Here is a 404,201-nt window from a genome sequence, read left to right on the forward strand (position 1 = left end):
AAGGCTTGTCGATGTGAGGAACAGTCAGTCATTTTGGGAAGAAAATAGATGTGTTTTCAGTCTGGATTTGAAATCAGACAAACATAAATGCCCACACACTTGTGCACAAGATCACACACAGAGTTCTATTAATCAGAGAACCTGCTGATTCTTAAATGGGCCACTGAGTGAAAGTGGCTCAGGGGGCTTTTTATTTAAGCAGGGCAATGAACTGTACAGACCACAGTAGTAACAACTGCCAGCTGTGCAGCAGAGCCCATACAGTATTCGAGTCCTTTTGGCTGAACCCTGTCTGAATAAAAGAAATTAGTAATGTCACATCCAGAGGAACTAATTCTTCCCTCTTGCTCACTACATCCTCACATGTGCACATCACTGTTACATCAGCCCACAGCAGCCCCGTATCACCTTCGTGTACCGTAGACTATAGCAGCAGGGGAACTGGAGTCCTTTAATGAGCAGCCTTTGTATGCGCAGACTTTCTTTTACAGGGCGAGCTAACAACCAGCTTTTCACATCCAAATGACCAATTATAGTCCAATGAAACTGTTCTTACATTCCACTACACAAAGAGGGTCAGGCTGGTCATAACAGGGCCATGCAATATGTCAGATCTTTTTTTAAAAAAGAAGACATTTTATATTGTAGAATTCTACTGGACAGATTTACCTATAGTAATATTGTACCTATATACATATTAATATTAATGAGGAATTCCTTTAGACAGGCCACCAAGGGCTATAAATGGCACACTAGTCTGGGATATTATGTGCCAGCCTCAGATAATGTATTTTTGGCCTAAACGGCTTCTCATAGATAATCAATAAAATCCCCATCGACTCTAAAGGACGATGGGAGGAATTCTCCAAGGTGCTGAAAAGTGTCCCCGAGCTCATCCGGGAGAGGAAACAACGGGACACACCCGCCGGAGCCCATTGGTACAACGTCACGCGCAGAAAGTACCCGAGCGAGTAAGGTAAATGAATTACGGATGAGAGGAGGAGGAGGAGGAGAGATAGAAAGCTGAGGATGCAGGTTTGGCTCCAACACACAACCATCCCCACTCGAACCACCAGCAGCACGAGCGGCTGCACCTCGGTGAAATAGGTTACAACTTCACAGTGGTCTCATCAGCTGACGACGAGGAGATGCGTCCGCAAAAGCTTTGATTCTACCCCCTTTGCATCCTCCTCCTCCTCCTCCTCTTCTTCCTCCTCCTCCTCTTCCCATCTCGAGCGAGGAGCATCCCGCACACTGATTTTTCATTCGGGCAGGCAGACAGGCGGATTGACACAACGCCAGACACGATGCGCGGATCTCCCCGACATGGGACAGCCATGGGATTTACAGTGCTGCTGAACGCGCTGCTGCTGTTTGCGACGCAGGCTGCAGAAGGAGCCTTAACGGACCATCTCCTGGTTCAGTTGCATGAGGACGCACAGGATGAGGCGCACCAACTTGCAGCACAACATGGGTTCCAGAGTGCCCGAAAGGTAAGGATGCTCGGAAAAAACTGGCGCGCAGAGCAATGTTTTGTGTGTTTTCTCTCTTGTAAGAACGAAACTTTATTAAAAGATTTATTATTGCAAAATAAATTAGTCTTAAACTACCAAACTATAAACCTATTTGGCAACGTTTTCCAATCATTATCGCTATTATAAATAGCCAAACATGCTGCGTTTGGCCTCAAAAGCAGTCCAGTGGAGAAGATAAAGAGAGGCTTCAAAAGGTTTTTAATTTGGTTTGACTTCATCACACTTTTGCTTATTTTGATGACGTCATTCCTACTAAAAACCCAGGCCCTGGTTAGTAAATTGCCCATTGGCCTATGGCCCCTTGCAAGGCAAAGCTGTCCAGGTCGTAATTTATGTCATCCATTTTCAGTCTCTTGTAAAGCAAAAGACACTTTTGTGGGGTTTTTTGTGACAGAAAAAAATAAAAAACACAACCAATTACATCAGCAGGGGGTTTCTCACATCATGAAGTTGTGGTCTTATTCTTGACAATATGATAAATTCCATCGTTGTGTGTTAAAGAAGATGAAAATGTTTTTGTAATTTTCATCGAGCACCTGATTTATTAGAAGGGGTATCCCAGCCTTTTTTCTCTCTACAATAGATGTAATCACATTGCATCTGGTGACATACATGGCCTCCCCTCTATAAACATGGCGTGTTACTCACCTGAGACAACATGTCTTACTAAATAGCTGCACAAATGCAGCACGCGTCGCAATATGTCAAAAGACCTAACAAGCCATTAATGGCACACTGATGGAAATAATTCCCTGACAGTGTGTGTGCCTTGTCACATGTCAAAATAAATGTGTGGGTGAAATTGGCTGGAGCCATAGCTAGTGAGGCGTAGCAGTGAACAGAAAGGTGTCTGCGCTCCTCAGAATGAGGATTTTCCTCTCAGTGATAACACCCCCACACACACACTTACACTGGTTCTATCTGTAACTCATCATGAAGTGATATTTGTGTGCACTAGTGTCCCCCCCCCCACCCCCCAACCCCATCTTCTGTCTGCCTGCCTCCCAGGTTATGTAAACTGCAGCTATATTTGTCTTAATGGGATGTGCACCATTAAACAATGTCTGTGTCATTCGAATGATCTCCTATTGTTGCTTAATTAACTAGACCGGGAGAAACATACCAATGTGAGCACAGAGAGATAAAAGAGAGCGAAAGAGATCGCTGATCAGCTTAATAACTAAAAGAGCTCTCAATGGAAGTACAGTGTTTGCCCTTTTTGTTTTTTGCATCACATACACCAGCTATTGTCTGTTTGTTTTGGCCAACAGCGGTAGAATTAAAGAGCAGGGGAAGATAGGAATAATCCTCGTCCTTCTATGAGAATTTCATTTCCACATTAGATCTGACAGGCGCATCTGAAAGCATTTATTTTGAGGATTGACCTGTACCCTGGCTGTTACCAAAGCATACGGGGGTCTTTAATCTGTGCCGGAGGGAAAGCTCTGGATGATGCATCTCATTTGCCTGCCCTTGTGATTTATTATGGTTGATTCCCGCTCTGTTCTCCACTGCCTTAAAATAGACCCTCAGTGAAAGCCAGGGAATCAGCGCCCTTGTTCCCACCTGCTGCCCTTCTCCGACATTTATGATTGATTGTATTTTTTTGTATTTGTCACTCACACACTTTCTGATTGCTGCCTCTGTTTGTCCTCATCTCTGCTTCTTGCTCCTGATCCATTTTCCTCTCTGGCTTTTTTCCCCCCCATCAGCTTCCCTTTGGAGAGGGGCTCTTTCACTTCTATCCTCAGGACACTTCAAAGAGGCGTAGCAAACGCAGCGCCCGCAGCAGACAGCAGCTCCAAAAAGACCGCAGGGTAAGCATACATGCGGGGATGAACTCTGAGAAAAGCACACTGAATGTTTCCTGTATGCATGTGCGGTGTGTGGCATGGCTCCCCTTTCACTTTGCATGACAATGGTTATTTTGAGGCTAGATTTCACGTAGAATACAGTGCGAACTAATTGCTTTAATATCACAGATGAGAAAGTTAGATGCACCTAGCTTGCAGGTACACAGAGCAGACAGAGCAATAGATTTAAAAGTCAAAATGTAAGATAAAAAAAAATGACAAAATATAACAGAAAAAAAAAGAAATTGTGTGGTCTCCGCAGGCTATTGCCATCAAATATACATTAAAGAAAACATTATTATTCTTTTATAATGCACAATAATGATCTTCTGAGTATAGAATATGAACTGTGTGAGCATTTTCAGTGTTTTGGAAGTTGTTCTGGTGTACAAAGATGATATCAGTAACACTGTGCCCCAGGCAGTGTCTTATAATTTTTGCATTCATTATAGCGACTGTCAAGTCAAACAGTGATTGATATACCAGCGGTTATCGACAGGAAATCATTCTCCAGGCTGCACGATGATAATAAATGAGTGTTTCATCCACCAACCGAATGCTTCAAATTAAATATTTGGAACTTAATTGTAAAAGAAAATCTCTAAAACCAGAATAATCATAAGTGAATTTCCAACGAGCTATAGTGTAGTACTTGGAATACAACAGCAGAAGCTGCTTGTCACTGGTTGCTGAGATAAACAGGTGATGGTATTGTTCGATGTCTACATAACTAAACTACACTGTAGACATACTTTAATAAGAAGCTGCATCACAGCCTCAGATCCTTGATACTTTCTGACTTTCTTTCTGTCTTCTTCCAAGAAAAAGCCGTCAGACTCCTCAGACCCCAGTGGAATACCGCTTATTCAATATATAGATCTAGATCCCTTAGGCTACTACAGCTCTCGGCTTTTGGTTATTTTTCTTCTTTATTGCCTTGTGTGTCCTTGGTATGTTCAATTTCTGTATTTTATGATAAAGCCTTCGATATGATGCATGATAATGAAGAAGCTTAGGTTTTGTTCTATCAGGAGGTGGTATTGCATTGTAAATGCTAAATTATTGTTAATTATGGTAATGTGAGATGTGTTCCAATATGCCAATGTGCTCTTTCAATATCAAATTATATCTATATTCCAAGTCCAGTGATTTTGAAGATATATATATATATATATATATATATATGTGCACATACACTGAGAATGGACTTTATTGGCCATTTGTATATTGTTATGGAAAAAGGAAAAGTTGCCATTTTGAGGGTTTTATGTGGCATTTATGCTTTTTTCCCCCTTGTCAGATTTACATCAGAGAATTGTTATGTATACATAAACCATGTGTAGAGGGGATCTTAAAGAGTCAAATTTCCATTGCTCATTCAAAGGTAGTGCTTGCATTATTATACAATTATATTATTATTATATCATTGGCATACAATGGTCTTAAAATGACAATGTTGTTTACTGAAATTATAACTTGGAAAATATATCATCCAACAAGAATTGGTGTTGTGACAGGCCTAAATATGTTTGTCAATATGTCTTTGGCTAGTGTGTTGGGTGATAATGAGTGATAAACATTTTGAATGAGTACCTGCATACAGTGTGTCACTTTATCTTCATAATAGGACTGCACCTATGGGTTATTTTCATTAAGAACTAATCTGCTGATTATTTTCTCAATTAACCATAAATCATTTGGTCTACAGGCTCAGAAAATATTAGACAAATGTCCATCACAGCTTCCCCAAGCTCGAGGTGACAGACTGTTATTACTTTCTTTCCTTCTGTCCAACAGTCCAAAACTCAAAAACAGTCGAATACTTGCGAGGAAAAGCAGCAAAATGTTCACAATTAAGAGGCTGAACTCAACCAATTGATCAACTTTTCCTTGTAATATAAAACACAAAGATTTTCTCTGTCTTCAAGCTCTTATCAAATAAAACAGTTTTTATTTAGCACACCCTGCCTGTTTAGCTCTGTCCACTGACGGAGGCGGTGAAAAGTGGAGGTCCTGCTGCAGACAATCAACTAACCTCTCTAATTGCGGTTGTGAGAGGTGCTAATGAAAATAAATGCGAGCCACTCCACCGAGCTAATACAGCTAATGGAAATGAGACAGCAAGGACATGGGCAGGTCCACGTTCCAGATGCTGGGTTTTAATCAGATGCTGGACATGCTCATACGCGACACTGCAGTTATTGATTTCTGTGCATGTCTGGAATGGACAAGGTCAGCTCGTTTGATTTAATGTTGCCTGTTTATTATTCTGAAGTGTCTTTCTCGCATCTTTCAGGGTAGAGCAGTGGACATATCTTGGTTTTACACCTGCAGTTGTGTCAAAAATAAATCGTGAAACACATGCAAAGACAGCACTAAATATCAATTTAAAGGTTGAATAAGAGTTTTGTGTTTTGTGGTAGCCTGCTAAATGACCTTTTTAAATTCATTCATTCAGTCATTACATGCTCATTTCACATACTTGTCTAATTGAGGAGCAGCATCACTGTGGAGTGTATTGGATGGATTCCTTAGTGTCCCAGGAGCCCTGTTCTTTGTTGGACTCTATTAGTGCAGCATGTTGACCCACTTCTGACTCACCCGCTATCTTTTCCTAGCATTTCTCTTCATCTTTCCATACTTGTCCTTGCCCTTGCTTGTGCTTTTCATGTCTCACATTGATTTCAAATGAAACATCTATTCAAGTAGACATCCGTGCCTTTACCCTACCCATCCATCCATCCATCCACGGTTCCTTCCTCCCATGTTTTTTACATGAGACGAGTATATTCAAAATCTATTTAAGGCATACCAGGAAGTAAACACAGGCGGGTAATATAGAAAATTGAATAAATGTTTGTGAATGAGCTTGACCCTGAAAGAGACACATGCCTGGGAAAAGCCAAGAGGGAAATTAGGACGGGGAGAAAGGAGAGAGAGTGCAGCGCAGTGCTCTTTGATTTGAAGTGAACTGAAGCGTTGTGAGCAGGCAGTGGGCAAAGGCGGAGAGTGATGGCGGTGCATGGGCACTGTTTGATGTTGTGAGTGGGCAGTATGACATGCTGTCTCAAGGGAAATACCAACTCTCCTGCCAAGTGATGGAATAAATTGATGATGGATGGAAAGGAAGGGGAACTGCGGGGATAATGTAGGTGCAGGTAGTTTCCCCTCTGAGTGAGAACGAAATGATGTGACCGCAAACGTAACATGAGGCCTATTCAAAAAGAGACAAATAAAACAATGGTGAAATTATTTGGACCATTTTAAAATCCATCAAATAAAAGAGTGATATGCAAATCCAGTTTCCTCAGGACTGACTTGTCTTCAAAGGACTTACTGACACATTGATTTACTGTGTGTGCGCCTCCTGATTGCTTGGAGTATGCCATAAAAGAAAGATCTGGATGAATAGGCTTTGGCCATTTAAAAAGGCCATCTTAAGTGCTGCTCTGCTCTCTTATCTGTGGTGGCAAACACACCGGACAATGCCTGTTTCTCGCTGTTACACAAGAGTGAATTTGCTAAGGGTAGAGGAACATTTAGTCAAAGGGACCTATTTTCCAACCCAATCACCAGAATAAATGTTGACAATATATGTCTCTGCAAACAACAGACATGTTGTTATGTTACAACCTTACGTTTCTTTAGGTTACATTTTCAATTGTGTTTTGACAATACTGTCACTAATGGTCTCTTTAGGCACAAAAAACACTTGCTTAGGGTTAGGCAAAGACAAGAGTTTGGCTTTATATACCTAGATTTGTCGCCCCAAACACAGCTGCAAAATGTCCCACCATATCATTAAAAATATCCAGTGGTTTCATGCTTATACATGTTAAATGGTTATAGCAGCATTCACATCCACAACCAATTAAGCACAAGGTGAAATAGACAAGCGAAAAACTAAATAGTCTGCACACCAGAAAAGTTAATGGGAGAATTCTGTTTTTGTGTTTTTAACACTTATAACTGTTGAAACACAGTCTTGAACAGTGGTCTCTGACTTGACAGCTGTCTTGTCCAGCTGTAACACCACTGCCACCGGAGACATGAGAGTCAGCTCATATACATGTATTGTGAAAGTGATGTGACAGAAATTGTAGAAATGTAAATATGGTACATATGACAGGTACAAATCTGAGCGTAAGGCCTGTTTGCAAAAAATGTAAAATGCTAACATTTTATTCTGGTGAATGGGCTTCATTTCAATATGTAGCTGTAAAACTAAAAACAATAAATTTTTTGTAATGTTTTCACTTTGTGAGTCTGCTTGTGTGTGTGTGTGTGTGTGTGTGTGTGTGTCATCATGGCAAAATGTGTTCCCGGAGACTTATATTGTATTGGGAACTACCACAGAAGCGGTTTTGCCAGGTGTTATGTCAGGCCGTGGACAGATTATTCTCAGTGCAATGGCATCACAACCATGCAGGATTCAGTCAGGAAACTGTACAGGTGTGTAGTTGAGGGCAGCCTAATGGCGCAGTGGTTGGCAAGAAGTTCCTGTGTTCAAAGGGCCTTTCTGTGCAGAGTTTGCATGATCTACCGGTTCTTGCGTAGGTTTTCTTCAGGTAAAAAAAGTAGGTTTTCTCCAGGTACTTGAGGCACCAAGGCACAGACTGAGATCTAGAGTTGGTCCCCGGGCAAGATTGCTGCCCACTGTTCCGTGGGAATGGGTTAAATGCTGAGTACCAGTTTCCCCATGTTGTACAATGTATGATGTATGACATAAATACATATTCTTCTTCTTCTTCTTCAGATCAAAATAAAGTCTGAGTTTTAGTAGTTTGACTTACGTAATAATGTTATAATGGCTACTTAGTACTCATGGGTCAGAATGTCAACATGTTGACGGGCGTTGCGGATGGTGACCCCACTTCAAGATAGTCTGTTTTTTGTTATTATTTGCATCACTATAGGTATTAAAATGGATTTAAAGTCAACGCAGCATTTATTGTATAGATTAATTTGTAGTGTTGACATGTTTTGTTAAGAAAATGCAGTTTCCGGAATTTCTTCTACACTTATACGTACATAAGAGACAGTGAGAGAGATACAAAAGAACCAAAACCCTTCAAATCTTTGTCCTTGAGACCTTCATGACAAGCGGGATTGTTGGTGATAAATTTCAAATTGAGAGCTTCACTTCAGGTTTGGTTTAAATATTGCCAGACTCTAATAGATTAAATGACTTGTCCTTCCCTCTCCTTAACCTTCTCCATGTGAAGGTGGCTGTTAGATGAAACCTCACAGGAAACCTCACTGTTGTCTTCAGGAACACTGACAGAGATGAAGGCTGAAATACTGTTTGCCTTCTCGCCTTGATTTCTAAATTCAGCAGAAATGACACGCAATCATTCTGATGACAGCCACCAGCCAATCAAGCAACTGAATTTCATCTGAGGCGTTTATTACTGCCATTTATGTGCTCTGTCCTATGTTATCTGCCTGATAAATGCATCCTAGGCTTTTTTAGTGAATGTACCCGAGTCAAACCTTCGTGTTAAAGAATAATTACGATGAAAAAGCCACTTTTAAGGTTTACCGTACTTTCGTTTTCGGGTCAAAATCATTTTCATTTGCGTGCTAGGGGCAACTGTAATGGTAGCATCAAAATCGCTATTTTTAAAACACTAAGAAGACTCGACACAACATGAAACTTTGCTCGTAGTATCACCAGGGTCTCTACACATGAGCATTGAGAACATTGTTTGTGTGCACAGAGTTTACTAAAAAGAAGGTTTTTGAACAACTCACGTTAGCAGTAGCTTGCTCCGCTCGTCGCCGTCCTGCCACTCGAGATGCGTCGATCCCTGATCGGGGAAAATACGGTACATCTTAAAAGTGGCTTTTTCGTCGTAATTATGCTTTTACACGAAGGTTTGACTGGGGTACATTCACAAAAAAAGCCTAAGTTGCATTTTGGCGAGAGTTTCACTTTAAGCATTTGTAATCCAAAACACAGCCGTTCATCTGCCCAAGTGTCTTTGATGAATCAAAGAAACACAAGCGTATTTGTGAGTGTAATTGCTGTGGCAAGAGTGAAAAAAAAACAACTCATGGCTTGTGTGGCAGGTGAGTTTGGAAGCCTTGGCTCCAGCTGCAGCCCGCCTGATTAGAAGCAGAAGAATAGCCCTTTTGATTTACATGATGTTCTGCCTTCATGCTACAGTAGAGCACAGCTGGGTTTGCTGATTTCCTGCGCACAGAGTAGCACAAGCCTACATCTCACTATTCATATGAAATCCTTTTTATAGCCCTATGCACCTGGATTTCCTTTTGCTCTTTGCATGATCCTTTTATAAAATGTTATGTGAGATCATTGCAGACTGACCTTGACTTGGTATTTCTTTTGCTTTCTCCCGCAGGTGAAGAATGTCTTTGAGCAGGAGGGTTTCAGTCGTCAGAAGCGAGGCTACAGAGATATCAATGATATTGAAGTCAACATGAGTGACCCTCTATTCACCAAACAGTGGTATCTGGTGAGTAATCAGCCAAGCAGCTGTCTGCATGCTGCCTGACCTTTCGGACTTACCCACATTCCTCCACCTTAATTACTCAGAGGCCATCCATATTCCCCACTACTTCCTGAATCAACGTTATTCATTCCTTAATTACCCTGGCCAATACCGCCTGTGCCATCTCGTCACTGCATTCATGTCGCCTAGTTTCCTCCCATCTAGTTTATGATAACTGGCAACCGTGACTTTTAGGCCACGGCAAGCCAGCCGTCATTCATCTGCCGCATCAGATGAATGTGCCGTATCGCTGACATTTACTTCCCCTTCTTCTCACCTTCACTCTCCCGCCCCCAAGCAGTCCTCATCCATAGCCTACGCTTCCCACACACACACACACACACACACACACTTCCTCCGTGTTGACTGATTTTCTAATGGAGGCTCACCTGGGTGCCATGAGTCATGGATGTTCTCCATATTGTCTGAGTGATTAGATAAACACAGGCCAGGCAGACGGGACCCCTGGGCTGGATCTTAATGTGGCTGAAGCTTGGCAACTGGGCTACACAGGCAAAGGAGTCACCATTGCAATCATGGACGATGGTGAGTGTAAAGTGCCAACTGAAAGCACTCAATTATACCTGCACATATTAATTATACTGATTTGATTAAGTACTTTTTTCATATTTGTTTAACAGTACAATGATTGGAAATAAACGGCCGCCTTTTAGACTATGTAAGATGACCACCGATATGTTTGTATATAACTGGTCATAAAGAATTAGAGCCTGCCTGTATTGGCTGGTATTATTGCCTGATATTGGCCTCTGACAGATATATCGGTATCTATCGGTATGAAGATTAATTTGTCTTTTTTTTGAAGATGATATTATCAAATATTGATGTCATATAAGTAAATTGATCTAGTTTTCCGAAAGCTAAATGCCAGTGTGCAGAGAAAACCATGCATCTAAAATGTCAACTTATTTTTTGAAGCCTTAGATTTAAGGGAATTTTCTCTCCTCAACAAGCATTTAATCCTTCCTGTATAGGTTGAAAGCAACATTAAATAATTGTATTTATTCATTCATTTATTTTTTTTACTGCATGCCTTGTGTTGCAACCAGATGAGACACACTATTTTCCGTCTTGACCAGTAAAATTGGCACTCAACAGCCTACTTCAGGTTGCTGAAATGTGCACAACTGCAACTAGTGGCAGGAACATTATTTGCAGTATAGTAAGGTGTATAAATAGGTAGGTATAAATATGTTTCATAAAGTTAAATAATCCTAAAATAATTCATAATGAAAAGTTAGACCTCTTAAAGGGGCTCTGTGGAACTTCTGAGTTGTGTTGGAAGCCAGACGTTAGCCTATGTTCTCGGACTCCTTTTCTAAACTAACCTCAGCCAATGATGCCACCTGATACGTCTGTGATATACTGTAAGCTAACCACACAGAGTTTAAAATCCAAAGATTTTCATTTTATGATAACCAGAGAAAAGTAGTGAATTATCACTCTTGAGAAGCTGGAATTATCCAACAAACACTAGTTCAAATCTGTTGTAATTTGTTTAAATTTCTCAGAATCATATTATTCATTGATATCACAGTATCATTAAAACCAAAACTGAATTATTATAAAACTGTGGCGTAACAGCAACAAGACAGTTGAGGTCATGCTATCCTCTGCAAAGCACTCCCTCTCCAGCTTAATCACATCACTGATTAATGTCAAAATCACATTTCAGGCATCGACTACCTACATCCAGACCTGGCATCGAATTATGTGAGTACCCCGGTGTTATTGAATTTCATACTTTCCTTCATTTCTTTGAAGTGCTGTTATTAACTAAAGGAGGGGTTCAGGTGGCGGATTTCACGGGCCTCTGCATGGCGTGCCATTGGCAGTGACAGGTGCTTTCCAAGTTGCCTTCATGGCTGCCGAGTCTCCTTGTATTCCTGGAGGACGCAGAGACAGGCAGACGGCCAGCCAAGCTGTTTAATGTTAATGCACACTGCACTGTTGCAGGCACAATGGCAGGCCGATCTGTCACAAGCAGAGATAATGCCAGGGTAGTTGGCGCTGCATAATGTGATGCTCTTTCTCCAGAATACTGATAAAACCTTAAAGGACAAGAGGGATTGCTAAATGGAACAAGGAAATGCAGAAGGCTTAGTTTGATTTGACTGTTAAGTTTGCGGCTCCATCAGCGTTGACTGCATTATGCCGTCGTCTCGAATCCAAGGATGTACAAATGCAAATCTTCGGAGAAAGTGAGATGTTGTGAAAGAGTGAGTCATACTGCTTAGTTGGCCTCAAAGCACCTCCTTTTCACAGTTATGTCTATGCTTTGTTTTAATATGAATTTTGCATTCTTATCTCAATATTCTTATCTTAATGTATTGTTGCACAGAGATATTAAAGGTGCACTATGAAGTGCATGTTGGGGAAGAAATTTTAATCAGAGGAGAAAGATCTGCATTGACTGATTATTTATGCCAAACAAACTCAATAAACAAACTCTCTTTGTTTTCATGAACAAACGAATTGAACTTAAAGGACAACACGATCTCATACTGTTTTACTTTGTTTATATGTGGCGGACCCTTTCCTAGCTTCAAACAGTGTTCTGGAGACCTTATTTTCCTCTGAGAACAGCTTGTTTATTCAGATAAGAAAAAACAAAAAATCTGAGTTGGTATTATTACCTCCTTAATTTTGTAAATATTAAAATTCCAAGCTTGAATTTCTTCTCCAAAACCACAAAGTGCTACTCCTGTTTTGATATTTTCCGCCTTAGCTCATGTGCACACAGTGTGATCCTTTTAAATGTGGCTTACGTGGCTTTTTTTTCTGTGTGCATGTGTATGTTTCCACTATGTTTGCCTTTGCATGTTTGTTGCCTGTGAACAAAGATGAGCCTTGGCCCAAAAATAACACTCCCCAGCCTCAGCTGCGGGAGCACACTCCACTGGATTGATGGATCTTGCTGTGCATGGATCTAAAGTGTGTGTTTGTGTGAGTGCATGTGTGTGCAAGAGAGAAAGACACTGTGTATGTAATCTGGTTTTGTAACAGCCGTCATGGCGTTTCACAGACCAACAAAGACCTCCTACTATCAGCTGAATAAAACATAAAGAATAGAATAAAATGTCATTTTGGGTTCATAACATCTCTCAGTTAGATGTTAATCGATTGTGTGGTTGTGGCTCTCTGTCTAACTGCTTTGGACAACCAAATGTTAGTTTATGCATGGGAGCTGGTGTGATATGATCGTACTCTAACTGCTCATAAGAAACATTTTGACATGGTGAATTAATTGTGAGATTGTGTGTGTCCTGAGTTGATAAATTTCAGACTTGGCAGGTCAATTTCATGGCACATTTATCTGCAAGTGCCAATAACTTTCACACAAATAAATACATTCATACACATCTTAGTATTATACTAGTAAGTGATAGTGTTTTGTTTATTCCCTGCTTTAAACAGTATTTGATATCAGATGACAGCACATCACTGATGTAAATAAAAGGGAGGAAAACCTGGTTGGATTCCTTGATAAGAAAATGTCGAAATGCCAGCACCTGATCAATAAATCAATGCGTCATTATGGTATTGTGTTTGGCTACTCCAGTACTTGGAGGATTTCTGACTGACGGCAGCAGCGATCAGTGGATTTTTGTTTCTTACCCAAAGAGAGGACTGTGTGAAAGGAGTAGAGGTGTGCTTATTTCGTGTGACTCTCCCTCTGTGCACCCTGGGAAGTTACCATGACAACATGCTATGATGTCACATTACAATGAAGTTCATCTCATATATTGCTTTTGTCTGAATCTGTATGAGAGATGGAAAGAAGAAGTGAAAGCAAGAAAAAGCGAAAACATCTCTTAAATTACCTTGAAGAGATTATGAGAGATTTTTGTTGTTGGGCACTCGTCCTAAGCTGTGACGTAAATGGCTTCAGATGATGTTCAAAACATTTTTTTCACGAGTCGAACAACAATCAGTCTGCATCTGTCTTAGCTGTACCTTGTGTTTCTTTCATAGTACTTTCAAGCATCTTGCAAAGGACTTTCAAGCAAGGTCACATTATACAGCAATCCTGCGTGAGCTCTCCTCGGGTATAGATTAGGTTATCAGCACCAAATGGAATATTGAAATCAGCCAGGATAACGTGATAAATGGCACCGAGAGAGATGCATTAGGATGTTTTGTCCGTGGTCAGTCAACTTCATTATGAACATGTAAACAAACCGAACAAAATGACAAGCTTCACAGATCCTGATAAACTAATGAATGAATAAACTTATAAACTCTTAAAATATTTGCTTTTTTGGTGGTGGAAGAAGCACTCGGACCCTTTAGCTAAGTAGAAGTATCAGTACATGTAAAAATATTTTGAATCCTACTTGTGCTAAATGTGCTAGTTCTGCAGGAAAGTGGCTCATTTGACTGATTTTTATAAATGAATATGACATTAGTAGACTGTTAATACAGATGCATTAATACATAATTAGCATTTAACTACTGTAGCTGCAGAGGTGGAGCTAGTTTTAACTACTTTATATACAGTTAGTTTACCCCAGTAGTTTCCAACCAATGCAATTGAATACATTTTCGTCTGCAAACAACTATTGCTTATCTTTATGTCGCTCCTTTACATTTCTTTAGGTTCAATGTTCAGTTTTATGTTGTGACCAGGTTGTGTCACTTGGTTAAGGTTGAAAAAAGATCATGTTTTGACTTAAGATACTTGGTGTCATAGCCACAAACACGCCCTGACGTCCTGACTATCCAGTGGTTTCACACTTCTTGTAGAAATGTTAACATGATGCTCACGACACCTACAAATTTGGACATGTCCATGTTTTTCACAAACCCAATCTGGCAGCATTTTGTTCTGGTGACTGGGCTGTACCAACCCAACACTGAGATGAATAATGGGAGACGAAAGCAGAAACAGTTGCTGCATAAATTGCTAGTTTTGTTAGTTAGTTTTTTCTCTCTCCTTCCCCCTCTAATGTTTCTTTAATGAAACCATGTGAAGGGGAAATCAATATTTGGTGGTACTGCTAACAACTCATAGACATCTTGGTTGGTGGTTGGAACCACTTTCGCGATGAATTGTATTTTAAAATGTAGCCTATCATGTTTTTTGTAAACAGTTTAAATCTGCAGACTAACCTTTTTCTCTGAAATGTAGTGAATTAGAATGAAGATCTACATTGTACTTTGGTACCTTAAGAAATTAGGAAATTAGGAAACTTACTTTCCATCAATTTAGAAGGAACATTTTATTTTACCTTTTATCTGAATCATACTGGCCTCCACAACAGCAGCTTTGAGTCATTGCTCTCTCAAGTACCATCAGCTAAGAGGGCGGTGAACAGACGAGGGTTGCCAGGGAAAGGTGAGGTGGCTGAAACTGGGCACAATCCATTATTCTGACCCTTGTTGCTCACAGGACACCAGAGGAAGAGTAGAGTCTGATTGATAGCAGAAGATATGAGCTTGAGAAGCACAGCAAGTGATTCATGGACATGCTCCTGTGTCATTTGTTACCGGGGCTCAGCCCTTTTCACTCCATTTAATGAATAAGAAAAAAAAAACGCTCCAGCTCCTGACCTGAGCACAAAACCTGTTCAGGAGCAGCATGTTCTCTCGTCACAAATGTTCTGCTGTGAATAATCAGCCAGTTTCTTTGACTTTGGCTTCACTGCTGATGTTGTGCCACCTGATGAAAGTATTTTTTTTTGTTTCATTGACATCTATGTATCTAACAGAGAGAAAAAACATAGAGAAGAAGAAGCAAGGGAGTAATCATAAGAGGAATAGTTTAATAGCATTTAACCCTCTACATGTGAAGTTCTCTCTATGGCCACTTCAACATGCAACCTCAGTTGCTGTAAGCCTTTCTGCTTTCATCTGCTCCACATCATGATAATTATGATGTCTTCCACTGGGTCAATCAGCTTTTGCCATTTTGCCGTTACTCTTCATCGCTGACGTAGTTGCCTCCTCTAAATGCCAGCCAGCAGAATTGTCTGCGTGGAAAGAGTCCAAAGATTGATATGATGTGTCTGGCTTCCCCGTACTCACAACTGCACCTGCTACTGGGCACACTGAGCAAAACAGATACTCTTGACAAGAGTGACAGTTAAAGGAGAGATCACAGCAGACTGCAATAGCCCTGAATGAGCTTTGAAAGTGTGTTACATAAAGAGCAATAAGCAACAGGCTTTCCCAAGGATGTCTGTTAAATCTTACTGTGTGTGTGTGTGTATGTGTATGTGTATGTGTGTGTGTGTGTGTGTGTGTGTCTGTGTCTGTGTGTGGCTGTGTGTCCTTCAGACATGGCTATTCTAACAATTATGTTGACTGCATTAATGTCTCTCAGGCAGATGTGTCTCCTGTGTCTTTTATTCTCCTGCCTTTCCGCTGCTGTCCATTCTGATCCTATTACTTTTGGCCATGTGGAATTAAATGCTGGCAGTGATTGGCCCATTATTTTCTCAGCTTGAAATCCCTGCTGTGACCACACATTATTACAGTATCGCCGCAGACTGAAGATTTGTAGTTAGATTTGGGTTAGTTGTTTCTGTTGTGTTAAAGGGATAGCTTTATATTTTTGGGAAATACACTCATTCACTCTCTAGCTAAGAGTTATAGGAGGAGAGTCCAATCTCATGTCTGTATGGCAAATATGAAGCTCCAGCTAGCAGCAGGTTAGCTTAGCTTGGCATAAAGACCGGAAATTACCTCTACCTACCATTACCTCTAAAGCTTTCTTACTACCATTTATATCTTAATTGTTTAATGTATACAAAAACTGAAATGGAAAAATGATAAGTTGTGTTTTTTCATGTGGGGTAGTATGTTTTATCTTCATTTTTACACTTTTGTATGCTTTGATTTTTGCAAATTCAACAAACATGATGTACAGTAACATGTTCATTCGTAAGCTTCAGAGGTGATGGCAGTGGAGTGTTTTGTTTAAAAAAATGTACCAAATGTGTGAAGAAAAACCTTACGTCAAATTTCATCTGTGTACTATGTCGCAGAGAAATCTACTCAAGTTAGCATGCTAACCAGCTAGCTCCGGCATGTCACTGGGAGGCCCTGTTGTGGAGCCATTTAGCTCTACAGCTAACTGATCTACTTGCTAATGGCAGCTAGTTGCTAAGAGTAGCAAAGAGTAGCAAGTAATATTGTGAGTAGCCGTAAGTGGTTATTCTGCCCCCTATAGTTTTGGAGCTACTTCAAATGTTCCTGTTAGCTAAGATAAACTAAAGACGTGCTATAGCTTCATATTTGCCATACAGAAATGAGGGTGGCATTTATCTTCATGTCTAACTCTTTGCAAGAATAGCATGTTAACCAAAATGTCAAATTATTCCATTTAAGGTCCAGTATTTAGGATTGAAGTGGATATGTTGTAAAATATGGAATAAAAACAATTACTATTAGGTTTTCGAGCCTTTTGTATCTACTGTGGGAGCAGGTGAATGGGGGTCCACCATGTTGCAATGCCCTGTTTCTACAGTAGCCCAACATGGACAAACCAAACACTGGCTCTAGAGAGGGCCCTTTTGCGTTTTTCTTTTTGTCTTTTGTAGGGACAAGGAGTATTCAGTTGGTTGCAATCTGCCACTACAGTACATCCTACACACTGGACCTTTAAACTGTGGCAGTTATAGCTAGATGTACCCGATAATTGCAAGCATGACTATCAGTGTTTCACACAAGCAAAGCCCTGTTTGGGAAAAACCTCAAAATCACTCCCAGCTGGTGCATCCAGATGACAGAGCAGGCGGTGATAAGGTCAGCACTCCACCATGAAACGCTCCTCTCTGCTTTCTCTCCTTTTGTTTTTTCTGTCCGGATGTCATTGTTTTTGTAAACGCGTCCATTCGGTCCTTTCAGAATGCCGATGCCAGCTATGACTTCAGCAGCAATGACCCGTTCCCGTTTCCACGCTACACAGACGACTGGTTCAACAGGTAAAGCTCACCCATCCAACCCCTGTTTATTTATACAGACACATACTCGGAGCGGATTTGTGTGTACATGTATGTGTGTGTGTGCTCTCCCTGGAGTCTGGCTGCTCGCCTCTATTGATTTTCTCTCCACATAGTTCCATTAAGACATAATGGTGCAGTATAAACAGAGCTGTTGTTCAACACAACGTAATAGAAAACATAATGCCTATTTTTACCTGCCCACTTGAAGGAGATAAAGTAGATAAAGGAGGACGAGCACCAGTCTAGTCTTCTCTCAGGGTCGCGGTGTTCACAGTGGTGAACTTCTGTCTGATAACGCCTTATCAGCCCCCCACCCATCTCCCCATCACACTGGGTGATCCACTGCCACCGCAACACATGTCGAGGAGAGGAACAAAGAGGAATACATTCTCTCTCCGCCTCTCCTCCTCCACTGTGCCTCCATCTGCTCAGATGTATCAGTGTGTGTGTGTGTCTGCGTGTGGGAGTGAGGAGGGAGTATTTGGGTTTGCCAGTGTAGCAGTTGCTGACTGTCGGGCACAACTCGCTGGCTAATCAGCTGGTTGTTATAAATAGCTGCCTGTCTGTAGCAAAGCATGCTGGGAGAGAGGGGTTGACTCTCTGCAGTGTCCCTGTGGGGAACGGAGGGATGGAGAGATAGACACACATCACGTGGTGCACACAAAACACTGATATGTGCAAACATATTCAGCCGGGCGCAGATGAATGATGGATACATGGATGGTTAAATCTTGCTGCCTCCCAATGAGCTAATGTTCCTCGGCTCACAGAATTACAGTGTTTATGCTAATTTCTAATTGATTCATGGTTATGGAAAAAACACTGAGTTGCATCCAATCTTAGAAATCTTATCCCACACTTAACCAACTATATATCCTTTGTAAATTCATGTAAATTCATGCAAATCCTCTGAAAACTATTCTTTGCTTGTTTTGCTGTCACCAGTCACGGCACACGATGTGCTGGAGAGGTGTCTGCAGCAGCCAACAACAACATCTGCGGTGTGGGAGTCGCCTACAACTCCAAGGTGGCAGGTGTGTGTCGTATTAAAGCTGCACTTTGGACAGTGAAAGGAATAACAATAAGCCGAGAGTGATGTTGGCAAGCAGTGATAATGGTATGATGAAAGGAGAGGGAAATACTGTATGCAGAGTTCAGTTAGAATCCGAACAGCAACAGGACCACACCATTAATCCAGACAGCCTCGTGTTTCCATTTTATATTGATCGCTCTTGATATTTGCTCTGGGAGTAAAACAGTAGAAATAAGAGTACTGACTGCTGGACCTGTGTACTGCTATGAAGCTGACATCACTTTCTTGGTGCTGTTAAGGGTTTAGATGCTATAAATAAATGACCTGCTTTGAGACTATAATATTTTAGACATAACCAGTTAAAAAGGAAGACTTTTCCTCACTGTGTTCTAGCATCAGTAATAAAGCAGTTAAAGAGAAGCAGCAAGAATTTTTATATCAGATTCTTATGAAGTCGTTGCTCTTTCAGGTATCAGGATGTTAGACCAGCCCTTCATGACTGACATCATTGAGGCATCATCCATCAGCCACATGCCTCAGGTTATTGACATCTACAGTGCGAGCTGGGGACCAACCGATGACGGCAAGACGGTGGATGGACCTCGAGAGCTCACGCTGCAGGCTATGGCTGATGGAGTCAACAAGGTAAAGCAGCGTCACATTCGCTGTGCTGAAGGTTTCATAATCAGTATGCCACACAGGAACAGGTATAAATTGAGATGATCTTTGCTACCTGAACAGAGTCACCCTGTATAGTTAAAGAGAGTTTGATTTGATGGAATTGGGGTGGAGGTGGCACTAAAAAGAGCTGTTCTGTTGGCGTTTTGAAAATATGTAATGTGGCCTGTCGAAATTTAAAAATACGACAAGGCTTTGCCTTGGTTTCTGGCTTCTTCTCACTGCTGTGTTCTGCATTAGAGATGGCAATGTCTGTCGGTTGGTCAGTGAGTCCTTCACTAAGGAAGGATCGATATTTTTTTCATTCATGATCCCATGAGTATGAATCCAAATCCAGCACATCAGTGTTTTCACTTTTCCTGTGAGATATCTCCATTTTGTTCCCCCAAAGAAAGTTTCATGTTGACTTGACTCCAGACATTTCCTGTACCAACACGTCTACATTTGTGGTTTGAATGAAATGTTTCAGCACTTACTGGATGGATTGCCAACGACTTTGACCCACACATTCATCAGCCCCTCAGAATACACATTATGCTGTAGTTTTTGGAGATCCTTTAACCTTACCTAGCACCGCCATCACATCTAAATTTTAATTTCTAATGTGTTTTCAATTAGCTTTAGCTCTGCCTACTTTACTACTGTGTTTTGTGCCAACTAGCAAATGCAAACATCTAGTCATGCCTCAAGCAAGTTGAAAAAAAGATGGTCAACATTATAGCCTGCTAATATTAGCTTAGCATTGACTTTTTGAGCAAATTAGCATGCTTATGCTAGATATCAGCACAGGCCGTTGAATGGCAGCTCTTTGTCAACTGAAGTCAATTAAACTTTATTTCAGACGTAAAGGTCAATATTTGGTCTAATGTATTATATTAATTTGATTGAGTAGCATTTAAAATCTTACTTACAGTAGAGCATCATTGTGTAACTTTTTTTACCTTGACCCTTGTGTGGTGTTCATATTTTTGTTACTCAGCCAGTGTTCGTGGGTCTGGTGGACCCGCTGCATTTTTGGGTTTTTAATTCAACACAATAAAAAATGTTTATGTTAAAATACTCAACAGATGTTTACTTCATCTCAATTACAAGCTATATAAACAGCATATATGGTTAATATTTGCCCTTTACCTTTGGTAGATCACATTTATGAAGTGCTACTCCGCAAGACAGAGGGTAAAATGTGAAGGAATGTGAGAGCAGACAGTGTTGGTGCTTGAATTTTGCAACAATGTTGCAACCATGTGCGGGAACAGCAGGGGCAGAAACACAACACACACACACACACACACACACACACACACATACACACGCACCCTGGGTCCAGTGGACCCGAACATCCTGTATGTAATGTAAATGTGTAGGGGGGGTGTACAGTGTGTGGTCATTGAAAATGTGTTCTGATATATGTTCTTCACAGAAAATAAGCCAAGGCCAATGAGTCTGAGTTGGAAAAAAAAAAAAACAACAGCTTGAAAAAACATTTTGATGGTACAGTGTCTTGTCGGGTGAATGGTGTCACTTGTTTCTGTGCTACGTAACTTCAGTGAGAGGGTAGCATCACAGTGTTACATACATGTTTACTTCAAGATACACGTCTTCAACACATAACAATATGTCAATTTCTACATAATGTTGCTTTAATGTTGCCCTGTGTTGATCTTATAAACAGCCAGTTTAGGGGCAAAGAATGTATTCAGGCTGTCAATCCATCAAAGCATCCCTAATGTGTGACTTTCCACTCCACAACAATATTGTATTTATTAACCATAACCCCCCCCCCCCCACCCCAGAGTTTTGGGGCTTCTGGAGCTGATTAGGCATTCTGTTCTTGCTCAAGGGCACCTCAGCAAGGTGAAAACTCTCCAAGGCCTGTCAACAGGGGCTTAAACTTAGGCCCTCTGGTTGAAGGGCAGTGTTCTTGGACACACACACACACACACACACACACACACACATACAGAGTTGCCATGCTAACAGTGCCACTGCCAATTACTTGCTTGATTAATCATCATGCACCGTGTGCAGGCCAGTGTGGGTTCCTCTGAAATGACCCCATCTCAGGCAGGTGAGCTGAGTAGGAGCAAAGCTGACTACAATCTCTGATCATGTAAACATAACTAATCAAGCAGCCACTCTGCTAGCTGCCTCTTAGATTCTAATGATCACTTATATAAGCTGCTGTGTAGGCTGAACATGATGTGCATTATGCAAAAAAAATTTAGAAGCACATTATGTTATATTAACAATCGAGTCAGGCAGAGCGGCTTTCGAGCCTGCATCTTAAACATGACTGTGTGTTTTAGCGAATTGCCACCAATAATGGAAATAAATGGCGCCATGTGCCGCGCCAAATTAAAGCGCTTTGTTTGGATTGTGCAGGAGACAGAAGCTCATAGGTGAGCTCAACAATGCTCAAGTCGGTGTTTGCAATTCAAATACAGAGCAGCACAAATAAGCATCACGACGAAGGGAAGGACACGCCACTCCTCCTCCACTTGATCCTTTGTTCTAGCCGGCCTTTTGTAGAAACAGGTGCAGCATTTGGTGAAGAGGATGCTCTCTGCGTGGAGCCACAGTCAGTTTGTTTCATGTTTCAAGGCGCTCGATCAGCAACAAAGATGACATTTACCGTGTGTTTGAATTCACAGTAGGTATTATGCTCCATTTGCCAAACGGAGGTACAGAGAGGACATAAAATGGTTTCATTTTTTTTAGGCTTTGACTGCTTTGAGGCCTTTTTACCTGCTATAACTCAAAAGAGGTGGAATAGTTTTGATATGTTCAGAATGCTCCAACAGGCAAGGCCTTTAGTAAAACTACTAAGCGATAGGACTGTATGTGCTCATTGGTCTCTCTTTGTAGCCTGCTCTTTAGGAATAGATTTCAAGGTTTCAGTGAATATAGCCATGTAAGTTATCGTTCTCAGTTCAGAGTTTTCCTTAATGCTTACGGTTTTCTTGTATCGTGGTTAAAGATGAAAGATGGTTGGAATGATCTGAGAAACTCAGTGCCGTTTTAACATTTACATTACTTTGATAAAACATCTTTATGATAATGTTTTAGATTGTTAATTGCCAATTTGTTGTTGAACTAAACATTAGAATCAACAAAAACATCATTATGATGGTTTACTTCTAGTTTTATTGCTGCTGTATATTGGTGGGAATTATGCACTTTGTAGCGAACAGAAGCAGTGTAATGTTATTTATGACAGAGTAACTGCAAAATGCTCATTAAAAGCAGACATTTTCTTTGTCTCATCCTTTTCGCTCGGGAAAGAGATTCACTTTGATACCAGTTAGTGAACAGGAGGCTGTGGACAGGATTAGAGCTCAAATATGAGCTGTCATTCACGGTTTACTGTATGTGAATACTGTATGACTGTTTTGTTTGAAGCAGTTTGCTGTTGTTCTTCTTTTCCTGCCTACCGATTTTAAACATAGTAGCTTATCAAAAGCCTGAACAAATTCACGGGTTGTTGAATGTGAACACAGTTGTGACAGATGTCTTAAGGTCCTAAGACTTAAAGTGACTAAAAGTGACTAAAAGCTCCCTCCACATCTTGATCTTATACTAGGTAGGTTCAAGGTTCAAGGTTCTTTACAATACAGTGTGCTGTGAAATGCACTTTAGGCCCTTCAAAGATTAGCGGGTAAGAAAAAAAAAGAAAAAGAAAAGAAAAGACACATTACACTATATTTATAACATACATATATACTGCAAATATATGAATAAGATATATCAAGGACTATGTTTACAGTGTATTCAGTTACAATCACCACCTGATGACCTTTGATTTGATTTGAATGGATCGTAGTCAGACATGTTGAGCACTATAGCACTAAAACTATAAATACGATTTTTGTATTGGGAGACAATAAAGTGACTGAAGCACTGCAATAATGTCCTTTTTTGCAGGTATGGGTTAGGATTTGATTTAATAATCAGTAATTAATGAATTAGTTGATATATGAGTTTAAGTTCAAGTAAGTTAAGTTAATCATCTAATTAAAGAGTAAATATATATGAACAACATAGTAAAAAGATTATTTGTTTTAGAGTGATATATATTTGCACAAGATAAAGAAAATGATTTAGTGAACTGACACATGTATATAGGATGAAGAAAATTCATTTGAAGTTTATATATATGTACAGAATATAAAGATAGTTAATGAATGAGTCGATATACACTGTATTCAGGATTAAAGTAATTCATTCAATAAGTATATAAGAAAGCTACAAGTTCTTGGTGTATGTGTGGTTATGTATGTATAATGTATGTGTGTGTGTGTGTGTGTGTGTGTGTGTGTGTGTGTGTGTGTGTGTGTGTGTTTAATAAGATTATGAGATTAATTAGAAATTACTACTAATACTACTAGGTAGAGTAGAAGGGGTAGGATTTAATAAGTCTATACTTCTTCCTAGCTTTTATTTTACTATTTGTGTTTGTTTTGTTTATACATGTTCAACATAGAAATATATCAATCGATCACTCAATCAACTGTTTCCTTAATTAAACTCCACGACACCTGCTGTATAGTTACACACAGATGAAATTCCCAAATTCCCAATTCTAATTCAGCCAAATTCCATGAATTAGTAATAAAGAGACCTATTTGCATCCCAATGATGCTGTTTCAGGGGCGCGGAGGAAAAGGCAGCATCTACGTGTGGGCATCTGGAGATGGTGGTAGCTATGACGACTGCAACTGTGATGGTTATGCCTCAAGCATGTGGACAATCTCCATCAACTCAGCCATCAATGACGGACGCACGGCCTTGTACGACGAGAGCTGCTCCTCCACCCTGGCGTCTACGTTCAGCAACGGACGCAAGAGGAACCCAGAGGCAGGCGTTGTAAGTGTTTTTAAGTACAAATACTGTCACAAAAGCAGTAATCTCAAATGTTTGTTGTGAAGTTTGTGAAATGTTAAAAGTTGTTTCTTTCAGCAGGAATGTGACCTTTAAACATTCACAGAGGACTCAGTACTTGTTCAGCTGATATCTTTCAAACATATCTTTCATAGATTGAACTTTAAAAAGCTTCTTTTCCGTTTGCTGGGCAGGTCATGTTGCTTAGGTCTTTCAGGAGATTGGATGAGACCAAGGATCAAACCTGAGATGATGTTGTGTCACAATTGCTGGCTGGTTGTGGAAAAATAGAGGCTCAGGTGCAGGAGTAGCTTTTTTCTGATTGCCACAACCTGATGCATCGGTTTGCTATAGATTCTAGGGGCAGCCGTTGTACTCTGTTGATCACAGCATTTAAAGCAGTGTATGTGTTCTTAAGAGGAATAGAAAAAAGTGTTTTATTGCCTCATTATCCTCCTTTATTAGTTAGTGTTTTTCTCTTCTGTATGAGTAGAAATAAAAGTAACACACCGAACAGTGAGATGCCAAAGTAAATCTAGTGACTAATCTTAGCATACACAAATGGGTTATGATTGTTACTCTGGCTCATTGCTTTTAAAGCATTTAACTGAAGTATTGTGTCACCAGCAGCAGGTGATCCCTGAAAAAAGTAGTGGGTGAGTCACCAGCATCAAACAGCCCAAGCGAGCATCTATACCGTCTTTGAAAAGACACACAACTGACGTACAACAGATGATGTTTACTTCATTTTATGCCAGACAAATGCCTGACCTTGATGATTAATGTCAACATGTCAGTGCTCTTATATCTTTCCAATGCATACATGAAGAACATCGACGTACATTCTGTGTAGAATGAATTTCCCAGCGTATAACGGCAGCAGTGTTTGTGTTTGTGATTATGCAAATCACCGTTGGCTGTTGACAGAGCCATGGCTCTTCCCTAGGGTTTCCCCTCTAATTTCAGTCAATCTGTTATCAGTTCTAATTAAGGTGCCAAATTAAATAATTAAATGCTTAGTCGATGAATATAAACATAACTTGTCTGCTAATGTGTTTATATAGCAGTTCAGCCAATGTACCCTCTGCAGTCTACACTGAAAATAATTATATTGATTGATTATCTCCTTAGACTGACAATGCTTTCCCAGTAAATTATTGTTTGCATGTTTGAGGTAGTGGCTTATGTATTACAATTTTTACTGAAGATAGGGTGTTCTACATTTTTTTGGAGTGATTTAACTTTATCTGTGTAAAGAGCATGTCATTTGTCACTATCTCCCACCATAACTTTATTTTGCATGATGGAACCAATCACAATGTTGTTTACAGTAACTTCTGGTAGATGCATCACCCATTAGCTAACATACAAAATGATTGTCTTTCATGATGTTTTTTCAAAGTGTATACATTGAATTCATCCTAAATGCATGTTGTATGCTTTCATATCTCATTAATAACAACACTTTAACTAACGCAAGGTTGAAGACCTAGCTCTTCTGTTGGTCCACAGAAATGAAATGAAAGCTTGTGTTTACAATATTTGGTCAAGAGGAAGCATCATTTTGTTAAGTTTACGATCATTTTGGCAAGTGCTAATTCCACTTCAGTTCTCTGATGTGCTAGCTATGTGTAAATTATTACTCCATTAATATCTTAACACACTTTTCTTCATGGCAAAATCAACTTCACCACTCAGCTGTGTTATTACTTTGAGACTTTGCAGGCTGGGTTTCGCAATTTCTCTCTTAATAAAGAAGACCCATATTAATAACACCGGGGGAGGGCTGTTTAAAGAAGTGAAACAAAATATCCAGCCCCCTTCCTCACCCCAATCATTTCCATATGGTGCATTATAAAAACATTATTTTTATTTTTCTCTCCCGTGATTTGGTTATTTCAGGCCACCACAGATCTGTATGGGAACTGCACACTGCGTCACTCTGGCACGTCAGCAGCAGCTCCAGAGGCAGCCGGCGTCTTTGCTCTGGCTCTTGAGGCTAAGTATGTACTCTCCTGCCCCTTCAATTAAACTTATTATTCAATTAGATGGACTCTCTATATAAAACATTATTATTTGCAGATATTAAGTTATTTGACTCCTCTCTGCAAAACAAAGTGCTGGTTAGAAGACATCATCAGATTCAGATAATCGTTGATTTCAAAGATCGCTATTTTTATGCAATTCATGAGCTGCTATTTCTTTCCAAGTACAACCTTGAGCTTTTATACCTCACATAAGTCTGTGACTTCCTCTGTCAATCTTTCTCTCTTATTTTCTCTGTGTCTGAACTCCATAAAAGCACGAATCATTTCTCCACTTTGCACAGAATTGCTTGTTTATCATGAAAGAAAAGTAAAACATCACTTATTCTGTCACCCACAAGTCACAGACTCAACATGCTAGTGCCAATGACACAAATCATATTACGATCAGTGCTCTTTATATCTCAGTACAAAGCTAAAAACATAAAATGTGTATTCTGTTTAAATGGGCTCAGTGCTTATGTTTTATTTATTACTGCTCTTCCTGTATGCATGGAGCAGAGACACTGTGCTGAATGGTGAAAAGCACCGCAGTGCTTGGTTATCTGAATCTGCTGAAAATGTTATGTGGGCTAATTGTGAAACCGAAGCTTCTATTATTGATGTTTACAAGTAAGCCTGTAATCAGGTCATATTAACACTGATGGAAGAGTTGCAGTTTATTTTATAATCCTTGTGAATTCAGAACAGATTGTTCCTTGTGGATCAGAAAATAACTGAAAACATATGCTACTTAAGTAAACCCACCCACATGTAATTAAACAAGTATGACAAATCTAAAACCTGGAGAATTACTGCTTCTCAAAATCCCGGAGGAAAGCCTTTTCCTCTCCCTCAGATGCTTCATTTCTCACATTAAAGGCTGACGAGATTCTCCTGCCATTAACTGACACCAGCTAGCAGAGCTGAGTAAAGAAATACTGTTTGCTTTGCACACACAATAATGATGTTGCTGTTGGGAGGAGCGGATACTCACCCCGTCCGGCGGCAAATAAGCCACGAGGCTGTTAGTACGAGTGCGCTGCCTTTTTACTGCCCAAACGCACTTGAATCATGCGATGGCAGGAGTCAGTGAGTCAGCCAGAGCAAATCTGTCACTACACACAGCCAAGATAACAGAGGGAGACACAAACAAAGACACCAATCTGCCTCAACACAGAGAAACTATGATCTTTAGATAATTGTTTAAAGCCAAACCATGAGAAATGTTTGACAATGATAACACTTTATAATAACCATCATTAGTAAATGGTGAGCAACTGTTTATTGTAAAGTTGCAACTGATGTTTATAATGCTTTGTAAATGGTGAATAAACACTATTATATTCATCTATACACGTTATTTGGATGGCCATAAAGTCGCAACTGATGTTTACAAACGATTAAAATTGCTTAATAAATGGTTAATGATGCATTTTATTGTTTGTTAACAGTGAAATGACTATTAACTATTATACATTTAACATTCGTTATTTATGGTTATTTGTGTTGTTAACTGTTAAGTAGCTTTATATTCAGGTCCTTCTAGTAAGTGTGTTATAAGTGTTAATGGATAATAAGGCCTTTGGCATTCTGTTGATGTTGGTTATTTATTTAATGTTTTTAACTAAAATTCTTACATACTGCACCTTTAAGCAGTCTATAAATGGTTAATAAGTTTCTAATACTGTACAATCTAACAGTTAACATGTTTTTGATGTTATTATAACACTTAGTCTTATTTAACACATGATAATGTTGATAGGCACCTTATAAGTTACTTATAAAACTTATTACAAGGACCTTAACATAGAGTGTTACAAAATGTTAAGTCATTTCCTGCCTATTTTATTCTTCTTTCTTACAACACTGTTCCTCCTCCGTCACTTTGTTCTTCCATTATCCTCCTTCCTCTGCCCTACATTCGCTGGTGACTGTTTTTCCACCCCAGCCCTAACTTGACATGGAGAGACATGCAGCATCTGTCAGTCCTGACCTCCAAGAGGAACCAGCTCCATGACGAGGTCCACCAGTGGAGGAGGAATGGCGTGGGCCTCGAGTTCAACCACCTGTTTGGCTATGGTGTGCTGGACGCCGGGGGCATGGTGAAAATGGCCAAGGAATGGAAAACAGTGCCTGAGCGTTTCCACTGTGTAGCTGGATCCATTCAGGAGACCCAGTGAGTCACATCTCTACTTTTAGTTTTAGTTTTTTATACTGGACATACTGCATGCTTCTTGTGCTCACTACACATTCGACAATAACAAAATGTCTCCACCGAGATGTTGGAAGGAAAACACTGCTGAGCACAAGAGACACACTCATCTAATTACTGGGAATCCCAATGATGCCTAATTCAATAAAACATCTGCGATGGGAGTGTCCACTTCATAACCCTGTAGATGAGCTGCTCAGTCTGTCTCATGGTCCTGTAGATTTATAATGACACAGACTCATATCCTAACGTCTGATTGTTGATTAATGCATTACTCTCTTGACATCTGAATTGGATTTCTCTGTGACACATTATGCTAAACACCCCAAACATCCAGTGCTGTCTTGTTTTGATTGGAAGTATAACTCGAAGAGACTTCTTTTCAGTTTGAGTAAAATAAGATAAATGGATTTAGAGTGCCTTGAACTCAAGAACTGCTCATTGTTACTTCATTTGGATGTTTGAAGAATGACGTATGTGCAGAGTGATTCTCCGCTAACCTGATAGTGAGACTTTAACAGAGAATCAACACATTCTTCCAATTACACTTAAAGGTTTGAATAGATAAGAGATTAAAAAAAAACACACTGTTGCTCAGTTTAATACAATCAATGATTTGGCTGCTGCAGCCTTACTTGGTCTGGTGTGATCTGTAGCTTCTGGTGGCTAATCTTAGCTAATGTGACCAAACTTAAGGTCACTTATGCTGTATGTTATGGAAATAACTGAGTCAGGTCACTGACTTTATAACTTCTCTTCCATATTTTTACATTAGTTTAGAATTTTAGCTACATGCTAAGAGGTAGATTAGCATTTAGTGTTATAATATAGTCATGACTTGCAGTGGCTGCTGTTCAGCTATACATTACTTTAAATTGAGTTCAAATAGAGTTTAAAGGGGCTCAGTCTAACAATTTGGAGCAATTTAGATCATGTTTTTATTGGCCATATGTAAGCGGATTGCTATTGAAAGTGACGTGACAAATGAGACCTTACCCGTCTCTCTTAGTTGCCTGTACAAGCCTGTGGACCATTTTGTTTAAGTTGTTTAATGCTGCTGGACCGTAGATTTCTTCGTGAAGGACTCGAATTTTCTACTACAGACAAAGGATGTGCCTCATCTCAGTGCTTCTCTCCATTCCACTGACCACTTTTTTTGTCCATTTAATATTTCTGCTATCATTCAGTAGCATCTGTGCTGCTAAAGAGATGCTTCCATTGGGCCATCCTCCCTGTGAGAAATGTGTACATTACCGACTCAAAAGTTTCAAATAGAGAGGAAGAAGAAGATGTAATAGAATTTTCAATTAGGTAATTGAACTTGCGGGAAAGCCATATCAGACACAAAGATCCTTTATCTCTGCCCTCGTCTTTCAGAATCAGCTGTAGTTAAGGCACCTGTCTTATCATCTTATCCTCCCTGTGTCTACCCACATTTAGAATCTTCCCTTGCATCACCCTATCTCCTTCCCTTCATCTCCTCCTTACTTCCATCCGCCATCCTTGTCATCCTTTCCTCTCACTCTCACTCTCACTCTCACCTCCTCTTCCTCTATTTCGCCTGTCCCCCTCTGCACGCCTCACATCCATTCATCTATCATACCCCGAGGCTTTGAGCTCCCGTGTGTGATGCCTGCTGGTTTCCTGTGGCATGCCCTCTTATTTGCTCTGATTAGAGCACAACAAATGGTCCAGCGTGGTGCGTCCTGGAAACCCTGTCAATTAGCCTGACTGACAGCAAGGAAGGGATTCCACATTGGTAGAGATGTTTGTGTTCTAACCCTGAGCTCTCACATGCATTGTGATGGTGTCCATGTGTAGTGAAGATAAAAAAGCAGACTGAAAACAGTACATTTTTTGCCACAATCAACACCTCCAGCTCTTTATTTTATCTCTAATCAGTGCTCCACAGGCGATGCAGTCACGACAACATGGTGTGAAAGCGTGGCTGTGTGTGTGTGTCTCTCTTTGCCAGATAAAAAAGGAGCATCCCTTAAGAGTCATACAGCTTTTGTTGCATCCCTGAGGACATTCTTCAAGGGCTTGCCTTCTCATGCAGTGTGATTGTGACTTTTGACATTCCCCGACATGGACACACTTTAATATCTTAAAGAATAACTGCTCGTAAAGCTGGTAGTTTTATGGGCAAAATACTATCTGTCTTTCCCAAGCTGTTTTTGAGATGTGTGTTAAAGCTGTGTCATATTTTTCATCAGTTTACTGTTTCCACAGCAGCACCGCAGGGCTTCTGCTGCAGCTATTGTGGTAGAGATATAATTACAACAAGTCCACCTCTGACAATACCGTATCACCAGAGAAAAGCAATAAACACCAACATAGCCATGCTCGCAGTCGCAAACACACTGCTCAGCATTGATCTGATAGCTGCTCTGGCTGGCTGTGGCTTACTTAGCTGGAGGAGAACTTCTCATTATCAGAGGAGCTGGCACGCAGTGCCCTACTGTGTGACGGGGTTGTTTAAATCTCCACTGGTCCTGCCCTTCAGAGGCAACCCTCTCCCTGCTCCATGACCGACTGCTGTAATTACTCTTACACGTTATCCGATAGGAGCTGTGCACCTGCTGCGCACAAAATCATTCCGAGGTCAAAAGTGAGATCTGAACATAGATTTAGATCTAGTTATATTCGAGGTCGCTGATAGTCTTGCTCGTACCCAAGACATGATGATCTCCAAAGGCTCCCCAGCAGATTATTTTCAAGGAGAAATATCATGCTATTTAGGTTTTTTTTCCCCTTTCCTTCAGTGTGTTATTTAGGTTCTTGTGCATGTAAAAGGTCTTGAAAGTTAAAAAGCCCTACTCTCTCCCAAAGAAAACACTGCTTCTAAAGTCCCTTGTATGTATTCCCGCATTTAATTCCCTGACTTCTTGACATCACACTATGTCACCATGTCACACATGTGCATAATTTATGTCTATATTAATGGTAGAAGTGAAGCTAACTGGAGGCTGTAAACATTACAGAGCCGACAGGAGACATGGTGAGGTGCTGGCTCAGGTGTGTTTGAGCTGACCAATCAGAGGGGACTGGGTATTCGGGAGGAGGGGCATAAAGGGACAGGAGCTAGAGGGGGAATCCAGTGTTGCAGTACTGGACAGAGAGAACTGATGTGTTTTTTATGCATTAAAGCATGTAATCCTTTTCTAGTAGTAACCCAAAATAAAATTATGAACCTGAAAATGATCATAATATGTCTCCTTCAATGGTTAGAAATTATTGAAAGGCCCATTTGCACCCTCCCATGGCCCAGAGCCTGGGATAACTGACCTAGGACAGCTATGAGATTTAGACAGGAAGGAGGTGAGAGAGCAAGGGGAATGCAGGCAACGGCCTGGAATGGTGCCTGGGCAGCTGCCACACATGTGCCGCATGCCTCACCAGGCGAGCCTCACAGTCAAGCATTCATACAAAAGAAGTGTTTAATATTTGGTTTTGTCTGATTTCTCACCATGCATTTGAGGGTGTAACTGACTGTGAAACACCCCACTGTGAACTGTTCTGTTTTTCTGGGAATCGTAATTTGCTTCATCAGCCCTTAGATGCTCACCACTGCACTCCTCATTCCATTAATCATTTTTCAAACTGAACGCTCTTCCACACGTCTCACTCACTGACTCACTCTCTGTGTCTTGTCCGTGTATCCCCCTCACCTACACCCACCCCTCCCAGAGTTCCCACCGCCTGTGGCGCAGCCTCTGCCTCTAATAATGTTATTAAGCCTCCTCATAGCCTTTGGCCACCACCCATGCCCTGCTGTGTTCTCACTCTTTTCTTTCCATCACCTAAAGAGATGGGAACAGCAGTGTGTCTTCCCAACCACAAAGCAGCAACAAAAGCAAGACCAGCCGCCTTTTACACTGTGTTCTGAACGAATCCATTGTGACAAAAAGAAGGAGAATGTCATCATGCACTGAAATGGAGCTCAAATTCAGGGGTGGTCCAGCATTTGACATGTTATACATATCGTTTTATAAAAGGGCCTCAGATTTACAAGGTGGCTGTATAATAAACACCACAGATGTCCATAGTAGGCCTTACTACATATTGCTTATGGCAAAAATACTGTTTGTAATTGACAATTTAACAAACAAAAGTATCAAACATTTTTGACTATTTTTAAAAATATTTCCTAGCTTGAATGATCTCTATTATTATCTATTATTAAAAAATAATTGTTAAATGAGCTAATAATGAAAATCATCATTGGTTGCGGCCTCTGTGTATTGTAATACCTCTCAAGAGAGCAAAGTGGCGGTGAAGAAGGTATTGCTGTAACGACGCTGTAATAATGTTGACAACATAATCTCACCTTAAGGTCTAGTTTTGGTTTTGTGCTTCAGATTTGTGTGACACCTATCTGAGTAAATGATAAATTACTAATTCTGATTGAAACCATGATAGATTTTTAAGCAAACATTAAAAATCACTTCAAACTGGTGGCTGCAAGAACATTATGTGAAACGTCTGTGGCACCAAATATAAAAGGTGGCCAGATAGCAGAGTATTTCATTCCCTCCACTTGAACTAAATTACACGGTAAGGTAAGCAGACATGACAATCATCACTGCTGTGGTGCAAAGAGGGAGCGGGTTCAAAAAGAGGGTTGATTCTCTGTCAGGGTTGGATGGTTCTATAGTAAAAGTAGGTCAAGTGCTGCTTTTACTGGGGCGTTCAAAGGAAAGCAGGGCTGATTGTGCTGTAAGTAGACTGAAAGATTTGACTCTTTTTACTCGACTTTTGCTCGGATTTGATTTGATTTCTCAGTTTTAACTCATTCGACCTGTTTCCCCTTCTCCAGTAAAATCCAGTCTGGCAACAAGCTGGTGCTGGCCATCAACACTGAAGCCTGCCAGGGGAAGGACAACTTTGTCCGCTACCTGGAGCACGTCCAGGCGGTGGTCACCGTCAACGCCAGCCGCCGCGGCGACCTCAACATCAACATGACCTCGCCCATGGGCACAAAGTCCATCCTGCTGAGCCGAAGGCCCCGCGACGACGACGCCAAGGTGGGCTTCGACAAGTGGCCCTTCATGACCACCCACACCTGGGGCGAGGACCCCCGCGGGACCTGGGTCCTGGAGGTGGGCTTTCAGGGCGAGGAGCCACAGCGGGGAGTCCTGAAGGAGTGGACTCTCATGCTGCACGGAACACAAAGTGCCCCTTATATAGACCAGATAGTGCGTGATTATCAGTCCAAACTTGCAATGTCCAAAAAGGAGGAGCTGGAGGAGGAGCTGGATGAGGCTGTAGAGAGAAGTCTGAAGAGCTTGCTGAGTAAAAACAACTAAAATCCCATCTGCATGTTATCAACTCCTTCACTTCCTCTTATCTCTGCAGTCTCGCTCTATCCTTCTCTAAATCCCACAGCATCTCCTCAGTTCTACTCACTCTCTCCCTTTTGTCTACCTCTCTTCCCCTCCTCACTCTGCTTTTTGTTATCAAGTGTTTCAATTAGCCCCCAACCTTCAATGAATGTTTCTTGTAATCCAATCATGAATAAAAGTGTAACCTTTAATAATCTGTTCTACATAAAGAAAGCAAAGTATATCGACAGAATTTTTACACTCTACAGAATTGTACATAAACCAAATATAATCCACTCTTTCATGCTCTTCTTGCTTTAACTGTCCTGCACCACCTCCTCTGCCAACTGTTGTACAGTTTGTGACTGTAAATGATTTTCTGTGTCATTCTACTTAAAGTTTAATATCTTGCAAACAGAGCAGTGATACTTCTTTCTGTTTATATTTTTATGTGACATGAACTGTTTATATAAACATGGAAAGAAATATGTGATTCATTTTGCAGCCTGTGGTCCTCAGTTCATATTTCATAATCTTTGACATATATTATAATAAATCTACTCAGCTGTTTATTAAAGCACTTGAGTGATTTGCAACACACTACTGAACACACTGAGTAAATAACATGCTATTGTTGTTCCATACCCAAAACATGTTAAAGGAAAACAAAGACAGAGAATATGGAGTAAGATTTTCTCTGTCTAAAAATATGTATTCTGGAAAGTGGAGCACAAGCAGCATCCTGGTGGCCCAGCAATCAGCCTTATCCATATCCAGTTTCAATCTTCCCCCATGTTTCTTTCATTCTGTACTGTGCTGTCCAATAAAGGGAAAATGCCCCCTATAAAGTGGAGCCTGAGCTGCTTATGCCAAGGTACTCTTCACTTCAGAGACACATGCTGTTGTAAAAGGTGCTACGTGTTATACAAAAGTCTGTAAAACATGTACAGAATACTGACTGCATGCCTGCAAGTCTGCTGCCGCCTGGCTGGATTTGACAGGAAATACACTGAATTTTTTTGATAGCAGAGAAGCACAATGACTGTTGCTTTTTATGAAACAGAAGGCAACATGTTTTATGAGAATTAGTTTTTCAAAAACTCACTCTTAATATCACAGGCATGGGAGACAACCAATGATCTTGCCCAGATATCACTTGCTCAAATGCAACTAAAGTCGGTATTTAAATTTTATTATTAAAGCTGCTGTAAGTGATAATCTTTTTGATAATTTAAAATTGAAATAAGTGTCAAATAGTTCTATATTCCAACAGTAAATAATATGATAGAGTGTTTGGTCAGTAACCTCCCTCTACTCATGCAGTAAAAGAAAAGATACATTTTCTTGTGTCCTTGCCTACTTCATCCAATCAGGACAGAGCTCTCCATAAAGAGGTGGTCCTTTCCTGTGATTACCGCTGCGCATTCATGTGGGACATAGAGAGGAGGGAGGGGATCACTAAATGTAAAGCGTACAGGAAGTTAGCTCAAACAACGACAACGCTTACAGCAGCATTAACAACTGATTCATGTGATGTGAAGCATGTTGCTCATAGTGGTGATATTCTCTTCAGCTCTTTGGAGGATTCTGGCATCTTCCATCTTGTTTTGTCTTATCAGCATTTCCAGAGGCAGCAGGCAGCTGTTTTCAGCAACAGCCTCTAAAAACTGACAAACAACTAGGTGCTGAACAAAGTGAAACATTTAGCCAGATACTGCTAGCTAGGCAGACGTAGACCTAAAAGTAGAGTTAAAGGATAAGTTCAGCCAAAAATGAACATTTCACAGCAAAACAGCGTTGCAGCTTTCTATTAAACAACTGAAGTAGAAGGGGATAAAACGGCTCCATACAGCTCATATTGTGTAATCCAAGTCTCCGGAGGCCCTGAGATCCCAGGTTGTAAATAACATTTTTTCAAATCAACGCTATTTTGCTGTAAAGTGCCACCATTTTTTTCCCCATTGTCATGGAGGTGAGAAGATCATGACTGAATATTCACTTTTGGGTGAACTTTTCCTGGACTACACACCAGCATTCCTAAGAATGTTAATGTCACTTTGTATTGCTGGATTTGTCAATAAGTGACTGATTGCCATATCAACTTAAAATGTGATAATATACAGTCAATTGTGTTACAGCCTGCTTCTGCTTCCCCCAAGTGGCCAGAAATTCAGTTAATGTAGGATTAAGAAAAGGAAAAACAGGGAGAGCGCAGCAAAAATCTATTTGTCAAACAGTCTTAATGTGACAATAGACTTTAGAAACTCACACTGATTATTTCCACCATCCTCTCGTTTGTCTAAATATAATTATTCAGTTGTTTTTTGTATTTTCGTCCCTTTAGACGTTCAATATTCATACTTTGTTGCTTACTGCAAGTCAGGTCCAGTATCTCTTATTTTTCCTCACAAATCCTTTTCTGTTGCTCATTTCGTCTTCCATATTTGAGATCATCTTTTTGTTTTTCTGCCTTCACTCCTTCTCCTCTTACTATTCTCACATCTCTTCTGGAGACAGATTGGATCACACTAAAGTAAGTGCAGAGAACATTGTGAACTACTCAAAACTGCATGAAAAATGAACAAGTTGCCTGTGGATGCTGCAGCACTTAGAATAAGACTTCCTATCCCAGAGTGAGGCTGTGAAGGACACTGTGACAACCATCTGTTAACTGTTGTGTAAACCAAAAATATTGATGCAGTTTTAAAAGCTAACTATTAATCAAACTGTAATACATGTAGCATTATGTGTGTGTGGTAATGGTCTGACTAAAAGCAAACACAACAAGGTATCGATGTTTGAATCTTCTTTATTATTCAATATATCAAAGCAAATTAATACACAGCAAATTGTGCTGAGGGCAGGCAATGGCATCTAATTGAACCAATGAGCTCAAAGGGGAAAGATGGAGTTCTAAGACCTGGTTCAGAGGGTGGCACAACTTCTCAGTTTTTTATTTCTTTTTTTTTTATAATATTTTTCTGGTGGCGTTTAGCTTTGGTTTTCATTGTCCCAAGTTTTCAGACAGTAAAGGACTCGTAGCATGAGCATGGGTGTTAAGTCGAACAACAACAGCAGTACTTATGGAACCAGCAAAACGTATTCTGGACGCAAGACCAGAGACTGCAAGCAAATGGAAGAGCATTGAATATCAGAGCAGGAATGTGTAGTTGGTCTTAAAGCATGGTTGGTCTCAGAGACAGAAACATTCTTCTTATTACAGCAGTTTGAGGAACAGTGGTATTTATGTAGTCTGATACCAACATCTGTATCGTCTTCTTCTTAGTGGACCTGAACCATGTACGACCCTGGTGGAGTTGACAGATTCTTCATGTCAGGTGACGTGGTTTCAATGTTTCTTCTTGCTGGACTTCTCGATCATGGTCTCCACCACCATGGAAGTCTCCTCGTAACCCTTGACCTTGCGGCCATTGGAGAACTTCTCCACAGACTCCACCACCTCCACCTTCTCGTAGCTCAAGGCGTCTGGGCTAAAGCTGCCGGAGCTGGTGCTGGTGCTGGAGCTGGAGCTGGAGCTGGTGCTGGCACCACGGGGTGCAGGCTTTGGAGTGGGTCCACTTGGCCCATTGTCATCCCTGTTTTTCTTGGGAAGATTGGCAGCTGGGGTGGGATCTTTGGGGTCGCTTGGGCCAGAGGGGGGAGGGGCTGGGCTTGGATCTTTAGGGTGAGGTTGAGGCTCCCCAGCCCTTTGCTTACCCCTACCTCCATTGCCGTCCTTACCTCTTCCACCCTTATTATCATCCTTTCCTCCTCCACCATTAGATGGCCTGGTGGGACTAAGGGGCCTTGGGCCTACAAAGGGCTGAGGAGGCTGAGGGGGTGGAGGAATGGGTGTCCTGCGTCCATACATTTCATAGGGAGGCTCCATTCCATCTCTGATAGTGACAAAGATATGGCCGGCTGATGGTGTGGAGGTGCAGAAGCAGGGATCTGGGTAGCTGCCGTCACCGGTGACAAGGACGTAACGACCCTTGGTGTAGAAGTCAGCGATTGGCTCAGGCTTCTTGTACTTCCTCATTCTGTCTCTGACGATGTTACAAAGAGTGTCGAAGGCCTTGCTGATCTGAGCTCCATCTGGGACGTCCTGTGGAGAAACTCCAGTGAGAACAGGTCTCTGCTCTTTTCTCTTCACCCTCTCCTCTTGCACTTCCTCGGTGATCCCCTTTGTTTCATCATCTGGAGCCTCTCCAGCGGCTCCCCCATTTCTGTCCTCCTGGCTGCTGTCCATCACATCTTTTGGGGTCAGCTCTTTCTTCTTCAGGACCTTCTTGGCCAGAATCTTCTGGCGGGGCTTGATGCTGGTGATATCTTGGATAGCCTGGGTGATATCTGGACACAAATGAGGTCATAAGTCAAATTACTGGTGAACTAAGAAAAGAATAAAATTATGGAAGCACTAATGCACCCAACTGTGCTAATGAAATTGCTTTGACAGGTCAAGAGCTTCTTAAGTAGTGTACGACTGAATCTCTAAGAGACGATGTAGGTGTCTTTACAATGGCAGCTAATTGTATGTGCCCTCGATAGTGATTCTCAATGCAAGCCAGCTGTGATGTGCTTGAGGTGCCCTTACCTCTCCCCCTGCTTGATGCAGTGGGTGTGTGAGTGTAGTGGTAATTAGTTGTGAACAGGGTAATGGGAGTGCCAATTATCGCTGAATTCAACCTGCAAGAAAGAGAGCAGTGAAATGTCACCCAGGCACCCGAGCCTTATGCAGCTCTGCTATGCAAGGAAATCTGGTAAGTGAATTAACAATTTACATTGTTCAAAGCAGGAAACCACAGCAAACTATGCAGAAATGTAACTAATCTGACATGAAAAACTCCAACTCTAATTGTTGTTATGGCAGCTCAGTAGAGGAAAAGATCTGCTGTCACACAGTGCCATCTGCTGGCTGGATGTGCACTCTACATTTATTTAGTCACAACAGAATGAGGCAGACCCAACATACAGCTACAGTTAAATTACTCATGGTTCAATCATTTCATCTTTCATTGAGGTATGAGGTGGTATTATAAGACAGGACGGGCAGAGGCTAACTTGTCAGAATGCTAACTTAGGTAGACATGTCTGTAACAGACTTCTTTGACATGACATCAACCATTTTAAAAAAAATAAAATTCTGACATAACGGTCCTTTAAATTTTACTCATTCATTAAAAAAGTGCTTGTAAAGAAGCACCAAATGATCCTCTTGAATCTTGAATGCAAACGGTCATGAAACAGCATTTAGACCGCCATGTAGGGAGATAGAATTTAAAGAAACTACATCTGAACAGTTGGGTAAATTAAAAGTAATATAATCAGAACACCTAAAACATTTTTTGGGTGCCTAGTGAAACATTCTTGGGGCTGAGCTGTCTGAATCTGGACTCACACGTTTCATGATTAAACTCATTTATCTTGGTCATAATTTGGTCATGTACAAGCGTTATGTGTTACTTTTACATCTATAGTGGATTTACTAAGGTTCTACATGACTGTTTCTCAGCAACTATTCAAGCCTTTAGTTCCTCTACATGCTTTTTGTCTTACAGTTAACCTGACTGAAGTGAGCAAAATGTGAATATCTGTGTAAGTGTGCCGGCACTCAGGTGTAGGCAGTGTACCTGTTGTCTTCGTTCTCGATGATCCTCTTGTACCTCTCCAGCTCGTTCTCAAGAGACGTCTGGTACATGGCCAGGTGGCGACATTCACTGGTAAACTTCTCCAGGGACCTCTCAGCTTCCTCAATCTCCTTCCGCAGGGATTCGATTTTCTCGTTGTACATCTGGATCTCGTCGTCATAACTCTCCTGTGTGTTTTTGATGCTTTGCTCCAACACTCCAGTCTGAAAAAGAAAAAAGGCACAGATTAGGACGTCATTAATAATAACGCTAGGTTATTATGTGATGCTAATGAAAGTGAGAAGTCAAGAGAAATTATATCAATAAAGAATAAAGGGTTTTATCTGAGCCCAACACAGGGTATTCTTCAGTGGTTCATGTAAAGATTAAGTAAATGCGTGAAATGTGTTTTCAGACATAAAACAGTAATTTATTGATGAAAATTAACTGAATACAATCAAAACATTTCACATTGTAAGTTTCTATAGGGTCCAAATAAATGGCAGATATATGATGCACAACATAAGCAGAGTGAGGAGCATCATTTCTGCACAGAGGATAGGTATGTCTTTAGTCCAAACCTATGGGAACAAAGCAGCCAAGTGAAGAAACACTCAATCTGGAAATGAATGCAGCTTCTAAATTTGATTGATTTTATTCCATTAAACTAAAGCAATTCCATGAGGAAACACATTCTTCAGTGAACCAATAACTACCCTGCTGTCATAAGGCAGTCATGGCTGACATCTAGTGGCACTTGTGCAGCATCGAGCTATTAGCACAGGCTGCAGAGTGGATTATTTTATGTCTAGCTCGGTCAGGAAGTAATTAATCATTAATTAATACCTAAAACCAAAGGAAGATGAAACTGCCCCTTAAAGATAATTTGAATGCATATATAAACCTAGAAACATGATTATCACTTGAAACAGAAACATTAAATATATAATATTATGTGGTTTGTATGTTCACTAAATAACAAGTTGGTCTATGTATGTTACTAATAATCTGAGCAGGTTAGGGATAAAAAAGACTCACCGCAACCAATGTTTTTTTTCCTAAAATTTTAGAGCTGAAATAATTTCGTTTTTCAATTTTAGTAATAACTTAATTGCTTAAGCCATTTTCAAGGAAAAAATACAAAAAATTCACTACAGCTACTAAAATGTGAATATTCTCTTGGTTTCAAGTCTTAAAAGTGAAAGTAAGCTCTAGCTCTGGGAAAACATGATTGTACTTATTTTCTGACATTTAGTTAATCCAAATAATCTGCAGATTAATGAAAAATGAAAATAAGTGTTGGTTTTAGCCCTACAAAATTGAATTGACATTTTGAATAATGAGAGTAGCTGACAACAAAGAACAGGAGACTGCTCTGGCTTGGTGGTGAAAAAACTGCACGTAATGAACATAAAACCTGCTGTCGTCTTGGCGACGGTGTGACCCACCTCAGCCTGTAGACGTTGCTTCTGTGCCTGCAGCTGACAGAGAGCGCTCTTATATTCCTCCAGCTGACTCTGCAGCCCTGGCACTTTCCTCTGGGCCAGCAGCTTCTCCTGGTCCTTTATACAATGAGCAAAAAACAAACAAGACAAAAAAATCAATGAGAACATGCAGATAACATGAAGCTCACACCGAACACACACAAACTCTCTCACTCACAGCCAGCAGTCCAGTCTCACTTTATCAAAAGGTTTACTGATTGATTCTTTTTCATTTAATGGCACTATAATAATTGTGTGGCTAGCAGGAGTGATGTTTTCTGTTCAGCTACCTATTGTGTATTGTGAATGCAGCATCCCCTACCCAGAATGTGAACGAAAGCAGAGACATAAGTGGCTGTTGTTAGAGCTTAAGTCCTTGGAGATCTATGGTAAGTAATCAGAGTGGTAAAAAAGCACCCAAGAGTCACACTTGAGTAAAAATATTAAGTGAAACTCACCACATATTTGTGTATATGTTGTGTATGTATATACTATGTGCTATGGGTTGACCGATCATCAGGCTTGGCCATTATTGGATCCAATATTCATAATTTTTACAATTAACTGAATAAATGTTTTTTGGTTTGTTTATTTGTTTGTTTTGTATTTTTTGTTTTAAATTATATTGCTGTTAAAATCATTAATTTGAAAATCTGCTACTTTGGCTCTGATAATTATTTTCCTCGCAAATGCTGTGGGATGGAAGTATAAAGTATCAGAAAATGTGAATACTCAAGTGAAGTACAAATGCCTTAAAAATTGCACCAACTACAGTAAGTGATGAGTGGTACTTAAGTAGTGATGGTTCCCAACATTCAAATATTTTTTTTTAGCAAGTCTGACAAAGAATACCAGAATGATAAACCTGGGTTTAACATTCATATGTAGGATTTAGGGGCAGAGATGTTATATAATATCCACAGCTATGTTTTCATTTGTGTATAATGGCCTGAAACTAAGAATTGTTGTGTCGTTCGCTGTTCTAGAATGAACCTTTTACTGTATATCTTACAAAGGGATGGATGTTTCTACAGTAGTCCAGAACTGACAAACCAAACACTGGCTCTAGAGGGGTGTGTTTAACAGTCAATGTAGGTGAGGGTGAGACGAGGGGTGTTCAGTTGGTCGCAATCTGCAACCAAACCACTAGATACCACTAAATCCTACACACTCGACCTTTATGTTCTACCACAGACTGACTTTAAAATGGCTTATGGATAACCATACATATTAAGGATGCAAGAGATTTGAGTATACAGTGCTTTGAAGAATAAGGTTAAAAGAATATAGAATTTATCAAACATGTAAATTCAACCTTTTTTTAATGAAAGAATGCATTTGATTAAGAATATTTTTGAAAAGTTGGTTGCAATATATATTTGGTATTTGTGGTAATTTGCAGTTTAATTCTCTTGTTAATATCTCTCACCATCCACTGGGAGTTGTAAGGTTTTTGCAAACTTAGTATGGTCAGATAAGTCAGACGACAAGTTGATGCATTGTAGACCTAGCCTGGAAACAACCTCAGGCACCACCCTGATGAAGGCAAAATGTTGGACTTTGGAATAAAACATTATGGAGAATTCTCAACAGTTTACAGCTTGCTGTTAGCAAGTTCTCATGATTTGTAAATGTTACTTTGATGTCACATTTCAGCCAGCCTCAACAGCGTTTCTGAAACTTTCCTGGAGGGAAGGAAAATCATGCATCCCAAAAATATAAAATTTAAAATCTCCATCTTTAACAGTGTTGCTATCCTGGGGACATAAAAACCCATAGTATAGGAAATCAAAGTACAAGTGCCTTGAATTTGATTATTTTGCATGTGATGACATGATACATAATAAATCCTCCTCTCAGTTGTATGCATGAGGGACCATAATTATCTGCTTAAATGAATTGACAACAATATAAACATTGCTGACCAAAAATTCATCACACATACCACTGGCCTCAAGATACTACAAGATCACCAAGCTCCATAACATTAACTCCCTCGCTGAACTTTTGTACTTATTTTCACTGAATTTCAGCTCGACACTACAGCAGCCAAGAGCTGTGGCTCTTTATCACTGCCCACTGAGGTTTAACTCGACCAATTAAACAGTTTCTGCGTCCAGAGCAGCTCTGCCTCTGAGAAATATTTGTACAAATTAGACTCCAATCTGCAACACAAATGGCACTGTGGTCACAGAATTAGCATGCACAGCCATTCTTCCTGGCATTTGTTTCATTATGTGTCCTGACACTCTCAAACTGCAGGCGTGTCCATGTGTTCCTCGGACTGTTTGCTCATCTCTGTCTTTTGCACACATGTATACGCAAATGTAGGCACACACAACCAACTGCACTCAGAAGCCAGTGACCTCATCAACCCCAGACACATAGCGAGGGCTGACAAACATGCAAACACCAACTTCTCCCCCGGGGACTGCAGCATCCACACACACACACACACACACACACAAGGTGACAACATTAGTGACCTCACCTCGGAGATGCCCACTGACACATTGGGAACAAGGGGCAGTGTCTGGTTGATTTGCTGCAGAATGTTTACATAGGTCTGAATCTCTGCTAGGTTCTGTGGAGAGAAAGATAATACAAAAAGAAAACATAAAACACTGCCAAAAAATAAGAAACATGCCTAAGCTTCTCCATTTTGCAAACTTTAAAAACCCTTTTTATCTAGTCAGCTCACAAACCTCTTCTACTTACTGAAAAAAGGCTTTAATTTCTCAGGAATACACTGATAAATGACGTGGCATTTCTTTTCAGCAGAGTTTCTTTTAAAAGCCATTTGTACAAGTGTGATCTCAGACTAGTAATAAAGAGGAGATATATTCCTCTCTCTGGAGGATTGCTTCAAAGTCCAATATTCATGTGAGACGACTCCCTATTCTTTGCCACATAATATAGTAACAGCAGCTCCTTTTGAAAAGCTATTTCAGTATTGCAGAGTCACGAATTCATCATAAAGCAGCATTGTGTGAATTTCTTTTAAAAAAGGGAGAATTTCTATGGACATTTTGTCACAGTTTCATATACTTTTGTCTCAGCGTTTATCAGCATCATTTTTTTCAGCTTTTGTCTTTCCTGTCATAGGTCAGCACTTGTGAAGTGAAGAGTTACATTGTCTACGCAATCCTTTCATCACACAAGGTAAATTGCTGCTAAAGCCTCAGGTACATCATAACACATCTTTTGGCACCTGTGTCAACGTTTTGTGCCTTGTCATTCAAGGAGTAGAGGCCTGTGGTCGGCAGTGTTCAAAAGCAATAGAAAGAGAAAAACACACTATGGCCTAAAATACTGTGAAATAATATCCTTTGATGTGAGTTATCCAATAAACGTGTACAAAATATTCTGTCCTGAGATCAAAGATGCTGTCAAAAAGAACAATACAAGCAGGATTTCAGAATGTGGTAACCTTTAAAGAGCGAGCTATTAACTGCCTCAAATGATGACAAGAAATCATTTGAGACATTCCTCAGTCAGTGGCTTTTCTGAACTGCTTTGTAAAGCCATTGTTAAGGATTACTGTGATGTAACAATCAATGCAAGTTCTGTACTGTAAGTACTGCTTTAGTAGTAACCTTGCTTTAGTATCAATGCATATTGATTTATTTGCATTGACTCCTTGGCCACTGATAAAAAAAGATTTCTGTAATCTCTTATTTTATTCATTTATACTAACTTTTCAAAGGTATATTCTAATTGAATACTACATTGACTAGATCGGTTGAGGGCTTTGGCAGAAGAGACAAAACTCTTACTGAGTATTTCTGATGTAAGAGTAACAGTTTTACAAAATACACTAATCCAACCATTTTGTGCAACAAAGTGCAACTCAGTGCAACCCCCGAGAAATGACATTCACATACTAATTATGTGCAATTGCAAACTTGTATCAAGAGAATCTTAACGCCACCGAAATTCCTTTTTTTTATCAAAATAATGTGGAAGCATTTTTACATAGTGTATCTGCAAAAAAATGGCTGATACCATAGATACCACAGCCACTCAAAGCATTCCATTAATGTTAGGAAGACACGAGAAACTTCAAACTTCATTTGAATCATGAGGTTTTAACTGAAACCTCAACCAAAGCGCATTTTGTTGCCTAATCTCATGTTGCACTCGGGTGTGAGCCTGTTCTTGTCAGAAAAATGGCCATAAAGGTAGAAAATGAAAGCAGCTTATTTTGACCAATATTTACATGTGTTGTTAGGCGGTAACCTCCAGCAGCTGTACTTATTATTAAAGCTTTGGAGGTGGAAGTGAGGAGTAGAAGTGTAAAGAGTGAGAAGTCTGTACTTGGAGGAAGTCGGGGATTGAGAGTTGGGTTAAACAAGCATGGGGCTTTAACTCAGGAGGCCGTTGTTCTTTTCCAGTGTGGAACAAGAAGTCAACGGTGAGTTCTTTTAACTTATTAACATAGAGAAGTAACCTCAGTTGCTTATGTAACATATAGTAGGTGTGTTTGTATAGGAAGTTCCAGAAGTAACTTGGTGATTTTAGCCCAAACCACAATGCTTTGCTAAACCTCACACTAGTACTTTTAGTGCCTTAACACAACCAAACTGTGGTCATGTTGCTTTGGGAGACACTGACAATCTATCTATTCAGTCGTTTGGGTATGAGCATGTGTTGCAGGGTGCAAATTTCTGTTTTTTTTTTTACATTTGCCACTGAACAATACCTGAGAAGCAATGTTTCCCTAGAAATGTGGGCTTTTATATAGAAAAGCACATATACAGTGCAATGAAAATGCATACACAGTTAGTAAAAAGCGCAAATGATAAATAGAAAATATAAATGCCATGAAAGCAGATATATTCCAAAGGATAGAACATGTCAGTGATGAGATCTCATTGAGTTTTATGGCTTTCTATTCAAAATTAGAGTTGTCTGAGAGCATCTTGCTGCCCGATAACTTTGTTTCCTCTTAAGTTTAATTTGAATAATTTAGCATTAACACCCCTGACCTTCTTGTGTCTATCTCTGGTGGAGTTGATGTCGTCCTGCAGGAACTGTGCTTGGATCTGGTACTCCAGGTTTCTCAGCAGAGCACTGTCAGCCCCCTGCGAGAGGAGAGGAGAGGAGAGGAGAGGAGAGGAGAGGAGAGGAGAGGAGAGGAGAGAAAATAGGGGACCCAGGGGAGAATAAATTGGAATGTACAGTGAGGTGTATTGAGTTCGACAAAAGCCAAAGGAACCTTCAGTAACAAACTGCGATCAAACTGTACAATGATGCATTAAACTCTGTAGTTTTCAACCCATTGCACCACATACTGCCAATCTTAAATCATTTAAGCTTTGTGGGCTGTGTTCAATCAAAATGAATTGTGCTAGATCATGAAGCCTGAATCAATGAATATTGTATAGTAATCTCATCCTATTTTATGTAGTCATCATCATTTATCAATACAGTACCTTGTTTAATTGTTCCAGTGTTCCCCGGAGCTGTTCTTGATAATCACACTCATTTCTGTATCTGGAACGTAAAAAAATCTCAATTATGTGTTCAAATAAAGCAGGGAGAGGTACAGCACGACGTTATCATAATAAGTGTTATTATTACGACGTGCAGGAAGACATACCTCACATAACCTGTGTATTATTTGAGCCTAATAACATATTTGTGAGCGAGAGGACAGATAATCAAAATTCTCTTTCCTGTGTTTCCTGAAGCACAACACCTCTGTGTTTGTTACATGTCAGAGCTGTAAATGGAAACCACTCATGGTGAAAACCAGCTCTCATCACCAGCCGTTTCAGCCAGAGTTGATCAATATTCTTCTCAACACCTCGGCAATCTAGTGAGGCTTCCTCGCCTGCAGACAGCTGATTTCAAGATTGTTGGAGGCGGTTTAAATTAAAAGGTTGGTTCACTTGAAAAAAAACAAACAAAAAACATTATCTGCGGAAGATTTTATTTTTATTGTCCACATTTTGAGAACACAATTTTGAGAGATCTGCCTCAGAGATCCTGTCACCACATCAATACGGCTGAATGGAATTTCATTTGTTGTGCTCACAGCGCTGGTTACTTCCAGCAGTTCACAGAACTCAATGTGTTCTGTGGATCACCCAGAATAACATGAAGACTCTCCTGGCAAGAAATGCTGCTTGTGGTCATTTTTTCAAATGCTACCTGGCATTAATGTGAGCATTACAAATTAAAGACCATTTGCATCCACTGATATTAATTTTGGTTTTGGCATGTTTTTTCTTCTGTGATTTAGGTAAACCGACCCTTTAATTTACCCTTATTTCAATGTCCATTTCATGTCCATTTAATTTCATGTTTTATGATGTTTTTTGGTACCTCCGCTAAGGAGGTTATGTTTTTGACCGTGTCAGTTTGTTGGTTTGTGAGCGGGATTACACAAAAACGGCAGAATGGATTTCCACGAAACCTGGATGGAAAATGCGTCTCAGCCCTAGATAGACCCCATCAACTTTTGGTGTGGATCTAGGATTTTTATATTACTTTCTTTAACATCGCGAGATGTTTTGATGTTTTTGTTCATTTTTTGGGAATAACAAATGGATCTTGATGAAAAAATCAGGCATATTTAGGTGGCTGGTTTCTAGGATTCAATGCAAATCACAATAAAAATCTGTTTTATTTGGATTATATTGAATTAAAGGGGACTGTGTGGCCTTGGCGGAGGTATGCACTCTACTGCATTATAAAGTCCAAACATATTTGAGTATTAATATGTTCCTTTTTTCAGTGGTTTGCGTGATAATCTGATTGTAAGGTGGTAAACTGAGAAATTTGACTTTAAATAATTGCTTCTATTCTGACAGTGATTATCTAAATATCTGTAGTTTTCCATATACCGTATCATTTGCTTGCTTTTTAAACAACTCCCAAAAATTTGACCTTTGACACACAGGTAAGACCAACCACTTCCCATTCTCTTACTTGCTGGTGAATTCATCCAGCATGCGGCAAGCATCTCTCAGCTCTCGCTCCAGCTTGGAGTGGTCAGAGGACAGCTCTCGGATGCGCTGCCTGTTGACATCAATCTGCTCTGTGAAGGCTTCCTGTAGACCACTGGCCTCTTCCATCCGCTGCAGTGTCTCCAGTTGCTTGCGGAAAACGGCGTTGCGCTGCTCCAGGACTCGCGCCCTGTTGATGTAGCGGGCAAAGCGGCTGTTGAGCTCCTGAAGGCTCTCCCAGCCCTGGATGGCTGAGATGCCTGCGGAGGACTCAGAGTCGTCAGGTTCCTCATCGAAGACATCTGAGCGCTCATACTTTTCCTTGCGCACCTCGCGCAGGTAGCTGGTCTTGAACATGGTGGTAGGCTTCCCTCCCGTGGGTTGGTGGTATCCCCGGAGTGCTCGGTCCCTTCCGCACCTTTATTGTGTGAAAACTCGGGTGCTCACCCTTGGCTGTCTCATGCTAGACTAAACGCTGCACAGCATTGGCCGGTGGCGAAATATCCCCCAAAACCTCCCCCTGGATGTTGCCGCGCATGCTGCGAGCCTGGGGCCTTCCAGAGTGTATTGTTGCCTTTGTGGCAGAGATTAGAAAAGCCATGCTGATGATGACAAAGCAGAACCACAAAAACAAACAATTGGCTGGCCCGCGAAAGCACTGGGTCTGTCATGCACCATTATTTTGGTTCTTAGTCAGCTGCTTTCTAGATCCCTGTTTGATATGGCAGATTGGATGGTGGCCCACTGCAGGACAGAGGGGAAACTTCGACCAGTGCAGTTTGTGTGGACTGTGGAGAACTACTCCTGCCAGAAGTGACTGAGTGACACCGCACTGAAAAAAAAAGGTTGTTTTTTGTTTACAACTGGATACTAATTGTGTTTCATTTCACGATCTCAAAAACACCACACAAAACAACCTTAATTACAGAAATGTATTCATGTTTGCTAATTAGCAGCAGACAGGCCCAATTTGGAAACTGTGATTGTTGTTTAGTAGTTGTTTTCTCTGAGCATTAGTTCTGTCTCGCCAATACACAACACAAAATAACACTAAAAAGAGTAGAGTTTCAATCTACATTTCTGCACATTATATTCTTTGTTTTATTGGAAAAAGTCAAAGAGAATATTTTTACATGCAGAGTATGTGGTGATGTTTGTTTTGCTGGGAAGATGGCTCTAAACCTGAAATATCTCAGCACTCTATTTTTTTTTATACAAAGAAAGAAAGCCTCTATTGTCTTCCTCACGTTGGTTTTACCCACCAACTCTAGCTACATATGTTCATTTCTCTTTTGTATTACCACTTATTCACTTACGAAAACATTTAGCGACGATGAGAACAAGACGATGGGAATGGGAAAATGAGGCTCTGTCTCTCCAGGCTTCTGGTACAAGGTCAGTGAATGTATCCTTCTAGACAGATCTAGCATGCTGTCCATAACACGGCTGAATGAAACACATGTCAAATGGCTTTACATCAGCATTTCAGCATATTTTAGCATGAGCGTAGCCCATGGCTCAGGGGAAGACGGACAACTAGGCTGCTGCATGGAAATGAAGCCACTACTTCATAGAAATCTTGAAGTAAAAATAATGCTATATAGGTCATCTTTCATTCAAGCAATAGATCTGTGCTTTCTTTCACATTCACAGTTATTTGATCGACCGAGGGCTACCAGGTTAAATTAAATTAATGAGCAAGCATATGAAAGATGAAGCCACGGAAGTTTCAGTACCACACATGGCTCGTACAGTGAATGGCTTATTAAATCAGTTAGGGTTCATGAAGCCTATAACCACAGATAATTAGAGGTTATGTGTGTGTACATCACTCATAAACTACATATATTATACTTAAAGAGTCAAATTTATGATTCACAATGTCTTCCTATTGTTTTAAAATTCAGTACTCACCCATCAATTTCCCACCCTACCAAGATCAGGAATGTTCCCTCCAACTAATGAGCGGTCTCTCCGAGGACCCCCAACTCTGTGCCTGTTTGAATCTCAAGTGTTAATGCAGGGATCTGTTTCAGTTCACAGCATACTGATATTTTTCATGAATCTCTCTCTCATTGTGTATTTGGAAGGATTCATAAAGCCTTCAGGTTGTTCATGTGACATTTCTACAACATGTACTGATCTCAAACAATAAGCACACTGAGACTTTGTTCGTCTACAGTACAGAACATACAAATGGCAGAATTAAGTCACCAGTGTGGACACTACACAATAGTGTTGTGTACACACAAACCGTTGAAAAATAGTGAATGTCGCCTCTGTGTCGTCATTTATTGGTTTGTGTACTACCGTTTAAATGCCATGTTTGGCATTTTGGCCATTGCTAGCACATCTAATTTGTAAGAAAGTTGATTTTTGAGTCTCATTCAAAGTCATCAAATACCTATGCTGTGGGTTTGTAGGTCGGGTTGGTCACCAGCCCATGTCGCCTGTGATTTACAAGTTGGGAAACCCAAAGCATTAGTATTTGATGGGTTGGCAACTAGACTTGATTCTTAAAAAAATTGACTTATAAGAGAAATCTGGATACATTGTCAAAGATGGAGCCCTGTTCATACCTATGAAATCTGCTCAGTGGCGCATGAAGCTAAAAAAGTTGACTCCCTGCGTATAAAATTACCTGGCTCTTCCGCATTGTGTGGCCCGGGGTCCATGCACACTGGTGGTGCGGCTCTTCGAGACTTTCCAAATGTTATCAGACAGAATAGGTCAAATTCTGATCAGTCATTTTGCGGTGGTTGTGATGCTAAAAAAGATTTATCCACCACTTTACAGCCACTTCTTTCAAAATATAAGCTTCTGGGAAAGTCTTTTTGTGCCACTGTGTATCACCTGATGTTGTCATTACATGATTTGGCCACTATGTCAAATTATTTTCAAAGCTTTGTGCTGTTCCTGGGGTCGTGGCCATAAGTGATCCTGTTTAGATGAGAGGGTGCTGCCAAGTTATTAGCCATCACCAGTGCTAGCTGGCTAGCTTGGTTAGCAAAGTGCATTTGTGATTCACATTAACTGTGAATTTTGATGCTAATTTTAGCTAGAGAAATGCAGGCTTAAAAAGTGTACTTAGTGCAAAATTGAACAGAGCTGAGTGATATTTTAGGTGGCCAAAATGTTACAATTTTAGCAACAATATGTCATTTTTTTACCCTAAAACAACAGCTTCAGAATCATTGTGATGGTACTTCACAAGATGTATTTTACTCTAAATGGAGACATAACTTACACAATAAACATTATGCTGCACTGAATTGGACTTGAAACTAGCGAAACATTGAGAACAGTTGTTATGAAACTGGGATAATAAATCAAGTGAGAAACAGGGTCATTTTCTCATAGACTTCTGTACAAATGGACTTTATTTTCATCAACCAGTGGAGTTGCCCCCTGCTGGGCTTTAGAAAGAATGCAGGTTTAGGTAACTCAGCATTGGCTTCTCTTTTCAGACCCAGGCGCTACGTCCACTTCCTTCATACAGTCTGTGTGTCTCCTCTTTCAAACATAGTGAACTGTGTTGTGACAGCCAGTAGGAAATGCACAGTGACAAGGGCACCTCTAACCTGCAGACAGTTAGGTTCACAAACAATGTGTATTTTTCCTCCTGGGAGCCCACAAGGAGATAAATACACTCCTGTGTCCTACAGACACGAGTAAACCCAGCTGGATAGTCAGTAGCTTGCTGCCACACAACTGTGTTCACATAAAGAGAGAAATAATGAGCAAATGATAAAGAAATACAGAGAAACACAAGTGAATATCAGTCAGTGTGGCTGTGTACTGGCTGAGCATTTGGACAAAGACTGAGTCAGTGTCCCCAGCAGAGGCAACATTTTGCCAAAACAGAGCACCTTTGTTCAGATTTAAACCTCACACATATATATTTGTATGGATTCTGATTCACTGCTGCTTATTCCTCCGTAACATCGTCACCAATAAACTACCTGACTATCTCCACCCCTCTGCAGAGACCATAGATTAAACCTCTTGTGTATATTGTTTTTCCGTCTGTATTCTTTGGTTACGACTGGCAGTAAATCAGAGGCCTGGGTGAGATTAGAGAGCTGTCCAGTGTTGGAAATGAAAGCCTAGCGTTCATCCTGCTGGTCATGCCTCCCGGACTACAGTGACAGACAAGCCTGATTAAGTAGCCTCTCAATGGATATAAAAACAAATATGAACATGCAAGTCACTCCTCTAATCTCCTATGAGCTTAAGGGGATGGAGAGAGGAAAGCAACTTGTTTCTTCTCCTGTGTGCATCATAGAAGACAGAAGGATATGTCTGCTGCTTCAGATGAGTCCCTTGTTATCTGTTATTATATTTAAACTGCGCTACATCTGCCAGTCCGCTGCGCTCAATGTGAGACAACGCAAAAAGCCATCTCGCTGCTATTGACAGATGATTGTCAGAGAGAATATAAGAGCAGCAGTGGTAGCTTTCCATCACAATAAGGAATTGATCCTCAAAGGTCATCAGTGCTGCTGTCTGTGCCACCTTATCTGCTGTTCAGGATGGTTGAACACAGAGATATAGTGATGACAGCTTTCTACAGCTCTGTCTCCATGCCGACCCCCAACCAGAAAAGAAATAAAATTAAATTCAGTCCAGCTAATTATAGTATTGCATTTTCAATACCGCAGTTCATCCTCAACGCACTCAACGTAATGACAGGTTTGTTGAAATTCAAAAATGGATATTTCTTTAGTACAGAAAGTATTTTGTTTATTATGAGAAAAGCAATCTCCTTCTGAGATTGTGCTAATGCGCAATCAGTGCCAGGTGTAAATGATAAAACATGTTTAGTCTGTCTTTATCTGAGACAATTACAGTCCTACACCCAGTAAATGGAGTAAACACTTACATGACACCCTATTCACAACAGATTGTGTTCATGGGTGTGGCTTGCTGGTTCCTGCTGCAACAGAGAGACGCACCTGTGAGTCATCAGCTCATCACCTCCTGCTACATTACCCTGATCTCTCCCCGACTCCAGTGCCTTTGTTCCGACTCCTTCGGTGACACTCCAGCGTAATCCCAACTGTAGTATCTCATGTTTTTGATCTCGTTTGTGACTTTCATGTTTCCACTTTCTGCTTGGTTCCTGTGCAGATATCGCCAGCCTCTCTCTGCTCAGCTCTCTGCTCCATTGCCTTCTCCAGCTCACCTGTGAATCCCACACCTTTCTGGAAACCCAGTTGGACCACTTTACCACTGGCTCTTGTCTCAACCAGCTCACCTGCCTGCCCTCGTCTTTGTCTAATTCCCTCATTGTGTAAATAAACCTCTGCTTCTGGGTCCGCCAGCAACCAAACCTCACAAAAGCAAAGTATGCTAAAGTCATGTAGTCTCACGCCGATATGATGCCTTACACAAAAGTCCGAGGCTTAAAGGGTAAGTTCACCCAAAAAGCAACATTAGTCATCAACTCAGACATTATTTACACCCTGGACACACAGTCAATCTCTTGCACCCACTTCAGACCGTATTAGCAGCTAAAGTGAAGAATTCAGCTTATAAAAGCTTTAAATGCTGCCACGTTGTTTAGCTGTGAAGCTCCAGAAATGTTTTGTGCAAAACAAAACAAAACTTCACCTGACTTACCATTGGCGTGGGGGTGAGAGGATAATGATTGACTTTTCATTTTTGAGTGAACTTATCCTTTAAGTCAATTATTAGCTCAAAACAAAGTCACAAAAACAACATTGTGCTTGTAAGCACAGGGGATTTTTTATACTCTTACATGTCTTTTACGAGATATTGGCAAACACAATGAAAAGGACCAAATATGTTTGACCACCTAAAAGCTGGAAGACAAGTCAACAAAACAATTTAGCCAAAATGAAACAAATAATTTGATTGTGGTCTACTTACTACACACCGGTGGCTGAGGCTGGGCCTAATAAAGCAGCTGCAGCTGGCATTACCCAAATAAATGGATAAATAAACTCTCTTTTCACTCTGTCTTGCACTTTTATACCCAAGTTGGGATATGTTTTGATATAATGCACTGGCATTGTGTGGTTCTTCCCTGAGACCCAGAGCAACACTATCCAGGAGATCTGTTTGGGTTTATCCACCCCGAGGTCATCTGGAATTACACTGCTTAATTAAGATGAAGGTTGGAAGAAGGGCTGCTAACAGATGCACAATAGTGCCCAATGGTGGAGATGGCAGCCAGACCCTGAAGTGAAGCATCGAGGCTTGAGACTAATGGTGTCCCAGGGATGATTCGGAAATGTGTTTGGGACAAACAGATATTTTCCCCAGGATAACTCCAGGACAGAAGAGATTTTAGTAACTATCGCTTAGCAAATGTGCATCTTCTCATGCTGTGTTCAGACCAAACGCAAAGAAAATATTCACGTCACTCAGAAATAACCACGAACCACATCAGTATGAACCCAAAACAAAGAGATTTCTCTGTGATCTGACTGCAATAAATGGACCAGCAGGACACTGAAATAACAACATCATAATGTCGTCTTGTAAAAAGCCTGAACTCATGCTTCACCAGGTCTGTCGGCCAGACGACGAGCAAACAACTTTTAAAATGCTTGTTCCCTGAATGGAGTTCTGCTTTGCTGTGCAGTGTTGAGGCGTATTTCCAAAACTTACCAGGTAGCCTGACATTCTCACTCACTTCCCTCCATGGCAGCTCCTTATTTGTCCTGTCTCAGTACGAGTAGAAGTGTTATCCTGTGTCCACAAATGGCCAGACATCAGCAACGTTGACATCAGTGTGAACACTTGAGATTAATAATTTCAGCTCACGCGCCATTCACTCCGCAAATAGTCGGCTAATTGCGTTTAATCATTGACTTTGTATGTAATCTAGTCACGCGAATAATTCACATTGCGTTTGGTCTGAACATGGCATCATGCTGTTACTTTTCTATCATTGGCTGGCTACTGGTGAGATCCCTGGAAAAATAAGCTAATTTTATGTGTATTTTGGGTCATTCTATGCCAACTCACCCAAAATCTAGAGCCGTTTCCAGTTGATGTCATGGATTTTCTTGAAAAAAGAAAAAATCAGATCTACAGTATCTTCAGAAGTATTGAGCTAAGGAATTGAAATTAATAGTATGTCCTGGTATTCGTAACAAGATGGCACCATCTAGTATTCAACAAATCAAACCATCACAAGTTAACTGGCAAATTTCGAGAACCCAATGAAAAACAGGCTCAATAGGTATCAGACAGAAAACCAGAAGGTACACAGTACAAATATCTGCCCATAAAATAAAACCACTGAATGTGGTATTACAGCCAGAGTAATGTACACAAAAAATTATAAATGATGGAGTGATACAGCATCTTTGAATTGTTCATATATATGCAATGACTATCAACACTTTCACATAGAAAAGTTTCAAAGACATGCTTCTAAAGCCTACAGTCAAAATAACCCAAAAAGTGTGTTTTTCAGGTCTGAAGCCATATTTAACAAGATCTGTGTCACTCAGTTTTTATGCAGGACCAAATAACTTTTAATGCGATAAAACTACATTAATACTACAGAATCAAAATTACTGCACAGAACCAACGTTTGGTTGCAAGAAAGTGAAAACTAGTGGAGATATGAATGTTTGAAAATGACAGATTGTTCTGGTAGAAAATGACTCCCTGTTATTAATTTGATTACTGTAACCATTCAGCAACAACTATTTAAATAAATGCATGTTCCCAAGTTTCCTTTTCATCCTCCTCACTGTCGAAAAGCTCTTGCACAGGATGCACTGCAACTTGTACCATAAAACAAATCGTTTTTCTTTTGCGCCAAATAATGCACCCACCAATTGAGTCTCTTTGAGAAACACTGTTGTCAGCTCAATTTCTGGGCTGTTTTGACTCAAAATTGAGATATTCATACATGTGATCGTCTTCTCAGCTGAAAAAATGGGTCCAAAATGACTGTTGTCAAACATTGCATCCACCTGTTGAGTTATTTTTCAAACAAGAGACTTTAAGTGGAGGCCTAGATGACATTAATGACAGAGTGACTGCATGTGTGTTTTGGTGTTCTCCGCCATCCTTCAGTCCTGTGAGAGATTTGAGGAAACGCACCCACACTATGGACACTGACTTTAAACACATCCATCTAGCTGATGAACTTTTTATTGTTACAACCCTGGCGAGCATTCGCACGCGCACCCGCCTCCCTCGCGCCTCCTGGGAGACGCGCCATGTGTTTTTTTTTTTCTCCACCGCGCGTCATCCTGGTATTTCTCACTTGAAGCTGAAGAGAAACAGACGCAACTTTTCGTCTTTCTAAGAAGCGATCCGGAGGACGAGGAGGAGGAGAGCGGAGCGGACCGGCTGCAGATACTATTTAAGCTGATGGAGCGACCCGCTGTCTCCACTACTGGGATTGTTCAATAATAGAGAACTAATAGCCTACATATTATAAGACATTGTTATTTCTATTTTTATTATTATTATTATTATTATTTAGCCGAGGAAAGGCGCGGAACCTTTTGTTTGCTGGTAAGTGCCTTTATGAATGTCTAAGATTTGTTTTCATTCATTGTGTTTTTAGAGATGAAAATGTCTTTGGAGGAGGATAAGGAAAACGCCTCTCTCTCGGCTCAAAGTTACGTTTGAGTGTGTTTTAATTCTCATTTATAATTTCTCATTTATTTAATTTTTTAACTTTAATTATTTAAATTCACAGTCTTCCCCTCAAGGCTGCAATTATATCTTTGAGCTCAGGTGCCCAATACTCCAGCTGAAACCCCCTGTAGTTCAATAGAGCCACGTTTAGTTATAATCTGCCTCAGAGCCCTAATACAATGCAAAGTAAATGTTTGCTCTAGTTCTGCAGATATAAGATATTTTTGCATGGCATTTTAATTAAAAAAAATGTAATTTTTATTCATGTTTACCCATTAAAAAATAATCTTTGCAAAACCAAATGACATCATCTTCATTTCTCTCCTAGATTAAAGGAGCGTGTGCTTTGTTTTTATTCTCTTGTGCTACTGCAACAACAGAAATCTGCTATGCTCTTGTTAAATGTATTCTTTCTTTCCTTGAATTGGTTTTAAATTCTAGTTTTTGCTCTTCCCCTTATTTGACTCAAGTGAGCCCCCCCTTGCAGCACGAGAAATGCCCTGTCATCACGCTGAGCCTAGTCTGTGACACTGACTTGCTGTAAAGTGACAAGCTCCTCTTAAATTACATAAAAGCCTTTGCTAGACATGATGACCTCACCCACAAACATTTTTCATCAGAGGATATCATAGAAAAGTCACGCGTGTCAGCATGATTACACCCGGAGCGCTGAGATCTTGTAATGTGTTTTGATCATCTTGTTGCCATCCTGACCCCTGCATGAGTAATGTTGAGACGGGAACTTTCTTTTCCAGGTGAGGATTTGCTGCTGTTTTCAGAGATGATTCACCCTCTTCAATTTTCCATCTCCACACAAACAACTTAATAAATAAGCAGGTTTCAAGGATACATTGGCACCATGTACAGCAAAGCATCATTTTTCAGCTAATTAGTTGGAGCAAATTGTCAAACAAAAGTCTTTCTAAACCAAAATAAGAGTGTGTGCGAAGACATGGGGGACTCCAACATCAGCCATATGGAAGCCTATAGAGAGATGCAGGAGAGTCTTCCAACAGGCAAGATGGATAACTACATGGACAACTATTATATGGACTATAGCATCCCTCCTGGTGAAATCCCAGACACCACGCAGGGCCAGGCCTTCTTTGTGGCCACCATTGTCATCGGTTTGGTGCTTGTCTGCATCATGCTCGTCTGTGGGTTAGGAAACTTCATATTCATCGCCACGCTGACACGCTACAAAAAGCTCCGCAACCTCACCAATCTGCTCATCGCCAACCTGGCCATCTCAGACTTCATTGTGGCAGTGGTGTGCTGCCCATTCTTGGTGGACTACTATGTGGTGAAACAGCTCTCCTGGGATCACGGACTGGTGCTGTGTGCCTCTGTCAACTATCTCCGGACGGTGTCACTTTACGTGTCCACGAACGCATTGCTTGCCATTGCAGTTGACAGGTGAGTCTGTTATTTCTTTGATATTTTTGTGGGTCTATGAGTGTGTCTCTGTGAGCTTCTTGAAAAATTCTTCAAGTAAGGATTCAGATCAATAAAGCTTGTTGATGTTTTTATCTGTCAAAATCTCCCCTATCCAATGAAATATTGAAACAAATGCCTTTTTCATGATATTTATAGGAAAAAATAGTAAACAGAATTTTAGATTCAAACAACAGGTGTGCTCTTTTCAATAAAAATGACTGTATTGTAAAATCAATATTTTAAACATAATGTCTCATTGGATTCAATCAAGCTACAATAAACCATTAGCCACATTTAAATTTACCTGAATTAGGATATTGTTGAAACTTAGCTTAACCTTAAAGCACTCTGTTTTGTTTTTTTTATGTTCTACACATCCCAACTTTTTTGGAATCAGGGTTGTACATGCGCAGTTCCTGAGCTGACCTCAGAGGCAAAAGACGTATTCTACTGGGATTCAACATTTAAGAAACAATACACACTCATGAACAATAAAACGATCAGTATTCCCAAATATGGGAAATCTGCAGTCGAAGTTGCTATTTTAAGACAGGCGAACCAACTATGTGGTGAGCAATAGACCCAGCAATATTTGCATGTCTTGCTGATGCTAGTTTAGTGTAAGCGATCAACGATCTGGCTCAGATGATTGGAGGATAACGAGAACAACAGTCAACATAGGAGGTCAGAAGGTCCTAGTTGAAACTTCTAACTTTCGACCTCAAAGCATTCCAGGTGCAAGATGCCAAAAGTGAACAAAAAACTTGGCTGACCAAAACAAATTGATATCTCTTTGGCAAGTGTACACAGAACCGAACTCTCATCAGTACAGTCTCCTCGCATAAATAAACAAAATAGAGACGGAAAAACAACACATTTGGTAACAGAAGCCATATTACATTTTATTTTATGGCATTTTTATACTTGAGAATGTATCATAACATTTCATTCACGAGCCTTATACAAATACTGTAGTCCACAAATACACTCACTTCTAATGGACAACGTCCGACAATGGCTCCCTCACCCTGAGTTTATGAGTGGGAATTGTGACTTCAAATGGCATTTCATTGTACATTTCCTAGTAAGAGCTCAGAAATGTTCAAGTTCCGAGTTGTCTGGGACGCAGCATTAGTAACACCCGTGCTTTTCCTATTCCAAAAAGTAAACTGTCTGCTGTGAAACATGCCTTTATTCAAATAGACTGAAAAGATACCAGGGCCACGATTGCTCTGGGAGAGGCACAGATCATGAGCGATATTTGGACTATGCCACATATTAAGTAAGATAGCCTAACATAGCACTTTCTCCTTATAATTGATTGAGCTGACGGGATCACTGACCGCACCTGTGTGTTGATAAGAAAGACCAAGATTGCGATGAAAGTCTGAGTGATTCAAATGGCTGCTGTTGATTTTTTGCTTTCCTTCAGCACTTTCAAACCAAGCCCCCCTCCTGTTTTGTGTGTTAAAAGTTCAATTTTCAAAAGTTCACAAATTGAAACACTAACTTTAAGTGAACCCTGGTCTCCTGAATGCAACCTCCACCACATCCCTCACTGTTCCTTGTACTACATTAATGGGTTGGGTAAACACTCTATGTGTTTGTGGAGGGATTCTTTTTTCTGCTTCCTTTGTTGTCAGGTTGAGTGTTATTTCAGTCTAGTTTCAGTCCTGCTCTGAAGTTTTTTACCCCCTTTTTTTTTTTAAATGCCTCAAAAAGCCACAGCTGGTGGAAGGAATATTATATTTATTTAAAACATTCGATCTACTTCTGGAGAAAAATAGGGGTTTGTCTTTTTACATTCTGATTTTGTGACAATTCCTTGTAGTACACACATAAATGTAGGGAGACATACTGTGTGTGGGCGCATGGGTGCACACAACACCGACAGTTTCATAAAGAAGCATAATTTATTTTTACAATGCTGAGGCTGGATAATGACTGTTTAGTCTGCCAAAGTAATCATTAAAAATTACTGCCCAGTCAATACTCCTTCCGACATGAGTACTGGGTGCAGCAGGTTATGGAGAATGTGTAAATGATAATGCTGCAGCAGAATTGGAAAACGGTTTTTGAAAATACATATGGAATGTTTAAATAAAAATGTATCCAATAATTTAGATGAGTAATCTATGCAAAACAATTTAATTGAATTATTAATTAAATGGCGCATTTAGAGAGCATTTCTTGCCTTGTCAACAAATTAACCTCCAAACTAATTGTTAGTTGACATTTAGCTCAACTTTATCTGCCATTAGAACAGTATATGTCAATGGGAATGAAGTTAAGAGGATGCTGTGTAATGATGTTGCAAATTAAAATTTAGAACACTTATTTTCGAACTTAAAGCAACACTATGTCCCATTTTTACCTTAAGAAAGAGCTTCAAAATTATGTTGATGGTACAGTGACTTCTAAGTGCTGTATCATGGGTAACTGGACTTGTTTCAGTTTCTTGAAGACGTTTCACCTCTCATCCAAGAGGCTTCTTCAGTTCTAACTAACTGGAGGGGGGTTTCAGGCTTTTAAACTCTGCTTGGGAGTGTTCTTACAGAGTCGTTAAGGACACGTGTGAGCTCTGAGTTTCAGAGTTGTTAGGGCCACTTGTGGGTCGTTGACCCGACCAGCCTTCATGTGGGTTGCTAAGGCTAGGTGAGTCTAGGTGTGAATGGCTGTTAAGCTGTCTGGGGAGGGAACTCAGTACTGCATTGTAGGTGGGTGATAAATAATGTCTTAGGCCACCTCCTCTGTTCAAAGACAGTCATTCCAGTTTGACATAGATGGATTCTTTTATACTCTTTCAAACCATCTGTCTTCTCTGGCCAAGATGTTTACATTGTTGTCCTCAAAGAAATGATTTTTCTCCTTCAGATGTAAGTGGACAGCAGAGTCTTGATCTGAGGAGCTCGCCCTCCTGTGTTGTGCCATTCATTTATGGAGAGGTTGAATGTGTCTCCCCACTGGACAAGTCTGTGCAGTCCTGGCTGCATTGAACAGCATAAGCTACATTACTCAGGTTATGCCTGGGTGTTTTGTACAAAAAGCTTTTGACAGTGCAAATACACTCTTTAACATTTTAATGACAAGCCCAAATTGTACCACTGTAGTCAAGGTCAAGAAAAATAAGGTCAAGAAAAATATTCACAACTCAATTATAATGGTGTCATGACACCCAATGTCAAAACCAACCACACATGACAGTTTAATGTAGTATTAACACATGAAGCTAAATAGCATGACACAGTAAGTAGGTGCGCTATGTCATGATCATGACAGATGTCATCTCATAGTATTGACTAATGTAATGTGTAATGTCAGTCATGTGCACAAAAATTCAGGTTTGCTCTTCTTACATGACTATTCAAGTACATTTCAAACAAATTGGATCATGTATATCAGACAGTTATTGGAAGATGTATTTTGAATGACACCTTTTTTCTTTTTCTTTTTTTAGATATTGAATAATATTTTTTTAAAGTAGTTTGATCATATGGGTTCCATATCCACACTGAAGAGGTCGAACCCATAGTAATGAAAATAGTATTACATACACACATGTTTTATAAACATATTGTTTCAGGACTTTTTTTTTACAGAGTTTTACATCTCTAAGAAACATGAATCACTCACAATTTTATGTTGGCGCATTTACAAGACCTGCCACTCAATTCAGTGCACTGTCATGCTTTGCATATGGATCAAAGATTGTTCCTCAAGGGCAAAGAGCCTGTGTTCCTCTTTGAATCCAGAAAAATGATCTTCTACTGATATGGAAAATTTAGTTAATTGAATAATAGACCACTGTATATTGTAGTTTAATCTTCCATGAGTGACAGAGAGCCATTTAATTGCCAAATCGAATACTTTGCTTTGTATTATGTACTCACTCCTTGCTTCTTTGATGTAACAATAAGTCTTTGTTTTTCCAGGTATATGGCTATAGTCCATCCTCTGCGGCCTCGTATGAAGTATCAAACTGCCTACTGCCTGATAACAGGGGTATGGATTGTCCCCATTCTGATATCCATTCCTTCTGCCTACTTTGCCTCTGAGACCATGTATCCTCATGGTGGCACCACCCCAACCACTCATAAAGTCTTCTGTGCCCAGATCTGGCCTGTGGACCAGCAGGCCTACTATCGCTCCTACTTCTTGTTTGTTTTTGCTGTGGAGTTTGTTGCGCCTGTGATCATCATGGCAATATGTTATGCCCAAATTTCCCGTGAGCTCTGGTTCAAGAATGTCCCAGGTTTCCAGACGGAGCAGATTAGGAAGCGGTTGCGTTGTCGCCGCAAGACAGTGATGGTCCTGATAGCGATCTTGACAGCATACATCCTGTGCTGGGCACCGTACTATGGCTTCACCATCCTGCGAGATTTCCATCCAACACTCATCTCCCGTCAGAAGAACTCACTTGTCGCCTTCTACATCATAGAGTGTATTGCAATGAGCAACAGCATGATCAATACCTTTTGCTTTGTCAGCGTCAAAAACAACACAGTTAAGTACCTGAAGAAGATTGTACTGCTGCACTGGAGGTCGTCATATGCCCCCAATAAGACTGTAGACGAGATGGATATTCGGACCTCCTCCATGCCTGTAACAGAGGAGATTGAGTGCATTCACCTGAGGTGTAGAGAAGAAAACCTGTAATATAACAGTCATTTAGATTTGGACTGCTGATATACAGAAGCTACATGATGTTTGAGGGTCATGTTCCAACATGGCACATTTCTCATGTTTAAATCACATTTTGGAAAGATTACAGGCATACTGAACCACAAGGAAAGGTCAAACCCTCACAATATATTGATTACTGGAGCATCGTAGCTCTGATGTTAAAGTCAGGGATGGCAGTTCTGGAGAAAAATAGTTAGATTGTTGAGACTCATACCTACAGTAAGTCGTCAAATACCTTCGCTATGGGTTGGTATTATGTCCAAAATTCTGACCCAAAGCGTTGGTATTTGACTCAACAATAAAATATTTTTCTCCAGAATTGCCATCCATACCTTTAAGCTTACTACATATGGTACTGCTGTTTGGGGTATTATGAGAATGTAAGTGTTTTGCATACAGTGACTATAAACTTGTGATAAGTTATATGTTGTAGCATGTGGATAAGACACATGGTAGACTTGTAAATAACAGCTGCTGCTGACCTTTACTGATCCATGATGTCGACTACATAAAGTTAATCTTTGTATTGCCTGTATCTGTGTTGTTTGTGTTGCTTTTCAGTAAGGTCAAATAAGACTTGACACTAAAATAATTGAATTGACAACTATTTTGTACCTCTATTTCTGTGTTTTTGATGTTTTTCTTATTGTAATTATGTGGAATGTAGCGTATTAAGAAGGTCTTTTGAATGTCTTAAATAGATTTTTTTTTTTTTCTTGTTTATCTGTCCGCGAAAAGAATTGCATGCTTTCTTTGTAGATTAATACATGTGTGCTTATGTTAATAAACAGTGCAGTACTGGAAAGAAATCTATAATTAGGGTCCGGGCAGCTAAGCTGCCAGGACACTGTTGTATTCCTAGGAATTCTTTCTTTCTTTCTTTCTTCTTCTTCTTCCGAGGAAGTCATACTTCCCATGGGCGAAAACTCACCAAACTTTACAGAAATGTCCGGCCCCATGCTAGATTTACTTAATTCCAAGGACATGTCAATATTCCTCCTGGGGGGGGGGCACAATAAGTGTTTACATTTAAAAACTTAAAAAATACCTACAAAATCAACAGTACATGCTACAGTTTTGAAACTTTCACCAAACTGTAGCCCCAATACTGCTGAAACTTTAGTCCACTTAAAGTCATTACAAATTATGAAGTCCATCACTCAGTTTTTTTTCAAAACCTTTAAAACTTATAAAACCTATCTCCTCCCACAATTTTTGCCCAATTGTCACCAAACTTGCTAGAGAGCATCTTCAGACCGTCCTCCACAAAACTTGTTTCTCGGATTTTTGATTTATCAAAAATTAAGCCTACAGTGCATCAAAATGTTTGACTGTAAACAGTACTGTAAACATATACTATCAAATTCTTGCTAAATACATTTTCAATCTTCCTGAAAAAAATTGAGAATATTTTGCAGTCATGGTTGATGTATTATCAGATTTTTGTTCAGGTAACAGAATTTCTGACATTTTGACATTAGGAGCTAGTGTTTGGTGTCAGAGGTTGTGGGTTCAAGACCCAGCAAGGATGATGATGATGACAGATCAAAATATCAGATATCCTCAACATGAAACACAAGACAATTGTCCTGACGGTGGCATCACAGCAAGCCTCTAAATTAAATAAAAACAAATAGCTTGGACTGGACCATGGATGAAAGCTAACCAAATTTTGCACAAAGGTCCAGTCTCATGCCAGATTACCTCAGCTGTAAACCCAAGCCAATAGTCCTGATGGTGGTGCTACAGCAAGCGTCTAAAGTTCAAAACTTTGAAAAATCATAACAAATCAACCATACTTGCTGCAGCTTCAGAACTCAATATTGAAGAAACTTTTGTACATTTAAACCTATTAAAAATCATGAAGTACATCACTCAGTTTTTTTTCAAAAACTGTAAAACTTCTTAAACCTATTTCCTCTCTCCTCATTGATTTATGAAAAATTGAGCCTCAAAAACTGAATTTTTCACAGCATTTTAAATTTTTCTTTCATGTGAACAATTGGAGTCAATGCAGTAATGAAATAGCTAAACATCAGTTATTCACTTATGGAGCAAATCAATCATTTTTAAAAACAAATTACCAACATCTCCATGCTGTCTAGATGCAATATGTGTATTTTCAGATTTTTTTCCTAATAACTGAATTTTTTATTACTTTGTGTTTGTTTTGTGGTGATGTAATTCCAGTCCATACATAGGTGGCGGTAATGTGCTTTAATGCTGATTGACACCCTCCATTTAAACTGAAGAAGGAGAATCACTTAAAGTTGATCCAGCTGAGAGTAGGAGACAGGATCAGTGATCTAGTTCAGTGAGTGGGGAACATATATATAAAAAAATCACAGCAAAACAAAGATTAAATCAAGAGAGCACTATTTCAAACCAATCTTTTTGGGGGGCATTTTTGCCTATATGGATAATACAGTGAGAGACAGGAAATGTGGAGGCAGAGATTTTTTTTTATTTTTACAGTGGTTACAAATATGCCTGCATGACAGTGTATAGCTTACTCACTTTGTGAAGCCTCACATGATCTGTCACTAGCCAGTTAACTAAGTGAGATAGAAGATGGACTTAGGTGTCAAAGGTTGTAAGTTCAAGCCTCAACTAATGCAAACTGAACATTATGATGTCAACTGTCTGTCTTCCTGTTCTACACTTTGTTGCTCAGCCTCAGAGTTGCCTAAATTTGCCAAAAATAGCCCGGACCCGACCCATCGCTGCGCAGCAGCTATAATTATATTTGCTTTTTTCCTATACATTGCCTGCCCTATATAACATCAATAGACTTTATTATCAGCTGTTAATCTTCAGATGTGTGATACTTCACAGCATATGGCATTGTGACTATCATCATAAACTTTGTCATGTATAGACATGAACATAAATAGTCAAGGGATTAAGATCAGCCTTCTTGTCTGTTTTTTGTTTTTTTCAACCATCCCAGGTTTCTTGTGAAATAAATATTAGTATCAGGAGTGGTGGGATTTATCTCTCAGTTATGTTCAGTCTTACTCGAGAAAAAAAAGGTCCACAGTGAACACTCAGTGAGATTATTTCAATCACAAGTGAAGTGACTGCATCAAGAATAAAGATCTACCTGGAATGTGTGTCCTTGTAAATAATTTAGATAGGTGTCTATTTTTCTGGTGGATAAATTGGTAATGCAGTGGTTGTTAAGAAGAATAAAAAGCATCAGCCTCGGGTTTTGGATGTCCTTCTCTCAAAATCAGCATGCAAGTGTTCCGTTCTCATTTGGCTTTATGCACTGCAAAAATCTGAAATCCTGACACCCGTGGTTAAACATGTGTTAACAACCTGGCCAGCTCATGAATTTTACATTTTCTTATGCTGCTGAATATAAAGCAGCAAATTCATGCAAGCTTCTTTTTTTTATACTATACTTTGGGACTATCTTATGAGCCATTGCCAAAATACATTGACCATCCCAAATAGTTGATATTCAGCTGTGTTAAAGAATCACAAGATAGATCTTTCATTATTTAGAGTGGCATGCCTGTGTCTCAGCTTATAGAGTAATAGCAGAATAAGTTCAATGTAAAGAATCATTCAGATGTTGGATAATCAGCACTGTTTTGGTACCATCTGTCCAGCCAACCTTGACAGAGAAAGGGCCTGTTTGGCATTCACTTAGAGGCAGTAGGCGATTTGAGGGGGGATGCCATCCCCCTTGTTAGCAAAATTACCAAAAAGCATCCCCCTTGTTAACCTGCCATCACTCTCCATCCCCTAGTAGCAGAAAGTGTGTTACAAATCACAAGTGGCCGCGATCCGCTCCGGCGCACAGTGGAGTCAAGCCGTGCAAGGCCGCTTTGCGTTCTGGCTGCCTGGTTGATTTTTGACGGAAAGCGCTACAAACTGCGCAGAGGAGATCGCGCCAGCAGGAAGTCAGAGACACAGGAACGGCATAGAGCATCCGGTCAATTTTCAAAATAAAACACCCTGTGCAGATTCCTGATTGTATAAAAACGAAAAATGACCAGATCAACAAAATCTGAGCAAGTCAACAAAATCGGGCAGATAAAAGGCTCCGCTTCTGAAACGTTATATACCAAGGTTAGTCATGGTGTTCCTCAAGGCTCCGTGCTTGGACCCATACTATTCACCTTATATATGCTCCCTCTAGGAAATATAATTCGGAAACACTCCATAAACTTTCATTGTTATGCAGATGATACACAGTTATACCTATCAATAAAGCCAAATGAAACTAATCAGCTTACTAAACTCCATGCATGTCTCAAGGACATTAAGACCTGGATGACCTGCAATTTTCTGCTGTTAAACTCAGATAAAACCGAAGTTATAGTACTTGGTCCTAAACACATTAGAGATGCATTATCTAATGATATAGCGAGTTTGGATGGCATTAACTTGGCCTCCAGCATCACCGTCAGGAATCTGGGAGTTATCTTTGATCAAGATATGTCCTTCAACTCCCACATAAAACATCTGCATTTTTTCATCTACGTAACATTGCAAAAATCAGGCCCATCCTGTCTCAAAAAGACGCAGAAAAGCTAGTCCATGCATTTGTTACTTCCAGACTGGACTATTGTAATTCTCTATTATCAGGCTGCCCTAACAAGTCTCTAAAGAGTCTCCAGCTGGTCCAGAATGCTGCAGCACGTGTACTGACAGGAACTAAGAAAAGAGATTCCAAGAGGTCATGTGGGTCATGTAACTTAAAATGACCCTGCTTGTAGTGAATTGTGAGAAACATGAGAAAACCCTGCCTGAATAAACTCAGTCCACTGCATACAATTCAAAGGTGTATTTACTCATTACTTTAATACAGTTATAAAAAGACAATTGTAGTAGGGAGAGAAGGAAGATAACTGGATAAAGAGTAGAGTTGTAGAATTAGAAATGTCACAGTTACAGTTAAGGCATCCTGCAACAATGTCCTTTGGGAGGTGTACATACGTGTGTCGGGGCAGGGTGGTTCTCCCATTGAGCCATCCCCCCTGTTAAAAATTAACAAATCACCTACTGCCTAGAGGTAAAGTCAAGTTGTCAGCCCTATGTGCACTAGTTTAAGCTTGTGTTGATGAGCCATGTGGCATACCAAGAAGGAAACCTATCACCAGAAATAACTATAGAAATAATATTCCTTACATTATGTTCACAAAATTAGTTAATGTCCAAATAGACTATGTTTAAAGGTAGGATTTATGGGCAGAATAGTTTTTTCTTTACTGTATAATGACTTGAATCGTGTACCTTAAAAATGAAACCTTGATAGAGGAGCAGGTCCAATTTTCCACAGATTCCACCATGTTGCACTGCCATGTTTCTACAGAAGCTGAGAAATGACAAATCAAACACTGGCTTTAACTTTTAGTGGCCACTTAAGGAGCGGTCACTCTGGTGATATGTTGCCCTCTATTTGTCTTGACAGAATGTTTTCGATAGGTGGCCAATTCTTACGGCACCTTTAAGGTCTCAGTCACACTGACTACAAATTGCATGTCTGTGGAAATCTGATTTGCTACACAGCAATCCATTGCCCTACACATTGACACAGAGTGTAAATTATGAGGTGTACAATCATCTATTATGAATCTTATTCATCGGATACGCAACAGAGGCAAGAATTGTTTTGTTAGCCAGGGTGTTGAGCCAGTTTTGTGGACCCTTGCTTGGTGCACAGGCTTACCAACTAAGGGATCTAAAATTGTAGCTAGGTACTTGTTAACGTTACATCTCCATGAGTTGATGCTGGTGACTGCAGGTCCCAGTGAGGGCCCTTCCTTGTCTATTTTGGGGAATTCAAACAGATATGAGTCAGCTTGTTCAGGTTAGAGGTGATCAGTTTAACGGGTGGACAGGCTTTCAGTCTAACAGGAAGTATAGGGTCAAGCTAGGGCAACATTCCCTGAACAAAGGGGGACGTGGTGACACTACCAGCCACTTTCGTTACCACTATTATTATCTGTGGGCAGTTTAATGGCAATTCACATCTCATTTAATGGGACACAGATGGTTTTCCCAAAATGGCCATATATTTAATGAGTGATGTGACCTTAGCAGCTGTCATTTGTGTTTCTGTCAAGGTGTAAATGACAGATCAAATCACCTGGGACTCACCTGCAAACTAAGAAAAGATTTCTTGCCTAACATATAATTTTAAAAGGCAATATCGAAAATATTTAGAAGGTTTCTGCTTTTTTTGCGTGGTTATGTAGCACCATGTGTACTTTTGGACTGTCAGGCTTTGAGACTCTGCATCCTCCACTAAGCTGGTCATCTTATGTACAATTTGGTGTAGTTCATGCAGATTCCTTGAGATTTGTGCTTTCTTCAAATCCAGTTTATCGTTTTACACTTTTTACACTTCATGCGTGTTTTTAAAGTGGATGCTGAGATTTGATGTGTTGAAAATTCTTGCCTATTAGTGCCTCCTCTTGAGATGTCATGTCTGACAAACTTTTTCTGGGATGGTGTAATACGGCGAACATTTTCTTTTGCTTTGATTTGAAAACAAACCACACATACACTACACCTGTCTCACTCTTAGGTCATGCTAGGGTCATGTTCAGCCAGCCAATGACTTCTTCTTTGAATATAAATACAGTGTTCCTCGCATTAATAGCATCTATGGGTCATTAAAGGCTCGGTAGGCAGCTTATTTGCGGCAAAAACTTGGGGATACTGTAAATGAAGTGATGTAAGAGGAGAGCAGACCTGTGCGCCTCCTCTAGGCTCTGTTTTCAGCCTGCAAAGAATCTGTGGAAGACTTTGACCAATCACAGAGCAGCTGAGAGAGCGAGCCCTGTGATTGGCTGTTCTACTAAAGCAGATGTGCCTTCACGTCTCTTTGGTGGAAACCCAGTCTGCAGCAATGGCGGATGACCGGACAGGAATGATTGCGATTCCACGGTTGGAAACACCCGCTTTCAGTGCAAAACAATCTAAGAAGAGGAAGACGGATTCGTCAAAAAGGTAGTCTAAAAGACAGTCTGACAACAAACGCAATAAAACACGTAACGATATTGGCGTTGCATTTCAAAGATGGAGAGAAGTTCGGGATAACATTGGTTTGAAGTTGGACTTGGAGCTCGCTGTTCTTCTCTTGGACAGGTAAACTGCTAAATTATTTTTCCTCTAACAACTACAGTTGCTGTGATTGTGGTTAGGTTGTGTGGGCTGATTTACCATGTAAACAGCCAGGTGACAGCGGCTACCGATAACGCATTGTCAGAAGTTGCTAATACGTTAGCCTTCTGCTAACCGTAGCCAAAGGCATACAGCTGCTGCTAATACAAGATCAAGTTTATGTTGCTACGTTAGGTCCGGGTCCGGGCTGCTCTGAATATATATATATGTAACAAGTGTCAGTGGCGGCTGCTGGTCTTTCAAGGAGGGGAAGCTCTTTTTTTTTTTTTCATTTTCCGGTCAACAACATTCATATTATCTGCCATGATGTGCAGCTTGCTAATGCTAGCAGCTGGAGCTGCTGCGCCAGGCTACTGTGAAGTGTGACCGCCTGTGAGTGTGAGTGTGAGTGATCATGACGGGGGGAGAAGCTCCGCAGCTGCCGCTGCTCGTTGGGGAAAGAAACCGCAGAGTGACAGAACAGAGTCGCCAAACACAACGCTAGTCGTTTTTAACAAAGACATAATCGCTGGGGATCGGTAAAGTCTCCGGATCAGTTCAGAACAACAGAATGAAAAACTTGGAAAATGCTCCGGTGGATGTTTATTCTTCAAGATCGCTGATTCGCTCATTAAGCTGTCAATCAAAAAAGGATTCCGCCTCAGACAGCTCATCCAATCATCATGCAGAAGCCGAGCGTCCGGGCCAGCCCACTGCCCCATAGACCCCCAGAGACGCTGAGCGTCCGATGGGCGGGACAAAGCCCAGCATTTATCCAATGACCGTCTAGTTTCGCTGCAGTGGAACAACCCGCTCTACGCTTCCCCATTGAAGTCGGGAGAAGCTGAGCGTCCGACTGTGTAAAGCGCTGTGGCGCTGCGGGGATGAATGAGAAGGAAGTTGCGCCGGTTACCTGTGATAAGTAGCTGATTCTGAACAAAAGATGAAGGCTTTCTAGCGCGTATTAAGTCAATGAAATGTACACACAGCAGTACATATTTCACCACTTTTTTTTTTTTTGGGGGGGTGACATTTTAGGGGAAGCTGAGCTTCCCTTGCAGTCTTAGAGCAATCGCCTCTGACAAGTGTAAAGTAACACAATTATGACAAACAAGACTCAGCCTGATGTGTTTTCAGATTATCTATGCCGATCAAACGGACACTAAAACTAACTAACTAACGCTAACATTAGCAAGAGGCTATTTTTTTTTACACTGAGTGACTAACGTTACTACAAAGTTTGCGCTGTTGGCCAAGGCAGCTAATGATGCTATAGTTTGAATTAAATGTGCTGCATTGCTTCAAAACATTAGCTTGTCATTAGTCTTAAAAATAAAGAACGGCTTTTATTTGCTCAAAGTTATAACTGAATAACTCCTGATGTCAGACCTATCGGCTTACGTTACTTTAGCCTTTGTAGTCGTCTGTCTTTCGTATTATTTTACACTAAATATAAATACTATTTACTATCGCTCATGTGTCGCTCAAAATGGAGGGTAATGTGAAAAAAAAAGCTTTGGCTAGTTGGCGATTGCCTCGGGCAGGGACTGTCGGGTACGTGTATGAAGCGCGTGCATCAGATGCCCGTGTTGTCTGGTGGGAGGAGCTCGGGTCAGAGCTGAGGAGATGGGACCTGTGTAGACTCAATGATCACCTTTTTTCTAGGATTCCTGCCTACCGAGCCTTTAAGCAGCCCCTGCATCTTACTGTCTTGTAGGCACTGCTCCTGCCTCTCACCTCTTCCACCATCGAGGCTCCATTGTGGACAGTAATAAATATAAATATCAAATCAGGAGGGTGACCCTGCTCAGCAATTGTGCTGTTTCTCTCGCTGATGGGTAATTATTCCCAAATGGTGTCAACACCTCAATATGACTAATACATTGAGGCTTCAAGTTTATAAATCTAGTCCCTCCTTAAGGCTTCTTTACACTGTGAGAGAGAAAGAGTGTTGCAGACAAACGTTGACAATTGGGATAAACATGATGAACATTCATATTGCACAGTCTGGCAGAAGAGTTTATTACTGTAGATCCATTAGTACAGAGTCCTGCACAGTCCTAGTGCCGACTAAAAATGACATGAAATCCACTTTCTTGCAGTAGACAACTTTTTTGCTTCTACTTATCATTCTGAAGTAAATACTGATTGTGCAGTATAATGATTGTTGAAAAATGATACCATCCACGTATAGATTGGTTCCCTATAAGCCTCACTTTCACTATGCTACTTGGCCTGCCCACCTGATAGAAACTGAGATTAAACAAGAGTGAATGGACAGACACGTTTCATTTTGATCATTCTGAATCTTGTACTGTGTAACCTTTACCCGCTCTCCCCATTGCTCCCCAAGGTATCAAAAATGAAACAGAAGTCTTCATGGAGTGTATATGATTAAAATTCTGTGAAGGGTTCATCAGGGCAGGAAAATAGCCTATAACATTTTTATCAGGTAGTAAAACCAGAATCAGGGCTGTGCACAAACATTTAAGCAAAGCAAAGAGCAAAAGAAATGGCACCCCTCTCATAATTATTTATGAAAAATAAAGTTACACCGATATCATATCCGTCACTTACTTAATTTGTTCTCCTCACTTAATGATTTTCCTCTCCTTTCTTTTCCTCTTTTCTCCTTTTTTTACTTTCCTCCCCTTATTTAGTTCCTCTCTCTTGCCTTTCCTATCCTCTCTCCCCTGCTCTCCTCTCAATCACCTCCCCTCACTTTGTTCTTTTCACCTTGCCTTGCCTTCCATCTCCGTTCCTCTCCCCTCTCATCACACATCACACTGGGTCTCCCTGGAACACCTCCCCAGGCTGTTATTTCTCAGATCCACCCTGATCCACAGCTGCTATGATTTCTCTCCTTCTATCTCTCTCTCTCTCACACACACACACACACCACATACACCCCCCCACACAATTCTACACAGAGTGAATACCACACATAATGATTCATACTACCAGTGAAATACTCCCCAGTGCACAGACACTACACAGGATCATTCTCCTGCTTTAGAGGAGCGTCCTCCTCATGCCTTGTCTTGTAAAATTCTGTTGACCTCATGTCTTGCTCAATGACAAGCAGGAGAAAGTTATTATCTTGTTAAATAAGATATTTATCTTGTGTTTGGAACAATCCACAGGTACTGTAACAGGTTCAATGGTAACAGGTGAGTATCATGATTTGCAATAAAAGGGGCATCCTCCAAAGGCTCAGATGTTCAAGCAAGCAAGATGGACCAGGTTCATCACATAGTGAAACACATGATTGCATTAAGGATATTACTGCATGGGCTTGGGAACACTTTATTTAACCATTAACACAGTAAATTATTGCAAATTATTCTGTTTTTATTCTATATTCTGTTTTCTGTTGTTTAAAGTTGTTTAAAGTTGTTTAAAGCGTGTTGTGGCTCCAGCGGAAGCTGCAAGGAATCAGATGAATTGCCTCCAGTGATTTTTGTCTTCTCCTGATTTCTTCAAGATCAAAATAATGCTTTATAATTTCCCCTGCTAACTTCAGTCTGATGGCAAGCCAGCAACATGATTTTGGTTTGCTAGTCTTAAAGTAGCTAAAGAAACGATAGCCTGCAGATGGAAACCAACGCACTCCAAATATCCAATCGGGAAAGGTCGCTTTCATTATTGGATATAGCATCTATTGAAGGTTCTGCAGCAGAAATGCATTGTGGTTGTATTGTCATACTTGCCATCGACCTGCAGTCTATATATACCATATGTCTGCAAATCCAATCCAATCAATTTTATATATACAGCCCAAAATCACAATCACATTGCCTCAGTGGCGTTTACAATCTGTACAGTGTACGACACCCTCTGTCCTTAGACCCTCGATTCGAGTGAGGAAAAATCCTTTTTAACAGGGAAAAAAAAGATGGAAGAAACCTCATGAAGAGCCACAGAGGAGGGATCCCTCTCCCAGGACAGACAGACATACAATAGATGTCGCATGTACGGAACAGAACAACGAAAGCACAGTATACAATTTGCATTTACAGAATATCTGATACAAATTATATAATATATGTAAAGCGTGTGGATCCAGGATGACAACTGAGCAGGCAGAGGCATCGCCAAGTGGTGCTCGAGCCACACAACCTCCTCTCCACCATGGTGACCTGGAAGAGGGCAGGCCACACAAGATAATTAGCAGTAAAAAAGAAAACATCAGAATTAAGAGGCATCAAATTTGACAGAAATACAGTTATAAGGAGATAGTAAAACAGAGGAGAGCAATGATCCAGCTGAGACCAGGGTATGAAAATCCAGATCTGTCAATATCTGAGGCAGTGGGAGCCAGGAGAAGTAGATGTTCCCAGGGGCCTGAGGTCCATCAGAGGGGAGCCTGAATGAAAAGAGAGGAGGAGGAAGCTATAGAGAGTGGACAGTGAGAGAGCGACACAGCTTGTGGGAACAGAAAACTAAATTTTTTTTTAGAGAAATGCGATGTTAATCAGAATAAACAGATTGTTTCTCGTCAGCAGGACAATATAAATTCTACTACTATAGGTAAGAGACTCATTGAGACTGAGACCGACCAACTGTAGAAGCTAGCAATAGAAGTCGAGGACTAATTAAAGGTCAGGTCAAAGAAGTAGGTTTTGAGTTTAGATTTAAAGGCGTCAATGGAGCCAGATTGTCTGATGTCAGCTGGGAGGTTATTCCAGGGGAAGGGGGCATGACAGGAACAAGCCCTACAGCCAGCTGACTTCTTTTTAACCCTTGGAACCGCAGGAGCCCTGAATTCTGGGAGCGTAATGCAAGAGGAGGAATATATGGTATAATGAGATCAGACATGTACGACGGGGCAAGGCCATGTACAATTTTATATATCATCAGCAGCACGTTGAAGTCTGATCTGACATTAAATGGTAGTCAATGTAGTGAGGCAAGATTGGTGTAATATGATAAAAATTTTCTTGTATGTGTTAAGACTCTAGCTGCAGCGTTCTGAACCATTTAAAGACTTTTAGTGCTCTCATGCGGTAGAGCTGAAACACAACACCAAGATTCTTGACAGTTGAACTTTGAGAAGTAACACAGTTGTCAAGAGTTACCTTAACCTGATTAAAGTAGTGTCTCTGTCAAGCGGTGCCAATGACCAACATTGCAGTTTTATCCGAATTCAGGAGCTGGACGTTTTCTGACATCCATTTCTTCACCACATACAAGCAGGTCTCTAATTTTGTGCTTTGAGAATTTTCATCCAGCTGAGTATCGTTGGCATAGCAGTGGAACTGTATTCCATAACTCTGAATAATTTGGCCAAGAGGTGAAATATAAAGAGAAGAGCAAAGGGCCAAGAACAGAGCCCTGGGGAACTCCATACTTCACATCAGTAAATATTGAAGTAGTATTATTATAAGAAACACATTGTTTTTTTTCTTCCAATAGGTAAGACTTTAGCCAAGCTAAAGCCAGACCAAAGATGCCAAATTGACTTTCAAGTTGGTATGACTCAGTCAGTCTGCAAGTTTTGATTTATGTTCTTGTTGCCCTCCTAAACAAGCTATGAGCAACACTAGAAGTGGAAAGTGAGAAGGATGCTTCGATGTATATTAGTTGACTAAAGGCAGGTATGTAATCGACCCATGTTAAAAATTGATGACAAAAAACTAACTATTTATTATTACTGTTTCGTGTTTTTCCTTTTTAAATGTAAAGTTGTTACCCTAGCCCTCAATGCCCTCACAAATGTTGTCCAGTAAAGGTACAATATGTCCCTCTGTAAAGCACTGAAGTTAAACCCCTCCAAGTTAAAGCAACATTATGTGGAAATTGGCTTTTTGTGCGATTGAGATGGTGAAGAGCCACAAATATCTCGGACTCACCCTGGACAATAAACTAAGCTTTGAACAACACACCACTGACATCCATAAACGCTGCCAACAAAGACATTCCGCCATCCGCACACTCAGAGCACTCTTAGTTGCCGCCCACGTCCTATTGCTACTTTATAAAAGCATCATTCAGCCCATACTCCTCTACTGTTCCTTCTGCTTCTTCAACATGCTGTCAGCACCCAACGGAAACAAACTAATACAGATCACACACAAAGCTGCCAAGATCATCGGGCTCCCTACCCCCAACCTCTCAGACCTCAATAGCACAGCCCCTGCACGCAGAGCACACTCCATAGCACTTGATCCCAGTCATCCCCTTAACACATATTTCACACTCCTTCCGTCTGGCCAACAATACAGGTCGCTGGCTTGGAAGAAAATAAATGTCAACAAAAGCTTCATACCATATGCCATAACTGAACAAAATAAAAGAATGAAGAGATTGTAACTGTGGTGGAATGTATATGTGTTTGGTGGGGGGTATACGTCTGTGGTATTGATGTTGTTCTTGTTAAGTTGTTTGTAATTCTTGTGGCTGTACGGAATGTGAAAATAATTATCCTGGAAAGGACAATAAAATCTATCTATCTATCTATCTATCTATCTATCTATCTATCTATCTATCTATCTATCTAATACTGTGATCCTACCCTCTCACTGAAGTCACATAGTGCAGAAACAAGTGATGGGGGCAGAGTGGCTGAGACAGAGACACCATTCACCTTATTATAAGACACTGTACCATCACAATCATTCTGAAGCTGTAATTTTAAGGGAAAAAACATATAATGCTGCTTTAAAGCAGGCTTCTCACTGCTGCTGGCATGGTGGCAAAATCAGAGGGCAACCACACATTTCCATAATTGAGGTGTGCTGACCTGCCGAGTGCTTATAACTGCTCTAGATGAACCCACAGCAGTGAGTTAAAAAGGTCATTCACATTCTGATTCACATACAGTACACAGTTTAACAAGCTCCAAACCATTTACCATTTATTAATGTAGGAACAGTAGCAATGAGACACTGTCTCTGGAACACATTTACATTAAATGACATAGACTGACCTTTTTTCTTATCAGCCTCAGTCCACGGTGTGCGTCACCATCATTATTTAAGCATGTACTTAGTCATGTTTTACCTAATTGTTTCCATTAGGTTCTTGTTTAGTAGGTCGACAGCTTGTAAAGGTTGTCGCCTCTTATGCTAATTCTCTTCAAGACTGTTGTTTGGTGCTGGGAAATGTTTGTTTTGCCATTATAAGGGGCCTTGGTTATTGTTGCCATTAGTCTCTGTGCTCTGGCCCCTGTGGGTGAAGTGTCAGATAGAGCAGGGGTGTCTTTTTGTCTCCCTGTACCTTACTTTCCTGGAGAACGTACCATTAGATTGTACAAATGAACACAGTTTTCAAACACATATATTTTGCTGCCAAGAGGCAGCTCAGCTTCTCATTGTTTGGCTGCAACGTGCTCTCCGAGACGGAGACCCAAGTGTTTTTGCACCATGATTGCATTTCCCACTTGCTCATGGGTCTCACATTTTCCCATATACTCCACAGACATTTACAATAACAATTTAACATAGTCTGTTATTATATTTTGTTTGATGTGAGAAATGTGGCAATCATTACACTTTAATATTTTTCTTACAGGAAACAGGGAAATTACACTAGAGGATAGCACATCCAATTGACATAAAACTACATTAATTTAATTAATTTAATTATTATTATCACTGTAAATAAAACTGCACCTTATTTGTCTTGCACCTCAAGTTCCACTAAGTTCCACTTCGCTCAGCATTTTATTATATTTACCTCAGTATTCTATCTTATTCTTGTAACTGCTTAAGCATTTTACTGTATATAGTACTCTATTGTTTTGTTTGCATATTGTGTATAGTACTTTTTTATATCTATATTTGCCCTTACATTTTGATTGTATTTGTACTTGTACCGCTGCTATAATGACCTAATTTCCCCTCGGGGATAAATAAAGTTATCTATCTATCTATTTATCTATCCATCTATCCATCTATCTATCTATCTATGTACAGAATTCAGACACAGCCACAGCAATTTTCCTGCATTTGGCAGGTGGAGGCTGCTAATCTTAGACTCTTCGCAGTTTTTTAAGACCACAATTGATGCAAACATTTAACTTAACAAGAAAAAAGTGTGCTAGAGTAATTTATTTGTTGATCAATGGTCACAATAAAACTGTAAGATAAGATAAGACAAAACAAGTTACGTAGACTAAAATAAACAGATGTAAAATATTGTACTTGCCCTGAGGGGTTAAAAACAATATGAATATTTTAAAAAATTAGGTAGCTTTCAAAACCTAAACACAAAACATAAAATATTACCTATTACCTACATAATAGTTGACCTGTTTTTTCTTTTGTTGAGTAGCGTTATGGACATTGGAACAAAGGAAAGCTTGAAGCGGTGGGTTTTACATTTGCTGGCTCTGTAGTGTCTGCCTGAAGGTAAGAGTTTGTACTCAGGGTATGGGTGGTGTGACGGGTACTCCATGATTGTTGTGTGCTTGCCTGACAACAGTTTCATCACAGATAGCATTCTTTTATTCCTGTTGAAGGTATGCATTTAAAGCCTCACCTCCTCCGTGGAAAGATGAAAGATCCTTACTATCAGCGCCTGAGGGTGAGTATCTTTTTCTGGTTAGTTTCTGAGTCAAATGTTACATAACACTCCATATCCCTGTGCAGTGTTGTTGGTATCATGGGGTCAAATCTCTGAATGAATAGGAGTGTATGGGTTAGGAACAATATTGATATAAGTCAACACTCGAAATGAGCCCAACCTGTGTGTGTTTGATTTTCTCTAAATAAATGCAGGAAAGATTCAAGGTTGGCTTAAGATCCATAGTAAAGAAAACCTTACAGCAGTCTTTTTTATATTGGGGAACAAATCTTGGACATTGTTTCTCTCTTGTAGCAGGAATTATGCTCCTGGCAAAAATCAATTTGCAGATGCATGCACCCCTGCCATTAAGGTACACATCTGAATTGCAAGGGCACCAGGATGTCCTGTGACGTTCAGGCATTGCTCAGCCTTTCATCAGGGGTTCAATTTGACACAAAAACACTCCCCGTACTATCAGCGCAAACATAGACTTTTCATTTCCTTTTTTCAATTCTTTATTCCTTTCATCAGTATAAACAGCAGGAACCTGGTCAGACCATAAAAGGGTTTTCTGAAAGAGGTGTCCACATCACACAAGCTACATCTCTTTCATGGCTTTTATAGAACAAACGTTGAAGAGGCAATATGAAGGAATTCTAGTTGAAAACACAACATTTTTTACTAAAATTAACAGAATGGAAATAAGTAGCAATTTTGACTGAGATTAGCGTGCTTACCAGCTATTCCCGGCCTAGCCTGGTCCAAAGCTTCTCAAAGATTCTGTACTACAGTGTCAACACTAACACTCCTCTCGTCCCCGAGCTCCCAGTCCAAACCGCTAGCTGCACTGCTTACTGACTTACTAACTTACAGTTAGCAGCAGTTAGTGATTACTCTGGTGATATGCTGCCACCTATTTGTTTTGAGTATGAATTTGACAATTGACCAATTCTTACATATTGCACCTTTAAGTCATTAAAAAATCTACAATAACACCATCTGTTGCTTTTAACAGTTTCAATCATCTCTCGTTTACATTTTTTTGTCAATCACTTAATTTCTACGCTTGAATTAACTTAGATAATTAACAAACTAAAACTAAACTGCCTTCCCATAGAGTAAAATTGTTATTGTTGTTGACATGTTGAAGAGTACTTGTGTTTGAAAATGTCTAGATTGGTCTAAATTAGAAAATGTACACCATGCAAATTAGTGAAAAACGTTGCTATGTTGATTTATCCAAAAGCAGTATAATTTTATCGTCCCACCAAGCTGCTCAGTCTGACCCTCGTCTGTATGTGATGTTCATGTGTGAGAGCAGTGATGTGTCTGTCTCTTGACCTGTCTGCCAGCTGACTCTCAGTTTGACCTCCCATTAAGAGCAGTTCCAGCAGGGTGAATCTATTCAGAGAACTAAATCTGTCATTGATGGAAACTTCTGTCTAGCAGTCCCTCTCCCCCTCCCCGAATGCACCACACTTGAGTTTCACTACACCTCACATAGAGATCAGGTTGTTTGTTGTAGAAACAGCTTTCCTTAAATGGTTGACCTGTTTTTGACTGTCATCTGAAGCACATCCAGCAGCATGACTCTGTCCAGGAAGCCACATTTGATATCATCAAGAAGTTTCTTCTTTCTTTTCATCTTCTCCATACTACACATAAAGAAAGAACATTTACGTCCTGCTAACTGCCCATCTGACAGCATTCCATTCCGCTTGTTTAAAGAGGTTTTTAGCTCAGTTGAGCTTTTCATTTTGTTGCTAATAAATCGATGTCTCAGCTCTGGATGTGTTCCATCCTCTTTTAAACATGCCACGGTTCACCCCCTTTTAAAAAAGAAAAATCTGGATCCCAAAGTTTTGTCTAATTTTAGGCCAATTTCCAAACTCCCTTTTATTTCCAAGGTTTTAGAGAAAGTCGTTTTTAACCAACTCCAAGTATTTTTAAAAAGGGCCAATGTATGTGAATTGTTTCGGTCTGGTTTTAAGCCTCTTCACAGCACTGAAACTGCTCTTTTAAAAGTTTTTAATGATCTTTTATTAAACCTTGATTCTGGTAATTGTGCCTTTTTAATTCTTCTTGACCTGACAGCGGCGTTTGACACAGTGGATCACACAATCCTGCTGTCACGCCTTGAACACTGTGTAGTCATCAAGGGCACTGCTTTGAGTTGGTTCAAATCGTACCTCTCTGACAGATCACTCTCTGTGCACATGGGCCAGTTTTCCTCTACAGTAGCCCCTCTGACCTGTGGGGTCCCCCAGGGATCAGTTCTGGGCCCCCTGCTGTTCTCCCTTTATATGCTACCCCTGGGGTCGATTTTTAGGAAACATGGCATTCCTTTCCACTGCTTTGCTGATGATGTGCAGATGTATTTACCACTAAAAGCTATTACCAAAGACTCTCTTCAGGCCGTGCTTAACTGCATGAGTGACATTAGAACATGGATGGACCTACACTTTTTAAAACTTAACGAAAACAAAACAGAGGTTGTCCTGTTCGGTTGCCCTGACCTGGTTCAGGTCCTTGCCAGCTCCTTTGGCCCACTTATTCCTTACATCAAACCCCACGCCTGGAATCTTGGTGTGATCATTGATGGTGTTTTTAAATTGCACAAACAGGTCAGCTCAGTGGTTACGCCTAGCTTTTTTCAGCTAAGGCTTCTACTAAAAGTGAAACCCTACCTAAGCCAGAAAGACCTTGAAAGAGTAATCCATGCTTTTATCACATCACGCTTAGATTACTGCAATTCCCTGTATGTTGGCATTGGCAAGTCAGAGCTAAACCACCTGCAGCTTGTCCAAAATGCAGCAGCTCATCTCCTAACTTGGACAAAGAAGCGTGAGCACATAACTCCGGTGCTCTGCTCACTCCACTGGCTTCCAGTTAAATACAGGATTGATTTTAAGATTCTTTTATTTGTTTTTAAGTCTCTGAATGGGCTGGCCCCTGAATACCAGCCCTCCAGAGCCTTTAGGTCAGCTGATCAGGTGCTCTTAGACATTCCTTGATCCTTTTTAAAAACTAGAGTTGATCGAGCTTTCGCAGTTGCCGCTTCCGCTCTGTGGAATGTGCTACCTCTCACTGTGCGGACTGCGAATAGCCTCTCCACTTTTAAATCCCAGCTTTAAACGCACCTGTTCACTTTGGCCTTTAGTGGATTTTAGTTGCTTTTATTTGTTATTTTTATCTGTTTTATTGATTCTATTGCTTTTATTGTTTTACTATTTTTCTGCTTATTTTACTGTAAAGCACTTTGGTATGCCACTGGCTGTTTTAAATGAGCTATATAAATAAAGCTGACATTGACATTGACATAGACATGCCTGGCTCATATTGCATAGGACTTCAAGTTGCTCCATTCCTGCAAACACAGAGATCCTTCTTATCCTTAAATGGGAATAATTTGTATAATAATTTCACTTTTTCATGAAAAATTGCCATTTTTACCTTGGCATTTATCTGTACTCAAATTGCTATATCTGTTTCCAAGAAAACCTGTCCATATGATTCAACTTATAAGCTTTAAAAGCCGATGGAAGCTACAGTCAGCTTGGAATCAGGCCAGTGGTGACCCTAACTCAAAAAACCCTGTCAAAGCTTTTATTAAAATATCTGTACAGATTTTTGAAACTACTGCTGCTACATAATTCAGCTTTTCCACAGCATGGTTAAATACAGTTGTTAGGGACACAGTCTGTATGCTAACACTGCTCTGCTGCAGCTCGGTATCTCTGTCCTTAGTTGAAAGGTGCACAGCTATGATGAATAATTGACTCTCCACAACCTCTCCACTAACACTGTCCAGGACTTCGTTCCTCTTTGAACAGAACATATACAACGTGCATGTGGAATGTATCTGGTGATACACAACAAATAATAAATGTGCTGTATATGTAATAAGGATGGGGAATATTAAAGGTAGGTTCTGGACACCCTACATCAACATACTGTAAAATTGGAAGAATAACTGTGGCATTATCTAGCTCATGCTGTCCTGTTTTTACTAAACATTGATACATGCGATTATGAATGCAGAAAAATGCTTATCCGACTAGAATGGTTCTCTGTAGAGTGTATGCCTCTGCCAAGGCCAAACAGTCCCCTTTAATTCAATTAAGCCAAATCTAATATCAAGCTCGATAGCTGTTTGATACCATACATTTTAAAACACCCGCTACTGCTTAACCATGATTTAAACAGATTTCATTGGGTATATGTCAAAAAACACCCTATCTCGCAATGTTAAAGAGAGACAAAAGTGCTCAATCTGTCTTTTTTTCCACACCAAAAGTCAGTAGGGTCTTTTCAGGGCTGAGACCCATCCTCCATCCAAGTGACATGGAAATGAATTTGGTAGTTTTAGTTCAATCCAACAGACAAACCATCAACCAATAAACAAACAAATGGATGAGGGTAAAACAAAACGTCCTTGGTGGAGGAGGGACTGAAGTACTCAAAGTGAGTCACCAAAAGCTCACGTTCATGTTAGATAGCAGTGCAGATTGCAACATGTTATCTCTTTCAACCTTTTAAAAAGTGGCAAAAAAAAAGAATCTGCTTTGACTCTAAAATCTAAACAAAGCCATAAAGAGGGAATGCTATGTCCTACTGAGAGTAAAGGAGGTTGTGGCAGGAAAGTTCTTTTTGGTTTTGTTTGCAAACCAGGGTCTAGGACAGTTCTATGTAATACCATTTACACACAGTTTGGTAGATTCAAACGGCATCCTTTTGGTGTGTCATCAACTCTGGAGGTTTTTCCAGACACACATTGCTCAGAGACCGGGGGGGAAGGTGTTGTGATAGTCATAGATGACAATCTGGTGTGGGATGCAGAAAAGGAACAACACGACAAAGTGCTGAGACAGCTTCTTGAGAGAATAAGGAGAACACATGGCTAAACATGGACAAGCGCAATATTGGAATGACGAAGATACAATATATTGGACACATTCAAAGTGCAAAGGGTCTGAAGCCTGACCAAGAAAAGGTCAGAGCAATAACCAACGTGCTACAACCATCTGACAAATCTGCACTGGTGAGGCACTTAGGCATAGTGTAGTACCTCTCAAGGATACTCTGAGTGCACCACTCAGAAAGCCTTTGGAATGGCAGAATGTGGAAGTACACAGCTTTTAATGTCTGAAATCTTATGATGTAAACAAGGAAGTCATCATGCTATCATGCAGTAGTGGATGGAAGCGCTGAAGGACAACCCTTGCCATTTGGCTCAAGGTCTCTTACTGACACAGAGAAAATGTATGCACAAATAGAGAAAAAACTCCTAGCTTTTGAATATGTATGTGAACAGTTCAACCAATAACTGTGTGTAAAACAGGTAGAGGTGGAGTCCACGCATTAACCTATTCAGTAAGTGTTCAGTAAAGGATATACAAAGCTTCATCTAGATAGCTGAGGATGCTGCTAAAATTGTAGGCATTTGACTTGCATGTAGCCTTCAAACAAGGAAAACACTTTCACATTGCATATGTACTCAGCAGTGTATCTCCAAGAACAGACTGAAAGACTACTGGAGGAGGAATTAGAAGTCACTCTTCATCAGTTTACCTACCAATCTCAATAGAAAAACTGGTCTAAGTTGTCGTAAGTGCAGGTAGGCCAAGTACTGTCTCAAATAAAGAAATACTGGATGTTCAGAGAGGAACAGTTGCCCAGAAAGAAGAGCTCCAGACTTGCTGTCCCCCAAAGGCTGGGAGCATAAATGCCTCAGACAACCCATGAAGCCGAACTTGGGATGAAATGCAAAAAGCTGGCAAGAGATGTGCTGTTTTGGCCCAGCATGTCGAAACAAATTGAGGAGTATGGCGTCTGTAACAAGAGCAATGTGAAAAAAACACTTGCCATGGCATTCTAAACAGATCATGGGCAAAACTGGGTGGGGATCTTGTCCATTTTGATTAAAGTGGATATCTACAGTGTGTAGATTAGTACTCAAGTATCCCGAAATTGTCAAACTGCCTCAGACAACGAGCAACCATGGCGTCACAGCTCTAAAATGTTTGCGAGACGTGGGATCCAAGATTAGGTCATGTCAGAAAATGGATCTCAGTGTGCGAGTGAGAAGTTCAGACAATTCCCAAAAGAGCGGGGGTTTAAACACTAAACATCAAACCTAGAATTCCCCCAATCCAACAGTCAGTGCAAAAAAGCAATCAAGATATAAACAGGAGAGATGAAGTAACCCATACCTTGCTCTTCTTGAGTACAGAAATGCACTGTTGGTCTACTGCCAACTGATAATGGGTCAGCTACTGAGAACAAAACTACCTGCAACCTTAGCAGCTAATTAACTACCTTAAAAGCTGTACAGTAAAGTGCAGAAAAGACAGTTGGATCAAAACCTCTATTTTAATATTCTGGTTTTCGGCCCCACCATAGCACAGAAACGGCACTTATCAAAGTATTAAATGATCTACATATAAACACAGACTCCAAAAAAATCTCCATTCTTGTTCTACTTGATCTTAGTTCTGCGTTTGATACCGTTGACCACAAAATCTTACTGGAAAGGCTTGACAGGTGGGTTGGCTTGTCTGGTCCAGTTCTAAATTGGTTCAGAAACTACCTTCATGATAGGCAGTTTTATGTCTCCATTGGTGAATTCAACTCCAACACTATGAACATTACATGTGGGGTACCCCAAGGGTCAATTCTTGGACCAATGCTGTTCAATCTCTACATGCTTCCACTCTCACATGTCATACGCAAACATAATCTTAGTTACCATAATGTACACTGATTAACCTTCAAAATGCTACCTGGTCTATGTTTGTCCTGAGTTGAAGGAAAATTGTTTATGTTAAATAGAAAATAATTGGCTTTTCAGACAGACCACCATGCAAGATCAATGCAAGCCATTGGAAATAATGGGTATAAGAGCGCAGTAGTGCCAATGTCACGTTGTGTCCGGAAGGGCCTTAAACCAGTTACATCAACAGAGGACCTGAAAGCTAATGGTTTAAGTTAAGAAGTAACATTTGTTAGCTGAAGAAGAGAAATGTTTTAACAATGTTAAGATTGTCATTTGTTAACTTTCTGTGTATTTGCATTGTTTGTCTATATTGTAATGTTCTGCCTGAAAGAAGGTTGATGTGATGTGAAGTGAATATCGCTGAACCTGGGGGACACTGATAAGTTCACTACATGCTGAATGACCTGCAAAAATGAGGTAAATAAGCACAGTAAAGGCAGAACACACTGTGCTCTCCATCTCTGAGGTCACGTACACTTGTTATTTTTCCATTACAATATGGATAGGATACATACCAATTTACATTTTCAAAGTCACCCCTAATCTGTATTAAACTCAGTATGGATTGATCCTGCCCGTATAAAACAGGTGCAAGATAGTCCATTACCGCCATTTCTAGGTATTGAAGTGTTGTACTATTGCCTTTCGAATAGCATGTTTTGTGATTTAAAGCAACACTAGGTAGTTTGGACTCATTACTACCCCCGGCTGGTTGAGAAGCGCAATTATCTGTTACTAGAGTCGTAAATACTGTCGCTGTATGAGCATCCCTGGGGAAAATGAATACACGTGAATTTGTTGACAGAGCCGGCAAATCACGAAATCGTCTGAAAAAACCTCACTCGAGTGCCAACAACAAGCTAGATTCAGAGATAGCAGTTGGTAGTTTGTTAGCATATGGGCTGCACATCACATTAGCATGCTAGAGTTATTCTCATACCGAGTTGGTTATAGTGATTGCACCGACTAAGTTACTTCCAAAACACGACGCTTGGGTGTGAATGTGTTTAGTTACGTCTTGAAAATATAACTACATTTTCGGGAGTTACTGAATACAATCACAAGTTGACGTTGTGTTCGGCGTAATAACTACAACCAACTCGTATGACAACAGTAAGTAGCATGCTAACGTTACCTCCCGATCACACTGTTCAACAATTACGTTGATTATCTGCATGAACCTATGAATCTGCAACTTTTCAAGACAAGACGTTCATAGTGTTTTAGTAAGTTAGTCATCGTCTACAGTCACTACATGAAAACGTGCAAGCTGACGTTGTGTTTGGTTAATAACTACAACCAACTCGGTACAACAGTAGCTAAGTAGCATGCTAACGTTACCTCCCGATCACACTGTTCAACTATTACGTTGATTATCTGCATGAACTAAGGAATCTGCAACTTTTCAAGACAAGACGTTCATGGTGTTTTAGTCAGTTAGTCATCGTTTACAGTCACTACATGAAAACGTGCAAGCTGACGTTGTGTTTGGTGCAATAACTACAACCAACTCGTACGACAACAATAGCTAAGTAGCATGCTAATGTTACCGATACAACAATAGCCTAACGTAACTTTCGACCACACTGTTCAACAATTATGTTGATTATCTGCATGCACTAAGGAATCTGCAACTTTACAAGACAAGACGTTCATAGTGTTTTAGTCAGTTAGTCATTGTTTACAGTCACTACATGAAAACGAGCAAGCTATCGAAACTTTATCTCCCGGCTTTATTACATTATAAACTGTGGACAAATAGAGCCCCAATGAACACCACATAACAACAAATCAACTCAAAGTAAAAGTCGGTAAGATAATAAATATGTATATATGTAATATATGACTTACAAATCCAGTAGCATCAAGGGTAGGTCACCATCAGTTCTTTCAGCTCGCACCACCAAGCGTAAGCTGGTCCAATATTTATCCATGTCAGGCTCATGTTATATCACTTTCTCTTTTTCTTTTCTTCGCCTCCTCAGACAATAGACCAGGAGACCTTCTTGGCTTTTTTAGCTGGCTTGGCCATGGTGTTGGTTTACATAAAATCCAAGTAGCTGCTGGCTACATCCTCCGACGAATAAACGTGTCGTAAAGCAGGTCGCACTAGACTTCTTTACATCAGGTATGTCGCTACCCGCTCTGAGAAGTTACACAGTGTGGTTTCTGCCGGCGCGACCCCCCTCAGGCTGCAGAGGCGTCACTGTTCATCCTATTAACCGTAATTCTACCACTTAACTGAGTTTAGAAACATTATTTTAAGGTCGAAAAACTACCTAGTGTTGCTTTAAATTCAACATGAAGATGCTTCATGTTGAATAACCGTCTCACGGCTCTATGTAACAGAGAGTTGTGTGACTGCTATTTATCTTCTCTTCCAGTGTTTTGTCCCAGAGTCTTGATTTAAGTAGGGAAAGCATTGTAACATATTGGCATGCTATATTATTGCTGTCATTTTTAGATGTAGTTATGTCACTCCATAAAAACATAGATGAATAAAAATCAGACTTTAAAATGTTTAAAAAATCCAAACTCAGTGAAAAACATCTAAATACCCATATGAACTATTCCTGAACAATTGAAGTGTAGACAAAATTCTCGGTGGTGGTAGATTTTGTCCAACTCACTACACCCATCCATTTCAAGAGGCAATAATGGTGGGTAGGTCTTGCCAGGAGCTAGCATGTTCAGGGGACTAATGACTATTAGATGTCAATCCTGTGCTGTTAAGGCCATCTATCCTAGATCACAGTTTAATGCAATGTTTGTGCACTTCCCCAGCCTCACATGGCCCACAGCTTTGCAAGCAAGAGACACCCTGTGACAGCAAATCATTGGCTGGTCATGAATAATGATTCTGATTTCAGGCTTGCACTGAGTGGAGAACAATTTGATCAATACTGTTCCTTTAACAGCTTAAATGAAGAACTGCCCATGATCTCACTGGCCTTTGTTTCACAGTGTTGGAAGTGTCTCTAAACATCAGTGTGTAAACTGAGAGGAAGGTTTTCTTTTTTTCAATGCAATGTTCTTAGTCATTGTTCATTAAAAATACAAAATATATACAAGACGTTCAAAAAAAAGACATACCGGACTAACACATAGATAATGTTGTGAAATGGTTGCAGTTTGGTTATATAAAGATCATTATAATCAACATAAAGTTAACGTTGTGGAACAGTTGCAGTTTGGTTAGGTTTACTTTGACTTTTAGTCTCACATGGGACATGAACAATGTTATCCTTTGTTTGATCCATCCATCCATCCATCCACCCAAACCTCCTCCCTAAGTGGGCTTTGTTGGTTTTCACACTATGCCAGCTCTGACTTTCTCCTTTGCTACATAATTCATAATTATTACAGCCACTGGAGGTCGGTACCTAACAATGACTGTGAATAAGCTGCTTGTACCTTTGTGGCCAATTTTGGGGGAGGACACTCTGATTAATTGAGTACTTTATCTGTTTTCTTTTCGCTCAATCAATCTTTCAGTCTCACGAAGCTGAGCTTGAAGGGCACACAATAAGCTACAATATAATATAAGCTACAATAAGACCTGCGAGACAGGTTTTGCTTACTTTGAAGTTAATAACCATTATCTGTCTTGCCTGGGGGGTATTTCTTTGGTTGCAATCAGTAACCTCACCACTAGATGCCACTAAATCCTACACATTGGTTCTTTAACAGCCAGTATGCAAGTTTTGCTGTGAATGTGAAAATGTAACATGCATTCTTGACATAAGATTTGATCAGGAAAATGTTACAAGATATAATTAAATGCAATGAATGTTTGTTATACTAACCGTTAAGGCAGCAGCACATCCTTTAAAGCAATATCCTTTTTGACTTCATCCCCACCAGGCATAAAATCAAACAGGAAATCATCCATCTCACTGTGTCATTAGTAGTTAGTGAGGCTCAACCCTTTCATGATGGGGCTGGTGAAGACAGCCTGTCGGCCCAGATTTTTAACCACTCCAGAACATCAGAGAGAAAGTAAACATTCCCTCGCAGACTTTCTATCAATAACAACCTCATCAGACCTTTATACCTTTGTCAATCACAACTTTCAGTTACTATCATCATGGGTCAGAAGTCTCATTGTCAAACATAGCAAAGGCTCTGATGGATTGATTTGAACATAAGGAGAGTTATCAAACCTACTACAGAGTATTTTTTTTGCTCTAAATGTTAGGGAAGCAGACACTATTCAGAGCCAAAGATAGTCTACTTATCCTGCCTATAGCACTGAAAAATAAAACACCTAATAAGAAACATGACAAACATATTAATTATTAATTCAAGCGCAAAGAACAGGTATTCGTACTGTTATGAACTATGTAATCATCTCTGCATAACTCATTTTTCTTGTCATTTGACACTGTGTTGCACTGGTCATTTATTGTGACCTGGACAATTGAGGTACAAATCCAATGAGCTTCTCCAGTGTCCCTCAGAATAATTGAAAATTAAGTGTTCTGGTTTGCTGGCTTTGGAAACAGCCTCTGTTTTACCTCAGGGATAAGAGCAAAAAAAGGCAGAAAACTCAATACTTGTGTTTCTTGCTTCTGTACAGTGCTGTCTGTGCCCAGTTAAGAAGCCACACTTGGGTGCCATGAGTGGTTTCGATATCAACATAACTGAAATGAAATAAACACTTACAAAATAATGCATATTTGAGAGTATTATCTAACCACTACTAGTCAGAAACATACACACACAACTGACTTTGAATATTGATGTTGGTACAGGAGCCATATTGTTGAGACAAAAAATGTAAATTCTCTCACTTTGAGTAACAAAAACAGGTTTGCAGTGCCAATAGATTTAGCTCTATAAATATCTTCCTATAAAGTTTATACAGAAGGACTTTGACTTGTTAAGTCATATACTGTCCCTTGCCACTTTTGACTGTAAACTTATGATATTTCCTTCAGTAGTGGCCTCTGTCAATACTATAATCTATACATTAAGTTTGAGTTTTAAGTTTATATTCAGAATCAAGGATTGTATACTTATGAGACACAATCATTTTCCACAACAAGGTACTGTAGATGTTCTATGGATTCAACTCACGACAAACTGAAGTGAAATGGGGTGATTTCATCCTGTCAGAATTTCGTGAAAAGACTCCCAGTATGACTTTTGAAATGACAAATTGTGTGAAATATTTCCAGCATCATCTGACCTCTTGTCCTGCTTCTTGTTTGTTGTGCAATGAAACATGGCAGCTCAAAGTGCGCATTACTTTGGGAGACTGCACTACCCAGAAAAATGACTGTGTTTTTGTTCCAACTCTAAAATAACCTACGCTATGTTTCCATCTTTGTGAACTCTTGTAATAATGACTATCTTCTCTCAGATGAGGAAAGCAAAAGTAGTGTTACCTTAAATGGCATCTCTCCCTCATCTTAAGTACTATATGTACCTAATCCTCACCATAGAGCTGGCAGAGCATAAAACACCAAGTCATTTTTTGTCATTTTTGTAGCTACAGACAAACAAATTATTTTGTATTTTTGACATAGGACTTGAAATGGTGACTACCAGGTAACACTGATTTAAAAGGCTTCTCCAACCATGAGTTGTTTTATAAATTGGTACCGCATGTGCACTTTGTTCAAAAAGGCTATTTTTCCCACAGTGCCATCAGAAAGATCAGCAGGAAGACCCGTGATGTATTTGAGATTGAATCAATTTTGGTGGAGGTGGACTGGTATGGGTTTTATCATATGAATATGTTTAGAGAAAGAAGAAGTCAAGAGTACACGCTTCTGTTTTTACCTCTAGTAACTCCTTGACAGCCATCAATATGAAATTTTAATACACCTTCTAGTTAGACTATATTATAGCCTCTGACTTAATTAGCATTAGTCTTGGTCTTTGGACAAAAACACAACACATAGTTTAAGTTGAATTTTGTGATCTTTCAAGTACCCAGACAATTGTAGCTGTTTTGTGGACTTTCATGTCAGGATATTTCAGCAAAATCCTTAACTTGTTGATGCATCTAAAACAGAAGAATAGACAGTGCGGATGGTGGTATCATGGATGGTTGCAAATATAATTTCCAACTCTGCCACTGTTACCATATTTGTCTTATCGTAATTCGCCAACAGACTAGTGTTTGACTAATAGATAGACTAAAGGCATTGTAAAAATGTAGTCCATTTTTTGCACAAAATTGAGTAAAATACACCTACTTATAGCTAATAGATTATCCATGTCCAGGTCATGGTTTTAATACACAAGGCAGTCTAAATATCCTTCCCAGCAATGTCCTCCAGCTCGTCCTCAGCAATCATGAGGTATTTTCATGTCCTATGTGTGAGCACAGACAACCTGTGGAGGAAACTTATTTCAGCCTCTCTGAGATCCCATTCTTACTGTTCCTATTTGAACATTAAGGATTGATTGGTGAATCATTGTGAGGGTCGGCTCACTCCTCACCAAGGGGTGTATTCACAAACATTTTGAGAACACTCCTAACAATCCTAACAACTTCTAACAAGGAGCTCTGGGTGATGAGTGATTTGGGATTTTTAAGAGCAACTCTGAGCAAGAAAAGGACAGAAACACATTCTTTTTAAGGTCCTATTTGCAAGAAATATAGATTTGTGTGTCTCACTCCCAACTTCTCAAAAACTGAAGTTAATTTTGGTGGCTGACTGGTGGCTGATCAGAAAAAGAAAGAAAAAATCACTCTCAATGATGAAAGCATTATTGTGTTTTGTTGGAGATTTGAGCTCATCTCTCATGAGTTTGACCTCACTGTCATTCAGCATTTGGATAATATTTCTCTGCAATCTCTTTGTCATTCCACCATTATCTCCCCTGCTTTAGAAACTCTTAAGGCTGTTAAAAGTCCTCCCTACTCCTAACAGAATTTTACCTCAGGAGCACTCTTGAGGGCTAAGATCCTTTGTGTATAACTTTTTTCTTTACCAAGACCTAATCTTTATTTTAAGGAATATTTCTCATCATAATTCTAAGAATGTTCTCAGAAATGTTGTCACTAGGAGCAACTCTTAGCACTAGGAAGCTTTATGAATACGGCTCCAGGACAGTTTACAAGAAATGTATCACTGCTGATGTTGTACTGCAGATCTACTCAACTGGAGGCCCGGGGGCCAAATGTGGCCCTTTAAAAAACTCATTCCGGCCCTTAAATAATTTTTAAAAATCATTCATATTAGTAAGCTAAATAGCCCCTTTCAGTAGTTAGTCTGTTCCGAAGCAAAAAATACTCTTATTCTAATAAAAGTTTAAACCCAGACTATTTAAACAGAGGGAATATACACACATTTTCAGAAGACCTATAATAAATTCATCATTGAACCAAACTTCATGAATGTGTTTTGTGACAAAGTAGTTTGTTTTCCACTCATTCCATCACAGAAAAGATGAGAGCTGTAGAGGTCATTGGAACTCAAGATGCCATGATAAACATGTTCTTTACAAGTGTATGTAAACTTTTTACCATGACAAATCTGGCCCTTCTACAAAAGAAATTGAATAGGCCTGTTGTGCAGTATCATACATACTCAAGCTCACTCTTACCCTAACTCATGAACAAGATCCCAAGATACTTCAGGTCTTTGGTACTGACTCTCATTCTCATCCATTTGCACTTAATAAATCATAACAAATAGTTTTCTGGTGAATCCAACAGAAGTAGATCATGGGCAAAAAGAAGAAATGCAACCATGGGGATCTCAACACTCCTCCACTGTTGCTGAGGTTCTATCCATGGGAATCTTAATCAGAATATGTGAGTAAGTCCCTTCCTGAACCCAAATGCCCAATGGAAACAGCTCTGACTCTGCTTATTAAAAGACTAGATGAATTTCATATGACCCTGGCCACATAATCCCACAATACCATCCACAAGATATCCCTCAGCTGATAAGGCTTCTTCTAGTGAACAAACCTAATTTTACATAATAATTTGATGATATCATCCCAAGAGTTTCTATGTTTAATTTTCTGTGTGAGACTGATATTTGTGAGAGGCATAATACTGACACCAAATTAACATTATTTATAAGGAGGCACGAACTTACATATATTAAAACGCATTTTTCAGTTATATTGTGTAAGGAAAAGAGGGAGCTGAGTGAACTTATCAACTCAGTGTCAATCATCCAGAGAGTGTCAGGAATCTTTAATGGATCTATAGCCTTTAGGGAAGGGAAGGGAGTAATTGATGCTACGTGTAGGAGGGGTGTCAGTCTTTGAATTCATTTTTAATTATTTTCATCTGAGCAATTATTATAATTATAATTACTAGTTACTTCTGTTGCAGACAGATATTGCTGCTGTGGGATGACTAATCACTGAATGATTTGGATGAAATGTGGTGTGAATTAAGTTGCTCATTATAAAAAGCATTCAGTACATCTAAGTACGTGTGTGCATGTGTGTAATCTTAGCAAACAGAAATAGGGAAAAGGTCATAGATAAATTAAAATACAAAAAGATACTAATTAACAATATAATGATATAATAAAATAATAAAACATAAGATAACAACAAGCAAAGCTTTAGTAATTGTTTGTTTTCAGGGCCCCCATCTATGCTGATTATCCTACAGAAGAAATGTTGTTTGTAAATCCCATTGAAGCATTGATGTATTGTTGGGCTTTGTTATTAATGGTATTCAACACATCTTCATACCTAAATGGCTGAATAGGTTGATTGTCAGCGTCTACCATAACGACATACTGTATATCACCGTTCCCATAGCAACATTGCTGCGGCACATGTGCTAGACCTTTGTTGTATGGTGGCAGTTTGGTTAGGCTTTGGCCAGAAAAGTACTTGTTTAGGGTTAGGCAAGATAAATACTTGGTTAGGTTTAGAAAAAAAATGTTTTGTGTTGAATCACTATGTATTTCTATAACTTCCTGTTGCAAACATATCTATGTAACTACCGTTACATTATGTACATGACGTTACTTCACTACGTTAGTTAGTTGGACATAAACAGTGGTCTCCTGAAGTCCTCACCTTCATGGAGTTGTCGCTCTTTATACTACTTCCTCTACAATTACTTACATCCGCATTGAGGTGGCCGCCTAACAGCAACTTTATTGATTTGTTGACATGTGGTTGTTTTTATGAGGACAGGCTTGATATGACACATATTGTAGAAATGTCCATGTTGTATATGTGACACAAATTTGACTGGCGACTGGGCTGCTTTGGGTATGGATATAGTTTTTTTTTCAATTAATAAATCATGACGTTCCCATGAAGAACACAAACTTTTCATCTCCTATATCTAGTCAAACATTAGAACCTGAGGTCAGAACAAAAAAAGCACATACAGCATAAATGCTGTTAATAGGTTACACCTCCAATTTTGCAGACATAGTCTGTCTGTTAAACAGTGGATGCATGACAGGCTTTTAGTCTGAGGAGCTTCAAAGTACTCCACCTGCACAGAAGCTGAAGTTCAGTCTGATAGCAGAGTAAAGATGCAGTCTACAACAACAAGTAATTTGAGAGCAGAGTCGTGTAACAGACTCCTCTTGGGAAGTCGCCAGCCAAAGATGAGGTAAACTGTGTCCCATGCAGGTAACAATGGACTCTCAGAGTATCACTTTGGTCAAACACAACGGTGAGTCATACACTGCTGGATGTTACTGAAGTCGTCTCCCTCTGAATACATATATACTTGGAAATGCTCTTTACATCCTAAACAATGTTGCATTGAAATGAGGCTTTTCATTGCTTTTTTCTTTTTACACTGAACAATAATAAAGTGGTCCCCATTCTCCACTTAGTGCCAGTTGGAGAGCACAGTAGCACTCTCTTCCTTGCGGTTTAATGGACGGACTGTTTTGAAAAACATGACTGGTTTCTCAGCAGGTAAAACTCCATTCCGTCACCTTGTGGGTTAAACAGTAAATGCTTACCTGGTTTGTTACAGAACCATTTGGAAAGCCCCGCTAGAAACTGTTTGGAAAAGGGCTGGCACATGGAACTGTCTAAGTTCAACCAATCAGATCAACAGTAGGAGAGCGCTACCACCGCCAGAGCCTGTTAATAAGCTCTTACTGAAGTCAGTCAAAAAGGGCAGAAAACATCTTTTCCATCAAGAAAAGCTTTTAGGGCAATTTTTTCTCTTCTTCCAATGGAATAAACTCTCCAGTTCTGATATAATTTATGCTATAGGAGCTACGCTAACCTTTTGTGGAGACACCTTTGTTGTTGCAGTCATAGCTGCCATTGGTTCCTCAAAAGACACTAATTGATTCACTGCCTATGTGTGTGAGCCACAAACGCATGGCTGGCAAGACGGATTTGTGAGATGATATGCTTACGTGACTTTATGAATCAAGCTGCCTTGCAAGGGAAAGTTAATGCTGCCTTTGAAGCAAGGGTCTGGATAAGTCAGTGCTGCATTGAGACTAATCAACATATTCATTTTGACAGCTCAGTTTTCGCCTCTCACACTATATTTAATTTTTTTCACCTCAGACTTCTGATTGTATATTACTAGCCTAATGTTTGGAGTGCCAACAGACGGAAAAATGTATCCATATTAATGTGGGGGACTCTGCACTGAATTCTGCACTTCAGCTTCACTGTCTTTTCACACTTTGTTTTTCAGTGGAGAGCGGGACTACAAAAACCCATAGATCATTTTGGTAGAAACATCAGCCCACACATACATTTTATACATTTAGCTTGACTATACCACCCATTCAGCTGTATATCCTCATTTAGTTTTAGGGTAACTTCACCAATTTTACACGTTAAAGTCTTTTGTGGCTACAGAAAAGGCTGCATGTAGTCTGACAAATCACCTCCAGTGAAGTCACTTAATTGTGAGTAATGTCAGCACCAGGTTTTGAAAAATTGTCCACTATTTTAGCATTGCACTCCGAAAACATTGTTGGACTCATTACGACAGTTTTAAAATAAGTGATTAAAATCAATACAGCAGGACCAGATACATCTCCTTTTTCCTACGCATTCTTCTTCTTCTCCTTTTTTAAATCCTGAGCCTACACTACCCAGAATGAAATTTGTGACATCACTTGAGGCAATTTATCGGATTACATGCAGCTTCTTCTGAAGCAACAAAAGGCTTTAAAATACTTAACGACTTAAACTTTTTATTATATACACAAAAGGCTAATTTTGCTCAATTGTGTCAGTCTCAGTCAACTCTTCTCCTTTGCCAAGATAATCCATCCACTTCAGAGGTGTGGCATATCAAGATGCTGATTACACAGCATGATTGTTGCAAAAACAATAGTGTTGCGTTTTTATTTTTATTCAGGAATGACTACTTTTCTATTTATGATTATATCAATTGTTACACTTTGGTGCCTGAATAATAGAATAGAGGCTCACTGTATTGTTTATCTGAGCTGACGTGACGTTTTGGTTGTACTCTTTAGGATCTGTGGGATGCTTTTTCCTCTTCCAGGATCTGTGTTCCACACAACTATTGAAGAGCTGCTGTGACTTGGGCTTTAATCTGTCACTGCTGCTTGCTTAAGAGAAAAAAAATGACTATGGCAACTGATAACCATTCTGGGTTGATGTCTCTACTGAATAAACTGTTTGTTTCCCCAGTGTGCTGGGATCCCTGTATGTATCTATTTGTTCATTTTTTTCTCAGATCCGTTCATTGTTCTTCACTGGATCTAGAACATTGAATTACTGTGGGAAGTGTTGCAACAAGCTACAGGTCAATTTACTGTTCACAGCTTCCATAGTGCAACAGTGTGCATGGACACAGCTTTCACAGAGCAGCATGCGCCTGTACATTTAGCCTTAGATTGAGGCTTACATCAGGTTGTGTGTGGGTAAGTTTAAATGCACTGTAGTTACCATTTAGGGGATAATAGAATGCTGTATGTGCTGACTTATCTCAACATGTTAATACTTCTCTATTCTGCTTTACTGAATGCTCACAGTTTCCGTCTTCCATTCACAGAAGCATGACTGACATCTTGTTTGACATTGGCACACCAGGCTCTGAGGCAATATGTGGGCGATTGACCAAAGGGGGTTGACATTTCACCATTTCACGACGTTTTAGTAAAGAACATTGACCACTATCAACACTGGAAGCGAGATCCCTCTTTGCTATGACTCATAGGAACACTCCAAGGTTGATAAATAGTGCCCTCCTGTGTTAAAACAAACACATGCAGGGAGCCATGATGATGTATGCTTTTTGAATGTGATCATTTGTAAAACAATTCTTACATTATTCAAATATAAAATGTCACACTGATTGACTGATCTTCAATACTCATATATAATATTAAAAACTGACCACAAAACTCTACTCTAGTGCTTACACAGCAACAGAATATGACATATATAAAACACAACTATGCCTAGCCTGTGTTAAAGGGTGGGTAGAGGGAAAATGCAATAGCTATGTGAAACAAGTGGGTGATTTGTGCATAGGGTAATAACCACAAATAAAGGACAATGACGCCAAGGTGATTTCTTGTTGGAGAAAAAAGCTTGAAAGTTGACGAAATGGCAGACATTAACAGTAACATCAGCAAAAGAAGGGAAATTAGTCAATTAGCATCTTTCCTTTCAGTTATGACAATGCTGTACTCATCTAAGTAATCGCGGAGAGAGAGTAAATGAGTAGTCTGACAATCAGAGAGGTTGTGAACAAGCCAACAGTTAAGTCAAATGATCTAAACCAATCTACAGTATTTAGAGGTACTGAGTGAGTGCACCCAAAATGTCATTAACAATCCCTATTGAAAACAAGACAACAGCTTAATCGGCTTATCCTGATATGATAAAGGGAAAAAACACATACAACTATGGCAAGTTGTAAATTAAATTCCCCTTTCATTTTAATCATCTATCCTCACTGCAATTGTCGTGACTTTCAAAAGCTACTTAACATAGGTTTTTTTATGTAGTCACACTGTTGCCCAAGCCAGTCATTTCTGTCACTGATAAGCTGTCTTGATGCAGTGTTGCAGCAGGCCTGTATGCCACAAGTGACAGCCAAGTGTGAAGGCATCAAATAATTCTGACTTGCTTCACACTTCTTGCATGTGTGTTCTTGCGTGATAGTTAAAACTATCTCAAACTTTTGAAACAGATGTTAACAAGAGGAAATCAGAAAACCACGCTGGGCAGAATAATGACCCCAAAACAGAGCGCCTCTTTCCCAGTAGTCACTCTTTTACTGACTTATATTCAAACATTGTTCAAGTTTCTGACTTTTCGGAAGTTAAAAGATTGAAGAGCTATATAATTCTGCACACTTGTCTTTAATCTTCATATTTGATGATGATCACAGATCAGCCTTCTCTTGAAATAGCTGAAATAACATCTTCTACAAAAATACAGAAAGACAGCCAACTTGTCTGGTTAGTTAGCAAATAAAACTCACAGTGTACAGCTTATTATTTACTATGTATTTACAGACTCAAGGGTTATGCAATGTGCTCTAGATACCAGAGTGAGCTGTGTAAGGGCCATAAACATATAGACAGTAGCACTCATAACATAATAATTTATGTAATATCTTGAGTACAACAGAGCAGTACTGGGTTAATAACCTGGTAATAGCTTGTGGTAATGGTAATGAGGTTAGATTTCTTTAATATTAGGTTCAGACATTTCAAGCTAATGATGGAGCAAAACACTGTCACACTATTTTTACTATTATTGTAACTTTTTAGTGTTATTAGTAGTAATAGAAGTAGAACTTTATAATTATTGGTCATAAACTCTCTAGTATGATTTACACACAGTGATACTGCCACATTTGTATTCACAGACCTTTAGCCCTGCATTATTTACTGTGAAGTTATTGTGAGCAGCTTAACGAACTTAACGTTACTCTCATGTTTCACTCTCCTGTTTTTTTGCCATAATATCACCTTAGTATAGAAAATAAACCCAATACTACCATTATATTCTTGTTGTTATTACCAGGTTTTTAACTGTGTAATACATTTCTAGACAATTCAATATAGTGACATCATCTGCATACAAAAATGTAATTATACATTGGTAAGACAACGTTAGACTGTTAAATTTAAATGATATAATTATTTTTTTCACTTCAATAAGTTACCACACAAAAATGTCAAAACACTAGTTTGATAGTCTATAGAGGAGCAAAACTCACCAGTTCCGCTAGTCTGACACAGCACTACAGTTTGGTAATAATTCAGTTGTACTTAGCTAACACAAATGTAAGTATCAAGATTTCACACATGGGATTTTACAATCAAGAGATTGAACTTTGGCTGGCATGTGTAACACAGCTGCTTCACTGTACCTAGCTGTTATTTCCCACTTTTTGACACTGCCTGCACTGCTTTGATCCACTCCTTTCTTTCTTCAGCAGTAGCTGCTTGGAGGAAGTAGTGAGTCTCATCTGAGGTGATGATCTCAAAGAGGTTGCCGTCAATGTCGTATTTTTTGGCTGAAATCGAAAAAAATGTGCAAAAAAAAGGGTTGAAAGGGATGGCTTGAAGAGAAACCACTGATCGTAAACAACAATTATATGCATATTTCCTTGTCACAGCTTGTCAGGGAGGAAGCCACGTGGGGCATGTGTTTCCTATGTCTCACTCACCATCAGGAACAAACTCCACAGCTGTAACCACAGATCCACGGAGATGGATGGAGCCCAGCGGGTCATCGCCCTGACACAAAGGAGATAAAAGAAGGCAGGAAGTAGGAACGAGAACGATTATATGAGGAAAATAAATTCGTATTCTATTTTTGTACAAGTCAATATATTTACCTTTGTAGGATCATAATAATGCATAAATGCAGGGTCGTCCCTCAGTATGAACTTTCGCACTTTCCAGTTTTTTCTCCTGTGTCCCTGTGACGAAATAACACAGCACATGCTTTATCTCATTTGCTGAACATTCCGAAACAGCTAACATGGCATTGTGGCAAGCAAATGTGAGGCAGACTTCCTCTTTCAGTCATGACTTTGAAACAACTTTTTTGGTGTCTGATCGCAAGACCAAAAAAAAAAAATGTTTTCTCACTATCAACCACAGGGTTGCTGTGAGTTATTATTATTCCACTTGTTTGTGAATGTGAGAGCTTCTTTGAAAAGTGTGGTTTCACATCAGGAAGTTTGTGTTATTATTCACACTCTGTTGACACCTTGTATATTAAAAAAGGGGCACTTTTGCCTTCTTTCTGATTCACCTGTTTAAGCAAGCAGCCCTGTTTTATGATGTTTCCTCTGAATTCTTCCTTCAGAAGGGTGTCTTCGTCACTCGAGTAGCCCTCACAGAAGAACCCACTGTCTGCCTGCCACAAAGCAAAGTCATGCACACACACATTATACATAGAAACACAGTTATTTGTTAAACAGTAGCTTTTCAACACTCAGTTTAACTTACAAAGTAATAAAGAGCAAGTGTATCATCTAAGAAGGCTGTCTGGTCTCCACTCTCTGCTCCCTCTTTCGACAGGTCACCGGCAGGCTGGAGAAAACCCTCATTCAGGAGGCCTGTTGCTAACATGATAGCTTCATTCCTATTTCTGGCCTTTTCCTTAGAAATCAGCCAGTCTATCACAGTCACCCCTGTGCAAAAGTATGGAAGCACCGTTAGAAGACTAGAAGAAGAATAACTTACTTCATCAATAAAAGCAAGACAACATTACCGGTGAAGCAGTGGTTGAAGACTCGCTTCTCCTGCTGCAGTTTTAACTCTTTCACTCCATCATCTTGGTCCCTCATCAGTATGTACAGCCCACTGAGAAAACACAATGAAGACACTCTGTCACTATCATTCTATCACTAAGCACAAACAAATGACCATTCACTTAACCCCTGCCTAGCCATTATCAACAATTACTAGGCACCACAGTCCTGTCAAGCTCCACCTTTTCTCCACACACTGAACTGGTGTGCACTGAACATTCGTGTTCCTAAAACCAAAAGCACAAAGGCAAAATTGTTGAGGAATGGATCAAACTCTGTGTTTATTGGCTCTACTGTAAGTTGCAAAAGTTAGCAAGTCAAGCTAACTAGCTTACTATCAATAGCAGTAATGCTAACAGAGTGCTGGTCCAAGGCCAGAAAGCATATATGTGGCTAATTACATTATTTTGGGTAGTAACAGGTTAAGTAAGAGTAAACTCTGCCCAGGATCCACCGGTCTTTGATGCTCTATATCAGCATTTGGGCACTTTGTATTGAGCCATTATAGAAATTGGTGTTGTGAAACCATGGACGTGAGTGGTAGAAGTATAACCTGTGGGGAAAAGGCATTTTAAACCGTATTTTGGGGCAAAGTCACCAAACTTTTAAAGCACTTTTTATCACATTCGACTGGTGATTCTATACATGTAGTTTTCATGTTCCGGTGACCATTTAAAATTAAGTTCTGGCTCTCTCCCCATTCATTTAGATGGAGCCTGGTCTTGTTAGCCCCAAATAACTGCCCCTGGGGCGTTGCCAAGTAGCCACATGTGCAAAAGCCTTTGTTAAAAAAACATAAATCCAACCTTCATGTTTCTTGTCTAGGAATGGTTTCACAACATAACGGAATTTGCATTTTTCTCTCAAATGCTTATAATATTGATGAAGTTGACCTGTACTGTAAGCGTTAGCCTCAGTCTTGTAGCATCATGTGTGATGTGCATATGTTAGACCCCCTCACTGGTTGCTCATCAACTAACTCACAGACTTAACGTTAGCTTATTTAGCTACCTGGTAGCCAAATTGATGTTCAACTGCTGGAAGCCTGCTTATGTCAATCACTCTCAACCACTATCTGTTCACTCAATGAAAAAAAATATTTTACCATCATCACTGTAAGTTACATAGGCTGTGTGATCACAGAAAACTTGACTTGAGGTATAATAATAAGGTGTGTGGGCCTGAGTTAAGGGTCAATCCTTGGAATAAACAGATCACTTATCAGTCCACTCAAAGTATTGTTTTCACCACCAAGAGGATTTCACAGCACATACTTTAGGTTGACTGTTTCAGGCAAGCGAATGGAACGTCTTGTGGACTTCCTGGCAAACTTTCTTCCCCCCTGTATGCAGGTAATGGCTCTCTTGATGTCCTTGATCCAAAACTCTCTCTCCTCCACATGTGAGGCTTGGAAGAAGTGATCCTGCTTCTTGTCCGTGGTAATCTTGAAAACCAACTAAATAGAAAAAAAATCAACAACAATTGACTTAAACATTGACTGTAGCTAAGTCTTGAACGCTGCTACTAATCTCTGCCATTACGTCCATTTTCACATTTTCTTACCGTCCTCTTGCCAAAATCTTGGCAAGGACTGGTGAGGGTTGCTCCCTTTAGTGGAATCATTCCTTTCGGAGACCTGTCAGTTTTCTTTTTATAGAATTCGACCGCATCTTCTGACAGCACCACCCACACAGCCTTCCAGGAGTTTAGCACTGTACCCTGAGGATCAGACAGCAGGCAGCCTTAAGCAAAAGTGCAGAAGTGATGGTTGAGGATGTAGTTGTAGAGGTTGTGTTGGACATTAACTGGATATTTTGAATTATTTCAAATTTGCCACTCCAGAATGGCATATTGGACCTTTAACATTTCTTTGCCATCACCAAAGGTACTCATGCGCATCATCTTTTCTCATGTCCAAATATAACCACCAGGAATCACAAGTTTTACTTTCAACAGTGACCTTCAGATCCCAGATGGAGTGCTCGGCTTTGAAGGTCACTTCTCACTTAAAAGTGTTTAAAAAAACAACATTGGAACAAAAAGTTAACTTTTTGTTCAGATGTAACCTGAAAAATATAAAAGTTTTACTTTTACAGGAATTCCCCTCAATAAATATGAATTTTGCTTTGTGTTTCAACTCACATACTGAGGTCATGACAAGGAGTGAAAGATTAACAGGAATCTGTGTTTTTGGGGAAGAGAAATTACTGACCTTGGCAACCCCTTTCTGGTTTGGTTTGAACAAACTATCATGCCCTGTTGAGCTTGCAATGTCTCCTGCTGCTTTCTCTCCCTCACAACACAAGTAGGTTGTTTAACCTAGGGTAACATTTTGAAGCAGGCCATGCTTTTGAGATAGTATGATGTTTAAAGTTACATAACACGTATAAGAAACAAAGTTTTCCCAAAATATACAGGATCTGCTGTGAAACACAGTGAAACTGCAGTCCTCAGTCTTGTCATTCATGCCTTGCATTGTGTGAAGCAGGATAGTATTCATAGATTCTTTCATACATACTGTAGAATTGTGTGTAGTTTCAATACTAAACCTGTTTATGCACCAAAGTTTCTTAAAGCCATGCGTATGTCAATAAATTGTACATGCATACTTAAACATGATGTTCAGCTGCTCAAGTATCAACACTGATCTTGACTTTTAACATTACCTCTGCCATGGATGTTATGCTTTGGCCCATAACAGTTTGATGGCTGGTTGGTTCATCAGCAGGATTACACAAAAACTACTGAACAGGTTTTCACCAAAGTGGATGGATGATGGGTCTCGACCCAGAATAGCCCCCAATAACTTTTGGTAGGGATCCGGATAAAGGGGCAGATTCAAGACTTCTTTCTGTGTTTTTCGCCAACACAGTCACAGGGAGTAATGCCAGGGTCTTGATGAAAAAAATCTGGCATATTTGGTGGCCAGTATCTGTGAATGAGAACAATTTGATTTGGATCCAATAAAGATCCAGATGATTTAATTATGTTTAATTTGATATTGGATTAGGCTTGAGTAAATTGAAGGGTGCTGGTGCGCCTTGGTTTACTGAGTGCCTTTCCAGTTACTCATTTAACTACTAAATCAGACGAGCACTGTCGTTTTTAGCGAACAATACTTGAACAGGAGTAAATGATGCACATGTTAGGGACTACTTTCTTCTAGATTAATACACATTTGGTGCATCAGGACTGTACATGTGGGATTAACTCAAAATCAACAATGTGCATCTTCGGCTACACAAACAAAACGTGTTAGTTGTATAATAATATACTCAGTACTTAAATATTAATAGTTTATATACTTGGTACTTAATACTTGTTAGTCAATTAATTGTTAACAATATGGAAAATATTACCATCTTCTATTTTAATGTTGAATTGTCTGTATGGGCAAGAAATAAACAGTTGGTGATGATTTAAATGTTTGCTTTGAGCGCAGTGTTTGATTGCATGTGTATTGACACTCCAACTGTAAGCTTTGAATGAACACAGTTAATTTGCAACTGTTTGCATAATACCTGTGTCGGTTCCACTCTGTGCATGGAAGAGAAATGTTCTCTGACAACATCTTAGTCATCTCTATGGCTTTAGGGCGAGACCATTACGCACAGCTGCGGCTGTTTTTAGCAACCATACTGTCATCAGATTATTCATAAGACAAACACACTTCAGCTATCATCTCTCAATCATCATCAAACAAGGGAGAGGCAATCAATAATGATTGTTTTAGTTACTCTCATGCACATTGAAACCAGTTACAATGTTCTTCACAATAAAGGACATCATGAAAAGAATATATTGGGTCGCAAAATTATGTCTGATGAAAACTATAAATGTAGACTGATCACACAAAAGCACTTACTTAAAATACAGTTTATAAATGTGCCTTTGGTTGACATGTTAAATGTGTAGAGAGCAAAAGTCACACTTTGCTCAATTTAAAAAAGAAAAGTGTGTGTTGGGGTTGAGGTGTGAAACAAACATGTTTTCACTGAACTTTCCTCTTTAAAATAGGCTTCAGTTTTAGTGGAGAAAATGGCTTGTGCGTGAATTTGGAGCATTAACATTGTTTATACGTCTTTATATGTCGTTTTTTTGGGCAGAGGGGTATATTCATGGCATTTGCAACAGAAAAACACAGACTATAAAACACATTTCACTTTTTACTTTTGGTTCTAGACAGAAGTAGGAACAAAAAAGCGATTTTTTTGCAACTGTAGAAGAGAAGTGAATAGTTTCTAGTTAAGCAGCAACTTTCAAGCAACACACACATTTTATTCTGTAGGCGCTGGTTTGATTTTGTATATTCCTCTTCACCAGTGCTGTTTGTTTGGTCCTGAGATGTTTATCTCAGTCAGAGTTTGGGTAAATCACCACTGCAGCAGTCATCTCTTCTTGGTGTGAAATGATCAGCAGTCAAACCCCTTATGAATCTGATATTTTGCAGTTCTGTACGTCTTGTAATACAGTACCTACTTTTTGTAGCAGAAGCAATCGTAAGGTTATCAAAGTTGTCAATTTGGTTATAATACTGTGAATGTTAGACTTGTAAAGATCTGTAAAAACAATCTTCAATGCAATGCGAAGAGGTGGATAGTATTTCCTTTTAGTTATTCTTACCTTTTTCACCAAGTATCCCTCTCGAATCTCCTGTGGCTCCATTACGCTGTTCTTTGCTGCTGTCGGCTGCAACTTACAGTCACTTTTTAAGATACTGTCAAAAACATTTCCTATCCACACCACCTATCTCTCTCTCTCTCTCTCTCTCTCTCTCTCTCTCTTAATCTATGCCTCGCTACACTCAAAACCACAAACACACGCACACACACACACACACACACAGACACACAAAAGCAGGAAGTTGTGCCTTTGGGTGTGTTACAGCTTCCTCTTCTGTGTCTATTATCAGTGACAGCTACTGCTCTGCTGATGTCTCTAAACTTCATAGTGTCATAATATGAAGAGATAGGTTAACAGTTCTGGTTAAAATACTTCAACAAGTCCTGGATATTTCACCGCAGTTACAGTAAATCTTACAATAAAATGAATGATTTAAACAAAAGAGGTTGAGCTGGAAAAGAAACCATAGTTGGAAAAAACCTGCAAGAGGATCTTACAGTAAATGTGCCTTAACTTTGACCACATCCAACTCTAAATTACACTCTGCCATGTGTTTAAGTCATTTCTTTTACTGGACTTTCATTTCCTTTTTATTTCTTGTTATTTAATTGTATAATGCTCTGTTTCTCTTACAGTAATTATTTTTTTAGGCTACTGTTTTAATAAACGTTCCTCCCTCCGCTCATATGATCTGCCTGTTTTCTCTCTTCTCGACTGCTCATGTCTGGTTGAGCGTATTACTGTTTCCTGTATTTGTCTTTCAGAAATTTGTGCTACAGTTTTTTGCATGTTGTCTGATGCATCCTAGCTCTATTTTTAGTTCAACTTTGACTAACTATGAGTTCATGATTTAGCTATGTTTGGGTACATCATAACAGCTGACCTGAGTCACACTTCAGTTGACCTACAGTATGTCTGGAGAAGTAAAGGTTCCTTATTCCCTAATGTGTCTGAAGTGTGCTGTAGTTGAAGTAAAGTAGAGGGCAGACAACTTTTTTATTATTAAAAAAAAAAACAGCATTAAACTACAAAATATATGTTAAAAGCAGCATCATTTAGAGCATCAGTCTGTAGAGCAATGCTTTCTGAATCGCACAGTTGTAGTCCTGACTCTTGAAAACTATAAGACATGCTGAACTGTCACATTGCACCAGAATTGACTCACTACTTCAGAACATGTGTCACAGCATGTCGTTTCACAAACTGTCGTCTTTTCATGGCATGAAAGGAAGTCCGCTCATCTGAGGTGTCAGTTCTCACCAGCGTGGTGACCCGACTGTAGCGTCAATGGAATAAATGAAGGTTCAACTGTGAAATGACGGCAGGGATGATATACTAGGTGCTAGGTGACAGAATGAAAGGGTGTTGTGGGTGATTGTGACTGAATCAATACCTAATGTGCAGATTTGTCTTTGGTATTCATTTCTTAGACTCTAAATACTTTATGTCTAAATATAATACACTGTAGTTCATCGTATTAGTGTGTTTTCAGTTCCTAATTCTTCTTTTTCACCAGTATGAAGCAACTTGGAGATGGTGACACAATAGCATGAACGTCTGTATACTAAGTACATTTACTAAGGTACTGTCCTTAAAGCAGAAACTTTTCAACTTCCCCCCATCCTAGCATTTCCCTGTGGTATTACTGTTGGCACCACTGTACCAAAGGCAGCATTAGCAACATGGCTAACCCTAACAGTCTAGCTACTGTCCAAATCAAAAACCAACTGTTAGAATCCCAATTTGAACTGGAAACCCTGTTCTCAGTGCTATGAAAAAGGCAGGCTAAAACATACAGTTGTATTAAGAAGTAGGCAGGTTTTTCTGACATAGTGGAAAGAATGCCGGTTTCATAACCGTCTTGAGTCGTGCTGGTAAGGGGAAACACATATTAGCAAGGGAACAGTCTTTTTACACAACACCAGTGCTCCCCACTGAGTGAATGCCCGTCCATTCGCTCTTCTATCACTCTCCCTCTCCACCTACATTGCCTCCTCCATCAGGTCGGTTCTTTTTTCACACAGTTCTTCCAGTTCTTCCAACAATACCTGGGGATAGTGACCAGGGAAACAAATGCCTATTCCTGTTTTGGTTCCTTCCAGGCTTCCTTTGTGCTGTAATTCGTACTTCGTTTTTCCGGGAAAAATTGAGCTCAGTGGCAGACCAGAGAGCGAAAGTGAGGCTCATGGGGAACTGCTCCATACACCGATGGTGTCATTTTTTCTAAAGCCATTGCACTGTGCGATCAGTATTTACTTCAGAATGATACGCTGAAGCAAAATAGCTGTCTTTTGCCAGTTTAGGTACAAACGTAGTAGTACTGTATTTCCATTAATGCAGCTATATCTGCTCCCCTACATCTTAAAGGGCTAAACTGCACATTTTTCTCCACTACATTAGGCAGCTTTATTTACTAGCTAGTTTACAGATTACAGTTTCTTATAAGCTTCCTGTCCAGTTAAAAGCATGTATCTCAAAATTTTGAGATTTTCAATTTGAGTTTTTCTGATGAACTGAAGGATTAAAGGTGCTGTTTGTAAGAAAAGTTGATTTTTGAGTCTCATTCCCAACATGTCAAATAATGATGCTCTGGGTTTCCCAGCTTATTGAAAACTGACACTTTGGTATTGTAGGACAGGTCAGCCGCCATCCCAAAGCATCAGTTTTTGACCAGCTGGGAAACCCAGAGCGTCATTATTTGAGTTGAGAATGTTACTCAAAAATCATTTTTATTTACAAATAGCACTTTTAAGTGTTTCTTTATGGGTTTAAGAAAAAATCACCTACCTCTTAAGCTAAATAAACTACTCTTAGATTAGCTGGAAAATGAATCATCAATGAGTTGAAAACAGGCTGATTTTTTGAGCTCATGAAAAGTTTACTTTTTAGAGATACGTGGTTCTCACACAGTGACACTACAAACATATGATCTTATATAATGCACTGCTATAGATTAAACCACCTAACATTATATAAAGTAGTTAAAATGAATGCACCTGATCTACAACAGTAAAATGCAACATGCGCATTAATGCAGCGGTAACTATAATCCAAAAACAACAGATGTGCTGTAATAGTAAAACACATACAGGGACTATTTTACTGCACGTTGAGTACTTACTTTTGATATTTTTTGTAAATTTGCTGATAACCCTTTGTGCTGATAATTTCAGAATAGGTTTGGATGCAGGACTTGAGCTATTTTTACAGTTTACTTTAGTAAAGGATCAGCTCAAAGAAAATTTCTTAAAAATGCAGTTTGTGGTTCCAAAACAAGGATATGAAATCAACACCTCTCCTATTCATAAAGCACTCTACAAGGATGAAATGTTCCAGTATCAACATCAGTTACAGTGCTTCACTTTTCATGTGATGTTGATAGTATTCCTCTAGAGGGTCTCATAAACACATGTAAGTTGAATCACGTATAAGATGCTGTTCTGCATCAGGGGCTACAGTGACACTAAAACAAGGAAGAGAAAAAGAAAACTAAAAGGCTGTATGGATGGGAATGATTGGTCCAAAACATAAAAGTCATGATAAAAATATTATCTATATTATCATGTGCATCTCTGTTGGTGAAACTGCCTTGGGGGGGATTTGGAAATCAGTCATTGTTTGGGTACGCATCGTTTAGGCATCTGGAGCACAAAAACAAACAGATGGAATTATTTATAAGCTATCATCTGTGTTCAATAATGTCTTCCAATGGGAAGAACATTTAAACAGGCTGCCTCATTTTTATCACACGTTTTTCATAAGACCACACCATGAAAAGTCATCTTCTCATGATGATGATCTCATTTCTATAAACATCGATCATGAGGACGTTCTCTATGACCTTGGCATTTATCAAAAGGGACGCTGGCCATACTGTTTGCCTGCCATCATGGTTTCCTCTTGCATTATGAATAAACATCATGGAGGGGGTGGTATTCATGGTTTTATTGATGAATCTTGGGGCAGTGAGTTTCATTAACCGACATCTCTCTGACTGAAAAGGGGCTCGTGGTATGGAATTTTAATTTCATTGAGAAAAAAAAGATGGCAGCAAAGAGTACACATTTGTAATCTCCTGTTCTTATTAAGACCACTCATCAAGGACAAAACACTTAACCCTGCTATCCTTTTTGTATGGGACACATAAATGTACAATTACAGTTCAGAGAAAGGGTTTTTTTAATTCTAATCATGTCTTTCCTCTTCATCCCTTCGCTGTCTTTTCATCTACTCATAGTGCCTGACGCATATGATGTACTGTACATCCTGGGAATAGGAAAGAAACTTAGCGCTCAGCTTGAAGAGGAGACAAGTGAGCTACTGTAAGTATGATGAAACTGGAGAAACACTTTGTGACATCTTCACTGACAAAATGTAAAAAGAAACGCTCTCTTTCAATCTCACAAACCCTTTTCAGACCTGAGTCAACCAATCAACAGCCACTGTCAAATGCTTATGTGAATAACATACCATGACCTATATTTTTAGGTACTGTTAACACATAAAATGCTCTGTCCAGCTTCCTAGAGTCAGAACAGTTTGTACCAGGTGAATATCCTGTGGTGAAGACTCATCCAGTACTTTTGCTGCATGTCAGCCTCGTTTTTCCCACTCTTTTCTGTAGGACTGTAAATCTCTGAAGTAAAAAGTGAAACTTCTCTTCAGATCCTGACTGAAAACCACAAAGTCTGAGTAAATTTACAGCTGACAAAAAAAAAGTCATACTTTTGCAAATATAATGGTGTCGAGCGTTCTCTACATGGTTTTCATGAAGAGGCCCATACCTGGACATCTTTTGATTCTGACAAATCAGATTGGTATCAAAACCCTCAATTATGATCATAAACTTGAGCTCCTCTCCCATGGAGTACAATAGATAAAGGGCTAATGTTTCATAGAGTACATACAGAATAAATGTTAGCCAAGTTGTTTCTGGACAACTAATTTAAACTGGACGTTTCTTTATTTTGCAACTTTATGTTTCTTTAGGTAGAATTTTCTATTTCTCTCTTGCTACGACACTGTGCTTATGTTGCTCTGCTCAGGTTTAGGCACAAAAAAATACTTGGTTAGGGTTAGGAAAACATCATGGTTTGGTTTAAAATACCTGTTTTGGTACATTCCTCATACTGACTCTGGGGACCTAACATGTCAGGTTAAAACTATTTACACAGATTTTGCAATTATATTATTACATGATACAAATGTATATTTGGCGCTGGATGAAGAAAGGGACAAATATAACTGCTGTATAATTAACCTTGTTACAAAAATAATTTTGTAAAACTTTTTTTTTCATTGAAATGTTAATGAAATTATAGTAAGGGCATTTACAAGAGTGCTGCAATTAAAGCTGCTGTTATGTACATGTCTTTACTAAAAATAGATCACTTTACTACTTGCACATTAAAGGCAGGGGATGAAAATCTGGTCAACTTTTGAGGAGACAGTTACATGAAATGTACTCACCTGGTGGGTACACCAAAAGAATTGCTACAGTGTCACCCAGCCAGCTAAGAAACACTGTATTGTATTGCCAGCTTCTCTCATTTACTTAAGTTCAAACAGCTGCAAACACTGGTAGATGTTTCTGTGGCTAGCAAATGTCTATTTAACATAAACAGTGGCCTGTGATTTAATGCAGCAAAAATGAAGTTTGGTGACGATTATAAATGTGTTTAATTGCATTGACTGATAGGGGTAGAGCGTTGTCTAACATATCCTTTCTTTGAATTACTTATGGAGGGTTAGCCATCAATGACACACTCTCTGGACCAACATCATGGGGCAAAGGGCTGGGGTCAAAAACTTTTGAGACTTTGGGTTACACCCTATGGTGTTGCTCCAACTGACAGACCCACAGAGAATAATCGTCTGACTTTTCAGCGTCTCTCAGTGCATTGTTTTGTTTTTACAGCCCTGCAACTTCACTGTCTTGGTTCACTCTCATCAGTGCCGTTTTCAGCTACAGCAGGCAGTTGTTTACAAGTGTTTCATTAACCCGATAACAAGCTTGATATTTCCCTCTGGAGTTGGTGGAGACCAAAGTAGAGCTACATGGAGCGTACATATTGGACTATAATCACCAGGTGCCACAACAACAAAGAACTGTTCATTTTACTCTGTATCTGCATATTTCATATATTGATGCATATTGCATTTGACTCCTCAGTTTTGTATTACGCTTGTTTCCACTGACCCCAAGTGGCCAAATGTAACAACTAGCAGCTTTAAGTGCTACTACATATTGAAGTGCTAGTCCTTTACTTGAGAATGTCCATTTCTTGATGAATGGTAAATGGCCTTGCATTTCTATAGCACTTTTCGAGTCAACTGACCACTCAAAGGGCTTTACAATATTTGTCACAATTACCCATTCACACTGACATTCTTTCACTGGTGGCAGAGGCTGCCATTCAACGTGCCGACCTGCTCCTCAGGAGCAAAACAGCAATTCCTATCTGAAGCGCCCCATGATATTTCTATGCTAACATCCACTCACACAATGATTGAGCAATTTTGAGTTTCTTTCCCAAAGAAACTTCAACAAGCAGGCAGCCAGAGTCAGGGATCAAACCACTTGAGCCACAGCCACCCCATCTTGGTTCTTTATACTTTATGCTGCAACTCAGAGGCAAATGTTATACTTTTTACACAACTACATTTATTCATATGATGAAATATTATACATTATGCTGCTTACAATGCATTAGTAATAACAATCCAGTCATATAATATGTACAATAATATTAAAACACTTTGAGGAGCTATTCTACATAATGAGTATTTTCACTTTGGTCTATTTTTCTTATATTTCAATATTTTAATTTGGTTATTGCCATATTTACTTAAGTAAAGGAGCTGTCTGCTTCTTCCAGGACTGCTAATACAGTAACAGCAGTGAGTTCTGTGTTGCTCCACTCTGGAGATCACTTCCATTTTTCTTTCTCTTTTTCCTCATATTGAACACAGCAATAAATACTGCATGTGTTGTTGCTCCCGCTGCCCCACCCTTTGCCATAGCTCTTGTTTTGCTGCCCAGGGATTGAGACATCTTCATCCCAGTCCTCTGTACCTCACAAGCACCATCAATAATTCTGCTAAAGAGTGCAGTGAGCTGAAAATGGGAAGGGAGGCTGGGAAGGAGGGAGGGGAACAGTTGATGGCTTTTCCATGACACAGTCAATCTCTTCTCTACCTCCTTCTATTCCTGTTGTGCTCCTACACTTACTAACGTGACCTTCTGCGATGTTGTTTATCATTTTGTGCTGAATGGACAACAGGCACATACACTGTACAGCAAGCAAACAGCCTTTAGCCCTGATATAAGAAGGCACTCCTGAGCAGTGGACAAAGGTTTCAAAAGGGCTTTTATTTGCTTATTGTATATTCCTAAGAGCCATGAGCAATTGGAAATAATAAACAAGAAAAGGTTAGAGTGTAAAAGTGTAACTCTCGCCAAAATGCAACCTAGGCTTTTTTTTGCGAATGTACCCAAGACAAACCTTGGTGTAAAAGCATAATTACGACGAAAAAGCCACTTTTAACATTTACTGTATTTTAGTTTTTGGGTCGAAATCATTTTCAGTTGCGTGCTAGGGGCAACTGTATGGTAGCATCAAAATATTTTTAAAATAGATGCGTCAATCCCTGAGTGCAGCGTAACATGGAGGAGAGTAAAGGTGGAAAGCTCCTAAAGCATCGCACTCGGGGATCGACTCTTCTCGACTGGCAAGACAATGCGGAGCAAGCTGCTGCTAACGTGAGTTGTTCAAAAACCTTCTTTTTACTAAACTCTGTGTACACAAACAATGTTCCCAATGCTCGTGTTCATGTGTAGAGACCCTGGTGATGCTACAGTACGAGCACAGTTTCATGTTGTGTCGAGTCTTCTTAGTCTTTTAAAAATAGTGATTTTGATGCTACCATACAGTTGCCCCTAGCACGCAACTGAAAATGATTTTGACCCGAAAACTAAAATACAGTGAATCTGAAAAGTGGCTTTTTCGTCGTAATTATGCTTTTACACGAAGGTTTGACTGGGGTATGTTGAGATTTAATAGTTTTCACCTTTTTAGTCATATACTACTTCACATGTTCACTTAATAATGTCCCCATATAGAGCTGTACTTATCCTGTTGATTGATGAGGTTGACAGAAGCATTGACCCCATGTCATGAAGGGTTAAGACATTGGAGAAACAAGCCAGGATAAGAGAGAGAACACAGCTGCCTTTATCTCTGTAAAATGTTGCCTGCTCATGCATATGACCTTGTGGTGAGGGGTATCTGTCTGTGGAATGATAGCAAAGTGAAACTTAGAAGAACTCAAAAGTAGTGCAGAAGCAGTGCAGGATGAGACAGGAAGAGACCAGGAAGAGGGAGGTTCTTTCCACAGGGCGATGTCTTCACGGATTGGAGAAATCGTGTTGCCAAGAGGCTGGGACCAGCCTGTGCACCAACGAAAGGAGAGTCAAGTCTAAACCACGACCTCCTCACCTTTTTTGACCAATGACAAATTATAACACTTCAACAGCAAAACTATAACTGTGATTGTAATGCGAATATCTGCATCCTTTTTCTGGGCGACGGGTTACAGAGTAACAGCAATCCGCTGACTGTGATTTGTTTAACAGAGAAAGGTCCATGATCATGCTTGCTTAATGATACAATTCTAAATAAATAGTTAACAGGAACGTCGTTGTATGTCTTCACTCAAATAAACGAACACGACAGGTACATTCACAAAAAGCCTAGGTTGCCTAGAGTTACACTTTAAGCAAAAAACTGAATTTTATAATTGCTTGAAAAAATATATACATTGAAAACCTCTGTTGTATTTTTTTAAAAGCCACTAATCATGAATTACTATAAATAAATAACCACAGTTAGGCTGCACAAGGCGATTTCTGAAGATTTCCTAGATTTTGTCGGGGACTGAGCGGAAAAAGAATTCTGACATGGAAAGTGGAAAGCAGTTAACGCACTTTACCCAGTGTTTGTTCACACATGGAGCTGGAAAGTTTATCAGTGCGGTGATAAGATGCAACCTGAAAAGTTCATTTCTCAAATTAACACGAGTCAGCCTCATACATCATGCTTTCATGAATCACTGAAATTTAACGCTTTAGGATGAGACTGGTGCTAATAGATGGCGCTGGCCTTCCCTCGGGGAGTTACAACATTTGTCTGTTCCAACACATCCCACTGAGCCAGTCCCTTATTTGAAACTCAGATCTCATGATACAATTTTTCTCTGTAGAATGTAAAACGAAAGACCTCCCTGACTGCTCGTTGATATATATTTCTCTCACCCTGCCAAATGATTGTATTCTTAAAAAACGCTGGTTATTTTAATAAGATTAATTAGACGTCCTCTTGACATACGGTGTTTTTATGTGTGATAACATGGCGCACATTTTATGAGCTGTCTGTGAGCATCTAACACAGTCACTTTGAATGTTTTGAAAGGAAAAGCCAATTCAGAATAATTTTATTAATCATGCTAGCAGATGGAAATGTTGGTCAGTTGGTCCACCACATTGGCTCTAACTGAAATATATCAACAGCCATGATAGTTGGTTATTTTAAAGTTGGGCAGCTGTGGCTCAGGGGTAGAGCCAGTGTCTTGTTATCGGAAGGTCATTGGGTCAATTCCCCTGGTCTGCATGTCAAAGTGCCCCAACTGCTGATGTGCTGGTCACCACCTGCATGGCAGCCACTGATCTCAGTGTATGTATGAATTACTGTAAGTTCCCAAAATGTAAATGTACAGGACATCACAGACTTTCCCTCTATCCCCACCATGAGGTCAGTCTGACATACGTATGATGTAGGCGCCTATTTCAGGCAGCATAGAGAGGTGAAGTCACGCCCCCTCAGGTCGACCACAATGGGACCTTATTTCAGAAAAAAATATGTATGGTAGTGAATAGCGAGAGCCGGTTGCACATGCTTGTTTAAAGTTGTCATAATAGGCATACTTTCAATTTTTTCGATGTATCTTCTCACTCCCAGCAGAACATCTCTCGGGGGTGTTGACATGTTTCAGTTTGTTTCATTTTGTAAATAATGACACAAACAATTTACATTATTATTATTTACATTACATTATACCCCTGTGACAAAAGTAATGTCAGACAAAAATGTATAGTAATTTATATCATACAATACTGATGCCATTTTATCATACATTTTCATCCAAAAGCTTGATCGTTCTTATTGGAGTAGAATGTTAAGACTGGAAGACAATCTCTGCAAACAAAACAGTGTCTCTCTGATCTATAACATTACGTCACTTCTTTCTTATGGCAAATTTCTCTCTAATTACCTCTTGATTCAATCATCATTTGGAGTGTAAAATAAAACAAGAGATAAAGGGCAAAGACATCAAGTTCACAGCCTGAATTGGCAACAAAGTGAAATGAATGAGCTGCTGGAGAAGATGGCCCACTGTGGTGGGACTAATAAACCTGCAGGCTAGTTCAGACGAAGGAGGGGGCTCCTCCATCTGCCAATTAAACAGAGAGGAAATTAATGGATAAACAGTTTCATTGGGGATCAGAGACGAGTGATGGTGCTGTGAGCCCTGCGGGGAGCTACACCGCGTCGCTGCCGTAACCACCACCACCACCTTCGTGTTGTTAACAGCCTCGAGGAACAAGCAAGCTTATTTATTCTCGTATTTTCTTTCTCTAATCTCTCCGTGCCATTGCCAGCAACTCCCTTCAAGAGTTTAGTTTTGAGGCAAAACTATGCTAATGTGATCTTTTTTAAAGTATATTTGCTCTTATGCAGATAAGTCTTCTTATCCGCTGCTTCACACCTGCTCCGCTGCGAGCTATTTCTGGCCATTATTTTGGATTGGACGATCCAGTACAGACACCAGGTTATGGCTTAAAAAAACTTCACTTGGTGAAACAGTCACATAGCAGCAACAGTAAAGCTGAAAGATTTTGAGTGCCTTCTTGTGCCTTGTCTAAACCTTTTAAAAGGTATTGATTTGGAAAACAGCCCAAAACCACTGAGGTGATTCCTTCTCATCACTGGGGCAAAGCAGCAATGAGGCCTATCCGTATGTCTGTCAGTTCAATCTCTGTGCCCTGAAGATTGTTTTTATTTCATCGGCTTTTACATTAATTCTATTTGATCTGTAGTGCTTTGCCAACACCTGCGGACGGTGTTGCAGTGTTACGCCCCTTTAACTCCTTAAAATTGGCACTGACATTCATGCTTGTGTGACTCCAGGCTGGGCCACTGTGCCCACATCATTAGTGTACAAATATTAAATTGTCTTCTTCGGGATGAATGATTGTTCCAGCTGTGCATTCATTTGCCACAGGCCTTGATCCTACTGTGTTTGATCGATAAAAAACAGATCACAGTCAGCCCCTGCGACAAGAGAGATATGACTTTGACAGCAAAGCAGTTTTTTCTTCATTCTCAGGTTCTATAATAATAATAATAAGACCAGTGTTGTGGATAAACAGGGCATGCACTTAATATCTCCTTTTGCAACAAACGAATGGGAAAGTAAGCGTTGTTAACTCCTGCAACATTGAACCATACTAATGCATTGTGTTTTAAAGCACAATGGAGCCAGTTCATGTACAATTAGAAGGAGTCTTATGAACAAATTTCCCATTTTTATGCAAATTGTGGCTTCCAGGTCTAAAATAAAACAAGTCAAAACAAATGTTTGAAATGACACATCAAGCTGAAGCATTCTTTGGAAATAATTTACAAGTATGTGATGTCGATAAGAAATCATTAACAATGGGTAAGACCACATGCCATCAGCCGAAAAGTTCCTGACAATTTTTTGCAACACTTTATCAGGACTGTAATGAAGGGATGAATAATAATCTAGATTTACAGGATGTAAACTATCAGCCCAGTCAACATGATATAATATAAGTAATTAATGCTTCTTAAATTATTAGCTTATTAGCCCACTTTCACATGGACAGGAGTTAGAGGGGAAAGAGGTGGTATTATTTCAAGCCACAAGACTGCCAAACGAGCAACTGCAGTCCAGTCTGTGGGGAGTCATTGGTGACCAAAAGCGGATATTTTTCTCAGGAAATCAGGCAATCTCAAGCCGTTTTAGTGGCTAACAAAACCGGGTCTTTTTCACAGCATTTCGGACCAACTTTTGTAGCAACCAAAAACACGTGTTTTTGACAGGGAATAGGACCATTTTAAGCTGTTCCAGTTTGACATTGATGGCTTCTTTCATGCCTCTTTCAAGCCATCACTCTTCTCTGGCCACGATGTGTGCATTGCTGTCCTCAAAGAATTGAGAACGTAGAATAAATAAACATGTACAAGTTCAGATTTTTTGGGACTCTGAACTCAAAATTCAAAATTGTGAACTATGAATGTGAACTAGGTTAATTTAACCTCTGCAAACTAAACTTTAAGCCAGCTCTAGTGAAATGTGAACATGTTGAAACTGAATAATGCCAGCCCAAATATAGATCGGCATGACAGTTCCATCTTCACAGATAAAAAATATTTTGACGTACCAGTTTAAATTAAAAGTGGGTAGCCTGATTGTATGTGGCTGTGTCAGAGCACTGGCATGGAAATGATGTGTTTTGATGGGAAGGGCTGGCTCGCTCCTACTCTGGGGGACAGAGGGTAGCAGGGAGTGAGAAGATGCCAAACAACAGACTGAGGCAGGATATAAATCAAATCTCTCTGGAGACAGTACAGCACACACACACACACACACACACACACACAGAGTGTTCTCTGGGTTCTGCTGGAGCTTCAGTACATCAAGCCACCAGGTTAGTAACTTCAATGCTCAGTGGGAATAGAAGCATGCAAAAGTGATCACGACAGCAGAATATTAATTAGGATGGAAGACATTAGAGGTTTGACTTGATGTGAAGGGACGATGAGGTATTACCTAGTGGTGAAGGAAGTAGTTGAATCAGTACCTAAATATATAAATGCTTCATGACAGTTAAAGTCCTGAATTTGCAGCATGGCCCCTGTCACTGTTGTATTATATTGTGGGATCATTACTGATGAATTCATGTGGAAGCAGAACATAAATATAACTTTAAAATTAATGCTAATTTTAAACACTTCATATACTGTTGGGTAGTTTCATCTATAAGAATGCATCAAATTTTAAGATATAGTGATCATACAATATGCGTAAAATCTTAATTTGAAAAGTTACTTTAGCTTGTAAATGTAAATTAAATGTAAATGTAGTGGAGTATAGGTAAAGAAGCATAACGTGGATATAGTCAAGTACCCACTGAGCAGGCAACGTCTGTGGACGTCCAAAACAGGTTGATATCATGTCCGTCGGGCCAGGCCATGATCTGGACGTCCATTGACAGCCAGAATTAGTCGATAAATGACGTTGAGAAAGGACGTCAAGTCAGGCCATAATCTAGACACCCACTGACATCAAGAATTAGTTGAGAATAGACGTTCATACTGGCTATGATCTGGACGTCCACGGACAGGCAGAATTAGTTGACAAACGACATATAAACGTCCATACATCATCCAGAAAAGACTATAAAAAACTTTCATTCTGGCTCCCCAGAACCAAATGAACACCCCACGCCTCAACCTCCTCTTCTGTGGCCAATTAAAATGTCTAAAAGTCCTACTCTACATCAGAAAAATTTGAAATTCAGTCTACATTAGAATTAATGTATACTTTAATTTTTGTCCATTCTGGGCTACTGTAGAAACAAGGTGGTGCAACATGGCTGAACTGCAGAAGAGGCCCATTTTTTGGATATAAAAGGGTCATTCTAAGGTAACCAGAACCACAACCGTGTGTGATTACACACACATGAAAACATTATTATGAACGATATATTCTATTTCTGCCGATAGATCTCCCTAAATTTTACACATTGGGCCTTTAACTGGCTTAATTTTTTAACTTTTCGTTTTGTCTCTCACACTGGGCCAATTTGCAACAAACTGGGGGCTTGTCTAGGATGGTTGCTGCCACAAAACAACCTGAACCTGCTCGCCCTCCTAGCTTCACAGAAACTAAAAGTAATTCGTGATTTGGATGGCCCTCAACAAGTTTTAACATCAAACTTTTAGATTTTATCACCAGGAAGCTGCCCTGAGATAACAGAAAAAGTGTGATTACCACCATGCTATTTAACTTTACAGCTTGACATTGTGGACATCATTAACAACTCTAACAATAACAATTGACAACTCTACTGTATACATGTATTTAACATAGTCAGGTACAATATGCCAGTCAGTGGATTGCAACTCCTGTCCAAAATGTACAGCTTACAGGGGCTTTTTGATTGGCCAGATTCAGATAATATTATTCTGTGCCTGATTTAAAAGAAAGAATCTGAAATAATGTGCCTGTTTTGTCTCGGGAAAAATGAATCTCTCAAGTCTTTTCTGCAATTTAAATGAGACAGACCTTTTTTGTGTTTACAGTGTAAGTATTTTGATATCCATCCATTTATCAATTTTCTGTCAATTATTAAGGTCTGTCTGCCCCCACGGCCTTATCCTGGGGGATACTGAGAGGTTATAGGCTAGGTGGGATATGTAATCCCTCCAGTGTGTTCTGGGTCTGCTCAGGGTCTCCTATCATTAAACCCCCCAGAAAACCTTCTTAGTGAAGCTTTAAAGCTGTTTTTCAGTTCTTAACCACAGTCTGGTCCCATGTTCGACTACTGGCAAAAGTAAAAGAAAATAAAAGCTATAAATCTCCTTCAGTCTGTTTTTGAAAACAATAATGCAGTCCATTAATCAGGACTTTCTGGATGGTTACTGCAGCAAACATGTGAAAGATGGCAAAATCTTTTGGCAAAATCCTTGCGGGAGCCCACGCATACTGAGCCCTGAGATTGACATCTTGCCTCGAGCTGCGATTCAGCCAGAGCTATCGTGGTTGTGCATAAAACAAGTATTGATTGGCTCTGGACTTCTGTGACCATAAGTTATAAAGACGGGTACTTTTACCAAGACTATAGCAGTTTTGAGCATTTTGAACTGCTTGGAATTGAAAAATCAAAACTAGGTGAACATCAGGTCGTGGACTTACACCTACTCTCAATAAACTGTTTATAAATGTTTACGGAAGGACACATTGAGCTTCAGTTGCTTGAATCGAAACGTTAACAGCCAACAACAGCGAACTGAAATGAAATTAATGTAACTGTATTGAAAGGGTGACAGGTGATCAAACCGCAATATATAAAGGTGCTCTGTGGAACTTCGGTGTTGTGGTAGAAGCCGACCGTTAGTTTCTGTTAGCGGACTCCATTTCTAAACTATCGTTAGCTACTGTTGCTTTCTGTTAGCAGAACGGAGAGAGGCACTGAGACAAGGCACTTGAAAATAGGATATAACATGTTGATTTGTGTGTTTTACAAGTGCTGGTAGGCGGATTTTGTTGCCTTTGAGCAGAGACCAATAGCCGTTCTGCATGTTTCCATTCTCTGTGCTAGGCTAAACTAACCTGTGGGTGGGGGCTTCAAACAGCCTTTCCTTGAGTCTATATTTCCTTTTCAGATACCATTCAGATACCATCTGAAAAAAGCATATCCAGATTGAAAGACTGAACTTACAGTGTGCACTAACCCTTAGCAAAAGCCAACAGATTGACAGGTTTTTTTTTCTGTGCACACATGCAAGTGGTGTTTTTATTGGACAGTATACTTTGAGTCTATGTTCCAAATGGTACAGTATATGCACTCTAATGTCATTCTCATGGATCCCATCCCATGCACATGGTCTTCTTTACTGCCAAATCTGGCTTAGCTAGGAGCAGCACACAGAGACATTGTCCTTAGAGCCTTTAATGCGCCACAATATTAGAAATCCAAGTCCCCTGGCTCCTCCAGTAGCTCCAAAGCCTGCCCTTTGGTCAGTCACAGGCCTCTGGATCTGTTGGCACCATAGAGATTTCTCATGGAGGTGTAAATGAGTAATGCATCACAGTTGGCATGTTGCTCTGTCATGTGCCGTTTCTAATAATATATATGTTAAGTATGTTTTAATCTTAGTGTCTGTAACTGCATCATACGATTGTAACTGTTGCTTCTATTGGCAGTGCTGAGGGTCTCATCTCAGCACAATCAGGACTTTGGTCCTCTGCCCTAAGATTATGAGATTGTACCTCTTTTTGTCCCGGTTTTCCAATGAGTGTTTTGTACAATGCAGTATCATACCATGCATAATGAGAAGGCTATCCCTCAGGTTATTACTCTTGAGTTTTTCTTGTTTGTTTTTAACTAATTTAAATTAGATATCAAATTGCATTTACAACTTAACATGTGTCGGCTGCAGGCCTGTCATCCAACAATACAATACATTTCTTAGATGGCAATTGAATTTGCATTTCGTTCATTATTGATAATGGTTTAATTATGGATTGCATGTATTTGACACATCATATGTCATCCACTGCATAATTTATAATTGTTACAAGATTAATAACATGAGCCCTGGAATCAAAGATGAGTTCACTTTTCATTACAAGACATTGCACTTGGTTGCAATAATTCCCTTCACCTCGCAGAACTCCTGGGAGTGTCAAGGCCTACACTGGGGTTTTTTTATTCTTTTGTGTGAATAGTTTGCACCTCAATATTTTTTTCCAGCTGTTATTTTTGTTGTGAGTTCTTTCACACAGAAACTAAATATTACATAGCATAAAAGCAACATCTTTTTTCTTAACAAGGTGGGTTTTTCTGACCTTTACATCATGAATGAAGGCATCAACCAATTATGGTGTGCCAAACAGACATCACTTCACAACTCATGACACTGGTGGACCTGCTGATTGTTTGTCATTACCCTGTATTATATGAAACAAGGACACACAATTATAAAGACAATGTGACAAAGGTGAAAAAACTGCAATAGTATGCTCCAACATGCAAATTTGCATGTTGCATTGTATATGTGTTCTGTAATAAAGTTGTAATCCAATATACTGTAATGACACTGACAATGACAAGCATTTATGCCATAATTTTCTTGATTGAAGCAACCATTGCCATTGTATGACATTGTTGTACATATATTTAATCACAAGTCAGTGTTAAACAGACAATTAAACACAGTAAACTGTAAGAAAAAATATGTTTTTTATACTTGATAAATAATGTACAATACACTGTAAAGTCTGTATTAGCCAATATATTAATATTTTGAAACCAAAATAAAAAAAACACAACAGGACATTATAAACAAATTTAAGCCCCAACCTTAACCTAGGCATTGTAAAAAGTGCTATTACACACTATAAGGTAATAGCAAGCAGAGTGAACAGGTCTTAACAAAGACATTAAAGCAATATTGTATAGAAATTGGCATTTTGTGTGATAAGGTGCTCCACAGATTGGGTCAAATCCTAGGTCTGTAACAATTTGTCAGGTGCTAACTACAAACAAAACTCATGTATAAGTTAACATGTATGTAACACTGTATCCTACCCTCTCACTGAAGTAACATAGTACAGAAACAAGTAATGTGGGGTTATTCTAAGGTAAAAAAAAAAGTTACATGATGTTGCGTTAGTAAACAGTTACATCCATATAGCTGTTAACCACTTCACTGCAATGTGTTATAAACCCTTTATTAAATGTTTATGTACTGATTATAAAGGGAATATATGAGGGGAGAGTTACCATATAAGAATATTATAAAAGCTTATTTAATACTTAATGGCTGACCGGTTTCTTTGTTGCATTTGTTGCATTCATGTGAGTTGTGAACTTTTGAAGTTGGTAAGGGCTGATTTAAATGCAACCTCTGACTGCAGTGTACGCAGCACTTAACCATATACTTACAAAGCCATTGTTCTGTGTTTACATATCACAAGTGGCTGTCAAATATTCATATTCACCTGGAGCCTTTAACCATCTGTGCAAAATGTAATTTCAGCTATTTTTACAAATTAAAATTAAAAAAAAGCTAGGTTTCAATTCTCATGACTGCTTCCAGGATAACCAGGGAATTTTGAGAATGTCTCATTATATGAGCAGTTTAACTGAGTTCATAAAAGTGTGTCTCTCTAACACAGGCTGTCATTTCAACTTTAATTAAGAAGAGATTTCTTGCCTCCAGTTTTAGTTTATAGATCAATTCTATTTTGTTGTTTTCCCCTAATTCACTGACCATTACATCCATATTGCATCTGTTAGTTTCATTTTTCCTGATTAACTCATCTGTTTTACGATAATTCATGTTGTGCTGCTTACTTGTCAATGATGGATGAAAATAATGGCTGCCTCTATGACATATCTGCCATGTTGTAGCTGTCACCCCCTGTCTCTGGTTGTGACAGTTGCCTTGTAAACAATGTGAAACGGGGCGCCAAATCAGTTGGTCTGTTCATGACTGGCTACCACCTGCCATCAACACACAGTGATTGGCAACCACCTGTCATTGGCCAGGCTCTTGTTTGACTTGATCCTCATTCCAAAATCTATCCTAACATGTGTGCTGCCTCATGCATGCCAAGCAGAGGGCTGCCTGGGAGGTTAAATAGTTAATTGACTGATTATAGAAGAAAACTTGAGGAATCACCAGCAATAAGATCTTGAAAAAAAGCGAACACAGTGAACGCTCACTTTGGGCATATTAACTAAATGTGTCACATTTTGTTTTGTGTGATTTGTGTCATTGTTACGCCCCTGGTCTAGGGGAACCCAAGACATAACATGATGTGTGTGTCCCCATTCTTTCCACTCCAAGGAAAACCAGTGTCACAGAGGAGTTACGTTCAAAGTAGCATTTATTTTTCTTCAGAAGGAGAACAAGGCCAACACAACAAACAAGATAATCTGTTTACCCCTAACTTCCTTCCGCAAATCAAAAATATAAACAAAAGACAAAATCTTACCTAACTCCTAAATCCGTATAAACAGGAGAAAAAAGGGTTATCAAAGAAAAAGGCTTCTCCCTCCTACTATGCTAACACACTGGTTGTCTATTTACAAAGTACCTGATTGTACTGCAGCTGAGTTACTCACAACTGGTTTACATCACAAACAAAACACTAGTCAAACTAGACACTGGTCCAGGTCGGGAGTGGATGATTGGTGGAGAGGGAGATTGCAGTCAGCCAGCGGTTAAAAAAGGGCTCCTCTCCTTCCTCTGACCAATTCCGTGTCAGCAATCAAGCTGAGCAAGCCAATCAGCAGTACCAAGCTGTTCACAATCAGAAACACACACACACACACACACACTCAGAGAGAGACTGCTCACACACAACAGTGAGGAGGAGAGACAGATCAGGAGCAAATACAAACACAATAATGACTCAAGGTCATAACAGTCATGTTCAGTGTCCAAGATATGAATTAATTATGGAAAATTACAAGCAGTGTGTGACAACTTGCCACTGAATTTCTGAAAACACTAACTGAGGGATTCTTGATCTTTAACTGAAATATTGGTAATGCTTTTTTAAGGTCCTTGTAATAAGCAGTGTTGTGTAAAGTACCTAAAAGTCTTACTTGAGTAAAAAAAATATATATATATCATGTTAAATATTACCCATAAAATATTACTTTAGAAAAAGTATCTGATATTAAAGGTACTTGTGTATCAATTTTCTGGCAATAAATGCACTTAAGTACAAGTAAATATAAATTATACATATATTTACATGCAAAGTAAGTACATACTGTATACTATTAGTTGATCGATTATTAGTCAGCTCGATTATTCCCAGTGAGCAAAGAGTGGTCTAGATCACGTCTTTAAGACATCATTTATGGACATCCAAGATGTCTAAAAGACGTCCTCTGGGGAGCCAGAGTGAAAGTTTTATATACATCTTTTCTGGACGTTGTATAGACGTTTATATGTCGTTTGTCGACTAATTCTGGCTGTCCGGTGGACGTCCAGCTCATAGCCAGTATGAACGTCTATTCTCAACTAATTCTGGATGTTAGTGGATGTCTAGATTATGGCCTGACTGGACATCTTTTCTCAACGTCATTTATCGACTAATTCTGGCTGTCAATGGATTCAGATCATGGCCTGGCCCAACGGACATGATATCAACCTGTTTTGGACGTCAACCGACATTGCCTGCTCAGTGGGTTCAAACTAATATTCAGCATTTTTTTGTTGTTGTTGTTTTTTTTAGTCCTATTGCCAATACAATTTACTAATTTTAAAATGTGCTGCTTTGTCCTGATGCAGCATGTAATCTGCAAAGTAACTACCTAAAGTTTTCTAATGTATGTGGTAGAGTAAAAAATACAATATTTGCACCCAAAATGTGGTGGAGTTAAAGTACAAAGTAGCAGAAAATGGAATTACTCAAGTATAGTACAAGTACCTCAAAAATTGTACTTGAGTAATATACTTAGTCATATTCTCTCACTGGTAATCAGCTTTACTTCATAGGTAATATGGCCCTTAAAAGTCCTTATATAGATGCTCATTTACATTAACAAGATTATATAAGCTTTAATAATAGAATCGTAAATATGTTTATTGTCAGGTTAAAGGGCAGTATATACTGTACACATGTATATACATGTATAAGAAACTTTTTTTAAACTTTTAAATAGTTTATAGACCACTATGGCCCGATGAGTTTCTTATAACTGTTATAACTTTGCTGTTGTGTCAGAATTAAACCTTAACTAAGCTTTTTTTTTTTTAGATCACTACATACTTTATTACGGATTATATCCTTATAATGCACTGATTTATAGTTAACCTTGCTTTTAGCAGCTACTAAGGCAAGAACAGAGCTTAGTTAACCTCAATATAAAGCGTTACCGAAATATTTAGTGAAATCATGTTTTCCTTCTTTATTTGTATTAAATTAATGTAGCAGTAGGTCAAAAATATATAACACAGATTTGAGAAATAGCTAAAAACATATAAATTTTTGTATTTACAAAACCTACATTTATGTTTCCTAACATTTTGTACTTGTTTGTTTTCAGTGTGAATAACTGAACATTAATTCAATGACATCAAAAAGTAAATGACTTCACACATTGAAAATAAAGCATGGTCATGAAGACTAATTATCTGCTTAATTCTGGTGCCCCTCATGGACTCTAACTCTTACTAATAGAAGTTGGAGCCAACTTTTTGACTGCAGCTAACTGGGTTTATGTATAAAAGTGAAGGACTGGATGTGTTCGCTACTTCAACAAGGACGGAAGCAACAGGGCACATGTTATAAAATATGAGGTGTGCAGTATATGGAAACATTGTGAATACGCTTCAAATTGCAAAAAAATGTCAGTGAAAGTAATATCCTTTATGCAAATCAGAGCAATGTAAGCTCTGGATTCAAAGTCAGATGGATGTACGGCTCTGGTGGAGTGTTATGAATCATTCAAGCTGTCAAGAAATGTTACTGCATAGTAAAAGAGACCCAGATCTGACATCTCTATCTGCATAACAAGGAAGGACAGCGACTTCTTACAGACAAAACCTCAATGTCTCTTATGTTTTATTCATCGAGAGCTTACTGTGAGATTTGTCGTTTGGCCAAGTACTGCGTGCTGAGCCATTTAGTGCTAATTCCCCCTGAAATATCTGTTATTGTTTGTGCCTTAACAACAATACTATATCCTTTAAATCTGCTGGCTAATGGATCTGTCAGACAACCACAAATGGATTTTAATTAGATTAAACATTTCTCTCAAGTCATTGGCCAAGCTCCTGATTGGTCCAGACGGATTGAGTTATTATGATAAAGCTTAGTGTTTATGGACGAATGATTCCAACCTACCCAAGAATCGATAAAGGACACCTCAAGGACCATTTTCATGAAATGTAGCCTGTGTTGCATAATAAGGTTTCTCCAGCTTCTACCCAGTGATTAATTACATTCAATACTGGTGTTGAGCTTAGTCATTTAGTTTGTGTAGAGAAGCATAAGCTGCTTTAATGCCTGTCTCAGATTCAAATGTGGCTTTTAATCCCTAATAACATTCCCACCTGAAATTCACTAATCTTTCAGACATAGTAAAACATAAAGCAGGACTTTTTTTGGACATTTTCAATCATACTGTCAAGCGGTATATAGTGTCCATCGCTGAAGGGCTCCCCAGTTTCCTCTTGCACTATATTGAGCGAGAATCTCTTGGCACCACAGGGGTTCACAGATGGGGAACATCTCACACAGCAGCACATTTGTTGAGATAAAGGTTCATTATTGACCTTTTTCATACAACAGTTCTTTCCTGCTTTTTGGACTTTTACAATAATTTCACATCAGAGACTATGGTTTGTGGAAAAATAAAAGCTATGTTTATTGGAGATTGTTTGTGATGGACTACAAAACATACGCAAGTAAAAATTGTCAAGGCCACGAGGCAGTACAGTATATGTGTGTTTTTCTGTGTTTGCTTTAGACCTCGCAGTTCATCTCTTCTGTATTGTACTTATTGGAAAACGAAAAAACTTTCATTATTACATGTGTCTAAGTTGAAATATCTAGGGAGCAGGGTTGTGCTTAGTTTAACATTGTTTGACATATAGAGAGACGTACTATATTTGTTCTTTCCCTCTCATGATATTGATAATATTTCTGCTTTTCTTTGTTATGTTTGTAGTGTCTTGTAAGCCCATGCAGTATCTTGGTATATGACACTATGACAAATTATTACATTACATTATCTGGTTTTTGCTGAAAGAAATACTCAAAGCATTCTTGACCCTTGCCTTTGTAAGGTTGTGTGAATTTTTTACCAGACAGACACAATACCCCAATTCTCCAGTGGTGTGTTTATGGCGTTCTATGAATTGTTATGAATGAATTGAGTTCTGTAAAGGAATATGTCATTTATGAAATTCAAAAGATGTTTTTTATTTATTAAAAAAACATTTTCAGAATTACAAATCCTAAAATAAGGCCTGTCCTAGGGCTAATGAAATGACACACAGGTGTATGGAGCAAAAGAGCAGGAAAACAGACAAAGACAGGAAGTTGAATGTAAAACGTTACACATGAGGATAAACTTTCAACATAGAACAGGAAATAAACTGAACTAAAACCTAGGACTATGACATTCGATCGGCTTATTTGTATTTTGTTGTTTATTTCATTATGAATTAGAATTCATATTTAAGCATTCTCAATTTTTTTCTACCAATTTCAGAGATCATTTACTCATCGAAATTGTTTTTCATTAGCCTTTGTGTTGTTTTTTTTTTAAAATATGAGTAATAACAAATGGTCCACAATACACAGAGGAGAAAACATTACAAACATATTAACCAACCTATTCAGAGCCCTGTGATGAGGAACAAATAGAAGTCGGCTCCTCAAGTCTCGTAAGGAATCTGTGAATTCATCCTTGTCGATCAGCCAATTAATCTGCCATAGGATTTTTCGTGTTCCAATCTATCCTTATTATATCAGCACTATTAGCCGACCTCTATCATAAATGTCCCCGATATCCAGAGTAGGGTAATACTTAGGAGATTGTTTGTGCTCGGCAACCATGGAAACCAATCAGACAAAATGGTAACCTGTCATATTTCATTCCACAGCGGCAGACTAAATTGGAATATCTAGGCTGCTAATTGCATTGCAGAACGAGCAGAAAGAATTCAGCAGCATCATTAGAGGAAGCAGCTCCCTGAGCATTTACAAAGACATTACAGGACCAAACTGAAACTGGTATTTTACACCAGTGATGAATAAATATTTACATTCCATTCTTTTGAAAAAAGGAATAAAAATATAGATTGTGGCCACAGGCTGGTGATGCTGACAAAATGAAAATTACAAGGATAAAATCTCTAAGAAGCCTCCTCAAATAAATCCAAGCTTTTCACGCTTTTCACTACATACATATTTATAACAAGGTATTTCTGACCGAATGTGGAGAGGCCATTTGACCGTTGCCCTCTCCACACTTGTGATGTTATTGGTGTAGATGACACAATTATCAACAGGGTCAGTGCTTATGGATGTAGAATAATTGGATCAGTGTTGCATAACATAATGAGTGCAGCATAACATTAGAATAGCATAATTAGAAGTTTTGAACTGGAAGAACATGACCTTAAAATTACAGGGAACGTTAAAGATGTCTTCCTCTGGTACTTGAGTCTTTAGAGATGAGTTTTGACCCCAGCTGTGACTGTCTCATTTCAAACTGGATTTAGATTTAGGTTCACGTCTAATCTTCTCTTTCGCAGTAAAACACAGAGCTGAGAGTTGAGAAAAAACCTGCTGGTATATTTGCATTCACCAGGTTGGAAGTTTGTAATTTGCAGATCAGAGCTTACATGAGATCAGCATGGGGATGAAAATGGGACAGACTTCACATGTTGGCACTTGATACTATACAATCTCATCTGCAGATTCAGCACTTACATCTAATGCACTTGACACTGCGGGTGCTTTCACTCTGCTTAGCGAGATTTACAGTAATGACAGAAACAAATAGACCAATCACGACTGATCTTTCCAGTCCCGCCTGATGGTTAGATATTATGCAGATTGTCAACGCTTGCAAACACAGCACACTAAAAACACATTTCCTTCTTACTTAAACATGAATTCGGTGTAATGGCATAATATTCCTGGGTAGATATACATTTTTCTGTGTGTTTATAGAATCCAACCACCCTATTTTCTACAACCTGTCATTAAGAAGGAACAGCAGGCAGACATATGCTTATGTATATGCAAGAGACCAGCAGACTAACTGGAAAGGTCTAATTTGCCTTTTCAAATTGACAACCACCAATATAATGTTGCGGGTACTGGATTTAACAAGAAGAAGAAGAAGAAGAAGAAGAAGAAGAAGAAGAAGAAGAATGAGGGTGCGTTCCAAGTCTCATATTTTTCTTTTTACCTTTAGTACATACTGCAGCTGCCATTACACGTTGTTGCATGAAGTATGCATACAATTAAGACATACTACTTTGTCATGACAGTGCTCCTTGAACTTTGACCCTCTTGCTCCTATATCTGTTGCAGCCTTAGCACAGAATTTTGGAGTGCAAAGAATGTCGTAACTACACTTAATGACCGCAATGATGGATGCAAGCACATTTGTGTCAAATGAGCTGTGAAATGTTTGTGCTATCTCGACTTTGTTTGTATTTGCGTGATACACCGTGACATATGTGACGTATCTTCCACTGCACAGAGGATTGTGGGTAAGAATAGCCAGAAAAGCATGCTGGCCAAAACCAGGATTGAAAAACACTGACTTTCAGTATGTTCGTGGTCAAGACCAGAGACGTCCAACATTAGACCCATTAGACCTTTAATGGACAAACTATTAAGCATTACAACTTAAAAATCAAATAACACCTATCAAAATAGACTTATTTGGGATTTTGTGTACTGCCATGTAAACAGTGCTGTCAAAACCAGTTATAGTGATAGATAATATGAAAAATCCATTGAATTTAATAATGCTTTACAGCTTTAAACTCTGAGACTCCAAACAGAACTGAAAATGTGGTTCATCAGCAGGGTTAACAGAGATAAAAAGGCAGGCAGATCACAATAGAGGCCTATATGCAGCGGAGCTCATTAGGGTATTGAGAACAGGTGAGCACGTGAGTGTGACAGTCTGGTGATGATTAAAGCCTGATGCCATCACAAGTTTATCTTGTTCTATTCCATTTTCTTTATATCTTATATTCTGCATGTGGCGAAGGTAAATGCTTCGCTCTCTGGTTCCATAATGACAATAAAGACTTGAATCTTAAATCTTGGCCATACCACACATCCTGATGTTGTTTTTGTTGTTGTTTTTGTTTTTTTCATTTGGGCCATGAGTTCCCAACACTAGCCAGCTGTATATTGAGGGCGTTCAGTGGGGCTCCAAAGGGATTTGGATTAGTTCCATCTCAGTGATATTTAATTCATTTGATGCTCTGAACAGAATAACAATATGAGAATGAAATCAGATGCCAAATCCCGCACCAAATGATATAACTCAACAAAAATAATCTCTGAGAGTGTGTCTCTAAATCCAAATCTTATAAATTGGCCTAAATCTGGTTATGACGGGGCTGGACGTGGAGACATTTGGGAACCCCTGCTTGTGGTTACAGCTCAGGCACAACTTTGGGTGGCGCCAGAGCGCAAGAAAAGATGGTGTGTGGTGGGGGGGAAACAACACAACTAATGGGTTAAATCTGCCCGGAGGATCGCTTTATGGCTTCGGTCGTCTCCACATCCCGCTAGATGATGTGTGAATCTTTTCAGCGGGTGGTTGGTCGGACTTGCCACCTGTCGGGAATGGTAAACAGGCTTCATCGCTGAGGACCGAACACACCTCTCCTGCTGTTTGGCTCGGAGACGCTCACATTTTTGTGCAGGGTCGCCTGCATTAGTGAAATAAACACGGAGAACTTTGTGTGACCGGGGCTGCGCAGGAGAAAGTGAGCCACACGCGCAAACTGGCAGTGCTGAGATTAAAAACGGAGTCTCTGAGCGCCCGGGAGGCTCCGACCCCTCTCGCTTTGAAGATTAGAGGGTTGACGACGTCCGAAGGACACTAAGAACAGGATTAGGTATTGTGCAGTCTAACCTACTTCTCATCACTCCTACATCTTGTCCTTTGAATATTTGCGCAATGACCTTTGGTGCACTTGGAATACAGCGGGTGTGCCCGTGAGGTAAGGAAATCATTTTAATATACATAATTTTAAGGCTGTTGGAATTTAATTACATTATGTGAAGTTGAGTCAGACAGCTTAATCCACTGTGAGTACACAGCAGATGTTACATGCAAATTACACTCGTATTGGAGCCTGTTACGCGCAGGTGCCGTCTCAGTCCTTCTGATAAATATCATCGAAAACTACATATTTGGCTAACTTGGTTTGAGAGGAGTGTTATTCCTCATGTTGCACATTGCATGGCTTCATCCAGGGACCGTGCACGGTGTTTTACACGCTCAACACGTCAGCCAAGCGCTCTGGAGAAACAACGCTCCATACGCATCGAGGCTAATGTAATTTGCAGGATGTGCACCAATTCCGAGACGATCAATAGTTCAGGGATTCGTGTTTTAGTCTGCGTTGCAGCACGTGTGGGTCAAAGCTGCCATAACATGCTTCGACCTACTCTGATCAGGGCACCAAAAATGATTTCTGCTTCCCTTCGGAGTGCCACTATTTAAGGAACACATGTGATTCGGATCCTCTAGGACAGTGCCATCATTTTTAGATCTCCCCACGCCAGAAGCCGAAGGAGACACATATCCTGTCAAAAGAGATAGCTTTAACGTGGAGTTGCTTCATATGACTCTTACTTTGGAAATCAACAAAATTGATCATAAATTGCAGAACATGTTTGCTCTGTAAAGAAAACGATCATTTCAGAGTGCTCACTAAAGACTGTCCCTGCATCAAAGATTAACATTTGTAGTTCACCAAAAAATGTCAAAGACTTGAGTTGATGAGTGATCTGAGTGAGCTGAAACCACAGAAAGCTCAGTTTATCGCACAGCATAGTATTGCCAGAAGCCATTGTAGTAAGTGTCAATAATGAAGAAACAACCTCCCTCTGCATTCTGAGGGAAACTGCTCTACCACATTTAGTCAAGTTTATGTTTTTGTCACACGTCTTAAAGGGGCGCTGTTTAGTTTTGGAGAAGAAATTTAAACCCAGAATTCTAATATTTACAATAATAAATGAGGTAATAATACAAACTCAGATATATTTTTATCCATAAGCGAATAAACAAGCTGTTCTCAGAGGAAAATAAGGTCCTCAGAACACTGTTTGTAGCTAGAAAGGTGGCAGGGTCCGCCACATATAAACTAAAACAGAAACTGTGTTGTCCTTTAAGGTCAGTTTGTTTATTCAGTCATGAAAACAAAGAGTTTGTTTATTTAGTTTGTTTAGGCAGAACAAAAACAGATCTTTCTCTTCTGATTAAAATTCCGTCCCTGAAACTACATAGTGCACCTTTAATTTGACTGCATTTGTGTGGTTGTAAGTCGCTGCAACTGAGTGGGATTCAATCAGTAAGATGAATCATAGTGATATTGCAGTATGTCCATAGTGCTGCTTACAGTGAGCATCAAGATAAAACACATGATCCAATCATTCTGTTCACAGTGGATTTGCATGCATTTCAAATACTCTTCTTTCTCCTCTCTTCCACGATGTTATTTTATTTCATGTGCACCACCGTTCCCAACAGCCACAGGTTTGGGTAGAGTCCAAGAAGTGTGCAGGGAATACTTAAAACACATTGCCACAGGATGTCTTCATCAGTCTAGGGTTGGGCACGTTCTTTCCAGAGGCTTACATTTGGGAAATGAGAGATGAAGAGTAGCGTGGCTCAGGCCAGCCAGAATCCATTGATATTCCGCCTGTGTCCTGCTCCATAGGCAGCCCATTGTCATGGCCCGCTCTGTGGGATAGCATCTGATGATTGAGGGGTATGGAAAAGGGTTGAAAGCCAGTTTGGAAAGAAACTAAAGGTTCATTTATTGAAGGTTAACGGTATGTCATCACAGAGTCTGTGTGTGCATATTGAGTGAGAGTTTGTGGAGATTAATTAAATCCAAAAGATAGTATGTATTAGTAGTAGTATGTGTAGTATGATATGTTTTGATAGTTTAGTTTGTGTTTCCTGACATGCACCTTACCACAAGGCCAAATGAATGTGGTCAGTTTAGTTTCTTCTGCTAATTAAATTCAGCCTCTTTTAATTTACCTATAATTAGATGTATATTTAACACCTGACTCCTTCCTCCATGGTCCTTCTATTTTCTCTAATTCTTTCCCAAGATGGCATTGAAATAAAAAGGGATTTCCAAGCAACACAGGTGCATCCCAAATTTCAAAGGGTGCAGCCTCTCCAACGTCAGGTGCAACAGCCACACTGTGTGGCCACTCAGCCCTGGAAGATTCATGGCCAGCCAAGCAGAAAGATTTATCTGTCGTGAGGGCGTGAAATTGCAATGCTCTGCAGTATTCTGTCCAGGGCCGGTGAGAGAGACAGATCCTCCATTGCTGTGGGAAATAAAGAAGTAACAGAGAGGAGTCACGCACAGAAAAGGAGCAAGCACTAATGGCTGCCTGTGCTCTGTGTCAGGTAGAAGTGATCAAAGCTGTATTTTTATTTTCATTTTTTTGGAAAGGGAAAAGGAGATAAGCTGAAAAGAGCAACACAGAGGGAGTAACAGAGGTATTCATCTGAGGAGTCAAACAAATAAGGCGAACTTTTGAAGACTGAGAAGTTGACACTGAAGTGCAAAAGTAGCAGGATAAGTAGTAGGATTGCACTCTGACTGATTATTCTTTTTTTGCACATTTAAGGTATTGCAGTTTCCAAATTTGCTGCCACTTGCTGCAAAAGAAGTCACTGTTTATTTACGCCATTAAGGTCAAATGAAGAGGAAATCAGTTCATATGAATTTATTTATATTAGAATGGATTGCATTGCAGTGGGGTCAGAACTACTTTATATTCTTTTCTGATCAATAGCCAAACAGCCAACCAGTCACATCAGTGGATATTTTTAAGAACACCTGGGGATATTTCCAGCTTTTTGTGTGACAAGAAAAGGGGGTGTCTGCAAAAGGAGACCAGCAGACATAATTTCCATTCATTTTTGTGGGAACCAAAATTGCCCTATTTTTCCTGGGAAGTCGGACCATCCCCATCCATGAAAGTGGCAACCAAAACCAGTATTTTAAGCCAAACCATGATGTTTTCCGAACTCTAACCAATTAGTTTTTGTGTGTAAACCAAAGCAGAGCATAAGCACAGAGTTTTGACAAGAGAGAAATAGAAAATTCAACCTAAACAAATGTAAAGTTGCAACATGAAGAAACGTCCAGTTTTAACTTATCTGTGGTTTTCCAGAAACGTACTTGGCTAACATTTATTGTGGCGATTGGGTTGGGTAAACACCACTTCAGAAATCTGGAATCACCTTAATGGTGTTCAATCTGGCCAAAAGAAAATATCACAATCTCTTTAATCGCAGTCGCAGTCCATGAATTGTGATATTTTTTTCTCAACTTTGAAATGCCCTGTAGACTACAGCATTTAAACACAATATGGCGTTAAGGATGGTTCTTTTTGGCACAAGGTCGTCATCTGCCACCCCCGCTAGCTATGACTCACATTTCATCGTTTACAATATGTGGCCCAAGGAAAAGCTATGGGAAGTAATTCATTCAATCAGCATACCCATTTGGTTGACTACATTACTCTACTCTAGTGATATGTTTACTAAGCGCAGATCAGCTAGTCAATGAGGTTATGTGTTAAGTTCGGCAGCAGAAATAAGGACATTAAACACCGCCATAACTACGAAATCAGATCCCACCCCCTAAATCACCTGTTATATTGATGTTTTTCTTTTCTTGAATAATGGCTGTTTCAACATAGATTAAAAAGTAGAATTCAGACAGCAAATGTATAACTTACATTTGAATTAGTTTGGGTCCCAAAAGAAGAATATTTAAAGGAGACATATGCTCATTTTCAGGTTGATAATTTTATTTTGGGTTACTACTGGAATAGGTTTACATGCTTTGGCACTCAAAAAACAACCGTTTTTTCATACTGTCCAGTGCTGCTGCACTGCAACCATTTTTCTCATAAATACGACTTTGAGTTTGTTTACCAGTCCAGAAAAGCAGAAGTGACCCTTTAATCATTATTGAACCAAATGGTGCAATCAGGCTCTAAACATTTTGGAAACCAGTTTTTCTTTGGGCCATTTTTAGGCTACTCAGTGGAAAGATTAAATGGATTTAAACCATAATTTGTCAGTCAATACTACATCCAGCTGATATTCCATGATCCAATTACAGTATAACCTCGACTAACCTTCAATTTCAAGTTTTAAAGAAGTTTTGCTGAAGCAACACACCTGTTAATTGCAACTTGTTAGAGGTGTCATTGTGCACTTGACACTGAAACATGAACCAGCTACTAGTTTCATTTTGATGTTAAGCTTCCAATGTCTCGACAGCCATTTTAAAAGACAAAACAGTTTTGCATCCAGCAAACAACATCATATTATAGCTAAACTATGTAATATATTGACATACATGTTTGGCTCATGAGACTCGATGGAGACGAATTAGAGTTTTGTCTTTCAGTCAGTCTCTACAGTATAGATTAAGAAAACTAAAAATATAACTAACTATGAAGGTTCTCAGTCATCCAGGTCATGGTAGTTCTAAGTGCTGTATCATAGGAATATGAAGCTGGACTTTTCAGTTTCTTGAATATGTTTCACCTCTCATCCAAGAAGCTTCTTTAGTTCTAACTAGCTGGAGGGGAGTTGCAGGCTTTTAAACTCTGTGTGGGAGTGTCCATACAGAGTCATTAAGGACACGTGCGAGCTCTGAGTTTCAGAGTCGTTAGGGCCACTTGCGGGTCATTGACTTAACCTGCCTTCATGTGGGTTTGCTAAGGCTAGGTGAGCCCAGGTGTGAATGGTTGTTAAGCTGTCTGGGGAGGGAACTCAGTACTGCATTGTAGGTGGGTGATAAGTAATGTTGTAGGCCACCTCCTCTGTTCAAAGATGGTCATTCCAGTTTGACATAGATGGATTATTTTACTCCTCTTTCAAACCATCTGTCTTCTCTGGCCAAGATGTTTACATTGTTGTCCTCAAGAAATGATTCAATTCAATTCAAAAAACTTTATTTGTCCCCGGGGGGCAATTCAAGCAGATGATGTCTTTGAAATGAGGCATAAACAGAGGAATGTTGTTTCTGCTGTTCAATGCAGCCAGGACTGCACAGACTTGTACAATGGGCAGATAAAACAACCTCTCCATAAACGAATGGCGCAACACAGGAGGGCCAACTCCTCAGGTCAAGACTCTGCTGTCCACTTACATCTGAAGGAGAAACATAATTTCTTCGATGACAACAGTGTAAACATCTTGGCCAGAGAAGACAGATGGTTTGAAAGAGTATAAAAGAATCCATCTGTCAAACTGGAACATCCGTCTTTGAACAGAGGAGGTGGCCTTCGATATTACTTATCCCCCACCTACAATGCAGTACTGAGTTCCCTCCCCAGACAGCTTAACAACCATTCACACCTGGGCTCACCTAGCCCAAGCAAACCCACATGAAGGCTGGTTGGGTCAACGACCCATAAGTGGCCCTAACGACTCTGAAAGCTCACACGTGTCTTATCGACTCTGTGAGGACACTCTCACACAGAATTTAAAAGCCCGCAATTCCCCTCCAGTTAGTTAGAACTGAAGAAGCCTCTTGGATGAAAGGTGAAACATCTTCAAGAAACTGAAACAAGTCCTTTGCCTAAGCTATAGCACTTAGAATAACTAAGATAACAAAAAGTCTAACGAGCAAGTAAAGATTCAGGTTTAGAAGACAGTTTTTTTTCCATTTTGGAAGGACCTATAGGGTGCTGTGACCTGCAACATTTCATCAGCCAGGTCTTGAGGTGTTGTAAATTTACAGCCCAAAGCTTGTAGCTGCATTAGGTCTTAGTAGTGCTCGACTAACCGTCATGGCCAGCAGCTGTAGCACAAATCTGTGTCCCGGCCCCCACTGAAGCATGAAGGGAGAAGATGATTTCATATAAGTTATCTCAGTGTGGCAACACCAATAGTCTCAAAATTAATGGAAAGGGAACTTGATATGAATATGGAAAAACATGCATGGTGACGCACTGCAGCTCTGTTCTGTGCGTTCCCTCTGCTTTATCTCTCTTTTCTTGTCACTCTCAAACACAGTGACGAGTTCTGTCGATTCTCACGCTGCTCTCAGATAAGAACTGTTTGCACTTGGTATAGCAGGTTTCTGATATAATTTGCTTACAAATATGTTGGATCCCATTTTTTAACAGACAGACCTTATTGTAGTAGGGAGCACAATCAGATAATCCACAGGAGAACCTAACAGAATCCTGAAGGGCAATTTGTTCCAGAGCTCCAGTACTTTCTCACCCTTTTTAAGTCTCTGAATGTAGACTACAGTAACAACTGTGGACCACACAGCAGTGTCTTTAAAAAGAAGGTGTTAGTATGCTTGGCAATGGTGGGATTTGATTGGACTCACTAGTCTTTCTCATGTGAATGTTGAAATTAAGGCCCTTCTTTCAAGAATGATTACCTATGTCTTTGTGAAGGCCAGTGGTCAACAGTGGATTACAGTGATTAGCGCCCCGGTGTACACAACTGTAAGCTGTGTGTGTCTATGCCATGTACAACCTTTCCTCCATATAAAACGCTCATCAAATGTGGCTGTGACTAACAAAGAGGCTGCATAATAGTTTTCTCTGAATTGAATTGCCCATTTTGATAACGGTGTCAAACTACACAGCCAACTTGCCAATTACACCAGCTGCAAAAGCTAAAAATGGGGCAGTTATCATGCTGTTGATTTTTTTGACTATCCTCCTTTGAATCAATAATTAGAGGCTGAAAGCTGTTTGTTGCTGACTTGCCCCTCCTATTAAGTCCATCTAATGAGCAGGATCACACTGGTGCATGAGTAATTTAGCGTCAAACATAATCTCCCATTGGTAGCATGGAGGAATTTGTCTTTTTCTATCATTTTTTGCTGAAGGAACCACTGATAGCTCCAGTTCTGAGGGGAAACTGGAGATATGCAGATTATTTTCATCTATAATTTCTGAGAGAGTTTTGCCAGTGTCCATATGTTTGCTGATTGAAATACTATTAGCATAACTACATTAATATTTGCCCCAGCTCCAAATAAATACTGCTGTACAAAAAGCAAATAGCGAAGAAGGAAGTGAATTACCATACTATGATAATAGCCTGACTAAACATTGGCTGCACCATTTGTAAGTGTGGACAGATAACATTGTGGCCATGTTTTTAATTTCACACTTCAGCAAGAGTATTTATCTGGCTGGTGCGGCAGGTCATGGCATATGTTCTCTATCTTTACCAAGTAGATTGTAGGGACTGTGAGCTTGCATCTATATGTACTTTGATTATGGAATTATGAGAATATTGTGAATTATATTACACAAACAATTTGACTATTTTCAAAACATCAACACTGAACAAAATCCAACAGTCTGTATCTGTGGATGTTTTATGTTGGAGAAAGATTCTGAAATTTGAAAATTTACATCTTTTTAGGATGGTTCAAAACTATGGCAAAACACATTTTGTCATGTTTGAAATGTAACTTTAAAAGGCACATAATTTCAATTGATATCTTAAAAATATTTGATAAAATCCAAAATATAGACACTCTTTTCTATTAAACTGATGGGGAGATACTGTATTGAGCTGATTTATTGATTTATTTTATTTATTAATTGTAGTGCACCAAATGCTCTTCTGCGTCAGTATGATGTATCAGTCAGTGTCATCGGGTCTTCCAGCAAGAACCTACAAAGAATCTATCAATTATTCTGTAGGCCATAACTATTCAAACCAAGCAACCCTGGTCTAAGGAGGCTGATTGCATGTTAGATACACATGCTATAACCAGCAGCTCAGCTCAATTTTTGTTGAATTCATTTGGAGTCCTGTGTCTGGTAACCTGACGACAATCGCAACTCACAATTTTTATTCCTGTCAGCTCTGTTTTATTCTCCACCATCTAGCTGCTCTTTAGCTGCTAAACGCTCCACTATGTTCACCAGCAGGTTGCAAACTTTGTCTTTGTGCTGTTTGGTCCTGGGCAGGTGGCTTACGGTTGGGTTTGTAGAGATTTTTAGTTGAAAACAGCTGCCTGCTGCTGACAACGATGCTGATGAGAGTTTCAAAAGATATTGTGGGCCATAAAACCAAAAGGCTGAAAGACACTATACAGCTCTGCAGAGCTGACAGGAACTGCAAGCTCATTTAACCATCTAATCAATTGAATAAATGAAAATTAGAGCAGCTTTTAACTAAAGCAATCATATGGAGAAGTTTAAACAATCTTACCTAGGCACCTCCAGCTGCAGTATGAATAAGACACTGTGGCAGACACCACTGCACTACTACAGCCTCTACTGTTGTTTTGGACTGGTCAGTCAGATCGGATTCTAATAAACTCAAGGATGCACTCAATGAAAGCGCAAGCTTCAGATGCCAGCGGTACCAGAAGCACCTTCAGTATAATGATGCTCGAGCTGAAATCTATCAGTTTTTACTTTCAATATTTCAAACAACTCCAAACATATAGGTTACAGTGTTTTTTTATTATCAGCCAAATAAATAAAAAATACATCAAGACCTAAGGCAGCCATCTAGAGCCTGTGAAGGATTTTAGTCTCAGTAGGATGAATTTTGAAGCATTTAAGATCCACCCCCTACCTCACCAATAAAACAAATCCAAATTCTCATGCTCCCTCACTCCTTCTCTTGAACACACACGCACACACGCACACACACACACACACACACACACACACAGCTCCTCTTGAATATCTATTTTATGCCTAAAAATAGTGAGATGCACACAATACCATGGAGCTCTCTGAGGCAATCACAGGTTGTGGGAGCAGGATATGTGATTCCAGGGTGACATCTCACTAATTATGCTTTAAGTCATAGATAACCTAAGGCTGTGGGATATTTCTCTCACACATGACATGAGCCTTAAAGCTCCATGTTGTGTCAGAAGTAGCTGAGGAGTCATCTTTGGCCTTGAGCTGGCTTTACCAACCTCTCCTCATAGACTCAGCCACCTAATTTAAATGAACAGGAAGTTAGACATGTACAAACTGTGAAAAGTCAGTCATTTGTCAGCTCTAACTGATTGATTGACAGCTAATCAGAGTTAGTCATGTTCAGAAATTAGTGAGCTATAATTATCTTATAGACTACACACACTCTCATTTTCATTTTGTTTCATACAGACACAACTATATCCTCTGTCACAGACTACTATACCCTCTTACATGTATGTATGTTTGGGCGATAAATCATAACTACTCGCATACTCAGCTACACTGTGTTAGAAACCCTATCATTTTCACTCACACACACCATCATACCATTGTACTCTCCACAGTACTGTATGCAAGATAAAATAGTTGTGTGTTTGAGAGCGAGTGGTACTATTTGTTAGAGGTAATTTATAGCGTGTCTGAAAGTATACTTGTATACTTGAGAGAGTGTACTAATGTATGTGAGGGAGTGTATTAGTGTACGTGAGAGAGTGTACTAGTGTATGTGAGAGGGAAATGTACTGTGTGTAAGAGAGTATGATTTAAAAGGAAGTTAGCTTGATTAAACAGGAAGACAGTTTAAATCCTCCTTAATCCGCCTTAAAAACGAAACCTGTACCTGTCCAGTCCACTGATAACTTAGTGGGAGTTACGGCACAATTAAAATCAAGCTGCAGCATTTTTAAAGCCAACTTTAAAGTTTTGTCAGAAAGATATGTGTTGGGAGGCCTTTGATCACACAACATCAGAATACAACATTGGAGAGTGAGACGCTGCCTGCAACATCTGGACCCACCTGGACTGGCCCCCCGGTGCAAATCAATGAAGAATTTACAATGTTCAATACCCTAATCAATTATGGTAAGTATTTTTTAATATCACAATTCGGTAATACTTTTGTTCTTGAATACACACACTGGTAATATAGTTATGTATGGTTTCACCTTTTTTTGCCCTTGCACAAGCCTTCACCAAAGGAAAGATGTTTTCAATTAATTAATTATTAAATTTTTTTCTCATTTAGTTTTGCAAAATCCCTTTGTTCTGATTGCATGCTAAAACACAGGAACGCTTTCAATATAAAGATGGAATCATATGTTGAACAAAAACACCCATGAGTCTGTGAGCCACAGATTTCATTGAAATCTGTCCATTATTTTGATATATTTCCATTGACTTGAGTGTCAGACAAAGAATTTTTGTTTTTTGAAGCTGGTGTTAGACATATGAAGATCATAGTAATAACATTGTTTACCCTGAACAATTTATATAAAGAACATGACATACTATGTCTGTTATATTTCTGTATGGTAATTTCACAATAAAAAGACATTTAGTATTTTTTTGGTCTTTTTTTTATTTATTTTTTAATTGAGGCACATGAACGGCAACAAAAGAGTTTAATCTAACAATCTTAAATGACACCCAGCATTCTAAAATTCAAGAAAAATAAAGATTAAACTTTCCACAGATTATCTTTATCATTTACAGTACTTATGAAGCCAAAACTTCCTCTCTGTGTGTCATGAACAAACACAAAGTACTTGACAAAAGAAAAATTCCAAAAATGAATGAAGCCTCAGGGAAGAATAACAGCATGTCTACAAAAGTACTGTATTGACGTTATCTCCATCATAATCAAATGATTTCAGTGTACCTTTAATGGTTCAGTTCACCTAAAATGCAGTAAATCATATTCTTACTTCACACCTTGTGGTATTAAGCCACTGACATTTCAGGTTTACAAGTATTGATTTTTAAGTAAACTGCCTGTGAATTATTGTAGTCAATTTAGTCTGGCCAAAAAATAAATAAATAAATCAACAGCAGCATGTCTCTTTTCTGAAATATTTCTATTACTCTATATGTCTAATTATCAGAGCTTGATGTGAAACGTATTATTAGAACATCTTTCAAAAGGAATAGTCCCGCTGACATCTATTCTGTAGATTTGCTGGAGTAGTAAGCACATTGTCTATCAAGAGATGCAACTGCTGAATTTCAAAATCAGTGGAAGTACCATGGATTTTCTTCACAGGGGGGACAAACCGCTCTGCAACTGTGGCAGAGAGTGGTTCTAAACAGTGCTGGAACTGATAACTTGGCATTTTTGCAGGAAATGAGTGCAGGAATCAATGAAGACACCCCTCTCCAGTTAGAGACTAAAAAAAAGTAAATGACTTTAATGTAAATTAAACAGTCAGGGACAGAATTCAAGAAACCTTAGACCCACTGAGTGATGATGGCAACAATGGCGTACAATTATTTTCAAGCCTGGTGAATTTTTTTAGTGAACAGTAGAACAAAGCTAAGCAGCCACTGTTAAAGGTGCCATCTGTAAAAAAAAAAAAAAAGTTGATTTTTGAGTCTCAATCCCAGCTCGTCAATTAACGATGCTCTGGATTCCCCAACTCGTCAAAAACTGAATCTGGGATTGTAGGACAGGTTGGCCCCCATCCCAAAGTGCAAGTGAGACTCAAAAATCAATTTTTCTTTCAAATAGCACCTTTGAAGTGCAAGCAGACTCTGGGTTATTTTGTAACTGTAAATAATTTAATAATTTATTGTAAATAATTTAACAGTAACATGTGATTCTAACATTGGGAGCTCTTTTGCACCACGGGGCCTTTCACCTTTAAATCAGCCTGGCTGTACAGTACCCAAACTAGGTCTTACTTATCACTGAAAAACATTATGTGTTTCTATCAGAACACTGAAACATCAATGTGTAACCCTATTGTGCACCTTGCTAGACAAAATCAGAAACTTGCTCAGTCGCAGTGCATTATAAACTTGCCTTACTGAAACATCTTCAACACAGTTCGTACAAAAATTTTTTATTTAAAGTATCGCAGTTAGTCAGTACCAAAACTCTGTGTGTTCCCTGCTGCAAAGTCCATGCTCTCCCTGAAATCATCATACAGTATGTGTCAAGCCGTGGCAGTGTAAGGCAGTTGATGCAGGTGTTCACCATAGGCAAACAACATTTTGGGCTGAAGGAATGATCATGCACAAACTCAACTGATGGCTGAGGGGTAAAACTAACTTGAGATGTCACACTTGCACCTGTGGCAAAAGCTAGGATGTAAGCCAACTCTGACGGTTCGTCTTGCTCTAACACACAGAAACGCAATCAATAAAACAAGGAAACAATTAGAATTGACATTCCAACATTCCAGCCAGTTAAAAGAACCATATAGAAAAGTCCAGAAGTAAAGAATGAAAGACAAAGAAAGAAAGAGAGGGAAGTGAGAGAAAATGTGAAATAGTGAAATAAGATGATAGGAGGTAAGAAGAGAAAATAAAATGAAAGGATTGAATGTAAAATAAAGAAAAAACTAGAAAAGGAAATGGAGACAAAATACGGAAGCAGTGTTGACAAATATTTACCTTCAGCATCCTGCAGGTGATCCCTCCAAAATGGTACCGCATGTTCCTCTGCCCGTCTCTCCTTGCTTCCCACTTCAGACAGCCAGATGAGAAAAGGTGATCCATTTAGTCAGCAGTGAGTGCAAGTGGTTCGTGGCTTAAAACTGTCTGGATGCATTCAGATTGGGGGTCTTCAGGCCCTTCTTAAATCTATAAAAATTTGAGAAATCTGACAAAATATATATGTTTTCAATTGGAATTCACTACTGCAGAATAGGCTAGATAATCCAAGATGCCATCAGAAACTAGGATGTAATCTGGAAAGGCCAAACAATATTTTACCACACAAATATAATGTTTGATGTGCTTGAGAAATTTTAACAATTGTTTAATAACATGTCAAACCTAGTTCAGTCCCAGTTTTGTAAGCTTTGAATCAATCTTGTATTTGGTTTAATTCGTCACCGGCATCACATCAAGCGTCACTGGATGCTTGCTGTTATGCAGTGGACTGGTTTGCTCGGGTCATGGTGTCACTGGATGCTTGCTGTGATGCAGTGGACTGGTTTGATCTGGTTCTTCTTGTAAAAGGGTAACTAGAAACCTGCTGAGTTGATGCAAGTTGGTTTCTCCTTACCCTTGTAGTCACACTGTCACTGGTCTGAAAAAAAAAAAAAAATCAGGGCTTAAACCCATTGCCAAACCATGAAAACTGTATGCTTCATACCAAGTAGAAAGTACTGCCTCACATTATTTTTAAATAGCTTACCTCAACTGGGAGAATGCTTGATGCCCTAATGTATGCTGCCTTTGATTTGAATACGTTGTGAATCATAGAGCCATTCAGTTCCTGGCCCTCATAACTTTGGCGAAAGCAAGAAAAAAAGGAAAATAAAATTAAAATTTCAATACAGTTCAGAATATTCCAACCATATTATACCGGACATCCTTAGGAATACTGTCCTTGAATGCTTCTCTTATTTCGGCTATGACAGTCCTGCAGTCCCACATTTTCCTCATTTCAAAGGCATTTAAAATATAGCCAGTTTCATGAAGCCTCCTGTTGGTTTTGTGATTGCAAATTTCCCCCCATTCTGGAGGAGGTCACAGTACAATATCCTTGTTGAAGGGAGGGTGGTTTTGGATAGCAGATGTAAAGAAAAGGCATCATATCATTGGTACTTTGCTTATTATTATTATCATTATTATTACGATTAGTAGTAGTAGTAGTAGTAGTAGTACTAGTGTTGGATCGGTGTGATATCATACTAGACTCTTTGTTTTTCCTTTTCTTATTGAGAAAATAATATTAGAATCTATCACGTTAACCCTTTTCTTGAAACATTTCCCTTTGCGATGGACATGTCTCCTCAACCAACCCAGACATAATAAAGTGACAGAGATACAGCAGCAGTTCATTTACGATGATATATCTGACATGATCTTTGGTCAAACAAATTGAAAATGATCAAAGTTATATAATATAATTAAGTGCCAAGTAAGACAGAACTTGCAATGAATAACTTCTTTATCGTAAAGTTTTCAGTGTGGCTGTCAATCACTACGTTTACATGATGTTACACTATTGTGTTAGTCCGACTCTTTCATGCATTCGCTTTAGTCGGACCTGAACGCGCTGGGCATTGACCCAGAAGTTATCCATGGCATAATGTCAGGAAAAACAAAAGAAGATGATGATGAAGATATCAACATGGCGAGTACTGAGCAGAAATACATATTTTGGACCATGTTTTCACCATTCACTGTGTTGGGAGGGGCTTGCTATACCCAGTAGCACCAGGACACCCACATAGCCCAGCGGACTCTTACACCACATTCAGCCCTTCACCCTATCCAATAGACGAAAGAAGTGAGCAGAGGAGGCCTGATAGTATGCAGTTAGTCTGACACCACACAGCAGGACATTAAGTCCAAGTACTCAATAAGAACAAAAAACATGAAACAGTAAGCAAGCTACTATAAAGCTATTTAACAACATAGAAATGTGTAATACTACTATAAGTAGCAGAAAAAAGCTTCTACTGGATTTTTCTAATGTTTTAGTCCACCACTGATAGCTTTAAACATTGAAGTCATGTGGGTCTGAAGCACACGCATAGATAATAATGCCACAAATAACTTAACCAGCCCACAAATGTGAGTTATTATGAACAAGGCAAGTCCTGCTTGACACAAATAATATTTAGATCAATATCACCACACGTACCACATCAGCAACCTAATGCTAAGGTTAGAACGCAATTACTGTAGTTTGATAACGCTGTCCACAGCAGGGACACACTGTCAGCTAGCTAGTTGTTACATCAGTTAAGTTAGCAACCAGTTAATCATGTTAAGGGCATGCATAAATGTTTACGACGTCTCATTTTCTGCTGAAAGCCAACGTAAGTTTAGAAGCACAACAGGCAGTGGCTTCAATAAAGCCCATCCACCAAAATACTGCTGAATTGTAAGACTACCTCCTGTTTTCCAATTCCAGTTTTCCAAAAATGCTCCCTGATGCAACTGATCCACCTCTGAAGAGCCGCTGCACTGCACCTCATCAACGGTAGCATTAGAAGCAATCCCCCGTGGATCATTGTCGTCTTTGATCCAACATTTCTGACAATGATGTCACAGCAGTTGGAGAACTTACAATGTTATTTATGAGGCCAATGGCTTCAGTAAGTGGACCATCTTCTCATGTCTCCATCATGATTAGGAAGGTGGGCCGTATCCGTGAAATCCCTCTTCTTCATGGAGGCTATAAGAGTTAAGCCAATCAGGAGCTGAGAATTTAGTACTGCTTCCTTTTCAATCAAACTCTCAAACACACAAAAAACTATTCTCAATCACATGTTCTATCATTCTGTCTTACATTCACTGTCGTTCTGTTTCTCACGATTAATCTTTCATGCATACACTATTACTCTGTTTCATATGTAATAGTATCCCATATTTACATATACTACAGTCCTGTTTCACATATTCTGTTATGCTTTCTTACATAAAATATCACTCACAAGTATAATGTATGTATGAGAGTATAGTTGTCTATGTGAGAGAGAATAGTATTGTGTGTACGAGAATATGATGTTGCATGTAAGAGGAGGTTGTTGTGTGTGAGAGAGGCAATAGTAGTCTGTTTGTACGTAAGTATGATAGCAAATAAAGGAAAGTATGATTACACATGACAGAAGGTATTGTAGTGTGTTTGGAAGAGTATAGTGGTGTACATATGAGAGTATAATGTTGTTTGTGAGACCAAGTATGATGTATCACTCGTGGGGCCTCTCATACTAGACAATATGGCTGACAAAGACCTGACCTGCATACAAAACATCACTTGAAGGTTAAAACAGAGCATGAATAAAATGTATTCAGGTGAATTGTCTGTAAAGGATGTAGAAAGGAGAAATACACAGAGAAAGGTGGCAGCATTTGAAGCAACTACAAGTTAGTCATTCTAATCTGTACATTTGATGGGATATAGAACAGATTGAGAAACCACATCAACAATGAGGGTCTTGAACGTGAACATATTGTCAGTGCAAGTCAACGATCATCTGGACATGCTGTTCCAATCTTTAGTTCTATGAATACTAAATGCAAACTCCATAGAAGTTTAGATCCAACCAAGCAATCCATTAGGAAGTTTATGGGATTTATGTGATCTGAGAATAGTGAAATGAGAAATTCTGCAACCATCATGGTTTCTAATGTTTAAAGGAAACATATTATGCTCATTTTCAGCTCTATAATTTTATTTGTGGTTACTTCTAGAATAGGTTTTCATGCTTCAATGCTAAAAAAAACACATTAGTTTCCACATACTGTCCAGTGCTGCAGCTCTGTTTCCTTCCTCTGTCTGAAACACTAGCTCCTATCTCCTTGAGGCGAATACCAGGTCTCCTCTGATTGGTCAGCTCGCAAACGACACGTCACAGAATCGAAGGGTACTGAAGAGGCGTTTGGGCACTTCAGGAGCAGTGTTTTCTGAGAGAAAGGGAAACATATGAAAAACATAATATGTCTCCTTAAATGTTGTCCCCAAAGGTTAAGCATGTAAATTTTTGTGAAGGAGGAGTCCAAACGACTGAAAGTCACCAAATGTGATAATGTCAGAAAGTCAGAAAACCAGTTTTTCATCCAGTCTACCAAGATCCCATACTGGTAAAATCTATCAAATGTGAGTAGAGACTAGTGATTAGCATGGCTCCATCCTGGCTTGGCCAAGTTAAACTATTAAGTATTTTATATTCAGTGTGTCACATTCTCACCTAAAGCTGAAACATTACCCTCCTTTGGAATTTCATTTTCATAAGTATGTCTTATTCTTGTTTTGTTGTTGTTGTTGTTGTTGTTCGTCTTAACGTTTTTTTTTTAAAAAGTTGAAATAATCAAAAAAGAGAATGATGTTGCATGCTTGAGGTGGCATGAGACTTAAATGTCCATTGGAGCTTCAGCACCACTGAAGAGAAACAAATGTAAATGCCATAATTCCATCATGTTTTTTACATTGTTTTCCTCCATTTGAGGTTTGACTGGTGTTCTTTTAATCATGTCATCTCGCTGCGGCCTCTTCTTCTGCAATGATTTAATGGAACCCGACTAGAGAACAGTGAGTGAATATTCATACAGTAGTTTTAGTACATGCGGTGCCCCTGAGGCTCAACTGGTAGAGCATGCGCCTCATGTGCGGAGGCTGTGTCCTCCCTGCAGCGGCCCAGGGTTCATTTCCAACATGTGGCCCTTTGCTGCATGTCATCCCCTCTCTGTCACCCCGTTTCCTGTCAATCTGCAGCTGTCCTGTCTAATTAAAAGCCACGAGAAGCACCAAAAAATGATTAAGAAAGAAAAGGTTTGGTACATGTACCTTGCCAAAACCTATTAGATGTGAGTACTTGATGTCAGACCTGTCAATGCAAAAAGAAAGCTTCCTCTTCACCTCTTTGGCACTCAGTCTAAATATTGTTTTAAGCTGTTTGAACAAACGAACACTGCTGTTGTTGTTTTTTTGTGGGAGATGGAGATGAGAAGTCTCAAAAGATCATATAGCTGGAGGGGCTTAGTCAATTTCTCTGCATGGCAACAATATCCAACTGTTAGCTGCATGCAGAGAAGGACTTTTGAGCACTTACTTTGGTAAGGTGTATCTTCATTAAGCATTTGAAGGGAAACATCAAATGTTTTTTATCACTTTGATTGTAGGTACACAAAAATAAAACTCAATTCTTTGTAGATAGCTGTAAAACTTGTGCCTCATTTTTTAGTCATGTGAGTTATGCCTTGACTTCCAACACACTGAATGTCACACCTTTGTCTGAATGAGTATTACTTGGAAGTATAGCTGAAGGGGGAGTGATGAGACAGGCAGAAGAAACAGGTTCATCACAGCAGTCAGTTGCTGTAGTTACATGGACAGTATTTCTCCAATACCATCCTTATCCAATCCTTCTGATTAGAGATTCCAGCTTAACTGTTTACATGGACGCTAAATAAAGTGATCTGATAAGGAGCTTTAAATCAGAATATGACTTTTTGGAAATGCGCAAAGTAGTTCTGCGTACTGTGAAGCGTCTGATCTACCAGAAATATAACAGAAGAAGCAATATAAGATAATATAAGTTTATGATATTTTATTATAATTTATAAGGTATACCCACATTGTGTCCTGGGAACAATATCTGCGTTTCTGGTTTGTTGTATTCCTGCTTTGTTCATCTTTTCAAACATTTGTTTGAGCATCTCATTTTGAAGCCTTTTCAACCACTTCGGTGTTCAGCAATCCTTAAATCCTCAAAGATCACCAACAAAAAAGTTGTATCAGCAACAGACCGTTTCTGTTTCGCTACCTGCATTCCTCCCTAGGGATGGGCATTTCAAGCACAAAATGAAATTTGATAGTCAACGGAAACCATTCGCAGCACAGGCTTACACTGACCTTGTGTGGAAAAGACTGGGTTCCACATGTTATACAGGAGCCTGGTAATAGTAAGGTGATTCTACTAAGGCCTGTAATAACTTGATACCTGGTAGTATTGTAAAAAACAAGGGAAAAAACTATGGAAAATAATATTTTTTTCAAACAAAAGCATGTTAGCCCCATGTGTGCTGAGAGAAACAGATTTAGTGTTTATGCTAATCTTTTCTTATGGAATTTTGGTGGTTACATACAAGGCATTTTTATTCCGATTGGGCTATTATTCTGATTATTAGTGAAATATTAGGGTCCATGAAAATGCTGCTAGTCTCTGTTGTGGTCTGTCTTCTGAGCAAAATAAAATGTAAATGTATAAGATGGAGATGAAAGCATAAAATGGATGGAACATGAGCCTTAAGTCTGTTGTTGCCTTGCGAGTTATTCTCAGGTGAGAATAAATTAAACCTCCAAATTCCAGGTGACACAATCCACTTGGAGGCCCATTCACTGTCACCCTGTAGGGTCCTCAGGATGATTCATTGATTCAGAAGCAATTCTGAAGTGTGTGAAGTTGTCCTTTACAAAACTTTTCTTTTTGTGGCAGTTTTTTCAACAAGGCCTTCTCACAGTCAAGTAGCAAAGTCTTATATTAAATATTAATTCAAGCACACAAGACTGATGTGGCCTAATAAAATAAACCCATTCATCACAAGAAGGGGACATCATTGCTTTGACGTCTACTGATGATCAGGTCAGATGAAGTAGAGCTTGACTTGATCAAAACCAATGTAGAGTCTCATTTGTAACACACAGCCCTTAGTCGCTCTACAATGAGCACACCCTACAGCATCAAGCTTACTGCTGTCATTTTGAGTCACAGTTCAAGCTTGTGAATGCATGTTTGATACTATACATTTTTTGCTTGAGGAAAACTGCATCCCTACAATCCTTTGGAGTGGAGGTTTTTTTTTGTGGGTGCAGACAATTAACAATTAAGTTTCAAGCAAATTGCAGAGAGACCTCTATTTCATTCATAAATACTGGCAAACGTATGTGTTTCGCAATGTGCATGTGTCCATGTCAGCGTGTCAAGGAGGAGATGAACAAATTATATTGTGGCCTCTAAACGTCAACCTACCAAGGCCAGAATGTTTGTAAGGAACTGGCACTACTTTGACTGTGAGTCACTTCTATTCATTGACTTCAACCACATAACTCTGCTGTGCTGTATTAGTTTTGCACTCTGCTGGATGTTTCTATCCACACATACTGTAAATAACATTTTTTTTCGTAGTAGTAATGATTTGGGTTATTTGTCTGTCCATCCTATTCCTCTGAACACAATATCTCAGGATTGCCTGGAGGCAATTACATTACACCTGGCATAAACATCCACCTGCACGCAAGGATGAACTGTTAAGAATTTGGTAGTTAAAGGTCGAGTCAGAGGTCAACTTCACTGTGACAGTATAATGTTCTGCAAAAACACTTTTTACGGCCATTATTCCCCGCCATAAGTCTGTGACCATACTTCACATTTGGGCCCAATTCCATTTCCAATTTTTACCCCTACCCCTCATTTTCGAGTGAACCCCCTTGTCCCTCAGAACAGAGTTACAAGGTGTAGTGGTTGAAATCTCCCCCTGTAAATGGGACACCCCTTCAAGACGCACATACATCATCAGATGACATTGATGGTGTTTGCGTCACGACCGGACATTTCCAAAATGGCATCTTTCGCATCAATCCTGGTATTATCACAATGCCATTTGCTATTTATCTGACGGAAATAGAAAAGCATCGATGCTTGCAATTCATTCACAATTTCAGGCTAATAATCAAGTCTTCAAATTAAAAAGTACACTGCTTCATTACCGGCCGCTAATGTTAGAGGTGCTGAAAAAGACTGTATATTCTAATAAACAAAGTGCGTAATGTAACGTTACATAGCTAGCTATTTAGCTACAGAGACATCAGTAAACTGGTTGCAATTTTTAATGCTTGTTATAAAGAAAAGGACCATAATATATTGAAATGACAGAGAATTCTCATAACCCTTTGGTTTGAAGGGCCATGTAGCCTGAACACTTCCCCCTACCCCTCTGTCCTAACAAGAATCGGGGCACCCTACCCCTACATGTAATCGCGCAGAACAGGGGGTTAGGGCTAAGTGGTAGGGGCAAGGGATGTAGTGAGACTGAGCCCTTGTGGAATATTGAATTTGAGACACTAATCTTTGGTGGTGATTGTATAGATCTTCGGAGCTGCTCGCTTGAAGGTGTGTGGGAAGCATCCACGTTTTAGAATGTGTAGTTTCCTTGCAGCAACATCCATATTTGAAGCATTGTAGTCCATCACAAGCTCATTGGTTTGGCTGATATTGAGCTTCAGGTGATTATTGTTACGCCAAGTGACAATATATATATATATACATATATATATGTGTGTGTGTGTGTGTAAATATATATATATATATATATATATATATATATATATATATATATATATATATATATATATATATTTTACACATAATACCTTTTTAAAAAAAATTTGATTCCTTCTAAAGTTTCCCTACATGCATTATCTGAGTCTGCACAGACATAGATGTAAGGTTTGTGAAGGTGGAAATCTTACTTTTTAATTGAACAGGTACAAGACCCAGTGTATCTGTAAAGGTGTAAGTTGAAAATACCTGAGCTGAAGGAATAGCTGTTTCATTACCTCACAAAGAGTCTTGAACTCCTGTCACTGTGTCTGTGGACCCCCTTGTGGAGTGCTGATTGGGAGAGTCATGAGTGGTTCAGCCAGTCAATTAGGGGCACCTTCACCAAATTAACCTCTCTCTCACTAATGGTAGAGCCTGCTGAAGAGCTTGACTAAAGTACCATAGTACATGCCCTGGCACTGAATAATGAGAGCCACTACAGGCCTTTGAGCTTGAAAAGGCTATCGTACATACAGGCGGCGGTTGAAGGGGGAACGTATACATTAATTAGATACTTATTCCCAGGAGAAGAAGACTGATGCCTGCAAGGAATGTGTGGAATCATGTGTGTGCCTCATGTTAACGAATTGACAAACAATGTGGTGGTCAACTGTGGTGTTGTGTAGCTGCGGTGTCTGAGCCCTACAGCACTAACATGGACCTCCACTGTTTTTTTCTTTTAATCATTCTGCAATGCAGCTGTGTTTGGCTTTGACTTACAATTAATCATGCTTGATATAAATCAGAATTGCAGTGTTTATTCCACAGTTTGTTTGTTTTTTTAGCTCCATCTTGAATAGTAGTAAAAAGATGTAAAGTATGTTATCTCTATCAGCCCCGCGAGCCAGTTCACAGCATGCCAGAATTAATGGTTTGAGCGGTGGCCAACTAGTCTACTATCAATCTGAGGTGAAATTGTTCAGTGGAAACAGGGAGTTTTCTTTCAATAGCAGACTGAATTCAGGGGGAATATAACTCAGATCTTTCATTTTCGAGTGATTTAAAGCTGATATATGACATTTTAGAGGGCTGAATTTTTTTAATTTCATGATTTGAGGTACATTATAAGGTTAGTTACTTCTTAAACTACTAAACATCAGTGAATATAAAACCAACAGGAACAGATTATTAAAAAATATATTGGATTAAAACAATAAGATACACCGAGATGGATAAAATTGGCTAAAACATTAATTAATGGTCATGATATTTATGTTATTGCAATCAAGTTAAAAAAGGCCATTAAAATATGCTGTGAGCTGCTTACCTTAAAAAAAAATGTCATGGCCCCTGAGGGATGGTGGACCATTCAATGAAAATTGAAATGGTTAAGGAGTTTTGAAAATTCCGAACAGTTCTGAATTCGGGTCGCATCACGCACATAAGGAGAGACTTCACAGATGTTCCTCTCTAATCGCACATGCACACATCACAGAGGGAGCAATGCATTTCCTCACGTGATTCCTCTCGTGAGTGGCCGAGTGGGAAACAGATGTAAACAAAATGGAGATGGAGAAAAGATATGGTGCAACAACTTGCTGAAGTTATGGTTTGCAGTGAAACCAAAAACAAAAGCAAGAGGCTGAACGAGTCTGGATGACAAAATGTTTGAGGAGATTGTCAGTTTTGATATCTGTCAACAGTAGCTAGCTAACGTTAGCTAAAATGTTTACTGTCGATGGGCATCGCCATCAGCAGCTCCGGGATGTCTCTCTCATTGGTTATTGTGCTCCCACTCCGAAAGTACTGACGTAATCAGATTTTAACTCAAAGAGATGAGACGGAAGTTTTTGGCCTGTTGGTTTCAGATAATTACAGAAATTGTCAGCAGGGGAGGTAGTTTCAGTTGGTGTTTGACCATTTGATAAGCAGTTCTGGTGAGCAATACTGACAGCTTCAGTTACTATTACCAACTATGCTAACCACTTGACAAGCATAGCAAATAAATGAACAGAAACGGAACAATAACTTACTGTTCAAGGTAAAATTTTAGATTGGCACCCATGACCACTGAGGCGTTTATGGAACCTGATTGGTATCTTTCAAAGCAAAATGAAAAAGGACAAAGCAAGAAATCTCTCAGGGCACCTGTGCATTTTAATCTCTGGAGAAGATTTGCTTTCTGTTTTCAGGAATTATCATTTTGAGGCAAGCTGCAAGGTTTCTCCTCGGCAAAAATGCATTTCCACTCTTAAGCACCACAGGATAGGCTGCAGTTCAAGAAAAAGAAGAAAAAATATACCTTTCTTCATTATATTTTTCTCTCTCCAAGCGATAATCACCAGGGTCCCTAGTCCACGCTGCTTTTCCCCTTATTTTGACATTATATATCAAATTTTTCATTAATCCAGCCTAGCAAGGAGCGTAGAACACTGTTTGAACATGACAGGCTCAAGGGGGTGAGGAGGAATGGGCTTTTAATGAAGAGGACAAGGTTTTAACTGGGGAAAATGAACACCAGCAAAGAGTGGGATTTACTTCTCTGTCGCTTTGAAGTTAATGTGAGAAGCTCAATTATAATTTATAATTTATAATATTTTTATAATTTATAATTTATAATAATTTTTTTCTGCACTTTGCTCTGCTTCGCAAAATCCTTAACCTTTTGCATGAAGGGCCTCCCCAGATGTCCTTGATGTCAGTGCTTCTGCATCTTGTGTCACGCTGGAATTTGGTGTTTTTGCTGTATGTGGGCTGTGACACTGTTGGTTGACAGCAGCGTGTAAATGCACATGGTCAAGGCCCATTACCTCACCAGTGAGTGGTAGTACATTCAATACAGGAAATGACTTTTTGGTTCAGTGAAATAAGTGAATTTTCCTCCTCATACGTGAGTATAAAGACCTTCTTTGCTACAGGGATTGGAAAAGCAGGACTCTGTTTCAGTTACTTCACAAAAGGAGAAAACATGATTAAAAACATTAACAGGTTGCTTTGAAAAAACATTTCTTTGCAGATAGCTGATATTGTAGGTTAAATGAGGTTAAAAAATGCCTTTAAAACTAACAATTTGTGTTCCAGATTCCAAAGAAGTACTGGACAGATGTGCAGATTTCTCTCAAGCCTTACAGTAGTGTTGAATTATATGCATATTACAATAAGAATGGATTTAGTTAAACATCGACTCTCTTTCCATCAGGATTACCCTCAAACTGTGTCTTGTGTATTTTAGTAGTGATCCTACCTCAGGCCCTGACTCCCTCTGAATTACTAGTGTTACATTTTATAATTTTATGTAAACTCAAGGCCACACTACCTCTCAAATATTTGACTGGAGAGAAAAAAAAGGCAAAAAAAGGCAAAAAAAAAGACGGAATAGCAAGCACAACAAACAGATCTATTTTACATAAAGAAATATATGGAATTAGGGACACATTGTGCTTTAAAATGTATACTGAGGTAGTTTCACATTAGACCTCTGCCTAAGGATGGGATTAATAAATGCATATCTTCAATAAGTTAGACTTGATTGAAGTATTTTTCGCAATGTTCCATGTTGTAAATTAATGTATCATTGGTCAGACACTTTCATTAATATCACAAGCAGTATCATATGGAGGACCAGGAAAGGTCACGGAGATAGTAATAGTATAGAAATAGTATAAGTATTTAACTAATTGTACAACTCAAATAGGCATTAATAAATGAGTTTACAAATTAATTTATTAATCTATTAATAAATTGACTAAATTGTAAAGTAATTCATTATTTGATATTTTAATGGGCAATAAAAAGGAATTTTAAATATAATCTACAAATGAAATATTAATCCATGAATAAATAGTTTAATTCATTAAGAATTTTACGAAAACAACATAAAACAGTCAATAACTACATAATTTAACATTAATGAATTCATAAATAAATGAAATAATAGTCATGAATGAATAATGGAATATATAAAAAGCTATTGGAAAATGCAGTTTTGATGGGGGTCGCACCATATTTTTTCCCTGATAATGGGACATTGTGGATAACAATCTGTGTTGGAACCACCCGGAGGAGAGCTAGTTAGCTGTTAGCAGCTTGTGGGCAGCAAAGACCTGCGGTGTATTTGGCTAACAGCAAATGGAGATGGTAGAGCAAACAGAGCTAACAGCTGGCTGAGCTAATAGATTAGGCTACAGCTCACAGAGCTAATCAAGCTCATAATGGCAACAGCTAATGGAACTAAATTGAGCTAACAGAGCTAACAGCTAAGAGAGCAACTAGATTAGGCTATGGCTAATAGAGCTAATAGTGCTAACAACAAACAAAGTAAATACAGCAGGATTGAGTCTGTTTAACAGTGAATTGCAGTGTTATGTGTCAGCTCAAGTTTACAGTAAATAAATGTACTAAAGTAGCCTCCCTCAGCTAAGTACAGTTTGGAGGTAAAAGTGCTTTAAATGCTAACTTTTAACTAACATCTATAGATGATGATAACTAAGTAACCACAGACATCTTTTATTTGATGGTATACATTCACTTTGGGAAGGTAAAAATTGCTTTCCAGGAAAAAAAAAAATAAAGTTAGTGTGGAGCCCTATACTACAAACAAACTGCATTAGTAGATAAAGCATTTTATTTGTGCTTCTTTTCCATCTGCCCCCTTCTGTTCTGGAGGACATCCATTAGAGAGGACACCGATTCAAACCAAGTTCCAGAATGTGCTCTCCTCTTTTCTAATCCTTCCCCTCGTGTACCTCCCTTATGAATTCTCCTGACAACACTGATAACACCAGACGCCCGAGGGCTATTTATACACCAAAACTGTATTTGCATCTGAAAGCCAGTTGGCAAGCAAAATCACCATTCTCATAACACCCACAACAGGGGCCTCTTACAAATATTTCCTCAAGTTTGACAGTGCATTTATTCAGCTGGCAGGCTGGGGGAGCAAGTGGCTGACTAACCTTGCATTCCATTGTGAAGGTTATCACTTTTCCGAGCTGTGCTAGAGTGTCTCGCAGGTGCGATGACAATTTCACGACCAATTACGCTCCCTCTCACTCATCAGCGTTTGACAATGTCGCCCTAGATGAAGTTGAGGATTTTACTGCTGTTGGAGCTGAACTTTGCTGCCCTCATCCTTCTTACTAAATAGAGCTGTACCCACTGTTTAATAAACTGTCTTTTTTATCACAGAATTCTTTTGAATATATTGGTCCATATATTCAGAGTGTAACTGCTGGACAGGGCTCATGCTGATGGATGAGCAACCCGAGGTGAAAAAAGGGATCTGCAGTCCTCGCGCTCGCAGGCTGTCAACCTGCCAGCACTCAGCCGAAATCTCGATTGAGTGCGTGCAGACTAACTCAGTCACGCAAGGACCACACAGACGTCATGACAGTGTACATACAGCATATTCCATATGGAATCATTTATAATTGAATGCTGTTAGAAACTGCACTGCATAAGGCTGTGCGCAAATTTATTGTTGTATATAAATTTGAAGTCTTCATGAAATAATCCTACCATTAAGCACAAAATAGCAATTTATTCCACTATGCTTCAGAAAAAATCGCAATCAGCTTGCTCCTTTGTCTTCAAACTATTTTACCATTTCAAGGGATCCCCGGGGAGATAAAACACTGTTATGTTTCCACTCCTCTGAGGGATGACATTTACCCCCAAAAAACATACACAGTGAGCATAGCCTTTATCAAAGCAACATATGACAGTGACATTTAAGAAAGCGCCTCGCACTTGTTTGCACTTGTAAGGCTGATGATAAAGAGGCTCCCGCTCTGCCAGGCTTCATTAATGGTTTTCGGAATGTGAAAAAAGGGGCCAGCGTTTTTATTGGCACTCAGCAGGATTGTGCAGCAGCCATACACACTCACACCTTGTGATCTAAGTAAATTAGCTGTGAAATGTGGAGTTGTGCTGATGTCAGGTTTTAATTGAAGCCCTCTCTTTCTCACTTTCAAGGTGGGCTACACAGATTTTTCCTTACATAACCAAATAGAGCATGACAAACCCTCTAAATTAAAAGGTAAATCATAGATCAAGCTAGTCATTTTTTTCGTAAAAAAAAAAAAAAAATGGCAACACATTCATTCACTTTGTCTGCTCATGTCAGCCTTTTTCAGGGTAGCTGTAGACTGGAGTCCTCAGAATTTATTGCCAGTCCACCCCATTACAAATATACAATATAAATTGTTTGACACACAGTCCATTCTCTATGCTCCTGTGCCCCTAAATGTGTTCCCATTTAGCAGCTTCTGTTTCTTACCTTATTGTTCAGTATGATAGGTTACCCAGCAAAATTCAACACGTCACACGAGCTTATAGACGTTTTCCTTTGTGACCTTAAGTTCATGCAGTGGGACTCGGTCCCGTGCAAGAGAAATCGCTGTGGTCTATTTATGTTTATAGTTTTCCTGTAATCGATTTTCATTTGCAGAAAAATCTGGGTCACCTTTGGAAAGGCCACCAATGCCTCAACAAGCAATCAATAGCCAGCATTCTTTTTTTTACTGCAAGTGTTTTAGAGGAAAGAGCCCTACACCAGACATTTTTTACATAATACTCCAGCATGTTAAATGTTATACAATGCAGTGCTCAAACACATCAAGCACAGGTTTTATTGTAGACGTTACCAGAATAGGGCAGCACACTACATGAACACCTCACGGCTGTGTCTGTTTTATTTAGTAGCAGGTCAGACTGAGGTTCTGTTTTGGCAAGAACCTACAGGGTGTAGTCAGAAAATGGGTACAACAGCATACGGACAGCTCTCGTTGCTGTAGGCTTTGTAATGGTATATTAAGCTTTTTCAGCACAGATGTGACTTTTCATTTTGCTGCAAAGTAAGGTCAACGATAATTACAACTTACATAATCACTGTCCAGTAAGTGATAATCTTGGTCGTCTGGTTATTGAAATCTCCTTATTATGCATTTCAAATAGGCCCACATGAAATTCAAATGGCCATTCATCTGTTCATGAAAGAGACATTCAACGCTCTCTAATAATTAAATTATACCCATTGTAAGGCAATGCTTACACTGATTATTGCAGCTGTCATGTCTTCTCCAGGTGATCTTATATGAAGGACATTTTCTTTACAACTTGAGATATTATTCATAGAATATACAGTATATCATAATAATTTAGAAGTAGCTGAAAAAAGGTAAATGTTTTGTTTATTTTTGTGTACGTGGTAAGGCTGAACAACTAATCAAATATTATCGAATTACATGGCCAAAACATACCATTATAATAAAGCATTGTGGTGCTACTGAGATGCCCCAACCTATAAATAATACTCTTCAGATGTGAAGGAACATTTTATGTACAGACCCCAATAAAAATAAGATCAGATTTATTATAATGTCTTCAGATGAAATGCAAAACTTACCATTTCCAGCAAAATCTTCACTCATATCACAATCTTAACAGGAATGCTAAACCTGGAAATGAGTTTGCATATTTGCTCTTCCGGGTCCCTTGTCTCAAAGTCAATGGGTTTTTTGAATGGGTTTTTCAGATTTTCACCTTTTCTTCTACATCACAAAACACATAAGCAAATACCCCATGTTTACAAAAGGGGTTGCTAACAAAACTACCGAGGTTGTCGGGGACATTAAGAGAGTCCATCTTTACAGGGGAACTTTAGTCGCAAACCATTCTAACTCTAACTTTACAACTCATAGATCAAGTTAAGTGTGTGTAGTATAATGTAGTAAGCCACTTGGTTGGGGTGACGTTGAAGTCATCCAACAGGGATGTAGTTGATTTATAACCTAAGCATTGGCCTTTTACTTTAAATTCTGGATTATCCCACAAAATAAGTCATCCCTTTAAGACTTTACAGCGAAAAGCAGCTCTGTGAAGTTAAAGTGAGCCACAGGTGCTTTCAGCTGTATGCTAATGTCAGCATACTAACATGCAACCATGGCAATTCTAAGATGCGTATGTTTAGCGGGTACTGTGTTTACCATGTTCACCACCTTAGCATACTAACATTTGCTAGTAAGCATCAAACACAAATTACAACTGAGGCTAATGGGAAACATGTCAACCTCATGGTGATGTTGGAGGAAAGAGGAAAGCACACCAAAGTCAGTCAGCAGACCATGCTCTGAGGACCATGAATGTCTGTGCAGTATTTAATGGTCATCTATCCAATAGTTCTTGAGATATTTCAGTCTGGACCAAAGCAATGGATTGACTGATATTACAAACCCCAGAACAATAATGGTAGTGTGGCTAAAAAGAAGAGGAGGCCCCCGACCAATCATTCATTGGGCTGTTGAGTATTTAAAGATACGAGAAAACTAAATAACAGAAACAAAGCGACAGAAACAAGCTTCCTAAAACAAAGTATCAGAGTAAGCAAAGGGTGCTGCAGTGCAGGGAGGGAGACAGGAGACAGCCCCTGGCCTCTCCAACAATCAGAACAGACCAGGTACCCCTGAGGGGAAAGGACACAAAAGTTAAAATAAACACCACAACGTTCCAACAGGAGGACCACATAACACTCATTAATCTTTCAAATCACTCTCGGTTTACAACTTTGGCTCAATTCTCTCAGTGTTTTGTTTCTGTGCACGTGCTACAAAGGTCATCCGTGAACTGGATGCAGCAAAGCAAAAGAGCAAGAGTTCAGCTAAAGAGCTAAGCTTTCCAGTGAAAAACAATGAATACCAATGTAGTCCCTCTTGTTTCCTACGCCTCTTTTTCCTTTAGCCTTTGGGCTACTCCACATCCCCTGGACTTCAATATGTGAATTGTCAAGCAACACATGTAAACTTTGTCAGGGGTGAAACCATAGAAACACCTTAACTGAAGAGTCATTCAAAAAAGGATGTTTTTGTTCGAGAACAGGAAAATGTTGCAACATACAAATTCAAAGTTGCTACAGGTCTATTGATTGAAAACTGTGTTATACAGTGTAATGCAGTTGCTTCCTTAACCATTTGTAGACAGTCTTTAAAACAGCCTTCATTAATAATGGTAGCGCTGAGAGAGATAAGATAAAACAATAATTTGCATTAATCCTTGTCCTTTAAATATGGATTTTAATGGCATCTGCTGTAATATCCTGGATTAAATGGAAGGATCTCTCTGTCTCTTTCTATCTCTGTCTTGCAGTCTCTCATTTACTGAGTCTGCCCACACTTCTTCTACAAAGTGGCAGTTTGAGTGTGGCTGTTTTCTCACTAGAGAGTGTCTCAATGGCTTTTACTTTCCATTGAAGCACATCAGCCGTGACACATGTTAATAATAAGGAACATCTCAGCTTAATGGCTACCACCACAGGTCCAGGGCTGTCAGACTGAGTGTCACATGGTAAATGAATTCATAAAAGCAGAGCTGCTTTTAGCACCCTGTGCTGATGGTGCTGATGAATGATCCCATGAAGTCAGGTGTCACTACATGCACTGTGACTGCATTAGTGTACAAGGGGAGAGGATCATTTAAAAAAAGATGTTTCAGCATGCTAGCTGCTATCACACAGTAAGCAACCAGTCAATGACTGTATGAACTAACTAATTAGTTTACAGATGCAGGTGTTTTAAATATTATATGAAAAGGAAACTGGCAGGACTTCATGTCTAAACCCGATTCGTAGATGTGTTCTAAAGTCATGCATTATTGAATTTACACTTCTGAAATTAGTCACTGTTTTATGATGCTATACAACACAAACACATACAAACAAGCTGTACTAATTCCAGTATTAATGATAAATAAAAAGAAAAGAGCCTTTTCTTCCCTACTATGGTGTGAGTAATTCCATTCTTCAGTGCCATCTTTGTGTGCAGAACACTAAACATCAAGGACTTCCTGCTATACCCCACTGATCCTACCCTCCTCTACGAAGGTGCTACAACAAACCGAGGTTCAAGTTGACTATCATATCCAAGTAATAATTTACTGTAAATTAAGTAAGGCGCCCAATGTTCATTATTCTGTCCTGAGAACAGACCATGTGCTGGGTGGCTGGTGTCTTCCATGACACTTCCATGTTAACAGGTTAGACCGTTCACACTGGATTCCTGAGACGTGCTTCTCACGCATGTGTCAAGCGTGGCTGCTGCGTCACGTCATCTGGAGTTTTGGAGACTTGCATATTTCTACCGAGACACGTGCACGGTTTGTCATATGGACTTAATACCAGCATTTCACTACAGTTTTAATGTGTTTCTTAGGGGTGTGAATCTTTGGGTGTCTCACGATTCGATTCGATTCTGATTTGTTAGGGTCACGATTCGATTCAGAATCGATTCTCGATTCAAACGATTCTCGATTCAAAAATTGATACAGTGCATAGTGTGTTAAGGCAAATTACGGCATCAAAACAATACAGTTTGTATAAGATAATGTGATTTTTAAACAAACTGATTCCAATGATGTAATCACACAAAGGCAAACATTAAAAAAAGGTAACATTTATTCATGCTAAACAAATAAAAACTTACTTACTGTACAAGAAATAACTTGCATAAATAAAATTGCCTAAATAAAAGCTTAGGCCGGCTGCCCTTTCCTTCCCAGAAGTTACAAAAATAAACTGTACACAAATAACACAAATTGGTGTTTTGTGTGATTTTTCAAAATAGAAAAAAAAAAAGATTTTTTAAGGTTATGAATCGATTCAGAATCATGGATGATTAGAATCACGATTCTTACGTGAATCGATTTTTTCCCCCACCCCTACTGTGTCTGTAGAATATGTCACAGAAATGAAGGTTATACACACAACAGGTGAGGGGCAGTTTCTTTCCTGTCCACTCTCTTTCTTTCACTTTTACTTTCTCTCCCTTGCTCCTTCAAGTTTTCTTGCTCTTTCAGTGGGGTAAAGGAAAATCACAACATCATATTATATCGATAATTATCTAACATCATAGCAAACTCGATGTAAACAGATAGGGCAGGCAGGAGCTGCACATGTTGCTGCTGCCACACAGCCTATGTGAACACAAGCATGTGAGTGAGCCGCAGCAGCTCAGTAAAGCAGCCGCCACGCAGTACACAGGCATCCGGTGTGCCTAGCCTCAAAGTGTCATGAGGGTTCCATTCTCACATCATCGATGGATGGATGGATGGATGGATTGATTGTTGGATGGTCAATCTTCGGTCGGTCGGTTGGGTGGTTGGAAGGTTGGTTGGATGGTTGGTTGGTTGTTTGGCTGGTTGGGTGTTTGGTTGGTTGGTTGGTTGGATGGATGGATGGATGGATGGATGGACATACTGACTGATGGACCATTTCAATGCTTTTTCTTTCTGTTTTTTTCTGCTTAGTAACATGGGGTTACTACAGGTGAACAAGTACACGCAGTCCAGACGTGTTCAGTCCCAGTGAATAGCATGGTATGCAGCATCAGCTGGTTTTGTAATTGAGGTTGCTGTAGTCCAGCAAGGTTCACTCAGTGTATTGTCATGAAGAACAGATGCACACTAATGAATTGCTATGCGCAGCTACCTTGGCTGACTTAATCAATCCTTTTTATTTTTTTATACCTGCTCATCAAAAATGTTTTAAAAGCTTTAAGAAAGGTTCTCTCAAGGTAACGCTTTTACAGTACCTCACAAGCTGTCAGACTGCAAATGGAAGTTGGTGACGTTTGAGTTATCAATGTTTTGACACTTAAGTCTGAACCACAATTGGAGTTTTGTGGTCTTCAAGTTGTTGACTTAAATTGTTTAAGAGATTGAACTCATGAAAACACAGTCTTCGATGTTGATGTTATCAAGTTGCATTCTCTGTCGGCCTGAGCTTTGACATTGCTCAGGTAGAGGGATATGCGTGGTTGGACAGGGTGAATTGTTAACATGAAAAATCTTCAACACTCTGCTGGTAGTATGTTTTTGTATCACTAAAAAGAATGACTGAAACCATTTGAAAAATGACTTACACATTACTTGGTATTTGGGAATGCACAGCAGCTTCTAGCATGTTGATTTTGTTTAAATTTATCCTTGTGCAATGTTAACCTCATGCAGGCCTCTGAAGGGCTGGATCAGTACAGTTTATACTGTAATTACAATTAACAGTATAAACAAAGTTATAATCCTTGCAGGCAGAAATTCACACCATGACCTGTAGTGATGCTCTTCCTGCTCACCACTTTGCTACACACAAACATACCTCATTCTTACAGCTGTTAATTTTTTAAGCTGCTTTTTATCCTTCTATAGACATTGAATGTTTCATTGTTGTGCACAGCTTCTTTATCTCTCTCTCTCTCTCTCTCTCTCTCTCTCGTCTGCAGATAGAGCAGCTCTTCAACTGAGTACGGCTGTGGGTAGAGTAATGCAACAATTAATATGCATAGCCTACTTAATAAGCATTCTGCTGTCATTTAGGGATTGGCCATAAGCTGTTTGAGGTGGCACCTCTGTATAAACATGGCCAAAGCTTTGAGACACACACAAGGAGGCTCCTTGAGTCACATAATCATTCCTTACTATATATGTGCTTTTTTATGTCAATAGCTCTCTCTGTCTGAATGGGAATGTTAAGGTTATAACTAGGGGTGTTCCAACAAGGGTACCTCACAATTCGATTCGATTTCGATTATGGGAGCTTCGATTCGATTATTGGCCACGATTCTTCGATTATTGCAATTTTTAATGCTTTTTTCCATACAAGATTGATTTTGTCTTCATCTGTGGCTATATTTGTAAATAAATAGCCTATCAATTAACTCAGTTCCTCTAAAACTACACTCATAAAGTAAATAACAAGGTTTTTTGAACATTTGACTTGTATTTTTTTTTCAAAGACACAAAATATTTTATTTTATGACTATGTAAACATTTGCACTTTGACCTACTTAACTTTGACCAGGGAAAGCTCCACTTGCAGGAGAGCCCCCTCTATTGGCGGAAAACACTGAAAACAGTCAAGCCCTGGATTTAATGAGGCGTAAACATGTGACGTGGCGTGAAGCACGAAGTTGGGCAGTGATCAGTGACAACAAAGTTGTCTTCAAAATAAGAGCTTTACATTGCACCCTGTTGGATTTTAGAACTGGGTTCTTAGCGGGGGGCTTTTAATTTGAAAGTAGTGACCGTTCGTAGCTTGTCGCTACACAACAGCTGTCAGTCAGCAGCTACTAGCTGTTTGGTTGTGTCCGCTAGCTGTCAGCTACAGAGACCGAGGAGACGGTAGCATCTTCCGGATCTCAGCGGCTTTCCAGTTGCTCATCTTGACATCCGCGGATGACGTGATGAACTGACTGCTGTGATCAGCTGTTTCCTGGTTTTAAAACTCCTGGCTGCGGGTCGCACAACAGTGCACGTTATCGACACCTCCGCCCATGTCCCGCAATTGCCGGCACATTGACGCCTCGGATTTAGATAGCAATGGAGGCGGCAGTAAGTGTACCCTCAGAGGCGTCAAATTGGCGGACCAAAACAGACCGGCAATTTGCCGCCTTCTGTCTAAATGCGCGGACCTAGCAAAGCATCGACGTTAATTAATCGATGCCGAATCGTCACATGAAGCATCGCGATGCATCGCCACATCGATGAATTGCACCCACCTCTAGTTATAACTATCCTGTTTACAAGACTTTGTTTAAGAAAATATGGAAAATATGCAATTGCTTCACTTCGCAGAACATCTCTTAAATGAAACAGGAACATACTGCTGATATTAGATTACTGGTAGTAATTGGTTGTCTTAATATAAAAAAGCATTGTATTGTTCAATGAAGTATGTTCCTGCAAATCGACAGATAAGTTAAAACTTCTCTTTAGGTTCAATTCCAATTTTTCCTTTTGTCACAGTGCTTTGCTCCTTCTCAGGTTAGGTTTAGGCACAAAAACCATTTGGTTAGGATTAGGAAAATATCATGTTTTGGCTTAAAATACATGTTTTGTTGGCCACAGACACGGCTGGAGATGTCCAGAGGTCATGTTAAAAACACCCTGTGTTGTCGTTACGAACATGGATGCAGATGGCTAAACTTCCTGTCAAAAATATATATTTTTTGTTGCTACATACACAGCTGGACTTTGTCACATGCTAACCTTAAAATTGTCTTGAGGTACCACGTATAGAAATATTGGAACACCATGGCCCCTTGTCATATATACTGTATCCAGTAGTTTCACACTTACAAATGTTGAGACGCAGTCTTGAACGGCAGTCACTGGCTAGGCAGCCTTGTCTCCTGCAACTCCACCACCATCTCCTCAACCTCCACACATGAAAGTCAGGTAATAAACATGTAATATGAACATGACGTGACACATTCTGTGGAACTGCCAATACAGTACATTGCCCATGACATGTACAAACACTTAATCCTGGTGATTGGGCTGTCAGAATGTGAAAGACCTTATTGAACTGTGACTATAGGCAGATGTGCTGTTCTGTCTTGATACTACATGGATTAACTACTGCCTTCTCATTGTCATAACAGCCAGACTCCGAGACAGATAATTAAGAGTGTGGTGGAGCAGTGGGGGGTGAGGTTCATGCACCTGATAATTTTTCATTATCTCTGCAAAACTGAAAAAAAACAACTGGGCTTGAATTCAACTTGCACACAGATAAGTTTAGTGTTATGACAGCACATCAAAGACTGAAGACACTGATGACAGTGATCTTTCCAAAACCTTAATCATGGCAACACTGTTGTAATTACCAAGTGTTTTAGTTACCTAATCTTAACCACACAGTGTGTCAAAGAAATAGTTTGACATCTTGGCGATATGAATATGGTAGAGATCCAAACAACTCTCATATCTGTCTGTCACATACAAATCTTAGCAAGGAAAGCATTACTTTAGCATAAAGACTGAAAGAGCTGATCTAGCTCAAAAAGGTTACAAAATCTTACCTGCACCCCAAAACCTCACAAATGAATTACATTTTGTTTGTTTTATCTGTCCAAACATTATGAAGTGTGAAAACAAAAAATTCTAGTTATGTGAGGAGTTCTGTGCAGGAATACTTGACTTGACTGTGAGATTTTGCCATTTTCCAGCATTTATGCTAAGATAAGCAAGCAGTTTCCAGGCTACAGGTTTATAATGAATGGACAGATATGACAGTGGTATCTATATTCTTATCTAACTCTCAACCAGAAGGTGAGTAAGCCTACCCTCCTAAATTGTCGAACAATTTCCTAACCCTAACCCTACTCTTTTCCTAATCTTAATCATATGTTTTTTAGCTGCCTAAAACTAGTCTTACACTACCCGTATAAGGGTTTTTTCTGTTTACAAAAGCCTCATGAGTTGTTTTTGGAACTGGCTGACAAACTGCCAATTTTGTTATTTAGGTATGAGGACTTGTTGGCCCTTGAACAAGATTGCTAAATGTCAAAAGCAGTTGCGATGGTGGATATACTACTGCAACAGGGAGAAGTCATTTAGAAGGCAGACAGAAAAAAGCAGCACATGGCCTCAACAGCAATGTTGTGCTCTTTAGATATTGCCAGTTTATGTGCAAGTTGGCCAAAAACAAAACACCAACTGGGATTTCTCTGCCCTTGTTATTTGGCAAAATGTTTAAAATATAATTGGACTTTACAAACTTGAGCTTTGACTTAAAACTTTCTAAATCAATCATACCTGAAGTAAGCTGCAGTATAACCTTTATAAATTGTGTCCTGCTCAAATCATTTCTTTTTTGGACAGACGTACTGGATGTAGCACTTGGCATTGTTGCATCTATGAAAGCAACTACTTGCTTCCAAACTCTGTCTATAGCCGTCTTTATACTGGACAGCAACCCGCCAATTTGGCTGTCCTTTTTGCGGCTAGGTCCGTGAATTTAGACAGACCGCGGTATATTGGGGGTCTGTTTTGGTCCGCCAATATGACGCCTCGGAGGGTACACTTTTTGCCGCCTCCATTGCTATGTAAATCCAAGGCGTCGATATGCCGGCAATTGCGTGACATGGGCGGAGGTGTCGATGACGTGCACTGTTGTGCGACCCACAGCCGGGACTTTTAAAAGCAGGAAACAGCTGATCACAGCAGGTCAATTCATCACTTCATCCGCGGACGTCAAGATGAGAAACTGGAAAGCCGCTGAGATCCGGGAGATGCTAACCATCACAGCCGAGAGAATCGTCAATAACCAGATCACTCATCACTGTTCTCGCCCAACTTCGTGCTTCGCGTCATGTCACATGTTTACGCCTACCCCAGTGGCGGCTTTTTTGCAAAGGAGGAATATTACACCTCAGTTTCACATAGACAAGGCGGCAGATTGCAGCCTTTACCTGGCTGCAAATGTGGCATATTTTCTAACTAAACGGGCTTATCTTTCCATGTTGTGTATCTCTCATATTAGCCCTCCCACTCCCTCACTCGGTTCCTTTGCTGCTTCCCCTCTGCCTCTCCCTTTTTCATGTTCTCTTTTCCACACAGTGTCTATCATTTCCTTTTCTCTCCCTCTCTCTTGCTACTCTCTCTTTTCTCTTGTTTCCTTTGAAGTGCTAAACAATGAGAGGGCTACACTCCCTGTTAAGCTCGTAGGGAAATCCAGGCTGAAACTGCATGGCACAGTGCAGCACAGCAGAATCTTGTCCTCGGTACCCCAGGGGGATGGGAGCGGGGAGGAGGCAGCATCAGAAGTATGGTCAGCATGCAGTGACAATGACAATGGCTGCAGACACGGAGCCTTGATCCTCCGAGCAGTCACCAGACTACATCAGCACAGCGTGGCTGATGAATGCTATGACTAATTTCAAGAGAGCGTGCCTATCTCTGTGTGTCGCTCTGATTGTTGAACCTTGACAACTGTCAGATTCTTGACAGGATGTCTATGAGACTATCAGGGTGTAATTATGGAGACCAGACGATTTCCATGTCAAGACCCTATTGGCTGTAATGATTGAGTCAAAGCAACTCATTGGTCCAGCATGTCAGTGTAGAGGAGAAAGACAATCACTCGTCCTTCTATTGTCTTCCCTCTTTCCTCTCATTCAGCCACAGACACATCCATGCAGTGATGAATGCTATTCATTACTAAAGCATGAAACCGGAAATGAAGCAGAATGAGTGCTTTGGGAAGCAATCTGTGACTAGAACATATAGTATCGTATGCTAAAGCATCTGAGACGTGTTTATCCACTCCCACATGTTTCCTTGGAGCTATATCTCACAGTTACTCACATTATGCTGTATACACGTCCGTTTGAAATCTGATACGGCCTCTCTCCTCTCAAATTTCCTTTTTTTCCATCTGTGTCTGGCTCTTTCTCTCATATTTATAGATGCTAATGCGGACGCTGGATAATATTCTTTTATGTGGCCCTTGATGCATTTCTTGAGTCAATCTGTCTCACAGAGCAAGCTCTACATGTATAATTCACCCTCCCATCAACCACCTTTAATGAAAGCAAATGCCTTTCTCCTCTTCATAGAGACGTGACTGATTCCACACAGGGATTTGTGATGACAACTTGATGTTTCGTATTTGTTTTAGATGAATCCAGAATTTTGATTAATTCATTTGAGTAGAGAAAGCATATGTAACATGTCTGCTCTCCTTTGCCTATAAATAACTGCGCTGGGTAGAAGATTTCTTCATTCTCATTGTTGCTCTGCAGTTTCATCTAAGGCTGTTTCATGTCTTTGATTACTCTGATGAGGTCAACAAGTCTGAAGGTCTGCTAGAATTTGCCGAATGCCTGAGCTCGCTTAAGGTCATTTCACTTCTGTAGAAACACAATTTAATAATTGCTGAGCCCATAATGAAAATGATGTGGAGCCTGAGAGCCTGATGTCACAGCACAGGTCATTAATAATTGGAGAAGTGCATTAATTTGAAATTTAATAGGATAATTAGATAATATTTTTGTGTCAACATACTTGTCTTGACATTGCATGGGTAATATTAATGTGATGTGAAGTATGAGAGATTTGATTAAGTAAGTTTCTGCTGCTGATAATAGATAATGCAATTATAGATAATTATTATTACATTTGCTGTTAGTCAGATGAGAAGGCTAATATTATTTTCTTCTCTGTTCAGCACTAATATTGTCCTGAAAGTATTTAGCAAAGAACTGATAAAGGATCATATATTATTGTATTATGACATTTTATAATTTTTTTGATCACAATTTTACAAAATAATTGTTTGGGAAAATAGTAAAAATACAAACTCATTCAACTAAAGGTAATCCTCCTAATGACGTAATGCAGGAGAAACGATGTCTGGCAGGTGTGAAGTAACTAGGGCTTTGACATTTGCCCAAAAAATCATATTCGAACTTCGTTTGTTTATTAATATTAATATTCGAATATATTCGAATATTTATTGATAATATTTTGATCATTAAATGCCTCCAGTAAGACCTATATTAGTATCAAAAGAAAGTCGTTTTTCTGTTGTTCTGTGTTCTGTCCACCAGAGGGCAGTGTATCAATCAATAGACAGAAAAGTGTTGACAGGTGGGCTCTCAAGTTGCTGGTCGTGGAGTGGTCGATAAGTTTAGTCTTACGTATTTTACAAATAACTTTGTCCTTTCTCATTATTTTTCCTTGTTTCAGGAAACCAAAGAAGCGCCACACATTACTCCTTAAATTTTCCGGCGTGTATAGTTCTCCTTCCGCACTCGCAGCCTTTTGCTCCGCCATTGTTTTTCTGTGAAAGAGTGTAAACAGGCGTCAGGCGCTAACGACGTGATAACGTACAGAAGCCCCAGGTGATCAATGCTCATGAGCTCGCGTTTCACAAAACAGGCTGAAAAAAGCCTCGAATCTGGATTGAAAACTATGTTTTCAGGCAAACACATTTACCAAAAATAATGCTTATTATAGGTTCGAATATTTAGAAGCTGCCCGATATTCGTTCGAATATCTTTTTTTTTTTAATATTCGAATTATATTCGAATACCGAAGTTCGATGTCAAAGCCCTAGAAGTAACCAACAGGAATCAAAGCCATGGTGGCAGCTCTGTGAGGCTGTTCTTATACCCGGTGGTATTTTACATGTTAGCATGACAACATTTGCTAATTGCTCTGCGGTCAAGTAAGCAGTAATATGTAACAGGCAACCTCCGGTTAGACTTTCAAAATAAAGATTGCTGACAAGCTTTTCACATATTATAACATATTATAACTTTTGCACTGATATTAACATTGTCAAACTGTCACGGCCTGGTAAGGCAAAGTAATAATTGGTTAGGTTTAGGCATCAAAACAACTTAAATAAGGTTTAGGAAAAGATCAAACTTGTGGTTAAAATAACTACATTCAATCTCTGTGATGTTTGTCACATCATGTAATGTACAGTAGATAATGCCATTTATGTACGTCAACTTACTTTCGTAACATAACCTAATAACAAGTCACTCTTTATTCGGGCACAAACGGGATGCAAACCCTGGTCTTCTGAAGGAAGGTCCATTGCATGACCTATCCAGCCAGGCCAGCCACCCTCCGGCTGGATTTCTCTTGCTCTTTATACTACTGCACTAGAGGAGTGCTTCAAGAAGTGATGTTAGAGGGGTTTACCTACAGCGTCAACTGTGAAGTGTGGAGCCACTGACTAGGCTGCTGTATTTGATACAGCCTTGGACAAATATACATTTTGACCAGATCATGTTGCACAAAGAAAAATGTAACCCCTAGTCGCACTAAGGAGCTGTTTTTCTATAATGGGTCTTTATTTTGTTTATTTCACACATTCTCACTCATGCATGCAAGTGACAATTAGTCTTGCCAATGGTTTCACACTGTTCCAGTAATTTACAGTTGTCAGTAACACGCCAAGATATGCATTAATGCGCCAACAAAAACAGGAAGGATAAGGTGCTAAAAAATCAACTGCAATGTTTTATGTGATAGGAAATATATTAAACAAATCTGTCAGAGCTCAGTGATACACACATTAGGTTTTAGAGTGTATCACTGATTTTTGTTTGTTTGTATCAGGGCTGTGTTGAATCAACTCATCTTAGTTACTGTTAGTTGGATGAAGTAAGTAGTCTCTAAAGATGAAACAAATTGGCCATCCAACATTTCCAAAAAATCCAGAACTGTCTTATCCATTATATCATGCTAGCCAACAGGCACATTGACTGTTGCTGGCAAATGCTGGAAGAGGAAAATAATTCTGACATGCTGGATGTAGTCACTATGCCCAGAGGTTGTTGAGCAACAAGTAGCTCCATTATGTAGGCCAACTCCCCTGAAATGCAATATTTTCTATTGGAGATTCTTTCTTTAATTTTATTGTGTTTCACTGCAGATGTGGATGTTTACAACTGGCATCAGGGTTTCCCCCAGTGTATTATAAGCCTGGCGGGCCGCCAGGTCTTACTTGCCCCCCCGCCAGGCTAAGCATCGTTTATTTATTTTCTTGAAATCAGTTTTTGCGCTCATCAACACGTGATCAGGTGTCTTTTTCATCACCTGATAACGTCACAACTTCGTCGCGCATAACAGGACATGTCACGGACATCATGCTCATCAGACCGCTGCTTCACCAGCTGACCGACCTCGTAGCCGTTAACGTGAGCCGAGCCGCGGCTCTAGAGGCTCAGCCAGCTGCTGCAGCGGCTAGTAGCTGTTAGCTGTTAGCACGTCGTCCCCTGCAGTGTCAGAGCTCCGGACTTCTGTGAGCCGAGGTGCTTCCACAAGATGTGAAAATGACCCAGTGTTTCATTTTTCAGCTCGTACGGTTCGCATTTACACACGTTTGTTTTCTCTGGTCCAAACAGTAGATTACAGAGTATCTTTGGTAGATCCGTGATTGTCACGTTTCCATGACGACTGACCGGAAACACACGCGTGGTCATGTTCACGTGACTCCAGATTGTAAAAATCTCTGAGGAAAAAAATAAAAATCTCTGGAGACACCAGGCAGTTGTTTTTTAGTTTTTAGTGCAGACAGTTGATATTATTTATCTAAATTATATTTTTATTATTTATTTATTTTTGTGGTTGGTTGAACAGCATTTCAAGAGTGCAATCTGTAAGACCTGGTGTTACATAAATGTCTTATAATAACACATGATAATGATAATATTTTCAAATTTCCAGTCAACTTTTAACATTGATCTTAAAGCCTTATGGAATCACTCCTTCTAAGTTCTACTACTCCATTAATGAATCTGTTACCTATAGGGCCCTGCCATCAGTCAAACGTCAGGGTCAGGCCCCTGACACAAAAAACACGCTTGGGCACCGGTGGGCCGCTGGTGGGCCACCCTACCACCGGGCTTAGCAAGTTTTCTGGGGGAAACCCTGTGGCATAGAACGATTTCATTTCTGCTGTTACTAACAGATCAATGTCTCCATCAAGGTTGCGTTTATTGCACCCAAAGAAAAAACAATCTCAAGAACAGATAAATAATTTAACCTCCAAACTAGCAGAAAAACAGAAAGAGACCTTTGTTCGAATCTATTTAGAAATGTTTTTTTGTTTTTTTGCATGACAGCATCATCTTTAAGCTCTCTATACTGATAGACACTTACGTGGGTGTGTGTGTTTCAACAGTTATGAAGTCTCAGTCTCAGTAAAACAATTTAGATTTAATGAAGCAGAAAGTGCCAAAATGTGATCTGATCATGTAGAAGTGACCTTTGCCTTTAAACAACAGCATGAAGTGTGTCTCACCGTGTCTAGTGTTCTGTGTCTAAAAGAGTTCAGCTTTGGTGAAGACAATAAGACTTGAATCAGAAAGATACATGTATCTGATAATGCCAACCAAGCTTATAATAATCGAAGATGTCAGAAATACACAGCCAGGAATCACCCGATGTAAAACCTTGTGCCGGAAAAGGCTCCTCTCCATCTTTGCACAAGGTGTTTGTAGGGCAGTTACTGCATGCATGACTGAACAATTTTATGGAGACTGACAGGAAATGTGAGAGAATGAAGAGATATTGTCTGGGGAAGAGTTCATGGAGTACATATTCACAAAAGTTTTTAGATGATTGTCGTACAGTTGTCGATGGTATTCTTCTGTATTTGTTTCGATGCATATGCAATGATTATTCTTACCCTTTCTCTCTTTTTGCTTTGTAGGTGTGTGAATTTGACCAAAGGGTGAGATGGAGTGTGATCACAGTAACACGAATAAGGTATTTCTCTCTCAGAATTTGGAACCTATAAAAGATTAAATCTGTGTGATTCTGTTGTGTGCAGGCATGTGTGCATTTGTGTCCTTTCCAAGTACTCAGCCAGTCAACACTGTGATTTTGGCTCTGGTGGACTAGAGTGGGACATACTGAATCAGACAGGATGGACCGTTGAGGTTTTGAAAGCATTGCTTTGATATGATTTATTGATGTCCCTAAGATGATTCGCCTTGACATTTGCTGATGCTCTCTGTCTCAAGCAAGCCCCCCGCCATCATAAAACTGCTTGTCCGTGGACCACTTAGTAAATATTTAAGGGGTCCCCACATCTGTGTTGACCATTCCCTCGATAGTCAGCTTCAGTGTCTTGTGAGTGTCAGCTGTGTTGTCTTTAAAGTAAGACTTTCTAATGATATTAGGGATTACTGCGATCTACCTTTACAAAAGCTAGAGCAGAAAGCTAGAGCAGAAAGTGGACCCCAAGACACTCAGGAACAAACATTTGAGCCGTTGTGAGTCAACCAGACATCCTGGCACCAAAAATGAGCTGAAAGTGGCTAAGGCCTGCATAGAGCTGTAGTCATGGGAGTTGATTCACAGTGGGAATGGCAGTACTAGCAACTGTTCATCATGTCAGGGAGCTATGTTATTCATTGTCAAAAATATTTGTAAATAGAGCTCTACAATATTTGCACGATGAATCAGAATCTTTCTCTATTGCAGCTAAACACTATGCTAAGATATGTTTCTGAGTACATTTATGGGTGGAAATAGGCGGTATAGTAACAGAATCTTTCTTTATAGTTTGTCAGTGCTGCCTAGTTTAGACAGTTTGATCAGACTTTGGTGAGTCAACTCTCACTTGATACAAGAGATCAAAGATTGTTGTTCAGCATACAAAATGCATGAGACAGTTTGTGATTGTTTTGGAAATGTTGGCTGGCCAATTTGTTTCTTTTTTAGAGACAGGCTACTTCATCCAACTAACAATAATTAAAATGAGTTGACAAAAACTCAGTGTTACACACTAAAACCTATTGTGAGTATCACTGAGCTCTAACAGATTTGTTTATTATATTTCCTATCACATAAAACATTGCCGTTATTTTTTTAGCAGTTTAAATTCAGAAATGTTTACATATTTACTTTCTAGCAACCTTTTCCTTCCTGTTTTAGTTGGCGCATTGATGCATATCTTTTAATTTACAGTTGGCGTGTTACTGCTAACTGTAAATTACTGGAATAGAGCGAAACCATTGGCAGGACTAAAAATGAAGGAGAAGTTTACCATTGTTCAGTTGCACGTACTACCAATATTGTAGTGATATAAAGCTGGTTGAGAATCAGCAAAGTTGCTGTTCAAGGACCCGTCACATTTTGCTGTTTATGGGTTTATGAGGCACCTTGAATTGGTGAACCCAGACTTATGATTAATCCTGCATATTCATCATTGTCTCAACATTATCTCTGTTCAGCACGATGATTCCGTGTGAGCAGTTTGCTTTTTTCGCTGCTCAAAGGGCGAAACCAGCAGCACATCTTGATAGTCGATATCTGTATCCTGTTAGGGCGATTGAAGCATTTAGAAGACAAAGCAGTTAATTCAGCAGGAAATGCAGCTGTCTGTACGGAGCTCATGAGGAAACATTGTTTTTTGACGAGTAATTAATTAAACAGAGATGTCAGACCGTATTAAGCATTTACATTAATGATCGAGCAGAATGATGTAACTGACAGACAAGTCAGTCTTACCCACTGCAGAAAGAAACAGAAGCAACACACCACAAATCAATTGATTTGAGTGTTTTGCTCAGTAACAGCAGCTTAGTAAAGCACACATTTACACTATGTCTGTGCTTGAGGGTGCCACACTCAAACTGAGATTATTGTAATTATTGATATTGACAGAATAATTATAAAAATGGCTTTTCACACCAGGATGTAAAGAGTTTTAGCTGATATTAATATCGGGTTGAAACCTTATACAACTGTAATTAATGCAGCTTTTCTAATTTTCTCCTGGAAAAAAAAAATTCAAAGATGACAGATGCAAGTACTCAGATATTATGCAAATGCAAAATAATGACTGTCTCGTTCACTCTCCCAGTTTTTGCCATTTCTTTGTTATGTAAATAGGAAGTTGACTTTGCTGACTTTTGTCCACCACTTGTGAAGGTAGCAGGCCCAGTAACTTACATGCATGCACGTGCACACACACACACACAGGCACAACACACACACACACACACACACACACACACACACACACACACACACACACACACACACACACACACACACACACACACACACACACACACGCACACACATACACTCAGAAAGACTATACACACAGATTTGCAATCCACACACTGAGTGACAGGTTCAGAGTCTGTGTGTGAACTGAAGAACAAGGAGGAGGGAGACGAGAGGCAGGAGCAATAAAGAGGCAGTGGTGCAGGAAGAGAGGCATGTACCACAGTACAGGGGATATACACTGAGCAGGTGGTTGGAGCGTAAAGGGGAGTGGAGCTGATGGGGTTCAGATACTCATATGTAGCGTGTTCGGTCAAGCACAGGCTCACAAGTTGCTTAGACGGAGGTTTAGGATCAGAGATTAGACATACAAGTCAACCTTACATGTATACATGCGTGAGATCAAAGCTGAAGTGGCTTTAGCGGCTTCAGCACAGTAGTCTTTACTATTGTATAGCCTCACTATATTATACAGGAGTCAGCGGAGGTACTATTTCTTCCCGGGCCACAGCCGCACTAGAGACACTCGCTTCATTGTCTCATGATTAATCACATTTGTCATTGTTGTCTTTCAAAACAGTCCCTGCCTCATCATGGGGCAGGAGAAGTGTGCCTTTGAGACAATCCAATGCTCTGCTCTACTCTAACACTAATATAATCTCCCTTCTCACTCAGGCCCCCAATGCATCTCCCTGACAAAACAGTAATCAGTGCACAGTTTCCCCTGCCTCCCATCCCTTAATGGGATGTTAAAAACTGCGGCATGTTTATTACTGTTGTTTCACTCATCTCCAATTTCATTTAAATGTTTCCAGTAGGCAGAACACAAACAGCAATTCAGACTGTGCTGTCTGACAACCAGGCCTTTTTCCAATGTGAGTGTGTGTGTGTGTCTGTGTGTTTTGACATCCTGCAACATGTACCACTGTACAACAGTATATTGAACTGCATTTCCCCTGGCAGTCAGTTGTAATGGGTTTAGGAAACATACAACACAAGTGATGTGTGGGTGCAGAGCACACAGCAGGAAGCCATCCAGAATAATGTCTTTTGTATCAGTGAAGGTCAACCAGTTGTTCCTGGTTGTTACTGGTTAAATCTGATCCTGGAGTTTTAAACTTCTTCTAACTTCTTTTATTCTGTATTCGTAGTACATTTCCGTTCTGTTGAACAACACTATACCTTAGATTTAAATTGTTCTTTAGGTGAAATGTGGAGGTGAATTGAGAGTCTATGAAGGCCAGGAAGAGGCCAGTAACTCTTCGTGATGTGCATAGAAAAAAAAAGAAATTTGTCATTGTCAGTTGATGTGTGTTGATTTTCCTTATGTATTTTGTCTTTTAACAGTTTGTAAGTATAAATATAGAAAGTATTTTCTTTTTGAAGAAACCAGCATATCTGCCTGTCAGTCAACCACACATCTTATTTAATGAATTATCTTATTCATAACAACAGAAGCTGTGAGATACAGATGAATGCGAGGAAGAAGAAAGATTTAGTATCTTTATAAGCAGATAAAAACAATACGATCCTACCTTAAACACAATGCCATTTGGTAAAATGGCAATTTTTGTCATTTTTTTTCTTTTGCTAGAAGCATAAATAGTACACCATCACTTATGCTAAATCTTGGACTGCTGCTGAACAGATGCACAAGAACAAAATGAAATAGAACACAAAGAGAATTTCATTTGGCTGTGGTGTCCAGTGTTCATGTGTGAAACACAACACGTTTGTGTAACGAAAATCATATCAATACAAAATATAACTAGACAGTAAACAACAGCAATACCTTTTTCACTCAGTTCAAGTGTAATATTGTTTTAATTTTATGTGGTTATACTAATAGTTATTTTCTAAATGTTAAAATGTTCTGGTAAAGGATAAGTTCACACAAAAATGAAAATTCAGCCATTATCTACCCACGCCCATGATGATGGAAAGTCGGGTTAAGTTTCGTGGTCCAAAAAACATTTCTGGAGCTTCACATTGCAGCATTCTCCTAAACAACTGAACTAGATGGGGACTTGTTTTTAAAACGTAAAAAAAATAAAATGGCTCCATACAGTTTGTCTGGTGTAATATAAGTCTTCACAAGCCCTGAGATCCCAGTCTGATTTGAGAAAGAAGAGCTTCAGAAATATTTTGTGGGCTATGAAACTGACTTTTAATTTTTGGTTGAACTTTAATGTTTTTGTCACTCAGTAAAATCCATATTACTATAAATTGTCTTTATGCAGACAAATCAGCGCAAATGTTTGGGGTTTTTTCCCAAACAACTGATATATTGAGTTATTATCTTTTTTTATTATTCTTGAGTGTCAGTATCGTTATGGGCCTAAAGAATCTTGTATCCGTCAGACTCTCTAATGCCATATTCACCTGGTTAATGAGTACCATTTTTACTACATACGAACAAAGAGGGAGGTGGAATCACCTCACAGCGGGGACGCTGCCATACTGTATGTCCTGCAGTGTGAATGTGCAGTCAAGTACTTGAAGTCAACCAGTACACCCACACACAGAGGAATTCAACCTTGCTGCGTTCACAGGTGTTTTAAATAAAAGGAAAATATATCCTGAAGTCATGCAGAAAAGAAAACCAAAACTGTGTCCACTTTTAACATGTCTCCTCACCAATAAGCCAGTGTGTCTATGGTGAAAGGGCATATTAAGGAGACAGTATTTGACAAGTAATAAAATGGAGTCCTTGCTGCTAAGCCCGAAGCTATGATTAGGGCAACATTCTAATGCGATTCATTTGCTGTTCGTCTGACAGCTGTCTCTGCTCCTGCTCTGTCTCCAGTGTATTCTAGACGTTGCAGCGGTGGACTTCTTGAAAATCGGCCCACTCCCACTCCCCCGCCACCACCTTCAAATCCAATCTCTGTCATGTCACCTCTGTTTGATCGCCCGTGTGAAAGACGTTTTATAAATGTCTGAAAGTACATATTATTCATCACACACACGCAGACGTGAGCGCGGAAATGAAGTTGCTGCTGCCACTCGGGGTGTTTGCAGGTGGAAAGGACAGAATTATTTTATAGATGAGGTGTGTGTTTTTGAGTGGCACAGCTATTATGCGTGGGGAAATAAAATGGTCCAGCTAAAGTCAAGATGGAGAACAAAGCACACTTATCTGAATGCGGTTTTCTTTAGATTTTTCTGGCACTTTTTGACTCCACTGTCTTTTCGTCTCTTATGGACATTAGTGAGGCAGATTTAGCTGCATACAGACCACGCAGGTCAAGGGCATTTTTTTTTTTTTGCAGCAAAGGGAAGTTGTAAAGCTTTTGTTCCCTTCCCTCCCTCCTCTCCGTATCTGCAGTCACTTCTTTATCTTAGCCCATCTCAGTCTTATCTCCCCATAGCATCTATGTCCTTTATCTCCTACATCTTATCTGGAGTGCCAGACACAAGGAAATGCAATCCAAAAGAGAGAGAGAAAGAGTAAGAGAGATAAAGGGAGCATGGGACTTAGGGAGAGAGGGGAACGATGGAGAATAAATGGTGTGACAGAGTGAGAAAAAGAGAGATTCAAAGGTTTTCTCGAGGTGCCATTAAGCTCTGTACTCACAAAGTAAACAAGTTCTGCAAGGTTTGTCAACATCAGTCACTGTTCCTACCGTGGAACAGCATGAAAGTGTAACGTGTAAAATTGTAATTTATTATTTATGCTGAAAAAGTCATTTAACAATAACCAATGTAGGCAATAATGTATTTAATGTTCTTTTTTCATAGGGGAAAGAAGCCTTTTATCTTTAATACCCCTGTGCACAAAACACAATGCATCTTAACTGCCTTGTTTTGGGTATGTATTGATTTTCACTGAGTGATAAAAGATACTATCCCGGCTCTGTGCACCAACTCCAATCAGTGTCCTCACCAAGCACTCACTTTGGCATATAATTGATCCTAGTTTGCACATTTTAGTTTGGATGGATAGTAGCACTTGACTCGATTCCATCCAGTTCTAAAGTTGAAAGTCTCTGCTACCCAGTTGAAGAAGTCAACTGCTCGTCTAGGTGCTAATGGACTCTCCAGAGGTTGCCCCTGGTTATAAAAGTAATAACCTGTGGTAGCTGTCAAAAGAGCTCTCTCCCTTAGGTTGCCAAGGTGCACTCTGAAGAGGAGAAGAAAAGGCAGGGAAGGGGTGGAGAAAAAAAAAAACAGTAACAGGGAACATTTTCATTACAGCCCTCAGTGTTGGTTTCAATAGCCTCTGGGATTCTAGTAACAGATCTGCGGCTCGTGCTCTGGTCCCGATGTGTTCCAATTATCAATCGCCTTTAGCCTCTATGCCCACGTGAGCAGCCCAAAGAAATCATGTCTCATGAGGGTTGTCTGTCACACAGCTCAAGGGCAACTTAAAGAAAGAATTACAAAATATATTACAGAAACTGAAGACCATCTTACGATGCAGGTGACCTTGTTCACATTCGTTCACATGACTCATCAGTAGTGATCACCACATTATTACATGAAACCACACTCAAGGACTGATAATTAAACACCTGGCACAATACTCAAAACTGCTTCTGTGGTAGTTCCCACCACAGTAGGTGTATTCAAGACACTGTCGCTGTGACAAAATCTGTCCACAGGCCGCAAGACGAGTTGAAAACAACACCAACTGTACTAGAGTGGACAGCAATGACTGGAACTGGATCACAGGTGATCTGCAACTTAAAATAAATGTTGGCAAGGGGCATACCTCCTTAGTTCCAGCAGCCGTGCTTGGACAACACCCATCTTCGATATCAGCCTTGATTTTAATCTCAACTGCTCACCTCTAAAGTTTTGACTATACACGGTTGTGATGAGATCTTGCTGACAAAAATCTGTCCACAGACATACAGACATATAAACACTCTGCAAAATACTCTGGCTGGTAATAATCATGCAATAATTTCTATTGCAGTCACAGCCAGTTTATTAATATTAGACATTACTCACTGGAGTTGCTATAATCAATATTCTTAGGTTAACAATGGATCATATGATTACGTGTCTGTTAAAGGGCCTGAGATTTGAGGGGGGATGAGGAGGAATGCCAGCCCCGTTGTTACCCTGCCATCTCACCTCTCCATCTCTTTGTAGCAGAGAGTGTGGAGGAGCAGAGGGGTTCTATAGTTGAATATGTTAGTGTAGCCCTGCTGACTCCTCAATCCTTTGTCTGACTGAGGTTTGTACAAGTTAGAATAGAAAGTGGCTCCATACATGCTCTGAAATATCAGTATCTAAGTGCGCTGTTATTGATAAATCCATGGTGCTGTCTGTGGTGCTGAATTAGAAGAAGAATTTGCTAAGTCCGGCCTTCTCTATGTTTCGTCTTGGATCTCTAATATTCTCTAAACTATATACCATAAATACTCAATTCTATTATATGTATGTACAGTACCCTATAGAGTATTGTCTCCGTCATGATCAAAATGATAAGAAGCAACGTGTAGTCACAGACAAGCGAGAGGATTTAAAAAACCCAGACCCTCCCGACTCTGTAACAACATAATTCCAAGGTACATGGTCATTTATTTGTCATTATACAACATAGGGTTGCATAACAAAATAGAAGTTCATAAACTCTGTCATGCCACATAAATAGCAGAACATATATACATATACATATACATATATACATTCATACATGAAATGCCAATCGACTTTGGCTGTGTGTGAGCACCAAGCATCAATCAGTCCACCTCTCCTTGTCTAGCTGTAGTCCTTCACTCTGTTGGACAGGAACACGATCCACCAGTCCAGATGTTGTGGGAGAAAACAAAAAGTGGAGACATGTCTACCATTATAGTTTTTAATATAGGGTGAGGGTTAGAATTAGTCCCCGACTGCCTGTGTCGAACTCAGTTCAATAAGGTCTTTCGACTGTTTCAGTGTCTTTTAGCTTTCATTGTCTTTGGTTTTCTCTTTAAGTTCAGTTTCATCACTCCCATACTGTAGTTGTGTTTTTAGCCGCAACAGGCAGCTGTATCAGTGAAAAAGCTCTGATAAACCCGCTAAAGCCACTGTATTCTACCTGTCCAGGTAGTGATTAGCTGGTGAACATAGTAGAGCATTTAGCAGGTTAAGAGCCAGGTATTTTCCTCAAGAGCTGGTGTAGACCAAAACGGAGCTAAAAGACAGTGAGACATGACTCCAGATGATTGTTATTGTTGCTCCACAACTGCTGGATGTGTAAATATTTGCTGAAAATTTGGCTATATTGATTAGCGAATCAACGTTGTCTTCACAGCTTGTTATTGTTATTGTACGTTGAATATGTCAAGACATGCAGCTTCTAAGGAAACTGCAAACTGCTGCGTGTGATCAGCACTTTCTCTCATGTTGTTTTTGTTGGATTGTGATGAATGACCTGATGTACCTGCACAGTCGGGCCGCTCATGGATTTACCACACTAAAAGCCTTTTCACACCAAGAATGATTTCTCATGCAGAAAACTCAGACAGCAATAAAATATAAATCGACTCCAGGTCTGTACTATAAATACTTGCATGGTGGCTCAAATCTGGGAGCAGTTAGACGTTGTGCATAATCATGCACTTTCAACTCAACTGAATGGGACATTGTCAGATTAGCTCTCGGATTTAAATTCACCTCGCTTAGCATATTTCCTGGCTGAATAAAGAACAGGGGAAACACCACAACACAGTGTTTTGGACAAACTAGTCACAGTTATTTTTAAATCCACCCCCTGTGCAGATTTAAGCCTGTGGATATTCTATGATAGTGAGTCAGCGCCGTTGCTCAGGCCTCAACCCTCAGTTTCATTTTAGTTAGAATAACATAAGAATAACGCTGTGTTAAATGTTCAGATTATTGTCACTGGTTTAGTCACTCTTAGCTTTGACTCAGTTTACAATAGGACAGAGATGTCTGTATTGATATCCATCGTCTCTGGAAATGAAGTGCATTTGTAAGTCTCACCTGCTCTCCATGTGTCTTTATTTCTCACTCTCAATCTCTTGTTCACTTATTTTCCCTGACTCCTTCCTTACTCTCTCCCTCCTTCTTGCTCACCCGCTGCCTCAGTTGCTCTGACCTCTCAATATCACACAAGCTGTCAGTGCCAAACTATGAATGTCCCTTGACACTTATTCGACTCAGACTCCCTTTGGCATTTCCATTTGCACAGAGCCAATTTCAATTTTTATAGCTGGTTGGGCGGGGGCTCGGCTAAAGCCTGCAGTCAGAATAAGCAAAAGTTTGAGACACAGAAACAAGCGCCCTAAGCGGAACTATGTGTGTTCTTGTAAATGTGCCCTTAGTGTGTGCGTCTGTTTCCTTGAAAGGCTGGCTCACTCAACCATGGAGGCTATCTGAACCCAATTTTTAGCATTACTACCATCTGAAATAACTTTCAGCCATCCTTGGAAATGGCTGGTCAAATGCATTCTGTGGATATTTTTATTAATACTTCAAGGTGCACTATGTGGTTTTTTTTTGATTAAAGACATTTTAATCAAAAGAGAAATATCTTAAAGTATATTATATATAAAAAAATATATATAATTTATTTATGATGATTTATGATATTTATGACTGAATAAACTGACCTTAAAGGACAACACAATTTCATACTGTTTATATTTGGTGGACCCTGCCACCTTTCTAGCTTCAAAGAGGGTTTTGGGGACCCTGAGTTTGAATTTCTTCTCCAAAACTATACATTGCCCCTTTAAGAAATCAGCCGAATGCATTACAATAAACTTTTAATGAGATGATTAGCATGTTAATGAGAGACCTCAACAGTAGGAGTGCATGGTGCTCTTGTATGAGAGCCAGCTCTCTCTCAGCACCATGGACAGCACCAAATACTTCACTCTGTGTGGGAGGCTGCCCGCTGCCCACATCAGCGTAACCATGGATAGCTAATGACACCACAGACACAGACTCACTATTCAAGTGTGCCGGAGTATTTAATTTTAATGGAAATGTCTGTTCTCACTCCGATCGCTTCCTTGCTCTCAGGTGTGAATCTTGTGGGCAAAGCAGAGTTCTAAAGTTAGAGCTCTAAAATTGAAGAGAAGTGTGGCCATATTCTCAGTCTGTTTTCTCCAGGGATGGTTCTCTTTTAATGGGAGGTGGGACTGCATTATGAAGTCCAGTTCACATGCCTCCAGAAAATGTACTGAAAGAGGAAGAGAGAGAATGTGTCATTACGCCCTGCTGTGCTCAAAAAGCCAGGCATCCCTATCATACCCTAGCTTCTCTTCACACATGGCGTGGTGCAACAGCACGTCTGGGAGCTGTCCTCTCATCTCTCAACCTGTGGTACTACAGAGAGACAGCAGAGAGGGGAAGATTTTCTATTTTTTTTGTTCATCTTATTATATCGCCGACATCAACGTTTAATATCACAGACACGCTTAATCAATTTGATGTTCAGTCGTAGGGCTAAGATTTGAGCCTCTTAGCTTTAGCTCTCCGTTGCTGTTTATGTAACTGCACGCGCACTTCTATGCATGTGTGCACACTCCGACAGGATTGCCTACAGGGAGCTCACAGGAAGGAGGATTTCGGGACTGAACAGCTGAGTGCATACACACAGTCCAGGGAAATGACGCTTCAACAAGAAGAATTGTTCAATTTGTCCCCAGTGAAAAAACAATATTCAAGATGAAGCATGCTCTTTTGTAGTGCCAGTATCCTCTCGCTCTCACGCTCAATTCTTCTTCCTCACGAGGCTTGTAGCGTCCCTGGTGTCGCTTTGATACGTTTGTTGACAATATGCTTTAAACGCTCACCTTAAAGAGGAAAAAGCAATACCAAAAGGATTCTAGAAAGAAGGGGTTGTGGTCATTTTCTGCTCATCCAAGTATGACTCCGCTCTCCTAGAAACAAGCCTCTGAATGATTTATTGTGTCATTGATTTGGAGAGCTCAAAAAAAAGAAAAAAGAAGAAGAACTATACCAACATTTGATTCATTCTCAACTAAGAAGGAAGTGCTGGTTCATTTGCACTTTCATTCCTTCCTTTCCTTTCCTTTCCAGATCCATGTTGACTAGATGGTTTGAATCTCACATTAGTGGAGTAAATTGATGGTGCTAAATAATGCTGCAGATGGTGTGCAACCAATTACCCAAACAGAGTCTATCGAAGTCTGAAAACATCCAGTCACTCTTTAAAAACAAGTCATATTCAAACATTTTAATGACCCCAAAACCAGTTTTAATGGGTCGGCGAAATTCAATAGGTGAGCAAAAGCACCTTTTACCCCCCTCGAAAAAGAATGAATAAACACTTTCTGCATGCCCCAAATGTAAGAAAATAACGCATTCATTGAGAATCATTAAACCATTTCTGTCTGCCACCGCGGGGAGTTTGCATCTGCTAGGCAAAATCTGTTTCTTGAGCTTTAAAGAATTGACTGAATGTGTGCCGTATTAATGACACATCACTAATAGGAATTATTTTCCCCGAAGATGACTTGCCTGCTTAGCGATTGAACCCTCAGCTGAATGCAAATAAGCAGCGTGCAACATTCATAAAGGGACCCTGAGGCTTCCCTGGTTGTACAAGAAACAGGCACAAACATTGATACAACTTGGAGCGTTCCCAGAAGAATACATGGCACCTCAAAGTCAGCTTAACTGCTCCTTGTTAAAAGGACTTTGTGCCTGCATAATTAGTTTTAAAGAGAGAGACCTTGGAATTTTTAGTCGAATTATGTAACAATCCCTTTCTAATATGAAAGAATGTTCCCATACTTTTTCTTATATAAACATTATTACAGCAGGATGGGCACACACACTGCAGATATTTGAAGAATGATATCATGAATAATAGAATAATGAAGAGGGAGAGGCTTGTTAATTTCGAGTTACAAAACTTTATTTGACAAGTGCCTGCAGTTATTATTACAATCCATTACTCCTTTCTCATTTTTACTGATTAACTGGCGAACTAGCAGAGAAATTCCCACATATGGATAGATACAACCCACATGCATGTCACACACAACCAAGGATATACACTGTACATGGTGTCTGCTTGGGGATTTCTCGCTAAGTAGACTTCATTGGGTCGCTGAGACACGACTTTTTCCCCAAGAGCGACATATCCCTTAATCACCCTCCTCTGTGGAGTGTCTTCTCTCCTGCATGAACCCTGGCCCTTCGTTTTCTGTGCAGCAACAGAGACGAGATGAGAGGGAGAATTAGTGCTGTGGCAGGGGCTGATTACTAGAGAGCTTCTGCTCAAAGCCTTCCTCATACCAAAAACAAGCTGGGCCAAGTGGAGGTAGTGATGACTTAACCCGGATTAGCTCTTCATTTCCATCCGAGGCATGTGCATGCCAGTTAGAAGGCTATTCTTATACAGATTTTAGTTTCCTTGGATGATTGATAGACTAAATATGCAATTATCTTGTCTTGCCTTGCATCCTAATAATAGGTATGATGTATCATTTAAAAAGGTGCTACGTGTCTTTTGGAATTACAACTCACCTTATAATAATGACATAAAAAACATCCAGCTACATCCTTTTGAAAAGGTAATTACTGCCTCTGCCAGTCTCAAACACAAACTGACATGATGTGCTCTATGATGAGCCCATGGTCCTGAATTAAACATGGAGATAATCCAAGCACTCACTTGAGTGAATATGGTGAGACATAGTTTAATAATCCAAACGCCAGTAAGTGGACCCTTTGTGTTTAGATTCTGACTGTTCAAAGGTCAGAAATGAACATCCATTTCACTTTGAATTATACATGTAAGTTGTATTATTTAGAGTGGTGGTTCTGAGTGTCTTTGGTCAGAGATACACAGCCCTCAGATACCCTTTCATCGACACAACTCACTATGTTTTAAACTAAGTTATATATTTTAAACTGGAGATTGTTACAATACCCAGTGACTCTTTGTATGAAGCCCATGTCTATAATGCATTATGAAAATACTTATAATGCCTTCTAATGTGGCCTAAGCACTGTTTAATCATAGTAATAAGAACTCATAAATATTCATAATGCTGAATAACTCAAATAACTCATTATGACTCTGATGTCTATAACATTATACAACTTGTTATAATGACCTTATAAGGTCAAGTATCAATACTCCACTATACTACAATTATGGTCACACAATTTTTGAGTATTAAAATGATCCTAGTTGTTATACATTATAATCATTTTAAACATGTTATATTCACTATTATAATGCATTGTAATGTGATTATAAGTTACTATAAGTGTCCATTGTTTGCTTTAAGAAAAGTGAAAAAAAAATCAGATTAAAGGAATAGTTCACTCTAAAACAAAATTCAGTCATTATCGACTCACCCACATGCTGATGAGAAGTCCAGTGTAGTTTCTTATTCCTCAAAGAAACTACACTGGACTTGAGGAATAAGAAACTACACCAGACTTCTCATCAGCATGTGGGTGAGTCGATAATGACTGAATTTTGTTTTAGAGTGAACTATTCCTTTAAGTCAATGCAAGAACAGCACACACAACACTGTAAACTGTACTTTTTAACAAGTTTACAATGAATGGATTACTCCTATCTTGCATCACTGTTGTATATTATATTCTTTCTAATGCATTATAAACATTGTGTAATAATGAGTTATTATTTTTGCTTTTTGCTTTAAAAAATTCATGAGTGCTTATGGCTGTGATTATGATTAGTATCCATTATTAGTATGTCCATGATGCCTTATTATGCATTATAAACATGGGCTTCATAGATGGTGTTTTACGATACTTTATTCATACATACAAGAAAACATGATCCTGGGATTATCAAGGTTCCGGTTTGCTTTGTTGTTTTTTATTTCTTCCTCAGCTATCACTCTACAGGGATGGTTATTTCTGTCACTTGGTTCACCATTTTGTTCCAGACTAAAATCTCTCAACAACTGTTAGATGGACTTCCATGACCTTCTGTACAATTACATGGTTCCCGGAGGCTGAATCTTACTGACTTTGGTGACCTGCTAAACATCAGTATATATGACTTTACAAGAGCCACAAGCGTGGCTGTAGAGTTAGACATGACGAAGTCTTGTTGCAGTCATGCATAGATTATGAGACAATGGGCTACTGGGCACAGACATCTAAAACCATCCCCCTTCCTAGATTTTGGGGGCAAATACCGATAATAGCGATGTTGATATATTGATTTACACGCACCTGAACTTCAGTATTTTTTCAAATGAGTTGAGCTACACTGTTATCTTTCCACATTTTCCTTGCAGATGTACCGCCTTGGCTACAAATTGGGGATCATTGATTTATAGGATCGCATTTAATTAGAGTCATATTTTAAGCAAAAATCTGTTCAGCTGTTTCCATAACATCTCTGTTGATTACGGTGATGCATGGATCCAAGGTTGTCAGTATAATTTAACTGTCTAACAGCTTAACTGTGATCCACGTTCCGTTGTAATTTCAAACTCCCTCTGTGGGTGTTTGCTTTCGTTAAAGTCTAAATAGATACTGACAAGTTGTTCATATCTCACCAAATTACATCTCGTGTTGGAGAGACGTAAGTTCGTCAGGAGAAGTGTATTTATTTTTACCGCCTTTGACATGTCTATTGTGAGCGAGACCCCCAGCTGTGTCTCTTGTGCTGAAGTTGTTTTATTGAATATTCCCTGCAACCTTTAGTAGAGACTCATTCAGCACGCCATCTAATTAGAGTATATTGATGGGAGGCTTTTTGTTGTGGGTTAAGCTGGAGGGAAGAAAAGGCCGGTGATTGTTGCGAAGTGACAGGTGAATCATAGCTAACTGCCTCCAGTGGTATTATTTCTCAACTCCTCTCCAATCGGTGCAGACAGACCCAACTAATGGATTTAACTCTGAAATAATTGACAACTGACAGTACATGGGCTTCTGGTGACCTTCAGTCAGAAACTATATGTTCAGTGTGGTGAGAGTGGCAGTGCAGTCCTCACACTGTGGTAAGTTATGGATCACTTTCACCTTCATGGTTTGGTGACTTTTTTTCCACTTCTTATTTATCACATAGGGAATATATGCTGTTAAATATAACCTGTGTGTCTCAGGGGGTGTATGCCTGAGTTGGTCAGGTGCATATCGAGCAGATATGAGGCGGGGGGGAGGGGCAGCGGAGCTTTAGCCCGGCTCACCTTTACTGACCGGTGTAATGAGATTACCTGCCTCGCACGTCATGTCCACAGCGAGAGAGAGAGAGAGGGAGGGAGGGAGTGAGGGAGGGAGATGAACAGGGCTGCTCCGTGCAGTTTGCTCGCATTAGACCCAGGATACAGCCTCCGGTGAAGTGTTGCTGTGTCGGGGCAGCAGAGTGCTGATGCGCCCGTGTGAGGTGGCTGTCAGCCGACATTTGTGGCTCCTTTTCCCGTCCGAAAGGGATTTTTGCGAAGTACTTCTGGAGCCGAAACATGGTAAGACGTTCTCTTTGATTTCTGGACGACTATCGTTGTATTTTAAGCGCACATGGGTGTCGAGTTACGCACACATGCCGTATCCCAATTAACGTTCCTCTCACTGCGTAATTTGTCTCTTTTTGAACGCGGAGTGCAGGAGCCCGTCTAGGACGCCTTGCATTGCCAATATTTGCGCCGTATCATGTCGATTCCCCGCCGTGAAATGAGTAATCCATTGGCAAGGCGCAGTCGTTTACCTCAACTCTGCCCTGATCTGCGCCGCTAATCTCTGGAGGGTGAAGTTTTCAAACAGTGACTGAGCGCATCAGCTTCCACTTTGGATTATCCAAGGCTGATATTCCATTAATGCATATGTTGGACTGTAAAATGCAGTCATTGGTGTGACAGACCATGCAGAGGCTGACTGCGGATGTTGTTTTCTTTTACCCCTAATATATTATATGACCTTTAATATCGGAGCGTTTTTTTTTTGTCCTGGTTTTTGTGAGTAAACCTCGATGAGTGTGCCAATTCACCAGCTGCATTTCTTACCTAACACTTGTGCACCTCGCCTCATGTGCACTTCAGTAATAGCCTTTTTTTGTAAAGGAGAACACGATTGGCATGCAATAACCCACCGCGCTGCAGGAGGTGATGCGTGCCCCTTTAAAACTTCATTCACTCTCTCACAGCCTTTCCACAGTCTCACATAGAAACGTAGCAAGATTATTTTGATCCTGAAGTGACAGAAAAAGTAAAAAAAGAAAAAAAGAAAAGAAAAAAGTCCATGTCTCTTGGCAGTTTAAGGCTACACCACCAATTAACCTGAGCAGCTTGCAGAGTCCTGTTGGTAGTTCTAGTGGTGTTTGAGGACCCTGCAGGTGTCTGAGATAAACTGGAGATAAATTGGAGGCATGTGGCTATTTATTTTGAATGCTAGAACTAGCAATAATACTAACAGTCAGCAATTTAATGTGTTTGTATTTATTATCCTCAGCCTTCACCAGTTATGGTTTTGGCTTGAGGTAACAGAATACACCATTGGACAGAGTAATCATGGACAAAGCAGTCTTACTCTGCACGACTGTTTCTAATGAGACCTCGTGCTCTCATCGACAAAACATCTTACTGGCAGAAAAGTGACTCTGAAGGCTTTTAAGACTGTTGCACTACAGCCAACCTGAAAAGGCTATGGATGTTTAATTGTGGCTGGTGCTGAAGCTAAATGCGTGATGATATGCTATATGAAGTGTAATTAATAACAATGACATGACAACTGCATCTCGTTTAGGTGTGCTGTGTTCTAAATCGAAGGAGACATATTCAGTTCATTTTCAGGCTCATAATTTAATAGGTTTACATGGTCTAATGCTCAAAAAACACATCGGCTTTCACATACTGTCCAGTGCTGCGGCACCGTATTCCTCCTCTGTCTGAAATGCTCTGTTTTAGTTCCTGTCTCTTTAAGGCCCCCACCAGCCTCCTCTGATTGGTCACCTCACATATACCTGACCCATCACCGTTAACAACAACAGAGCAGCCATAGTAGATCAAGTCGCATGTGCCAAACTAGCCTCAAGGTATAAATTATTCAAATAACACTCCGATGTTGTGTGATGTCACAAAGTCACAGAGTTGAAGGTGGGGCTTCTGACGAGGTGTTTCAGGACCAGTGTTTTCTGTGAGGAGCTTCTGTTGGAGCTTTTAACTTTCAAGATATTTTACATACAAAAGAACCTACATAACACACTGAAAGAAAAGAAAAGGAAAAATCCAAAATAGCATAATAGGTCTCCTTTAAAACTAACTACCCTCGCCAGTTTGCAGGCTTGTTGTTTGTTCTTTTCATTACCGCACATAGACCTGAAAAACACACATGCACACACAAAGGATACTCAGTGAAGAGAAATCAGAGTGTCAGACCTGCCACATAGTCAGGACCTTGCTCAAGGGACACCTCTGCCAGTTGAACTGGCACCTCTACAGCTACCAGCCCAGACTCCGTGACATGGTCTGAGCTGGACTTGAACTGGCCATGCTCTGGATCGCAGGCCAGGTCTCAGCAGACTGAGCTCCTGTCACCTGGTTCTAGTAGCTTCCCCTACCGTGACACTTGAATGGACTGGGCCTCATTAATGTTATTAGTTGCACCTGTGCTGTTCTTACTATGACAAGTCAAAATGTTTGCTGTGAGGAAGAGGTGTCACTGTGTCCAGGGCTGGTTTCAGCTTAAAGGTAAAACAACTTTTACTGTAATATTACTCCTGAGCTTTGCTCTCAAAGTGGCCATTTAAGCTCAAATGTAGAAAAAACACACACATTGAAAAGTGATTACCTGTCTGAAAATGGTCGCACTGATGCTGTTAGGTTTGTAGTATAACCCACAGGTAGTTTAAATGAGGTAGTTTAGATGCTTTACAGGCTTCTTAATTAACAGGCAGTGCTACAGTGATGGCGTGTAATTAGACATCTGGCCTTGCTTGTTGGACAACCAGCTTCAGATGGCCTCTGCAACATATGTTCACCTAGTTTGTGTGTAAGCATGTATGCATCATTGTTTTTCCATACACCTTGGCATTTAGCACATAACTGTCAGAAGATGGAAGATGGGGGCGTAATTAGGTCCTGCAGATTGCCTATAGAAGAACTTAACTAACATTAATTAGGAAGTGGTTGAATGCTAACATTAGCTGTTGTCTAGCAGCAGAAAAAAAACTGTTGTTTTACCTTGAAATATGGTCCACAGACTTTTACTGTCCATTGTCTTTTCAGTTGCTGATCAATCAGGAAACAGTAAAATGATAACAATTTGTCAGAACGCTTGAACACAGCCAAACAAAATTTGATCTTCCCACCCTGAGCGTGATGTCAGAGGAAAATGGCCGGCATGTGAATAATGGTTTTTCAGAGGAATTGCATCATACGGAACTTCTGTACTTCAGCTTTGGTGGTTGCTGCTTGATGGATATGGGGTCCTCACCTCTGTTATGAGCTTCAGGACTGGTTAAAGGCATATACCATTTTTATTGTCATGATGGAAGATGGGAAGCTCAGGGCGGTCCTCTCTTTAAGTATTAATAGGGTGAACTAAAGAGGTTATAAAATACTTTAGTAACTGAAGTGAACCAGAGGGGATCAATTAGGCAGTGGTGAATTATCCTTAGAAATAATAGAGTGTCTTGTTCATACCAAAGGATGGAGAGGAAAGCCCTCAGGGTGTGGCTCATACAGGTGGAAGTCAAAATGAGACTAATAACTCTGCTGGGTGGTCAGCCTCCCCTGGATGTAGCAGGTTATTTCAGACGGAGCAGCTTGTTGGAGAACTGAGTGGCACCTCATGCTCAAATCGCTGTTTGCATTCATTCAGTCTTCACCTCTTTATTACATGCACTTGCACAAGCAGACAAGTGTGTGTGTGTGTGTGTGTGTGTGTGTGTGTGTGTGTGTGTGTGTGTGTGTGTGTGTGTGTGTGATAAAGCAGTAATTAACACGGGCTGCAACACTCCCATGACTGACTAATGATCTAATCTCTCTGTTGCATCAGCGCTTCACACAAAACGCATTCTGCTGCTGAATCAAATAAGACTGCACTAATTTTGCAGCCCTTGAGCGATGGAGGCAGAAAACAATCTTGGGAATTTAAAAACTGCTCTAATTTTAGGCTTTTAGTATCGTCTTATACTAAAATGTGTTACAAAAGCCACTCATAGTTCAAGGTTGAGGCTGACAATATTCTTTTTTTTGGTCACTGTTGAGAGCATGACAGTGTTAGTCCGCCTCTGTAGCCTGTCTGTGGCAATTAACACCAAGCCAATTAGTTCCTGCTGAACATATTAATACTTAATTTATTTTAGATAAATGCATGTAAGTCGATTTTTGCAAACATTACGCAAACAGAAGAAAATATTGCATTTGTAGTATTTGGAGTTGTAACAGCAGTGGAGCAACATGTAGGACTGACTCTAAACAGTACAGTGGTGTCCACATTGATGAGTGCTTTTGGACATCAGTGGAGATTTATGCCACAGAAGAATACATTAAAGTTGATCAGGCTTCGGATACACAGGCAAAACTTGTTAGAATAATTTGTTGTTGGTTTTGATCTTTTCAGGGGATTAGTTAGCAGTAGGAAAAATAAAGAATATCGCCTGCCTGATCCTTTTGAAGCACACAGTCTGACTTTCTTGTGTTTTCTCACAACGCTGTGAGAAAAGTTTACCTCAGTTTGTTTAAACATGCATTAACTTATTTTTTTTGTACTTGGTGGCATCGTTACAGGTAATAACCACAGCATTTACATATTATAAAGCTAAAGTTGTTGTGGTGAATGTGTTACTTATACATCCAGCTGACACATGTCCCGAAGCAACACAGACCGGAACATTGAGAGTGAACCAAAGCTGTAAAGTTGCAGGCCATCCATCGATGATGTATCAATGAACGATTGAATTATCCAATGTTATTGGTGCAAGGTGAAAACATCAATCCGTATCACATTTTTTTTAAGATGCGCCTTTATTTTGAAACTACCCTGGCACCAGTGTCACCTTGTCCATCCAATGAACCTCCTTTGTAAACTTTCAAACCTGTAATGGCAAGCAACCAAGAACAAGACAATGAGGATATTGACTCCCCTCTCAGGAATAAATCAACAGTGTGGAAATGCAGTACTTTTGGCTTTGGAGGAAAGACAGGTGAACAGGCAAACGGAGCTTCTCACACAGCGGTCGGCTTACTTGTTGCTGTCACTACAGCAATATAAGCTGCTTGTTTCAACAGTGTTAGCCTGAAAAAAAATGCATGCCGACTGAAATTCAACACTGCTCTCCTGTTGGGAGATGCTGTGACTTAAACCAACCTGTGAGTAAGACTTTTTTGTCTTCTTGACAGTTATTATCGAGCCGTATTTTATACTCTTTTTAACTGTTTTTGTCTGCTGTGAAGCCATGTCTTATGTGTGTGAGTGGAGTCAATTTCAAGTAAATATTACTGTTCTCAACTCAATTACTGCATTGTTGTCCAAAGAATCGATATACTGTAGTATGATTTCTTGATGGAGCTGGTGATTTACACCCCTAGTGATGATAATGTGTGAGTTTTTCAGAATGAGTGATCCTTTTTCGCTTAGTTCTTTGATCCATTTTTTTATATACAGATATGTCTTAGAGCAGTTTAAGTTTGACCACATATTGTCCAGTATTAAGAACACCGCAATTTGGCCAAAAGACTGAGATCAAGTAACTCAATATTAGGTGAATTCTATACAGGTTAGGATTTTGTATTTCAGAACAAAGTATGTGCTTCTCATTTTTCTTTTTGCTCTCAACTTTTGCAGAGTGGAAAAAAAGAGGATGAGTTACAAAAATGGGATTTCATCAGAGTTTAAAGAATATTTTCCCCACAGTACATTAGAATCATGACTTACTTATCATTCAGCAAATATCACTTTACTCATATGCACAATGGACACCTCAGGGTAACCATTTCAATATTATTTGATAAGAGACTCGTGGGTAGTGATGCCTGAAATGATTTGGGCCCAAGTGCATAGTGAGAGAAAGAGGAAACGGGAGCAGTTGTGAAACGCTCTTTATTCCCTCTCACCGTCCTCCTGGTATTTCAATTTCCAGTGATGTTCTTTCACAGATTCAGAAGAGATGCTGTGGGTTGCAAGCCTGTGCTATGATTTACCACCTTCTCCCTCCCTGTTTCCATGTGGGGAAGGGCAGGTACCGCACAGCGAGAACACTATTATCAGATCAGCAGCTCAGCATCAGATATCAGAGGTAGTAAACTCCATTTCATCTCCGCCACCTGTAGTGGAATGAAATGTGCGAATGGGAACCATTAGTACTGAACCAGTGTAACAGGCTGCAATAAGCATGGAGATGAGTCAAGACACAGGCGTGTTGCAGGAGATTGACAGATGATCTGATCTCTGCAGCAGGGAAATGGGGTCTATGTAGTTTGAGGACATCTATTTTCAAAAAGTCACAGATTTCTTCCTGCCCTATAGTCTCAAAATTGACTGCCCTTTTATCGCTCTTTCATATCCAAAACCCTGCTACACCCATTCGAGCTGCAATGATTAGTCAATTCATCGATTAGTCAGTCGAAAGAAATTAGTAGCCAACTTTATCAAGTTGATTTATTGTATATGCCAATTTTCAAGCTAAAGTGTCAAACATTTGCCAGTTCCAGCTTCTTAAATGTAGGATTTGCTGCTTGTCAATGACATTTATGATAGTAAATAAAGAATCTCTGGGTTTCATGATTGTTGTTTGGCAGAAGAATCCATTTTAAGCCAATTTTAAGTCATTTTGGGCTTTATTTTTTCATTTGGCATTTGAGGAAGCAATTAATTGATTAATAGTGAAAATAATTAGCAGATTTTGTCAATAATGAAAATAATTGTTAGTTGCAGTGCTAGTCCTCATTACCGTCAACTATTCAAGATTCAAGTAGGGCTGGCAGTACAGCCTTAAAATAATATCACAATATTTTAGGCTGTATTGCGATATACAATATATACTTTGCAAAAGTCTTTGCGAAAGCACCTAATAAATGCTAGGTGACAAAATCAAATATCACAATATTTTTGACCAAATAGGCCCTACTTTGGTATCAATACTGCAACAATATTGTAGGGATGACTATTGGTATTTTCACAAAATATAATCACAATGAGATTTCTGAGCAATACTCATCAGTAATGGGGATATAAGGACTTAGTGGGTAAGGGCAAGTAGAACAGTCTGGTGAGTTTAGAAATAACATCACTACTGTAATGCAGCCTTTAAAAACAGGCACAGACAACACTTATATCAGCCATATCACGATATAATGATATCCAAAATCTAAGACGAGATACAGTAAAGTCTCATACCGCGATAACAATATATATTGTATATATTGCCCAGCTCTAGATTCAAGTTTAATTTAGTTGTCATTATGCATGTATAATTAAGTATCTGTTTGCAATTCCTGAAAATGCATACACACAAAAAACAAAATCTCTACAGACTAATTAATAAATAATAATCAAGTCAGGAACAGGATGTTGTTGAGGATGAGTTAAGGAGTCTCACAGTCTGAGGAAAGAAACTACTCCATAGTCTGGTGGTATGGCAGCAGATACTTCTGTATCTGTTGCCAGATGGCAGCAGGGTGAACAGGCAGTGGCTGGGCGTTGTCTTTTAGTATCCTTTGGGATCTGTTCAGACACCTCACTTCACTGAGATCACTGATGCTCGGCCGATCGGTACCAGTGATGTTTCTGGGTGGTCTTCTCTGTGCGCCACTCTGCAAGAATGTTGATTTCCTTCTAATATGAACTCTCATCGTCGTTTGTAATGCCATTGATAGCATACTTACTAATATGCATACTTAAAAATAGAGTTCTCTCCATGTCTGGGTGTACAGTCATGGGTGTATGGTGTGAACAGCAAGGGGCTGAGCACATGACCCTGGGGGGCTCCAGTGTTGAGGATTTAAGCAGAGGGTTGACTGCCACGTCAAACGTCTGCTTGTAAGTAAACCCAGTATCCAATTGCAGAGGGTGGTACTCAAGAGTGTTGGCAGGGATCGTCTCATGGTCTGCTGCACTTAATCCAACACCACATCCAAACCCTACATTTCCTTTTCCGATGTTGATGAGTTATTTTGTATATAATATTTGTATAAGTAACACTTATTCTTTGTTGAAGCCTTCTTCTTTTGTAATTCCATAGTGTGAGTTTAAACAAAGAAAATAACTCAGTGCTACAATATACTGTATAGATTGATTCTCTTCAAAAGAAAAAAATAATTACCACAAGGTGTGTTGGTAAAATAAGTCATTTTAATGAGCTTTTAGGAGATAGAGGTATTGTACAGAAGCCATGCAGTGAAGTCAATGAAGCGTGGGGTTTCATAGTCTTTCTCAATTAACTGTACTTCACATATGTAAAAATTGTAACTAGCTAGTCAGCATCTGTTTAGAGCTTTCTCCTCCCTTGAAAGGCATTTAGTGGAAATGCCAATGGGATGCTGTGGGCTGTTTGCTAAAGTGGAAGACGAAAATGAAGAAATAATTGTGTCTTGGCCTTTGACCAGTTATTAGTTTAGTGTGTGTTTAGAAGTTTATTGAAAATGTGAATGTAATGTACGTGTAATGCAATGTAATGTAAAGAAAGTTTCATTCGCATTTCAGTCCGTGCTGAGCCAAAGCAATAAAACCTGTTTAAAATTTGAAATTAGGGCATTTGCATTATTTATTTGTTTATTGTGACTTTAGTCAGACTGGTGAGCTGTGAGCTGTTGACTAGAGGGTGGCTGGCATTACATCTGTGGTGGCTGTCAGCATAGCAGAAATTCCCTTGAGCCACCCTTTAAACCCTGTGGTGCGCTGCAGCGGAGACCACAGCATGTGCTGAACATTCTGAAAGTTTCACTTCTCTCTATAGTACGATACAGTATAGTACATCACATGCTTTATTGATACCATGGGGAACACAAGTGCTTACTTTTCCCTTTCATCGCATAATTATATTGATTATGTTATTACATATTTTGCTCAAGACAAAGACACGCTATGTATGGAAATTTATATATTGTTTTCAACCGTATTAAACCTTAGTCAAAGAAACACACTCTGACTTTGTTAATGTATACACTAGACATTTGTTGACCAGTGTAAAAAGTTATTCTTGAGCCCTGCTGATATAAAGTGCCTAGTCTTATGATGATCCGCTGAAAGATGCAGCAATACAATGCAATTCCAAATAGTACACATTCACTGGGCAAAATAAGAAAACTACTTTGTCAACCGTTCATGTTGTGTGCACGCATTAAAGGCTCATCCTGTCAGCCTGTCGTATCAGCAGAAATATATCCCTCTTACAGCCTTTATCTGCCCATAACGATGACGTGCTGATATTATCATGCATCCCTAATGTAGTCTACTCTATCTGAATATCTTGAGGAGATGGGACTGAGGTCAGAGTTGTCCTTCGGATTTAAGCGTCCAGGTACTGTGCTTCTACTGTATTTTTGAAGAATCACTGTGACATATATTCAGCCAAATGTTTCTGTCAGGGCTGTGTTGGCCTGTAAAAAACCCATTTCAATACAAATGAGTGCACGCCGTCTTTTATACAAACCATTACAGAATCCTTTGAAGCATTTGAAGCAGTCACTCAGAGGTGAGTGGATAGCACTGTGCGCTGGCCGACATACCAGTTAAGCTGGCTTTTAAAAGGAGAGATGTAGGTTTTAATTGACATATCTCATTTGAGACCATACTGCATATGAATGCATTTACAAATGTCAAATGCAGCTCTTACAAATGCATCGACATAATGCAGCTGTTACATAAAGATGTTTGGTAGAGAGATAAGATATTTTTATCTCTTCATGGAGGTCTATATTGCGAGTAAGCAGCAGGTGGCAATTCATAGTAAAGTATCACTCAAATGTCTTTCTCACCAGGTTTTTGCAACACAAACTGGATAATGAGCAGGACGTTTTGCAGTTGAAAAATAGTCAATTATACTGATATGCTACACATACTTAGCTAATATCGGCTAACTCATTGGCTTGGCTAATTTATGGGTTATACGGGGGAAGGATATTATTTTTTTCATCTTATTTCAACAGTATTGCTCATCTCCATAGATAAATCCACAAAAAATAGACCACATGCTTCATAATTCTAAACATTCTCTTCGGATTTTAGTTTTCTACGGATTAGTCATTCCATTATGTGTTGAGGCCCAGAGACAAACCCTGTGACAATCACAGCCAAGCTGCGATTAGCAGGCGTAAAAGTCACCCACTGAGGTGAAAGATTTAGAAAAAGTCAAAACTGTCGTCTGGAATCAGCTGCATGCGTTTAAGACCATGTGGCTAAGTGGTTTCTATTGTGCAGAGCAGTGCGCCTTGTGACATGGATAGGGCATTGTTGATGCTAAGCAGGCAGCTCAGAGTGGTCATGGCACCCACATGGCCTGAGCTCAGCGAGGGTTTAGAGATTTAAAATGTGGTCATGAGATGACTAAGGCAGAGGGATTAGAACCTCTGAGATCTGTGCCTCACCCGCTCCGCATTAGAGAAAATGAGAGGTTTAGTGGACCACCAGGCTCTGTTGACATTAGATGCAGCTGAATACATTATCTACTTTACTGCACTGCATGTAGGTTTACTTTTCAGCTTCCCATTATGGGTTATTCAACAGAATAGAAAAGGAAAGATGAAAATCACAGAGATATGGTGTGCAATTATAGCCTTTAAATGTATTGCACTTTTTGTGCTTGGCTCAATTTTGAAATATTTTTTCAATTTTTTTGTTTTATACAGTCTATTTAACAAAAATATACATTTCTCCACTGCTTTTCCTCCATGTTATACTGACGTTCTCCTTGGCTGCTGCTTCATGTCCTGCAGCCGTCCATTTTCTCTATCAGTTGATAACACAGTGGCATAAAAGCCAACTGCCCATTACTGCTTATCATATGTTATCCTGCTTTACTTTATGACATCTAATAGCCTGTATCAAAATGTGCAATAATACATGATTGTTTCCCCTTTCTGACCGTAGCTTTAACTGTGTCTTTATTTGTTGATGACAGTAGTGCTGTACATTTCCAATTGGCCTGATCTTTACGAGGATATACCTAGTTATTTACTTTGGCTGTATTTCCAAAGGCGTGGATATTGGCCGCTGCACTGCAGCCACACAACTGTGGTTAACCAACCCACGCTATTGCGGCAGCATGGCCAATTGGGGCCATGTTTCCTCTTCAGAAAAGAGCTCAACAGTATCGGTTGGCAGGTTTCTAATGGCAACCATTTTGAGAAATTGGCAACAAATCCTTCTTTGGTTGTCATAAACTGCAAACACTTTTTAACATATACAATTAGGGACAGCCAACAGCAAGATGTGTGCCCCCAAAAAATACATATTATGATATTTCTTGCATTAGTGATATTGCTTTTACAGTTTACATGACGACTTTGCACATGGCAACGCTGCATTTACTTGTGCGCGCCTAGGGATGTGTTTTACAGGCCATGTGGAACCAAATTAAATTGTTGGACTGTGTGGTGATAAGTTCAACTAACCAGTCAACATTACAGATGAGTGTGCTAATTGATTGACCTGACAAAGATTTTTGTACCCTGAATTTAAAAACAAAAAGGACATCTGTGAGTTCTTGAGAGGTGAAGTATCCCTGCATCTTTGAGCTGGATGGAAAATTATACTGCAAAGCTCGTACAACCTTATTCTGTAAGTAACACATCAAGTCCACTGGTTAAAACTAGCACATCGTACAGAATCGCGGGGATAGACAAGCTTTAACATGTTTTATTTTGGTTAGGGTTGGGCGATGTTTGCTGAATTGGCATATCATATGACAATGTCTACAGTGAAACATTGTGATGGCTATGACATCTTTGTTCATGAATTTGAGGCAGCGTGTCCCCTCAGTGTTGTTGTGTTAGCTCACCACTGTAGCTGCTGCTGTTTCCCACCGTTGCTCTAACATGGATCTCCAACTGTCTCACCCTGCAGAGGAAACTATCACCCGTTCCCACCGACATACATCCCTGTACCAGGTTTAAAAGGTTCCTCGTCTCCGCACCACATGTCCGTAACTTAGCTTTGTTCAGCCTCATATGCATAAAACATCGTTGGCCGAATAGCCAAGGAAGCTAAGGGTGTCTTGGGATCGTCTAACTGAGCCTGTTTAATAAGAAAATAATAAATAGGACATGGAAACATAATGTTAGTGCACTGAGCAGCTACTTACTTCTTTACATTTCCTCTCACCACATATCACAAACAACAACGGCTCTTGCCTTACGGCAGCTCTGAGGGGACACACCACTGTGCTCTCTGGTGGGGAGCCTTTTGAATCACGATGTTTCGATGGTCGGGGATTCGTAGAAGGCATTGTCCAGCGGCCCAACCCGTATTGTAATAAAGCTTTTTAAACATTCTTCAATTCCACTTTTGTATTATTAAGCTAATGTATAAGTAAATTCATAGCATTCTTATTACTCAAAATATAAGGTGACTAAAAAGGGCGACCGTATTTTCAGCTTGGCAACCACTTAAAAAAGTTAAGCCGTGCTGTTGTTGAGCCGTGCCGTCAGACCTTTAGTGTGGCTCTTAGCCTCAAACTGCATCTCTTTGCTGAGGAGGTTATTGTCACTCCTGCACTGCTGTGCGTGTCTTATGTGCTACTTCACATTAAAGGTTTCCACCGGCAAACCAGCAGAAGACTTCCATTGTGAAGAAGCAATAGGAAGTGCAATGTATGTGTCACCTAGCTTTGTGAGCAATAGCTACTATTGTTCAATTAAAATGCTCTAAACAACAACTTGTGGGCATATGTGCTGCCTATTTGTCAGCCAGTCAGTTTTAAATATTGCAGGGAGGAATAGTAGAAGATAAAACAGCCAGAGCACAATGGTTAGATGATTTGTCCGTGAGGCCAATCGTTATGCAAAACTGTCTGATAGATTCTTCGATAGTGTTCATCATCATCACATCTTATTATTAAGTGTGTCATCGTTGTCACTAATCTAGGATATCTTTCCTTTACCTTTAGAAAAGCCTGCAGATATGCAACACTCAAAGCAAACACTGGAGCCCTCATTTCTTCTTTCCTCTTCTAACAAGAACGAGTATATTTTTGTCTGGAAAAGTATGTTGCATAAACAGGTGCGCAGGGTTTATCATGTTCAAACCATCCTAGCCCATCACAATAATCATGAGAGCACTTGAGGCCTACATTAAATCTTTCATTTGCAGCCAGCAGCACCGCAAAAGCACATAATGGTGTTTATACATTTTCCCATCAGGGTCAGTCTTTCCAGCCGAAATACCCAGGCTACATATCCCAACCTTTATGTCTGTGTTTAGCACCAGTCAGCTCAGCACACTTCCCCATAGGGAATATGATAAAATACAGCTTGTAACAGAGGTGGGATGAAAAAAAAAAAGTTATATAATTAGGGAAACTGAATGAACTCTAACTGCATAATAGCTTTTCATTTGTGTGTCAAGTGCACATTGAGATCACTGCCACCCCCGTGCATACAATGAGCACTCAGTTAGGAATCACTCATATCATAATAGCAGTTACATCATCCTACAGAGGGAAGCACCTGCAGTGTTTGTGATTAAAGACAAACAAGTAAATTACATTTTAGAGTAATCCAATGGGGGTTCACCAAAACCCATTACCAAAACCTGTGGTGCAAATACTATTGATACTGATGTTATGTTTCCTGATTACTTTTGGTACTTAAGAATATATTCATGCGCAAACAGCCGTGTTGTATATACAGTATATTCACTCAGCTAGAACAGTCTCATAAACTGTAACGCAGCCTTTAACACCAGGATAATACAATATCTGTACAATCAGGATATGATGTGTGCTGCACAGGTTGTCTACACAGCCAATTAAGCTTGATTGGTTGTGTTACTTACAGTTTGCATTTATAGCAAGTGCTCTGGATTCATAGTTCAACCATCTGACCAGTCTCATATGTTTGTTTCGATCACATTGCAATTATCTGGTCTTGGCTTTCTCAACATGTTGCTGCTGCTGCAAGCGTTTTCATTTCATTGCACAAATGTCTGTTGTATCAACACTTCTCTGATTTGGCTGCACACTGCTGTTCTGACGGATTTAATGTTAAGACAAACTTACTTTTAGTGACGGACTCAGGATGTTTGATGAGCATAGGTTAGAAAATGAAATGGCACCGGCTGCATGCAATGGGGCATCAACGCACAGAAAGTCATGACATATTTGTAGGGAAAAGAGGGAACTTCACCACATTATGTCCACTGGATGGGCACCGTAGAGGGCATCTGATCATATTTTATCACTATAGTGGCATCCAAGAGGGCACTTTTGCAGTGTTTATTTCAACATAGGGGTGGGTGATCAGCGAAGTTGATTTTGCCAAAAGACATTATTGATTTAAGTTGGAACTTCTTTTGTTCCATAAGAGAACCATTGAAGACGCACTCGTTCGTAGGAAGTAAAACTGACATTTGGCATTTACTGTTAAATAGGTGTGTATCATGGCATGGAAAATGGAAAATCTAATGAGGTATAAAAGCCATTTTTCATTTCACTGTGACATTAAGAGCAAATTAAAAAGCTGTTTTCCTAAATGAGTGCTCTGTTCGCAGGGAGCTGGATCCCCCGGTTCAAACATCACTGACCAGCTGGATTAACAAACATAGGCATGATGTGTGCAGTCTACTGATGTCAAGTCCAGTTCAAACAATTAATTCTCACAGGCAACTAAGGTTTCCTGGTGCAGCTGAAATTGTGGGGGAGTGTGAAGGGAGTGTCTGGCCCAGCGGTGCAGAGCATGAGTTACAGTGTCCTCTCAAATGTCTCCTTGTCTCAGTGATCAAATACCTTACAGTAGTCGCTTAATGAATTGTCTCGCTATCTATGAACTGGTGTATGTGCTGTGTAGATAAACAGAGAGGAGGACAGAGATAAGGCTTTAGCACCAGCTGCTTGCCTGGATGTTTAGCCTGATCTCATTCTGTTTTGTTATTTGAATGCTATCTCTAGCTGGGTGTGAGCCATGTGCAGGCCAGTCTGTTAGCCGTGGCTAATCACTCCTGTCATTAGAGCCTCTCACTACCACTGATTACATCTCACAGTAGGTAATGAATAACTCTGCAGTGGTCCAACGAACAACACTGACTGAAGGGTTGCTTCAATTTTATTTTGTTTGCTGTTTTTTGTGCATGTGCATGTGCACGTGCATGCGCACGTGCGTCCATGTGTGACTTTGCTTAAAGTTTCACGTTCCTTGACCTTCCCTAGTTTTGAGTTACAAACTGGAGTTAGTCAGTTGGGGTTACGTTACTGTGATACTGTGGTATATTACAAACTTGATTTTGAGGCGGTTTTCAAGTTGAAATCAACTGTGATGTAATTAAGGATGGGTACCACACCCCAGTAATAAACAGGCCCCTGGGCTAAATTATTAAAGATCCCCAAGAGACATGTTCTAAGAAGTATATAAAAGACTTAACTTTGACTGTTTTTGATATGGTTTTTGCTACAAAAAGTTATGTTATTTTGTTTAAATCCTTCAAGTTACACCTACTCATTCTCTCACATTAAAAAAAACCCTCCTGAATCTATAATTATGCAAATATGTGTAATGTCAAAATTCAGTGTATGTGCACTGGGTGCTTCATGTTTCCACATTACACTTGTGTATGCTGAATTTTCAGGGTTGGCTCCCATGTGATGTCATGAATCATGCTCGTAGGCCTGCCTCTTAAAATCAGATTTTTAATGAGCACAGAGAATGTGGGTGAGAACAGCCTTCTATTGTCAAGCTCTGCACATACATCTTTATACACAGTGATGCTCAATCAACTGTGGGAACAAGAAGAAAAAAACATTTTGGACTGGAGGGGGTCTTTAAATACTGTAGTGTTGATAAGCTCCAACATTAACGGCACTTTTACCTGTACTTTTTAACGTTTTAGTGTAGTTTATTATCACGTTGTTACAGCCTCTCCTCTGCTGAACAATGCACGTTACTCTAATTGCAATAAAACCTTTGCGAGCAAAATAACAATACATTCAACAAGCATAAAAATGTAAACATGTAGAAAGTGATATTTCAATCTGCTCTGATCTTCAGTCTCCCTCTACCATCGGTACCTGTAAGCAGTATATCACATCAGCAGAGGGAGGAGGACTGAAACTGACTGATGTCTGTGTTCTTTATTCTTTCTGAACTTCACTCAGTATTTTGATGTCAGGAACATTATTTATCTTATTGACATTTAAGGTTTGTTTTGAGTGAGATATTATTGAGTTTATATTGAGTTTGCTGTTATAAACATTACTGCTGCTGCTCTAGAAAAAATATAGATATATTAATACTTTCAATTCTACTCCTTTTCTCAATTTATTCTTTTTTAGAGTAATACATTTTTTAGTACGCATATTATTTCGTAATAAAAAGGAAACGATAAGGAGTTTCAATAAAGTTAGTCCTATCAATAAAATCACCCATCCCTAGAAGTGCTCACTAGGTGGAGTGGGTTTTCCATTAATCACAGGGTTGGTGGTTTGATCCCCAGCTCTGCCTGTCCACATGTCGAAATGTCCTTGGGCAAGACACTTAACCCCAAATTTCTGGCAATGGTCAGAGCAGCATGGTAGCTCGCTGCCATTAATGTGTGATTGTGTGAGTGAGTAGTGGAGATGCAGCAAGTGCAATTTTCTTGGCCGATTCCAGTTTCTGATTTTCTTCTTTTTTTAATGGGAAATTAAATGATGTGTTTATAATAAAACACTGACTATTAAATAACTAATAACATTGTAAGCTGTTTTAATGGCCTGCTACTGAAATGTCTAAGTTAATTTCAGCTCCAGTTTTTAAGCATTTAAGCAGAGTACTGGTATATCCGGGACTATTACTGTGAAAGCTAAGGAGGAGACTGTCTGTAATGTGCTGCAAACTCGCTGATTCCAGTCCCCAGTCAGTCAGTCAGTGCATCTCCAGTGAATAGGAGGCAAATTGTAAAGCACTATATGAATGCAGCTGTTTACCTTTTTCCTGAATGGAAGCCCTAATCATAACACTGTAAAATGTTGCTCTATAGTAACGTAATGTCACCTTGATGCCAAGCGAAAGCTTTAGGTGATAGGAGTCACATGTTGAACAGAAAAGTCACACTGTATATTCTTAACAACAGATATGTATATTTTACAGATAATATAGCACTGTCTGTTGGAGAAGCAGACTCTCCTCTCTAGGATGTTTGACATTATGCATAACATCTCTTCTCTGGTGCTCTGCCAACTCAGTCTGGACAGCTGAGTCTGAATATGTGGTGCAGCTGTGTGGCTGTGGATACATGAAATGCGATTTTGTTGTTGCTGTCTGAGCTGTCTGTATTTACTTAATGAATGCATTTGTTAATGGGAGAAGTATGTGGATGAGGGACATTGGTAGCCACTGGGGGACGTTTATCCTCCTGGGAACGCCAGGTGTGTTGACAAGCGTGGTGATAAGGGACATGTTTTTACATAAAATGTGACTGAACATGGTGACATTAATTGTCAAATTGCCAAGTTAGAAGTCATAAAATCAGGACCATTACAGGGCTAACATGTACACATTCACGCATACAATGGGACGTTTGTTTTCCCACTTAACCTGAGCTGCAGATGTTTCTTTGGCTGTTTGAGGGAATCAAAAAGTAAAAACATACAAACTGCACACAGAAAGAATCAGTCTTGTCGCTGTGAGGAGCTGCTGCCAATCAAATGGTTTTAATCTCATGAAATAATTCACAAAGCAGCCAGTCTCATACCTGCTCTGGCCCCAATTTGTTATTAATTTTACATCCTTTTCTGTTCCAATCCATTATTCACCCTTCTGTTGCTTTTTTGGGTCAGGCTCTATCAAAGCATTTTTAATTGATCAGTATTGGCTATAAAGCACCATCCATTTCAAATCCATTTAACTTATTGTTCTCTGTGCTCCTGTAAAAAAGCAGAGTGTCGCTTATGGCTGTTTTAAATATGAATATGACAGGACAGTCTGCTGCTATTATTATTCTAATTGGGATGTAATAAGGTTGTAAACACGGTGATTGAACAAACACTCTTTGTGTTGCAGTTTGTGTGAGCACGCTAGCATTATGGGTAAAATAGCACCGACTGATATTTAATTTATGAACCTGTGTGCTGCTGGCATCTCCCAGGTTTTTATGACTCCGATCTTTGCATAATTTATGGAGCATTGTTTTTCATCTGGTCGCTTGATCAATCGGATGACATACTGTTTACGGCTCCGTACTGTAAATGGGGATGGGGAGGAGCCACTCAAGATCTAATATAGTGCTTTTGTTACACTGATGAGTCCGCAATTTTCATTAGCTGCACAAAGGGGAGGAAGCTGGGATGAGATTTATGACCACATCAAATCTATTGAGAAATTGCTTTTTTTGGGGGGGTTAGCACATGTGGCACTTTGTTGCTGAATGCCCATGATTCCAGGAAATTCTGTCAACAACCACTTTACACAACCTGGATAAGTTTGTTGTACCATAACAATGGATCTCAATTTAATGCACATAGAGTGTTTCAAAGCACAGAATTGTGAATGTTAAAAGCAAGGAAAACCATTACATTAAAGCCTGTCTAAAATTTTCTTTAACATATTCCATTATTTGTATTGAATTGTTGGATAGGCAGGTGTTTATATTATTAAATCCCATTTATATCAGTGAGGCTAAGCTAAATGAAAGAAACCTCTGTTTAATGCAGTACAGTTGACCACAAACTAGCACAACAGAATCAACTGGGTCACAAATCTCTAATACCCCTTTCACACTGGACAAAAAACCCACTAAACCCACTAACATCTGTCTTTTGTCTTTAATGTAATTGGGTACAATCAGCATTTACTCCCACATCAAATGACTCTGCAGCAGTCAACGGTGTTTATCGGCCTATAACAAGGCTTGTGTCAAGTGTGTTAAACACGCAGCATCTGATGGGAAATTAAAATAACTTTACTTTAAAGTAAAGTTAATTTACACAAGGTAGGGCTATATGGGAACAGCAGGTGTGTGTGTGTGTGTGTGTGTGTGTGTGTGTGTGTGTGTGTGTGTGTGTGTGTGTGTGTGTGTGTGTGTGTGTGTGTGTGTGTGTGTGTGTGTGTGTGTGTGTGTGACACTCGCTGTTGAAGAGATGAGACAGCGAGAGAGCGCAGCTGGTACTGAGATATCGATTATATTTTTGAAAACACTAACCCAAAGATAGTTGCTCATTTGAGTCAATTTGATTGATGAATTTGTAAAATCTTGTTGGCTTATGCTTATTTAATTTCCAGCATCTGGTAACACTGGATAGTAAGTCATTGTTATCATTCATGTGCTCTCTGGTGAAGGCCTTTCACAATGTAATGAAGGTACAGGGCTCAGAAGTAATTGACTGTCAGCCATCTGCAAAAGGACAAAGGGATCATCTAAGACTAAAGTAAAGATTTTGATTTGTGATTAAAAATTAGTGGGGATAGCAACAATATCGGCCGGACACAGATTGTTTTGTTCTCAGTATTGACAATAGTCCGCCAAAATAATTTGGAAAGCATCAGCATATCTGATATCAGCAAAAATCTTACGATTACGATTTCCTAAAAACTGCCTCAGTGAGTCACTGAAGCTGTATTTACACATCTGAAGAGTTTGGTCTCACGTAAGTTTGATTTTTTTATGTGAATTTTCCAACATTTACCATATCATGGTCCGTTGCTACCAGTAAATGTCCTCGTCAATACAGTGATAATGATTTCCGCCACATACAGTAGTCCAGTGCTAATATTTGACTGGAGATAGTGACAAATGTAACAGTCAAGATAAGAGATTGTTGAAGTGGCACATCAGTCGGATTATGTCAGTGGATCTCAACTTTTCTCCTTCTAGTCCATTTTATTCTGCTCCAGTGCTTGACTGTGCTGCTGTTACATATTTAACAGACACTGGTTTCAGGCGGACCCGCTCAAAAACGCTCCGCTGTCAGCTATCAAAGAGAAGCACAATCCACACCTACACTTAACAGCTGGAAAACAACAGTAAGGTGTCATTACTTCACTGCTTCAGTGGTAACTGACTCAGATCCACATATCCTCTGTACAACAATTTCAGCTGTTTTGTAGAAATGAATGGATGTATTCTGACGTAAAACAAGACAAAACAACTCATGGGGACAGAGCAGCACTACAGTTTCATACAGCCTCAGCATGAACGGAACATTTTGCTGCTGATTATGTGGTGGTACAGTCTGTGAAGGTAGACTTTATAGTCGATTAGCATTTACCTGTTAAGTGAATGTTGTATTTTTCAGCTAAAACTGGGTTTGAATAAATCATTTGGCTGGTAAGATTTCAAGAAACTAGTCAAAAGACAAGGTTCAAAAGCATAAACATGATAATTATCACTTTATTTTCCAACCATGGGGAGTCTTTTCACCTCAGAGACCCCTGCCAGCTCCACTCTTACTTTAATTTTTCTTAAGACATGAGTTTTAACCTTCACCTCTTTCCTTTGGCTTTCAAACACTAAATTATAACAAAAAAGCTACTTTGTAAGTTTTGTCAACTTTAACAAAACTGCCTAGAAAACAATTTCACTCCTGGTTGGTATATTGATGTGACTGTGAAGAGATTTCTTCATTCTTGTTCAATCTGCTGCAGGGAATAAATGACCAGTACATAGTAGTTATAAAGTACTAAGTATTGATTTATATCTTTATTTTTACCACCCAGCGTCTAGTGATAATCCAATCAGTCTATCAAAAGATCAGTCTGAATATTTGAAGTGTTGTATTTACTCATTTCCAGGAGGTAGGAGCTAGGAGCAGTAGATTCTGGATTAAATAATGGCTCCTGCTGCTGGGGACATGTTTGGCCTTGAAGAGTTCATAAAATGCGGTGATTTCTGTTATCGAGACAACTCTGACAGTCTGTCAACACCAAAGCACACAAACAGGAAGAGGTGGAAAAAGAACTCGATGCGGGACGAGAGGCGATCGAAGGAACACAGACAGAGGAAGAAAGAGAGATACGAGCAGTTTTTTTTTTTCTTTCTTTCAGGGAACGTAAAGCCCCTGCACTTAGGGGATAAAGAACCGCATCTTGACTCTCGGTGTAATCTATAGCTGTGATTGCTTCATTCACTTCTCCCCACCCTAACTTCAACACCGTCTGCTCTTTCTCGACCACCCCCTGCCATCTTCATCATCAACGTTTAATCATTTCACCTAAGAGATATGATGGCAGAGATACTGTACTAATGGGCGAGTGTTTTTATTCAGCAGAAAAAATAGAAGGAGTTGTGGTTAGATTGTGGTTACATTATACGCATTAAGGTAGAGCAGAGTGTAATGGAACCATTGCCCTCAGAGTTTCATCAAAGCATTATAATGTTGTTGAAAATACAGATAAATGAGACTCCTGGACCACTACGAGAGGACCGGAAGAGTGTGAGACATTTTTCTTCAAGCGCTCGGTCTCTCGGTCAGCAATCTCTCCGGTTCCCCTGTTCATTAAGTTTGAAGGCGCATCGTTGTTAGCCTATGTAAATGAGATGCGGCGTTCCCATGTCAACCAAGGGGAGATTTGGAATGGGAGCTATAGAGAGAAATAACTTCCCTCTTCAGGGTGGCTGGTTGTGCAGGTCTGAGTTTTCTCATGTGAAAGGGATCAAAGCAATCTTACTCAGCCCTCTTAAGAAAGATAGATGTACGAATGTGGGAAATCAAATCTGCTTCAAAAGGGAACACCACTGGGAGCCGGAGAGATGAGACGGCAGTGGGAGAATAGGAAACCAGTGTGAAATCGCTCTTGTTGTTGCACTGTAAGAGAAGAGAACACAGCTGTCTTCTGCTGTCCACAGAGCTCTCATGCAAAATGTATGTTATTTAGGTTCAGTGGTGTAAAATATGTCTGGGTGTGTGTCTGCACAGAAAGCAAATGGGTAAATGCATACTGTACAATGTGTGTGATAGAGATACTGAGTGGAAAAAGAGGGGGGAAATCACCCTTACAAATGAAGAAGTGCTTCTAGTATGACTCAGAGATATTGTCAAACATGCTTTGATATGATAGTGTTGAAGCTTGTGAGTCCCCTCCGGTCCCTTTAGCATATGCAATGAAAGCTGATTTCACAGCTTATCGCCTGCTCTGAGAGTAAGCCTTGTGAGGAAGGTGTGACATCAAATAGCTGAGACAGATAGAAGCTAAAAAACCTTTTCTGTTCCTAATACTGACACGTTGCCTTCCTCCAGCTCAGAGTGGAGGCTGTGTGCTGTGGATTTGTGTGTGCGATGCTCAACAAGGCTCAACATACAATCTGTGTGATTTCCCCCTGAGCCTGAATAGACATATTTACTGTAGATCCTGTCCATCAGTTTGGTTCAGGCGCCACCATAATGTATGGAGCTCATACACTGTTCTTTTGTGCTGGTGGCTGGTAATTTTGATGAAGCAAGGTCATAACAAGGATGTTTTGTTAAACTGTTATGCCTAATAAATCTCACTTAAAAGCAATTCTTCTGGTGTGTAGGGTTTGGTAGGTATCCAGTTTTCTGGTCCAGTTTATGAGCTCCAACCAGTTTGATTTTGTGCCTACCAACTGAGCTGGCATTTGTCAGGTGTAAGGTCAAGTGGAGAGCTGTATCTGTTTCAAAATAAAAGCCCCCCCTAGTGTTTCAGCAGACAGATACCCTTCATTTCTTAAAAAGGCTTTTATTGTGAAACACCAGCAGTGTGTTGCTTGAAATGTTGCTGCTGCCATCTTTTCTCCAGTTTAACTCAGGTAAAGTCTTATTTTATGTATCATTTTGATGTAAAACTTAAAAAGAACAAAAGTAATGTTGAATTGTTGTTGTGAGAAATGAAAGCATCATGTGTTGCAGTTGCCCTGATGGACTGTACTGCTGCGACATTGTCATTCATGAGCTCTCATTGTTCCTCTCGGGGGCAACTGAACAACATCCAGTAGTAAAATTAAGTATACTGGTCCGGTCCTAAGGCTTTTATCAAAGCAATTTTAAAATGTTTAAATTGGCCCAACTCGTGTGTATAAACTCACTGTAGACTTAAACAGGTGCTTTAAGAAGTGGTTTAGTTTGCTCTCTCAACAAGAGTTGTGGCTGGGTTCAGTTTTTAAACTGATTGTGGTTAAAATAAGATAAGATAAGATGTTCCTTTATTGATCCCCCTTGGGAGAAATTTGCAGGTGATGTGGATGAATGACTCGTAAGTAGTTGGAGGTAGAAAAACGTATCCACACTTTCAGAGGAGCTTCTGAAACATCATGTGCAGCATAATCCATTATTCATGGTACATTAAAAACAAAATCTTAAATTAAAGCAGCTACATAATGCTTTCATTTGTTGTAGATTCTGGCGGCCCCTGTGGACAAATGTGGTGTCTAACTGCTCTCTTATGCTTAAAGATCTTGATCTTGTTAGCACGTGCATTTGTTTTGGAGGCAAAAGAAAGAAAGTAGAAAGCATAGTATTCTTCTTTTTTTAATTTTTTAATTTTAACAAATTTGCTTGCAGGATGTTTGAAGTAGGTAATGGGCTAATGTATGTATATTTGTGGCAATGTAAGAGCATTGACTGTAATACCACCATACCACCTGACTACATAGCAGCTCCTCAATTCATCCTAAGCACTTTGCAATACAAATGGTTCAAATTTTAGGATTCATCCAATCTGAATAAATCGTAATCCAACCTGGTGACAGGCATTAAGAATAATTATAGAAATTGCCAGTCTTCTCGCTAATGGTCTAGTTTGCATATGAAGGTCATATAGAGGTATCAGTATTAAACTGAGACTGTTTCATAACCAGTTAAAAGTACAGTACAGTAGTAGTTTCAGTACATTGCTCTTGTTTAAATACTTGTTAGCAGATGCACATTTGAGCTGAATTAGTCAGCTAGATATCTGAAGTCACAACAATAACCTGTCATGTGAATTTATGTCTCTCGTGAGTAACAAGATAGACTGATGAGGAAAGGGTTGTCCAGCATTCATCTGAGTGCACCACTCAAGACCACTGCTGCTTGCTCTGAACCCTTCAAAGAAAAGCAACGGAAGGTTTTACTTTAATAAAATTCACAAGCCAAGCCCATGAGCAATTTAAATTAAATAATGGCTGTAATTCCAGCTAAATCATCTGCATGTATGGTAAATTTGAGGAAATTCATTCTGTTTTGGAGTAATCCAAGAGTAATTACGTACACTCAGATTGATTCAGATAATCCAGTGGATTACGTTATTTACTATATGCAAAATTGGATTGGGAGATTAATGTGTTCTTCAAAAATATACCTGATTATAAAGCTGTAGGTAGATGTGTGTGTGTGTGTGTGTGTGTGTGTGTGTGTGTGTGTGTGTGTGTGTGTGTGTGTGTGTGTGTGTGTGTGTGTGTGTGTGTGTGTGTGTGTGTGTGTGTGTGTGTGTGTGTCTTGGTCACAGCTGTGCATGCTTGTGCGCTGGAGGGCTCACTTAGACATGAATGAAAAATCCTCTCTCACTTTCTTTCTTTTTTTTGTGTGTGTGTCCAGGTGGGCAGGCAATAAGGCTTGACAGAAGATGCGACGGGGGTGGTGGCTCGTCAGATGGCTGGGGACAGGAATGGCAATCCTCTCTTTGCTAACCCACAGCTGGGGCCAGGACACAGAAGGTAAGAGCAGCCAGCACTGAGGTGAACACCCTCAGGCCTCCCCTCCTTCAGTTAACTGTGGCAGCAATGCCAAAAGGGAACTTGTAATGTGGAAAAGCCAATGTTTCTTTGCACTGTCAGATGACCAGAATGTTGGAAAAGCCTTTGTACAACAGTGTCACACTTTTGTTCATGATAGATGATGTGCCAAATGGCAGTGTGGACTGCTTGAATAGTTTTACAAACCCTTGCTAAATGGACTGGAAGTAAAACTCATTCTGAAATATTTGAAAAGGATTTTCTAGCTCAGTGGTCTTTATTTGCAAAACATGGTTATACATTTAGAATTGATTCCCACAACTTATTTCATATTGTTCGCCTGTAAAGAGTCAATCAATCTGTTCTTGCAAATAATGCAATGTTGTTTTTTATTGATAAGAAAGATTGTTTTTCAGCCTCAGTCCCTAGAAATTATAGATTCAATTTAAGTCAGTACATAGTTGTCGAACTTTTTATGAGAGTTCGCAAAAAGTTTGATTTCATCGAATGGAGGGAGACTGTAGAGACGTTACTCCCAGGTGAGCTCTCAACTTTGCCCACTATGTTTCAGCTTAAATAACTTTGCTCTTACTATTCTCTCTTTGAAATCTACATCTTTTTCAAAAGACATTATTTAAACAGAGGGAGTAATTCCATCTTTCTTCCTACACAGTTCAGTGATCATGCTAAGAGAATTCTCCTTGTAGTTTCATGTTCAAGTTCCCACATTACAGAGGGAATCTTCACATTTATTGTCTCAATTCACTGACTTTGTAACAGATGCGAGTTAAAATTGAATGTCAGCAGTATGAGATTGGCAGGTCTTTAAAGATGCACATAATTCAGGTCAATTTTAGGATCCCAATGCTGTTTCCTTCTTTCCTTTCATCCTTTTCCTGCTTCCCAGCCTTCCTTGACAAGCTCACTAATGTGAGAGCATTTTTAGATAAGAGTATAATCTCTGCTTACTGTCATTTGAATTAAGATTTTAATTTGAGACGTTTGCTTCTTGGGTTTGAATGATATCTTGTCTCATGACTGACTGCTCCTCTGAAGGTGAACAAGTGCCTTGTGGATTTCTTTTTCAGATGAAAAAGGCTCTGACCGCATTAGTAGATAAGTGTTGTTGTGTGGAGGGAGGAAACCACTGACCCAAAACCTAACAGCTGGGGAACTCAAGCACAGCCCTGTGGAATGTGGGCTTGTGGGTAATTTCTTTTTAAGACTTCGACTGCTGTTCATACACAGTGGTGTTATTAATCTTAAGAGTCTATTTATCATATAGTGTAGCTTGACATACAGGACAATGAACTTTTTAATTAGGTTCACTGATCTTGAGGTAAAATTAATCTCTGCTTCAAGAAAGTCATGTTGGTTTGAGCTAATGTGTGCCAATGTTGCTAATGCCACAGCTTTTTCCAGCTCTCTTCTCCTAAGATTCAGACCTCAGAGTGTAGGGCGGCTTATGTAGTTGTTGCTATGCAAAAAAAGTAGAGCATGAGATAGATCTTCACACATAGATACCAAATTCCCTGCTGATGTTCATTTGAGCAATGCGTCAAAGTGGCCACCATATTGGTAAAGGAAAGCCACAGGAAGCTTCCTAATGCATGTGTGTGTATTGAGGCAGGATGTCTACTCACAATTAAAATGATCTTAACTCAATTTGTGACTGGTTAAGTACTAAGTTAAATTAAAAATGTGGGTTTTCTTCCCCAAATACCATATGTTATGTAGATAGTAACAGTAATAGTCTTATAAATGCAATATTTAAAATTAAATTACAACAGGTACTTTAATGAAGTTTCTTCTTACTGCATTGAAAATGGACACCATGATATAATTTTGTCTATAATTTTGGAAATCAAAGAGGCTCTATAACAATTTCCAGCAATTTTCATGCAATTTACTTAAAGGAATAGTTCACTCTAGAACGAAATTCAGTCATTATCGACTCACCCTCATGCTGATGACAGTTCCGGTGTTCTTCTTATTCCTCAAAGTGCAGCTGGAGACCCGCGGGGGTACCCTCCTGCAGCAAAAATCTATATAACTAGCGTCAATTGTGCCCGAGACGAAAAGGTCCATAAAACTACATAAAAACTTTGTAATATTCCTCCATACTGCTCGTCCGCTGCAATCCAAGTGTCCTGAAGTGGCGACATCCAGAGTTTACTCGAAACGACGTCATTTAGTACATTTTTCTAGCCTAAACATTCACTATGCTATATCTGCCTGGAGGCACGCTCCCGTGTGCACGCAAGTCTCCCTCACAGCCGATTGCATTACGGAAGCCGTGTCAGACAAGATCAATGAGAACTTGCGATAGATACACACCGGTATTTGCATCCACCTGTGAGTGACCGAGCGACACACAAACACAAGAGGGATCTGCGTGCACTAGTGATTTGAAACTTTGAAACTCACAGCAGGATGTAAATACCGATGTGTATCTATCGCAAGTTCTCGTTGACCCCTGCAGGTCTCCAGCTGCACTTTGAGGAATAGGAAACTACACCGGATTTCTCATCAGCATGAAGGTGAGTCGATAATGACTGAATTTCGTTTGAGAGTGAACTATTCCTTTAATGACTTAGTGCTACATGTTTAAACAAGAGGGATTAAAAACTTAAATGTATTGTCTTAAATGTACTGTATGCAGAACGATGGATGATCGATACATTTTCAGCCCAGGTGGTACATGGAAAAGAAAGACGTTCATGAAACTTTTCCAGTTTGCGGTCCTGAACTTTCCAGAGATGGACCCAGGTTAAAAACACCTCATGGTGGTCATGGTCAACGTTGATTCAACAAAACAATCAAACAAACACGTTTTTTTAAGTAGGTCTTTGTTTTGCACATATTATTTTCATTTATTCATTTTCATTTTTCATTTTTATATTATTTTATTTGTTCTACTCTTTACAGTCACTGTATTTTTAATTGACAAAAGGGTAAAGCTTTTAAAACTCTACACAGCATGCAAGCAACAGACATGATACTATAACGTCTACTCTGGGTTCTCAGATACTGTGATTTCCTTCTCACAACATCACAGAATGCACCATTAACTATTTACCTGAACAGGTTATCATGTTGTGTTGGGTATCACTGTAACCGTTGACCATCAAAACATAAAAGTAGATATCACCTTTTCTATGTGACCATGTTTGGTTCAGGAGATATGATGCAAAATATCTAATTACGTTACGGAGGAAAGTAACATGGCTGCCACAAGACGTTTTCTGATGGCTCTATTTCTTAAAATGTTAAAAAGTATGTGAAATAAATTAGCTCAACTTCGTATTAGTACAATTGCCCAACTTTATGTTAGCTTCAAATGAGGAGAAATTCTTGTGATGTATCAAATTGGACAATTGTAATGGTAAAATATTGTGTAAGTACATCTTATGCATCTCTTGTATGTATGAGAGCGTTACATGAGAGGATTTATATATAGACACTAAATATTTTCATTTTGTAGTGAAGACATTCTGTCTTTGTATGAACGTTGTACTTACAGTTTAAAGGTTTGAAATGTTAGGTTGTATTTGACTAATCATAGCACACATTACATACAGCACATTTCAAGAGACTGTTATATAGCTAAAGGAATACGTTGTCTCTGTTCTTCTTCCTCACCGTTAAATCCAACCCCGTCTCCTAGAAATTATGTTTATATGCTTCTAATTCGCTTGCCCATTATGCTCTAAAGGGAAATGTAATTGCTGCCTGTATTATGTTCCTTGGCAACCTTTGTTGTGTAGGAACGGTTATATTTCTATACGGCATACTTCATTTGGAGGAGGTCAGTGTGGTCCGAAGCGCGGGATTTTGATACCCGGGGACCAGGGGGACATATTTACTATCTACCCAATGAAATATTATTGATCTATACTCTAATCTATGATCAAAAACTGCTCTGACATTGTCTTGTGACCGTGTCACAAAGAGGGGTGGGTTCATTCTGCCGATAATGAGCGTGGCTGCAGTCTGTAATTTGACCAGTTGGAGACAGAAATAATTGCAACGGTTGGGGGAGCAGCTAGAAATTAGTGATAGTTACCCTGCGTGCAAATGAGCTCTGATTGGATCAGGGTCCGCCAGCAAATGACCCATGGTGTCATAGTTGTAATTAGGGAGCAGAGGGTGAGAGTGAGTGTATCAGAGTTGTTGTGGTCTGAGGGGTGAGTCCGAACGTGGGTGCTGTTGTTGCCTCTCTTCCCCGATCAGGGATGAAGTTGGTTTGAAGAGGGATTTTCGCCTCCCTCAACACTACATCCCTCATCTTCTAACTCATAAGTCTCCCTGCTCTGTCCACCTCGAGGTGCCCTTGGCTGTTTGTTTTTTTTTCTGTCTGTCAACATGTTTGTCGTCTGTCTATCAAATGAAAACGGAACCAGAAATGTTTAGATGGCGTTGAGCTGTGGCGTGATGCGCACAGTAATTTCCAGTGGGTGTCTCGGTGTCTTTCAAGTCTTTATTTAATTAGCAAGGATACATAATAAATCTCAGACTTCTAATTAATGTGAATGTGGACACGATGGGAGAAAATAGGGCTGACATTGACAGGCGTTAGGATTTCTTCTCTTTAAACATCAAATTATTCAATTATTGCCAAGATGAATGCATTCATGCAGGGATCTTTTTAGAAATTGGTGTGTGTCTGTTTCCAGAAAACACTGACTAATAGCTCATTCACCAAAGAGAACATGTTATTAAGCTAAATATCTATGTGGCCGATTAGTCTGAATGGTAGTGTCAGCTATTAAGAAAATCCAAGGGCTGGTCTCTGTCGGTTCCTGTTTGTCTCCTCCCTCAGCATCCTCTCTTTTTAATTTCTATTCCTTTAACACCTTTGCTGCTATCATTTTTCATTCATATGCCTCTCTTCGATGTGCCATGTACATTTTCTCCTCTTTGCCTCGCATCATCTCACTGTCTCCACTATACTTTAGGCTCTCCAAAAAGAAATTCTCTTTTCTCTTTTATACTGCAAATGTAAACCCTGCATGTGCATTGATCCTTGCGTGAGAGGAGACTAGTACGCCCAGCAGTTTAACAAATGTTAATGAAAGGACAAACTTCAATCTGGAGCAGAGTGGACAGATGCACAAAGTCCATACCTCTAAATCCCTCCATGGCTAAACCCAGATGTTGGACAAATGCATGTCTGCGCACACCCACAACACTGCACACACCCACAACACAAAACATGTCCGTGTGTGTGTGTGTGTGTGTGTGTGTGTGGTGAGGTTTATATGCCTGTAGACACTTCTGCCATGTGACAGCAGCCTACCTCTCTCACACTATTTCCCTCTCTCTTCCCATCTGCACATCCATTCTGACCCACAATTGTTTGTCTATTTTTGGGATTGTCTGATTAGGGGCCAGATGTGCAGACTGTGTCTGGCTGCAGCAGAAGCCTGTGGAGTGGGGGAGCAGCAGAGTGACAGAGGGGAAGGGGATTTTAATCTGCCCTCCAGTAGGCTGTAATCAGGCTCCGGGCAGCGCAAGGAGATAGGAGGGGCACTCTCGGTAAGGCTGGGTCCCGCACTGCCTGGGGTCTGTACCAATAGGTCTTCAGTACGTGAGAGTGTAAGTGCTGAACTCTTCACCGTGGGTGTGATTGCAACCTTTGCCCTGCTGCCTGTGTGGTTAACCTCACAGAAAGACAAAGATAGGCTGCAATGAAGGGGAAGTCTGAAGAGGAGTAGGAGGGGGAGCTTCTGCAAGGGATTACACATCAGTAAAGTAATCCCCTTCTCTCTTCTATTATCAGCCACTAATGATTTACATGATGCTGCAAGAATTCAATTCCACATCTATCTCTTTGACATTCTCCATTGCTGTTGGCGTCACTACTGCTCCTCGGGCCCTCTCCTCCTCACACACGTTTTCTGTCTTCACCGCCTGCCTCCCATTTGCTTTTGATTCCGCACCGACGTATTCTACCCCACTTGTGACCCTTAAAAATAAGTGCATACATGCAATTACAGCAAGAAGCCCCACACTTCTAATGATGAGATATTTGGAGAGACAGAGATGGAGGGAGATAGAGGCAGTGATTGCATTCTTTGTGCCAAACATAGACACGCTGCAAGACGAAGCACACAGCACTGTCTGTCTCCACATCGATTTATAGCTGTTTTTTCTTCTCAAGTGAGGCAATGGTAAATGGCTGAACACTACATGTAAGGGCGGAGTGCAGCAATATTTTTGGCTGTTCACAAAACAGAACTGACAGATTCCCAAGAACAGTTTTTTTGGTTGAGTTGTGTTTGAATTCTTGGATTGTTAGCTGCTGTGATCCTTATTGCTACAGATCTGTTGTCTTGGGGAAGTGCTGTGGCATGAGATCAAAGCTACAACACTCTCTTCACCATAAAGAAAACAAATCTAAGATTCAGATGCTTGGTTTCCCTTGCTCCGCACATTTGGGAATGCATATTGCTGTTCAAGTGTGTAAAGGGTAAGGTTCCTGCCAAGAATGATGTTTTCCCAAAGCAAGCCATTACTATGTGTAGTTACTATATTTAAAATGATTTTTGAGATGATCAGATATATTGGATTGCATTTTTTGCACATATAGGACATATGTTTCATTATTCATTTGCACATTTCAGTTTCATGATGGCGTAATTTGCACTGAAATGTCTCTGCAGTCAAATGTTGCTTTATAAAAGTTAAGCATCTGTTACTAATTTTAACAATTCCAGTTAACTGTTGCATCCAAGATGTTGAGCAGCCCTGAAATTAGTCATTAGGAAAATCCCTACTACAAATACCTGGGTATTTAGTCAGTCAACATGAACAACCATAACAAGCAACATTCACTCCAGAGGGGCACATTTTTTGCAATGTATTCTGAGAATTAGAAGTAAAATTAAAATTATGAAGCATAAAACGGATGTTGCAGTGTGCACAGTATTTTTTTATTTACCAGAATGCAGGACACAAAACTCTAAATTTTTCAGGTGGAGGACCCCAGACCCCTGATTTGGTTTCAAAATCATTCCTAGTTTTGAGGTCCAAAGGTTAGCAAGTATGCCTACGAACATTTTAACCATGAGGCACAGATAAAAAACATTCTGGGGCTGCAGCATCAGTAGCAGCAGTAGCAACATCTGACTATGATGACTTGAAAATGTGCTGTATGAGCTGCAGTGAATTTTAACCACTGAGTGCTTTTTGTACTGAACAAGTGCTGTGGATTTGTTCATTTTGAACTGCATTGAAGTGTAGACGGCAAGTCAGAGCTCTGTGAGAATATGTAAGTGACACACACCTTATGTATCTTACATAAAGTAGAGATAGGGATGTTGAGCTTTTTCTTCTTAAGTATTATTGATGCCTGATTAATTTTAGATCACATCATTAAACTCTGAGTGTCAAGTGCTAACAAAGAAAGCAGCAAGTCAAAGAGAGACAGTCATTACATAACTTTCAACATGTACGCTTCCTATAAAGGCTCACCTGCCTCATTTCAAGTCCATTTAGGATAGAATTGCCTTTGATTGCTGTTAAATTATTGAATGTGTTAACCTTTTCAGCAACTCATTCCAGGCCTGTAGTTACTAATGGAGTAACAAAGTGTTATATGGCAATACCTTTGCATGTCTGCAGACAGCCAGGAGAGACTTTTCTCTTGTAGAAAATGTCGCCTGCACCAAGGAGGTTATGATTTCACCCGTGTCTGTTTGTTGGTCGTCTGTCAGCAGGATTACACAAAAACAACTGAACTGATTTCCACAAAACTTGGATGGAGAGTGGGTCTCGTGCCAGAATAGAACCCATTAACTTTTGGTGTGGTTCCAGTTAAAGGGGTGGTTCCAGGACATTTTCTCACTGAGTTTAATTTTGTGAGATTTTTTTATTTGTTTGTTTTTTACATTTTGTTAATTTCTCAAGGAATAATGCACAGATCTTGAGGAAAAGTGCCTGGGGTATTTAGGTGGCTGTTGGGCCTTGGTGGAGGTATACGCTCTACTATAATAAAAAATATAAATAAAACTTGCAATTGCAATTGCAATATGCAATGTATTGCTTTAAAATGTCTGTATGTGGTAAGTGTTTCATGAGAGACATATTACTTACATGTTAGGGAAAATGAAAGGGTCAGCGATAATTAATGAAACGCCTACACATATCTTGAATACAAAAACATGAAATAAGTGCTGCCTTTATGAGACTCATAATGTTTGGTTTTTGTTGAGTGCGTGTCTTTGGAATGTATTATTTTGTATGGTTTTGTAAGTATTTTTCCCTGACTGTGTTATACTGCACAAAGTATATACTTTGTGCAGCATACTGTTTCTATAGAGGTGCACAAGTTATTTTAAGCCACGTGAGTGACGTACTTGCGTCACTTGTGTTACTTGACGTGAGTTATGTCACTTATGTCAACAGTTAAGTTAAAAGACTGAACAAAGTTATTTTAACCCAAAATACAATCTGTTCCCAAATCTAACTAAGTAGTTAGTTCACCTGAACCTTTAGCCTAAACTTAACCAAACTGCAACCATTTGGCAACGTTCCAAAAGTCAAAATATGTCATATGTGAACTGTTCATACTGTAGGCGCGCCTTATTTTGAAAGTCTAAGCACACGTTGTATAGTACCCATTCATTGTTTACTTGGCAGGGCCTTTATTTTTGTTTAACCAAGTTTTGCATATTATCATGTCAACTTTACTCTGCAGCCCTTAATGTGCAAAACTGACACTAGCAGGATATTTAGAGCCTCGGCTGCTGTATTTGACGAGCTGGGAATGAGAACATGCAAAGAATGCCCAGAAAATGCTTGGGTCTCAGAGGGTTAATAGACACACATGATCTTACAAATACTCAGGAATTGTTATGTATTTAAAGTAAAAAGCAATCTACAGAATGAGCTGGACAAAAATCACTCATACAAACATTTAAAGTCTTTGAGACATGATAAAGGAAATACCCAGCGGAGCATACCCAGAACAAGAACAGACCTTGACTGTATGATGTGAGCTGTAATGCACAGCGCTGACAGCTAACCCCAGTAGACAACTGGCCCAAGCCTCCTTACTGTAACACAGACTTCTCATCTGTTTTGACCTGCTGTCTTCCCATGAGCAGCCATTACCTGGCAATGTGTGACACTGGACAGCTGCCCTTTGTCTGTCTCACTGGCTTTTGCCAAGCCCGACTGGACCTGTCCCAGAATGCCCCTCTGCCTAACTGGACATGGATCCATGCAAAATAAACTCCATCAATCCAACAGGGAAATTAAAACAGGGTCCCTGTTTGCTCTGTCTCCACTCATCCCTGTCCTCGGCTGCTCGCCACTCCGGGGATTAGTCATAACTCTAACCTCCAACCTTGAAGTTCTAAGTAGACACTGGACTAACCAGAGGTCAGAAGATATCACTCCCTAAGGTGGACCACTCATGTTGTGGCTAAAAGGAGAAATATGATCTCATTGGGGAGCTTTCCATAGGCGTTGTTAATATTATCTTATCATAACACAGGGCCTGTTATTTATATGAAAGGGCAGACGTATTTATGATCGCACATGGACACACAGTGTGAGACGTTTTATGACAAGAGGAACCTTGACTTGGCAGGTTGCCATCCATCTAAAGGATGAGAAATTAGTTCCTACTTTATTGCTTCTGCCCTTTTCTCAAGAATCTTTCTCCTTCTGCCTCGTTCTTCACTACCTCTCCTTTGACAATTTTTAATGAGTGTCTGCCCACATCCAGAGAGCTAAAGCGTGCTTTCGCTGCAGTTTGCAAACTGATTTGCATTTCTTATTTTTTAAATAAGATGCCTCCGCTCCTTTTGTAGGTGTGTTGTAAAGTTGTGCCAGATTGATTCAGGCAGTGCAGCCTCCTGGACCATGTTGCTTGTTCGGTTAGTTGTCCTTTCAAGCCCTTTTTTTCCCCTTTTTTTAAGTCCTCCACTCTCAGGAAGCAGCTGTTTGATTTATTGGTTGCTAAAAAGGTGCTTTTGCAGATGAAGCCACAGGAAAGCCAAGGCTGTTGAATCGAGTGGCAGGTAAAGATGCCTTTTGAAACTAAATGTCAGTGAGCAGAATTCATCTTGCCGATGCCTTGTTGCTCCAGTAATACAGCGGTCGATGAGCTGCCTTGTAAAGACTTTGGAAGTTGTAAAGACTTCAGACACTTGGGAAGTATGATGAAAGAACTATATGTAGAAAAACAAACAAACCTTTTATGGGTGGTGCATATGAAAGTTTCTATTTTCTTCAATGTAGGAGTATATAGAGACCCTTTTGCATTTCCAAAACACAATCTTGATGCTGATTAACTTGTTTTTTTTACCACTGCATATGCAAAAATTAATCTCAACACTGTTTAACTTGTAAATTAATTGGGTAATCACTATATATTTGAAAAAATAATAATATCAGGAATTAATCTAAGGCAGAGTTGGAGTATGTATATTGGTGCCAGACTGTTGTGACAGCTGTATTGACGTCTATGGGAAATGCTTGGAGAATACCAAACACATCTACATCATACGACTGCTGATGAAGAAATGCCTCCAGAAAATGAAAGAAAACACTTCAGAGAGTAGGCTAACAAGTGTTTGTTTCTTTTTCCTCAAATGATTGACAGGGTTAATGATATTGTGTCCAAACAGGGCAGGTCTGACAAAATATCACTGATGAGATTGCGATTACACTGTGAACAGGAGCCTTTCCCAAACAAAGTCGAGGGAAGAACAACGCATCAATAAAAAAAATCAGTCTTTAACCTATTCTCTGAAGTCTGGTCTTTCATTGTGTGGGGGCATTTCTTCGTCAGAAGTCATAGAATGTGGAGATGTTGGGTTTTAGTGTGTCTCCGTGCATCTCCCATAGACTTAGACATACGACCCTTCCATCTTTTTTAGGTTCCTTGGTTGTATTTGCATTGTGTGATAATTTATGCTCAGAAAAAAATGTGTTTAAAGGCTTTCTTCTATCGATTTTTATTTCCAAGGGATTCCAACAGAAATTTGTGAGAAGATCTCTTGGAGAAAGGAAATCATCCCGATCTTAAAGTTCAAAGATTTTGTTGTCTTCGGAAAAAGGCCACTGAAGTGTAAAGTGAGCTGATTACCTATTAGTGAATTAATGCTTTCTACGATCCAACAAATTCCAACAAAACAAAGTTAGCCTGCAGTGCTCCTGCAGTGTGAGATAAAAATAAGTTTGTTGGTTCTTTTGAGAACAGAAATATGGATAAAACAATGCAGAAAGGAAAAACAGGCACATCCTGATGGTACCAATAACAATCACCACAGTCATGATTAAATTTGATAGAAAGCAGTTTTTCTTTTATATACAAAACTATAGTTGTTAAGGATCAGTATGTTCGGCAAAGTGCTTCATAATAAACATAGCACATTGGTCCTTACCCTGAAGAAATTTAAATACAGGGCCCCAGATCTTATTGAACACATCTCCTCTATCTTCATTATAAAATCTCAGTCTCTTCTGATGTAATGTGTTTGACATTTCAACCACATGTCTTTTCCGTTTAACACACTTGCAGCGTTAATTGCAATTACCATTTCAAACAAAACATTTCTGCATACCTATTTGCAAGAGAGAACAAACTATTAACTCCTAGATTAAAAATAGTTTTCCAGTATGTGTTAAGTTTACTGCATGACCAAAGAGAATGTGTTAAATTACTGACCATAGACTTTAATGGGTTGCAAATGGGTGAAACAGCAATAAATTATAACGTTGTTAACGTTGAGTGAAAGAGTCTGTGAAAAGTTTTACTGTGTAATATAACGTCTCATATATACAGAACAAATACATACACATCTCAGATATTCATCCCAAACTTTATTTTTAAGTTCTACACTTGGCTCCTCCACCCATGTCTGTTTGAGTCCTGCTGTGAGGGAAGGAAAGCAAAGGAAAACACCCTGCGGGTAACAGGATCAAATTTTTATTTATCACCTCCAGGGACTGGAGATGCTAGATAAAAATAGGTGTAATCAAATGATTGTCTCTTTAAAGTCATGTTCCCTTGGTAATGCAACATGTATAGGAATCAACATCAAACAATGTGCAGTCTATTCAGCTATCAGTGAGGGGATGAACATGGGCAAGAAAGGGGCTTGGGAAAATGGATTTGAATAAATAATAAACACTACTGGGAAGCTAAAGAATGGTATAAAAACCTCAAGACACGAAATCAAAATGGACCCACCCTTTAATCAGTGAATCTTTTAGTCCACAAATGCTCACAAATTGTGTAAAATGCTCATCACAATTTTCTCATAGTGACGTCTCCAAATTGCATCTTTGTCCAACCAACAGTCTAAAACTCAGGACTCTTCATTTGCTATCAGAAATAATAAAGGAATCCTTCCATCGAAGAAGCTGAAATCAGAAAATGTTTGACATGTTTTCTTGAAAATTGAAAATCATCATATCAATCATATCAAATCAAATATGACGAAGCAATTACTTTTCCTTCGACTAGGCAATTAATTGATCTATAGTTGCAGCTCTAGAGTAAATTTTTGTACTTTGTTTAGCCTCTTGTGTTGCTAATCTGTATTTTGGTGTTTGCTCTTCTTGGTTTTTGTTGGATTCCTGGTTTTCTTGGTTTTTGGATAATTTCAGTTTTTTTTTAATAAAGCTCGTTTTCAGTTTCTTAATCCTGCCTGCCCTCCCGTGTGTTTCTGCATTTGGGTCCTAATCTTTCATGAAGTGTAACATATTTTATGATGAAAACAATCTTCATTCACATATTAAATGTGAGCTACTGTTGATGACTATGCGAGCAGTGACGAGCAAACAAGGGATCAAGTGTGGCTGGGCTCAGCCTTACAGATGGGTTGAGGAGCTCATACATCCAGAGGGAGCTCGCAGTAGAGCCGCTGCTCCTTCAAAGGAGCCAGCTGAGGTGGTTGGTCATCTGATAAGGATGCCTCCTGATCGCCTCCCTTTGGAGGTTTTCAGGGCGTGCCCAACTGGGAGGAGACCCTGGGGCAAACCCAGAACTTGCTGGAGAGATTATATATCTGATCTGGCCTTGGACTGCTCAGGATCCCCCAGGAGGACTCAGTGATAGAGTGACAGAGATGTGATAATTTGGTCGTTTGAATTCAATACGAGGTGATCTCGCATTCTTTGATCTCATGAGTCCTTCCAGTTGTCATCATCTCAAGCTTCTTTTTTCTGTTCCTGGTCAGGCTTAATACTACCCACTGGCTGCCTGTTCAACATCATTTATTTTTTATGACCACGTCAGAGATGCTCACAAGTCATTTTTTGCAAGTTCAGGTCTCAAGTCTCTTATGGTTGTAATAAGGGTGCTATTATCTGCTGCAGGCCATCCGGTCTGCTTATAACACTGCATAGTTATATTGAAAGAATTCAAAGTGTGTACTGTGTTATCATCACTCCTTTATCTATGAGCATAGAGTATTATCAGCACTGATTAGTTGTTTGGTATATGATGACTTTAAACAGGCTACTGCAGTGCAATATGAAAACAAACACAATGAAAGCTTTCCTTTAAAATGAATAACTGTATTTTGCTTTGCAACATAAATACACAGCTACAGTAGCTACAGTAAATGCAAAACACTAATGCTGCCAAATGATCTGAGATATACTGCAAATCCACAAACTGGTGATATTAAAACATGAACAGTTTTGTTTGAAAAGAGACATCTACCATTTGTGCGACAAAAATGATTCCTTGCATGAATATAAAACTCGTGATGAAATATCATTGGAGTTATTGGCTGTCTCAAGTCCTTTTCTTACAGAACACAACATTTTTGTGGATACAGTTGTCTGTGTTGTTTAACAGTAGACATCAGCTGATTTTTATTCCTTAAAGGAATGAAACCCATCAGAACCAGGCTTTTCTCTGAGATTTTTTGCTTGCCATCAGTTCTACGTTTACACGTAAGTAGCACACTGTACTAAACGTGTGTACCAGCATTGGTTCAAGTAACTTACAATTAAACCAATTTGAAATGTAAAAAGACACTGCAGTTTACTTTCTTATGATAGAGCATCAATTATCAGTAATGTACTTATTGGCTGGATAGCACAACCTTCTCATGCTTAACATTTTTCAGTGTTTAAATTAGTGAAGAAAAATTCTGAACTTAAAGTGAACTGACCCCTTGCATGCTGTTGATGCTGAGCTAAACATGTTGGCTAACCGTCCATAGGTGCTGAGGTTACAGTAACTTTCACATTACCAAGTAACCGACCTATCCATGTGTGTTTTCAGGTGCCTGTTAAAGTTTGATGTGCATTTGGTGATTCTTTTGTTTGTGCCTTGTGTTTAGTTCCTGTAGACAAAGCTTCTGACAAACGGGAGAGCAGCAGCAGTTGTTGTGCTCGTAGACATAGTGCTGTTGTCATCTGTGGCTGCGTGCAGCACGCAGAAGATGCACAAGGTTACGAATGAGGGAATGATGTTCAGCTCGTCAGACATTTTCTTAATGTTAATGTGCCAAAAAATAAAAAATAAAGATTGTTCAAGAGTCCCAAGTCTTTTGAGGGCGAGTCTCAAGTCACTGAGCGTGTGACTCAAATGCAACTCGAGTCTAAGTTGCAAACTCAAGTCTCCACCTCAGGACCATGTCACTACAAAACTGCAGTGATGCACTGACCTCCAACTCAAACTAAAGAACTGTGGATCCTTTCTTTCATCCACTGGTACATGACGGTTCACCACTAGCTTCCTGTTTTGTAATGGTATTGATTTATATAAAGACCATGGCCAACAGCTCTCTCCAATAAAGAATATGTGCAGTCTTAATAGGCTCAAGCATTCACCAGCCCTTTTACAAAACAACTATTCCATTTTACATTTTTTAGAAGAGGAACATACAGTTCTTCTATGTTTGGGGAAAAAAAAAAAAACTCACAACCCTGAGCTTGTTGAGAACAGACTTCAGGAAGTAAGCTTTCCATTTTGGTGTATACTTGTGTTCCTGAGCTGCATGATCAACTGTCTTACATCCTCTATCCTTATTTTCCATATTACTTTAAGAGATGTACAGCAAAATATATATATTTACTGTGCACATATTTCCATGGTATTTCATAAAAAAAAATTAAAAAAAAGCTTGGCTCTCATTCTGCTGCACCAAATTACTTCTGGTTCTCAGGCTTTTTATTTTCTTTCTAAATTGCGAATGAAGCTTTTCCGGATGGGTCATGCTCTTTCAGATAAGTGGATTAAACTAAAAGTAGTTTTCCAATCATGTATGATTACTGTGTGTATATACACACACACACACAAGCACACACACATATATTTATATATATATATATATATATATATATATATATATATGTATATATATATATGTGTATACATATATTTGTGTGTAAAGGTCTGCAGGAGAGCTTGATGTAGAATGTCATTAGAAAATATCACCTGCTGCTCAAAGGAAAAAGATTGGGATCGTTTTAATTTTGTAGTGACTGTAATGACTGAGTTTGTGTATATGTATTCACATGCATGTGTATGTGTGTGTCATACATTTGCACTCTGATCGCAATATAGGACTGTCAGCGCTGTGAATGGAGGCACAGTTCTTTATCTCTGCTTGGTTCTGCCTTTTGTCTTCAAAGTAAACTCTTCTCTTTCTCTTTCACTTTCTCTCTGACTGTCATGACTTACACTTAAAGCTACAAGCGCACACACACACACACACACACACACACACACACACACACACACACACTCGCATGCACACATTTGTATCCGAGCGCACATATGCAAAACTAACAAAGAAGACTGTCTGTGATCTCCTGAAAAGCTCCTCAAAATGAGCGTGCAACTTTTATATCACACACGCGCACACACGTGCATGCTCTTCTTACTTCACACAGAATATATTCTCTCAGAGCAGATTTGCATACTTATTTTGATGTTGCTTGTTGTTTATGTCTCAGATTGCGGCGTGTGACCCAGTTGCTCTTGCTCATTTTGTCGCTATTAAAGGAAACCTTCATCCCGCTGTTCCTTCAGCAGATGGTTACAGGTGCACTAATTGCTATAAAATCATAGAACTTTTAAAACGAACAGTGTGTACACCTGAGGAATTAGCAGTGCAAGATGAGCATGTGTTGATAATTATTCCTCAAGGATTTTAGATTAGAAAAAGGTGCTGCACACTTCCCCAACTTATTGGTTTGTACTGACAAGGCACTGAGGATTTTTCACACAGCCAGTCACATATGGAGCAAGATGAAGTGCCTCATGTAGCTCTACATTAACTCTTTCTAAATGACAACTTAAAGTAGAAGAAAAATGATGATGAAAATGATTCAGAAATCAATGATTTGCATGACATATTCTGTACCTTAGCCTCAGGTTTTCATTGCCTTTTAATTGCTAATTATTGTGCGTATCTGCACTTTGGAAAAAGCCATGATTAAAAATGCAGCTACACAACATCCTAAGGTTTTTATCTTCTATTAGTATGCGCTTCTAAACCCCCACATTAGCGAAGTCTCAGGGGCATGCATATTTAATGAGAAAAACTATCCACTGCTTTGCACCTGGCAACAGGTGCTCGATGCACAACAAAAGTCACGCAAGAGAAGGTGGCTGTGAAACCTTATAGTGCTGACTATCGATGTGGTGTCACTGACCATGTGTCTTTTTTTCCCTGCTCATATCTGATTACATGTAATGTAAGCAGACACCACCTGACAGCACGCTGCTTAAGATTCAATATCTAATGAGATGGAGGCAGAGCGATTTAAGAAGGAGAGACAGGAGGAGATAACTCACATGTGGGTGCTCTTTCATGCGTTTTTTTTTCTTTTTCCAGATCACATGGTACAACTTAATTTAGCAAGAGAAAGCGCTTAAATTTTTAAATTGATTCATATTTGCAATGCACCCCACTATCTCTGTCGTGGAGAAATGTCAGCTGACAGCTACAGGCAGCGAGAAGATATCCGCTGGCCATATTTGTAAAAACTGTGTGTGGTTCATTAACATACACCATTTTTCAAATGGAGGCTTGTATTCCTGAAACTGCCTCTTTCCCCCTGTTTTCTAATATCTGTTCTTTTCTAAAAGGATCTCGTCTTCTTCTCCTTTCCTAACATCGGAGCTGTTCCTCAACCAACTGTTTCATGCTTTTCTTTTCTTCCATGCTTCTGCTCTGCTTCCCTCTGGCTCCACTAACCCCTGACCCCTGCAGACTGGCAGTATGAGGGTAAGAGGGCAAACATCGGTTGTCTATTTTCCTTTTGTTTCATCGCATCCCTATATCCTCTTTCACTGTTTCCCTCCACCTCCCTCTTACTCTCTCCTCTTCTGTCTTCCACATTGAAAGACATTTAATCTTTAACTTTTCTCACGTCAGCTGCCGAGCGAGCTGCCTTGCGGCGCCTGTTCCTCTACACTAGACACCTCTCTTCCTCCTGTCTCCACCACTCCACCTCTCCTGCTGCCCCATCTGGTGCTGTCTGTCAAGCTGCCATTACCTGTGTCCCATGTGCTCGTACCATCTAGCTGCTGCGACCTCCATCTGTGAGGCTGCTCTCGTCAGTGCTCTGCTTATGATGTCGCCACATGCTTTGACCACCCTGTTTGTCTGGTGTCAGTGTCGTGCAGTCCATTCCTGTTGATGTTTGTGCTGTAGAAGTCATCGATGCTTCCTGCTATAAAAAGATGTGTCAATGTGACAGCTTATGGCATGACAGAGACAGAAAAAACATTTGAGTTTTATTTGCTCAGACCAATGAAATATTTACAGTGCCAGCGTGTTTTTGCAATGTTGTTCCAGCATTGCTGTCAGCTATATTCAGACAATACTGTATATCAGTTCAGAGGTATTGGCAGTAAAATGCATTTAACACTTCTACTTACATACTAATGCATCAGTGTACACTGTAAAAAGCAATTAAAAGCTTGAGCTGGTCTCGGTGGAGATAGTTTTACGTACTTTATATATACAGTGAAGTACTCTGCCTTCACACAAATATGAAAATATATATAAATATTGTCTACTCACGCTCATGCCAATGGTGAGTCCACAAAACATTTCTGGAGCTTCACAGCAAAACAGTGTTGCAGTATTCTTCTAAGCAACTGAAGTAGCTGGAGACTTGTTTTAAAAATGTAAAAAAAAAAACTAAACAGCTGAAAAAAATTCAATAAAATGACTCCATACAGCTTGTCCAGCATAATCTCTGGAAAGGTCTCTAGAAGCACCCAGTATTGAATTGATTTGAAAAGACATTTTTTTTAACCCCTTTTCAAACCCTTAATCTTCACTGTAGCTGCTAAGCTAAAAACATTATACACTTTATTCCTTTATACATCTATTTTGCTGTGTATTTATTTCTTTGTTTGTCTATTTATTTATTTTTGGTTGTTTTTGTTTTCGAACATTTTCCAACAAATTCACTTTAGTACTTTAACAGAATGCTGCAATGCTGTTTTGCTGTAAAGCTCCTGACATGTTTTGTGGACTACAAAACTTAATCCTTCAGCTCAGTTTCCGTTGGCATGGGTGCGAGTAGATGACAAAATATACATTTTTTAGGTGAACTTATCCTTTTAACAGTCATTTCATTGTTCTGGACACAGTAAATGTGTCTGGTGAAACTGTTAAAACCTCATAGTGGCCCCAAGTAGAGCCTGTTTTTGTACTCACAAGCCACAACTAATTAAAACAGGGCTGTAACTCAGGATTATTTTCATTATCGATTAATCTGTGAGCTTCTGGACTAATCAATTAATTGTTTAGTCTAGAAAATGACAACAATTCTGAAAAATGTCCATTGCAATTTCTACATTTTAAAATTTAGAAATTGTAAATAATACTTACTAACTTGTGTCCAATTTAAAGTCCAAAAACCAAAGATTCTTAATTTACTCATACATAACAAAGAAAAGCAGAAAGCCAATATTTGAAAAATGACTTGAATAACTAATCAATTATCTCCTTCTGAAATGTTGTAGCATAAGATGAAATGACTCAAATAAAGTCCAATAATTTGCCTTGAGAATAGTTCTTCAATAAATGTACTTAATTACTTTCCACCACTGCTGTACATCAACAGTTTAGCTTCAATACTAAATCTATAATTCTTGTTTTTGTCATTTTCATAAGCTGCCATGAGGCACAGTACACTTTTGGGATTGCATAGAAAATTATTCAAATAGCAAACAGGAAATGAGCTTCTTCTTTGCTAATTTTCTTTTCTTTTTGCGTATGCAGAGTGTAAGCTGTCCCGACCAGGCCCCCCTGCAACCATAGTGACCATTGATGAGGAGAGCCCCAACGGTATGTACCAAACAGCTTCCCACCTGCGCTCTTCACTTATTTTTGCTCCACTTCATTCTGTATTCCACCATTGTAAATGCCTCTGCACTCAAGTGGTGTGGATTACACTGTTGGGATTATCTCTGTGTACTACAGTGAATTTAGCTTTGGTAATGCAATACATATTAATACTTCCCCTGTTGGGATTGCTCAGTGTTGTGATAGGGTACAGTCGCTCAGCTGATGGCTCTTGGGGCAGGCTGGTTATAGGAGATGTTTTGTCAGACATCCTGGATTGTCATTTTGATCGTATTTTAAATTAAATATAAATACATTCTACTTGTTCTTGCTTGTGTATATTTGTTTTGCTCTCCCAGGGTAACTGGGAAGTGTGCGTGTGCCTGTCTGGATGAGTGAATACAGATGGTGTTTGGCATGCAGACATGACATGGGGTTCCATTAATGAGTAGTGTGCTCCCTGCACAGGCTGCCTTTACTGTGCTATACCTGTGCTGCATGAGTCACTGTAGCATACAGCATACATGCAGCACTCAAGCGGGTCAGGTGAAACTATTCTTCCGCCACTTTTCTTTCCCTAAATTCATCTCCTCCTGGCCTCTTAATCACCCGCACCCACTTTTCAGCTCTCTCTAGACACCACCTCTCTTTTCTTCTTGTGTGTCTTCACTGAGTTTTGAGCATTTGCCATCTGCGTTTTCTTGATGACTACATGTGTTTGTGCGAATGCGTGTGTGTGTGTGATAGGGAGTGTTTACTGCTGCTTAGGGAGGAGCTATATGTTCACTGAGGGAATGAGAAATGCGTTTCCCTAAATGGAGCAGGTGTGTGTTTGTCTCACTTGGTTCTCCCTGCAGATATTACTATTGCAGGTTAATAGAGTTTAATGAGCAGCTCTCACTGAAGATCGAATCCAGAGCTTGTTTATACAATCACAATACTGTTGCGCAGATGCTCCACTTGCCTGCTATATGTGCTCTAGGCACTGCTTTGTGTGTTTTGGAGAGAGAAATCATGTGTGTGCACGCATATGCATACACCTTTTGGGCATATTTGTATCCCAAGAGTACAATTGGGTGACTCTGTGTCAGATGAGGCTGCCATTCGTCATTGCAATAGCCTCCAATCCCGGCTGTCATACTGTCTCACCTACTCCTTCCTGTCTGTGTGTGCAGCTGTGATTTGGGGCTTTGATCGATTGCCGGGGGAATGTGTGAGATGGAGGTAGCCAAGCCTGCATCCGAAGCCTCCCTCGGCCCACATGCGCCGATGCTCTGTGTGTGAGGGATTTGCGCTAATCTTCCCTATAAAGCACTCATTTACCTGGGATATGGGTCTCTTCTGGCTGCACCGTCCTTTTATTTATCTCTCCTTGATGAAACAGCCCAGAGCCCGTCCTCCCCGTAATGGAATGTAAAACAGGCAACCCGCCGTTATTGACCAAAGCAATTATCCTTCTAAATGTGTTTCATCTCTTCTGTTCTGTCACACACAAACCATACAAATGGCACATAATAAGATTGCATCTTTTTGAGAGTTTGCCTTTATATTCATTCATGTCAGTGAATGGGGGAGCAAACAACATAATCACTCGTCTGTCTGGCCTCGTGCGGTTGAGGTCAGGAAAGATAGACAAACAAACAAATGTATAATCCTGTTTCACTTTTGCTCCAGAGAAGAACAAATTCAACACCCGTCAGAAGAGGCAAGAAAATGTATGGTTCCCTATGGGAGACTCACAGAAATATGATGACATTTGCAACTGTCAAGGCACTGTATTTTGTCAGCAGCTCATATATTTATTGTCTTGGGTGGAATCATATTTGACTCAGTTAAGAGAATGGACCCTGGCACAGACATTGAGACATAATCCTGTTTTCTTTGTTCTAGCTTGTTTTTCATTTTAAGCTGTCTGTGTTTGGTTTTCACTTTGGAAACAGAAAGTCATGAGGGGATAGCTACCCAGTTGTTCAAATGAAGCGTTACATGTTTAATTTATCCGAGCTGCTGCTTCTGCAGACCCACTGACAGGTGCCAGACACAACATATAAAGTCTCACTTGAAGAGTACATTTCAAATTGGAAGACAAAGCTTGTTTTCTATAGGCTACTTTGCTTATTAAGCCTGTGAGCTAAATCCAAAAGAATTTAATCAGATTAAAGAGATTTCTATCTCATAGGATAGGGGGAGCTGGATCTGAGGAGTGGAGAGGGAGAGAGACAGAGAGAGAAAGAGAGAGAGAGAGTATTTTTTCATTGACAGAAAGCTTCCTACAACAGCGGTGGGAAATCAGTGTGTCCATAAATGAGGATGCCGTCTCCTCGCTTTTATCTTGTCTCCGCAAATTCATGATTTGTATCAACCGTTGCCTGAAGCATGTGAGGATCCTCTCAACCCTCTGCATATTGAGCAACAGCTTATAGGAAATCAGAAACGAGTGTTGCTGAAGGGCTTTATAAAAATGAAGCAGTGTGGCGTTCTTTTATGTGGTGTATCTGCCGAGGTACATCCACTTTCAGTGCTGGTAAATCATTACGTCCTGAGGAAGGCTGACATCCTCCTGAATGAGGCAATCAAAAGAAAAGTCCTCCATGGGCTAATGATGCAAGTTATCGTATCAGTTACTAAAATACATGCTTGACCTTAAACATTACCCCCTGGATACACCGAATGTTCAAAACACACTGTCTGATGGGTAATCGAACCTACAACCCTAACCCATCAGTGGTAGAGGAATTCAGTCCAGTGTTAGAGGGGTTCCTTTAGTTTTAGGTTAGAGGTTAGGTTTAGCCATGGGCCAATTTGGTCTCCCCAGATCATCGTATTTTTCATCTATTTGGAATTAGATTGATTTATAAAACTGTTCAATGCTTAAATTTTCGCTGCAAGCAAAGTCCTTTGCAAGCACTTGCATTGGCTGTGGTCCAGCTTCAGCCTCTAGCCACTGCGATATACCTAGACTTGCAGTAATTGTTTTGACAGGCTCTGTTATTAATTCATTATATGCCTTCCATTAAAGGTCCTGTATTGTAGACTGTGTGATTTCCTGTCTTGTTTATATAAAGCAGATCTTGATGCTTAATACTGTGAAAATATCAAAATGGTCAATCCCTAGCCAAATGCACAGTCCATTTTCAGAAACTGCCTTCAAATGAATGGATGGGTCTTCCGTGAGGTTGTGATGTCACAACTATACAGCCACGCCCCCAGGGAGAACGCAGGGCTTTGAAGCCAACTTTTGTATTGGCCAGACCATGTACTTACAATGTCACGTGATGCACCAGGGCCCTAAAAGACTTTTTCCCATAAGCTTACACTGTGAATGAAGTGGCTGTACAACGGTGCATACACAACCCCTACAAAATAACTTGTTCCACTGTCATAATTTGAGCCATTTGATCTGATTACATTTGGAAAGTCTAGAAGAGCCACTAGAGTAAATTGTTTTATTCCCATTCACATTAGCTGGGCGCTAAACTGGAAGTTAGCCGGCTTGGTCGGTGGATGGGCCCCACAATGCGGAAGATCCAGATAATTTCTCATAATAAGTGCTCACCTGGCACATGTGCCAGAAAGGTTTTCTAGCTTCTAAGTTTGCTTTCTAATTATGTGGCCAATTAGGAATGTTGTTTCTCAGTTAGTTCCTGCTCTGCCCATTAACTTTACATTGTGATGACGTCAGAGATTATTCAATTGCTATTCCCAGCTCGAGTACATTTTTATAAATATAAAACCTCCATGGAGCCAAAATTAATAATAGAAAGAGTCATAATTGATCTTGTTTGCAGTTTGAGGTGTCCTGTCAACCGTTTTAAAGACATCTCTTTTATAACGGTGCTCTATGGGGAAAAATGCATTTTTGGATCATAATAAATAAATGTGTGAACTTGGAAATTAGCATAATAGTTGATCTTTAAGGCTGCAGTCATTGCCAATATTTGAAACCGTGAAAAAGAAAGATGATAAAAACTTTATGTTGGCTCCACAAGCTGTTAATATTATGACCAAGTGGTGCAGAATGAGGCACAATATCAGTTTGCAGACCTCTCTCCACATTGTGGAGATTATATGATGGTAATTTAAGTCCAGTTTCATTTCCATTTGCATGGGCTTCATATTCACATTGTTATATATACAATAGATTTGTGAAAAAAAAAAGAATAAAACTCTTCATTTGAATAAGATAGAGATGAAAATGTTATCTGAGAGTGGCACTCTAACACAAAGCACTCCTAACCCTTCCTTCACTTCATGCCCTTAACATTGTTACAAGCACTCAGACCAGTCGTTCATGTGATGAAAGTACACTCTTTAAGGAGGAAACGGTATCCTTGTCTCGCCTCTGCCTCTTCAGTTTCATCTCTGAAGTTGTTGCACCAAAATCAACCACACAAACTCTGCAAGAAAATGAAGTGACAACTGCGTCAGTCTGTATGAAGAGGAACAAAGCGAGTCGCTTAAAACGTCTGCCGTGTTTCAGCTGCCTTCCCCTTCAACTCCTTGCTTTCATCATCGTACTTGTATGTTGTGTTAAGACTCTTTGCTGCTGTTTTTAGACCCAAGACAACTGGCCACAGACACACCATTAAAAGATTTGATAGAGCTGAAATGATTGCACACAGAGAGAATATAGAGCACAGGTGCTAAATACCATGAAGTCTGTAAAAAGGTCTCTTATCTCATGCGAGATGAGCGTGCAGGATTTCCTCCTGTGTAAAATACCAGGTCCTGTGTCTACCGCTTCACCTCCAGGATCCAAAGGGCTTGGAGGCAGGTCCAGAAAGTGCTAAGTGTGTTAGCAGGTTTAAACAATTAATGAGATGAGCCAGCCTACGTGAGTGTTTTTCTCAGCCACCATGGACTCATTAGCTTCTCTCCTTAAAGTTAATTCAATCCCTCACACTGTTTCTCTCCACCGAGCTTGTCATTAGTTCGATCATGCTCTCTGTCGCTTCATTCCTTTACATTAACATGAAAGCCTGTCCCCCATCTCCATGTCTGCTTCCTCTTTTTTATATATAGATTTCCAGGCACGACATCTAGTCTATCGCAAGAGGAGGAGCTTGATGTCGTCTGTTCACATGAACTATATAAAACATGACTAATCTGTATGCACGTGTAGGGACTGCAACCCTTAAAATATGGAAAGTGATTAATGATAACTTGTCTTTGAATTTGTAATGCTTCTTATAGACAGTGGATATAAACTCAGAATATTAAGTTGTTCAGCACATTTTAAGAATAAAAGCACTGGCTGAAATTAAATGTGTAGTTCAAATTTAGGGTCAGTTTTTGTAATGAAAAGCGAACTGACTACCTGAGGAGTCTGTAATTTTCCATTAGCTGCACCTGGATGGCAGTAGTGTCTCCTCCTAGCTTTGCCCAACAGTTGGCCAGTTAGTCACAAGCATGTAGCACTATGCCTGCCTCCCTATGATGAATCTTCAAACACCTCGAGTCAACCACCTCTAGTTGAAACAATAGTAGTTGTCAGCAGCAGAGCGAATTGATGTATAGGGCTTTCAATGTAGCCCTGCACAAATATCAAGGGCATAATTTGTAACTTTATTGCCAAGTGGGGTAAAAAAGTCTTGATCCATGGCTGAAGAGAAGCACAAGGTGCATCAATCCAGTGTTTGCCATACGTAAACAGAGTTAACTAACTGTTGGCCATCCAGCAGCTGATGAGTTGATGCAATGCCAGGTTTAAAGATGTGGATCTGAAGTGAAAAGTCACTAGTCAGTTATATCCAAGGTATGTTTGGAACGAGAGGAACATGATTTTATCCCAAAAAGCAATGTTCAGTGTTTCCTGCAGGATGGCTATTGGGGGTATTTGACGACCTGAGAATGAGACTCATAAATCAACTACCTTTCTTCAGGATAGCTTTAAGAGTTTGCCTACATTAGGCCTTCATTGTGTTGCTTTAATTTTCCACCTTAATGCATGCACACTGGTTTGCCTCTCCTTTCTGTTTCTCTCTTTTGTTTTCTCTCAACATTATCTTATCTGTCGGCAGTAAGTCATATAAAGTCTACCAAGAAGCACCAAGGATTTTTTCAGCCACGACTGCGTTGTCTCAACAGCAAGTGAGCCGCGTGTGGAGGAGGCTTGTTGATGTATCCGATCAAAACTAACGTGCATCGAATCACAACAACCAGGTGCGCTGACAAGTTTGTACAAAACATCAGCATAAGTATGCCTACATTAAACAGGAGCGGTCGCATCACAATCAGTGCGTTTACAGGAGGGATGTAGTAACAGAGAGCAACTCTCTGCGGAGCGTGTGTGATTGACAGTAGACGTGAGGGGAAGAGCGAGGGCAGATTGTCCATGTAATTAATTGGGATGGCGTCTATCTTTCGGATGATCTAAAAAATTTTAAGTATAAAATGCTAAAATGGGTCGCCATTTTACGTGAAGTCTTTGTGTTGGAAACACTGCAATAACATAATCAAATTGTCCAGTTGACTCCCATTCGCTGTTTGTCATAACCGGTCGTTTGATGCATAGAAAACATTGCAGCAGGGTCATGTGTAGTAAATGTAAATGTGTGTTACCTTTTGTGGGAGAATTGGGACTCGGCAGCTAATGTATGGAGCTAAAGTAAATCTCTCACTTTTCTTTGGAATCTTTTTGTGAGTGTTTTTGTGCACATAGTAATCTGTTGATTTTACGATGCAGATGTTTTCTGCATCATCCAAAAAATGTTCATTAATCAAATGTATTAAATATATTGCAGAGACAGTCTGAGTGGTCATATGGAGGTAGTGGTGTACAAACCTCTATAACTGTCCTAACCCCTACCCTAACTCTAACCCTTTACTCCGCAAAGTCTGGGGTTTCGGATGGTCTTCTCCCAATCTCAAAATCGTTGGTGTTTACAAAGCCACAAGTTTTTATACGTTTGATTTCCATTGCATTTGGTGTGTTGAGCAGGTTATTTAAACAGCTTGAATTTGAATAACCATATTGAAAATATGGGTATATCTTAACAAGATTGCCTTTAATTTTGCTGATCCAGACTTTATACGTTCTTGTTCTGCCTAATAATTGCAGCTAAAGAGCCGAGGAAACATCTGGACTGATCGGACTGGAGCTACCCAAATGGTCAATTTTAATTTTGTGGAGCTGTGAATTCTGTTACTTGAACAAAACGAGCACTGCCAGTCTGCTGTTGGAGCATTTAGAAAGTGTGTGTGTTCCTGTGCAGTTACTGTGTGCGTGTGTTTGTGTGTGACTAATACAAAAGCAGGGACATGTTAAGCTTCTTGTAAAGTCAGTTTTTTTTTTTTTTTTTTGTTCAGGCACATGCACACGCAAACACACACACACACACACCAGTCTCTGCTCAATTCTATGATCACATCCAGCTCTGACGATTGCGAGGTCATCAATATATAATTAGAGCGTAGCTGAAAGGCGGGGATTAGTGCACAACACCTGCTCCTTGTGGATTAGAGAGCAAAACAGGAGGGCGGGGCGTGCAGCGAGTTAAACTGTAACCTCAGTGCAACATCTTTATTTGTGTCTGTTTTTGGCATCTAACAAGCACTTTTCTTGTGTTTACATAACATAACATATTTTATGGTAAACACTGTCTGAAGGTCTTTTTTTTTTATCAGAGATAAAGTGGCCGGTGTCAGCCTGTACCGCTCGCCCCTAATTAGACTACTAGTTTTGCTAATGCTATTATTTTTCTTTAGTGTTTGATGTGCAAATACGAACACCAATTACAGAATAAATGGTCAGATAAATGGTCAGTCTAATTACTTCCGTTCTTGTTGTGAATCACGTTGTGCTTATCATCATTACACTATAGAACAGGTGTTTCATGCTGCACTGTGCTGATGTTTGCAGGAACATACAGTGCTTGGATTCTCAGAGATGAGTCAAATCTAACAAAATATCAAAATGTTTCAAAAAGTAATCAGTCAGTGCAAAATTTGGCCAAACAATACTGTTTTTGCACGTCGGATTATTTTCAAGATAAAAAGAAATCTCTTTTTTATGATTGCTGGTGCTGTGGAGAGCACACAATCCTCCCTGCATTATTCAGCTGGTTTTCCCCAGAATATGGTGAGATTGTCAACTTGGATTAATAATGTCATCATAGAATATGTGTTTTTTTTATTCCCATCTCTCCAAGGAAATCCGTGTTCTTCCACTGCAGCATCCCCCACCACACACACACACACGCACGCACACACACACACACACACACACACACACACACACACACACACACACACACACACACACACACACACACGTACGTGAAAGGACTATAGATATGATAGTTGCTAGAGTTTCCACTGTACTGTGGCACAGACGAGTGGGGGAAGATCACCGCAATATGTACAAAGTAAGTTGTTGGCCTCAACACAACAACAAAAGCTTTTCCACAAATACATAAAACAGTGGAAAGTCTTTGCAGATTATGTAAGAAATGAGGAAATCTACCTTTTATTTTGTAACTCACTTGACATTCAGAGAGCTCTTCCTCCCTCAAAGTTGCAGAGTGAACACTGGCAGGATCGGTAGAGAAATCCCAGAGCTGTTTCACTGAAGCAGTGATGCCAAGTTTGTGGACACCTCAATAGTACTTGGGGCGATTTTAATGACACTGACATTTTTCTGGCTCATAACTGTTAAAACTGCAATGAAATTGAAGTTAATCAGAACCTCTTTGAGTGTTTGGAGTCACACACAGCTCATTATCAACAGGACCAAGCCTTTTCCTCTGTGATTGCTCCTAGTTATGAAGTATTGATTGTAAATCCTACATTACACCACTGTTGAAGGACATATTGGTGCATTCATGTTTTTCTCCAGTATATCAAAGGGAATGTAGGGGAACGCATTTGTTTGCGTGTGTTTTCCCTTTTTAACCTTGGTGAAACCTACCCCCAGGGGTTATTTAGAGGCTTGTCTGTAATGTTGGATTTAATTTGTGTTTGTGAGCTGGTAATTTGCATTCCTCTGTTAATAAGATACAAAGCATTCACCAATTAATTTCCAGCATATTGTAATGAGATTGTGGATTAGTTTAATCCTCACATTAGGCTGCACAGACATTAAAATGATTGGTCATTCGTATTTCGTGTTTGGAGATCATTTTCAAGCAATACAAATTTGCAGGCAGAATAAAGTATACGCTGCTCAACAATAGAGAGGTTGCTGCGGAGATTTAACCATCCAGTGAACATGCTGACCACAAGCCTGTTGTTTATTTTGAATGAATAGTCAAGGCTGTAAACCAGGAATGGTAAATGGATTGCACTCATGTTGCACTTTTCAGCCTTTGAAGGACAACATGCTTTACAATCAACTTGAAGCAGGCCTACTTTGAGTTGAGTTAAATGTTTCTTTCAGTTGCTCAAGTTTTAACCCAACAAGCCGCTCCACCTCCTTAACTACAGCCACCACCTTTTGAGAGTTGTTCCTCTGTGGCGATGCAACCTTGAAATCTACTCTACACACTTGACTCTTAAGGTTAATGTGGGCTGGCTTTAGTATTCTGCTGACAGCTGAGGGCTGCTGTTGAAGTGCCTTGGCGCTGGGGATGACAGTGTCGATCGGCGTTGGTCTAAACTGAAATATCTCAATATTCGGTTCAGGCATTAGTAGTCCCAAGAGGATGAAGCCCAATTCTGGATCACCTGACTTTTAGCGCCACCATGACTTTGACATTTGTGGTTTTGAGTGGAGTGTGTTAGCAGCCATTGGATGGATTACAATGTAATTGTAATTGTGATTCCTTAACTTTTAACAGTGCAACAAAGTGGAGTCTGTGGAAGAGCACCTGCGCCCACTGTAAAGATAAAAGGCTTGTTGTAAGGTAACAAAAACACAATAATTCTGATTTTCAGGTGATTATGCACTGATGAAAACCAATTGTGAATTTTATATTCTGTTTTCGACACTAGATCCTCCTGAATCTTACACACTAGTCCTTTAAACTACGAATGTTTTTGCTAAATTCAGGTGTAGCACCAAGTAGAAGCAGTGGGAAAAGTGTTCACTGACTACAAAGTATTTAGTCATGTTGAGAAGCAAACGTTTTTTCTCCGTTTTGAATGAGGTTATTGCATACTACACTAGCGTTCTTGCAAAATATGTCACACAGCTATTTTTGTCCACATGGGAAATTCAGTATGATCTTAATATAATCTTTTAGGTCGTGTTTTCGTCTTGGAGAACGGTGCATTTTTCAGAATAATGTGTTAAATTTTGTATTGAAAATGTTTATATTTCAGATGGCACAGTTTTTTCCAGAAATATGGATATACATCACTAAATGTGATCAGATAAACACTGCCTGTGTTAAATCTAACCGTCGGGGTGAAAAAATACCATACCTATGCCTTTTCACAGTTTGAGCTGTATTGGTGAATCTTCTACACTCTCTCCCGAAGCCACAGTAGAAACATGAGTGATGAGTCTGCCCTAACTCTGATGTCATTCCGATGTACAGCTGCATAAAGAACTGCCTAAGAATGACGGCAAAGGAGTCAGTTCCAATAACCAGGATATCTTTCAAGCTAAGGTGGTAGATATGCACATAGTCAGGCCCCATCCATTATCAATGGAGCAGCTCTAGGCTGTGAGTCAGAGTGACATCACAGATGAAAAGCTTGGTTCTTGAAATTTCAGCTACAAACAGACTGCATTTATGTGAGATGCAGATACTAAGGGAGCCCTTTACAACGTCATGCAGTGGCAGTTTGATCGTTTTTTACAATGATGCCCCAATTTTCTGATTTTCAAACATGGATATGTGGCTTACTGCTGGAAGTGGCTGACAGTCATTGACGACTGACTCCGGTGCTAATCGTGACGTTGTGATTCAAAGACACCCACCAGAGAGCGCAAGGAAAGTGTCTCACAGTTGCCATAAAGCACAAGTTGTTTGATGTAACATGGTAGAAAAAAACAAAAAGAAGTTTGTTGCTGCTGAATACACTAATGTTATGTCATTATTCAGGTTGGGTAGGTTTCTGGTTTTGTGGAGGGAACTAGCAGCATGTGGCTATCCCAGCAGCCCCGGGATAGCCGATGAGCTTAGCTCCATAGGTGGTACAGTGCTTTTGTCTTGTCATGTTGTGCTAGAATTGAGAGTTCTGCACACAGTGCCACTATACTACTCAGACTGAAGTCCACAGAGGAGAACTGTCATCAGAAAGGAGCTGGTTATGCTGCAGTTCTTTAGCATTACTCTAGTTAAGTTTAAAGGTTTATGTGAGAAATGAAAACATGACATGTTGCAGTTGCCCTGATGGACTGTAGTGCTGCTAAACTCTTGTTCATGGGCTGTCATTGTGTTCCTCTTGGGAGCAAATCAGTTTGAAAATGTTTCAGTCGAACCGGGCCTTATTGTTTTTGTTGTTTGCCCAGTTTGGCAAACCCAAGATGCTGGGTTACATTGGTGACAGAATTTGTTTTCCTGCATGCTGTTGTTATTTCCGTTTTGGTAGCTTAGCTTCCTCAGTATAGCTAGTCAGCTAACTTTTTTCAACCTACTGAGGCTAAACAGCTGAGCTGCAGCTAAGTGGTGCAGGGATGTGTAACGGACACTTGTTCTGCCTGCCTTTGCTGGTGACAGGAGACAGATTTCTCTGCTGGATGGACAGTCAGAGGTTGCCATCAGAGTGACAGTGGGAAACAGTGGTGACTTCAGTGCTGAAGAGCAACTCATGCATTGCAGCAAGTCCGAGAGGACACACCATCTCAAATTCAGAAACACATAGTATACCCCCTCACACTCACAACATGATGTCTCCTGCTTGCCTCTACTCTTCATATAGAAAAATTCATCTGAATGGCCATATGCAGCCATGTGAATATTCTCATTCTGAATAACCAGAATATTATTCAGAGCGTTTGAGCACCCTGTTTATCCGGGTATTGACTGCATGGTCCTCTATTCATTTGGACAAAGTGTGTGTTTAATCACGGATCACCATAACAGAATAGACCGACACAATGCTATACAGTATTTAAGTATTGATAGGACTTGAGTCATACTTACGGGTTGTCTGTTCTCTCTTTCACACATACAGTACAATCTCATGTTACTCTCATTAATGAATGCAGTTTCTATCCTAGCAACAGCTTTAGTGTGTAAAGGTTTTGACCGGTTTAAAAGGCTTTGATGGAGTAAATGGACTGCCTGGTCACTCAGTCTTTACAAGTAACCCTGTGTAACGACACGTGTCAAACCTATGATGTACAGTCCACTGACGTCTACACTGTACTGTATGGGATGTCAGTGACCTGATCCAGGATCTATGCTAATGCATTACATCCTTTCCAGAAGTCATAAAATGTGACTGCCGTGTGCTGTAGGTGCAAAAGTTTTTAGGAATGGTACAAGACGGCACACAAGTAAAGTGAGCATCACATTTTTGAAAGCGCTTACCTATGTGTTTCCAGATTCCAGATTTAATAATTATTACCATTTCAATGAAACATTGATTGAAATGTCTTGGTGTGTGTCCTCAAGATGGACAAAACCATACAAATACACAAAAACGATACAGTGCAAATACGCATCACCATAAGCTGTTCAAAAATACTCAAGAAAAAGTGCATAAACAGGAGCTTAAGCAAGTGTCGGGTGCATTAAGAAACCCGCAAGGGGACACCGTTAAGTTGAATTCATGGACTGAACTCGTGATGAGAGGTTAAGGGCCCTCACTGCCTCAGGATATGTGCTGTTATGAAAACAAGTAGTTCTGCTCTTAATGCGACATAACCTTGTTCCTGAAGGAAGGGAGACATAAAGTGCTTTGGCTAGATGATGGGGATCCTTGAGTATTTCTCTGAGTATATAGAAATCAGCTGAGCAATCTACTCACCACACTCTGATAGAGAATGTCAGAAAACTATCACAGTTAGTAAAAATCACACCATGCTTTTGATACCTTGAACTTCCTGAGCTAAAAAAAGGGCTTTCTGCACAGTATGGCTTACACTGACATTCTATTTAAGACAAGAATAATTTAAAGCTTAAATGAACAGAATGATGTCTCTATGTCAGGTATAAACACAATTGTACCCTCAGCCATGCAGCCAAACAACACATGAGGTAACAGTTGCCGTTATACATTTCACTTTTTGGCACCTTTATACCTAGAAATGTATCTAAATATTCCGTTCGCTTACAAAAACTGTAGCCAACAAATACAACCTACACCCCTCCCTCATGAAGTCAGTGTAGATAGATGTGCCTGAAGTTTACAAGCAGTAATTCTGACTCTGAGTGGCGTTTTATTGTACTTTTTCGAGAAGGTCTGATATGGATTTTAAAATGGATCTCATGCTAAAATAGAGCATGAGATCTGAAGCTCATGTTTGTTTTTGTGTCCACAGGGCCATAACCACCCTTCTTGGTTTTTAGAGATGTTTCACTCTGTTATGAGACACCACTGAACCAGTGAGGAGGCTTATGCTCTGTAAGCTGCAATGATTGCATTGTTCTACCGAACAAAACTCCCTACAACAACACTACAATACGTAGTGCTAGTTCAAGGCTAGGCTGTGTTAATTCTTCTAGTGTTAAAATGCTTTTAATGATGTAAACAATGGATCGCATCTCATGCTCAATACAATGCAATATCAGTACTGTACATGTGGCAGAACAATCGGATGACAATTGTCATTGTATTGCAGGGGTGATAGCGCTCCGGCGTCACGCCGGATTTCCGGCGTACCGAGGTACAGAGGTATAAAAAATAAATGGCGTTGGTCTTGGATTGAGGAGGTAGGCAGAGACGGAAAGCCCTTTGGGAGCTGGTGCCAGAAACACTTTGTGCGCAAGGAAAATATTATATGGAACTAGCGGGAAAAAATTTTAGACGTCACCAAGCAGCTTCACGAGCAATTCAACACACCTCACGGTTGCCAGGGGCAACAGCCACAGCAGATACCCGACCCTCAATGACAGATCGCATGGCAGGGTTTCCCCCAATGTATTATAAGCCTGGCAGGTCGCCAGGTCTTACTTGCCCCCCCGCCTGGCTAAGCATCGTTTATTTATTTTTTTAAATCAGTTTTTGCGCTCCATCAACACGTGATCAGGTGTCCTTTTCATCACCTGATAACGTCATAACTTCGTCGCGCATAACGGGACATGTCACGGACATCATGCTCATCAGACCGCTGCTTCACCAGCTAACCGACCTCGTAGCCGTTAACGTGAGCCGTGCCGCGGCTCTAGAGGCTCAGCCAGCTGCTGCAGCGGCTAGTAGCTGTTAGCTGTTAGCACGTCGTCCCCTGCAGTGTCAGAGCTCCGGACTTCTGTGAGCCGAGCTGCTTTCACAAGATGTGAAAATGACCCAGTGTTTCATTTTTCAGCTCGTACGGTTCGCGTTTACACACCTTTGTTTTCTCTGGTCCAAACAGTAGATTACAGAGTATCTTTGGTAGATCCGTGATTGTCACGTTTCCATGACAACTGACCGGAAACAGACGCGTGGCCATGTTTACGTGACTCCAGATTGTAAAAATCTCTGGAGACACCAGGCAGTTGTTTTTTAGTTTTTAGTGCAGACAGTTGATATTATTTATCAAAATAGTGTTTTTATTATTTATTTATTTATTGTTGTGGTTGGTTGAACAGCATTTCAAGAGTGCAATCTGTAAGACCTGGTGTTACATAAATGTCTTATAATAACACATGATAATGATAATACTATAAGTCAACTTTTAACGTTGATCTTAAAGCCTTATGGAATCACTCCTTCTAAGTTCTACTACTCCATTAATGAATATGTTACCTATAGGGCCCTGCCATCAGTCAATGGTCGGGGTCAGGCCCCTGACACAAAAAAACACGCTTGGGCACCGGTGGGCCGCTGGTGGGCCACCCTACCACCGAGCTTAACAAGTTTTCTGATTTTAAAATTCGGTTGTGCTCCTTTATTGCCGAGAATGATCTATCATTTACAATCGCTCATCCACTTGTCCCATTGTGTCAGAAATTAGCGGAGGATAAACTCGCCCTTACACATCTGTCTGTCTCAGGGCAGCATGCAAGCTATCTCATTACACACGGCATCTCACCAGAATTTAAAAGAAATCTGTCTGACAAGCTTAAGAATAACATGTTTTCACTCAACATTGATGAGGCCACGGACAAAAACATGGATAAAATTCTAAATGTACTTGTCCGATTTTATGACGAGGATGCAGGCAGTGTGAAAACACAGCACCTTGCCAGCAAAAAAAGTTCAGGCTCAGGATTTTTTTTTACTATCACCCCTGGTATTGACAAAGGTTCTTTATACCGAACAGCAGCTTCACTGAGCGCTGTGCACTAAATAGAAGAGAAAAAAAATGTTGCAAACAGGTTGTACTTGCTTTAGTACTTGAGCTGAATGAACAACAAAAGAACTGTCATCTATAATGCTGCCTTTAGAGACAGTGCTGATGGTTTAATGTACTGTTCAGTAACATCCATTAAGTCCGTTTGTCCATCTTTTCTTTTATCACACAATCTCCTGAAATAAAGCAGCATGTTTCCCTCTCGGTTTGATTTGATTACCGTGTGAAATCACAGCTGAAAAAGTTCAACATAGCACAGGTTGCAGTGGTAATGATTAGCAACTACCGCAAAAGGTTCCTTTTTCCAACCTTATGAACACATTCATAATTTGTGAACCAGCCACGATTCCACAGAGGTATATCTAGAAACTGCACACAAATAATACTTGAGATTGTGCCATGATTATAGAGGATGTAGGCAGACAATAAAGCTACAAATAAATGAGTGTGGCACTGAGTGCGTTCATTAGTTATTTTGGATTGGATGAGTATCTGTCAGCAAGGCTTGATTATTGTAAACATCTTTACTCCAGCTTGTGTGAATTACACATTTCCATTTTTTTCAAGTACAACATGTTAGAACTAGAAACCTCAAAAAAGGAATTCTGTTTTCATGTAGTTTTTTAGTTTTTCTTCCACTTGCCGTCGCTACAAGCTCATTGTCAAGTTCTTCTCCAATTTTACAATGCCCTGAATACTATGGCTGCATTATATCTCTGTCATATCTTTCAGGTGACTGCACAGAGCTCTGCTCTACTCTCAGGTCATATGGTTATCCTCAGAATAAATTGAAGTTTTGTTGGTAGGAAAGCATCTGGCAGCACTGCTCACTACCTTTGGAACATACTGTAGAGTCGGCCTGATCTTATGAATATGTTAAAATCAAGATTAAGAACCCAATATATGTGCTGGAATATACCAAATTGTTATAGTTGATATGCTGCAGTGTGTCTTCTGTGTATTTATACTGGTGTTGTCAAAAATATTGAATTTTTGATGCAAATAGATTCAGAATATTTGTAACAACTTCCATACTCATTTCCAGTATCTTGACAACATTTATATTTTAGTATATGTCATTTTTGAATAGCCAATTAGAGCATGCTAATGATGTGGCTATGGATGATAATGCCAGTTTGTCAGTCGGTCAGGTCACCATTAGAAATGTTTCGATACCATTTTTTCCCTCCCGATACCGATTCCAATACTTATGCTGCGGGTATCGGCCGATACGAGTACCGATACCGATACCAGTGTGTTATAAAAAATTATATATATCATACTACGCCTGCATGACTGTGATATGATTATCAATGTGGTAAGGCCTGGCTCAGGTTAAACCCTTTGTAAAACATGAATGAATACAGCAAATGAAAGCCATTTATTTTTAAAAAGAATAGTATAAAACCGAATTCAGCACAGAGCAGACAGGAAGTCAGACACAAAATAATAAACTGACATCCGGTTAATTTTCAAAATAAAACACTCCGTGTTGATACAAGCACAGAAACCTCAAATAAGAGACAAATACGCGCTCTTCTTCTAATCCTTCAGTTGGGAACACTTTGTGTGTTGTGTTTATAACACATACATATAACTGCGGTCGTGTGTGATTATGTAATCATCGCGGGAATTCCTCGGTTTTGTAACTCCAGCTGATCGGCGGAGCTGCGCTGTGGCAGACTCAAAACACAGCTGGTGGGGGTTGCCGGACGAGGACGACGGAGCCAAACCGTACCGGAGCCGTAACACAGCGGACAGTATCCGGTAGAATCTTGGAGCTGACGGAGCTAGGCTAATAAATTACGTGGTATCGAATTGGTGCCTGGACTCCAGTACTGGCCGATACCGATGCCGGCATTTTCGGCAGTATCGGAGGCATTTCCGATACTGGCATCGGAATCGGAACAACCCTAGTCATTGGATTGACCATTGGATTGATTGCCATGAAATTTTGTACAGACAGAGACTTTTTTACACAACCCCCACTGTACCAGACTGGCTTCAAATAAATTATGCAGGGATAATGCAAGTCTGACTTTAATCGTTGTCGAGTGCCGTGTTTGTTGGGTACTGGTCTGTGTGTACATGTACTTTTCTTGCGCAAACTTTGTTATTTTAAGTATTTGGGTTTTGTATGTATTTTATATGTGAATTGTTTTAAGATCTCCAGGGGGGCTGCAGCAACATGAGAGTATGTTTGATGTCACTGATGGTACCAGAGTGATTGAGGAGATGATGTTTGTACTTTGGCTTTCTTTTGGCAATCAGTACACAGAGGCAAAGTACCTGCCGGCCAAAGTGATGGGAAGAGGCCAATAGTTTCACCCAGGCTGAAATAAACCAAATTTCAGAGGGTTATGGCCTGCATCGACAAAATTATGCTCAGGGCCCGAAATACGCTCTCCATGCGCGCACACGTATGACTAAAACCCTGCCAAGTGTATCAAGGAAGAAAAAAAACACTTGAAAGATCCATGTTTACTGAATGAAACAGCTGCAGCTTCTTTTCCTTTGTCTTTAACTCTAGTTAACCCTGGCAGAAGTGCAAAAACAAACAGACGTTTTCATGTCAAATCATATCAAAAGTAATTAGAAGTTATTCAGCATTTGGAGAGATATGATTGCTATGATATTACATCCTTCCTCACTTGGTGGTGACTTTAATACACATACACAGAATGTGGGCACAGCAATCACACATAGCAGGTTATCACAACATCTTATCTCACATAAACTTTTAGAAAAAGCTAAACGCTCCTGTGAGGGTTTTCTGAGACGAATACCCTCTAGTCTTTTAATTTGACTGCATTAAGAGAATGCCCTCGTAGTTATGCGGTCACCACTCACTGTGAGCACACAAACACATTCAGTTTTAAATACCTCTAATGTACATCATCCTCCTCTTCCTCTTAGTCATGCCACGCAGAATTGCTCAGACACTAATGATGTGTTGCAGAGGCCCCACAGTCATGACTGCATATGACTTGAGAAATGTCTTGCTTCTTGATTTATTTCAGCAGCATCACTGTATACTTTCATTTTATTTTTTTTACTGGAGAATGCTGTTGCAATATTTAAGATTGTGTCTGTAGAGAGTGAAGGATGAACTCATTTTAAAGTACTTCATTTACATTGAAACATGGTGGACAAAGCAGGAGCTATTACGGACATATTGTGTCATTTTATTATTAATAATTTTATTTTGGGTTACTACTGGAACTGGTTTACATGCTTTAGTGTTTAAAAAACATACATTTTCTCATACTGTCCAGTGCTGCAGCACTGGATTCCCTCTCTTTCTGAACACTCTGTTTTAGCTCCTGTCTCTTTAAGGCCCTCACCTGAATACCCAGTGTCCTCTGACTGGTCAGCTCCCACATGCCTGACCCAGCACCGCTAACAACAACAAAAGAGCAGCGGTGGTAAATCAACTGCTGCGTGCCAAACTAGCTGCTGATGAGGTGTTTCAGGAGCAGTGTTTTCTGTGGGAGAGAGGAGCTTCTGTTGGTGCAGATTTTTACCTTTAAACTTCTAGGATCTTTTACATGCAGAATCATCTATATTAACACTGAAGGAAAGGAAAAGGAAAAATAGTAATGACATACTGTTTTCTGCTCCCTGGATAATCTTAATTGCTGCATTTATTTTGCACATACAGTCACTTCTCTTTTTTTTATTCCAGTATGTGTGTTAGTATTATAAAGCTCTTAACAGTCCTGCATATGGATTTACCTTCAGTGTTGTTTGAGCAAATGCCTGTATATATTTAGGCAAAAGTGTTGGACTCTAAGATTGTTCATCATTGACAAACTGGGCTATTATCTCCTTCCAGAGTCTAGGCGTCTGGATTACAAAGGCTGATCTTGTTTGTCTGATCCTCCACTTTTGAACATCCTAACAAGCTGGAGCCTAGGCCTCAGTGCTTTGAAAGTAATCTGTAACATTTTAAAATCACTTGAGTGAATAAGTAACCAGTGAAGTGATGCCAGGATATGGGTAATATGGTCTCATATTAGTGCCAGAAAGAAGCTTTTTACCATTTCCAAACAATGGGGAATTGAGATAATCCAGAGGGGACATTACTATGACACAAATAGCAGTCTTAAGCAGTCTTTGTTTTGTGGAGCAATGCTTAAACGTTTCACTTTAGTTATTTTCCAGAGTTAAAGGAAGCAAGATTTGACAACTGTTTGTCAGTTTATTCATACTGAATGTGTTCTACATGATTTGTCCTACAGTGTGTAATTAACTCAGATAGAGAGCTGCAGGGGCTTGAAATCTGGGGTTTGGTTATCTTGGCCAAAGAATCTCAAGATTTCTTGGCATCGAACAGCAGCAGTAATGGTCGTCATAGAGACAGCTGTGGCTACAGAACATTTGTGCTTGGTCGTTGCCCAAGTAAATCTGTGTCGTTTGAATAGATATTATGAGGGTGAATGAGATGTTGAAGAGGGAATGTGAATATATGAAATAAAAATATACGGGGGTATCTGCAGAAATGTTCTGAAATGACCCACGTAGTCACTCAGGCAGTTGAGACAAACTGAAGGACTTCTCTCAATGGTTGATGATGGGAGGTCATTCATTTATTGACTTCAGAACAGCAGTTTCAGCACTTTTCAGACAGTCGGGTTCATCCGCGAACAGTTGATCTGTTGAACAGTTTCCTCCTGAACTTTTACCCACAAAAAAGATCTTTGAGATTGGCACAGAATTTATAGGGAAGAAGTGCAAACTTTTTCAACAGAGGTTCAAATGGGGCATTTAAAGAAAAAGGGGAAATGTGAGTGAAGAGAGAACCTTGTAGCAGCTTCAGAAGTTAGAGAGCTTTCATACTGAGCAATATATGAAATAATTGTTAACCTTTATCCTTCACCTTGTAGAAGAGAGCTATCTGTATGTGGTGATTGCATATAATTCCAGCTAATTTGTCATAAAGTTAATTTTAGCCTGTGTCCTTCACCAACATTTCTACTTGTGAGCTTATCATCTCCTATCTGTTGAAGGGAAAGAAAAACGTGTCATATATTGTTTTTCGTATTGAACAAATGATGCCAAACTATTCTTTGTATTGACTGATTTGAAACATTTTGCAACAACAATGATCTTATTTGCTGTTTTATTTCCATGTGTGTGTGTTAACTGGTTGTGTTTGCTCCCCCATACCTAAATTTCACTTGGTTTGCTTCCCTGTGGCACTTCACTTCATTAAGATCATGGACTGAGCTCAAAGCATATTTCAAACAGACCTCCATACTAGTAGCAATAAAACTTAATGCAACTAACTTTTCTTTTTTTTTCATACTAAACCTGGAGCTCTATCAGAAACGAGCCTCCACACTTATCTGGTGCCATCATCTGTGGATGCCAACATTATTGATATTTGGGATAAAAGTAAGCCCTCTGTGTTGTCTCTTGTGGGTTTAGCACACTGTGAAGCTCAGATCAGAGGCGTCTCTGTCCGGAGATGACCCTGACTGAGTCACAAGCTACTAATGAGAGAGTGATTTTATTTAATTAGAAGTAAAATACACATAAAACCTGGCGGAAATCTGGGTAGCACTTGTTTGTACAGGTCTGACAGACTCCTGTTGACTGATGAGGACAACAACTTTGCCGTTGAGAACAGTGGGAGTAACAGCTGTCACAGCAGAAAAGCTGAAGTTCAATTAACTTGAGGAAGAAAGGAGGCGCTCCGTGCCCTCCCTTTTAACATTATCACCGGCATAATTTACGACCTGAGAGCTTCAAAAAGATGTAGCTCACCACTCAAAGATACTGAGGCAGATATATTTCTGAAAAGCTGTGTTTTAGATTAATGAAGCAGCAACAGGGGGGTCTTTTGACTTTTAAATTAAATTCCTCGAAGATCCATTTTTCAGATAGAGTTTAGCCCGAGTGAGACAGATAATTATAGGTCCTTGTGATTACAACACACAAATGCATCAAACCCTGACGGCTGCAAACAGGGAGCACAGTCATTAATACTGGGCTAAAAATGCAGCAGTGGGTATTATAATTAAAAGGCAAAGGCTTCCATCACACCTCCATCTGTGCCCCTTCTCGAGTATCTGAGAGTCTGAGTGACTCTGCAAAAAGGATAAACGTACTTTATGAAAGGATAAAATACAAGATGTTATGGGCAGTAATTAAAAAAGCCCATTAAAATACCCTCTTAGGTTTTACAGCTGGAGGATTGGCGAGGCATGTCAAGTGCTTTTAGCGTCTACAGTATTTCCATGTATGGTTGAGTTCACCAAGTTGAAACTAAACTCACTTTTTGGAGAAGAAGAAGTACTTTGTATATCTCCATGGGGAAAATTGTTTTTTTTTCCCTCTGTTGTGCAAACGAAGTGTACTTTGAAGACTAACCAGCTCACTTAACGCACATTTCTTAATCACATGAAATGCGTTGAACGCAAATTATAAATTTGCATTCAACGTAACAGAGGAACAAAACCAATGAACACAAGAATTCAGCATAACCCATGTGTTTTTATGCACGGCAGCTGTGACATCCTGTGATGTGATCAGCCAATTACATAAATCACAGGCTGAAGTGGTACATTTTCACCGTACTCTCTACTAACTGAGGCATGGCAGGTACCAACAAGCATAAACAGAAATTTAAATGAGCATTGGGTGTAAACACATTCTTTCCTGCATATCCCTGCATGACCAGAATATCAGTCACTAAAGCATGTGTACTGAATTCATATATTTTATCCAAATACAGTTATGTCTGGATAAATCATGTTATTGTGTTTATGGAAACTGAAATCTTTATTTTCTTGTTGCCATTGAATATGATTGAAAGATTTTTCATTTTGGTACAAAAGCACTGGTGGTCCTGTATAATATATTGAACTGGATCTAGAACATGATCCATATCATAGATCTTAAATAAAACTGTTAGATGGATAATGTTTGCTCTCTTCTGACAATTTTTTCTTCTGACTGACATTTATTCAGTGGTATAGATACAAAGTGGCATAGTGATTATTTTATTTATGTATTTATAAGGGCTGTCAATCGTTTAAATTTAATCATTAAATAATTATTCAATTATTTAATCCCGATTAATCGCATGATTGTCCACAGTTAACTTACGATTAATTGAACATTAATCGCGCGTTTTTTATCTGTTCTAAATGTATCAAATGTGTATCAACATGGGAGTGGACAGATGTGCTTGCTTTATGAAAATGTATGTTTATTGTTATTGCAACAATCCAAAACAACAAATACTGACAAGCTCAAGCCCAACAAGCAGCAACAGATGGGCATATTGACCTGAGTGTAACATTCCTTAGTAATACTAACACAATGTAGTGTCCAACTTGTAAAGGTTAACTAAACAATGTTAATCGGCCTGTAAGCTGCAGCCACCCATTAGCGAGGGGAGGAGGGCTCTCTGCATCAGCTGTGTGCTCAGCCAGTAAGTAGTATTTGAGACTCAATGTACTTGGGTGGTAACCCAGTTCACATCGACAGTAAATGAAAGTAACTCTGTTCTTGTGGAGAGAACCATCTGGCAGAGCTTTGAAGCTGAACCTTCCTTTCAAAAGATGCTTTTCTTTATCCATTTCTGCTCAAGGAGGTTTGTTTCTGCTGCCATCCACAACATTACTGCTGCATCACTTCCTAAGTTCCCAAACTACGGGGTGGGCCGAGGGTCATAAGGTGCATGCGTGCGTACGTGCGTTAATCTTGCGTGAAAATGAAAGGCATTAAGAGTTATTTGCATTAACTTGTTATTATCGCGTTGTTATTATTGTTATTATTATAACTTTGACATCCCTAATATTTATTTATTAGTTTATTTGACAGAACCAATACCTATAGGCGTTGTCACATCTAATTAAAATGCAAGCGATGCCTTGTATATAGGGCTTCTAGCAATGCCTAATTTGCAATCCGTTTCATTGCTTAGTCTTTTGAGGAATAAAGCACATGAAACAACACTTATACAGCCATAAAGGCTAACAATCATCTGATCTTGACAAGCTGATTTGATGGACTAGTGCAGTGCCCGCTTAGAATGAACCTGTTCGTTTGCTTGGCCTCTGGTTTTGCTGATTGTAGCTTTCTTGAAAACCACTTATCTAAACTACTACACACTCCACTTGTTAGGTTTTGTGCAGACTTGTAGGGTCTGTGCCAGTCGGGTGCATGCTGTCTTTGGAGTGGTAGGGGGGCCAGGTGCTGGGATATTCTGTGAGTCATGTACATTTTTTCGGGGATTTGGCTTTTTGCTTGGACTGCTGAGCCTGTGTTGTCTTATGAGGTGAGGAGGGTTGCGTTTCGCTTGTGATGGTTGGGGGGGTGGAGGTGTTTTTGACCCTATTGTATTTATTTTATTAAATATAGTGTTTTATTTATGTGTTTCATTAATGGCAATGTTTCATGCCTATAGTATATTAATGATTGCATTTATTGAGATAGTGCCTTCTCAGTTCAGGCCTGCCTCTCTAATCATAAAATCACAGTGTATGAACGGTGTGAACCCGCCTGTGTGGAAATGGACTGTGCTCTCGACTTTAGTCCAGCATGCACAGGGGCACACAGATGGCCGCTGGGCGTGAACATGACAACTACATTGGTCTGAAAATAGCAATGAAAAGTGCTATACAAATAAAGTCTGATCGGTTCATTGGTTGGTTGGTTGGTTGGTTGGTTGGTTGATTGATTGATTGATTGATTGATTGATTGATTGATGGATTGATTGATGGGGGGATGTAGGGAGCAAGCAGGAATGGGCTGGGTTGCATAAGCCAATTATTTTTGACGGCACAATCGACATTTCCAACTTTTATGAATCATTTGTGTCTGATTTGTGTTTTTGTTCCTTAGTTTTTTTTTTTGTTTTTTTGCTGTGGCTGAATCCCTGACTCTTGTAAAAGTTTTACAATATCCGTCATGTAATATTATACACTCTGCAAACCAAGATGAGGTAACCAAAAACGACACTAAACTGGTTTCAACTTGTCGGGGGGAAAAATAAGGAAATTCTTTGATGTTTCAGAAAGATTAAATATGAAAGATCATACCGAATTGATGAGCCACAGTTACCTTCCATTAGAGTGACTACAGTAGGTTTTTAGGTATTGTTTTAGATATTATACTGTATGCATACTTACTTTCTAATTACTTTCAGTGAAACTTTTAAAACAGTAATTTTACATTTGACTTTTCATTCCTTTCAGTCAATTAAAATACAAAAACACTGCTCATCCTTTTTTTTTTTTTTTTTTTCCAGTTCTCAACCAGTTACAGTATTTCATAAATCCACTAATTTGGTCACTTAGGAGTCAAAAAATCCTCGGATTTGACAGGCTTTGGGAGGGTTCTCCCGGGTTTAATCAGTCAGCAATTAAAAGCTATGGAATACTGTATAAACCCGAAAGTGTTGCTGCCCTAAAGGATGAGTGTTATAGATGTGAAATAGTCTACAGAGATCTGAAGCAGTCAGTATTCTGAGGCTGTAGTTGAGTGGTCAGCGGACATTATGAAAATCATGTTAGGTTTTTTCCTGAAAGATAAATAGCATTACACAGAGGCAAATTTAGACAGCTACTGTTGTAGATATTACAAAACCTTTAATCACATAAGTATTAAGCTTCATGGAGACATACATCAACAAAACTATGCTTCTTTGTTTTAGTTTTTCCTGTTATTTGAAATAATATAACCTTCATCATCCAACAAAGCATGTTATCAAAAAGCAACACAGCTCTAAAATAACACTTAATGCATTATTTATTTTCTACCACCAACCTTTTACATTCTGAAAGAATAAAACAGCATGCTGAAAATCTTTCTTTAAGAGAGACATGTATTAAATGGAGACCTATCTGCCTTCACAGGTACAGTTTTGGTGGAAAACATGCAGATAAATGGCCGTGCCCAAGACCCAGGCAGAACCATTTCGCTGACGCTGCTGGACAACTATCAATACTGGGTGATACTGGAACCAACAAGACAGAGGCTCTACCTCAACAGCACCGGACGAGTTCTGGACAGAGACGTGAGTAAAGGACAAAAGACAGTGATCTGTAGTTAGAACCCACTTGTGTCTTGGTGTTTTTAAAGTAAAATACTTTCCATCTCGTTTGATATGTTGCTTCTATTGTATGTGCTCATTTGTGTATTAGAGAATTTAGTTAGGTGGTGGAGAGAATACAATGAACAGATTTCAATGTCACGGTCATGATCCAGTGTTGTATATACACACAGCATCTGTTTATAATTTAATTAAACAGACTCACTTCCTACACATTTATTTTTATCAGGGCTGTTTAAATGTTCTATTTTGTCATCATTATCATTTCTAAAGGCAGATATTCAGACAATGAAGAAAGAATAAAGCATATTGTTTTTTTAAGGGGGCTCTATGTAACAATTTGTAGGAATTTACATGTATTAATCACTTTTGTATTGGCCACATGTGAGCAGATTGTAACGTGACGTGAAACATGAGACCTTCTCCGTCTCTCTCAGTTGCCTATACAAACCAGGAGGTGATTTGTTTAAGTCGTTTAATGCTGCTAGACCGTGATTTCATTGTGAAGGACTCGGGTAGGATTTCAGCAACAGTCCAAAGGATGTGTCTTTATGCACGTTCGAGTGCCTCGTCTTGGTGGCTCTTTCCTCTCCACTAACAGTAGCTAACGTTAGCTTGGAAATGGAGTCTGCTAACATAAACTTCCAATTCCACAGAGCCCCTTCATTTGGCTATTGAAAGTGTTGTGGTTATGTTTGTTAAGTAGCATTGTTAACAGTGAGCTGTGAAAGGGATCTTCATTATTTGAGTGCTTGAAAATTAAATGGTTGCAATAGGAACATTTTAAATTATTAACCATTAACCATTTTTTTAAGAAAGTTTCCCTAAAGAAGATAAATCATCTCTTCAAAAGATTATATGTCGGCAAAACTATTTATCTACTTAACTACATTATCTTCATAAAAAATGAAGTCTTATTTGATATTTTTCATGAAGATAATGTCCTTGACATTTCACAACTTTATTTGTAACTTTTTGTTTACAGTGCATCAGATCACAGGTGATGGACAACAGTAGTTACAGTACAAGTGATTATTTGAATTGCTGTGACAAAGTCAGACTTAACCTTTCTTTGAACTACAGCTGGTCATCAATGAACATATGGGATTTTACTGACTAACGGCTACATAACTTGAGCTGATGAAGACGATGAACTACACACATGGCAGAGAGTAATCAGAAACCGAGTTGTTCACATGCTGCATAATTCTGGTTCTAGCTAGCATATCCAGGTTTCTAAAATAGGAATAAGGGCTTTTGCAGGTTTCTGAATCCAGGATATGGACACATACACATAACTATACTTCAAAAACCTGATAACTCACTGTTTCTGTTGTCTCTAAGTCATTGTGATTTGCTCTTTGCTCCCTTTTTTTGTACACTATCAACTTTCTTACTTACAAGCAGTGAACAGATGATGTAATAAATCTCAGGTGATACCGTATGAATTCATTTTTTTCTAAATTTGACTGATGATAGTAATCAATCATGTGGAAATTATCAATACAATAAGGGAATTAACTTTGATTCTCACTGGATTTGAATCTTATAGTAACAGTTTAATGTCACCATCGCCCCATTTTATTAACAAACTGAATCATTCATGAGGTTTTCACTGTTGTTTAGCTACCAAGAGCAAAGATGCTAAATGTAATGAAGCAAGCAGCAGATTTTGTGGTCATTTGTTTCAGTGTTGCATGATAATTTGCCCCGAGTGCTAAACATAGTAAGTGAATAAATAAATGCAGACACTCTGCATGTAATATGTTCATTTCAGTTCTCCAAGTAAACAAGTTAACCTGCAGCAAGGGGGTTGGCACTGTGTGTTAAGTGTTGTGACCGCTGTGGGAAAGAAATTGCTCATGAAGTGTGTGATTAGATTGTATAGGCTAAGGGGAGGAAACTGTACGTGAAGCTACTAGTGGGAATAACTCAGAAATATGGCCAATTAATAAGAGACGTAACAACAGTGGGGGAGCACATGAGAGACAATCCTTTTGCAAGTGAGAGGGAGAGAGGGGGAAGGTGAAGCTGGCCTGGCTGCATTACACTATAGGGCAAAATCATTCTTACTTTTACATTCAGATTCAGTCTGAGAAGTAGCAGTGGCAAGGACACAAGCTGCTGCTGTCCAATATACATTGGAACAGATCATGGCACGAGGCCTGAAGCTCTTTGTTTGATCAGATATTTTAAAAATGTATTACATTTAATATTCAAAAAGCAAAACCAGGCTGCAGATTCCAGCTTAAAATAAAATAGCAAAAGCCCTGATGTGTTTACTCCAGTAAATTCTATTCTGGCAGTTTAATTAACAAGAGGACTGGATTTTTTTTCCCCATTCAGACTGAAGTAGAATTAGAGTTCAGTGTGAGGATACTGCCCATTAAGAAACACAGTAAAAATCAAGGTAATTTGGTTCTGATACCAAACCATGGTGGATGCTGGTTAATAGATATTTTGATAAACCTTTCTCCCCAAATTATTTTTACTTTGAACATTGTGTGTGTGTATTGCTGAGCTGGCTACGTAGTGTGTTCACTGGAAGTAACAGTGAAGGTCGCTGGAGTTTTTAGTTAGTCATCGCTGACAAAGTGCTCGTGTTAGTCTTTATAGTATTAAGAATTTTATTGCATGGAGAGAAAAAAACGTATTATTATATTATGACTGCAGTCAACTCTAACACTTCCATAACAAAAGCTAATTTCCATTAACTGTCATTGTAATGCTTAAATGACATGTCTTTCTTTTCTCTGTTCTCTCTCAGCCCCCAAATTACATCACCACCATTGTGGTACAGGTCCAGTGCACCAATGAGCTGGTTGGTACTGTCATTTTGCACGAGGTACGGATTGTTGTGAGGGACAGGAATGACAACAACCCTCACTTTCAGCAGCCACGCTACTATGTTGCAGTAAATGAGGTGAGGGAACAGCTCCTGTTTATGGTTCTGAACTGTGCTGAACTGTAATGTTGTTGCAGCATCTTTAGAATCCTTCTGAAGTTTTTCTTTATTTAAAAAATGTAGCCCGGTACCACTCCCAATGCGTCAAATACTGCAGGCTGGTCAGTGGCCCAACGCTTCTAAGTCTGACACTGTAGGTACAACTTGTGTCACTTCTTGAAGTGCTCCTCTAAGACAGTAGTATAGAGAGTGAGCACAGTCCAAGTCGGGGAGTGGTTGGGAGGGTTGATTGAGTCATACGCATGACTTTCCTCCAGGAGAGCAGGGTTCTGTCCTATCTGTGATCAAGAGTTTTGTTTTGTTTTTTTTTATTTGTGTTAATTGAGTTCATTAAGTAACACAAGTGCCATGACTGATTGTAGCTATGTTAAAGGACCTATTTGGAAGAAAAGTTGATTTATGAGTCTCATTCCCAACTCTGATGTCGCTCTGGGTTTCCCAAGTTTTTGTGCCTAACTTAACAAAATGTTTTTTGTGACTAAACCTAAACAAATCACCACTGTTTCACAATGTCCACAACAGTCCAAAAGTCATAACATGTCATATGTGAACTGTGTGTCAGCAAGCCTTGTTTGAAAATGTAACTGAACGTTTCATATGTATTATGGTTAACTTGACTTGTGGAGCCCAGCTGCCACTGACCAAGCTGCTGAATGATGAATTGGGAGTGAGAACATGTTGAAAAATGAGCTAATCCTGTGAGAACTGGTGCAGCCTTTGTATTGGTTTCAGCCTAATTTTATTGGGTCCACAAAGAAGGGTGTAGTGACATGCAACAGAAAGTTTAATCGATACTATTAGTGGAGTTGCCAAAAGTGTGAAGTTTTCAAATTCCACAAATAATTGCTTTGCATTTGTGGTGAAAATTGACTATCAAAATGGTTCTCAAGGATCAAATTAAGTCAACTAGTTTCCAGTTAACAATTTAATGTTTTAGCTTTGTCCTTTACAGCATCTTTTTTCCTCACACTGTGGATTTAGTGCACCAAGTGGTACTTCCCTGTAAGATATAACATGTATTTGTTGTATTTCCTGAAGTTTGTACATTGACACGTATGTATTCATGCAAACTGGCAGATCAGGAGAGGAATTCAGAGACTTTAGTGCAGCCTTCCTCTGCATAAATATCTTGTGAGCACCAGGGCGGCCCTTCTCTTCTAAAACAACCCTGCAATGCTTCAAGAGAGTTCATCAGCATGTGTTTTGAGATTAGAAGATAATTCCCTGCTGAGTTCTAGACAACCACAACTTTAGTCTCCGTTATTCACACCTCTTGTACATTGCGTGTTGGAAGTTCCTGTCACAATGTGTTATCACAGCCATATGCAGCTGGCCCAACAGTATAGTGAGTCATTCTCCATTGCTGTCAACGTCTCCCCTGAACAAGCTCTCCTGCCCACTGCCTGGTCCTGTGGACTTTGCTGAGGGCTCTGGGGAACAGCAGTGGTTCTCATACTTACTTTTTGTTATTCTGTCAGCACTGCGCGTAAGCCTTCAGCTGCTGACTGCAACATTTTCCCCTTTTGATTTTTTTCCCCTTTCTTTTTGTATACTAATGGGCTGGAGTGGCAACACTAATAGCTGTACGCATGAGCTCTCGGCTGTGAGTAGATGTTGTACTCGTAGGGGTCTGTTTGAGCTGTTGACTTTTCTTTTTCTCCACTGTCGTATTTTCCTCCAGCTCACACCAGTCGGAACGACCATTTTTACCGGCTTCTCAGGAAATAACGGCGCCACGGACATTGACGACGGACCCAATGGACACATAGAGTACAGCATCCTTTACAACCCCAATGATCCGGTATATGGACAAGTCACGCCATGATAAACACCCTCTGCACTATTGTAAATTTCTTCCACAATCATGACTTATTGCTCACACCCTCCCTCCTTTCTGTCTTATCATATCGACTCTCTCTCTGTTTCAGGAATCTAACAGCACAGTGGGTGTCGCAAACACTCTTTCGGGACACATTATTCTGGCGGAGAGGCTGAACTATGAGGAGAGAACTCGCTATCTGGTTTTGGTGCAAGCCAATGTGAGTGAGCTAAACTGCACAAGCACAATGACTGCAAGTGTTGAGACCAGTAAGGTTTCAATATGTACAGATTATCAATAGGACCTGATTTGGAGATTTAGTTTGAGGTCGTCTACCTCAACACAGACACAGTTCTAAGTGCCACTTAACTAAAGATGTGAAATAAAATCTCAAGATGTCCTTTTTTTGGTAGCAGCTGCTGTATTCTCAAATTTATCCTTCGGAGCATGGAATTTGAACACACAGAACCAACCTGTTTTTTTTCTTTGTCTGAGTGATTTTTCAGATCTTTCAGATATCTGAGGGGGCAGATGCTTTAAACATGTAGTCAATAGTTTTCTGTTAATCCTTAACCTTCATTATTTCTATTCTTGAGTGCCATCTTAATGATATATATGTATATTCTTTTCAAGCTCAGTTCCACCAATCCTAAGAGGGATGCTAAATGACCTGATCTTTAGATTTCTCCATCGGTGTAAGGACTTTGCATAAACAAGTTCTTTTAAATCACATTTAGCAAATACTAATCTACAGAATCCTCACAGTCAGCGATATTAGGCTGAGAGGATTGAAACCTCCAGTGTTTCATTTACTACTTACTTTTTATTTATTTCTTATTAAAAAGAGGGATTAAAGCTGTCTTTGAGACGTTCTGAGATAACTGTTTGTACTCTGTATATTTCAGAGCAGCTTTGCAGATCAGAGTAGTTTTAATTATAGATTCTACTCGAGGGAGGGCACTTTCCTTCACACCCTCACGGGGAAACATGAAAATATTGTAAAACAAGTAATCCTAATGGTGCTGCTATGAATTATAATGAAGGCATTTTATGGTATTTCTCTGGTCTTTACCTTTAGCCATTAGGCAGCAAATGTCTGGGCCACTGCGAAGCCACTGGCCAAACTGTGAAGCTGAATTTTCACTTAGAGAAGCACCCAGGCTTGAATCACAGAGTTCCCAATTCCTATATGGGCAGTGCTGAATGATTGAAAGCCGTAATGTATGAAAGCTGAGAGTCTCGATGTACAGAACCTCCCTATCACTGATTACATAAATACTCGACCGAAGCAGTGGTCGAATCTTACACTCTATGCTATAAAATGCAAGAGGTGAAAAACTGCAGGACAGACAATCATTTAGCATACAACCCATTTCCTATTCCCTCCATTTCCTGCATGAGGGAGCAAAAGACTCTACCCTTTAGCCTGGCAAGAGGTCCTCCAGGGAGATTTCATTTTCTCCTGCAAGAGGACGTCAGAGTAGGGAGAGAAAGAAGATGTGGTATTTACCAGAACTCTGTGCCGCTTGTGTCAAGAGTTCAATTACACTGACAGCACGAATCTTTGAAGTGCTGTGCTGCTCTCTTCTCAGGGTACCACTTTGGGAAGCAACGGTACCACAAGGGGGAATCTTTGTGGATAACTGCTGTAAAGATGTGTTTTATTGCCAAGAATAATTTTCTTAAGAAGGAAAGGTTCAGTGGAATGTAGATGATGAGCGCTGTTCCATCTGGTGTGAAGTGGTCTGATGTTGAACATATTGTTTGCATCATAACATCTTTTCTATTTAAATACATGGAGAAGTAGGAGCCTTTTTACAAGTACCAGTTGACAAGCTCTCTGTCGAAGATATGTTGTATAATGTAGCAAAGCACAGACCAAATCATGTAATAAAGTTAAAATGAATTTATATTGAAATAAACCAAACCATTTGATTTGTTGCTTCAGTGCTGTTGTATGCTTCAAAATTGGTAATTCTCACTTCTGTGCTGGTTCCTTGACCCCGTCTGTATTTCAACTGCTCGTCCCCTCTCTTGATTGTTGAAGGGCTACTATCACTGAGAGCTGCTTCTTGTCTCTTTTTCATTTCTCAGAACTTTAAAAACTGAAAAATTATGGTTCAGTCCGTTATTATGTATGTTTTTACATTACATTATTACATAAATTACATTTCAATTTATTTAAAAATAGAGTTTGAAAACTGGATTGATATTTGAATATTTGAGGGTGAGGATCTTTTAACACAGCGGTCCCCAACCTTTTTTGCACCACGGACCAGTTTCATGTAAGACATTACTTCACGGACCGGCAATGGAGGGATTACGCGGAAATAACATACAATAATTAAACGAGCATATTAACAAACAAGATTTGCAGTTGACTTGAACATACTTTTAAGGCCACTGTCATTTGCAATCTCCAGCAGTTGATCCTCTTCCAGCGAAGACATCCTCGATGCATCAGGCATGTTTACAAATGGGTCCCTGATCCATTTCTTCGCACGTCGTGGGTCATTTGTTGTTGGGAAGTAACGCTCAAACTCTTTTTGAAAGCATCTTGCACCAGGTGGGAGAATGAGGGCCCAGGCTCAGTCTCTTCCAAAATCCCTGCTAATGTTTGAAAAAAATGTCCTTCTGTCCACTCGCCGTCCCCACAGCTCCAGTTTGGCTTTGAATGCAGCCACTTTATCAGCCACTTGATAAACCCGTATTTTAAGTATGGCTCCTGATATTTTCTATTAAATGTAGCTTTCTTTTTCTTGGCAGTCGTAGGCTCTTCTTCTGTCTCATCATTGGGCCTTTACTCGGTAGCTCTCCAAAGATGTGTTTTCTACTCATTTTAGCTTGTGGGCTTAATTTTTTTGGTATAACATGTCTGAAACAGGAACGTGTCAAGCGCGTCAAGAGGAACAGAGTGTGATCATCAATAAATGTATTAAAAATTAATGATTTATTCTTTCTGTGAGGCCCGGTACCAAATGACCCGGTCTGCGGCCCGGTGGTTGGGGACCACTGTTTTAACACACGATTTCAAGAATCCTTGAAAACTCTTTCTTACAAAAAGGGTTCTTCAGAAGCAAATGGTTTTAGGTAAAACCTCCTTCCCTTCAGAAAGACCCCTTTTGGAAACAATATTTCTAAGTGTGGCAGACCTTGTTTTGATACAGTGTCATAAAAATAATAGGTCACTTAATTTACTACATTACATTTTTCAACAATTTAACAACTAGACTCCCGCAGCATGAGGGTAGGTGGACTCTGTGTTTATGTCACTCATGCTTGGTGCTCAAACGCAGTCGAGGTTGAACAGAGTTCACCTGATGTTAAACTTTTAATAAGAAGATGGCGACCATGCTATCATCACCATCTTGTTACTGCTGGTTACATTCATCCAGATGTAGATTTAAAATATGCACTACAGAATTACTTTCCGAGTGTACACATCTTTATGTATATAAATGTATATGTTCTATGTTTGTGTAGCATGAATGACCTACAGTACAAACCCTCATTTCATTATGTGTGTTCTATAATGACAAATACATGACCTTGTTACCTTCTAATGTAATCAATGTGTTCCAGTATGTTTTTGCACAGAATTATTTATAATATATGCTAAAGAACAGCTGTACAGATCTGTCATGGTTTTAACATATTATATTGATTTTAGGTCAAGCAGTGTGCAGCCTGAGTGCACAAAGCAGCAAATCATGTGGGAGTTTGAAGGTTGATATTTGTTCATCTTCCAGGACCGCGCTCCGTATCCCCCCAACAGACGAACTGCTACCACGACGCTAACTGTCGACGTTCTGGATGGAGATGACCTTGGTCCCATGTTCCTGCCTTGTGTTTTGGTGAACAACACCCGCGACTGCAACCCCCTCACCTACCGCGTTGCCATCCCTGAATTCACTGAACCGGTAAGAACGAGGCAGACAGGCAAGTGTGAACACAGCGCTGCTCCACAAGGTCATTTTACCAGAACTCCTCCTGTTAATAGTATGTGCATATTTGGATTTTCATGCACGCTGGTTGTGTTTTTATCTCTCATGCGTGTGTGCATGTGGTTTATGCCCCATATTTCAGATTTGTGACAAAGTTTTGCTTTGTGTCAACACCAACGTTAAATGTGAATCCATGCCACACCTGTTAAGTAGCATAATTGTCTGCTTGCACTTTGCCTCCACGCCTGAAGGCACACTAAGCTTTGCTGTTTTGTCTAGGCATGGTAATTCCAGGGGCATTTTCTGGTCTGTTGGACCAGCAATTAGAGCTGAAGGCTGAGTTGACCTGGGATGACAGCTAAACACCACTGGAGTTCATAAAAGCAAGAAAAATACCAAGGGAGAGGGTGTGGAAGCTGTGAAGTTGAACGAGTCTGAGGTGCAGAAAACCAATAGATACAAACACATCTATGTCTTGAAGAAATTAATATCTACTGTGTATTTTTATGCATGAAAAGATCATTAGAATGAACTGAGCTGAGGTGAACTGTGCTGTATTATTGAATTGGAATCGACCAGACTGGACTAGCCAAAAACCATTTCAGAAGTCTGTCTTCTCATTCATGTGCACTTAAAAATTGAGCTTGACAGTTTGTTCTTGATCTTCGGAGCAGCCGTTGGCAAAAGATTCTCAACACAAGGTCGACTAATGCGCTTGTTCTGGAGGTTTAACCCTTGTAACAGTCAACATCATCGGCAGTCTGGACTAGGCTGGGAGTGAACTGTATTGAATTGAATTGGATTGGAGTAGTCTGGATTGGATTTGATTGGATTTACGGGACTGGACTGGATTGGTGTCGGCATTGTGGCGTCCTCAGAGCAAAAAGGTTTGAATCTCAGCCCAGCTCCTTTCTGTGTGGAGATTGTTTGGCTGTTTTCCGTGTCATTACGGCTGCTCCGGTTCCCTCCCACAGTCTAAAGACGCAGTACACGAGGTGTGAATTAGAAACTCTAACTCGCCCAAAGGTGTGAATGTTATTGTCTGTGTTTTCGCTCTTGACAAACTAAAAGTCTGATAAGTTGAAGACCTGCCATTAAAATTATTTTCACACTTCACACTTTCTTTGTTGAGGTGTATGTGGTTAAGTGTTTCAGTTTTTCTAACAAGTGGAATCGCTTAGTTCTTTAGTTGTTTTCCGTTTAATAGGTAATAAGGATGGCAAACCAGCTTACTTTTGAATTACAGCTATGAAGTAGTGTTTGAAAAAGACTGCATCAAGTGTGGGTTTTAAGTGTACTGGGTAGAAATGTTTCAAACATGTGAGTCGAACTAAATTGACTTGATCTGATCCGAGACGAAGAGAGAGATTAGATAACATAGAAGCCTGTGATAATGGCACAGTGGGAGATGCATTGATTGGTAGAAAGATCAAAAGTTATGGATTGAGGCCTTTACAGCACTGCATGTGGTGTGTGTCTGCACAATTGGTTGGGATCAGCCACAGTGGGTCATACTTGTTTGTCCAGACTTTCCATTTTGAGTTTGCCCATGCAATGTATAATTTATGATGAAAGGTTTGCAGACTGCTAAGTATGCAGGACCTGGGAGCACCACCTACACAAACCAGAGCTTTTTCATTAGTGTGAGAAAATGTTGGCCTTCCTCCCCGTCTCAACTCGTTCTCCCCTCTCTAAACACTGAATGGTTTCAGCCAATCAAATTAACAATACTACCAATAAAACTGGGTAGTATCAATGATTCAAATATTTCAAGTTTTAATACAATAATTCAGGTGTTTTAAGTCTCTTTCATAACATTTACCTTCTTTTCTCCTTTTTTTTCTTTCTTCAAACAGTGTACAGTTTAATTTCGCAACAGTTTTTTGAGGAATGGCCCATATTAGCTTTGCCATTTTCAGTTAGTTTTTTGCTGGTGCCTGACTTTTCTGCAGTGTAATTATGCTGCTAACATATCCGTCCACGGGGAGATTTGTCTTCCCATAATTGATGAGTGTATTGTAATTAATCACAATGGCTAGACAGGCATTATTAAGTTGATCTGTATTTATTTTTTGCCCTGGGGGGATATAATGTGGGCTCTGGAGTCCCCTGGATAATGACTGCTGGAGGAGGGTATTATAGCTAATCATCATTGTGCAGAGCTAGGGGGATTTGATTTAGCGCACCTCCAGACATTGTAAAAGCGAGAGGGCTGGTTAGGGAGGGGTGTAAGGATTACTCCAGAGCTGAGGGATATAAATATACCCCCTCAGGGAGGGATTCTTCCTGCCAGGGAGCTGTTAGCCATGTGTCTGTCTATGCTAAGGAAGTTTAGCTCAGGCCTCTTTAGCATACTTGCACATACTGTATGAGCCATATGGAGGTCTTTTGCATGAGAAGAGGTTTTCATAAATGTGATGCGCTAAACATATTCCCACTTAGCCATATGCTGGTGCAGGAGTGTAGTGCTAAAGCTGTGTAATTAGTGCTGATGGTGTCTGAGTATGCATGAGCAGGGAAAGTAGCCTACAGCACCACAAACAGATTATCCTTGATGTGAAACTCTATCATGGCATATTTAGGAGCATGCTCGTGTGGAATAGATTTAATAGCACCGGCTTATTAATTAAATACCCTAATAATTGGCCAGTGTTATGGATTTGATCAGTGGTGGAGGAAGTATTCAGACCTTTCAGTAAAAGTATTTAAGTATAATTAAGTTTATGATAAAAAACAAAACACAAACATTATTATCATTATATGAAATTATTTAAATAATTAAAGAGGAGAAGCAGCAAATCATTACTTTTGTGAAGCTGGTATCTTAAAAAGGTTTTTACATAAAAATGACCAAACGGTTATTAAAATCCAGTCAACTGATAAAACGACTACTGATTTGTATGGGAATAATGTAACCCAAATGCAAACACTCAGAGGCAGGCAGGTGAAAGAACAAAAGGCAAAAAGCTCAGAACCAATGTCCAACAAACCAAGATCCGAAATGTGATTAACACAACAGCTGACAACAGGTAGAATCAAGAAAAAAACAGTTACACAAATGGAAGACAAACCATAAAGTCATGGGGAACAAATCCAGAACACAGGGAAGACATGAGGACCAGGGAACAGGCACAGGAGATGCACAAAAACAAAAGAACTGACCAAGAGTAGTGACACCGGCTTAAATACAAAGGGACTAACTAACAAATGAAACACAGGTGAACCAGAGAACGGGTGGGTAAAGGACAAAAAGAGGATGTGAAAGGCAGTTGATTGTTTCAGCTATACTTGTATCAACTATTGGTTAGTTTAATTTCAAGCTCTTATGTTTGTTTTGTTTATGTATGTTCTTCACACAAAATCTATAATGTCACTAGTAATTAAAGCTGCCAAATAATTGTACTGCAGTAAAAAGTACAATATTTTCCTCTGCAGTGTAGTAGGGTGGAAGTTAAAAGTAGCATTAAAAATGACTTGAGTACAAGTACCTCAAATTTGTACTTAAAGAAGTATTTCACCTTTGGAAAGATGGCCCTCGCATAACACTGGACTGTCTATAAAGTAGAAAGACACAAATATTTCTAAAATGGGTGCTACATGGCCGTGGTTTTCCCTTTTCTTAAATGTAGAAAACCTACAAAAAACAGAATGCACTGCGCATATAGCGAGCTGGGCAGTGCCTGCTTTTTGCTTGTTTGCTGTTAAAACAGGACACAGCATGGTGGCTGGATGGAAACAAGCTATACACTACAATATATTTTTGAAAACATTTTAGGTGATAAATAGACAGTAAAGAGGACCATGGCTTTGAATTGATCAGCACTACCTTGTTTTCCCAATACATAAATAATCTGGCGGCCATTTCTGGTTTACAAACTTTTGTTATTTCAGCTGAACAGTATGCTAAAATACTGTATGTTTCTGAACATATTTAAGAAATTAAAAAAAGAACCAGTGCAGTCCCCAATCTCCCTCTTTCTTGATCTGACCATATTCTTTGATAAACTCTTCTGCTGTTTAGTGTAACTACTAGGACAAACGTGCTGCAAGCACACATGGTAGCAGCCTCGGCAATCAGAGGCACTAGTGCAATCTAAGCAGAGCACTACGTGGAGATGAGACTGAGGCACAAACAGGAATTAAGCATCAGCAGGTGGAGCAAGCTTCGAGAATAGCCAATCACAGCAGCCATTCACAGCAGCTCCCTCTCAAAGCAGAAAACAGTTTAATGTGACATGAGGAGAGTCCAGCGGAGTTTCTCTATATTGAATGCTGTTTTTACCTGAAGGAGTTACATGTAGTATACAACGCAAGGATCCTACAGCAGCGAAAATGTAAAAAATATAGCACACCAAATGTGTTTTCCGGGGCAGATGATGTCCTCTATAAGCGGAACTTTCCGTGTCATAAGACACTGTACTTCCTGTCACTGCATAATGACAACAAACAAAGTTATTTTGGGAGACAATATCTGTGCAGCTATAGGCTACAATTACACAGTCAACAGGAAATTAAAAAAAAAATGGATTTGCATCTGATTGTTTTGCTGTGTTGTTGACTGACTCCTGCTCCCCTTGTTGCAGAGCAAACTGAACCCACTCAATGTGACCCCACCAATCCGGGCCGTAGACATGGACAGAAACATACAGCCCCCGTCAGACAGACCTGGCATTTTTTACTACATCCTGGTTGGTAGGTTCTTCACGCATCTACATTGATTTTACCCATGTTATTTGCTTTGGCTCGTTCAGTATGCCATGACTTGACTTCTAAGTTTATTCCGGTGTTCTGTCAATCTTCTGTGAATATTCTTGTTTTTTATCGCAGGTCATCCAGCCACATATCCAGAGTACTTCTCCCTGAACCGAACCACTGCAGAGCTGCGTGTTCTGCAGCCTGTCAGCAGGGACTTGTATCAGAGGTTCACGCTCATCATCAAGGTACACAATGACATTCAGTTGGACTTCTGAACTGTTACACCAGCAGAATCAGTGCTTGTTGTCTTTTATTAAAAAGGACATACTATGAAAACCCACACATTTTTATTTAAGACATCCCAGTCACTTTTTTGTAGGCTGCCTATGGGATTCAATGAGCCATCCAGTTTTTGGCCTTCTTTTTTCATAAGGTTGACTCACATTAGAACAATACTGCTACCTGTAGGAAGATCTGCCATTCTTTTTCTTGTAAGCGCCAGACCACTAGCCCTAGCATTATGTTGAAGGTGAGCTTTTTGCCATGTTTCATGTTGTCATATCAGGTGTTAGCATTTTGTTTGGCTAATGTGGCTTTTCCCTGTTTGAGATAATGTTGGCCAACTGTTGTAATGTTGAGAGACATTTAAGGGTAACTGTGTGAATGTCAAGCCTCATTTGAATCCAACTAAATAAGGAGTAGTAGAATTGATGCTGGTAACTGTGTTTTTCATGTCAGTAACATCACTGTAGCCCCAGCTCACCTAGCCTTAGCTTCCTTGTCATACAAAGCCCGTTTTGCTCCGGGATCCTCACCAGTATGTTCGTGTGTGTTGCTGCTGTGTGTAAATATACTTGGTAGACAAGCCCTGGAGATAATGATATACAGTAGGTATGTGTGAAAAAGAAATGGTCAAACTGGAATTTATTTGGTTGGCAGCTATGTTTAACTTTATACTGCCAGGGCATGTGGGTGTCTTCCCAATTACTGTCATGATTTTTAAATAGGCACACTATCTTAATCACCTTTTATTGGGAATCGTCTGAAAACTTCAGAGCGACATAGTGCGTTCCTGTAACCAAAGTAACCCACTATGCTGTGGTGCAGAGGAGAGGGAGAGACGTTTGTCTGTCTGCGTGCTGTCAGTGTGAAACTTGTTTATGGCTGTGAGAACATGGAGGTGAAAAGTGATAATTGGGTTGCTGAAAAGCTTCACATGGGTTATACTGTACAGGCATGAACAATTTGATATGTAATGCAATATACAAATATTATTTTCAGGCCCGGAAAAAGGTTTTGGAAAAAAAAAATTAATTAAAAAAATCCAGAAATGCTTTACCGCAGATCAAGGAGTATTTATCATCACTCGTGTATTATTGAAATGACTCAATATGGAAGCAAACAATCAATCCGCTTTCAGCCTCCACTCACTACAGTATAGGCTAGTAGTACGTTGTCTTACCTCGGGCAAAGTCCATTCTGGTGTAGCATTCTGAAAGGATTGACAGGACTTCTGTGTCCACTGTGGGTCAGCTGTGAACTGAAGGACTCACTGAGTCTTCTTTTGTCTCCTGTGATTTAACAGACAGATATTGAGCCATTTGAGTCCTTATTTTTTGAGTAACAGCTTCATATATGCTTTATGAAATGCATCTTACTCTCTTGTACCCATGTGTGGAATCTTTATTCTTGTGTCTCGCTGCTTTTTTTTTACATTATTGAAAGAGATCCCTGTACAATAGCTTATCAGCACCACAGTGAAAACGTTCTTTGGTTCCATTCATATGAAGTTATTTCCACTATGTCTACAGTGTTGTAAACTGCCTTTCATAAGAACTCAGTATGTCTAGGTAATTATCACACAAAATACCATTATCATTACATTAAATGTGACTATATTTACATATATATATACATTTATATTCATCCTTGAGTGGATTCCGCAGGATGTGAGCCAGATTAATTCAGCAAAAGAAGCAGAGACACACCACAGCCGCTCTGCTCATGTGTCCAGTGGATTTGGACATAAAAGTAGGCCTCATGCTGTGAGTTCCGATAGCTCCCACGTTGCAAAGCACGGTCGTTGGTTGAACAGGCTGCTGCTGTTTGCAAAGCAGCTTCCGCTCCTCAGGGCGAGGAGACCCACTCCAGGCTGTCACCAAACAAACTACAGTGTAAGATGCTGTTCTCCAGAACTCAGCACTGAAATTGGATAATACGATCGTATTATCACAATACACTTCCACTGACAGTTGATAAGATGATATTGAATTATCCCCAATTCCTCTCGTATCTATACTGTACAGTATAATATCCTCTGATTATCTTCACCAGGCTTCAGTAGGTTGTAAAATATTGATTTTCCTGCTGCCTCTGCATTTTACTACTTTAGTAAAACATCTTAATTCTGCACCCATATTTTTTATGTGCTTCTGCCACATTAAGTTCAACTCTATAACTTAAGCATGCACCTTTACCCACTCCACCTAGATAACCTCAGTCCTGAAGGCCATTAACCTTATCTTTAGCTGCTTTGGAGATGGGGATGAAAAAGATGTTATGATTTATGGACTTCGCAGGAGGATAGGCTGCTGCGCTCTCATGAATCCTAATTTGAGCCAAGTCAGGGATTGCCTCTGTGCTGCTGGTGCAGAGCAGCAGTGCAGATGAACCTTCCCTCCATCCACCCATCACTAACCTCTAGACACCTCTGAGCGCTGCGTGCCCTGCTGTTTACCAGGATGGCTGGGGAGCACATGAGATGAGAGGAAGAGCTGATTTCCACATGAGGAAGGAAGCGAGGGGAGATTGATCATATTAGAGGCATTTTGCATGTCTTCGGGAGGATGGTGCATAGCTAGAGGAAGGGAGACAGTTCAAAGTGGGAGCAGGAAAAGACCAACATAGATAGAGAGATGTGTGTGTGGAGGATGGTTGGAGCCTTATCTACCTGAGTCATAGAGAGGGGGAGGAAACCATTGCTCAAGGACTCAGAGGGGTAGGAAAGTGAGAATTAGACTTTGCTATCTCGGGAATGCTCCGGTGCAGCACAGTATGTGGTGTACATAGCTAATGCTTTTGGAGGTTTAAAGCATATTTTTAGAAACACACATTTGTTGCTCTTTAAAAGTCATGATTGAACTTAATGGAACCATATCCACCAAGATGACTAGGATGAAATGAAGACAAAGGCAGATGGGGAGAAGACGTCTGGGTAGATGGGGAAAGGAAAACAAAGAGATGCGGTATGACGCTTTAAGGATGATGGAGTCTGGACAGGAGAATCAAGACTGACTGATGAACAGTGACTTTTGGTAGCGGCAAATCTCCTGCAGGCCTGTGTGTTGTAGCAGTGGAGCGCAGGTCATTTAGCACTGCCTCCCAGAAATAGGGACATCGCTAAAGAGCCAAATCACCAGGGAACACTGTAATCCTACACCATGTCTTTCCCCCTCTTTGTCAAAAATTGTGTGTGTGAAAGTCAAGCAAAAAGAGATCCAGACACACACACACGCATTGTCTGTAAATGACAGCACTTTTCCCTCAGGTGTTTGTGTGAGCAGATTGGATCTTTGGGTCAGCACAGTGTGGGTGTTCCTTATTATCGCTCAGATAAGAGAAAAGGCTTGACGGTTTTCGAGAAAGAAAGTCTGGCATAACATTGTGTTGGCAATAAAAACAGCTGTGAAACTCAACTGGATGTAGGGCTGCAATTAACCATTAGTTTCAATATTGATTAAAGCTGCTGTAAGCATTTTTTTTTTTTTTTTAAATAAATGTTAAAAAGCTCAATAACCATAACAATAATCACTGTTGCAGAGGGTTAGATCAGTAACCCATGTCTCTCCTCCCCCTGCTCATGCAGTAAAAGAGAAAAGACATTTTCTGGTATCCCTGCTCACTTTATCCAATCAGGACAGAGAACTCCATAAAGAGATGGTCCTGAGAGCAGGATCCTCCTGTTTACCAGCAATGGTGGAACAAGATCAGCTACCAATTCTTGCACTCCTGGTGACGACTTCTACTACCAAGAAAAACGCTCGAAGAAAAGAAAGAGGCAAAGAGAGCTGCCTCGGAAAAACAATAGGAATCCTGCAAGTGTGGCGATGTGGGACTACTCACTGGACAGGAAGTTAGCTAAAACAATGACAACGCTTTCACCAGCTTTAATGTGCAGATTATTTTCTGGGTAAATCAGCAAATCGTTTGGTTTATAAAATGTCAGAAAATGGTTAAAAAAATAAAAAAAAAATGTCCATCACAGTGTCTCAGCTTTCAAGGTGATGTCTTTAGGTGTCAGTCCATGCACAAAGATATTCATTTTAATAGAATATAAAACGGAGAGTGGCAGGAAACCTCCATATTTGATGAGCTGAAAACAACATTTTCTGCCATTTTTGCATGAAAAATTGCAGTTAATCAATTATCCAAATAGTTGGTGATAGTTTTTGTCAATTGTCTAATTGTTGCAGCTCTAACTGGGAGTGCCAAAACTGCAAGTATGTAGTCTGCAGTCATAGGGGTATTCACACCAGACTATAAACAAGAATGTTTCTAGTTTTGTGCCCCTGCACTCCACAATTTAGCAGTAGAACTGCATTCTTCTGTTACAATCAGCCCTCTGCAACACAAGCCCAGTGAAATCGAGCTAATATGCAGAATTAGTTCCAGGTCATGGCTCAAACTGATGTCGTCTCACTCCCCCTCTCCATCTGTATTTTCAAAGCTTTAATGTTTCTGAAGCATCCCAGCGTGGGAGCCAAAAGTGACATATGTGCTTAGGAGGGAAAAGATTGCAGTGACAGCCTGGCCGGACCACAGTCGTCTGGTTTTGGTCTCGCTGGGCTGGTGTCAGAAACAACTTAGGGTAAAAGTACTGCTCTTTTTTGTTTTTGTACAGTTTGAAGAAGACACAGTTTGAATTGTGGGGTACCAACTGTGCTTGAAAATGACGAGGAAGGAATGTTTATGTTCATCTGATTGTGCTATGCAGTTTGCTAAGTATTCTGTATGTGACACAAATATGAATTTCTTGAGGAAATATTTCAGCTCTTGGGCTCTATGTGTAAGCTCTGATGCAACATTGATTATGTCATTTCATGTAGGAGGATTTTTGGAGAACATCGCTGGTTATCTTAAGAACATGAGAATATGTCGGCAACATTCAGCAGGGTCAACATCGGACACGCTAAATGTTTGGAGATCAGAAACAAGATGTTACTGAGGAGGACTGGGAAATTGCCTGTATAAAGGCACATAAGCAGTCAATACAAGGTTAAAATGACTTTTGAAATGTTTTGTAAGAATTGATATAGTCCCTGGTAAACTTCATCATATTTCACCTGGCTTATAACATGTTTGTGTAAGGTGTCTGCATGAGAGAGGAACCTTTCTTTTATCACTTTCGGTAGATATTATTTTGGTAAAATGTCCCATTGAGGGTAACATGCCCCAGTGACTTTGTGAGAATTAGAAAGCAAACAAAACGATGATTGTCTTTGGACTTATAGCCAGAATAATGACTGCATTTTATTGTAAAAATGTAGAGCTGCCGTCACTTTGAGTGAGGAAAGGGACGATGTTGACATGTCTTGGGCCGGAGAGACTGAAGTATATTTTCCTTCTTGGAATATGAAATGTATTAACGACTGAAAAGAAAATGTATTTATAGATAACATATAGATTCTGGGTTTACATGCTTTAATACTCGCACACCAGTTTTCTCATACTGTCTGTATTCCCCCTCTATCTGAAACGCTCTGTTTTAGCTCCTGTCGTCAACGTCCCCATTTCCAAATATTCAGTCTGCTCACACACATCTGAGCCAGCACTGCTCACAACAGGGCAGCTGGGTTTAATCAATTCTCACGTGCCAAACTAGCCTCTTGGTATAAATTATGCAACTGTGTGACATGGTGATGTGGTGTGATCAGTGGGGTCATGAACTTAGCAGGAGCAGTGATTTCTGTGGGAGAGAGGAGCTTCTGTTGGTGCTGCCAAAAGCACGATGTTTCCTCTGATAGTTGTTTCACCATGTAATTAATTTTTTTATGTTTTACCTTTTCATTATTATTGTTATAATAATTATCATTATTGTTATTTTATTCTATTTGTTTTATTCAAAATATTTGTGTGACCTGTAAAATGTCTGAGTTAATTTTTGTTTGCGTATGAAGGGGCACGTGTATGTATGTATTTATTATATCGTGACTTTTCACTTTCATTCAAACTTTCATGCTAAACAGTGACAGTTCACACAAACACGTTCAGTTTAGTTGAGGTTGCACAATCAACAAAGGACACAAAACAAACTTGTCTGGTTAATTTTAGCACAGACTTAACCAGTAATGTTTTTATTGAGCCTCCTTCTATTATTGGTCAGTCATTTGACGGAGGAGCCAGAGCCACTAATTACCGTCTCTCCCCTACAAATGATGGTATTTGCGTTAAGTGCCCTGGTAATTACTAAGGCCTAATCCTAAGTGGACTCTGATTAAATTTAGTCAATGTAGCTTTTTGTAATTGAAATGACACTGGGAGAAATGACTCCTTTTTGTGCCTGCATAAGAGTTGGGGCTGCATAACTCTTGTGTGTGTTAATCATCCAGCTCATTATTAGAGCTTCTCAATACATTTCCTGCAGGCTGTTTTTCAGACTTTTTTAAAGACTTGTCGATAATTGAAGCATTGCAATGACTTTCTCTCTATTTTTTTTTTTTTTCCTCGTTTTTTAGGCTGAGCAGGACAATGGTCACCCCCTCCCAGCCTATGCTGACCTCATTATCGAGATCCTGGATGAGAACAACCAGGCTCCGTATTTCCAGTTTGCTACCTATCAGGGCTACGTGAGCGAGTCCTCCCCAGTGGGTACAACGATCTCAGCCAGTGCCAACCTCACTGCCCCGCTGGGAATCATCGCGCTGGATAATGACATTGAGGAGGTAGAGAGGGAAGAGAAAGCACATTTGTCAGCCACTGCTCACTGTTGCCTTAACTTTACACATGTTCACCCATGCATGTGTGCATACAAACACAAAGCATGGTGGTGCATGGAGTAAATATTGATTAAAGGTCCACATTCATTCATGTGTTTGTGTTGTGTTCACGCAGAAAGTAACTCATTCATGACTCATTGTCCTGCTGTATTTTTTTCCCTGTTGTAGCTGTCTGCTGGTGATACACCTGTAGGTAAAGGGGCTGCTTTAAGATGCATGACACGCACACACACACACACACACACACAGAGTGAAATTTAGGGATGTCCCGATCGAGTTTTTTGCTCCTAATCGCTCATTCTGGGTCCTTTTTAATTAGTTCAGATACAAAGATTAATCCAATATTTATATTTCCTGCATAATACAGCTGCACTGAACACATTTATCAGCTTAAAGGTGAAATACGTAAGAATTGGCCACCAGAGTCACCGCTAACTGCCGCTAACTGTAACCTGTTCGCTTGTTAGTTCAGTTAGCCTTGCAGCTAGCTGGACTACCAGGGGAGTGTTGGTGTTTACACTGTTAGAACAGGAGCTTTGGACTGCTGGGTCTTCAAGCCTGAGGCTAGCTTGTTAGCATTCTAACTTCAGTAGGTATCTCTTCAACACAGTGGTGAGACGTCTTTGGCATAACATGAAAACTGTTATTTTGTTGCATTCTGAAGATAATTTTGGTTAATTTGTACATTTTTCAAACTAAAGTTCTTACATGTTGCACCTTTAATGTTGGTCCATATTGATATCAGTAAAGCTGATTCAGCTCAGGGCTTTGACTGCTTAGCAGCTCTGCATTAAACCTGCAGCACAGCTTTACTTGGTTTCATACTATATTTTGAGTGTGTGGAGCTGTTGAGGCAGGAAAGTTTGAGCAGAACTTCCATCAAAATGCTTTGTTTGTTTTGTTTGTTTGGAGCACCTGAAAGTACTCACGTTGCTCGCGGCGGCACAATGCCAGCGTGGATATCAATAATGGAAACTGGTATTTATTTGCCCTCGTTAAAAAGTGACTCCAGTGTTTTGAACAAATGGGGCAGTTTTTAACAACAGCCATACCTGGAGCGCAATTAGTTACACTAAATAGAGGGTCAGATTTGTTTGGCTTTATGTGGCCAACACTGATCCATTCATCCATCAGCTTGATCCCTACTCTGCACATTGACTCGGGACATCCTACTATTAATTCATGCAAAAAGTAAAAACAAAGTGAGAGCTCTCATCACTGCTGGAGACTTCATCAACATGTAATTATTACGCTGTAAAAAAATGTAATTGTGAGCAAAATGATGTGTTTTTTTGTCATCTCGAAACTTTTGTAAATGGTAACTTAAATACTAAGCAGGTCTCCGGTAATGATGGGTGTGCACGGACTTGTTTTTGCTAATGGGATTGTGTGTTCAAAGTGGTTTGCTGTGATCTCTTTCTCTATTGATGTGTTTTTCTTCTGTCAAAGCTTCTGCAGTTATTCTCTTTGAACACCAGCTCACAAGATCTATTGTGATAAAATGTTTTTTATGAACTGAAACTTGTGTGTAGTTTAGTAAAAGGGGTGTTTTTGACATATTTGTTTGATTAATAAATGAAATGGGTGAAAGCAGTCAAACATACAGTCAAAACAAATGACTACTACCTTTAGTGCATGTTTCAGAGTACACCTTCGCAAAGTCTTTAGAGAAGATTAACAAAACAAAGTGAAGTGGAAACAGAGATAACAAAATCAATAAGCCACCCAGTCCTAATGTTTACCAAACTCTCTTAAGAGGACTCATTGATGGACGTGAATCGAAGCAGACTTGCAACAATAGACCACAATGGACTCCAGGTTTATTTGTTAACACAGTGTAACCACAGCAGTGATGACACTTCTTTAGTAAATGGCTCTTTTAAAAAATTGTGTCAAGCTTATTAAGCATCAGGACAGCCTGAACAAACCCATGATCTTTAAGAGCTGCTTAATGTGGTTGATATTTTTCCGGAACAGCGGTAATGATGGGTTTACGCTGTTTTAGCACCAGCCATTTCCTCTCTTCCTTTCTTTATTGACATCGGCTTCTGTTCCCATCTTCAGCACCTTCTCCACTGTTTTCTGAAGACAGATGAGAGACCGCCAGCCGATTACTTTTTCAACTCTTTGGCAGATCAAAATGTACTGTTTGATAGGATTTCTCAGCCCCACAGCTGCGTCCTTGGAAGAACTGATGAAACACTGATGTCGCCATGGTAACATGTTTCTTTTTGTATGTCTTTCTGTTGGAAGACGAAAGACCCTATGGTGAAGATTACCCAGGATGACTACACCACAATCTTTGCCCTGACCCCAACCGGGATAATCCGCTACCTGAGGCTCCTCAAACCTGTGGACCGGGAGAAGAAGATGACCTATATGTTTACGGTAGGCCTGAGACTCTGCAAGACAGCAGTAAAGCCATGTGACCTACGTCTCCTATTCTGTGTATATTAATAGAAGTCACAGGTTAGCTGTATACCAAGAGGCACTTGCAGATACAAAGCCGACCTGACACTTTTAGAGCAATATGACCTTTATCAGTGGTCAAATAGTAGTGAAGTTAAGCAGTCTGCTCACTTGAATTCACAGATTCACATCCAGATGCAAACTAAAAGCACACCAGACCTCTATAGTGTTAAATGTTCTGTTGAAAAAAGACTTTCTTTATACCATGTATACAGTGCTTTCATTTTAAACTCCCTGCGTTTTTCTTCCTGTCTCTGCAGTTGAATGTTTGAGCTTCACTGTGTGGACTGATGTCTGTGCACACTTTGACACTAGAAAACAGTTATCACATCAATTGCTGAAAGTATGATTTTCTTTAAGAGGTGCTCCTACTAGCAAGATTTGTGACATCACAAATAGTTTGAAAACCAATCCAGTGCACATGCATAAAGAATAGAACCAAAAATATATTTATATAAAGGCAATGCCAAATACTTGGACAGTAATCAATCGAATCAAGGGGATAATGAAACTGAAAGGCTTCTGCAACCTCTCAAGTCCCCAATGAATTAAAGCAGGAAAACTAAAGGTGTATAGAGGCGCTTGGGTATCAAGGGGTTCAGGTAAGATGAACAAAAGATGAACAAAATAAAGAAAACCTACAGCATCAGGCTAGTTGAAAGGCAAGCTTCACACTTGCACAGATGAGCCCGGCCTTGATGCAGGTGGCTGAGTTGAAGTTGGATTGTTGGATTTTGAAATTCGGCCAAAATAAAAAAAGGTAGCAAGTGCTACACAATGGGACTGCTACATTATTTTCTCAATGAGGGAGAAAAGTAGGTGCCATTTTAATGTAGTTATTGTACTTTTCTACAAAAAATTAATTAATAATAATGTTTCTTAATTTGCTTCTGTTTTTTGTCGGTTTGCTCTCAGCTCTTAAGTCGCGGTGCCTTGATCTCTCTCAGCCACCACAGACTTCTAATACATGCCTTACTAATAAAATCCTCATTCATTCAAACACTCATACTGACTCAAACAACTGTACCAAGCCCTGAAAAAAACCTGCTGTATTTAATATTGATTTTTAAAGGAATAGTTTCAGATTCAGGGAAAATGTTTAATTGCTTTTTTTGCAAAGAGTAAGACAAAAAAAATGACACAATGTCTCTCTGAAAATGCAGCTACAGCCAGCAGTTGGTTAGCTTAGCTTAGTGTAAAGACAGGACAAAGAAGGAGAGGGTTAATATGGCTCAGCAAAACACTAACAGAATCTGTCTACCAGCATCTCTAAATCTCAATTCATTTTATATGTAATATCGTGTTTGATTTGTATCTGTTCAAAAAAAAGACATGAGAATTTGTTTTCCCTAAATCTGCTCCTTTAATGACACATACAAAGATTATATTCTGTGGGAGCGCTCTAATCTCTTCACATACAAGATGCTTCACTCACCGAACTCCACAGCTACCTTCATGTTCCATTAGGATTCTGAAGTGTGTGTTTTATAATCTCTGTGATGTTTTATTAATCTTCTTACTGTACAGTGTTTTCACGGGTTTATTTAAGTGTCTGTTTTCACTGCTGTTACACAGACGTCAACAGCCCTCTCTGCCAAAGTGACTTGTCTCTGCCCTGCTCAGAGGGATGGCAGTATTATGGGAAATACAGTAGCTCCTTCCATCCAGGGGGATTCTCGTGGATTAGTGTGAGCTCTGTGGGAATGGTTCCCTGGAGAGAGCAGGCGTTTCTGCACAGGGATGATTCGGTTCACTGTAGATTCTAAGGTGTAATGCTGGGTTTGGTTGGGTTTCTTTGGACACCAGCATCAGCAATTTATGAATATGCAATATAACATGTTTATTGTGTTTTTGTTGACCCTTGTTTGTGCTGCATGTACAATTTTGTTTATCTATTTACATATACAGTATAGTTTTCTCCGGTTTGGAGGGATGAGGAGCTCATATGCTGGTTTTATTCTTTTGGATTAGAGCTAAAAAAGCTTTTAAGCTCAGGCTCCATTCTGACTTTACATTACAGTGGAGGCTGAGTGTTCCTCCGCTCTGCAGTGGTGACTGCTCAGTACAGTGTGTTTTAGATTTCCATGGCCCCTTCAGCTCTTCAATAGCAGATGCTAAGTAGAAATGCACTTTTGTCAGAATCATCGTCCTCTCTAAAACATCCTCTGCATCACTGATTCCAGCCAAAATAGAAAATGATGTTTATTGCCTGGTAAATGTTTCCCTGCTGTATATGAAATAGCTTTAGAGTAGGACTGTGCAATATATTGTTATAGCATTGACGTCATAATGTTCCCATGCGCAGTAGTCAGCTTTATTAGTCCCGCAAACGGGGACATTTGTGCGTCACGGCAGCGAAAGGACATTTCAATATAACAATAAACAATAATAATAGTAAAAAATAAACAATATAATAAAAACGTTAAGAAGAAGAGCTAGAGCAGAAATATAAATATAAATAGAATCGTATATACATAATATGTATGAATATAAACAGTGAAATTAGCATTTTAGATTTTGGTGGCATTTATATTGAACATCAAGATGGCAGCACTTGATTAATATATAATTATATATATTATATTATATATAATAATACTGCCATTCAGTAGTCTCTTTGCCACTCAGTAGTTGTAACCATGTTGACTTCCTCCTAATGTGACATCACATGTGTAGCCTCAATTGAGCTATTCAAGTTATCTGGTAAAATTACTATATTTTTTCATATACATTTTATATATATATTTTCATATATATATCCCAGAAAACCAAAACACTGTAATGTATCACCCCTTTGCTGGTTGGTAGGGATCATTTCTTCCTACTTGAGAATGTCAGTGTGGTCTCTGTACCATTTAGTGCAATGACTTCTGAAGATGAAAACATCACTGACAATTCCTAGTAGCCTACCACCATTACAGTGATCATCGCATTTAGAATGCACCATCATCACAGCACAGTGCTTCTCACTTGACTAGGGGTTTGATTCAGGAAAAACAAAAGAAAAACATGTTACTGGTCAAACAGTGACAGAGAGATCACAGCAAGATGAATGAACCAGGCTCAAGCTACTCCAGTCATGACCTTCTATGCACAGATTTATATTGGTAGTAGTGCATAGAGTGTTGCTTATAAGAGCCCAATATAAGTGTGCCGTGGTCCATTGCTATGAGTTGAATCTTACAAATCCCTTGCACTCAAGACAGTCCTACAGACAGGTGAGCAGGACCAGCAACCTGAATTCCATCTAAAATTCATGAAAATTATTAATGAGTGCGTCCAATCTAAGAGACATTGATGTCCCCAAGGTGGGCCGACCAAGATTTCCCTGGGGGGGTCTTGAAGAAGTTGGGAACCACTGCTCTGGAGCCAGTGTTTGGTTTGTCCATTCTTGGCTACTGTAGAAACATTACTGACTCCTTCTGTACATAAAAAAGGCTCATTTTAAGGTTATGAAAATACATTGGTTCTTAGTTTCAGGTGATTATACACTCATGAAAAATAATTATGAATGTTATAATCCATGTCTGCCAAAAGATCCCCATAAATCCCTGTAAACCCAACACACTGGACCTTTAAATTGATTTTCACTCATCTGTTTTAAATGTTTAACAACCGACCGGATTTGGTTTATAGTGTTTTAAGTGTATTTGGTGTTATAATTCACTGTTCAATGAACAAAATCCAAGGTAGTCATGGTGTGAAGTGACAGTTGTATATTTTGGCCCTGATAGTTGCATTTCATGAAAGATTGATGTTATTTTTGGCCCAAATAATCATCGTGTCTGCACAGGATGCAATGTTGCAGCATTGTTCAGTCGTCCATCTTGTACACTTGATGGAACCAGTTCAATTCTATTCTGGACTGGCTTGTTCTTTATTCACTCTTTACCTTGTAACTATGACCTGAAGTATCTTTTTAGGCTTTAAGTGAATTTTCTTCCATTTGACGCACGTAAGGTGATTTCTGGCTCTGACTGCTGTCAAAAATACTGGTGAATTACACAGCAGTACCATGCCTCAATGCATCATGTATAGACGGAGGACCAAAGCTGCCGATGACTCCTCACAGCCTGTGTAGATGTGGTGTAAAAAGCATTTGATAGAAAGGAAAGTGTCACAAAAGAAAGGGGACCCAAAGAGACAACACACAGGAGGCAGGAAATAAGGGAACCAAAAGTGAGCTTTAATAAAATAAAGCTGAAAATACAAAACACAAGAAATGTGTTTTGTATGAGTCACTAGGACCAAAAACAAAGTAGCAACTAAAAAGCTCAAACAAAGTGCAACAGAAAAGCAAAGTTCAAATCAAATGAGAAACAAGAAACCAAACTCAGAAACATACAGTACCAAATGGGAGGCATGAGGAAACACTGGGAAGAAATGCTGGGAGGCAACACAGGGGAAGACAGTCCAAGACAGAATAACATTTAACAACACAGAACACGGAGGAATGACGTTGTAACAGGCAACATCACGGAACGAACTGACAAACACATGAGGGAGAACAAAGACTATATACACAGACACTAACGATGGGATCAGGAACAGGTGGAGTGAGGAGGGAAGAGGGACAGGTGAGGAAACGAGCGGAAAAACACTGGGAGGGAAAAAACACACAGGAGGAACTGAAAAGCAAGAAGAGACACATGAGGGCATAATATCAAAAAAAAGAGGAAAACTGAAAAGACACTGCGTAATGACGGGGCATAATATCAAAAAAAAGAGGAAAACAAAAACCAGACACTGAATCATGACAGAAAGTTGCCCATGACAACAGGTTGGTGTACGACCTGTCATTTGTCCAAATCTTACATACAGCATGTTTGATACATGAGTGCAATGATTTCATTTCATGAGCCAGGTGTCCTTCTGTTGTTCTTCAACTCCGGGCTGATCTGCAAGACTAGAAATGACAGCGCTGAGAAATAATCTTAATTGGTCGATTATCACAGGTTATGAGTGAATGCAATGCTCTGAGTTCTTGCCTAAAAGCTTGTTAACATAATGTTTACCAGATAACATTCAGGTTTTGAAGGCTGTGCTTTTTGCTTCTCTGAAGGTGATGTTATTTCAGGGATTATTACTTAGAGAAATCTTGTCTTTTTGTAAATGCATTAAATCAATTTTATAATTACTCTGTTTATCGCAGACTGGAAGGAGAGAGAGACCACAGATCCAATTTAGATAAATATCAGCCTTCAGAGATTGTTGTGTACATGTTTTCATTTCTCGATGTTCCTGCGTGTGTCAGAGGAAGAGAAAGGTGAGGAGGCAGACATGACATTGTTTACATCTGTTTTGTGGAGGTTTGTGCGTTCGTGGAGACATGTGTCAGTGCTTGCACATGTGTACAAGTATAGTGTCTATACATACAGTTGCGATGACTCAGTAAATCCAAATCTGCTTTTCCACTCTTGGCTCTCAAAAAACGCCTGGCATCTCCCTCCTGGGCCTGGCTGGTGAACAAAAACTCTGTTTGATAGGAGAGAAAATAGCTGCTGTCTTGTATGCTATCCTATGTTTCTGTACAACACCTTCACTGCAAATGTTTAGCTGCGACTGAAGGCCCGCTCTTGATGTTATACGTACAGTGCAACTGGAAAGACTGTCGTTTCCATTTCAGTGCAAATTTTTAGGGGAAAGCAATTTCCCCCACAGAAACATGTATTTCTCACAGCTGCCACAGTTGTTGTTAAGATCTCTTCTCCCCTACACTTCATTTGTTGCTCCTCTCAGTCCATTTTATTTCTCCCTTGCCAAGTAGTGGAGATCAGAGCTGCCAGGGACAAATAAACATGCAGTTTGCTCAGTTTGCAAACTGTCCTTTAGGCGAGCTTTATACAAGCTCTCTCCTCTCATCTCTGTAAAAGCTTTTCTAACACTAAAGGAATGAAAAATGAGCCTATGGAAAGGCAAAGTGTAAGTGACTTCATTATGGTAGTAGACACATGTAGAGGTTTGACACGTTGTCTTGTCAAAGCAAAGTGATTCTGAAAGCATAAGCATGAATGAAAAAAAAAAACTTTCTGTGATTTATTTCAACAAATGTTCACTCATGTTGAGTTTCCAAAGCTACAACACTTAATTCTCTTACTTGTGTTTACAGATGGTGGCATCAGATGGCGTCCAGCAGAGCAGCCCTGTAACTGTCAACATCTTGGTCATTGATGCCAATGACAATACGCCCACATTCGCCGAGGTCTCCTACAGCATTGAAGTCTTCACAGACATGCAGCCCGGGGAGACTGTACTACAGGTAATCAATCGCAGTCGTCCCATCGCTTTCTCTTTTGCTCTCTTTCCCTGGCACTCTGCTTCACGCCTCCGTCTTTGTCCCCATCACACAGAATCTCTCTCACATACGCTTAAAGCAAATAACCACAACAATCCGGTGCATTGTGTTGACAGGCAAAGCCCTGGAACAGCTCCCTTCGTCTCATCTGCAGTCATGACAGACTAGTCAGGGAGAATGTTTGTCTCCGTCCTCACTGCACAGGCCGGGGAAACCTTTTCCTTAGTAGATCAGCTGCTATCATGACTGAAGTTAATTCATTGTGGTAGACGCCAGTGATGACCATTTATCAATGTTTTCCCTTGCAGAAAAGGGTTTTCAAGAGGTGATTTTATATGTTTTTATCATATTTATTGGAAATATTTAAAAATGTTATTCATGCATTATTTTTAAAGGTTAGGTCATATGTAAAGACATGCTCAGGCACATAAACATGCACACATTCTGCTGTATCTATTAACATGAGGAGTCCCATCATTTCATTGTCTCTTATTTTGTAGTTTGAGCATGATCTTTTCGTCTTTCACTTGATCTGTCCTCTCAGCGCAGCCACTCCAAAAAAAATGTCAGATGCTGAAAAGGTCAGGTTTAATCTGCCTTAAAAACCAGCCGTTTCGCCCTCCTCGAAATGAGGCCAGGGGTCACGGAGTGTCTGGTATGACCGCTTAACCGATTTTTATAAGCCATTTATGAGAGCTGCAGGCCCCCCCGAGGATGCTGCTGCTTATTTGATGCAACAGCTTTTACTCCAGACGTCAGGAGCATGAAAAAGGAGGTCCAGGCCGCCTGGATTAAAGTTTCAAGGCCCTAAAGATAGTAAGCCAACTATACCATGAGGGCTCATAATTACAAGCAGCGGGATGCCTTAAATAATTAGCCTGGGGGAAAGGGTGGCTGCTTTATTTAATTTGATAAAAGAGTATGCAAGAAATGAAATATTTATATATTTCTGTCTGGGATTTTTTCTTCTTTCTTCCCCAAAAAACCGTATCCATCAGCGCTCTATTCACAACTTTGAAAACCATCAGTCCCAACGGTCTTGATTATTAGTGTCATTAGTGACTTCCCAGGTATAAAATAACCCAGATATTCCGCAACAGTGTGCGCACCAGAGACTTCGATGTAATTAAACAGTTTGGCCACGAGAGTTGGCTTCAAAGCCTGCCACTCTTCCTGGGTGCTTTGTCCAACACTGGTGCTCCAAGCTCCCAGTCTACAGGTAGGCAGGTAGTCAGTTAAGGACTGCTAGCTTCACACCTAACTAAGCTAACTAGCTAATAGCAGCTTGTTTGATTGTTTGGTCAGATTTGGAGCCGCAATGACTATTCGATTAGTTGATTAGTGGATTGGTAGAAAATTTGCATGAATGATTTCAGTCATTTTTCACGGAAAGCTGTAAAAAAAAAAAAAAAATGCTGGTTTAGCTTCTTTAATATAAGGATTCTTTGCTTTTCTTTGACATTTATGATGAAAAGTGATGAAGAGTCTTTGGGTTTTGGACTGTTGGCTTGGATGAAAGATGCAGTTTGAAGATGTCAGAAGATGTTTGAAGATGTGATTTTATAGACCAAAAGATTCATCAATCAATTAATCATGAAATCAAATGACAGATTAGTGGATTATTGAAATAGTTGTAGGTTACTGCCAAAGTCTGATTGCAGTGTCAGAAGTATGTATACTGTAAGCAAAAAGCAAACGTGTTCCTGTTTATATATAAAACAAGGTAATATGTCCAATAGCTGATAATAGGGAATCACAATAAATCTGTAGGTTCAGTCTCAAGCTTTTTTGAGAATCTTAACTGCTTGACTGGTTCAGTAAGCATGATGCTGGCAACTGTACACAACGCCCAGAAAAGAATATATTGTGTGTTTAATGTGTGTCTGTCTCTTTCTGTCTGTCCTCCCAGTTAACAGCAGCAGACGCTGACGAGGGACTGAATGGTCTGGTGACCTATGAGATACTGGCTGGTGCTCAGGGAGACTTCATCATCAGTAATCGCACTGGACGCATCACCGTGGCGCCTGGTGTCACTTTGACTGTGGGACGATCTTACGCACTGACTGTCAAGGCCTCTGACAATGCCCCGGAGATCCAGAGAAGGTACCGTACAGTAGCCTTGCAATGCTAGCTGTTTGAATGGAGTTTTTATTATTTTAATGAGATTGATATGATGTGCTTTTCATTACTGTTATATAAAGAACAGATTTATTTCTAAGTTGGACATTCAGTTTCATTTTTCACTGTGTCTCTACAGGGTTGAAGGGGGGCTACTTGTGTGATTTTACAAGTCTTACTTAAATCAGTATGCACTCATAATGATTCACAAGTAAGCTGCTGAATGGAACAGAAAGTCTTCTCTGGATTATGAATTATAGAGATAACATTTCTGAGCTGTAGAGATTCTGGTACGAGATGTTTCTAAAATTGTCTCCTGTTTATCTTTTCATTAAAAGAAATTAGCTGATTGTGTTCCCGAGGACAGTGTACATGTCAGATCATGTACCTTTACAGCTGTTTGACAAAAGATTTGTCACACAATGAATGCATAAATAATCATAGCAGCCATTCATAACACTATTCTTCATCAGATAAAGATCCCACTTAAGAGAATAGTAACCAAAGTCTGTCTCTTCTGCAATCAAACCTCCACACAAGAGCGCTTCTATGTGGTGTCATACATTGTGAATATTTTTTCCTCTGCTGTGGGCGAGGTACTTCAGCACGGCTCAACAGCTTGTCAAGGAGAAACCGATGCTGTCAGTGGGCTGATGTGTGTCTTTTCACTCTGCCAGGAGCTCCATCACCACAGTGTACATCGAGGTTTTGCCGCCCAACAACCAGAGCCCACCACGCTTCCCTCTCTTCACCTACAGCCTGGAAGTGAGCGAGGCTATGAGGATAGGAGCTATTCTGCTCAATCTGCAGGTGAGTCACTGACCCTCAAATACACACACTCACACAAAGCACATGGAAATCATATGTAGAATTTAATGAGGCATTAAACCGGTGATGCTTTTAGTAAAGTTTATTGTAGTTTTAGGCAATATCAAAAATGTTTTCCCTTCTCTCTCCAGCATCCTTTTTTGCCCAGCTGTCATAGCTCATAACCTTCAGCTGTAATGGTACTGTATGATCTTCAAGAACCTGCTTTTCCTTCTCTCCCCCCAGGCCACAGACAGAGAAAACGACCCGATCACATACCGCATTGTGAGTGGGGATTCCCAGCAGATCTTCAACCTCTCTGAAACGTGAGTCCAGATATTTTTCATTTTTCAAGTTCAGACGGCCACCATAGGCTATTCCCACCAAGGCCTGCTTGAATGTGAAATATGGATATATGGATAGATGGATGGAAAGGGCTAGTGAATTATTGATCGACAGCATTTTGTGCATAAGTTCCTTCGGCAAGTGTATTTTAAGTCTAAAATATGAATAGGAAATTTCGTAGAGAATGTCTTATGTTTGCAGGGGTTTCTTCCCGGTTCTCAGGTTTTCAACGGCATTCAGGTTACTGTAGGTCAACTGGAGACTGTAAATACTTTATTGGTATGAATTTCTTTATACATATGCTCTCTCCCAATTCATTTTAAACAGGAGTGGGTATTATACATGCTAAACACAAGTCCACCTACTATAACCGGCCCCAGACAACTTATTATAGTTCTGCAGGGACACTCTTTGGAGTTTATTGAGGTTTATGAGCAACAAGACAAAGCTGACTGGTTTATCAAAAGCTTTATTAAATTTATGGGCAAACAGTCATAACATGTTAAAACACTGTCCTTTACATTGCTGTGGTGACCCTGAAGAAGGCCCCTCAAGAAAACTAGGCATCCAGGTGGTGGGCGAGAGTGAGAGGACAAGGGATGTGCAAAAGTAGATGCTGACTTACTGATTGTTGACTGTGGTTGATATTTATTTCGCCAATATTTGAAATGGTGCTGTCTACACTGGTGCTGGCTGTTGGTCTCGCCAAAGTCCCAATGAACCAAGTCGAAAAACACACTTATTTACACTCATTGGCTGCCTCAGGCTGTTATTTGTGCCCATGGTACCAATGTTCTAGTCAAGTAAATGTTATATGTCTTGCCCAAAATCACTATAGAACACACAACACCTGATTTGGATAAGAAAATAAAAGCACATTCCTTGAATACCTGGATGCCAATAAATCTTGGAGGATGAGGTTGGGACAGAAAGAACTGGTCTGGAAAAGAATGTGGAATTATTGCTTGGTTTGATATTAAACTGCAAAGGGTATGATGCTGTTAGGATGAATGTCTTACTTGGATTCCCTGCTCTCCCCACTTTTTATCAGTTTAGTTTTGTTTGGTTTGGTTACCTGTTTGTTGGTACAGTGTGGGTGTGTGTGTTCACTGTGTGCTTTTTTTTCTTCTTTTGTCTCCTTTGCTTAGCAAAAAGTTCAATGAAAATCTGTTGGAAAAAAAGGAAATGAAAGTCCCTTAAAAACCTTTTTTGTTTGTAGTTTTGGGGAATAACTTTTAATGAGAAGAGAAAGATCTTCAAAACAAACTAAATAAACAAACTGTTCATTTTCATGACTGAATAAACAAGCTGACCTTAAAGGACACCACAGTAGATGGTTATATGTGGCGGACCCTGCCACCTTTCTAGCTTCAAACAGTGTTCTGAGGACCTTATTTTCCTCTGACAATGGCTTATTTATTCAATTATGGAAAATATAAATATTTCTGTTTACGTCATTAATATTTTAAATATTGAAATTCTGACTTTGAATTTCTTCTCCAAAACTACATAGTGCCCCTTTAATGAAGAATCCTCAGGAGGAACATCATAGGAGGAATCACTCTTCAAGAAATGCAATAGATGTCACATGTAGAGCGTAGAAAGAAACAACAACAGTGAAATAACACACTGGACATATACATTCTTCATTAAAGAGTGCGAACATTTTTAAAGAATGAATTTGGGAAAATAGACTGGTTTTCATGAAAATATGGAACCAAGATCCATTAGTCTTCTTTATTAATGCATTAATTAACTGGTAGCACAAAACTAAATGTCTTAGATCAGAGGGCCATTGTGTCGCGATTGGTTACAGTTTTCAAGACACTTTTCAAGATATTGCTCAGTGGTATGAGGCAACTGAAAGAACAAGTTCCTTTCAAATATCATCAGAATACCATTCCTATTCTGCTATAAGCTGCTCTATAAGCTGAAATAAAACAATGACAGAAGGGAATTTTTGCCAAGCCAAGGCATTTAGTTCGAGGCTACCAGAGGGTGGTTAGCAGAGGGAATTTGTAAATGAAAAGGTTTTAATTCGTTGCTGTTATTCTCTCCTTCGCCCCCTATTCAGCCTCTGCTGTCTTGTGAGAAGACAATATTTCTAGGGATGAAAAGCATCTTACCTTACCTCTCATAATCAACATCAGCATTTGGAAAAACCTACCTTACTCAGCTAGTAGGGAGCAAGGAAAAGGCATAAAATATTAAAGTGGTCAGTGCTTTTTACCATCCCTCAAATAAGCAGGCAAATATGGGGAGAAACGACGTGTGGAGACTGAAAATGTGGGACCCTGCCAGACACGTTTCCCACTAATTGATTAAAGCCTCTTTTGTCTGCATCCTCAGTCTCCCAGCTATGCAAGGGCAAGCTGTATTGCAGCACTCTTAATCTGCTCTATATTGTGAGAATTGTTTACATGGTCTTTTAGTGGTAACCGCTATCATTTCCGATGTCACTTTTATCTCTTAAACCTTATGTGACAGAACTCCCGCTGAAATGGATACACGCATTATGCTTTAGTAGATTGTCTCTTCGGCAGAAATATTACACTCCCATCACAATCTCTCCGTAACGTTGCAATATAATAACTTCAAGCAGGTGCTGATATAGCACTCGATGAATCAAAGAATGATTAGCCGGTGCGCTTGATGAGTGTGCAATTCACACTCTCATTCTTCAACCCTTCAGAACTCGAATATGATTCAGTGAAGAGATTTTTTGCACTGCTGCATGTTCAGATGCACGTTTACATATGGGGCTGGCTCAGTCCAGCAATTATGAATAATGAGCTCTCTAGTCTATAACTCCCTATAAATGGGGCAGGTTCCCCCTGAGGGAGGTGGAAATGCTTCAGATTCACTCACCATTAAAGTAGTGAGCAGGATGCAGCTTTAAATCAGTGGCTCGGAGTCTGTCAGCCACCAGGTGCTGCACAGAGAGCAGCATCCAGTAATGACATACTAACTGGAGGAGGCAAGATCATACATACAGTGTACATCATAAAGAATCTAGTATTTCTTATGCAGTTCCAAGTTCTGCTGGGAATATATTGGTATTGCTATATGTGTTTGAAGTAATTAAGAAACAATGTCTACATTTCATAGAGATTCCACAACAGATAACTGACATGGTATAGGGGAAATTTCGACACATTTAATGTGATTGACCAGTCACTCTGATGATATATGTAGTCAACTGAAGCAATAAAGGATGCACTGCATGTGAGCTAGCTGCCTGCTAATCAAAGTTGAACAATGTTGCCATTAAATTAATTTTGACCATTTCTTTTTTTACACACATCGTCAGCCTTAGGCCATGTTTATCTAGTACATTTACATAAGCAACGTACACACTCACACAGATACCAGCACAGAGCAGAACAGGCTTCTAAACAAGCACAACACGATTAAGACATTAATTCTCTTTCTTGCCATGTAAAATATTATTTCACTTTGCCGTCCGGGGACAGGCCACCAAAAAGACAGCACTGTCCCTGGAAAATGGGGATGTCTGTTTACTCTACTATAAACAACACAGCTAATGATAGCTGAGCTAGGACTGCAGTATAAAATACAAAACAGTTACAGGCATCCAATCTATTACTTTCTATATTTGGTTGACTTAATGTTTCGTCAACTGTCTCTCAGCATCAACATCAGTCCAACATTTGTCAGTAGCCACATTAGCTGAGGAACATGCGAACACCAAGTTCAACAGGCTAAACTACAAAGTCAACAGTAACATGGGAGAACTTGCTTCCAGGACAGAAGTCAGGTCATGGACATATCGATCCATCCTTGAGCTTATAGTTCTTACCAGCCCTCATTGAGATAGCACAGTTCATAGTAGAATGTACATGCACATTTCAGTTTTCCAGTTGTCGTGCGGCAGTTAATTAACTGGGTCTTGACTTCCCAGATGGTGGGAGTAGATGAAGACTTTTGTTTTGGTTCTTACAGCCAACAGCCGAGCAGTTTGTGTGTTTGGTTGCCACCAGCCATATACTGTTGCACAGCTCCAGGCGTCACACAGCTCCAGCCTCAGCCTCTCATGACCTCGTCCATAATGTTTTCACGGTTGGAAAGGTACAGTAGCTAATCTACAAGTTGAGAGAACAAGTTCTGTTTGTTGGTGTCAGCAGCCCCCTGGCCACCCAGAGGTGGAGACTAAAACTCCAAGATGAAATAGCCTGTAGCTCTTGGGGCTGGTACCTGAAGATGACTTTCTCTGTCAATATAACACACACGAGATCTTCAATGCTTCAATTAACTGTATTTACTATCAACACAAATTGGACATCCACATGAAACAAAGCGCATTTTATATTTGTCCAAATTCTTCAAAGTAGTATTTAAACGAGACGTATTACGCTCATTTTCAGGTTCATCATTTTATTTTGGGTCACTAATAGAATAGGTTTGCATGCTTAAGTGCTCAAAAAATACTTCCGTTTTCTTATTATGTCCAGTGCTGCAGCGTCGTATATCGTATCCCCGCTGTCTGAAATGCTCTGTTTTAACTCCTGTCTCTTTAAGCCCCCCCCCTACCTAGTCTCCTCTGATTGGTCATCTTAGACAAGCCTGAGCCAGCACTGCTGACAACAGCCGAGCAGCTGTGCTAAATCAATTCTTGTCCAAACTAGCCGTTAGGCATAAATTATGTAAATGTGTAAAAACTACATTGTTCACCAGAGAGCATGTTTCTTGGTCACTGTTCTTTAAAACATAAATACATCTAAGCGGGTTTGTATCAGGATTGTCATTTTTGTTTATATTTCTGTTTTAAAAAATTACTATATGTCATCTTTCAATTTTTACGCTTCAAAATATAGATTTCAGTATCGTCCTCCAAAATCCAGCATCAGTAAGGCTATGATCCACAAATCTCGCTCCTATTCTAACTGTTATTCACTTTTGTTGCTGTCAGCATCCCCTTTTGAAGCCAAACTTTTCTTTGTAGCATCTCAAAGTCTAAAAAGCCTAACCTGGAGGTCGTGCCAACTGTGATACTTGAGCTTTTATCAGTGCCTACTCATGGCCTCATGTTCCCGTTGGCCACGATGTCTCATTCCAAGTTAAAATTGAGCTGAAATTGAAAAAGAATTTTGGAGAAGATACACTTTTTATTGCACTGGGAAACTAAACACTGCAGAGTCAGTTGAAAATGAAGACGAACACACAAACACAAAATGTATCTTATTTTAAGTGAGAGTTATCCTATCAAAGATATTGTTTCTGAGGTCAAATATTCACCTCAAGCGAACGTCTTGTACATTAAGTCAAGTTTTCTATATAGAGATATAGAGACACGATCTGAACAGAATGAAAGACCAACAGACTGTTTGACTTTGGATGGATTGCCTCTAACCTGCGTCATTGTTGCTCTGTAATACACTGTTAGCAACATCTTGTCTGTCTGACAACATCTTTCCATTCGTGGTGGCTGGGGATGGGAGGCAGGACGCTATCACACATAATCAGTGAACCTTTCAGACCCAGCTGCTCAAGTGTAGTTCAACACTCCAGCTGTAGTAAGGAATAAACTCCGTGGGTGGGCAGAGTGTCTTTAATCATTCTAATCTTTTGTCATCATCGCCATCAAGATCATCATCATTAACACTGCAATTATGACAGTCATCACTGTATATCTTCATTATCACATTCGCATCGAAGCTTCCTGCACCTTTAGCTTCATTGAGCACAGAAGGCTATTTGCTACTCTCATGCATATGTATAAATAAACATGAGCGCACAGCAGTCAGTGAAGGACGGTGCTGCATTTCGATGGTGTTTTTAGAAAGCCGTGTTTGCCCTCTTGAACCGCAGATCATCAGGTGTTTGGGATTTAAAACGAGTTCACTGTAACTTGGGGCAAGTGATCAGAGAAATAGACAATGCTAATCGAGGTTTCGGTAATAAACCCTGTCAGACTTTGAGATGAGGCTCGAGGTTCTGCTTGGACTGCTTGGCCAAAAGAGCTTTAAATTAGAAATGTGAAGGAGCAAGGGGACAGCAGGGAATTGTGACGGGCATTAATCTAACAGTGCGTTAAGATGCATTCATCTTTCCTTCCATTTGCGGTTCCGGCAGAGCCTCTCCTAAGTGTGACGCTGAAATTGTTTTGTGCATGCTGCGTGCGTTTGTGTGTGTTTGTTTGTGTGTCTTTCCACTTGCACTCACGTGTCTTATGAGCCTGTGTGTGCAAACAAAGATAATTCGGTGCTCTGCTTGGGAATGCATCCACACTTTGTGTTCGGAATGCCAGAGTGCCAAATTATACCTTGTGAACGAGCAGGAGGGCCGCTGTGTCTGCTGCAGTCATTGGAAAGAAAACATGAATCTTTCTGTCTGTAGTCCATGTGCTTTGGGAGCAAGAGGCGGGCTAGAGAGAGAGAAAGACAGAGTGGGAGCATTTAGATAACCACCTGCTCCTCTCCCCAAACTCATCCTCTTCTATCATCGACCATGTTTTATAAATCTGTCTAATCTTGAAGTAAATAAACTCTGAAGTGCAGCCTTCTTCATCACCCTCTACTGCATCAGCCATTGTTTTCACAACTGAATAAACTGAACAAACAAACCGGCCTTAAAGGACAATATAATTTGAAACTATTTTACTTTGTTTATATTTGGCGGACCCTGCCACCTTTCTGGCTACAAGACCTTATTTTATGATTACCTCAGGTTGAATTTCTTGCCCAAAAATACATAGTGCCCCTTTAATGTCTCTACTTGTTCATGTGTAATAGTAATATGTCTTCCCTGACCCCTCTCTCTGCAGGATTGGCCTTCTGCTGCTGGGAAAGCCTCTGGACAGAGAGACCACCGACCAGTACCGTCTGATCGTCACAGCGTCTGACGGCAACCCTGGAGGGGTGAGGCACAGCCCTCTTTTTTTAAACTGTTGGCTTGATTCCTCTGGGTTGACGACCCTTAAACATTTTAAACACATTAAGCTTAAATAAGGTCTTCTCATACAAGCTTATTAGCCCGTATTAGCTCGGAAAATTTGGCTCACTGAACCCAAGCGCTTCATTAGCCTGGAAAATCTAATAGTGCTTTTGAACTCACAGCTGAGTAATACCCTGTGGTTTTTGTCACACATTCATAAAATCTGTTGTAGCTCTAGGAGTCAGCTGCACCGCTTCATTGTGCCAAACCGATGTGACGGCAGAATATTAAGGGCTGGCTGCTCCAATAAGTCTAAATACAGGATGTGGAAATTATAACTATGACCTTGGGTTCTTTGGTATGATATTTTCACTGATTGATTAAAGCCATTGAAAAATGAACTGCTAAAAGCCCACTGAGATAATGTGATTGTGATTTTAGTCTATATAAAGGCTATATAAATAAAACTGATTTTAATTGATTTGAACTGCTGTGAATACAATTCTGCAAAAGTTAGAGGTATTTTTGATGTGTTCATCAGCACTGATGTTCAGGTCTTTCAGTCCATCAGTCTGTTGCTGAATACGATATGGTCCAGTATGACTCAGTGCTGCTTCAGACAAACTTTTGTTTGTTGTGTCGCCTGGAGCTACTTCAAGCTATCAAAGCAGTTTTGCATCCAACATAATTTATATAACATGCTGAGTTTGTTTTAAGATTAGGTTACGGTTCTTTAAGAAAAGTGGACAGGCAGCATTCACTGAAATGGATCTAAAGTAAGAGCAAGAGCCAATTCAATAAATGTAAATGCATATATCTGCAAACTAGTAGAATGAAGCACTAGGGCTGTGTCTTGCAATTGAGTTGTCTTTAAGGTGTACTGCAGGCATTTAAAGCTAGGATTTGTCAGTTATTCTGGAAGCATTTTTCGTTATAGTTGTAAAAAATCTCTTAACATCCTAACATCAATGAATAAAAACGAATGCTATTAGCAAGCTAATCGCCAAAAATGGAAGAGAAATTTCAGTCAGAATTTCCCAATATTAACTTGCTGACTTGACAGCGGTGAGTACTAACAAAAGCCATGTTCGTTAGCAACTCAGTAGCACTAAGCACACCGTCCCATAGCAAAAGAACAAGCGAGCGACTGCAGTAGCAACAGACTGTCATTCACACACTCCCTGATTAAAAGAAAAAAGAGAACAGAGCAGCTGCAGCAGCAACAGACTCCTTCAGAGGCAAACCTTAGCACAAAGCACACTGTTCCTAATTTAAAAAAAAAATGGAGTAGCTGTAGCAGCAACAAGGTCCCTTCAGTGGCTAACTCAAGCATAAAGCACAAAGCCCCTGAGCCAGAGAACAGAGCTGCGGCAACTCTAACACACTCCTTTCGTGGCTAACGTTAGCACAAAGAATAAAACAGCCCCTGAGTGACCAACCCAGTCAGCACTAAAGCATACACCTACGGCAGTAAGGAGTAACCGTCGGCAAGTGATGGCTGTTTTGCTTGTGTTTATTTGACTGTGGCACAGACGATATGGTTGTTTATTTGTGTTTTTATTGGATGAAAACAGCTAAAATAGCTTGTTGAACTTAGCAACCTAGCCGCTAATACATCGCCCTGCTGGCCAGCTAGAGCTAGGTGTAATCAGGAATTCTCGGTCGGATACTTTCAAAGTTTAGCTTCCTTTTCCTGGTTAAGAATTTTGAGACAATCGGTCAAAACCAAAGCAGCAGAGGCCGAGACATCCAGCCTTTCACTTCCTAATATGTGTCAAGCTAAAAAAACGTGTCCTACATTTCCCATCATGCAGCTGATAGCATCTTCGATAAGACCCACCCTATCTAGTGACGCCTGCCTCCTTCAGACTCCACATATTCAGATTGTAGACTTGACAAACCTCCTTCAGAGTTACAGAAGAGTTTATATAATTCTTTTCAGCGTTGCAGTCCTGACCTGTAAACAGATTTGTAGTTATAAAATCGCTGGAGAGCAACTTCAGAAAAAGAAGGATGTTGTGTATTTTTAGTGTTTAGGTTCAACAAGCTGTCTCTTTAACTTGACCTAGAGAAGCAGCACACACTATAACTAATAGTGAATGCCGGCTGTTCCGTCTCCCACCGAGAGCTGATAATTATATAAACTGTCTTAATTTAATTAGACTTCACCTCAGCTGGCTCACTTTTTTGCAGCTGTCCCTATTCCAGACAGAGGTGAAATGTGCTTTCCTCTTTAAGATGCTGTGTGTGATAGGTAATGAACATTAGCTGATGAGCTGTCACAGGAGTGATGTTGATTGCCCCCCTCTCACCTGCGCATGCATAAACACTCAGATCTACAGCTCCCTTTCATCTGTTGGCAGCCTGCATGTGTTGGTCAAGTGGAGCTGTGTAAGAGGCGTATGTCGCTGCCGTCCTGTCCCAGCATTTGTGAGTGTGCCAGACCTGTAGGAGAGCAAATGTGGAACAGAGTGTATCAGTTTGAGTGGGAGGGTCAGAGGAGATGAACAGGGTCAGAGAGGAAAGAGCAAATAAATAAAGGAAGTGTACGATGGAGCTTTACCTCACAGAATGAGGTAACCACAAGCTGCTGCTCTTTCTCCTAACATTGATTGTCAGATCGTCCTAACTGACGCCCTTTACCCCTGTATAGTGCGTGTGTGTCTGTGTGTGCGAAAAAGTCTTGAACACAGAGTAAATTACCAGCTGACTGTGAGCTTAATGTCACAGCTCGGACGAAATAATGTCACAATAGTGAGGAAGTCGAATCAGAGAGAGAGGTGTAAAGGGCTGAGGAGGGTGGAGGTGAGAAACTCATTCAGCGAGACTGCGAGGAAGGCTTGAGACAGGGAAAATGAGCACAGGGGGAGGAGAGCGCAAAGGAGAAAGCGTCGGAGAAAAGGAGGGGGACGCCAGGGATTTGGATGTGTAATTAGCACAGAACTTCGGTAACCATGGGAAACTGACACAGGGAGTGAAGTAAGCCATATTCCCCCCGGTGCTACTTCTCTTTGAGTATAGTCAAAACTGCCCACCCACACAAACTTTCTTCCATAATACTTGTTGAATTTGAACTCTTACATCTAGTAGAGCACGAAAACAAATTGTGCTAATCCTTGTGACCAATTCAAAATTTGTATTCTCAGCAGTGCGAGCTGTAATCACACAGCCAAGCAGACTCCAATTCCGCAAAAAACTCACCCAGGGATGCTGGATAAAGCTGTTCTTCTTGCCCTCGGAGGTGGGAGGACATGACTCCTAACAGCCCGATTATATCATATCTTCAGTATGGCCTGTGGTCAGGGCTGTCACTTGAAAGGCAAACCCCCATCAGCCACCTCTGGATATTTCAGACAGTGAGGACAGAAGGCAAGACATCACACAGCTCCATCCATTTCATGTTAAATAAATAATAGCAGCTCATTAATCACACTCATGGCCATAGAGGTGGGATTTCTTGGCTTTGATAAGGACACCCATGCAAGGATGGAGAAGCTAATTAGCTTCAGGTCTTCTGTGAAATGAAAAATAAGTAGATCCCAATCACTACACTTGAGATGAACTGTGTCCTCTTCGTTTTAGTCACAAAAGAGCAAGTAAGGCATGTAGTGTGACGGCTTTCATCATGTCAATCCGTTCATGAAGGGACTGATTATGTAGTCTCAGAAGCTCGAACAAAGGAAACAACAATGGCGAAGCAATTCCCAACAGACTGTGAGATGAAGGTGACACTAACTAGGCCATTTCCTTCGTGGCATGTGCTGCCGAATGTCTCATCTGCCAGGGCAACTTCAAACAGTTGTCTACTGGGAAGTGTTTTTTCGTGCATGGGCCAACTCCTCCCACAAACCGCCCATCCTTCCTCCCCCAAAGGAGACCATTTACACCAAAGTTTGCATACAGCTTTGTCTCAGCCCACTGAGAGATCATAGATTGTGCGTATTCAGCCATTTTTCTGTGTTGATTTATAGGACTGCTGTAGCTGTGTGTACTGTGTCATTGTTTGAAGGTTAACGGCAGTGGTACCCAATGGCCCCGCAAATGAGTGAACGCCTCAAATGATCTATGGGAAGTTGCTTTGCCCAAAGAGCCTTTAGATCAAATGGACCCACAAAAAAACAAAAACAAATATTATATATATATATGTGTGTGTGTGTGTGTGTGTGTGTGTGTGTGTATCGATTAATGATTAATGATAAATTATTAACATCTCTGGTAGGGGCAGAGGGGTTGTTTCGTTGAATATGTTAGTCTAGTCTGCCTGACTCATTGATTCTTTATCCAACTGAGGTTTTTTTGTAAGTCAAACTCTTTGCTAGATGCACGCCCAATCTAATCTCTTGAACAGTTTGCTTTTTATAACTACCTTAAATATCTGTTACAACAAAAGTGCAAGAGGGTCAATACAATATACCATGAATACCATGAATTTGTGTTTTCTGCAAACAAACGCGCTAGTTGGCATTCAAATTCCACTCATCATCACTGATAGTATGTAATTGCTTGTGGGCGTATTCCTACTCACATTTGATTAACTGTATCATTAATTTTCCTGGGGTTGTGGCAGCATTCATGTTGTCAGTAATCATTTTTTATTCTATGTTTCAACCAAACTAAGAGTGGCAGCTCTGTAAAGTTGTACAGGACAAGTAATGGAAAAAAAGTTTTCACCCTGATCCATCTGCTACTTACACACCACACACAGCACCATGGATTTATCAATAGCACAGTTCAGCTACTAATGTTTCAGAGCCATGGTTGAGGGCAAAGAGTTTGACTTACAAAAAAACCTCAGTTGGATAAAGAATCAATGAGTCAGGCAGACTAGACTAACATATTCAACGAAACAACCCCTCTGCCCCTACCAGAGATGTTAATAATTTATCATTAATCGATTTATCGCTGTTTAGAATTTAAAGCAACATTTTGCCTGAAAACAACAGCTTCAAAACCATGTTGATGGTACAGTATCTTGTAACAGGGTGAATGGTGTCTCTGTCACTTGTGTCTGCACTATGTAACTTCAGTGAGAGGGTAGGATCACAGCGTTACATACATGTTTGCTTCAAGATGCACGTTTTCAACACATAACATTGTTATGACGTAACGAGTTTTGTTTGTAGTTAGCACCTACATTACATCTGACAAATTGTTACAGACCTGGGGTTTAACAAATAATCAGAGATGGGCCTAAAACGTTATTGTTATCTTGCTTATCTTATATACTGTATTATAATAAAAATACAAGATATTGGTATGAGAAAATGTATTCAATTAAAATACAGGTAATTTGTAACAAAAGAAAAATACAAAAAGACATTCTATGCAAAGGGATATTATTACATTTTATTCATTTAGTTGCCTCAATATGGATTGGATTTTGTTGGGCCAGTTGTTGAATTGCAACGTATGTGAGCTAAGCAATTAAAATTAAGTCATTATTTTGTTTTATTTAATTTGTCATTCCAGTAAATTGGTTTTTACTTTATTTATCTACTGTCTTCTTAAAGGAGCAATATTTAAGAATTTCAGTTGAAATTTATTTGAAAAATTAACAACCAAATGTGAATTAATAGCACTTTTGACATTATGATTTCTATTTATGGTGCTGAAAAGATATCTACTGAAGCTGGCATGCTAACCAGCTAGCTTTTAGCCCATTTCAGTTCAAAGTTCTTGTGCTAGCGTTGTAGTGTAAACACTTATTCCCCTGGCCACTGATTTCCCAGTCAGAAATGCTAGATGCACGGTTAACTGAGCTAAATAGCTAAGGGCAACTACAGTTTGTCGTAGGTAGTATATTCTTACATACTGCACTTTTAACTCTTAATGCAGCCCACTCTGATTTTTACGGTGGCCGACAAGGACAAACGCGCAGCAAAGGCCAAACGCTGCAAATACACAAGATGCAGACCCAAAGACACACAAAACACATGCAACAACAAAATGCTGCAACGGAAAAATGCTGCAAACAAAGAAACGATGCAGAACCAAAGACACACAAACACACAAAACAAATGCGATAACAAAATGCTGCAAATACAGAAAAGATGCAAAACCAAAACGACACAAACCCCCAAAACACATGCAATAGAGAAATGCGGCATATTGAGTCAACACAACGGAAGTGTCCACACAACGGAAAAGCGCCAGGCCGCTACGAGGTCCCGACCTCGCGACCTGGACCTATTACTGTATAGACCAGTCTGTATTGTACCTGACGAGAGTGAGCTAAAAAAACAAACAGAAAACGTACAATCAGCTAGCGTTAGGCCTACGTAAATCTGTTAATCTTTTTGAACTGTTATTGTTATATTATTGTAAAAGATTACAACCAAATGTTTAAACCACGTACCTTTTTATGTCGCCTCTGTAAAAGTTTTGCTCACTCTCGTCAGGTACAAGTGTGGACACTTCCGTTGTGTGGACACTTCCGTTGTGTTGACTCAATATGCCGCATTTCTCTATTGCATGTGTTTTGGGGGTTTGTGTCGTTTTGGTTTTGCATCTTTTCTGTATTTGCAGCATTTTGTTATCGCATTTGTTTTGTGTGTTTGTGTGTCTTTGGTTCTGCATCGTTTCTTTGTTTGCAGCATTTTGTTGTTGCATGTGTTTTGTGTGTCTTTGGGTCTGCATCTTGTGTATTTGCAGCGTTTGGCCGTTGCTGCGCGTTTGTCCTTGTCGGCCACCGTAGATTTTGCATCAAACATCAAGTCAGTGGTTCTCAGTTCTCAGTTTTCTAATGGGAAAATGCCAACATATTTCATATATTATTAATAACCCATAATTAATTGTTAAGTCAGCCAATATCAGTTTAAGAAATTGCTTAAAATCTGAATTCCTAGCCCCTACACTCTCTGATATTATGGGATGAGGAGGGGGTATGGCAGATAAACAAGCTGGATGTATTTTGGTCATTTTGCTAACAAGAGTTATGGCATCTCCCCTCATTCTCTGTCAATGTGTCAACTGTTGATGATAGTGCTAATTGAAAAGTCAAGGGATCGCCAAGTTACAATTCATCCTCTTGGAACTGTGAACATCTGTGCAGTTGCATTGCATACATTAGCAATCCATCCAATAGTTGTCTCAAAGGTTCAGTCTGGAACAAAGTGTTGGACTGACTGATAAGTCCTCTCTAGTGTGGCTAAAAATTGACACATTATTGTAGAAGTCTTCTGGTTATAGCCTGTGGCTGCTCTTTCTCCTGTGAGGAGCTAACAAAAGTTTCATCATCTGCAGATTAGTGTGTTGTTGTTGGCAAAATCTTTTGCCAAGTTTACCCTGTGTTTGCAGTGTTATAGTATGATTATTATTATTATTGTAGGACTGAGGACTGACACTGTAGGTAACTGTAATCAACAGTTTTCAGATTTGTATAAATATGTATGTATGTATAATAACTATAACAGGCTCCCTCCCTTTCCCTCTATCTATAACAACTAAAAAACATTACAGTAGTTCTCCAAACATTTAGGATGGAGCTATTGTGCTGACAGATTCTACTTTTTGTATAATGGGATGATTTGTTTTTATAACCCCAAACTAGGAATTATGTATGAGTCTAATCGTGCACGCTGCTGAGTTTGCTGCAGCATATTAAAGCAGAAGTCGACCGCCTCATGCAAAATTAACTGTAGCTTAACACCTCTGTTAACAAATTTCCTGGGGAAAACCCTGCTTAGCTCAGTCTGTAATGCCTCCCAACTTCCTAATTTAAGTAATAATACATTTGCATTCAACATACCTGGATGGTTCGCTGCTTACCCATACACAGTCTGTGTGGTCTTCTGAGAAATGTACAGATGTTGTCTTCAAATGCCAGTTCTTTCATGGACAGGAAGTTTTTTAACAGCTTAGCATGTGAACTTTTTCTTTGGTTCCCCATTAATATAGTTTACTCATGCATGACTACTGTTCTACAATTGTCTTTTTTAACCAGTTATAAAAGAAAAGCTGTGAACGCTTTATGCATCATGATAGCTCCTCGCTCATTGATACATAGCTGCTAAATTAGGCTGTTTCTCTGAATCACCCTGTTATCTTTTCAGGCTTAAAAACTGTCTTTTCATCCTAGTTTCCCCGGGTCAAAAGTACTTCCTACTATCAATTTTTCTTTGCTTAGTCAACCGGTTTTTAAAAGTTCTCTGGTTACATAATCCAAATGTATTATTATGTTTAAGTGTTTTTGTTTTTTGAATACTTATTTTAAAGGAACAGTGAATAAAAGTGGTATTTATTATGGTCTTTGTTCTTCCAGACATCCACTACCACTGTGAACATTGTCGTCACTGATGTCAACGATAACGACCCTGAGTTTGACCTCGACATACCCACTAATTTCACAGTCCGAGAAGAAGAGGCCAACTTGTTTGTAGGACAAGTCACGGTAAGTGTGATGTTTAATATGACAGGTGTTGCTGTGGTTCTTTTGAAATTAGTAACCCTAATATCCCTTGTTTATAGTAGATCACATTTGTTCTTTCTATTGTCGAATGTAAGTGTTCCTCAGTTCTCATTTGTGCTGTCCATTAAAAAATGTCCTTGCATTTTCCAACACAGTTCCATGTTGTTGGACAGATTTGTCCATTAGCGCTGCATTCCCATTGACTGGCTTTGTTCAGCACCACTGCGCAGCCAGATTTTTCTAATTACTGTAGATTAATTGGCCTGATGTTTGTCAGTGGATTAATCATGGAATAATGAGAAGCGTACAAAGATGGCAGATGAGGCAATGAAATCCAGGAGTCTTGTTTTTATGTTGCTTCCATTTTTCTTTCAAATGTACTTGCTAATTTGAAGTATAATAGCTCCCCCAAATCCCCATTTCCTTCAAGCTCAATGTTTTGAAACTCAGAACACTTAATAATAGTTTCACAATAGTTACCTTGTGAGGCAGATGGATTCACAAGAGCTTGTGGCCAAAAGCACAGGTGTCGAACCAAACAGTGTCCTTTAAGGAACTACTGGCAGCTACATCATGGTTTAGATATGACGACCAGCAAGAGAAGAAGACCGTTTGTTTCACGGTTGGTGGCTCCTCAAGAAGTTAGCATAGATGCTGCTAGCATCAGTTACATCAGAACCAGAGAGTTTATTTCATTGAAAGAATAGCAAAGAACGGCACTGAAGGCTTTGATCGATGGAAAAGATGTGTGTGTATTTTTTGAAAGTGCCTTTCCTTTCCAAATATATAATAGTGGCTCGTTTCCAGATGGTTCAAAACGGTGAACAAGGAGACATTTGGGGGGTTTACAGGGGGTTTGGGATATAAAATTGAGGTCAAACTGTATCTGTATGTTATAAAAAGAGTTTGGTCTGAGTGTGTAAGTTGTCTAAGCCAGCGCTCTCTGATGCAGGTTCACAAATCTGCAAAGTAAAATGGAATAATTATGGTTCACAGTGAGATAATGAAGAAATAACTTTCATAATGAATGAATGTAATTAGTTTGATGATGAGTTATCCAATCTAATGAACGTGTGCAGTAGATTGGGTATTTCTTGTGTTAATGAGTTGCACTGTTGTGCTGTTTGATATATCAATATATCTCTTTGCCTTTATGTAGGTGAACTATCTGCATCTCCACTTGGATACAAAAGTGTTTTGTGACTTTAAACTTTTTGATATTATCAACTTTCTAAATATTTTTTGTGATAACTACAGTAAATCAGCAAGTACACTGTGATAAGAGCGTTTGTTTCTATGCGGTTTCATTTCCTCGTCATGTCCTTTGTAATTGCTATTGCAAACAAAACGATTACCAAGGGTAAACAGGCTCTCATACCAGTCACATTTGTCACCTTCCAGAATATATAGTTTTAACATTAGGAATCCCATTACGTTTTCAAGGGGTAATAAAATGGACCACCAGAAGATGTTGCGAGTTTATGAACTGTGAAATAAGACAAAAGGGCATGTGAAGGGAGCTCGGTGTTTGCATGAGGTAAAGCCACCTCCAGTCGCACTCCCAAGTGTTTCTCACAAATGCAGCAAGAAGCTAGATTGGGGCTTAGCCCATCCCACCGACTCTCCCTCTCCCTCTCTCTCTCTCTCTCTCTCTCTCTCTCTCACACACACGCAGCTGGCTCATTGCCATCTTTAGCTGAGGCTTGCCTTTCTGACTCAAAGAAAAGTACATTAGCTCTACACAATCCTGCTCTCCGTGCACATGCACATAGAGAGGCTACAGCTAAGCCTGTTGTAGCTGATCAAGAATGGATGGAGGCCTTTTTTATTTTCTCTTTGCAATGCAGCACTGTTTCATAAAATCTTAGGAAATAGCCACAATCTAGCATATTTACAGTGAGGGATGTAGCAGTATATCAGTTTCACAGTAAACCATGTAAAGTATGACATTCAATTCCTTTTTCTTATCTTCAGCATTGAAGACCATATTAATATCATATCAAGTTTCATGTCTTCCATGACATTATATTTTGTGAATTTATAATTAAATATTTGTTTTAATTCCTAACTGATAATAATAATTGCATAATACCCTATGCCATGATATTTTCTGTGACATGAATCTCATATCGTTACAACCCACACAAATTGGTAAATATGATGATAGATTAGATTATTTGACAGTACATGAATTCGACAATGGTTATTATCACTGTATGTCACATTCAAAATTGTGTCAGTTTCTGACTGGAGTCACCCTTATTAAACTGACTTTATAATGCTCCATTTAGGCAAAATCCTGCAAGACAGTAGGAGTCCTCACAATAGCTAGACATAAGTGAATCAGGTTCACCAAAAGACCAAGCTTTCGTAGACTTACAGTGTCAATGCTCAGAGCAAGTATACAAGTGTTTATGATCTCAGTTACAGAAGGAAAAAACAGAGCAGAGGCACAATTTGGGTTAAAAATGCCAGTAATGTTTGGTGATATCATGTCGTGAGGAGACTCTGCATCCTCTGATCAAGTTGAGGCTGTTCCGGGTAGTTTTCCAGTGTCTCTGCTGGTAATGTTTTGCAGCCAAAAGTGTTATAAAATAGTTGTTGTTGCTGTCCTGCAGCTCAACTATAATAGTGTGCTGCTAACTAAGTTCTGAATCTGAGAGTATCTGTGAAAGAAGGTCTGGACTTTAGTTGAGCGACCTCTGGTTTCCTTCAGTCTGGCTTGTACCTGTAACTGTGCTCGGAACTAGCTTTTCACAGTATGCCATGAAGAATGCAGGGAGACGCCATGGTAATGCTTCATGAACGGGGACATTTAATTTCTCTTCTGTGGCAGCAGACAGTGCACAGCCTTTCAGTTACTATAATGCTTAAAAACGAGCTGACTAAAGCAACTTAACTATCCCTAATAGCATGTACTTTTCATAGAACCTCCGTCCCTTGCTGGGTGGACTGTTGCTGTGTTCTGTCATCCAGTCTTTCCAAGAAACAGAAAACAATTCTCTCTGCATTAAGAATGCTCCTAAACTAGGACAACTGAGAACATGATGCCTATTATAAAATCATTACATGGCTTCCAAGAAGTCTTAAATAAGGTCTTAAAAAGATAAGTGCCTCTTTTATGTGAAGCACAAATGTTTATGCCATAAATGCATCATATGGCAGTGCTATGAGTCAGAAACATACGCTGTGAATCTTTATTTATAGCTTAAAAACAACACACAGATTAAAATCCTCTTGATGGTATTAAACTTTCCGCAACTTCAGCCACTTTGAAATCAAAATAAAAACTTTATTCCTCTGCTTTTATGAGATGACTTTATTGAAGCGGTTATCCATCTATAACTGTACAAATCATTTCGTCTAAGATTAAATGTATCTTGATTTCATTTTATTCGATTATAATGTAATTTTCTTTTCATTGTCATTTTAAATTGTTTTGATGGATTTTTATGCCTCCGTAAAGCACTTAGCCTCAGCTGAAATGTGCAATATGAAAGTATGTCTCCGTTAAGTGAATCAGAAAGACTTCTACTTAAACACAGACACTTTAACGTTTGTGACATTGTGGAAGATGAGCAAAGTTATCACAGGCAAGTGTAAATACACACATGAAACCAGTCACAATGCTGGTAAATTACAACCCACTGTGTCCATCTGCAGCCTGTTTTCTCATCCTTTACAGCTTCTTTCTGGTTAGTTTTCTTCGCTTAATCCTTCCAGATGTTTTCCTCATTCTTCATGCTTGGACCACATTTTAAGAGATCATGCTCATTGCACTGTAGTTAGGGAGACCATGCCCCTTAAGGGGAAACCTCAAAGTAAGAAAACACTTGGGCCGTTACATAAATAATTGTTAAGTGTAGGTGTAATAGGTTTTCTGTTGGTTTTGAGCAGGGTGCAATGGAGATGGACTACTCGTAATCTGTTCTCAACTCTTAGTTTAATAAATTACCACATTTAGATAATAAAGGATCTGGAATTTAGATTTCAAGTGCCAATAACTGTATGAAATATAAATGTCTAATACCCCTTTCTCACATTTTCATTTCATCAAAAAGGATACAATATATTAATGAAGAGAAAGAAACTTTAGGTCTTATTTGTTTTTAACAGATTCTCTGCAATCTGATGTTGCAACAAAGAAGGAAGAACGGTTCATTAACCAATAATAGAGTTCATCTAAGGTGAAAACAAAAGGAGTGAGATGCTGCTGCTCAGATCTGTCGATTCATACACTGGGGGGACTGGCCTGACATTTACAACTGTCTAAAGAGAAAATAAGAGAATCAAAAAGTTGTGGAGCCAGGGGACCATCACTTAACGTACACCACCTCAGTATTTCTCAGTGTTTCATCACCCGTCCTGATAGGCTGACAAATGTTTTGTAACTGTGATGTGGATTTTCTGTCAGAGATTAGTGTGCAGGTGCATTACAAGCTGGTTTTGTCGAGCAAATGTACCTTTCAGAGCTGTTGCGTACATCATACTGTCACATGACGCTCTAAATCAATGTTCAGTGACACATGAGCGAACGGATGAGATAAAGACAGCCTGATATAAGCTACGTTTTGTGTTTGCTCAATAATTTCACATCTATGTGATGTGTTACTATAAAATCAGTTAATCTTCTCCTGTAGCGCCTTGAATTTACCTGCAGAGGAGTAATAATGCAGCTAAGCACAAGGCTCCAGGCAATTGCCAGCGGTGAAGATGACTGCAGTGCAAATGTGTAATGCCAATAAGTAGCTTAATGCGAGCCCTGCAGCGTTTTGGATTATCTTTACAGTAATTGGAACTGGTTCACACCTGTTCTTATTTTACACTCACTTACATAGACAGGAGACAATTTACTAGGTTATCACAATTGACAACATCGCTGGTTGTGCTAATATAATCATTTGTTCTGTGACTGACAAATCCAACACCATACAAGCCCATTTTGTTTGCTCACAGCAGGGAGCCAGAATCAGAGCATGCAGATGACTGCAGGGTGAATCGATTAGCATCCTGTCAGACTCATCGTGGAAGCATCATGTACAATTGTTGCTAATTGGGGAGGCAGTTGAACATAATGCTGTTTATGTTTTCGCCAAGCAGATTCCATGATAAAGTTAGTTTGATCCTGCGCCCAAGTCAAGACATTTGCTTGCATCGCCACGCATCATTTCACTTGTTCAACACACATAGTTATTTACCTTTTTGTTTTTGCTTAGGGAGGCTGTCATAAGTGCTTACTTAGGTGTAGTAAAGTATAAGTTGGCAATTTAAGGTTTCAGCATTATCTATTCACGGCAAGGTGAAAATGCTTTTATTGTAAATGCAAAAAGCAAATAAACACTCAGCCGAGGCGAGCAGCACATAAAGGAGACACATGTCTCAGGTGCTATTTGTTAGAGGTCTGCGTGGACTTGTTGTTTTAAGACAGCAGCCACCTGCTCAAGCTGCTTTTTGTGCTGTGACCACCTGCAGGATGTTTCATTGCTCCCTCCATCGATGTTCCGAGCCCGTCCACCAGCTCACAATCTAAAGTCTGTGCCGGTGATCATCAAAAGAGTCATGATTGAAAAACTCTTTCAAGCTTCCCATACATGCTGTTAGTGTGAAGAAGACAAGAGCTATGATTTATTCGCCAATGCCAGAATGTCCGAAAAGGTAATGATTTGGGTGAGGCTTTACGGTCGCCACCAGGGACAGGCTTTACAACATGACCCCCCCATGTTTATCACGTCTGCCAACCTCTGCTACAGGTCATGTGGGAACTGTGGATTAGTGTGCCCTAGAGCCTGACCGATATATCGGTTGGCAGATATTATCGGCCTTAAAGAGATTGGTATCAGCATCAATGTCACCTGATACAAGGGACCCTTTTTTAAATTTTTATAATGCAGATAAAGATGCATTGAATAAGTTAAAATCATTACATTCACAGTGGATTTTACTGTTTCAGGGCACTGATTAGGACTGGGTATAAAACTTTGATACTTTTGTGGCACCCACCAAATTGCCTCGATACTATCGAGCTTTGAAAAATGTCTTGTCATCCCATGCCAACTTTCAATACTAAGGAGTTAAGGAGTTAATCTCATCAGCATTAGTCAGCCACAATAAGCATGCAGCATGCTTATTGTGCCAAGATCTTGTAGTGCTGGTGATTGGCTGTCTCAAGGCATGCAGGAAAAACACTAGGTTACGCCCAGAGACAGTGCTCACCACGTGTCTGTGTAATGTAATCTTTTATTAAAAGTGATTTCAAATATTCGGTATCGAAAAAAACATCATTCAGAAACTGGTATGGAAGTCAAGGTACTGCTATCTAATTTTTTTAATGCTACTCAGCCTTAACACTGATGTAATTTTAGACAAAGTTTATGTTTAAAACATCAAATATCCTGCCTCCATTGCACATCTTGTCACGTGTATGATAATCAAATCTAAGTTATCCTTGCAAAAAATTCAGCCAATATATCAATATCAGACTTTTTAAATTCCTAATGTCGGTGTCTGTATCATCCACAAAAATGAAGCATCTGTCAGGCTGTACTCTGCCCTGCACAGATCTCTAGTACACATACAGAAATATGCAAATGTGTTATTTGATGTTATTGGCTGTGAATTGGATTGCACCTCACACAAGGCAAGGAGTAGCGAGAGTGTTTGTTATGCAATGACTGCAGAGAAGTTCTGATCCGTACCCACATATTGACATGATGTGCTTTCGTCTGTTTAGCTAAGGCTTAATGCTGAGGTCCAATTTTTAGCCTTGGCTTTGAATATTTGTCAGGCACTGTAGAACAAATTGGGAGCAGCTTTTAGCAACTAAATGTGTATGTGTGTCCTCCCCCCTCTTCCACAGTTCCTTATAGAGCCCTTTTTCCCCTCTTTGTGCTGCCTTGTCCTTATTTGCATTGAGGCTGAGAAATTATTGCCAAACAGACAGATGAAATGTGGCTTGATCTCCTTCTGTCTCTTTCTTCTCTCCCAACTTTCTTCTCTCTGTCTCTCTCTCTCAATTTGAACAAAAACATATCACCACACAGGAGACTGTCGGGCTATGAACACATACACACATGTACAAAGGGATGATAATGACCTGTCATATCCACACAGGAATTAAAATGCGTAAAGTAGCAAACTTATTTTAGCCCTGCGGGATCGCTCCAGCATCACAGAATAGTACCAATCTGCCTCTCCTAAGCTGTAACCGTTTCTTTTTTCTTTCAGTTTTTATTTAAAGAATCACACGTACGCTATTGAAAGGTGATGGAAGATTCAAGAATTTGCATGAAAAAGAGTTGCAGGCCGATGATAACTTACGAGTCTTTGACAAAGACTCTAATCTCAATATGAAGAATCGGGAATCTCAAACATGTGAGCGTCATTACAGCTCTGCTGCAGTGCTATTGTACCTGAAGCCTCTTTAAATATGTAAGGCGTTAGGAATGTAGCCAGGCTTTAATGGATCATGTAATGGATCACATCAAACTCACAACAGCTGCTGTTTGCCTAAAGGAAAATACCTCTGCATTTCAGGTCTAACATCTGTGAGTCTGTGAATATTTATCTCTCTCTGCTGTTATTGACATATGTAAATGGCTTCTAAGTGGTTCCCACAGGTTGTCGGTTTACTTCAGCAGCACCAGGAGTGAGAGGGCGTTAGTTGTTGACTTTGTATCGACATTTCATTTAGCAGGCCCCCTGTCTGTTTTTTTTTCTCAGCATACAACATCTCTCCGTCCAGTGTAAGATAATGGCATTTGTGGCATTAGCCATTTATTATGCTTCTATCTTTTCATCTTGGCACAGATCACTATGCAAACAAGTGCAGATATGCTGGTGCAGTGAATTATTGTCACCGTAGTTGCTTTAGGAGCTTGGCAATGGTGATTGTTTGAAACCTACATCAGCAGAAAAAGTGTCAAATATCTGATCAGCCAAACAAAAGCCTTGGGGGGGAGTTAATGAAGATGGGCGGACTGCCCAGATATTATTGCACATGAAAGAAAGGGAAACGAAGATTGTATTAATATTCCCCTAATGGAGATTATTTTCTGTCTCCACAGGCCACAGATCCAGATGCAGGGGCGAATGGTGAGGTCCGCTACCGGATTGTAAATCATCCTGACTTGTTTATAATCAGTGCTAACGGCAGCATCTACACAAGAGTGCCTCTTGACCGGGAGCGAAGGAGCCAATATGACCTGGTGGTAGAGGCATCAGATGGGGCAGTGGATCCACGACGGACCATGTTGACCCTCTCAGTCCAGGTGACGGATATCGATGACAACAGCCCGGTCTTCTCCCAGGAAACTTACTTGGTGAACGTACCTGAGAACAGCCCCGTGGGAACTCTGGTCCTAAAGCTAAGCGTAAGTACTTATATGCATGTGTTTATTGGTTGTTTTCTCCCTCTCTCCATCTCTGTATGTGTCCCACCTCCCTTTTTATAATGCAGCAGGGGTACTTGACACAAGAGTTGTAGCAACAGGCTTTTAGCATCTTTTAACTTCAAGTGCAGGCAATTTAGTTTTTAAACTGTCAAATGCTTCCAGACGGAAACATTTATACAGTCAGAAACGTACACGGCGCTATATTCACAGCAGAAAGAAAAATGTTTTTCTCATGGCAGCTCTTACAGAATTAGACTTAACGCTAGATGTTTGAAGTTTTAATCGGGCTTTAGTGGTCGTGACAAACATTAATGCAATGAAAAACTTTTCAACTTTGTGGAATCTGTCTTTGGGTAGATTCAATGCCGTCACACATCCACGCGTGTGTCTGCACTGAAGTGAAGTATAAGGAAACCATGCAGGGCAAACCCCAGAGTGGATGGGCGAGTTATTGCTGGCATATTGTGAGTGACAGTTCCCACAGAGGGGGAAAGCAAGTGGGGAAGGTGAGAAGCAGGGAGGTGAGGGGTTGTGGGTGAGGGCTGTGAGTGACAGTGGCACTGTGACACCATTAATCTCCCAGACAACGTCAGCTCAACCTGAAACGAACAGAGGTGGCTGGCAGAACACCAGAAAAAACACCACCAAGAGCAAAAGTGAGATAGACTGAGAAAAGGAAGTGACTGAGTTGGGTGGCTTGAAACTGTGAAAGTACTTCTGCTAACATCTTTTGTCACGTGTAACGGCTTTTGTCTTAAATGTAAATGACTACAGTCTGCATTCACTCCTGCGTCAACTGACTAGTCGTCATGGGTGTTTATTGACTCCAGATCTGATCGGCACACACCATCTAGGTGGACATGCTAATTTTCACCCCTTTTCATGTTTTACTTGTATTTTTCCTATTAAAGTTCAGGGAATATGACTTGGTTTACCTTAGAAATTATGTCCTTGCGCTCTTTATCTAGTTGAGTGCGCTCCGACTCCATCTTTACTCAGGCGAATCTCTCAGTCACACTTACCATACTGTCTGCTACGGTGGGGACCGGAGCTGAGCTGAGCTGAGCTGAGCAGAGTTTGCCTCCACGGTTAGTTTATAACTAGTTTGTGAAATAAACATTGACTCCACAAGTTTCAATTCAACCCACTTGTCCATGAGTCACGATGTGCTTCGTTGTGTCGGTCATGCTTATCGGTTTGTTATGTTAGCAAGGTAAAGTTAGGCTAACCTAGCTTAACAGTAGTGCAGGCCAGCAGGGGAGAGGGGAGGGGGGACAGTCGTGCTCAGTGAAATGCATTGCTGGCCTGGAAGTAAATGAATAACGTAACATTAACGTCCCCGTCTCTTATGCAACTGTCAGCTGTCATGTCACTCTTATTGATCATAATTTCACTTTGCCATATAACGTTAACCTTATGACTGAGCACATTAAGGCTATATTCAAAGCAGCACCGTTTTTGTTTTTTTTCAATTGGATTGGATGTTTAGAGTTCCCACTGCAACCAGAGGCATGGTAAATGGACTTGCATTTCTATAGCGCTTTTACTGACTCAAAGCTGCAAATACACTCTAATTTGATGACAAAGTGGAATCTGAGGCTGACATTTGTAATGGAGGTCAAGTGCTTGTGAGGTTGTGTGTATGTAAATGCATGAACCCAGTTGTGAATCAATCGTTATCCCAGGAGTGTTTGTGTGTGTTTCAGCATCCATAATATGTATTTTATCATCGCTTACTGCAAAGGCTGTTGAGCAAAAGAGTTGTGCTTTATGCATTGAGGACCAACTTAAGCTTTCCTTGGTGGTTTAATTTAATCAGAACCTATAAATGATTGATGTCAGTAACCCCTGCAGCATTGAAACGCAGAATTAAAATAGAAACATTAATATTCATTGTCTGCAGCCACAATGCTCATATCTCTGCATATGTTTAATTTTGAAAATATATGTGCCTCTTCCTCTTTCTGCTTCAGCACATGTCCTCTGCTGTCTTTATTGTTCTGTTATTATTTTAGCTGTACAACCTTCTCCTTGTCCTTCTCATAGGCGGTGGACTCGGATCTCTTTTCCAATGTCACGTATCGGATCAAGACTGAATCGGCCAGACAGCTGTTTTCTCTGAACCCTCTCACCGGGGAGTTGGCTGTGCTGCAGACCCTGGACTTTGAGAACCTGGCAGCTATGGGCATGGGGGCCTCTTACACTTTACAGGTGGAAGCCGTCGACCAAGGAGGCATTATGCCCCCGGGGCAAGCTACCGTCACGGTCCGCATCACGGTAAGAGCCCCCGGACAGTCAGTCCGTCTCAACCTCTCAGTGGTCTTTTCTCTTTCCATCTATCCTCATTGTCCCTCAGGAGCTGCAACACTAGCAGCAAATATGTGGTGAGTCATTAGCAGGGTTTTACAATAATAGATGAGGGACTTATTGTACGGTAGTGCACCTGCGTTGCTTTTGTGATATGAAATTCAATGTTGTGCAGCAGCTGCTTTTGTAAAGCACATGTTGGTCTCTTGACCTGCTTGTCCTCTTTGCATCAGCAGGACAAAGACACTTTGATGGATAGGTGTTTCTGTCTGCGCACTGTGCTGTCCCAGATCTGAATGACTCATTAGCTTTGTGACAGCAATTATGTTACAACCTTTCAAGAGATTAACAGCTGAATCCCAACGAAAGGATTAGACGCCTTGTGTTGTGATATTCATGTGCGTGTGTGTTTGTGTGCGTTAATAGGTGTGTGTTCTTGCTCTGTGAGTAATTCTGTGCCTCAAAATCTCCGCATCCACAGTATGAATACAGTCCACCCCTAGTGACTGTCTCAAAGTCGACAGAATTAAGCTGTCTATGTATTACGCTGAATGGGAGGAGGCGCGTAAGCTTATTCAAGCAGGCTCGCCGCATGCTCCGGCAACCTGTAGGGTGAGTATGTCCTCCGATAAGGACGTGCTTTGTTGCAGTATTCATGCTTTCGTCCAGGAACTGTGTTTGATAGGATAAAGCATCCCGCTACCACTGATATCAAACTAACGTCTGTTATTTGAAAAGGCAGACATGAATTAGAATGAGCCTAATGGATTCACGCTGGCTTCTCGGGGACTAGATATGGAACTGATTCCTTTTTCATATTACACCTCCAGAGGGCTATTTGAGGTTGCTCTTGTTTGATTTCCCCTTGTATTGTTTTGTTGTTGTCTCTTTCGTCTGATGCCTTGCAGTGATGGATTGACTGTCCTGGATGAGTCTCTCCAACTTCTTCTTCTATTCTTGTACTCCAGATACCCTGTGTGTGTGTGTGTTTGTCTGCATGTCTATGTGCATGGATAGAGAAGCAGAACTGTATGTGTGTGTGTGCACACATTGCACATGCATGTTTCAAGCAAAACACTAATGTGTTTTTGCAACTTGAGGCACGAGGATAAGGCTTGTTGGAAGTAAGAACTGGATCATAGATTTTCTGCTAGGAAACACTAAACCCATGTATAGATCAAAGTGAGGCTGCCCTCCACCACTGAGTTTATAGAACACATACTGTTGCCCATGGCTCAGTCAAAACAGTGGAAAGTAAAGAGAGAAGTCAAGAGAAAGGAAGATCAGGCTCCAGCAGTTACACTACAGAGTTAAGCTATTCCTGAGAGATATGTGAAGGGCTTACTGAGTTTGCATTCTCACAAAGCAAAGCGGGGGTTGCACGGTTAACAAGATTTCATTTCTTCGCAGGCCCATAAAGTGGTAGAGCTCAGCTGTGCATTATTTACAGGGAGGAGGTGATTAAAGGCAGTGGGAGGCATCAGGAGCACGATATCAGTGAATCCCAACAAAACGGTTTCATCCCCAAAACTGAGAAATGAGGCAGTTACTGTGTAGTTCTAAGCACCAGCATTAGGATTATTGTTATTTATTTGTCATATACCATATCATTTGATTAACCTGTCAGCCCTCTGATACAATTTGATGTAGCAGGAAGTCATCTTTGTGTGGTTTCATGTCTGCATGGTTATTGTTTAATTTAAGTAATTAGACACTTATAGCTAAACACCAGTTTTCCAAAGTCCCAGCTGGAAAAGTCACACTGGAAGCTGTATTTAGGTCAGAGTGAGAGTCTCTCCCCTACACGTGTGTTAAGGCATCCATGACAAATTCTCTGACAAAAAAAAGTATAAGACATTCAACCACATACTCCTTCTCCCTCATTAAATATTCCAGAATATATGTATATATATACATTTTTATTAATTTCAAAGTTTAACTGCTGCACAAAATGTCTCCTACTTCAGTGTAAAAATCCATTCTGTGTATGTGTGTATGCATATGTTCACTGGCTTCAAGTTTTTCACACCACACCTGTAACCTCTTTAACACTTAACAATTTACACTTTCAGCGATGAATGGGAAAACAGCCTTCAACAACAAGACGAAAAACATATTTTTAAGAGGAGAGGAACTCATGGACAATTATCTTCACAATTATTACATGTATATTGCTTGTAGCTGTTCAAAGCAATTGGCTTTCTGTTCCCATCCAGTCTTATTTGGCAGTGACTATAAGCTCACCTTCCTCCATCACTCAGGTACTGTAGAGTGGAATGTTTATGTTTATCAGAGAAGATAAACCAGACACAAAGAAAAATACATTAATCATGAAAAATGTCTTTCACAGCAGCATCAGCAGTCTTATAATCCCGTCACGAGTTAATTAATTGGCGTGTTTAATTACTGATAAGTTAACACATGGCTTATGTCAATTTACAGAAAGTAATGTGTATGTTCTTTGTATGTTCAGATTTTCTGTGTGTTATACTTCAAAGCACTGTGATTTAGAATATGAATGGACTTCTTACATCTGTAGTGTGATTACAGTAAATGTTTACATGTGATCACATTCATCTCTGATGTTCTTAAAGTGCACAGACAAAGCCTGGGGCATGGATAATTAATGCAGTGGGAAAATGTGCCTGAATCCACAGACAGTTTCTTAAAGTGTTAGCTGAATCAAACAAAGCAGCAGCTGCAGAATCTGCACTGCTACTATGAAACAGGACTATTTCAGCACGCAGACAGCATCAGCAGTAGAATGCATTGAAGCCAGTATATCACCAATACATAACTGATACGTCTACATTTATGATATCTCTTTGTTTTCAGGACATGAACGACTTTTCCCCCGTGTTTACCCAAGACCTGTATAAGGGCATGGTGGCACCCAATGCCGAGAAAGGAACCGTCATCACGACTGTTTTTGCTGAGGACCAAGACCCTCCAGTGAGTATCAGAAACACATGTCCCTCTTCAAATTTGTCGTTAAAATATGCAGTGTGTACAACATTGGTGGATAAACTTCAAAGCACGAGGAGCATGTTGACTTTATCTATGTCTTTAATAAAGGTAGCAGAGATAAAAGCCTTGCTTGATGATTTTTTACCTCCTCGCTAGATGTTGCTCTCAGAACATCAGCCAATTTCAACCGTAGCATTTGACACGATGCATTTTTAAAGATGTTTTCAAAGCTCAGACGCTCTCATTAGAGCTACAGTGGCTTGTGTATTTATTGTCAGGGTGTCTTGTTTAGCATCTTCACTTGTGTGAGTCATGCACCAGTTGCCTCTGACGGAGATATGTTTCCTCAGACTCCTTCCTTCCACCTCACTATATCTGCGCAGGTTCTCCTGGGACTGGAGCTGTGAAGATTTTTCTCTTTTTCTTTCCTTTTTTTTTTGAGGGGAGAATCTGCAAACCAAGGAACAAATTTACACAATGCAGAGAGAAATTGTGACGAGAAAATGTATGACTAAGAGGAGGCAACACAGGAGCAACGGAAAACTTTTTTTGTGGGGTGGGAAAGCATCACATGATTTTTCTCAGTATTCATTGAGTCTGTCAGTAGCATGACATGTATATTTAAAGGTGCTGTGTGTAAAGATTGGCGACCTGTTGAAGGTTGCTCCAAAGAAATAGGGGGCAGCGTATCACCAGAGTAACTGCCAACTGCTGCTCCCTGTACTACTTTGCTGTAGCTGTCATTAGCTAAAGCTACTAGCTGCTATAAGCTTGTTAGCTTAGTAAGCCATGCAGTTAGTCGGCCTATTATCAGACTGGAGTCTGCCCAGACTGAAATCTCAGGTCATCTGGGCTCAGAATTGAACATGGCTGGACATCATATTGGGACCAGACACAGCTTCTGAGACTGGGGATACAGTATGGAGGCGATTTACAGATTCGTTCTCTGGGAACAACATAGCGAAATTGCCGCTCACATACATCACCCAGTTGAAAGTACAGGGACGAAACTATCAGATTATGACCCCTTGAGGTTCAAAATGGTATTATGAGACAGGATGGGCCGGGTCTAGCTGGTTAGCGTGCTAACATAAGTGCATATCTGCTTTTGACATAGCATCAAAACTGTTAGCTTCCACATACTGTTGATCATTTTATTTTGTTTTAAACTAGAATATCTTATAAATTGCACCTTTTGAGATAGTCTTGAGAATGTTTAGTTTCGCGTCTCACCTCGGCTGAACCTCTTTTATTGGCAGTTCCACTCACCTTAATATTTTATTGCACTTGGTGAGTGAGTCAGCACTCTACTTGCTCACATCCTCTCTGTTTATGGTACCAAGTTTTTTTTGTCCCTGCTCTTTTTGGAGACTCTACCAAACCACCCTTTCTCATGTGACACATCAAGTCCTTTATTTTAAAATTTTCCATGTGGAAAAAAAGGGAATAGTATTCCCCCGGTGATTTCACTGCCTTGGACTCGGAGCCTGCAGCTCTGAATGTGTTTCAGCAAGTCCTGTATGACTGGACTTGATGCTTGTTATTTAGTGTCTCTCCTGCTGGTTAGGGGTCTCACCAGGACTGGGTGAGCTTGTGTACTCTCTGCAGCACATAAACGCTGAGTGATATGGATGCCTGTCAGTCCCAGCTGTGGGTGGTAAAACATCTCCAGAGTGCCCCAATGACTGCTGTACGTCTCACTTCTCCTCTCAGAGGGAGACTCTGCCTCCTCCTGCTTTTCCCACTCTGCTTTGCTGCCTGTACAGCTCTAAAACTTTCATTTTAATATGAACTTGTGTTTCTACCCGTCATGCAAGATGCACCATTCTTATGGAGAAATCTTGTACAGTAGAAAACATCCAGCAGTGCTTGTATAGGAAGGAAATCAGCAGTTACCATGAGTACAAAGGCAGTGAGTGAGACGGGGGAGTCTGACAGACAGAGGGATTAGATTTCCTAACAGGAGCTGACTAACCCAGTCTCTTATTGACCTGGATTCTGGAGCTCAAAGCATTTTATTGACAGGATGCCTGTCATAGACACCTCTGATGGAATAGAGCTTAGTCAAGTGCTTGCTAAAAGAAAAACAACAAAAAAAAAAACACATACACGTGTGCACACACACATACTTTCTCTCTATTACAGGGGCTAATAAACACCTGCACACACAAAGAAAGAAAGACAGGAAGAGAGGCTCTCTCACTCGTAGTCATGAGCCGTGCCTCTTTTGTCTGATGGTTATAATGGTGTAAACAGTATTACTGCTCCTACTCTTATTTTGTGGAAAATCAGGCATAACGACTATCGACCTTGGAAGAAGTGATACTAATGGTTTTCATGACTGCCACTCAAACCCATAACGTCAGTGTTAATATCACCCTGAATGAGAGAAAAGTTCACCATGGAGACAGATGTTCCAGTATGAAGATGTCATAAAGTCTTTCATTTGTGACTGAAAAATAAAGTGTTCACCACTGCACAGAAAGTTTACTATTCGAGCACTAATCATTGCACAGGCTCACCACATCAAGTTGAATTAACATGTTGGCTCTGCTGTGTTACACTCTCAGCTGCTCGAGCCTTGCCGTTGTGTTGCGTGTGTCTGTGAAGCATCATCAGTGCTTCTGAGCTCGTTCTTTAATTCATGAACTGGCTATTTCATCCTAAGGAGAATTGCGTTCTTATAAAAGAAATACAAGCACAACATTAAGTACATTTGAGCATAATCTTTGTTTTATATTTGGCTCTAGGTTGCAATAAGAAAGAATTAATTCGATGCCAAAGTACTTTGTGTTCACAGTAGAATGCCAGACAAGGAAAGGTGTTGTGAAAATGTGCCAAGTGGAGGTTTCTCTGCCCTCTCTAGAAACATCAATCACTTTGAAATTCAAAAAAAGGTTAATGTGATGAGAAAAATTTTCTTATTATTCCTCTTACTGCATTGTTTTTTCATGGCCCTGGTATTCTAGAACTAAGTTAGAAATACTGTATAGGTGTCAAAAGGCAAACTAATGATACAAGTGGGAAGAAGAACTGGGGGCTGGATGCAGTTACTAAGTTGCCTGCACTGTATGTGTAGCCTTAAGCAAAGCACTTGCTGTCACTGTGAAGGTCTCACTACTGAAGCTTCAGTATTAGATTTTTCTCTGGCAGGTGTTTTTTTATTAATGATCCCATCCCGACATCTTTTCCATTACATGTTCGAAAAACAATTTGAAGAGCTTTTAGAGATGAGGCCCTTTTTTTCTGAAATCCCCTAAGTGAATTCACTCCGATAGTTTTGTAACCTCTTAAAGACACATTTGTGTGAGTAAGCCTCCTGAGGGAGCCGCTGCTACTACAGGATTTACCTCTCTCTCGCCCCAGGTTTTTAACCGGTCCTTGGGGAGCCAAAATCAGTTCAGGCAAGGGAGCACAGCTTCAAAAAAAGCTTATTAAAAATCAGACTGAATTTGAGGTCCAGAGGGATGAAACTGGAATAAGATAAGCTATAGAGATGATTAGTAATCAGGAAGCGTGATTAATCTTAATCAAAGGGTCATATTAAAGTCCAGGCTCTCACTAATGAATGGAAGTGTGTTTCTCTGGAGAATAGAGGGGTGAGTTAATGGAGAAGTTTTTTATTCAAATGAAAGGGAAGAGGCCTGAATCAATGAATGACAGTGAGTTTTTTATTAGACTGTCTGATTAGCAGAGTGAGACACACAGAAAGAAGAACAACCATTTCTTACATAAACCACTTCAGCATGATGACAAAATGAAACAGTTATCTTCCTAAGCAAACACCATTGCTGTTCTCTCTGTCTCTCTCTGTCTTCTGTTGTAGGATTGATGTTGTTCATGTTCTTCTATCTCCTTCCTCCAGGGTACTCCGGCCAGTTTTGTCCGTTTCCGAGTGGACCTGGACAGGTCACCGTACAGTGGAAGTATCTTTGATGTTGAGGAGGAAACTGGAAGAGTTATCACTAAGGTCAACCTGAATGAAGAGCCCAGTGTCACCTTTAAGGTGAGTGGCTGTGATTATGGAGACAATAGCAGTGATAAGCTGCCGCTGCTTGTAATGGTAGTGTGTGGCTCTCAAGATATTAACGTTATTCTTTGATTCAGTCAGGGATACTCAGGGTCAGTCCAGGAATTGTCCTGATTTTAAAACAATAAGGTCACCATGCAGATGAGCGTTTTAGCACCATTTCAGATACAATACCATCGATACTTACACACATGTAAACGCACATACACTGGCCATGTAAGTTCTGGTGTTAACAGGAAGCAGATTGTCAACTCTCGTGTTGGTTGCTGGGTTACAGAAAATACTGTGACCAAATTAATTTTACTGAGGGCCATTACCAAGGCAGTTTTTACATAAAACAGGACAAACAAGATGAGGCAGTGAAACGTGACAGCTCCTCTCTGAATCCTCCTGGATAATGCCATTTTCACAGAACAACAACAACATGGTATACAGCTGTGTTCATCTTTTCCATCATTGTATTTCAATGTATGTTGGTGTTTCTCTAATATAGACAATATAACATCCCTTACATCAGTGTACAAGCTCAAATACTCCACTATATCAGAACACAAAATCTGAGTTCACATTTGCAAATAATGCAACATATACTGATATCGTCCAATCAGAAAACAAACGTGGGTGTCTGCATCATCATTTACAAAAACTCTCCATTTCTGCCCATCGGACATAAACACTCAATATCGAGTTTCTGGTCCCTTTTTCAATGACCTAAAAACCCATCAACATGTATGAAATGCCAAAATGGATCTTAAAAAAACAAATACTTGTACATGTGGACAGGGCTTTATATTTGGCAGCTCTGATGCCCTGAGAGCTTTCTGAAAGAGCTCTCAGGGAATCCAAGCTAATCCCTCCTTAATAAACACATACATGGACATGAATTATTAGTTCTAATTATAAATAGCAGAAATAGAGGACATAGAGAGGCAGCTGGACTGTTGGTGGATAATTTACACCTGCATGGTTATTATTCAAGTAATGGTAGTCATAGTATGTAGTAGTAATATGACTTTTCTTTAATTATATGGCCTCCTCTGTGATTCTTATTATATTCTGTATTTAATTGGCTTGTGTGGTTTTTGATATTGGTTGTTTTTACTGTTTGGGCTGCTTCACAACCAGCTGCCCCTCTGGGGACCATTGAAGTTCTACTTGACATGACTTGATTTTTGGACATTAGTAGTCAGCTGATAGCCAGACAGCTGTGAATGAGTCAGAGAATGAAACGACTGATGCCAATCAGGTAATGCCAGAATGACTTCAGCACTCTGCAATACTGATGAAGAAGGAATTCATTTACCTAGATTTTATTTTAAAAAGACAAATGTTAAACTTCTTTAATAAAAGTGAGGGTGTATTCAAAATACTTATTTGACATGTTAATACTGTAATGATGATGGCATTGGCCAGAGACACTATCTACTTGTCATAGTTATGTTAACCGCTCTGCTTCGCATGTTTTAGTGCAATGCTGAAGTGAAGATCAGGAGGTCGTATTTGTGCATATAGACTTTTTAAAATTAAAGAACATTTTTCGAGCATTATTACTTTGTTTCCTGAATAGTCTCAGTGATCATGTCATTGCTTCTCTTGTGTCTGCAGCCGGTGATATTGAGTTTTCTCATTGATTAAACAGCTGCCCTCCCAGGGGCTCACATATTTTTTTTACCAACTTCAGGTGACCTTACATAGGCACATCTGTAGTTGTGAACGGTGGACCAGGTGTGTTATGATATTAGCTCCTAATGGGGATTCATTGCTTACCCTCCCATGTCGTCTGTGTACCTCTGTCTTCTTTTCTCCTTTGTTTTCCTTTCTCTGTTTCTTTAAACATTCGCCTGTGTTTATTCTCTTTCTGTCTATCCTCCCTCCTGCCGCCCCACTCCCCCCCGCCTTCCCCAGGCCCCATTCTCCACAGTCTATGAATGTAGATCAATACATTCATACTCGCTCTGTGGGAGCTTTGCAGGCTGCTCGCCAGATCCTATTTTGCCAGTCTGTCTTTATTAGGATGCCGAACACGTCTACAAAAAGATGCCTGGCAACCTCAGAAAGGGAATTATTTGTGTAGTGAGTAGTAGTATGGTAAAAAAAACAAAAAAACAGAATGTAATACTTTCGTGCTTACATTTGTGTGTTGCTTATGTGTGTGTTCTCTCGCCCGTTGCAGTTGTTTCTGATAGCCTATGATGATGGGGAGCCGGTGAAAACTAACAGCACTTTGGTGGAGATCACTGTCCTCCAGCCTTCGCGTATACCAATCTTCACCCAGGAGGAGTACAGGTACATCTCTTTGACACAACTGTTGATGCAACTGCCTCTGCCTGTAAATTCACACATCAAAGCGCAGCATAGCGCCAGACAGGATGAGACGGTGAAAAAGACTGCAGGAAGTGGACACGGTGTCTTAAGAACACCTCAACACACTTTTACAACTGTGGTCACATCTTCCATTCAGCTCCTGTAATACTTGATTAATGTTTAATCACTCGGTGAATTACACATTCTACCTTGAACTGCTGCAAATAGCCGTGAAGTCACTACTCCTCATGCATTTATTATCTTGCTATGACGATAGCTAACTGCACATTATTGTGCTCTCAGCACTCAGCAGAATGGCCCCGGTTTTGATTCTGTGTCTCCATCTTTGTCATGCTCTTTTTTCCCTGCATGACTGATTAATAAGCTTTGAGTGTAAATATGCATTAGAGCTTCAGGGTAGATGCTGCAGATCATCACTGCTATAAACCACATTTGTTTCTCTGTGAGGGCAAAGCAGGGCTTCCCTCTGAGTTTATTAAGAGTCTCTTTTGACAAGATTAAATGTTTAGATGGCAAACTGGCAGAGAGAGATGCAGGGCGAGGGAACATAATCTATAGTGCTCTGAGATGACTTTCTGCTGCACACACACGATACACGGCTCTGTTGGGTGGAGCCTGTCTGTACTGATGCTACTCCTCCACTCAGGAGGAGACCGAGAATTCATTTATAATTGAAAATAAACATGGATTATTAACACTCCAGTTGAAGCTGCTTTGAAAAAGTAGCATTAACAGTTGCCTTGTGTTATGTTGTGCTGCAGTGGGTACCTGTCTGCAGCGGAGATGTGATCCCAGCCAGACTGTGAAGCTTTAAGGTCTGATGGCAAAGTTGCCTGGCACAATGCAGAGTCTGGGAGCTTAAAGTAAAGCTTGTTTTAAGTGGATTGATTCACTAGCTTGTATGTCAGTCAAAGTAGGGAGTCTTGGCAGACTATCTTCTCTAACAGAATTTGCTATGCCTTTATGCATCAGACAAGGACTGTAAGTCCTGCCCAACCTGTCAACACATCATTTGAGATGTGTGTGTGTTTTTGTTTGTGCACAGGTATGTTTATCCGTTGGTCTTTTGCAGATGTGTGCCGGGTTCAGTTTGTGTATCTGTGGGTATCTGCATCCTTAATCCAGCACTTTGTGTGTGTGCTCACGTTCTTCTGTTGCTCAGCTTTATTCCATGATTGATACATAGGCACAGCAGCACGGCCGTAGAAAGGCCATTGATTAACGCTCTGAGTGAGTGCCCCGTCTGACGCACAAATGGAAGGTCGGGACCATAGGCACAGACCTCTGTGGGGTAACACATTGACAATGATAACCAAACGCAGTGGCAGGCCTGCTGTAAATTGTGAGCCGTGAAAGCGTTAGCCAGGTGCTCGAGCCTCTCCTGCTGGACAAGGTTTTCTCCAGCGGAGAGCGTCCAATCTGCTCGCTCTGCGATGAACTGTCTCCTCATTCCTCGCCTCTCTGTCTCTCCCCGGGGAACCTCCCGAGCACAAATCACTCTCTAAATGTCCGCAGAAGATCTCGTCTGTCTCTGCGAAGGCAGTTAGTTATAGCAGCAATCAGGTAAGCTATGCCTACAGCTCCAGAGCACACAATTAAAACAACTCTACGGGGCTTCGGCTGACTTAATGATTTCTGCTCCTGCTTTATGGTGGGTCCCCTCCATCTGTCAGAGGGAAATGAGGGGCTCCCAGTCATTGTTGGCTAAAATAAATGGCTCATACCGTGGTGTCTACTGTGGCAGCATGTCGCCACTTTCTTTTCAGGAGGTTTGAGCGAAACACCTTATGTTGTTTCTATAGAAACACAAATGTTATGTTTAGAATTTCACAGTTGTTTGGATTAACCTTTCTGAAATTATTCTTAAACCTGCATTAAGTAATATTGTTGGTATTAATACCAGATGAGTCAGTGTACTGTGAAAAGGGTGCTTGTAGTGCCGGAGCTTTACACAGCTTTAAGCCTTTAAGCTCGCTGTTTTAGTTCTCTAGACCACAAGTAGACTTGATAAGTCTAACCGCCCTCATCAACCCCTCATATACTACAGGAAGTCATGCAGAGTGTACGCTGCAGTACCTGTCCAGCATGAATTGCACACTACATGGTCATAAAGTACAGTTTGGGCCAAAAAATATGATATTGTAGTTACTTTGGCCTGAAATGATCCCAATGGAAAGGTCAGGTGTTCTCTGTCTGCTGGATATGTGCAGAAAGTATCAGCTAGTACAGCTTGACAGACCGAGGGTATATTATGGACACCACTGGGGGTTTGTTTGAGTTTGTTTGAATGTCTTTTTGCCCCCTAGTTTCACGGCACAAATCAGTAAAATGTCTGTAAAAGATTCTTCCTTTCTTCTTCTCTTTTCTTACTTAAATTTTCTCTCATGATCCATAAAAAAACATTAAATAGGAATACTTACTTGCTTCTGTTTTATTTGTACTGTATCTAATCAGAAACACAAAGAACTGTGTAATAAGTCAATTATTTTTCTACCACAATCTTTACAGCACTCCCGTAACCTCACTCTCCCAAATTGCAGCCTGCAAATTCACCACAGAGTTGTAACAACAGCTCAACTCCGATCTGTTCCAATCAACTCTGTTGATCGGAGTTATATCTTCGGCCAGCTGATAAGTGATTGACTCTATAATCCCCCTGTGGCTATAGCTTATTGGGAGGATTATCTGGTAGTTTTCAAGGTCTTGATACTGTAGCTTCATCACCTGCTGCCACTATGGCAAAACTTTGCAGAGTTTGTGTCATCACCTTATTTATTTACTTAGTGATTGTGTTTTGTTTTTCATTAAAAGTTTTTTTCTTTCATGCTGTTACTTTTCTGTAACTGTTTTTCTTTTTGCCTTCTCATTCTTGTGTTCCCGCCACCTTCCAGAAGCAGGCTTTTCTTCTGGATTTCATGTCCCTTTTCCTGTTTTATTGGAGTGAATATAATTTGGTCTTAGTCATAGATCTTAATTATAATAATTATAATTATGAATCATTTCAGTTCTAAGATTATAAATGTTACTGAGGCCATTGCCCTAACGAAGGTAAAGGTTTACTCTGGTAAGAAAAAAAACACTTTGAATAAATGCCACGCTAGTGAAATCAGTGTCAAAAATCTGAATGCTGGTGGTGGAAAAACACATCTCCAGGTAGATTATGACATCTATCAAGAGAAATAAAAGACAGACCTTCTTCTGTAAGATCATTGCAACAATAACACATGTGACAAACTCTCCTGTGTCAGGATGCCCCTTAACCCTCATTCCCAAAACCATGCAATGAATTTGCACTGACAAAATTAAGAAAATGACACAAGCTGTGAATTCTTCCGTATCAGATATACAGATATACGGTCTATATCTTTTCTAAAAAAACAATTAAATGAGAATGATGCAGTTTGATCCTATCAGCTACAACTCCTGTAAAAGAAATTATGCAACATCTTAAATCCTTCTCTGCTGCCTTGATATTCTACATTACCTGCAGGGTTTTTCGAAAAAATGTTAGTAACAGCATGGCATCAGATCTCCAGCAGCCCACTGAAAACTGCACTTATTAAGCCACTCTGAAAAAGAAAAATCTAGACAACTCACTAATGAAGAATTATAGAGGTATCAAAAAACACTGAAAGGGCCATTTTCCAACAGCTCAATTCCCTCTTGGCCTCAAATAAATGTTTTGATGATTTCCACTCAGGATTTCGTGTGAGTCGAAAGAGGAATTATTCAAAATCAGTGCTCCCCTCGGATCACTAACAACCAAATCTTTGTGTGGTCATGGACTCAGATTTAATTTCTGACATCCAACACTAAACTTGCCTTTGTAGAATGTGATGTACTCTACGGGCAGCTTTTGGAGAAAGTAGTAGCCCTTGAGTTAATGCAACAGATACATGTGGTCACGTATGAGTAAAGTTGCATTGATGTATGAATCGCAATAGTGCTTTAAATATGATGAATCATGCAGCACTACCAACTAATCGTCAAAAAACACTTAATGCAGTTTTAACTAACTCTGTAATTATTTAATGTCTTTGATAATGGATTTTTTATTTCATATTAAATATGTGAATAAATTATAGCTAATGTGCATGAACAGAGATATCACATTTTGGGCTGATTTTCGAGGGGAAAAGAAAACATTTCTTGGAGCTCTATCATTAAATCACTGTGAAAGGCTATTTTATATGGAACTCACAGGCACAAGCCTTTGGGGAAGTCTTTAGCACTGAGCACATGGGAAGGTAATGAATATTTATTTTCCCCCAGTGTGTGTGTGACTGGAGATGAGGAGGGGTGAGCTGCTATCTAACATGGTCCCACTCTGTGAATCCGCCTCTTGTGCTGCGGCTACTTCTCCAGCCCTGTGTTGCAAACCTGCGGCCGGAGCAGTTTTCCGTCCTGCTTATCTCCCCCACAGCTCTTCCCCTTCTAAATCTACTCTAAATCACATGAGACTTTTGCCTCACCGCCTATGAGTATGTCATTTTGCTGTCCTCCTCCTTTCACCCTCCCTCCGAGCCTCCCACATCCTCTGAGTTTTTCCTCTCAGCTTTGTGTCTCTTTCAGTTTCTTTCTGATTATGTCTTTCCTTGACTTCTGTCCTCACCGTACAATCAGTAGCAATCATTTTCTCCTCAGCAAGGCGGTTCATCTCTTTATTTTTAAGTTTTGGGCTCATTGTGATTAAATGGATATTAGATACATACTGTATTTTACTGTACTGGCCAAACAAGTTATTTGTTTTCTTTTTCTGTCAGGTATGGTCCATATCAACATATTTGCATCTGTCTTTTTGTAATCTATAATTTTATATAGTGAATAAATTATCAGGGTTAGGTAGTGAGTAAGTAGATTTCATGTAATCGTGATTTTGCTTGATCTGATTTTAAAAATTGAGTATCTACAATCAGCCCAGATTACATTTGAAAAATGTAAAAAAAAAAAAACCTGGCGGGAAAACAAAGAACATTGTGTTGAGTCAAAAGGAACAGTTTTAACAGTAGCAGTCCCTCCAAAACAGCATTCCATTCCAAGCAAAATGACCATCACTCCGACTTCAAAAATGTGCAACACCAGAACCTCATTGTCCACTGCAATTTGTGAAAGCCAAAAATAGAGTCGCTGTCCTCTGCAAGCCTCAGCCTCAAATCTGAAGAAACACCAAAGAGACGAAAAGGCTTTAGCCTTTATTCTGATAGGACAGCTGGAAAAGTCAGACAGGAAAGGGGGGGGAAAGGGGAAGACATGCAGGGAGGGGCCACAGGTAGGAACTTGACCTGGGCCGCTGCTGAAGACTGAGCCTCCTTTGATTGCCCTCCGGGGACAAATAAAGTTTTTTGAATTTTTGTTTTGTTTTTTGAATTGTACTCATGGCACGCAGAACTGCTTTTTTTTTAAGGATAATTGGACTTTACTAACTGCAATTGCTGAATATATAGAATTTCTTTATTTGCCCTGAAAATGCTTTGAGGTATATTTAAAGCAACATTATGTCACATTTTTTTACTTTAAAATAACTGCTTCGAAATCATTTTAATGAAACTGTGTCTTGTAATAGGGTGAATGTTGTCACAGCCATGTCTGGCCACCTCGGCACTTCACTTATTTCAAATATGAACTTTTTAAAAAAGTGTATTATAAGGCGTTCATATGTTTGTGTATCAAACATAACTTGATTGAATTCTATAATACCTTTTATCCTTCAGAAGTTGTCCTTTTCATTGATTAAAGAGGATATCATGCAGGAGTGAAATGTCACACCATTGTTTACTCTCTGTAGAGCAGTTCACCGCCGCAGTGAAGACGCACACAGCAGATGTTGTGCCATACCTGCCGCATTAATATGCAGTCTGGCAATCCTTAGAAAAGCACTACAGCCCATTATTGAGTGATGCTCTTAGTTATACTGTTAGCAAAGTTAACAGTGTCAACATTGAGTGTAACTACAATCAACAACATGCTGTCACTACTTATGCCTGCCACCCCACTAATTACACAATTACTGACAGTGGGCTAAAATTATCGTGTTGACATTTTGTTTACTGCTCCATGCTACATGCACACTTTGTTTCACTCTTCAAGGTGCGTTTTGTGTCGACACAACCTTTCTCAGCCTTGAGACATACAGTAGCTTTTTCCTATTTCTCCATTAGACATTGTTACTTGGGCCATTAATGTGAATGTCAGTGGTAATAGCTCAAACTGTGAAACAGCACGTCTCTTTTCTGCAGTTTCTTGATGTTTACAGACCATAGAGTCTGCCCGTGTAAATTTTCAGCGGATGTCTGATCACAGTTACCATTGATTTAAGGTTCTCAGGGGTCTGACTCACAAATGGCTGCACAACCTGAAGTAGATAGATATCGTGTACAGCCAGCCACACTGGACACCACAACCATTAGCCACTAATCAAAAAGGGATAAATAACTCATCAAATTACAGACAAAATGTTCTCCATGGACACATTGCTGCTCATTTTAGAAAAAATAAAAAGGAAGACAAGAACTCAAACCTTTGCCCTCCATCAACTGTTCCTGCTATCTGGAGGAAAAGAGCATTTATCATTTTTAGAGAAAACAAATCCATCCATGTCACATTTCCAATTCAGACAAGGCTGTGATTCTTACATAATTAGGCAGATGACATGCTTTCAGAGCATACAGCTCTTTTATTGGCAGCCTTCTAGCGACTGTTGTCCTGCCAGACGTGTATACAAGTGATGGAGGTGCTCTCAGCCGACTTGTCATTGCCAGGCATTTAAAGGGTTAGCTGTAAACCACAGCATGCTCTCCCACACACCACCATCATGCCTCAGTGCAAACCTACATTTAAAAAAGCAACTTCAACCCTCTCTATTTCCGTCCATCCATCTATCTATCACTCTATTCTGCTATCCTTCCTTCTCTGAATCACAGCTAGGAGGTGTGGAGCGCTTTTCATACTTCTGAAGGGCATGATTGATTTTTCAGCCGCAGGTTTGAATCTGCTGCCCTCAGCCTTGAACCTCTAAGCACCGGGAGCGCACTGACCTTTCACTTGTCTCTGCTAAGTAGGCAGGCATCACTTGGCTGTCTAACAGACGCCTAGTCACACTCACTGCACACATCCCAAATATCAGCTAAAGGTCGATGCTCAAAAGCCAGGGAGGAAAAGCAGTGTGACCTATCATTAAACTAACTTTCCAGATAATTATCAGTGACCATACCAAAGCAACATGGACACAAACTATCTGACACCATTGAACCACTGAGTAATTATGTTTGCATTTGGATTCCTGAAGTGTTTGTTCAGCTACTTACAGGTAGAGGGGTCACCTTAATACTGAGATCAATGGTGAAGCAAGACATTATTGCATATGGTATGTAAGCTTTGGGACAAATGAACGAGCTCCTCTTACATCTCCTCTTACATCAGATATATGTGACTGACGGAGAGACTAGAAGGGAATAAGTCTGTCTGGCCAGACAATAAAATAAAAGGGGGGACAAGGGAACAAACTAAACGTACATTTAAGGTGCGCCATGCAACTTGTCCAACACACAATTTCTTTTTCTGAAATTTCCTGCAGAAATCTGCGAGTTAGAGAGGTACTAATCTCTTTCTGTGGGTGAGGCCTCCAGGTGTTGCTGTGGTAGAATAGATCATTTGGACAGGAGGAGTAATTTGACAGTAAAACATGCAGGATGGCATCAGTACCTCCGTGGCACTGTGTGATATCACATTGCAAGCCTCAATGGCTGGCCCAGTTTGGACAACACACTCATCTACAGGCGTCCAGATATTCGCTGGCCAGGTCCCCTCTTGTATACTGAATGACCCAGTGGATGATATGTGAAGTGATGTCCTGTGGGCTGACATGGCTAAGCTGGCACAGAGAGCTACCACTGTCTGGCAGCACAGTAAATGCTGTTTCTTCAGCTTTGCTAATGTTTTCCATCTTGCCCTCCAGAAGATTTTTGATTGAAGCTTCTTTCTTTTTCTTGTGGAACCCAGAAAAATAGCTCACTGTGAATACAAAAGAAATTTTGGGTCTGCTGTGGAGAGATAAGTGATCAGAGGTATAGCTCAGGGAGGAAACGAGGGGTTGTAAACATTTTTTTCTTGTCTTATAGAACATGGTAGTTTAATGTGAATACTTTCTTGAGCATTACTTCGTGTCAGAGGTGTTGGTTTATGAAATGTTTTTTAGCACCAGAGAATTTTTTGCTAAATCCTCTTAGCAAGTGTGAGTCAGCAGCTCATAAACAGTCTGGGCTAATATCTGCTAGTGTTGAATTGGGTTTAGAGAGCATTTGCTGGAGGAGGTGATAAATTGTTCAAATTTGAGTAAGTCTCGATTGATACGGACAAACTGTATAATAATAGCTCTAAACTGAAGTAGCTCGGATTACGCTGTGTTTAGACGTTGCGGGGCTCTCATATTTAGCATAAACTGTGCAATGCTCAAAGGTTAATTTAAGTAGTTAGAGTTATTTACAACACAACTTTTAATGGTGGAGTGTTGAGGGTGAGTTCAGGAGTCTCATAGCCTGAGGAAATAAGCTGCTCTGTAGTGTGGTGGTACGGCAGTGGATACTTCTGTATCTTTTGACAGATGGCAGTCGGGTGATCAGGCTGTGGCTGAGGTGGGTGTTGGGTTTGGACTGGGCAGGATCTAAGCACAGGCATTTGGTCTTTATACTCAACTTAAATGTTTATATTTTCATTTATTCATTTTTCAAACATGCACAACATTAGCTATACTTTCCCTATAAATACAAGAGTAAACATCCATTTATAATTCCAAAATATAAATGGATAAGATAAAATATAGGCCCAACTACATTTTTGAGCATAATAATCATGTTGCAGTCATTTTGTTTGTTCACCAAATATCAAAATGTGCATTAAGGGGGCCCCCTACAAATACCTTCGGCCCTGTGTAATCTTTCCATTTAATCCGGCCCTGCTTTTTTATTTCCTTTCGGCATTGGGGCTTCATGTAGCTCTTGTGAGGGGTCTGTGCTCCTGCATCCTTCTTGATGTGTTAATCCAATTTAGTTTTCTCTCTGACAGGCAACATTAATGGTCTAACCTTTATTTGGCCTAGTAAGATGTTACGTTCACAATTGTTTGGTTTCTTTCCCACAATGTCAGAACTCTATTCTATACTTTAGGTAGTGAATTTCTTGCCTCTTGCCAAAAGAATTAGCTTTGTAATACCCTGCACTGCTCTTCAAAACCTTTGAAATATCTTGAATGGTTAAGGGATCTTTTAATAGCAGTTTTTATCTCTGTGTCCTGTTTGCCTTTCTCTCCTTCACGTCTCCGTCCCTCTGTGGTCTCGCCAAACATAACCTACAATCTTTAAAGTTCATCCTTCAGTCAATAACACAATACAGCTCAAATAATATTATGTTCAATGAGGGTTGTTGCACTCTCTATCTCAGCGTGAACTTTGCTTTCAATGAACTCCAGTGTTTTCAAAAAGGAAAATATAAATATGTAAGGACTAAGGACTGAAAGTCATGAGCAGTCTTTTCAATTGTATGAGATTGAAGATTTGCATTTTTCAGTCTTTTGTACAGTCTTTTTGGTTTAGATCATTACAATACAACACAGTTTCCAACATCAGAAACTGTGGCCCGATCGTCATTTTCATATTCATTTTGAATATACTAATGACATGTGAAAACCTATCATAAGATTCAGGTTAAAAGGCTATTTCCTGTGTAAATCATGCTGTGTGACTGAGCTGACTTTGCTTTGGCTGTCAAAATCACTTAGAGCCGTGGTTCTAATAGAGAGCACGAGCTTTGGATTCACAGCAGTGTTTTTCTTTTTTGTTCGACAAGGAGCTGAGATGCATTCTCTATGTGTAATTAAGTTCAAGTCAGAGGAGTCTTTGTTTGTCGCTCTGTGAATCTGCTTCCAGGCAGGAGCAAACAATTTAACACCAGGGTGACACAAAAGCTAACCAACAAACTCAAGCATATATCTACCTCGACAGGCATCAAATTAGGCTGATTCATAATTGCTGAGCAAAATGTGCAGCGTAATACCAGCAGCATGCAGAAATGTGTTGCAACACATTTGCAAATGCATATTTATAGGCCTTTGCACACTGTTTACAACTGAATAACAGTTAGAAGACTCACGCCTGCCTTTGTTTTTGTTTTTTCGAGACCTTTATGCACCACCGCATCAACACATCCACCAGAAGAACACAGACTTGCACCCAGCGAGGTCACTCCTTGTATCTCCCAGCGTGTCCTTCACCGCTCGTTCACTCAGTGATGCAATGCATGGGTAGAGAGAGGCAAGGCGAGGTAGAGAGAGAGGGAGAGAGAGCCGACACGGTAACAGCGGCCCCCGTGGCGCACGACGAGGTGTATACGCCTCTGCCTTGTCTCGTAAGCATCACTCCGCCATTGGCCCTGGGGCAGAGTGCTCGCTGACACCTGTGTGCCGCCCACGCCTCTCAGTGGCATTCCATTCACCCTCTCTCATGTTGACATCGGGACTCTCTGCTGCTGCCTGTAGACATGTCAGCATCTTCCCCTCCTCTTTATCTCTCTCTCTGGATGGGATTTTTTCTCATCTGAATATGAAAGGAATGAAAAGTGGCTTTGGCCCTGCTCAGTAGTACATGCTGTTGTATTATGTCTAATTAACTCTTCGAATCTGCATACTACTTGACAGTTGAATACACAAATTATTTACCTTTTCCGGTATCCTCAAGTCTCATTATATCTGCTACCCCCACTTAGATCGTCATTCAATTATGAAATGATGTCTGTCTACCCTTCTATCTACCTATCAGCATCTGCTGTATCTAACCTTTCTGTCAGCCGTTCTGTCTACATGCGGATGCACCTGTACACTAATCTGCACACTTCATACACCTTCACACCCCCCTTGGCCTTTTCTCAGCAGCTTACAACCCTCAGGCAGAGCCACTTTGTAGGGAAGTGATAACATGTCAGCACTGCCTCTTCCTGGCAATCACACCATGCAGCCCACAATCACACCATGTGCTAGCTCCACATATACTTTCATACCCAGCTCACAATCGTGGAACAACCCAAGGAAAACCTAAAAATGGGTCAGGACATGTTTCCAGGCCTGCTCCAGACCGGAGTTTTTACTGAAGCTGCAACCACGAAAGCTGAAGGCTCCGAGAAAACCAGGTTGTTGTGAAAATGCCCAGAATCTCTGCAGGAAGTCATCCGAGAGCTGCTCCTATAAAACAGATTTGTTCTCAAGCAACGTGCAAGTTTTTAAAAGATTATGTCACATTGACCAATTTTCTCATATATGATTTTTGACCTCAAAATATGCATGTCCAAGATGGCGGCCCCCATCTCCCCTGGTTTGTTTTGACTTTTAGTTTTCATTGTTTTATCGTTTATTTTATAATTTTAATGAGCTTTTACTTTCCCTGTTTTTAACGAATTCTAATATCTGCTGAATCCGACGCTGTTCCTCTCTCTATTCATGGCTAAAAACTGCATGTAGAAATTTTAAGTTCACTTTTATTGCTCACTTTGATCTGTTCTTGGGTCGCCCTGCATTTTTTAAGCGTGATGGACTGCACCCCAACCCTAGGGGCTTGCTCATAACACAATGCAGTGTATTACACCATGATAAACTGCTTCCCCACCCACCTCGGTTGATTTTATTAAACCCATCATCTCAGCTCGACACAATAAAGCCAACAGAACTTTAAAAGGACCAAACGTCAACAACCTGGTTACAGTTCACATGCACAGGAACTCTTTTTCAGCTGCAGAACGGACAGAAATCAACATAGCACTGTTTCATATGAGAGCATTAACAAACAAATCTTTCTGTATCGACAAACTCATAAATGATCACTATCTACACTGTCGTTTACTGACTGAGACTTGGCTGGGCACAGATGCACCTGTCACACTGATTGAGGCCTGTCCACCCAGCTACAGTTTTTCTTTTCAAGTAGAGAGGGTAGGAAAGGTGGCAGCACAGCCGCAATATGCCGAGAAACATTGAAGGGCAGGGATGTAGACATTTTACGCCTTTGAATATAACGCAACTTTTTTTTAGATCTCAGCCCTTTCTCCATACAGTGACAGTATACAGATCTCCTAAATTATCTGTGTCCCCTTTTAATAATTCTTATAACTTTTGTCTGTCATTCATACAAGCTATGATAACTGCATTTAACCGGTGATTAAATGATTGACAATCTGGCAGACACCAGAGCCAAAGAGTTTTTAGAATTGTTGGAATGTATGTCTTTTAAACAGCATGTTAATGTAGCAACTTGCAAACACGGACACACTCTGGATTTAGTTCTATCATATGGTCTTAATATCAACAGATCTTCAGACCACCACTGTGTGTTTTTTAGCAGTTTTACTCATTCTCTTCCACGTACCACAGAACGTACTGTTACAAAACGCTGCATTATCCCTGAAGTAGCCACAACGCTCACATCACAAACTGCAACCTACCATTATTATTTCTTACCATCATCCTGTGAAGACTTAGTTAAAGATTGTAACTGTAAAATGAAAACAGTACTTGACACATTATGCCTATTTTATAAACTTTTTAAATCAAAATCTTATGTGCAATATTTCTATCATTATTGATTTTTATCTATTGCTTGTTTTTATCTTTTATTCTTTTATTATTTCAACTTCTAATTTATTGGAGCTGGTGTGCATTAGTCTCTAAACCTGTTTTTAAACCATCTTTTTTCTTTTTCAATCACTTGTACAGCACCTTGGATTGCATTTTGATTTGTTTAAAAGATGCTATATAAATTAAGATTGATTGATTGATTGATTGATAGATACTTTTACTTAAATAAAAAATGTCTAATAACATAACCAAAGTTTTTGCCATATCAGTTTACTGCAAAGTTTGGTCTATGTTTGTTTTTCTTTGTGGATTTTGTGATTTAATTGGCATATTTTGGCATTTTGGCAACTACAGTTCAGCAGCTGCTAAAAAAAAACAAAAAACTTCTGACTGTGACAGCTCCCTAAGCTACCTATTATAATATTCTGCCTCCATAACTGTCACAGCCCCTGACCGACACCCATCATTGACCACTCTGCTCTACAAAGCAATGTTTAGCTCCTAACATCATGTCAGTCCATTCACTACATGTGATACATCTGCTAATTGGACTTGAAGCTCTGTGGTGTGAAGTTCTTCTTTTCACTATTGAATAAAAAACAACTGAATCAAATTTCCCCACAAATGGAGCAGAACAAGTCACTTTATAAACCGATGTGGAGACATGGATTGTGCTGATGATCAGTTCTCACAAACGCACCCCTGCTCATGAACAGGTGGTGTTCATCAGAGTGAAACCAGCAATTATGTGTGGTTAAGATATGTACAATAAACTAGATGGAAGACTAGACTTTGATATATAAGAGAGGCCAATATTGTAATTAGTGTGACAGAACTATGTGAGTACATTTTAAGTAATGGCAGGTGCAGCAGGGTATAGTAACATCGGGTTGACAAAGACTAATTATTGCATAACCGTTTAATTCGCTGACCAAAAAAAGAAAATGAATCAAAGGAAATAGTTGACATCATCCACCCTGTTAGATAAACCTGTTGAGCAGTGATTTATGTGGCAGGTAGTTGACCTTCTGACTGATGATGTGAAATGTAGAACAGCAGTTGAATCTGAACTCATAGCCTGTATCATAAAGAGAAGTGTTGTATGAAACATGTATTAGTCTCAGCCACAAGATAGTTGTTAGCATGTGTTGACAGAGTCTGGTGTAGCCAATGACAACCCTGTGCTGTTAATCTCCAGAACAGACATTAGATTGCTGAAAAGTGTATTAAAAGTGAAGGCACATACGTTTCAGTGACAGCCATTGTGTCACCCTGGGTTCCAATGGATTGCACATTTATATGACTTATACAGAGTCACATGTTGGGCTGTGCTGCACCTCGCTGCGCTCACATCATTCACTGGCTCGCCTCTGTGTTTCCATCAGCCTGTTCCTGAGCCAAACAGGTAATCTACTTATGTGAGGGCCACATTAATGAATTGGTTCCCATCGGAGCATGGTGTGGGCTTCGTACTTCTGGATGCAACAGAGACAGCAATTATTCAGTGACATCCCAACAGTGCACCGAGATGGAAATTGTACAGAAGTCATTTAGTATTATCAATAACAGGGCTGTGTTTGTCATGAAAAGGCTTTGTGAGCACATGTAGCTGTCATTTCATCACAGCACACACTCCACAATATTATCTGCCAGGATGGCATGCTATATCATCCTCTGCCCAGGAGAATGGCTCGTATTTTGCAGAATTATTCTCAACCCGGGATGTCCTTGGAGATTGTTTGTCTCCAGAGATAGTAACTGTAGCCCTCAGGATTGATAGGCAGATGTTTTTTACTGAATGTCCTCAAAGAACGTACTGTTTGAACCTTTGTTTGCCTCTGAAACTTTCGGGAGAGGTGAACATGTATTCTGCAGCGACTGTTATACCTGCCAGCTGTCTCAAAAGTTACTGAGTGTGTTGTTTTACTCCAGTGAGCAAAGAAGACTGTGTCATTTATTGTCTCAACACCTGTGAATCCTTTCAGCAAAGACATCTCTGTTTCTGTGTGATGTAAGTTCTCAGCACTCTTCATCTTCACCTTGGCAAATTGGCTTAATCTTTTTTGTGGAAGCCTTCACAGCAGCAAACGTATAGGGGAGAGTTGCTCTATAAAATAACAATCAACTCAGAAAGAAAATGTTCTTTGGCATATTTTATTATTCACGTTGTAAAATGTGTTGGTGCTGAGGGGTCAGCAAAGACTCGAGATCTAAAAGCATTGAATAATGTGTTACAGACTTGGACTGGAGGTGTCTAATCGCCTCCGGTCCATGTTTGTAACTCTGACTGTCAAGATATCGTCTGCTCCTAAAATACCCTTTAACATTGACATTGACTGTATAATAGAATCTGACTGATTATGGCCCACAACGTTGTCACAGATTTCTTTCCTCAGCTGTGAATAATGTTGAAAGAAAACCGTTAAAAGAAGGCATCACCACTATGAATGCCTGAACGCATATACACACACCTCATACGCAGAGACGAGAGAAAAAGCGAGAAAGCAGTCGCAGTATCACAAGAGGGTGTCACAGTGAGATGACATTATCAGCTTAAATCAGCCCTCACCGAGACACCACCAATGCAGGGATCTCTGCTATTTATGGCAGCTGTAATTTCTGTGGAGAGTGGTGACAATCATATCTGCTGGATATGATTACCCACTTGTACGCCTGATAGTCAAGCATAGTCATTAGCTGTTACAAAGTCTCACTTATCAGGTGAGAAACACTCAGATCTGTTCAGAGACAAAAAATAAAACAGTTTGTTTGTCAGTTAGATTTTGGGTGACAATGTCTTTTTTATTCAGACTTCCATTAAGAACATAATATTGTAAGAATTTGATGACTTAATAAATAATTGAGCAAGTAAAACTGAGTTGTGGATTTATTCTACCAACATTAAAAAAATCAACATTTGTATGATTGTATTCATTTTCTGTCATACTTTGAGATAAGTCTCAGCAATATGTCTGAAAAGTCTATCACGATAGTAAAGTTTCATATCGATCAATATCTATAATTATTGATGAGTGACATTATGTAACTATTTTACCTTAAATAACAGCTTCATAGTCATTGTGATGGTACAGTGTTTTGTAACAGGGTGAATGGTGTCCCTGTCTCAGTCACTCCGCCCCCATCACTTGTTTCTGCACTATGTAACTTCAGTGATCACAGCATTACATGCATGTTTACTTCAAGATACAAGTTTTCAACACATAACATTGTTATGATGTGATGAGTTTTGTTTGTAGTCAGCACCTACAGACCTGGGATTTGTATTTGTTACAGTGGTGTTGAATCGCAGTATAGTGCGCGGGTTATGTCTTTGTACCATTTGGATGTTTTCTTTCCATTGTGGACTGCCTGTGAGTTGTTGTTCTTGAGATGTAGCAGATGTAGATGGTCAAAAAAAATCTGCCAATGGACGTGTCCTTTTTTTATTCACAAGTTCCTCTCCGACGGTGCTCATTTTCTCTCTCCACGCTCTTTTGTTGTTGTCACTCATGTGGCAATAGTGCAACTGAACTACACACCTGTTAAATGATTGGCTGTTCGTATGTCGCTCATATCACGCTCTACTATTAATAGATTTCAGTTTGTTATGTGCTTTCAAGTTGGTTTGAGTCTGATGCATACACGTGACATATTGCTGTCGTTTTATTGCTAGGCCTGCTTCGAGAGCATCTTGTCCTGGTCAGAGTTTAAGCAGCAACAGTACCAGCTCAGCAGCCCAAACATGCTCTACCACAGCAACTTCCTCCAGCATGCTCAAGGATCTCATTCTTCCATAATATGCAGGGTCTGCCCTGGTGTCTCCTCTCAATCAGTTGTTTCCAAACACCCCTCTGAGAAGGAAGGGAGCATCCAGGAGTCCTGCTCCCTTAGACCCAGAATAATCTCAGCTGGTTACCCTCAATACAAGGAGCAGCAGTTCGATACAGGGTTGTTCTTGAATCGCTGAGCTCCATGCTTGATGATGTATAGAGAGAGCAGCCGCCCTGCATAGAAACCTGATCTCAGCTGCTTGAATCTTCTCATTCTTGTCGAATGACCATAGTTGAGAGTCGGAGCAAAGGCTGAGTAGAGAGATGAGAGCCCTGCCTCATAGCTGAGCTCTCTCCTCTGCTCTGATACAAAGCCTGCATTGCTGCTGCTGATGCACCTAACCCCCAAGTCAGTCTTTTGAGTGTTCCTATCCTCACTACTAAGTTATTATTGGATATGTGGGAAGATTTGGCTTTGGTCCAGGCAGTTGTGGATTATTTATTTATGAGTCATATTTTTTTTTTCCCAAACTACATTGTGCTCCCTTAGAGGGAAATCGTTTACTTATTCATTTACCAGGGAGGAAAAAATACTCTGCTGTATTTCTGTACTAAATCTTTTTCATGTATTGTATCTGGAGACTGGAGTGAAGTCAGACCGAACAGTAAAACTGCCAGAGGAAATGACAAAGGAAATCAAGGCAGAACAAAATAATTGCAGCAATTGGTGGCTGTTGTTTAACAGTTTAACAGTGAGATGTTAGTAATAATGCTTGACAATAAGACTCTCACTCAAACAGTGAATTCTTCAGAGGGAAAAAAACTAATAAAGAAACAAATACATTTATATTGAACCACCACTCAACCATACTGGTTATGTCTCTGGCAGATAGTTCTTTCCAAGATATTATAAATAACTTACTGACTTACAAACATACATACAGTCAGAGTCATTAACGCTCACTCTGTGCTCTGATCCTGTACTGAATCTTTTTCATGCATTGAGTGAGGATTCAGTGATTAGAATCAGATGTCTAAATCAGTTTTAATTCAGTTTTTATAAACTGGAGCTTTTATGACATCTTTTGTTTTCCTCTTAACCCTTTCTATACTGTACCTTTTAATATCTGCCACTGTGTCAGCTTTACCGAGTCCTTACAACATTTATCATATGATTTGTGGTCCTTTTCCAGGTTTCCTCCAGTTAGTGAGCTGGCTCCAGTTGGCACATCAGTGGGGAAGATTCTTGCTGCTGCTATGAATCAAACCATCTTCTACTCCATTGTGGGAGGAAATGAACGAGGTAATACGGATCATATACAGTACCACAGAGCCAATTAAAGGTCCAGTGTGAGCAGAAATGGGGGGAAATAGTGGTAGTAAATGGAATATGATGGTATAAAATCACCTGAAACTAAGAATTGTTGTGTTTTTGTTACCTTAGAATGAGTCCTGCTGGTCCACCATGTTGAACGACCAAGCCAAACATTTTTTGTTTTGTTTTGTTTGTGGGTTTTTTTCTCTTTTTTATAAGCAGATGCCACTAAATCTGTGACGGCTGGTAAATGTTTAGCAGGGCCCAAAAGCGGACAACCAGACTGAGAAAGGTTTAAAAAGATTTATTGATGATGTTAATAGTGCAGGTGAATAGCTGGCCGCAGCTGAGTGCAGGGGGGCCCCGTGAGCAGAGGGGTTACTTGAGGTTGAGCTCGGGTGAGTGCTGGACAGCTGGGTTGCTGGCTTGGTGGCAGAGCTATAGCCTTCTCCGCTGAAGTACTGAGTGTAGCTCGGGTGGCAGGCTCAGAGAGTTTAGCGGGGAGGACTGAGACGAGTGGCAGAGGTGCGTAGGCAGGAGGCTGGTGGCTTGTTGCTTGTGAGGCTGGAGCTCGAGGAAGATGTCCACGCTGGAGAAGACAAGGAGAGACAGAGTTAGGTTCGTAGGAGGGCAAAAATATAAGCATAGAAAAATTCTCAATAAGCTCAAAGGTCTGATCTACCACGTAGTATAGACGAAACAATCTGGCAACGAATGCAGAGTAGCCCACAGCATTTAAGCTGGAGTTGATGATATCCGCTGCAGCCCTCCAGGAAAGACAAGCCCAGCCTCCGCCGCACCTCTGAAACACACACAGGCAAAAGAAAAAACACCAAGCACAGAAAATCCATCCGAAAACTCCAAATCGTGACAAAATCCTGCACACTAGACCTTTCAGACAATAATTCATATTTGCAAGTGAATGTTTTTGAATTAACAGTTGAATAGATATTTTGTTTTCCAAAACAAACTCAAATGATGACACATGCTCTGTGTTTGCAGCGGCAAGCCCTCTTGTCCCTGTTGTTATAATATAATGTATTTTTTCTAAATAAAGCAAAAACACGCCAGTGTGTTTGCCACTTTTCTAAAAAGACTTTCCTCTGAAAACTGCAGATGTAGAAAAAAAAAAAAAAATCAACATAGTCAAGAAAACCAATAGTGTTTTTACCGACATCAAATTGTATGCAATCACATTTTAAAATACTTCTGCAAAAGCTCCCACATTACTTTTTGAAAATTGTGGGATGCACGTCACAGCCACGGGAACTGTTTGTCTAGATAGAAGTAGAGAGGACAATTTTGACACACTTGCAGCTTTTCGATTGCTTTTCACACATACTTGTTGGTAAAGTCTGAAGAGCATAATTACACCCTGGGAGAGAGAGAGAGGAGACCAGACAGGTGTGAAGTTTGATGTAGGTGTTTAAGCTAAAACTTGGTGACGTAACTGTGAGCTGGAGAGAGCAACGAGTGGAGACGAAGCAGTCAGTTAGTAATGAGTACTTTATAATGACTATTACAGAGCCAATATGCTACTGATGTGAATTTACGGATGTACCACTAATGTGAGTTTACATACACTGATGTGAAAAAATAAAGTCTGTAATTTTAATTTTCTAGCATGCTGTTAACTGACCAGCTAACTATGTCCATAACATCAATGTCAAAATCATTATCTTTCACCACAGAGATACATAACTGTAAAACATTTGATAAATAAAAATGACCAGGAAGAGTGGAAGTTCTCCTCAGACCACTCTGCTACAATTTGGCATCCACAGTGAAAAATATTTTGGTTTTTCTTCCGTGGATAAGCCTCCAGCCCCTAACTTAAGCAGTTCTTTGTTCTGGACTAGAAAATGTTGGTGCTGCTCTCGAGTCACTTTTCCTGGCCAACAGCCAGTTCTTCTGCTGTCGAAGCGCAAAGAACTGGTTTGAGAATAGGCGCTGGATCTGAACCAGCACTCACAGCCTTGGTCGAAAATGGGTATAAAAGTTCTTCCTCAGAGTTAACCTCCTAATTACGCCTTATTGATAGAGTAAGGAAGTTGTTGTTCATGAATTATGATTTTAATATGCTTTGCTCAGTATAGGCCTTTTAAGTTGGCTGTACCACAGGAATAAGTATTCTCCCAAAATAACCAAATAAAATCCAAATAACTCTGAATTAAGTTTTTCTAACACTAATTTTCCAAGTTCTACAGAGAGGCCTTGCTTGTAACTTAATCACCAGCAGAACATGTGAAGGTACTAAGTGTCAAAATACCAGTGAATTGTTTTAATTCATTTTATCCAAGCCACGTTTCTGATCCGAGCATCATAAGGGTAAAAATGGGGGATTAAGTGTAAAATAAAACAGTGCTTTCATGTATTCTGCTGTCTTTTTTCACATTTTATGTTCTGCTCTGATTATGTTTTGGTTTCAGGGCATTTTCAGGTAAACAACAGGACGGGCGTAATCTCCACAGCTAAACCTCTGGATTATGAAAATGTGACCACCTACGTCCTGCGGGTTCAGGCAGATTCGATGGTGGTTGTCATGTCCAACCTGCGTGTGCCTTCTAAAAGTAAGAATGAGCAGCCGATAAATGTTTCATGTGGTTCCAGGTGTTGCATTTATATTTAATCATAATCCCTCACTGTGACAGATTATGACTAAATACAGTAGTAATTCTATCCCAGCCTATTTTAATCTGTGATATTTATTTTCCCATCAACTGCTGTTTTTATACGTTTTATATTTATAGGTATTTGTGGATTATTACATCTTTAATACTGCCTGAAAAGGGCAATGCTGAAGAAAAATGTACCAACATCAGCTGTACTGTTAAAATGACGGCAAAAGTACAGTGTACTACAGAAATGTCATGACCCTATTATTATTCACCTTGTACATATAAATCTATCTGTGCCGTCGACATTGTTAGGCTGCATATTTGGATCAAAACAAGGAAAACATTGTGTTACAGTGTGTAGCTGTACCATTATGCTTTATGCACCGTTGCCTTTCTTCGCTGCACTGATCCATTTGTCTAATTGGTGGTGGGTTTGCTGCAGCTTGTGGTTGGTTGTTCACTTTCACTCCACTCCACATGAAGCTGAATTTAAATTGATGAAGGATATACTGTGTTTGGTGGTTTTCTTGTCCAGCTCAGCAGCTGCTTTTCCAAAATCTGCATTGTTAGCCTGGGTTAGTTTGTCCACGCAGGCTTTTTCATGAACTAAAATGAGATGTCAGATTATTTGATTAAGTACGTTGCAGCACCACCAATTATTTTTTATTAATTTTTGGAATTACTCAAAGCTTTCAAGCTGTGGTTAATATTTGATCACCCTGTTTCACCCACAGGGTGCCTGCTCTCTATAGATCTTTCGCTGCTCGACTGCTAGCACTATGAAAAACTGTGTACAAACATGCCTGTGAATCTTTCAGTCATGGTAATTAATAAAGATAACCTTAGAAATATGATTTATCCCTCCCTTCAAAGCAGCTTGTCAGTCCAACAGTGTCATAAATCCTTAAAAAACACTATGTCCAAATTAGTCGCAAGGATCTAACGATTAGGAATGAGCTCATTTGTATTAATTTAGGCTGACCACGCCCCAAAACGAGGACTGATGACAACACATTAATCAAAGCGAATTCTACATCAGTGCAGCCCCTTTTGTTTTCCCGTTCTTAAAAGGCTAACTATACCAATTCTACACATTACAGTGGGCTTCCCTACATATGCAGGTAGTACTACTGCATATGTGGAAAAATTAGGATAACTGTAACCATTCCTGGAAATGTATATAAAGCTATCCAAGTCTAGCCCAAAGAAAACTCAAAGCTGTTGAACCGTTTGGAGTACAGGCATGCTTTTGGACTCTTTTGAAATGTTATAAGCATTTTTTCTCCCCTAACAGTCAGAAGCTCTGTATGGGTCCATATCATATAGTCTTACAAGTTTGAATTTAATAACAATGTCACTGAAAAAGGACAATTCAAATTGACTTCAAAATACCCTTGCCTGTGTAACAGAAGCATAAAACTCCTTTTACTTCTTTATCTTGTTATTTACACTAACTTAATACAAATAGTCAAAAAAAACAAGTGCTGAAGTGGAAAAAACAGCTCATACAAAGAGAAAATTGCATTACATTACCCATACATAAGACCCATACATAAGACCCATGACATCACTGGAGGCAATTTATCAGATTCCATGCAGCTTCCTCTAAAGCCACAAAGTAGTATAAACTATTTTTTTACATATGCAGTAGTACTCCCAAGATCTGTAAATACACTTTTAATGTGTAAAATTGATGGAGTTACCCTTTAAGGCCTCACTGTGCATGAAACAAACTGCTTCCCATATCTCTCCAAGAATTCAGCATCTTTTGCAAATCTTGGCGTAATAAGTTGTACAATTAGGAATAATGTTGCATATTTTATGTCCTCAATAGCATTCAGTCAGACGTACACACAAAACGTGATGGAGGTACTTGAGAAGCTTGAGAGAGGAGTCCAAACCTCCTGAACTCATACCACGCTAAGTGCTGCTCGAAGCGGATGTGATTGTCTGTATCAGAAAGTTACATAAATTGTCAGACTCATCGGCATTCATAAGCTGTTTGCCCATTCGAGAAGCAGTTTGTCTGAAGCCTACCGAGACCTTCAGACTGCACCCTGCGATGGCCATTCTTCAGCTGGAATATCATTAGGGTTTGTTTATGGACAGTTTACTGACAAAAGGTTTTGTAAAATGATGGATGAAGTGCTAACAAGTTGGGTTCATACCTCACCCTGGATCCATTTGAGCTACCATGAAAAATCAATGACCTACTCTACCTGCCTCTGCTTTTCGCACCGTCCGTCTCTCACATACTGATGACAGCAATTACAAGTACACAATGCTCAGGCACATACACACACACACTTATCTGATGGATGTAAAGTAGCGGACTCTTGCTCACACAGGGGAGAGAGCCTCCCTGGCATCAGGCTGACATCTTCTTTTGGCAGAGTGTGGAGGAGCCGTTTTTTTTCTCACTTGTATAATACAGATCAGGACTCCACGACAGGGTCCATCTCTGTCCTCATTAATGTGTCTTTATTGAATTTAAATGATCAGAGCCTTACTTGAGGGCACTGTTGTATATGTACGCACATGACCAATATGCTTACATACTCTGACATCCATGTGCATCCAGAGTGAGATTTAATTTAGCATGTTTTCTAAATGATAATGCACTCTTAAGCACACTCTCCTTTGCAGCAACCCCTCTTACTTAATGGACTCGTGTCTCTCATGCATGTTTATGAGTGTGTGTGAGAGTGAGATAGGAGGGTGTGCGGATATATTTATGTATTTTTTTGATGTCCTGATACTCTGAGGCTGGAATAAAGCCACTTTCTACAAACAGAGGAAAGAGAGAGAAACTCTGCAGACCTCCTCCCCACCCCCTGGAGTCCCCCCCCCCCCACACACACACACACACACACTACTGCTTTTGTGCTTGTAATTTGATGTGCTGTGTTTTTGTTTGTCCAAATCCCCCGGCACATCCTTAGCTCCAGTGCCACATGACTTTACATTTTTGTATGCCGCCAGAAGAAAAATGGTCCTTGACACTGCATATATTTTACCTAAACTGCAGCGTTGGAAGGATTTTGCAGCACACATATTTATGCTGTACATTGCACACTGTTTGGTGTAGCTGTGATAAATTAGGGGGACGAATGTTTTATAGTCAGTATATGTGTGTTTTCTTTTTAAAGGGACAGGGAGTATATTTCAAAAGCCTCATAAAACGGCCAGTTGGCCAGCAAATTTAGTATTAAAATACAATCTTTTCTCCAGGGAAACTCTCGCTCTTTGATTATTGGATACCCTTCAAACTCTTATTCCCAATAATGTGCAAATTACTTGCCTGTGAAACTCTTAGTTATTGTGCATCAAGTTGTGGGGAAAACAAACATCTTAACAATAAATGACGCAAGGTAGAGCTAATTTAAGAATAATGGTAACTGGAAGGGTAGATGGAAGATAACATTTCATCATCCATCCATCCATCCATCCATTGCCTGTAACCGCTTATCCTTGGGTCGGGGGGGACCAGGGCCTTCTTGCTGTGGGGTAACAGCGCTAACCACTGTGCTGCCATGCTGCCCAGATTTCGTCATTACCTTTATTATTTCATAGAGCCATTTTTTTTGTGTGTCACTAATTGGTTGGTAAACAGAATCCAAACTGACTTAGTTGTTTTTCTGATCTAAATATCGGGGGCAGTGAGAGAGAAGTCATCGACATACTTACGACACTGTTTGTCTCGATTTCAAAATATTTGCTGTAATCAAAACAAAATTAACCTCCTCATTATTCACTCAAAGTCGTCAGCTTCACCAAAATAGCTTCCCACAGTGTTTTAATTAGAAAGGGTAGAGTTAGGACTAAGGTTTCTCACTTCAGCAGTGTGCAATTACAAATCCACTTCAAATAGATATTGCAGTGCAGCTGGAAATTACTATTAAATGAAGAGGGGTTTTCTTAAACTCACTCAGTCGACTTTTGGTCAAAATGAAACACTCTCTGTTGCCAGGGAATGTTCTCACATAAACTATTTTTCAGTCAAAAACACAAAAACAAAAAAAAAGCTAGATGAATCTGATTCCTCAAGATCAAAATAAATAAAATGGTTTTCAAAATTGGTCAGACCACCCGTCCTCAGGGGGGGAAAATAAAAATACACAAGTACTACTTCATTATTAAAATTGGAGATGGCTAGCCGAGGGGATATTATTTGAAATCATACTGGGATGTTTTTCACTGATGACTAAACTTCAAAATATTCTGGGAAATGATTTCAAGTTCTCGTTTGAAGTTGTGGACCAGACGATGACCATGGGAAAATTACATTGACGTGTCAGTTTTGAGGCTCAATTATGAAACATTCGATCAACGTCAGTTTGGGTTACTTCAGAGATGTGTTTATTCCGCAGCTAGTGGCCGTTATGATAAAAAAAACTTTCCTGGCTTGTGTGTCCCATTTCTTATTCTGTGACGGTGCAACAAACCTGGGTTATCAGATGCTTGAATATGGACATTCAAGTACACAGACTGGAGTAAAATGCTTTGTGTTTATTTTTTGTTTCCCATGAACTGCTAGAGACAGACTTCATCTGTATTGTTCCATTTCCTTTTTGCAGCTAACACAGCCAAGGTGTACATCGATGTTGAGGATGAGAATGACCACCCTCCCGTCTTCTCCAGGATGCTCTACATAGGCGGTGTGACAGAGGACACCAAGATCTTCAGCTCTGTGCTCAAGATAGTGGTAAGAAAACATCAGCTCTGCTCTGCTGTTTTTGTTGGTTTTTGTTGTCAACATACGTGGAAACAGGCTGAGACTAAAGTCCCTGGTGCTGATCCCACTTCCTCACACTCACCCTGCAGCCATGGTGGAAGAATTCATCCGATCTGCTCTCTGCAGCACGATTTCATCTCTTCCTCTATCGCTCGCTACATCTTGTCCTCAATTTCGCTCTCCTCACTGTCTGCCTTGTCCACGCACAGGTGGGATCAGAGTAAGCTGAGCGGTGTAATCCAAGTATGTTCACAGGAGCATGGCTGGACATCCAGTCTGATTATCAGCCTGCTCTGCCAAGGTTTCACTTTGTCATCCTGTGTACTCAACTGTACATCTGGTTTTTATCCTTGGGTGGCTGGTAGTGTATGCTATGGCAAGTATTTGTGTACAAAATCCTTGAGAAACAATGGCCACAAAGTCCACTTTGAATTTAAGTACTGCAGCTGCCATAGAGTCCTGCATTTACTGCATGTGGGTACTTACAATACGTAAGGAAATTAAAATGACAGGTTTGTTTATTTGTCAAGGTTTCAGGATTTTCTATGTTGTTGGAATATGTTATGTTTTCTTTCATAGGGTGTCTCATAAGTAATTAAAGTAAACTGTACAGACAGGCAAGGGTTTTGATGTCATCCTCACTCCTGTAAATCCTATTTTTGTCCTTTTGTCTCTACATCTGTTACTGTCCAGCCACCAACTGATGCTGATAGAGATGTCGATATATCCATCTGAGTCACATTCAGTTATTATCATATATTCAAAGTAATGACCTCAATGAGTAGCAGTGGTACAGCGTGCACTTTATTTTTTTGCACTAGATTTTGCCGTTTAGGCTTCATATATACATAAAGCAATAGTGTCAGACATTACTCCAGGTTGAAAAAAAAGATACTTTCCAAGTTGTTTTCAGGCAATCATTGATTTACAATTGACATATTTAATTAAACATGCTACAAATGAACCTCACTGAAAGAGGAGACAGTAAAGGGCAGAGCTCTTATAGTCAGTGGTGGACTGCATTTTTGCTCAAGTTCTGTGCTTAAGCAAAATTAATTAATTAATTAAAATGAAAAACAAAATACTGATTTTGGTGATATCCACCTGTCCATCCTAATAATTGGACAAGTGGTAATCAGTCCACTCATAGTATGTGGTATATACATACATGTAAATACATGTATTATGCATTTTTGCTTATACTTGTACTTTTGATACTAAAGTACATTTAATATCAGATACTTTAGGACTTATACTCAAATAATATTCATTTCACGTTTCCCAAAGTAATATTTTAACACAATGTCTTTATTTTTATTCAAGTATGACTTCTGTGTACTTTTTATAAAACTGCTTATAGTGAACATGCAAATTTATATTTATATTAGATTAGATAAATTACATTAACTTTATTGCCCACTTCAGGGGAAATTTTCCTTTGGGCCCTTTCTCCCAAAGTACACCCAAAGTCCATACACTACACATAGCATAACATACCATTAAAAAACACACAAAGATACAAAATAGAATAGTGCAAATTAGCCAATAGCAGCAAATAGGTTATATAAATGTACCAGAGGTAATAGCAAGTGTTCCCTGATGCAGTCATTCTGTGTTTACTGCCTGTATGGCATGAGGAATAAAAGACTTATTATTATGTTCCGACTGGCTCTGTATCCTCGGCCAGATGGGGGCAACTCAAACTCTGAGTGCACTTATCTATCTAGCACTGTCAAATATATGGCAAATATTGATGATGTTGGAGAACTTATTTTTGCTCTTTGCACTTTGCATAATGTATGTGTAAATGATGATGAATGATAAATAGCAAATTATTCTATTTTATTTATAGAGTGACCATCGTAAATGACCTAGAAATATCCATAACAGACCTGACTGTACAAAAAAGCGTTCAGATGTGATTACAACAGTCGTTTGCTTTCAGACCTATAACATCAATGGGAAGGTTGTTTCAGTGGCCGAGGTCCCAACGGCAATTCAGTTACCCTTGGCCTTGAGTTTTGACGATGAAAAATCCATTTAGCCCAGATCAGGTGACCTTTGAGTCCTCTATGGTGTGCTGGTAAGAGTTAGCAAATACAAGCTGAAGCTTGACTGTAAAGAGTCTTATATGTGATCAGAAGTTTGATGTATTTGTACACGGGGGGCCCGTGAGGTCAAGGTTTTGCATATGAGCTTTGTTGCAGTATTCTGAAATAAAATGCACTTACTTAGATGGCTATTTGTTAAAGAAAATAGTCAAGTAGGTCAAAACAACTGACCAGCATGAAGATATATCAGCTAGTCCCGGTTGTAGGCAGATAATACAGAGCTACTATTTCTGCTGCAGCATATAAAGCCACAAGTTGAGGGGGAAAGAATTGTATTGTAAACCCGTGAGACAACACTGTAATGTATGTAAAGAATTCTACTTTTTTACTGCTTTGCCATGAAATACATTAAGGAGATCCAGTAGAACCTGTTACATATTGAAAAACACACTGTGTGCTGCTATCGGCCCTCATACAGTAGCTCTTCCTGGCTGATCCTCTTCACATACATCTCTTGGCCAAAATGTAACTTAAAGGAGACACATGATGCTCGTTTTCAGGTTAATAACTTGATTTAAGGTTACTACTAGAATAGGTTTACATGCTTTAATGCTCAAAAGGTTCATCAGTTTTTTCATACTGTTTAGTGCAGCAGCACTGGATTTATTGGAGGCGAAAGAAGACTTCAATGGTAGCAACCACGGCCATTTTAGATTAAACTGGGACCTGGCCAGAGACACGGGAGCTATTTACAGTATAATGACATTGGACACAGTTCAATGGTATCTAGAGTATGTTTAAGAAAAGAAGTAGGTGTAATATCCAACAGGCAAGATGAGCAGTACAAGGGTCATGATGAGAGATTCATAAAAAGTATTTCAGACCTTCCAGCAAATGTGAAAATCAACCAAAATGATCGGATGATACAGAGGAGGGAGCAGTCATTCATCTTATGTCCTGTCCTTGATAAAATAGGCAAGAAATTTGCTGCTGTCTTAGTAAAAAAACAGGAATACCAGAGGCAGTCTGGGATTATATCCATTTTATTGATGACCTCAAATAAAACCGTGGGGCTGCTTTTACTGGGACTGAGCTTATCCTTAATCTTAATGTTATAACTTTGAAAAAAGCTCTTTTAAGATACAGAATCACTCCTCAAGGACTTGGTAAAGTCATGTGAATCATTCTTTACTGCATTCGACAGCTCTGAACATGGGATTAGCAATTACATGACAGATGATTGCACAAGAATAGATGCAGACATTATCGGAGATGGCTTTCAATGTAATGAAATTACCTGTACATGTTAACAACTGCAGAAATGTCAAAAAGAAAAGTATAGGCATTAAACTTTTACTCTACAGCTCATCTGTTACAGTGAGGCAAAAAAGGACCAGACGCAAAACACAAAGAGGCAAAAAAAAAAAAAAAAGCAGGCAACAAGGATAATTCAAGTAAACTAAAGACGACAAACCATAGAGCAATGTGGAACAAATCAGAAATACTGGGAAAACACACAGGCGAGTAGGCCCCTGACCCAAAGACTTCTAGCATAGATCAACTGCATGAAAGTGAAAATGATCCTATTAATTGTATTTACTGCACGTTTTACAAACAAACACCACATGAAGTAAAAATTGATGAAGAGGAAAAAAAGTTATTGCTCACTATGTGCTCTGCCACACTGCTCTGCCACAACTCGGGCTATGTGGATCTTGCCCGAGTTCCCAACTTGGACAGCCGTTCATTGCGGTTTTCCATGTCGGAGGTCATTTTTTTTCCAAGTACTATGGAACACACCATTAAATACACAGGAATGATTAACTATAGGAAGACAGGTGAGCAGGAAAAAGGTTGGGACAAAAACAGACAAAGACAGCAAGTGGAAAGTAAAACATGACACATACAGGATTAACTTTCAACATAAAATAGGAAATCACAAACTAAAAACTCAAACCATGACATCATCATCATATGTATATAAATTGTGCACATCAAATATACAGACATTCATTTAAGTTGATCAAAACCATTGTGAGAAAATGCACTTTGCAATACTTGTGTGCTGTATATGTATTTGGTTTCTTACTTCTCAGTCCAGGAGGTTTGATCAGACACAGCAGAACACTGTATAACCTTGGACTACTTTTCAGTATATGATCGTGTGTGTTGATATCTCCACGTGTCAGACAGAAAAAACAGCCTTTTATTTTCATTAATTAATGTCATTAAGTTCCAAAGTCAAAGTTTAGTGTTAAATGCACAATCCCATTCAGAAAGAAACAGCATTCAGCCAGGCCTCTCATGTTTTTAACTGTTATATATGTTTTTATCACAATGTAGTACTGTGTTTTTTGAACTATTGTATATGTTGTTTTATTTATATTAATTTTAACATGCCCATTAACATCAGACAAAAGGATTGCTGATTTATACTAGCTGTTAAAGCTAACTCGGGTGCATTTACATTTGTTTGAATGTTGATTAATGCACTGTCCCTTTTTCAAAAACTAAAGAATTAAAGCTGATGTGCTGGAGGGTCTTTGGATAATGCTGGGAATTTAGAGGCTGGAAATTAACAATTCACAATTAATGAAACAGTTATGAGCCTAATTGTCAATGCTCGAGGCACAGAAAAACTCACCTGAGCATAGCAAAGTAACAACAAACAAATTAAAGTATATTTCACAAAAATCCTGAATCCAGATTGGGTGGCACTCTCTTTTTCAAATGTTTTTCAATTTTGTCTGCTGTCATGATCCCACATTGTCTCATGCTTAACAATCTCATAATTGATTTTAAGGCTGTGTTCCTGAGAGATAGAATAACATTAGTGTAACTCAGTCTACCATTAGGGGTTCTATAAAACAATTCTCAAACAGATACCCAGGGAGCTTTTTCACAGCAGATATTTTGACTCGTCATTTCAGGAGTAGCACAGGTGTAACTAATGACATTAACAAAGGATCAGGAACCAGTGAATTATCATGCATGATGGGAATATTAATGTTACTATATCTGTGTTCTTTCTTTTGTTGAAAAAATGTCTATACTGAAAACAGTCTATGTTACTTAACATCAACACCTGACATCGAAGCAATTAAATGTCTTGCTTGTAGTTTAACTGTGAAATATATGTTGTTTATCCAGTAGCCAATCAGATGTGTGAAGTATGTGTGTGTGAGAGAGACAGGGAGAGAGAGAGTATGTATGCATAAAGTAATTATGTACAAACAGAAACCTGTAATGACGATGGAAGTAGAGCAAAATGCCTTCTTCTGCCATCATGAATGATGGTTTTAAAATAATGCCTGTTTAAACACTCTCATTTGCTCAAGTCTTCCAAATATGCAGAACCCATCCTGTGCAGGCTCAGATGTGGATGTGGCACTGAATAGTGAATCATTGATTGAATGTTGTGCAGTGGCTTCACTCAGTCGACCAATTCAGATTCCCATCTCCGCCTTTCCTTTAACTTGGAATAGACACCAAAGTGTTACATTGTGGGTCAAGTGCTATCTATAATTTCCCCGGAGCCGAGGCTTCTTTGAGTATTGGTTGGTGTGAAGCGTTTGTACTAGACTTAATTAGTAATGAAGCTGAGCGCCCCCTTCTCTGGAGATAATCATTAGATATGTTGTCAACATTTGGCATATTCTGACACATCTGACCTTCTGCTATGTCACTCTATAGTAGAATCACATAATTTAGTGCCAGCAAGCAGTAACTGGCAGACATTTTGTGTCAGCAAATGAACTTTTTAGAGTCAGACAAATATGTCTGATTTGCTGCTGAGGTCTCATTTCAGTGGAGCGGATCGTTAAATGAAAAAATATTTCATTAACAAGGCAGAAGTGTGCTGTTTAGAGAAGAAAAGTCTGATTATGTGATTACACCCTGCTCCTTGTGACACTTACTTGACCCTGTTTTTTAATCAGTGAGTAATTGGATTCATGGTTAGCCAAATTACTTCCTTTCTATCAGCTCCCTCTTTGACTCCTTGTTTTAAACACAATGAAAAGCACTTTGAACATTAGGGGAAGCTTTAAAGAAAACTTTTACTGCTGGAAAGATGGTCTTTTCATAAGACTGGGCTGACTATGAAGCAGAAAGAGGCACAGATTTTTGAAATTGGTGCTTCATGAACAGAGAAAATGGACTGTGGTATTTCCTTTTGCTCACAGGTAGAAAACATGCATCTATTTCTCAAGCCTGGAGCATTGGAGAGAGACGAGTAGACCAAAAGTTGCAAACAAACTCTCACACACATTTATTTGCGACTTCTCAGTAATAGACCTCCATCAGGCAAATCGTTCTTTTCAATGAGAACCCATCTTAAATAGGGAATAGCTGAACATGAAACATGAAATGTAAAAAGATAAATAACAAATACCAGTTCCCTATATGAAAGTAAACATCCCATATATTACATAGCTCGATAAACTGTAACAAGCATAAATGCACACATAAGTGTTCACATAAATAGGCATATTCATGTTAAGTCCTCAAGGCTGAACTGTAATAACAGATAATTATGAAACCTCATGATAAATACAATGTCTGATTAAAAAAAAAAACATGCAGCCTCAATGTCTACTTTATAAAAATGATGTTTTTGAAGGGTTTTGACCGGGCCACCCTCCCTACCTGGGGTGGTGGCCATGACAAACTACTCAAACATGCATGAGGATTACTGGATTCATAACAACACCACATGAAAGCGATGTGTACCATTTTATAGTTCATTGCCCGCTGTTATTGCTCTGTTCTTTGTTTGTTCAGCCATGACCATTAAAAGAAACGTTAACCGTTAACTCCCAATGCTAGCAGAGACCAGGACAAACAAAACTGTTATGTCTCGTGCAAACCACCTACTCTCTCTGGACGACCAACCACTGCTGGGTGAACGCGTCACTAACTGTGCGCCGCTTGTGATATTTTCCGGGAAAGTCGCCACCGACACCCAGTGCACATCTTTGGTATTACAGCAAATGTAAGGGCTTTCATCAGTGGGCCATAGGCTCAATCATGATTGTGTTACCTCATTCGGCGATAGGTAGTGACTTAACAGATATTTATTTACATGAAAATCTTCGAGATTACTTTACTTAGCAATTTCTTTTTTACTTTACTTTAATATTACTTTAAGGTTCAGTTGAAAATCAGCAGTTTTCATTCAAGTTGATTCTTTTGTATTCTAATGTTCCATCCATTTCCCCCTTGCTGTCTTGTGCCAGCTTGCAAACAAACCTCACTCTGACCTAGTGTCCAGAACAACTTTTAAAAGTTCTGCCCTGCATATATATTGCTTGTGTATATATTTGGTAAATCTGTTTTTACCCAACGAGGATATCTCACTCTTTTGATTTATGCAGTCCTTTCATTGGGACCTTGCTCCCCCTCCCCCTCCTCCGCCATTGCTGGAGAAAAAAAGGAGATTGCTCCTATTTGTCAGTGTCACTCGCGACAGACAAGCACTCTGAAAATTGATGCCTGTGCTTGAGCTCAGTGGCCAGTCGGAACTTTTGCCTCAGAGGTTGAAAACTCTGTGGTGTTGTTAGTATGGTCCTTATAAATTATGTTATTTTTGAGGCTGCTTTAGTCTGTTCAGTTTTCTTGTTTTGAATGAATTAGAACTGGTCCAAAAATCACCCTAATCCCAATTTAAGGTTGGTATGATTGATATTTTTATAATATCAATGTGTCAAATGACAATGTTGAATATGTGAGGCAGAGAAAGAAAATCAACCAACTCTGTAGCTCCCCTCAGCTTTAAAGAGCCTCAGCTCATTGTTCAGCTGCAAGGCGGCAAATGTACTGTTTCAGTACAATCTTGTAGAGGTGCTGACAAAAAAGCTCTAATGACCCACTATCTGCTCAACACCAAACGACAGATTAGAAACTAGCTGGTGAAGCATTTAGAGGCCAAAGAGCCGTAGGAGAGAAGAGACTTAAAATAAAAGGTTATAGTGAAAGGAAATTGGATTTACTTTAACCAAGTGGTTCCTTTACTGCTCCTTAACTGCTTTATGTTTAATAAAACAGCTGTTTGCCAACAATTTTGCACAACAGCTTAAAAAGGTGATGATGTGTCAATGTGGTGTTCACAACAAGTGGCTCAAAAAATAAGTTATTGCAGTTTTAAGTGCCTCAATTATTTCAGGATCATTGCCATCTGGTAATTTGGATCATATGCATGTACATGAACATTTAAAGAATCAATGTTCAACATTCATTAACAAAAGAAACACTCAGTATAATACAAGCCAGGGAACCTTGCCTCCTCTTTATCCTTTTATCACAGGTAACAATGGTAAAGCTCCAGCAGTGTGAGACAAACCACTCGAGGCAGAGATAACTTATGAGCCTCCTGCTGCAGCTCTTTTACCTTTTGTCAGCTACTTTTACAGAACACCTGCATGGAAAAGAATTATGAGCAAATATCTCCACCAGTAGGATGACATCACTTTAAAGCTCCACTCATTCACCACTTGTTTTAGTTGGCTGTGATCAATGAGTTCTTAATGAAACAGTCCACCCACCTACAGCTTAACTAAAGGTTATAATGGTCCTCATCATAATTTGACACTATGGCAACAAATCATAGATGCATTAAATGAAATGCTGCCACCAAGAAAAAAGTGTCAACCTACGCTTCTACATCCTGATCACTCTGACAGTCTGTTGTCATGAGAAAATTGAATCGTTTTGATTTGTCGCATGGCTACAGGATAATTGTGTGATAAATAACAGCAAGATTGATGCACCGCAGGGGAGTTTTGGGGGTAAATCAGCACTGAATTACACAAGCAAGATTTCCTGTCTGCAGTGTTTTCTGTTTAGACTCTTAAGCATATTGCTCTTCTGGCCCAATTCACTGGTGTCACAGCAGGTGTTTCCCATCGGCTATCGAAGATAAAGTATCTTCTTTGATATCATGGATTGGGAAGCAGCCAGAAGTGCAATATGCTTGGAACCAGACAGCTACCATCATGGTCCACAGCTCGAACAATTGTTGGTGGACGCTGACTCAGGCTGTATTGAACTCTCTAAACACAAAATCCAATTTTTTTCCCATCAGAAAATTGTTCTCTGAATGAGTATTTTCACTTTTCTTATTGTTTATTGATGATGTGTGTTTTAGGCAACTGATAAGGACACAGGGAATTACAGTAAGATGGCATACCGCCTGATTATCCCACCCACAGCAGAGGGCCAGGACAGCTTCGTCATCGAGACCTACACAGGAATCATCAAGTCAGCCATGAAGTTTCGAAACATGCGCAGGTCCTACTTCACATTTCAAGTTATCGCCACAGACGACTACGGAAAAGGTCTCAGCAGCAGTGCCGAAGTGGTGGTGAGTATCCAACATGGTGCATCCTATAGTATGTACCTTATGCATATGTATAATAATCAATATATATACTGCACATGCGAACACGCTCTGTTAGTCCTTGACTTATATGTCACCTGCACGCCAGTGGCATATTGATTTGACAGCTTCCACAGCACAGTATCTCTGCAGAGAACAGCATGGAATTGGTTTGCAGTGTCACCTGTCTCTCATTGGGGAGCGTAGCAAAGCCTGTGAAAGCAATGTCTTCTGTTGCTCTTGAGGAGTTTTGTCAAGTCTGAGGAAATTATTAGAATTATATAATTTTACTCATCTTGGATAGGGCTTTTCAATATTTTTAAAGCTTGGGGTGGTGAGATTAAAGAAACCAGCAAGATCAAGCTAAATTTTTGAAGTATCCAAAGTCCCACCCCTTCCCTTCATGTTTCCCTCCATAGCCATTCTTTCCAAAATGCATGAAAGCATACTGACTGCACTGACTCCCCGTAGCTTTCCCTGACACAGCTGGAAGATGTGTGTGAGCGGCTACAGCTAGCTACAATCAACAAGCTAAGAAGAAGGCATACTTTATTAACTCCCATGGGGAAATTCAGTATTTTTGCTCTATTGGTATTTCTTTCACACAAAGGCCCCTAATACACATGCACAAACAGGACCTATACACAGGCATTAATGTATGGCTGTTGGCCTGGTAGTTACTGCTCTCTGCTGTGGTGTCTGCTTACTTACTGGGTTAGCCACTGAACAAATCTGCTGCTGCAGCAGCAGCAGCTCTGTTCTTTCGCTCAGAGGCTGTCTGCATTGTCCTAATACAGCATTTTGTTTGATACACTTTAGATTTATACCACGCTCAGGTCTGTATGTTAGCTTAGCTTAGCATAAGGGACTGAAAACAGTGGGAAACAGCTAGCCGGGCTCTGTCTAAAGGTAAAAAAATCATCATCACCTCTAAAGTTCACTATTAAACAAATTACAACTGAAAACCAAAGCGAAACAGATTTATTTCACAGTGGTTTATAGCGATACTAGCTGCTTCCCCCTATTTCCAGTCTTTGTACCAAGCTAAGCTAACCGACTGCTAGCTGTAGCATTATTTTTGATTTTTGATTAACTTTGAGATAAGAAAGCAAAAAAGCATTGTCCCCAAGACATTTATGCTTTTATAGAATAGACTTTGTGATAGGGTACTAAGTATGGTACTAAATCACTGCAGTACCCTTTAATCATGTTACCTGTTTTATAGAGCAATGTTTTATGGAGCAGAATTGGAGACTCTTTAACCAACAATTTTGTCAATATATCAAAAAAAAAATGCCCCCCTTGGAACACAGCCACAAACCGTAAATTTGATTTATTTATTTTGCCGAGACCTCTGCTTTGTTTTTCTTTGTAATAATTTGTTCATTATGAGCGTACGTGATGTTTTTTAACTACTCAGTACTGAATGTTTTGTTCCAGTCTATTGAATTACTCACAGCAGGTACAGGACACTCAACACGTGGCCTCTGTCACTGGCTGATGATCTCATTAAACTCTCTCTTTCAGGCATGCGTATTAACTCCGTACGCATTATGTTCATCTGTGTGTGTTTGTGTTTGTGTGTGTGTGTGTGTGTGTGTGTGTGTGTCTATTTGTTCGTCTAAATGTGTGTTTGTGTGTCCCTCACCCCTGTGTGCATTTCTTTTTCCTAATAATTTCTCCATGCACCCGCTGTGATCGAGCTCAGCTTTGCCCCCAATTCAATGCTTATCTTTCCTGAGTGTGGGCAGGCTTATTTTTCGTTCCAGTGAAATATGTCTGGCTAACAAGCCTCTAACGAGACAGAAGGAGGGTCTGGGACATTGCCTGGATATGAGAGAGAAGCGAGTGCTTAACCATGGTGCTCGTTAATTTTCAAGGGGAAACCTAATTTCACAGGAGCCGCATGGGAGATTTGGCTTCAGAGCACAGAGGCTGCTGCCTATGTACTTAACTGCAGCATCAGAATTAGGTCCTGTTAAGTTTGCCGCATGGCACCAATACAAGCAGGCAATTAGAGAGTCTCATTTGGTCCACCGGAAGAAGCATTAGAATGAGTTGACAAAACTCACAGTAGGACATGTGAATAACTTTTCTGCTGTCTGTTTCCCTTTTTGGTCCCCTCTCTCTTTCCCCTCATCCTACTCTCTCTCAGGTTTCTGTGGTCAATGCGTTGGACATGCAAGTTGTTGTGTCCACTGTCCCACCCACATTAGTGGAAGAGAAGAAGGAGGAACTCATTAAGTAAGACATCATTTAACATGAAATATGAAACCAAATTCTCCTGTTGAATGAAAAACAAACAATATCTGTGTTTTAATGCTGGGGCAATATGGACCAAAATTCATATTTCGGTATTTTCTATGAAGTGGGCTAAATGTTAAGATGTAAATTAAAGTGACATCTGATGTCACAAGAACCTTTATTAAAACAGACTGTGTTCGCACATATCACTGGTGCTACAGAGGTTGAAAGTTTGCAGCACAGGCCATACTAGTATCAAATAAATGGATGTGTTTATATCCACTGCCCTCCACTCAGTCTTCATGCACATGGAGAAAAGGAACAAAACATTAATAAGTTAGTGAGAACAAAAAGTTAGTGTCGACTCCCAACATAGAATTACAAATCTGTGATGGGAGTAGACACAAAGAGACTTTGTCCACATTATATAGGTTTTATGTATCACTGCGCTGTCTCTCTGTCACATAATAGACTACAACTACCAGGTGGGAGAGCATTGCACTATGATTCACCTCACACACAAACAGGCACACAGACCCTCACCTCACACAACAAGCAGCTCTGTTTCACACACATGCAGCGCAATGCTGTATTGCAGGGGAGCTACTGCGGTAATTTAATTCATGGCACAGACAGCTGTTGGCTTAGCATGTGCAACATATAGGCCTCTGTGGCACTGTAGACTAATTAACAGACTAATTAAAACATAGTAGCAGCGCTGTGTCTCCCTCAGTGTTGCAGGAGAACTTGTGCGTAATTGAGGGGAAACTGCAAAGAGTGAGAAGTTACATAGCGAACATCACACTATATTATATCATTTGGAATATATTGATATATCTCACAAAGTGCCCAGCCCTGCCTTGTTTGCTTAATGCCAGGAGTAAATATTTGTGTTAATATTTTATAAAGCAAGCTTCTGTGATAAGAAGGAGAAATAGACTTAAAATAAACAGATGTATCTCACCACTCGTGCCCGTGGAACCTATTACTTTCTAGTACATATCCCTGCCTCCTAATACTCCTTTTGAGAGATAGCGCAGGAAGAATTGACACTGCAACATTAATTGCAAATTTATGTGTAATGCTTTTCCCACTCTGATATGAGGTGAACTTGGTTCAATGTGTCACCTTTCATTTGCATATAAAATTGTTTTTGAAAGGCTGGAGTGACATGTATAATTCAGCAGCGCCAAACAACTTTTGAAAACAAACACGGGCTAATAAAAATGAAATGTTAGGTAAAACTTTTCAATTTTGTTTGTTCAATACCCATTGATTATTCATTAAGATCATGGATTAGCCGAGGAGACAATTAAGTCCATCCTCTGGAGTCTGGTTTCCCAGTCTAAATTAATTGATGATAGAGATTCATAAAACATCTTTCTGCAGCTCTTGGGGCACAGTGTTTAATCTAATTAGTCAATCTGAAAGGCAAATAGGTGTTAATAGTTGTTTTTTAAGAGCTCGCTGTGTCTCCCACTCAAGCGACACTGCTCTTTAGCCTGAAAAACACACATATTAGTCATGTTAAGCTCTTTGCAGTAATGTCTTTTGAGGGGGTCTGAGATTTGCACAGCACTGGTGATGATCCAGAGCCATTTTACCTGAGTGCTCAAACTGTTTATCCACCTTGGCAAAGGCAGACGGCAAGGCTTTCCTTTATTGGCTGTAATTTGAGGTGTGGATTTCTCTCGGCCTGAAAAGGATTATCGGTGCCTTGTTTGCCAAGAGCCCAGTGTGTGGAAGAAAAAAGCTGCCCGATGGGACAATCAGTGCCAGAGTGGAGTACTTAAGATTGGTGACTCTCATATTGCTTTTGGAGACAGAGGTGCCAGAAATGTTTTGAAATAGTGTGAACCTGGATTTTATTTTATTTTTTATTTTTCTGGATTAATTACGTTTTAGTATTTATGCTTTCTTTGACTTGTGGTTTTCTGTTGGTTTCAGTATTCTGGAGCGCCACGTCCAGGACCAGATTCCAGGTGCCAAGGTGATAGTAGAGTCCATTGGGCCACGTCGTCATGGCGATGGTTATGAACTAGAGGACTACAGTAAGTCGGACCTGATGGTGTACGCCATTGACCCGCTCACGAACAGGGCAATTTCGCCGAAGGAGCTCTTCAAGTGAGTGGATGTTTTTTATTACAGAAAGTACAGTCGACCCCATTTGGTTTAAATTGATGTCCTAATGTTCCCGCCGCGCTGCATGTTTTCCCCGCAGTCACTCTTTATCGTTACCCTTCGCCCGTACAGTGAGTCAGCAAATGACTCTTTCTCAGACCCCCCCTTGGCTCCATTTTTTTTCACACTCTTCACTTTCTTCAAGACTTATACTTACTGATTATCCTGCAGGGACACCAAATCTTTCTTATGTCACAGAGAAGGGGCAAATACAGGGGAGAAAAGGGAGTAGGTGAGGTTTATTGGGGGACAACGTGAAAGTGAAGCAGGGGTATTTCAATCAGTCCATCAACCTGTCACACAGGTTCTCCTAAGAGCCTGGAGATATGCCAGCAATACATGTATTCCCTTTATTTGGGGACATAGAGATAGAGAGATTTTCTGTGTTTTTGACCACTGAGAGGCCTTGTTGGCAGGCTATTAAAGCAAAACAGAAAAAGTGCTTACAAGACACTTTTCCATCCCACCAGTAGGAAAAAAAAAGTCTTTGGCCTTGGCTGGCACTTGAGGACAATCTTGTCCCCACCTTTCTCACCTTTCTCAACCGATCAGGCTTCAATCTGCAAAAGGTGACTTCATCAGAGCACGGGAGTTGCCAATCAATGGGAAATCACCCCCATCTGAGTTGTCCCCTTCCCTCCCGACCAATTTGCTCTCCTGCTTATCTCACATTGAGCCATCTGGCTCCAGCCTCTGTCTTTATTTCTTTTTATCTATCATTACTGCCAATTCTGTTTGGTGTGTCCTCAGAAATGTCACCCCTTCTCTTTGGAATGAGATTGTGACAATTTGGGTTCATTTGGAAATGCTCCGCTCAAATGACATTTAGAGAGTGTATGCATTATCTCAGTGTCCTTGACCATCAGATGAGTGCCTCGACTGTTTTGTTAAGCGAGGGATTAAGGCTGGAGCCCTTGGTTCACAAAAACATTTTTTTCTATCCAAAAGTAGTGACCATTGCCGTTATCGCAAATGGCAGCTTTTGACAGAGCCAAGCTAATTTTAAAAGAGGCTTGCCACATCTCTTGTTAAATATGAATCTGCTTTCGTAGACACTGTCAGGAAAATCATTTAGACTAAAGGAGAGAGGCTTTTTATGCATGCAGCACGTGTCTGACACTGTTGTAGGGTAATTGCATGTAATATATCTGCTGTTAGATCACAGAGAGAAAGAGAAAAGACCACATAGTGAGTGGATTCTTTCATGTGAGTGTCCTTACGCCACCTTGAATGCAGCATTCGCTACCATTTGAGCTCTCTGGAGGATAGATTGCCAGAGATGCCATTTACTAACCTTCATCTCCACTCATTTGTTCACCTATAGAAAAACAAAAATGACAGTAATTGGATGTGGCAGCGCGCTTACTCTTGTGATACATAATTTTTGAAAGCCGCTCTGGTTGCTGTTACATAATAACATTGCAACAACAGTGGGTATATTGCTTGAATGCATCTTCATTTACTAGAAAATGAATGTGAAATCAGCCACAGGTTTGTAATTGAAACACTGTAAACGTAAACACATCTTGGTAGAAAGGTTAAGTGTTAAATTTATTAGTATAATTGTTGACAAATCACTTCCACTTAAAAGATACATTTCTATGAATAGTATTCAGATCCCAGTCACTTTTATATCATTCATAATGCGACGATCTAAATTAGCAGATCCCACTGATCTTGAGATGTTTACTAAAGTCGGACGATTAATTGATTCATCGATTAGTTGTAAACTATTAAGCTAGTTGCCAACTTTTTTGATGATCAGTTGATTGGTGTATTTTTTACAAAATTCCAGTAACGTGAATATTTTCTGGTTTCTTTACTCCTTTATGACAACAGACTGAATATCTCTCAGCTGTAGGAACAAAAAAACATTTAAGGATGTCATTTTGGGCTTTGGGAAACACTGATAGACATTTGTCAACATTTTCTCAAATTTTATAGAACAAAGATGTCATTTAAAGAATAGAATTTACACACTAAGCTAATCACCAGCTAGTCGCTAACTGTGCCATTTGGTGCTGAATACATCAGCTGTGTTCGAAATCACTCACTACTCACTGTATAGTGGACTATATAGTGAGTTTGCTGTTTTGTCGTGCTGTCCAAATGTATAGTGGGAATAATTATACCCTATATAGTTGACTCAAAGCATCCCACAATGCATCGTGAAGAGTAGAGTACAACCAATGGTCACTAACAAGGCATTATATACCATCATGCGTTGCACTGGAGGGGAAAGAAATTACACGATTGGTGTCCAAAAGTGTTTTTTGAATAATGAGCTCACCCTCTATATAGGATTTCCTAGGTAGTGAGTATGGAGTAGTCAACAAATGGTTAAAACCATGGTTTAAAGTAGATTTTAGGGATTTTAGCTGAAAACAGTTGCCTACTACGGCTAAAAATGATGCTGTGAGAGCATGAAGAACAAGTTATAAATAGGGATTAATTATATGGGGAGGTGTTTTATAGAAGTTGTAAAATCTGCCTATCTACCCACAATCTACCAAATGGGACATTGTCATGATTTCTAACATATAATTCTTAAAAATGCTGTAATTAAGCTGAGCTCCTGACAGCCCTGGCCCAGTTTAACCTCTGGTTACGAGTGAACCAAAGCAGTAAAGTTACAGGCTGGTAAAAATATTATTTATAGCCACTTCAGGATGAATATGATATTCAAGAGTTTAATTTCCTGTTGTCATTATGTAATATCAACAACAGATTTCTCGACGGGAATGTGCTGGAAATCAACAAGGAGTTTCAGCCACACCTGGGCGAGGGTGGCCGCATCCTGGAGATCCGCTCTCCTGATGTGGTGGCCAGTGTGAAGAAGGCGGCCCAGGCTGTGGGCTACACAGAGGGAGCTCTCCTGGCCCTGGCCATCATCATCATCCTCTGCTGCATCCCTGCCATCCTCATCGTCATGGTCACCTACAAACAGTGAGTACTCTCACCTCACTGTCTTCTGCAATCAATTAATCATACTTAACTGGTTGTCAGGAAATTATGAAGGAAATACATTTTAATTAATTACAGCATTATCTTGGGAGATATTGTCTTACAGTCGTTTCTAGCCAATGGGATCCTTCTAACAGACAAATCAGATATGAATTGTTTGAATGTAAACCATTATTTACATCCTATAGCCTGTTGCCTGCCAGCAAAACCACTAACAGCATTGTTTGAAAATTGTATTTGTCAAGTGTTTAAGATAAAGCGAGAGCACTTCTTGCTTGGCTGCTGCCTTTGTGTGTGTGTGTGTCTGTGTGTGTGTGTCTGTGTGTGTGTCTCTCCCTCTCTCTATCTCCTCCCCTCTCTCTCATCAGACATGCTGACTGCGCACTCTGCTGGGCTAATCTCCCTGCTCATGCTCTGTGAAAGCAGATTAATTAACACTCATTTGTGACAAATATCTACAGCCAATTGTGACCGTCACAGTGCGTCTTCACGCTACTTAATCATCACCGCCTGACACACACACAGTAAACAGTGCTCTCTGCCTGGCTGGCTCTATCTCTCTCGTTTACACACACACTGTGCACTTCACAGAAATATGATGGTTTTTGTTTAAAGCATCATTCAGATTGTTGAGGTAATTGAACTCTTAGCTGGCAGGAGACGGGTCCTTATCCCCTCTAATCGTTGGTATGCCGCAAGTGAACCATAAACGGTGATGTTTGGGAAATGTTTATTCACGGCAGATGGGTGTCCTTACGCAAATGCACAGACCAAACACACAGCAGAATCTGTTGATGGTGACATTAGACCTAACACACAAACTGTCAGAGCAGATGGCGCTTTGTTGGTGGCGACATTACGTCGGTAAAAATGAAATGATTTAGGAAATGATTTCTTCATTTCTGTGTGTCAACATAATTCACCATTGCCTAAATTTGGGAATGAATATAATATTTAAACCATGAATTAGTTTATTCATGTGGAATAATTGAATTTTGGTGTGAATAAGTAATGGTGACATGAAGCAGAGAAGATTCACTTAAGAAAAAAGCATGGACTACTTTTGCATGTAGCCCTGCAGACACTGCTAGAGGCCTGAGTGCTTCTGACTTTGCATAAAACTTAGAGAGAACACACTGAAAGTTTTCTCCAGTTTGTCCTGTTTTGTGGTCAAATAGAAAACAAAGTATCTCATACAAAGATCTGTTGTCTAAGAAAGGAATGCATGAATCATGCTAATGATTTAATCCAACATACCTCTGTGTTTTGAAAAGCCTTCCCAAGTTATGAAATAACTTGTCTTTTTTGTCCCCTCTGTCTCTCTCTTCCTGTCTCCTCTGCTTTCGTCCAAATCAAAACCTATCACCAGATTCAAAGAGTAAGTACTACTTCTTCTTCATATTATATAAGTGATTGCTCTTTCAGTTCTTGAAGTGTGTTTTAGAAGTAGAGTTTCATTTTCATTATTTAGTAGTTATTAAAAGATGTTTTGAATGTGTGAAGATGATGAGCAAAATACATGCCCGCTAATGCCACCCTGTTTTTAATTGTCTCCAGCATGATTGCAAAAAAGCAGCTGATTAGGTGTCAGAATGAATGTTTAATTTGGCAGTTTCTCTTCATGTTGAAAATATGATGTAATTCAAAAGAAAAATCAATCCAAAGTCAACAAGACTCATAAATCTGTACTAACATCTCAAACGTTGCACTCATCACTCTGCTTCAAACCTTCTGATCCGTTCCCCGTCAGTTCTCAGGCCTCCTGTGCTTCACTGTGAGACCCACTACTTAAGAAAAGTGTTACTGCACAGAATGTAACTCTAAAAACACATAGTTCAGAGTCAATAAAAGCCTTTATGATAACTTTTCAGTTTTTAGGTCAGTCTCATTTTCTACAAGAATTGCATATCACAAAATCTTTGTGTCTCCTTAAAGAGACTGTAAAATCTGAGTTACAGGACTGACTGTAACTTCACTGCTCCCTTGAAATCTAAAACATTCTTGTGTTGCGATGATCTCCTTTATAAAGCTTCAGTAAGCAATATTTTTGGTCATATTATATACATGCCAATTTTCAGATTCATACTTTTATCTGGGGGTCCTGATAGAACAGGTTTACATACTTTAATTTTCAAAAAACACATTATTTTTCTCATATGGTGCATTGCTGCAGCATCCCTTTACACATTGTGTCTTGAACACTCCTCTTTAGCTATGGATTGAGACATCTTGCCTCTGTTCAGTCTATGATGAGAGTTGCACATGCACATTACTTAATGGGCAGGATGTAGCCAATCAGAGGCAGAGTAGGGCGGGTCATGCCGAACAAGGTAGTGTGATCAAAAATAACGCCACTAGCTGGTAAGCATGGCTGTGGTACAGCCATATATATATTTTATAATATATATATATATATACACACACACACACACACACATATATATATATATATATATATATATATATATATATGTGTGTGTGTGTGTGTGTGTGTGTGTATATATATATATATATATATTATAAAATATATATATATATATATATATATATATATATATATATTTACATAACGCCTGTTACATAGTGATGCACATAAGTTACAGAAGTAAAGGCTCGACTCCAAACCAGGCATTTCAGGCAGTACAGGAGCAGTGTTTTCTGTGGAAGACAGTCACTCCATTTGGCATGGACTTTGGGCTTTTTCACTTTGCAGACCTTTTAAATGCACAAAAATGCTTCATAACACAATAAAGGAAAGGCAAAAACCCAAAAAGCATAACATGACCTAAAAGTGAAACAAATTCCTCCTTTTAAGCTGAAAGGGTTTGTACTGCCGATCCCACTGAAAATCTTATATAGCTTTCAGAGAAAACAACTGGTTGAATAAGCTAAGAAGACAGATATTTGGCCAAACAAAGCAGGACTAAAGTTGTATTTATTTATTTATTTATTTCTATTTTATATAGCACATTTTGAAAACGGTGTTACTGAGTGCTGTACCTACATACAACATATGAAACAAAAAAAGGGTCAAGAGAAAAGCAGGTATCGTGGTAGCAACTGCATATAAAAAGAGAGTTTAACACACGGACACAAATAAGTAAAACCAAACAGTAAAACAAAGATAAAATCATCTAAATCAGGGGTTCAAATGACGTTTGTTTTGAAATTACTTTTCTGACCTTTCCGACAGTCAAAACAAAGCTTGATGCAGCTTTGCATTGACGTTAATAAGAATAAATGCAACCATTACCTCATCCCACTGTAGGTTATTTTTTTCCCTGTACCCAACACCTCTTATAACATGAGTGAACATAACAGCATCTTTAGTTTTACCACCAGTCACTGCATGTGCCTGAAACAAATGCCTCTCTTTAAGGTGAAAGAGTGGCTCATACTGCTGATCCCGCTAACAAACAACACTTGCAGCTTTACGCAGCTTCCAGAAAAAACAATTAGCTGGTGAAGACAGTAGAATGAGCTAACAAGAGATGCGTGCAACAAACCAGGAGTAAATTGATCATGAATATTGGACTTGCTATCAGTAGACACATGACGACTTAGATGACTCCAGTGTGAAAAACGTTCTGACAGTCAAAACAAAGCTAAATGCAGCTTTGCGTCAACATAAAATACAAATAGATTCTCCCAGTACGTCATCCCACTCTACTGAGTTATTCTTTTCCTGTCCCCAACCTCTCTTCTTACATGACTGAACATAACAGTACCTTTAGTTTTACCCTCAGTCACTACATGTGCCTGTCTTTTGCAGAAGTGCCTTGTGAAAACACATGGTTAATTCATGTTAGAGACTTCATGCATAAATGATCTGTCTGACTTCTACTCACTTTTTAACCACACTGTCAAATCTTAACTACAGTCAGTGTGATAGAAACAAAGACATTTGGCATTTGGGGTTGTTTTTTATTTGTTTTGTTGGTGTGCGAGTTGTTTTTGTTGATGTTTTTTGTATGTGGCTGTTAAATGTTAACACTCTTCTCAGGCGACAGGCAGAGTGTGCCAAAACTGCCAGGATTCAGATGGCTCTACCACCAGGAGGGAAAGCAGCTCCAGCGGGTGCTCCCACTGCCAACCTGTACGAAGAGCTGGGGGACAGCAGCATGTGAGTCAGCTCTGACCCTTTATTATCTTACTCCCATCCCACCTGACAAGCAGGTACTGTGTCTTGCCCTTTGGGCTCCTTTCTTTGAATTTCAGACCAAAACTCAGAAGGAATGACTTCAGGTTGATTGCTCGTGCTCCTGCCTTTATGTCTTCCTGCTTTTTACACCAACGGTTGTCAAGGATTCAGAATCAAATCGCTCCGCTCTTCTAAAACGACCCCTGGCAGTTGTGCTTGTTGACCTCACACATCTACCTGCTGCTTCAGACATATTGTATTAATAGCTGCATCAACAGCTCTCTCTTCTCTTTGGCTGCCTCACTATGATCCACTTTACATGTCTGCCAGCCACACTGTATGTTGCAGCAGCTGCTGATTAGACTTTAGCTTTTGTATGTTTCTAATTTGATTTTATAATCATTTTTGCAAGACCCTCCCTCAAGGTAAGAGTGTGTTTAAGTTCATTAAATCCCACATTGTTCACTGGAAATAGAAACAAACACAGAATCTGGCCTGTACTTAATAATTGATTTTGTCATTAATTACTTTAAACCCTCCGTTGATTAATACCCCTATCGAATGCTTCCTCAGCTTGCCTTTATGTCAAGAGCGTTTTGCCATCAGCACAATCCGATTTCACCTTTCACTTTAAATACTACCCGGAACGTATAATGAAATGTTAATGCTTGCAGATTAAATGGGGCTAAAATTGAAAGCGTTGTCCCGCTGGGTTTAATAATTTTGATTTACAGCATGTTAGAGCAACACTGCTTCTAACGTCACAATTACTGTGAAAAAAATAAAATGCAAATTTAATGGTAAGTTGTAAAGACCTGTTTCAGTGTCTACAACAGATGCTGACCAACACTCAGCAACATGCTGAGGCTTTTGGTACTGTAGCAGGAGAAAAGCTCTCATGGGGATAGTATTGTAGCTGAGCGATGCATTGTTTATTTAGAGGTTATTTTCCATTTTGCACTGGGAATAAGAGGAGCTGGTCTCATAAACAACTCCATTAAAACTTTTTGAAACAACATGTGAAAGACACAAGTTGTCTGTGCAGAAAGCTATAGTGCATGTGAGTGTCTTTGCCCAACACTCCCAGAATAATGCTGCATAATCTCAGATGCAAACAGCAAATAAATCAATACAGTATTTACCCTCAAAAAGCAAATATTGATGCGCCCTTCAGCTCACACCTCCTCCGCAACCTTACCACCTCTGACATTGCAGCATAAGTCCATTTACCATCTTTCTGTGTTTCTGTCTTCTTCATCATCTCTATTCTCCTGTCTCTCTGGATTCAGACTGCAGTAAGTAATCCATAAAAAAAGACATATGAGATCCATGATTATGATCAATATTTGCATATATAGCACAGAAGCAGCACCCTCATTCCCCCTCTAGCTGATATCCTTGGGTGTACATGCAGCTTTAATTGGCAGAAGTTTGTTTTGTTCAGTGACCCTGGTGAAGTGGTAGCGGTTAGAAAGTTTTGTTGTTTTTAAGTGAAACATTTTTGCTTCAAGTGATACTCCATTTGTCTGAAGTACTGCACTTCAGTAGATATCGCTATAGTTGTCTCCTCTTCAGTCCCTCTTCATAGCTCTTAGCGTTGCGACTGTACTAATCTATCCAGTATGAATTGATGTTGATTATTTGTACTATTCTTTATCTTTGGAGCAAAAGCCAGCGTATCCGTTGGCATGATCATTTTGCTATTACAATATTTAATTGTGTAAGCTTAAAACATTTTTAAAAAGACACTTTTTTCATCTGATTTTGCCTGAAATTACAAACATACATCTGCTGGTGTCTACCGTGCAGACATTTACCCAGATGGCAAAATTGTGCCAGACACATGCATCTGGTCCACATACCGTGTGGAATGATGGCACTTGGGCAACCCCACCTACCATCATTCCATGCGGTACGTGGGCCAGATCGGGGCCACAAAAATGTTTGTTATCAGGAACAGTTGAAAATTGAGTTGATTGAGCCAGGTTTTTTTTTTTAAGTCTGAGACAGTGGGCCTCTCTCAGATAAGGTTGGAGAAAGCACCCCCTCCACCCTTAGTTTACTTGCATAGTATTTTCTCAAATGCTGGGGAAGAGATGAGATCATTATTATCTTAATTGATCCTAAAGGCACTCCACAAATGAGCCAAGATACTGTAATATTGCTGTGGGACATAACCTCAGACTGCACTGTATACATTAAAGAAATATTCATCAGAGCATTTATTAGTCTGAAAAAAAAAGAAATTTACACAAATTGACCAAAAACCACAGTATTTCTGTATCTCTTCCAACAGAATCCCACATATTTAGACTATTTTATGTGATCTCATTTTGATTACTAATGTTATAATATCTGACGTAATATTTTGTCACTTTCATGTGCCTCCCCTGAAACTGTTTGGAGCGACCCGTGTAGAAGCCCACCTCCCTATTTAAAAAACCTCTGTATTACCATTTGCCATGGCATTTTAGTTCGTAATGATTGACAGTCACAATACTTTGAGTCCTAGTCTGTAAAGATGCAGCGCTGCTGCTTTTGCTTTGAATCCTTTTGCTTCGCTCATTCTCAGATCTTGAATCTATATCTGTTTCAAGTCTTTTTTTCTTCTTCACCTCCACCTCTTACCGCGGCAGGGCTAAAAAGTCTGTCATTGAGGAGGCCCACCACCAGAGGATTCTTAGCACCTTCGCCCGTCGCTCCATTGCTATCCGTGGCAACGGAGCATTGCATGTCAACCTGCCCAAGTCAGAGAGCAACGTGACCTTCCTCTCTGACCGCAACCCGCTCACCACTCACAACCCTGTCTTTGATGACAACAGCCCCCTCGGCAGTCCTCAGAGTCCATCTCAAAGGCGATTCTACTTTTCTCCTTCCCACTCAGCTGGGTCGGGGTGCGTCTGGTCGATGCCTGCCCGCATTCACGGAGGGCTGCACAGTTACGAGGTGCCAAGGAGACAAGCTCTCATGGACCCGGATGATTGGGAGCTACAGATTCTCCAAGCCTCCATGAGAGGCAGGCAAAGGCAGGACAGTTCGGACACGCTCGACCTGTGTGGCAGCCCTGAGACCAGGTTGTCGGTCCGTGAGCAGGCCAGGCAGTTTGAGCAACAGGCCCTCCAGGAGCAAACCCTCCAGCAGAGCAGAGGCTCCCAAGGCTCGCTCTCTTCCATCCTTGTCAGGGACAGAGACAGCGATGACGTGCTCGAGCTGACCTCTGAAACTCTGCTGTCCATCATGGATTACTCCTACAGCCCCAATGTGGGCAGAGATGTCCCCCCCAGCGTTATCATCACTCAGGGAGAAGAATCCTGGCCCCTGACTTGCCAGAGACCAACTCCACCTATCCTCAGGAAGTTCAGCTCCAGCATCTCCAACTACATGACAGTTCAGCCTTGTCAGATCACTGTGGAGATCATACCAGATCCTCCAGAAAATCCACCACCACCTCCTCCTCAGCAGAGGCCGAATCCACCTTCCCCAGCTACATCTCCTCCCTGTAGTCCACCTTCTTTTCCTCTTTCACCCCCCTACCTTCATGAACCTCCTCTGACCCCTCCTCCTCCTCCTCCTCCTCCTCCTCCTCCTCCTCCTCCTCCTCCCGTCAAAAAACAGCTTGCTCCCCCACCTCCGCCGCCTCTTCCCCCCCCTCCCTCGCCTGCTACTGATCAGTCGCGCCCAGTCGTCCAGTTCGTTCCGGCCAATTTGCCGCCCGTGTCCTCGCTTCGCCCTGTTTCAAAACGGAAACACCCGCCTCCCCCTGACCTGTCACAAACTGACGTTGGGCAGAAGAAGGAACTTAAAGGGATCCTGAAAAACATCCAGAATCTAGCCGACATAGAGAGGTCTGTTGCCAACCTGTACAGCCAAGTAGACAAAAACAAGGTGCCCAAGTTTAACAAGAAACCTCAAGTGACTGAAGAATCAGAGGGTGCTAACAGACTGCAAAGCTCTGATCCCTGGGATGAGCAGAGCACGCCAAAAACTACCAACTCCAGCTCTATAGACCAAATCAACTCAAGTGTGAGCTGCGCTGAAAATGAAACGAGTCAACAGAACAAGTCAGTGGAGGTTCAGCAGACGAACAGATTGAACTCAAACAGCCCAAACTCTGCTGAGTTTTCCTCTCATTCCACAGAGTTCTGACTTGTTCCCTCTGTGTCCATACTCATTATGTCCATGTAAACATATCCATGCCTGTGTCTCTCTTGTTTCTACATTCTTTGTATTATTTTTTTTTGCACAGTTGTTAGTATTTTATATACGCTTTAGCCAACTCAAAGAAGACTGTGTGGGTTTCTCAGAGAAAAAATGCTTTATACTCAATAGGTTGTGTGAAAATCAAATTTTAGTGTCACCTGCCAAGAAATGTATTCAGCCCTGCCACATTGATTGTACAATATGCTCACAGGCTTGCATTAGAGCATAAAAGAGGCTTGCATATGCAATATCAGTTTGGCTCAGTTCATTTCCACATTTTAATTATCTGAACTGCTGTGAGATCTATGATAGTCTTAAGTACACCCCAGAGTTAGCAGATTAGTCAGTTCATCATGTTATAAGTATGTTATTATACTATAATCTTAACATTAACATTTCATAACCAGAGCTACTTTAATTAAATTATCCTAAACGGCGAAATATACAAATCTCACAACCCTGGGGTCTGTTTCCCACAGATTTCTGGCAACATGTTGCTGATTTTTAATTTACTCTTTTACTTCTTGACAAAGATAAGAGCATGGGCATTTTAGGTTGCCGTTTCTTCATGCAGAATCCAAATTAGGCAAAAGAAAAAAATATATAATGTTGTAAAAATGTTTTTTCAAATGAGGAAAATTACCATAACTGCCAAGAATTTCCCAAAAGAATGCAAATTCTGTGAAATAGGCTTTAGACGATTCAGGGAGGATGATCACATATTTGTTGATGAGCCATATTCAGAAAACTGTAGCTCACATGACATATTACATCATTTTTTTAAGTGCATTTAACAAGAAATACACACAGTGATGAACAGAGGTGGCAAAAGTACACACATTCTTTACTCAGTCGTAGTACAGATGCTAAGTACTTAAAAAAAACTCTGATGACGATGATTACTATTATTACTATTATTACTTATTATTATTGATTCAACTTCGTCACTCAAGTAAAAGTAAGAAAGTACAGGCTCTGAAAAGTACTCTTCGAAAAGACATTTGTAACAACCATTTCTGTGCAAAGCTAACTGAACCTCATGTTATATTAATATAATTCAAAGAAACCTGAACGTAGAATCAGTAGGTTTTGTCCGAGCTGTTAATAAACACACCAGAAAGGTTGTTGATTGTTGAGTTTCATTCCCAGGATGTCAGATCCTGATCTTTTGGGTTGGTAAAATGTACCAAGCACAGCAAAAAGTTGAGAGAAAAAGACAATCCAGGTGATCCATGTTGGGAAGCGGTGTGCAATGACGCAAGAAAAGTAACAACCCTGTTCTGAAAATGTAGAAAGTACAAATATCTGTGTTAAAATGCAGGGAGTAAATGTAAAAAGTTATGTAAATAAAAATAAAAAATACTCATGTAAAGTACAGATACCTGAAAAAAGTACAGTAATGAAGTATTGTATCACCTCTGATGAAGAAAGAATGTGAGATAAACTGTACAGATGTAAGATGCAGTTAAAAGAGAAACAGCTAATCATACCAGCCCCTGAGCAGGGGAACAGTGGACAATATACACTTAATGAAAATGACATCTCGTAGTATATTTACTGGAACCAACATTACATCGATATAAATAAACTTGATATTATCCCAGGCTACAGGAAATCATGTCATTTCAATGTAATACAGTTGAATGCAGACCTGACCGCGCCTGGCGCTTCTAAGCAACAACATCTTCTTATATTGGTTGACGCAGCGGCTATAACATCGCCTGTGTTCCCCTGCAGGCTCATGTTGAATGACGATAGCCAACCTCTGGGAGACCTGTCACATGTCTGCAGAGATGCTCCCAGCATGATAAAGTAGTCACTGTGATGTTCGGCTGCACACTGGAAAAGGCTAATTAGAGAACCAATCAATCCCTAACCAGGGCCACTGCCTGTGGGACTGTCAACTACTGTTACCCTCTCCTTTCCTTTTCCATCTTTCTGACCTTCTGCCTCTCCCATTTATCTGTGTTTCTCTCTCTCCCACTTCCTCTCGCTCTGTAGTTAGCTCTAATACTTTCCAATCCTTGGCCTCTTCTTGTTAATCTTTGCTTGTGGTTCTCCGGAGATTCCATTACCTTCTTTACACTCATTGCAATGCGGCCTATGTTCCTCTCTCTCTAAGGCTCTTCACCTCCACTCCTCCCTGTCTTTCTCCCAAATACACCTAATGTGTTTGTTTCACCCTCCATGCCCTCAGGTAAATGTTCTGAGCATACCTCTCTTTTTGGAGCAATCTAATGTTTGATTCATCACACGTTCCCCCGATGGGCAGATCGAAGGCCTGCTAATTCTGTATTCCATGTTCACTACATGGGGTAATCTCTTTTGTAAAAAGGCAACAGCTCACATGCTGTTATTTTTTTCAACCCTAAGAGCAGAACGCATTAATGGATTGTATTCTTTATATTCTATTTTACAAAATTTTACAAAACTCTTTTGTGTCCCGACTGATGACTGATTGTGCAGTCACATGGAAAAGCAAATACAAAGGAAACAAAATAAAGGATAGACAAGTTTGAATAGTTGAAGTAGTTATACAACTTTATTTTTAGAGAACTTAAAAATATTGTCACATCTAAAATTGTCTTTATTTTAGACATTACTAAGTTCTAAGTTCTCTAGGAATAAACTTTTATAACTACCTCAACTATTCAAACCTGAACAATAAGAGTATGTTTTGGGTAGAAATTATAAAGATGACACTGACTCACCTAACCAGACCTCAGAACATATAAACCAAAGATATTATACTACTATAATTAATATCCATGTACACACAAAATGCTGGTCAGAGAGATCCTGCCTTGCATATAAACATCCACCTGCTCTTACACCCACTACATTATGTTATTGTTCCAGGAATAGTAGAGTCTTATGAACAGATCAATACCACTCTCACTGCTGTACAGTAAATATGAAGGTGTAGCCACCTGCTGGTTAACTTAGCTTAGCTTAGCAAGAGAGAGAATATGAACAGAAGTATCCATGTGACATAAAAACCATCTGTGTCCTCACTGCGCTGCATTGTTATAAACTATGAGGCACTTAATCCCAGGTATTAACACGCATCTTTGCTGATCCAATCACAAGCCGACAGCTCTAATTCCATCCGTTAACACCTGGCTTGACATAAATCTGGACATGCATATCTTGTGACCACTTGTGATTGGATCTCACCTCCCTGCTCAATATGCAAATAAACAGGTAGGGCCTACATGACAAGAGAAATAAAGTTTTTTACACAAGGGAAAAAATAACTAAATGTATAACCTCTGCCAAATTTACAAGAAGGCTCAAATGAATAATAATTTTTAAAGGACTGGGTTTTGTAAAATGTATTAAGATCCTTCTAACTCAACAGCTCACACATTTTTAAGGGCGTCAGGGGAATTTCCTCCTTTTCGTCTCCTTGCTGTAGCTGACTGTGTAGTTGTTGCGGCTGCTTAGACCTATAATATGTTGTGTTAAAGTTTGCTCTCTGCTGTAGTGCAAAACGCTCTCAAATTGTTGTAAATTGTAGTGAACATGAACGTCGCATATCAATTACTATGAAGTCATCGCATAGATTGATTTCTCAGCCCCTCCGACTATGACTGACTTCCCACGTCCCTGGTCAAAAGGAAACAAATTTTTTTTTTACCAGCACCTCTAAAGCTTACTAATTAACACCTTATATCTTGTTGGTTCAATTATTACAGAAATTGAAGTAGGCTAATCAGTTGCGACTGTAGCTCCATATTTACGGATCGCACATAAGAGTGAGGTTATTCTAGAAGTATGCAAAAAGACTAACGCGATTTCTTTATGAAGCCAGGATCACCTTTCTGTTGCCGATCTGATACACCCAGTTCTTCAGTATTCAAGTCTTGCTTTAATTCTGATCTCACCTCTCTCACTTTGTCTTCTACAACATTACCTTATCACCCATCTCCCCCCAAGTCTCCTCCTGTGCAAACTTCCTATGGCTGCTGTCCACTGGGCCATTTTTCTTGATGTTGTATGAAGCAGCAGTAGCCGGCAGCCGAGCCAACAGGTCATCCATCAGATCCCTGTCCCATCATCCACTCTGCCTGGGAGGTGTGGCCATATGGCTGGGCCCTGTCCCCTGGTCCCTGCCCATAATAACAGATTACAGCTCTCCAGAGGAAGCTCACATCATTGCTTGGCCATATATCTGAGTGTGAAAGTCGTCATTATTTATGGGCCCAGACAGGTTACAGTTGTACGCTTGTGAACCTGGAGGTTTGAGCCGAGCTGCTCCATTACTCGCTATTTCTCATTGACTTGTACTGAATGCACGCTGCAGTGTTGTCCCCAGGAGCAGCTCTGAGTTGTTTTTTATGTCTCTGATTGACTGAAATTCCTTCATACTTCCTTCAATTCGGCGAAAAATCATTGCTGTCTGTTGAAAGAAAATGGCACTTCGTGAAGTGATAACCAAAGACAATTTTATTAACTTTCTTTGAGTCACTAATCACATTGTCCTTTTCATATCTGCTAGGAGATGCTCCAGATATGCCTGTATAAACACTGACTTTTTCAAATTCCAATCTCCCCAGCCTCTTTGATATTTGCATTTATTGTATTTTTTTTCTCCCTGTTTGGATGAGATAACAGTGGGGAAAAAACAGCCCACACCAGCATGATAACATTGTGGCCTTAGGCAGCCTTTTTAAAAACTGAACCAAGATCTGCAACTCTGTAATTTAACACATGAAAATGCACAGTAAGTAAAGCTGCAATTTTCTCACTGGTCAGCAGAATATAGACGAGCTAGTCCTGTAGACTTAACATTTAATTTATCTGAAAGCACTTGAAATGTCGCTGTCAATCCATATTCATCATTTGTCTTATTTCCTCCCCTCCGCGGCCCACAGCAGGCGAGGAGGCTACGGCAGACAGGTAAGCATTCCTGTTGTGATGTGTTTTTATCTTATTGTCGTGCAGAGACATTTTGTCACTCTCAAGGCAGCTTGAGGCGGCTTATATCCTATTATTCTTATCTACAACTCACTTGATGGAAAACACTGAATGAGATTAAGATGAGATCCCGGTGATAGGACTTCTGACACTGACATCACAGTTTAGGTTAGATTCAGAACATTCCCGGCAAACAGCAGATAAGCATTTTGATGACTTTTTCCTCCTCTGTTGGCAAAAAAAACATAATCAGGGACCAAACAAAGTCACTCTCTTTGACAGTGTTTGACATGTACATCTATTTTTGCCACCTTCAAATAATCTGAACTGAACATCTGACATGCACAGGATGTTTAATTTCATACTTTTCCATTTCCTGATCCTCCCTCTTTTTTCCTTGCTTTGTTTCCATCAATATATTATAATTCCTCCATCATAGTTTTAGCAATACACATACAACAGGCATGCAATTTCTGGATTTAAATCTAAAGAATGCAGAGTGAAGTCTTCCTTATGTTTGTGTCTCTCCTGACCTACCCTTTCCTTGATTATCCTTCTCCTTCTCCTTCTTCTGTACTAATCTTTGGCAGCAACAGCAACTGCTGAGGCCATCTCTGCTGAGACCTGAGGTAGAAACACTCCTGCTTTTCTCCATTCACAGGGATGTAGTCATGCTGATCTATGCTCACCCTGTACGCTGCTGTTGCTGCTCTTCTTCTTCCATCTTTCTCCACATAGTGCTGAGTAATTTCTCTTTCTGCCTCTCTGAATTGCAGGAACTCTCCATGGAGTCAGGAATCGACCCGGGCCAGGACTACTATGCGCAAGACTACTATAATTACGACCAAGGGTGAGCATGCAGCCCACAAACCGTCTCATCATTCATCAGTATTACTCCAGTCCATGAAACTGATCTCCATCGGTTCATTTAAAGTAAAAAAATTACATCGTTAAGTCTTATTTACCTTGCCTTCCAGCTCTCAGTGCTTAGGTCCTTGGGGGGAGGAGAGCATTTTTAGTTCAGAATAAAATGATGAGCATAACTTACCGTACCATACCATCCGAGCGTTTACCCCTCATCTAATGGGATCAATTACACTGCCTTGAGCCGAGCACCTGAGTGTTTTCCCATCGCTTAATGGATAGAGGGTGTTTTGGCTTGGCTGTTATATTGCCCATATGGTCCAAAGAGGAAAAACATGGACCTCAAAGCCGTAACAGCTGCTGAGAAATTGTTATTCATTAAATGCTTCTGCTCTGTGGCAGGTGACCTGCACCATTCTCGGGAATGCTTCAGTTTTATCAAACAGGCCAAAACTTTTGCACCTTACCTGCTTAAATTATTACAGAGAAAATCTGACAAATGTTAAAAACTGGCCATATTGAAATGAAGAGTTGTAATTGCCTCTGTGGTTACTCACTGACCTACCTGTCATCTTTACCAACTCAAATTACCTCAGCTGTTGCTCGCTGCATCTGAATTACCTTGATCTGAAACGAGCTGTAATTATATTTTAATGGCATGTCACAAAGTTCATTGCAAACGCTGCTATTGCAAATGAGTGTATCATCACTATGACCGGATGCCTTTGATCTGCTTCTATCTGCATTGAGGGGCACGTTAAACAGCGGTCAAGCTTTTAATCCAGCAATCACCAGACCGTGTGGTCCCTTGAGCCGCCCTCACATGTTCAGAAGGTGACGGTGACACAAATTGCCATTGGGCTCTTTCCTTTAGGCTCCTCTCTTATTCAGTATTGTAGTGTGCAAAGAATAATTTATATGTTCAATATCAGAGATGTGCACCAATTGAGGCCATCTACCAGACTAACGTAGACAAACTAATAGTGGATTGGGGCTTGGCAATATAGCTGAAAGATTTTTCATGATAAAATGTTTCATTTGAGTTGACAATGTTAATTAATGATCATTTTTCATGATTGATTTTTAATAACGACCATGAGAAAAAGGTGGAATTGAACTACTTTATTTTGAGTTCAACCACTTTTTTTCTTTTAACATTTTTGTTTTATGATTAAAAAAGTCCCTTTTATCATTTTAGCCTTCTGTAGCTCCAGATGACGCTGCGTGTAATCTGATTAATTGTCTCCAGTGATGTCATGTAGTCACCAGGTTTTGAAAAGAGAAGAATACATGGAATAAAAAATGTGATATTTTTGTTTCTGCTGTATTGATTTTGGTCATTTGTTTTAAACTGTCCATAATGAGGCCAACAGTGTTTTAGCCCAGTGGACTGCTTTTCCAAACCTGGTGCCTACATTACCCACAATGCAATTTAGCCACCAAATGACATCATTGACAGCAATTTATCAGATCACATGGAGCCACAAAAGTCTTTTGCTCATTTTTTCTCATATGCAGTAGTACTCCCCAAGACCTGTAAACATACTTTGATGTGTCAAATGTTTGGAATTGCCCTTTAATTGTGCTTTTCTTACTGACTTTGAAAATATTCATGTTACTATGGCTACTACAACACAAGAACATGTCTGTGGATGACTGTGAAACTGCTAAATGCCAACACTACTCAGTAATAGCTGAATGCAAGCAGTAGCCAAAACATTGCTGAAGGATATAGTGAAGTGGCTTTCACTATATTCACCCTGAACCCGAACACAGCCATACTAGTGCGCTAGTCCTGGACCGCCAGGCCTCCACACTTTGTTTTAGCGCTGTGCTGACCTGTCCCTTTTTTTTTCGACTCTACGCTGTTTCCGTTGTTGCGTCACATGTTGATGGGGCAACCGTACAACACACCTGTTAAATGACTGGCTGTCTGTGTGTCACTCACAGCATGCTCCATCATCAAGGGATATATAGGCTGTTTATGAGCCAGGGCGCATTCGTTATGTGCTTTCAAACAGACTTCTTATTGCTTTTGATGAAGTGTTGATGAAGTTGGTATTCCTGTTACATATTGCGATAATTTTACTGACCAGGCCTATTGTGGATAATATTTTCAAATATGGTTCATATTTTCAGAATGTTTCATTCGCACACTCTTCAGGTTATGTTGTATACATTTTGAAATCAACACTGAAATAACAAAACAACAGAAATACAATTTAATCTAGGCAACTAATAAACCTGCTTTCTGCTCTCCTTAGTCGGAACTGTGGAGAGATATTCTCATTTAGCACTCCCTGATGAAAGCCATGCAGCCAAACATGCTCCTGACTAAAAAAACAGCATATTGTTGAAGAGTTATGCAACCTGATTTTATCAGTTTGCATAAAAAAGTGCTTTAATGGGCTTTCAGGCTTTACTTATTACTCCAAATGTTCCCATCTCAGCCTGTTTTTGCCTTCTTCTAATTTATTACAAATATATTATATAATTCTTTGACAAAAATGGGCAAATATGTACTCTGCTATATTTTTCAAAAAGCTCTCTGCATGGTTTTCTCTCCATTATTTCCCTCCAAACTTGCAAAGTGATTTCTAGGAAGAGCTGCAAATCATCATAGCAATTACTGCCTATCTGATCAAAGATATTACCAAATCTATAAAAAAGAAAGATGAAAAGCGGTAACAACTGGAGCCAGCCTGATAGAATGGAGGAAGATGAAGGAGGAGCGCTAAAAATAAAAACGGGGGGGGGGCTTTTAGGATTCTGGCAATGGCATGTTGAAGTCATTTTTAAGTAACACATTATTGTGTGGCTTTTTATCATACAGCATGTAGGTGAATACATTTTATAAACTAATTAACTCTTTGCTTTTTAGTTTACTTTAAGGGATGATGGAAACTATAGTAGTGTAGTAGTACTCTTTAATTCTTAAAAACTTATTGTTTGTCTTATTTTTGTAAATCTACTTCTCAGGTATGACATTCCTCAGTACGGCAGTCGGAGGAGGCTGATAACTCCCATGTATGATGAATATGGAGAGGTGATCATGGAGGATGACGGGTATTACTATAGTCCTCATGGCCCTGAGGTAATACATTTCCTTTCCTTTCATACTCTCACTGATCAAGATTTTTGCATTAATAGGTTGTTTGTCTAATCTATTATTTAAAACAGCTTTAACAACTCCATGTGACTATATCTTCATAAATGGTTGGTAAATTAAATATGACTGTCTTAGGGCGGAGGCAGAGGCCGGGGCCGTGGTGGCATACGTGGTAGAGGTCCACCCAAGAGGGTTGCATTTAGGGACGTGCCACCGGAGGATGAAATCGAACAAGCTGAGCCAGCAGACGGGGGCGAGCCTTCTAAGGCTGCCAAGAAGCTGAAGTCTGTCATGAAACTCAGCAAACTCCTGGCGGCCAGCAAGGGAGCAGATCAGCCATCTGATGCTGGTCCTTCTGGCACATCTCCATGGAAGAAAGCCAAGATGTTCAAGATGTTTGGTGCCGGGAAGAAGGACAAGGATTACGCCAAACTGATGTCAGCCCGACGCATTGACAGCCAGGAGAGTCTGACTGACGGACCTGCGCTTACGGGACCAATCGACAGCAAGTCTGTCGCCCGCAGCCGGCTTGGTAAAGTTTTGAAGAAAATCAACTTGGGCAACAAGTTGCAGCTCCGCAGGAAGTCACAGAGTAGTGTGAGTCGTGGCTCAGTCACAGGCAGCGAGAGAGATGAGGAGGCGTCACAAGCAGCTAGTGACGATGAAAAGAAGTCTAAAGTGTCCATTAGTGTGACAGAAAGTGAGCCAGAAGCAGGTGCAAGTGGAAGCAGTAAGGAGAAAGGCTCTGATGAGGAATCCTCAGAGAAGAGCAGTGTTGATAGAGATTATCTGAAAGTAGATTTGGACCGGGATGATGCCCAAGAAAGCACTGTGGACTCAGAGGAAGAGCCAGATGAAGAGCCGGGAGACTCTGACGAAGAGTCTAAATCTGGAGACAAGGAATCTGCCAGCGAGAAAGAATCAGAGTCAGAGAAAGAGTCAGAGTCAGAGAAAGAGTCAGAGTCAGGTAAGTCATCCGCTACAGAGAAAGAGTCTGAGTCAGAGAAAGAAACAGAATCAGGAACAGGAACAGGAACAGAAAAAGAAACGAGCACAGAAAAGAGTTCAGGAACAGAGAAGGACTCTGATGAAGAGTCTGACGAAGAAGCTTCCGGGAGCACCAGAGAAAGTGGGTCTTCTGCCCGCTCTTCCATGAGATCATCAGCTACTGAGGCCAGCAAGGGGAGCAGCGCTTCTAGTGGGAGTGGGAGTGGCAGTGGGAGTGGGAGTGGCAGTGGCAGTGGCAGCGGCAGTGGGAGTGGCAGTGGCAGCGGGAGTGGGAGTGGCAGTGGGAGTGGCAGTGGAAGTGGCAGTGGGAGTGGCAGTGGAAGTGGCAGCGGCAGTGGGAGTGGCAGTGGGACCATGAGTGGTGAAAGTGCAAGTGAGAGTGGCAGTGGTAGCGCTAGCAGGGCTGCATCTTTATCAGGCTCAAGCATTAAATCATCACAGAGAACCAGGTCATCAGGAAGCGCAGTAACCTCTGAGAAGTCCAGTGAAGAACTCAGTGAGGCCGAGTCAGGGACAGGGACAGCCAGTGAGTCAGAGTCAGGGTCAGGAAGTGAAGGCTCTCCGTCTGATGGGTCCAGCCAGAGGAAAATGTCAGGGTCGGACTCTGCTGGAGGGTCTTCATCGCGCAGTCAGATGACAGACCAGAGTTCCCTAGGCAGCAAGGAGAGTTCAGCTAGTTCCCAATCCACCAGAGGTAGCCTTCATTCCCGAAAGTCCATCATGAGCCGCGGATCAGAGGATACAATCACAGAGGAAAGTGAAGAAGAGGATCAGGAAGAATCTGAGACTGCTGACGAGACAAAAGAGTCATCCAGCGAGCTGAGTGATGACGCATCGGCTAAGAGTGTGGCATCTGGAGACCCTGGGCCCTCGTCCTCCCCCACTGGTGCTCCATACCGCGCCGAGATCAGAAGTGACACCTCTGTAGAGACATACGGAGGACTGTCACCTATCACTGAGGTGGACGAGGATGCCATCTCGTCTGACAAGTCTTCATCCAGTGGCTCTGGATCAGAGGCCGGCAGTGCTTCGAAGGACTCAGGAGAAACAGAAGCGACATCAGCTGATTCAGAGTCTGAAGGAAACTCAACTTCCTTCTAGGGAGATATATTGTCCACTGTGAAGTAAGACTGAATAGAATCAATTACCCTTGCATGGGAGTGAAGAAATATTGCTTTCCTCTACAGAGTGTTTCAAACGTCCACTTTTTCCTCACTTACCCTTGGCGAGGAAAAACTGTGGTGGTTTCCAGCTGCAAAATATCAGAGTTTTGCTTTCTTTCTTATGTCTTTGACTTCCCTTTGAAGTTTTCTGAGTGTGTTTTATGCTTCCACATTTAGTTTAACACTTTGCTCCTGTTTCTGCTGTGGGATTTTTCATGTTGTAGTACTATCTGCTTTGACTGAATGTTTTCCTTTGATTTTTAAACGATTACTCCCTGGAAATATACACTATTACTTTTTTTCGTAGAAAATCAAGAATTCTCGCCATGAATTCAGTTTGAATACAGAACTGCGGATACTTGATCATAAAATGGAGTTTATTCTATTTTCTGAAGATCTTAGGTTTAATGTCAGCCATGGGCTTGAATTCAGGTAAAATCTGAGTATTTCATTAGTATTTTTCCTGGGACAATGAGTAAATTATGGCGAGAATTCCTTGTGAATACTGTAATCTCAATACTTGGTGTACCTACTGAGAAGAAAAACTATATCTTGACTTTGACCCCTTCTCTCCTCCTCAGCCTGGGAAAATGAAGCGGATTAAGCTGGTGGTGGATCGGGAGAATGAGACCAGCTCAACGGGAGAGGAAAGCACCACAGAGACCCAGCAGCGGAACAGATTACCCAACAACCATACCAACATCAACGGGAACGTCTACCTCGCACAGAATGGCACTATCGTCCGAACTAGGCGGCCTCCCCACCCAAACAACTTGAAGGTGGGCTCTCCCTGTCGGCTTGCTAAGCATTTTAAAAAACTAGACAAGTTGGGTGTGACTCATGAAGAACCCCCTCCTATTATTAGCATTGAGGGCACAGGAAACAACACAGAAAATGGAACAGGGACATGTGTTTCCTCTAACGTGGACGTCAACCTCAATACTCGGTCCTCCTGTGGCTCCCTGGGACCCACCATCACAGATCTCAGAAGTTTTGGGCCTAAAACCAATATTGCCAAGCCCTTGATTGACAGAAACAACAGTGTCCCATGTGTCAATGAGGAGCAAGAGACTTCTGTTGACAACCACAAGGACAGTAGGGAGACACTGGAGTCCCACAGTGACCACACGTTATCAGACGAGGAGGAGTTATGGATGGGGCCCTGGAACAGCCTGCACATACCAATGACTAAACTCTGACTGGCCATGCAGAAAGTTATTTTCCTTTTTGTTACGTTCCTTTCTTTATCATGTTGTTTAGAAAATGATCATAAAAGTGATGATTGTGTGCCTCAACTGGATAAGCTGCGATCACTGTCCAAGACAGGTGATTGCACTTATTGTGAAATTTTATTTAACCATGATTTTTACCAAGGGTTTATCACCGACAGGGCTATTACAGATGGAAACCTAGAGCTGCAAGGCAACGAGTGCCTCAAAGAAATTTTCTGTGAACCGTGCTTGACTGTAGTTTTATGGGCCTCTTTTTTGAGTGATTCCATTTTTTGCTTTCTTTTCTCAGCCTCAGTTTTTAGTTTTTTTGAATTGTGACACGGATCACTAAGAGACTGTCATTCTTTTCACTATGAAGTCGAAGGTATTTACAGAGAAATCATGGTGAACATATGGACAAATTGTGATTATATAGTCTATGATGAAGTATAAGAAACGTATTTTGCTAATAGCATTTTACTTGCAGATAATTAAGATTGTCATTGATTATTTTATGTTGTGATCACTTGACAATGTTTTTGAAAAATTTCTGAAAATATATAAAATTATTTTTGTCTATTTTGTATCTAACAGAGATGGAGAATCTAACATATGACATTAAAGACGTAATACCCACGTGACTGTCATCGCTGTATTTCAACAGTGACATATGACAGCGTGATCATAGTGTTTTTATATGGACATTTGTTACGACAGAATGTGGTATTTTCAACCCCTTTACATCACGCAGACTCACTCTGTTGATGATAATTTATTAACTTAAACACATCAGGACCCCATGCAGAGGGGAGAGGACTACCAAATAAATGTACCAGTCTCAACAATAAAGTTCTGACCTATTTTAATGTGTATTGTGAAGCATAATTGCAGGCCTTGACTATTTCTGCCAATTCACCCTCTCCTCAAGATTTTATAGTGACAGGAATAGTGGTGATAGCAGCCATTGTGTGCTTTTATGTCAATGTGAAGGATGTTTTGAAGATACAGTCCTTGAGTTACATAATGTGAATGGAAGGCAGTGCACAGCAGTAGAAATCAGCAGCGAACTCATAAAAATACAATGTCTGCAGAGAGAGGTCTGTCAGAATGAGGCCTTTTCTGTGCAGTGGGCTTTCTCTCTCGAGAAGAGCAATGACAGGTCACCAAACACTGGGATACGGACAGCTACTGTATCCCTGAAAAGCAGTGTGAAGTATGAGAAACTGATATTCTTTTCTCACTTTCTTACCTGTCAACACAAGCTGCAAAAAAGAAAAAAATAACATGTTTTCATAAGATGTCAGTGGTTGTAACCAAAAAAGGCAGAAAGGAATGGAAATCTCAAACACGTTCTCTTCATTTGTTACTTGGTTTATCAGAGATTGACACATCCAACACATCCAGTATGACATTTACAAAAAGTGTCCTGCAGTCAATCAAACTGTGAGTATGCCAATCAAGTTCACAGAGCTCTTTGGAGCCAGAAGTTCAGAAAGGAGCAGGAGCTGAATGCCAGAGTGAAGTCGCTTGAAAAAGCCGCTCAGAAAATAGGTCAGGAGGGAACCTTGTTTCCACCGCAACAAGCCGGGTGTCCTGAAGGATCACAACAAACTGCTGCAAGATGGAAAAAGCAAAAACGTAAGCATGACGTGAAAAAGATCAGCCTTTTTTAATTATCACGTGTCTTTTTCAACCGTTAAATATGTGGATTACTTTTTGGATTTGCATAGACGCGACAAGGGTTCTCTGTAGTGTTCAACGTCTATGAAGAGCCACCCGCTGCCCTCTTCATGCACAGCACTGTACAAACCCTGTTCAGTGGAGAGGGCGCTCGATATCTCACAGATTTCTAATAAAACTTATGTTGTACGAGTAAATTCCAAAAAATCAGCATTAAATATCTCATTAGCAGTAGATATTGGATGCATCTGTGCCCTCATCTTCTCAAACACAAGGACGTATTTCACCATTCTCTTTCTGAGATACTCTCTTGATGAATTGGATTAAAGCTCACCCAACAAAAAGTGTTTCGACTGAGTACAGGATTATATCCCAAGCCTTTTTTTTTTTTTTTTTTTAACTCTTCACCTTGATCATTTCACCTAGTAGATTAAATTACAGTATTAGAATTGACATATCCCTTTGGTAATGAGTTTTTGGCTCGAGAGAACCCGCAAACCAGTGTCTCCTCAAATGGGATTTACTTGTCATTTGCATTTAATGTTTCTAGAAGAAGACAGTCTAAAGATGATAAAATGCTGCACACCTACAGAACACTTCTAAGCAGATCTGAAGTTTCATTACTGCTCGCTGTCACAACAGTTATGTGTCATACCAGAGGCTTGTACAGGCAGGAGACAAAATGGGGAAAGATTTTAATTTCCAACATGCAAAGATCTAATTAGCTGTAATCCACAGAAAACCACAGTCATCACAAAGTCCTGAACAGGTAAATTAAAGTGAAGATGGATCTAATTAAGTACAGCTGAACCTAGTAAAAGACACATTAAATTTGGAGACATTAAGTTTATAGGAACAGGAATCCAATCTTTTTCAATCAAGCCAGCACAAACCTGCAGGAGCCGCTGAGCAAGACATGGTTTTAAAATCAGGTCCACTGACTCTTGATGTTATGAACATTTCCATGATGCCAAGAGCTCCTGTCTTGGAAGAAAAATGGCAGAAATACATTTAGGGGGATTTAGGTGCCTGAAGCTGAGTGCTTCAGTAAACAACTCTGTTTGAAGACATGCAAGTAAAATATTTTAGTGTAGTTGAGATAACGCTCATGTCCGACTTCTTCCATCTCCATCTTTAACCATCCATCCACCGTAACAGGACCAGATAATATCTTTATTTTATTTTATTATTATTTTATTTTTACATGTAAAAGTTGTAAGATGGTCTCTTTCTTTTTCTCTTGCCTCCATTAGCTGCCACTGCACCTTCAGTCAGATACTGTAAACCATTAAGAAATGCCAAAGACATTAATCACTGTACTCGTCTGTATGTCAGCTTCAAGAGTGGCATGTTGAATTAACATTAACTTCCCTTAATTCTTATGACCTTTTAACCACAAAATACTTCACATACTGACTGTGTTTTCAAACTGTATAATCATTTTTTTCCCCCAAAAAAGTATTTTTGTGAGTGAGTGAGTGAGTGAGTGAGTGAGTGGTCCCCATAGGACAGATCCTAATGCTGAGTTTTCCTCTGGCACCAACAGCAGGTCAAACTTGACACTCATCCAGCGAAATATCTTAACATTAAGATGATAGATTGGCATGAAATTGTTTGCAGACGTTAATTTTTCCCAGATGACTTATGACTGGTGATCCCCTGACTTCTCCTCTAGTGCCACCATTAGCTTGACATTTGTGAGTTGGAGTGAAATGTGTCAAAAACATATTTAATAATTTGGCCACACATTCATATTGAAAGCACCACCGTGTCTCAGCGCAGCCTCACGTATGCCACAACGTGGCTGTAGACTCTTACTGCCCCTCTCATTTTAGATTGTACATCCTCAATTCCTTTCCTCGCCTCCTCTCCTCATGTCTTACGGCCCTGACACCAATGCAAGTGAGCATCTGTGGCCCTAGTTGTTGTGGTTTGTCGCGCACTGTTAGCACTAGTCAGCCATAGGCAGCAGCCTTTTGGCCAACTGAACATGTTGAATCTCCAACGGGGCCCTTCAGTAAGTGATAACACCCATTTAGTGCAGTTTCTCTTGAGGAGATGAGGAGGCACAAAACAGAGAAATGAGAAGAGCCCTTAGTCTTGACGGGAAAGTAAAAATGTGGTTCTTGTTATTCCAAACATGAATAACTACTACTACTTTTGTGATCTGGGCCTCATAGTAAATCTCATATGTTGAAACTTAGTTTTACAAACTGATCACAGAAGTCTGAAGCAGTTTTTCTGTACCCTTTCATCGTAAAATCTTTACCTCAGCGTCATTTAAAGGTTTTTTTACATCCTCCGAAACAGGTTCTGCCACAGTTTGTGTTCATGTGAAGTCATTTTTCTGCAGCAGTCATACTTTAATAGACCTGTGGATGTAAATCATAACTAAATACCGCTGTTTCTCACAGAGATTCATAAATCTTTAAAGCTTTTATTGGAAGTGATTATTCATCTACTGGGGAGTCTGCAAAGTTAGCAGTGCATTGTATGTATGCACCAAACAATGTTGCAGGGTCATGCTCTGTCTCTACCAGCTTGTAGCAGTTTGCTTATTCTAATTGGCCGATTGAGGCCTTGTTCCTGGCCCTTAGTTTAATCAGTGCAACGAGCATCCATTCAGATATGCCTGACGCCTCTCTAACAAGTGAACAGAGCCATTGGCTTGCTGAGGATGTAGTATCGCTGCAGCAGATAGAGCCACGTAGCTCCTGATATGTTAATCTTTAATCTGACAGGAAGAAGAGCATGACAGGAATGCATCAATATTGAATCACCTCGTAATCACAAAAAATAGATATATAAGCTCAATACGAATTCAGATTGTTCTTTTTTCAACCCAATCACCAGCATATATGTTGCCAAAGTACTTTTCTGAAAAACCACAGTTGAAACTTGTTTCTTACATTCGATTTTCTATTGTTCTCTCGTCACAATTCTGCACCTCTGCTTTGTATAGGTTTAGGTACAAAACCCACTTGGTTAGGGTGAGGAGAACATCATTTTTGTGGTATGAAATTAAAAACATTTAGTGGCCACAAACATGGCTGCAGACGGCTCGCGGTCTCATTAAAATATTCAGTATGTTGCCACAAACAGCTGAAGATGTCCCCAGGTATCATTAAGAACAGCCCTGTTTGTGGTCACAAATATGACTGCAGATGGCCTGACTTTCAGCCCTGCCGTGGTTCCAAAATTTTCCAGTGGTTTCACACTTACAAATGCTGAAAAGGTAATTATTGGTGGTCACAAACACGGACGCAGACGGTCCCACTTTGCATCAAAAATATACAGATGTATACAGAAGATCACACTTACAGATTTTGAAACGCCATGGACACTTTTCAAAATGTTCCGGTGGGTTCACACTGAAGCACAGGCTCGAACTGTGGTCACTGGCCTCGCAGCCTTGCTACACCACCATCCCTTCCACCTCCTGATATGAAAATCAGGAAATAAACATTTACACGTCAATAGGGTATGTCGCATCTGTGGTTTGCAGAAACATTAATTGCTGAAATTTAACTCTGGCTGCTTTTTTAGAAATATGCAAGTGTCAGTAGTCTGATCATCCTTGTGGACTAATGATTCCCTGTTTGTATCGTTTGAACACATTATTCACGCCACATTTTTGCATTTAATGTTCGAAGAATTATGTCCTGGAGAGCATGCCCAATTTAAGGGACAAAAAAGGTGCTATTATGTACTTATGATGCTCCTGCAAAAAGTATAACTATATATTATTATCACTAATGTTTAAACTTCAGGAATGTTTTGCTCTCAGGGTTGTGAATCATATTCTATGCTGGCAAACCGTCCAGAGAAAACAACATGGGCCCACCACTTATTTTTAGGCTGCAATTTCGCAACACTGGTGATTCAAACACCATGAAAACAGTGGCAGGAGACGGTATTAAGATAACTATTTGATTTGTGTGCCCATGTTTGTTGATCTTTACACCTGAGTGTGTGTGAAGCAGCAAACACAGCAGCCACACTTTTATCACATGTAAATATTGCACATCGTAAAATGTGTAAAGAGATGTTTGATAGCTGAAGCTGTAACATAAGAAGCAGATTTGATCGTCTTGTGCACAGCAGGAGGGGCTCATGCATTAACACCATTTCCACACGCTCAGGAATGTGTTTCCCAGGTACAGGTAAGCATTGTTCTCTTTCCAAGTCCACCGGCGAGCCTCCTGAGTTTCACCTATTAGCATAGCCTATATAGGATATCCTGGCCTACAGCAGGCAATATGGTAATCTCTACCCATGACTCATTCTAAAGGAGATTATCACAAATCCCCAACGGAGGCAGAAGAAACTCCTCATAATACCTATCCGTCACCATTGCTGCATGCTCAGACCTGGAGGGCAGGGCTCTCTCCATTTCCTCCTGAAACTAGCTCCAATATAAAAACCATTCATTTCACATCTTCAGTCTTGAAGTCAGAGGTTGAATATTTATTTACTGAAACAGATATGAATGAGTCAAGAAAAAAAAACCACCATACATTTTATAATCCTGAGCTCAAATACAGAGGCAGGCAGGTATGTGTTTTCTGAGCTTCTGGTGAAATTACAGCTCATGCTGTGCATCCAGTGAGCCATTATTTTTGTTATTCAGTGAACTCTGGCTTTTTACTCATCAAACTGGATCAGGTCCGCCCTGCAGCCGGCACAAGGACGGATGGGAATAGTTCAATGCTGCAGGGGAGACGGGGGCCAGTCGCAGGTTGGTTATTACAGAGGAGCCACATTAGAGGGTGCTGTGCAGTACTGTTTGTGCCAAACGCACCATCTGCTGTGCAGGGGTCATTTCTTTGATGAACAGCAAATCAGTGAGGTGAAGGTCTTTTTTATTATTAAGACACCCAGGCTTTGATGATTCTCTTTGAAGGTAAACAAGGTGCATGCTGGTAGGTTTACTGATTCTGAGGTTTGATTGCACACACGCACACACCCACACACACGCACACACCCACACACACACAGGCACAGAACATGATGCTGTGATTACTGTTTAACTTCTAAATGCTGGGATGTTCACTGGTGTAAAGTAACCAGATGATTATGGAATTTTTGAAATTGAAATGTAATAGTTAAAGCATTCAGCAGGAATCTGATTAAAATCTGTACAAAAGTATGAGGTTATGTACATAAACATGGAGGAGGTGATGCGCAGGTGTAGAAAGCCCATTTCAGTAGGTGAATTTGCATGCAAACCTTTGTGTATATCAGGAAGAGAGAGATGCAGGTTTTGTATTACTGTGTATTGTATCAATAGCGTCCTTTGGATTGGGTTGTTACAGACAAAATGGTTTCAAATGAATTGAATTGAAACAAGCCCAACTCTAATTTTCCACTCAGTCGGTATATCTGGTGATGAATAAATGTTTATATAGATTTCTTATTTCTGGTTAAATTGAGATATCTATTTTGTGAAATACACAGACTGAGTATGTGACCTGACCTTAGCTCAAAACCACTGAAGCAACTAATCCTGGTTGTCAACACGTCATCCATTTTAACGTTAAAAAGATGCACACAGCATTAAGATGAATCAGTGATGATATACTAACGATGAAGAGCTGACACCCAGGTGTGTGTGTGTTTTGTCACATTAATGCCAGGTGAAGTCACAGTCGTATCTCACTCCTCCTCTGCCCTGCTCTGTACTGCTTACACAGCTGTGACGTTTATCCAGCTCTGACGTTGCTCCAGCTCTCGATCGTTCACTAATCCTGCTGACAAGTGATGGTATTCTAGCAGCTTTGGCCTTTCCTGATCGATGCTAAATTCATCACAGCTTCCCCATCGGCCATAACATGATTAACCACACTTAAGTCCAATTCATAAACATTCTGCAAATTCTCTTCGGGGAACCCACAAGCCACTAATTTCACTGGTGATCAATTTGGCTCCCACCTCTTTCAGTTTTGCCCTGCAGCTCAGCTACCTGTTAAGATTACACTTAACCCAACTTCTTCACATTTCAGCACATCACTGCCTGCTAATTAGATTTCCTCTGGAGTGCGGTGGAGTCAAACTCATGATCGGAGAGATAGCAGGAGAAGCCAACAGAGAGTAACTTTGCGATTCCCTGCATGACCCAGTGCAAGCATCCAAAAGAGAGACACCGTGAGAAATGATAAATGGCCAGCGAACACATCATGAGCTTGACTATTTTTTATAGGAACAAACAGTTTGCGGCGAGAATGCATCTTATTCAAGTTATTCTCATGCAAGTCTTTCATCATATGTACTTTCTTACCCTGAGCAGCATTTACTTTTGCTTAAGTTAAATGATCAAATGCCGTATTTATGAAATGCACGATATTTATCAGTCAGTAGTTTCTCAGTCTGCTGCCAGTCCTTCAGCTTTCATTTGCACAACATTTGATTTTTCCATCATACAAAGCGATGCAGCAGAGAGGTGATAATGAATATTGTCATTCCTTAGAAAATGGGCTGGCATTTGCATCCAGACACATTAGTCATTGTTATATAAACCAGTGTCTAGCTGTCATTTTAGCAGCTTTTTACTCTGTGATGCATCCGAGAGAGGAATATTAACTAATATAGAGATTTACATATAAATATATCAGGCATTCATTTGCAAATTTTATACCAGAGTGAAACCAGAAAAAAAGGTAAAACTTTGGAAAGCATCCTCTGATGTGTGCCCTGAGTGCTGTGAAACCATTGAGCTCATTCATGATGCATCTCTGGCCTCATGTGAACACAGATGTTGGACACACATGGCCACAAGATGGCGCCTGAAACTCACAGCTGTGGCTCGATGTCTGCCCGTGTGATGGGAAGGCAAACGAAGTGATGCAAATTGTTTATGAAGAGGTGGTACTGACGGAGTCAAATTAAAGATATTATATTTGACTTTCGCTCTGTTGGGACATTAGAGGCTGCTTGTTTATCATGTGTGGGTTTATTACTCCACTGAGTGAGGGAAAGCTGTAGATGATGGTTCTGATAACTCTATTGGGCCAAGATAGAATGATGAAAATAGTAATAAGAAAAGTAGTTATGGATTAAATTGGGTCTTTTTTCAGGAGATTGTTCAGATCATTGTTTTTGTGCGTCCCATTAAAAATAACTCAAATAATTATTAAATCAAGTGAGTTCTTCTGCGTTTCTCACTATGAATGTGGCCATAATGAAGCTGTGCCCTTCATGCCTTGTTGCTGCTCCAGCCTGTCTAATTACCTCACATTTCTTTCAATCTGATTATTTTCTTCTTTCTTTCTGGCAAGCACAGGACAACAGATCACTCCTATTTTCAGAGAGCGGTGCTTAAGGCAGAGGGTAGATTCAAGTCCATCATCATCTCCTCATTTCCTGCAGCTATTTAAGACTGTGCCTCTCCAAAATAGGCACCCGATGACCGCAGCCGGAGCTATCTGGGGACCTGCTTTCAAACTAATTTGAGGATATTAGGATGTCTCCGAATGTTTTGTTTTGACATTTCTATACCTTCCGTCGACCGACGTGTGTGCAAAGCGTGTGCCGTCTGACTTAATGCCATTTTAGAAGTCATCTCAGATGTTTTTGGGTTTCCATAACTATATATTGTACATCTTGAGTGCTTTATAATTTCTATGCTGCACATTGTTATTTTGGAAATGTACTCAAAACCCAAAGTAAGGTTTAACTGACAGACAGGTCACACACACACAAACACACACAGAGTGAGCCCAGGCCTACGACATCCCGCCCAAAGGTTATATTCTATCCGAAATGTTGGGTGTGTAGTAAAATACATGCTCCACACTGTCTGGCTCTCCTAATGAAGGGGTGTATGACTGGTAGTCCTGTGTTTGTACCATGTATCATGCGCCGCTCTATCACTGGATACAAGGTCAGATCATATCTCATCCTATATCTGCCAACAGTGCAATTCTGCAATGAAGGCTCAGTTTATTAGACACACTGGAGACATTACTTACGTGAAGCCACTATTTAAAGGTGCAATATGCAAGAAATTCAAAACATTTAAAAAAAAAAAAACTAAAGTTATCAACAGATGTGAAGAAATAACAGTTTTGATGTTATTTTAAAGACGTCTTCGTGTTTACACGATAGTGTTGCAGAGGCATCTACTGAAGTTAGCATGCTAACCAGCTAGCCCCAGCCCAATATGTCTCATAATACCACTTTGTGTTCGATAGAAGTTCGATAGAATAGCTAAGGCTCTGGAGGTGGCACCTAACTGATGCCCGACCACCCTCTTGCTCCTCTCCTGTCCCCAACTATACCCACCATGTTCTGGTTACCTCGGTAGTGTATTCCCTGTTATTGCCCAGTTATGGTGGTGCTACTCCACTGCAACATTCCCTGCTGGATCCTTCCCATCCCATGCCTGAAACCACCTCCTTCTGGCAGTCCAAACTTCTGCACTTCATAGAGTTGTGGATGACAGCAGAGGAGACAGCGAGAAAAGAGATGAGTGTCTGGTCTTATTGGCTGTAGCCTGTTCCTAGCTCCTTGACCTATAAACGACTCATCCAGATATTTAGCAAGCTGTGGCACCAAGTCAGTGAGCTGTCGACCAAGTGCCAAAGTCTCTGCAACGATTTCCCAATTAGCGAACGCTCCCCAAACTATGTCTTTCCAAGGTAACTCGCTTCGTGTATGTGTGCTGTTGGGGTCCTGGGTCGTGTCTTTGAAGAGTTCACACATGGTGATTGTTGCACACGGGAGCGAGCACCAATCTGCCTCTGATCTGGGGCTTTTTATAGGCGATCTCCAAAAACTGTCTGCAAGTGGAAAATCGAGGCTAAAATCCTGTGGTTTGAACTTTGCTTAATAGGATTGCGAGCTACACAAATATCTCAGATAACTAGCGGTTACAGTTAGCAGTTACTCTGGTGATATGCTACCCCCTCTGTTCTGAGTATGAATTTGACAGGTGGCCAATTCTGACATATTGCACCTTTAAAAAAAAAAACATTTTTATAGCTCTCAAAGCATGAAAATCCAATTTAATGCTTTTTGGAGACTATTTCTGCCGTCATTATTCTTGATTTCATAAACAGAACATAATGTAGTTTTATCACAAAAGCGTCTCTCTCGTTTTAATCTGAGTCATACGCAGCTGTGCGAGGCCAGACTTGTCAGCCTGTGAGCTTTCAGCACCCACAGTGTTAATGTATAATGTCAACGCAGTAGGGAGCCTTGTTAAAAAGCAATTAAGCCAAAATGATTTAAACATTGTGCGGTTTGGCCATTGGCGAGGCTCGAGGTACACACTGTGTTGTTGTCTTAAAATGAGAATTTCACTGTCTGCTCACACTGAAAACCGCTATTTGTGTGAGTGTAGCTCTAACCACACTTTCCCACACCCGCCAAACCATACCAAACCACAGACTTCAGATGAGTATGCGCACCACACACACACACACACACACACACTCACACACAGAGAGAGAGAGAGAGACACACACACACAGAATTCACATGAAGAGTAATTGAGGGGTTTGACTAGTTTTTGGTGCATTAAAACAGTAGCTGTTTTAAATAACAGGGGCTGAGAAATACTTGCATTGATGTCTGTGAGGCTGGTAAAGATGGCTGATTACTCAAAGAGGACGTGGCATTCAGTAACTCTTATTATATTCCTCTTTATTCGCTGGAGTTTGACTGAATCACACCATTTAAGCTGTTCCTGACTGTAATACATTCTTAATCCGTGGCTTTCTCTCTCAGTGGTTTCATTTCTTGAGTGATTTTAGACACAAGCCTTTCTGCAAACACTGTTATACTTGGTCTTATTTATGGCGATCAAAACATTAATGCTGACAGCTGAGAGTTGTCAACAGGCAACATAGAGCTATTAAGTTGTGTGCCTTGTCTCCAGAGCAACAGCTCATCCCATATTCCATGTGATAATTTGCCATTATGTGTGTGTCTCCCAGTAAGTCTGCTAGAGTTACGTAAGCAGTATCAATTTTAGTTCTAGTGGCCCTTGTCTTAGACAAAGATTAGTGCTAGGCCATAGTCAGACACATTTTAGCTGTTGGCAGATTGTTAGCTTACACTCTGTGTGCAAATGTGCTCATCACAGCCAGACTGCTTGGATGTGGTTTGGAACATCTGTGTGGTCCCCACTCCAGAAGAAGACAGACAGGGGGAGAGACGGAGGGTGAGGAGCGGGGAGAGGGGAGGGGAGAGGGGAGGGGAGGGGAGGGGAGGGTGGTGGGACCCCAGGGCTGCTCAGAAAGAAGCCCTCAGTTTTTCCATCACTGCTGTCGCCACTGCCACGGTGGTGGTGTTGCGTCTGAGCAGAGCCATGGGACAGCGTGAGGCAGACGCAAAGTGTGTGTGTGTGTGTGTGTGTGTGTGAGAGAGAAATATGGAGGAGAGAAAGCAAGACGGGGACAAAGCGACTGTGTGGGGAGCCGTCAGTCTGGTCGATGACTGATGGAGCTGAAGGTTAGTTCTGGCAATCCATGGAGCTGCTGGCGGGTGTGGGGAGAGGGGCGTTGAGTGGTCCAAACCTGTGGTCAGCTCCCCCACCACCAGCAGCAGCAGCAGCACAGCCCAGCTCCCCGCCTGTATGTGTGTGGTGTTTATTTACGAGCCTGTTTAACCACGGCGCGGGCCCTGTGGTGGACTGACACAAGATGACAGCAGCCTAAATGTCTTGCCCTTTAAATCCAGCCTAATGGTCGCTTAGTGCTGTGGAGACAGGCACTGGGATAGGCGCCTGGGGTCTTTTCATAGGGGCCCTCTGAGTAACACATCAACTAACACATCCATGGGCCACCATCCAGAGCTTTATTACTACCTGCTTCTGCGGCTGTGGCGCCACTGATTTAGCCATGGCTGTATGTGGAGGGACAATACGAGCATGGGAATAGACACTATCCACCTATTACAGCCGCTCTAACAATGATTTTGGATGTGAATGTCTTTTTAATATCTGTGTCTGTGGCGTCTGGGAGAGTCTGAATAGCCACTGGCTGGTTATATGTTGAGTTTAAAAAGCAGCAATTTAACATCATGTTTGGGATGTCTGTGCTCCACTAGAGCTGAATTCTTAATTCCAAATCTGCAATTTAATTTCTAGAGCAGAAAAGGCTCAGTCTCCTTTTTGTTTTTGTTGTTGTTTGTCATATTTCACCGCTGTCCAGATGACAGCACAAAGAGTTAATCCCTTGTGTTTTTGCCTGAAGGAACTCTGTGGTAAGTTAATAGCAGATGTGAGTGTTATTGGGCAAATTATATGCAATATGAGAGCAAACATACACTTCACATAAAAACGACCTGCGTAAACACACCATTCATAAGTGCATACCATTCTGTGTGGGCTTGCCAGCCAATGCAATTAGACGCTTTCTGAGAGGAAGGAAAGATTATCATCCAAAACCTTGTGCCTTGCTCAATTCGTGTGAAAAAAGAGGTGTTTATTGTGAGTCAGATTCTGCCTGTCAATGATCCACAACAAATCTCAGTTAAAGTCATTCTGATCACACCTCTGGGATCTATGAGAGGAAACAGGCGAGGGGAAAAAAGTTGGCCACAAATCCCATGGGAATCCATCTCTGCAGAAGAGCCTTCTCCTGAATCACCTGTTGGCCTCGCTCGCTGTTGTTGCCCCAACCTCAACTTGTTGCTCAATGCAGCGCGCGCACACACACACACACACACACACACACACACATGCACACAAAGGCTTTGAGCTTCAATCTGCATGCTTCGGTCCTGTGCAAACACAGATCAGACCATACTCATTGGGCCGTGTCTCTGGCACTCATCAGGCTGTTTGTACTGCAATTTCCTCCCCGCTCTTATCCATGTTTTGTCCACTGTCATTCCAGCGGGATTATGGGATGCTTTCATCATGCGGAGAACATCAACTGAGGCAGTGGGGGAAATGCAAAGGAGGCATGTTGTTTTGCTCCTCTCATCACACATAGTGTTATCATCACATGCCATAATGAACGCTGCAGTCTGCTGTTATCCTGAGAGTTAATTATTATTTTGTAGCCGCTCTCCCGTCCATCTTAACAAATATATCATTTAAAGCAAATTGTATTCATTCCACCTCATCCGACCACTGGCAAATGTTGTATACAATGGACATATCACACAAATCCAAGGGCAACTTGTGTCCTTTAAAGCCAAAACTATTGTAGTAAGAGTAAGTGATACTGTACTAATATTTTTTAAGTTTGATATTGCTGTACCATTTACATGCATTTTAGTGGCATTCGCTTGAACATATTGGGCCTTATTTGTCAAAAGTTGATACGCACAAAAATGACAGTAAGGATTTTGAATTTTTAAGGAATTCAGCAATGATTTCATAAATGTTCAAAGGTAAGAATACAACTCAAAAGTCGCGGAGATGACTACGAGCCCACAAACTTTGTAGACACCTTAGACATTACCCAGCAGTGGTAATCACCAGGAGGATCCTGCTCGCTGTGCATTCACGAGCAGACAGGACCGCCTCTTTTTGGAGTTCTCTGTCCTGATTGGATAAAATGGGTAAGGATACCAGAAAATGTATTTTCAATTTTACTGCATGAGTGCAGGGAGGAGAGAACATGGGTTACTGACCAAACACTATACCAGTGATTCCTGTTTGAATAAAGAGCTATTTAACACTTATTTTAATAAAAACTATGTCATGTACAGCAGCTTTAACAGTGGACAGTTTAGCCAGCAGACACTTAGTTTAACAACTACAGCCCTGAGTGTAGCCAACAAGCCAACTTGTATAT

At 40.0% G+C, this 404,201-nt stretch overlaps 5 protein-coding genes across 5 annotated transcripts; 3 read left to right on the forward strand and 2 right to left on the reverse strand.

Moving 5' to 3' along the window:
- The first annotated feature begins 1,010 nt into the window (after positions 1–1,010).
- Positions 1,011–34,444, forward strand: pcsk2 (proprotein convertase subtilisin/kexin type 2). Its single transcript, XM_084375748.1, has 12 exons — positions 1,011–1,493; positions 3,248–3,352; positions 9,754–9,867; positions 10,341–10,449; positions 11,600–11,637; positions 17,776–17,852; positions 18,819–18,907; positions 19,376–19,551; positions 24,232–24,447; positions 26,365–26,465; positions 28,438–28,665; positions 33,521–34,444. The coding sequence occupies exons 1-12, from the start codon at positions 1,308–1,310 to the stop codon at positions 34,008–34,010; spliced, it is 1,929 nt and encodes a 642-aa protein (XP_084231874.1). The 5' UTR covers positions 1,011–1,307; the 3' UTR covers positions 34,011–34,444.
- A 2,372-nt stretch (positions 34,445–36,816) lies between these two features.
- Positions 36,817–48,534, reverse strand: bfsp1 (beaded filament structural protein 1). Its single transcript, XM_084375749.1, has 8 exons — positions 48,073–48,534; positions 46,572–46,632; positions 46,125–46,220; positions 43,628–43,720; positions 41,101–41,214; positions 39,656–39,876; positions 38,620–38,711; positions 36,817–38,375 (listed from the first exon to the last, which is right to left on the reverse strand). The coding sequence occupies exons 1-8, from the start codon at positions 48,444–48,446 to the stop codon at positions 37,375–37,377; spliced, it is 2,052 nt and encodes a 683-aa protein (XP_084231875.1). The 5' UTR covers positions 48,447–48,534; the 3' UTR covers positions 36,817–37,374.
- An 8,025-nt stretch (positions 48,535–56,559) lies between these two features.
- On the forward strand, positions 56,560–62,816 carry prokr1b (prokineticin receptor 1b; the record flags this gene model as incomplete). The annotated part of the gene is made up of 3 exons (XM_084374963.1): positions 56,560–56,597; positions 57,479–58,139; positions 62,093–62,816. Exons 2-3 carry the CDS (start codon positions 57,676–57,678, stop codon positions 62,814–62,816), a joined length of 1,188 nt encoding a protein of 395 aa, XP_084231089.1. The 5' UTR covers positions 56,560–56,597; positions 57,479–57,675.
- Positions 62,817–98,753: 35,937 nt separating this feature from the next.
- On the reverse strand, positions 98,754–105,694 carry plek (pleckstrin). The gene is made up of 9 exons (XM_084374744.1): positions 105,563–105,694; positions 102,503–102,658; positions 102,214–102,395; positions 100,900–100,991; positions 100,635–100,819; positions 100,438–100,542; positions 100,016–100,099; positions 99,845–99,914; positions 98,754–99,691 (listed from the first exon to the last, which is right to left on the reverse strand). The coding sequence occupies exons 1-9, from the start codon at positions 105,602–105,604 to the stop codon at positions 99,552–99,554; spliced, it is 1,056 nt and encodes a 351-aa protein (XP_084230870.1). The 5' UTR covers positions 105,605–105,694; the 3' UTR covers positions 98,754–99,551.
- A 26,002-nt stretch (positions 105,695–131,696) lies between these two features.
- On the forward strand, positions 131,697–388,516 carry LOC311270927 (protocadherin-15-like). Its single transcript, XM_084376191.1, has 38 exons — positions 131,697–132,168; positions 174,869–174,924; positions 214,700–214,818; positions 232,035–232,049; positions 234,063–234,128; positions 259,323–259,483; positions 262,287–262,442; positions 264,166–264,285; positions 264,413–264,523; positions 268,053–268,223; positions 272,831–272,939; positions 273,075–273,187; positions 279,677–279,883; positions 282,191–282,325; positions 288,516–288,665; positions 290,611–290,804; positions 291,497–291,629; positions 291,873–291,952; positions 298,756–298,849; positions 307,126–307,254; positions 315,336–315,641; positions 317,709–317,939; positions 320,805–320,921; positions 324,802–324,942; positions 327,140–327,252; positions 344,867–344,976; positions 347,418–347,558; positions 352,184–352,311; positions 361,537–361,752; positions 363,923–364,011; positions 365,959–366,135; positions 368,920–369,138; positions 373,160–373,279; positions 382,378–382,399; positions 383,008–383,046; positions 383,194–383,267; positions 386,261–386,375; positions 386,526–388,516. The coding sequence occupies exons 3-38, from the start codon at positions 214,728–214,730 to the stop codon at positions 388,497–388,499; spliced, it is 6,567 nt and encodes a 2,188-aa protein (XP_084232317.1). The 5' UTR covers positions 131,697–132,168; positions 174,869–174,924; positions 214,700–214,727; the 3' UTR covers positions 388,500–388,516.
- Positions 388,517–404,201: the final 15,685 nt, after the last annotated feature.

Source organism: Pagrus pagrus, assembly GCF_965226575.1.
Source record: "Pagrus pagrus genome assembly, chromosome: 15".
NCBI classification, from domain to species: Eukaryota; Metazoa; Chordata; class Actinopteri; order Spariformes; family Sparidae; genus Pagrus; species Pagrus pagrus.

Excerpts from the sequence above, each read along its gene's own strand:
- pcsk2 (XM_084375748.1), top strand. The coding sequence starts at position 1,308 with ATGCGCGGATCTCCCCGACATGGGACAGCCATGGGATTTACAGTGCTG. Across the intron at positions 9,868-10,340 it reads TCACCAAACAGTGGTATCTG|ATAAACACAGGCCAGGCAGA; the intron begins GTGAGTAATCAG and ends CTGAGTGATTAG. Across the intron at positions 28,666-33,520 it reads GGATCCATTCAGGAGACCCA|TAAAATCCAGTCTGGCAACA; the intron begins GTGAGTCACATC and ends CCCCTTCTCCAG.
- bfsp1 (XM_084375749.1), bottom strand. The coding sequence starts at position 48,446 with ATGTTCAAGACCAGCTACCTGCGCGAGGTGCGCAAGGAAAAGTATGAG. Across the intron at positions 46,633-48,072 it reads CTGGATGAATTCACCAGCAA|ATACAGAAATGAGTGTGATT; the intron begins GTAAGAGAATGG and ends TTTACGTTCCAG. Across the intron at positions 38,376-38,619 it reads TGCATCAAGCAGGGGGAGAG|ATATCACCCAGGCTATCCAA; the intron begins GTAAGGGCACCT and ends ATTTGTGTCCAG.
- plek (XM_084374744.1), bottom strand. The coding sequence starts at position 105,604 with ATGGAGCCACAGGAGATTCGAGAGGGATACTTGGTGAAAAAG. Across the intron at positions 100,100-100,437 it reads AGGGCTGCTTGCTTAAACAG|GGACACAGGAGAAAAAACTG; the intron begins GTGAATCAGAAA and ends ATTTCGTCACAG. Across the intron at positions 99,692-99,844 it reads TGTGGAGTTTGTTCCTGATG|CCAAAAAATACGACATTGAC; the intron begins GTGAGTGAGACA and ends TTTCGATTTCAG.
- LOC311270927 (XM_084376191.1), top strand. The coding sequence starts at position 214,728 with ATGCGACGGGGGTGGTGGCTCGTCAGATGGCTGGGGACAGGAATGGCA. Across the intron at positions 264,286-264,412 it reads TTTACAACCCCAATGATCCG|GAATCTAACAGCACAGTGGG; the intron begins GTATATGGACAA and ends TCTCTGTTTCAG. Across the intron at positions 373,280-382,377 it reads GAGCTGGGGGACAGCAGCAT|GCGAGGAGGCTACGGCAGAC; the intron begins GTGAGTCAGCTC and ends GGCCCACAGCAG.